A 475229-nucleotide genomic window follows, 5' to 3' on the forward strand; every position below is an offset into this window, starting at 1 on the left:
GAGAAGGGTGTGGGCACATCCAAGGTCTCTTATTTCCTGGCCCCAGTGACCAGTGGTCTGGGCTGTACTGTTGCTTTCATTTAATTCAGGTTTTCAGCCCAGGGGAGGGATTGCATGTGTGTGTCCCAGTCCGCCGTCTCTCGTTTCACATGGGGTACGTCTCCCATGCCTACCAGTCACATGGGGCTTGTTCTACAGAAAAGAAAACCAGCTAAGATTTGGAGGAAAAGATTACTCTACATTTTAGAGAATTTTTGCACTTGTACAAAGAGATTGCTTTTGACATAATTGCAATTTATTTTTTCCTAGAGTAGTTTACTGCTTCAAAGTCCTTTACCTTTGATCCAAGCGTGATTAATTGCTGTAGATGCACTTGCAGGGAGCTGGAGAGGCACTTCAAGGAATGTGTTGCAGACACTTTTTATTACTGTTTAGTTTAAGGGAAGCTAAAGGCCACAAGTGTAACATCACTGCTTTATTTTCTTCTATTAAAATCTCCCAGTGGCAGGAAGTTTCCAGAGCCAAGACCCAGACTCACAACCTATTTCTGCTTTGTGTCCATGCACTCAGATGCCCAGTGTGACCCCTCCAGGGTCCTGGGGAGTGAGCGAATCCCTTTCCCTAGACTGCCCTTGCTGCTCTGAGCTGGTGTTTGCCAATCTCAGTTATGATTTATTGCTTTCAGCTTCCTCCCAGGCTTGGCCAGTGCCCAGCTGGTGCCTGTGGCTCAGCTTTGGTGGCAGTGGCTGGGGGAGGACGTGTGCTGGCAGCTTGGTGAGGAGCTGGATGGCACAGCTGGCCTTGGAGCCAGCAGTCCTAGTGGCACTTGCTGTCTGCCAGGCTGGCAGGGGGACTGGCAGGTGCCCACACAGGGCAGCTCCCACTCTGTCCTGCTGAAACCAGGCTGCTCATCCTCGGTTTCTGTGGTGCAGCTTATGCTGTCCACACTCCCCAGGCTGTTCTGCTCCCTTTTCCTTGCTCTGTTTTGGGTAAAGCCTGCTTATCTCTGAGACAGACGAGGAGAGGTTTCTACCCACAGCCAGCTGGGAGGTTCGTGCTGATACCTGAAGTTCCAGCACCCATCTGCAGGGCTGCCATCTCCCAGCTCTCCCCTCCGTTGTTCAGTGTGGGCAGAGAGGCCAGACACTGCTGTAAGCTCTGGCCTGCTGAGTAATGACACCCTGTGGCAATCCTTACTTTGGAGTGTGGGCTGCACTTGGGCTGAATACAGCTGGGATAGGGAAGTTAGGGCAGGATGGCTGAGTCTGAACAGAGCAGCAGGCCTGCAAGGTGGCTGCTTGAGAGGTTTATGGAGAAGCTTTGGGAGAAAATACAACTTCATAGACTAAAAGAGTAAGAGAGTCCCTGCAAAGTTTCTTTGTTCCACCACTGCCCAACTGCAACGTCTTCATTTATCACGTTGGCCTGAACTTGACTGCATCTCACGGAGAGGGACCCCAGCAAGCCCACATGGATAATGTGGCCACAGTATTTTCCACAGGAAACAATATGCCAGACACTGAGGCTGTGAGGCTGTTTTCAGACGCGGAAATGCTCAGTTTGCAATGCAAACAGGAAAGGGTGGCACTTGGAAAAGGAGTTTTCCTATACCACAGACACCCTGGCTCTGCAGGACATCCCAGTGACCTGCTGGAAGAGTGATGTGTCAGCAGGATGAGCAGCTGGTGAGGTCCATGGTGCATTGCCATCCATGAATATGTCATCCCAGCAGCAGGGAGACTTCACTTCTGATTTCTTTTTTTCTTTTTTTTTTTTTTTATTTCTTCACTTCTGGTTTCTTCAGAAGGGTCTCAGCCCAGCTCCAGTTGAACTGTGAGAATCCATGAACTGCCTCTAGCTGCAGCACCAGTGAGAACTGGGAAAACCCTGAGGGACAGGCTTTAGAAGTTCTTTTGTTTCCCCTGCCTCAAAATGATCTTCCCCTCTGACCCCCCCCCCCCCCACAGTGTTTCCAGCAGACAGCATTTGCTTTTCTCACCCATCTCTGTAGTGTTTGCAGCATTGCTGCTGTGCTTCTGGGTGTCATTTTTCGCCCAGTGTTACCTTCCCCTGCTTTTTAAACAGAAATCTAATTTCAGTGGAAAAGTCTACAGCCTCCAAAGCCCAATCCTTTATCCACAAAAGCAAAGCCGTGGTTATCCCAGGGCCGCCTTAAGCACCACTGGCTTTTGGGCACTTTCTAATTACCTGATGACAGGCGGGGATGATTTTAGCCAAAGGAGCAGTTGTACTCAGTCAAACCACCCAGTAAATGAGAGAATTTCCAAAATAGCACCGCAGCCTGCAGAAAGCAGGCAAGGGACAGGAGATCCCCCCCTCAGTGCCTGCAAATGGTGATTCCTGGTGGCTCGGAGAGGTAAATTGCTGTGAAATTTCAGGGTGGGAAAGATGGCTTCAGTTTGCAACAATCTCAGGAATTTCACAGGCGTGTCGTGTCCGGGTGTCGAGACAGTTACACGGGGGATTCATTACCAAAAGATGGGGATTTTCTGGTCTTACTGTGCTTCTAAATGTTTGCTGTAAGAAACAGCCCGCCCCAGGCTTCCACCTTCACTCGCCTGCCTGTTCGCAGCCCAGGCACAGCAGGGCAGAGCTGGGAAGTGATGAGCACCATGACTGATGTTTGGCTGGTGGGCAGGATCATACCCCCACGCTTTTGGGGTCAACATCAGCCCTGAGCAGCTGCACATTGAGCTAAAGCTGTGCAGCTGGACCTGGAGGTTGCCCTGGGCTTGGTGTTCAAAGTCACGAGTGTCACCTGAAGTGGTCAAACATCTCTGCACATAACATGGTCCTTTAGAGGGACTCCAAACTGGCTGGAAAAAGCTTGGTGGTCTCTCTGAACTAAATGTGCTGATCTTGAATCGATAAGGTCTGCAAAGACCCAGTCTACCTCATTGTGAGGCCACAGTTGGGCTGAGGCCGCTCTGTGCTGGGTCATTTGCAGAACTGTCCCAATACAGCACTGGCATACAGAGCAACATCAAAGGCCCTGGCTGGTTCCCAACTCCCCTGTTGATACATGCAGATTCCCTGGGTGACCATCACAGGCAGCTTTCCACATTGCAGCTTCCAAAACAGCAAAACACACAGGGACCTGACAGACTCCCCCTCCAAAACAGGAAAACACACAGGGTTCTGACAAACTCCCCCTCCAAGACTGTGGCAGCAAAAATAGAAGAAAACCACCCAACAAATCAAACAAACAAAAACCAGGCTTAATTAAGGACTTCAAGAGCAGGAAATGTGCACACGTGTGCTTGCCAGAGCACAAATATTTTCTTTTGGAGCTGCTTTCTCCAAGGGTTCAGTAAGGTGATCGAGGCTGGGTTACAGAGCAAGGGTAGCAAACAGTTCCCAGCCCCTCCGGAAGGCAGCGGCCACAGGGCACTGCTGTTCTGCATCCTTCCCAATGCCCTGGCTTTTGGCTTTAGGCTCCCACAGTATATACTGAAGCTATTCAACAATTTGGCTAAAAGCAGATGGGGAGGGAGAGAAAACAAAGTCAAACGAGAGGGAGAAAGGCAGCTTCTGTGCAGCCTCTGTTTGCAAAAGACAGCCCAAGCCCCTTTTGGACTAAGGTTTAATTTATTGGGCTCTGGAGAGCTGAGGTTCACAGTCCCACAGCTGCTGCAGGCAGTGGCACATTGGGGCAGCGGCTGGGAGCGGGTGGGAGCAGCTCTGATAAGTGAGGAGCTTCCCCAGAGGGGCTCTGGGATACACAGGACAAGATGCAAGGACCTGGCTGCTCTGGGGGGAGCAGATCTGCCCTCTGACTCTTCTGCTACATGGGCCTGTCCCAGGTCACCTGGAAGGGATGAGGGAAACTGGTCTGCATAGACAGGAGCCTTCAGCCTGGCCCTTCCTGCTATTGTCCCCCTGCTCCTCGTGTCTGTTCCTGAGCATCTCCCAAAGCCCTGCTGGGTGCTGCAGAGCTAGGTTCATATTTCCTCTTCACCAGTCCAGACTAGTGGGTTGCTGTCACTGGGGCAAGACACAGCCAGAAGAGAGATCCTGCAGCATTTCAGACTTTTCCACAATTCCCACCTGGTGTGAAATTCCCAGGGCAGGACCCTCTCTCTCAGCCCATCTGAGACCTGCTCACCCATTTTCAACAGATGGGTGAGAAAACACTAAAACAACAAACACAACTCATCCCCTTGAAAAACCTTAAAAAGGAGGTGCCTGAACAGACCAGGAATCCACTGTGTGCAAGTACCATTTCAGATGGAGCAATTCCCCCCCTCCGAAGCTCCTGCTGGGCCGTGGGCAGAGCTTGGCCCACAGAAGCCAATGTCAGCAGAGTGCACAATGCCCAGCAATCACAACCAGGGCCTCGAGCTTAATCTGTTGTGCACAGCTTCAAAAAACCCAGCCCACACAGCTATTGTCAGGGTGATCCCACCGATTGCATCAGTAGTCTGCATGGGACACAGGGCTGTCTCGAGGGCTCCGGGCAGGGGTGCCTGGGGAGCAGCCCTGGGGTCCCTGGGGCTGTCTCGGGCTCTGTGGACAAGCCACAGTGCAGGCTTGTGCTGTGCTGCTCTACAAATAGAGCCTAAGGTCCTTTGGCTTTTCCCTTGCCTTTGTGTCTCTGCTGAGCTGGTGGGAGCTGGTTATTACTATTGTATTATTGTATTATCCCCACAAAGGCGTGGGACAAAGGCAAAGGGTCTCCCTTTGGTGGAGAAAACCCTGGTACCAGCATTTGCGTCTGTATTTCCCTGTGGTTTTTCCTTCCCCTGCATCTGTCCAGCGCTCCATGCTTGTGCCCTCCCAGGAGCAGCCAGCAAAGCAGGCAGCTCGGTGGGAACGATCCAATTTCCAAGGCAACTGGTATGGGACTGAGTCCAGAGTGTCCTTGACTCACAGAGCCGCTCTTATTTCTCCAGTTTCCTCTCCATTTGCTTTCTTAATTCAGCCTGTCCTTTGCCAAAAAAGCAGAGATGTGGCACATCCAGAGTCCTCCCCACTGGCTTTACAGCTGCTGGGGGATTTTTAGCTTTCCAGTTTCAGTAGCAGCCCTCCAAGCTTGCCTTGCCCTGAGGTCAAAATATGTCAAAGTATGGTCGAAGCAAGAGCATAGGAAGGCAGGAGGCTGGCTCTGACTCTAAAGGCTCTGTGCTGAGCTTCTCGCCAAGGGTCCGTGTACTGAAGACACAGATGTCTATCCCCAGGTATGGATCACTATCCTTTGCCACTAGTGCTGGTCAGCTCTGCTATGAACAGCTGAAGATGCAAGTCCTGATGTGTCCAGAGAAAAACCAGAAACATGGAGTCCAGAAATCATCTTGGCAAAATGTCTCCAAGCCCCTCCTGCCATCCCCTTGCTTTCCTTCTCCCTGACAGAGAACTGTTCACAATTCCTCCAAGCAGGGTCTCAGCATGCCAGTGGAATGGCATGGGCTCAGCTGCACCCCAGGCCTTGCAGGAAGCCAGCAAACCTTCCCTGTGGGCCACCCAGAGATCCAATGAACAGCAGGAGATGCACTCGGGATCAATGCTGAAGAGCCACTTTGAGGCAAAGGGAGCGGAGCATGAACTGCTCTTTGCCATGGAAAACAATAGACCCAACCCAATGCCAGAGAGTGTTAAAATTCATCCCTAGACCAGGATAATGCTGAAAACCTCCAGCTGTTATTTCCAGATTTGCAACCCCAACAGAGGAGCGGCCAGTTCCTGCCAGAGCAGCAAACTTGTTTGTGTGTCTGCGTCAAACTGAAAGCCAGGCGTTGCTCCCCACACCGTCATTGTCCCTCTGTCCCCAGCGGTCTCAGCCTCGCAGCTGGGGGGGAGCAGGACGGAAAGTGTCCCTGTCCCAACTGCGATGGGCCCACCCTGGTTTGCAGGGCAGACCTTGCTCCCGGGCTGGGGACCAGCGGCTGGAGCCCCTCCCAGACACATCAGGCTGGGACCACACTCCAGATGTGACCATTGGTAGGGGCAAGAAGAGGGGCCAGGAGATGAGATCTCGCTCCCAGTTAGTCCCTCCCTTCACTTCTTCCACACAGCTCCCAAAAACTCAGGCAGACAGATAAACCTTCTGATTTGGGGAGGGGTCAGAAAAAGAGATCTCACTTCTCATCCAGCCTTTTCACCCACACTTTCCATCCAGAAGCAGAACAGATTCCCTCGGTAGCACTCACTATTTGTAATGCCTTGGAGAAAAACCAGCATGAATGGCCCAGCCTTGAGCGAGATGACATCAGTGTCAGGCCAGGCACACCTCAGGCAGTGAGGATGCTGTTCTTGGGGGTTGCAGGGGATGACTTTTAAAGGTCCCTTCCAATCCAAACTCTTCTATGGTTCTGGGATTCCTCGGAGTTGCCTGGGGAGAGAAGCAGGAAAGGAGCCCTTGGGCACAGGCAGGAGCCAAGCTCCCTCGGCAGCTGCCCGGGTGCCCTCGCTGTGCACAGCTTCATCAGCCTCTGTGTGCATTAGCGAAGGGAATAGGTGAACATCCCCACAGTGGGTTTGGTGCCTGGATCCAGCTGGGTGGCCATCAATTATCCAAAAGCACAGTGTGGTCTCCCTCCTGTTTTGCAGCTGAGTATCTCCAGACGGGCCCAGACAATTCCCTGCACCATCCCCCTCATTGAGAAAGCTGCTGTTTCCTTAATTTCCCAGTTCCCACCTTTTCCCCCTCAGTGAACAACAGAATATTTTGAGTGTTCATGCCATTAAAAATCCACTCCATTAATCTTGGTAGTAAATCCTGGGCAATCTTGCTGCCTGGGGTGACATGGGCAGGCACGGGAGAGGATGCAAGTTGTACCTTTGGGCGCATCTGAAGTTAAGGGACTGCGGGGTGACATAACCAATGCTTGTGTCTCATCTCTGTAATTTTCTGGTTAGTCTTTGCAGATGTCTGATACAATTAATGTTCATTAGCAATCTCACAGCAGCATCACACAGGAAAGAGTCCAATGTACTCTCCCTCAGAGCCCCCATTTCAGGAAGAATTTTTTCTCTCTGCTTTTCCCATAAAATAGAAGCTTAAAAGGGACTTCTCCAAATCTGGTAGGTTTTTTTAAACTGTGATTCTGGTCCCTCCATTTCCTTAAACAGCTGCTGATAACATATGCAGGGCATACGGCGTGGGGAAACACTGCTAATTTTAGCAGCAGGTCCTGAGGGAGGGACCCTGCTCTGGGCTAGGCGCAGGATGGAAAGTCACTGTGTTTGCTCAGGGCCCCACATGACCTCGCTATTTTGGGGCTGCCCACGTCCCACCTTGCCCCAAGCTCACAGACACGGTGCAGTATCAGCCCCAAGCCTTCCCACAGCCCTGCCCACAGCACTGCTCCTGCCAAACCCCGGCCAAACGGGATGGTGGTTTTCTGAAGGGAAGTAAACAAGCTTCAGGGCTAAATTGAGATCCCCAGAACTCATCACACCGAAGCAGTGATGGACGAGGTATTTTCTGCCCACATATGTCCGCTGTATTTTCATCCAGCTAAGGGGGTTGTGTCCTCTTGGGTTTCCTTTACTCCCTCATCAGTGAAATTCCATCAAGCTCCATACAGATGATGCAAATGATTCCCCCACTGACTGGCCCTTGCAAGGAGCAGAATATCTGTGCATGGCCTTAAAGATCTGAATTGCTCAAGGTAGGAATATTTTAAGGAACTTGAACTCCCTGGAGTAAAATCCACACTGGACAGGGGAGCTTAGAGTGGTTCAAAAGTGCACTAGGAGATGATTTGAAAGGAGCCAGCAAGCAGAGATGGTGTGGAGGTCAGTGCTTGCACTTGGTGTTGGCCTGGAGTGGCTATGTTTGTAAATCACAGTCACCAGATGTTAAAATCACGAAGTGGCTCTCAGCACTGCCTTTTACCAGCCCTGCCTACCTGACCCTACACCCTTTCACACGGCTCCTGCATGACAGGGGTGGCTCAGGCTCACAGGATATCCTGCCCCAAAGTCTTGTCAAAAAATATTTCCTACTGTCTCCCCTAATATCCTCTTTGCCAGCTTCTACAGCTGCCTGTGACTGGCTGTGGTGATGTAACCCCAGTGGGCAACCAAGCACCAGCACAGCTGCTTTTCCCTCTGTACCCCATCCTTCCAAAAGAATGTCGCCAAAACCAATCCCATTTTGTCTCTTCTAAGGGGCACCCTGTTCATGGAGCCTCCTGCATCTGGCAGCCTGGCTCAGTCATCTGGTACATCTCAAGCCAGGGCTTGTTCTGAAGTGAGCTCAGCTCAAGCAGAAAGTGTCAGAGCAATAGATAGAAAAATGTGGATTCTCAGGGTGGATATGTGTGGGCTCAGCCGGGGGTGGCCCAGGCACCTCAGGCACCTCCCGCCCTGTGTCCTGCCTGGATGCAGCCACAGCTCCCGCACAGCTCAGCTCCCACCCAGGGATGCTGTAGGAGTTCATCCGCCAGCAGTGCTAGAGGGGATGTGGCCTCTCGGGATCGCTCTGTCCGGTGCCTGTCCTGGCTTGTGTCACAGCAGGACACAGGCTGTGCAGGGGGCAGGGGATGGGGAGCAGCTGGGAGCACGGAGCCGTGCACACACCGAGTTACTGTAAGCGGGGCAGGGCTGCCCGGGAGCGGGGATATTTTGATAGGGTTTTGCCAGCAATGAGGGTTAATAGGAGTACACTAAAGTCCTGTTTTTCAGCCTCCACAGGGAACTGCTAAACTTTCCAGGCTTCAACTCATATTCCAGCTTGCCTGTCACCAGTGTGCCTTGCCCTCCTCAAGACTGGCTTTCCCTCCTCCTCTTTGCCTCTGGCAATGCACAAGCCTGGAGCGAAAGCAGCCCTCACTTAAAGCCCATGTTCTCAGCTTCTGGATCCTGAGGACAGCAAGTTATGCTGAGGACACCAAATCCTGCTGCCTGCTTTGCTTCAGCTGCAATTCCAATCCATGGCAGCTCTGCCCCATCACTGCTTGGCCCCACGGACACTCACCAGCCTGCCCACTGCATCACATTCCCAAAGGGAGCCTTCTAAATGGGCTCCCAGCATAGACATGGCCCAGAAAAACCATTGCTTTCCTCCCTTAGATGTAAGTTGGTATGGCCAATTAAATTAAGAAGGGTTGTGGGGTAAGTAGCCAACTCATCTGAGAATCAAGCTTCTCTTAGAGGACCTCACACTCATGACCCAAAAAACCAAATGCAGCTGGCCCCCGAGAGCCTTGTGAACCCTCCAATTTGCCTTTCTGGTCTTTTCCTCACCCATGGTTATGTCCACTGCTCTCCAGATGGCATTTGATGTTCTGGGGCTGGCACAGCTTCACCTGGGTATTCCCATCAAAGCTGCCTTTTAGACTATTTCTCCATGGAAAAGAGCTGCCACTGCAGCCCAGGAGCTTCCCTCTCCCCACATGCCCCAGGGGCTTGAAAGAGGATTCCTGTTTATTTCCTCAAGCAGTTCTATTAATATCCTTCAAAAGCTGCCAAACCGCATCTGTCAGGCCCAAGAGGACTCAAAAGTGCATTGTAGGTAAACACCAGGAGCAAGGTGGGACTACCTGGAGGTAGCAGCCCTTCCCTCCTGGAAGTTTTATTTCACCTTCTGCAAGTCACAGGCACAAGTGCAGCACAAGGCCTCAAGCAACAGCAGAGGAGGGCTGAGACACCCGACTGTAATTGAGGCACACAACATCCTCGTGCCCAGGACTAATAGGGAACAGCCCCTTGCAGAAAGGGGCCTTTTGGAACAATCAGGTTTTTTGGATACTGTAGGTGTTGGGCTGGGACTAAACTCAGCCAGGCTGGATGTGCCTGGGTGTTTCAAATCAGCTGAGGACGGCTCTTGTGTGCTGGTGCCTGGTGCAATGTGTCCAGGCAGGGCTGTGGGGACTCTGCCACAGGGACGTGGTGAGGGGCTACAGTCAGAGGGGTTTAATCTGCCACCCTCTCTGGGTGTTCAGACGTGATGCCCATGAGCAGCATCCTGGGCAGCGCAGGGGCAGCTGCAGCACACAGAGCTCCTGTCTTGCACCACAGCTGAGGAAGGTGATGGATTTTATTCCCCTGCTTCTTTGGCCTCAGTTTGGTTTCAGGGAGGACAGACAGGCTTCTCCCAAGCTTGCAGCCCCACACATTTCCAAGTGAGTGAGATGATAATGCAGGGGGAGTTTGAAAGAGGCAGAGGAGAGACCTTCCCCATGGGGCATGGAAGAGCCTTCCACCAGAGAACCCTGGGACAGCTGTGAGAGCCCACACACATCATGGAAAGAGCAAGACATTTCACAGTAAGCCTGTCCTGCTTTCTAGCTCTGCAGCCTGCTCCCAGGCTGTGACTCACTGCAGAGCCGTGCACAGCTGGTTTTCCATCTCCTGCCCTGCTGGCCTCTGGATTACAGCTGAGAATCTGCAATGACATCCACTCCTCCTTCTCCGTCTGCTTCTGACCAGCACCCCAGTGCAGGCACAGGAAAAGACCTTGAGCATCCGTCTGCTCCATCTGAACCAGGCATCAGTCCTATGGCTCAGCTCAGGGGCAGAGTCCCATCTCATCTTCCTTGTCCTACATGAGACACTCTCAGGCATGTCCCCAAGATAGTTTGGGTTCATCCTGCCCTGTGCAGATGGTGCTTTCAGTGGCCCTACATCTGCTTAGTGCAAGCCCAGAGAGCACAGCCCTTCTGCCTCTGATCTGCTTCTGAAATGGAAAAAACCAGAAACCCTCCAGCTGACACACTCCCAGAGAGCAGGAGAGATGGGAAATTCCTGGGATAAGCAGATTCCTGTCTGCTCTGCATTTATTCTCAACTTTTCCTGAGCTGGGTGCTGGGCTCCCACCCCTGCAGCCATTGACTTCCCCCACACTGCCCTGCACCTGTGAGGAGCTCAGGCTTCAGCCACACACCCAGGGATGAAGACTTAGCAAATTACATTACCACAGTGGTTCCAGGGCATCCTGTTTATTTATATGCACTTTGGGTTCATTGTTTTGCAGCAGCCTCCACCAGCAATTAATGCAGACACATCCTCTAGAGAAAAACTCATTAGAGAATCCCTCCCAGAGCAGAGGGAAGGAAAGGCTCCTCAGACTGACAAATTAGTGAGCAGAAGATGGCAGGATTATTAATCCACACTTGTATCACTCCCACAGAGCTGCTCACTTGCCTTTTCCCCCATCTCTTACAGCAGAATTGTTCCCCTCTTGGAAAGCAACAGGATTTTCTCAACTGCGCCAGCCCAGATCTGCCCAACCTGGCTCAAAGCATGATGAAGAAATTTGGATTTTGAACAGGGGTTAGCTGGAGTTCAAACCTCACCCCTCCAGACCTCTTGGCTTTGCTGTAAAATGAGCTCAAGCCTCAAAGGGTCTTGCCCTGTTTGCTGTTTCCATCTGAGTTTGTGCAGTCACTTGATCTGGGAGCGAGCCCCGGGAGCCCTGGGGTTCATCCACTGTGCCCAAAGTACCCACTGGCACATGGTCAGGAGCCTGAGCTGGACCTGCTGCAGCCCTACCAGGGCTCCCAGGGCTGTGGAGGCCCCTTGGGCAATCCCCTGCCCATCCGGTGCCCCAGATGGCATAAGACAACTTTCTAAACGTGTGTGAGGTCCAGTTTTCCTCCTGATAGCCTGACACCAAAATCTCCTCTTTGATGACCCCACTAAGCCTTACAAGAGTGGAAAGGACTTTCCAGGAGTTCCTTTGCAAGCTCTCAGTTGCTTCTGGAGCTTTTTAAAGCTGCTGAGTTTAACGAGCCAGCCAGTTGCTGCAGGCTCTTGTTTCCCCCTCCGTGTGGTCCTCCTGCATCCCACCGCTGATGCCTGGCAGTGTGTCCTTCCCAAGGTGCAGGACCCGGCTGCCCCCACCATGTGCGTGGAGCACCATGAGCACCCCTCACTCCCACCCCGCTGGGCTCAGGGGATGAGCTTGGGGGCCATTTCCAGATGTGACTGCATCACTGCTTTTTGCTTTCGCTCAGACCCAGGGTCTAAGCCACCACATCCATAAAGAAATCCCTGCTATAATTATCTCCATGGCACTATCATTTGTCTAAGCCCTTAGCAGAGGTCTTAGCTTCAGGCTACAGTGCAGAGCAATTGCCACGTTGTCAGTTAGAAAAGTTGTGGTTCCTTTTCTCTTCTTTTTTTTTTTCCTCTCTAAAATTTTTTCCAGATGTCTTTTTTTTTTCCTGAGAAGAACCAGCAGCGGTACAATTTCAATGCGAGTCGTGACTAATCTACTGCAGAGCGCATTCAACAGCTGTGTTCAGCTCCTTGGGATATGAATCAAGCAAATGAAACCTTGGCTTAGGGGATGTGTGACCTCTGGAGCCAAACTGGACCTACAAGTGGCACTGGGCTGCACCTGGGAGCTACGGACACTTGTGGTGGGAGGACAAGGTGCTCCAGCTGGATGCATTAGAAGGACCCATGGAGTCTTAGACACCATTATAAATCCAGCCTCCCCAGGGACCTGGGAGGGTCACATGGAATATTTATGGATGTGTCTGTGAGTGGTATCAACACCCACATACCAGCACCCAGGGGTGGCTTTTGGGAAGTGTGCAGCCAAGAAAAGAAATAGGTGAAGATTTTCTTCCCTTGTTCTTTGCCACCAGCCTCCTGAGCTGCCTGATCACAGAGATTGACCTGTTCACTGGGAAGTGATGATGGGTTTTCATGAATCCCTCCCCTATCTTTCCCCGCTGCTTTCCCTTTCTGTTGTGTTTATATTTTGTTCCTTGTTTGCCATGGGATGTTTAGTCTTACATCTGATCTCTCACATGCAGCAGAAGTGCTGTAAGAGATACAGATGATGAGAGATACGGAGATGGATGAGGAGTGAGCTGATACAGAACCACAACGGCATCCTACAGAGCAAGGAGGCATCCTGCAGGGCAAGGAGGCATCCTACAGAGCAAGCAGGCATCCTGCAGGGCAAGGAGGCATCCTACAGAGCAAGCAGGCATCCTGCAGGGCAAGGAGCCAGCACAGCCCAGAGGTCATCACAGGCCAGTCCCTGTGTTGACATCTAAATCCTCAGCAACATCGGTGGGAAGAATTAAGCACCCAGGTCCATGTCTCAGCCCCTCTCAAAGATAGCACATAATCACAAGGAATGAACCCAAACCCCAGGCAGCCAAAACAAAACATGATGTTGAATTTTGTTATGGTCTTGGGTGTCCTTCACCCAGCACAATCACACTGCTGGTGCCCAGATGTCCTCAGTCCTGCTGGCTACATGAGACACCATCTTTCCAGCAGCCCCTGGAGACCAGCCCTGGGGTGAGGTTTGATGCCACAGGAGGATCACAAGCTGCAAAGGGCTGGATTATCCACAGGGCTCAGAACAGCCCTGTATGGCACGGAGACACTCTTTAGGGATGCCCAAACTGTAGCAATTTTTGGCTGCTGGCTCTCCTTTGCAGTGCGATGCCATGGCCATGCTGGTTCTGAGGGAGCAGATGCACCTCAGATCCTCTCAGCCATGGAGAGAAACAAGGAGAGAAGAGCTGGGTTTTCACCCTGAGCATAGAGAGGAACAGATGGGAAAACTCAACTCGAAACAGCTTTGCTGCTTGGCTCCCTCTGGCTGGGCAGCTGCTCCAGCTGAGTTATGATCTGTAAAGTCAGAATACTGAGTGATGTCTGAAGAGACCACTGAATTCAGCTGACTGGCAATTCTGACTGTGAGTTTTGTTCAATCAGTCCAGATCTGCTGGACGATAACCACAGCAGAGAGACCAGCCCAGCATTTCTCTGCCTACTTACAGCATATTTCAGATATGTCTCTATCCTCCACATTCCCTGCGTCATTCTTTCCTCTCCCTCTCCACAAGGCAGTCACAGATATCAGCAGTGTTAGGGGACAGGATGGACGAGCAAAAGCTCTCCCGCTTTCCTCTGCATGCCCTCGAGGATGGGAAACACCAGCTCAGGGAGTGAGCTACTCCGCTGAGAAATGACAGCATTTAACATAATTGCAGCAGGTGAAGTGGTTAAGAGGTGCAAAAACCAAGCAGAGAGCTGGCACTCCCCCATCCCCCCTGCTGTCAGTCCGAGAGGGACAGAGCACTGAAAACTCACGGCAGCAGAGCAGGGAGCTGCTGTGACAGGGACTCTGCTGGGAGGGCTGCGCTGAGGGCTGCTCTGTCCCCGCGAGGGACCCCTTGATCTCCGGCTTGATTTCTCTGGTCTATCCTTTGGAGCCAGGCTGTGCCTCAGGAGGGACTGCCCACTTAGAGGGGGAGAGGAAGAGACGGATTTGGAAAGATAGCGAGGAGGAGGAGGGGGAGAGGCAGCGGGAAACCCAGCCCACCCTTCGGCTTCCTCCTGCCTCCTTCTAAAACCCACAGATTCCTCCAGCCTGTCCAAGAGCCTGAAGTTCCCTCAGCCGTGCTGCCGGGACTGCGAGGTATGGCCCGAGATTCGCGTTTGCCTTTGCTGTGCTTTTCCTCCCGACATGGGGGTCCCCACAGCCCGGCTCGTGGGGGACCCTGGCCAGGGTAGTGTGTCCAGGGGAGTGTGTCCAGGGGAGTGTGTCCAGGGGAGTGTGTCCGGGGAGTGTGTCCAGTGCTCGCAATGCATCACTCGGGATGGGGAGCTGGACGCTCTCCACCCCAAGCGGTGCATTTGGAAACTCCTCCTGACTTCACCCCTTTCTCTTCTCTGCAGCATTTCCACTTCTAAACTGTCTCTTACTCAGTTTCGCTGCCAGAGCTTTAATGCTGGCATCTGACTGCAAAGGTTTAACCCGCCCTCGTTCTTCTTTCTCCTCCCTTTTTCCCCTCTGGGTTTTCAGCTGGTGGGTAGTTCCTTAGAGAGATCCGAGAGACCAAGGTCTGGGCACAACCAGCCTGCAGAGAAAATCAGATCTAGTTACGAACAGTCCCCACTAGTCCCAGCCTGAGGTGCGTTGGCAGGTGATGTTTTACTCACCAGAGTATCCAGAGGAAGAACAAAAGAGCTGTCGACTTCATCTCAGCGGTTTTATTTTTTCAGTGCAGCCGGTCTTATTCTTCCTTTGGGGAAAAAAAAAAAAAAAAAAAAAAAAAAAAAAAGACACTCGGCTTTTTGTTCTGAGCAAACTTTGAAAGCCTTTCAAGTCTGCTGCCCTGGCTTGCCGAACTCTGGCTGATCGACTGTTAGGGAGACGGCGACTGCAGGAGAGGAGGAGTAAAGCTCTTTTGGGGTGGTTTTTTAGGTTTTAGGGACTTGGGTTCGGTCAGGCACTATTTTAGGTCCATACAGAAGAGACAAGGGCTTGCTTCCTTTAAAGGCAGCCGCTGTCTTTCCCGGCCCGGTGACGTGACAGTCTAACTGCTCTTTGTGTCCCTTTTCTAAGAAAGCTCCACTCGGTTGCATCCAGCCAAAAACAAGGAAATTTAACCGTTTGGGGGTTGAATTCCCACCCAAACCGAAGGGCAAAAGTTTCAAGTTGGAGCGAAACCGGGCGTACCGGGAATGTCACCGGTGCTCCCGAGCCCTCAGAGAGGACCAACTTGAAACGGCCCAAAAACTCAGCATCCCTCCAAAAGGACAAAAGTTAATTGCAGCCGTTTGTTAGGGTGGATCAGGCGACTTTCAAGTGAAAATGAAAGGCTGTTGCATCCTGCGCAGCAGCAAAAGCCAAGCCATTGTCTGCCACATAGGCAGGAGCAGAGGTGCGGGCGGTGTTGGGAGGGGGAAGAGCAGAAATAAACTTTTCGAAGTTTTTTTCAAGCCCCTCCTTCTACAACACTCTGCTCTTCTATGACTCAGCCCCAGAGGAATGTCGGCTCCCATGGAAACCTTTTCTGGGTCCTCTGGTCCGAAGGATGTCAGGGCTGTTATCGCTGGAGCGCCTGTGGCAGGGCAAGTCCAGGGAATGCTTTGGAGATGGTTTGCATTTTTGCAGAACATTTATCGGACAGTTTATTCTCTCCCTCCTTTGTGGAGCTGTGCGGGATCAGCTGGTTACATCCCCCGGGAGCCGGAGGGACCTCTGGCACCTGGCACTAAAATATCCGGGCTACTTTTGACACTGCCTTAGGTCCAGCCCACACAAAAGAAAAAGCTCAGGCAGGACAGCAAAATTCTGTCTCACCTGTCTGCACAGAGCTCATCCATGAGCCGCTGCCTGCAGACCCCGGCTCGTCCAGGCACTTTTCTTTGTACTAATTTGATTGTTTTCCAGTATGGATTCAGTCTGCAACCTGGAGAAACTACGGCAGCTTCAGCACACAGCCGTGATGGGCTCTTGCCGTTGTATCAATAAGCCCTGTAAGATCTGGAACATTTCCTAGTTCAATCAGAGCTGCTCAGCCCCCAGCACAGGGAATGGGTTCACACAGTACTGGGGTGTAGCCGTGTCTCTGCTGACTCTGCATGGGCACATGGAGTAGGTAGATTTCTTCCCCGCCGTGTTTTACTTGGAGTGTGTAAATGTGTATGTGAGCTAAAGGGAATTGCACTTCCATCTAAACCTTCCATGGCTGTCTGAGCCTGCACACTGCGTGAGAGGGGTCTGTGCAGGTGGCAGGAGCCAGGCTGGCTTCTCCCCACTCCCCTGCCCTGCTCCCCAGGCACCCAGGGCAGCTGCAGCACATCTGGGTGAGCCAGCACCGAACATGCAGGGACCTGTTCAGCAGGGAGCTTTATGGGGACTCACGCAAACAGCTCCGGCTTCAAATGGAATTTTAGCCTGGGAGTGGCTGCTGAGCAAAGCTCAGAGGGTCTTGCTTGCATAGGGAGGTCAGGGCGAGGCAGTGGGGACCCAGCCCTGGCATTGTGTCTCTATGGGGGTCACACTCGGTCACCCATCTGCACCTTGAAAACTGTGGCCCCAGTGGGCTTTGGCAGAGTCTTTTTCTGGGCCAGTCTTGCCTTTACACTCCGTGTGAGGTGGGGGAATGTCAGCTCCTCCAGAGGCTTGGATGAGCCGTGAGCAGAAGGAGGGTGGGTGCAGGAGACCCTGCTGCCGGGCTGGGCTGCAGGCAGGAGCTGAGGCATGGGAGGGTTTTGCCCAGCCATTGCCCATTCCTGCCTCCAAGGCTGCAGTGGGAGGAGGCAGCAGAGCCCCTCACCCGGGGTTAGCAGGGGTGGCAGCTGGGGTGAGCCCGGTGGCCTCGGGGAGGAGCTGTCAAAGTGGCCAGGCAGAGACTCCTCCCCACGCTAACGTGGCACCCCAAAGGGCTTACGCAACCCTGGACAGGGCCAGCGCCACATGGACCACTTCCCACCATCCATGGAGCCTCTCCTGGAGGCTGCGCCTGCCTCGTCAGTGTCCTCCCCCGACCCACAAAGGCCCCCAGGCTGGGGTCCCCATGAGAGACCCACAGACCCAGTGGCACAGATTCTCCTCTGTGCATCGCTGCAGGGTGTTTTCCCCATCAGGAGAAACCGATGATGGTGCCACAAGCTCGGGGGGAGCGTGGCAAAGAGTTTCCCAGAGCAGCTTGCTTTGAGTTTATGGAGGTGCTGAGGGTCAGCCTCAGACCTCTCTACACCTCGTGGTCTTCTTCTTTGGGGTATGCAATGAACAGCTGGTGCTGAGGGCCATCCTGGAAAGGTGAACCACTGAGAGGGGTTTGTGGGAGCCCCCAGACCCTGTTCATAGAGTGACTGGGAGCTGAAAGCCCCATGTAGGATGCAAGTGGGGTCAGGTATTAAAAAGGCTGCGCAGCCCATGGGTCCTGCAGCCCATGCGTGCCCTGTTGTCTCCTCAATTCACAACCTTCAGGAGGGCAGGCCTGAGGAGAGGGTGGTGACCATGCAGCTTCTCTCATTCTATACTCAGCAGCCCTTTCTGTGCTGGTTTCCAGCATCCTGCGAAGTGCTGGTGTCTGTTGATTCCTTTAGGATGCAGAAGGACATAAGTCCCTGCTTGCTAAAATCTTTTTCCCTGTTTTCTTCTGTCCAAAATGACCCCTTGGCTGCACCCCCCTTGCTGCCCTCTGCCCTCCGTGGGGCTCACAAAGCAGTGCCAGCCATTCCCAGTGCAGAGCCCCTCAGGGATCCTCCCAAGTCCCTCCAGCTGGGGGATGGATGCTGAGCTCGTGGTGCGGCCCAGCTGCCTGCTCCAAAGAGCATCCTCTTGGATAGCAGGACCATGGCTGCTCCACAAGGAGGGAGACTTGCACCACGGACCACATTATCCTGATGGAGCAACTCCGTGTGCAAGGCTCCTGAACTGTTATTTCAGGACTTTTGACCACCAGGCATTCAGGAATGACCATTTGCAAGCCAGCCAGGGGCTCACAGACACTGCAATGTCCTCGCTGCACAGGCTTTGCCTCCAAAAGGTTGTCGTTTTATAATAAATTTGTTTTACCATCTAAGGCACAAGACAGCTCTGCAGAACTTGTTTGCTCAGACTTTTTCGTGTTCTTTCTTCCTCCAAACACAACACTGGCAGCTCCAACTGTCTGCTGGCTCCTAGCAAACATGTAATTCCCTGACCCCAGCTTACTGCATGTCCAGACTTTGAAATTCAAGGCTTTTTTAAAGCTTGGGGAAATGATCTAAGATGGCCTTGGTGTGGGGTTGGGTTCTTGTTAGTGCCACCTTCCACATGTGCATGCACTGCCCTCTTCTTCAGGCTGGGCACTGCCCAATGAGCATCACTGAACCTCAGAGCATCTTCCAAAGTAAACAAGACCCTTGGGAGAAGCCCAGGAGGAGCCTTTACAAGTCAGGGGATACCAGCAAGGGGGGAGATGGCCAGAATCACCAGTACTTTTCCACCTCCCTCCCCAAACAACCCTTCCAGGAGTGAAGAACCAGTGATCTCTGCTCGCAAATGCTGGCAGAGCTCACAGAAGCCTCCAGAACAAATCAAGACCAGGGGAAGGGACAGCTCATACCAAGCAGGAGAGGAGGGAGCTGCTCAGCTGCAGCCTTGATAGAGCAAAAGGGCTCATCACCCCCTCCCCACAGCTCCTCTGCCACAGGTCCTTCATGCCACCACAGCAGCCATCCCCAGCACCCCCTCCCAGCCCTCTGACATCCCAAGGAAGCTGCCATCCATTCCCTATTTTGCACAGACACCCCACTGGGGGCTGGGTGAGGTCCTGAGATTGGAAAGAGGATTTTCTCTGAGTGGCCAAACCATGCTAAGTTCGAAAGCAGAGCCCAGCCTGGCTGGCGTCTCGGCAGCACAGGTTTGGTGTGGTTTTACACCCAGAGAGCTGCTGTGCATGGAAAGGAAAGGATGCAGTGACATCAGATATCCTGGGAGAGAAGAAGAGACCTTGTCCAACACTTTCTGTCCCAGCAAATCCCTCCCTTTGCTGGCACCAGGGCGGGCTGTGCTGGCCCGGGCGCGCAGGTGGAGCGGAGGAGCGCAGGCGGAAGGGAGACTTGGCAGGGGGACAGGTCCCCTCGCTGGCACGAGCGAGAACGGCGGAGTTCCACTGTCCCCGGGGCGGAAGGGAGCGGGCAGCCCTCGCTGCCACCGGCATATTAAGCGGCCAGCTGAGCTCCTCTCCGCCCGCACACAGAGGGGCTCGTCCCTGCCAAACAGGAACCGGGGGGGACAAGGCCAGGGGGATGTCACCAGCTGCGCTCTCCTCCTGACTCACATCACAGCCACTGTTAGCTGGGCTGCCTCGTCCTACAGAGGCTCTGCAACAGCCCAGACTGGGAAGGTGCAAAGGGCTCATCCTTCTGGAGCTCGTCTCCCAGCAGGACACAACCCCCAAGTGGTCTTGGGTCCCTCAAACCCAGTCTGGGGACCCTCAGGTCTGAGCAGAAAAGGGAAAAACAATAGTAGACACCTATACATGTTAGGCTTTGATATCCCTAGGGACGTCTGTGTCCATAGGGGAAGGGGTTTTCTAAAGGATTTAATTGTCAAGTGCTCTGTCTCATTGTCTCTCTGTTATCTCTTTCCTTCCTCCACTTCCATTTTTCCTCTGATTGACAAATAAGATGATAGAGCTTCATTCTTTTTACCTGGCACTCATAACAGGGGATTTCTAACATGAAAAATATGGGGTGATTTGTAAAAAAAAAGCCTCCAGAGAAGGAAAGAGCCAATTTGACTGTGATTTTCCTAAAGGCATCCAGGAGAGCAACAGACATCTAAACCCCACTGTCTCATTTTGCGAAATCAAATGAATTTATCTTGGAAACACGATTTGGCCCAAGATTTTGGCTAGAAGAGCCATCATGTGGGTCTGTAATGCTGAACAGACAAGGCAGGAAATGGAGAGAACGCCCTTCTCGAAGTGTCTGAGTGCTCAGCCTGGAGCCCAGCGGCACACAGTGGCCTCCTTCCTCATCCCTCCTTTTCCTCTGCTTTATTCAAGGTCTGCTGAAAGATGAGGGCCTGGATTTTCTTCCTTCTCTGCCTGGCAGGCAAAGCCCTGGCAGCGCCGGTAAGTGCAGGAGACAGCAGAGCCTCTGCTGTCGGGGTTGTCCATCTGGAGTAGCCGATGGGGATTTTCTTTTATAACAAATAAAGTACTGAGGGATGAGGGGCAACTTGAGGGTGGCCCTACTGCCCATTCCAGTGGGTCACCCCCCTTGGGACTGCCCCACGGACCCCCACTCACGGGTCTTTTCCCCTGCAGCAGGAGGCTCTGCCCGATGAGACAGAGGTCATCGAAGATCCCACCACAGAGGTCAGTGGTTCTGTCCCTCCTCCTCACCCACCCCCTCAGCACCACAGCTCTGGGCAGAGCATCCCCAAAGCGCTGGGGAGCCAAGGGGGAGCTGCTCTGCCCCCCAGGCAGCTGGGGCTGTGCTCTGTGTGCACCCACAGCAGAAACACCAACCTCTTTTGCAGGAGCCTGTGGGGGCTAATCCTGTCCAGGTGGAGGTGGGAGAGTTTGAGGAACCCACGGAGGATGTAGAGGAGATTGTTGCAGAGAGTAAGTCCCTCTTCCCCTGCCCTCCTGCTGGCAGGGACACCATCCCCTCCCTGTGTGGGGGAGTTTAAGCCACCCCAAACACTGAGGGGCTCCTTTGGGAAGGGCTGTAGCACAAGGACAATGCCAGCCTGGGTGCACATTTAAAGCAAAAGAGGCACATGGCCTCTTCCAGCCCTGGGCTCTCTGTAAGCCCATTTTTGCAACAGAAGAATGGCTAAAGAAAGGAGTCCAGGATTAGCTCGAGGGCTAGCATGGACTTCTGGAAACCTTCACATCTTCCTGGTGTGAGAATAGATGCTGGGGGCTGTCCCTGGCGAAGTCTCTGTCTTCCCTCTGTGCTGAGGTGCGCTGAGCATCTCATGGGAGGTGAGGATGTGGCTGGCTCTGACTTTGCTCCCCTCCTGCTGCAGACCCCTGCCAGAACCACCACTGCAAGCACGGAAAGGTGTGCGAGGTGGATGATAACAACTCGCCCATGTGTGTGTGCCAGGACCCCTCCAGCTGCCCCGCCACCGCCGGCGTCTTCGAGAAGGTGAGGGCAGCAGCTGCTGGGTGGCCCAGGGCAGGGAGGGACCCACATGGGCTTTGCCAGATGGAGACAGAGTAAGGGTGGCTGGTGAAGAAGGAGCCATTGCCCACCCCAGGAAACAAGTCAGACATCTCGTTTGGAGGCTCTCCCTGCCTCTCATGCAGCATCTGCCCTTCCCGTGCAGGTCTGTGGCACTGACAACAAAACCTACGACTCCTCCTGCCATTTCTTTGCCACCAAGTGCACCTTGGAGGGAACCAAGAAGGGACACAAGCTGCACCTGGACTACATTGGGCCTTGCAAATGTAAGTGGGGCCAAACCCTCAGACAACAGGATCCCTAACTGGGCACACGCCCCCCATGTTCACAGTTTGAGGGAGAGCAAAGGTCCTGGCAGGCTCGGGGCTGAGGTGGGAGGGCACTGGGGCTGCATGTCCAGGGTGTGGAGCTGCATGTCCAGATGCTGCACTGACCACTGTGTATGACTTGCAGTCATCCCTGCCTGCCTGGACACAGAGCTCACCGAGTTCCCCCTGCGCATGCGGGACTGGCTCAAGAACGTGCTGATCACCCTGTACGAGCGCGACGAGGACAACAACCTGCTGACCGAGAAGCAGAAGCTCAAGGTGAGGGACAGGGGAGGCAGTTCACCCCTGCAACGGAGCCAGCACAGACAGGGAGCCTGTCCACAGTGACCTGTGGGATCCCTGTAAAGTCCCTCCCAAGGTCCCCCCTTGCACCCCATTTCCCTACTGACAAGGTCTCCCCGGCCTCTCCCATGGCAGGTGAAGAAGATCCATGAGAACGAGAAGCGCCTGGAGGCTGGTGACCACACCGTGGAGCTCCTGGCCCGGGACTTTGAGAAGAACTACAACATGTACATCTTCCCCGTGCACTGGCAGTTCGGGCAGCTGGACCAGCACCCCATTGATGGGTGAGTGCCAGCAGAGCAGGACAGAGACCCCACCATTTCTTGCCCAAGGACCAGGGTGATTCGGCAGTAGAAGGTGCCAAGGCAGGCTGGAGATGTGACACAAGTGGGTGGCTGGTGGCAGAGTCACATCTTGCAGAGGTTGTGGCAAACCAGGCTGGGGTAGAGGCACCTTTGCCTCCTGCAACCAGCTCTTCTGCAGGCCTCCCCCAGCCCCAGCTGCTCCCACCTCCCTTGGGTGTGGAGTTTCTCTCTTCTCAGATTTACTGTTCTATGATAGTCCCCTAAAATATCATAGTCCAAAGGCCCCGGGATAACTGCAGCAGCTGAGATAGCAGCTGCTGGCTTAGCTGTGGGCTGGAGATGGGCATGAGAGTGATCACACACGTGGGCCTGTGGGGTGGGGGCAGCTGGCAGGGACCCCCAGCTGGTGGCTATTTCATGACCAGCACAGCCAGCTGCAAAGGCAGACACCAGTCTTGACCCTGGTGACACTTAGGGGCTGATACTGGGAGGGCACTGGGACAGCAGCCAAAACAGAGAGCTGGGGCAAGCATCTACCCTCCTGTGACCACGTGGTCACCTTGGCAGGTACCTGTCCCACACCGAGCTGGCCCCGCTCCGTGCCCCCCTGATCCCCATGGAGCACTGCACCACTCGCTTCTTCGAGGCCTGCGACCTGGACAACGACAAGTACATCGCCCTGGAGGAGTGGGCCAGCTGCTTTGGCATCAAGGAGCGTAAGTGCTGAGGAGGGCAGGAATGGGGGTGGAGGGGAGACTGAAGAGCACCCCCAGAGCCCCCACTCTGGCTGAAGCAATGCATTACAGCCTGCCCTGGGTGAGGGAGAGCAGGGGGGAGTGGGGAGGGTGCAGGAACAGTGGGACCCTGGCACCATCCACCTCCTGACTTTGTCTCTCTCTTTTCCTTCCACAGAGGACATAGACAAGGATCTTGTGATCTAAACGCTCGCCTTCCTGCTCTGCTGCCAACTTTGTCATGTTTTAACCTTCCCACTTCCTTTGGTTTTTAAATTGCTTTTGTTTTGTTTTGTTTTTCCCCTGGGAACAAGGTGCTAATATAGGTCTAAACATATGTAGTAACGGTGCTAAGAGAAATAACAGTCCTCCTTCATAGCCTTATCTATCACCACTAGATTACTCACCCAGCTGTTTCCACATGTTCTTACCAGCCTTTTCTCTCTCTGATGTGTCTTTACCGCGGACTGTTCCTGTGCTAAATATCCGCTCTGCGTTGGCATCCGCTCTCAGATCCGCTTCTCCTAACTTCTCGCTAACAGCACGTTCCTGACATGTCAGACACAAAACCCTCTCAGCTGATTCACCGCCCCAGTCACAGATGCCAGCGAGGGAAGGCAGAGCCAGAGGATGTAGGAGGATTGGGTTCTCAAGCAGAGCAGCTGCAGGTGACATTGTGGCCACCCAGCTCGTGGTAGGAAGGATGGAGAGGGGTGAGAAAGACGGAGTGGTAGGATTTTGTTTTCCCTTTTTTTTTTTATTTTTCCCTCCCATTCCCAGGGCTTGAATTTAGCAGTTATTGGGCACAAAAAAAAAAAAAAAAAGAGAAATCGAACAAGTGAATAGGGAAGTGCACAGAATTTCAAACAAGTAAGATGAAATGATTCCCAACCTGTAAAATCGTCTTCAATAATAAAGGTTTGAAAGTGCTACATGCTTCACCATCACTCAATGACCACGCTGCTGTCGTGTTTTCTGTGCTAGATGGGGTGTGTGTGGCTCACCTTGACCTTGTGATTCAGCTGTAGGTGAGATAAAGCTCTTGGCTCTCCCCAGATCACAGTGCCCATAAGCACTGCTCACCCCTCTGCCTTGGCTGTGCTTAAATTCCAGCCCTGCTCTCCCAGGGAAGCCGTGTCACACTTGGAAGGAATGTTTCTGCCCAGAAAGTGGCATATTTGCCACATGCTCGAGGGAAAGGCTGTAATATTTTTTTCCTCTTGTGGATTTAAGGGATGCAAAGGATGGAAGGGAAAAGGTATTTGGATTTTGCTTTATAAGAGAGGGTCCTGACAGGAGCAAAGTGATGGTTAAATCTCCCAGGCTGAGAACTCTTTTTTTACCTCTGAATGTTCCCCGTGCCTTATATTATTAAATTCCTGCCACAGTGTGAGCAACCTCATGAGTCTCTGTAATAAAAAATATTGATTTGAAACACTGACAATAAACCAGACTGCAATGTTCCTCTGTTTCATCCCATCCTGGTGAGGGGCGTTGCCCCCTCAACACCAACCTCATGGGTTCAAATTGTTACCACAGGTCTCCCAGCCCCAGAAAAGGTTCTGGTCCAAGGTAAGCTGAGGTGCTTCTGCCCATTCCAGCCCATCACTGCAAAGGGCTTGGGGAATATCAGATGAGTAGCATGTGGGTGGAGATGGGGTCACTGCAGCAGCCAGCACAGACACTCATGTGGCTCTCAGGCCCTTGCTTTCATCAGCAATAAGATCCCTGGGAAAGGCAAAAAGGCACAACAGTAGGAAAAGAAACACCCCCATTTGCATGGGCTAAAAATAGCCAAGTTGCAAGAGCTCTGGCTCAGCTGTGAGGTCCCTGTTGACAGCCCCTGTGGGATGTGCTGCGCTCCCAGTGGAGCTGTCGGGTCAGATCCTGCACAGGGTCACTCCCAGCTGCCCAGAGCCCTGGGCAGATCCCACAGGAGACAGTCACTCTGCAGTGTATTGCCAAGGTGTTTCACCCCAGTGGGAAAGCTGTTGCCCAGAGTGGCCAGGGGAGGGTTTTCTACCCCTGCCTTGAAGCACAGCACCCATTCCACCTGGCCACACTGCTTCCCAGGGCTGTTAGCCAAAGGGGGGTTCTCAATGGAGACACAGTGAGTGTCTCCCCACCACGGGAGCAGCCTCTGCGAGCAGACCTGACACAGAGAGGGGCACCACCACCCATGACCCCTGCAAGAGCCAGCTGGATCTGACCCACCTCCAGGCCTGGAGAGTTGTTGAGAGAAGGTTTGGGCAGGAGAGAGGACAGGAAGACAGGCAGGGGCTGGAGAAGATCAGCCATCCTGTGCAAGCCTGCTTTCCAGCCACTCCCTCTCAGTCAGAAACCCTCATTCCACTCCCCCGCCGAGATGCAGCTGCATTCTTTCCAGCTCAGCCCTCTGCCAGCGCTGCTGGACAGGCACCGGAGCTTCCTGTGCAAGGGAAGGCTTTCCAGCCTTCCTGTCCCCTGCCTTCAGTGCAGGAGTCAACTCTAAGTCCCAGCAAGCTCAGGAAAGCCAGCAGGAGAGCTGGTTATCACAGCTCTGGAAGGTGATCCATCTCCAGGGCCATGTCCCATCCCATGGGACAATACCCATGTCCCAGCAGTCTGGCAGAGCCCAAAGGAGCCAGTCCAGTGCTATAACAACGTGCAGCTGCCCTGGCTTTAACTGAGCATCAGAATGAGCTCAGGAGGTTGAAGCTGGGGCTCTCTTAACCCTTCGAAGGTCACAGCCTGAAGTATCAAGTGGCTGGAATTTCACTGCCTTGGGGCAAATGCCATACAAGGGGTTATGTCAGGACTTGAGGAATAAGCTGGCCTCTTTGAGCTTTCAGACCTAGACAGTCCGCAAGGGTGGAACAGAACAGCCCTTTCCCTGTTAGAGCCGAAATGGAGCCTTCCCGTGCCTGTACAGCAGTAATGAAACTCGCCTGTACTTTCCGAGTGGAAATTCTCCCTGTGGTTAGTGCTGACTGAGGACACAGTTTGCAAACCCAAAAAAAAAAGGAAATAGAAAAATAATAGACAGATCTGGATCCAAAGCCAGCATCAGCCTGACCCGAATGCTACAGTGCATCTGCAGAGATGGTTCATTTTGGTGCAGTTACTCGCTGAGCCATGTCCTGCACTCAAGAGAGGAAAGATGGGACAGACAAAGATTTCTGTAGAGATTCGTGCCATCCTCTCTGTTTCCCTGACCCTTACTTTTGTAAGAGAAACAAACTGTGGCATGAATACTGCATTAAGCTTTGTGGATTAAAGGTACAAAATGCAGGTGATGAAAAAGGTGACAAGCCAGGGATCACCATGACTACTCCAGCCACACACCTGGAGGCAGCCTGGACTCAGAGCCTCACTGTCTGCAAGGTGTGGCTGCACCTGGAGCTGCTTCTACTCTAGCTAACAGTGACACTTGAAACCCATGGAATTAAACTCATCCTACAGCAGAGAATCATGGAATCACAGAAAATTCTGAGTTGGAAGGGACTCACAAGGATCATTGAGTCCAACTCCTGGGTCTGCACAGGACAACCCCAAGAATTACACCACGTGCCTGAGAGGCTTGTCCAAATGCTTCTTGAGCTCTGTCAGGCTTGGTGCTGTGACACTCCCCTGGGGAGCCCCTTCCAGTGCCCAACACCCTCTGGATATTCAATAATATCCAACCTAAGCCTCCCCTGATACAGCTTCATGTCATTCCCTCAGGCTCCATGCTGGTATTTCACCCAGGTTCAAGTCTCCTCAGCTAAAATCAGCCCTGCAAAGGAAGATTGAACCATATAACTGAGGGCTTTGACCCGTTTTCAGGTACGCAGGGTGGTGGGGTTGATGGACCTATCATTCCCGGTGGGAATCTCACACACGGGTCTCTCTCCCAGCAGTTCAAGCACACCCAGAATTGCTGCTGAGGGGGGATCTCATCATGGGTCCCCCAGTGCCAGGATCATCTCCACTCCTCTGCCCTGCTCCGGCTTGTGGCGCAGCTTCCAAACTGCCCGTATCCCTGCGGAGCATCCTTTTGTCTTAAAATCTCTTACGTATTTCAAAGATGGACAAATTCAGTAAAATCTTGCCCAACCTCCAGCAAAGAGACAACACCAGGGGAAACACTTCCAGGGACGCATCTCCCTGCGGCCGGCCTGGACGGAGGGCAGAGGGGAAGGAAGCGAGCACCCCTCTGCCCCTCGAAACTGTGAGAGGCGCGTCCTCTTCTTCCTCCTCCTCCTGCTCCTCCTGCTCCATCCCCAGCAGCGGCAGCGGCGCGGAGCGGCCAGCGGGGGGAGCGATGTGGCCGGCGATGGAGCGAGGAGGCTCTGCCGGAGCGGGGTGCGGCGGGCAGGTTGTCCCGGGGCTGTTCGGGCGCCGGGCGGGAGGACGGACCCGCTCCCGCATCCCTCAGCCGAGGGCTCTGCCCTTCGCAGCGGAGCGGCTCAGAGCCCTGGTCCCTTTAGGGGCTACGTCCCCACCACGCTTGGCTATCCCATCTCATCCCATCTCGTCCCATCTCATCCCATCCCGTCCCATTTGCTAAATCCTTTCGACATAAAGCAGTGTATCAAGTCTGAGGCTAAGTTTGGCCAGGGGGTCCGCTCTGAACCTCATGACTCAAGGGGAGGCTCTTCCTTACCCTTTGCACTCTTATCCTTTTGTACCTCTGGTCTCCAGGCAAATCCGTTTAAGACGGTTCTGATCGATTTTCCCTGTGTATGCTTCATCTGTGTAGGAAGTGACAGAGTGGATGTTAAGCTGCACTTTCACAAACTTAGATTAAAACTTTCTTTTGCCGATACCTTTGTCAGTGACTCTTTAGGTGACCTAAGCCACTCATTCATGACACCATCCCACCTCACCGAGAGGGGTCTGAGCCCCCCCAGCCCTTCTGGAGCACAGACCATTTTTCACTCTAAAGGACTCATGGCTTATATGATCCCAAACTTTGTGTTTTGCAGCTCAGTCTGTCTCTCTCAGTACCATTCCCTCTAATTTTTGAACCTACTGTCTGGTTTTAACTTGATTTGATGGAGCATAAAACCACAGCCATGGCATTCCTCAGGGTGGCCTGAGGACACAGAGAGGATGCAGACAGACGGACAAGTACTTCACTGCACAGTGATGCTGAATTCTAACAGGAGCTGGGCTCAGTCTGATGCTCTGGTGCCAAGTTAATTGCACGGTAAGTAATTATTTGTGTCAGGTTTTATCCAGTTTCTGCACTGCCCATGGAGAACTTCCATTACTTTCTATTTTATGTCCTACCACATAAACCAGGGCCATTTCCCAATTAAGCCCATTTTTTGTCAGGCTCAGTATTATGCTCCTAATCAAAGAAACATGGATTCCGTGATTCTTGGGAAACAACTCGCCCCAGGACACATTTTTATGTGCATTCCCTACATTTTTCTTAATTTCATATTCCTTTTGATTGCTGCTCCATTTGGACTCAAGAGACTGTACAAGTCTCTTGTTGTTTCTTGTCCAAACACCTCACTGATCACCTTTACTGCCTGGGTTTTGGAGACTCTGCTGCGGTCAGCTCTGGGGCCGAAATTCTCCATGCACAAAGCCAAGCCTGACCGCAGCCTGATGGTGACTGTCTGCGGCTGCCCAGGGCAGTCATGGCACCACAACCATGCCTGGCAGGGCAATTCCTGGTGGCTGGGGCTGTACCTGAAACTCACAGGGCTTTTCACAGCCAGAAGCAGTGTCAAACCACCACAGGACTCCTACACTGAGCATCCAGTGCCGACCACCCAAGTGATGCTTTCCTTCCCATGAAATGAGGGATCTCCTGGAAACTGGAGGCTCTTTCTCCACCAACACTAATGTCCCCAGAAGAGCTGCTTTGGCTCACAAGTGCCTGAACTGGATGCAGTCTGGAAGCTGGGTTAATATCTGGGCCAAGTATCACCCCTTGTTTGCTGTGCTCCTTCTCCCTGAAGCATCTGCTATTGAGTGCAGAGATGAGTCAGGGCAGACCTTTGGTCTGACCCAGTCCTGCTGCTCTTCTGCACTAACCACACCTGTAATCATGCCCTGTCTGCTTGAGCTTGAGCAGCACGATTCATCCTGCAGGACTCCTGTTGTTTCCTCCTGGTCATGGTGTCCTTAATGAAAACCTTACCTTATCTACCATCAGATATTCCCCCATCACTTGCAAGCCAGCTCCAGGTTTTAGCTCTGGTGTGGATTTTCATGCCCTTCAAAGAGCTGTTCCCTACTCTGAGCACTGCCCACATGCTGTCTGTTTGGTGAGCCTTTATCCTGCTCCACAGGAATAATTTCCTTTTCCTTTACAGCTTGCTCATCCTGGAGTATTTTACTTAACATATCTTGTTTGCATCCTTCTCCTTTGCCTGGCAGCTGGCATCGGATGAACTACCTGTGGCAGGAAGAAACATGCTGTAATAATCAGAGGGGAAATCTGGAGGGCTCCAGAGGTTTGCTCCTCTTCAGAGGCAGATGCCCATATCCCCTGCACGTTAACCATAACACAGGGCCTGTGCATGCAGATGTTCTCAAGCCAGTGCTGGCAAACTACAACCCCTGGCCATGGAAACTCATTTCCCCTGGAGATCCTGGCATGGTGGACAGACTGGAATGAGCACAAATTTCCCTCTCTGAAAGAGCAAAAGAGGATGGGAGGAGAAGACCATCCTTCCCTCCTTGGCTGCCTCTGCCTAAAAACTGGCAGGGATGAAAGTGGTGCACACAGAGCTCACACCTGCAAACCCCTGCCTGTGCTGCCCACATGGGCAGCCCTCCAGGGAGGAGAACACGGGTGGGAGCCAAGCAGCCTCTGCAGCCCTCAGCACTGTCGGGCTCAGCCTGGCGCTCCCACACCGCTGTGTCCATCCCTTCTCCCACCTCCTCCAGTCCCCATCACCACCATGCAGCTGCAGTGCCACAGCAGTGACCCCTTGGCAGACCCCTGGCTTGTCTCCCCGAGGATGCTCAATTCTGGCTTGAAAAGCCAAATGTTGGCTGAGGAGGAACTCCTTTGGAAAGGAGCTGGGCTGGGATGTCAGGGCACACCTTGCTGCTCCAGCAGCCAGCCCCCCTTCCACAGCCCCAACCTCGGGGCTCTGCTGAGGGCTTCCCTTCTCCTCCACGCTGAAGCCGTGGCTGGCTTCCCTGCTTCTCGCCTCCAGCCGTACCTTTAACATGTGTGGGCAAACCCAGGTTCCTGAATGCAACTCGGTTCAAGCAAAGGTGTTGGGGCACGTTCCGTTTGGGAAAGAAGGAATGATTGAATTGCTGGGGAAAGGCCAGCCTTGGACTGCCAAAGCTGGGAGAGGCCTGGCTTCCTGATCCAGCCCTGTCTGGGAAGGCTTGTGAATGGACCCAGGGAGGAGCCACAGGGACAGAGGAAACAAGATGGGGTTGAGACATGCCCCCTGCTGCAAAAGGTTCCTTCAGTGAGGGTGCCAAAGGATCTGCAAAGAGAGTGAATGAACCTGCCTTGGCATCCCTGCTTCTTTCTAAATGTTTCCTCTTTCCATCCAGGTGGGAGAGCAAAAATCTTCCCCTTCCATGCAGACCAAACTGAGACCACATGGCAGAGCTGTGCTTCACACACACGTGTGCACACCCACGCACAAACAGGGGTTCTTGGGTTATCTGACAAGTTCCTACTTCTTCTTCCATGTTCTGTTCCCTCTCTGCTTCTCCCTGTGCTCAGCTCATCCTTGCACAGCTCCTGCCATCTCAATGAGTTATACCACAGTCAAGCTGTGTCCAGGTGTTTCTGACTCTTCCCAGCCCCACAGAGAACAGGAGTGGGGCTTGTTAACCCGAGACAACTCTGTGGGTGCCTCTGTCTGGGAGCCATCCATTCAAACCGTCCTGCCAGCCAAACCCCATGTCCATCTCTGCACACCCTCTCCTTGCCTCTGTCCCATCCTGCCAAGCCAGCTCCTCAGAGACACAGATGCTCCCAAACTGGCCCCCACACACGACTGGAGAGCTTCTCTGAGCTTCTCTGAGCACCCCTTTGTCCTGTCCACTTTTCAGCCTGCCTTCTCCAGAACCCAACCAGACTTCCCAGGAAATGCTGGATTTTCTGCCTCTCTGTGCTGGGGTTTCCAGGAGCCAGAGAAACCTCCTACATATCTTCAGATCTAAATCACCAGAGACGTGCCAGAGCCAGCAGCCACCCCAGCACTACCCCCATCTCTCTGGAGTGAAGTCAACCTTCCCCCAGAGCTAAACAGGAGGCTCTGCTCCCCACCTCCTTGGCAAGCCCATTGCTCACCCACAGGGGAATATCAGCCTTCATTCTCCTGGCCCCGTCAGTTTCTCCTTCCCCTCTCAGCCCCAGGTGCTGGGAAGGAGGAGGCACTGATCTCTCAGCACGTTTTCCTATCAGGACCCTGCCTGTGACCTCTGCCTACAGACCTGCGGAGGAGCAAGGTTGAAAAACATGAGCACAAATTGAAGGGTGTCAACGTTCCAGCTGAGTTGATTCATATGCAGGCACCCCAGGAATGGGATCAGCTGTGGGGTTCAGCTCTTATCTGAGTACTTTTGGCTTGACCCTGCATTGTTGAAGAAGTGATGGCTGGATTTCTTGTAGATTATTTAGGGTATCAGAAATAGCCTGGCAACAACCTTTTTCTTCCTTGCAGAACTCAGAATTAAGCCATGTGCTGCTTTGGGAGTGGTGAAATGATGATCACACAGGTGATCATTGAAAAAAACACACCGAAAACCTCCACTGACTTCTACTCATTTCCAGTTTTGCTCACTTCCAGTGCCTCCCATTTCTCCTGACCCTGATGATGACAAGTGTGATTCCAGCACTGGGAGGCATTGATTGACCAAGCTCTTCATCCTTTTATTTACTTTCTCATCCACCCACACGTGGCCAGGCTTCGATTCTCTGAAGAATCAGCCCCTTGGCATTCTTGGAGATTCACCTACAGCAATAATCAGCACAGATGCCCTCAGCAGGGTTGAACAGTTTGCGGGAGGGAGTGCTGATTTTTTGGTGGGAATCCAATGAATGATCTCATCCTAGAAAAGAAGCCAGAAATCACCATCTCCACCAGGCAAGTCACGGTGTTCACTGTCACGGTCAGCTGCACAGACCACCCCATGCTCTCTGCAGATGGTCTGTCATGCCTCTCCACCCCTCAGTCCCACCAACACCTCCACCTCCACATTCTTCAGCTTTGATTTCTTGGCAGGAATAGTCAGGACTGCTGTCATGGCTGTGACTGCTATCAGAGCCACTCTGCCACCAAATACCAACTGGACATCAGGCAAGCTCGCCAAAAAGTAGAAGAAAACAAGTTCAGTGTCAGAGTAGCAAAACAAACCCCAAAGAAGGTGGCAGAAGCAAGCAGTCTGTTTGATAAGGGCTGGCTCAGCATGTGTGGTGTGGTAGATGCTGCTGGGCCAGAGGCAGATCATGTATCCCTGCAATAGTCCCATCCCTGCACTGTCCCTTCCCCATTTCCCTGCCCTCGTGCTGGCAGGGCAGCCTGGCCATCATCCACAGAGCTGGGGGCTGTTCTGCACTCCAGGTGTTGTCCCAGTGATGCCTTAAGAACCTAGAAATGGAACAACACACTTTCAAGATATTAGTACAGGAGGTACTGGAAAGATTGGGGTTTATTGGAGGCCTCCAGGGGCAGATATGGAAAATACCCACAAAAGCCCACCCCTACAGGGTGAATACAGTGTTATAAGTTTAGCAAATTAGCGTAAGTGACAAAAATCACCAATTAGAGACATGAGAGATGAGGTAATTCCTCCCCAGTCCAAGCCCTTCTAAATCCTCCTCCCTCAGATGGGATTAAACTTTGTTGATGAAAATGTGTCTCGAAGAGCTGGTTTTTAGCCTTGGTTCCCAGAAAGATTGGGGCTTTAGAATGTGTTTTGTCTTTCTGCCTAGGAAAATACTGAAGCTAAGCGACAATAATAGACTACAGAGCTACAAATACATGTGTAAAGAATACAGAGAATATATAAAAGGAAAAGGCAAAAATCAGTAGGGCATCACCAGTCACCCCTTCTTTCCTCCGTTGTGGCACTTCCTTAGCAGGCCCAGGCAGCAGCAAATCAATGGCACCACGCTGGGGCACCATGACTCTGCTGAAGTCCTCAAGATGTCCCTTCTCAGCCCTGTGGGAGGAGGCCAGCAATGCCATGACTGATCAGCACCTGATTTAATTTCTCACCTGAGCCCCCTCCTGCCTCTAAGTCCCTTCCTGTCTGCCTCCCAGCTGTGTTTTCTAAAAAGGGGCTACAGGTTCTGTCTGTGAAACACAGGAGCCATCCAGCTCCTCCGATGGTCACTCAGCCTCCATCCATCACACTGCAGCCACAGCTCTACTTTAGACCGAGCCCTCAGGCTTTGGCTTGCTGAAACAGCCTGCTCACCTCCTGGAAGCAATGAGACAGAGCACCCTGCCAAGGTCATGGAGAAGGCAGGGAAGAGATGAGGTTTGTGCCTGTCCACAGACACCCGTCGCAATGCTCCCACTGCCAGCGGGTCAGAGGCTCAGACTGGATGGGAAGAGATCCCTCCTCAAGGTCCCTCCCTGTCTGCAGCAGGGATGCTCCGTGGTGCAGTGGGGCCCACCTGCCTCTCACACATGTCCATCCTCTTAGAGAGATCTCGTCTTTGTTCTCTGTACCCCTGTGACATCTTTCTTCCCCTCCTCTGTGTGTCTCCATACAGACCTCCAGACCGCTGGCTCTTCCTTCCAGACTCTACCACATTCACCATCTTAATTCTGCATTCCAGTGCCTCTTGCCACAGCCACCCATTTCACACATCTCATCTAATTATTTCTGCTCTATTTCTGTCACTCACCAGCACATCCCTCACTGGCTCCACTTCCCTCCCCAGTTCCCCAAAAACCACCTCCACCCCCCTTCCATCTGCTCCCAAGTGTACTCTCTGCCCACCTCCACCCACAGCTTCCACAGCACTGCCTACCTCACACGTGGCTTTCCATGCCCACCTTCAGCCCTCCCATCTTCAAACTCTTTAGGAGGGCATGGAGCCACCAGAAGAGGTTCTGCCCTCCTGGAGGGAAATCAGCCTGACCCAGATCCCCTTCCACGAGTGTAAGAGCCAGCCAGAGGGAGAGCTACTTTGGAGGGTGCCTCCCTTTGGTGGGAGGAATTGGGGTCCACAGGCAACAGGTTTTGGTTTCCTGGGCTGGAAAGGTCCTGTGGGACCTCCTACCTTCCCTGCCTACCAGCCAACTCTTTCCAGATAGCCCAGGGTACCCTCTGCTGAATGTGGTGCAGCTCCTTCTCTTTGTTTCTTTTCCAAACCTTTGCAGTACCTTTGTTCCCTGCAGATTTCAAATTGCTGAAAGATTTATAAGACCGCAGTAAATCACAAGATGCAACACCCAAACAGGGGCATTAATTATCATCACAAAGGTATTAAACATACATCCAAAAAGAGAGGGGGACTGCTCATCTCTTCGTGGGTATAATTCCCTGTTGATGTGTTTGGGTACATCTCTTCCCCCCACCCTGCATATTTGTATACCAGTGCATGAATTCATCTTTGAAGGCTTTACAAGAATGTGTAATCTCTGCCTTTTATGTGCTTCCTTATCTTTTCTCATCTCGATTAACAGGCCTCCCCTTCAGTCATGTTCATGTTATGCCATGAAAGGCATCTGTGCACATACATGGAGAGGAGCATAAACTGCTGTTTACTACCTCCAGATGTATTTCCACATAAATATATTCTGCATCAACGCCTGCTTTTACACCTTGCAGAGATGTTTTGACACACGTGTGTGCTATGTGTTTATTCCATGTCCCTAAAACCACTCATTTCTGTACATGCACAGCTTTGGCATGGTTTTCTCCACTGCTGGTGTCATATCCTTGGATCAGCACCATTCCCCACCAACCTGCCCCAGCCTCTGCATCCTGGCTGCCCAGCAGAAGAGAAAGCAGAGATGTGAAGAAGACCTGGTGTATTTTCCAGGTCACTTATTTTATTTACAACACCTACCTTAGGTTAGCCTAAGATGCCCAACCAGCTTTGAAGGCAATCCCTTGATCCTAAAAACACCCAAATGTCTGTGTTCTTTCCCTTGGAATTAACTCTGCCTTCAGAGTTGGCTCTCATCAAAGGCCCTGGCAGAGAACAGAATTTCCCTCACCTTCAGTTTACTGTCTCCTGAGCCCCACACAGGTCCACATGTCTCTTTAAGAATAAAAGCACACTCAGGAAGGTTGACTCCTCTGTAACACCACAACCTGTGGTCACTTTGCCTTTGTCCTCTGTTCACACAGTCCATACATGCACAAATCCACCGCAGAAAAAGACTTTGGCCAGGTGAGGAGTTCCCAGGGTATTTGTCCATCTGGCATTCACATGCCTGCTGAAAACCCATGCTCCCAGTGCCTTGCTGGTCCATTCCCATATAAACAAGAGCAAGCTGTGTCCATGCTGTTGTTGTTTCCACGTTCCCTACAGCCATTCTGCCCTCTGGTAATTTTGGACAGAAGCACTTTGGAAATTATAAACCACAGGGTAATATAGAGGGCCCTTTCAGTGCTGCTGGCAGCCAGGCTTTCTGTTCCTCATCCTTAGTGATTTCAGGTATGAAGAGGAAGGAGATAAATCAGAGATACCAGAACTTGTGAGGATCCACATACTCTCCTGTTCTGCCAGAAAACAAAGAGCAGAAGAATGTCAAATCCTGCAGCCAGGAAGCAAATATCCCTGCTGTGCACCGTGGGGCTCGTGTCCATGCACACACTCTCTGCTGGACACACTGGGCCACATTTGGAGCCAGCCTGGCCAGCAGGCACACCAGCTGCCACAGGAAGCCTCCCAGCCTGCCCCACTCTCCAGGAGTGCTGCAAGCTTTGGCTCAAGGCACATTTTGTGAACTAGGACCTGCCCCTCGCTTTACACCAGCCTTGGCACTTATGCTGATGGATGTTCTGCTTCCCAGGACTCACAGCCAGAGACACAGCACAGGCCCAGCACAGTCACTGAGCACCTGCTTCACCCCTGAAACTGCATCCCCCTGAGGAGAGCACAGCTCAGCAGGTAGTTCCTGTTCACCTTAAACCCCTTGAATTTAGTGGTTTGAAGCCACCCTGAATCACGACCCTCAGGAGTTCAGTCAGAACAAGTGGTCAGCTGATGGCTCTTCCCCTCCCCTGAGGATTCAGTCACAACCACGGATACCTGACGGGTCCTTGGTGCAGGAGCTGCAAAGGCTGATCTGATCTGCCCTGGGATGGGCTCCTGAGGGCACAGAGAAAACTGTGCACAGTCAGGGGGCTTGGCTCTCCCCCTTCCAGCTCAGCATGCCCCATGTCTCCCTGTACCCAGCCCAGGGAGCTTCCACAGGTGCCCACAGAGTCCCACTCCACTGCATTTTCCTGTACTGCTCTGTCCTTTCCTGTCTGCTGCAGAGATACATTCCCTCCTAATTCCTTTCTAATTTCTCCCATTAACACGACATGCTGCTTTTGCAGAAGACAATCCTTTCCAAGTGCCTAACAAAGCAATGCCCGGTAATTTTCTATTTATTTGGGAATCCTGCATGTTGCTGAAATACCCCGAGCTCTGCTAAGGACTGGCAGGGAGCGCATGGTAGTGTCTAAAGTAGAATTTCCTCTATAACCAGCTTAGGGAGCATTAAGAGCATATTAATAGCAATCTGGGCCTGGCTGAGGATCAGCCAGTACTGATCCACACCTGAACACCTCACGCTGCCACGCTCCCCAGCAGCAGCCCGAGCAGAAGAGGCGAAGTGCATCGACGTGGAGGGGTGTGTTCCCAGCTGCAGCCAGCCTGGGCTCCTCGTGCCCTGGGGCTGCAAGCATGAAGTTCTCCAGACTTAAAACTGGGTGAAACACTTGGCCCCGAGCTTATCTGAGAGCAGATGTGCGTCTGGAGTGGCTCTGTGCAAGAGCCACAGCCCCTGTGCCTTTGCTCAGCTTTGAAAAATGTTAAATGAAGAGACAAGGGGTGGACAGCAAGAGAAGCACCTCAACCAGCTGTGTGCTTTTAGTGACAACAGAGCAAAAGAGAGGGAGCAGGATCTGTCCTCTGAGCCCAGAGCAAGACATTAAGCAGCACATTGTGCCCTTCATTATGCTCCTACAGCTCTGTTCAAGCTGATCTCGGCCAAGCAGAGCTCCAGCTGAGGCACTGGGACACCTGAAGAATTACCCCTCCCTGGCTGTGCAACACTGATGTGATTTGCATAACAGCAAACTATTGCCCAACAATCACTTCTAAGCTGCTCACAGTCATCCTTCGTACACATACAGCAAGCCATGTCACTATTGGCCAATATTTGTTAGATCCCAAGCATCCATCTGCCTGCCTACATCTCTGCAACACTTGTGCTGAAGCTCACCAGAAGGCTGGGTTTCCCAGGATCAGTCAAGGAACTGGTTATTTCTCAATTCCTGGTCTCCTGGTCCTTCAAATTCCTTATTTCAGGGGCTTTACCCCTCTGATTTGATACCGAGGATGTTCCAGCCGTTCCCCTGCAGATTACTTATTTTGCATTAAATAAAACCCTAACAGCAAGAAAATGTAACTGAAGTGAGATGCACTCCAGATACCAGGGAGAGCCCCTCCGAAGGCAGAACGACCCCGGTGGTCAGCTCAGCCACCTGAAGCACAGACACCCCCTCTGGAGCCTGGTGTGTGAATCCTTAGGTTAATTCCCTAAGAATTCTCTAAGAGAAGCCACCTAATACCTGATGACCTCTCCTAAAACTCCATGTCAAATCTCCGCCCTCAGCCCCAAGGGGCAGTGGTAGCACACAACGTTCACCTTTCAGTGAAGCACTGGGCTCCATGGAGCGAAAATCTCCCTACAGAACCATGCAGAGAAGGGGTGCACCAGAGACTGGAGAGGTGGGGACGCTGAACAGGAAGATGATTTATGCCAACACACCAGCCTAGGCTTTAAACGTCAGCCTGGGGTGCTCTGGTGCCCTGGCAGACGGTCCCTTTGCTGCCCAGTGCCCTCCACAGAGCCCATTTGCTGTTATTTATCCGAGTACAAGTCAGCCAGGCTCAACACTCATTGTGACAGGAGGGACGCAGGTTTTACAGCAGAGCTTCCTTCAGGCAGCTCGATAGATGGCCGGGAAATAAAACCCAGACAGAGCTTCACTCTGAGTGCCACCCACTGTAGATAATTGCTGCTGGATGCTTGCCTGGGGCTAGGGAGAAGTTCCTACATCAGCACAGCAGAGCTGCTCCCCAGGTACCCCTGCTCCTTCACCTCCACATCTTCCCCTTCCAACCTGCACCAGGGCAAATTCAGCCACAAGGCGAGTGAGATTGCTGTGAGAGGGTGCAGCAGCACAGCCGGGTGAGATGGGCTGAACCGCAGTGCCAGCAGCAGGATCCCACCTCCCACTCCCCCTCCCTGTGGCTCCTGCCTTTTCCCGCTCCCCCCAGACGAGTTCTGGTTTGTTCTGAGGTTTGCTTCTTGCTTGCCTTGTTTATACGAACGATAATTTTGGATGTGGTAATGGCAGAACTGTAGCAACATGCCTCCCTCCCACCCCCCTTTCTCCATCAGCGGTGTGGGGCACCAAGTTGCACATTGCTGAAGCCCAGACATTTTGGGGCCTGGGAAGGACCAAGCTCCTCACCACTCACCTCCCAGCCTCCTGCTCACTTCCTCTCCTAACCCCAGGTCCCGTGAACAAACCTCAGACCCATCCTGGCCAGTGCTCTGGTGTGTCCCTGGGAAGCCTCCCTGCAGGCTGCCATGCTCCCACCACCCTCACTGCAGCAGCAGGGGTAGAACCAGCTCTGGGTTTCACCTGATTTATTCCATATGCCTTCTATGGGCCTGTCCCACACAGGTCTAATAAATCATGAACCAGATCCTCTCAGAATAAGATTAATGGCCATGTTTATAGTCAGCACTTTGCAGGAAATTCCCTCCCCACACCTATCACTGTCAGGCTTATCACTGAACTTTCAGGGGCTGCAATTTTATTCTTGATTCCTGTGCCAGGAATACACAAGCTGCAGGTCCCTCACCTTGCCCCAAAGATGTGTACCTGAGATTCATCCCCTGCAGTTATTGATCACGTGAATTACCACAGCACCTCGCAGCCCTTGTCCCAGGATGCTTCAGCACCAGCTGCATGCACATGCATGTGTCTGCCAGCAGCAACAGCACCAAGAATGTGCCTGAAGGATGGTGACACCACCAGGGCAAGGTTCCCTTCTGCCCAAGACCAGGAGGAAACAAGCCCATCGCTTGGTATCAAATAAGGGATACATGGATGGGTGGGATAAGCCAGGACCCATCTTGACAATGAAGGCAACGAGCAGAGTCTGATCTGATGCAGGACAGGGAGATAAAAGTGAGTGCATCCATGCTGTCCTTCAGGGACCTGTTTCCAGATCAGACACAGCTTTGCTGCTGTCCAGATCACTCCTTGAGTAGACTGAAAGGAGCCAGCAGCAAGACCCAACAATCCTGGCCAATATTCTCAACAGCAAACTCAAGCCAGAGTCACAGCCAAGCACAGAGCAGCTCCACATAGGGGAACCCCAGGCAGGATGTCTGTGGTCCCCAGCACCTGGTCCTGCCCTTTCTGAGTGCAGCAGGCTTTTCAGTGACTGGTCATGGGGTTGTTCTGACCTGTTAGGGACATATTTTTGTGAATCCCATCTATACAGATGCTCACCAGACTTACCCATCACATCAGCTTTTTGGGGAGCCCACAGCAGCCTTACCCTCAGCTCCTAACTCCCTCCTCCCAGGACCTGGTAGTGCAAAGAGGATTTTGCTCCAAGTGACTAATGCTCATTATGCTACAGAGTGCACCAAAAGCAGACAGGTCAAAGAGGAAGACTCACCAAGTGGCTTTCTTTTAAAACTGGTGTCATTGCCACAAGTTGTTTTTATTGTAGTAGTTCTTAAATTAGATGCTCTTAACTGCTCTGGGCCAGTGGACAGCAAATGCAGACCACAGCAAATGAAATAGCAGAACAGAAAGAACACAAGGAGAGTTTGTTCCATCCACACAAAATGCCACCCACTGCCTGTGGGAGATAACAGCTGGGCAGGCAGCAGGCCCCGTACCAGCTTCCCCACTTGGAAAACCCCCAGCCTCCAGCTCCAGTGAGAGGCTGTGGGAATGGGCAGAGAGATCAGCCTGGCATCAGCTCAATGCTGATGACACAGCGACGTCCCCTCTGCAGTGGCCGTGTCCCAGCTTGCCTGAAGCACCAGCAGAGGATGCGCCAGGGGCTGGAGACAACCTGCAGCCCATGCAGCCAGCACAGGGCAGGCTGGGCTGCTCCCTGCTGCGGGGTGACAGCCACCAGAGTGCCCCGCAAGGCCGTACAAGAGCAGCCAAGCGCTCCATCCCAGCTTGATTCTTCTTCCTCTGCACCCCAAAACCTGCGTGTTGCATTGCAAAGCAGCCCCAGTCCCAAGTGCAGCAGGCAGGCTGCCCTGCCTGTGAGTCCCCAGCCACATTCCTCCTCTCCTCTCCTCTCCTCTCCTCTCCTCTCCTCTCCTCTCCTCTCCTCTCCTCTCCTCTCCTCTCCTCTCCTCTCCTCTCCTCTCCTCTCCTCTCCTCTCCTCTCCTCTCCTCTCCTCTCCTCTCCTCTCCTCTCCTCTCCTCTCCTCTCCTCTCCTCTCCTCTCCTCTCCTCTCCTCTCCTCTCCTCTCCTCTCCTCTCCTCTCCTCTCCTCTCCTCTCCTCTCCTCTCCTCTCCTCTCCTCTCCTCTCCTCTCCTCTCCTCTCCTCCCATTCCCCTTCCTGCTCGCAGCAGGCAGGGCTGGGTAAGCCACTCCTGGGTGATTCACTCCCCAGTAGGCAGAAATGCTTTCTTGGATACACACAGCTGGGCACAGGGAAGAGGCGCAAGGCCTCTGATCCCAGCTGAATCACTGCACCCCAATGAGCTCCTGCGTGCAGGGACAGGGCTCCTGCTGAGGTCGTGGCCAGGTGAGTATTGCAACAGTACAGCGTGACTCACCGGCAGAGAAAAATGCCATTTGGGGTAGGAGTGGGGAACGGGGGAGGAGAGCAGCCCGCCGGGGCACAAACCAGGGGTGGAAGGCACGGAAACACCCAGCTCTGTCTCAGGGCAAGGAGGAGAACAAACTTGTGCAGACAGTGAGAGGGCTCAGGGAATGGGGTGGGGTGAGCAAGCCCACCCTGAGAGCCACGGGCTCCTCATCCATGGCTTCTGCATCCCAACCCTGTCTGAACTCAAGTGGAAAAGATCCTCAAGCAGCCATGGTGCTGGGAGTTTTCCTCTTTTTGCTTCAGGACAGGATCTAGCCACATAAGTCCCCACATGAAAGGGATGGTCACCTAAGGTTTGGGCTGGATGGTGCCAGGTGCACCTTGCTGAACTCTGCCATGGAGTCAGACTCTCATGCCAGACAGTGGCACTGCCGGGCTCTGGGAAAACCAACACATGGGACATTGTCCCTCTCCTCCCCAGTCCCTGGGGCAGCAAGACCTGCACCTGTGCCCCAGCACTGCGCCAATGTCCCCAGCACCCAGAGGCCTCCACGGGCACTGCTTTGGGTAATTCCAGTGGCATGCCCTGCACCTGCCCTACAGGGTAACAGGCTTTTTCCCACACCCATGTTTTCTTGCCTGTCCCTGAAGGCAAGGCAGCCTTGATCAGCATTTCCATGTTGTGTTGAAACAATACAAACTCCCTCGAGTCAACTGTCCTAACAGCCTTGCCAGGGGCAGCAGGAAAACGGGCAGATATTCCCAGCAAGGTAAAAAGACTTCCCTAATTCCTGCTAGGAAATGTGTGTCCCTAGTCCAGGGCACAGCCTCATCCCTACTTCCAAGGGAAGGGTGTTGGCTGAGAGCAGCAATGCTGAGTTGACAGGTCATGATGGAAAGCTGCATCCTCCTGCATCCCTCTGAGCCAGCTGGATGTCCTCCTGGGGAGTGCAGAGGAAGGGAAACAGGGCACCATGAACCACCCACACCTAGACCAGCAGAGGGGTTCCCCTGTCTCACTCTAGTGATTGCGGTCCTCCAAAGATTCCCGGTTAATTAGGCTGGATCATTAGCTCAAGCTGCAGCCCCTCTGGTTCATGGAGCCCTGGGACCTATTGTTCCAGAGCTGTGTCCCCAGAGAGGTGGCAGTGTTTATGTGTATGACAACAGCATGTCAGAGCAGGGGTACAGAGCCAGAGCCCTGTTGTGCAACATGCTGTTCAAATGGAGAACAACAACAAAAAATAATATCTACCTATATAAATAAACCAGGCACATCTCCATTGGGAATTTCTGAAAAAAAAAAAAATCATCACCCTTTGGGATGCAAAGCAGCTAGGCCTGGAGAGCAGCTAAGAATTGTTATTAAATAAATTAATTAGCTCAGCAGAGCCCGCCAGGTACTGAACACTTTCCACTTCCAAGCAGGTAAATGAGTCCGTGGGAACGGAGGCTGCTCCACGCCTGCCAGGCAGCGCAAGCTGCACTTTAATATTAATGCAATTTCTGCAGCTCTGCCCCTGGAAGTGGCACACCAGGGCCTGTGTGTCCCCCAGGAGGGACCAAAGAGCCCCTCAAATGTCAGGGGCCACAGCCACCTTCCTGTGTGCCCCAATGCAGAAGGGGGTTGTGCAAAGGGATGGATGCCTGTGCTCAGCACAGCCCGGAGCCTTCCCTGCCGCGAAGCAGCAGCTCTGCAGCCAGGGCTGGGGGGGGAGGCACAGAGCAGGGCTGGGGGTGGCGAGGAGTGCTGAGCATCCCCTTGGAGAGCACAGCCCCACACTTTGCATCGCCAAGTGCTGCTGCAGGCGGGCAGGATGCCTTTGATCCCCTCCCCAGCCCAATCTCGCTGCCTTTAAACACTAACTTTCATCACCCTGGGGTCTGGCAGGAGCAGGCTGAGTAAACTCCTCTCCCATCCTAATTGCAGCCGACACTGGCAGGCACGAGCCGGGCTGGCAGCATGCAAGGCAGGTGACAGGGCAGCACTGCCCTCCCTGCCAGGGCCAGAGGCTGGGCTCTGATCCCGGTCAGCAGGAGGTGACCCAGGGCCTGGGGTCAGAGCATGCTGAGAGGAGGCAAAGGAAAACAGGAGCTGGGAAGGAAAGGTGGAGGTGGTAAGCAGGAACTCTCCTCCCTCCATCCTCATACCAGGGCAGGTCCAGCTGCAATGACCCTTCCTGCATCTCCCGCCCCAAATGTTCTGCATCAAAAGGTGAACAAATCTCTGTCCCACACCAGCTTTGCTAAAACTGAGAATTTCAAGGGGACTGTAGAAAACACCAGCAGTGCTCAAGCCGCCCTTCCAGGGAAGTGGGGAGGTAGATCTCTTCTGTAAGAGGAAGTTCACAATTATAGCACAAGTCGTTGCTGGAAAACAAAATTCCCTGGCATGTTGCAAATAAAATCTGAATTCCCCAGTCTGGGGTACAAGACAGCCCAAAGCCTTCATTCCAGGGCCCATTTGAAAGATGAGATGATATTTATGATGGCGGAGACAGATAAAAGTTGGTAGGGGAAAAACTCTGGGAGGGCATTTCAAACAATGACTATTCCACCCAAAACAGCACAAGATTCACTTGCAAAAAGAAGCCCACAGTGCTGAAAACTCCTGAAATTAAATCTCTGTGCACACCCTCCCCTGTAATCTGAGCAGAACTACTACAAACAGCTCCAGAGAGAGCAGGAGCAGGCTGCCTCTTCCTCTCCTTGGGGAAAGAGGGTTATTAAGTCACTGAGAATCTCTGAACCTTCACCATGGGTGACAGCAGCTGTGTCCAGGGCATACCAGGGTGTCCAGCTGCTGCAGCACACCAAGCTTGGGGTCTGTGCTTTAATTCCAGCTCTGAGGTACCAAGAGTGACCCACAAACAAGCAGCCAGTGCTCTCCCCACCCAGCAATGGATGCCCAATCAGGCTGATTCCTTAATGGACCCTGATACCCACCCTGGATCAACCCTCAGCATTCCCCATGGGGGCTGTCCTAAGAACAGAGCACAAATCCAACCTTCCAAGTGCCTGCCCATACAGATGTGCCTGCCTGTACAGATGTGTCTCCTCATATAAGCATATCACCTGCCCTTTCCTCCCAGCCTCCTCCAGAGCCACAACAAGCCTCAGAAGCTCCCCAAGGGGCTGCAGAAGCATCTCATGTCACCCCACAGCTCAGCAATCCACAGATTTGCCACAACTTGGGCAGGATTAGGCAAAGCTGCTGCCAGGCTGAGCTGCCCAGGGAGGACAGATTATTCCTGCCAGGAGCCAAGACTCTGAAAAGGGACATTGTTTCAAGGATGATTTGCCGTTTCCCCCTCGCACACACACAAATCTGTAGCTCCAATCTGGCTTTCTTGCGAGGCACCTGCTACCACCTGCAGTCAGCGACGAGATCAGAGAGGGATAAGCAAAGGAAGGAGGGAGCCAAAGCCAAGCTGGTCAGACGAACCCAGGATGCCCTGCAGAGGGGCTGAGCTCTGTCTGGGTGCTCAGCCTTGCCCAAGCCCAGCTGCTCCAGGCGCTGCACACTGACCTGAGGGCACCCCAGAGCAGAAGATGCTCTGCTCCCCTTCCAGGCCAAACCCTGGCTTCCCTCCCAACAGCTCCTGCTACGCCCAGGAGCCACATGTGCAGTCCTTGGTGCAGGGAACGGGCTGCAATACCTCACTCCCCCCCCCCAGCCCACCTTGGCTTGGGGCGTGCTGGCAGCTGGGAAGAGGCAGCGTTGGAACAGCGACCGCAGGTCCTGCAGGAGCTCGGCTGGGAAGGCGATGCACGCTGTCCCGGCCTCCTCATCCAACCAAACCTGTGCCGAGCCACAAGGACCAGGGCACAGGGCAACCTCCACCTCAACTGCTCAGGGATGTGGGATCTGATTTCAGGGGCTCTACAGCAGCAAACCCACATCCCCGAACACAGTCCCTCTGTCAAGCCCCAGCCTCCCCCAGGAGAAGGCAGCAGCTCAAAGCTGGTCTCACAGACGCGCTCTGGCTGGAGAGCTCCGTTCCTATTTCTCTCTGCCCTGCACCCCCTGCCCATGGCAGCACTTCCCTCCACTCCTCAGCACAGCTAGTCCCCCTGAGGTGGGCTTACCCTTGTCCTTCTCCTGCTCCAAAACCAGTGCTCCAGCCTGGCTTTGGTCACACCAGTCTGAGAAGTGATGGGCAATCTCTTCTCCTGCCCTTAACCTTAACCTTAGTCTGAACTTTAACCTCCAGCCAGCTGCTCCCTCCCCTTTACCAGGCAGCAAACTGCCTGCCTGCACCTTCTCCCTGTATCCTTTCTCTGCCAGCACAGTCCCTGCCCAGATATGATGCAGGCAAACCCAAATCAACCTGACCTCTCAACTTCAGCAACTCAAATTAAAATGGGCCTGAGAGATAAACCAGCCAGGTTTACTTTTAAGCTCAGTGCAAATGAGTACAGAGGACATTTTGCAAAAGTCAACATTGCCTCGTGCTGCAGCACTTCAGCTCTGTTATTAAAACAAAAAAAGAAACCCCCTGGATTTTGGGATGGCTCGGTACCAGGTTTGGTCAGTGGGTCAGAAGCATCTGTCAAACGTGCAGCCAAAGAGGTTGGAGAGTGCCTTGAGGTCTCTGCAAAGCTCCTGCAAAGGACTTGGTGGGAGGATTTGCATCTGCTGAGCAAAGAACAGTGCCTGGGTCTATGCCCCTGTCTTGGGGTGTCTTTATGGTGCTCCATCCCCTATCGTCTGCCCTATGCCGGACATGAATCCTGTGCCTTCCTGTGTCTTTAAGCTGTTTCTCAGGAGAGGGGGGAGAGAAGCCAGGCGAATTTTTCAGAGCGGTTTTGTGCTCAAGGACACATACACTCCCCTGCGTTCTGCTGCTGCAGAGCCAAAAAAAAGCACCTTCTTGCTTTTTCCCAGCTCTCGGCTCCTTTTCTCAGGAGAGACAGAGAGTTAAAATTCTTTGCTTTTTAGCTAGCCTGCTAGCTGAGGCCAGAAAGAACCTTTCCTGGGACTTCAGTTTTTCTTCTTCTTCTCCTGGAACCGTTCAGCTCCGGTCCAGAATAACATCACTGGGAGGCCCCACACCGTGGCCTGGAGGGGCCCACGCAGGTGTCCCCCAGCTCCAGAGAGGGCACAGCCACACCTACAAAGAACTCTGAATCTTCCTAGGTCTTCTCCACAGCGAGAGGTTTTATTATTTAACATTATTCATTCTTTTTTCCATGCCTGTGTGCACTTCGCTTGTTAAATAAATAGGGTTTTTTCACTTTCCTCTGAGGAATTTCTTTCCGAACCTGGTGGGGGAGGGGCTGCTGAAATCTGCCTTCTATTAGAGGGATGTTCATTTCAGGTGTTTTCCTCCAAATTTGTCTCAAACCAAGACAGCCCCCAAGACCCACGGGTCGCAGTGGTCGGGGTTGCTCAAGTTCCAGGGTTCTGCTCTGCCGTGAAGGGGGCAGAAGCACCAGGTGGAGGAGTCACGTTCGCACCCTGGCTCCCTCCAAAACACTCACGGATGTTTGGAGCAGGATGCCAGAACCACCCATCATCATACTTCACTTTTTTCCTTTAGTCTTTGCCTTAATCCTTTAATGAATTAAGTGAAGCAATTAAGCAGGATTTTTATTTCTTTTTAAAGTGAATGCGCATGAAAATGGAGATGGGTATTTTTGCCGTTTGAATGCTTAATATGATAATTAATGCAAAGCCCCTCAGCTTTAGGGATTCTCCACACCTCTCACCCAGCCCTTTTTCTGTATATCTTTCTGGCAGACTGCCTCTCGTACCTATTCCAAGGAAGGTTGCCCCTTCCTCTTGCTCACGCTATGCCTGAACTGCACAGATCAGGGGAGGAGGGAAGGGTGGGTACGCAGAGCTGCTTCAGAGCAAAAGCCCCAACCCAGCATCAATGGTGGAAAGCACTGCAGTAGCAGAAAATGGAGAAACCTCCTTTCTGGGGAAACTCAGAGGGCACCAGCTTTGCTGTCCAGCAACGTATCCAGCTGCCACCTCAAGCAGCTGAGTTGAGCCCTCACGCCCAGCTCACTGGGGAAGGGTTTGCTGGACAAGGCGATAAGGGAAGTGCTTTCTCTGACAAAACTGAGAGGCTGGCTCTGCAAAGGAGGCTCGACAGGCTCACCTTCCGAGGCAGCCTTTCCATAGCCTGTATCTTCTGGCCCCACCAAACCTTCCAGTCCTCAGGTCCCTGCTCCCTTCCTCTGCTCCTCCTCATCCATCTACTCCCTGTTTGGCTTAAAATAATTGCAAGCATGGCTGAACATCTCCGTGCCTCAGTTTCCCCACCAGTGAAAAGGAGGTTAACAGATGCCCTTGCTTCCCTGGAAGGATGCAGGCACTGGGAGATGACAGACGTTTGGGGGATGCTGTGCCACCCCTGTTCTCAGCACAAGTTTTTTACCAAGAAGACTGTCAGCCCTACTGAAATCCTTATCCCCTGTCCCAGGAATGAAGGGAAGGAGCCTGGGACTGATACAGATCAGAGAAGCACAACTCCAAAGGGAAATTTCTCAGCTATTTCTCCAAATGGTTGGACAAAGCGCTTCAAGGACGAGCAAAGCCTTACTGTAGCTCCATGAGGTGTTACCAAACACAGATCACTTGAAAGCAGGCAGTGGGCCACCAGTGAATCCCAAGTAGACCATCCCAACTGGGCTGGATGGTATCCCTCAGCACTGGGATTTGCTGTTTGGGCTGGAGAAATGCCTCTGCAACCTGCGTTTCTTTCGTTTTTCACTCTTTTTTCTTTCAATTTATTTTTAGCTTCTTCCTTTTTTTCATCAAAACACATTTCTTGATACAAAAAGGTCTTGGTAAACGTCCTCTGACTCACTGAACTGCCCAAACACATCTCCTGCCTCCACAGGAACTGGACCATCCTGTTTGTGGGTACAACAGCCACCCCCAGCCATGTGCCAAGGGCTGAGGAAAGCAGTTCCCATTGTGAAACACTCCCTGCCAGATGTGGGCAAGCCATCCCCTACATCTGGAGACCAGTCAGGCATTTTGATTTTCTCTCTCAGTTGTTTGTTTCCTAGTCCTGAGCAGGACAACCCTTGGAGATGAGGCTCTTTGCCTCTTTCTGCAGAGCAGTCCACCAGCTTTTTTTTTCCTATAGGACTGTGTTTTTGCAAACCCAGAAGGAAGACAGTAATACCCCCTGAAAAGTAGCTTCAGTATTGGGAGAGAAGTTTGTCTCCTCTCCTTTGCTACCCTGTGAGGAATCTGGGAGTTGGGCAGTGGATTTGTTCAGTAGTACAAACTCATGGAGGTTTGGGCTGCTGGTACGGTGTCCCTTAGTGACCACTGCCCTTTGCCACATGCCTGAGACCCAACCTTTTCCATCCCAAGGCACAGAGTGCTGCAGAGGTTGCAAAGCCTGTGGTGATCATGGCCAAACATAGCAGTCAATAAATAAAGCTGATGACCTTTGCTTGGTTGTCCAGTCAGCCAAAGGAAACACTTTTCCCCTTGGGCTCCTGTACAAGATGCTTCAGAAATTAGGGAAATTGCTCCCATAACGTCCCTGGGAAATCTCAGGGACACACCATCCATCAATATTTTGCAGTCTGAGACAGCAACAACATCTCCTGCTACATTGGTACAAGCCCAGACACTGTGCTCTGGCTTCCTGTAAACAAAAGCTGTTTAGCTCTAAATTCTTCTTTTGGCTCAGGCTCCCCTGGTTCAGTGAGGATGGTATCGAGATAATCATCACATGGATTGTATTCCCGGTACAAGGCTCGTTGCACAATGGCGCCTCTTTATAATGCCCTTGGAGCAAGGAACTTCCAGGTTGGTTTCTCTGCCAGGCAAGACTGGGTGTCAGGTCTAAGCACCAAGGCAAAGGAGAAGTAGAGAGCAAGGATCCAAGAGGGGAGCATGGAGGTCTGGGATGGAGCGTTAACAGATCAATAGACAAACATTTACGGACTGCAATGCAAAGGAGAGAGTACAACAGATCTGGGCTGGAGTAGAACAGAGCTTTTTTTCCAGAGCAAGGCAAAGCAGGAGAGGAGTGGTCTTTCCTAGGGAAAAGAGTTAGTGGTCCAGGATTTTTCAGGCCAGACCAGAACAAACACAAATTAATTCCCTACTTCAAAATTAACCTCCACTTTGAAAGAGTTTCTGCTTGAGCCGGGCAAACCAGAGACATTTGAGTGAAGCAAGACAGTGGGCAGACCCTGCTCTGCCTGTGCCTGATCTCCCAGTGCCTGTGCAATCCCCAGCACACAATTCAGTGTACTGGACTAAAAGTTAAACATCCAGTCCAAACTGGTTGTGTGGCATCAGTGAGGGGAGAGAGTCATCTTCTGGGTATGGCTCATTCTCCCTGGACAGACACCTGAACTATCGAGCTGTAATTTAACCTCTCGTCCTTGCTCTACCCTTCAGATAAATTAACTCACTGTCCTCTTTCCCCACCTCCTAGTACAGACCCAAGCAACTCCCATGTTGTCCCCTCCTCTATTCTTCACTGCCACCCCCACCAGTCTCTTCCACAAACACCAAGCTGAAGTTTGGTTTCTCAGCCAGGGTGGTGGATGTGTTGGGTTGACCCTGAGTTGATGGACAGTCTTTAAGACCAATTACGCTTCTCACAATTTACATATTTAAACCGCACAGAAAGGCGGGACTTCCCCTTTTGGTCGGAGCTCGCCTGCTGGAAGGTGGGGGGGCTCCGAGCCTCCCGGCCCCGCTGGGCCGGGCCGGGGCCACTGCCCCTTTCCCCCTTTCTCAGCACCACGGCACGGACCCTGGGTCGCTGGGGGGGACTGTCCCAGAGCCGCAGGCAGCTAAAACCAGCCATGGACTGCTCACAGCTAAACCCATCCAGCGCAGCTTCTGGGGACAGGCGGGTCCCTCTCCTCTCCATGCGGAGCCGGCGGAGCCAGCGGGAGCCGGCAGAGCCTCCTGTCTGCAGCCAGCACACTTCGTGCTGAACTGAAGAGGACACCGTGCAGCCAGCAGCACAGAGGGAGCGAGGCTTTCCCCACCGTCAAGCCCGAACAAGAACACCCTTCAACATGGCGGTTTCAGAGTCAGAGAAAGAGAAGTGAGCCACGTGGGACGGAGCTGGAAATGGCGACGGGAGAGAAGAGGGCGGTGCCGCAGTTCTGGCGCGCAGCTTAAAAGAAACCTTCTTGCATGCCGTGGTAAGAAACCGTAATACCACAAACTGTTTGTCTCTTTAATCCATTTGAAGAACATGGGGGGATGGAGTATCCTCGTGTGCCTGTGAAGATTGTGAAGAATGCCTATGCCAGGCTATATAGAAGTAGTGAGAGGCTGTTAGAGACTTGTGGCGAAGAAAAGCCTCTGTGTGCAGGCCAAAATAACTTATCCTTAAAAAGATGAATAACCCCATGTGATGGCCCATGTTTTGTAGTATGAAAGAACTGTGAAATTCTTCATGAGAGAGATGTTCTACACACAGCAGACTGTTTGTTTCCGGGCGGGTGTGCTGTTGGTGGCAGTTTGGGAACCACGTGCAACTGAAGGAAAACCTTTTCTTCCTTAAGCATAAGAGAAAGACTTTTCAAGAACTGCAACACTGACTAACATCCCATGTTCTGTTATCCCTTGTGTGAGCTGGATAAAAGGAGAGAAGTGCTGGAAAGGGAAAGGGGGGGGGGGGGGGGGGAAAGGGGGATTTACTTTAATTTTGTTTTGTTGTTTTCTCTTTACTTTTAATTCTGTTAGTAATAAAGCTCTTTCATTGTACTGCAACTGTTTAAGGTTTGTGCCTGCTTTGCTTTTCTCCTAATTCTTATCTCACAGAAGGAAAATAAGTAAATAATGGATATTTTGAATCAAAACCACTACATTTAATTGGTGTTTCTGCCCGGTTTCGAACTCAACCCGCTACAGTGGAAAAGCACACCTGTGTTAATCCACTCAACACAGCTCCAGCTCCTTCCTGAGGACTTGGGCCAGGAGGAGGCACTTCCTGGGTCCCTGCCTCAGCCAGAAGCCACCACACCTTGCAGTGCATGGTGGGGAGCAGGGGGTCCAGTGCAGTAACTTCAGAAAGACTTACGGTGGCCAGGGACATTCCTGGTGGACAAAAGCATGACCCAGCAAAGTCCTGTGAAGGGGACCAGCTCCTTAACTAGTCACACCAGGAGGGTTAAGGAGTCTGTGGTACACGAGGCATCTGGGAATGGCCAGCTATACTGAGAGAGAAACCTCCTGCCAGACCTGGAAGTGAGATGCTGTTCCCTGGGCATGCCAGCAAGGAATTCACCTCGTCCCCCACCACCCACTCAAGTCTGGTGGGCACTTTTGCTTAAGATCATTTCCCCAAGCCTCGCTGGGACATGGTGGCTCCTCTTCCCACGGTGTCCTGTCAGGGACTGAGGTGACACACTGCTCCGGAGTCAGTGCCGGTGGCACAGCCAGCGATGAGATCAGCCATCCATGAGATCAGCCATCCGGCACGTGGCGCAGGACGAGCGGCTTGGGATGAGCTCATGCCTGCTCTGCACGGACGGATGGAGGGGGAGGAGGAGACACGCTGACTCGCTAGCTCATCCCATGACGAGGGCCTGGACCAGCCCACTGTCCTCCCAGGGAAACGCGCAGCTCCAGCCTCCCAGCGGGGCTCTGCTTGGCGTGGATGATGGCAGTGGGGCCATGGCACACCTTGGGACTCTGCTGGAGCGTCTTCGCTGCCTTCCCCGCGACACCAAACCTTCGCCCGGGCTCTTGCGCAGCATCTCTCCCCATCCCATCAGGGTCCCATCTGTCTGTAGAGCGATGACATCCCATCTGCGGGCTGGCATCCCAGCCTTCTGTTGCTCTGAGCTTCTGACTCTGTCCTGGTGCCAGATGGCTTTGGAGGCAGATGACTTCATCTCTTTTAAAGGGGCAAGAGATCTGTCAGCAGTGCCCTGTAGGAATCAGCGTGCATCATGCTTGGTGGGAAGCCAACACAGGGAGCATTCCACAGCAGTCCTTGTAATCCCACACAGGGCCCAAAAGGTCTTGGACTCCAGTCCAACACTGCCAACAACCTCGTGTCCTTCACTCTTAGCCATGCGTCATGTTTGAGCCGTCCCACACAAAAGACTTGTGGAGTGGGGGACCCAACTGCAGCATGAACTCCATGGTAGTGCCCTCCTGAGTGTCTAAGGGCAGGGACTACCCAGTGTTCAGCCTCACGAGCCAAAGATGTCTTAATAGAGGCTACACTGAATGCAGGGGAGTGGTCTGCAATGCACCAGCCTCTACTCCCAAAACTAAGTATGATGGGTGGCCTGAGTCACTCATCATTGGACTCCTCCTGGACTTTAGGCCAGGATAACCTGGAGCTCAAAGGAAATCCCAGTTCAAATTTGTACTGGGTACAAAGGGTTGAGTGTCAGAGTGAGAATTAAGTGTGCTCACACAGATATGATTCAAGGTTTGTGATTACCACTCCGAGGGTCTGCTGCAAAGGGAGAGATGGATCCAGCCCGTGCCCCTGGGGAGATTCCAAGCAACCCAAATATCCCTCTCAAGACAGCACCCCCTTATTCCCCCACAGATTCGGTCTGTCTGGGAGCTGCAGGGTGGTTTGCAGGCCTATAGGAACGATCCTGAGTCATTGGAGCTGCTTCACCAGCGCTGGTCAAGGAGGTTGCAGTCAGACACAGCTCAGGGAGCTGATCCCTGCACAGGACTGGATCCTCCCCGCCCCCAGCACAGGCTCCCGCTTGCTGGGGAAAGTGCTGCCGCCGTTCCAGGCAGATAATCGCCCCTTCCCTGGCAAGTCCCTGCACGCTGCCGTGCAAACAGACCCACAGAGTGCTGCAGCATGGCAGCAGATGCTGGGGCTGAAAGGCCAGACACACAGACAGGCTCTATTCTCTGCAAAGGGGAAACAAAAGTTGTTTGTCCCTGAGGGAGGTAACTCACAGATCCCAGCACACCTCTGAGCAGACATTTGCTCTAGCTTTGGAGAGGGACTGATATATCAAGTAAGGCACTGTGGGAGAGCAGTGGGAGCTGGGATCTCTGAGGAAATGCCCACCAGGAGTCTGGCTGCCCACCCTCACCAACACAGCAGGAGCATTCCAGTCCCCAGCTCTCCCAGACCCTCAGGAGGGATGATCAAGGGGGTCACACCATCATGGCTCTTTCTGAGGGCAGAAGGGTTTGGAGAAACAATCCAGTGCCACAGGTCAACAGCACTGCCCTGACCTCCTGGTCCATGGAGGCAACACTCCAGTGGGGCCAGTTGCAAGCGTTGCCAGGAATGGCACATGTTTGGGAGGATGAGCTGGAAGATGGGCCTGCAGGCATGTCTTCAGGAGACAGGCAAGGCTGGTCCCCAGGGCAGTGAGTACAGCCATTGGCAGGGAGGCCCCTCTAAGTGTTTCTTGTTGGTCCAGAGAGGCCCGTGGTGATTTCCCTACCCCAGCCTGAACATGCTGCCTCGCTGCAAAACTCTGCATGCAGGTAACCCACAGCAGAACGTCTTGCCTTTATCACATGGAGATCTTGGGTGGAACCAGGAAATGAAATCTCTCCCCACGATTAGGGAGAAAGAAGCACTCTTGCCAGCCAAGTGATGGAGCTCTGACATTCCCCACACCCTGGAAAAGGTCCTATTGCTTCTGACAGGATGAGATCCCGACAGCAGGACGTGGTGGCATGAAATGTTGATGGCAGCTTATGGAGCTTTGTTGGCTTGTTTAACTGACTGTCTGAGTGGTGTGAAGAAGGACAAAGCCAGGGATCATGCACAGCTCCATCCTCTTTCATTCCTCCTGGCACAGTTCCCCCAGCCAGGCCAACCCTCTCTGCCTGCAACCACAGGTAATTCTGCAACCCACCCCTTTCTGCAGGAGCAGGAGTTGCTCCTTGGGATAAGCACAACACTTTTCTTCCCAACCCAGCCTGACTTCAAGTTGAGCAGGAAAGCTGAGGAGGAGGCAGAACCAGAAAGTTTCCACCAGTCCCAGGCTCTCACCCACCACTGATACGGAAGTAACAGCCGGACCTCAGGAAAAGTTCTCCTGTGCCTCTTGTACTTTCTGGATCACTGGGATAGTAACCAATCCAAACGTGCTCTAAGAGACCATGTTTGTCTTTGTGTGGAAGGCAGAAGTCCATCTTAGTATCCTAGCTAACTATAATATGAGGATTTGGGGGGTTCCATAGCTAGATGGCTGCTCACCCCAATGCCATGATTGAATTAGGAAAGGTATTGTTTGTTATTACACCAGCTGGTACATTTGTAGGAGTAGGTGGGCTTTAGGACAATCAAGCTCTCCTACAGTCATGTCCCTCATGTTCTGCTGCTCCATAGCCAAGGAGCAAAGTTTTCTCTGAGAGCTGACTCCCCTGCAGCCAAGAACAGTACCATGCTCTGCCACCTCTGTGGGAAGGAACACCCAGTGCCACCAACCTGCTGGCAACAAGGCGGAGCTGTCAGTGGCTTTTGCACTCACTGGATATTGTACACATTCTGTAAGGGGATCAGGTAATAACCAGCTTATGTCCAACATTTCTGCAGGGCCTGCCTGATACAGGGTTCTGCCATGAGCACCAGCTTCCCCAAAGAGCATTTCATCAGCAGAGCAAAGAAAAGGGACGAAAGAGGGCCCCTGTCACCACCTGGGAGAGCAAGAAGACAGTGCAGACAGGAGAGCTGGCTTGTGGGTGGCATTGCTGAGATCAGCACTGCTGGCCTTGCTAGCTGAGGGTTCACACCTTGCTACGCAAGATGAGACCAAGTCCCCACTGCTCCAGACTCAGGCAAAAGGAACAAGGCACCCATCCAGCCGTGAAAGGCTCCAAACGCAGGGAAATGCTGGTTCTTGCAGCAATCAGCTGATGCCCTGAAGCCAGAGGTTTGCTCACTTGCACCTTGGTATATCTAAATATAATACAAGTATTGTTCTGAGCCCTGCGTCAGCCCTGCTGAAATCCAGCCACCAGTACCTGATTTTCTCGCCTTCCTCAGCTGCAAGACATGAGACATGCCGCTGTGGGAAGGAACTCTTCCTTTCCTTCCTCCCAAATGCGCCTCCCATTGCCATCACTGACTGATCACCTGGCCTCCTCTCATGAGATGTCCTAAAGAGGAGCTAATTTGCAATTTCAAGGTACTATTACTTCTACTGTCACTTTTAGAATCCTTTCAATTTCACTACAAGTTTCCCTAGAAATCATCTGAATAAACCAGCTGGAAAAAGGGACAAGCTGCACATGTAAATCCAACTGGACTTTTGCCTTCTTCCCATTCAGTTCAAACTGTTTCTGAAAGGCCATGATAGGCTTGAAATCAAGGTCACTTTCCAAGTGGCGTTAAGATGCTGTGAGCAGAGTACCCACCATGAACATTTGTAGTACAAAATCCATCAGCGATTTCCCAACCCAGCACTGTCCCACAGTGACCCAAGGGAGATTGTTCAGTCTCACCATGCTGTGCACATTTCCTCTCTCACTCCTGGTACAAACTGTTCCCTAGATTTAATCTAAGTTCCTGACCAATTTTGATTCCATCAAAACTGCATTTTCTGGTGAATTTACCATATTGCTCTCACTCACCTCTACCCACAACTCCAAACAGCCCAATATATCATGGGTCGACTTCTTCACTTGGACTTGCACCATGAAATCACATGGATTTTCCAAGGGATTGGTATCATGTGATTTAAACTAGTCTGAGACAAGTTCCAGTCGAGGCTGTACGTGTGGCCAGAGGATCAATAACCTGCTGTCCTGGGGGCTGGCTGGTGACCAGTGAGGTGCAAGTTTGCACCAACCACTTCTCCTCAAATGGGATGTTAATAGACCCTGTCTCTCTCCTCCACTCATTCCTGTGCTCAGTGCCACCATCGTACGTGCAGCCTCACGAGGAGCAGCCAGGCACCTACTGGGACAGTTTGAAGTTAAAAATTCCCACTTTCCATATTCTTTTTGTTTTCCTGAAACCATACAGAAAGCTTTCTGGTAATTTCATCTGCAAAAGTACACCAGAGGGGGAGGAAACTTCACCTAAAGCTGAATATTCGTTTCCCATGTTGAGAACTACCCCTGTATCTGTTCAAACCTCACTGCAATCTAAAGGGGGAATGTTAGCATTTACTGGGGTTTGGGGTGGAAAGGAGAGGAGGAGGCAGAAGCAGACTGGGACAAAGAGGACTGAAGAAGGGTCCATGTCCCTTCACCTTGGTCCAGCCCTGAACAACTCCCCCACAGTCAGGATGCTCTATTTGTACAACAAAAATCCCCCAAAGCTCCTGCACGGTGTCCGGTCTCCCCACACTGCCATCTCTCCTTGCTGCCTCCCTTCTCTTCCCTCTGCCTCCTGCCTTTTCAGGACAGGACCACCTTTTCATCCTCTCCCTGCTGCCTGTGCAGCATGGAGCACCCTGGGGCTTCTTGGCGGCAGCCGAGGTTTCTGGGGGCTCCCCCAACCCAAACAACAACAACCACCTTCAAAGTGCCTCTCGCATGCAGCTGCTCTGAGGGCAGATTCAGGTTTCCCCCACCCCCTTCTCCCCATTCCTCCTTACAACACCCACCTGGCAGATAGTTAAAAACAATCTTTGAGTTTTTCAGGTGTGTTGGAGGGATTTACCTGACATATTCCACCAGCCCACCACCCCAACCCCCCCCCCCCCCCCGTGCAGTTGAGGTCCTGGATTTCATGGCAATGCTAGTTAATCTAACAGTAAAAAGCGCTGCAATTATTTGGCTCTAAGGCTTGGGTCCTTGCCCAGCTCTGACACACGCACACATACACACACACACAACTTCACTTCTGCAGCGAGGGAGCGGGCGATGCCTCTCCTCCTCCTCCTCCTCCAGCCCATCACGGAAGGGCTGGCGCTCCTGCGAGCCAGTTCCACCCCTCGCAACTTTCTCCTTCGCTGCTCCCGACCGGTGCCGCCGGAGTTTTAGCCGGCAAAACCCCTTCTTGCAGGAATTTCTCGGAGCCCTCTCCTCTGATCTGCAAGCACCATGGACCCCCGGCAGCCAGCGAAGTGCTGCTGCGGGAGAGGATTTTCAGCGGAGGGAGCAGAGAGGCAGTAAACTTCAGGAGAGGTCTCTCTCCTGTTGCAACAGGTAAGGCACGCTGCTAGCCGGTGTGGGGAGCTGAAATGACTCAGGGAGCAGTCTGTGCAGCATGGATGGAGGAAGGCATGGAGGATGCAGAGATTTACTCGTGAAACTGCTTTTGCACGTGAATAAATTTCGCTGGAAGCAGCTTCCTCCTACAGAGAGAGGTTTGGGATGCAGAGCTCTTCGTCCCTTCCTCCCTTCTGGCAGCCTTAGCATGGGGCATATGGAAGGAGGCAGGAAAAGCTTCATTCGTGTTTGCATCTGCTCTTAGCTGGGAAGCTTCAGCAGGCTGCAGCCAGTGCAAGCAGGTGGGCTCCAGGTATCAAAGGCGAAAGCGACGCTGCAGAGCAAGGCAGGTGTGGAGGGACTGAGCAGAGAAGCACTCCAGGTGTCTGAATGGGGCAGGATTTCTGCAGGGAGTGAGCTTGTGCTGGAGTAAGTGGATGAGCTGGGGCAGGAGCAGTGATGGCGTCTGGCTGTAGGCTCAGCTATTGGCCATGTACAACCCCACTAACCGGGCTGAGGTGGAACCACTCCAAACTCTGTCCCCACATGCCCTGTTAAGCCACTTCCACTGTCACCTCGAACTGGGCTGTGCCTTGGGGATCCCCGAGTGCAGTCACAGCGCTGGTGTTTCCCAGCCCAGCTTCCCTGTACACTCAGGTAAGAGCTCCTCACCTGCCCTTGTCCCCCTCCACGATGGGCAGCAGAGCCAGGGAGCTGAAGCCAGAGCCACCGTTTGTATCTCTGCACCTTTGTTCACTGTCAGGTGCCTTGTGACAAGATGAAATCCCACAGCAAGCCCAGTCCCACTTCAGGGCGTGCAGGAACTATTTCCTATGTACATGTGCAGCACTGATAAAAGAGGTGGAAATACAGGGAGGGAGGCCTGGGCACTTGGAGCCAACGGCGCCCTTCCAAACTGCAGTTATCAGCTAATCAGCCTCCCGGGGAACTGAAGGCGGACTCGGTGGAGCACAGCACTCCAGAGGGGCAAAGATCAGCGGTCACGCGACTGGGGTTGCTTCAGAGAAAACCCTTAAAAAAAGCTGTTGCTCCTTTGCGTTTGTGGCTGCGGAGGGCTGAGAGTTTCCAGCATGTGTGGAAATTCAGGCTGTGTGGTGGTATGAGCTGGGCAGGCTCTGCTGGGCAGGTAGGGCTGTGGCCAACTGGCTCCTGCTTCGCCCAGGGTGCCCTGGATCCCGGCAGGAGGACATGGAATGCTCTGTGCCCCCTATTCCGGCACTCAGAGGGCCAAAGAGCAGGCAGGGGATGTGTAGGGAACTGCCGTGGCTCTCTAGGCTGGCGGCTAGAGAGACCTGGGAGGTTATCGGAGCTTCGGGACGGAAAGCAAACAGTCTGTATTGGGCTCCTGAGGAAGGCTGGGCTGTCTCGGTATTCGAGACAGCAAACTCTCCGGGCTTGGTATTGTGTACCTTTATCATCTCCTAAAATGCAGCGCACTTCACCTTACCGGGAATGGTTCGGGGACATCCTCGTGTCTGGTACGGGGTTGGGGTTCCTGCGGGTCTGGGCAGGGGAGAGGTCTCTAACCCAGCCGGGGGGTTCTGTCTCTGCTTCTCCCCATCTGCCTATTGTGCTCCGGCATGCTCTGTAACATTCCCAAAATGAGCCCAACTGCCCTGCCTGTGGAGGAGAGAGCGCAGCAGGACCTGCTCTTCTCCCGAGCCTTTCCCGTAGCTACAGCTCACACCATGGATGCATTTCAAACCCTAATGTTCTCAAGCCAGTGCATCTCCCAATCCTGCAAACAAACAAGCATCATTCATGTACGAAGGGAGAGTTCAAAGGAGGCACAACACCTGGAATCAGACATCTGTTAGGAACTAATGCATTTTGCATCCTGCTCTCCTGCCAATTGCTCCAAGGCAAGTCCTACAGGATTGTTCCAGCTACCTCCATGCTACAGCAATGGCATTCCCTGCTCCGTGCACCTCGCTTTGTTTCTTGCCACGTGTGGAGCATGCAAGTGCAGCTGCACCTCGAGCAGTTAGCAGTGGGCTTCCTCCTGTACCATGGACAAACATAAGAGTATTAAATACCCCTGAGCCCTTTTAAATTTTTCAAACTGGGTTGGCAGCATGGATGCTGCATTGTCTACTAACAAGCTGATTTGCTGAGCAAGCAATTTTTCCTCTAACCACACTTTTTCCTTGGTAATGAGGCAGGTACTGGTTTATGAGCAAAGAAACTTTCTTTCCTAATTCTTGGAAGTAGGAGCTCCAGGGAGGGGCAGGCTGTTAGGAAGGTTTGTAGCTCAGAAATGGACAAGCAACAGGATTGAAACAAACCAAAGGAAATAGTTTCTTTTTCTATACAGAGAGCATAATTAACTTGTGGAATAAATTGCCACAGGATATTGCTGATACCAAAAGTTCTATTTGGCTTCAAGCAAGGTTTTGATCCGTTTGGGATGGATGGCTCCAGTGAAGGTTTTTAAATGCAACAGCCCAAGATCAGCCATGTACATGCACTAATGCTGAAAAGTGGGAGAAAGAGCAGGTTACCTGAGCCTTCTTTCTTATGCTCCTCCACTAAGTAATCAAAACTGCCCATTTTGGGGCAGAGAATAGAGAGGTAGCCAAGCAGGGCTATTTTGATGCTCTTACATTGTGTGACTATTTTTGAGTGGCTGTACATTGGATAGATGCTGTGACTCAGGCAGGCTGGGAGGTGCTGGTTATGCCATGAATAGATACTCCATATGGCTCAGGTTGACAGGGACACTCTGTGCCCAGCCTGGTTGTCACAGGTGCTCCAAGCAGTGTCCCTGTGCCACTGCTGGCTCCACAGAGGTGCTGCAATGGCAGGAGATTTTAGAAGTCTGCTTCCAGCAGAGTCCGGAGCAGGAGGGAGTGAGCAGTGCTGGGAGCATAATGAGAGCTGACAAGGACACACTGTGGCAATGAGACCAGCCTGGGCAAACGCGTCTGTCCCGGGGGTTAATCTTTTCTCCGGGGAAACCCTGAGCTCCCCAGGGCACAGGCTGGCCTTGCAGCAGCTTGTGCAGCGCTGTGGACACAGCACAGCAGGTGGGTGGCTGTGGTTAGGTCTGGGAGCTGAAGGTTTTCTATCAGTTTGCAGGTATCCCTTTGCATTGAATAAATGTCTGCTGCAGGGAATTTTTGTGGCGCAGCTACTGGCGTCCTGGCCAGCCATCCTTTTACGAGGGAGGGTCATGCCCTGATTGTCTCGTTCATTTTCTGTCCTCTGTGTCCTTACGCTGCCTCCAAACACAGGAAAGGGACGGGAAGGAGCAGCACAAGGCAGACAGATGGCAGTGGAGTGAGAGAGGCTGCAGGCAGAGCAGAAAGCTGCTCTCCGTGCTCACCTTCGGGCAGCAGAAGGGAAAGACCAGCAGGGTGCTGGGCAGGGGAAGGAGAAGATCGTCAGATGAGTGCAGGGACAGGTCTGCGGGTGAATGAGAATTGCCGGGCAGGAGGGAAAAGGTGAGGGAGGAGCACGGTGGGCAGGGCTGTGCTGCAGGGCAGACAGAAGCCTGTCCTGCTGAGCGCTGGGGCTCCTCACCTGCATCCAGCCGGGCACAAGGTCCCTCACGCAGCTCTTCGTGCCAAGGTGCTCTTGGGCTCCTTCCCAAAGAATTTTAGCGATTTTAGGATAACATGTATGCTCCTCACAGGGAATCACAGAAAGGGCACTGGAGGACTACCAGCACTCAGGGGATGAGGGCAGTGGCCTCATGACCAACACCAGGTGGAGTTAAGGTGAGCATGAGGACTCACAGGGTCAGAGCCCCTTCAAGACTGGGAAGAGCTGCTGCTCTCACCAGGCCGGGGTGAACTGATCCCTGTTTGGATTTACAGCTCTGGTGGGTCAGATGGAAGTTGTGTTCTGGGACCTCAGCTCTCCCAGCTCTGCAGCACCTAAGTAAACAGCTGTTTTGTGAGCAGCAGAATTCATGAAGCTTGGTTGCCTGCGGCGCTCCCTCTTGTGTGGATTCTCTGATGTCTAATAATTGGGTTGGGCTCACATTAGAGCTTTTTCTTCCAGCTGGGAGTCCTAATTTGGATTTCTCTCCTCTCTCCTGCTACTTTTCACAAGCTTGTGCAAACTCCTTTCAAGTCTTTACCTATCTGGTTAAATTTGGTTGAAGCTGGCCAGTGGATCTGAAAGGTAGCAGGATTGACAGTATGGTCCCACACACCAGCTTCCCTCAGCAGTCTGCAGACAGGGGAATGGTTATCAATGTAAGATAACTTGCATCCCATGCATGAGGAAAAAAGGCTCAGTATGAGTTTTGGCAGGAGAAAGCAATGAGAGAAGATTCCTTGTGGGCTCTCACAGCTAGTTTGCAGTGACTGAGGTATGTGGTCCTTGGTGCTAAAAAGCCTCATGGCAGCTGAATCACAGGGTGAGTGCTGCACAGTCCCAGCAGCAGCAGAGTTGGGGCACACTCATGTGAGATCCTGGCACGCTCCACCTGGCTCTTGTGCCAACATGTTTGGGCTGCTGCAGTGTGGGGCCCAACCCCACGGCCCCTCACACCCTGCCTGGTGAGCAGCTCCCACCAAGACCCTTTCCTACCAACACTGCCCCTTCTCCAGCCCCCAGGGCTGTTTCTTGTGCCAGGTACCCCATTTGCATGAGAGCCACCAGTGGGATGTGCTGTCTCCTTCCTGTCTTCTGGCTGTCATAGCTGCTGTCCTTGTCCACCCCTCAACATTTCCCTGGTTATCTGTGCAGTGGCAGCTTTTGGATCATAAGCAGGATTTATCCCCTGGCTCCCATAACTGGGGAGAGCAGAGAAAAGACATTAGGAATAATGCATAAGAATGCTTCCCTCTTGGCACAAGCAAGTCCACCTCCCTGATGTCACACTTTGCCTGGGATAGGAGCCAGCAGTTGGCACTGCAAGGTTCCCTCACCCCCCAGACCCTACTGAGGGCTCTGGAGCTGTTTGATTAATTCTTGCCCTAGAATGATGTTGCAGTGCCGAGACAGAGAGAGATCATTGACCCTCACAACTCTATGGAGAGTTCAAGCCTGTTCTAGTTCTCCTGTGCCTAACAGGTGAGCTTACAGCAATGACACCTCAGCTAGGTGACAAATCTGAGCCAGGCCTGGGTGTTGGCAGCCGTACAAAATCCAGCTCTCCCTGGATTTCTCACAGAGCAGTGGACAGAAATGCACATTACAGGTGGAAAGACAGCAAGAGAAAACCTTTGCCTTCGTGTACACTGATGCTCTTGGACAGAGGATGGCTTGGAGGCAAAGACACACAGCACCTGCTTGCTCCAGGGCAGTAGGAGCTGCATCAGGGCACAGCCGAAGCCCCGAGGATGGGGGAATGGGTGAGATGTCCAAGGGGGAAGGGGGTGAGTGGCTGGCTGGAGGAAGCCACAGTAAGATGTCATGGAGCAAGGTGCCTTTAGAGCCAGTCTGGGTCTGAGCATGCAGCCTGTGAAATCTGGCAGTGACAGAGGTGGCAAAAGCATCCAGCTGTAATGAAGGGAAGGAGGAGTTGGACATCAGAGTAACTAAATGCTTCCCAGATACCCTTCCCATGTGGAAGGCCATCCTGCCCTCTCCTCTCCTGCTCAACTCATCCTTGTCTTGCACCACTCAAGGGACAGCATCCCACCCTGTTCCCACTGTCAGCCCTGAAGGGTGGTTGTTGGCAGGACCCCTGGCAGGTCCCCTGGCCATGGCAGACCAGGCCTGGGGAAGGCAGGGCTGCCTCAGAATGGAGCATTTTTACCAAACCCTGCAGCAATACACAGAAAAAAGGCTGTCTCTGCCATATCTCCCAGCCTGGTCCCAGACTGCCCCACAGAACTCAATGTCTCACAGGCTTCCCTCAAACTCCTTCAAGGGAGTCTCTCTTCCACCAACCCCGCATAGAGGCTGCCTATCCAAGCTCCCTGGGGTACCCAAACCCCCCAGGGTTAAAGCACCTGCCTGGTTTGGCTGGGGGATGATGGAAGGAACATCTCTGTAGTGCTTTAGGACTGTGCCTGCTCTGCTCAGGGACATTTGTGTGACCCCCTGCCATGCTGGGCAGGCCAGGGAAAGAGTCACTGCTCTGCATGCCAGCATGAGACTCATTAATCCCACGGCTTTCCGTGGCTCTGCAGCTGAGGAGCCCTCGGTACAGCCCACCCCAGCAGTACACAGCTGCTTTACCCCCAGGAGCAGAGCTGAACCGTGACAGGGTCATGGCGCAGGTCTGGCGCTGCCACTCACTGCCATGACAGGATTTCAGGGGACTCTCCAAGCAAGGGCAGCCTTTGGTTGTAAAAGGCACGTGCACCGGGTTCTACCTGAGCAGCCACCTCGCTCCAGGCTGTCCAGCAACCTGGAAACAATTTCCAAAACTCTGTCCAAGCCATTCAGGGATTGGAAAGTCGACATGGGGAAGGAACAGCCCAGCCGTGCCTGGATGGAATCTGCAAGTCCAGCAGAAAGCTGCACCCACACTAACACAGCCCCCAAGCAGGCTGGTGCAAGCAGTTCTGCACACATCAGCCCTAAGAAACCATCCACAGGCGCTGGAAAACCCCGAGATACATTGAAGAAGGAAACACCGTAACTTCAGGGGCTTTTTCATTAGTTTCTGGCTTTGTGTAGTACCTCCAGGATGTGTTTCTTCTGCTTCGCTGCAGAACCAAGCAGAGGCTGCACAACCAAATGCAGGAGCAGGATCTCCAAGGATGGGATGGTTTTGTTTGTTCTTTTTCGAAGCCCAAGAAAAAACAGTTTGAAAAATACCCATCTCCACAGAGAATTCAAACCCCACGGGGCTGTGAGCAACCATCAGAGAACTCCCCAAATGGAAAAGCACCCAATTCCCACTAAAATCACTGTGGCAGAGGAGAGGGCAAACATTAACCCAGCAGCATAATCCCCCTGGCAGGGTGTACAGGGGCTATTTCAGCATTGGGAAGCAAAACATCTCACACGTGGCTCAACACCGCGTCCATTTAACTCTGTGCCTTTGCAACACTGAAAGCCCAGGGACTGCTTTCTAGTTGATGCTATGTGGCAGGCAGCTGTAAGGATATTGCCCCACCTGTAGCTGAGCCCCTTCTGCTCTGCCAAGCCAGCAGAAGACAGTGTCCCATCTCCTATTACCTTTCCCAAAACCTTGCACCCACCATTTTATGGGATTTACTCCCTTTGCTTTCTGTCTCTATTTCACAATGACAGTTGAATTCTTTGTTAAACTGATTACTTGAACAGCCAATCTCATCTCCCGTCTTTCCCTGAACTCACTCTTCTTGCAGCCTCTGACAAAGATGCTGATGTGTTTGGAGGTGATTTGGCTTGTTCCTATCCTGGGGAAGAGGCTGTTTCTTGTAGTGAAGAAAAAACAGAGAAAATGGAGGGAGGTGAGGGAACAGAGCAAGAGAGGAAGAGAACTTGGTGTACATGCTGGCAAAAGAGTAATAGGGGAACAGTTGTCCTTATTTTCCAATGAAAATGATGATTTTTCTTTAATCTTCTGATCTCAAAACCTTGGGCCAAACCTCCACCACAGCTCATGACGGGAATGCTGCTCTGGGTGCACTCAGCTCTTGCTTTGTTTTGTGTTTTGGGTTTTTATTGCTTTTAAATGCTCCTCTTGAAGGGAATCAAAAGGAGGGGCTGGGGCCACACCTGCTTCCTGGCAGGCTGCAGCACTTTTCCATGATACAGCCAACAAACATAGCAGCCCACATGGTGCAGGAGACCCCTGGGAGGGCCCCCAGAGGACCCCCTGGCCATGCCCCAGCCACTCACCCCAGCTGGCCAGAATAGCCCCAATCCCTCTAAATCGCCCATCTCCGTGGCCTCCACACACACACACTTTGAATCTCAGCACTGTGTTTGTTCCCTCCTTTTAAGCCAACAGATTTGGGCATGTCTTTGACAGAGGTTCACAATTTGGATGTTAAATTTAGACGCGCGCTCAGGCTCTGATTAGAGATACACCGACTGTTTACTCGCTTTGCGGGGAGTTTGCATCTACAGGGCTGAGGGCGAAGCCCCCCGAGGCTCTCTGATCCTTGCCTGGTGATTAGGAAAGGAGGCTGAATCACTACATAATGATGCCCTGGTATTTCCCTCAGTCGGGAGCGTGCCCTACCTTCCACACTCCATCCCACCCATGGGCTTCCTCCAGCACTTCTACCTCCCCATGTGCAACCAGCTCCAGAAGGCCATGAAAGGGAGAAGTGGAGCACTCTGAGGAGTAGAAATAAATGATCCCATGGAATGGCATTTCAGAGGTAGGTGAGGGTGTTCAAGTGTTAGATGCTTGCAGCTGATCTGGCAGCCCTGAAGTGGGCATGGCCCTTGCCACAGGTCCCATGGATCACGCACTCATTACTGTCAGCACAAGAACATGGGGTAGCACAGCTCAGAAAAGCAGGAAGAATGGTTCTCTTCATCTGCATGAAAAATCTCTTTGCTTCACCCAATTTCAACTTGGAGATCCTTGAATTCCATGGCAAAGACCCCTGAGCTTGGCAGTGCTGCCCCTCCTTGGTAGCCATCTACATTTGGGACTAAGGGCCCATAAATTGATTTTTTTGCTGGTTTCATGCTATGCACAGCTTTCAACCCACAGAACAAAAGTCATAGAAATGCACCTCATTTCTGCTGGTTCATTGCTGTCACCTTCCAGGGCCAGTCCCAACAGGATTTTCCCTGGAGCTGAGCCAAGGGAGCAGTTACCCAGATTACCCCTCTTGTTCAGAGCACTGTCCCCTGTTTTTCTGTTAAGTTTCACCACAGCCTTTGATAATGTCCCAGTCCCACTTCTGGGTAGTTGTGCATTGTGAGTGGGGCATAAATAATTCCAGAAGCAGGAGGCAGAGCAGGGACAGGACAGTCATCTCCTGGAAGATCTGTTACACTTCAAATTGCACTAAAACCATGCTGGGGAAAGAGAAACAAGACCTTAGAGCATGATTGCTTCCCAGTGCAGCCTACTAAAGGAGAGACTCCAGGCTGCAGGTTGTAGGTGATTGTTTCCAGGCCCAGGGTGGGAAGTTGCTGTCAGGGAACGCAACAGAGACTCTCTGTGATACTGTTCAAGCTTTGAGCATGCTCCTGACACAAAGAGAAACTTTTAGACTTGAAAAGTTGATGGTGATGCCTCCTAGACAATTCTCCCTAAGTTTTGATGGTGTTTTTCAAAGTTTCAGATAATTTCCAGAGGAAATGAGGCTTCTGCCTCATGCCCCAGATGCACAGTCACTCTCCATCCCTCATAATAATAGCTGAAGCCATTGATTGCTTTCAGTCCAGCTTGTAATGGAGAGCACAGCTCTAAGAAATATTGAGGTCACAACAGGTTTTGCAAAATAATTATCTGGACAGAGGAGTAAAACCCTGCTAATACAGAGGAAAAAAACAGCAATGTAAGTGAAGCCCTTCTTAGATGTCAGGAAATACACAGGGAAGAGTGAGGTTAAGTACATTCCAGGAGAGATTCAGACGAAAGCTTGCATCTTGTTAAATGCCAGAAAACCCACTCCTTGCTCAAGGTTATCCTCCCATTTTGAATTGCTGGTGCCCAGGAAGGCATGTGCTCTGGCTCCTGCTTTTCTTGTGGTTGTGGAGTTCATAACGTCTCTGCTTTGTGGGTTCTCTGATGTCTTACGCGAGATGAGTTCACATTGCCGTTTCAGTACAATTCAATTAAAAAGTCAATTAGCCCAGATACAAAGCGATCGGCTTCATTAAGTCTGCTGTTCGTGGAACAGCTCTGGTTTTGTTGCGGGCTTGTTCTGCTGCCTTACTCCGCTCTGGATTGTGTGGATTACCCCGCTCCCAGTGCTCGCAGACACGCGCGCGCAGCCTGCGAACGTCTTCTCTCCAAGTTCAGCAGTTGAAAAAGTTGGAAGGGAGTAGCTCTAGGCAAGTCCCTGCATGCTGCACAGCTCTGAAGCACTGTTAAGCAACAAGCAACAAGCAGAGCTTTTAAGAACATGGTTTTCAACTTCTCAGAATGAGCCACATGCCTTTCTGGGTCACCCATCCCTGCCCTCCAAGATTTTCTTTAATTTTCAGCGCATTTGGGACTATGTTGTGTTTCCTAGAAGTGGAATGATGGCATGAAAAAATGAGTCTGAATTTTGTCACACCTGAATTTTGTTGATTTCTCTTCAACTTCTGGTAGTTTGGCTTCAGCTTCAAACCATTTGTTTCAAAAAGGAAAGACCACAGAGATATTTTTGGATGGTTGGCATCTTATTTAGCAAGGGGAGAAGGATTTGAAGCAAATATGAAACTTACAGCTTTGTATTTATCAGTAATTAGATACCTCAGTGAGAGAATGTGACACATACTGTTAGTTGGGCTCTAACAATTTGTTCCTAACATTCAACTTGAGTTACAAATTGAACTAGTTCTGGCTCTTAAAGAGATGAGTCTTGAAAAAGTGTCTGGAAAAACAAGTCTTCCCTGTTTAAATTAGGAATGTGCCAAATGACTGGCAGGTACTTGATATATAATTTAAATTTAAAACAGGAAGAAACAGTTCTAGATAAAGATCTCTTAGGATATCTAGGGGAAATATATGCACCTATATTTAGCTTATCCCTGGTTTCAACCCCTAACTGCACACACAGCAGCACGCACTTAGCTTTTGAAAAGAATGGGCCTTGATCCTTTAACAAGCTCTGCAAAGCTCCCTAATAAAGTTACATCCCTGTTAATCACATGTGTGCTCCCCAGTTCCTTTTTGATACACCTTGTGCACAAAGATAAACCGTGGAGCCGCAGATGCTCGGGAGTTGTTAGAGAAGGAAGCTGATGGCGGGTGGTCATGGATGGCAGATCCTCCTCAGGAATCCTGACCCTGGGGCTTTGCCATGAGAAGGCAGGAACCAGAGACATTACTCAAGGGCTGAGGGTGACATGGGCAAAGTGTCTTGCTGGAAACCTTCAGTGAACATAGAGGAGGCAACAGGATCAGGCCTATGAATTAGAAGAACTTTGAGGTAACTGAGACACGGCTTGACTAGAAACTGAGTGAAAGCTGTTGGAAAGGCCACACCGTGGAGGTGCACATTCAGAAGGAATTTATACGACATGACATCACTGCTGGGGAAGGACAACACATCCTGTAGCACAGGGAGAGAAAAGGGAAGACAAGCCACGGAGAGGCACATAAAGCAGTTTGTATATTGACTCTCAAAAATACTTAGCAAAAACTTGTGTGGAGAGAGAAGTTAAGATGGAGAAGGGAGGCTGGAGAAACAAAACAAGAGGGAGTTTGGATTGGGGGTGGAGGGTTTAGATATGCTGTTTGACTTGGGAGAAGGCAGAGTGAAGGGAGAGCAAGATTTTTCACAGAATAGCAAGTCAGCCTGATCAGAGCATCTTGCATGACATTGCACATTTTGCCCTCCATAAGGGCAGAAACTGAAGCAGAAAAAGTGAACAAATCTGAGCCGGCATAGGGATGTGGGAGGACGCTGAGACGGAAGGAAGAAGAGCTGAGCTAACAACTGCATCAATAAAGGTCAGGGTAGAAAGAGCAGGGAGGTGAGGCTGAGCCTATGCAGACTTTCCTCTGTAACACACTGACCTTAATGAGAATTACCAGTGTTCTTCCTTTGACACCTGCAGGGCTCAAGGAGACACCACACCATGGAAATCTCCATCAGGAGGCACTTGCTGAGTGTTGCTGTTTTCCTGATGCATTGTGTGGTCCACAAGGCAAGCTGTGAGAAGGGCAACACTTCCCCTCTGCACTTCACCCACTTTTTCTACAATGCCACCATCTATGAGAATTCAGCCCCCAAGACCTACGTGGAGAGCTACGTCAAAATGGGTATCTACAAGAAAGACCCTGAGTGGGACATCAGGTACAGAATAGCGTCTGGGGACAACACTGGTCTGTTTAAAACAGAGGAGCACGTGATTGGGGATTTCTGCTTCTTGAGAATAAGAACCAGGAGCAGCAACACAGCACTTTTAAACCGTGAGGTCAAAGACAGTTACATGTTAATAATCAAGGCCACAGAGAGCACCTTTGCCTATGAAGCCTGGGCCAAAGTCTTGATCCATATTCTGGACAGAAATGACTTGAAACCTCTCTTTTCACCCCCCTCCTACAAAGTGTCCATCAGAGAAGACACTCCTCTAAAAACAGTGGTCAGCATGCTCAGTGCCACTGACGCTGACGCTGGCCAGAATGCGGAGTTCTACTATGCCCTCAACACCAGGTCCAACCTATTCACCGTGCACCCCACCACAGGGGCAGTTATGGTCACAGGCAGGCTGAACAGCACCCATCGAGGCAGGCATAACCTGCAGGTTTTGGCTGTGGACAGAATGAGAAAGATCATGGAGGGGAATGGCTTTGGGAACTTGGCCAGTCTCACAATCCAAGTGGAGCCATCTGCCAGGAAACCCCCCTCTATCTCCTCGGTGAAGGTGACATCACCTGACTCAGACGAAGACTTTATCTATGCAACTCTCTCTGTAGAAAGTGGTGACTCAGAAGCAGGGATTGATTCAGTTGAGTTTGTGGATGGAGATCCGGGAAGACATTTCAAAGCCATCAAATCCTACTGTGGGAGCACTGAGTTCGTGATTGTGTCAAACAAAGAGATAAACTGGTTACTTTACCCATTTGGTTTCAACCTCAGCATGCAAGCCAAGGACAAGAGCAAGCCACCACTCTTCTCTCCTGTCAGAGCTGTCCACATACCTCCCTCCAAGTATGTTTCTGCCAGGTTTGAGAAAGACGTGTACCGGGTCCAGTTCAGTGAATTTTCCCCAGCTGGAAGCCAAGTTGTTATGGTGAAGATCACACCAGTTTTCCCAAATCTTAAATATATTTTGAGACCTACTTCTGACAGCGCAAGCTTTAAGATCAATCCTCGCACTGGACTGATAACTACAGTCAGAGCAATGGACTTCCATGAGCAGTCTAGTTTTGAGCTTGAAGTTACAACCAGTAACAGTCACACATCCACAACTGTTATCGTTGACATCACTGACTGCAACAATCACGCTCCAAGTTTTACTCAGTCTTCGTACCATGGGGCTTTTGATGAAAATGTTCCTCCTGGTACCAGTGTCTTAACAGTAAGGGCTACAGATGAAGATAAAGGAGACAATGGCTTTGTCACCTACAGCATAGCCAACCAGAAATCAGTTCCCTTTGTCATTGACCCCTATTCTGGTGTCATTTCCACCTCCAAGTCGATGGACTATGAGCTGATGCAGAGATGGTACCACCTGCGAGTGTGGGCATCAGATTGGGGCTCACCCTTCCGCCACGAGACAGAGGTGTACGTCTCCCTCACGCTGAGCAATGTCAATGACAACGCTCCTGTGTTTGAGAAGGCAAGCTGCAGTGGCACCATCCCACGGGACTTTCCAGTTGGGAGCCCTGTGGCCACAGTCTCTGCAATCGACAGTGATGAGCTGCAGCATATCAAATATGAAATCAAGTCTGGCAACGAGTTAGAGCATTTTGAACTGAATCCCATCTCTGGAGTAATATCCCTTAGAATATCTCTGCGAGATCTTCCTTCTGAACAGCCGCTTTTCTACTCTTTGAAAATAACTGCGACAGATGGAGAGAACTACGCTTTGCCAACATCTGTAAACATCACTGTGGTCAGCCAAGGTCTCCCCGTCAAAATGCAGTGTGAGGAAACAGGAGTCTTGAAGCAACTGACAGAAACCATCATACACTCCATCGAGTCTCAGTCTCAAGGGCATGGGCAGGATGATGAAATGTCTCCGAACTTGCACCTTATAAACCATAATGCTCCTAAGTTTGATGACAACTTTTCACGGTCTATTGATATCATAGAGACTGTTCCGATCAACTCAACTATTGCTGACCTTTCAGCTATTGATCCTGACACTGGTTTTAATGGAAAATTGGTCTATGTGATCTCAGATGGAAATGATGACAGCTGCTTTACCATTGACCTGGAATTGGGTCTCCTTCAAGTCCTTTCTCCTTTAGATCATGAACAAACCAGCTTCTACATTCTTAACATTACTGTGTACGACCTTGGCACACCACAAAAATCATCTTGGAAACTATTGGCTGTGAATGTGTTGGATACCAATGATAATACTCCTAAATTCCCTCAAGGTGCCTATTGGGTGGCAATACCAGAACATGTAGCAGCAGGGACAACAATAGCTCAACTGAAAGCAGAAGATGCTGATACAGATGACAATGGGAGAGTAAAATACTCTCTCCTAACCCCCACAGACAAGTTTGCCATTAACAGTGTCACTGGAGAAGTGACGGTTACAGGTGCTCTAGACAGAGAACTGTGGCCTTGCTATGTGCTGAAAATAGAAGCTAGGGACCAGCCCAAAACAGGCTTCCAGCTGTTCTCCGTTGCAGACCTCATTGTGACTCTGGAGGATGTAAACGACAACACCCCACAGTGCCTCCCAGCCATCAACAGTGTGAAGGTCCCCGAAGACCTGCCCGTGGGGACCATTCTGCTGTTTCTGGAGGCTTTTGACCCTGACGCTGGCTCTGGTGGGGAGGTGAGGTACAGCCTCATTAACAATGAGGAGATGATGTTCCATGTGGATAAGCTGACTGGGGCGCTCCGTTTGGAGAAGGAGCTGGACTATGAGAAGAGGGACTCTTACAATCTAACGGTGCAGGTCAGTGACGGTGGGAAGCCCTTCTCTCGCTCTTCCCTCTGCCACCTGGAAGTGAACGTCACTGATGTCAACGAGAACTTGCACCCACCACGCTTTGCCTCCTTTGTCTTCAAAGGCTGGGTGCAGGAGAACAGCCCTAAGGGCACGTCGGTGATGATGGTCACGGCAAAGGACATCGACAGGGGCAAAGATGGAGAGGTTCAGTATTTCCTCCGAGAAGGCACTGGCCTGTCCATCTTCCGCATCGAAAAGGACACAGGTAAGGACATCTTAATTTAATAGTGTACCTTGAAGGCTTAAACTACCTGCTGTGTTTGGCCTGGCTGTTCGCGTTGTTGAATGCATTCAAGCCTTTCTTGCTTGTGCGGGGTTATACTAAGTCTATCCCTGTATCTGGGTAGGAACAAGCAGGGGTTTTTCTCCTTAAAATAATGGCAAATCAATGTCTGTCCTCCCCAAAAATACTGAGATGTTCTCTTTCACTTGTGTAACAAAAATGACCCTCAGCACAAGCAAGCCCTCAGCTTCCACACAGTCTCACAGCCAGACACGGTGGGTGCTAGAATTCGTGTCTGCAGCAAAGAGCAGGAGGCAGACTTGAGACACAGACTGCTCTGGCATCATGGACTGGTTTCCTTAAATCCCTCACAAACACTCTCTGTCCTTCTAGGCACCATACGGACCATAGGATCACTCGACCGAGAGGCAACGTCTCACTACTGGCTGACTGTGCTAGCCCTTGACCAGGGAACAGTTCCTCTGTCTTCTGTGACTGAAATTTATATTGAAGTTACTGATACCAATGACAACCCACCTCAGATGTCCAGACCTGTCTTCTATGCCTCTGTGATGGAGAATTCCCCACCAAATACATCTGTCCTTCAGCTTGATGCCTTCGATCCGGACTCTAGCTCAGAGGGAAGACTGACTTTTCACATCCTAACTGGAAATCCTCAAGGACTCTTCACCATTAACCTCATTACAGGTAAGACTGACCCAGCTCAGCATCTGTTTTTTAGGCTTCCAAGTACCCAGAGGATGTTACATATTCAGTGTAAACAGCCCACACAGTTGCCTTTGTCACACCTTCCTCCTGCAGCAAAAGTCCCAGTCTCCAAATACACTCTGTGGGGGGCCTGAGGATTGAAACCCTCAACCTGAGGGCTGCGATTTGCATCCAGATGGCTCTTAGAATGACACGAATGTGCTACTTTCAAAGCCCTGAACAGCACCAAGCAGTTGTTTTTAATCTTCCCCCTTATAAACAACTGGCCTGTTGCACAGCCTGAGCCAGGCAACACCCTTCTGGAGGTGACTGTTCCTGAGACAGACCCAGGCAGGATTAACGAAAATGAATTCCACTGCACTTAAAGGCTCCACCCATTCTCCAGCACTATTAATGTAGTAAGTGTAGTAAGCCTCCTCTGCCATCTTCCTAGACTGTATCTTTCATCTGAGGATTATTTACCAGATCTTCTAGAGCCATCAAAAACCCGCTGATATTTTGTGTAAACAGCTTCCTCAAACTATCCCAGCAGAGCTGACATTGGGCCAGTCTGGCAAGGAAAGCTGTGCCGAGCCCTTCACACCATCAGCTTCTGGGAGAAGAAGGAAGGGAGGGCACAGAGCCTGACTATGGGAGAGGATTATTGCATGACTTTGATCTCCTGCAGATGATAAAAGCAGTTCAGCTACTGCAGCGGGATAGAAGCTTGCTCTCAGATGAGGAGCTGGATGTATTGAAAAAGGCTAGAGCTGCTCTCAGCTACGTGTTACCAGTGGTGTAATGGCTCTCTGGCAGTGTTCTACAGCTGGCTAGGAGGGGAATGGAAGAAAGAAATTAGTAGTAGTAGTAGTAGTAGTAGTAGTAGTAGTAGTAGTAGTACTAGTATGAAACACTAAAATCCTTTTGTCACAAGAACCTCACAGGGTGTATTTACATGACACTGTATAAATGCACCTGGAGATGTCAGCTAACTGTGACCACTGCTGCCCACAGCTGTAGTTGTCTGCGCTGCCAGAAGCTTTTTAGCCTGGTCAGGACATTGCTCTGCATCCAACTTTCCCACATAATCCAACCAGCTATGCACAACCCAGCCCTGGGACAGCTTGCACAATGTGGGGTTCTGCAGAAATGTTCCTTCAGAAGCCTTGTTGCATAAAACCACTGCCTTTTCAATGGGATGTGGAGCAGGATGGCTATCAGGACACCAGGCTGGCTCTCCTCATCAGCTGAGCAGCCATGCACCCTGCAGGAAATTCAGCCTAATTTATGCTGCAGGCAAAGCTTTCACCTCAGTGTGAGTGCAGCCCTGCAAAGTCACTCATGTTCCATAGCAAAATGAGTGACCCTGGCAAAATCCAAATGTTTGCTAATGAGACACCTCACCTCTAAGCCAACCCATTAATCCCCATTTTAGACAAAAAAAGCTCTCTCAGGTATGAGTCATCTCCTCTCCATCTCTCCCTATACTCAGGTGATTTGGGTGAGAAGAGTGATAAGTTTGTCAGTTCTGAAAGAAACCCATGGGCTGATCTTATCTCTTGGACAGTTGCTGGAGGTCTCTTCTTTAAACCCTGAGCTTGGAGGTTGTTTAAGGTCCTGCTTCCAAGCCTGATGAGGATTCAGTTATCCATTGTTTTACTTGCATGTCACCCAAAAGAACCTATAATTACCTGTGAACATTGGCATAAACGGAGCAGTTATTCCCTCATGTTTACAGTATCTAAAGAGAAGTCTGCTGCTGCTGCTGCTGCCAGGAGCAGTATCACAGCTTGTCTAACGTTCAGGGCTTTAGGCAGCTTGTTGGAAACTCAGTGGTATTTCCATTCTGCAGGCTAGTTGCTCCATTAAGTAGAATAAAACAATAATCCTTGGTGTCAGCTTGATAGTGCAGCACTGGAAGATGAACTTCTGGTCTTTCAGAGCCTGGTCATCCCCATTAGTGCAGGATTGTATTCAAAAAAAAGAGGGTTATCCCAGTCCAGGGCAGAAGATTGTGATCAAGACATCTCTTTTTCTCCTATCCCACATGGTCATTGTCATCAAAGGACAAATAAATCACACTGGCACTGAAATAAGCCAGAGCACAAGAGGGCCAGAGGTCAGTCTGGGTCTCTCCTAGGTAGGACATTCCTGGTAGTGGCCTCTTGGCAAAGGGAGAGCAGGAGGAGGGGGAGGAAGCTTGTTCTCATCCTGTGTCCTGATAGGAATGGAGGTCCTGATGTAGTGCTACAACAGGAGTATCTACACCCAGAATAACCCTACAGAATAGCCCTGGATAATCATTTAGGGCACAGTGGCACACTATTGCAAGTAACCTAATTCTGCTCCTGGTTCTGTGTTTGATCCAGTACCTTGACACGGGGGTGGATTGGCCAGTGGAGACATAACCAGCAAGGCCCCTTGACTTCTCCTGAGGCCTTGCAGGGAACCAGGAACGGCCATGGTAACTGTCCTGGGCATCTCCAGCATCCCCAAACTACCACAGAAAGGCTCTAAGATCTTCCAGCTCTCATTTCCTAAAGAGGGTGGAGAGAAAGGGGGAAAATACATGAAAGGGTAATGAGAAGAGGGAGCAAAACTGAGCACTGAGATGAAAGCTCTGTGCCATTGGCGATGGAATCTCTCCAGCCCAGCCTGGCAGCTGGTGTGGAGCAGTGTTTGTGGGAGACAGGGATAGATAGCTGCACGGAGAGATGGACAGATAGTAGGGTTTGGGGTATTCTTCTGCTGGAAACGTTTTCAGCTTGTTTTGTGCAGGGTTTGATGTGAAGGGGGTTCGAGTCCAGACAGGACCAGGAGGAACTGGGAGGCCGTGGCAGGAAGAGTCAGGATGAAGCCATTCATCCTGCTGGAAGGCTGTTTGAAGAATCCTTTTACTTTGGATTATTTGTCTCCAGCTCTTACCTAGTGCTTGTTCTTCTGGTGTTTCTTGTGCTGTGTCAGTGTCCATGGGCTTCCCCAGGATGCCTGTGGTTCCCTGCATTTCTCTTACGAGGAAATCCTGCTCTTTAGGTCTGAGGGATGGCTGCATGGCTGCTCTCCAGATCAACATAACACAGAGCTGAGCATGGAGCAGTGCACAGCAGGGTCAGAACAAGAGGTGGGGTGGTAGGTGGAGAAGGAAAAAAAGGTTAAATGGAAGCAGGAGTGAGAAAAGAGAAAGAGAATTTCAGGAGAACAACCTCTTCCCTTCTCAGGCTCTTGTGAAAGCCTCAGTGCCTGCAAACCTGATTCTGGCTATTTTAACTATCTTAGATTTTCCCCCCTGCAGCAAGGGCAGGGGGCCAGCAACCTCCACCCCAGCCCTGTTCTTGCCAGCAGAAGTTATTATTATTTTTTGTTCCCTGACAACAATGCCCTGGTAATTTTGGTGCTCCTGTTCCAACATGACCAGCCTTCCTCTCTGCCCTTTCCAGGCAGCAAGCAGGAGAAAGGCAGACGATCCTTTCCCATTGCTGTGTGCAGACAGGCTGCTGGAGCACAGTCTGTGCCTGCCTGCATGCAGGCAACAGAAGGGACTGTTTCTGGACCTTCAGGTGGATGCAGAGCTTGGCTAATTGGACGGGTGTAATTAGGACCTTTGACAGTTTTGTTCAGTCTCTTTAGGATTCAGCAGAAACCTTCAGGGCCTCATGCAAGAACACAAATAAAGGACACCCACTCAACTCCGTCACAAGTCCCATGGGACAGGCTGGATGGGGTTTTCCAGGAGGGCAGGGTGCTGATAACTCACACACATGCACATGCACACACAAAACACTCATTAAAACTAAACATGCACTTCCCAGGCCTTGTAGTGGACAGCAGAAAGAACCAAGGAACTGTGTCCCCAGGCCACAAAAGCTGATGGCAGATCCCCTTTAATAACAGCTTCCACTTCCATTTTAGCCCTCTGGCCTCACAAGGTGTACAACCAAGCAGCAACAAATGAAAATGTGCATTCATTCCAGGGGGCTCCTCTCAGGAGTCGTGTGCAGTGTCCATCTCCCCACCTCCGGCTGCTCCGTGGCCATGTGAACGCTGCTGTCCGTTTGTGCATCTCGGCATCGCCCAGCATTGCGGCTCCAAACGGGAATTAGGGTGATTAACCCTAATTAATTAACCACAAGGGCTGTCAGATCCCAGGGCAGAGTGGTAACTGGCTCCAGAGGGGAGAACTGGGAGCCGCGGTTGGGCGCAAAGTAAGGGACAGAGTTTGCCTGAGGTCAGGAGGAGAAGCCAACCCTTTGCCTTGTGGCTCAGCAGATGTGAAGATAAACCAAAAAATTCCATCTGGTGAGACTCCCAGCTGGGATACAGTACAGGTTATGTGACAGAGAGCAGAGTCAGCTCTTACTCCCCAGGAGATCTGAGCATCTTCAGTGGTACAGACATTCAAGAGTGTCATAAAGTCCAGTTCATCTGCCTTCACTGCAGTCCTCCTTCTCCAGCACTAGAAAGCTGAGCTATGATTCTGGTTTTTTTCATTTTTTTCATTAAGTCATGAAAGAATTTCAGGGTGTGGCCAGGCAAATCCAGATAGTCACTTCAGAGTGGTTAAGTTCCCTTCCATCAGCTGGCATGCAGTAATCCAGTGCAAACAAGGTGTAAGTCTGCTGCAAGTGGATTTTGCAATCTGATAAACCAGAAACATCCCCAGTGTCCACATGGGTGTCAGGCAGCTCTCTTGTCAATATCTGTGTGTCCTGTGGGCTTGTTAGGCCAAGATTATGAAGCATTCCCTGAGGTAGCTAAAGTTCTGGGCTCAATAGCCAACCTGTTGGGACAGGAGCATCAGAGATCTCCGTGAACTGCTGCTGCAATTCCTTCTCCAGGCCCCCATTAGGAGAGCATTTCCATGAGTTTTGCTGTTAATGGACCCCTACAGCCTCTCACTAACCTGGGAAAGTTTTAAGAGCTCTAGTGGGCTCTCTGCTGAGTCCTCTTCACTTGCTGAGATGGTAAAAGGATGATTAGGGAGAGAATAAAACCACTATGACAGACAAGCAAACAGAATTTTTCAAGCCATCTTGTCATAACACATAAAGGAGTGTTGATTTATGATTGTAAAGGCATCAAATAAATGTTTAGCGCTGTGGCTGGTGCCAAGTGTGAATAATCCCAGAGAACAAGTGGAAACGGTGAACAATAGTCATGCTCCAAGCAGCTTCTCCTTGCTCCCTCCTTCAGCTGCTTTCCTGCAGCCATTTGAAGTTTTCTCCTGCCTGTCGTGCTCAAAAGCATGGTACAACTGAATACAATAGTATTAATTAAAGCTTTCTGGCCTTGGACCAGAAATGAGAGTTGAGGTGGGTTTGTGCAGCTGGGATTTACAAGTCTCCCAGGACACACAAGTTCACATGCTCACACCACTGCACATGCACAGGGCATCACATGCAAAGCATTTCCCAGGGTAGCATGAGCCTGGGTCACTGCTTGCTGTGCTCAGGGAAACTCACCCTGCCTTTTGTTGGTGTGAAGAAGCAGAACTTCCCTTCACAAGGAAGAGAAAGACCTTGATAACTGGGAGTGGACAAAAACACTCACAGGTGTCAGACTTGATGACTTTCAGGAGGTCAAACATTACATATACAATTTCCATCACTGGTAAAGCAGTTGTGAAAATGATCTAGAGCTGCTTTTCCCCAAAAGTGAAGAGTCAAGGCACTCTGCAATGATTGTTATGAAACCAGACATGGAAACAGAAGCCTCAATTCCATCCTTTCCACACTTGTGTCTACTCAGCTTAGTCATGGACAGGCCAAAAAGAGGCAATTATGATGATTTTGTTTCAACTCCAGTTTATTATAGCCACAGTTCCTCCCTCCTGCATCCATCCTATTCCCTGTGGTTAAACTGCTGTGTATTTTTCAGAAATCCCTCAAATATTGCAATTGTTGGAGGACTCATCCTGTCTCTCAGCATGGCTTAAATAATACACCAACATTATTACCGACCGTGTACCTTATTTTTAGCCCCAATGCATTTGTTCTAGCAGTTGAATAGAGGGTATTTCCCAAGACAGAAGACAAACTTTTGTCAAAACACTGTAAATTACAAAGAGCAAAGTTCAGCACAGGGAAAAGAGGAGTTGGGACTTGTTAAGAGGCCAGGCTTGTGCCAGCACATGCAGAATGTTTTTTACTTAGAGGCATAAGAAAAGTTTTGTTTTCATGGTCCTGCAGCTTTTCTCACCTAATGCCTTGCCAACCCTCAACTGATGCAGGCATCTGGTAGGTGTTCCCCTTCCTCCATGGTCTCTGTGATCAGAGAGCAAGAGCAACACCTCCACAGAGGGATTCACGCTGGGAGGGGATGGGTTACCCTCTGGGGGTATCTGTCTTTCTCCTCTGATCACAAAGGGAACCTGAAACGGGACAGGTGGGCAGGCTGATCTTGGGCATTGAGGGATCTGATCAGCCCTGGCTTTTCTTGCATGCTGAGTCTTGGAGCTCAAACGGTTTCTTTCTTGGCAGGTCTGATTTCCACGACTTCACGGCAGCTGGATCGAGAATACAAGGCTGAACATATCCTAGAGGTGGGTAATGATGATTGTAATTAGCTTTATTTACCTACAAGTGTATTAAGTCCTCAAAGAGCTTTCCTTGCAAGTTGGAGCACAGAGAAGGAATCTCATCCCATCAGCTCCCAACTGCTGGGAAACTTAATTAAATGGTGTGTGTTAACCCAAGAGACAGCTGCAGCAGTACTGTGGGGTTTATTATTTTCTTGCTGAAGACTGGAGCAAAAGTTCTGCTCTGGAAGCTGTGGGAATGCAGAAGAGGACTGGAACTGTTGTCTAGCAGGATGGTTTATACATTATGGGGGAAAGAGCAAGCCAGAAAAATCCACCCTTGTTTATCTCATTGTATCAGACATTGCTGTGTAGCTTTGGTCACCGGCCCCCATCCTCAGCTGCTCCCAGCTATGAGTATTCCCATCAGAGGGATCTGGAGGTTTTTGAGTCCATCGGGGTGATGGGGATAACACGTTTCTCTGTGCAATGCAACATGCTGTGAGCATGCACAGGCAGGGCAGGGTGAGGATGGCTGGTACCTCGCCAAACCATTGCAATATGAACATTTTCAGCAGCGTGATCTCCAATGACCAGCCTGACCCACTGCCCAGAGCAGCTGGGAGCAGGAGCCCTGCAAACTCATCCCCCTGTGCATGGACAGGCCCTGCACAGTGCCTGCTAGAGCCACCAGGCTTTGCCCTGCAGAGAGGAGCAGCACCTTTGAAAATGTTGAGATAAAATGCAGACCCACACAAAAACCCCTGGCTGAGTCATTGCCCACCAGGATGGAGGCTGGCTGGTCACACTCCAGGTCACGTCTAAGGGCCCTGTCACCTACTCCCTTTGCTTGCTGACAGGTGGCTGTCTCTGACAACGGAGAGCCAACCCTGAAGTCCACCAGCAGAGTCGTGATCCAAGTCTTGGATGCCAACGACAGCCCTCCCAGTTTCCCCCACAAGCTCTTCATGGTGCAGCTCCCCGAGAGAGCGGCTTCGGAGACCCCACTGCCTGTCTACAGGCTGATCGCTTCCGACCGTGACCAGGGCCAGAACAGCCAGATCACCTACACCATCGAGGAGGAGGAGGAGGGGATATTCACCATCAACCCCACAACTGGCACAGTCTTCTCCAGGAAAGCTTTTCCTGCCTCTGAATACAACATACTCACGGTGAGAGAAGAGGGAAACACAAAGAGCTGATGGGGAGAAGTGTGTGGAGAGGGAAAGAGAGAAAAGGGTTCAGAAACAGAAAAGATAAAAGGAAAGAGATGGAGAAAATGCAGCAGTGGGAGGAGAGCTCGAGTAAGGGAATTGTTTTACAGGGAGAGAAACTGGGAGGGAATGATGGGAAATGCAGAAGGTAGGAACCTATTAAAAATGGACAATAAATTTAAAATTAACTGTCCAACTAACCTTCGGAAAGGAATACAGTAATCCATGATCCCATATGGTTATGGACCCAACCTGAACAGCCTTGAACATCATGCCTCTATTTGGCATTCTGATCAGGCCATGGAGCTTGGATGCTCAAAGCCCTTTCAGAGTCTGTGGGTCCTTGCAATAAGACTTGTGATCCAGGTCTCTGCTATGGATAGAGCTTGGCAGATTTACTTGATGGTAAAGAGGAATTTGGGTTGCATGGCTCTGCCTTGGAAGCAGCCAGAGCATGGACCACTGGCTCAAGATTTGTTTCATGGGATTTTGGGCACACTGGGAGCTGAAATTCCTGGTGGGTGGGAGAAGAAGCTTTCCGTGGAGTTCCCATGAGCTAACTCAGCCTTCTCCCTGACTGCATGCGCCTTTCTCGGCAGGTCAAGGCCACAGATGGCGGCAGCCCCCCGCTCTCCTCCCACGTCAGACTTCACATCAGCTGGGTGGCCCGGCCCAGCCCTTCCTCAGAACCACTGGCTTTTGATGAACCCCACTTTAACTTCGCCGTGATGGAAACAGATCCCGTGAACCACATGGTGGGAGTGATCAGCATCGAGATGGGCCCCAGCCAAGTGTGGTTTAATATCACAGGTGAGACACAGAAACTAGAGCAGGGCAGCAGTGTCTGGGAGCCTTTGCTCCGGCTCCCTTGGCTTTCAGCGCTCGCATGCCTGAGCTAATGAAGTTGTTTGCTTTAGGTGTAGGTGAGCTACAGGGAAAGCTTTCTCACGGGCACCAGAAGGTTTAAACAGCCATTAGACAAAGCTGCCCATCCAAGGCCTCTGGTGCCAAGTGCAATTACCTAACACGCTTTTTAAATTACATTCTGGAACTTGCCCGTGTTTGAGGTGTTCTCCGATGTCGCATGAGAGGCAGGGCATGCCAGTGCCAGCTCCTCCTGGGAATCAGGTGACACTGTTGGTTTTGTTAAAACTGCCTGCAAGGATCCAGGTGTGTGGCTGGGTGTTACGGACACCCCCTGTATTTCCCTCCATGTTGAGTCTTGAGCAGGGAACTGAGAAGGAAGCATTCCTCAAAGACCTGGTCTGCCCTAACTTGTGGGGCTCTCCCTTCCACCTCACCACATCCCAGGGATGATTTAGACATGGAATGTGGAAGTCTAGGGCCTCCTCTAAGACACACGATTCAGAGGGGACGTGGGCTGTCACCCCAGGGGACTCTCCAGGCAGCGTGTGCAGAACTGGTCCTACCAACGAGGGCCAATTGTACTCACGTAATTTGATGTTTTGAAGTGGTGCCCCAATCTACCTTGCACAGCCTTTCCCTGGTACTGCCTGCAGGGCCTGCCCTTGTCAGACAAAGCCTTAATTGGGCAAGCGAATAGTTTTTCCCCTTACTGTGTTAGGGCAAGGATATTGGTGTATAAATACAATTAAGCAACAAGAGATACAATGCTACAAGGAGCAAGACAATATCAGTGAAAGGTTTATCCAGCATTAGTAGTGTCTGCTTGGGTCTGAAGAATTAATGGTGTATTCCTCTGAATGCTACCCCATCATTTCCCTGCTGAGTGCTGGAGCATAGCTTGGCCTCGTCTTTCCCAGTACCCAGTGTACCAAGTGATGCTCAAGGCTCTCTTAGTTTCTATCCTGGTGGAAAAGGACAGGATTTTATTTTCCCTGCAAGGGAAGGAAAGTTCACGGTAGCTAGCAAGCAAGAGGGTGATGGAGAGATTCAGGAGCCTTCAGCACCTCATTCAAAGTTTCACCTTTCCCAGACCACAAACACTCTGTCACTGGGGTTGATGGAGTCTGCAAAAGCTCTGACAAAGCAACATTGGCCTTCCCTCTTTTGTCAGGGAAAGACATCCAGGCATCTCTCACTCTCTGTCTGCTTCTTTCTGTCTCCTTCCCAGGAGGAGAGCAGTGGTCCAGATGGCTGGTGAGCACTGCATTCCTCCAGCGAGGGAAGATATGTAATTTTACAACCAGCAAATATTTTACCAGCTGGTAATAGAATAAAGCAGAATCCAGAGCATCTAGTAGCCAGGAAGAAAGAAGTTGAGACCTGGGATCAATCACAGAAAACTGTTTCAGCCTCTCCATATCTCAGAGGAGCTTTGCAGGGTTTAATGTGCAAGAGGGGCCCAACTGACCCCAGCAAGCGAGGCATGAGAAAGGAGCTGCCATGCCAGGGCTGAGCAGCAGTAGAGTGAGGGACAGCCTTCTGCTGCTGATCTGCTCAGGCCTGCTGTTCCTGGCACTTCTCAGCCATCTGGGTTGGAGGCAACAGGCTCTGCTCACCCTGGAAGCACCGTCTGCCTCCCCAACTGTTGGTGTGTTGGGAATTCAGGTAGCTCACAGGCTCCCAGCCATGGTGATGAGGACCAATGCTGATATGCCCACAGTGTGACCTTGAATCAGAAGCCAGCAAGAGCCCTGTTCTACCCAGCAGGTCCCTGATCCATGCTAAGCCAGTGATGCTGCATGGCTGGAAACCTTGTGCAAATAAATCAATGCTCAAATGTGCCTGTTGCCAATCTAGCCAGGACATCACATGCATAAGTGCATCCTTCTCCCTTCTCTCCTCCTCTTCATTTTCTCTAATTCTGTTCACCTTCCTTTTCACACTCCTTTGTCACCGTCTGTGAGTACCTCTTTGTCCAGCTTCTCCTTGTTCTCCCTGTCTCCTGTGTCTGTCAGTCTATCTATCTATCTATCTATCAATCACATGTTGTTTTAAGTTTCCAGATTTGGGAGAAACCTTACCTATGGCACTATCCCCAATCTAGCTGACAGTAACTGCCCTCCTGTTTCCCTTTTCCATCTCTCCCTTGTCCCAGGTGGTGATGAGGACATGGATTTTGACATTGAAAAGAGTACAGGCAGCATGGTCATTGCAAGACCCCTGGATGCAAGGAAGAAGTCAAGCTATAACCTGACAGTAGAAGTCACTGATGGGTCCAGTACAATCAAAACCCAGGTAATGTTTTTTCTTTAGTAGAGACCCTATTGAGAGGGAGCATGTGCCAAAGGGAACCTTTATTCTGAGTCTGCTGAGCTGTGGATCAGGTGCCAGGCACAGGAATCTCCTTACCCTGTGATCTTACATTACACAGTGACCCAAGTCTTACTTATGCCAAGCTAAGATTGTTTTTATGTTGTTGGAAACACAACTGGTGTAGGAAAGCCTGGGTCTTTTCTGTTGATCCCAGCCAGCATGCAAGGACACATCTATACCACCAGCCAAGCTGGGCTGGCAGTTCATACACTCACACCTCAGCTTGGTCTCAGCTGCTCAGGCTGAATTCCAGCACAGCTGGGACAACGGCTTAAGGAAAGTGTGTACACAGTTAGGTCAGGCTTGGGTCCGTGTTCCCATGCCAAGGGGTGTTCCTGGGATGTGTTAGCCCAGGTACAGCCAGCACAAATGCATCTGCAAGAGGTGAGGTCAGGCCCAGGGAGTGAGTGGGGCAACTGCAGAGATGCTGTGTGCTCTGAGTTGCCACGTAAAAAGTAAGTGCTGGTGAAAGGAGGCACTTCACTCTCAGGCATGTCCCTGAGCCCCAGCTAAAATGATGAGATTTGCCCATCTTTACCTACCCTGAGTAGGGATGTTCAGGGCTCGATCTTTCACTCATCATTCTCTCCACACTTCAGAAGCAGCCAAAAATCCAGCCCTTGCTGCACAGGAAGACCTAGAACGTGAGTCACCTGTCAGTGACGCTTATCATGGGAAATTCACTGTGGGGGGTGATGAGTGAGGAGCTCCACCATTCCTGTGAAACGTGATGCTAAGATGCTAACGGATGGCCACTTGTCTCAACTATCTTCAAGTATTGTTCCAAATAAACAAACAAAGCCCCACCTTGCCTGGTGTGCATGCCCTGCCACCTTGCATCTCATCCCCACGTTTATTTTGGCACTTGAGGCCGCTAGCAGATGTCAAGAAACCTGCTTCTGCAAAACCCCCGTGGCATGCTCAGGTCTGCTAAAGGAAGCAAATTATTACACTTGGTTGGGACTTCCTAAGATGCAGGAAGCACATCAGTAGGAGGGTCAGGACAGCCAGAGTAGGGGACCACACAGAAGAAAGTAGTGACTTCCCAGGCAGGATTCAGGATTCCCCGGGGGGGGCTGTTAAATGCAGAGAGGAAGACTTGGCTAAAAAGGGTAGAACAGAAATTTTTGAAAATATCAGAAATATTTTGAAAATACCAGAACAGAAATATCTTGAGATAGGCCAGCCCCTCCCTTCTTTTACCAAACATCCCCCTTCTGTCAGCTTTCTGGTGAGTAAATAATGGGCTTGCTGTGTAGGCACCAGCCAGCAAAGCTGGCACCACAGCTGAGCCACTGCTGCTTTCCACAGCAGGCTGTGACTGTTTCCCCATGTGCCAAGTGCAGGCGTGTTCACTCTGAATGCTGTGCCAGACTGGAGAGATTTTAAAAAAGGAGAGGAAGCAAACTGAAAAACACGAAGGGCAAGGCACAGCAGGAGTTCCTTCGGATGAAGGACAAAAGGGCTCCCAGTCATCGTGGATGGGAAAGCTCCAAGAGGTGGAAAACTGTGGTGGTTACGGCACTCAGAGTATGTCAGTGCCCAAGAAGGATTGGTAGCTGAGATTTTACATGGCTGCATGTCCAGTTGCTGCCCTCACTGTGCTGTCTCCCCCACAGGCATTTATCCACGTGATCGACATCAACCAGCACCGTCCCCAGTTTCTTGAGAGCCATTACGAGGTGCGGATTCCTGAAGATACCCCCTCAGGGAGAGAAATCCTTCAAGTCAGTGCAACAGACAAGGACAAAGGAAAGGGGCTCATCTACACCATCCATGGCAGTGTGGACCCCAAAAGCACAAGACTTTTCCAGTTGGATCCAGGCAGTGGAGCCCTCACAACAGCAGAAGGCTTCAGTTCCCAGCCCATGCCTCAGCACACCCTCACAGTGATGGTGAGTCCTAACCAAGCCCTGCTGAGTCCACCAGCTTGGCTGCGATATGTGGGTCACTGGAGAAATTAAAAGTGGTTCTAGTCTTTGAGGGAGGATTTGTCTGGAACAATGGGGAAGAGGAAAGCAGGGTGTTAACCCTCACTATATGGCTAAATGTAGTTAACACCCTGCATTCCTCTAACCACCTTCTTTGGAGGGCCACTGGATTCTTACAAAAGAAAACAGAGTGCATAATAGTTAATGTTTGGTTTCAAACTCCAGGCTGAGCTTTGGTGCTGAAACTTCCAGGCTCATTCCCAGACAAGGGCTTGGTACCACTGCAAAACACCCCCCTCTGTAAGAGTGCTGATGAGTTACTTGGAAGATGGTGCAGGCAAGACTGGCTTGTCCCCGAGTGTGACTGTTCCTGCTCTCTCTCTGCCATTCAGGTACGAGACCAGGAGGTCCCCATCAAGCGGAACTTTGTCCGAGTCATCATCCACGTGGACAGCTGCAACCTTCACCCTCCCCAGTTCAGCAGCATCCATTACGAAGCAGAAGTGCTGGACTCGGCAGTGGTGGGCACAGAGGTTATACAAGTCAGAGCCCTTGATCAGGACCAGGGAGCCAATGCTGAAATTCACTACTCCCTTCAGGCAGGTGAGAGCCATGCAACAAGACAGTTTAGGTTATGATCATACCTGCATTACCATGCTCTAACTGGTGGCCACTTGACCAGCTTTTCTCTAGCTGTTGCAAAGAAAAGCAAATGGCTGCACAGTTCTAAAATGTGATTTTCTTCCTACCCAGGAAAAAATCTAGAGTAGGTAGTTTCTGTATTATGGAATATTAGCATCTTTTCTTAAGAAGACAGCTTAATGTTGAGTCACTGGTCTAAGAAAAAATGTGACTGGACGAGTTAGAACAATCTAAAATCTGAGTTCATGGACAAAATTCCTCTTTGTCCATGGGAACTATTCAGTTGTTAGGCAAAAGTACTCCAATTCCCACAGCAGTCATCATCATTCCACTATTTCTACCAAGAAACACATCCTCAAGGAATGGCGAGAACCCTTTCAGCATTGATTGGTGGTGGTTTTGAGTCATTCGTGCTCAGTGGGCAAATATTTTATCATTCACTATAAAGGTTAAAACTTAAGTATTTATGTCTGTGCCACACGGCCTATTTAGCCTGTAAATTCTTCACAGGAGACAAGCCATCCTTTGCTCCATCTTTCTCACTGCAATTTAGATTATCAAGGACTGAGGAATTTAATTGCTCCTGAAGTATTGGTAATTACAAGCATGACAGGGCTTGAAGGAACTAGTACTGTGTGTGCTACCATGTTCTGCACACGAGGCAAAAGCTTCAAGCACATGCTCTGCCACCACTAAATATGCTTAAATTAGAAGGGTGTTTATCTCCAATTTACATTTTGATTGATTCAAATGTTAGTTCACAGATCTCAATGGGTTCATTGTTCTTATAATTAAAATTGTTTAGAAATGAATTAATTTCTCCCAGTAAAAGAAACAGATGTTAATCAGGTCTGAAATCAGGAGAATCTATGAAAAAAGAGGTTCAGAAAACCAAGACCAGTAAGGTGTCTGCATTCTTCACTCTGTAATTTCTGTTCTTGCAGGTAATGGGGAAGGCTTATTCAGCATCGACCCATATTCTGGAATTATTACAGTTGCCCAGAAACTGGACCCATCCAGGCAGGAGCGATTTACTCTTATTGTAAAGGCAGAAGATCGGGGGTTTCCTCAGCTTAAAGATTCTGCTACGGTACATGTCCACATTAGACCCTCGGATCGAACCCCTCCAAAATTTCCAGAGGCCGAATACATCACAGAGATCAGTGAATCCACTCCTGTTGGCTCTCCCCTGATCCAGGTTTCAGCCACAAGCTTGTCACCAGTTAGCTATGAAATAAGAGATGGAAATGGAGATGGAGTGTTCTCCATGAACTATCAGTCAGGCCTGATTTCCACTCAGAAGAGCTTAGATTTTGAGCAGGTGTCTTTTTACCAGTTGAAAGTCCGTGGCACCAACATGGCTGGAGCATTTATGGATGCAGTGGTGCTTATCTATGTCATAGATGAGAATGACAATGTGCCTGTCTTCGTTAAGCCTTTCTTCCTTGGCTGGATCATGGAGAATGCCCCATCCCAAAGCATGGTTCTGGATGAAAGCAATGCTCCTCTTGTGACCTCTGCAACAGATGCTGATCAAGACTCCAATGCTCTGCTGGTCTATGAGATTTTGGAACCAGAGGCACAGAAATATTTCACAGTGGATCCCAGCACAGGGACGCTGACTAGTCGTGCTGATATAGACTATGAGCTCACCCCAGTTTTCCACTTCAGTGTACATGTGCATGACAGTGGAAGTCCCAGCTTGTTTGCATCCAAGCCTGCCAAGGTCACAATCCACGTTAAAGATGTCAATGATTCACCTCCAGTCTTTCTCAAAGACACTTACGACATTTCTGTCTTGCTGCCTGCCCACCCAGGGATGGAGCTTCTGTCAGTGCAGGCAAAAGATGCAGATTCAGAGGTGACCTACAGCATAGTGGAAGGGAACCTTGATAATGCTTTCCATATCCACCCACTCACAGGTCTCATCTCCATTCTTAACACCACTGGCCTGAGAAGCTACCGAGAGCTCACAGTCAGAGCTGGTGATGGCTTATATAAGAGTACTGCTCTGGTTAAGGTAAATTTAACTCAGGTACAAGGTACTGGCTTGAAATTTGATCAAGACATATATACAGCAACTGTGATGGAGAACTCTACAGACGAGAAGACTCTAACCATTCTTGGGGTCAAAGGGTATCAGCTAAATGAACCCCTTTCCTATTCGCTTTTGAATGAAAAGGAAAGGTTCAAAATGATCCAAGCCTCAGGAGTTCTTCAGACCAAGGGTGTGAAATTTGACCGCGAAATGCGAGACATGCACGAGGTAGCTGTGGAAGTGAAGGACAACAGGAAGCCACCGAGAGTGTCCCAAGCCACAGTCAGGGTTTATGTAGAGGATGTCAACGACAACCCCCCGCAGTTTCAGAATGTGCCATACTACACCTCCGTGCAGGATGGCACAGAGCCAGGGGATGTCCTTTTTCAGGTGTCAGCAACAGACAAAGACATAGGGGATAACGGAGCTGTTACCTACTCATTTGCAGAGGACTACAAATACTTTCGGATTGACCCTTACCTAGGAGACATCTCCCTTAAGAGGCCTCTTGATTATCAAGGTTTAAATAAATACAACCTCCGGGTCATTGCTAAGGACAAAGGAGAGCCTCCCCTGCATGCTGAAGAGGAGGTTGTGATCAGTGTGAGGAACAGGTCCAACCCTCTGTTCCAAAGTTTGTACTACCGAGTGAAGGTGCCAGAAAACATCCCCCCATACACATCTATCCTCCACATCCAGGCCCGCAGCCCTGAAGGCCTGCGCCTCATCTACAACATTGTGGAAGAAGATTCCCTGAAACTCTTCAACACCGACTTCAAAACTGGTGTCCTTACTGTCACAGGGCAGCTGGACTATGAGCTAGAGACAAAACACACATTCACTGTTAGAGCCACAGACACAGCACTTGGATCCTTCTCAGAAGCCAGAGTAGAGGTGGAGGTAGAGGACATTAATGACAACCCCCCCATATTTTCTCAGATCATTTACACAGCATCTGTCTCAGAGAGTTTGCCACCACAGACCCCTGTTGTCCAACTCTTTGCCTCTGATAAGGATTCAGGTAGAAACAAAGTGGTCTCCTATCAGATCATGGATGATGGTTCAGATGCTGCCAAGTTCTTTAATATTGATGCCAGCACAGGGCAAATAACAACAGCTCAAGCACTTGATTATGAAACAAATCAACAGTTCCGCATGAAAGTCAGAGCTGCAGATCATGGGGTGCCTCCACTCAGTAGCGATGCCCTGGTAATCGTAGATGTGACAGACATCAATGACAATCCCCCTGAGTTCAGCCAGCTTCAGTATGAAGCCAAGGTCAGTGAAATGGCTACGTGTGGGCACATTGTGATCAAAGTCCAGGCCCTGGACCCTGACAGTGGAGACACCACCCGGCTGGAGTACGTGATCCTCTCGGGTAATGACAACAGGCATTTTGCCATCAACAGCACTTCTGGGATAATATCCATGTTCAACCGCTGCAGAAAGGACTTGGAGCCATCTTACAATCTCAGAGTTTCTGCTTCAGATGGAGTTTTCAAGAGCACTGTGCCTGTGTATATCAACACCACGAATGCCAACAAATACAGCCCCTCTTTTCAGCAGAATGTGTATGAGGCAGAGCTGGCAGAAAATGCTGAGATAGGAACCAAAGTGATTGAGCTGCTGGCTATTGACCCAGACGGTGGCCCATATGGCACCATAGACTACACCATCATAAATAAACTCGCCCATGAGAAGTTCTCCATAGACAATAAAGGCTGTATTTCCACACTGCAAAAGCTGGACAGGGAAAATTCCACAGAGAGAGTCATTGCCATTAAAGTCATGGCCAAGGATGGGGGTGGGAAGGTGGCCTTCTGCACTGTGAAAATAATTCTTACAGATGAGAATGACAACCCACCTCTGTTCAAAGCCTCTGAATACACACTGTCCATCCAGTCCAATGTCAGCAAAGGCTCCCCTGTCATCCAGGTACTGGCTTACGATGCCGATGAAGGTGCAAATGCAGATGTCATTTACTCTGTTGACTCTGTGGAAGATGTGGCAGAAGACCTTGTGGAAATTAATGCTGCCACTGGGGTTGTTAAGGTCAAGGAGAGCCTTATTGGTTTAGAAAACAGAGCCTTTAACTTCAAGGTGAAAGCTGAAGATGGCAGACCCCCTCACTGGAACTCCCTTGTTCCAGTGAATCTCCAGATTGTCCCCAGGGAGGTGACATTGCCAAGGTTTTCTGAGCCCCTTTATACGTTCTCTGCATCTGAGGATCTTCCAGAGGGGTCAGAAATAGGGTCAGTCAAAGCTTTTGCAGAGGATCCCATTATATACAGCCTGGTGAAGGGAACCACTACAGAAAGTAACAAGGACGAGGTGTTCACACTGGATGAACAAACAGGGGCTTTGAAAATCAAAAAACCCATGGATCATGAGACCACCAAGTGGTACCAGGTTGATGTCATGGCTCACTGCTCACATCAGGAGACTGAGCTGGTGTCTCTGGTCTCTGTGAATATCCAAGTGCAGGATGTCAATGACAACAGACCTGTGTTTGAGGCAGATCCTTACAGAGCTTTTGTCATGGAGAACATGCCTTCAGGAACCACAGTCATTCAAGTGACAGCTATTGACCAGGACATGGGAAGTGATGGGCAGGTGACCTACAGTCTGGAAGCAGAATCTGGCAACCTCCGCGGGCTCTTCACCATCGACGGTGAGAGCGGGTGGATCACCACACTGAAAGAGCTGGACTGTGAAGACCAGGAGATCTATCGCTTTTATGTGGTGGCGACTGATCACGGCAAGAAGGTCCAGCTCTCTTCCCAAACCCTGGTGGAGGTCACTGTCTCTGATGAAAACGACAATGCCCCGCAGTTCACCTCAGATTTCTACAAGGGGTCGGTCATTGAGAACGCAGAGCCGGGCCAGGTCGTTGTCACCCTGAGCACCATCGACGCGGACATCTCTGAGCAGAACCGGCGGGTCACGTGCTACATCACTGGTGAGTTTTTCCTGACTTTGAATCTCCAGTGGGCAGGAAGAGAGTATCATCTTAAAGTGAGGATTTGATACCTTGTCTTACAGCTTATTAGTGCAGAAATAGTGTTATGCTGACAGTCCTATGAGAAGCAGGAGATGAAGGCTGAGCTCCATCATGAGTTGGACTCTTCAGTTAATATATCTGGAGAATACAAAACCCTTTAGTAACTAACTGCAGTGGGAGGAATGATCATTAAAATAACTATCTCACCACTGAATCGTCCTATTTCTTTGGGAATAAATAAGTAAGATACATATAAGTAATTACACTGTACTGTAGAAATATTTATTTACACTTTCTCAAGAGAGGAATAATTAAGACAGTGTAATTGTAATATCTATTGGAAGAACAGAAGAGGTGGCACAGCAGGAAGGACGATTTTTCTCACATACAGATACTGTGATCTGTATTTAAGTTCTTTGACCCAACTTTTTCTCATGCCAGCAGTGCAGTCAGTTTACACATGACACATATACCTGTAGCCTGTCTGTGTTTTTAGTAACTATATATAACTTTTTGGTATTAAATGTGTTTCCTACAAAACCACTTGGAGTCTGGCTTAATAACAAGGCTGCAGTTAGTCACTCTGCACTGGGGGATGTTTAAAACGCTCACGTCAATCTTAGTAAAGGTTGTGGCTAACAAGAAATACTAAAACTTACACTTGCATCCCTGAAACATCACATAAGCCAACTAAAATTAACCACTGCTGTAAAATAGCAAGGTACACTGGAATGTTTGTTGTGCACCTGCACAAGTAGAAGCTTGATTTTATGGTATTTTTTGACCCTAAAGGGTCTTTCTAAGACCTGGAGCAGATACTTCAAATTAAAATGTTTGTTCAGACTCAAATGAGGACCCTTCAGGGTCAAAACATTAGGCCAGATCATGCTGCAGCCTGTTATCTATTATTGTAACCATCCAAAACAGGGGAGGAATGCTGGTACTTTAATTTGGTTTATGGCATGCCTAGGTATTTGAAAGCCTTTGGGAGGAAAGATTTAATCTATTATGTATTCACATTTCTGCCATCTTAAAGGTAGTAGTAACTTCCAAGTACTTTAAACCTGAGAGGATGCACATCGTGTTAGGGGGTGAACACCTTGTGCTCTCTGTGCTCTGCACAGAAGCAGCACAGGTCAAACACTACAAATAAATGTAAATGCAACGAAAGAGAGGATTAGGTGAACACAGAGCCCAGCTTCCCCCTGTCCACATTGATTTCAAACACTCAGAAACTAAATTGGGGCATAGGCTGGTGCTTCCCAGCATCAGAGGAAGAGCTAGTAGAGGTGTCACTGTGCCTCCAGCTCCACCACCTCATCACTGCAGCATAAATGAAAGCAGAAAGGGAGTGAATTTAATTTACCCCACTGTGCAAGACCCTTCAGAGTCCAACACAAACAGGATTCCACAGCCAGCTCTCTTCACTGACTCCCATTTCCTGCCGTGCTTCTTCCTGGGTCAGGAGAGGACACCAGCTCCTTCCCAGGAGAGGGGGATTCTCCAGTGGCAGCATCCAGCCCATTTAAAATCCAACATGTGTAACAACAGTAGGAGCAGGATTAATCTGGTGGACCAGAGAGCCTGCCTAGTCTGGATTTACCTCTCATCATTTGCCTCTTACAGAAACAAAAAGTAGCCCCAGAAAACAAAGCTATACATTAAATACCTATAGTTTAAGAGGAAGTACAACTACATATGGTGCCATAACAACAGGATCCAAACAATGTCTGCAGGGTATTTACAACTCTCAGATCCCTTTAGGAACATGCACCAAGAAAGACTGACAGGCTTTGGGAAGGTGAGACACTGGTTTTGAGGCAATGAATATGCACATCTGCAGAACATTACTGACTTTTCTGCAATCAGTTGTTTCCTTCTCCCACTGTAATGTGCAGACAGGGAATAACTAAAGCATGCAGGGTATTTCCCAGCTGTGCAGTGAGATTGACCAAAAGCTCCTCAGCTGCTGGATGCACCACCAGTGCCCTCTCTGCATCACCAGTGTGAGTCAGAGAGTCATGGAATCATTTCGATTGGAACAGACCTCTAAGAGCATCAAAGTCCTTCAAGTCTCCTAAGGAACCATCAGTTGGACACACCTATATTCCCTTTCCTTGTCACTTCTGATTTTAAGCATTTAGTAAATGCCTTTTTTTACTTGCTTCCTGCCCCCTTCTAGAAGGAGACGTACTGGGACAGTTCACAGTTGACCAAATTGAGGGTGAATGGACAATTTCTTCCAAGAAGCCTCTGGACAGAGAAGATACGGAGAAATATCTCCTCAAGGTTATGGCCTCTGATGGGAAATTTCAGGCTACCACTGAAGTGGAAATTTTTGTACTGGATATCAATGACAACAGCCCTGAGTGTGGCCAGGTGAGATGTCTGTTCTGGGACATCAGGGTCATAAAGGGAGATCCTGGGAGGGAAAGAACACAATAGCAAAGAAGAAAGAACAGGCAGAGCATGTTAAAGGGTTTGGCTTGTCATAATTCTTCTCACACGATCCTGTTGCTTTGATTATGCTTAACTATTTTAATTAAGCTGCATGTCAAGCAAGAATATTAAGTCTAGCCTCCAAGCATGTTTGCCAGCAGCAAGTGAGAGCCTAAGCATTATGAAGAGTAATTTTTGGCGATAAACAATGCCAGGAAGCCTCCTGGGAAGGGGCATGTAAATTACTGAGTTTTATATCCTGCTAAGTTGGGAGATTCCCATCAGGAGGTTTGTTGCTGTCGAGAGCTGATCGCTGGTGTGGACGTCACCCCTGGTGAGAACGAACAGAGGTGGTTACTTCCCAAAGGAGATTTAAAGGCTTGTGTGAAATAAGCTCACTGGTCCCAGTCCACACCCCAGCAGCCAAGAATGGGAGGCACATTGTGTTCCCCTATAAACGACACGGTTTATCCTTCTCTGTGAAGCTTCTGTTGGTCTGTTCCCCCCCATATGGGATGAGGTATTTTGGAGATGGCTCAGATGCCAACGATTTCTTCTGTCCTGTCCAGATATTCTACACTGGGAGAGTTTCTGAAGATGCTGGGCCGGGTCTTTTCATTTTGAAAATATCAGCGACCGACCCCGACGTCGGCAGCAATGCCCAGATAACCTACAGCCTGCATGGCCCCGGCGCGGAGGAGTTCCGGCTGGGCCCACACACAGGTGAGAGCAGGGCAACGGGATGCTTTTGTCCTCTCCCTCAGCAACCCCCGAGAAATGCAAGCTCCCAACATGGCTCAACACTTACCTCCTCTTGAGCAAACACAAGGAGCTCTTCATTCCAGCTGTCCCAAGCTAGGAAGGAATGGCCACAGCATCCAGGAGAGTGAGCTTCGCATCTTCCTGCTTGCTCTCTTTACAAATGTTGTTAAAATGAAGGGCAGACACTATTGCTAACAGCCAGGTCGCAAGGAGGAGAGAGCAGCAAGTATTTGGCTTGAGCCAAAGACACAAGTTCTAAATTCCAAAACACCTCTTGTCCCATCTTGGGTAGTGTATTTACCCAAACAGACTTTGTGATCATTCTAGAGATCACTTGGAATTTGCTACATTGCAGAAAGCTCAATGCAGTGCAGTTTAGAAGTACAATTTATTTATGAACAGTTTTATCCCATGATGGCATCCCTTGGATGAAGTTCAGCTGAACTTGCAGGACTCCCCATGCAAAGCCTTGCCAGGGCCCTGGCTGGCAGTGATCCGAGGATAGCCCTGAGCAATGTGGCGTGGACACATCACCACTATTAGCTCAATTATTGTCTCCCACGGTTCATCCAGGAAGGCAGCTGAACCTCTCTGAGGTCTTGTAGGCTGTGGCTGTGATTGCTGGAGACAGGACCACCTCCTGTTCTTTCCCACAGGGGAGCTGACCACATCTGCACCCCTTGACCGTGAGCAGAAGCCCACGTACCACCTCGTAGCCAAAGCCACCGACGGCGGGGGCCGTTCCTGCCAGGCTGATGTGACGCTGATCATCGAGGACACCAATGACAACGCACCAAGGTTCTTCCCCAGTCATTGTGCCGTGGCCGTTTTTGATAACACCACAACAAAGACACCCATTGCCGTGGTTGCTGCCAGGGACCTTGATGAAGGTGAGTCAGAATGGGATTTATGTGTTGGTAGAGTTCGTCTTTCATTCTGAATAGAAGCTTTTGAAACCTAGGGAAGTGCTACAGCAATGAGTTTAGATGATTGAATCTTGGCGAAGATGTGCCTGGATCTCATCACTGACATGTTCTTGACTACTGGGCTGGCATCAGCATTTTTGTGACCCTGTTGGGAGTGCAGTATCTGTAGAAACATGCAGACCTTCTTTGAGAGCGTGCTCAGTAACTGTAACTGTGATGCCCAGCACAAACTGTGACACAGGGATCCAAACTGGACAGAAACTTTATCAAGGGTGGGGACTGAGAATGTGTGGAATAAGGAATAAAAGGAGTTTTAGATATGGGCGAGGTAGGTAATCTGGATGGAGAGGTCCTCCTGAAGACACAAAGATATAGGTAAGGCTCCTAAGAAAGGAACTTTCAATAAACCTCTCCAGCAGAGACTGAATTTAGGATGACAGAGAAGCAAGATCGTATTTATCTTCTTTGGAAGCAGATATGAAGGGAAATTACATTTGAGAACAAGGTAATTCAAGAGGGGAAACGCCAGTAAAGGCAGGCAGGTGACACTGGTGGATAATGGTGAGGGTGGCCAGATGTCTGAACCTTCAGATGAGCAGGGGCACACTCAATGTTCATATGATGTTCATACAGCCTCCATTGTCCCTGGGACTGAAGGTCATTAAGTTCATATAGTCTTAATAGATTATAAATAAACCCAGCAGCATCCCTACCCATGAATTACTGCAGCCTGTCCCTTACCCTTCCAGGTCTCAACGCTGAGGTGGTCTATTCTCTGTCTGACTCTGCCAATGGACACTTTTCAATTGAGGAAACCACAGGGGTGATCCGCCTGGAAAAGCCTCTGAAGGATTCCCAGCACTCAGCGTTTGAGCTGACAGTCTGTGCCACTGACCGAGGCACCCCGGAGCCCCTTTCTTCTCTGGGCACTGTCACTGTCTCTGTTGTGGATCTCAATGAATACCTGCCTGTTTTCCTGGCCCCTGAATATGTGGCCATGGTAAAAGAAGACGTGGCTGTGGGTACCGAGGTCCTCAACTTGTCAGCCCTGACGAGGGACAATGCAGAAAACACAGAGATCAAGTATGAAATTGTGAACGGCAATGACCACGGGAAATTCCAGCTCAATTCAAACACAGGTAAAATGATCTTGTGCCCGAGCAGGTCCAGGTTGATCCAACATCAAAGGCTGTCTCTGTGTGCATCTTCTCTGGTTCTTCTCCATTTGGCTCCCACTTCTGCTCCCTTCTGTCTGTACCCAGCACAAGGGTAGGGAATACAGTCTTCCTTTCTACTCCAAATTTTGCCATCCAGGTCACTTAAGGAGTGATCCAAATCTTGCTGAAATTAATGGAAAGATTATTTCTATGTGTCTGAGACCTGAGACAGGTCCATGTGAATGAGGGATACATGGAGAACATGATGAGGAAATTTTCCCACTTCAAAATGCAGGAGAAAGTGGTTTCATTTAAAAAGTCTTTCCATCAAGGTCCCACGAGGAACCTCCAGCCCAGGGTAACAGGCAGCTTTATTGAGTAGCGCTCAATGAGCACAGATAATAGCACCCCAACCATGGGCAGGTGTTGAGCCAGGATTACCAGACAAATAAAGCCCTGTTCTGTTTGCACAGTGGTGTGATAAGAGCTGTTATCAGAAGGCCAGTGTTAACTCCCTGAAACGAGCCCTTGGCTGCGTCAGCAATGGCCTTCTGCCCTCGGCTGTAACATCCTCATCAATGGAGCCTCAGCCTCTCTGGTCACACAGCTCTTGCTAATTATTCCACATCAAGGTGGTCAAAGTTAGGTCAACTACACCGTTTCAGCTGGCAGTTTGGCAGTTGCCTTGGCATATCTGAAGTATTCCAGGAAATCTCACGTGCCATTCATTCAAAGTCTTTTCTGTCGTTTCTTCCCCATCTGACAATGCAGGTGCCTTATACATAAACGAGAGCCTGGACTTTGAAGCAAGTCACGAGTATTACCTGTCCATTGAGGGCACGAGGAAGGGCTCAGCCTCTCTCAGCGATGTGACCATGGTGGTGATCAACATCACTGACATTAATGACCATGCACCAGAGTTCATCCAAGACCCTTACTTCACTGACATCCGGGAGGATGCTGCCGTGGGAGAAATCATCCTCACGGTATGATTATGAACCAGGCCAGCTGTCTTTACCTAGTCTTTATTTGTGCTATGCATTATTCACTCCTCTTGTGCACTTTTCCTTGGACACAGCGACCTCAGTGGGCTTGTGACATTCAACATCTAAAAATAAAGCATGACTTTAAAAAAGGATGATTGGCAGAATTCCTGAGACTCCATAGACAAGGAAAACACTTTGCTTTATAAGACACCTTTAAGGGAAAATGAGGAGTGGTCTCAGGAACTTTGAGAACATCCCAAGAAAACTAAAATGCTTGAAAAAAGACAATGCCTTTGTGACCTGGGGAAGGCAGAGGCTTCTCTGGGCAGAATAGCAGAGCCCAAGGGGATGTGGAGTTCCCTGTCCAGCCTGTTACCATCACAGGCGTGGTAAAGTCAGGAAAGGGACTAGGAGAAAGCTGAGAAAACTGTGTTGTCTTGAAAAAAACTATTGGATGATACTTACTCAAATCACCTTCCTTTCCCCCTCCTCATTTGAGGCAAGCTCAAACCAATACCCTTAAATGACAAAGTGGTCCCTTTTCTCCATGGCATGTCCTTTTTGGCCCAAGGGTCCTAGCAGGGGTTTTTTTTTCTCCAAACAGGTGTCAGCTGATGACTTGGATGGGTCAATGAACAATCAGATCACATATTCCATCGTGGAAGGGAACCCTCTGGGACACTTTGCCATTCAACCCAAAAATGGGCAGATCAGCATTGCCAAGCATCTGGACAGGGAGGAGGTGAGTTCAGGAAAATGAGAATGGGAAGGCTGAAACAAATTTGTCCCAAAAGACTGAGGGAGAACAGTATGCTCAACTACCTCCTGTTTTCTGAATTATTTACTCATAATATTGTAGGTAGAAGACAAGGCATTGATTTGTTTTCTAGACTCAAAAATACTGCAGTAGGAAGGCTGGGATTTAGGAAAGGCAGTATAGCATCATAGAATGGTTTGAGTTGGAAGGGACTTAAAGGATTATCTAGTTCCAGCCTCTTCCATAGGCAGGGACACCTTCCACAGCTCTGAGTTTTGGTCTGCTCCACTGGTACTTCAAGCTGGCTGGGTGAGAGTCAGCCCCAAACTGGAAACCAGCATAGCTGGGTTCTGCTTCTCTGCATTACAGCATTAGAGAAAACAGGTGTGGGGAGGAGAAAGGTCACCTGGACAATCTCTCATTCATAAAACACCAGCAGCTTGTCTAAGCCTGCCAGAGTTAGAAGCCTTTGGACAAGGTGGTGGAATTCTTGGGATGTCCTGCACAGGAACAGGAGCTGATCCTGATGGGTCCCTTCCAGCTCAGCTTATTCTGTGATGCTACGATTCTTAAACCACTACTGACAGGTGTTTGCCCAGCTTAGTTTCATCCATCTTTGCCAAGTTGTTTCTCTTCTCTGCAACTGTTGTAAGGCTGATTTAGTTTAGCAGTGAGCTTTGATTGAGATTTATGGATGGAGAGCCCTAGCCAAGGGCAGAGCTGTTGAGGCCATAGTGCATGGCCTTGGGCATTTCAACAAGATGCAGCAGAATAAAACTTCATTGTGAAAAAGCCACCATTCTGCCATTTCTCCAAGTAATCCTGCACTACAAATCCTCCAGATCCCCAGTTACTCCCTGACAGTTCGAGCCACAGACAACGGCCACCCTGCTCAGTTCAGTGATGTCCCTGTGCACATCCATGTGTCTGATGTCAATGACAACCCTCCTCGGTTCTTCCAGCTCAACTACAGTGTGGTGGTGCAGGTAAGCCAGGAGACGCTTTGTTGTCCTGATCCCTCTCATGGCACTAAGGAACTCGTGCCTGGGCTGCTGTTGGAGCAGAGTGGGGAGACAGTGATGAATCATTTTGCTGCTTTGTGCTCTGTATGTTCTGGGGAGGGAGTGGGATTCGTTTCCCTGTTCCTGATCCAGCAGCTGCTGGGGCACTGTAGGTACCCCTGGGCCATTTCTCTTTGCTTACCTTGCTCCAACAGCATCTTTCTCCATTTCAGGAGAAGGCTCCCGTGGGGACAAGTGTCCTGGAGCTGATTATGAGTGACAGAGACTCCCCAGAAAATGGACCACCATACTCATTCCAGATTACCCAGGGCAATGATGGGAAAGCCTTTGAAGTCACTCAAAATGGTCTGCTGGTGACATCATCTGTCCTGAACAGAAGAATGAAAGAACAGTACCTATTGCAAGTCCAGGTAGAGCCTGTGTTACTGTCCTGGTGTCTGAATTCCCCAGCCAGCTTAAGTAGCAATAAAATGTGATTAGCATGGCCCAGCTGAATGAAAACATCTCTGGCTTTGAAGAAATCCAATCCAGGCACAAATTGTGCAGCTTGGAGCCAGCTGCAGAGCTCATTTCTCCACACAGTCTGCCCACAAGAAGCAGGGGGCCAGCTTCTCTGTTGATAAAATCAGATAATATGATCATGAAAAATACTCTGTCAGCAGTTTCCTTAGACAGATGCTTTCCCCATAATCATTCTAGTGAATTCCAATTTAGAGTGAGACCTGGATCTGGTCCTACAAGCTTTCTCTAATTATCCTTGTCATTTAAGAAGTGGTTCAAGTTCCTCTTCAAAAAGGATTTGTATTGTTGCAGAATGAATTCATTATTTTTCAATGTTATCAGTAAGGATAGTCCATTACAAACAAAAGGATAATAACATGTAAAGTACATACTTCTTCAGTAATGGCAGTTGTTGTAAAAGCTGGGTACTATTATATTACAAACCTCAACCTCTAACTGCTTAGCATTAGGGAGAAACTTATCCCATAATCTGATTATTCGCATTTTTCTGTTTGAGGTTCCTTGACTCAGTGCTAGACAGACATTGTCAGAGGTGGCACAGGGGCTTAAACAGCCCGGAAGGTGAGCGAATGTGCTGATGTGCGTAACTGCTTTACACCTCTGTGCACTCAGTTACGCATGGAACTGCAAAGATTGGCAACATCACCAAAAATTATGAACCCCCAGGAATTCAGAGCCACTCAGAGGTGCCCCAGCTGTTGCTGAGTGCACAGGAAAGTGAGCGTGACCCCACTGCTAGCAGAAGGCCTCTATCAGTCTCCATCCTGGAAGGGATGCTGCTCTTTCCCTGGGGCCTTCTCCAGGCAGAGCACCAACACTGCTGCCAATTTTTCCCATTCCTTCTTCATTCCCAATCTGCTGCCTGAGAGCTTCTGTTCACTGCTCCCTGAAAGGCACTTTTCTTTGCAAGACCTCGCCAGTCAGGTGAGGTGGCAGTACATCAGCATGTGGCTATAACAGATCCTTCTGTTGCCAGGTCTCCGACAGCGGCATCCCTCCCCTCTCCTCATCTGCATTTATAAATATCCAAGTGACTGAGCAGAGCCAATATGCCCCCTCGGCCCTTCCCCTGGAAATATTCATCACCACCAATGAGGAAGCCTTCCGAGGTGGCGTTCTGGGCAAGATCCACGCCACGGACCGGGACCCCCATGACACGCTGGTGTACACTTTGGTGGGACAAATGCCCAAGGAGGGTCTCTTCTCTGTTGGGGCTGCAGATGGGAAGATCATTGCTGGGGACAAGCTCCCCCACGGCCACTACCTTCTGAACGTGACAGTCAGTGATGGAACGTTCACAGCCACCACGAGCGTCAGCGTCCACGTGTGGTGCTTCACGCAGGAGGCCTTGGACAAGGCAGTGGTGCTGCATTTCCGACACCTCTCCCCTGAGGAGTTTGTGGGGGACCACTGGCGCAACTTGCAGAGATTTCTGGGGAACATCCTTGTCACCCGGCGCCAGAACATCCACATGGCCAGCCTGCAGCCTGCAGCCACCTCTGATGGAGTGGATCTGCTCCTGGCTGTTGGAGAGCCACACGGCTCCCTGTACGAGCCGCGGGTGTTGGCGAACAAGCTCACTGGGTCAGCTGGGGAGATGGACCAGCTCGTTGGGCTCCGGATGAAGAAAGCGATCCATGTGCCCTGCCACGGCTCAGACTGTGCCCACCGTGTCTGCAAGGAGACCATCCAGCTGGATCCAGGCATGATGTCTACGTACAGCACTGCCCGGCTCAGCGTCCTCACCCCACGGCACAGCTTGGAGCAAATTTGCTCATGCAATGGTGAGCCATCCTTCCTGGCAGTGTCTGACCCTATAAACCTGGGCATGTTGTGTTTTCCTTCAGTACATTGTAGAGCATCTGGATTTTCCATGGGATTAGGTTGCCCAGTGACCAAGAGCTCTACCCACAATTTCAAAGACTCTTAGAGTCTGAAAGTTTCACATAGTCTACTTTTAAAAATTAATCTCCTATAGCATTTAATAACAGCAACATCTGTCTCTGTCATTGGGAAAAGTCACTCATACATAGCTGGTAATGAAGGTCAATGATCAGAATTTTGATCCATGATCTCATGTGTTAATCCTGGGCCTGGAAAAGCACAGAGTAACTGATAAATTTGAGGAAAGCCAAATAAAGCATATTTGTTATACTGGCTCTAGAATACTTCAAGAAATAATTGGAGGGAGCAGGGATCAGTAACACTAAGGCAGGAATGTAAGGGGATACCACAGAATAATATAAAGACTTACTAAGGATGGAGAAATTCAAGGGTGTTGTAGACCACGCTGAGAGCACTTTGAAGGACAGAAATAGCCAGGCTGATATTTCAGGGCTCCTTCACAGCTGAGTACATAGAATACCAGGAGCTCCCAGTGGGACTGTGGTAGATGCAGTGTGGGGATGCATGGGTTGCCATGGGTGAGACTGCTCCTGGACAGCTGTGGCATCAGGCTAGGAAAAGAAGAAAAGTTCGATGCAGTCCACAGGCTCAAAGTGCCACAAAGATGAGACCTGTCTTTCATTCTCCTTTCAGGAACAGCTGTGAGGTTTGGAGGCCACAGTTTCATTTGGTACCAGCACTCCCAGGCTGGCTCCTGGCACATGCACTTTCGCCTCAAGACCCACCAGCATCACGCGGTCGTGTTCTACGCCAACGGGACTGACCACGCCACTCTGGAGGTGTGTATTGCAGTGCAGGGGGATTTCTCTCCAGAGTTACAAAAACTTTACTTTTTCAGGGAAGGGAATCACAGAAAGGATATGCAAAAATATGTACCCTTAGCAATTTATGTAGCTGAAATGTAAGACTTGGGAAGAGCAAGTGAGAGCCAAGCACAGTTTGGCAATTGCTGCAACCACAACTGTGAATTGTTCTTTACATCTGTGAATGCACGTGTTGGTTTCTGGTGTGAAGTCATCAGACATCCACAGCAGGTGTACATCACCTTCTTTCCTACAGCTTGCTTCTTCATTCCTCTCTTGCACCACACCTCCCAGGACAAAGAATTTACCAGGTGGAGTTGTCCACAGACTGGTCTGCTTCTACTTTAGCAAAGGGCAAACTTCCCCTCAGACCTCAAATTAAAGGTCCTTTACAATAATGGGCAGAACAGACAAAACAGGAGTCCTAAATTATATTTTTCACACACACCCCCTCTTTTCAACCACTTTCTTCAGATGGTTTCACTATTTTAGACACCTGCAGAGACAGGAACATTTCATTTTGATCACTCTCCTCCCTTTGACTGAACACTGAACCTACCAAAGCATTCAAAGATCATCTCCCTCTTCTGCCTTGGCAACAGAAGGAAAGCAGCAGATGACTTAATAGGGGTTTTGTATATTCCTCATCAACTGAACTCGGACTAACTGGAGACTAAGATCACAGGACATGCTTACAGCTTACAGAGATTTGTCCTTGAGACTGATCACATTGAGATCTACACACTATATCCTCCCTGGAAGTGTTCATCCTGTCCTTGAATTCCCCCATCCCTTCTCATGGTTTCACAACCCCATCTTCCTATTGTGAAACACTTGTCTTTCCACTGTTACAAAAGGCAGGGAACTGCACAGCAGCCAACCCCCACACACATAACCTGTCACACATATTTCAAGCTCCTGCTGCCACAGCCATCACTCCTGAAGAGCAGGAACAGAGAAATACCATCCATATGTCCTCATCTCTGAGAGTGACCTTATGCTGCACTGTAAAAGGCCAGTGAGAAAAATTTCTCAAGAAGGGTCTCAAGCTTTCTACCTCACCTCTGGGAAGGAGAGTCACCAAATAGTTCATCAGGAAGAATCCAGCACTTTAGATGGTGCTCAGGAAGTACAAGAAGGCAAGGAACTCCATTGATCCAGGCCAAGGGATCAAGGGAGTCAAGGGAGAAAAGGCTCATTGTTGGTGGAGTTCAGTGAGCCCATGATCTCCTGTGCCCAAGCTTGTCTCCACAAGCTTTTCAATAGGAAACATTCATAAAGCCTCCTCCATAAAAGAGCCTGTGAATCATTTCTTTCCTGACCCACTTTATTAGCAATATCTTGGGGATAAAAACATTTCTAAACAACCTGGCCTGATAAAAATGAAGGAATCCCTCAAGATTTTAAACTTCGTAAATTGCAGTACTCCGGATAGGAGCCAAAGCCTTGAAACGACCATAAGTGATGGTTTGTAGATTTGGTGAAGAGGATGAGCTCTCCCAAGAGCATGAATATCATCACTTTTCCAGTCTCTCAGCTCTCCTGATGTTCAGAAATAGGTTGCAGCAAGAGGATGGCAGACCAGGCAAACTGGGAAAGGTTTGGCAGCCTGTCAGTTCTTGCTCCAGGGAATCGAGTTCTCAGCTGTCTCCCAGCCCCAGAAATTGATAAGCCAAATCTACAGACCCATCTGAAGTGAAATCATGTTCCTGCAGATGAAGTGAAGTGACAAAGTTCTCTGGTGTGCTTGCCAATTGTGCAAAGGGATTTACACACGTGTTGCCCTGAGGCCCTTCCATGGCATGTGCCAGCTGCTTCTTTTTCTTCCTTCCTTCAGCAGTTGCTTTCTCCTCCTACTGGGATTTATTTATACCATGGGCTTCTCTAAGTTAACTACTGTGCTGCTCTGCTTTTTTCCCCTCCAGAGTAGCCCTTTCATATTGTATGTGGGTTTTTCTAGAGTCAGTGTAGCCCATGATCATTCCTCCTCTTCTAAACCCCTTCCAAGAATCATCCCTCCTCGTCCCCCATGGACATCACTCTTGCCTGGGTTGAATTGCTTGATGTTACACAGCAGGCTTTGCAGGTTTCCCACAAACACTTCATTCCATCTCTTTTCTCCTTTTCCATAGGCTCTTGGCTTCTGTGAGAGAGAGGTTTTATCAACAAAGCACTGGGGAGATAAAGGTGAAAAAGGGGTTTAACCCTGACTTCACCCTGAAACAACACAGCTAACTTTTCCTTTCTCCATCCTCTATGACTTTTAAAGATGAATCTTGGGCCAGGAATAGGAATTTCTGATGTTGTTGTTTAATGCAGAAGACACTGGTCTGGTTCACTTTCAGCAGCTCAGTACCTTGTCTCTCTCCAGTCTGGTGGAGATCAAGGATTGGATTGCAGCACATATCAGTAGCTTTGGCCTGGCATTCCAGCATGGGTACAAAAGTAATTCCTTTCTCTGCCTCCCAAGTCCTCCTTTTCTCCTCCAGAGAAAGCTGCCAGTGCTTCTCCTCAACAAGATTCTTTCAGCATCCTCACCCCTGCCAGAGGGGCCACTGCTCCAGCACCTTTCCCTGCCACTAATGAGACATTGAGAATAGAACAAAAACCACATGGCCCAGAACAGGAGTCCATCTGTGACTGGTGATGCACTTATGGATAGTCTGAATGCAGGGCTCTGATCAGGCTCAAGAAGATGGGAGGAAGGGCAAGCAGCTGCAGCAGTAGCGGTATGATCCCATGGCTCTGCTCTCTGTTACGTGGAAAGATGAGCTTCCCTCCTTGCATGCTGGTCAAAGGCTGCAGGGAAGGACCACAGCTGAAATTGTGTCAGAGGGATATTTTGCAAAATAAAGGAAGTTGCAGTCACTTAAACAGGCTTTAATTGATCCAAGCATAGGTCAATACTGGTGAAAGGGACTGCATTTGCCTAGCTGGTACTTCTTGGAATCAGAAAGTTGGGAGTCATCTCAATTGTCAGTGTGAAGGCAGGGAGAGAGGGGAACAAGCAGCAGAAATGTTGAAACCCTTCATAAACACCAGCCACCCGTGTCACAGCTACCTGTGACTTGTGTGTTTTACAGATGGTTAATGGAGTGCCTCAGCTTGGGTACAGCTGCCGGGGGATCTCCGCTGGGAACCTCTCCTCCTCACGCTTTGTGAGCGACGGCGAGTGGCACTCGGTGTTCCTGGAGGTGAAGAACACCTCGGTCCGCCTGCTCGTCGATGGCCTGGGAAATGCCTCTCTCCAGCTGCCAGGGACCTGTAGCATCTCCCAGGGCAGACAAGACCTGATTTTTGGGGGCCTCCGGCAGTCGCTGCAGTCGCAGAGAGTCACACGGGGGTTCAGGGGCTGCCTGGACGTGGTTGCCATCAACGGCAGAGAAGTGGTTCTCCTTCCTGGGAAACGGCAATCGAAGGAAGTCTTGGAGGAGGTGGGGATAAGGCAGTGTTGCTCCCCCACTGGTGCCTGCAGCAGCAACCCTTGCCTCAACAACGGGATGTGCTCTGAAACTCATGGAGGAGGTATGTGAACATCCCACGCAGAGCTAGAGGAGGGCAATAAGCAGTGGGGGGGGGAAAGATGCAGCAACTTTATTCATCCCCATGGAGGGGCTATTCCAGAGGGGAAGCAGAGGTCCTCTGTCCCAGGGGACCTCAAGTGACTCAGTGCAGCAGCAGCTGCAGGGTATGAGATCATCATCCTGTCTCTCACCAGTGGACCATGGCCCCAGAGGGCAGGAAGGTGTTTCTAAGGAGTATGCATGACATAGGAGAGCAGAGTGTTGCCAAAAACTCGAATGCAAATAGAAATTCCACCCACCCCTCTGCATCCTTTTTGCTTAAGGAGCTGTTAACAAAGGTGGAATCAGGCAAGATGGGATCATGCGGTGATGGCATCTGGGCAGAAACAAGCCAAGATCTTGGCCTCTTTCCCACTGCATCGAGCAGCTCCCCAGGGCTATGCAAAGGGATATGGGAAAACCGTAAGCTCAGATCCAAGAGTCCCAGGCTAACATGGCATGCACACACCCAAAAGAGGTTTGATACAGGCTCTGCCCTAGGCAGTGTCACTGCTGCCCCGTTCCTGCCATCAGAGGGGCTCCTTGCAGTGAGCTGTATCACAGGGACAGGGGCTGTGAGGAGAGGAGCTGCTCCCAGTGATGTCCACCCGTGTGTCACTACCCTACACCTCGTCGTAGCTGCCAGCACAGCAGGGCTGCACCCCATAACACCCCGTGTATGAGATGGGTACTGCCTGTGCCTCGGCCCCTCCGAGGGGCAGTGGGATGCTTCCCACGCTGCTGCGTGGGGCAGAAGCTGCTCCTGCAGCTCTGTGCTCTTTGGGGTCCTTGCCAAAGCACACCCTGCCCAGCGAGCAAGTGAGGACAGAGGAGGCACCACCTTCTCCTGCCGTGCCCGCTGCCTCTGGGAACAAGATTCCCAGCCCTGTCGACTCAGCAGCTGCCTGGTTCAGGTGAACTTGTTTGACACCAGATGTAAATGTACAGAACAGTTAAGTCTGGCTGGCACTCACAGCTCAGCCTTCAGACCTTCTGCAGAGAAAACCTCTCTGGCTGGGCTGGAAGGGGCTCAAAGCCCATGAGGGGAAAACACATCTCTGCAAGGCATCCCTGCTTTGAGAATACAGTGGGAGGGGAGGTGAAAAATCACTCCCTCAGTGATAACCTAATGATCATCCAATGCCCTTCCCATAGTTTTCCTTCCGAGATGAACAATTTCTCCTGCAAATGGCCCAACTGACCAGGAAAGAGCTTGTGAGACATGGCCTCAGGCAGGACACTCCTGCAGGGAAGGGATTGCTCAAGGGATGTTTATTTGTGAGGTTATCCTGGTTGCTTGGCTTCCCTGAGTGCCATGGGCTCAGTCCTGGGGACCCTGGGCAGGCAGCACGCGTTTATGCAAAGCTGTGCCCAGGGATCTCAGGCGTGGGATTAGAGCACAGGCAGGGACTCGCCTGTGGGAGCGAGCCCAGGGAACCACGTGGCCGTGTGAGAACTCACCTGTGGGGAGAGAGCCCGGGCCAGCCCAGCACCACCCCAACCACAGCGCTCAGGACCACAAACACCAGTGAGCCCCACATCCAGGACATGTGTTTGGGCACACACAGCCCTGTGGGCAATGTCCAGCACCTGCTGCACCGGTGTCAGCACGTCCCTCTGGTACAGCCACTGACACACATGTGGGAACAGGCCCACCGTTGTTTGCCCCATGCTCTACAGCAGGGTTCAGCTTGTGGATGAGTAGCAAAGACTTTCCAAGTGTGCTGCAAGGTGGAAACTCTGGATTTCCTGCATGACAGCACCAGCCAGGTGACGAGCAGGAGCTCAGCACAGCCAGGGACATTCCCATGCTTAGGGCTACACTAAACAGCAGCCAAAAGCACAAACAGCCGGAGCCCCCTCCGAGTCCCTGGCTGTGCTGGGTTTCTCTCTGGCTGTGAGCAGACATCTCCTGTAAGCAGGAGAAACTCGGCATGTTGAGACAGGCACTTCATACCACGAGAACTCGCAGGACCAAAGACTCCTGAGAACAACAAATTACAGGGGATTGCACTTAGCAGAGTCAGAAACGGTGAATCAGCCAGCCAAGTTCCCTTTCTTTTATCCCAGATTTGTCCCTCAGCTTCTCCATGCAATAAAGCTGTGCCCTGACTGCATCTCTGGTCTGTGTCAGGAGAGGACAGGCTTGACTTGTTGCTCAAACAGCTCCCTAGTGCCACTGCATTGCCCCAGAGTGGCCACCCAACCTCCAGCAACTACACCAGGTCCTGTAAAACACCCACCAGGCCTCCAGGGATGGTCTGGGTGCCCCACAGCACCTGCTGCAGCAGCAAATACCTGCGCCTGGGTAGCTGTGTTGAGCCCTCTGTGGGGGCACCAGGCACTGCTCCTACCTGTTCCTGCCCGTTTTTCCACACAGATATGTTCACTCTCACCCTCTCCAGGTTACACCTGCATCTGCCCCGGGCTGTTCTCTGGTGAGCACTGTGAGCTTGGGGACAGTCCCTGCGAGTCCAAGCCCTGCCTGCACGGGGGGACCTGCACCGTCTCAGCCACCGGCTACTCCTGCCACTGCCCTGACTGGTACCTGGGCGAAAGGTAAGGCCTGGGGGGGCTTTGGGACAGGTGGCATCCCATGATGGGCTGCAAACATGAGCATTGCACATTTCTGGAGCTCGCCAGATCCACGCACTCTGGGATTAATTGCAAACAGCGGGTACCTGAGCATTGCAGCTGGGAGGTGTAAGGGCAGAGCTGAGCGGAACAGGACACAAATAACTCTGCCATCGTGTGGCCATTGCCCCTCTGTGCCCATCTCCTCTGAGCAGGAGGGAAAACAGAAAAATCTCCTCTGCTTAACAGCTGCTTTGGTGCCTGCAGGTGCTGTGGGGTAGTTCAGTGCCTCTCCTTGCTGGGGGAGAGTCTCTCCCCGCACGCTGCTGCTCCCCATGACGGGAGCTGAGTTCAGCAGTAATGGGAACACCTTGGCTGTGGTGGGGGCAGCTCAGCTGTGGCGGGGGGCCTGGCAGTAGGGTACAGGCAGACACTGCACTGGGTGGCAGGAGGGTGCTCTGAGGTTGGGGGAAGCTGCCTGTAAGGTGCCCCCTGCTTCAATAGCCTGAACACCCATCCTGCAGGTGCTAAAGGCACCTTTTCTATCCAGGACCAGCTCTACAGAGCTCATGTAAAGGAAATCTCTGTCCCAGCTCACAGCTGTGATTCATCCAATTCAACCAATTCAAATCTCAGCTCAAGGCAATGGGCATTACCACCCCACCCAGCGGCCCCTCCAAGACCCCCACCCTGCCTCCAGCCCGGCCTGGTCAGAGATTTCCAGTGCAGGCTCCAACAGCATCACACCCAGTTCATCTTTCTGCCTTGCCCATTTAGCCAGGATGAGCACTGGTCCTGTGGATCAAGGCAAAGACAGAAATTATCCGTGCAGCTCTTGGAATAAAAGCCTATAGCTGAGCATTAGGTGGCAGTGTAATACCTGAAATCAGCCGGAGCCTGTGGGTGCACGTCGCACGCACCAGCTCACACATCCTAAATCACTGACTACAACAAGAGCAGTGCAAACTTCACGGAGTTTGTTCAGTAATAAGAACAAAAAAAGGAAGGAAAGCCAATAAAGCCTTGTATGTTCCCCCTAGCATGGGGAGGTCATTGCTGTTGGAAGGTCCCCTGTACTGTTGGCAAATATTTAGGTTGTGTGGTCTGGAGCAGGACAGAGAATCAGAAATTCCATCTTGGTTCTGCAGATGGTCCATAAAATACCAAAAGTCCTCTCCAACAAGGATGTCCACTCACCACCTCACAGGGTAGTCTTTCCCCCAAATATTTGCAGCAACCTGCAGACATCCACCGACCATCCAGAGGCTCCACAGAGCTTGAAGGACGTGGGAGACTTCTTAAGAGGTTAACACACCTTAGACTGACCCTGGGCTCCCTGATTTAACAGGATGAGAGCATCTCTCTATGCAGTGTTAGCCCTGGAACTACAAACACCCCTCTGAGGCAGGAAGCCCCCCATTTTAATTTGGGCACATGACTGAAAAATAGGACCACCCTGTAAAACATGGTCTCTTGAAAAGCATCGTTTTATACTCAAAGATCCTCTGCCAGGATAAGCAGGGAGCAAGAATCCAGCGAGGGAGGAAGAGCAGACCAGGATAGAGCATCCTTGGGTGGTGTAAGCCAGAGCCCTGAACAGGATGAGGCAGTTTTGGTGCATCCCAGACTGATGGTGGTTATGTCCATCCCTTTCTCCCCACAGGTGTGAGAAGCTGGCGGAGGAGTGCCAAGACAACCCGTGCCACAACGCCGGGCGCTGCGTGAGCAGCCAGGGCTCCATCCACTGCATCTGCCCGTCAGATTACCAGGGGGACTACTGCACCCAGCCCATCATCACCCCCGCCATCGTGCCCACGCAGTGGGCGCTGGGTCCCGAGGAGATCGCGGAGATCGCGGCCGGCGTGCTGGGGGCGGCCATCCTGGCCGTGGCCTTCGTGCTCATCCGCAAGCGCTGCCGCCACCGCGCCAAGGCGCACAAGCCAGTGGCCCGCGAGGACCCCGACCTGCTGTCCAAGAGTGAGTTCTCCAAGAGCGTGGGTGTGGGCACCCAGGGCGTGCCCCCCATCGAGCTCAACATCCTCAGCGACGCGGCGCACAACAACCTGGACCGGGCCACGCCGGAGCAGCGCAAGGCCACCGGCACCCCGGAATTCGTCACCTTCAACTCGGCCAACGCCCCGAAGCACCGGGGCACCATCGTGTGCAGCGTGGCCCCCAACCTGCCCCCCGCTGCACCCCCGTCCAACTCTGACAACGAGTCCTTCATCAAGTGCACCTGGGCCAGGGAGGAGATGGGTCAGTAGCCACAGCTTTTTCTTGCTCTTACACATCCCTCTTCCCCTTGGGAAGTGGATCTGAGGTTTGGAAATGTGAGGGAGAAATGGTGTTGGCTAAAGCCAAACTAAGCAGGGGCAAATACTGCCTGAGCCCTGCTGTAGGGCCTTCATTGGCTCTTTCTTCCCTGTCCACCAGTACATTCCAGTTTTCTGCTTTAACCTGCTCGGTCTCATACACAGTCAGCAGGGAAACCATTAATGCATAGCAGGCTGTGATCCTGAGTAAAACCCCCTGAAAAAAAGAGAAAAATTGAAGGAAAAACTTAAGATCCTAAAAGTCAGTGGGAGTTTAAGTGAAGACATTTGCATCAGTGCTCCTGGGCAAAGGGATCATCACATTCTCGGGGAAACACCTTGAATGGCTCTGGACAGCAGGGTTACTCCGTGCAGGAGTTCCTCACAAGAGTAACTGCAGGGAAAGGGAGAGATCCAGGGGATCACTGGATCACTGCCCCAATCCCTTCATAGCATGAGTTTCTTGCATCCAAACAGCATGATGAAGTGTGTCTTTTGGGTGCTCAAGTAGTGGATACCTGTAGGCTGGTGGAAACATTGCCTCAGCACAACCAGGGGTGATCTCAGGTCCCTGCAATTCCCAAAGTAGCAACTACACCTCCCCTGTCCCTATGTCTCCTCCCCAGTCTGCCACATCTCCTACAGGCTCAGAGCCTACAGAAGGAATTAGCAGGAGGGCAAGAGAGAGGCAACAACCGCTAGAGCTGCAGCTAACACGACTCTCTTTTGTTCCAGTCTATCCAGCAGAAACGACCTACTGGCCCCCCCGGTACCTGTCATCAGATGTCCAGGAATATTCCCACTACGAGATCATTCAAGGCCCCCCTGCCCCCTCCTCTCACCCTCCTCTCCCCCCGCCGCCCCCTCCCCCGGCAGACACGGAGCCGGTCGCTCTCTACGGGGGCTTCCCCTTCCCGCTGGACCAGAGCAACAAGCGAGCCCCCATCCCACCCCGCTACAGCAACCAGAACCTGGAGGACTTCCTGCCGCTGGGTCCCGTGGACATGGGAGCATCCCAGTGCCAGAACGAGTACACGGCCATCAGCTACTACCCAGCGCAGCTGGTGCAGGGCGAGGGGGTCCCGTACCAGCCCGAGCCGGGCTACAAGAGGGTCAGCATGCGCCTGAGCGTGGCCCAGCCCTCCTACGCCGACTGCGAGCTGGGCCACCAGCCCAGCATCCGAGCCCAGCCCCTGCCACCACCCAACTACGAGGGCTCCGACATGGTGGAGAGTGACTACGGGAGCTGCGAGGAGGTGATGTTCTAACAGGGCTCGCTCATGGGATGAGGAGAGAAGCACATCTCCACGCAGAACAGAGTGCAGGGGGCTGGCACACGCTGCTGAAGGGAGGTCTGTGTGTGCCCCCCACAGCTTGCAGCATCTCCCCCTGCAAGGCTGGGTTGTAATTTTGGCTGGATCTTTCCCCTCGCTGCCCTCCATGGTGCTCCTGGCTGCAAATGGAGGGGAAATGCTCCAGCCACTGCTGGGACACGGAGGATGCTCCTGGGATGACAATGACTAACCTGCCTCCTCACCAAGGGGACTGCCTCCAACACCATGCAGGACCACCTCCTCCCACCCCAGGCTTCCTGGCTGCAGGGAGGATGAGGAGGAGGAGGGCAAGCACTGCAGGTATGGCAGCAGTCGTGGTGGAGAAAGGTGTGAAAGGACTAGCAATGCACAGCCTGGCAGTGCCCCATGTGGAGTAGCAGAGGCTCCCTGCTCCCAGCTCTGGCTCCAAGGGCTTGCATCAAGCCAACAGTTTGCTCGTGGAATGGATCAGCCGGTGCAAACCCTCTTCATGTCTGCTCCCTGGCACTGGGAGAGAGAAGAGGGAATGCAGCTGGTCCCATCAGCACATCCCTCACTGGCTAACAGAAGTCCAAGGGTAAAAAAAAAAAAAAAAAAAAAAAGAGTCCATTTCTGTAGAAAAACCAAGCAACAAGGTCTGTCACAGCAGGAACCACCCACAGACTCAAACCAGGCTTCCCAGTCGGGCTGTGCTCACACGAGAAAGGGGGACCCTGCCCCGAGGACTGTGTGCACAGCCTTGTCCCCGTGGCTGTCATGGTCCCACGCTGAATGCAGCTGTACATGGTCCTGCCAGCAGCAGGGACTCCGTGCTGTGTCCCAGAAAGTCTGGCCAGCACTGCCTGAAATCTCTGCCCAGAGAGGGGCACCGAGGCTACTGAGCGTGGGTTTGCCTGTTTGTGCTTGTGCTTGGGAATGTATCGTTTCTTCGTGAGAGGTTTTCTTTGGTTGGTTGTTTGATGTAACTTTTTTTGTTGTTGTCGAATTTTTGGAAAGTATTAAAAGAGTTTGGATTTTTTTACTATTATGGTTTTATTCAGTTATCTCAGGGATTCTCTTGTAAATAAATAGGACATCCTTGCCTAGCTCCAGCCAGGGGAAAAACAGCTTATTTTGGACACCAGAACCTTTCAGGGAAGTACCAGGACAGCAAGTTAAATACATTTTTGAGGATAGCGTAAGGGCCAGAGGGACAAGGCAGACAGACCCACAGTACCTTGTCCTGCTTTGGGAAACCATGAGCCTCCTCTATCTCTTAGTTCAGGATTAAAGGGCTTGAAAGGACCCAAACTGAAGCCCTGCTTTGATTTGCATCCCCAACAAACAGCACCTGTTTTACCTCCCAAAGCTCTCGTGCATTTCCACGACATTTTTTTTACCAGCTCTGCTCAGCAGAAATCAGTCCCTGCCTGGATTGGAACTATTTTATCTAGTTGGTTTTATTCTGCTTGGTAAATCCCTCTGAACATCATCCTAAAAGAGCACAATTCCTGCACTTTTTTTTGAGAACACTTTATTTTGAGGTGTCTCAGCAACAGTCTGTGACACTGGGAGAGAGAAGAGGAAACTAAGAGTGCCGCTATTGCCCATAAGGAAACACAAATTGTTCCTCCCAGCAGCAGAAGCAGCACAAATAAGAGTGATATTTTCCTCCAGATTTTTTAACTCCCCAGAGTTGCTTTGGCCAGTGGTCACAGCACAGGGTAAAAGCAACTGAGATGATGCTCCACAAGTGGACACCTGGGAAGGAGCAGCCTCAGCAAAGCCCATTTCATGGGATGGGGACAGCCCTGCAGTGCTCAACCCTACAAAAGGATGGCTGTGGATCCCACCATGGTGACTCTCCATACTCAGAAAGACCCTGAAGCACCAGGAGCTGCCTGTGCTCAGCCGTCCCTCCTGCCCTGTCATTCAGGTGACCTCAGATCCAGTCCCCATCAGCCTGCAAAAGCCTCCTAGTTTAACAAAAAAATTATGCCAGAGTTTCTAAAGATGAACTTTTTATAGCACTGATTTCCCCAACAGCCCTGTAATGACACACTGCAATGACATGAATTATTCAGCAGAGAGGATAAGCGAGCTGCAGCAGTGCTGGCAGAGTCTCCTAGTGCGGAATGACTTTTGCTCCTTTGATCTCTTGGGCGGATCAGCAGCAGCTCAGCATCCCCCGTCTTTTTTTCACATGCCAGGCTCTTCTTTCAGCTGCAGCCCCACTTTTGGCATAAATAGGGAGATGAGAAACCAAGGCACAGCTTTGGTGGGGTAGAGAAAAGCCCAGCCCTACAAGCCCATAAGCTCTGCCCACAACCTACTTGCAAAAATGAGGTCGTAAGAAAAATTAACTTTTCCGAGCAGCAAAGCTGGAACACTTTTATTTGAAACCCTCACTAGGAGGAAAAATCGTGTGTGCTGTGTGGGTGGGGGTGGGAACAGCACAGGGTGGGATCCTGGCTGCCTGCTGGGCTCCACATCTCCCACTTCTTTTGGAAGAGAAACCCACACTTCACACCCCAAAGCCTTTACACATAAAAAATAGATCATATTTATTGATTAAAGTAAGATACATGATTCAGGTGCAGTAGCAGCCCTCCCACTGGGCAGCACCCGTGCTGTACACTGACAATATCCATAGGCACGAGACATGGACGTGACCATCGCTATATTTACACAGACAAGTTTCTTGGTTACTGAGCAGCCTACAAGTGTCAAGTTTTCGTGTCCATCGGGTCCTGCACCAGGTCCCCCTGGCTCAGCAGAGGCCCCACACCATGTGTGCCACCAGCACCCCATCTTCAAACACCCCTGCTCACCCCAACAAAAGGGAAGAGCTGCAAAACCCATTTAATGCTTCTGTGATATCCCAGTCCCCTTGGAAACTAGGTCTTCACTGCTGCTTGCGAAGTGAGTTTGGATGCCAAGAGCCTGATCAGCAAACCCACTGATGCCCAGTGCCAGGCTGGGGACATGCCTTGGCACACAGCTGTCCCTAAAATGTGGCCAGCTTTCTTGGAGTGCACTACTAGCAGGGCAACAGGAAACAATCAGACATCCCTTGCTCGTCACAGCACTCCCTCCTCTGCTGAGGGTGAAATTCTGACTCAAACCCAACCCCAAGGGCCACGCTGGGGTCAGTACACAGAGATGGACCTGAATATTGCACTTCTCCCGCCTGTGTCATGCCCTGGAGCCCCTTCCCAGCCCTGGGTGCTTCCTCTCTATCCCCATGGTGCCCTCCAGAGGGAGGATTTGAGTTAAAGCTTTGCTCTGCTCCTGACCAAGCAATGCTGGTCATGCCAAAACCTTCCCCAGCACAGCCTTGGAGTAGATGACGTGAACCCCAAGAGATGCAGGGAGCAGGTGAGGGGCTGGAAAGGGGCAGTGACGTGACACAGACCCACCCCACACCTGGCCATGTACCAGCATGGGGCACCCAGAACTGCCAGCAAAGTGGACACAGTGCAGACACAAGCACCACCGAGGGAGAGCCAGGCTGCAGGGACACTGCTCCACACAGCCCTCTCCTCCCAGAGCCCCAACAAACACCAAAAATAACCACAAACCTCTGCCTCCACCAAAGATGGGAACGCAGCCCACTGGTGCTGTACTCACCCTCCTTTCCCACCACCAGCAGCCTTTGCCCACCCCCAGGGAGACACGGCTGCAGTGGGATGAGGGATGAAGGCTCTCCACAGAGAGATGGCATTTGGGAGATGCTGTGTCAGTAGGCAGGAGTTCGGCCTATCCTGTGGAGGATGCATTTGCTCCCTTGTCTTAAAAAAAGTAGAAATCCAGCAGAAAGGCAAGGAAATTCTCTAGGGAGGAAGCTGGGTTCTCAGAGGAAGGAAAGCAGTAGTGCCGTGGGACTGTCCCCACCAGGCATGCACCAGCCACGACAAAAGAAGCAACAGGAGCACAGGGAGAAGTGCTAGGGAGCTGCATCCTACAGGAGGAGAGGAGCTGGGTGGAGGCAGAGGATGCAAAGGAAGTGGAACCAGGAGAGAAAGGGTTAAATAAAGAAACATCATGGAGTTTTTGTGTGTGATTTGACATTCAGTATCGGCCTGCAGACGCAGGCGGAGCGTGCCGGGGCCAGCTCAGGCACTGTAAACAAGGTGATGTATTCTTGTGGCGCGTGGGCAGCTTGTGGTGACCGCAGGGGACACCCTGTCCCACCCAAAGGGGACCAGCTCAGCCCCTCCTTATGGCAGAGCCTGCTTGCTCCCCAAACGCCTGGGGTTCCATAAAGCTTCTGAAAGCCAAGCACTGAGTTGTGCGCTGGATGGGGATAAATGAGTGTCACTACTGAAAGCGTGGGCCAGGGCTCAGCAAACCCTCCCAGGCCAGGGAGGTGCCGTGCCCAGTGCCCAGCTCCAGGGCCTGGTCAGACTTCCTGCTCAAGGTAGCTGGAAGCAGAGCTGGAGCACTGCAGGAGCCAATGCTCATGGCTGGGGATCCAGAGCTGTGGGCCCTGGGATGCTCCTCACCTCAGGCTCTGCCCACCCTCCCCACAAGGCTGGGGTGAGGAGGCAGCTCCATGCTCTTTAACCTGAGCTGAGGTTTGTCTGTTGCTGTAAAAATAAAGTGCTCAGGGAAAAAAAAAAAAAAATCAAACTGGCACAAAAAAGAGTAGTCCCTGTTCCCTGCCCTGACTGAAGGGACAGGGGAAATATGGAAAGGTGGGGATTTAAAAAAATAAAAATAATAAAATAAAATCTACATCCCTGGGATTCCTCACCTCTCAAAGTGACTATTTACAACCACCTGCCCTAAGAGCCCCCAGGGAAGGCACTGCCCCAGCCTGGATCCCACCTTCCAGACACAGCCCAGGGCAGGATTCTGCTGCGGCCGGGCAGCCGTGATAGCGGGCAGCCCCCATCCTCTCCCAGACCAAACCCCACCACGCCTCCAAGAGGAGAGGGGAGGGCATTCCCAGCAGAGCAGTGCCCCGTGTCCGTGCACCCCCAGCTCGGCATCCGGCAGGGCCAGCGGGGCGGGGGGACTGTCACTGCACCAGGACAGTGGTGGCGTTCACCACGGTGGCCGCGGGTCTGCCCACCAGCTCACCAGCGCCTCGTAGGTGCCCACCACGAAGCCCACGAAGCCGAAGAGGCTGATGGCGATGTCCTTGGCAATGACGAGGGGGTGCATGCCCTCGGAGTAGTAGGTGGCAATCTCCAGCAGTGGGGGGAAGATGAGAGCCAGGGCGCTGCTGCTGACGGAGCCCACCAGGGAGATGACGAGGTCCAGGCGCGGGATGAGGATGGCCAGCACGCCTGGAGAAGGAACGGACACAACATCAGTGCTGCCACGTCCCAGACTGCAGGACGCTCCTCCCTGTGTCCAAGCAAGCAAAACCCCACCCAGGGATGCCGCTGGCTGAGTCACACCTCTGCCCGCCTCCCTGACAGAAGACAAGGCTGCATGTTTTTCCGGCAGTTCCTCCCGAAGAAGCAATTAAGCTGTTTGAATTAACAAGCCTTTTTGTCGCCCTGGGCACCACCAGAGCGAGCTCCAGGGCTGAGCAGGATGGGTGCCGCTGGCTGCCAGCCTTCCCGACCACCCCTGTGCGAGCCAGCACTCCTGCTCCCCACACCTGGGGAGCCATGAAGCCTCAGAAACCCCATAAAAGCAGGAGACGGGAAGAAAAAGGCATCTCCCCCAACCCAAATCAATCGTGTGGTTGCATGTGTTTAGAGCTGCTCCAGCAGCAGCACGCCCACGGCGCAGCCCGAGGGAGAAACATTTGTTAGGTGAAAACTGCAGCCAAGGAAAATCCCCTTGGGAGACTCCTGACAGCTTGAGTTTAGCAGTGCAAGCTCCGGGATATTCCTGCTCCCCCTCCTCCTGCACGGCGCCAGGGGAGGACAGAGGGATGTCACCAGAGCTCTGCACAACACAAGAGAACCCTCTGCAAGCAAAGCAGTGCTAAGCTCAGTGCTTAACCAGTGACCCAAGAGAAATAAATTGGTTTATTGCTTTGAAAGCTCTGCTTGGAAACAGGAGACACCTAGAACCACGGCAGGTCCCTTCTCTGTGGAGAAGGGACATCTCAGGGCTCCTTACTGGAGGGATTTGTTCTCTCCCTGGCTATCAGCTACAGGCAAGAGAGGCTGCTGGAGCCTCCCTGAGCCAAAGATCACCCATGGAACTGCAGGAGAAGGAAGGCTTGGGAGACTGACTGTGCCACCACTGCAGCACTGCTGTCATCTGGATAAGCCTAGAGATAAACCATCCCTTCACCAAGGGAAACAGCAACAAAGGTCCTGTGCCAGTTTATCCTGGTGCTCAGCCCTGCACAGAGCCGAAGGAGTGCTCTGCCAGGTACCAGCTGCAAGCAGCATCCCTGCTCCAGCAGCCTGTGTGGAGAGCAGAGCAGCTCCCCTCCAACAGCATCCTCAGCCCACCCCACACTGCTCTTTGGACTCAAAAGTAAACAAAATTATTAACTTCCCTCTAAAATAAGAGATTTGAAGCACCAGCTGCAGTCCTCAGCCTCCGGGGAAACAGTCTGATTTCTGCAGGTATTAATTCAAAGGGTTTTATGTGTGCTGGTTTTGAAGTCTAAGCTTGAAAGACACCCATACACCAGATTGCATCCTCTCTTTGGAGCTAAAGCTCTGGTGGGGGCTTGTTGTGCGGCCACACAGTCATCCAATGAATATTCATGCAACCCCCCTAATTGCTTTTATCCTCAGCAGCAGCCACAGAGATCCCTTACATGGAAGGGTGAGGGGAGGAGGTACAAAGGAACCAGCATCCTTCCACCAACCACCTCTGCTGCCCTCCCTACTCCCAAATAGGAGGATACAGCCACTGATGATGCCTAAAGCCATCCCATCTCTCCAAACCTTCACTTCCCTAGCTTGGCACAGCCCAATACCCTCCAGGAGAGGCCCCAACCCCACAAGCAGGCTCCCAGTCCACCTACAGCACCAGGGTGGCCAGAGCACATTGCCCAGCATGGCAGGATTTCATCCCTGCACCCTCTGAGGACATGAAGGCTTCAGGAACTCAGCACAGAGGAGATGGGCCTTGCCCACCTCTGTTTAATGCAGCGCTTCTGGCCCATCATTAGTGAGAGCCCAGAAGCAGCAGCACCCTGCTCCCAGCCTGCTCCACCACCCCTGAGTGAGCACCATGTTCCTCTCAAACCCAAACCAAAGCCAGCTAGGACACGTGGCCAGGTCCCTGATGCTCAGCTCTGGTGCATCAGCAGCATCAAGCCATGGAGCAAAGCTCCATTTCAGCAGGGGACGCCGGGGAGCTCAGTCAAGCGTCTCAGCTCTGCTGACAACAGCAAGCATTTAGTCCTCAGGAATCAAAGCCAGCCAAAATCAGATACCACCTAATTTGCTCCCACACCTTTCCCAAAGGTCCACCAGGCTTGAGCCAGGAGCCTGTTCCACCAAGAACCTCACTACAGGCAACCACCACACCATGAAGGGAAGGGACCCTGTGGGGCTGCTCCAGGCACACCTGCCCTGCACACTCTGCACTGCAGCATGCCAGGGCTCTGGTTCTGGGTCACCTACCCCTGTCAGTTGTCTCCTGCCTGTTGCTCCATGCTGCAATGAGTGCATGGGCACAAGAACACCCCATCCCTCACGGTCAGTGACTCCTCTGCAGTCGTGTCCCCATCACACAGGCACGAGGAGCCTGGCTGCACACTGCCTATGGAAAACAGCCTCTGCTCTGGGCTGCCCTGGCACTGAACCCTGTGCTGGCTGTTTCATGCAAACCCTGGTGGGACTCAGTGTCTCACAGAATTGCCATCAGGAGAATCCCAGGCCTGAGGCTCCATGGGGATCTGCCACTTCTAAACGATGCAGTTTACTACTCCTCCACTGAGCAGACTGGTCCCATACAGAGGGGGCAGAGGACCACGGCTGCTGCTCCTTGGAGGCCACCTTGACCTGCTGGTTTGCATTAGCCAGGCCCAGGGACTGCCAGCTGTGAGGGCTTGAGCAGCAGGGCCAGAGGTGCTGGGGCGAGCGGTGAAGGCTCAGTGGGAAGGAGGTGCCACAGCATTATAGGGAAGTCAGACAAGGTGGTTTGTACTCACAGGTCACACAGACCAGGGCCATCCTGAGGAGCAGGTTGACCAGCCAGCCCCAGCGCTCTGACACCCGGGCCACGAGGGGAGGGATGATGATCTCGGCAGGCACGTAGAACTGCACGGCATAGGTGAAGAAAATCCCAAAGGAGAAGAGCAGCTTGACAGCTTGGTACAGCCTGCAAAAGACAAGGACACAGTGAGACAGGCTCTTGCTCCAGCCCTTGCAACATCAACAGCAGAAAGCAGAAGGAGAATGCTCTGCAAAGACTTCTGTGAGTCAGTGGTCTCCACTCCTGAGCACTCTCTTAGAAAATTAGGGGTGATGCATTTAATTCACAAAGACCTTTCTTGAGCAAGAGACAGCAAAGACACGTATCAGCTGCAGCCATGATTACACATTCCAGCTACTGCTTGGCTTCTGAGGAGGGGGAAGAGGATGGCATTGCTGGGATAACTCTGGGCTTCCATGCAAAGTGAATATCACAATGTTCCAAAAGCAAAGCAACATGAACAGGCAACTCAGCCTCCTCCATCAAACAAAAAAGACCAGCTATTTTTGGAATGCTGCATAATACATGTTTGGGGGGAAGACAGTTAAAAGAGCAGTTTGGGCTGAGCAGAAGGAAGGCAGAGTGCAGAAGGCTGCAAACAGCACCTCGGGCTCACCCCAAGTCAGATCTCACCATGTCCCAGATCCTGCAGCAATACAGTGTGGCTGCAGGAGAGAGCCAGTCACAGGTGACCACAAGGCACCTCCAGCCCCACCTCTGCCCCTCAGCTTCCCAGCAGCAGAAAAAGCCTCTCCAAAAGAGAAGTAACATCTGGTTACCTCACCTATGGTCCTAACCCTTCCCCAACTCAAGACATGCTAACCAAGCAGGAAACGTGGGTCCTGGCCATACCACTTGGGTAAATACGGGGTGAATCCAAGCTGAGGAATGTATCTGGCTCCTGCCTTCCCTCTACCTTTTTTGGGCCTGTGCCCTTCTGTACGCTGTGTCTCAGCATCCATCTGCTACGACAGCCTCAAATCAGAGAAATCCAAGCATTCCTATGCAAGACAACTTTGAACACTAGTGGCAGATTATGGCAGAATCAAACATTTCCCACAGACAGAGTTAGGGATCACCTAAGTGAATGGAATGTTACACAAGTCTATGGGACCAGACCAGATGTATTCAAGGTTGTGGCCAACAGCAGCCTGAAGCCACCTTATCATCTTCAAAAGAGCAGGGTGCTCAGAAGAGGTCCTGCTGCCTCAGGAGGAGAATAATATCCACCTTCAAGAAGGATGAGGGAAGCTACAGGCTAATCAGCCTCACCTCAACCCCCAGAAGAGTATGGGTTAAATTCTCCTGGCTTCCATTTCCAGGCACATACTGAACAGTAGGGAGTGCCAGCAGGGATTTGCCAAGGGGCAATCATGGAAATATCCTCATCAGTGACCTGGATGAGTTTTCAGTGACCCAGAACACATTCTCAGAAAATTCCAAGCAAGATCAAATTGGAGGAAATGGCTGACACAGCTTGGAGCAACAACATGATGCCATAGGCAAAGCTCAAGTGCAAAAACAAAATCCCATGCATGGGAAGGGGTGGGGCCAGGAGAACAGGACCTGGGGCTCTTGGTGGGCGGCAGACTGAACACGAGCCAGTGGCAGGACCCTGCAGTGACTAAGGTCAATCACAAATCAGGCTCTTAGCAAAAGCATAGCCAGGAGGTTAAGGATAGGGATTATGGGATTACTTTCTTGTTTAGGGCTTGTGCATCTTGAGTATTGTGTCCAGTACTGATACTCCCACGACAGGACACTGACCTATGTGATGGGTTAGCAAAGCATAGTCTCGGAAGTGATGTCCTTGCAAAGGGGTACTTACAGCTCCTCTGTGACCTGACAGAACCTATCAGCTGGCCAGTTTGAATATGGACAATTCTTTGAGCCTTTTAAAATTGTGACCGCCTCTGTGGTCCACACTTAAGAATAGACAAACCCCGGGCAGAGGCTCCGTCTCGTTTCCAGCGCTGGCACAGGTGGCTGCAGGTCCCCGTGTGGGGGTTGGTGGGCTCAGCCCAGGCCCTGCTCGGGCCAGGCCAGGCCGGGCCACGGCCACCCTGGAGCCAATGGGCCCTGTTCCACCCACGGAACCCCCCCATAGCCCTGCTGTGGGCAGCCAGAGCGGCCCAGCTCCCCCTCTCCAGTGCGGCCAAGATTCAGCCGAAAGCTGCACCGCTGTCCAGCAAAGATCATGTGAGCAACAGCGATAAGCAAAATTCCAGCTGCAAGGCCTGGGTGAGATTAACCCTTTTAGTGCTGTGAAGAGCTGAAAACCTGAGGGAGGAGAAAGAGGAGATGCTTAAAGCTGAAATTCTGTTGTAAAGCTATGATATATCAGAGTACCTGTTGTAATCTCATGAAGGCATGGGGGGGTGGAGCGTTCAACTTGTACTTGTGAGCAAAAGCACCTGCACTGAGATAAGCAGATGCTGAAGCAGCTGTAATTTGATGAGAAGTTTGAACAGGGAGAGATGGAAGCGATGAGGACTTTTGCTCCAAATGGAAAAGGAGAAAAACCTCTGTCCTAGAAATGCTCCCAGAGATAGTCCTAACGATGAAGATGAGGAAGACCCTTTGCTCCCAGGGAAGGAGAAGGGCCTCTGTTCTTAGAGATGAAATGCTCCCAGAGATGGGTGAAGAGAACTTTTGTTTCTGAACAGCTCAACCTTAAAACTGTACCCCAGTAATTCAAGAGTGGACCCTCGAAAGCAGTTGTGGGAAAAGCTGCAAGTTGGGGGAAGGGACTCACATGCGAGCAGAGAACCAACCCAGGCGGCTGTCTCGTTGTGATAATGTTTTCATAGCATGGGCAAGAGAGACTCCTCTTCCTAAATGGACTGAACAAGGTTGTTATGGAAGTGATAAACAGACTGAACATCTCAAGGGTTGTCTTTTTACATTGTCAGTGGGAGAAGGGAGAAAGGTGGGGGGAGAAGAGGAGTTCTGAAGCTGTGGTATGATTTTATTTTTCCTTTTTCCCTCTTTTAGGTCTGTTAATAAACTTCTTTATATTCTTTCAAGTTTGGTGCCTGCTTTGCTTTTCTCCTAATTCTTATCTCACAGAAGGTAAATAGTAATGACTATTTTGGACCAAACCACTACACCTACCAGAGCAAGTTGAGTGCAGGCTACTAAGATGGTTGGGGCTGGAGCATGATTTACAAAATGAGCTCTGGGCTCATTCAGCATGATGAAAAGGTTAGAAGGGGATGTTATTAATGTCTTCAGCTGTCTAACAGGAGGGCATGGAGGAGAGAGTAACAGGCTCTTCTTGGAGCGTCACAGCAGAAGAACCAGGTGCAGTAGGACAGAGCTGCATCTCCAAAGGATGATTAAGGGCCAGAAGAAGAGCCTGGATTGGTTGGGAACCACTGTCCTTACCGATATTCAACATTTAAGCTGGCCCTGCTATGAGCAGGTGAGAGGACCCAGTGATCGCATGGTGTCCTCTCTAACCTAAATCACCCTGAGGTTCCACAGGCAAACTGAACACAAAGTTATCTCCAGAGTCCAGAGTGCACCCATGCAGCCACACGTGTGCACAGGAGCCTTGAGCCACTGACTGGCATATCTTATCACTGTATTCCCAAGCAAGTGATTCTATAAAAACCATGAAGTGCTCCGGGGCAATCCATGATTAATAGCTGTTACTAAAAAAAAAAAAAATACAGAAGGCTGTGTACCTGTCCTGCACAGGTCAGGAACCAGGACAACAAGATCAAAGGGCATTTTAAATTCCAAGAAGAGGAAGAATTCAAGCATTACCCTTGATCCACAGAAAACAGGGGCCCATGCAGGGCCTTGGAGAGGCACTCTGCCAACCGCAGCAACGCCTGCTTCAATCCAGATTGCCATGCCAGGCAATCCCAAAAGGCTGCAAGAACTGAAATACCCTCCTGGGACCGTAAGCTCTGTCATTACCTACCTTCAACCGGCCACATGCAACCCAACAGCTTCCCCCTCACTATAGCATTTCTTCACCCTTCAGATGGTGCAGTGAGGCAACCCTTCCGAGGAGGCAAGGAGGATTTCTGCACAGCAGCACAGTATTTTGGACACTGTGGTTAGACCTGGGCACTGGGAACTGACACACTCCTCATTTGAGGAAGCTGTGGTTTCAGAGAAATGAAATTGGGAAAGTCCTTAGTCACCCTATAACTCAATGATTCCCAAGATGTTCACCAAATCTGCTCCAGAGACCTCCAGGCAATGGCTACAGACAAGGAAGGCTGCAGCACCTCCACCACAATCCTTGCCTTGTCTCCCAGGTTGCAGGCAAACCCCATGACTTCTCACCCACAGCCTTTATGACCAGCTCCTGCAGCCCAGCCTTTTACTGCCAGAAAGAAAACCTGCGGGCGAGGCAGGATGGGCAAGACACTCATTTCAAGAGCAAGTCTTTACCCAACACCTGTGGTTTAATGCACAGGAGCAGTAGTCAAGATTTTATCTCAACTATCACAGCCCTTACTTGAGGTAAGTCCAACATCCACTGAATGCTCTGCCCAGAGGCAACGTGCACAAACATCAAGGTGTCCTGTGTGTCCCTCTCAAGTGACAAGGACCACAGCACACCTTCCCTGCAGCTGCCAGCAGGAGCCCTGCCACATGCCCAGGTTTCCCCAGGTGCTGATTCCAAAGGGCTGTTCTCTTCTCACTACCCAAAAAACCCTATGGCTACCTTCAGAAAAGTAGTTTACTTTAAGAAAAGACAGAAGGTGTGGATACTCCTAGAAACATGCATTTGCACTCTTCTCTCTGTAGCCTAGCAGGTCACAATAATCCCATTCTAAGGACCTGTTCTAAAGGTATGTCATTCTTCAAGGCAAACAGAGCTGAGATTCCCTGCAGAAGCCCCTTTGCAGCATTTCAGGTCAGCAGATGCCATTGCAGGCTGTGGCACGCAGAGCCCAAACCTGGAAATGACCTGCTTTCCACCTTCAGAAGTAGCAGCATCTCATCCCCTCCACACTGTACTTCAGTTTACTGAGCAGAAGAGATCACACCTCCTGTGCTCGGCACAGTGGGATTGAGACCTCCCTACAACACAGGCACATCTTTCCACCAGCCCCATCCCTCCTCATTGAGAGCAGGGACCTGGCAGAGCTCCAAGCCCCTGCAGGGGACAAGACAAGGCTCTCGGCAGCAGCAGGATCTTCTACCACACCAACACCAACATCCAGCAGAGCAGTCACTACACAGACCCAGCATGAATGAACATCCATGCACTCAAACTGAAAAGAAACCCACATAGCAATAATTAAAGCAAAACCAGGCTCTATTTTCATCAAATCTTTGCTGTCTCCAGAGGCCCAGCTGTGCAGCTCTACAAGGGCAGCATGTGGAAGCCCCAGTGATTCAAAACTTGAGTCCTGCCCAAATTTACTCCAACAGTGAGACAGTGAGTCACACTGCATGGTGCTGGGTGCTACTAACAGCAGAGAGGATGGGCAGGGGAGGAGGACAGGCACGCCCAGCTCCAGTTCTCACTCTGGTCTCTTGCAGGATTTCAAGCCAGCAGAGACCATCAAAGAGAACTGCTTGCATTTCTCCTGTGGGATGAATACGGAGCCATGACACCCATCCCCCAGGACAGAGCAGCACACAGCTTAGGCAGCTGCTGCAGCAGCCACCAGCCCTGGCAAGAGGAGCAACAACACCTCCAAGCAGGCAGGCATGGGGTCAGGCCACAGGGCTCTAGACAGCAACTGGAGCATCTCAAGAGGCTTCACCAGATCCCAGAGGACAGACAGGTCTGGGAGGCTGCTGCAGAGCTCAGCCCCCATGGAAGGAAGGGGTATCCTCGTGGCACCAGTGCTCACAGGCAAAGCATTGGCTCGAAATGAGCCACATCCAGGCACAATGTGGATCCAAGAAGTGGGAGTTTGAGCTCCAGAGCTGCAAACATGGAGCACAACCTACACATGGAGACGTCACATCTCACTCCCTCTGGGAGCTCCCAGCTTTGGATTTGTTTTTCATGTGCTACATTTGAGGAAGAGAAGCAGGTTTCGCACAATTCAGTGATGTTCTGGTACGGCTGCACGGGGGTTGTCTTCAACATCTGCCAGCCAGAGCACTGCTGAGAGCCAAAAAGATGCCACAAGGCTCCAAAAAAAAGGCAGGAGTTGCACCAACCCAGGCAGGGACCACCAGGGACCCCAATGAAGCAGCCTGAGCTCCAAGACCAGGCTCAGACACCACAGCAACGAGCCTCTTCCAGCCTATACATCAGACAACCCTAGTCTCACTCCTTGAAGTTTGGCAAATATGGCTATCTTCATGCTCACCCAGATTAGTTCTCTCAAGGAGTCCCCTGCCACCCCCTCTCCCACCTCCCTGTCTGGGACCCCCCAGTCCTTCAACTCCCCACAGGGACTCACCAGCAGTTGGGCAGGTTGAGTGTTATGCTGGCCTGAATGTCTGCCCCGAAGCGCAGGTACCCCAGGACGCTCAGGCTGATGTACAGGATGGTGACAGTGGTCATCCCCACATAGAGGATGACTGGGAACTGCCGGGGGTTCTTCATCTTGTTTTCCAGAGGCAGCACCTGGGAGAAGATGAGGAGGAGGAGGAAGATGACAGAGCAGCAGGTTGCCCATTCCTCTATACTCCTCAGGCCCAAAAAGCTGGAGGGGCAGCCCCATGGCCAAGCACATCCCACCATGCCAGGGGATGGGATAGTCACACATGGAGCCTGGAAAATCCAGCTGAAAAAAAAAACTGTACTGGAGATCAAGTTTCTGTGCTCCCATTGGAGACCTTCAGGCTCAGCACAGGAAGTCTCCAGCAGGTCACCCATGAGCTTGCCTTAAGAATGGGACCTGCTCCCTGCCCTTGGCAGGAGCTGTGCCCAGTGCTGGGTCTTGGGGCAATACCAACCACCCAATACCTTGGGTGCATTACACTCTGCACTCCAAAACAGCACAGCCATGCCCATTATTTTACACTGTCCTATTTTCCCCAGCAAATCCTGGAAAGACCAAGACACTCTCCTCTGCTATCAAGTTTGTCTGGACAGATTTCAACCAGGCAGGACAATAAAAAGAGGAAGGACAGAGGTAAGTCTCTGACCTCTATAATGCTAACACTAAATATAGGCCCTCAGCAAACATTTTTATAACTGTCCTTGGGTGGTGTTGATTTCAAGAAGAGACACAGTGCCAGATCTGGTGAGGAGGTAGGACAGGAATAACTTTTATTTGCTTCTTCACCTCCAAGTCATGCAAGGAGGAGAGCATTTGTGCCTCAGTGCTGGCAAGAACCCTCTGCCCAGGGCATAGCATTCAGTAAACACTCCTCCTGTAATGGATTTGGCCCTCTCCAGCCCCATGTTTACACAGCCAGCTTATATTAAGAGATGAAAACATTTTTTCCTCCTTTGAAGGGAGCTCCCGGAAACAACCCACAACATCTTAGGGAATCATTAAGCTCTCCACCCACCGAGCCAGCTTTTTTCATGGATACAGTTGGTCTATTTACAGCATCTTGCATGAGAGGCCCATTTGCATGGGCAGGCTGGGGCCACACGGCTGCCGAAGGGAGATCTCGGTGCCTCTGCAGCAGGGTGGGAAGGAACGGATCACATCTTTTCATGCCAGACTTTTTGGCCTCTCATTTAGGCAACTTCAGGATCCAGCCTGGTAACAAGACTCAGGACAATTCCTGATCTGCAGGCCAGCCAGCAGAGCCCAAGGCAGAGGCTGGTGTGATTCTTGATCTACTGCCACATAAAGCCACCTTTAAAGCAGCAACCAACCTCCTGAGGTTTGGAGCACGTGTTCCTCCAGCCTCAGATGGAAGCACCAGAGTTTGACCCAGGAGACAGCCTGGAGCTAAAGCTAACAGCATCATCCAGAATTTGGGCTATTGTCTGAGAAGTTCAGCTGCGAATGCAGCTGCAAAGCAGAGCAGGTGCCGCAGCAAGTCCGAGCAGAGCTGAGCCTCCTGTGCAGCAGTCCCACTGCCCCACACCCAGACTTACCACGCCAATGCCTTCAAAAGCAAAGATCGCAGTGCCAAAGAACAGAGGGTAGGTCTTCCAGGCTGCTGCTAGAGGCAGGTTTCTGGGATCAGGAATGTCCTGGAAAAAAGCCCATGCAGAGTTCAGACACAGGGAGGATGGGGAAGACCTGGCCTGTTCCCATCACTCCCTGTCAAAGCCCCACGGTGCAGGGAAAGCCCTGCAGGGCAGAAAGAACCATCATGCCCACAGGAGCAAGCAGCACCCCACAGCATCCAAACACCCCGAGCTCCCTCCACCTGCAAGAACACGGGACAGCACAGAAATGAGAAGGGGGAATCGTGCACACCTACCCTGACAATGTACTGGTAGATCACAACAAGGCTGACAAGCATGGCCACATTGGCCAGCATGGAGCAGATGGACAGGACCTTGAGGTTCTGGATGAACGTGAGCAGCACCACGAAAGGCAGGAGGGAAAGCATGTACAGCCGGGAGTCCATGGTGGGGGTCATCACCACCGTCCTGTTCGAGCTGCAGTCATTGGTGGTCCCGTTTGCAGCAGACACAACCTGGGGAAGCACAGAAAGCCCTGGTGAACCCCATCTGACAGGCCTAAAAGCCACAGATCTTAGCAGCCCATTCCAGGTGGGTCAGAGCACCCCAAGAGCTCACTTCAAACACAGCTAGCTGATTAAAATCATACCAACACATGTTTTCAGATAGTTCTGAAGCAAATCCCTGTTATCTTGCAGGGGGCAGAGGTGGGACTGGCTATGGCACCTGAGCCAAGACAGCAAATCTTGCCCGACCCCATGTTTACCAAGCAGGAGGACTCAGCAGCCAGGCACAGAGGGGGCAGAGAGCACAGGATGCATATTTGCACAGCCCCTAAGGCCAATTGAGCAGAGAGGAAATAGGCACTAAGTACTATTTCCAAAGGGCCTTTTCCTCTTGTTGCACCAAGTTGTTATCTAAGTCACACAGTCCTTCAGTCAGTCAGCGCCCCCGTTCACGTGCAAGGACATCTGGAAACTACTGCTGGCCTCCAAGTTCACTTTCTTCATGACAAATCATTCTTTCCTTGGGTCTTTCATTCCAAAGGCACTCCAGGTCATGTGCTCACTTCTAGAGATAGCTCAGGAACCAGGAACCAGGTGGCTGAGCCATCCCTCCCAAGAGCATGGGCTCACTGAATCACCAATACAACCATGACTAAGCTGGTTCAGGTCGTGTCCAGTCACTGCAGCAAAGAGCGACCTGAAAACTTATTTAACCTGCTCCAGAGCAAGTCCTGCCCCAGAGGAGAGGCTGAAGAACTCTGTGTAAACCAGCATCCTCTGTGGGAGAGGGCAGAGCAGGGCCACGCACCCATGGGGACAGTGCTGCTCAAGCCCCAGCCTGCCCTGCCTCTTCATGGCTTGCTCCAAAGCCGTTTTCCAAACCAAAGCCCTGCCCAACACAGTGGCACCTCGCCCAAGGTACCACCTGCACCATGACTCCCCACCTAACACGCTGTTCCTCACCACAAAAGAAACCAAGCAACACTCCCCTCTCCCCACCCAAAAAAATTCCAAAACTAAAGCCAAGGGGTTTCCCACCTGTGGCCTAAAAAAATGGTGTGGATTTGCAGGTTTTTGCAAATTTCCCTTGAGGCTTGAGGCAGCCTTCAGTCTTTGCTGTGAGGGGCTGAGGAGAAAGAAGCCCACCTTGAAGTGGAGCAGGGGGCTGTTCCCAGGGGTGGGAGCCAGCAGCAGCCTGGTCCCTGCACACACCCTGCTGCCTCCTGCTCTCAGGGCTGGTGGCATCAGATCACCAGTGTCAACCCATTTACTCCTTCTGCCACCCCACAATGGGAATCTCCTCAGCTGCTGCTCCAGGAGCAGAGGAAGAGGCTCACACTGGCAGGACTCCCCCTTGCTCCCCAGAAGCCCCTCTGAAATTGATGGCCATCAGGGAAGGGCACAGCCATGGTGGTAGTGACCAGACCACTGCTGCAAGAGCAGAGCAGGAGCACATGGGGAAAAAAGCTGAGCAGTGCCTGCAAGGCACTGAGCTGGCAGAGGCTGGGAATGGGGACTCATTATTCCCAGTTTCTTACAGAACAGGAGCCAGCCAAGCGGTTCAGGGTTTCTGTTTATTTCCTCCTGAGGCCTGGCAGGAAGAAACTCTTTCTCTAAAGATGTAATTAAGCTCCAGAGCCACAGGATGAGGAAAGAAACTGGAATGCAAACAGATCCAAGGAAGGGAGAAGAGAGGTTCACAGCAGGTCCTGGGACTCACACATTACCATCGACAGCAATAAACCAATTAACTGAGCGGGACAGGACAGAAAAGGCACAGTCCCTCTGATTTCACCCCTTTCCTGTTGTTCCCTCACTAGGAATGGCCCCACTTCTCCTAGGCAACACAGACAGCTCCAGCACCTCTGCAAAATCACAGAGATTCTCAGGAAAACCTGCTCTGTTTGAACAGGAAAATCGATCCTCCAAAGTATCTGGGCAGAGGAGTGGTACTTTTCTGAGCAGCATATCCGACAGAAACCAGACCTTTGGTGAAGAACAGGGCACAGGACACAGGAACTAAGAACAACCCAAGCACCTTCACACCCTCTCACCTCCCCCCTGCTCATGAAGGAGGTGTAAGTCCAACCTGCTTCAGATTGTCCGCCAGAAAGACAAAGTACACGCAGCAGAAACCCAACTGAGTGATGATCAGGAAAAGTCCCACTATACGCCTGGAAAGCAAAAGAAGACCATTTGTCAGCCAGATCATACAGAAGTAAGAGTGCACTTGGGTTGCTTTGGGTTGCACTTGCACAGTGCAGAGATGCTGCTCTCCACAAGGTTGGGGTGTACAGGTCAGAGCACACCCAGCTCACTTCTCTGTGATCAGGAGAGAGGACCTTTTCTCCACCCAACCTCACAGATCTCAAGCTCTCCAGTCTCCCCATCACTTCCACAGGGTCAGGACCACCCTCAAGAGAAAAGTCTCCTTTCTAGGTTTAGCATCTCCAGTCTGCTGCTGAATTGTCAGAGCTGAAAACGACACTCCCTGGACACAGGAACAGGGGAATGTTCCCATCCCCTGATGTGCAATGATCTGTGTGATGTAACGTGGGACACTCACAGGGCAGGGAGCAGCCACTGGATGTGTTCCATGTCTAGCAAGATGGGCCAGCACTGCAAGACCCTATTCATCCCTTTGTTATGCTGTGGAGACCGAGTTATCCCACTCCTTTAGTCTAAGTCACATCTGGCTGGGGACAGTACTGGATCAAAGACCTCAGCATTACCTCTGCGGGACACTGAGCACTCAGGGCAGGTGAGCCAAATAGCATTTTATGTCACTTGTGCTTATCTGCTGACACAGCTCAGTGACCAGAGGCTCTTCTGTCCCAGCTGTAGCACATGCTGGGCTCAAAGACAAGTCCCTGCCTGGGGCAGGGGAGCAGTACCTTCCCCAGATGGCATGTGTCCTCAGGCAGGCACTGGGGCTTGCCTCCAGCCCGTACATCACGGCACCTCCATAGTCTAGAAACTGCTTCTGGAACCTGTCCAGAGAAGAGAGAAGGGTCATCAGATCAGCCCTGTCTGCTAGTTCCCAATGCAAATAGTGACATTAAAAGGAAAACAGTTCCTGTGAGAAAGAAGAGCAGTTCCCAACTGAGGCTTTGACATGGGCAACTTGCTGCTGAGGGGCTTCAGAAAAACCCCAGGGCTTTTTGGGCAAGAGGGAAGAACTGTAGGAGCTGCAGGGCTGAGAAGGGGAGTTGCTCCTTACCTGTTGCAGAAGTGATGGGCACATTTCACCAGGATGCCCATGCAGTGCACAGCCACGACTCCCATCACCAGCAGGCTCAGAGGACCCAGCTGCAGGGAAGAGAGGGGGAAGGCTGCACTCTGACGGCCAAAGGCAGAGCTGCACGGTACCTTCTACTTCCAGACAGAACTCCACGGGCTGGGTGAGTGCAAACACCTCTGGAGGCTGAACCAGAGCTCTGGTGCAGCTCCCAGGAACCAGCCCCCCCAGGACCAAGGAACCTGACAGAGCCACGAGCTTGGCAGGAATGATGGAAAAGAAGCAGGTTGGGGCAGTTTGGGCGTAGCAAAGCACTTCCAGAATTGTTTTCCAAACTATCTTGCACATGCCTATTATGCAGATGATGAAGAGGTCATGGCCTGGACACAGCGTCCTGCCTGACCCCAGCAGAGGAAACCACAGGTGCAGCTCACACACTGAACTCCTTCACACCAGGCAGCAACAATGCAGGAGCAGCAGGAACAGTCTCAGCAGCAAAACAAAGCCACAGAGCTTGTGGTGCAAACATGTGAAAGTCACCAAACGCTGAGAGGCATCTGGGCAGGGACTCACACCCCAACAGCCCCAACACTGGCCATGTGAGCTGCCCAGTGCCCCGGGGTCACTCTGCCCCACAAGCTCCAGCACATCAGGGCTGAGCTGCCTTACCAGGATGCCGGCATTCTTCACAGCCAGGGGCAGCCCCAGCAGCCCCGTCCCAATATTCCCCTTCAGCAGATGGATCAGGGTCTGGTACCAACTGAGGGAAAGCAGATGCAGAGGTGACTGTCAGCAGGAGCCCACACCCAGACCATACACAGCTTATCCTGTTGAGGGTCCACAGCAGCTCTAACTGCAGCAGGAATGCACATGGAGGTCATAATCCTGTACCCTGAAGCCAGCTCAGCCAGCTGGGACTGAGCTAGGTGTGAAGGCAAAGACTGAACAAACAGATTTCGGGTGGGCATTTGCAAAACCAACTTCATGGCAAAACCCAGTATAAGCACAGCCCAACACCAAGGAGCTGCACAAGGAAGTCTCTGAGCTGAAGGGATCCGTCTCTGTCAGGAAAAGACAGCATCCTCTGCACACCTGGGCACAAGGAAACCCCCAAAACATGGCTGCAACATGCCCACCTATCTTCAGAATATGGGCATGCTCTTTGCTTGCCACAGCTCCCCATCAAACCAAGCTGAAGCAGGGGAATACTGGGAAAAGCACCAATCACTGCCCACTGCCAGCAAGCCCAGCTTCACCAGAGAGCAAAGAGCAACACTGGGGCAGCTGCTTGCTTGGTGCCAGCACGCCACAGATGCAGGACCACAGCCCTGCCTTCATCACCCCCAGGAGAACTCCCTATAAAACCACGGCTCCAGCATCCTCCAGCAAAGCCAGCAGGGAGCCACCATGACCTCTTCCACCCTCCCTGGTGCCGGGCCAGCCCAGGAAAGAGGGAAGCATCACTCACGTTGTCCCGTTGGTCTCCCCAAAGCGCTGGTAGGACTCAGGGTGGGCAAAGCCATTCATGCCCTCGGGAGGGCTCCCCTCCGGCGTGACGTCTGTGGAGCTGTAGTCATTGTAGTCCTCGCTGCGGAGGCGCCGGGTGGACATGGTCCCTGTGGGGGCAGCAGCATTAGGGGTGCCCAGCTCAACAGCCCCATTCTCAGGCTCCTTGGGGTCAGTCATTGTGCAGAGAGACCGGCTCGCACTGCCAGAGCAAGGTCTCCTCCAGGGCTTTTATACAGTCACATGCTCCTGCCCAAGCAATCACGAAGTTGGCATGTCCTAAGGTCAAAGGTGCATGGCACATTCCCACTGGCTCTTCCTTCAGGCTCATGCCCATGTTTTGGGCACACCCAGCCAGAACGGGGTCAGGATCCTGCAGGCAGAGCCTGGAAGTGACCCACTTCATGTCAAACAAGGGAGCTGTGTACCCCTGCTCTAAGGGTGGTGAGTGTGACACCACAGGCAGTGGGGCAGGAGGGGACATGCTGGCACTGTGTCCCCAGCTCTGGCACTCAGGACTAGGGCTGTCAACTGGATGGGCCAGGAAAGTGTAACTGCTTTTAACTCGCACACAGTGTGCTGCAAGGGAACAGCTTGCTCTTGCCAGGGAAGGGAAAGTTTCCTAACTTCTCTTTTTTTTTCCTTTTTTTTTCCCTTACTGAAGACTTTTTATTAAAGAGAATTTTTACAAAAATTTATTATACTCCCATCAAAGAGGAGACCATGTGCTGACAGCAAAACACCTGCCCTAAAGGTTTCACAGCCACGGAGGTGCCTATGGGACAAAGGGGCTTCCCAGGATGAGGCACCTGCACAGCCTGGAGCTCTTGCTCCAGCAGAAACTCTAGCAGTGTCCAGCAAGCCAGGAGCACCAGTACAAGCCTCAACAAGGATACACACCTCATGCCTTTATCTGGAAAACAGTCAGCTGGTTCAATTCCCACACATGCCACACCCAGCATCCCAAACACCCACTGGGAAGGAGCACCAGAGGCAGGGAAATTATGTGCAAAGCTCTTGTGCCACAGACTGGCGACCCAATCCCTGCCCCACGGCTCCTCCGGGCTGTCATGCACCATCCCTGCCCCAGCAGTCCTGGTGCTCCTCATCTCACTCCCCAGCACTGGTGGAGAACTGGGAGCAAGAGGAAGCAGCAGAGAAATGTCACTACTGCAAAAAACTATCTCGTTTCCTGCCAGAGCTCCTCGTGCACCCACTGAGTCACACGAGCACCCACCAGATGCAGCCTCAGCACAGACCAACACATCTGGCTGTGCAGGGAATGCTGAGCCCAGGCCACTCGGGTGCTGCTTCACCCCCAGAGCACCCAGGCATTCCCCAGAACACCACTCTGCAAACCTGGCTGCTACATAGAAAACAAGCCAAGAGCTGCAACCACTGGGAGGGTCCAGCCTGGTGATCAGAAGGTTAGCAGGGAGCAAGGGTTTTTCCTCTGCTCTGGATGCTCCAGATCCCAGCTGCTCTGGAGCAGTTATCCAGACCACAACAGCAGTGCTGTATTTCCTGCAGCACCAGGCAACAGCAGCAGCAGGAAGCAGCAGTGTGTCCCATGGAATACCAGGCTCTGGAGCAGCAGTGATGCTGGCAGGCAGACACTCCAGAGCCGAAGGCAGCACATGCATCACTCCTGCCCAGCCTCCTCCCTGGCAGCCAGGACATGAAATCATGTCATGAACCAGCTCCGCCGCAGGCAGGGCGATCCAGCGAGGCAGGGAGCAGGAAGAACGGCAGCAAGAGTTTACACAAGGAAAGCGTTAGAAGCTATTTGTCATCGGTGACCGGCCCAAGGGGCAGGAGAAGGACCTGGGAGGCTCTGCCAAGCACCATGAGCTGGCAGAGGGCAAGGAGAGTGGGCAGAGGGGGTCCAGGGCTGGGTCGGGCATGAGTACCCTTCCCAAAGATGGCCTGCACAGCATCCAAAGTACCCACAGCAATGTCTTGCAGTTAAATACAACATGGCGACATCACTCTGCCTGATCGCTCCCTGCGGATTTTTTTTCCCCTTCAAGCAGGCCCGTCTGCTTTCTGCTTTGAAGAGCCAGGGAAATGCATTCATCTTGACTTGCCTGCCTTGTGTCTGGATTAAAGGTTGCGTGGCAGCAGGGAGTGAGCACTCTGCTCTCCCACAACCAATGAGAAAAGCTGCAAAACATGTCTCATCCACACAACAAACACTTCAAACCAAAGCAAAACCCCACTATGCCACTTCGCCACTTCCTTGTCATTGAAAACAGCAGAGACAGGAACATCCACATTTGGTTTCCACTTCAAACCCAAGTCCTTGGCCACTTTCACGTGCGCGTTTTGCCACCTACACACGAGCAATTTCATCCTGTTAGGAAAGCTGGGAGGTAGTGACAGCACTCTGTCCCTTACAGTGACAGCCCCATGCCAGAAGTCAAAAGCAAGATGTGATTTGCTGCTGACCCTGACAGCTCTCCCCAGCTGAGCTGGAGTTGTGTGCAGATCAGGAAATCTTCTGCAAAAGTGAGCTTCACAGCAAAACTCACTGCTGGTTCCGATCATGCATGTTCAATCCTTAATTTCCAAAGCACTGCCTGTAACCCACCTCAGCATGACACAAAGGAGAGCCAGCACTGCCAGATCCCCCTGCCCTGCCTGCACAGAGGTCACAGACAAGCCCATTCCCCAGGCCACCATGCCAACGCCAGCCCGACACCCCCCAGTCACAGCATCAGTCCTCTTGACCCTGTGCTACCCAGTGCTCCCACAGCTCCAGAGACCCCCCAGATTCACCCTTCCAACGTTTCACAGCACAGCCTGGTCCCCACAACCCAGCTTCTCCCCACAGGGAGGCTGCTGGGCACAAACCCCACCAGTCTCCACAGCTCCCACCCCAGCCAGGCTGAGCTGCCCAGCTCTCCTTGCATCCCCACAGAGCAGCACAGCTGAAGCCCGCAGAGTGTGGGACTCCCTGCACCCCGCCAGTGCCTCACAGCATCCTTACCAGCACCTCACACGGGGGGCTGTGCCCCCTACACTGCACGGCATGCCAGGACACTCCGAGAGGACACTCACGAGGTGCCAGCCCTCATGCACGGCATCGCCAGCACTCCCCGGAACACCCATGTCAGCCTCCAGCACCCCCGGGGACCCCCAGCACCCATGTCAGCGGCCAGGACCCCCAGACCTGGAGCACCCACCCATGCCCAAGGGCTGCCACCGATGCCCTGGAACCCCGAGTCCCGTCAGCGCGCCCAGGCTGCCCCGAGCACCCACGCGGGACGCCGGCACTGCCGGAACCCCGCGCATCCAGGGCGGCCACCGCGCCCCCCGCATCCCTGGGCACGCCGCGGGCTGACAGGCGGCTGACAGGCGGCTGGCAGCCCCCATCCGCAGCCCCCCGGTCGCTGTCGCGCCCCGGTCCCTGTCCCGGTGCCCGTCCCGCACCTCTCCGCCGCCCCGCACCGCCCGGCCCCGCCGGGCCCGCTCGCTCGGCCGCGCCGTCACGTGACCCCCGCTCAGCTGAGCGCGGCGCCTGCGCGCGGGGGGCGCTGAGGGCGAGGGGCGGGGCCGGGAGGCGCCGGGCGGGACCGGGGGAGGCGCGGCCGTGGCGCCGCCTGGCGGGCGGGCGGGCGCGGTGCGCAGCGCGGGTCCCGCGGCTGCGTGAGGGGAAAGGCGGGAGGGCGGAGCCTCGAGCCCCCCCACGGGCAGCGAGGGGCGGCCGGGGAAGGGAACGGGGCTGGGGAGGGGTGCGGAGCACGAGTACTCTGGGGGAGCTGAGGTTGTTCAGCTTGGAGGAGGCTCGGGGGTGGCTTTATCACTCTCTAAAACTCCCTGAGAGTGAAGCCAGGTGGCGTCGGGCTCTGCTGCCAGGCAACCAGCAGCATGACAAGAGGATGTGGTGTTAAGCTGCACCAGGGAATGTTTAGGCTGGACATTAGGAGAACTTTCTTCACAGAGTGATTAGACATTGGAATGGGCGGCCCAGGGAGACGGTGGAGTCACCGCCCCTGGAAGTGTTTAAGGAAAGACTGGATATGGCACTCAGCACCGTGGTATAGTCGACATGGTGGTGTTCAGTCACGAGTTGGACTCAATATTATCGCAGTCTTCTTCAAGTTCATTGATTTTGTGCTTCTGTGATCCCCCGCAGCCGGGCTGTTCCTTGGGCAAGGCCCGCAGAGCCATTCAGGTGTCAGGGCTACAGAAGGTCACCAGGATGAGCAACACCCTCAAAGCCCCTCAGCATGGGCTGTGCCCCCCGGGACCGTGACTCTGTCCCTGCGTCCCCACATCACAACGCCGCGTTTGCAGATCCCTGCCCTGCCCCTCACACAGGAACTGGCCTCAGGGCTGCTCAGTTCCTCTGGCTGCAGCATCCTCTACCGCTGCCCCCACCCCGCCACCTCCACCTCCCCCAGCTCACACCTACATCCACACTATTCCCAGCCAAATAAATGTCACCTCAAGGTCACCCCCAGCAACAAGAGGCACCAGCTCCGCGTCCTGGTAAAAAGATTTATTAAGAACATGCAGAACCTGCCCAAAAGGAGGTTGCTGCCCTGGCACTGACGGGGAGCAGGGGCAGAGGATTAGTGCTTCTCCAGGCAAAGCCACAGGGTGAAATAAAGTGAGTGGAGGGCACAGAAAGGCAGAGGGAGCATATCTATGTGGTGGAGAAACCCCCGCAGCAGTTAAGGCGTATAAAGTGCTTGGAGAAGACCAGCCCTATTGAGGGGCTAAATAACACAAGCAGGCAGGGACAGCAAGAGATGTGGGTGTCTGGTGGCACCGGGCACAGGGGAGTGATGACAGACACACCTGCCCTAAGAATCAGCAGGAATGACGCTGCCTGCCCACATCACAGTCCCCAGCCACAGCCAGGAGGCCCCCAGATAGGATCCAGGCTGCTGGTCTTCATGGTCATCTCCCAGTTATGCCATGTTCGGGATGCTGCTCTGTGTTTGGGTGCATCTGCCAGCCTAGGGGAAGGATAGTCCCAGTGCAGCCTCCTGTCTCGGCTCAGTCCCAGAGAAAAAATGAGATGAGTGGGACTGGTCCTCAACCAGGCTGTGCCCCAGCAGCTCATCACAGCCTTGTGTCGCCCTCTGGAGTGAGCACAGCCATCAACCAACCTTCTGCTGCTGGGAGCATCACCAGCCTCTTGGTCCCCCCTAAACGGGAATGTCCACGTGGGGCTCGGGTGGTTTCTGTCCTCTTATGTTCCTGATGTTTGCCAAAGGAAGGGCACGGGGAAGTGCCTTCACAGGTGCCTCATGCTACCAAGCTGGTCCTCCATGCAGGAGAGGAATGCAGCAACAGCAGACCCAGAGCTGCTGCACAGGGACAGGTCTCCTGCAGCCACTTTGGGGACACTTCTGCAAAACAGCCCTGTGCTCTGGCCAGAGGTGGTGGGAAGCAGGGACACCCTCGGCAACTAGTGCTGCATCCCCTCAGCCTACCCCAGCACTCTCAAACACTCCCTCATCCCCATGGACTGCTCCCAGAAATACTGCTTTTCCCTGGAATGTTTTTGTCTAAAATTGCCCTGATAGGATTAAGAAAAAAAAAAAGAAACTGGATAAAAAATAACAACCCCAGGTCATGCTGGGGTTAGGCTCCAAAGCCACCCTGTCCAGGCAGGAGACATGCTGGTGATGGGTTTGGGGACAGCAGAACAGCCAAAGGGGCCTTACTGGGTGTAGCAGGGGAGGGAGCGCGGAGGGGGGAACAAGGGCTGCCTCCTCCTGACAGCAGGAGGGAGGGACCTCACAGGGATGGGTTGGGACAGGATGGGATGCAACAGGATGGGATGGGACAGGGGACGAAGCTGGTGGGGAAAGGAGGGACGGTGTCCCACCCCTCAGTGGGAGTGCAGGGAGAAGGCCAGTTTGACACAGCTGAGTTCCTCCCCGCCATTGCTGACGACCACTCGGACACGGTAGTTGCCATTGGTCATCCAGGAAGGGAGCTCCACATCGGGCACATCGAAGTCACTTGCTGGCAGGGAGTAGGAGCCCTATGGGGAGAGGGGACAGATAGGCAAGAAGTCAACCAAAAGCCCAGCCCAATGCCAAAGGGCACGGTGGTACCCACTGGCACTGCCAGGGTCACCGCGGGAGCTCGGCCGTACCGCTTTGAAGGGGCAGTGGCAGGGGATGCCGTAGGTCAGCAGGGGCTCCGGGCAGGGCGTGCCGGGTGGGATGAGTTCATCGAGAATGCTGCAGACATCGTTGTAGGTGCAGCTGCCCAGCTGGTCGATGCAGGGCAGCTGGATCCAGAGGTCACCCAGCGCTTTCTCTACCACCAGCGCTGCCTGGAGGGAAGGTGTTCAGCACCAGCACAACGAGCACGGGCACCCACGGCTCCACACCAGCCAACTCCCTCAGCTCCTGATCATGCAATCTTTGAGGTGTTCATGGGGTCACTGAACGCCCTCCTGCTTTCAGTTCCTCTCAACCTGCAGTTTCTCTTCCTCCAACCTCAGCTTGACCCCTTAAGATAACACCCCCTAACACCTTACATGCCCACCTCCTTCCCCTCTCCTCTGCCTGTCCCAAAACAGGGTGCTCCCATCCTGCAGTTCTGGCACCACACTCCCCCAGCACTCACCCCACAGTCCCAGGCCCAAACAGGCACCATAGCATTGCTCAAGACAGCCCATGCACACTGGACGGAGAGACATGTTCTGTCTCATTCCAAAAACTTCCCAAAAAGTGGTGCAGGGCAGCTGGCATGGCCCAAGGCTCCCAGAGCAGTGCCATGGCATGTCCTTGAAAGGAGCAGCCGGCTTGGCTGCTGAAAAACAGGTCCTGCAGTGACCTCCCACTGTGGGGGAGCACCCACAGCACTTGGGTTTCACTTCCCTCCTGGAGCCATTACATCCCCAGGACATGAGACAAGTCAGGTGGTTTCTGTCCTAGGGACAAGGTTGGGAGGCTCCCAGCATGGGTCTCCCCATGCCCACTGTCCTGTTCTGGCTTACAGAGCTCAGTGTGCTCAGCCCTGCACCTCTCTGCACCTCACTCCCCAAGGGCTGCTCATTCCTGTACCCAGTGACAGGCATTTCCCAGCTGTCAGTGGTTGGGGAAGCTCTGCCTTCCCTCACCACACAGAGGCACATCTGGCACTTACCGTCAGAGGGGAACCCATGCTCTTGCCACTCTTGACAGCCGCGCTGACACGCAGGCTCCCTGGGATGCTGATGGGGTCAGGTGCCACAGAAAGGCTCTGCAGCACCACAGGGTCCCTCTTGTCACCACAGTTCTCCCAGGCAAAGCCACCAACCTGCAGCACCGAGAGACAGGAGGAGTTAGAGACAGGGCAAGCCTTGCCTTGTGTTTGTAGGAGGTTTATCCAGAGCTGCACCTCTGACCCCTGCCAAACATCTGCTCACAGAGAGCCAGAAAATGACCTTCAGCCTCTTCAAATGCCAATTCTTGAACTCCCGATCCTGAGGACATTACAGAAACCCTCTGTCCGTGTGCCTCTGTATGTACTTTACACCCAAAGAGGATTACCAGGCTGCAATTTCCAAACTTGTCTCAGCTCTGCCTCCAAACACTTTGCATGTGACCAAGGCAAGATGCATCCTTCATGCCAACGGCACCAAGTAAGGTGTGTGGGGACAGGTCAGAGCAAGCTGGGACCAGGTGGTAGCTACGCTGCCCAAGGGGATGCTGGGCAGGGGTGTGGGGGGATCCCCTTGGAGGGGCTGTGGGGTTGGCACAGCCTCCCACCTCATCCAGGACTAGTCCTGCTGTTGTGAGCCCTTGTCCATCAGCTCCAGCCACCTGGTTCCACACAGGAGTGGGAATCACACTCAAGAACCAGATGAGCCAGGCTCATCCTCTGCCTGATACACCCCAGGGGCCTGATCCTGAGCTATAAATGAATACAAATCCTGATCCAGAGTACAAATGAGCCCTATGGGATAATGAAAATCCACACGCAAGAAGATGTCACCTGAATGGGGGACATCACTTATGTGTCCTGTCTGAGTTAAGAGTCATGCTGGGACATCTCCCCTATTTCCTATAAGTCCCACCAACCTGTCCAGCCACCACCAGTAAAGACACTCCGATTTAAAGGCGGAGGGATAGCAGCACTTGCCTGCAACAGCCACCTCCGAGCCTGCCAGAGGCAAGTGGCAAAGAGACGAGCCCCGGTTCCCTCCCCGAGCAGGTTTGGCCGGAGCAGCCCGTGTCCCCATGCCATGACGCGGGGCTCTGCCTGCCTGCTCGCAGCCGCAGAACCGGTGGAGGCTGTATTGCCTGGTGCCACACGGCAGCCCCAGCGGGCACAGTGCAGCCCACGCAGCTGAGCAGCCCATTCCACCATCCCGCTCGCCCGCCGGGAGCAGCCCAGGGCAGGACACAGCGCTCAGGACAAGCCGGGACAGGGGCAGGCTGCACGCCGACACAGAGCAAGAGCTGGGAGTTCGCAGCCCGAGAGTCTGCAGGCAAAGAGGCTCCAGGGAGCTGAGCATTGGTGTGTGGCTGCAGACTGCTGCCCACTGAGCCCCCTCCAGCCTTTCCAACCGGTTCCTCCTTCCCTCGGGCAAGCGCAGATTTCCTGGAAAATAAATTGTGATATTTCCCCTCCACACCGCGTGAGAGTTACACGTGGTAATTGGCTGTATCTTAATCAGCGCGTGTTACTGAGCCCGACCCAGCACTCCGTGGGAACAGACAAGCAGAACCTGGCCTGTTCTCACAGAGCAACAAAATGAGAGCCGGGAGACGCTCAGCCGAAGGACGAGGCTGCTGGGTTTCTGCGTTGAGAAGTGTTTGTAAACACTGGATCTCTCCTGCTCCGAGCTCACCCTCAGCCTCCAGCACTGCTCCCCAGAGCGGGGGGCTGCGGGGTCCCCTGGGGGTCCATGGACCCCACTCCCCTGCCCAACCACAAACACGCACCCACCAGCGACCTTCCACCCTGCCGGGGCAAGAAATGCTTCTGGCCTCCTGTAATCCCAACGGGATGACGGAGTCTTCCCCCTCTCCTCCCCGCCGAGCCCCCCCGGCAGCCCTCTCCGTGCCCGAGAGATGCGGGGTGCGGGGTCCCTCCTCACCTTGCTGAGCCGCCGGGCCCCGCTGCGCTCCACCAGCAGCTGCGGCTGCGGCCCGGCGAGCGCGGCCGGAACGAGCTGCAGCGCGCACAGCGCCAGCGCCAGCCCCGCGCACAGCATCCTCCGGGAATGCGCCGGGAACGGGCCGGGATGAGTCCGGGGAGCTGCTCCGAGCCGTGGAGAGGCGAGCGGCGGGCAGGGACCGCGGCAGGACCTGGCTGGCAGCGGTGGGTCTAAGAACCCCCGCGCCGAGGGGATGAGCCCTCTCTCCGAGCCCGGCCCACCGCCAGATTCCCCTCCCTCCCCCGAGGACGCTCACATTTTCCCTACCCCTTTTGCTTTCTTCTTTTTCCCCTCCCTTCCCCGGTTTCGCTGCCAAGCGCAGGACTGGACTCGCAGGGATGCTGGGACGGGAAGCGGCGCTTTCCCAAGCTCCCAGAGCCGGCACTTGGAGCGGGGGGGCGGGAGCTGCACCCACCACCCCAGAGCACACACATCACCCCGCTGCGATGGGGGAGACACGACCATCTCCCCACCACCAACCCCTCCACCCAGGGCTGCGGTTTTCCTCACATCCCACTCGGGGGTGCCCCGGCGGTACCCTCTGGTCTGTACCCGGGATCGCCACGCTCCCCCCGCGCTCGGCACAAGGCAGGTGGCAGCTGAAGAGCAGAGATATTTGAGGTATTTCAGATATTTGAGACCCTCGAACCCGATGTATATGAGCAGGGGGGAGGGGACACTGGCATCGGGTAGCTCCTGACTGGGCAGTTTGCCACAGTACCCCTACCACCCATCTATCCAAAATGTTGGATTTAACACCCCCTCTTCCATCCCTAACCCCGGTTTTGCGGAGCATTTTCCAGACAGAGCTGCCCCAGGCACCCCCATCATGCTGGAACGGTCACACGGGTACCCCGCCATCAGGAACGGCACAGTAGCATGGATTTTCCCATATACTTTGGTGGACGGATGCTTTTATCCTGCAGAAGGGGCTGAGCCAACCGAGCACACAGGACACAAGTGTGGCAGGTCTCAGACCTTCCCCCCTGCCACAGCATCGTCAGGACCCACTTGTGAAACCCTTCCCCATGGCCAGCTCCGCTCTCCCTTGCACGTGGACACTGCTTGGCCTCCCCATATTGCTCCCAGCCCTGGGAAGGGTTGCCTGGCTTGTCCAAACCCCTGTCTCAGCTCTATTTTTAGCCTTTCGTCCTTATTTAGCAGCGAGGCCAGGCGGGAGCGTGCAGGCAGGGCGTGGGAGCAGGCAGGGGATGTCGTGGATGGTGCTGCCCACCCCGCGCCGGCAGCGACAACTGCGCCGCTGATCCACTGCCGAGGCTTAAGGATGAGGAATAAATAGCCCATTCCTCCCACCCGGGAACGGAGCAGAAAGTTATTCCCTGGGATTAGTTTTCACTTTGAGGCCCTGGAGCAGCCGGAGGACAGGGATAAGGGTAGGGATGCATGGGGAAAGGCAGCAGCACAGACGGAGCATTGTGTTTGGGGCTGGGAGGAGAGCAGAGCCCCTCACCTCGAGCCCCTGGCATCACATGCTTTTCTGCTTCTCACAGCCAATGTGGGTGAAGGTTTCACTCCCCTATTCTCATCCTTTTCTACTTCATTTTGCCATGGGGGAAAAAAGAGAATAAAAGACTGTGAGAACAGGTTAACCCACATCTTTTTGCTTGGAAAAACACAGGCAGGGACAGGAATGACTTGAAATCGTTGTACTACCTCAAGGCAGAAGTACATGTGACCTAAATCCCCACTAAAGGAGCCTGTGGCTTTTTCTGGGCTCCAACACATGCGAGAACTTCTGCAGTTCAAACAGTTTTTTCAGCTATCTCACCCATGCAAACTCGAGTCACGAGGTCTCAGCAGACCTGGTTAAACGCCTTCAATTTGCATTGAAGAAAAGCAGCCGGGACTTCATTACCTCTCATTTACAACAGCAAACAGATTGCAAGTGATGAACAGGGCCGAAGGGTGTAACCACGACCACCCTCTCTCCACTACCTGGGCTTCAGCTCTACCAGGACCCATCAGGCACCACCACAGGCCAGCTCATCACCCAAAAACCTTCCAGCAAAATATCCTCCAAATATCCTCCACCTCTCTTTTTTTTAATTTTTTTTTTTTTTATTTTTCCAGGCTGGGTTTCTGAAAATAAGATATGCAAACAAAAAAAAAAAAAAAACAAACAAACAAACAAAAAAAAAAACCACCACAAAAAGTGACCCCATGTGCACTCACAGAACCACTCTGCAAACAGACCATGCAGGGCTGGCACTGACACTGCCTTGTACCCATCCTGTTGTGCCCAGTCCTTACCAGCTGGAACCAGAGAGAGAGCCACAAGAGACACTTAAACAGTTTGCACAAATGCTTTTCTTATCCATAAGCTTTGGCAAACACTTTAAATGACCATTGGTACAAATTAACTCGACTTTCCAGCTGTTATCCCATTTACGGCAATTCAGACAAGCATGTGATAAAGCCTCCTTGTCTCACTTTTCTAGACAAAACCCTGGAGATATCTCCAGCTGCTGTCATTCCTGGGGAGAGATCAAGACAACACCAAAAAAAGACATTTGGGCAAATTTCAAAACAAGCTGAAGCTGCTTCAGGTGGGGCCACCACACACCACCTCTGCTTTCCTGTCTTTGCCTGGGCAGAAATTCCCTCACTGCCACAGTCCCCATTGGCTCCAGGCTCCTATGTGCAGCCTCCAGGCCCCTGTGCTCCCGAGATCCCCGCGGTGTTCTGGTTACCCCTACAATGCCATGGAAAGCCCCTGCTTTGCAGTTTCTGGATGTTTAAATGCTGTCCTCAAAAGGGAGCAAGTTTTCAGTGTATGGGGCAGAGGAGGATAAAGCAGGGCTGAGATGAAAGACCTGTCTGGCAAGCACACATCCCATGCAGTCTCCACAGGAAAGATTGGAGAAACTGAGGAATTGCTAAAATCAAGCTAAAATAAGAGACCTTTGGGGTAGCACGGGCAGGGCTTTTGGCAGGCAGCCTCACAGATGCACCCACAGGCTGAAGGAAGGGTGTAACGTGGTCTGGGCAGCCCTGTCTCCAAAAGTCAGCGATTTCTAGGAGCACAGGGTTGTCACACCAGAGCCTGCAGCAGAGGCTGGGGATCAGGGTGCTGGAGCTGGCCTCACTGCACAGGCCCATCCTCAAGCCCCAATTCTGCTCTGCTGGCTCAATGCCTCAGCCTGATGTGACCAAACTCTGTTTTTCTGCACCATTGTCAAGAGAAACCCCACCTGGAGCCCCATTTTGTGGCACGGGGGCATCTCAGAGCACCCCTTCAGCACCCCACAGTTAAAAGCAGACATTTCCACAAGCACATGTGCAAACTCCTGGACCTTGGTGCACCAGCAAGACGTGATGGCAGCTGGACAGGATCCTCGTCAGCTGCCCACACAGTTGCTTCTCTTTGCAGCCACGGCCCCAGCGATGCAAATTCAGCCTGGAAATCGGCATGTGCTTTGTGCTTGCCCCTGTAGGCCTTCAGTCTCTAAAGTCTGGACCGGGATTTTTAATTAACCTTGGAGAGGTGGAGACCTGCACCTTGCACTGTCAGAGCTTTTTATCCCACAAACGATCTACTCAGCCCAAATAAGTACTCTCATGCAGGGAAGGAGACTTGCCCCACTCTGAAGTGCTGGGAGAGATAAGAACTGAGACTCTCAGGTGGTTTCTGAGCAGTGGGAGCTGATGCCAGAAGCTGCTGTGACTCACGAAATTTCACTGAGGTTGAGCAGCACCCACCCAAGAGGACAAAGGCAACTGGTCCCACCAGTCCCTGGGAGACTTGGGGCAGCGTGGGCCTGCCCCTTGCCTTCCCCACCCTCCCATCCAAGTGATGTTTCACAATTTCCCCCGTCCCAGGGTTACCAGGGCAAGAAAAACACCTCCAAGTCGAACGTGACAGGATGACCAGGCACCTCCACTCCTTTGCCGCCCAGGCGAAATGCCAAGGTGTTGGCATCCCCGGAGCCGCAGGCTGCTTGGACTTCTCCCAGGGGATATTTGGAAAATGTCAGAATAGAAACTTGTTGACAAAAACTTGTGATGTTTTCATACAGGCACGGCCTCGTGACCAGGTTCAAACAGTTCTATTTCAGCAGTTCTGGGTAGCAACAATGGGTTTTCAGGTCAAAATATGTGGTCATTCAGAAATGTGTAAAGAGGTAATTTTAAAAAAGCATTTTAAAAAACCATCAGAATCAAAACATTTGGAAGAACCTGCCTTTCTTCACATTCGTTTTTAGATGGGACACTTTCAAGTCTGTGTCTTTCCCTGCATGTTCAGGACCCATTTCCAAACTGTAGGATTTCCTCCTACAAAAAGGGCACCCTGGCTCCAGGCCCAGCATTTGGGGTGTTTAGGATGCTCAAGAGAAGGGTTGCCAGGATGCAGTCCCTCAGGCAGTATGGATCACACCGAAAGCCCTCTCCAGCCAGCACAAGGACCCCCAGAGCAGAGCTTCTGCCAGGAAAAACACCCCAAACCCACCACTTTTCCACAACTACCCCCACACAAGCTGAAACTTGATAGGGGGATGGCAAAAGCCAGATGGATTCTGCTTTCTCACTCTCATCCCTGTTCCTAAGGGGGCTGGGGTGGGTTCAGCAGTGGAAGCCCCTTGAGCAGCTGGTGCTGGGGGTCCTGCTCCCACCCCAGCTCTGGTGCAGGGGTCCTGTTCCCCTTTCTCCTCGCCCAAGAGGGGACACGCCAGAGCAGGGGTCCTGCTCTCCTTACCCCACACCCAGAACGGAGCATCCTCAGTGCAGGGGATCCCTGGGACAGAGCATTCCCCAAGCACCCCGGCCCAGGGCGGGGACACCCCGGGGTGGAGGGGGCCCAGGGCCAGCCCCGGGGGCGGGCAGGCTGCGGCCGGGGGCCCTGCCCGCGGCTCGGGGGTGCAGAGCACCCTCTCCCGGCGCTGCCTGTCAGCAGCTGCCGGACTTTTTTATTACTTCTTTTTTTAATTATTTTTTTCTGCCTGCCAGCTGGGGCGGCTCATCCCGTCCCGTGCCGTCCCGTCCCGCCCGGTGCCGCTCGCCGGGGGATGCCGCGCCCCGCGCCCCGTGGCTGAGCGGGTCCCGCCGGGGCTCCATGGGCTGCACCGGCAGCGCCCTGCGCTGCTGCCCCGTCGGTGCCGAGGTAGCGGCTGCGGGAGCTTTTGGGCTGGGCTGGGCTGGGCTTGGGCTGGGCTTCGCTCGGAGTCGGGGCTCCGTGGGGTCGGGCTCTCGTGGGACCGAGGGTACGCGTTGTCGGGGTTTGATGGAGTTGGGGTTCGCGTGGGGCTGATGTTTGCGGGGAGCCCTGCTTGCACTGCTGGGGACGAGGGGTGTTGGGGGCACCCGGCGTGGGTTCCTCCCTGCGCCGGGGAGCGGTGGGGCCGGGCGGTGTGGCTGTCCCCGGCTGCGTGGGACCCAACCGGCATTGTGGTGGGGGAGGTGGCAGCGGGGACAATGAGAGCTGGCAGCCACCCGCCCTTCTGCATCCTTCTGCACCCTCCTGCACCCCTCCAGGCTCACCCCCGCGTCACGGGAATTCCATAATTAAGGGGGTGCAGCATCTGGGATGACAATGCCTGTTGGGAATGCTGGTCCCATAGAAGACGGGCATGGGTTCCCCCAGCTAGACCTCTGCCAGCCTCCCATACCATCGTCCCTCATCCCAAAGGTTGTGTCCCCTTGTGCTGAAGGCATCACTCCTGTACGGGAACACTCCTGTAGGGGAACACTCCTATAGTGGAACACTCTTGAGTCCCCCTCAGATCTCAGCATGTTGCTCTGTACTGAAGAGCTCTTCTATGAGGTCTGAAATTATTTGCTGATTGTTATTATCATTATTATTGTTACTATTTTCATTATTTGATGTGCTCATGCTGCCCCAGTGCCGCACCCCTAACCTCGGGAGATGTTTTTGCTGTCGGATGTGCTGTGCTTACTGGTGTTGGGTGTTGTGATTGCTGGAGGGTGGCAGGGGAAGGAGGGAAGGCAGAAAGGCCCCATGGTGCTGCCATGCCCCCGGCACAGGTGGCCCTTTGCAGACCCAGCTGTGAGAGCCCGGCTGCCCAGGACCACAGAACCCACTGCTGGATGTGCAGGAGGAGCAGGCACGGAGCTCGCACAGCCCTGCAGGCAACAAGTGCCTTTATTTACAGCACTTGCAGGCTTGGTCACTTCTCCACATCATGGAAAAAATCCCACTCTGCTATGTCATAAGATCAGACACTTTTGGGCCGTTTTGTGACTCTGAGAGCTTTCAAGAACGGGCATAGGACAGGGAGAAACAGCAGCCCCAAGGCCCCAGGTGCTGAGAGCCCCACGTTTACCGAAACACGGAAATTTGTCATTTGCCTGCAGACACTTCCCTTCCTGCACTTGCCTGCTCTCGAGCTCCTCTGCTCAGCCCTGTGCACTCCCCACCAACACTCGTAACCCACAAAACAGCCCTGCTGCTGTGGCTGAAAGTCATTCTGAAAGCAGCACCTAAAATCCCCGTTATGGCTAAAAGGCGTAAGGGCAGGCGTGGGGCCACTCCTGTCCACGTTCTTATGTCCCAAGTGCCAAAAGGCGGGATGGGAGACCTTCACCTCCCACTACTGATGGGTGGACTTGCAGAGTTGCAAGATGGGTGGACTTGGGGTTGCTTGGGGTTGGGGGAGACTTCACACCCCGGGGGCAAGGCCAGCCAGAAGCCATGTGCAGGTCACAGGGTTGGGGACTCTACTAGGGCTGGGGGCTGCAGAGGCTTTTGAGGCCAGTGCCGGGTTTGAGGTGACCTTGAGGAGCTGGTGCTGGGTTGGGTCTGGTGGGTGGATGACATACCAGGAGCTGCTGTGTGCCCTGGGGGAGGCGCCTTGGCGGCCTCATTCTTCTCTGGCACCAGTCTGCGGGCAGCGGGGTGATAACGGAGGCACAGAGAGAACCCAGCCCTGAGCTGCAGGCGCTGTCCCCGGGATTTCCTTCCCCTTCAGCTCCATCCACCCGTGCTTGGCCACTCACGGTCACCGCTCGCACTTTGGTCACGCTCCTGGCGTGAGAGAGGCCAAGTTGCCTTCCCAAAAGATCAGGGCTGAGGCTTGGCCGCCTTCCAGGGCTCGGGTGAATTTATTTTGAAGAGCTAGGAACTGTACGTAGCACCAGGAGTCAGGGAAGGGTCAGAATGCAAAACTCGAGGCTGTCAACAGTGTGAAGTGTTTGCCTATGGTCTGCGGCACAGATCTGACTGTAGGAGAGGTGATAATCACCTTCTAACACACCATCACTGGAGAAAAGACAGCAGCCGGGTTAAAGACAGGTCCCACAGACCTGTGCCAGCATTGCTCTGGCAGCACTGAGCATCTGCTGCAGGTCCTGGGAGGTGTTACAGTCATGGACCAAATCCTGGCCCCCTTCTCCACAACCACAAAGCAAAACCTCCTCCCCAGGAGCAGAGACAGGATTTAAATACTCATTTCCTGCCTCTTTGTGATTTCCTCTGCTAGGTTGCATGGTTGAATTGCTTAATGTACTTGTAAAACAGGAAAAGAGGAAGAAAAATACAGTCCAAAACCCCACCTCACGCTAAGAGCTGAAGCAGAGGCTGCAGCCACCTTGGCTGCCCGCACTGTGCCGGCTGCTCTGCACTGGTGCTCCCTACCCCAGCACCCTTGGAGATGACTCAGGTCCTGTTGGAAATCCCTATTAATCCATCTATAAACAGTTCTGCTCCAGGCTATTAGAAATATTTAGTTTTAAGAATGTAGATACTTTTGGTTTTTTCATAGCTGGAAGGTATTTTTGGCAGAGGTTTCCAAGACTTTACAGGATAAGCTACACTGTGGATGGCCCCCACCTGCAGGATGTATCAGGCTGCTTCTTCCCCTGGCCAAAACTGTTCCAGCTGGAGCAATTCCCAACCTGCTCCTTCCACACACACAGAGTAGATTCCAGGATGATTTTCCAGCTCTCTAAAATGCGCCAGGCAATACCAGAGGCACGGGGTGCCAGAAAGCTGCTCTGGAAGTGGCAATGGAAAGTCCCTCCATATTTCAGAGCTCTCAGCCAAATTTTGCTTTTCACCCCAGAGGTGGAGCTTTTAACCCAAAGGACAATTGAGTGCTTATGACTAAAATTAGCTCTAGACACTTTTAATTGCTCCTAGAGGTAGGAAGGTGCCTCACTCATAGCCTCAGGGCAAGTATTTAGATTTGTCTGTTGATTCTGGTGAACCTGTTGCTCGCTTCAGCTATTTCTGAGTTCAGTGCAGGTGTCTCAAATCATCTTCCTTTAGAGGCTGAGGAGCTCTCAGGCCCCATCACGCTGGATTTGGGGTGTGGGGGAGAGGTGAGGATTCCCTGGGTCTGTGCTGGGGACATTGCCTGTGCTATGGCAGTGACCAGCCTTAGGCTCTCTGTCCTTGGGCATCACTTTGCCAGTGAGCAGGTCACATGCAGCAGAGGTGGTTTGGTTTGGGGGTTTGGGGTCCCTCCTGGAGGTGGTAACAGCATCCTGCTCTCAGATCTGCTGAGATCATCCAAAACCCTTGAGATCTGTGTCACCCCCCTGTGTCAGGAGGGTCCTCCTCCTACACAGCCTTTGCTTTGTTGCAGTGAAAAAAAAGGGGGGAATATGCGGTGTGGGGTGAGGGGAGGAGGCCTTTTGAGACTCCTGTGATGCCCTCAGGATTGCAGAGCCTCCACTGTCTCATTCATCTCTCCCCTTGCCCCCCATCCCTGGACTTCAAAACCCATCGCAGGACATGGGTACATTAAATACCAGGGAGATGTACAATGTCATGAAGTGTGTCAGGGGCCAGGTGGGGATCCCTGGGGACCCTCTGCAGTCAGGTGTGCCAGGGTTCAGCGGCACCCCAGGGCACCCACGCTTTCAGGGTGAGCTGTATAAACGAGCAAAACAAGCCCTGTGAACTCTTGACTGCCGGGTGCCTCCTCGCCCCCTCGCCTGGGCCACGTTCAACGCCGCGGCTGCTCATGCCATAGAAGGGAAGATAAAACCGAGGCGTCCCAGGGGCTTGGAGTTCTCCTGCGCTCTGGAACTGCGCCTCCCTCCAGCTCCAGAAGGGGGGCTGCAGTGGAGGCGGAGACAGGGACGCCTGTTTGCTTTCCCTTGCTTTTTTCCCAAGCCAGGTTCCCTAATCCGGGCTGTATTTGGCCGCGCCACTGTGCGCGGGGCCGAGCCGGGGAGCAGCCGGCGCAGCGGGTTCCCGGCTCCCCGCAGGCAGCTCGGCTGCTTTCCTTAGGGAGCGGTATTTTTAGGAGCAGCTCTGCCGGGGGCTGGAGAGCAGCAACGTGTCTGCAGGTGAATTTTCTCGCCGCTCGTGCATCTATGCCCTGCCCAGAAGCACAACTCAATGATGGGCATCAGGGACCAGATCTGCCCTGCGCCAGCGAGGCCGAGCCGTGAGAGCCTGCGAGCTTCTATCTTTCAGCAACTGATAAAAATATATCCACTCTTTTTTTTTTTTTTTCCCCCCCTCTTCTCCCCTCCAAGTGCCTAAATTAAACCCATGCAGGGCTGGAAGGCATCCCATGGAGCTGTGCTGCTGGAGGCAGCTCCCGGCTCTGGGTTATCTCAGCCCCGTGGCAGCAGTGGGAGCGTGCGGGAGTGCGGGGCTGTGCAGCACATTCCTGCGCTCCTGAGGTCATTGCTTGGCCGCCGCCAGCTCTTGCCTGCTGCCAGCCCTGCACAGGGGCTGTATCGCCTCTGATTTATGGTTATTTTTCATTTCTCACTGCCGCTCCAGCTGTGTCAAAGCTCATCTGTGTAAGGCCCTGGCAGAGGCGTGTGTTTGGGGGCTGCAAGGTGCCAGGGACCAGACTGACCAGAGCATCCCAGGACAGGAGGAGGGTGGCAAGGGAGTGCCAAAGCTGGAGCCCTGCCAAGTGCTGCCTGCTCTCCCCCCCAGATGTTTTGCTGCTGGAGCCTATTTTGCACCAGCACCCTGTCAGGGGGATGTTGTGAGCATCCCCCGGGTTTTCCAGCTGAGTGCTACATGGTGAAATGTCTGGGATGCAGGGAAGTGTGTGAGCTTGAGGCCACCTGATGGGCAGCACATGCACACCCATGGGTGCTCAGGGCTGGAAGAGGGCAGGGGGCTGGGGAGGGACCACTGCTGCCCGAGGGGCTGTGTTCTAGCAGAGCTGATGCAGGCTCAGTGCAGGGTGTTCTCTGCCTGCAGCCACCTGCCCCTCTCTGTTCCCCCTTGCTCCAGCCCCCTCTCTCTCTGCCAGAGACAGCTAAAAGCCCAGCAGCAGAGGGGTCCGGCTTCCCAGGAGCTCTCGGCCTTGAAGACAGAGAATGGTGAGAAAAAAATGGATTTTCCCTCGATGTGCTTTCTCAGAATGATATTAAGGAAGCAGTGGACAGACCCCAGCACGGCACCAGGGAGGATGGGGATGATGTAGGTTCATGCTGGTGCAGGAGGGCAAACAGCATTCCAGAGACAATGGCATCCCAGAGATGATGGATCAATGGCATCCTAGAGCCAATGGCATCCCATCATCTCAGTCAGACAGGTCATCCCCAGAACAGGAGACCTGGCAAGCTCTGTGCCCTCTCTGAGCCTGCCAGCACCATCCCAACTAGTGCTAATTTGGACCAGTGAGATGGAGGGAGGTATTTCTCCAGTGGGAAGAGGGCAGGGCTGAACCTGGCCCATCACATTGGCAGGTTCAGCTGCCCAGGATGTCCAGGCAGCCCAGACAGAGGGAAGCAGCCAGTGCTGTTTCAGCTGTGTTTGTCTTGCAGCCAATGCCTCCCTACTTCCTGAGGATGGGGAGAAGGCAGCAGTGCCAGAGTGGACGGACAGTGCGAGATTCCTCCAAGGCCAGGAGGAGGAGCAGCTGCGGGATGCTGGCCAGGCAGGCAGTGAGAGCATCTCCCAGGACATTGAGATCCAGGTCAGTTGGAAAGGTTGGTGCTGCTGGAGGCAGCAGCTGGGCATGGAGCGTGTCACCAGCCAGGACTTCCCAGGCAGTGATCATGGACCTGGCACATGCTGGGCTCCATTTTTGGGAGGAGGACAGGTCTAGGAAAGGGTGAGGAAGCCCAAAGCAGTGAAGCTCTGCATCCCTTCCACTGGGATTTCTCATATGACTGCTTCCCAGGTGGAAAAGAGAAAAGAGCTGGAGCTGAAGGAACAGTTTGATGCCCTGAGGAGAGAGCACACGGAAACCCTGCAAGGTGCGTGCCGGGGCAGCAGGGCTCCCTGCAGCCCCCTCCCCTCTCCTCGGTACTGCCAGTGCCCCTTTGGCTGCCTGTAGGGTCACGGTGATGCTGTCCCCTATTCTCCAGCACTGTGGGGCTCAGGTGGGGCCTGCTGCCCCAGTGTCCCCACACTGGTGGCACTCAGCTCACATTCCCCCACAGAGCTCCAGAGAGCACACGAGCAGGAGAAGCTGCTGCTGGCAGAGTCCCACCACAGGTCTGAAGCAGCCTTACAGGTACCTGCAGAGAAATCCCTGGGGACGGGGGGCCTGTGAAGGGCTTGAGGACCATCTGCTGGTTCTGCCAAGGTGTCCCACATTCCTCAGTGGCCACCTCAGTTCCTGGTGTGCTCAGGGACCACATCAGTTCCTCCAGCTCTGGGGTTATTTGCATACCACAGCCCAGCAGTCCCCACGCTCACAAAGAAATCCCAGATACCTCTTACTCTGCTTTTTCCCTGGTTCTCCTAGGAGATGATTCAGGCACTGAATTCCCAGCTGAAATCCTTCCAGGACAGGATGAAGCGGGTGGAGGAGTCACTCTTGAGAACAGACTACAAGAAGCACATCCAGGTGCAGGGAGGGGTGTCAGGGAGGGGACCTGCTACGGGGTGCTGACCCAAAGCCAAGGGGCTTCTCTGATGGATCCTGGCAGGGTGGGGCTGGAACCAGAGGGGAGCACAGGACAGCTGAAGGGGAGAGCAAAGCCTGTCCCAGAGAGGCATTGAGGCCCTTTGAACACAAGTGGTGGCCCTGCAGGAGCATGGGAGCCCCAGCCCCTTCTGGGAGCAGGAGCTGGAGAGTCTGCACTTCGTCATTGAGATGAAGAATGAGCACATCCACGGGCTGGACAAGAAGCTGCTGCACCTGGAGACCGTGGTGGGTTGAAAGGGGGGGTCACAGGTGGGCTTTCCTCTTTTCAGCTCTTCTACCCACCTTAATCCTGCCCAGAAACTGCAGCTGGAGCAAAGGTGGATGGAGCCCGTTTCCTCTCTTGGCATGGGGAGGGGATGCAGGCACAATGCCACCAGGCCAGCATTTCACCCAAAATGGGGTGGCAGGGGGTTCAGAGGTGCTTCCCAGCTCCCTCCTCACCCTCATGCTTCCCTTCCAGGAGGAGAGGAACCTTCTGCTGGAGGAGAAGGTGAAAACCCTCCAGCAGGAGAACGAGGACCTGCAAGTTCGCACCCAGAACCACTTGCTCATGGCGAGGTAAATGCTGGTCCCACCCACCCGGTGCACAGGTGGCACCTCCGATGGGGGGGACAGGTGGCAGTGCGGGAGCACATCGCAGCCTGCGGTGCCACCGGGTGCTTTCTGCGAGGAGCAGAGGGGCTGGTGGGCGCTTTGCCCAGCGGCTCCGGCAGCCTGTGCCCTCTGCCCGCAGGCAGCTGTCCGAGGAGCTCCAGGCCGCCCGTGGGGCGCTGGAGAAGGAGGCACAGCTGCGGGATCAGGCTCGCCGGGAGAAGGAGGAGCTGCTGTACCGTGTGCTCAACGCGGGGGACGGCGGCCCCTTCCCCATGGCTGCCGGCGAGGTGCCCCTCATCGCCACGTAGCACCGACGGCACCGCGCTGCCTGGGGACTGCCGGGGCTCCCCTCCGGCCCTGTGAGCCCAGGGCTGCCCTCACAAGTGCCCCCAGTCGGGGCAGGGCTCCGGGCTGGCCGAGCCCTCGGGGCGCCTCATGGACCGGAGTGATGGAGCATTTCACGGGACGCTTACGCCTGCATTTCCCCAGCCCGTGTGGGGCTGCAGCGGGACCCTGGCCACCCACCGTGCACTCCCTGCACCCCTTCCCCTGGTGAGGGGCTGTCTGGGGGTGAAAGGGATCAGCCAGGACACAAAGACTTGCATTGGGCTGGATCTGACCCAGTGCTTGGCTCTGAGTATAAACAACACCAGTGCTGCCCAGGGCATGAGGACGACGAGGAGGCCACTAGGACAGGATGGGGACAATACAAGCACCGGGGGGATGAGGAGGGCACTGGGGACAGGGTGTTAACCTCACTAGGCCGAGCTCACACCCACGCCCTCCTGTTCCAGTCACCTCCTCCTCCTTCAGCAAATGTCTCCCAGGTACTGCTCCTGCAGCCCAGGCATGTCCCAGCTCACTGCCACGAAGACCCCAAGCCTTCCTTGTTCCCACTGTCCATCAGCAGCACCACCAGTCCCATCTTCTCCCCCAAAAGCTGGACAGAGGCTGGAGCTGCAAGTTCAGGGAGCAAGCATCCTCCCAGGGGGTATCAGGCTTTGGCAGGTCACATCCCTCTGCTCGAGCCAGTGCATCCCCATCGGGGAATATGCTGCCAGCATGGCTGTGGGTCAGGGCTGGATGCACAGAAGCACTTTCCCCTGGGTGTGGTGGGAGTCACTGCTCCGGAGCTGTCACAGGCCTGTTCCCTCCCCAGGGCTGTTTAGCCAGGGCTGTACGTGTGTGTGTGTGTGTGTGTGTGCACCAGCCAAGGTGCTGCTGGCTGTAACAATTACAAATCTGTAAGAAGCAACAGCCTCAGGAATCCCATGTCAGTGGTTTGGGGGGAATGGTGCAAGAGCATCCCAGAGTGGGGCTGTGTGCTCCACACCCCACACAGTGGGAAGAAGGGGAAGGGTGGGAGCAGGTGCCACAAAGACTCGACAAGGAAGCTCCAGAGGAGGCCCTTAAGGCCGATCCCCATTTTCCTTCCCTCTTTTCATTCATTTCAATGGGCTCCCAGCACAGGGCAGACCCAGACCCTCCCAGCCTTGCCAAGGCATCAGGGCCACTGCAACAGCCACTTCCGTCCTTTGTGCTGACCCTTATCAGGAACAGAGCAGCTGAACGGGCAGCCAGGAAGGCAGCGTGGATGTGGGGTCCAGCTCTTACCCACACACCTCCATGGGGTGGCCAGAGGGGGAAATGGGGATGCCTGTTGTGTCAGAAACATGTCCCCCCAGGGCACCCTCTGCTCCACACATCATCCCTGCATCCCTCAGGTACTGTAGCAACAAAGCAGGGGATGCCCCAGCAAATCCCACCAGGGATCAGGATTTCTGGACAAAGGGATATGAGGCTGGTGGGGTCTGGCATCCTGCTCCGGACACCTGGTATCATGTCCCACTGCCCCACAGGCAGATCCTGGATGGGACTTGGAGGAATGTGCCTGGCTCTGGGAAAGGGGACTCTGGGAACTGAGGAGGAGGAATAAATGAGTGCAGAAAAGGACTTGCCCATGGTAAGGAGGGAAAAGCCTGGAGCAGGCAGTACCTTGGCAGTCATGGGGGGAATGATAGGTCAGCTCAGGCTGGGTGCCCAGGCAAAATGGAGGGTCAGGGCAGCACGAGAAGCCCCCACTCCACAGTGAGCAGCTGAGGGACCAGGGTGGGTGAGAGCAAAGGGGGCTGTGGGGGGCTGCAAGGAAAGGTTTCAAAGGAAAAAACCAAAACCCCAGCCCAGTAACAGCAGCAAAAACACTCGTGTGCTTTATCCTCTCCAAACAGAACTGCTTCTGCAGGGGCTCGCTGTGAGGCTGCTCAGGGAGGTTCACCCGACTCGGGGAAGCAGCTCCTGCAGCTCTGACAGGGCTGGCCCCCTCTGTGGGATGGGACCCACAGCCCAAGGGGATTCCTTGCCCCCTGGGCACAGGATGGAGGGAGCCAGGCACTCAGGGACGAGCCATCTCCTTTTACTGCCCCGGAGCAGATGGGCACAGGGCAGTCCTGCAGGGCTCCAGGGCCACTTCTCTGGCTCTGATTCCCGGCAGCTCCCGGGGTCCTGTCCTTTCGGGCCAGTGGCTCTCAGTGCTGTGCCAGATCCCATAGCCAAAGTAAATGAGGAAACCTGGGAAAGGGCAGAATAGGGTGTGTATGGAGTGTTTCTCTTCCTTTCCCCCCCAATCACCAAGTACTCACCCCTTCCTTTGGGCCACATATCAGAGGGCAGGGTGTTCCCACCACCTCTGGACATCAAAGGTCAGCATCTCCTCCCTCCCCACCACTGTTCAGAGCAGTATTAGTGCCACGGGCTCTCAAACCACCAGAATTCCACCCAGAGGGGCTGGTGCCAGCTCTGGAACCCCGTGAGTGGCCATGCTTATCCAGAGCCATCCAGAGCAGGTACCGCAGCCAGGCGGCCGCACTGAGCCGGGCCATCAGCACAGTGTTGATGGAGATGCTGAGAACAGGCATGAAGGGCAGGCAGGGAACCTGCAGGGAGCACAAGGGTAAATTCCACAGCTAAATTCAGCTCTTTGCTGCTTTGACTAGTTGCCCACAGGCAAGGGGAAGCCCAGCCTGGCTGTGAGGCTCTGAGATCCAAGCTGGGACTGCAGCCTGTGCTGGAGAGGGATGCTTGTGGAGGGTGTTTTGGTTGACAGGTCCTGCACTGGGGCAGGAGGTACAGCAGGATTTGAGATGGGAGGCAGCAAAGCACTCACAAAACTAAGCCAGGGTGTTAAGGCGGGGTATCTTTTTACTGGAGAACAGCTCTGATTCCCCAGCAGGCACTGGGCTCAGCTGGGAGATGCCCCTTCAGCTCTCAGGCCATGGGGGAGAAGAACCCTTTCGGTCCCTATGGAGAACCCTGTGAGCTACATGCTGCCTCCAGCAGTACCTTATTAATGTGGATGCAGCAAAGATCTGCCTGACCTAACGCTGAGGGAACATCCCCCAGTGCCACCCTTTCCCCACAGGGCTGCAGAACTTGCCTGCACTCAGTGCCCCAGGACCTTCTCCCTGGGCATGTCCCACAGGCTGGGCTGGGTGCTCACCATGAAGGATGCTTTGTCCTGGTTCTGAGGCTGCCTCCAGATGAGAAGAGCTGCCATCAGGATCCCCAGGAGAAGCAGGGCCAGAGCTGTGATGCACCAGGCACCTGCAGCCCGCAGGCAGGGCAGCCCAGCAGCGCTCACCCAGCTCAGGGCACAGGCCAGGGCGGCTGCAGAGGGACCACAGTGTCAGGGCAGCTTCCCTGGGCTGGGCCCATCCCTCTCCCAGGCTGCCATGGTGGGACAAAGAACAACCAGGGGACACAGCTGGGTGGCTTCTCATGGTGGGTTTCGCTTTTCTCTCCTGTCTGGGAAGCAGAGGGAGTGGGAGGTTTCCTGAGGTCCTCTTGGGGCAGCCAGCTGCGTGGCAGTGGGGTGAGGGCAGGAAGGAGCCAGGCAGCCCCTGCATCTGCTGCTGGGGGGTTTCCACTGGGCAGGAACCTGCCAGCCCTTGCTACAGTAGGGATGCCCCCCATGGGTCCCCCCACACCAGCTCCCCATGGAGCCCATCCATCATTCCCAGACACACCTACAGCTGTCAGAGCCCAGACCACCACAGCAGAGGAGCGAGGGGTGGGATGGGGGGGCGGCCGAACCAAGTGGTCCCACCAGAGCTGCACAGCTGGGACCTTCCCCACAGGAGTGTCCCAGGTGCTGGGTTCAGGCCGATACCTGAGGAGCAGACATTGGATATCAATGCACATAAACCTGCACCTGCAGTGCACCCAGGCCAGAGCCTTGCCCCAGGCATGGCCCACATCAGAAGCTGGGTGAGCCCTGTCCCCTGTCCCCAGCAGTCTCACCTGAGCAGCAGCACACAGCCAGCCACCATCGAGTAGGCCAGCAGTGTGCCAATGGACATGGCGTCAACCAGGGCTTTCAGGTCAAAGAGAAGGGCCAGGAGAGCTGCGGGGAGAAAAGCCCTTTCAGCCTCCCAGCAGAGCTGGCAGTGCTGCTTTGCCCACCTCAGTCATACTGTCCTGACCTCCCCATGTCCCCCTGAGACCCACTGCAACAGAACCTCGATGAACTGGTGATGCTTTGGGCACCAGTAGGAAGCATCCTGTCACCTCCTGCCTGGCAGTGCAGAGAGGCTGAACCAGTGTCTGGAACACCATCGAGGCCATGGTCCTGGCCCACCATGAGGAGGTCTGTCTCTGGGCAGAGAGACAGTGCTCAAACAGCTACAGGCAAGTGAGAGGGAGAGAGGACACCCACCAAGCCCTGCTCACAGTTAAGGGTAAGCCACGCACTCACTCACCTGCCACTCCCCCAGACACCAGAGTTGCCACCACCGGGCACTGACGGCGACTAACTTTGGCCAGAGGTTTGAAGAGGAGCCCGTCTCAAGCCATTGCATACAGGATCCGTGGCATGGGGAACATGGAGCCCAGGAGGCTGCATGAGAGAGGAGATGAGGGAGAAAAGGGGAGGAATCCAGGAGGTGCCATCCTGTCTTTTGCTCCCAAGGGAACTCCCATTCACCTGTATGTTCCATGACCTTCTCAAGACCATTCTGACAAGATCATCACCTTCCTCATCATCAGATGAGGGACATTATCAGGGAAGAGATGTCTGCAGTCACCAGGAGCCCTGTGCATGCCAGAACACCCCAGCCCACTCTTGTGGACACAGTGTCACCTGACCACCTCCTCCAGTGTCACACCAAGGGGTTTGGCTGCTCTCCCTTATCAGGAAGGGCGAGGCTGGGAACAACAGGATTTATGTGGAAGGGATTTTGGCCAAGCAGGAAAGGCAAGGAGGAATTCAGGAGGAAGGGGTTGGGGACATCTCCTGGATGTGTTACAGATCCAGTCCCTTGCTCTGAACCATAGAACAGCCATCAGAGGATGCCCCTCACCTGGTGGTCAGGGCACACAGTGACCCCGCAGCCACAGCGTACTTTGCACTGCTCCAGCCAATGTACTCAAAAGCCACTGGAAGTGGGCTCATGGTGTCTAGGAGGTAGTAGGGCATCATCAGGGTGAGGGCAGCAGACACCTCAGAGTATGCCAGGAAGCAGATGAGGAGGGAGAGGATGATGCCCATGGGGATGGATCTCTGCGGGTCCCTCACTTCTTCCCCTGGGGAGGACAAGCTCAGCTGTAGGAACAGATGCTCATTTAATGTGCATGGCATGCTAAGAGCCCAGCTCAGGCTGGAGAGCAGATCCTATATCCCCGCAAGAAAGGACACAGAGACCTTCTAGCAAGGACCACTGGACCTCCTGAGCCCCAGGGATACTGGGATAGAGAACATCTCTCCTTCAGGATTAGCCTAGACATTTCACATGGACTCTTAGGACGGGCAGGAGAGGGTGGCTGCAGCACAGAGCTGGGAATTTGCCCATTTCCCAGCCTTACACCAGTTCCCAGGGCTGTGGGGACAGTCACTGCCACAGCCTCCCAGCCTGCAGGGGGGTCTCACCAGCAGCACCCCCACCTCACTTACCTGTGGTAGCGATGCAGTCAAATCCAACAAAGGCATAGAAACAGGTAGAGGCTCCAGCCAAGGTCCCAGTGAAACCATAGGGCATGAAGCCTCCCACCCCAAAGGCACTGGTCATGTTGTCGGCCATGGACTGGTTCCTGGGAGGAGGAGGAAGAGTCAGGCAGCGCAGGGGGTCAGTGCAATGGGATCCCAGGCTGGGGTCATCCAGGATGAACAGTCCATGCAACCTGCTCAACCCTCAGCATCAACCCAGCAGGGCTTAGGACTTTGGCTCTTTGACACATTGCCAAGAGGGACAAACAGAGAAAGTGAGATTTCCTGGGATAAAGCACTGGGGGTTGATTTCCCATCCCACTCTGAAAGCAGCACAGGGAGAGTGAAGCCTCTCATACCCAGCCTTGTGGGCAGCTGCCCGTGGTAGGTCATCCTCCCTGAGCTTCCAGTTGCTTGTGTCACCTTTGATGAAGCCGCTCACTGTGACAAAGAGCAGGACAGGCACGTTGAGAGCTGTGAAGGCTCTGTTGACCATGGTGGACTCCTTCACTCCAAAGGAAAGAAGACCTGGAGAATAAAACATCAAAACTGGATGAGCTCCCTGGATGATGCCAGGGTAGACATTACTGGGGAGGGTGGAAAAGGGGGGCAGTGGTAAATTCAGGACAACTTGCGGATTTCCCCAGATTCCCTTTCTATTCCCCGTTCTTTGCTCAGGGAAATGGTAAAGTCTCAGATGGGGTCAGCACCATCCTAAAGAGCCCACAGTGGGGTGAGGAGCTCATCGTACCTGATGGAGGGTGGAACAGAAGGAGGCACCTACCTGCCAGCAGGACCACCAGGCCAGCAGCAAAGGCATCTGGGTGCTCTGCCAGCCCCACAGAGCTCATGGCTGCGTGAGCACCCAAAAACCTCCCCATCTTCTTGCCGAGGAGCTGGTCAAAGGTAGCACTCCAGGCCCGGGCAACGCTGGCAGTACCTGGGGAGAGGTGATGGCTGTGTTCTGGTGGTTCTGGGAGGTCTCAAAGGACACCCAGCAAAGCCACCAACACAGTGGTGAGAGGGATCGAGAGGGCCTTATACCGATGACGTAGGACAGCAGCAGGTTCCACCCAGTGAGGAAGGCCCAGAGCTCGCCCACTGTCACGTAGCTGTAGAGATAGGCAGAGCCAGCCAGGGGCACACGGGCCCCAAACTCGGCGTAGCACAGCCCTGCCAGGGCAGACACCACAGCTGCAATCAGGAAAGAAAGGACGATGCTCGGGCCAGAGCTGGTCTTGGCCACCTCCCCTGCCAGGACATAGACACCAGCCCCCAGCGTGCTGCCCACTCCCAAGGCAACCAGATCCACGGTGGAGAGGCAGCGGCGGAGGCTGGAGCCCTCTGAGCTGGCTGGGACTCGTTTTCTGCGGGAAAGCATCTTCGGCACAGAGTGTAGGTGGCCACAGCTCGGCATCTGTGGGAGAGGAAAGCAGCAGGCATGAGGACACTGCTGCCCCACGGGCACTGACCACCCTGGGGATGTGACAAAAACCCAGCCTCAGTGATTTGCTTGCAGCTCCCACCATTCACACAGTGCTTCTGCACTCACTGGGTGCTGCCTGTTGTCTATCTCTGCCAGAAAAAACAGCCCATTTTGGAGCAAGATAGGGCTAAAGCAGCTGTGCTGCTCTCTCATCCCCAGTGACAAGTGGAGCAATGCATGACTGGGGTTTGTTTGGCTCTGTCCAACTTGTGAGAGGGGACAAGGACACCTGCTTGTCCCCCTGCCAGCTCAGAAAGTCCTGTTGCCCCAGAAGCCTCCCCAGCAGGAATACACAGCCAGGATTATCCCAGCTTTGACACTGAAACTATTTGAAATGCAGAAACCATGCCAGAGAAGGAGGGATGGGAGATGCTCTGCTCCTGGAAGTTGCCTTGAAGTGCACCAGGAAGGACCCACTCGCTCAGCTGGAGATGCTCCCACAGCACCTGTAACTGTGGGTCAATGGCACAGCTCAGGTCTGGATCTCCTGGGCCATCAGCCCGTGCAGTGATGCTGTGGCTTGCTGGGGGCACCAGTGGGGATGTCAGGCAGGCAGAAACCCCAAATTGTGTGACATCTGTGCTTGGGGGGAAGGGGGTGCTTGGCATGGCATACCCGGGATTTGTGTGCCTTCCCCCATCCTGCACACCCTTTCGCAGGAGCTCCAGGACTGGAGAACCTGCCTTCACATCCCGCGGTGCTGCCAGGACCTCCAGGTTACCCCACAGCAAAGCAAAATCCGTGCCAACGGTCCAAAGTCCATAACCTGATACTTACACGGCCGGGAGCTGGGTGGAAACCCTGTCCAGTGGCACAGCCCCGTGGCACAGGGGACATGTGATCCCCGCTGTGGCGTGGAACTGGGGGACAAAGGGACAACCCTGCCCGGCACCCAGACCCGCAGGATGAGGTGCTCCTTGTGGCACGGGGAGCTCTGATCTCCAGGACAAATGCTGTCCCCTGGGAGTGAGAAGCCGCCGCCCTCCCGCCCCCCCCAGCAGCACCCACCCTCTGCGCAACCCCAGCCCCGCCCAGGGCACCTCGCCCCGGTGATTTTACTCACCCCGGCCATCCTTGGGGCAAGCTGCTCCAGCGGCGAGCTGGTGGGGACGACGAGCCCCAGGCAAGCCCCCCTTACACTCTGCCCTTAAATCCCTTTTGGGAGTGCCCTGGCCCTCCCCCCGCTGACCACCGCTCCAGGCTGCACAATGGGAAATCTATGCAGAAATATTTTTCCCACAACGCCTTCCAAATCATACACACAGCCTGCAATGCTAATAGGCTCAGAGGCATTATTGAGGGAGTTTAATTCACTTTTCCAAGCTGCCTGGGCAGGTGGAAGGGAGAACCCCCTCCCTCTGTCCCTGCTCCCTCGCACCAGGACCCACATCTCCACCTCGGTGGAGCTGGTTTTGGAGGAAATGCAAGCAGAGAGGAGCAGTGTTTAGGGGCGTGTGCACCTACAGCTATGACTGACCCCAGCTGCCCCTGGGGAACACGGCAGGAGGTGAACAGGTCCCAAAAGGGACTGCAGCAGCAAGGCAGAGGAGCACAGACCCAGCTCCACAGGAGGTTTGCAGCAGCATATCCAGCTGTAACTCACTGAAGCAAAGTCCTGAGGCTGCTTGCACTTTCCTGGTATTTGGGCATTCTTGGGCTGCAGCACACAGGGCTGAGCAGCAGAGTGCAAGCAGGGGCTGGGCTTAGTCCAGGGCACAGGGCTGTGTGGGTGGGGGTCCCAGGTAGGCTGCTTGGGGCCACTAAGGCACATGAGTGTCCTTGGACACCAGCATGGCTGTTCTGCAGGGCTGCTCCTGGCAAGGAGAGGCCATGATGGGGTGACCTGGTTGGTCACCAGCATGCTGGGAGAAGAGGACCAGGTCTGGGCTCTGAGGAGAGGCTGGAAGATGGTGTTTTGGGGTGAAGACCTAATTTTGGTTTTATTGTAGATAGCGCTCAGTCTGAGTCTGCTTACAGTACTTGGTAACAAAAACCTCTCAGGCTGGGGCTCAGCCCATCCTCTGGCTTTCAGCTTGCAAGGAACAGAGGAAGGGAGCAGGAGCCATGCAGGAGCAAAGCAAGGAAGGATCCAGAGCATCTAAAGCATAGATGTACACTCTAACCACAAGGCTGCCTTGTCCTGGCTCTATGGGGCAGCCCCATATCTAGAGCACCCTGTGAGCTGCTGGGCACTGTGAGCACCTCTGGGGCAGGGGGGCTCAGTACACCATGGCACAGCCAGGGGCACCAGGAGGAGAGCAGGGCTGTTGTCCCACACTGCAGCACAGGGTGAACAAAGCCCTGCTTGTCACCCACGCCATCTCACATGAGCGAGGTCTCCAGATACCAACGCCAGCCCAAGGGAACATTGCCCTGAGGGAAAAACAGGGCAGGAAGGAGCAGCCAGTGCTAGCTGGCCGTGAAGGTCTCACCCTCCCAGGCTGCCTCCAGGGGAGCACAGCCCTATGGCTGCATGCCAGCCATCGGGTATGTCACACCCAGCCTGGGGTCCGTGCTGCCCAGGACCGGCAGGGCTGAGCAGCTCAGCTGCCTTGCAGCCCCAGAGAGATGCTCAAGCCAGTGAGTACCACCAGGGCTGGGATGCCTGAAAGGTTACACACCAGCAGCCTTCAGCATCTCCAGGGGTCCCTTGAGTTTATCTGCTCTTGCTGCTGTCAGACTGGGCCTCCAGCCCTGCTGTGGCTTCTGTGCTGGCTGGGCAAAGGGTGGTGGCAAAGAAGGAGCCGGGTTAACGTGGGTGAGGCAGGGAAGGAAACGGCCTCGGGGCACTGCAGGCAATGGCACAGCCTGCCAGGAGCATCCTGGAGAGACTCAGCCTGCACCTCATCCCTGTGTCTGCAGCACGGGAAGAGATGGTTGGGGGGAAAACCAGCTCGTGGTGCCAGCTCGGGTCGTGCCGCAGGGGTGCTCACTGCAGAGCCTTGGTCAGCACCTCCCTCCTTAAGCAGGTCCTGGGGGCCAATGTCCGGCCATTCTTCCATCCTCTGGCTCCTGCAGAGAGCCAGGGACGGACATTTCCCAGCCATGAGCAGGGAAGGGTTGATTCGGTGCAGGAGGACGTGGCAGGCGGCAGGACCAGGAGGCCGTGGGGCACCCTGCGCCTGGTGTTCACCAGGAAACCACAGCTGGGGGTCAGCAGGGGTGAGTGACATTTCCGTAGCTGAAATGCAATCACCGGTATTGCCTGGTGGTGTGCGTGTCACCGCCGCTGGCACAGTGCCCCTGCTCACACCAGTGGGGCTGTTGTGCCAGGCGACCCCCTTCTCCACAGCCGGGCAGGGGCAGGGTGATGCTGCGGGGGACACTGGGCGCCGCAGCACCGCGGGCACCCGGCGGACGCCTGGCACGGCACCGGGGGTGGGATGTGGCCCTGGCCATGGCAGGCGGGGACTCGGGGGCGGTGACGTCTCGCCGTCAGGAAACAGCTGCACGCCAAGGACGAGCGCTCGGCCATAAGAGCACCCCGAGCGCGGCGGCGGCGGCGGCTCCTGCGAGCGCACCCAGAGGCTCCGCGCTGCGGTCAGTGCGCGCTGCGGGGCTGCGGGAGACGGGCGGGGGCCGGGCACTTCTTTCCGCAATGGCCTGGGGGGAGGAAAGTTGTGGAAAGCCCTGGCTGGGGGGTGAGCTGTGCAAGCGGAGGCTCTCTCCAAGGGGTGGCTGCGGGGGGAATCCCTGGGGTTTTTTCTTTTTAGGAAAAATCTTTCCCTTTTGACAAGCCCCCGGTGGGTGCTTTCTGAGGTGGGCGCTGGCGGGGCTGCGGGCCCCGCTGGGTGTGTCCCGGCCGGGATGCGCCTTAGTCCGTGCTTCGGTGCGGCTGCGGAAACACCCATCCCTCCTTCCAGCTGGGATCCAAGCTGAGGATCCCCCCTGGTTTGGTGCCCGCCAGGTTTGCACAGGTAAACGCAACCCACAGCAGCCCAGAGGCTCGGAGCTCTTGAAGGCCCGGGAGGCTTTTTGGCAGTGGGGTGGGGCAGGGCACTTTGGGGACGTCCCTAGCCCCACCAGGAGGATGGGTGCCGCTATTTGTTTAACCCGGGGAAGCTCCCTTTGCTTCAGGACAACGTGTGGCGGGGCAGTGGGTGCTGTGGCCTCCGTGCTGGGGGAGCCCCGCAAGGCAGTCGGGCTCCTGGGGTGCAGCCCCTGAGCTCAGACCTGGGGGGAGGCTTTGGAGAGGCTGGAGGGGTGCACTGCTGGCGAAACAGAGGCTTCCACAAAGGCTGTGCACATCATTTAGGATTTCTCATGGGACCCCCATAAGCCACATTTCTCCAGTGTGGGGTGGGGGGCAGGTGTAGCCCCACGCTGGGGCACTGCTGCCCACGGATGTGGTGTGTTTGTCTGGGGATTTTCCCGGGGCTGCTCCCCCGGCCTCTGCAGAGCTGTCAGCAGCAGGGGGGGACAGGGATGGGGCACTACAAGGACAAGTCGGGGACTGGGTGTGGTTGGCGATTCTCCACCACTGCCGAGATGAGTTGGGTGGTCTCAGCCCTGCTGCCACATGCATGGAGTGAGGGAGAAGGGCTGTGCCCTGCTTGGATTTCCCCACTCCCAGGAGGGTGCACAGCTTCGGGTACGGGCTCCCAAGTGGCATTAACAGGCTGCATGTGCCGGGGGTGGGATCCCTTGGCACCCACCCAATGCCCGGCTGCAGTGCGGCCCCACTGCGTGTGGGGCGTGTGGGGGCTGTCCCACAGCCAGGAGCCATGTGAAGGGGGGGAGGCTCACAGCCTCCCCAGCTGAAGAGGGAAAGGGAGGTGAAGGCAGCTCTGCTTTTCTGCAGAACTTTCTCCCCTCAACCAGAGTGCCTGCGGGTGCTAAAAGCTTCCTGTACCCAAGCAGGGGGACCCAGCTGCACTGATGGCTGCAGGGCTGGGTCTCCCCTTGCCCGGGTGCTCCTGCAGGGATGTGCAGCCAAGCCAGGGAAGTTCATGTGATTTCTCCTGCTCGCTCCATGGCATGAAACCGAACTCCCCTGGGGTCAGAAATCCCCCAGGGTGGCCCTGCTCGGCTTTGAATTTTTCTGCAACGTGTCTCAGAGGGAGGGTGAACAAGCCAGGCGGGGCTGGGCCTCATGGCTGGCCTCAGCTGACGCTCAGCGGTTCATTCATGGCTGGGCTCCATTTTCCAGCTGTTTTTCTCCCTCTACCAGCTCCTCAGAGCAAATGGCGCTGTTGGGGGACTTCCTCTGAGAGGGTGGGGAGAGCCCACACCGCAATGGGTTGCAGTTATAAATGGTGCTGGTGTTAGAAAACAACCTGCGAGTTACCCTGGAAACCCAGCTGTGTTTGCTGGTCTCCAAGGATGTGTGGGGCTGATGGTGGCCTTGATCGCTGTACAGAAACTCAGATAAAAGCTGCTGGGATCCTGTGGGGGCTGCCCAGTGCCATGTGACAAGGGAATGTCCCCAGCAGCTGCTAAAGCTGGGATGGCCCCAGGGCTTGGGGGCTGCAGGGGAGAAGAAGGCACATTGCAGGGTGCAGCGAGAAGGCCCAGCCCTGCGGAGGATGCTCGGCCCGTTTCCACATATTCAGCACATTTTTCCCTGTGGTTTCTCTTGGTACTGGCAGGAAGCTGTTCAGGGCCCATCTGCACTGCCCCTGGCCTGTGGGGTGCCCTCAGTGCCAGATACCAAAGGCTCGGTGACTACAGGGTGACCAGCAAAGCCCCTCTCCCCAGTCCATCCTGCAGCACCTGGATTTCCCTCCTATGGGCACCACACCCACACCCCAGGAGGGAGCAAACCTTCCCTTAACTAACACAACCTGCAGAGAGGGGCTTTGGTTCATGTTGACCTCTCTGTTCCCTTCCACAGCTCCTCCTTGCCCTCGCTCCAGTGATTTCCAGCTTGGGAAGCCATGGCACCCAAAGGAAAGGTAAGGGTGACCTCCACACGGCAGGGATGGGTCCTGGGGTGCCGCAGGGCAGACCCCAGAGCTGGGGCAGTATCTCCAGCAGCAGCAAGGATGGTGGTGATGTGCATGGACACCATGCTGCCCAGAGCCTGTTTACATTCCTGCCTCTCCAGCTAGTGCTGTCTGGATGTGGTGCAGATGGGAGAAGTGCTGGGCTGGGGAGCAGGGACAGCAAGGAGCAAAAATCCTTTTGGGACCACAGTGGGATGGGGAAGAGAAGCAGGGCCGTGGGAAGGGGAGGAGAAGAGATGTTGCACTGGGGATTTGGACTTTTGATGGAGAAAAATCCCGCCTGAGCATGCTGCAAGGCGTGCAGCCCTGTTTGGGCCTCTCCCCTCTCCCAAGCCTGGGTTACTTCCCACTCCAAACTGGGACTGGTGCAATGTGGCAGCTGGGTGAGCAGGTGTTCCCCTGCAGCCAGGAAAACGTCTCAGTGTGGGTGGAAAACCCTGCCTTGGTGGGCAGCTGTGGCTGGCTCAGCACAGCCTGCCTGCTGGCAGGGGTGGAGTCCCAGCCCAGAGCCTCCCTTCTCCACTGCCGGGGCCGGGCTCTGCTTTCCATTCCCTGGAGAAATCAAGCAATTATTTCCTCCAGCCTTTTTACCCAAAGCTTCCTGCCCAGCTGAGGCAGTGGTTGCTCTAGGTGGGGAAACTGAGGCACAGTGCAGGCGAACATTTCCCTGTGGTGGTCCCGGACCCCAAGCAGCCACAGAGTGGGAGAGAGTGAAGCCACGCTGGGAATTTTGCTTCCACCCTCCTGGCCCCAGTGTGGCTTATTTTTAGCCGGGAGGTCCTGGACAGGCCGGGGTGACTCAGAGGCTGGAGGAGGGGCGTCAGGAGGCCCCTGGCAGCTGAAACAGGATGGAGAGTGGGATGGGGTATGAGGAGTATGCAGTGGGCAGGATGCTGTTTCCATCCTAACTGATGTTCCCGCACTTCCCTGGGGCTCATTCCCACAGAGAATGCAGGGAGTGTGGGGTGATACACAGCTCTGAGCTCCTGCCTCAGTTTCCCTTGCCCCAGCAAGGCAGGCAGCTCATGCTTCAATGGCCCAGCAGGCAGAAACACAGCCCTGCTCCTCCTCTCCATTTAACCACGGCCAACATCTTGACTCCCCAATACCCTCCAGCCACCCTTGTTCACTCCTGCTGCCTCCAGGCACCTCCTTTGCCTTGCAATTTATTTCCATCTCTGCAAGGCATGTGTGTGGCAGCAGCTTGTGCCAAGCCAGGAGGGTCTGGGAGCTGCCGGGAAGCGGGGCTAAATCCAGCTCTCCCGATGCATCACCTGCAATACGATCTGTCCGGTGCCCGCCTGGTTCCCTGGAAGGGCAGCATCTCCTCGTGGTCCCTGCCACATGGGACACCAATGCCAGCAGCTCCTCCCAAGAGGGCCTGTGGGATGTGCCCAGTTTCTCTCTGGAAAATAAGAGGAGAGAGGGTGGTTTGTTTCTGAAGGTGCTGGGTGGGATGTGCAGCAGAGCTGTTGTGCTGAGGCACTGGATGGGACCCAGGGGAGCGGTGGGTGTGGAGCTGCCCTGAGTCCATCTCCTTGGGCACATTCCTGGAGGCACTTCCTGGGTCAGGGACATTGATGCCCATCTTCTCCGAGGATATGCTGGCTTTAGATGTCCATGCTGGCAGCAGGCCTGGGCCTCTGCACAGCTCCTGAGGATCTTAAAGAAGCCGTGCAGCAGATCCTGAGTAGATGAGCCCAGGGAGGTGCACACACCCGGCTGGCACGTGGTACAAGCAGAGCCAAGGGAGGATTCTCAGTTTCCCAGGGTGCTGACACAGCTGACAGCCCCAGCTCAGCTCCCAGCCCTCCTGTTTCCCAGCAAGACCACTAAGGAAATGCTGCTGCTCAGTTCTTCCCACTCTGTGCCTCTGGTGGGGACGTATCCCAGTTCCTTATGGGGGACCAGGATGGTTTCACATCTGCTTCCACCCAGGGTGGTGCTGATCTCATTTAGAGTCTGGTTCCAGGCTCCCCTGGGGTGAATTCCCCTGGGCAAAACTGGCCTGGGGAGGGGGATCTTGGTCCCTCCTTTTTCCTGAGGTCTCTGGAGGTGTCATTCCTGGCTCCCTGTTGTGCAGCCTGGAAGTGGCAGAAGAGCAGATAGAAGTGGATCATGCCAACCCCCAGGATTTCTCAGGCTCTCAGGAAAGTCCTTCCCAATATCCAGGGTCTCTGCTCCAACCCTTGGATCAGCCTGGGCCCCATGGGAGTGCATGCTGGGGCAGGACAAACTGTTGGAAGCTGTGGTGCTTCTCAGTGTTTTCCACTTAGCAACCCATGATGATTCTGTGTCTGTAAATTTGTCTTCTTGCTTGGAGGCCATGCTGAGCCTGGGCATCCTCAGCATCCGGAGTGGTTCCTTGCTTGCAACAGGCACTGGAAAATTAATTCCCTCTGTAGGAAGGGAGAGCAAACAGGAAAGGAAACAACTGCAGAGGAGAACAACTGTTTATGTTTGAGGCTGAGCTTTGCCTTGGCCAGCCTTAGCCAAAACGGATCTCACCTCAATCCTGCTCAGCTTCAACTTCTTCCCCCAAGCCACTGGGGCTGCTCCTTCCCCTTGTACCTTCTCCCCTCCTTTCCTGTAGGTCTACAGGGGCTCAGTGAAGGATTTCCAGGGCTTTGATGCCAACCAGGATGCAGAGGCCTTGTACAATGCCATGAAGGGATTTGGTAAGGACGCTCCTCCAGACGGGCCCTTGATGTGCCCTGTTCCTTCGGTTAACCCTTGCATGGCTGGGTGTCCTGCATCCCTTCCCCTCTCAGATGACTCACTGCTTTAGCAGTGTGCTAAAGCTCTCTTGGTTTGCTTTCCTCCCTGGACCCAGCTTGGCTCTGCCTGTCCTCCCAGCCCCAACTGCAAAGCAGCTTTGGGCACAGCAGGGTGGCTGTGGTGAGCCCAGCCACGGGCTATCCATGACTCCTGGCTGTCCCCACAGGCAGTGACAAGGAGGCCATCCTTGACCTCATCACATCCAGAAGCAACAAGCAGCGGGTGGAGATCTGCCAAGCCTACAAGTCCCTCTATGGGAAGGTAAAGCCAGGAACACTCCTTGGTCCGTGCCCCCACTGCAGACACAAGTGGCCGTGGCTGCCACCACCCAGCAGGGACCCACTGCTCCCTGGACCCACTCAGAGGTGCTGTGGAGCAAAGGTTCCCCCAGCCCCTTTCTCCCCCTCCACCAGGACCTCATTGCAGACCTGAAGTACGAGCTGACAGGGAAGTTTGAGCGGCTGATCGTGAGCCTGATGCGGCCCCCAGCCTATAGTGATGCCAAAGAGATCAAAGATGCCATCTCGGTAAGGGGTGGGCACCCCCCAGGGTCCTCTGAGGACACCCCAGCCAGCTCCACTGCTCATGGGGCTGTGTCTCTGCCCACAGGGTGTCGGCACGGATGAGAAGTGCCTCATCGAGATCCTCGCCTCCCGCACCAACCAGGAGATCCGTGACCTGGTGGCTGCCTACAAAGATGGTGAGGGCTGGGGAAGGGCAGGGGCTGCCCTGTGCCCTCTTGAGCCATGAGAAGGGCAGAGGTGAAGGGATCCAGCTCTCCCAAGCCTGACCTCTTCCCTTCCTTTTTCCACCAGCCTATGAGAGAGACCTGGAAGCTGACATTGTTGGAGACACGTCAGGCCACTTCAAGAAGATGCTCGTTGTTTTGCTTCAGGTATGTCCATCTGTCCAGCATCTGTAGGTGATGGGTGCCTGTGCCCTACAGGGCTGAGCCTGTCTCTCTCCCACAGGGTGCCAGAGAAGAGGATGATGTCGTGAGCGAGGACCTGGTGGAGCAGGATGCAAAGGTGAGGCTTGGCAGGTCACTGTGACAGGTGGTATCTGGGCAGGGATGGGGCTGGTGGCACTGGGACAATCTGGATTTAGGACTGCAGAAGGTGGGTGGGTGCCAAGGGCAGCACCTTGAGTCAGGCTGTGCCACTTTCGCCATCCCACAAGGACCTGCTGGAAGCTGGAGAGCTGAAATGGGGCACAGACGAGGCCCAGTTCATCTACATCCTTGGCCGGAGGAGCAGGCAGCATCTCCGCCTGGGTGAGCATCACCTGCGAGTTCAGGGTGGGCTTGAAGGTATCTTGGCAGCTTCTCCAGGCATCTCCTTGCTCTCGTCCCACAGTTTTTGATGAATATCTGAAGATTGCTGGGAAGCCAATTGAGAGGAGCATCCGGGGAGAGCTCTCTGGTGACTTCGAGAAGCTGATGTTGGCCGTGGGTAAGCCAGCCCCGCACGGGGATCCTGCAAAAACACTCCACTGCTCCTTGGGGGCACTGGGGGCACTGGTGAAGCTGGGTGCTGGCATCCCTCACACCTCAATCTCCCTGCAGTGAAATGCATCAGAAGCACAGCAGAGTATTTTGCTGAAAGGCTCTACAAGGCCATGAAGGTGAGTGAATTTCCCCTTCTCCACAGGGCCCCCCCAGCACTGCAGGGAGCTGGCCAGAGGAGGGGTCCCCTTGCCACGGGGTGCTACTGGAGAGCAGGGTGACACAGGTCCATGAAGGCAGGACTTACGTGACCTGGGGTCTCTGACCTTCCCTGCAAAGGAGTTATTCCTTCAGACCCAGGGCTGGGTAGAAATCAGATAGAGGGTCCCACATGTGGTGGGCTGAGCAGGGTTGCTTGGCCATCCCAGGCTTGATGTGGGGGTTGCTGCATTGCAGGGTCTGGGCACGAGAGACAACACGCTGATCCGCATCATGGTGTCCCGCAGCGAGATCGACATGCTGGACATCCGGGAGGTGTTCAGGACCAAGTATGACAAGTCTCTCTACAACATGATAAAGGTGAGTGCTGCGGGTCCCTGCTCACCCTCCAGGAGCTGCTGGTGCTGCCTCCCTCATGATGCCAGCGCCCCTGGGAGGGCTGTGCTGGGTGTCCATCTCTGAGGACAAGGTTCAGGAAGAACCCTCTCCGTGAGCCCATCCCGTGGCACTACCTTGACTCTACCTACTGCATGGTTCTCTGTCTCCATCTGCCTTTCCAGGAGGACACCTCTGGGGAGTACAAGAAGGCTCTGCTGAAGCTGTGTGGAGGGGATGATGAGTAAGACCACCTGCCACCCCCCTGTGTCCCTCTTCATCCCCTTGGTGCTGGGTACAACCTCTGGGTCAGAGCCCGGTGCAGCACCTGGACCAGCAGCACCCACAGTGACAGTGGTTCAGTACAGGGGGCCCTGTGGCCCCTCTGCATGGCCAGCCATGATGTCATGGTCCCTTCTTGGCACATGGGAGCCCTGCAGGGCAGGGCCAAACCCCTGGAGGGAGGATGCTCTGGTAGGGGAGGCTGGGATTCACCACACATTTTCTCCCATTCCCACCCATCCAGCCCCACAGCAAGCACCTGGCTCCTGCCCCTGTGCCCAGTGGATACAAAACACCCCTCATGGAGGGGCAAGATGGGGTGAGGGGGACTGTTGGCAGGTGCAGGGCCCCCATGGCTCACTGTCCCCTGTCCTTGCCCTCCCGTTGCAGTGCTGCAGGTGAGTTCTTCCCCGAGGCGGCGCAGGTGGCCTATCGGATGTGGGAGCTTAGTGCGGTCAAAGTAGAGGTCAGCACCCCTAGCCCCCTGTACCCCCTCTGTGCTGCCTGCCAGCTTGGGACCCCTGGCTGCTCCTCTCTGCCACGGGGCATGGCCAGCCCCACGCCTCTGCTCTGCCTCTCACTGCCCGGCTTCTCTCGATGCCATTCTCTGGTTTTGGGGTACGAGGTTGGCAGGACGAAACCCTGGCGGGGCTGGCCGCCCCCTGTGGGCTCCACTAACCCCTCCTCTCTCTGAGGCCTTCCTCCCTTGGGGCAGTGGGTCCTGCATGTCTGTGCAATGCATCACGTGCAGCCCTGGCTCCAGTGCCCACCAAAGAACTCCTGCTCCTTGGGGTAGCCCAGAGCTGGCCGGGGCATGGCGGCACTATGGAGAGCGGCACCCTGCATGCAGCTGGAGCTCCCAAAAAAGGGTGCTTTGGGATGTGCAGAAAAGATACCCTGAGAAAAGATACCCTGCAGAAAAGAACACTGTGAGGATGGAGATGTAAGGACACTGGAGGGGAGAACTGCAGGGCTGGAGTGGGCACCCTTTCAGCGACTCCTGTCTCTGAGTGACGCGGTCAGCCCAGGCTGAGATGTCCCAGTGCTAGGGCAGGCAGGTGTAACACTGGCCAGGACACCGAGACTCCAGGGACTGTCTGTTGCCATCTTCTTCCTGCTCTCTGCTGATCTGGCTATGGTTTGCCCCTTAAAGGAAGGGGTGACAGTGGCGAGGAGATCCTCACTGATCCCCAGGTGCTTGCACTAACACAGAACCTGCTTTGGCCTCAGCTTGCTGGGTGGCACCTTCCTTCCTTCTCTCCATCCCTCCTTCTCTCCATCTCTCCTTTTCTCTCTCCCTCCCTCTCTCACTCCCTCCCTCCATCCCTCCATCCCTTCATCCCTTCATCCATTCCTCCCTCCCTCCCATCTTGGGGATGAACCTAAACCCGTCTGCATCCACAGCTGCGAGGAACTGTGCAGCCTGCAGGAGACTTCAATGATGATGGGGACGCGCAGGTGCTGAGGAAGGCAATGAAGGGCCTGGGTAAGTGGGGACCATGAGTTTAGGCCCTTCCTGCTTCTCCTCAACAGCTCCTGGGGCAGAAAATTCTCCATGGCCCCCACAGGGCTCCATGGAAACCCCAGGAGGAATAAAGAGCTGAAGCTGTGGGAGCTCTCCCTTCCCCACCAGTTTGTGGGGGTGGCAATGTGCCCATGATCAGGGGTGACATGGTGACACAGTGTGGCTCTGCTGTCATTGCAGGAACGGACGAGGGGGCCATCATTGAGGTGGTGACCAAGAGGAGCAATGCCCAGAGGCAACAGATCCTGAAGGCTTACAAGGCTCATTATGGCAGGGTACTGCAGCCTTCATCCCACCCTGCTTCCTCCTTCTGCTCCCTCCCACATGGAGATCAGCCCCTCACTGAAAGGAATCCTGCCCAGGCAGCAGTGGGCAGCTGGGGCACACCCACATGCCCTGCCCCAAGAGAAAGAGTTGTCACAGCAGCCTCCCACTCTGGTGCCCCACCAGCCCGAGCGAGGGTGTCTCTTCCCCTTGGCTTGCCCCATCCTCAGTTCCACACAGAGGACTCCAGAGCCAGGATCTCCCCAAAGCCACTCGAATATGGGACTTTAAACTGCCCCAAGGGTTTTCACAGATGTCTCCAACCCCCCTGCTCTCTTCCCCTTTTTTCTCTCTCACGTTGCCTCCACTGCAGAAGCAGCTGGGGACTGAACCCTCAAACGCTTTTGCAGGACCTGATGGCTGACCTGAAATCCGAGCTGTCGGGCAGCTTGGCCAAGCTGATCCTTGGGCTGATGCTGACGCCAGCGCAGTACGATGCCAAGCAGCTGAGGAAGGCCGTGGAGGTAATTGCCACACTGCTGGTATCAGTGCCAGCATGGGAGGAAAAAGTGGTTTTCGCTGTGGCTGTACCCACACTGCTGGTGTCCTGGGGCTGTGAGCACCCCCAGCTTCACATGCCCCAGGGTCTCCTACAGAGAAGAAAAGATCAGAAAGCATCAGGACAAAGACCTGGTTTGCACTCAAGACTTGCTGGGAGCCCTATTTGGCCTCTTTGCAGCCCAGCATGCTCAGCCAGCTGGTAGCCACAGGAGAGCCAGGGTAGGGGCAAACCAGTGACATGCACTGCTGTCCACCAGTCACACCAGTTGGGACCCCACTAGCAGCATACTTGGACACTTTCATGTTGGTTCCTACCAGCCCTTGGGGCTGTTTGCTGGATGTAAACTTTTGCCACATGGTTGACCTGGACCCCTCCTTGCCTGGCAGTGTGGGGCAGTGCCACCATGTCCCCATCTGGTGTTGGCACCTGCAGCACCCACCATGCCACTCTCTTCCAGGGGGCCGGCACAGATGAGAGCGTCCTCATCGAAATCATGGCCACGCGGAACAACCAGGAGATCAGGGCTATCAACGAGGCTTATCAGGAAGGTATGGCACAGGACAGACAGGGGGAGGACCCAGGTCCTGGGCACAGATCACACTGCACAAGGCCCTGCCAGAGCCCAGGCAAAGTTTTGTCTCTGGGCTGGGTCCATGGCTTGGTGCTGTGAAGGTCTATTAGTCCCTCCAGCAGAGCGCTGGTCCTGGCCTCTCTCCATCTCTGACCTGCCCCAGCTCTGCCATCAACGTCTCCTTCTCTGAGAGCTCTTTCACAATGATCCTATTTCCTCCAGAGTACCTGGAGCAAGAGGCTGTGCTCATGCTCAGGGCATTAGAGCTGCTGGGCTGATCCCCTCTTCCCTTGGCCTGAACACAGCAGATGGAGGCATCTGCTTCAGCCATGCTTCCCGTGGGGATCAGGGGCACAACAGGCACTGGTAGGTGGGAAGCTGAGCTGCAGGGCTCAGCCATCTCTTCTCCACAGCCTACCACAAGAGCCTGGAAGATGACCTGAGCTCTGACACATCGGGGCATTTCAAGAGGATTCTCGTGTCCCTGGCTCTGGTAAGGGCAGCTCTCACTGGGGATTGTCCTCTCCCTGCCACAGGCAGTGCTGGGGGTCTAGAAGGTCGGTGGCTGGAGAAGACAGAGCATCACTGCCTGGCTGGGCAGTGCTGCTGGACTCTGCCACCCCCTCACTTGGGGCTCTCCCAGGAGATGTCCCCTCTCCAGCTCCATGATTTTTGTTTCCAACCACAGGGCAACCGTGACGAAGGACCAGAGAACCTCACACAGGCACACGAAGATGCTAAGGTAAGACCCGTATTGGCAGTGCTCTTATGGGCTTTGCATTAATAAAAAAAAGAGGATGTTGCATGCCCTGGTCTGGAATTGACATTCTCAGGGAAGCAAATGCTGCTGGGCCAGGTAAACTGCAGGAGGGGATGCCAGGTGAAATGATACCCTTGGAGGTAAAGCTCCCATGCCTGATTGCTGATGCCCTTGGCTCTGCTGCTCCGTGCATGGGGACAGCAGTCCCAGGGAGTTCCCAACCAGTAGGCTGCAGCTTTTCTTGTGCAGAGCTGCCACTCTGGGGTTCAGTAACACACACTGATGCTGAAATTTGGCTCTTGAGCTTCAGACACAGCTTTGGGCTGGTCTGCAGGAGCCATCCACCTTTGTGTGTTGTGCATGGGGCAACCCCTGACACACTGGGGTGCTCCAAACCTCTCCTGAGACACAACTGGAGGGGGATGGCTGAGCAGCCAGAAGCAGTGCAGGGGGTGTGGGGGCCCATTCTTTGGCTCAGCTCCTGGTCCCAGGAGACCTGTGACCCAGGGGTTGTGCTCCCTGACCTCCTGCTCCTCCGGGCCACATCTTTTCTGTAAGGGGCTGGGAAGATCTGTGCAGGGTCAAACCCGAGCTCTCGCTTCCTGTCCTGTGCCGGCACTGGATGTTCCAACGCAAGGGAGAGCACCACAGCATTCCCAGCAGGGCTGCCGCCAGCAGAGGGAGTGGATGCTGCGCTGCCTGTGTCCCTGTCCGTGCACTGCCTGCTCCCTCCCACACTCTCTGCCTGTACCTCTGCCCATGCCCTGCCTGCTCCCTGCCACACTCTCTGCCTGTGCCTCTGCCCGTGCCCTGCCTGCACCCCTGCTGCATGTGCTGCTGCTCACCTCACCCTGCTGCACAGAGAGAGCCAGGGATGACAAGCACAGGGACAAGCCAGCCAAGTGGCACCTGACCTGGCACCATGCTGTGTTTTGTCAGCAAAGCTGCCCTTCCCCTCATCCCACTGCGCCTGGCAGAGGTGGGCAGGCTGGTGGGAGGCAGCCTAGAGCCAGGCAAGGATGCTCCCTGAGGAGCAACAGACTGTCACCCAAGCTCCAGGGCTGGGGGAACTCACTTTGGCCAAAGGCCACCCTCCCAACGCACTGGTGTAGAGGCCAAACTGGAGGAGGACACAGGTCCTGCTCATGGGGAAGCAGGGGAACTAGGGACAGGTAATTTTAAGGGATTTTGCTAGACTTCCCTTGCTTTGTCAGGGAAGGATAAAGGTTGAGCAGCACCTTCTGACCCTGTTGTCTTCCTGTCTCTCTCTCTCTCCACCAGGTTGTTGCTGAGACCCTGGTGAGTGCCTGCCCTTTCGCTCCTCACCCTTCTGCATGTTTGAGGGGATGCTGAGGTCCTGGGGTACAGGGCTGGCGCTGGGAATAAGCCAGGCCCCATAAGCCAGGCTCTTCAGAGCACATGGGCTGTGCTCACTTGCTTGGGACTCTGGTGTCCTTGCTTCAGGATGGGGACAAGGGGACAGATGGGACCTGCAATGAGGGTACTTGCCTGCAGTGTGGGGCAGGAGAGGGAGAAAGCCACCTGCCCTGCCCTTGGGGACCAAGCCTGCCTGCTGCCTGCATGCAGGACCCGTGTTCCAGGCAGTGTGGGACTTGGGGCTGGCTTCCCAAAAGTGGGAATTGGGGAAGGGGTGGGTGACTTTCTCGTGCAATAGCCTAATGGGTGAGAAGAGCACAGCCTCCCACTGACCCCCGCAGAGGAATAGCAGCCATTTCGCCCACGGGCAGCACTGCTGTGGCCCAGGGTGGCTTCTGTGTCTGGCAGCTCTGAATTTCCTCTTCAGGTTGCGTTGGTCACCCCTGAAACATCCTCCACACAGGACAAAAAAAGAGTCTTAACCATGAGCATTGCAGAGCTTTTTCCATAAAAACTGGAAAACATCTTTTCTTAGAGATAGTGTGTGAGTGTGCAGCTTCACATCTGTGCAGAGGAAATGCCTTTCTTAGGGGGAAAAAATCCCCAGCTATATTCCTGCTCATAAAAGGCCACCCTCTTTGCAAAACGGTTTTAAGTCAAGACTGGCTGTCCCAGGAAGGGCTGTTTGACATCTGTGTCCCTCTCTGCCATGTCCATGTCTCTGCCTCTCTCTTCACTCTTTGTTCTCTCCCAGAAACTTGCTGATGTCTCCAGCAACGACTCCAGTGACTCCCTGGAGACCCGATTCCTCAGCATCCTCTGCACCCGCAGCTACCCCCACCTCCGCAGAGGTAGGATCACATTTCTCCATCAGCTATAACACAAGTGCTTGGATTTGGGCTGGATGGGAGATGGGGATCCCCCCAAGGCTGAGGTTGAGCCCTCTCTCCCCAGCTGTGGTGGGGATGAGGCAGTAGGAAGAGATGGTATGGCCTGGCATTTGAGGTGGCTTGTTGAAGTCACCAAAGCCTGGTCCAGAAGTCTTTACAGCTGAGGCTCGAGTCTCCTGGGTGCCCAGGGCAGTGACCCTTTCCTCTCCCCCGTCCCCAGTGTTCCAGGAGTTCATCAAAATGACCAACCACGACGTGGAGCACGCCATCAAGAAGCGGATGTCGGGAGATGTAAGGGACGCCTTCGTGGCCATCGGTCAGTGCTCCCAGCAGGGCAGGCAGCCCCTTTAGCTGTCACTGCCAAGGCAGCGTGGCAGCAGATTGCTGCTGCCATTGGGCCATGGAGACTCCCAGTGGGGCGTGGGGTTGGGGCACTTACAGAGTCCCTAGAGAGGGCCAGGCCTGCACCCTTGTACCAAGGAGGGCTTGTGGCTGATGCAGTGATGCCACAGCTCCTTGCTGGGTGCCATGAGCCCACTTCCCCTCCCCTCTGTGTGTTGCAGTCCGGAGTGTGAAGAACAAGCCGGCTTTCTTTGCTGACAAGCTCTACAAGTCCATGAAGGTGCGGACAGACCGTCCTGGGGCTGGGTTATGGGAGAGGGCTGTGCTGGGATTCTTTGGGACTCTCTGCTTTAACCCCCTGACAGGGATGGGTTTTGTCCTCTGGCTGTCCCTGAGGGAGTAGGGAGGGCTGAGCTCAAACCAATAGCTAGGGTTAGCAGATGTGTCTGGCTGGACAGCAAGTCCGGTATATGTCCAAGGAGAGATAATAGGATATTTTGGGTTGGAAGGGACCTTTAAAGGTCATCTAGTCCAATTCCCTGCAATAAGCAGTGAGGGACATCTTCAAGACTGCTTAAGGCCCCATCCAATCTGGCCATGAATGTTTCCAGAGAGGGGGGATCCACCACCCTTCTGGACAAATTGTGCCAGTTTCACCACCCTCATTGTAAAAACTTTCTTCCTTATAACTAGTCTGAATCTTCTCTCTTTTAATTTAAAACCATCACCCCTTGTCCTATCACTAGAGATCCTGCTAAAAAGTTTGTCCCCATCTTTCTAAAGCCCCTTTTACGTATTAAAAAGATCTCTCCAGAGCCATCTCTTCCTCAGGCTAAATAACCCCAGTTCCCTCAGTCTTTCCTCACAGGAGAAGTGTTCCAGCTCTCTGATCATTTTTGTGGCCTTCCTGTGGGCCTGGTCACCAGCTTGGACTGTGCTGGAGATGCCAGGTGCATGTGAGCCCCAGTCCCTGCAGGGCTTTTTATTCAAGCTCCCCCTTGCAGGGTGCTGGCACAGATGAGAGGACCCTTACCCGGATCATGATTTCTCGGAGCGAGATTGACCTGTTCAACATCCGGGGCGAGTTCATAGACCTGTTCGACAAATCTCTGCACCACATGATTGAGGTGAGGGGACAGGGACATCCCTTCCAGGCTCATCACCTTGTCTGGCTGAGTCCTGGCCCTGAGCCCTGAGGGGACCTGAGCCATGAGCAGCTCAAGAGCTGAGCAGCACCTGGGGAGGGGGAACCTGCCCCCAGCAGCCCCAGTGTTGGCTGGTCTGGCTGTAGAGAGGATGTGCTGGCATCTTCCACTGCTGCAGGATACCTGCAGGGGGTCCAGGACGTGGAGCTGTGCCTTCCCTGTGCCCAGCACCTTGAACTGGACTTCCCCAGGACTGGTTCTCTGACATGGCTCTCCCTCTTGCAGAAGGACACCTCTGGCGACTACCGCAAGGCTCTGCTGGCCCTGTGTGGTGGGGAGGACTAGGTGGCAGCTGGGGCCCTTCATGTCTGAGCCAGCACACAGCCACTGCCTTGATGTCACCGCAGCTTCGGGGGCTTCAGGGGACGCTCAGTCCCCTCCAGAGAACAACTCACTTTGCGCTGAAAAGCAGCACCACATTGCAAGCGGGGGAGTCTCGGGGCGGGGAGCAGAGGGGTCTGGGTAGGGAGATTGTCTGTCTTGAAGCAAAATAATTCATACCCAAACATGCCACTAAACCCAAGGAATTTACCCAGATGGAAAAGACAATTTAAAATCTGATAAATAAAACCTCACTGTTGCTGACCCTGGGGCAAGAGCAGTTGATTTATTGGGGCAGATTTGGGTGGGACGGAGGAGCCTTGGTGTCTCCTTGCTCCCATAGGCAAACTCGGGCAAGAGCCCTGCCCCAGCTCCAGGGAGGGCCCTGAAGACACCACACAACCTCTCTGAGCAACGCTTCTGCTGAGAAAGGGGCTGAAAACGCATGTGGGGCTGGCAGCAGTGCAGGGACTTCACCAAGAGCTTCACTTCATGCCTCTGAAAATCCCCGGCAGGGTTCATGCTGGTGTGTGGATGATGCTTTCATAAACCAGAGATACAAATCAGACCTGATGGCATCCATCCGTCCTTGCACGCGGTTTCCTGTGCTTTCAAGCTGCTGAAGAAGCAGTCGAAAGGCACATGCCATAGAGGCTACACCCCCAAACACTCAGGAGAAAAGAACTGGAATTTCCAAAAGCGGGAAATTCCAGCACTTTCAATTGTTTCCAAGTCAGAACAAAAAGTGGTGAATACCCAAGTCTTCCTCAGAACAGCTGGGTAAGGAAAGCTTCACCTTCAAAATATCAAAGCAGCGTTAGGAATAATAACACAATATTATTACAACACTTCAAAACCAGCTGAGGTCAAGAAGCAGCAACATGTAGAGACAAACCAGGGAAGCTGAAAAAACTCAGCTGGGTGTTATCCCACTAAATATTCCCTTGATGCCTTCCTGTAAAACATCCCCTTGTAAGAAAATAACCTCTCTTGGGGGGAAAACAGTCTGGCTGAAGCTTTTTCACTCTCCCCATAATCCCCACAGAGGTTTGGGTTTCTCTGTCTTGCCCCTCTGTGTAAGTAGGATTGGGCATCCCTGTCCAAATAGCATCTGGCGGGCTGAACACACCCCACGCCTGCAGCAGCCTACGGGTCACCTGCTTGCCCAGGAACCTGCTGCAAAGACTGAGCAGCAGCAGAAGTTGTTTTGAAGGGAGGATGCAACCCTAATCTTCATCTGCCCATCTCTTCCTGTGGCTCCACACCACAGCTCTGAGCTCTGCAGCAGAGGCTTCTGGAGATGAGGGATTCCACAGAGCCTGAGGGGAGCAGAGCTGGCCACCCCCCTGCACCTGGGAACAGGGCTCAGCGACCTGGCTGCAGTGCCCAAGGAAGTTTTGAGGCTTGTGTGGTAGCCCATCACCCCTGGGAGAGCCAGATTTGGGGCAGTGGAGCTCTGTTCCTCCAGAGCAGGGGGAAACCCTGCTTGGCGTTAGCACAGGGCCACAACACGTAAGCCATCATCTGCTTCCTTCTTGTTGCCAAAACAGACACTTGAGGGGTTTGTACAGGGGGGTGTTCCCTGGGGACAGGTGTAAACACTCCAGTGCCTTTTCTGGCTGTACCACAATTGCTATAAGCCAATGGCCAGGGATTTCACCACCCACAGCCTGGATGTCTTGGAGTGGCACAGGACCACAAGTCAGCCCTTCACAGCCAGTCCCCAGCCTGGCTCACGGTGATGCCACCAGCAGGAGGACTGGCTGACCAGAGCATGCTGGTCCCAAGGCCAGGAATTTTCCTGGCGCCTGCTGCAGGCTGCTCCTACAATGCAGACAAGATAGCAGTCACACAATGTCTGGGGACAGGAAGGGAGAGTGAGATGAGGTTTCCTCCTTGCAGCAACTCTCTCTCCTGGAAAAGTCCTCCAGCCAAAAAGCCTGTCTTGCCCCAGTGCCATAGTAATCCATCTCCTGCAGCGGCTGCTGCTACAGCTGGAAAAGAAAACAGCCAGTGGTATTTTAATTGCTGCAAACACTCGAGCACAGTCAGTACCCTATTTGAGCACAGGGTATTTCAGCACCTGCCCCATGCTGGGGTTGCATCTGCCCTACAAAGAACCACAAACTGCCCTGCGCTCAGCAGAGCTACCCATCCTAAGGCAATGCCAGGAGGGTGATAGGATCTTGGGAAGCACTAGCATAGCCTCTGGGACTCACTCAAAAAGCAGCTTCATCCCTGTCCCTGTAGCATCCTGGTCTCCAGAGAAAATACACTTCATAGCACCACTGTCCAGGAACACCTCTGCTCCATCCACTGGCTCCAACCTGCCTAGTCCGAGAGCAGTTGGTGACAAATCTCATTCCTAACCTCTGTGATCAACAAGGAGGTGAGCATTTCAAGGAAGGCTAGGAAAGGAAGGGAGAAGAATTAGCAAGGCTGTGAGCAGGGTAAGGGCTGGAGGCAGGTCCACGCTGGCCATCCACGCTTTAGCTTTCAGGGCTGCTGCAGGGAAGAGTCTGGGATTTACACTTTGCACATTGACCAGCAATGTTGGGGGTAAGGGCTCACTTCCAGGCAAAGCCAAGGCCAGATTTCACAGGTTGCAACATTCAGAAAATCCCACGAGCCCATGTTTGCTGCGCAGAGGGCTGGACCTCTGCTCTGAGTCAGCCACTGCAGATCCTCTTTGCTGCCAGCCCCTGGAGAGGAGGAGCCACAGAGGCAGATGGGATGTTGGCCTTAATCCCTGACACAATGTGAGCCACTTCCATCCCACCTGCTGTCCTCCCCTTCCCCCGAGGGAGAGACCCAGCCTTCAGTCTTGGGAGGTGGCAGAGGTTTCTTCTTCAGCTCTTCCTCTTCCCAAGCCAAAGGAGGAAGCAGGAGCCTTGCCCCTCATATCCATGTGCCCTCACTGCCCAGCCTGTTCCCCACAGCGAACTGGGGCTGAGGAAACAGCTGAGCTCTCCAGGACTGTTCCCACATCTCTGGAGCAGTTCTACAGGACATGATGACTGCTGCTGAGCCCTCTTCTCAGCCTTTGCAACTGGATGAGACACAGCCTGGGGAGAGAGGAAGAGAGGAAAATCCCCTCTGTGCATATTGCTGGTTTTGTACATTGAGACTCCAAATGATTCAAAGCTTAAGGCATGCAAGGAAATCCTCTGAGCAATCCCAGACCCAGTTCCCACAGTTTTTGGCATATCTACTACAGGACTGCAAAAGGTCCCACCACAACCCATCCCCTGCTGACTGTGGAGGAGGGAGAGGATGGCAGGAGGTGGTGATCTCCTGTGAAGTGGGTGACACTGAGTCCAGCCAGCCTCACATGCCAGAGGCAGAGGAAGAAGGGAGCCCTCATTCAGCGAGAGGGTCAACCCAGCAAAGTGAGTGCAGCCCAGCATCCCTCGAAAGCCAGGGTGTGTGAAGGCAGGGTACCGCAGAGGCTTGGTGGAGCAGGATTGCTCCCCAATACCTCTCTTCTCTCCCATCTTGATCCCTTCCATGCTCCCTTCTGCCCTCCCAGCAGCCAACTATCCCAGACTCCCTCCCCTGCCTCTCCCTTGCCCTCCATCCCAGAGCCCTCCCATCCTGCCAGGTTAATTTGAGTTTCTGATTTGCATACGCAGCAAATCACAATGTTCTGGAAATCCCCTCCTGCAGACAGAGCTTCCTCCCCACTCTCACAGCGTCACTGTCGGCCTTCTGCTTCCTTTTGCTGCCGGAGCACTGGGACACATCCAACCAGCACAGCACAAACAGCAGGTCCCAGCTGCTGATGCCAAGAGGGATCCATTGGCAGCCCCCTGCGGGGCTCAGCCCATGAGTGGCCCTGGAATGCTGTGCCAAACCAGCTGCATCCGCTGCCTGCTCTGCTCCCACCTTGCTCCAGGGCCAGCTCCAGGCACAGCCACAGCCAACCATCAGGGTTCAAGTGAGCTCCGTTTGCCCAGCAGCACAGAGGGCAGGGGGATATTTTGGGCAATGTGAGCCGTTGGGCCAGTTCCACTTTGGATTCACACCACTGGGACCACCCTGCTCACTCTGGAGTGGGATCGACTTGAAGGAAGCCAGACCTGATCTGAGACAAGCAGGAGCTGAGGACAGGGGAGTTCCACCAGCCCCATCCACAGCCTGTGTTCCTTCTCAGCTCATTTCCACAACACAGCAGCAATCAGAGCATCTTCACATAAGTGAGCTGCCACCGAAGGTGCTGAACCCAACTCTCTGTGCCAAAACAAACCCCCCTAGCATGTCAACGTGTCAGCTGTGAACACACCCTCACAGCCACACAGGTGTGCTCATAAACCACAGCTGCCATCAGGCGAGTTTTCTCCCCGGGGAGCATGGAGGAACCAAAGGAACAAGGAAGGCCCAGCAGGACCAAAAGCCTTTTGTTTTCATAGTGAAATTCATGCTGGTGTTTGGGCCAGCCTGAGCTGACAAGCTCAGGTAAAAACACAAGGAGCAGCTGGCTAGAGAGGTGGAGAGGGACTGGGTCAGGGCATGCCATCCACGGGTTCCCAGGTGCAGGCAGACCCCAGACCCACAGCTCCTCACCCTCCTGCCCAGCACTCACAGTCCTGCCATCCAAATCAGATGGACTAAAGCCGGGCCCTCTTCAGGCCTTGCAGTTCACACCTGGCAAGTGTAGACCAAATGCCCTGCCAGGTACAACTGTACCTGCTGGCAAGGAGCTGGGGAGCTGGAATCAGCCTCTATAAAATAGAAACATTTAAAGCCTTGGTGGTTATTCCAGCACCAGTTGGCTCCAACCTTGGTTCTGACCGCCAGTTCTCCTGGTGGATGGTTTCCAGGGATTCTCTGCAACCCAGGAAAACCATCACCTGTGTGCCTCCATCAACAGAGCCAGCTCTTCCCTGCTTCCCCGGGAAGATGCATCCTGTTCTGACTCCAGATAGAGACAAGGATGAGGTGGAAATACACATGGAACAACAATGCCTCTTGCCAGATGCAGCAGTTTCTCTGAGAAAAAGCACATGTTTGCAATCCCGGTGAAGTTACCCAGAAACCAGGCAAGGAAAATGATGTAACAAGGTTCTCCAGTTGTCCAAAAGTGAATCACAGCCTCCACGACAGCCCCCCCACCTCAGCTTCTGCTGACTAATACCTGACACGACAGGCCCCTGGGAGGAACGGCACAGGAGAGCCCTTTAAGTGGTGCCTGGCTCCCTATCAAAACCACACAGAGGCTGTCTGGGACCTCCATCATGGGGAATTCCCCTTCTCCATGCCTAAAAGTAAGCTCAGCTGGGCCAGCCTTCCTGCATTTGGGGATTGCAGGCACAGAGCTCCTGCTCTGAAGGGCTCTCACTCCCCCCAGGCCCCTCCAGGACCCAGCCTGGTGAGTAGTGCGGTGATTTTTTCGGTGTGAGAGTGCCTGGGATGGAGTGAGGGGAAGGCAGGCAGCTTTTGGGGTGCTGAAAAACTAAACCACCCTTTTTTCTCCTCACAGAAATAAGCAGGGTTTCATTATTTCATGCAGGCTGAGGCATTAACTTATAAACAAAGCGTTTTCTGGTTCTGTGGGACTGCATTTAGCTTTGAAGACAGGTTTTCTGAAGGGTTGCAGAACAGCACTGGGCTTCTCATTGGGGTAAAACAAGACTTTCAGGGAACAAAAGGGAAGATATTGGGCATGTGTGGGGTCCTGCTGTCTCATCCCCAGCTGAGACTTCAAACACGAGCACAAAGAGCACATCAGGGTCCCACCAGCGCTGAGCTCTCATTACCCAGCCAGGCTGCCAGGGTGACGTCCTGCTGCCAGTGAAGGGCAGTCAGGAAAAGGAGATTGTGGGGTTTTAATTCTTACAACCCAAAACATCAAATCCCCAAGAAGTGGTGCGGCTGTGTGAATACAGCTGAGCAAGAAGCCAGGACTGGGGCTGCTCCAGCGAAGGACCTCGATGAACACAGCACCAGGTCACCTAAGGAGGACATGTCTGGAGTACAGGCAAAGAGTAGCACAGCTGCTTACAACGGGATTTCTTCACTCCTGGTTTGTTGCTTTTATTTATACATATATTTAATAAAAACCCACCACCTTCTCCTTGTGGCAAAACCAACCAAAGAAAGAAAATCAGGTAGTTGCTGAGCAAGTCCCAAAGACCAGAGTGAAACCAGGTGCTCCCTGTGCTTGTTGATCCTCTGGCTGATTTCGGTGCTTCATGACGGCACAATTCCAGCAGCAGCACAGAGGAAAGGGATCCCTGGAATACACGCTCCGGTTAAAGGGTGGAATTTCCTCAAGGCTCGGTGGGGAATTCTCCCTGCCTCAGAGGAACATCAGCCTCAGCCGGCCGGCAGCACCACCCTCCTCCCTCCCGGTGCCGAGGCCAGCAGAGCGGCTCAGCACAGCCTCCCCTCAGCCATTGCTCCTCCACACCGGGGGGACGCGGGGAGCCCCCCTCGGCCCCGCCATTTTGTGTCTCCACGAGCCGGGGGAGCCGCTGCAGGGCTCGGCCTCGCCGCTCCCCTACGAGCGGAACCACCCACAGAAGGAAGGCGCAGGCCGGCTGATGCCGCCCCTCAGAGCCCCACTCAGCCGGGCGGCAGGGCCGTGCAGCCCCAGGGAACCCACAAGGGACACAAACAGCGACAACAGCTCCGCCATGACGAGCACCTTCCCCACCACCTCCCCGCCCTCCCCTTTATACCCCGTGCCGCGCGCCGATTGGCTGCGCCGCCTGTCAGTCAGGCTGGGAATTTCCCGGGGGCGGAACCAGCCCCGGTGCTGGTGGCGGAGCGGAGGGACCCGGACCGAGCCCCCGACCCCGACCCCGACCCCGATCCCGATCCCGGCAGCGGCCCCGCCGCGGTGCGCACGGCAGGTGAGCTCGGAGCGCTGCGGGGCCCTGCGGGGCCCTGCGGGGCCCTGCCGCCCTCGCGGACAGGAGCCCTGCCCGGGGCACCGGGCTCTTACCGGGCACCGGGGTCGCGCCGCCCCAGCGAAGGGGCCCGGGCCGGAGGGAACTGCCGGGATCGGGGCTGCGCGTTGCCTGTATCTGGCCGGTTCCCGGGCTCTCGGGCCGCTCGGGTGGTCGGGGTGAGACCCCGGAGGGGACCGGGGCCGTGCCGTCCCCCGGGGATTTGCCCCGGGGCCGCCCGGTGCCGCAGGCTGTCGCGGCAATCGTGCCGTGCCTCAGTTTACCCTCTCCCGGTCAGGGCGGGGGCTGCTGCCGGCCCCCGCGGGGGACAGGCTGGGTGTCTGTGTTCCCGGCGGTGCCCGGGGGGAGAGGAGGAGGCTCGGCGGGGTGCGGGTGGGGGTCCCCTCGCCCCCCGGGCGGTGCCGATGCCCCGCGGCGGCCCCGCTCCGCTGCCGTGCCCGGCCCCGCTCCTCCCTCGGCCCGCCTTGCACAACCCCGGCGTTTCCCCGGGCCCACGCATCTGCCTCCCGACTATTCCTGGTTTGCGATCCCCCCCGGGCAGCGCCGGAGCGCGTGTCCCCTCCAGGGGGGCTGCGGCGGCCGTGGCCTCAAGGACCCTCCTGTCCATGCTGTTTTCCTTTCTCTTTGACTTTTTCACTCTGGTCCAGCCGTGTGTGTCCGTATCGCATGCGGATCAGAGGCTGGAATAGCTGGAGCAGGGATGGCAGCATCCTTCTCTTTTGGGAGGGAGGCACAGCTTGTCTACCCCTTTCCCCTCCCTCAGTTCCATGCTAAGATCGCCACGGAGGGCAGAGAAAAAAATAAAAAAGATGCTGCCTGTCACGGATGATTTTGGGTGAGAATAGCTCCAGGTGGGACTCACGGGGATCTGCATCCTCTGAGAGATCCAGCTGTCCTGTTCCTGTGTCCCTGATACACAGGTTGTCCCCTATATCAAGAAGTCAAATGCAGCCTTTTCCATTGAGCTGGTTATTCCCATCACTTAGGTGGGTTATTCCCATCACTTGGGTGGGTTATTCCCACCACCTGGGGGAATGGGAGCTGTTCTGCTGCCACAAGCTCTTTTGGAGTGCACATTTCACAAAGAGCGCTGTCAGCTGAAGCGTTCTGGAGACTGGACTTTGGGCACTGGGATGAGTTCTGGAGACAGGAAGGCTCCAACCAGGCACATCCTTGAGAGCTGTCTCTGTAGTGAGGTGAAGTAAACAAGAAGAAAACAGGAGAGGCTTTTTGCTGCCTTTGGCATCGTTCCTGGCTCTGCAAGAAATCCCACAACGCCCTTTCGGCCCGACCTACGCTGAGCAGACCTATTTAGCACAGGGCTATGGGTTGTTGTTTGCCAGCAGCTGGTACAGAACTCTCGTGGGTGGAGGAAACCGAACCATCTACTCTTGTGGCATTGCAGATTTGGTTTTAAAGCAGCAGTCCTTACACTTTGGGTGGAACTTCGCTGGTGTAGCTTTGTGGTGCCACCGTCTGCTGCCACTTGGTTGTTGCTGGCCGAAGCACACCAAGATGGACAGGAGTAGCTTGGAAGCAAGGAAAAGGCTACAAGGAAAGGGGTGGCTATGCCTTGTTCTGCTTTGGAGTGCTGTGACAAGCAGCCATGATGCTGCTGAGCTCTGCAGGGAGAAGTGGAGCAGGCAGGATGAGCCAGATGTCTTTGCAGCAGAAGACGGGGTCTTGCGTAAGTCCACCCCCATGCTGCCAGGAGAGCACCAGCACCATGCCTGGCTGCATGTCCTGCCTACACTGAAGCTTCAGCCTATCCTGAGGAGCTCAGGATGCAGCTGTGTGTGGTTACCCATGTTTGTAAACCTGGCAGACCCAGGGAAATGCTTTATTTCCTTTGTGAGCAGCCCCATCAGAAGCAGGTTGTTTAGTGAAGCCTCTTTGGGAGGTGGGTTTTTGAGGCGAGAGTGGGATTTCTGGCTGGGGGACATCTTTTAATACCTGCTGTGTTTTGGGTATGGCTCTCGCCTTTCCCACCCTCTCTTTGTGGCTAAACTGGCTGGAAAGGAAACCACTGCAAGTGGAGGTTCAGACCTTTGCCTTTGAGACCTGAGCCTTGCAATACCTGCTTTTCTCTTCTTTTATTACTCCCAGCCCAGTGGACTGCGGTGCCCAAAAAGTCTCATTACTGCTGCCTCCTAAAGCCAGCTCCACTTTTGCTTTCCTGCAAATGAGACCAGTCCAGCAGCCCAGGAATGGGTGTCCGTTGTCTGGAGAGCTGCTGGAGCTCTCTAGAAGAAAACCAGTCTGGGGGCTACAGTGTTTCCCAGTAAAATGATCAAACTGATCATTTCCAGGCGTTTTCCAGTAAAATGACAGACAAACAAAAAAAATTTGTTCCATGGTGTCTGTCTGAATGGCTTTTGCTTTCCCTCTGAGGAGGCATGCCAGGGACCCAGCAGCCCCAGTCATGGGAAAATTATGCTGGCAGCCTGCAGGGATTTGCTTTCACCTCCTGTGATCCTGGTGCGGAGGAGGCTTCCTGTGAATATTGTGCACTGGAGTAAGGAAAACCCCCTTCTCCTTAGGGCTGGGCCATCACAGGATGGGAATTGAAGGGCTGCCAAGCCTGCAGCTCTGGGAGGCTGCTCCCCACCCTGGGGTCACTGCCCAAAGCAAACCCCCAGCAGTGCCAGCACCCTCCTGCACAGGATTCACATCCCAAGCCTTGGTATCTTCAGCGTTCAGTAATTGTAAAGTAGGAATCACATCCTTCTGCCACTTCTGCGTGGCTGGTACAGTGATTGCTGTGGCAGTGATGCGTGTTGTTCTGGGTGACAGCGGTGACAGCTCCAGCTCACTCCCAAGCCACAGCACAGCTATTTAAACACCACTCTGATTTCGTCTTTGCCCATGAGTCTCCCCTGCCCACTCACACTCTCATTCTCTACTGTTGCTGAGTTGCCATAAAAACTTGCTACCTAAAGGTCTTGGTGTCCCACATGGAACCAGCAACACCCACGGGTGTCCGGCTGGCAATCTCTGACAGTGGCTGGGCACGGAGCCAGCGAGCTGCAGCTGGGCAGCCACGGTCCATGCCTGGCCCTCAGCCCCCAGGGCTGTGAAATACTGTCAGATCACCTTAGGAACTGTTGACTGGCAAAGAGGAAAGTGTTTTCTGGTGGTTTGGTGGTTTCTGCTGGAGTTTGTGGTAGCTGTGTTTTCTTTGTGTAGTTAACCACCGTTAGGTGCTGGTCTGTGGTCCCTTCTCTCCTCCCCTCGTGTTTTTATTGAAATGAGATTTTTCACTGTAAATCTCACCTGTCAGAACTCTTAAGGAAAAAAGCTACAACAAACCAAGATTGGGATCAGTGGCTTGGTCTCTGGTCCCCAGGGTGACCTCTCTGTTCCAGCGGCTCCTTGCAGAAATTGGACTGTGCCTCCATTCCAGGAAAACCCACCCTGTCCCCAGTGATGGCCTGGAATGCTGTGGAAACCCCTCCCTCTTGCTGGCTATTGTTTGCTGGTGAATTTGTGGCTTCCGTCAGCTGGAGATAGTCCAGTTCCTCTCCCCAGCTGTTGTTTGAAAACAGCTCCTGTGGTCCCTTTGCTGCAATCTCCCTGGTAGGGTACAGGCCTTGAGTAGAAAAGTTCCTGATAGAATCTTGAGAATAGGGAATATCAGAGGTTTTCAGTGGTTCCATCTGGCTGGGAGAATATGTGATCACTGTGAGTGAGCTCTGCTGTTTGGCAGGGTGATCAGTGCAGCTGGACTGTGTTTGAGGGATTCCTAGAGGGGTGCACAGGGGACAGGGACCTCCCATGTGCTGTGGGACAAGGCAGAAAACCTCCAGGTTTGGGGTCTGGCGTTGAGAGAATGAGGACTGGTATTTCAGGCTGCTTCCAAGCCACATGGGGAGATGGTACTGCAGGAGAGAGCAGCTCTTGCCTTTCCTTCCTTCTCTCCCTGCCGCCCCTGACACACACCTGGGCTCGTGCTGGTGCACGATGCGGATGCCCTGCAAAGTGGTCACTGCAGAGTGGGTTTGGTACCCAGGTGTTCCCAGAACCCGAGGTCTGGAGCAGCATGTGGTGACTGGACAGCAGTGAGAGGGAGACTCGTGTCCCCAGCCAGGCTGTGATGCCATCCCTGTCGTCTACCGGGCTGGCCAGGTGGGTAGCGTGGCCACAGGTGATGGCATTTCCCAGCCACAAGGGTCCCACTGGGCTACGTGCTGGGCTCATCCAACCTAGCCTTGAGCACTTCCAGGGATGGGGCAGCCACAGCTGCTCTGGGCAGCCTGTTTGAGTGCCTCACGGCCCTCAAAGTAAAGAATCTCTCCCTAATACCTAATCCAAACCTGTCCTCTATTTAAGACCAGCTGTGACAGTGCTGCCATCACAGGGACCCACAGCTCGGAAATGGCCCTGGTTCTTCCACAGCTTCCTGTCAGCTGCTCTGGGCTCCAGGAATAGCCTCTCCTCAGCTCACCCCACACCACCACAGCTGGGCAGCTTCCAGTGGTCACCACTTCCAGCTGCTTGGGACAGGGTCACTGGCTCCCTGTGGAGGGCCAGAGGCAATGGGGGGCTTGGCAGCACCCACGGAGCAGGAGGATGGTGAGACCCACCAGTGCATCTCCCAGAAGCAGAGTACTGCCGAGGCCAGGCCCAATTCCCTGTCGCTGAGGCAGGCGTTAATTGCTGCTCCAGTTGTGGATGCTGCCAGGTGGCAGTTGTCATCTGGAAAGTCCCTGCCGCTCCCTGGCAGGCAGGTCATCCAAACTGGAGATCAGCCTGGATCACTCATGGCATGAGCATTAGTCTGAGATTGAGACAGTTTCAGGTATAGGCTACCCCCTTCCCCTTTCAAAATGCCTCCTCTCAGTCCCTTCCTGCTCACCAGCTGTCTTGGCTGGGAGAAGAGCACTTTGGGGTACTCCTGTTGTGCCCCCAGGCAGCACCACAGCTCTAGCTGGCACAGGAACCTTCTCAGCTGCTGCTCTGCTCCATGTTATAACCAGCTGGCATCATGGGGGGTAGTTCTGATAAGCTGTGCTGTGATTCACAGCACCTGCTTTATCCCCCCAGGAGATGGGTGAGACCTGGAGCCAGGATCCTGACCAGCTGTCCCCAGGCCAAACTTCAGCACAGGGGAGGCCTTAGGCCACCTGCAAGTGCAAGGAATTAGAAAAGCAAAGAGCACACACTGCTTGCGGGTGTTTTGTCTCCCTGGGCTTCGCTTCCAGCCCAGCACATGCCCGGATGTTCCCTGTGCCCAATTCAGGAAGCCATGCTGCTGACAGCCAGTTTTTCTGGCTGAGCCAGAGGACAGAGTGGGTCCCTGCCTGGCTCCTGGGCCTCATCCCCCAATACTGCCCAAACTTCCCCCTAGCTGTTGGTTAAGGCTTTTGGAGCTGCAGACACTGCCCCTCCCCAAACAGCCCCTCACGAGCCTTTATGCACCCCAGAAATACCGTATGTTGGGCAGGATGCCCTGGTGACAGCGCCCAGGTTTGTGCTGGCATAGGTGGATGTTCCTGAGCTGGGTCTCCATCTCTCCAGAGATGCAGCAACCAGGGGTTGCAGCCTTCTCTGTGACTCCAGTGCTCTGCATGGAGAGCCAGCCCCAAGTGAGGCTGCTGGTGATGCCTCCTCCTGTGACACTTCTCATGGCTATGAGTCACCCTGACACATTTGCCCCAAGCAGGGCTGGAGGGGGAAGTGCCTTCACCTGGGTCACTTGTTGGCTGGCTGGCGAGCAGTGAGGCACCAGCACAGCATCCCAGACCCCCCATAGGGCTGGGCCAGGGGACTGTGGCATCATCTGGAGCCAGAGCAAGGTGACAGCGTGCTCCATTGCCTTGCAGGGATGCCTGGCTGGGAGGTAGGCGACTGAACAGCAGGCATGGAAGGGAGAGGACCTTACCATATATATGACCCCGGCGGGGGCTCCAAGGAAAATGGATCCACGGCCTTGGAGCGGCTGGTGGAGGAGAACACCCGGCTGAAAGAGAAGATGCAAGGGATCAAGTCTATCGGTAACTGCTGTGTGCCAGGGGGATGAGATTTGCCTTTGGGGCAGCCCAGCGTGTGCCCACAAAGCCGGGGGTTTCTTGCTTGGTTGAGGAAGGGTGCTGGTAGAAGCTGTGAGTCTTGGCACTGGGGCAGCAGCAAAGCTCTCCCTGTCCTGGAGGGTTGAGCAGGATATCTGAGCTTTTTCACATGGCAATGCAGAGGGAGCAAGAATTTTGCTGAACTTCTGGGGTGTTTTATGGTGGAATAAACAGCTGGAAAGAAAAGACAAGTGCTGGAGCAAGGACAGCTCCTTAAGAGTTCATAGGTGCTGGGATCTGTTTTGCTTTTGATGAAAATCCCCACCTCCTGCAAGCCCTGCTGGGCCAGGGGCTTTTCCCAGGTGTTTCTTAAGGAACCTGACATTGAGTGCTCCCTGAGGCAGCAGGAACATGCCAGTGTTGAAATGTTCCAGCTGAGTTGTGCCACCCTCTTTCTTCTTGTCAGCCTTCCCCCGCTTCCACCCCCAGTTTTGCTTTCTGTCTCGTGAGCCAGCTTCCTCCTTTGGCTTCTGCAGCCAAATTTCCACCTGCCTCATGATTCCTGTTGTGTCACCATGCCTTTACCTGGTCGCTGGTGTGACAGCAGCCCCCCCCTCATTGGGGGAGGATTGCATTGCCCGTGCCAGACCCCAGAGTGGGAAGGTTGCACCTCTCAGTGCACCACCCAGGCTTAAATTTGTATCTTCTGGGAAGCAGAGGAGACCTCTGAGAGCCACAGTGGTGCCCTTCTGCCCCCTGTAACCAGACCTGTGTGTGTCATCATGAGGATCTCTGAAACCAGTGAGCCGCTGATCCAGCTCTGCCATTGGATTTATCCCAGAATAGTTGTTTCCAGCTGAAGAAGGACTATTCTGGGCACTTCTCCAGCCAAACAGGGTTATTGGTGCTGGTGGATGGAACTACTGCAGGACAGGCACTCAGGGAAGGAGGCTGAGTATCCTTTTGTTGCCCACAACAGGAGAGCTGCTGGAGGAGTCCCAGGTCGAGGCATCCAAGCTGCGGCAGAAGGCAGAGGACCTCGTGAAGGACAACAAAATGCTGATTGGATCACCTTCCTTGGAGGACTTGGTGGAAACTGGAGGTAGGAGATGGAGGAATAACCTGATGGCTCAGAATCCTGAGCTTGGGGGAAGGGAAAGGCTGTGCAAGAGACTTTAATGAAGGTCCTTTGCTGCCATGTCATCTCTGGAGTGTATCAAACCACTGCCATCCTCCTAAAAGGAAGTTTCTGTCCCATCCCCATAGCTGGGGCAGAAATCATCCATCAGTGGCTGACTTTGCAGGGGTCTGCTGTCTGCATCCGTGTGCCAGGTGGGGAGAGGCCCTGCTCTCCAAAAAGCTCATGGCTGCATCCTCTCCCCTCTCCGCAGCCGTCGGCCCTGATCCCAGCTTCGCACGGGCAGTGCCAGGCAGTGCCCAGCCGGACACGGAAGCACGGAAATCACCTCCGAGTGTGAGTCTGCTGCATGTGGAAGCTGGTGCTGGCATGGCTGGAGAGGGAGGGACTCTCCATCTAATTAAAGCAAAAGAAGGCAGCCTTTAGCCTCTAGAAATAGGGATAAACCTGAAAGGAGGGGTCAGCTCCCCTGCTGTACTCCTGGTGGTCCCTCTCTTTGTGTGGTGGGCATCCTGGGCTGCCATTCCCTGGGGAGCCCTGACCTGGCTGCCTCTCCTTGCAGGGATCCTCTTCAGAGTTTGAGATCGTTGCCATCGAAGCGCAGGGGTTTCCCCAGGAGAGCAGGAGAGCGGTGAGTGGCCCTGCAGGATTTGGTGTTGGTGGGTGGGGAGTCAAGCCAGTCAGTGTCAGGGGTTTGGGGGTGTGCAGGGCTGTAGTGCAGTGCCCAGGCAGGCACCAGCAGGGCTGGCAGACCCATGTCAAGGCAGCCCTTGGGCAAACCACAGAGGAGGGATAAACTGGACAAGGGCCTGGCTGGGCTTGGGGAAGGGGCCAGTGAAGCAGCCCCAGCCAGATGGGGACACTGATGTCTGCAGATGCCACACAACAGCGGAAGGAAGAGCTGTGACAACCCAAGTAGCTGTCGGTGATGCTCTGATGTTCAGCTGGTGCCCACTCTGGGTAGGAGGACCAGGTTTCCAAGCCCTGTCATTGTGTGAAGGGTTTGCCCTAGCCAAAGTACCTCTGTGTGCTCCATTTGCTGCCACCTGAATGTCCTCCTGGCTGTTATTGCCCGACCTGTCCTGGTCTGGTTTTTTGTGTGCTGGAAGGGAGGGGAGAAAGGATGGGGAGCCTAAGGGGAATGAACATTAGCTGGCACAACATGGTACCAGTAAGAGGACATGCTCTCCTTGTACATCCTATTCCTATTGGCCAGAGAGGCTCTTGGAGGGGTTGAGTCTTACTGGACCCTCCTGGGGTGCAGCTATTGAGGTGATGGAGAACAGAATGGGATCTGCTTAGCCACCAGCTGCTGCTGCCCAAGCAGAGTCCAAGTCCTGTGCACACACCCAGATTCTCCCAGCTTGGGTCCTCACTGCCTCCCTTGCCAGCAGACATGGGTGGGAGGAGCTGGGTGTGCTGTGCCCCACACACACCTTCCCACGGCAGGTTTGGGGCTGTAAACTCCAGGGTCAGCATGCTGGGGACACACTGGGCTGCCCTGTGATGCAACCTGGGGCATTCCCACAGGCAGCAGGTGAGTCAGCGGGGCTGGGAGCGGAGCAGGCGTAGGTGTGCCAGCACATCCCCAGCTCCTCCCAGCAGTGCCATGCGCGCCAGCTGTTGTGCCAGCAGCACCTCCTAGGATATGGAGGAGTTAACTAACCACACCAAAGGAGCATAAACCTCCTGGGGACACCTGCCATGGGCAGGGTACGCCCTGACACTGGTGGGTGTGCTCTGATCTGGGCTTTCCCAGCTGCTGTTTAAATCCTGTGCGTCACCCTCTTGGCTGTCACCTGCCAGAGGGCTTGGGTTCCTGGTGCCTGGCGTGCCACAGCAGCAGGGGAGCACAGAAGGAGGGCAGGTGGAAGGAGAACGTGGGGATTGGGTTATGACCACAACCCCTTCCAGCAACAGACCAGAGTGTACATAGAGAGGACAGTCTCAGGAGCTGGGATTTTTAGTCTTGGTGCTGATGGGGAGAGCTCGGGTGGAGAAGAGACCAAGGGTGGAGATGCCTCCATTGCTGTCAGCGATTTGAGAGTGTATTCTGCTCAGACTACGCCAGAGCACAGGGAGTCCATGGGCTGCTGCCATGTCCTCCTCCACCCGGGGTCTCGGTGTGCCATATCCAGCAGCTGGAAGTCAGACCGTCACAAAGCTGGCACAGTTTTTCAGCATACTGAGGGGTGCTGCAGAGTGTCTTGGTGCTGATCCAGCTCCCCACCACAGCCTTTGATGGGACATGAGGTTGATCTGCCCCAAGAGGAACTTTGCAATGCTCCTTTAACTGGTCTGACCACACTTGATCCCCTCCCCATTGCCAGGACTTGGAGCAGCCACCGAACGAGGATGCCAACCTGCTGCCCCAGCTGCAGCAGCTGGAGAACACGCTGAGTGGCTGTGCCAAGGAGGCCAGCAAGGACCAGGTCTTCGTGCGCATGGGCTACATGGCCTCCGAGCTCAAGCGCTTGGCCTCCAAGGTGCACAAGAACGAGCAGAGAACATCCTTCCTGCAGGTGAGCGAGGGCTGGCCTGGCGCTTCATGGAGGTTTTCCCCCTTCTGTTTTTTTGCCCCACCAAAACCCTCCTGCTCACCCTGAGGTGGACATCCACCTCCTTAGCGTGGCTTGTTGGGAGGTGGGTGGCCCAGGGCTGGCCACGGCCCTCACACTGCCAGTGTTCACCCTCCAGACGCTGTGTGAGACACTGCACAGTGAGAACAAGGAGCTGCGCACCAAGCTGGAGCATGACCTGGAGCAGAGAAACCAGGCTCTGGAGAAGCTCAGGTGAGGCTGGGCTATGTGGATGGGGACAGGGCTGCCCTGGGAGCTTCTTCCTGCTGACCCATCCCTTCCTGCCCACAGGTGTGAGAACCAGGAGCTCCGGAGGATGGTGACGCTGAGCAGCCAGGACAGTGGGAAGAGGGAAGCCGCCGAGCAGCAGCAGGTGAGGAGGCAGCATCTCCTTGGAGAGGGCTGGGAAGGAGGCAGGGAGCCCGCTGACACATCAGCAAAGACGGCCTCATTTTAATTGAGCCCCCAGTTTGTCCCAGTATGACCAGCAGGACTTCTCAGGGTCTCAAGGGGATGGGGGAGGCAGTGGGAGGGGAACTGGCTTGAGTTTAGCCGGCCTTGGGCACAGCCTCCACAAAAGCCCTGAGGGTCCCCCCCGTGCGCGTCCAGCAGAGCGGTGCCATGGTGGAGAAGGCGCCGGGCAGAGAAGAGCTGGAGGCCAAGGAAAAGAAGGTGAAGATCCTGGAGCACCAGCGCAGGGAGGTGAGGACCAGGCTGGGAGGGAGGCACCACTAAGGAGGCGGGGAGTGGGCAGAGGGGGCACAGGGCTGGGATGGCACCGAGAGACTGGGGCAGGGCTTCAGAGCTGCAAGGAAGCACTGCTGGGGCTGGGATCCCCATCCAGCTGGTCTCCAGAGTGCTTTCACAACAGGAGTCTGCTGGGGACCACCACAGCTGGTTCGTAGCAGGATTTGGGCTCCTGTTCAGCCATCCCTCTCTCCCTGCAGCTGCTGGAGGTGAATAAGCAATGGGATCAGCATTTCCGCTCCATGAAGCAGAAGTACGAGCAGAAGGTAGGCCTGGGTGCTCAGGGCTGGGTGCTTGGGGGGCACATTTCTGCTGGGTGCTGGCTGTGGGCACTCAGAGGAAACAGTGTAGGGAGGTTTGGGGGCTGCCTGCACCTCCTTTCCCCCAGTGTGAGTCCTTCCAGGCCAACATCCCCACTCCCTCCTGGCAGGTCACAGACCTACACCAGGAGCTGGCTGAGGCCCGCAGGGCAGTGACCGAGCTGGAGTCGGAGCGGGAGCAAAAGCAACGGGATTTTGACCGCAAGCTGCTCCTGGCCAAGTCCCGGATCGAAACAGAGGAGGCGAGTCCTTGGGAAGGGTGACAGGGAGCTGCCAGCCCTGTTGCCCTGCCCTGGCTGATCTCCCCCCACTCTGGGTCCTGCAGGCAGAGAAGGAGAGGCTGGCCATGGAGGTGAGGGACCTGCAGCAGAGGATGCGGTTCCTGCAGGAGCAGCTGGCTCCGGTCACCAGGCAGCGGGAATACCAGGAAAAGGAGATCCAGAGGCTGAACAAGGTGGGGGCCAGGGCACAAGCCTTCACTGCAAAATGTCTTTAATGTTCTCCAGTCTCTTCACCTCTCTCAAATCCAGAACTGACCCTGATAACCCATTCTTGCCCAGGCAGAGACTTGTATCAGGCCCACCACTTGTATGAGGCCCACCACATCCCTCTGGGCTCCCAGGAAGGGGGGTTCAAGGAGGGTCTGTTGTCCCTCTTGCCCCTGCCCAGTTATACCCACTTCCCATGCTGGGCACATGCCCGTGGTCCTCCAGAGGCATCTTGGGCACTGAATTTGCTCTGACCCTGCTCCCTCCTCTTCCTCTCTAGGCACTAGAAGAGGCCCTAAACGTCCAAGCCTCTCCACCACCCATCTTTGCCATGGAGCCGGCAGGGAAGCTGCCACAGCAGGAACTGCTGACCCAGAATGAGCTACTCAAGCAGCAGGTAGGGCAGGACACAGAGCCACTGGGGACGGGGAAGGAAATACATGTCCTGAATCTCCACAGCAAAGCCCTGTGTGCCAGGAGCAGCGCAGCAGCTGGGCAGGTGTCAGTGCTGGGGTGGTGGGGGTTGGGAACCCAACTCAGCATCCTCCAAGCATTCATCTGGAAGGACCACAGCCATGGGCCATCATGCCAGCCCACATGCCTGGGGCTTGGCATGGCTGGTAGAGTCAAGGATGGCAGCACAGTGATGGGGTTGCTTAGGGGAGGTGTCTGCCCTCAGCCTGGTGCATCCACATTCTTTCTTCCTAACAGGTGAAAATTTTCGAGGAAGACTTCCAGCGGGAACGGAGTGACAGGGAGAGGATGAATGAGGAGAAGGAGGAGCTGAAGCAGCAGCTGGAAAAGCTGCAGAAGCAGTTGGTCCTCTCCAACAACCAGGTGAGCAGTACTGGGTGCTACTAGCAGTGCTCTGGGAGCCCCATGTCAGCCCCATGTGTCTCGGAAATGCTTGTCCCCAGTGTCACAATCCCCATATCCACCTCGGAGGAGGGGCTGGGTGTCACCAGCAGCACTCTGGGAGCCCTGGGTGTGTTAGAGGTGCTTGTCCCCAGTGTCACAGTCTGTGTACATATCTAAGAGTAGGGGCTGAAGGGGGACAGGAGGGCCAGAGGGGTGTTTTTTCTGCTGCTTGTCACTGCCAGAGCATCTCATTTCACTCATGTCCTCTTTCTGCACCCCTCCTGGCAGTCTGGCTGGGGAGACTGGTGCAGGCATTCCCTCAGCAACCCCAATCCACGAAGATGAGGGGTGGCAGGGTGGGCTCTGCACTAACCCCTCTTCCTCCCAGCTGCGAGCCTCCAAAGACGACTGCCAGAGGGAGAAGGAGGAGAAGGAGAAGCTGAAGAAGCTGCTGAAACAGCACAAACAGGTAGGGATGGGAGGAAACCCTCTTTGGGCAGAAGGGCTGGGGGCTGCAGGTAATGGGTGGTGGTGAGGGTGGTGGTGGGGGTGGTGGTGGGCTGCCCTTGGAATCTCCCCAGCATCTGTCCTGGCTCCTTGCAGGCTTCTGGAGAGAGGCTGCACCCTGAGCCGGGGCCGGGGCCGCTGGGCCCAGCCTGCCCCATGTACCAGTACCAGTACAGTCCCCCCATGGCTCACCCCATGTACCACGGCTACGACGAGTGGCAGCAGATCCGATACCCGCCAGCCACGCCAGGCGAGCACACACAAGGACAGAACTTCCACCACTTTCCCCCGGTGAGACTCTACCTGTGCCAGCAGGAGGGGAAGCAGAGGGTGACATGTGGGTGGGTCTGGGGCTCCCTGCCCTCCAGGGCCACCGCGTCCCAGAGCAGGGAGCTGAGCCGTGTCCTGTTGGCATGTGGCTGCTCAGCCCCTTTCCACCCCATTCTTCTCCTCCTCACACCTTGTCAATCAATCACAGAGTGCAGCCTCATGATTCACATCCCAGGTAATTCCCTGTCTCTGTTCCATCTCCTCCCACAGCCCGAGTACCCTTGGCGCCCGCCCTGTGCCATGGCTCGCAGCCAGAACGCCCAACCAGTGGTCGGGGTGAAACCGGTCCCCAAGGACTTGGGTAAGGCTCAGACCCTTCCTGGCAGGGGTGCCCGTCCTTCACCCTGAGACTTTGGGCACTTGGCTGAACAAGTGGGGAGGGATGGGGGCACATCTCTCCAGGCAGTGGTCATTTCCCCTTAGTCCCCACCTCTCATCAGCTAAGGGGATGATTATGCCATGGGGCTGATCCCTGTATCCCCACAGCACCCAAAGTCAGGCTGAGCCCCAAAAGCTCATGGAGTTACGGCAGGTGGTGCTCAGGGATAACAACCATGCCATGGCTGGCATCCCTCCTGTGGGGCTTGTGTGAGAATGAAGAACTGTGCTTACCCTGTGCCACCCCTCTCTTGTGTCTCAGAACAGGCAGGTCCCGGACTGCCCTAACGCCAAGGACCGGCCACGCTCCGACACCAGTGGAAGAGGAGTAGGGTGTGTGTGTGTGCCCGTGTGTGTGTGTCCAGGAGCTTCCTCCGGCTGCCCATGCCTGTGCAAGGACACGTGCTGCACGTGGGGGCTCAGCAGCGCCTTCCCCCAAGGAAATCATGAAGGAGGGACTAAAGGTGGCATCGCAATGGCAGCCAGCACGGGGTCAGTCCCCTGCAGCCATCCCCTTCCTCATAAGGAGCCAGGCCTGGCATCGCTGTAGACACAAGCCAGGCCTTCAGGGAAGAGGAGCCAGTGTTTCCCAGGAGCTACCCCAGTCCAGAGCCTCTGGAGGAGCGGGTAACAGCAGGGACTCTCCCGGCAGTGGGAGACCCCACACTCCCAGGCAGGTGCTGGCCGCAGCCAGGGCCCGGCCTGAGGGTGGTTGGTGTCTTAGTATTTATTTAAGGACTGAAGTGTGGCTGAGTCTCTCTGGTTTTGTCCTGAAAGCTGCTTCCTGTGGGGCAGCCTCTGCCTGGGGAGGGGGAGTGGGAAGGATACCAGGGCTGTTGGTCCCCATGTGCTCGGGTATAGCCATAGAAACAGACTTCGTGCCAAGGGGACCCCCAACCCTTGCTTGGGCACCCCAGAATCTGTTGCCCCAAGTGTGTGCCCCCCACCTTCCTCTGTGTGCTGAGCTCAGCCCCTCACCCTCCCCTCTCCTGCCCCCCACCTCTGCCAGGGCAGAGAAGCCCCTGCTGCCCCCTCTGCCTTTCCATGCAGCAGTGGCCTTGGGGACAGTCTTTGACATTGCACACAGCAAATCTTGCTTCACAAAACAGGTCTGGAGGGGAAAAAAACAAACACAACCCAGTTTCTGTAAGCATGGCTGTCACATGTGTGACAGCAGGAAGCACAGGATTCCAGTATGCTCCTTGCTGGGACTTGTCCCCAGTCCCACCTCCAGCCCCTTTTGCCCACTTGTGCTTTGCACTCACTCCCTGTCCTGTTCCCAATTGCTGGGCTGTGAGAAGTCCACATTTGCAGTTACTGTGGAAAAAACTGAGTTTCTCCAGTCAGGCGCTGCTACCCCCAGGCTGGCCACTGTGCTCCCCACTCTTCCCCCCCCTACCCCTGGCCAACAAGTGGGGCTGCACATTTGCAGAGCCTTTATTTGGTGTTTCTATGGTGGGTGGCAAGGGGCTGGCCACCCCTGACCAGGAGAGCAGCACATCTGTGTGCCAGGACCACGGGCAGCCTGAATGCACTGAAGAGCTGCTCCGTGCTCGGCACGTTTGGGCCGGGCCCGCCCCAGCCAGGGGCTTTCGGGCCGAGCCTTCATGGAGATGTGGTTTCCTGCTCCAGGGACAGCCAGCCCCTGCATCCTCCCACTGCCTGGGATGGTGGAGCAGAGGGGGCAAGCTGGAGGCCAGGAGGTGTCACCACCAGGGGTCGAGGTGGGACACAGGGATATTGGAAGTATCCCACTGCCATCGCTGAGGTCTCTGCCACGAGGTTGCCCAGCCCAGCATCCTGACTGGGGGGTGCCAGAGACGGGAGCAATGGAGAGGACAGTGCGTGATTCCTGCTGCTGGGGAACATTGGGGGAGGGAATGGAATGGGAAGCAGCTGGGGGGATGTTGGCCCTCATGCAAGGGCCCCAGGCTCTACTGGTCAGCCTGTTCCTGGTGCTGCACCCGCTGCCGCAGGTAGGCTATGATGTCATTCTTCACCACGGAGATGTTGGTGCGGTGGTACCAGCGCATGACCGGCACACCCTCGGGGCTCACCAGGAACTTCTCAAAGTTCCACTTGATGTCATGGTTCCGCAGAGGCTCCCAGAAGAGCTTGTTGGGGTTTCCAAACTCCTCCGCCACCGGGGGACAGGCGTTCTGCAAGGGGGAGCCAGTGCATCACTGCCTTGCCCCTCCAAAAAGCAAGCTGGGTGTGTCCCCCTCATCTCCCCTTGCCATAGCACCCACCTTCAGGAAGGTGAAGATCTTCTGCTCATTGGCCCCATTCACATCCCCTTTCTGGAACAGCTGGAAGTTGGGAACAAAGCCACCTCCTGGCCTGACATGCCTACAAGGGCAGGGAACAGGATGTTGTGCAATTGACAGCTCTGGGTGCTTGCACAGGGGTGGTGACAGGACCCCAAACCCCTTGTTTGGGGGCCACAGCCAGCAGCAGCTGCAGCCTGTGCTCCCACTGCCCGGCTGGGACCCCAGCAGAGCCGAGGGGATCAGGTGTCCCACAGCCCCCACCACAGTACTCACTTAAGCGCAGGGAGGATCTCTGAGTTCTGTCCGGGTTCCTGCTTCCCAAATTGGTTGGAGGGGAAGCCAAGGACCACGACCCCCTGGTTTCTTAGTTCATCTTGTAGTGCATTCAGTTCTGCATGCAAGGAGAGCCAGGGGTGGGTTAGCAGGGGACCAGGCACACCTCCGCACCTGCACTTACCCCCTGGGACCCTCCCAGTCAGGCCGGGCCCTGGGGAGCAGGCATTAACCCTTCCCCAGCTCCCCAAAGCAGAATGGACCTTGCAGACATGCCAGAGGCCGCACTCCTGGGCCCTGCCCTGACCCCGAGGTGCCCGTGCCCCGCAGGACCCTTACCAACATACTGCAGGGTCAGGCCTCAGTATGTGGCTACGTTGACAAAGAGCACTGTCTTCCCCCTGTACCTCTCAAAGGGGATGTACTCGTCCCCATCGAGGGTCAGGGCCCCGTAGCTGTAGATGGTGTCCTTCACCGAGTGGTAGCAGTCCACCTGTGGGGCGAGGAGCATCCCGTGGGAGCGGGCTGGGGGCTGCCAGCCACTCCGCTCCCCATCCCTCCCCACGGCCAGCAGAGCAATGGGGCCAGCCCTGCTGCTGGCTGCGGGGACGGCTGCCAGCGTTGTGTCCCCTGCCCTGAAAGGCGCTGGCAGCAGCCAGGCTCCGGCATGCCAAGGTCGCGGTGGTGGGACAGGCTGACTGGAGCACGCGGATGCACATGGCTCTGGCTGCACCTTGGGGAATGTTTACCGAGCAGGGAGCAGCAGGAAGGCGAGTGGCTGCAAAACAGCCGGAGCACAGGGGGAGGCCAGCACCAGAATCCCGAGGCTGTGGGCAAGTGAGCAGGACCCACCACCCCTCCCGGCACCCTTGGGGACAGGGGCAGCGCAGGGGGTTCCGGGTGGGATGGGGAGGGGGCCGGGAAGGGTCGGGCTGGAGCAGCCCCTGTGTGCGGGGCCGCAGCGGTTAACCCAGAGGAGCCCGTCTCCTGTCCCCACCAGGGTACCCAGGCTCAGCCAAGTGCCACCGAGGGGCTATTTTGGGAGCTGGCAAGAGGTGAAGTCACAGGGGCTGTGCTCGAGGAATGAAGGCTCCGTGGCACTGTGCGGCCCCGGTGGCTGGGGGGCTGACAGTTGCCCCTGCCCGCTGGGCTGTGGGGACACGGTGCCTTCTGCACCTTCCAGACATGGGGGAATCCCCCGGACATTGCACGGAAAAAAATGCCCGTGCTCTGCTCCTGAGGAGGTCACTTGGGGGACACATGGCTCTGTCCCCAACCTCAGGACAGCGATTCTTGGCCCTTGGCAAGAACTAACTCAGCAAATCCCCCCGTGATCCAGGCACCGGGATTGTAGGGGGAAGGAGGGGGAGTCACGGGGCCACCGTGCCCCGCTCCTGCCCCGGGGAGTCCTGCAGAGAGCCTTGGAAACAGGCGCTTCCCCCGGGTGTCACACACCCCCTAAACCCCCCCTGAACGCCCCGTGGGGGTGTCCCCCTCCTCTTACCTTCTCCCTCTCCTCACTTCGCCCCAGCTGGACGAGCCCAGCCAAGAAAAGGGGCAAAATCCAGTTGCTGCGGGAGCAGCCCCCCATGGCTGGGCGCGGGGTGCCGGCACCCCCCTGACAGCCCGGGGCGAGCGGCGGGGACGAGCGCCGCTGTCGCCTGCTGTCACCTCCGAGCCCGGCGGCCGAGAAATAGCTGCGGGGCTGCGAGGGGGGAGCCAATGGCCGGGGGGGGCCGGGCCGGGGCCGCGTTAACCGTGTGGGCTCTGGGACGGACACACGGACACACGGACACACGGACCGACACCGCCCGGGGGTGGCACCACGGCCTGGCGGGGACCCGGGGCACCTACGGGCACACGGGGCAGCGGCATGTGCCGAGGGTTCGTGCAACGTGTTACCCGAGGCGGGATTAAACCCGCGAGGTGGGGGGAGAGGTATCGGGGGGAAGGGGGGAAAGAGGTGACGGGGAATGGAGAGGGGCCAGGGCGGGAGAGGGGACGGGGGGAGAGGTGTCGCGGGAGAGAGGTGCCCCATCCTGCACAGGCCACCCAGCCTGGGTGACATTTCCCCCCAAGTGGGGTGTTGGCACCCGAGAATCAGGGACCAAACTCCCCTTCGGGGAGGCCAGGCTGGGGTTCAGTGGGTGCCCCCGAATGGCTGCTCCGGCAGGGCTGGGGAAGGTTGATCCCGATTCTCTCCTTTGTGCCCGGTAAATGAAGGTGCTTCCAGAAGCAGCTCTGGAGGAGGATCCCTCCTGCCAGGGGCTGTTTTGGGGCTCGAGGGCTGTGGCTCCATGATGACCCTGCTGGGGTCAAGGGCAGGGCACTGCTGTTCCTTAGCCCTTGGTGTCCCCAGGGGCAGGAGTTTCCAGGGTCCTGTTTGCTTAGCCAAGGAATGTGAACATTTACCCTGGGCTGTCTCCAAGGAAAATATCCGTGATGAGGTGTAAATTCACTGAAATCCCCCAACAAAATTATTCGATGGGAGAATTAACTGGCTGGAGGGGAGCTGGGGGAATTGTGGTTTTGGGGGGAAGCTGGCCTGGGGTGGAGGACAGGATAGGGTGGCAGTGGGTGAGCCCTGTGGGGACCATGAGCGCCAGCATGAGGTTTGGCTTTACTAGAAAGCAGGGTCAGCCCTGCCACGATGCTGTCACCGAGCCAGCTGCTAGAGATGCCACCAAGGAAGGGGAGTGTGGCCATGGGTTAAGAGGAAGCTGGGAGCAATCTCCCAATCCATGTTCTTCACCAGAAGGAACACCATGTCCTGGGAAAGGCTGATGTTTGAGGCTCCAGCTGCAGCCTCAGCTGGCGTGGGAGGGCTGGGAGTTGGGTACATCCCCCAGGCACACAGAGAACCCGTGGAGCAGGGGAGCTGGGGGTCTCTCTGTCACCGGCAGCATTTCCCAAAGCTTTAAACCTGCACTGCTACTGGAGAAATGGCTTGGCCCTGCCCTGCCTGGTCCCCAGGCAATGGGGGGTGTTCCCCCAGCTCCAGGCAAACCCCCAGGATGCTCGGCCACTGCCTGGGGACTGCACAGAGCCCATCACAACATGCCAAGAGCCAGCCTAGCTAGCAACAGGGGTGCTGTGGGTGGAGCGAGGTGGCTCCTTGCCAAAACCTGTAGGCGCCAATACCCAGGGTTTGACCCTCCCCACCTACTTCCCAGGCTCTAGGGAGATTTGGGCCCGTGGGGCTGCAGCTCCTGGCCTGCAAACTGCTTCCACGTCTCTGCATGCTGCAGCCAACAGGGACCAGTGTGTGCCCAGCGCTGTGCTCACGCTTCTGACCCTGACCAGGGCTTGAGCCACCTCCTGCAACAGAGCTGGGACAGACCTGGGAAGCTGCTCAGGGCTGTGCTCCCTGTGGCACAGTGTGGTTGTGTCCCTTCCACGTGTCCCTGATCCCTGCCACGAGCAGTGGAAGTCTGACTTACTCCTGAACTCAGTGTTCCTAAAACCAAAATAAAAATAAGGGACCTGTTCATCCAAGTCCCCTCTCCTTGGGTCCCAGTGCCAAATCAGCCTTGGTGGAGGTTGGGAATTGGGGAGGAGTTAATGAGACACAGCCGATGGACTCCCTCTCTGCCACTGAGCTTGCATGGCACCCTGGGTGTGTCACCCAGTGTCCCCACCGTGCTGTGCAATGCCATGCCATGCCATGCCATGCCATGCCATGCCATGCCATGCCATGCCGGAGGCTGCATGGGAGAGCTAAGAGGGCCAGGGGCTCCACCGAGACTGCTCTACCCTGCAGGATCAGGGTCCCCCACCCCAAAAGGCAGCCGTGCTGGGCGGGCTGACCCTTGCACGAACCTTCCTGCTCGGTTGTTTTTCCACCGGAGCCGGGCGGGAGCCAGCTCCGCCTGCTGCAGATGTTTGGCAGGAGTCCGGGGCGGGAGGCCAGGCGCTTCCAGCCCCCCAGCCGCCATGCTACCGCTGCCACCAGCCTCCCTGGCTGTCCCCTGAGCTGTGTGCTGGGGCTGCAGAGACCTTGTGCCAGGCTGCAGGGCCACAGCTGAGCACTGGGAATGTGAAAGCAGCGGTGGGGACCATGTCGTGCTGCCGGCTGGGCTTGTCCCAGTGCTGACCGAGGAGTATTTTCATGCAGAGGGACAGGGATGGTGCCAGCAGCATGGCAGGACAGTGGCAGGGAGCTCAGGCAGCAGCAGGCAGCACTGCCCTGGCTAGCAGCTGTGCAGCTTCCCTCTGGCAGCCTGGCCTGGCATCAATCCCAGGGCAACCTTTGAACCTTTGTTCTAAGTGTGCAACGGGAAGCAAAAGCAACAAGCTCTGCCAGGTGAGAGGCCCCGGCTCTTCGAGCGCCAGGCTTCCCCAGGCTGCCAGCCCTCGCTGCTCTGCCCCAGCCCGGGTGCTCCCACACACTGCCCTGGCTCAGCAGCAGCCTCCCTGCTGGGCATGGGGCTCAGCACCCTTTAGAATGAGGGTCCTCCTTCCTGAGTGCTCCCAGCAGCAGCCCCCAGGCTATGTGCTCTGCCCCCTCCAGCACTGCCATCCCTTCCTTTCCCAGGGGAAGATTTGCTCCCTGTAGAAATGGCCCTGGCCCATTGTCTCCCCTTCCCCCTGCAAAGGGAGGCTGCCCAGAGGCAAGGTGAGAGCCAGCATTCTACATCCTGTTCTCCCATCTGGGGCTGCCCCATCTGCCTCCCCCAGCAGCAGCCCCCAGAGGCCAGCAGCCAGCTCCTGCCACATGCCAGCACCTCCAGGGAAGCATCCCAGTGGATGCTGAATCACTTCAGTGCCCGCATCACCCTGCCTGCTACAGCGTCACCCGACCAGGACCTGCTTCTCAACAGAAAGGCATTTTTCCTTGGCAAAACTCCATGCAAACGCTGCCTCCAAGCTCCAGCACTGCTCAGGCACTGAAGCTAGAGCCACAGGGGGATTTGGTTATCTTCCTCCATCCTGGAGGAGGAATTTCCAACTTGACAGTGTTGAAAATTCAGCTTAAATCCATTCTCTGCCATCTTAATGCTTTAAGAAATGTCCTGGCTTCTCCCTGCTTTACCCCTTTCTGCCATTTAGCTCCACGTTTGTTGTTGTTACAAGCAAACCTGTCTTTCCAAGGCCTTTCCTGGAAATGTTTGCCATGGGTTTGAAACTTCACAGAAAATTCATACCAAGAAATCTCTCACTTCCCTTTGCTGCTCTTGACAAGGAGAATGTGGAGGTGGGAACAGCCATCATGTATGGTTGCATGGATGGGGGGGAGGTGTTCCACGCTTTTCCTCGTGTTTTGCTCCAAACCAGGCTTCCCAAACCACTCCAGTGTTTTGGCTTCTTCCCTATTCCTCTCACATCAAAGCTGCTCAGCTCCTATTCCTGGTGCTGCTGGCCATCCTCAGTGTCCCCAGGGAAGCAGTGCTGGGGTAGAGCATGGGGGAGAACAGAGCCAGGGCTGCTCCCACCCTGCACATCTGTGATGTCCTTCAGCTGCCGCTGCACCGTGCCAGCAAGGGAGGGAGAGAGGAAGAAAAACAGGAAAATAGCTCTGGTTACTTGCCTCAAACTCTGCAACTTGAGAGGGGAAGAGAGAGTTGACAGCACAAAACAGAAATATGTATTTTGGCTGGGCAAGGAAAAGTGTCTGCTCCCTCCCAGCACAACCACAGCCCGTGGCTCCAGTGCAGGCATTTCTGCTCCTCAGAGTCTGCATCCCTGTGCTAGGCTCCCTGCCTAAGGTGGGAGGTGTTTGCCCAAGGTGCTGCTTCCCTGTGAACCCCCTGCCCCTCTGGCCCCACCACCCAATGCAAACCCAAATCTGGCTGTTGTGGATCAAGCCACACAGGGATGGGACACGGTTTCCAACACTGCAGGGCTGGTTGCTCTCTTCAGCACAGAAAATAGGATTTAAACAATTCCCACCAGCATCACCGTAGTGTTTCCCCACATCCTTGCCTGATTCATCCTGTTAACTCTGTGACCTTTCTTGCTGTGAGTCACCAAGACTCCGCCGTTTCAGCCCCAGGGCTCCTGCCACACTGACCCGGCACGAGGCTGGCGTGAGAGAAGCAATGACAGTCACCCCAGTGGCAGAAAAACAGCCACAACCACTTTCAGAAAGTCCTGAGGGATCCTTCCCACCCACCGTGTCCAGACTGAGGTTTGCCCTCCTGGAGCGTGGGGCTGGGCTGGCAGTGAGCTTCCCGCAGGGCTGCGGCCGCAGGGCTGCGGCCGCCGGGCTCCAAGGCCGGACAGAGCCCCAGGGACCTTGAGGCAAGGCAGAGCAGGAGGTCAGAGCAGGGAGGGTTTCTGGAGAGCCCACAAAGTATCCCAGGTCCTGCAGAGCCAGATACCGCCCGTAGTGTGGACAGAGCTGCATGACACACTCACATGAAGGACAAAGTCCATTTATTTCATAACAAAGGGCAATGCAAGAGCTTACATGGTCCCTTGCCACTGGCTGGGCACGAACCCGCTCCTCCCACTTTACCTGCCCAGGTGAGGCATGCACAGACTCCCAGCAGGGCTGGTGTGCTGGGAAAACAGTGGGGGCTCTCACTATCAGGAGTGGGGAGTGCAGCCAGCGTGCAGACAGGAGGGCTGGCAGGAACTGCACACACTCCTCTGCCCCACAAGACCCAGAGGAACCAAGAGCCACGCAGGATTTTCCTACAATTTCTGCAGCTAATGGATAGAGGAGAAGCCGGTACCAGCTGCACATCTGCTGTGCAGCCAGCACGGGCTCTGTCACTGATGCTTTTAGCCAAGTGCTAAAGGCACAACCAGAAGCCACATCCATCTTGCTTTGACTCTTTTTTCCCCAACCACCTTGACAACTGGGACTCCAAAGAAGAAATAACTTTGTCAGGCATTTCCACTCCTTGCTGCTTGCCTGGGAGGAGATGGTGTCACCAGTGAAGGCGAGACCAGCCTGCCTCCCTCGTGGGAGCGAGTTGTTTCCAGCTGGACACGTCTGCAAAGTCACACCTCTCCCCACTGCTGCCCATGCTGTCGTTTCCCCCACAGTCCCCGTAAGCTCAGTGGGCAAAACGAGCAGTGGGTTCACCCAGCAAGAGCCAGGTACAGAAGCAGGTCTGTGTGCTGGCCCACCCCAGCTCCTGCCCAGGCTCCAGCTCTCAGGGTGCCCCGTCGAGGTCCCTGGCACAGGGTCCCATGACCGTAGCCCCCAGCCCAGCAAGCTGGCCGTCCCCCACTGCCCGTGGCTCACACGATGCCGTTGCATGTGGGGTGTGTTCGTACTCGGTAGATGATGACGGCAGTGGCTGGGCACAGCAGCAGCGCTGTCATGATGAGGATGGTGGCCAGGATGATCAAGACGATGACCCAGATATCCAAGATGTGCTTGGGGAGGTCGGTAGGACCAGTGAGGTTAGGGAGGTCCATCCTGCAAAGGAGAGGCAGAGGGTTGGTGGGGCAGCCCCCTCCATCCCTCCCGTAGCCAGACTCTCCCCCCCCACTCTCTCCACAGACACCCCTGTGGCCAGGTCCAGCTTTGACCCTGGGCTCCTTCGAGAGCCTTTGGTAAAGGCTCCTTCAATGAGCCCCAGGATTTATAGCACGCTTTGAAGGCACTGGATAAAAGCCATGGGGAAAACTTCCCTGTTAATTGCTACCGTTCGTTAGAGGAACTATTAAACGAAATCCACAACCGGGCGTCCTGCTGGTCACTCACCGGTGTGTCATCACATGGGGAAACGGTGGGGTCAGGTCAGCTAGGAGACCCCCTCGCTTCTGGGGAGCTTCGTGTGTGTGTCCCCCCGACCCGTACCTCGTGCTGAGTCACGGAGTTATCCATCAGCTGTAGGGGACGGAGGGGCCGGACAGCGGGGACCCCCCTCCACGGGGACCGCGGCCGTGCCCCTGTCCTGCCCCGGCACCGCGGGAGTGGGGGACACGATGCGGGAGAGGCGGCAGCTGCCTGTGCCCTGCCCGTGCCCTGCCTGTCCTACCTGCCTTGCCCGTGCCCTTCCCGTCCTACCTGCCCGCATCCCCTTACCTGCGGCGCTTCCAGGCTCCGGCTCCGGCTCCGGCTCCGGCTCCGGCTCCGGCTCCGGATCCGGCGAGAAGCGACGGCAGCGGCGGATGCCGACAGGAAAGAAAGACTCCCGCCGGGAGAAAAAGACTCCGCCTGGCCCCGCCCGGCCCGGCCCGGCCCGCAGGGGACGGCAGGGGAGGAGAAGAAGGGGAAAGGGATAGAAGGAAGGGGAAGGAAGGAAAGGCAAGGCACGGCTGGACGTTTTTTCCCACACCAGGATAAAGTAAGAACACACTCCGGCTCATCCCGCCCAGAATGGGGCTCCACGGGGGGAGTTCCATCTGGAGCTGAACCCGAAGGTCTCGGGGACCATGGGGACATTTCACTTCATAGCCCTTAACAAAAGGTCCTCCCCTGCCCCGTCCCCCTCCTGCCCCAGCAGGGCTCACAGGCACCCACTTGCCCCCGAGGCCCAGGGTAAGACCCAGAGCCTCCATAACCACCCGCAGCGAGGTGCCCGCGCTGCCCAGGGATCCGGGCACGGTGATTTACAGGGACACGGGCAGAGAGCATCGCCAGGGAGGGAGGGGACAGACCTCAGCCCGCCGGCTGGGAACGGCGCTTCTGCTGCCCAGTGGAATATTCCACTTCATTGGTGATGCTGAGTGGCAAAACCAAGGTGGGATGCTCCGATTTTCCTTCTGGGACACAAGCTCAGTGTCACTCACAGTGGGAGCCACACACTGCACCTTTCAATCCTGCCTTTTCCCTGGGAAACCTGCTGGATTTCTGGTGGTGGAAAGCCCGACCACATGCTCTCAAGACACCCCTGGCCTCCAGGCACCCCCTGCACAGGCAGCCTCCTCCCTGCCTTCCCAGCAGTGCTCCCTTCCAGCTGCTGCAGTCGGATAAAAAGCATGTGGGGTTTTTATCGCAAGCAGCGACAGATCCTCATGGACAGGGGTTTCCTGTGGAGCTGCAAGCAGTGGGCAGAGGGCAGGGACTGACTCCAGGCACTGTGTGGGGATGGATACTGGGGTGAGGATGGGGGATCCACGCCACAGGCCAGGCTGGCACTGGTGCTTTGGTTGGGGTATCCAGCAGCAAACTGGGGGTGCTTTGCTGATGCCAGCTCTGCCCTCTGCGCACACAGCACAGCATCCACAGACCTCATGCTTTCCTGCCGATCCCATGGCATGGGAACGTTTGTTCTTGTCAGGATCCTGTTTAGCAGACATGAGACTGAAAAGAAACCACCTTTGGGGTGTGAGAAGATCAGCCGCTCTGCTCTGCTCTGGTGAGACGCACCTGGAGCACTGTGTCCAGCTCCAGGCCCCCAGTGTAAGGAGGACACAGAGCTGCTGCAGTGACTCCAGAGGAGGCCACGGAGATGCTTCAAGCGCTGAGCCCCTCTGCTCTGGAGCCAGGCTGGGAGTTCACCTGGAGAAGGCAAGGCTCTGGGGAGACCTCAGAGCCCCTTTCACAGCCTAAAGGGGCTCCAAGAGAGCTGGAGAGGGACTTTGGACAAAAGGCTTGGAGTGACAGAACAAAGGGAGTAGCTTCCCACTGCCAGAGGGCAGGAATAGATATGATATTGGGAAGAAAGCCTCGGTGAGGGCGGTGAGGGCGGTGAGGCATGGCGCAGAGCAGCGGCTGCTGCCCCAGCCCCGGCGATGCTCAGACTCTGTCCGTGCCCGGCCCGGGGCGGGACTGACGCTCCCTCGGGGCCCCTCCCTTGCCCCGCGGGGTCACGTGATCAGCTCGGCGCGCTGACGTCAGATGGTGGCGCGGTGACGTCGAGCGGCAGCGGCGCGGCGGAGCCCGCCCGCTCCCAACATGGCGTCTCTGCTGCAATCGGAGCGGGTGCTGTACCTGGTGCGCGGCGAGAAGGAGCTGCGGGCGCCGCTGCCGCAGCTGTACTTCTGCCGCTACTGCAGCGAGCTCCGCTCGCTCGAGTGCGTCTCGCACGAGGTAACGGCGGCCCGGCCGCGCCGCACCCGCGCACCGGCCGGGACTGGGCGGCACCGGGCGGGACGATGCTCTTTCTGCGCGCACCGATTGGGTCGCTCTCCTGCCGCTCACTCTCGTTCTGATTTGCTATTGGCTGTTGGCGCCGCTGGGGGGTGGGCGCAGCGCTGCACGGAGCGCGGCGATAGGCTGCGGGTGACGGGTGGGGCGGTACTTCGCTTTGGATTGGCTGTGCGCGCCTGTCTGTCGGTGGAGCTCGGGCTGTGATTGGCTGAGGCGAGCGCACGGGGCGGCTTCCCCTCATGGGGGAGGTCCCCCCTGAACGGCCCCGGCCGGGGGAGCGGGGACCCCCCCCAAACCTCGGTGGGGCCCGACCGTGGCCGTGGGGACTTCTCACCCCTCGGCGGGTTCCGGCCGGTTGGGTCAAGACACCGCCTCCCACACCCATCCCCATCGGGCCCGGCCGTTGAGGGGCAAGGACACCCCCCTCCCCCCCAGGCACACACCCTCGTTATGCGCTGCGATTTGTGCTGTGGAGGGGTTTCGGCTTGGTAAATTGTCGTAATAAAATCGTTGAAATTGATTTTTTGGAAGCCTGGTTGAGTTAAGAAATTGTGATAGGTTTGGAAAGCCTTGAAAGAATGACTGTGCAGCCCGAATCTCAGAAGAGGCTTCTTAAAGGAAATGTTAAGGCCTCTGAAGAGTGGATTTGTGACCTGCCTGCATCCGTCCTGAATTCACTGTGGTGTGAGCACTGTAGTCATTGTCCGTACCTAGTAGTCAGTTTGCATTCCTCTTCAAGAAGGGGCCCCCAGTCTTGCTGCTGTTGTTTTAACTGAAAAAATTTGTTGTGATAGCAGAGAGATACAAAGCGTTTTCTGAAGTGTGTCTATATGTGACCAGTGTAGCTGCAAAGACAAAATAAACTTAGGTATAAATAGAGAATAAAATGTTAAAACCTCTTGCTCAAGCTGAAAAATGAGATTCTGGTAGCTGCTAAAGGTCAACACCCAGCTGATCTTTTCCCATTTACAAGACAGAGTAGTTTAATCCATTCTGACTTAAGAAACCTTATAATTTATCTTATTAAAGATCAAAATCTGGCTGAGATGGACTAAGGTTCTGCATACCAAAAAATCCATCAAGCCTTCCCTGGCTTTACCCTGCTGTTGCCAGACACGAATCCTTGTTGGATCGTGTGGCTGTTTGGGCTGTCTGGACAAAGGTGTGCCAGATAACGTGTGTGATGTGACTGTGTCTTCTTCAGGTGGACTCTCACTACTGCCCCAGCTGCCTGGAAAACATGCCTTCAGCTGAAGCCAAGCTGAAAAAGAACAGGTGAAGTTGCTTTGTCTTTTTTATTTCATCAAGGCTCCCTATTTAAAACAGTCCCTTCCCACTTCTGTCTGAAACTCTTCAAAAATTGGACAGCTGCTTGTTATGTTTCAGTCTGTTTCGGGGTATAAGTATCTTTCCATGAGGTGTCATGTGCTGTTCACTTTTGGGGTTTTTTGATGATCTGGTCTCATAATACAAAGGTTTTTTAGTATCACATTATGTTTCTCACTGCTGCTGCTCTTATGCTGACTCTGAATCCCTCACATTCCTGTGATGGCTCTGCTGCCCTTTTTCCCCGGTGCTGTTGCCCAAGAGTTAAAGATCTGTTGGTTTAAGGCTGTTGTGTTTGTCGGGCGCATTTCTCTCAGCCTGGGACCCTTCGCAGAGCCCTGCCTTGTTGTTTGCAGGTGTGCCAACTGCTTTGACTGCCCCTGCTGCATGCACACCCTTTCCACACGGGCCACGAGCATCCCTGCGCCGCTGCCCGACGACCCGGCCAAGACCACCATGAAGAAAGCCTATTACCTGGCCTGTGGCTTCTGCCGCTGGACTTCCCGGGACGTTGGCATGGCAGACAAGTCTGTTGGTAAGGGACAGTCCAAGACAGAAAACTGAGTTACAGCACGAGCCCAGTTTGTGTTTTGAAGGTAACAGATAATCCACCTAGTTCCTGACTGTACTGTAGACTTGATGTCTGTCTAGGATTGGAGTTGTAGTTGGAAATTCACAGGAAATCTCTTTGTTGCTGAAAACCCCTCTGAAGAGCTGAGCTGAGTAGGTGGAATATGTGACCCACTTCCATGCCTGTATTGCATGACTAGTGAGAAGACTGTCAAACTGTTTTAGTCAGTGCACTCTCCCCACAGCTGAGATCTTGTTTGTGTGCTTTCACGGTCTTTGAAGCTGCTCAGACTGACAGCATAAACATCTAATTTATCTTCCATAATTTCTGTTCATTTAGACTTACTCCAGAGTTGCTAGTCAGTGTTTGAACTTGGCTTTTCTCTTCACAAGAGCACTAGAACAAAGCTTTCATCTATTTTTTTGGTATTTGAGATGTACAGAAAATATCTGTCAGGCTCCCAAAGTGGGGTTGAGTAGGCCAAACAGATCCTCTGACTTCCAGTGTTGATGTGACTGAAAATGGAGCTGAGATGCAGAGACAGCAGCAGCCAGTAATGAGACACACATAACCTGCTGCTGAAGTGACTCCTGGGTGCTGTCCTGAGTATGTCTCAAACAGCATTTGTTTAAAAACACAACATAAAAGCTGTCAGAGCTCCTTCAGCCCAAACCTGCCTGTGCAAAGCTTTCAGAGGTGTTTATTTGCACAGACAGGAACTTTGAACAATTACAATGGCAGGCGTAGCAAAATTAGGGCATGTCATATTTTATAAATAACACAAGATAGTTGAGTGTTGGGTGTGATTTTTGTGTGGAATCTGGAAGCCTCCTGTGGACTTTGCTTTTTCTCTTCTCTTGTGCAGCGAGTGGTGGCTGGCAGGAGCCGGAGAATCCTCACACACAGAGGGTGAGTGAACGGGAAGGCTGTACTTGGGCTGAACTACATCAGCCAGAAAGAACTGTTAGAGTGTCAGGCCCTCTCAATCACTTTTTCTTCATCTATATAATCCTTCAGATACCAGTTCCAGTTCCTAATCTGCACTTTGACTGAATTCAATGGAGGGAAGGCCTCTTAGAGGCTCCCCTGAGGATATCGCAGTATAAAATCTCCTTTTGAGAAGAAGCTCAGTTGAAACCATCCTATCTAATGGTGCTGTTAAAACACCACTGGTGAATGTGCTGCGTATGTATGTGAAAAAAAGCTGTTTTCCAATCAAGAGTGTGTCTAGGATCTGGAAAACACAACTGCACCTTTAACACCCTTCCCTGTTACCCGTTAGGGCTCCACTCTAAACGTGACCAGCCTTGGGGAGGAGGGGCGAAGATGCTAAAGATGCTGTTTGCTCTGCCAATCCAAATTGCTCAGTTTCGGCCACATGACATTACTCTGTGCAGTCATGGCAAATTCGTGAACAAAGTCGCAGTTGCTGAATTGCTACGTGAGAATTGGGCACTGCCCTCCAACACACATTATTCCCAAGGGAGAATCAGTTATTTATCCACAGTGTGGGTTAAGACATGTGAAGACACACAGGCTTCTTTAAGCACTTCCTGCAGAATACAGCTGGTACTAGGAACAGAGTGACACAAGTAGCAGGAACCCCAGCTAGTTCACAAGCACATGCTGCAGCTGAGGTGACATTGCTCCCTGTTCCTTTTCCTCCCTCCAGATTAACAAACTGGTTGAGTACTACCAGCAGCTAGCTCAGAAGGAGAAGATCGAGCGGGACAGGAAGAAGCTGGTGCGCCGCCGCAACTACGTTCCCTTGGCCTTCTCGGTGAGCTGGTTGTGCCGTCCTCTCAGAGCAGGAAAAGTGATCCACAACAGCCTCAGCCTGGAAAATCAGATAGTTGGTAGCACAGTAGGGCTGCCCAGCTTTGGCTAATTGAGGACAACATGAAGAAAATGAGGCTTTCTTTAGGGGTGAATAGTTTTACACTCGCTACTGTGTATTACATTGCCACTCTCTCTGATAGTCCTCCCCAACAGTGCCAGAAGGGTTTACACTTGCCATGCCAAGGAATATGTTCTGCAGCAGTGAAGTGCAGTGCAACTGCAGACACAGTGCCAGTGGCAGCCCTTTCTCAGGACAGTCATCCCACAGCTCAGTGACAGATAGATCAGCATTGTCTGGCACTTCTCTGCATGAAATCTCTACTGAAATTAACCTTCAGACTTGGTTGTGGCTTGAATGACTTCTTTATTGTACCTGGCAGGTAAATGCTCACTTTGTTTAGCTGGGTGACTGCATATGCTTGCTACTTCAATGAACTGTGCTTGCTCTGTGCCCTTGCTTGTGTCTTATGGCTGCATTTTTTGTCTCCGTTGCTACCTGCTGCTATTTTGGGGGCTCTCCACAGCAACACACTATACATGTAGTGGTAAGTCTTTTCACAGTTTCTGCTGGTGTTAAAGCTCTCATGGTACCAACTGAAGGGGAGTAACAGATCCTACACCCTGCCTCAGGGCCTCTGGCTTAGGTGTGCCTAGAACAAACACAGGTGAAGCCTAACTCTTCAGAGGGTAACACTTGTTACAAAAAATATTTTATGTAGGTTTAGAAACAGGGCAATGTCTTTGAGTAAGTATTACACACTTGCAAAGCAGTCCTTCACCAAGCCTGGCCGAGACACAGCTACCTGCTTGGCCAAGGCAAGTGCCACTAACGTTAATCATCTCATCCTTGAAAAATCACCAGAGTAGGCTGATGCTCAGATTTCTCATTTGCTGAGAAGTCAGGTTTTCAGCCCTGCCCAGAAGGAAGATGTCTGCCTCCAAGCACCCTGGGTACAGCTCAGCTGTAGAAAGCTGAGGAGTAGCTCAGCTATTCCTGGTGAGAGAGACTTGTAGGTAACGAGGCTTGTAGGAGATTGAACCTTCCAGCTGCTTCAAGTAGTGCTGCAGAGCCTTTCAGATGGATGCACAACCACATCAACCCACTTTTTTTGGCAGCTGAGCTCTCATTCTACACTACTTGACATGGAGCTGCTCGGAAGAGAATATCCAGGGAAAAAGTGTCAGTAGTGCAGGCTGGTGATTTGAGGAAGGAGCAAAAAGCTCTATAAGCAGTAGCCACACACATCTGTCATTCCCCATCTGCAGCGCAGTGGGAATTGTTTGTTCCTTGCTAACAGTTGAAGCAGAAAAATGTATCTTAGGAAGCGTTGAATACCTTTTCCTTTTTGCTTTCCTTTGCTTGTACCCCCATGCTTGTCATGCAGCTCAAAAGATGAGTTTGCAGCAGGTCTTTTTGTCCTGTCAGGAAGCAGACCTGAGAGTGACAGTTCCTTTTTTCCTTGTAGGACAAATACGGCCTTGGAACAAGGCTTCAGCGCCAGAGGCCCGGAGCTCCCATCAGTGCCCTCGCTGGACTCTCGTGAGTCTTGGGGTTGGGGTTACCTTTGGGGGCAGGATTGGAGGTGTAGGCAAGAGAGCAGTAAACCAGCTTTAGAAAGATGATAGACAATTAGCAGATAGCAGTGAGAGGAGATTCCTCCTTTCAAGCGCTGGAGCGATGTCAGATCCTTGTGCATCTCTTTGCAGCAGCTCCGGATGTTCTGCTTTCTCCCAAGGGGGACAAGTGACTGCTCACACCATTGTTGCAATTATTGTTGTGCAATCTCAGCTCTCGCTGCCTTCTGTGCTACAATGCAGTTACTGCTGTTGCTGTCAGAGCGCACGTGCCCTATTTCATGATTGAGTTGTCCCTTATTTTGCTTTAGCCTGAAAGAAGGAGAAGACCAGAAGGAGATCAAGATTGAGCCAGCTGATGCAGTGGAAGAAGTGGAGCCTCTTCCTGAGGATTACTACACAAGACCAATCAATCTAACAGAAGGTAAAACCTTAATATTCTGTCACTTTTTGGCCTTACTTTTTGTAACAGGGGCATTGCCTACAAGCTTGTGAAGTTCCTAATGATCCAAGTTTCTGGTCATTTTTATGCTGGGATTGAAACACTGGGAAATACGTGACTTTTTAAATGGTAACTTTGAATGCAGCCTCAGCTTCATGTAGTACACGGAAAGCTCAGAGCCAGAAGGCCTGAAGGGTTATTTAATTTTCTTGCTGGCCTTAATTTCTGTGTGTATGAAGCATCAACTTTTGGATGGAGAAAAAAGCTGATGTCCTTTATCAAATAACAGCAAGAAATAAGGAAATAGCAGCTGCTGGGGAGCTGGAACCAAAACTGGGCTGGTGAGTAACAATTGCGCACTGCTTTGACATCAGCTTGGAACAGCCTGTGTACACTTGCCAGTTCTTTAGCTGACTCATGGTTTAATCCACAAATACTGTAAATTGATCAGTCAGACTTGGAGTGAACAGGATAAACCAGCAGGTACAGGAGCTATGGTGGGCTTCCTGCTGAGGTGGCTCCAAGTAGAACGGATGTTGTTGGTAGTTCTGCAGGCCTACAAAGTCTGCCAGTATCAATGAATTCATGGAAGGTCTATGGAAAGGGGTAGATCCTCTTGGTCTCCTTCTCTCATGAGACTGTTGGCATTGTGAGTTTGATGCTGGTGAAGAAGACAACTTTTCTGGTTCCCCACAGTGAGGGAAAGGCTGCCAGGTGACTCACTGCCTCTTAGGCACTGGAACAGTGAGGAGCCTGCGTTTTGAGAGAAACCCATGGGAGGTTTTGGCCGCTGGGAGTTTCTTGCTTTGGGAACTGTTTTCTCTCATTCTTTGTGTGAGTCTGAGTTATGCAAACCTTGCTAAGAAGCTGTGTATTGTACTCATGCAGCACCCAGCTGTGAGGGTAACAAAGCTGTGAAACTCATTTGCTGTGGTGAGGGAAAGAACTATGTTCTAGATGATTACAAAACTCTTGTTTCCATCCCAGCTCAGCTTTGAAGAGAGATGTGGGTCCCTTGTTTCTCCTGGGCTCTCATGTTACTGTGCCCAGTCAGGGCAGTCCTTTATTCTGCTTTTGCCTTCCTATTCATTGCTAGAAATGTGATAGTTGCCAATGGCTTCTGAATTGCGTGGTGCAGGTAAAATTAGGTGTCTTAGAGATGGTGGCAGATCTCCACACAGTTTGAGGTGCATGTGTAGAATCCAGCTCGAGTTTCAGTTCTTGAGACATTTCTTTGTCTTGCTTTCTGCTGTGCTCCCAGTGACGACTCTGCGCCAGCGCCTGCTGCAGCCTGACTTCCAGCCCATCTGTGCTTCCCAGCTCTACCCACGTCACAAGCACCTCCTGATCAAACGCTCGCTGCGCTGCCGGGTAGGGAATTCAATCCAGAAAAGTGCCTTTTCCAGGCTCACAGAACTTGGGTGCTGGGAAATGGGCTGTGTGTTTCTCTTTTAAAAGAAACAGTTCAATGCTTCTGGTTGTTGAAAGTTCTCAGCCAAGTTAGTGGTAACAGCACTAAGGGGGTGAGGGAGGCTGTCACATCTCTGGTGTGATGACAGTTGTGGAAGGGAGACAACACTGTCAAAGATGCATAAGGATACAAAGCTGGCTTGTGCAAGTGCCCTGCCTAGCCAAGGAATCAGAGAAAGCTGCCAGTACAGTCGAAATAAAAAAAAAAGTTTGCTGTTACTAAAGAAAAAGTCAACAAACAAAATATTAGGGAGTGGCAGTACGGAATACTGAAGATGTCACTAGAGTGGAGGCAGAAAGAGGGTATTTCAGAGAAGCAAAGCAGAGATCTGGGAAGTGAACACAGGCAGGAGTTAAATCCAAGTTCTGCTGTTGGCTTTCTACATGGCCTTTACTACATGATTTGTTTTCTCAGTCATACAATTTATTTATCTAGTTCCTAAAGTAACAGAGCAATATTCTTGTAGGTATTTAAGATGCAGAATGCTTTGCAAAAGCAGAATATTTTCTCAGAAATAAGTAATGTCAGACTGATCCTGTATTTGAAGAGTAGCCTATGAGGAGAGATCAGGACTTCTAGCTGCTTCATTTTTTTAATGCATTCTGGAGCATAGATCAGAGGGCTTACAGGTATTTGTGCTGCAATCAGTATCCAGGTGTTTTCAAGAATGATTCCAAGTCTTGTGTTTCTGAGGTTGCACAGGTAGTGCTGGGTATGACGTTTTTGGAGTATCAATAGCTGAACACGGTGATGGTTGCATGCACCCCAGGTGGTCTTTGTATGTACTGTGCTAGAGGCTGTAGCGTCACGGCTGGTGACACAGCGCTTGTGGCTATGATTCTTCAGTGTGTGACTGCACACTGTGTTTTGGAGCTGACTTAAATACCGTTCTCTCTAGAAATGTGAACATAACCTGAGCAAACCGGAATTCAATCCAACGTCTATCAAATTCAAGATCCAGCTGGTTGCTGTGTAAGTAAGAAACGGGGACTGGGGACATCAACTCCCTGTTCATGCTTAGTTAATGCCTTCTATTTTAATTTACTTCGACTCTTGCTGTGACCTCTTGGTAGGATTGTGTCATCCCTTGCGATGGTGTAATCACCTTTTTAAATATATTTAGCTTATCTGTAATAGGTTTGCTTGCTGATCTACTAAAGATTTCAGCAGTTTGACAAAAACACTGCACGCTGTGCCAGCCCCAGACTGTAGCCGGGGTTTGTAGGATTGGGGTTATCCAGCAAAAGGACACTTCATTTTTCCTTTTCAGAAAGTTCTAATAGCTCTCTTACCTCCCTTTGCTTCAGGAGGTGTGTTACATACAGCAGCACAGTGCCTCACAGTCATTTGCTCTGTTATTTTGTAGTAACTACATCCCTGAAGTGAGAATCATGTCTATTCCCAACCTGCGCTACATGAAGGTCAGTAGCTTTCCCAGAAATGTCTTAGGCTGAGACATAGCCAGGAGCTGTGAATGTGGGATCCTTTTGGAAGATGACATGGTGTGATGATTGTTCCCTGAGGGCTCCACTCACTCCGTTTAGTGGGTGCAGGGTTCAAGGGAGTGGCCAGGGTAACACTGCATGTACTTGTCACTGCAGCAGTAGATTGCTGTGCCATGTGACATCTGGCATCACAAGCACTTGCCAATGTCTGAAGAATAAAAGGTGTGGAATTGAGATCTCAGCTAGACTCCCAAAATACATATTTCTTATATTATGAAAGAGTTTTGCATGGCATTGGTGCCTTTTTTACTGGGGTGGGGGGGGGGTGGTTGCTATCCATCCATTGAGAGGATGTGATGCAATTTTTGAAGGTGTTGATCAGTCAGAGAAGATGGAGGTGCTTACAGTAACAATGAGTTCTAGCACAATTGCTTTGTGAACTGTGATTCCTGAATCTCCCCAGGAGAGCCAAGTCCTTCTGACTCTGACTAATCCTGTGGAGAGCATCACACATGTCACATTGCTGGAGTGTGAGGAGGGAGACCCTGATAACATCAACAGCACTGCCAAGGTATTGATTGTACCCTCCTGCTGTGTAAGCCCAAGCCCCTTCCAGGGTTTACCACTCCCATTTGTCCTTCACAGGCCACACTTTTTATATGTCCTTCAACCCCTGCCAGCTGTGCTGCGTTTCCCTCCTTGGAGCTTAAATGACTGTCACCAATGCAAACAGCTGCTCATTAAGTATTTTGAAATTGTGTCTGTTCATGGGTATCCAAAACTCAAGGGAGAAATTTATTATTTCACTGGCAGGGTGGTAATCAGGTGGTCCTGGAGCAGAGAAAAGCTGAGGATGAATCACTTTTCTGTTAAACTGTAGTAAAGCAGACCTCAGAAGAGGAGAGCCCTCTCTGCTGGCAGTGTAGCTGGTGATCAGTGCTGAAAGGCTTCTTTCACTCCATGCTCTGTTTCAGGTGGCAGTTCCTCCCAAGGAGCTTATTCTGGCTGGCAAAGATGCTGCAGCAGAATATGATGAGCTGGCAGAGCCTCAAGACTTCCAGGATGACCCTGAGTGAGTGTCCTGTGGGGATCCTCTCCCTTAAAAACTTGGTTCTTTGAGTAACTCACTCTCCTCCTGTCTGTCTTCAGTGTGGTTTGGGTTCCTCTGAGAGCATTGTTCCACTTGGAACAATGCTTGGAGAGCTTGGCTGACCCAGTGTTCCTCTGTGTTCTGCCTTGCAGTGTTATTGCCTTCAGAAAAGCCAATAAGGTGGGAGTTTTCATCAAGGTCACCCCACAGAAAGAAGAGGGCGAAGTGACCGTGAGTTTCAAGATGAAGCATGAGTTCAAAAACCTCACTGCTCCCATCCGGCCCAATGAGGAAGGCGACCACACCTCGGAGGTGATCTGGCTCACCCATCACGTGGAGCTCAGCCTCGGCCCCGTGCTCCCATAGCGGCTCCCAGCGCTTGTTCCCGACGGCTGGATGGACTGGCACCCTGAGAAAGCACCTGGTGAAAGGTTCTGCCAGAGCTCCTTTGTGATGTGTGGGTGTGCCACGGCAGCCCAGCCACCAGGAGGGGGCTGAGGCTGCCGTGGTTTGGGCTGGTTTGTTCTCTCCCCTTGTCGTAGTGCCCACTAACCACCACTCCGCTTCCCCTCACTGCCACAGGCTAGAGTAACTTGCAGCACGTGTTAGAGCACAGAGAAAGATCTCCTTTTCTCCAGGTTTGCACTGAATTTGGCTTTGTCAACAGATAATTAGGGCTGAATTTGGATTTATCAGCAGAAAAGAACCCGTACTGGTTTTTTTCTCCATGTCAGCCCACAAACCTGATGTTTCATACCCAATAATGAACAACTTCTCTTTCACACAGAGCTATGCCCTTCCCAGACAAACATTTTAAGGAGTGTCCCTGCCTTCTGCATTCTGGCAAGTTACTGCCAGCAGCACGATCTTTTCTTTTGGTTTTCTGCTTCCTCATAGGATACCTCAACTGTGGGGGCTGGGCCGTAGAGCCGTACCCCTCTGGCATATGTAGCTTGCTTAGCCGAGGTGGCAGATGTGTTTTCACAAAGGAGTTGATCAGTTTGCCTTTAAACATAGTGTACTGTAGTGTTCATGGATCTGACTGGCAGCCAAGCCTGCCATCAGCCCGCTGTGTCTCAGCTGGATGTTGGCAGCAGGATGTGCTGCAAGCTGGGAATTCAGGTTCTGCTGCAGCTCTTGACTGAGGCAGGAATGCTCCAGAGAGGCTCTCTGGCAGTCTTCAGCTCAATAAATGTTGTGTTGCTAGGGATTGTAGTGATGAGGGTATGAAACCTGGAGAGTTAGTATTAGTTGTGGTAATCATAAAGCTACAGCGGTGACTTGGGTTCATAATCTTTGTTTTTCCAGTTGGGGTGGGTGGGAGGGAGGTGTAAAGGTGGAAACTCATTATATGTTAACTACACACACTGTACCAGAAGGTCATTTACCCAGGGTGTAATTTGGCTGCAGTCCAAGCTAAAATGGGTGATTAAGAGCTGTGTATCCAGGAGACTGAATTACCAGTAAGTGCATGGCTAGTGCAGGCAGGTGAGATGGCTCTTCCTGCAGAGCATTCCCACTTCAGACGTTGACCTTTGTTAAACATTTCTGAGGGACTTTGACGTGCTGCTGTGCTGGGAAAGGCTTGAATACCAGCCAGCCACAGCAGTGTCACTCGAGATGCTTGTGCCATGGCTCTGCCAGCCTGGATTTGTGAATTCTCTGCATGGAGGGGCAGGGTGAGGCTGCCTGCTCTCTGGGGGGTGATGCAGCACCCCAGAACATCTCCCTTAGCGCAAGAAACCTGCCGTGGTGTGCTGGAGGGGCTCCCACCTCACAGCCCCGACCCTGCAGCAGGTCTTAAAGCGGCGAGGCATCACGTTTACAACTCTGTGTAGGTGACACACAGATGTACAGCATGAGATTGAGACTTGTAGTTAGTAGTTAATGTGTAGTGCTAGTGCCTGCTGCAGCTTTCCCTGTCCGGATAACAAAGCACTTCACCTCTGGCCACAACTTTTCCTGTTCAGTAGCCAAAACAGCTGCTGCACTTGCAACACAACCACAGAAAGACCTTCCAGGACCCAAGCCTTGAGGTGTGCCTGGGACTGCAGTTTGCTGCAGGCCAACGTGACCTGCACCCTTCTCACTAGAAACAAAAGGTGCATTGGGTTGTGGCGTTCTGAGCGCTCTGATGAGCTCGGCGAGCTGTTTTTCCCCCTCCCTGTAGGTGCTGTAGGCAATAGGAAAGGTAGTGGCGTCTCCCTGCCTCTGTCCCCGCTCCCTGACAGGTGCCTGTTGCCTTATGCTTGACGTCGTGTAGTGACCTTCAATAAAACACACGTGGCTCTCGGATTCTCTGCGCTGGCTCTTACTCGAAAACAATCATTATTCAAACAAAACAAAAAGCGGACCTCCCCCGTCTTTTCGCAATGGTCTCGTCCCCGAGCTCCCCCCCCTTCTCGGTGCCTGTGGTCTCGCCCGTTGAGCTGTGCCGGGAGCGCCCCTTGCGGCCGCGCGCTGTGACGTCACCGCTCCTTCAGCCCGCCTTTTCCGTCACGGCGCTGGTGGAAGTGGCGTCACTTCCGGCCGCCGCCTGCCGGCAGCGGAGCGGAGCCGCCATGTCCACATCGCTGGGCTCCAACACCTACAACCGGCAGAACTGGGAGGATGCGGTGAGCGGGGGCGGCGGCGAAGGGCCGGGACAGCCGGGACGAGCGGGCCTGGGCCGGCGGGGCCCTGCTGCGCTGCGGGAGCATGTGTGGCGGCAAGGCCGCGGAGGCGAGGAGAATGCGGGGAGGGCGGCCCCGGGCCTGGGACCATCCCGCGGGACCCGCCACTTGCCCTGCGGACCCGCCACTTGCCCTGCGGACCCGCCACTTGCCCTGGGGACGTGCAGTTCTGCCGCCCGGGAGGGCTCAGCCGCGGCTCCCCGGCCCCTCCTTACGGCGCGGAGGGAACAAGCTGCTCTGCCGGCCCTTCCCCCGCGCCGCGGCTCGGGGCTGTGGCGGCTCGGAGCCCTTCCGGCGCTGCGCGGGCTGAGCTGGGCCCCTCGTGTGCCCGTGGCCGCGTCCCTTCGAGCTGAAGCATCTCCTGAGCGGGCCCAGTGCAGACAATCGCTGCTGAGGGATAAGGGGGGCGGTGTCAGCTGCTGCGGTCCGTGCACTGACAGGTTCAGATCTCAAGAACACGCTTTTTGTTTGTTTATTCTAAGTTTTACTTAAAGCTACAATAGCCAGCAGATTATCATTCTATAATAGTTTGGGCCTGGGTCGTGTCTTGCAGCTCTCACGGTGTCTTTGAATCCATTTGTAACTTTTAATTTGTTTGATGAGTTAAACTAGAACATTTCTCAGAGTGTGACTTGAATGCTGTTGTGATGGCAGAGCTTGTTAAAAATTCCTGATTTCTTCTTGCTCGATTCAGGACTTCCCTATCCTGTGCCAGACATGTCTTGGAGAAAATCCCTATATTCGGATGGTATGTGCCTGTTGGACCCTGCAGTCCTTCCCTCTGTCTGTGGTGGCCCTAAAACTGTGGGTTGGGGACTAAAATAGGGCTGGGTACAAGAGGAGATGCTGAAGTGGACACACACTCCTGAATAGCTGGTTCTGCACAACAGGATCTGGTTCCAGCCATTGCTGGTGTGTAATACCATGGTTAGGGGTATGATTATAGAACAAATCAATCAAAAAGGAGAGGAAGATGACACAGTCCAGTGTCTGGAGTTCAGGAAATAATAGAAAATGAAGTTTTAGTATTGGCAAACTCCAACATGGAGAGCTGTGAGCTGCTGAAATACTAATCAGCACAATTTCTAAAATGTGACAAACACACACCTCTAAAATTCAGTTAAAGGTGACCTATGAAGATAGTTTAAGTTCCTGTTTGTTTTCCTTGGTTTCCTCTCTGCAGGGTGAGTCAGTCCATGTTATGTTGCTTTTCTCTGCCTGGCCTGGTTGCCTGTGACCTACATTGACATGATCTGCTTCACATTTGTGTTCCACAAAGTTTCCTGAGAGAGATTGTGTTGTTCTTATGAAACATAACCCTAATGCTAGTATAGGTGATATTTCAAAACCTGTTTGTTTTCATGGGCTTCTTTCATGTCACATCATCTTTCCTTAAAAAGAGCTGTTAATGCTCCTTTTCGTTCTCACCTTCCATCAGTGCAGAAGGTGGGACTTAAAATACTCTGTTTTTAATGAATGTTTCTAAACCAAAAGTGTATTGAAAGTATTTAGGATTGGGGTTTTTTTGTCCTGTTCACTTTCCAAGGGATAAGCCAAATACACAGGGGTGAGTGAGTCTAAATGCAGCATAATTATGAAAAACCTACTCTGTTACAGTGTCAATGATATGTTTTATGTTTTATGTTGAATTGATATTTCATGTTTTCTTTTACTGTTTTTTATTATATTTCAGACCAAAGAAAAATATGGGAAAGAATGCAAGGTATGTTTCTGTCTTTTGAGGAAAGAATGTCAAAATAGGTGCAGATCTAGGAATAATACATTTTAATGATTAAAAACCTGTCAGCTTCAGAAGAGTGCTTATCTGGGTTAACTTAAAATGTTTATGTAACTCCATACATTTTTAGGTCAGTCTACTTGGCTTGTTAGACAAAGTCAGTTGGTCCTAAAATAGTAAAATTATGGAGCATATCCTAAGTCTGTCTAAACAATCTTCACGTTTATCAGAATGAGGTTTTGTGAATACTGTTGTACTGTATTTGAAGTTCCTTCAGCATCTTAAATGATCTGTGTTTTCTTGTGCAAGTCTGTCGTTTTTACTCAAAAGTGCAAAATACCTGGAGTTTGGGTTCTGCTGTGCATATGTTATTCATGGCTACGTGGTGATTTGTGTAGGTTGTCTAAAAGCCACGGTTATTTCCAAGAGCAGGAAATACTCAGTATTGCCTGGACTGAGGGAAATTAAAGGAGGGTTTTGCCCTTTTATCACTTTTCGTCTGAGGTAGAGAGAAGGTATATATTGAAATCTGTACAGATTGAGATTGTATTATGTGCTCAAGCTGTACATGCAGAGGAAGCAGATGCATCATTCCATGAGATGAGAGGGAGCATCACTCTTCTGGACCAAAGATCTCATAACCTCTCCCGGGTTGCTGCTGTGCTGGTGCCTGATGTATCCATCATTGTAATTCATCTCTAGAAGCTCCACACTGACATCACCTGGAATCAAAGAGAACTTCTGTGTCTTTGAGTAGATCTGCACTCGGGTTATTGTGATAAATACAAAGAAAAACAACAAGAAAAAGAACTTCCCTAAAATTTTCTCTTGTCAAAGTAAACAACAGAAAACAACCAAACAGAAACAAGTATTTCCTGAGCTCTGTGTCTTAGCTTTAGGACAAAGAAGTTGTATTTATGGTTTGAAGAGGCTGGGTGAGTTTGGAGTTTGTTTCCATGCAAGAAGCAGAAGCTGTGTTGTCTTTCTGTCCCAGATTTGTGCCAGGCCTTTCACAGTGTTCCGCTGGTGCCCCGGGGTGCGGATGCGCTTCAAGAAGACAGAAGTGTGCCAGACCTGCAGCAAGCTGAAGAACGTCTGTCAGACCTGCCTGCTGGACCTGGAATATGGTGTGTACCCAAAAACCTGATCCAAGACAAGGAGCTGCCCTCTGAAATGGGATGTGGTGAAATGACTTTAAATGTGTGCATGTAACTGGCACTGGACAGCCTTTGAGAAGAACAGGTCTTGGGGGTCATGTCTCTTCAGAGGTTCAAGGGCAGAGTGGTTTCCCTGAGCAGCAGATGAGTTATCTGTGGTCACTGCAGGTTGCAGAAATCACTGTTTCTGCTCTTTCAGCTTGTTCTTCATATGGATTTGTTGGGGGGTTTTTGTTTCATTTTAGGTTTGCCTATCCAAGTCCGGGATGCAGGACTCTCCCTTAAAGATGAAATGCCTAAATCTGATGTGAACAAAGAATACTACACCCAGAACATGGAGCGAGAGGTAAGTGTAGCCATGATCATGCTTTTTGTGTGGCTGCGTGTGGGGAGGAAAGGGGAGCAATGACCTAGCTTCTCTTAAAATCACTTTTAATCAGAATGCTCTGATTCTGTGCATTAGTGTTCAGTGCTGATACACACATAATTATTTGTGTTCTACCTGCTTTTAGATAGCCAATTCTGATGGCACTAGACCAGTTGGTGCACTAGGAAAAGCTACTTCTACCAGTGACATGCTGCTGAAGCTGGCCCGAACCACTCCGTACTACAAACGCAACCGTCCTCACATCTGTTCCTTCTGGGTAAAAGGGGAGTGCAAGAGAGGAGAGGAGTGTCCCTACAGGTACAGACACAGCTTGAACAGTCAATCTGTTCACCACAGTCAGATGCTGCTTCCCTTGGAGATGCTGCAGTGGGCAGGAGACACACTACAGTGATTGGGGTCAGGGCAAAACTTGAATCCAGTGCCAGAAAATGAATCTCTGTGGTGGCAGGTTGGTTTGTAAGAAGTTGGCTGTGTGATTTGCCAAAGCAGTGACTGCAGCTCTTCTCTTGTGTAGTTCATTTTTCCCCTTCATGGCATCGGTCCCCTCAAGCAGAGATCTTTGTATTTGAACAAGAGGGTGTTTCAAACCCAGCTCTTGTGTTATGCAGTGCTGGGTGTTGAGCTGTCTGAAGTGCCATTCATTCAGAACTTGATGCAGTCCTGGCTGCAGTTGAAGTTTTCAGGGCTTTGTTCCATTTTGGCATGTTTATGTGGACAGGGTTAAGGATATAATTGACCTGAGGCCTTGAGAAGGGAAACTGGCAGCTGCAGTCATTTTAATCCGTTCAGTCATCCCCAATGCTATAAAATCCTATGTTTATTGAACCTTAGACATGAGAAACCTACAGATCCAGACGATCCTCTGGCTGACCAGAACATCAAAGATCGTTACTATGGAATTAATGATCCTGTGGCTGACAAACTTCTGAAACGAGCATCAACCATGCCTCGTCTAGATCCTCCTGAAGACAAGACTATTACTACACTGTATGTTGGAGGGCTTGGAGATACCATCACTGAATCAGATCTCAGGTGTGTTGGTGAATTTGTATTGCCCTTGCCTTTTTGTTTGACACTTTGATAACAGCTCTTCAAGTGAGGAACAAAAATAAATCTGGCTTTCAGTTTTTCTTAATGGGGAACTGGTTGGTGGGCAGGTGCAGAGGAGTGCCAGCTTGTTGGAGAACAAACAGGCACATTTCAAATGCTTTGATTGAAATCTATTTCTTTAAAGATGAGTCATCCTTCTGAGCTGTTTGGGATACTGTGTAACCCTTTTTACAAGGAAGTTCTGTATCCTCTAGCTACCTACTGAGAGAAGCTGGTGCAGAGCTTTTATTGCTTCGTAATTGCGCAGAGGGCTAATTATGATTAATTGATTGATCCTTGATTTCTAATGATTAGATTGAAGAGGGGGTGGAGAAGAGAAAGTTTCTGAGCATACCTCTATTTCACCTGCCCTGCACTCTGTGACTAGGGGGAGTGGGGAATCATAGTCAATTTTTTTCCCCATGCAGAAATCACTTCTACCAGTTTGGGGAGATCCGGACGATAACGGTGGTGCAGAGGCAGCAATGTGCTTTCATCCAGTTTGCCACCAGACAGGCTGCAGAGGTGGCTGCTGAGAAATCCTTCAACAAACTCATCGTCAACGGCCGCAGGCTCAACGTCAAATGGGGAAGGTGAGTGTAGGGGGAAGAAGCCTGGAGGATGCAAGGTTCTTTTCTCTGTTTACAGTCTTGATGAGCAGGATTGGCTATTATGCAGAAGTAGTTACTTGTTTGGTAAATAATTGGGGTCCTCTTGCATTTTGGTTTTCTTTTTACACTGGGATCTGGGTTGGAGATAACACAAGTAGCATAAGGGATTTCTTGGTTGAGGATTATGGATGAGTTTTGGTAGCTTTGTTCCTAGTCCATCTCCTGTAGGCACTGTTTGCAAACTTGGTGCCATCTGTCTGATGTTCTGTGAGTTTTTCATCTTTGGCCTGAAGAAATGGATCTGGAATAGATAATGTGAAACTACTGTGGTGTAAATATCTCCTTATCCTGCTTTTCTCATCTTTATTCTCAAACTTCTGTCTGTTTTTCAGGTCCCAGGCAGCAAGAGGAAAAGAAAAGGACAAGGAAGGCACTACAGAATCCGGGATAAAGCTGGAGCCAGTTCCAGGGCTTCCTGGAGGTAAGGGAGTTGTATTAATCTCTGAAACACTTAATGCTGACCCACTTCCATGAGCAAGGCTGCTGTTAAACTTCTGGGAGCAGTGACACCTCAGGATGGTAGAGGCAGTGGTGAGCCCAGAGCAGTTAAAGCAGGTTTGCAGCAGATCCAGCTGGATGGGAGATGAGTTTTGTCTAGGAGCAAATCCTTGATGAAAAGAGAGTTCTTTATGTGATGAGTGAAAAGTTAAAGATGAACTCAACTTAGTTAGGTCAGAGATACTGGCAACCCACACTTTTTAGAAGTCTTCTTAGTCCACTGGGCGATGATGGAAAAAGCAAAGCTGGTTTCAGATGAAGGAAATTGGTAACTGGGGTTTCAGGGCAGTTCTGCTTTGCACTCCAGTTCATACATGCAACATTCATTTTTCCCTTTTGAAAGCATGGGTTGTGCTCCCTCTCTGGAGGCAGACCCTCTGCTTGTCTTGCCTGAGAGGTTTTCCATAGCTGTATGTACTTTCTCTGCAGCCCTCCCCCCTCCTCCAGCTGCAGAAGAGGAGGCTTCTGCAAATTACTTCAATCTACCTCCAAGTGGTCCTTCTGCCGTGGTGAACATTGCCCTGCCACCTCCTCCTGGCATCGCTCCACCACCGCCTCCAGGTACTTGTGTTTCCCGCTCAAGTGGGGGTGTGAAATTCAGTGTTAGATGGTCTCTTCCTCCTTGCCAGGCCGTGCTGCAGCACTGATGCATGCCCTGAGCTGATTTTCCTCATCTGTGATCACACAGTGTAAACGGATGATCTAAACTGAGCTGTCAGCACAGTTTAATTAAACTGTGCTGCCTGTTGTGGTTGGTATTTGCTTGCAAATTCCCAGGCATGTTGGAGATCCCTGTTACTGGTACTGAGACCTACTCAGTGCTTTTGCTGGCTGTGTAAATGCCACATTAACCCAGACTTCAAAGGGTAATTTTGCAGCTGTTTGAATGCCAGCGTGTCCTTGGCTCTCTGTATATCTATCCAGAGATGCTTTTATTTTTTAATGGAATTTTGGACTCTTGTGAATGCATTTGCTCTGCTCTGTGGTTGAATAGAAAACATTCAGATGGGTATTACAGACACCTGCCTGGTTCCCCCACCAGCTTTTATCTGTGAGTAAGGATGTGTATTGGGTAGGGATTGCCTCTAGTTGTACTGAAAAGAGGGGCAGGAGTTCAGGGAAGATGGGAGGTGTGCACATTTGTGAGGCACAGCTGTCAGCCAGCTGTGGTGTCAGTACTTTGAAGCAGCAGTACACACACACACTGGGTTTTCTGTTGCTTTGCCTGAAGCTGCCAACTCTGTTTCTGCAGGTTTCGGACCACACATGTTCCACGCCATGGGACCCCCACCTCCCTTCATGAGAGCCCCAGGCCCCATCCACTACCCATCCCAGGATCCCCAGAGGATGGGTGCCCACGCAGGAAAGCACAGCAGCCCCTAGCACATCCTGCCACCGTCATCCTTGAAGTAAATGTTATTTTCTAGTTACCATGGTAGCACGATATGTTGAGCTGTGGGTGAGCTAGAGACGCCTTATTTCCCTGCTTGCAGCCACAGGGCAAGCTGAGCTCCGTGTCTCCGCTTATAATTGAATTCTTGATACGTCCCAGGTCTTTCTATTAGTGTGGGGGGTGGGTGGGGGACAGACAGAAGGGCTGTCGGGGGTCTGTGGGTATGGGGTACCAGAATTACAGTGCTGTCTGTGTATCCCATTGGCACACTTTTGAAATAAACTTCTGGAAAAACAAAACTAAACGCTTTTCAAGCCCGTTGATACCCTCAGTCAGAAGGTTATGGACTGTTAAAATGTAACCAGAGACTCTTCTCTATCAGATAACTAATGACATATTATTCTAATGAGGTATTAAACCAGGACTGAGTAAGAGTTGAAAAACAAGTTCAGCAGACCTGCCAAACCCATGGCTTGGCCTTACCACTACACAAAATCTTCCCCTCTCCTTTATCCTGACTTCTTGATTAAAAAAGACAAGAAAACAAATCCTTTTTTAGTGCATCACTTTTAATCCTGTACATCCTGAGCAGGACGAATGCTGGGTCAAGCGAGCAGCCCCCAGGCAGTGCGGGCATGACATGGAGTGACAGGTCAGCAGTTGTCTGATTTAGCCAGGTGACAGCCCCCTCAGTGGCCCCAGAGCCTGGGCTTGTGCTGCCTGCATCTGCAGGGCAGGGCAGGATGCAGTTGCAAGCTGCTCTTGAGGAGATTTGGGATTCTCAAGGCCTGTGAGACACTGTCCCTGTAAGCTGTGACATGGGTCCTACTTCATCTTGCTTTGATAAGATGTGAAACTCTTCTTTCTGTGCTCCAAGTGTAGTGGTTGCCTGGGAGCAGCTGTATCCTGCCTGCAGCCTGCTGCTGAGTGAGGTCTGTGTACGTGTGGCTGGAGGATTTTAGGTTTATCTCCATATTAGCTGCTTTCATGCAGTGAATCTGTGGATGTCTTTGTAACAGGATGGGGCCCGTTCTGAAGTTTCATTTGCTTGTTTTTTAAAAAGTACATAAAATATTTGAATTTTTCAACACTGTGCTTTGACCCAGCTTCCTGGAGCACAGTGTCTGAGGACTTGGTCTGGTTTTTATGTGACTGCAGCCACAGCCAAGATCCTACATGGGCAAGGACAGGCACGTCAGATTTTAGTTTCATGTGCTGTCCTGTACAGTGCCACTGGGTCCCATCATGGTGCCAGCCCTGCCAGCCTGTCAGAGGAGGTGTAGCACTTGTGGCACCACAGGCTGGCTTTCTGTGGTGAAAGAGCTGGGCTTTGGGTGTGGGTAATTAGTTCAGCTTTTGTCAGGAAGAACTGTCCCAGGGTGGTGTTGGACAGCAGATGCTGCTGGTGGATGGGAGGGGGCTGTGGCATTTACCACTGCTCTGGCCCTGAGTCTCCATAGCTGGGATCTGTGAGTGCTGTGACAGATTTGGAATGCAAGAGGCTTCACATCATCCCAGTTTATTTATTATTTCCAGCCAGTTACCCAGGGTGCCCAGGTTCTGCAGCTGATGGACGAAGAGGAGGGAAATGGAATTGGAACAGGGCAGCATTTAAGCATCATAGATTTATTATTTCTAAGGAACAAACCTCTTTTCTTTCCATTTGCTTGCCCCCTCCTTCTTCTGTGGGAGACATAGAGTAATGAAAACTTCCCACCTGAATGATGTGTTGTGGCAGCAGAATCCCTGCGTGGGGTTTGCTCTGCACAGCGTTACAAACTTTACAAATGAGATAGCTGCTAGCTGCATTTTTACCACAACATTTACTCGCCCCATTTAACCACAGTGGTGGAAAAAGGAACTTTTATCCTGGTGCTTTTGGGAGTAGAAGTAAGGGTAACATTAGGAACCTGACAAAAGCAATTGGAGGAAGCCTGTGTTGTCAGCAATTTTTGTGAGTGGGGTTGCCCAGATGTTCCAATGACTGTAGGCTGTTGTTAGCTGCATGTCCCACTGTGTGTCACTGCTGAAAACGTTGGTGTAGTTGGATCCTCACTGCTGATTTTCACGTTCCCAGGGAGGCCCGTGCTTGCTCTGGAGGCACAGCCATGCTGCTTTTCCTTTCCACTGCTGTTGAAGTTACCAGAACACCCTGGCAGCATCCCCACGTTGGTGTGGTTCTGCAGGGCAGCGGGTCCAGGCAGGGCCTGATCCTTGACAAACTACATGAAGCAAATCTGGCGTAAGTCACTCAAAGGGCCTAGACTGGATGTTCAAGCAAGGCATGCAAATAGTGGTAGGAAGGGGAAAATAGTGCTAGCCAGCAGCTTGTGGAAAACAGGGCACAAGTTCCCAGCTCCCAGCATTCCTCTCCCCTCTATCCTGGCTGTGCTGTGTTGGTAAACAGGTAGATTCCCACTCCTTCATTTGTTTTTGTTGTCCAGCCAAGCTCAAGGTAGCTGCTTTTAACATGCCAATGCGTCAAGTAACTTGTTTTGCTACTGCTCTTCCATTATCACCTCCTCTCTGCGTCCTGACTGGAATGACAGATGCAGAGTTGTCCTGAAGATGGAATTTCTCTGCAAAAGCACCAGCTGTCCGAGCAGGTCTCGCATGTCAGTGAAGGTGCAGTGAGGCAGCTTGGTGTGCTGCAGCTGGGGTGCTGCCGTTTTCCATGAGGCAGGGAGGAGGACAGGCTGTACGGGATGTTTTGTATGGGAACTTGCAGGGGTCTGCTGGATTAACAGCGAGGACTTGGCTGGTTGGCTTGGCACTGACTGCAAGGGGAATTCAGAATGGTCCCACACTCAAGCTCATTTAAACCCCATTCAAAGATGACAACCTGAGCCCACCAGCTGAGCTTTCCTGAAGAATACCTGCCCCCCCTCCCCTCCCCTGCGAGTGTGTCCGAGTCCAGTGAGGGAACCATCCGTGGCTATGGAGAAGGAAACGCACATCCTACAGCTCTTCGCTCTCCGGCAGGATCCGCACCCAGCCTTGGGCCACCCTGTTGAAGTTGGGCCTGTGGGAAATCACCTCCAGCACACTCAGGTTATCCAGCTCTACGGTGGGCAAAGAGAACAGCTCACCAACCAATGCCCTGTCAAACGGGGCCGGAGTCCTGCAGCACAAGGAGAAGCACACTTAGTCACGAGATGTTGTGAAGGTGTTAGAAAAAGTCTGGATTTGCTGAGTCCAGCACAATGTAGCAATGCCTGTTAGAAATGACAACCCTCCTCTTCCTCCCCAGCACGCTGTTAGAGCCCTGCCAGCCCAGCGAGGTGGTTCTCTGGTACAGAGCTCACCTCAACTCAAGCTTTGGCAAGCCTGGAGAGTGGGGTTCGAGGCCTGGGTGTTGGTGGAAGTGTTCTGCACATGGAAGGGCTTAGATTCAGACACCAGTGACAGTGCTTGAAAGTGCCTTGTCTGCAGCTCCTGTGTCCTGCAGAGGGCTGAGGCTGAGGGCGCTGCTCCAGATCACTCCAGCACATGCACCTCTATTGGCCCTGGCTCCCTCCCACCTTTTGGGACGGCTCCTCATGAACAATGACTAACAGGAGGAGCAGTGTGGGGGCAAGAGCTGTCGTCTCTTTCCAGAGAAATGTGGAAAGGGGCTGGGGAAGAGTGTGCCAGCCCCCAAAAAGCCAAGAATGTTGGTTTTGGAGCAGCACATAGAGGCTGAGCTATCAGTGAGGCAAAACTGGGAATGTTTGCTTTGGGAAGCACTGCTAGCACATGAATAATGTGGCACTGTTTTGCAACAGGAGAAATAAGAGGGGGAAAGGCAAAAGAGAGAGGCTTGTTCTAGGAACTTTCTTATGGGAAAAGAGAGTCTTTGTCAAAGCTTGGTTTTCACTCTCTCTTAAGGCAGCACACCTCAGCAAGGTGGCCCAAGGTTTTTGCATCACACTCTGAACATTTAAAATTGGGAATAAATCAGCCTGCTTTAACGCAGTTGCTGTGGAGGTGGTGGACCTGCCCTTGCTCTGTGACCCATGAGAGCTGTGCTTGGATTCAACTAGCCTTAGGCAAGACCACTGGCTTTCGATAGCCAGTTTGTTCCAAAAAGCTTGTTTTTCTGTGGTTTGGTATTTGAGCTGAGAAGTGATTTAAAAGCCAACAGCTTGGAAGATCATGAAAAGCCCAGTTAAAGGCAGATTGGCTTTCTGAATCTTCCTGCCTCACTGAAGAATTAGAGGAGGTGGCAAGAGGCTTGGAGTTAAATTAGCATCCATCTGTATTAAATTACAGTTGAAGACTTTAAATAGAAAGGCAGTGTGTGAGAGGGGAGAAATGGTACAGGGTAGAGTATTATTCAGAAACATGCCCTTGCTTCAGTCCCTGTCCATAAATAAATCCTGAGGCAGGAACATGGCTAAATGTTGAAAGAAAAGAGCCAAGTGTCTGCAGCAGCAGCTCCTTGTTCTCCCCCTGCAGCGCCTCCTTGGCTGTAACTCCTCAAGGAGAGCCACATGGCAAAGCCCCGGGGCTGAGGGGGAGGAGAGCAGCAAAGGGACAGTGGTGGCCAGGCTCATCTTTGCCCTTTAGGATGGCTTTTCCCACACTGAGGGGTTGTGGTCCCCTACAGCCCCTTCTGCCAAGTACTCAAAGCACAGCAGTCATGTCCCCCACGCCTCAAATCCAGCCCTGGGGTGGGCGCAGGGGAGCTGCTGTTGGCACGTGGTCTGCTGGGGAGCAGTGCTGTGTCCCGGGGGGAAACTCCAGTGGGAACTTGCCTACTGGAAGGTGACTTTAGCCAGGCCACCAAAGCCAATATAATTCCATCCTCATGACAGAGGTTTTCGGGAAAAAGGACAGACGGGACTTCTTTTGCTGATTCCCTGGGATGATGTTCAGCTCAAAAGTTCAGTTCTCATTATTTTACCATGGGCTGCTGGTGCTTTGCTACCACTGATGCCATGAAGATTTTTGCCTTTTCTTTTATAACCCTGTTATACCTTTTTACAACTTCTGTATTCCTAGTGCTTGTTGTCTACTTTCTTGGACTTGTTTGTCAAGCTGAGAGACTAAACATTTTAGAAGCTTCGTAGGTAGGGATCAGTGTGCCCCAGAGCCCAAGGTCCTCTCCAAAACACATTCTGTAAACCAAGATAGAACCATCCAGGGGAAGGTTCCCTGGGGAGGGGGGCTCACTTGAGCCTCTCACTGGGGAATCTTTGATAGATATGCTGATTAGTAAAACCTATAATGTTATACCCGATGCTGGGGAGATAGACTCGGCGGGGTGCATCTTGATGCATGTGACCTGGACGTGTGCACCTAAGGATCCTTAAAATAAATACCAAGGTAAAATCCCTTTTCCCCTTCTAACCGTGTCTGACTCTTGATTTTAAGACCAGGAAAAGGCATCACCAGATCTCCATCTCCTGGACCCCCACCAAGCACCTTTCCAGAAAGATCTGTCTTGGCAGTCTTTCCTCCAGGGTCCCAACTTTGATCCTGGTGTAGTTTGGAGGTGTGAGGAGGCACCAGCCGTGCTCCATCAGAAGCAGCCACAGGGCATGGAGCTTGCCAGACTGAGCCACCAGAAACCCCCTGGCCTGGAGGCTTTGGGCTCAAGCAGGTGTTTGGAAGGAGTCTGGTGACCTCTTAGCACTCTGTGGGAAGATTAACCTTATACCCCCACTGCTTCCAGCAGCTGCTTGAATACCTTAAGGAAATTAGGGAAGAGACTTGGCACTGTCTGTGTCATTCCTCCACCCAGCCCAGAGCTGAGCCCAGCTGGGAACAGGAGTGATTCCTTCTGCAGGACCATGTGCATAAGAGTTGGCCCTCCCAAATTTCATCCCTGAGGTTACCCAGTGAGATTAAGCTGCTTAAGGCTATGCAAACCCAGTGGTGGAGCTGAGAGGAGATCTGGGAGAGAACTGCTGGAGGCAGGGACCTTTGCAAGGAGCCACAGAGGAGCTCCTGAGCAGGAAAAGAGCATCCTGAGCCCTTGCTGTGCCCCTGTGGGGTATAAGGAGGGCATAGACGGTTGCATTTCCCTGGCAGGATGGTGGGTGCTCCTCGAGGCTGAAGGGCTTGGCCAAGGGCTGGCCTGGCTGGTGGTGTCTGCCCCTGTTACCTGTTGAAGCTCTTGAAGTCCCACGCAGGGGGTCTCATGGGCAGCTGGTTCTTGCCATACATGGCATCATCCCTGTCACCAAAGAGCTCCTGCCACGGGGACCGGTAGCCCTTGGGGATGGCGGTGACATTGAACTTCTCATGGGGGATTTCTTTGAGGGGGCTCGAGTATCCTGTGCAGGGGGAGAGACAGTGTGGGCTGCTGGGGCCACAGCCAGGCTGAGGCAGGGGGCTGGGAACAGCCTGGCCTCTGCATGGCCATGGAAGACCTGTTACTGGGGCCAGGAATGCATATCTATAACATAAATATGTAGGTATATATATCTGTACATTTAAAATCTCTGGGGAAGGGTTTTGGGCAGACCCCTGAGCAGGCAGCAGCTCACTGCCTCCAGCCCCACGTTGCTGAGATCACAGCAGTGTCGGGTTCAGGTGCAGGCAGCGTTGGCTTACCTGGGGCCAAGGCACTGGGGTTCAGGACTTTGCTCATGTGCAAGACCTTCTCTGACTTCTTGGGTACTTCTGGGGGGCCACCCTGGGGTGATGCTGCCACATGGAGCTCGGAGTGATAATTCTCCTGGCCCCCAGCATTCTCCCCTGCCTGTGGAGGGGAGAGTTAACAGGCACAGGGGGGGACTCCCCCTGCCCCAGCTGGAACGCAGGGGGTGGTTGAAAGCACCTCAGAGCTTCCTCTGTTTACTCACCATCTGTTCATTCACTGTCCCTTCTGAATCACCTTTCCCAGTGTGGTGTGAGCCACCTGCCCCTTGCCCTGGGAGCTGCAGGAGACAGTAAGTGGGTGCAGAGGGGGATCAGTACCATCCCCCTCCTCTTTGGTGGATATTGAACCCCGTGTTTGCCCATCTCCATGCCCAGCCCACTGGGACATCTCTCCATTTCTGCATAGCAGTCAGCCAAGCATGGCTGCCCTGCAGAGAGACCGCTGACTCCACCAGGAATTCCTTCCCTGGAAAGGCTGCAAGAGCCAGGGAAGGGCTGTCCTCAGACCCACCTGCCTGGAGCCACTGGGATGCTCAAAGACAAAGCGCTGCATCCGCTTCTGGCGCTGCTGGAAGAGCCGGGAGCCGCGGTTGTTCCGCAGGGAGAGCTCCTCGATCATCACATCCTGTGTTGTGCTCATCTTCTTCCCCAGATCCAGCTGGGGCTCTGGGGAGGCTGGGAGAGCACAGCTACAACTGAGGATGCTGCAGTGTTGGGGACTCCCAAGCCAGCACAGACAGTGCATCCCCTCCTTGGGGTCCCTGTTTTGTGGCTGGGCCGTTTGCCCGTGCCAGGGACTGGCATTTCCTCAGTGTGAGGAATTGTTAGAGAGCTCCAGAGGTTCAAGAAGCCTCTCCCACCCTGTGCATGGACCGTTCCAGCGAAAGCAGGGCCAATGGCCTCAACCAGAGCTGGGTCTGGCCCATAGTCAAGGAGGGCAGCACTGCCCTGGGGCTGGTGACACCCCTGCACCCCCTTACCATCTTGAGGGCCTGGTCTCATGATGGCCATCACTTGCTGCCGTGCTCCTGGGGCAGGTCTGTGGGAGGGGGATGGATCCTGTCTGGCTGGAAGAGAGAAGCACCCTGGGAGTGACACCAAGCATGGGCATGTGTCAGCTGCAGACACGCCCCAGAGACGTGCTAGGATTCAGCTGAGCATCTCCCCTCGTCAGCACCATCCCTAAGCATCTCCCTGCATCGCTCGCTGTCCCCTTCAACAGACACAGGGAATGTTCAAACCATGCTGTCCCTCAGCCCCTGCCTGTCATTCTTCCTCTCTGCCTTTCTTTAGGGCAGAAACCGTCCTTGCCTCTGTCCTTGCCCACAGCAAGCCACTGTCCTTGTGCCTCGAGCACCCTCGGAGCAGCAGCTGCCAGCCAAGCGGGGGCCCTGGCTGCCACCCCCCAGCACCTCCGCCTTAGCAGAGCTATTTTCAGCTGCTGGCCCCAAGGGTGCAGGAGCTGCAACCCTGAACCTGCAGGGAGCTGGTGAGCCCAGCCAGCAGCAAGAAGGGTCATGGGACCACCCGTCTGTGTTGCTCCATTGTGGAGAGGCAGCTGGAAACCAGCCCCAGTCTGAGCCCCCTGAGCTGCCCATCTGCAGCAGAACCCTCCTGTACTGCTGGGGTGCTCGGCTCCACAAGTGCTGCTCGACTCGGGTGCATCTGGCATCCCTCAGCTCAGGCTGATGCTGGGCAGCTTCCCCTAAGGGCCCTGCAGTGCCGGGGTCTCCATGGGGCTGGGGTGCCTGGCACACAGCTCCCTGCCAGCTCTGAGTTCCGCATTAACCATCCCCACAACGAGCCAGGGACCTGCACCCCATCCTTCCCTCCGCCCCGCTCCAGGGAGACTCTACACTGACCCCCACAGTGGTGGTGTCCCCTTTTCCAAGGACATCCCCAAGCCCTGTGCACCCACCCAGCTGCTGACCCCCGCGTGGGACCTCACCTTCCCTACCTGGACAGGGGATACCCCAGATGCTGGGGACTGAAGATGCTTCTCCTGCTGCACTGAGGATGAGACTGAAGCCAAGCTGCAGTCACCAGCACTCGGTGGCCCCTGCTGGCCCTTCACGGCACCCTCGGGCTCCTGCTGCTTGCCCCAACACGTCCTGGGCTCCAGCCCAGATGCCAAGGTCCAGCCACGGGACACAAGTTATTTCTGGCTGAGAAAGGGGGCGGAGCAGGGCTGTGACCCTTGGGGACTGGGATGCCGTCACCCCAGCACGGAACAGGTCTGACTCACAGGGATGAGGATGCCATAATCCTGGCATGGAGCAGGGCTCTGATCCTTGGGGACCAGGATGCCATCACCCCAGCGTGAAGCACAGCTGGCCCACACGGATGCTGTCACTTGGCATGGAGCAGGGCTGACCCTTGGGGACACGTAGCAGCAGCAGGAGGTAGCCATGTGCCATGTGTGCCCAGGCCACCTCGGGGACAGATCAGAGCCAGCCTGGGTGGGATAACGGCTGTTTATTTCTGAGCTGGGTATACAGCGGTGCGGCGAAGGCAGGTTGTGGTGGCTGCTGCAGCGAGGGTGGGAGATGTGTCCTGGGAACTGGGGCTGTGTTCCAGAAAGGGCAGCCTGCAGTGTGGAGGTACTCCAGGGAACAGGGATGGGCTGGCTTCAACAGCGTGTCCTGGGGAAAGGGAAGGGGTGATGGGCATCCTGAATGGGAATATGCCAGAGGCCTGGCAGCCCAAAGGCAACCTCTTGTCCGGTGCTGGTCTCACCAGCCCCAAGGTGTGGGAACACCAACATGCTCAGAATCACCTTCTGTGCTGACACCTCCTTCAAACCCTCTGCAACTTCTACCATTTCCTTCAGCTCCCATGGTCCCCCACTTCTTCCCACCTGCCCTGGCTGTCACAGCACCCATCAGTTCCTGTGTGTGCCTCCATCCCACTGGAGAGGGGATGGGAATGGCAATGTGATGAACTTGGGTATGGGGACAGTGATAGGTACAAGATGGGGCTGTCCCTCTTGGTCTGGGCAGGGCAGGAGAGCACCTGTAAACAGTCCCCTTAACGTGGCAATAAATAACTTTGGCTCTTTTTGTTCTCCAGGGAAAGAAGGACTTGGGAGAATTTCTTTGAGACAGGGTCAAAAGTTTAAAAAAAAAAAAAAGATCAGTGAATAACTGGAGGGAATTAAAAATTAACTTTTCCTCTCCAAAATCTGGTTTCAATTGACACCAGCCAAATCTAGAGGCTGTGAGAGGCTGGGAGAGGGACCCTGGTCATGGCATCCAATCGATGCTGCCCACCCGCAGCAGCTGTGCCACCCCAGGGAAGCAGAGCTGCGGTGACACCCCGCGATAACATCTGGGAGCTGGGGACCACCCAGCCCATCCCATCCTGGCTATGCGGGATGGGGCTGGCTGGCAGGCAGGGACTGCCGAGGGAGAGGCCGTGGGGGGGCCGGCTCCCCCACTCTGCCTGCTCCTGCCTGCTGACCACACAGTCCTGCCCCGAAAGGTTAGGGTGGTAAAAATAGAGCAGGGCCATGGGATGGCGTGCGGGCATGAGGCACCTGACCCCTCTGGCACACAGAGGGGCCGTGGCAGCTCCGAAGGGACACTGTTTTTTGGAGACTTCAGCCTCGGGGGTTGGTGTGTTCCCGGTGGGGGGTGAGCGGGTGGCATCACCCGGGGTGATGGGTCTAGGGAGAGGGTGGTTTGGCGGGGGCTGGCTTTTCTAGGAGGTGCAGGGTGCCCCTGAGGGCAGGCCCCCCGTCTTCAGCCGCAGGCTGCTGGTCCAGCCCCGGGGACAGAGATTGAAGCTGTGAATTCCCGGGCTCTTGGTCCCCGAGTCTTCGGAGTCGAGGGAGACGTCCGAGTCCGTAGAGGACCGGGAGGTGCAACGCTTGGCTGGGGACCGCCCACCCACCACGGGGGATGGCAGGGGGCTCTTGGGGATGGGAGACAGCCTGGGCACGGGGCAGGAAGACGCGCTGGATGGCAACAGGAGCCGGCGACCCTCTGCCCAGGCGGCTCGGGGCATCCCGGGGGAGGCACAGAACTGGGGGCTGCCTGCCCGGGGCGATCGCAGGGGGCTTTTGTGGATGGGCGAGGAGCTGGCCAGGCTCCCCAGCACGCTGCTGGCAGCCTGCAGTGCCGGCGCTCTGGGCCCCAGCCGGGGCGACTGGGGCAGGCTGGGGGGGCCGGCAGAGATGGGGGTGAAGGGTCGGGAGTTCTCCAGCCCCACGGCTTTGGGAGAGGAGCTCTTCCTGCGGGCAGCGTTGATGATGTTCCTGGCGAGCCGCGCTTGCATCTGCCGGCTGGCCCGGGGGTCCGCGTCCTGCCGCAGCGGGGACAGGGACCTCTCGCTCCACGGAGGGGACGTGGGAGGTCCCTCATCCAGCTCGGGCACCGAGGCCGGGCTGGCCCAGCCGTCCAGGCTGCCCGGGCGCCGCGCCAGCCGGGGCGTCCAGGTGGGCGACGCAGGGAGGGACGAGCGCCTGTCCTGGAGAGGGACAGAGAGCGGGTTAGTGACCCCCGCTCGGGGGGACGAAGGGACAGAGCAGGGGTACAGCGGTAGGAGGGTGCCAGGGTAAGATTCATGCTGGCACAGCCCCACAGGAGCTGGGGATGTCTCCTCGTGCATTGCATCCCTGCAAGGGGTCCCCAAAACGCATTTGACCCTGCACCCCCTCGCCCGCCAGTGAGATCAGGGCAGGCTGAGCCTGCTGTTAATCATCCTTGCCCAGAATATGTCCCAGGACCTCTCTCTACCTGCAGCTTCCCAAAGTCTCCCTCTGGGGGATGCTCGGAGACCCCCTTGCACTGCCCAGGATCCATCGCCCCGCACTGCTCCCCAGACGGCAGGAAAGAGAAGAGCCAGGTGTGACAGCGCAGAGAGTGTATTCAGAAAGAGGGGAAAAAAGAAAAACGCAGGAGAAATAAAGCAGTCAAAAGGCAACTTGGCACCATGGGGAAAGTGGTGAGAGGGCATGGGCAGAGGCACAGCTGGACCACGAGTCTTGGGCTGAGTGTCACCCAGCAGCCCTGCCCTCAGCACCCTCCTCATCCCAGCACAGCCCTTGCTTCCAGCTGTGCCACACAGCACTGCCCACCCCAGCTCCAGCTGGACTGAGCCCAGGCAGGAACAGGGACCCCGCAGTGTCCCTGGGCCCAGCACCACTGGACTCTGCCGTTCCCCGAGGGATGCAGTTCTTCCTCCACAGTGAGGAAGCAAATGAGGGCAGATCCTGAAGGAGCAACAGAAGAGCCAGGAGCAGGCACAGTGAGGCAGAAAGGCAGCGTGTCCCCTCCAGGTTTGCTTTGGTAGGAGGCTGAGAAGAGCCACAGGACAGAGGGGATGTGGAGGAGCAGGCAGAGCTCTGAGAGCTGGAAAAGCTGGAGGTGAGGAAAGGAGGGAGCCAGAGGTGCGATGCTCCATACAGTTTCCAGACGAGAGAAGAGCAAGAGCAGCCCTGTGGGACAGGCAGGGCTGATGACTCTTTGGGATCCTGCAGGCTCTGTGCCCAGTTCCTGCTGCCTCCCTGGGACTCCTCAGCTCCTGTTGCACCAGGGGTTTGACAGCGCCTCTCACCCACCGTCCCAGCACTGCAGCCTCACAACCACTTCTTTTTTCTGTTTTCTTTTCTTTCCCCCCCCCTTTTTTCTGTGGTTGAGTTGGCTTTTGGCACTCCCATGAGCAGTTAGGGAGGACTCAGCCTATCACCCCTGTGTTTTTCTCTCCGCCACCGCTACTTGTAGTAAAAAGAAGGTTTCCACACCTGCGGCTCGATGCCGGCATTCCTGGTGGAGTAGGAGGGCCGGGGTGCCTGGAAGCCTGCCTTGGCCCGGGGCGGCAGCAGGCGGCACGGGGAGGCCAGCAGCACCTCAGCCGGGGCTCCAGGACTGGCACGGCTGTTGTGAGTCAGGGGCAGAGCCCCGGCAACACTGGAGAAGGGGCTGGCAGTGGTCTGGCCGGCACTGGGCACCACAGGGGGATGCCAAACCGGAGAAGGAGGCAACGGAGAGGTCGGGCAGGAGGCTTGCTGGGTGTAGGGGTAGGAGTCGGGAAGAGAGGGTCTGGGTGGAGGCATCTCCTGGGGCATGGACCTTGCTGGCCCCTTGGATGGGGAGAGGATGAAGAGAGAAGACTGGAGCTGGTAAGGCTGGTGCTTGGAGATCTCCAGCTCCTTCTGGGACACCTCGTTCTCCCCTAGGTTGCTGCCATACAGTGATGCAGGAGGGGTTTTGGAGGGCCTGCTGGGACTCTTGGAGGGGCGTCTGGAGACCATGGGTGACAGATAAGCATTGTTATCATACTTCCAGGAGGGAGGTAGGGACATGGTGGGTGATGGGGACCGTAACAACTCGGGCTGAGAGGGGGCCTCAATGATGAACTTCTCCATCCTGGACTGCCGGCGGGCAAAGAGCTCAGCCCCCTTCCCTCTCGCTTCACTGAGGATGTGGCTGGGCTGTGGCTTCTTCTTGGGCTGGATGGTGGGAGACTTGAGGCAGGAGGACCATGCCGGAGCATCCTCAGCTGGCGGGAGGTGCTGCACACCCCTGGCTGTGCTGTTGGGAACAAAGTTCGAAGCTTCAGCCCCGAGGGCGAAGGGCTCATCCTCGGCACTGGGCTCCCCGTGCTCCTTCTGCTTCTTCCTGCTATCTGCACTCTGAACCAGGTCCAGCAGGTCGGGGTTGGGGCCCAGCTTCGGCTTCTCCACGAAGGTGAACATGGACTTTCTGCTGGCTCTCCGGGCAGCCGACTCCTCCAGGATCCCTGTTTTGGGCAAGGGGTTTGGTCCGCTCACCCCGCAGCTCAGGAGGGGATCTGGCAGCATCTTCTGCTCCTGGGTAGGGTACAGGGCCGAGTAGGCGGGGGGGGAGCGGACACGGGTGAGCGGTGGGGGGCTGCTGAGGGTCTCTGCATAGGTTGGTGGTGGGGGCAGCTCGGGGGCAGGAGGTTCCTCGGCCGGCTGGGCACTGGCAGGGGATGCTTGGGTGCCAAAGGGTCTGGCTGTCCGGTTCTTCACAGGCTTGGGCTTGGCCAGGGTGAGATGGACCTCATAGTACTGCCGGCCCTGTGCCCCGTTCTGCTGCTGCCCGGCTGGGGATGCCATCCCTGTGGCTGTCCCCGCTGGCGCGCTGGGCACCTCTCTAGGCACCTCACCGAGCACCTCACTGGGCACTTCGATGTTCTTCCCCTCCTCGAGGCTCTGTGGCAGGACAAGAGCAGCCGTGTTTGGCCCTGCAGGGGCTCCTCCATTTCCGAGCGCCTCCACCCCTCTCTCCATCCTGCCGGCTGCCTGCTCCTGCACGCCGTTGGTGGCAGCCGATGCCATGTTCTCCTTCAGGTAAACACTGAGTGGGACCTGCTGGGCTTCAGCAGGAAGCTCCTGGCACGGGGAGGCGTTTGCCAGCATCCCTTCTCCTGGATTGCCAGGCTGGTCGGGCTCCGGCTTCATCCCCTGCCCCTGGCCCTGCTCCATGGCCGCTTGCCGAGGCTGGGGCTCAGGGCTCAGCGGCAGCCCCCCGCCATGCCCGGCCCCCGTGAGCCCCTCAACGCGCTGCCTGCGCCGGTGGAACAGCAGGACGCCCTTGGAGCTGGGGCCGGGTGCCGTGGTGAGCTGAGCCGCGATCCTCTGGCTCCGCGCCTTCGCCTCCTTCAGCTCCTTCTCCGAGAGGCTGGCGCTGCGGGAGAGACCTGGGCAGAGGAGAGAGGGGGATTAGGGCGCTCAGTGGGAATGTGGGGTGTCAGTCATCCCCGCCCAGGACTGGCAGCCCTTCCTCCACCTATCCCCCGGCACCCCAACTCCTTCCCTGGCAGCTGGGGGAAGGCAGGAGAGATGCACCGGGGCTGCGGTACACGGTCCGGGGGCAATGGGGACCCAGCGCAGCCCCCACCAAGATGCTGGGACAGATGGGAAAGCCCAGGGGACACCTAGTGACGCTCTGGACCTGTCCGCCATCCCACGCCGTGTTTCGGCTGGGTTCTGCGCGCCCACCGCACTGACCATATGGGAAAGGAATTTCTCCGAGCAAGTCTCCTGGAAGCTCACATGGCTTCGGCCCCCGGCTCAAAGAGGCAGTGGCAGGGAAGAGGCCAGCGTGTGTCCCCAGCCCCTCGCCCCGAATCCCGGCATGCTCAGCCCCGAGCGGGCAGGACATAAACCCGGGGACAGCAGGGCCATGCCAACCCACCCCGACCTCACAGCAAGGCCGGCGGGCAGCCCCGGCGGGGGACTCATGAATGGAGCAACACGAGATGGCAGCAGCCGACAGAAGCTGTGCAGATCCTGCCCAGCTGGACACAGACGCGGACACAGCGAGGAGCCACCTTCACGCCTCGGGACTCAGCACAAGTGCTAAAAGCAACGCGCTAAAAGCCTGGCGCCTTCTCCTGAGCCGGACAGAGATCAGGGCACCAGCCCTTCCCTAAGACCAAAAGGATGTGGAGCTGCCGGGAATGCATTTTCTCAGGGTGAGCAATTTCCTATGAGCTTACCCCCCCCGAAAGCACCCGTGGGAAGGGCAGTGTCTCCCACCCTGCCGAGGCCACTGCTGGGCACGGACACCAGCGCCGACCGCCAGCATCACCCCCGCGCCCAGCAAGGGTGCAGCCCTCTCTCCAAAGGCACTGCCGGGATGGCTCTGATGGGTGTCTCTGCTCTGGCCCCAGCAGGGAGGTGGGTGGCCGAGACCGCCTGCTCCTAGCCCTGCTCCTCTTTCCTTCTCATTCCTTCCCGTCTTCCCTTCCTTCATGTGTTCCTCATTTTCTTGCCTTCTGTGCTGCTTGGGAGTCTTCCAGGATATTTTCAGCAGTGGCTCAGCCTACCAGCGAGGGAAGGGATGGATGACTAAGCCAAATCCTTCCAGCAAGCCCACGGTAAGCAGGAGGGCTGCTGGAACCGGGCAACTCCTCTTCCTCACCCTTCATCCCTCCTGCCTCCCTCAGCACCCAGCAAGTCCCTGCACACCGCTGAGGTGTGCAGGATGCCCTGGATGAAGTCTTCAGGCTGCCCGACGGGAGGGTTTTGTTTGGGCAGGGGGCAGAGGAGGCAGAGACGCCAGTGGAAACTCTCCTGGAGACGAGGAGCCCGTCGGCAGCGGCGACGCCGGCGGCCGGTCCCCCCCGGTTCGCGGCCAGCATTGTTTAACGCCCCATTTCTATTTGCTTTGGCGGCGGCACAGAGCGGGGCCGCTGCTTCCTCCGGCCCGGCTGGCTGGAGGGCGGCCAGCACCGCGGCTCCCGCTCCGCGGGGTCACCCTCGCCGCCTTTATCTCCGAAACGGGGGAGAAACACGGCCAAGGAGCCGTTGAGAAACAAGCCACAGGCTCCAGATGTCTGCGGGTTTCGTGCTCCGAGCGGAGCCTCCTCGCTTCCTCGGAGGCTGGGGCTGCCTAAGAAGCCGAGCTCTCGGCGGAGCCATTTCGCAGCCTCTTGCTCTTGCTACTGCCTTTTAACAGCAAACGAGGGGCCCTGGGGGATCTCCTCCGTGCTGGAGGGATGACTCAGCTCTTGGCCAGCCCATCCCTGCTTGGACTAGCCGCCAAATACGCTCCCACGTAGCCGGGACCAATACTGGGATTTGCACACCGGGATTTCTTCCCTGGGTGTCTCCATCCCTGGATGTCGCCACAGGCACGGGCATCACTCCGGGCCAGGGTGCGCTCCAGGGTGGACTCCCTCACCTGAAACCCCTTCCCTCGGATCTATTCCCGCCCATACCCATCCCCTCCGCTCTTCCAGCAGCCCCTCTGCCCCTGCCCACCCAGCACCCACCAGTCCTGGGCTGGTCCACCTGAGTCCAGAGGAAACGAATCCCTCAGGATACTACTTGGGATGCTGAGGGTAAGAATTGCTCTTCACATCCAATTTTTATGACACAGATGAAGAGCACCAAAGTCTCCAGCAGTCCAGAGGAAATTGCTCCAGCCTGAGCTGTGGGATGAGGTTATTCACCCAGTGCAGGAGCCTTTATCCATCTGCCATGGTGTCTGGAGGCGTTCTGCCACCTGGGGCAGTTTCTGCACCACTCACTCCCCTCCCAGCCACAGAGAACATTCCATCATCCTTCCCTGCCATCTCCTGGCAGCTGGTAGCCCTGGGTGGGCTCTGGCTGGTTCTTTTCCCCAGCCCCAGGCAGGCAGGAGGGAGGTGAATGCACTGAGATGTTCAGGTGCTGGGGAGGAGAAGGAGAAGGGGCGTGGGGTCTAAGGCAACCAAAACAGTGCAGGGAGGAGGCGAAAGTAAAATTATGTGTGTCCTGGTGCAGCACTGGCAGCTGGTTTCCACCCAGTACCCTGAGCCCTGTCCAAAATCCTAAGGATGACAGCTTCTCCTTCCTTCCTTCCTTCCTTCCTTCCTTCCTTCCTTCCTGCCTGCCTGCCTTCCTGCCTGCCTTCCTGCCTGCCTTCCTGCCTGCCTTCCTGCCTTCCTGCCTTCCTTCCTGCCTTCCTGCCTTCCTGCCTTCCTTCCCTCCCACACCATACACTGTCTTGCCACGACGCTGTCTCTCTGAAAGAAGACATCTCCCCTCTCCAAATGTCCCATCTTATTCCAAGACAACGAGCCCCACCAGCCCTCTCCACTGCCATGTGCCGTCACTGGGCCAGCCTTGGGTCCCTTGTGGTCCAAGGGCGCTGGAGAAGGAGATGCTCCCTGTGCATCCTGTGCCCCATGGAACTGCCAGAGTCCTGGCACAGAGGAGCAGCTCCAAGTGCTGTTCTGGTTTAACACACTCCAGCTCTGGCCACAGGAGCCTATAGATCTCTATCTATGCATTTATATATGCACTTGGTCTGTAGGTTTTCCGTTACTCCAGGGGTGACTTCCTGAACATCCCCCAAGTGCAGAGCTTAACAGCTTCTTGCCGAGCTGTCAGTCATCCTTCCCACGGCACGTACAGTGCTGTCTCCTCCAGAGCGAGGATGACGAAGGTGATGACAGGCATTTTTCTTGCTCTCACTTCCTGGACAGATGGGAAAAAAAATTCCTTCCATCTCAGCTTTCCATGCAAAGGATGGATCCCCCTGAAGGGTGCTAAAGCAGGATGTCTGAAGTACAGCCAGCGAAGGCTGGAATCATCATCTGACCCCAGATGAAGGCGAAGGATGTATCAGACATGGCTTGTGACCCATCCTGCTCTAAGATGGACTCCAAGAGCTGAAATGGGATGAAGATTTGGCCTTAAATTGCAGTTTCACTGAACTGACAGATTCAGTGAAAGCTGATGGTCTTGACATTGCTGGGATGACACAGGAAGGAAAGCAGGGACTTGGAAGCTGTGCCTAGTGAGAAGTCCTTGTACAGAGAAGCCAAGAGGTACCCAAGTCCTAATGGGACCTGCAGGATGCAACAGTTCACATGAAACCTTGGGGTCAGAGCTGGCAGGTGACTCTGAAGTCTTCAGTTTGGGCTCTGTCCCTGGCCTGCTACAGGTTTGGATGCTCAGCCATCCTGATGCTGCAGCCCACCTTGGCCATGCTCAGGGTGTCCCACCAGACCACCCCCTGGCAGAGCACCCACCATCCATAACCAGCAGGTGCTTTTTCCCCCTTCCAAACATTTCTTGGGCTTCTGTGGGTCAACCCAAATGGTGCCTCTTGCTGGCAAAATCCCACTGGCAATACCAAGAGTGAAACCAAGACAAACCCCATTTCCAGAGGGACGCAGTCTGTGCCACCTGACACAAACCCCACTGCACATCCACAGCCAGGCAATGCTGAGGAGAGGAGATCCAGTGTTTTCACCCAAACATTGAGGACTTTGGACACTGAGGAAATGTAAGCAGGTTTTTTGGCAGAGCGGCCAACTGGCCCCTTGCCCCAGCTACAGCTGTGCAGGATTTTTTGCAATGCGTACCAGCTCACACACATTTAAGCCTGTGCACACATTTCTCTCCAGCTCCCAGTTATCCCAAGTAATCTGCTGCTAGGAAAACACGGAGGGTAGCGCAGACAGGCAGCTGAGCTAGCTAGAAACGGATATGATTCAGACATATGGACAAAAAGATGACAATTTTCTGCCTCATTCCCAGCTTCCAACCCTCCTATGCCCCAGATACGAAACCTTCACGAAGTTCTTATCCATGCTGGCCCTGCAGCCCTAAAAAGATCCTGCTCAAGTGGTGGGTGCTGTGGTGGGATCAACCTCGCCTGCCTGGCAGACGCTCTGTGCTGGGCCTCTCCACACGGGCGCCTTTGCCAGTGACAAAATGTGGCACAGCAAGAAAATTCGTTGCGCTTGCAAGTTTTCCCTGTGCTCTGTTCGCAGGGGCTTTGCTGGATTTGGAGCTGTTTGCCTCCCCATGCTCCTCCCGGCTCGCAGCCGTGCCCGGCGCTCAGCACCCAAATCCTGATGAAATGGCCCCACAGGCTCCAAGCAGCGAGTCCTGGGGCACCCAATTCCCGCCCGGGGCAGGGGGAGAAGGGGGTGGTGGGGATTAAGTTTGAATGGGGGCTGCCTGCCCCTGCCCAGTTCCTGGGAGGATGCAGTGAGCAGCCCCAGCCCCACGTGTGTCCACACTGGGCAAGAAGAGGCTGTTGCCACCGCCCAAGTGCAGGCAGCACCTTCCGCAGCTGGCTAAAATCAAGCTTTTATCTTTGGAAAAGGCGGCTGGAGCCGGGCAGACCTCCCCCAGGAGGACCTGCCATCCGTTCACCCCGAGGGCAGCAGAACCAGCCCATCCCACGGCCGGGTACCACGGGGACTCCATCCCGCCTGGAAAGCGCGTCCCACCCCCGCGGTGCCCACTGCTGCTGGAACTCGCTGCGACCCACCCCGGGCTACCAGGTCCCGGGGACAGCCCCGCCGAGCTGGTGCCCCGAGCCAGCGGCGCTGGCCTGGCGAGAGAAGGTCAAATGGCTCGGAGTGTCCCTGCGGGGTGGGCAGAGCGGGGAGGGCAGCGGAACGAAACGGGGCCTTTGCCTTGCACAATCCGTAAAGGATCCATCCTGCTGCCTGCCAAGCCGAGGGACAGACCTCGTGTCCCCAGCATGGGTGGCACGGCCAGGGGAGGTCATGTCCCTGACGCAGGGGACAGGGGAAATCGCCTGGGAAGAAGTTCTGCGGAGCTGGAAGGTGCGACCCTGCCGAGCCCCGAGGAGGACCCCCACGTCCCTCCGCGTCCCCGCCATGTGTCATCGCTGTGCCTCCCACGCCCCACACCGGACACCCGGGTGCCGGCAGAGGGACCCGACACCTGCCCCGCTCATTGCTGGAGACAAACCCCGCTCAGCCCCGGCTCTGCGCGCCCCATCGCCCACCCTTCGCCCCCCATCGCGCCCACGGGGGTTCTGGGCATGCACGCCCAGGCCCCCCCTGTGCACCCCGGACCCCTGTGCACCCCCTGCGCGCTGCCGCCCCCCGGCACCCCGGACACCCCCAGATCCCAACACCCCCACTGCACTCTGCTCTGTGTGCCCACACAACCTCCTTCCCCCGGCACTTCTGCATTGGCACCCCCTGGCCCCCGCCCGGAGCCCCCCGGTCCCTGCCTCCCCTGCCCCCCCAGCCCGACCGTACCCGCGGTGCCGGTGCCGGTGCCGCCTCCCCGCGCAGCCCGACTGCACCGGGGAGGAGGCGGCGGGCAGGAAAGTTGCGGCAGCTCCGCCCTCGGAGCGGGCCCGGGGGGGCGGCGGGCGGGGGCCGGGGCCGGGGGGTGGCGGGTCCCGCAGGCGCTGCCCCTGCCCGCCCCGACAGACCGACCGACAGACCGGACGGGACGGGTCCCCCCCCGCCCGGCGACTCTGGCAGCCGCCCCGCCGCCCCCGATGTCCCGACTCCGCCGCTTCTCGTCCCGGCTGGGTCTGCCCTCAGCCCGCTGCGGGATGGTGGGGGGGAGGGAAGCCTGGACATCCCCTTCCCCAGCCCGGGGCATCCCCTTCCCCAGCTCTCCGCATCCCCTTCCTGGTCCGGGGCATTCCCGTATCCCATTCTGGGGCATCCCTCTCTCCCAGCCCTGCACATCCCCCTTAACAGTGCTGAGCATCCTCTTACCCATCCCGGGGCACCCCCTTTCCCAGCCCTTCACCCTTTTTCCATCCTCCCACCTGCAGCACCTCACGTTTCAGATGCTGCTGGAGATGTGGGGTCTCCCCTTTCCACAGCTTTCCCCAGTGCCTAAAGTTCTGAGGCACTTGGCGGAAGGCAAAAATCCAGAGACAACAATCCAGCACCGGTGCCGCTGCTCTGGGGACCTCCTGAAACCCCTCTGCCTGGTCTGCTCCCAGTCATAAGGGGACCACGGTCCTGGGCAAGATGATTCCTGGGCAGCCAGCACCACGTCCCACCTCCACCACCCCGCTGGGGCTGCAGAGTTCCCTGGCTGCAGGTTGAGACCGCCCTCACCCCCTTCCCATGCCTGTCCGCACCTCAGGATGAGCTGTTGGCTTGATTTTTTGCCTTTCTAATTTCCTTTCTTCCTGCCCCTCTGTGCTTTTTTGTGCTTTCCTGGTTTTTGAGAGAGCCTGGCTCTGGCTCTGCAGCCCCCAGGGAGTGAAACCTTCTCTTCCTTTTATTTGCACACCAGACAGAGAAACCTGTCCTGCCTCCTGCATCTCCCAGCCGCTGCCTCTACCCGGGGCTCCTGCGCTCCCCAGCCTGCCCCAAGAGGTGCCAACCAGCCCGGGCCGCCGTGCCGGATATTTGAGAGCAGCCAGCCTGGCCTTGGGCTGCTGGATGGGGACCAAAGGGGCACCTGGGACCCGCCTGGGTGGGTCCACACTGCTCAAGGTGGGGCACCCGTTTGGCTCCCGGCTCCCAGGGCCAGCCCTGCACCACTCTGGGTGTGGATGGATGCACCCTCTTCTCCTGCAGAAACTGGAAGGGGTGAAGGTTCCTGCACCTGCAGACAGCTGAAGAGAAGAGGAGCAAACCCCTGACATCTCCCAGGGATGCTCCTGCAAACAGCTTGCTGCAGGAACAGCCCTACTGCCACTTGTGAGGGCACCTTCCCTTTCCTCTCGTCTGCACTGAACCAAACCTCTCTTTCCCAAACCTGCAGGCTTCCTGCAAGGTCCCAGAGCTGCTCCCAGCACTCAGGACCCTCAGTGACATCCTGCCTGGAGGCTCTGGAAAGTCTGACGGGTCCTGCAGGCAGTGGCTGGTGGTGATCTCACTTGGAGGGGGAGGAAACGGGACAGACAAACTGTTTCCAACAAACCTGTTGAGTTACTTTAAAATTCCAGGCTGGCAGCAAAAGTGCTGGATGGCGGCGTGGATTAGGAAAATGCTGAGCCTGGACAGAGTCAGGCCTGACCTTTCCCCACCGCAGATCTGCCATCCCGGAGCAGTGAGAAATGGGAAGACTATTTGGGTTCATCTGGTTTGTGTGCTGAGCCCTGAAACACGATGCTGCTGGAGCAGCTGTGAGCCAAAGGGCTTGGCTGAGCTTCCCAGCCTGTGTCCCATCCAGGAGCCGCTGGTTTTGAGGATGTCTGACACTGCAAAAAGGCAGGGAGGGAGGGGATTCTGGACAGCGGGTTCATGTCGTGCATCCCCAGCTGGTCCCACCCCATCCCACCCAATCCTGGGGGCTGCTTTGGGAAAAGCAGGCTCTGAGCTGAGCAGCAGCATCCGATAACACCATCCCACGGGGACAGGGACACACCTGCCTCGGCGCCGTGTGGCAGCTGAGATAACAGCTGGGCAGGAGCAAAATAGAAAGGAGGGGGGAAGCGGGGTTTAAAAATGGGTCCAGTGCCTGTAAGAGGATGGATTCTGTGGGAGCATCTCCCACAGGGACGTGGGGCAGTCCAGGCATGGAGCAGCCACAGTAACCCTAGATATGAACCTGTATTTGTGTCACTGTGGCTGAAGGGACAGTCATGGGCGGAGAGGAACAGCTGTGGCACGGGGCTGTGAAGTGAGGCGATGGCAGGGAGCATTGTAGGAACCAACCAGCCTGAAATAAAGCGCTTAGTTTTTAAACCAGGGGCTGACAGAAATGGCCCAAAGCCATGTGAGGGATGCTTGGCCATCCCCAATGAATGGAGAAGAGGTGTCCCTGTCCCAGACAGTGCCACAGGAGCCGGTCCCGATCACTCTGCCTTGGGCAGGATCCCACCAAGCCCCATGGCCAGGGTGAGGGCTGGGAAGTCCATCCTGTTCATGCCTGCTTAGGGATGGATTGAGTTGCTGGAGACGGTGGGAACACGCCTGCTGCCTTCCCACCCCCCTCCCGAGAAAAGCCACAGATTCCTCCTTATTTTTAAGGCCAGAGAGATCATCTCAAGCTAAAATAGTCCCAGCAGCTCTGCTGGAAGCCTGGGACCTCTAACCCAGGGGAAGTCCTGCCCTGGGAAGAGCTGGGTGTTCTCACCAGGAGAACAGCAGCGCCTTTCTAGGGGGGACAGTGGCCAAAGGGGGTTTCTCTTACCTGCTTTCCTTGGCTCAAAGTCAGGGTTGATGAGAACGTGTTGGATCTTCACCACTTTCCACTCCTGGCTGGGGTTGGCCGTGGGGCTGTCTGCTGTTGGGGGCAGCTCTGGGGCAGACCCAGCGCACTTGGGGGGGGCTGCAGGCTCATCCAGCAGGGCCAGGCTGCTGCCATTCGATGGGGGTTGTGGTGCATCCCCATTGAGCCCCCCGGGGTCCCTCTGGCAGCTCCCACTTGATTTCCCTCCCAGCAGTCCCATCCGTGCCTCCTGCTCGCCTGGCTCAGAGGCCGGAGCATCCCGGAGCTGATGGCAGCTCTGCCCCTCTCTGCTCCCCCTCTCCTGCCAACAGCTGCTGTCCCCCTCAGAGTCCCCCTTGGCTGTCCCACAGACACAGGGGAGCTGCGCAGACTCGCCAGACATGGCGCAGCTGGGCTGGGGGTGGAGGCAGAACTGCTGGAGCCTTGTCCTCAGCATCTTCACTGCTTTCCCTCGCTGGCGCTCCACGGCCTTTCCAAACAGCTCTGCATGGCCAGAGGGATGGATCCTCCCTCAGAGCATGGGCAGCATGAGAGGGAGGGCAGCCACGTGCCAGGCACGAGCTCTGCTTTACTACTCTTGCTGGCAGGAAGATCAGGCACGATGCCACTGGAGCAGGCAGGATTTGGAGACCCAGACAGAGGGATGTGTCCAGGGGAGACAGGCCAGCAAGGAGGATTTTGCAGGAATTTCTCTTTTCCAGGCAGAGCACCAGCATCCAAGGACCTGTGTGAAGGGAAGGGGGAGCGTTGAGGATGCTTGTGTTTGCACTGATTCCCTATGGCCACAGACATCGGAGCAGCTCCCGGCAGCCCCAGCCTGAACTCCAGCTCCAGCACCACTCCCCATGAGGAAGGACCCCCTGAGATGCAAAGGCCATTTGGAAATGCCCCAACACCGTGCTCCCCACCCCAGCACCCTCGTCCATTCGTCCTCGCCCTGGGGACAGCACCCATGGCTGAAGCCGTGCCCGGCTCCCCTCTCTGTCAGCCCAGATGAGGCTGTGGCCACCCCTGTTAGTGGTCAGCGCTGGGCCACTACCGGTCTGGAGCTGGGAGTGTTCAGGGAAGAGCCCGATCCCTGAGGATGTTGCTCAGGGTTATCAGGAACAAAAAAGGAAAATTTCCAGCATCCAGCCAACAAACCCGTGTTTAACCATTGAGTGACTCATGCGGCATCAGGACAAGCGCAGACAGACCCACTTCCCTCCTGCCAAGCATAAATCCTGCTGGGATGACGAACCCACGCACCAACACAGACGAGTTATCAGCTGGGAGAGGGGGATGTCATCACTCCCAGGACAGGATATGGGTTACAGAGCACGGAAATTCCTGTGAGTCCTTTGCTTGCACAGCATCACCCAGCCCTGCTCGCAGCCAGGCTGGTCCCAGGGAAGCGCCTTTGGGAGATCCACAGCACCCATGGCGCATGGACCATGATGGATTTCCCAGCCTAACAGCCAGCTGAGGAGGAAAAGGGGTTTCTGCTCATCCCAAACCCTTCCCTGAATTATTGGGAGGTTTTTCAGTGAAATAAGAAAAGCCCCCAGGTCAACATCACAGGTTAAGCTCTGCCAGGAATACACCCTGCAGCTTCCTCAGGGCTCACACAGCTTCTCTGCAAAACTTTTCCTGTCCTTAACAAGGTTATTTTGGAAAAGAAGGCAGATTAGAGAGCAGGCACTTGGGCATTTCCCAAACACAAGGCTGCATTTTTTGGAGAATGCTCAAAGGAAATCTTCTGCCCTTTCTGCAATCCTTCCTCCTTCTTCACTCTGCTGCAATTATTCAGCAGAGATTTGCAAAGAGAACCTGGGGAGAAAATGTCAATGTTTCTCTCTGAAAAAGAAATTTCACCCTCCTGTTTACGTAATTTGGGGGCTCAATAGTTCCAGGAAGCCACCCACATCTTTCCTTAGAAACATGGCAAGTTGTTGGAGCTGGAGAGAGCTGGCTTATCTCAAACGAGGACAAAGAGAAAGTTGCCAAAAATAGCCCCAGCCCAGGCTGGATCGGCAGAGATCCTCTCAGGGTGGATCGCACTCCCTCGCCCTATCCCTAGGGAGCAGGTTTCTTGGGCAGCACAACTCATGGCCATCCTACACCGGAGCTGCCTTGGTAGTTTGCTGGGGGAGCTGGTCCCTCCCTGAGAACCGTCTCCCAGAGCCGCCCCCTTCCATCCGGGAGCGCTTCCCGCACACGGGCACCTCCTGGCAGTGACGCCCACGGCCCCGGTGTTCCCCAGGCAAACCCCTCCTCGGTGAGACCCGAGCAGTTCCTCGGTGTTCCCTGAGGACGCGCTGCTGGGACGGGGCCGCCCACGGCTCCGAAACACTGACTCAGGCATCTGCTGCCTCGCTGGGGGCCAGCCTGGGCCCCGCACGGCGGCGGAGCTACGGAGAGCAGCCTCCTTCCCCCTGGGACACAGCTCCTGGGCTCTAGCAGCAGCACAGGACGGGAATATTTATGAGTAACGTGGATCTCCAGCAAAAGCTGTTGGGCTGATCCCTGTTGGAATACCAGCCAGGCGGGATGGGTGAATGTGCCTCGGGTGCATCGCTGCACTGGCAGGAACAAGCAGCAACACCAGCCATAGCCACAAAACCAGGCTGAGATAGCCCTGCCTGCAAACAAAGGCTGTAAAGAGGGATGAAGGTCGTTTCATGGACCATTTCAGGGGTGCAGCTCCAGAGGATGCCCCAACTGAGCATCAAAACCCAGCTCAGAGTCCCAACAAGCAGCTGCTCACCATGCCCATCCGAGAGGCTCCTCATGCTTCCTGATGGCAGCAAGTCCCTACGAGAAGCTGCAAAATGGTGCTGGGAAGGGAATAATAACAACAACAACAACAAAAATTCCTTCAATTCACAAAGTGCTGAAATCTGGCAACAAGGAGACCTTTTGCTCAACTTCTCTTCCTGCCCACTCGCTGGCGAGTGATGCACAGCCCCCCCACCTGCCTTTCTCACACCCTGTCACCCTCCCCCCCCCGCTATTGAAAAAAGGAAAACTAAAGTTAACTTTCCACGTCCCACACAAATATTTTTGGCAGGCGTTGCTGGCATTCAGGCTGCTGAGCCCAGGGGAGACAGGGTCTGCAGAAAGTCTTCGTCTCCATCTGCTCCCGGCACCCGGCTGGGGGTCCGCAGTGCCTGGGTTGGTCTGTCCCAAACACAGCGCAGGGACAGGAGGTGGCATAGCTGTAAAAAAATGGGGGGCACCTCCAGGACAGCCCTGGGGACCGTGAGTGGCCCGGCCACGGGAGCGCCATGAAGTGGGGGGGACAGATTCACACCCAAGCTTTGGCTCCATCCCCGCTTTCCCCTGTTGTTCTCAGTCACATCCCTGCCCCAAGCTGGATTTTCATCACCATGAAACAAGCCGGGAAAGGGTGCGAAAGCTGTCCCCAGCACAGCGGGGGCTCTCGGGTTTCCCCGGGTCAGGCAGCGGGTCGCTGTCACTCAGGCAGGACCCTGCTGCCCAGACTTGCAGTCCCCAGCTCCAGTCACAAGATCGGCCCTGTCCCTTTCCAAAATAGCCCAGCCGCAATGCATACATCTGGGGAGCTTTACACCTCCCCTGTGCCAGCAGCTGAACGTCCCCTCAGGGGAGCTGGACACCTTCCTTCCCCACGTGGTGCCTTCCTCCCGTGGCAGCTCCCCTCAGTGGCACCACAGGCAAGGAGACTGGGTGGCTGCCTCCCCCAAGGGCAACCCCACATCCCTGTGGATTCCGTGTCTCTGTAAGGGAGCGCTGCCCTCACAGCTGATACCGGAGACACCTCGGGTGTCGCTGCGCGCAGACACTCTCCCATCTGTTGCAATCCAATCCCTCCCAGCTCCCTGGATACCTGGCCAGGACGGCTGAGCTGTGTGCTGGGGGAAGGCACAGCCGAGCTGCCTGTGAGGTGATCCCCCTAGCACAAGGACCCCACTGCTAAACTCCAAAGCCCTGCATGGCTAGGGCCAGTGTGGCATCACCTGTGCCACCCCAATATCCTTCTACGGGAGAGCCAGACTGCCTACAGCCAGGAGGGGATGGCAACAGGGGGGACACAGCTGGGCTGTGCAGGATGGATCAAGGGAAGCCTTCTCTGACAAGGCCCAATGTCCAGGGAAGGGACGCAAGGAAAGTGGGATGGGGTGTGATTGCTTCCCTTGGCATGACAGGGGATCCCTGCTCCCTGTGGAGCAAGACCTGGGAGTGTGGACAGGGATGGCTTCATCCTGGCTTCAGCCTGGCAGGCGAGGCCAGGGCTGGCAAGCACAGCAGCCGGCAGCGTGCTGGGGAAAACAAAAGCCTTTTGCAGGGCTGATTTACTACCTTGACGGAAACCAGGATGGAAAAAACAACATTCCTGAACGCCTGTCCCCGTGCAACCCCTGCGGTCCCCAGCACCCCAGCCTGCCTGTGGGGACACGGGCTGCTGGTCCCGGCAGGTGGGTGCCCTGTGCCCTCATTCCCTGCCCACAGCTGGTGGGGAGAGGCAGCAGAAGGAATGCTGAGGAAGGGCACGGGGGCTGCGGGGCGCCAGGAGAGCTGTCATGATTAAGCAGCGAGCGAAGCGAGGGAGGAGGAGGACAGTGGCATCCCGGCCAGCTGGACCATGTCCCCTCCCTCTCCACCCCACGCTGGAAGGAAGGGCTGGATGAGGGCCGACTGTATCCTCTGCACTGCTGCTCCTCACGCCAGCCCTGCACTTGTGCCTCCAGGTTCAGGGAGGAGTGGAGTCCTCCCCAGGCAGCTCCCCTGCGAGCAGACGCTCCCAAGCACTGAGGAGGGCTGGGGAGCAGGATGGGAGCTGAGGAAGAGGATGCTGGCCCCTTGGAGGGCAGCACGGTGCAGGCCGGGCTGCACTCAGGGTGAAATGTATTTTGTACCCCAGCACAGCCGTCCCAGCCCAGTCCCAGAGGGTGTTCGCCCCACTCCACCACCCCCGCTCTCATGAGGGTTTTGGTCAGGTTTTGGTGCTCAGCACACCCATTCCCCTCCTCCCACTGCTCAGCCCACATCCCAGCCCCAGTCTGGGGGGCTCCAAGAAACCCCGGTGCTCCAGGGGGATTTGCATTCATCGAACACCAGTCTGTGCACTCCAGCCAAGCGACACTGATCCTGCTCTGCCCTCCTGGCTGGGCTCAGAACTGAATCTACCCCTTCCTGTCATCCCTGAGGGGCCCATCTGACCTGGGGGTCCCAACCAGACAATCCTGGGAGCTGCCCATGCCCCGACTGCACAACAGCCCCACGCAGGGCAGGTCCCAGCCTGTCCTGCCCTTTGCTCAGCTTGAACCCTGACCCCAGCTCCAGCTGCTGCATTCCAGGGAATGAGGACAACCCCAGCCCGGCTCTCACAGCTGCCTCAAGCCCTTCTCAGTGCAGTTTTGGGGAGCAAAGTACCGGGTTTGCCATGTCCCACCAGCTCAGCCCAAGGTGCCACTGGGGAAGTGGCCAGCCCCAGGAACCTCTGGCCACTGCTGCTGTGGGACAGAGGGAGGTCAGCTGGAGCCTCAGCAGATCACTACAGGAAGCCAGGGATGAAACTGCAGCTCAGCCTTTTCAAAGCTCAAGTGAAATGTAAAAACCAGAGAGGTCCAAGAGAGACGATGAACTGAAAGATCAAGCTCTGGTCAGTGGTGGCACAGCTGTCCCCGTAACTGGCACCAGCATGGTTGCAAATTGAGCTGGATTGGCAAGCCAGGTTCTGGCAGCTTTTGGGTCCACACCTCCCTGTCTACCTGGGGCAGCTCACCTTCACCACCCATCCTGCAGGAACATCCCGGCTGTGCAGCCACCGGCTCTCTGGCACAGCAGGTCCCACATGCAAATTTCCCCTCAGAGCTCCAGCAGCAGCTGCCAGAGGGAGAGAAGGGAGGGCGGGCTGGCACAGTGGCGCCTTCACGCATTTCCCAAGCAATACCAGTGCACATTTCCTGGGGGAGGAGTGGAGGAACTCTCACTGAACAAAATCCTGCTCCTGCAGGCGAGCACTGTGGGGATGGGGTCACCCCTGGATATCAGTTGCCTGTTGATGGTTGTGCCAAAAAACCCGTGTGGGTGGGGAGGATGAGGCAGCCTCTGCAGTGGGGTCGGGGTTCACCCCGCAGTGGGGTTGGGACTCATCCCACAGCCATGAGATGAGTGGGATGAACTTTCTTGCAGTGGAGTTAGGGCTCATCCTGCAGCCCCGTAGGCCCCAGGGAGCTCAGCCTCAGCAGACATAAAGCACAAGACAGTAACTAAGCAGAAAAGCCCACAGGGGCTCGAAAATCCAGTTTAAACAACCTCTGAGCATTCAGGGCTGCCCGAGCTGGGACGGCTGACAGTTGGAGCATCTCAACCCCTCAGGGTCCAAAGCAGGCTGCAAAACTTCCCAGGTAATCCTGGGGGCTGGCACAGCCACTGCTGGATTTCACAGCCACGTTTAACATTGTCACAACCCTGTCCAGGTCCTCCTGGACAGACAAACGAGGGGCCATGACCTGGGGCTGTCAGGATCAGGGCACGCGACCTGCTGGTGCAGAGATCCAAGGTCAGTGGCAGACCTGACAGTTCAGCCAAGGTTTGCTGAGCCCAGCAGCTCTGTCCTCCCCACTGTGACCCCCTCCACCATCACCTCCAGGCATCCCTGAGGCCCTAAAGCTCCCTGAAGAACAGAACTGTGCTGCTAAGAAACAGGGAGCAGCTCCCTGCTGGCTCTCAAACCTGCTGCCCTGGCTGGTGTTTTGGCCCCCATCTCTGATCCTGGGGAGGCAGGATGGGAACTGGGAGTAGAGATGGATGCACACAGCCTGGGAACTGCCAGGATGAAGGACATTCTAACAGCACAGTGACAGATTGCACACAAGTACAGGGTTTGGCCCCTCCGAGCCCCACGGGCAGCGCTCGGGTCTGTCCATGGGAAACAAAGAGCATCCCGGGGAAGGGAGTGTTTTCTTTCCAGACCAGGAAAGCAGCCAAACCCCAGCACATGCCCATTCCCAGGCCTTGGCCCCAGCGGCACAGCAGGCTGGTGGCCTTGGGACATGCGGTCCTTTCCCATCTCAGCCCAAGGCTGAGAGCCCAGCCAGTCCAGGCGAGGCAGGAGAGCAGCCCTGCTGCTTGCCGGGGCTCCGGTGGCCCTGAGGCCAGGGCAGGGCCACCAGCCATCGCTACTCAGAGGGGTCCCCAAGCATTTGGGATGGGGCTGTGTGTGTGTGTGCTCAGCAGCCTGGCTCTCCTTCTGGCAAAACCGCTTGTGCAGTAGGAATAAACATGCCGAGGACACATCCAAGCCAGTGCAAACAGCCCCTGACCGAGCTGCTCTCTCCCAACGCTCTGTTTTTCTTTCTCTGCTTTTCCTCTCCTCTCTTAACCCCTTCAGGAGCCCGGGGGACCTGCGCCGGCAGCCCTGGGACCTGCTGGAGCCAAACCCCATGAATCTCTGGGACTCTGACCACAAGGAAGGGCTGGGACACCCATGAGGTTCCAGGGTCCCCCCAGGGCACAGGGCTGGTTTTGCTGCCCTCAAGTCCTCTGGCTGTCGTTACTCTCCCTCTTCTTCCCCCAGCTCGTTCCTCCCCTCCACAGCTCATCCTTTCCCCAGCGGCTCCAGAGGGTCCTGGGGAAAAGGGCTGCTCCCCCCTCCAGCCCCCAGCTCACCCAGCCAAGCACAGGCTGGATGCTGGCAGGGGGCACCTCATCCTGGGCAGGACAGAGGAGCCAGGAGACACGCACGGTGAGGAGAGAACTCCAGGGAAGCCCACCCCCACCCTCCGCTCTGCCGGGAGCCCCCTCCCTCCTGGAGCTTGCTGTGTTCGTCTCCTGTGACACCGCCCTGTCCCCGTGGTCACCCAGAGCCATGCCCAGCCAGCATCCCTCTGGGATGGCCAGGGAGCTCAGGGCACCTCTGGCGAGCCCAGGGATGCTCGCACTCGCCACGCTCACCTCTTTCCCTTTCCCTTTTCTCCCGTGGGGAAATAAAGCTGGCTGCTTTCCATGTGCTCCAGCTAAGCCCGGGAGGGGTCACGTCCTCGCTGCCCCCGCTGTGCCCGGAGCCCGGGGTCCCGGCCGGGAGCTGGGGCCGGCAGCGCCCGGGTCTCCTCGCCTGCTCTGCTCCAGCCGCGCGCGCAGGGCAGGGTGAACGGGGGGAGAGGGGAGGGAGGAGGGGAGGGGGGAAATGAAACTTTAATAGCACAGAGCCCCTTTTGTTTCCCAGCATATGGGATATTTCATACATGCTGAAGGCATTAACCACCTATATTCTTCAAGCGCTGGCGGCAGCTGGGAGCACAGCCCCGCGCTCAGCTCGGGGCACGGTGTCTGTCCTGGGGGGCTGCAGCAAGCAGGCCCCCTCCTTGGCACCCCTCTCTGGAAGCGGGAACACCCTAAATTACAGCCTGGAAAACTGCTCTGCTTCACCCAGGATCACCCCCTGCAGGGTTCTGTGCCCCCAAACTTGAGGCCAAGAAAGGGATGTCCCTGTTTTTTGGACACGCTGTGAAGTGGGGGAAACTGACCCGACCATCCCTGGGGGTCTGAGACCCCAAACATCCCTCTTGTCCCTGGGACGTGGCAGAGCCCAAAGGTCCCATGGAACTGTGACTAACAGTGGCAGAGAGGGGCTGAGGAGGGCTGGTGCCATGTCCCCTCCCTGCCCGCATCCCGAGGACACAAGAGCATCCCTGGAGCAGCAGGTAGGCAAGGTGCTGACAGGGAAGGGCTGGAAAATATCCACGTGGGATATCCTCATGCTGTTCACCCATTTTCTCCCCTCTGTCTCCCTTCGTGGTGCCTGGGGACAGACCACAGTGCGTGTAAAATGGGTGACACCATCTTTGAGAGTAGGGAATGGACATCTCCAGGTCCTGAGCACAGACAGAGCGCAGACAGTCCTGAGCACTGCCACTGCCCCCTGCAGCCCCGACCAGGCACCTCAGTGTGGGATGGGGACAGCTCAGGTCCTTGGCACTGCATCTCTCCCTTATTGCCATAGAAAAGATGTTGGCTTCAGCCTTCTGGGCAGCAGAGGACATGTGCTGGTGGCAAAACTCCAAACGTGGTCTGAGATGGAGGGGGACACCTGTGTGCTCTGTTTTCACCAGATTGGGTGGATTCCTCAGCACTGGAGCTCTTCATTGGTGCCCACCCCCTTACTGGCACCCATGAAGGCTCCCAAAGTGGGTTCCTCTTCACCAGCCCTCATGATTTTGGCCAAGGAAGGCCTGAGCCCACTCATCCAGGGTGAAGGGACACATTGTCCATCCCACAGAGCCCCAGCTCCACTTGTCCCTGAGCCCCCAACCCTGCACTACACAGGATGCCCAGTAAATCCTTACTTTGTCCAGTGTTTATCCAGTCACACTCTAATTTGAAATAAAAAACGCAGCCAGTAAAAGGCCTTTATAGCTCTTCAGAGCTCATAAACCGGCAGCGCTGGCGGACGGGGGCCAGATGATTGGGGGCTGCTAGGAAAATTTATTGCAGATTTCGGTAACTTAAACATTACAGCTCTGTGAGCCCCGGGACTGGTTTGCTGAGCAGCTCCCAGCGGCAGGGATGGAACAAGGGATGCTTTATTGGGGAAGGGAAGGGGGGGCTGACAGGTCTCACCCAGACCCACAGTTAACATCCACCCAGATTTAGACTGGCTCGTTTTTAAGGCAAGGCTTCGCACAGACTGAATCCGTCTTCACACCAGGAGGGAATGTGTGTCCAGGATCCTATCCTCGTGTCCAGGGCTGCTGGACACAAGGCTGCATCACCCTGGGATGAAGACAGTCCTCAGGAGCATCCCAGGGAGACGATGAATGGGACTGTGCCAGCACCTCCTTGTGCCAAATCCCCTGGCTTGATGGGCAACGTTGCACCAAGCCCTGACATGGGGCAGGAAGAGCCGGGATGGGCTGGCCAAGCTTGTCGTGGGAGTCTGTAGAATTTGGAGAGAATGAGAGGAAGCGGCTGGGGTGGGGAGCGTGCGAGGGAAGGCGGGTAGCAGGAGGGAAGGCATTTTTTCCTTGCCAGTGTCTTGGCTGATTCGGTGTGAACTGCTATAAATTTGCTCCTTATCTCTCAGGCCATTTAATGTTTTCATGAAAAGAAAATAGTCTGCAGGAAAAAAAACCCGCTGATAAAAGATCCCTTTGGCATTGGGAGGAATGTTAAATGTCTTTAATCAGCAGGGTCTGGGGCTCGGAGTGCTCCCGGAGCTGGCAGGGAGCTGAGAAGTTGTGGAGACTGGGCAGTGCTTGGAGCAGACTCTCCCAGCACCCTGCCGGGTCTGGGGGGGAGCTGGCATCTGCCCCCCGGGTGCCCCTTGCACTAAGAGAGGGTTCAAGGAGATGTACACCAGGGACGTGTGTGGGGTAGAAGTGGCTTTGGCTGGGATGGCTCCAGCCACTTCACCCCACAGGCTCCCACATGAATTAAAGCAAATACTGCCAGAAAGAATAAAAAGTGGGAATACGAGGCACAAATTCTATGGGAGAAAAGATAGGGATCCAAATCCTTCTTGGCTGCTGCCCAGGGCCAGGCAGGAGCATGGGCTGTGCCAGGGACTCCCCGTGTCTTTGCACCTCCAGGATCTGCATCCCTCGCCTGCGTCTGCACCTGTGGGGAGGCTGGGGGGAAGCCCCAGAGCCCCATGTGGCTGGAAGCACTCTTCCCAGGAAAGCTGGCCCACAGACCAGCTGCTGTTTGGATTTACAGTTGCAAAAGCAAATCCTGCATGAGTCCTCCTTGGGACAAACCTCCTGGCCCTTACTGACCATGCCCTTGCTCCTGCTGAGGACTGGGATGCAGGGCTGGGGGCACGGGGGTCACGAGCATCCCTCTCTGCAGGATCAGGTACTGTCTGGTTGCACTTCCCATGGTGTGGGCACTGAGATATATCCCTGAGGTTTCTTCCTTCCTCCAATAATGGGTGATGCGACTACTGGCATCCCACAGGCTGGTGCATCCCCGACTGGCAGCATCCCCACCGTGTGGCCCTCTGAAGGCCATCCCACCCAGCAGCCTGAGGCCAGCAGAGCCATGGCACAGGGACACATGAGCCTCTGAGATGCAGCTTCACATCCAGGCTGGAAAACAAACAAGGCAGCAAAAATGTGACTGCAAAGGGGATTTTTCAGGGTGGGAAGGAACACTGATGGGTTGCGAAGTCATCAGTCAGGGTTACTGGTGACTTCCCCCCCCCTTTTTTACCCCTTTTGGTAATGTTTCATTTTATACTCCAAGAGAGCAGAAATGCCATTTCAAATTAAAAAATCAAACCCTTCTGTTTCAACACACTCCCCAGCTCAACATCCTCATGCACCAACACACCCACATACCAGCTTTCCTCCCAAACACAGCCCTGGCCCAGCGGAGCCCGTTTCCAGGCAGCATTCCCCCTTGGCCAGTCCCATATCCCAGCATCCTGCCTCCCCTGCCAGCCCCACTCCCAGCCCCATCCCACCATCCACATCCCCTCTCCACAGGCAAACACATTTTCTTCCACATCCATCACGTGGAAGTAGGATGTGCGTTCTCGTGCCAGAACATGCACGGCCGGCCGCGCCAGCAGCGCCTGCACGGCTGCACAGAGCTGCTGCTGTGCTGGTTGATCGCAGTTGGCTTTTGTGGGACGGTTTTGTCTGCTCCTGGAGTGGTGGGGAGGAGCCAGGAGCTGGCACTTGCCGTCAACACTGACGTGCTGAAATTGGTGTGGTGCCAGGTGTCTCGCTCTTTGCTTGGACATATATCTGTGTGCCCACTCCCACCTTGCTGTGGGCTATTTTTGTGCTTTCAGAGGCAAAACCACACGTATTTTGTAAAGCTGGGGGTTGCCTGGCAGACTGGCAGCACCACTGGCATCACGATGGCAACATGGGATGAGAACAGTGAGCGTGCATTGGCCCTGGGCACCCGGCATCCTCCTGCCAAGGGATGTGGGCATGAGGGTCCCAGGCTCTCATCTCTGTGAAGTGCCCAGTGGCAGCTCCCCTTGGACTCCAGGGCAGCCCCACTGCCGCTGCTTTTCCTGCCCTCTGGCAGATCCCTGTCCTGCTGCCGTCTGACTCTGACGCAGGCGGCTTGGCTTCCAGACGGGTCGTGCTCGCCCCGAGCCCCAGCCAAAAGAAAGCCCCATTGTTCAGCTCAGCAAGCGGGGCCCATGCGCCGGCTGACCCCACTGACCTCCACCACCCGAAAACACAGCCCCTGCTGTCCCATGGGTCAGGGCAGGCATGGGGACAGCGACAGGGACAGCCCCTGACACCACCACTTGGGTCAGGGTCAGTGCCCAGGGACACGGACATGGGTCACAGAGGGTGCAAGGGAATGGAGCTGCTCTGTCCTGCCAGAAGGGATGGATGGATGGATGGAGGGATGCTCTACAGCCAAACCTCTCATCTCATGGCTTTTTAAGATGGACAGAAATCACTGGGAAATAGCGGAGCTGCCAAGCTCACCAGGGTGGGATGGGGAGCGGGGCTTGGCGCTGGACAAGCTGCTGCTAATGAGAAGCAGGTGGAGAGCCCGGCGTCGCTCCCCCAGTCCTCTCTCAGCCCTCAGGGTCAGCCTGTATTTTCTTAAGTCCTGATTGCAGAGAAATTGGAGGCCTGTGTGCCAGTGGGGTCTGGTGTGCTCCAAAGCAAAGGAAGTCTGACAGGACCTGGGTTTAGGTTTGGGAACGATTGGAGAGTATTCTGGCACTTTACATCCTGGCTGAGCAGGGCACAGGACCCATGGGATGATGCCTGCCCTGATCCTGCTCCAGCAGGAGCATCCTAGTTGGGAATGGCAGCAGCCCATCCAACAGCACTCAACTCATCCCCAATTTGCATGCAGGAGAAGAGGAACCCCGAGCTGCTGAGCCAGAGAGGAAACGAGAGCAGAAAAATGCGATAAACAGCTGTAAAGCCCAGCCCTGGCTCTGTGCTGCTCCCGCCGTCGCGGGTCGGCCTCTCAGACTGTTTATGGAAAGCCCAGTTTGCCGAGAAATCCATCTCCCGTTTCCTGTTGATCGCTGGGAGCCAAGGTCCCTCAGCCAAGGGCTGCCGCCGCCCGCGCACGTCTCGCTGTGAGACAGAGGAAGGGGCTGAGCACAGGGCAGTTCACAAGCTCGCGGGGACGGGGAAACGGTCCTGGGGGGCTGGAGAATCCCCTGGGAGCTGATCAAAGCTCTCTGGTGAGACAGGGCAACCCCAGCCCTTCTGGGACCCCTGGGCATGGAGGCATTGGGAATTCTCCCCCGGGCTACTCTGCACCAAAGGAGTGTGGGTGGGATGCTCACACCCACCTGCGGAGATCCAGGGCTGGGAATGTCCACCCGTTTCCAGCAACGACCCCTTCAGCCCTCGGTGTTCACCAAACACATCCAAGCCCCCAGCCTGGGGACAAGTGCTGGGTCCCCACCTTCACTCCCTTCCTGCTCCTGTGACCCCGCTGGCGGGCGTGGAGGGAGCTGCCGCTCCATGTCCGCTCGCTCAAGGCCAACACCATTGTTGGTGAAGCCGTGCCGGGTGGGAGCGGAGCCAGGCAGGGATGGAGCCGGAGCTGCAGATTCCGCCGCTCTTTACTGAGTCATCCACCCGCAGGAGCCGAGCAAGGCAGAGCTGGGTGCTGACCTGAAATCCAGCCGATCCTTTTCTCTGAATCAGGGCAGGGAGGAAGGGAAAAAGGTCGGGGGAAGGGGGGAGCAACGAGTGGGTTTTGGCTTCTCAAATCTCCCCTTTTTCCAGCTGCTCCAGAGAGAGATGGGGCCAAGGCAGTGCCAGAGGGATGGAGAGAGGCTGCAGAGACTCATGATGGGGACAGACACAAGGAGATGACAGGCTGCAAGGAGAGGGAAGGGGCTGGGAGATGCCAGAGGGGTATGTGTGCCCATGTTTTCACTGGCTCATCCCAACTAATCCTTGGAGGAGGAGGAAGGAGGGAAAGAAACACCAAGAGCTTTCCACCCCCTCTGTCACGTCCCCTCCCTGAGCTGCGGTTCCCATTGGGCGGGAATGGGGATGCTCGCCCGGCATATGCCTGGTCCAGCTCCGAGCACGTGGCCGAATCTGAGACATCCCCCCAGGGGACAGTCCCATCCCAGCAGAGCTGGGGGCCAAGGGCAGATCTGGATCCTGCTGGCTCAGGAGGATGGCTGCACACCAAAAGCCATCTCTGAGTGGTCAAATGGGTAAAACAAGCCCATCCCATAGGCAGCTGAGCCTCCCCTCCCCACGCTGTCCCCTCCTCAAGCCCCAGCAGCAATCGCTGTTGCAGGAAATCCTGCCTCCAGCCCTTCCGAGGCCTCTCAGACCCCCCAGCAACGCCAGCACCAGAGCCAGGGAGAACACCCACCCCAGACCCACCCCATCCCTACCCCTGGGTTGCTCCCCATGAGCGGGGGGGGGGGGTCCATCAGCCCAGCTGGGGAGCTGGGGACCGTCACCCATGTGGTCACCAGCTGCTTGGAAATATTTCCCTGGCTCCGGGTTATATGTACAGATTTTTATAATTATTAGCCTTGGTAATTTACCGTAAAATATTTATTCTGGCTCATTCCAAGGCGTTTGATTCGTGTTGGGTCCGTACGGCTCGGGGGGGGGATTGTGTGGGGGGGTGTGCATGGGGAGCCACGCGGCCGTGCGGGGCTGGATGCTCGCTCCCATCCTGTATAAATATCCAAGTGGACGTGTGTGGCCCAGGGAAGAGACCCTGGTGGCAGCCAGGATTGGGGGTCCAGCTCGCCGTGCAGCTCCTCTCGCCCTCCTACTGCAATCCCAGCCACGCCAGCCCTGCGGGACACGGGGCAGGGGAGGGTGGAGGTGATGTCCTGCAGGGAGGGAATGTGGGGGTAAAGCACCCTGGCAAACCCCGATGAGGGCGGGTAGGTGGAGGTGGCAGGGAGGGACGAGGAGGAGGAGGAGGAGGAGGGTCCCGGGGGTGGCAGCGGCGATCCCAGCACGCCTGGGTGGTCGGCAGGGCTGGGCTGCTCGCGCCTGGCTGCGGAGGATGGGCTGGGAAGATGGGAGCTGAGATGGGCTCTGTGCCGTGCTGAGCCCCGCCGTGAGAGGGGAGAGGACACCCCCAGCACCATTCCCTGCCTGCCCCGGCACTGGGATCCACGTCACGGCTCTCCAAGCCCCAGGGGCTCCATGAGCGGCGACCCCCATGACGCGCGGGGAGGCTCCAGCGATGAAACTCAACCCAGATGTGCAACAGCGGGAACCCTTTAACATTTCCCTGCTCTGTGCCTGGAGCTGGAAAGCCCTTCCAACAGCCCTGGCTCCCGAGTTTCTCCTCTCTCACTCCCCAAGTGTGCCCTGAAAAGGAGCTGCAGATATCGTCCCAGGGAGGGACAAGGGCAGGGACCCACTGGGGATGCTCCAGTATCTCTGGGCAGCGCCGAGATCATTGGGGAAGGCAGCAACCTGAAAGCACCAGCAAACAAACAGCACCGAGTCCCACAGGGCTTAAAATGACAAGAAGTATTAAAATGGTTGAAAAGTACAGATTATGTGGGCTGAGTTCCACCCCCACCGCAGTGCCAGCCCCTCGGCAGTGGGAATGTGCTGGTACCAGCATGGGATTTGCCGCTCCATGAGCTCAGACAAGTTTCATCTGCATTGACGTGGCCAGAAGCTGGATTTGCTCAAGGAAAAGTTTCCAGGACAGCCAGAATCACACTCATCTTGTCACCCTTTGCCCCCCTCAGAGTCTGGAGCCTTGTTTAGTGTCTGCCTTCACTTTTCCTTTGGGCTCAGCATCCCCTCACAGCCCTTCCTCATCCTCAGCCTCCTGACGCTGGAGGACACCCTAGCCTGCCTCCCAGCCTGCCTCCCAGCTGGCTCCTGCATTATTAAACCAGATCCTCCTTATCAGCCTTTATCTTTTTCCACTCATGCAAAACCTGCCTGGTTCTAGCTCTGCCAGCCATCGGTACTTCCATCAGGAGCCAGAGGGCATCGGGACACCCCTTCGGTGCTGCCACTCCTCTGGGGGTGGACAACCCACCGCTTCCCCGCCCCCAGAGCCCTGGGAAGCAGCCGCGACTCCCCCCGGGCTCAGAGCTGCTCTGACACCTGGTTTCAATAATGAGCGGCGCGGGAAGGGACAAAGGCGCCTTGCAGGAGGGCAGCGGGATGCAGGATGAGGGGCTGGCAGGTGGGGCAGGAGGGGGGCTGCAGGGCTGGGATGAGGGGCATGCTACCGGGGACACCAGCCCAGAAGCTCTGCGGGGCTGGGGGGGCCCAGCTGCCCATCACCACATCTCTCTGATAAAACAGCACTCACAGAAAGGGGTTAACTGCAGGCACCGGAAAGCTGGGATTAATGGAAATTGGTTATAAGAATTTTCCCAGATGGAAGAAACATCTTTTCGTCATCTGTCCTTTGACATTTCAAGTGTATTTTGCATCCCCAGCATTTTCTGATTTGGGCTGTGACATTTAAATGGCCAATTTGTGTTTACAGTCTTAGGCGTTGTAAATATCTTATATATAAATGTCTTTGCATGTATAGGAGACATTCTATACATTTGTATCTTTGAAAAAAGAGCTATAAATCTTTACAGGAAAATGTAGATCTCCTACAAAAACATTTCTGTCAGCTTTGTAGTCACAGGGTAGATGAACATGTAACAGAAATACATTGACTTTTTCAGACACTGGGATTTAGTATTATTTTATCACAAAGTGTAAATATGTCACTTCAAAATCATGAGAGGCATTAAAAGAAATATTTTGCATGGCTTTTATTCAAGGACTTGCTGACTTGCACTGTCCCCCCCTCCAGTGGTCCCATGACAAGGATGCAGCAGTATCAGGGCTGCAGAGCCAAGGTCACGTCCCAGCAGCTGTGGGGGTGATGCAAAGGGACACGGCTCTCCAGCGGGGCCTGGCATGGCCACAGTCCCCTCCTGGCACACAGCACTGTGTGACACCACAGGGGGCCTCAGGCAGCTTTTGACTGCCCCAAATCTGACCTTCCATGGAGGGTCCCATCATCCCAGCAGGAGCATGACCACAGCCAGAGCCTCACCAGCAGCACCTCTGTCACCTACCTCCCTGTCCATGACAAGATCACTTGGGAGGCCCCCAGCCTGGAGCAAAGGGCTGTGAAAGAAGGCAAAGCCATCGCTGTGTTCGCAGTCCTGCCACAGTATGAAATATTTGCAATATCTGCTTTTACCCCCACCTGGACTGGGGATGCCTTTCTCAAGGGGGCAGGGGGCTCCTCCCATGGTCTGGGATCTCTGTTATTTATAGGGTGCAAACACAGCCTGCTTCTCCCTGTGAGAGAGCAGTTTCCATGGCCTGTCCTGACTCCTCCATGGATTTCAGAGCCAAAGTCCTGGACAGGGCAGTGCTTGCTGGGCTCTGGCCTTTTTGTGTGCCTCTTTGGAGGAGCAGAGATGGGAGGTGGTTACAGAGATGGGGGGATGACAGCGACATTTCTTCAACCTAAATTCATGGCATAGACATTCTTTGATTGAAATAATTCTGATTTCTACTAAGTCTCATTGTAAAGCTTGATTTAAATGTCGAGGCTCGGCAGGCTGTGAAGGCTGGGGACAGCACAGAGTGCTTGGAGGAGGAACCCATCCCACCATAAACTGCTGAGCACCCCCACCTCCATCTGCTTTGAGGAGCCAACACAGGAGATGGCTTCCAAGTCATCCAAGAGGTTTCTGTCTTGTCCCCCTGCCCACTCTGCTCCCCAGATGGTGGAAGGCACAATATCCCTCTACAGGGGTTTGCATCCCAGCTATGCACGGAGCCAGGGCACTGCCGGCAGCAGGGCAGGAGGAGCTGGCTGGGGACAATGTGCACCCCAACTGCTGGCACTGCCACCTCATTCCCTGGCAAAACCCCCCTCCAACTCCTCCTTCCCACGGCTGGGGGTCTTCAGTCAAGTGGGGCACCTGGAGGTAGGATCCAGCCCCAGTCTGTACAGCTGTGCTGGGGACAAGGGAAGCGTTAGGATTAGGGTTAGATTGAGGGGACCACAGATCCCTGCATTCAGTGCCTGCATTCAGTGGCACATCCCCATGAGTTACCCCACTGCCTGTGGCCAGCAGCCTCCAGCACTCTGCCCAGCCAGGCCAGTCCTGCACCCTCTGCCAGCATCTCTCCTTCCCAGCACCCCTCCTGCCCGCACCTCCCTGCCTGCATCCCTCCTGGCAGCTGGGCGGGCTGAGGCACAACCAGCATTGCCTGACCCCATGTGAAGAGCAGCCCAGGCGCTGCTGGGGTCCATATCCCTCCTGTAGATATTTCCAGCAGGGATTCAGTGGCACATCCCCAACAGCCAGAAGGATACAGGACACGTTGGGGCATGGATGTGGGATGTGTCAGGACGAGGATACAGGACGTGTCAGGGCATGCTGCAGGATGAATCAAGGTGCGGAAAGCAGCCATCAGGGATGGACCCAGCCCCACAGCAGCTCGTGGGCTGGAAAGCCGGCCCTCACCATGGCCACTGTGGTCCTGCCTGCAGGCTGGGGCTGCCAAGGGCTTGGAGCATCCTCATCTTCCCCTCTGGGAACCCCAGGAAGCTGCTGACTCCCACCCACTGCCCCATGCAGTTCATGGAAGCTCAGACCTGGGCAGGGGCTGCCTTGGGGTCTCGTGGTAGGAGGCTGCAGGACAAGGCAGCAGCAGGGACAGCCCCGACAGCCCATGGCCACGCCAGGGGAGCAGTCCAGGGGCAGTGAGGGTTTGAGCCCCAAGCAGGGATGCTTTGGGGTCCCGCTGCTCCTGGGGCCCTGCTGGCTGCAGCTGTCCAGCCTCTGGCCCTTGCCCAGCCCAGCAAGGATTTTGCCAACTGTGCACATTTTTGGCAAAAGCTAGAAAATATCACTGGTGCCAAGGCGGGTGACAGGCAGGGGCAACAGATCCTCCCTCACACAGGGCTCTCCCGTGTCTGTGGGAGGGCAGAGACCTTCTCATCCTCCCGGGCACCCCATGGCCAGGGCATGGGGCTGAGCTGTGCTTGTGACCCTGTTAATTAACAAGCAATTAATTCAGGACTAAGCTGAGCACCAGCTGGGTCCACCTGGGGCAGGCCAGAGCCAAGATGGAGGTTTCCTTGCACATCATCTGAGGCTGGAAGCCAGCCCCAGACACTGCTTCCTCCTAGGCATGGGGACACAAGGAAGGGAACCATGGTGGGTGCATGGCCTGGACTTGCTCCAGCATGGCCAGGAATTAGCAGCCTCCTCTTCTGGGCAAGCAGCTCCATGGTTCCCCCCGGTTCTCCCCCTGCAGTCCTCTCTCCTCCATCTGGCGGCTCCTTCGGCACCACACATCGTTTGTCACTCCGACAGGTTCAAACAAACCCGTCTGGGATTAATTAGGCTCTGTCTTCGTTTCCTGCAGCGCTTCGCAGGGGCCGGGCAGCGGAAGGCGGTGGGGAGGCAGCAGACAGGCGGGCAGGCTCGGGCAGGCAGGGACTGGAGAATGGGGCAGGGGGGAGAAGGTAAGCAGGGATCCCCCGGCCCCCCAAATGCCTGCCCCGGTGCTGAGGCAGTCGGTGCTGGATGCTGTCCCGGGAAGAGAAGGCTGTGGGCGCTGTGCAGCGGGGATGGATCCAGGACTAGAGAGCTGCTGCCACCTCGTGCATGGAGAGCTGCTCCCACATACCCCCTTCCTAACCCCCCCAAAGATGGGGCCAAAGGCAGCAAGAACCCCCAGGGGCAGGACTGGATCATGCCGGCGAGGAAAGACACAGGCAACAACCAGAAAGTAAAACCAGAGCCCCCCATTTATTAGCAGTCGGTTCAACAGGACCTTACACCAGTGCTTGGGAGCCTCCCCCAGCACAGCCCCCATGGCCCCATGTGCAGCTACAGGGGCTGGGGCTGAAACATCCAGGTGGGAACCCTGCTGCCAGCGGGGCCCCTCACATGGCGAGTGAAACACATCCACCCCACTGCCCTGGCCCCACTCTGGCAGCATCCTGGGCACTGCATCCCCCTCGGGCAGAACCGCTGCCATCCCACATCCTGCCATCCAAGCGGAAATGTGGGCCCTTTTTGCCGGTAAACCCGTGATGGCTCAGTCTCATTTGCCAACAGTTCCCAGGGCGTGGGAGGGGCTGCAGCTCCGTACGGCACCACCAGTACAAAGATGTGTCTGCCAGTGGGAAACCTTCCTGTTTCCCCACTGACCTTTGTCCACTTCACGTGTAACAACCAAAGAGACCACGTAAAACCCTCGGGGTTTAGGTACAAATTCTGGCACTGAAGAAAAACACCTCCCTGCAAAATGGGAACCAAATGAACACCCACCCCCCCCCCCCCCGCGTAAAACCCAACATTATTAAAATACTTTCATTTTTAATATTCAAGAGGTTTGAAGTTCTCAGCATCCTTCTGATTGCTGTTATCCCAATGTCTGTTCTGTCCCCGCGCTCTCCTCCATGCCAGGGTGTGCCGAGCACCACTCGGCTTTACCACAGGAAACACCACATGTGTACAAGATTGCAGGATGGGCCTGGGGGTCATGAGCATACTGGGACCAGTATGCCCAGACCAGCATGCCAGCCCCTTCTCCTCCTAGGCCACAGTCCCACCATGCTGCCCATGGAGGGGGAGCCATAGGTTGAGGAGCTTGAAAATGACAACAGAGATGACAACAGAAATTGTGCCCCAGTCTTTGAAAGAAAAATCCACCTTGTTCTCAGCTTTTCCAAGTAGGTGTTGGGGGAATCCAGCAAACTCTCCTGTTTCCTGCCATGGGGCTGATGGCAGGAGTAGGTCTGGGTTCCTCTGTGCTTTGGGTCTCCACCAGCTCCATCCCTCTGCTCCAGCTCAGCGAAGTCACCACCAGTGCACCAGAATGGCTGGACCAGGACCATCCTCAGACCAGGAGGTGAGGGACAGCTCTGGCGCTGCCCTCAGGCCCAAGGCAGTTGGAATCCATTTTGAGCAGAGAAAGGGGGAATTTATGCCACTTCCCCATACCAGAGCAGGGTGGGAAGGGACCAGGAATTAAAAAGGAAAAATAAAATGAAAGAGATACAGGTGTGGGGCAGGTGGAGAGGTGGGAGCACAGGGATTGCAGAGTCGGATCACTGCTCAGGCAGCCTCCAGTGGAGCCCTGTGCTCCTGGGGGTCCCCTCCAAGCCTCTGGTGCAGCCATACGCTCCTGGGGGTCCCCTCCAAGCCTCCAGTGACGCTGTGCGCTCCTGGGGTCCCCTCCAAGGCTCGGTATTGCTGAGAAGGTCCTGCTGGCACAGGGTCAGCCCCGCTCAGGTACTGCTAGGGGGTGGCAGCAGTAGCAGCTACCTGGTGCTCTGCAGCTCCTCCCGCAGCCAGGTGGGCAATGTCTGCCCCATTTTGTACAGGAGCTTGGAGAGCTCTATGTTATGGTCCCTGTAATAGTCCCGCAGGAAGGCGCGTGACTGCAACAGGAGAGCAAAGAGGAGCGTCAGGGGGACCAGCCCAGAGCCCGCCAGCCCAGCACAGCCCTGCTCAGGACCAGCCCAGGAGGCTTTCTGCATACTCACATCTGAATCCATCTCAGGGTACTTCCTCCCTTTGCTCTTTCCCAAGCATTTTGTTTTCCCTCCATCCAGAAGCTGACACCAGAATCCTTTCTTTGGATCAAACCTGCAAAGCAAGAGCTCTGCCTCAGCCCTCTTACCCACCTCACACCTTCCATGGACATCCTGCCCAGCAGGTCCCACAGGGCACTTCTCCACCTCTAGAACCCACAGCCCAGCTAACATCTTGTCATCAACCCCCTGGTACAACAGGTTCCCCTACAGCTGTGCAATAAGCAGTCCACCAAGGCTCATTCATTGCCATATTGAGGGAGCACAGAGTCTACCTGGGTTTAAGTACCATTTTCTGCGGCACTTTTGTCCCTGGATGCCCTCAAGTGCCCCACAGCACCTGGGTGGACATACATATAGGCAAGCCCTGGCAGAGGTAAATTACTATTTCTCTAGGAGCTCTGGAGGCTTCTCAGAGTGGGGTTTAATGGAAGGCTCAGATCAAGGTGACACCTGCAGAGGTACCACACAGCCAGCAGCTGCTCTCAAGCATGTACAAGGAGATGGAGTGCCAGGGCTCAATACCATCATCTGTGCCACAAATGCACTCCTGAACTCTGCTCCAGGAGCCCAGGACTGCTCTTGGGCTGCCTGGAGTGACCCCACTGTGGTGTTTGCATAGGTCTCAGGAAAAAGCCTGGCCTCATCAAAATCAACAGCAGCTCTGTAGAGAGGCCCAGGGCTGGGGGCTGCTCTGGGGCAGTGCTGGGTGTCCCCTGGCCAACCCACTGCATGGGAGCCATGGCAGGGTGGAGGAAGGAGAAGTTGGGGGAAGGACTCACGCCAGGGTCTTGTGATAATCGATGAAGTTGGTCACACCGAGGAATTTCTGGACTGTCTCCATCACTTTGGCAGGTTCCGTTCGGAGCAGCTTGCCATCCAGCACCAGGATCTGCAAGGAGCAAGGCAGGGTGGTGAGGTGTCACTGGCTCCCAGCCCTGCTCTCCTGAGGCAAGAGGACACCTTTACCATACCTTTGGACATCTCAGAGCCAAATCTGCCACCAGCCTGCACAAGGGCCTCCACTAAATATCAATGTGCCCTGGTGCTCCCTTACACCGGATGTAGGAAAATGAAATGCAACTAAAAGCCAGGGCCAGGACCCACCAGAACATCAGAGCTTCTGCTCAGGGCTACCCAGCCCACAGGCAGCTGGGATTGCAACACAGCTATTACACTAGCAGCAGGCAACTAGTAAGACTTCATGAGGTTAATCGACAGCGGAAAAATCATTCAGGGATTGATCCCATACTCTCCAGCAGTGCTGCACTGTGCGGGTCACAGCAGGGCTGGCATCCAGCTCCCATCTTCCCTGCAGATGGCTTGAACTATGGGCAGCTTCACCTGCTATTTTTGTCCTGTTCGATGCCGTGGTGACAGCAGACAGGGCAGCCCCAGGGGGGTCTGTGGCCAAGACGGTGACCCCACAGAGCCACCCACAGCCCTCTGCCCCCACTCCCTTTCAACCCTGCTGTGACAACCCACACAAGGACATCTTCGTATGTTATCCATCATCAGGTCCCCTTCTTGCACAGCACCTCCCCTGTGCCCCCTCTCCAAGTAATTTTACTTCTCCCCCCATGGTTTTTTAGGGTGCAAGATAAACAGCTCCCATGGGAGCAACTCCACAGCAAACCTCGGATCCAAGAGCTCTTTCCCCCACACCCTTGCTTGCGTGAGGGCTCTCCCCAGCTGCTGCCACTGTAGGACTGGGGTGCTCCCATCCCTACCTGGTTGGCGTGGTAGCTGTTGAGCCAGCGCTCGATGTGGGTGGCGTACCAGCCCGGCACCAGGCAGCGGTTCTGCAGGGTCCGCAGCTTCGGGGTGGCCTCGGGCCCCGCTGTGATCACCTCGTGGAAGGTGTATTTCAGGGCAACCGGGTCATCGTGAGCTCGCTGGTGCTGTCAGGCAGGAGCAAGGCAGGTTTGCCCCCAGGGTAACCCAAATCCTGGGCTGCCCACAAGGTGCAGTGGCTTCCAGGCCACCAGGATGTGTCCTCATGCATCACATGTTCCACCAACTAGCGTGGCATCCGCAGTCATCCCACATCCCAAACCAAGCTCACCATCCCACAAGACCGCGCCATCCAGGGAAGAGGCAGAGGCTCACCTGATACCAGGAGTAGGCTCGATCTGCAGGGTTGATGAGGATGGTGATGATTTTGGCCTTGGACAGCAGGGCTGCAGCTCGCCGGGGAGCCACTTCAGAGTCAAAGTAGTTGGCACTTTTCTCAAAGTAGAAGTCAGAGGTGGTGTTGGAGGGGACGGGGAAGAATTCCATGTACCTGGGGGAGGCATAGTGTGAGGCTGGCAGACAGGCACCACAAGATGTCCCCAGCACCGCCCTCACAGGTGACATCTCAGACACTCAGAAGGGAAATCCCACAGCACCACTGCTCCCCCTTCCCAAAGTTACTGGCACTCCCAGCACAGTCCCCACAATGCAGAGACCCACCAGTCGATGCCCTTGTGATAGTTGTGTCCATTGAAGAACTGTATCTCCTCGAAGGTCTCTGAGCTGGGGTAGTTGCTGCTCAGGTCCGGGTGCATCCCCAGGAAGAGATAAAGGGCAGTTGTTCCTTTGGACAGACAGACAGAGTTGACATGGGCCAAATCTCCCTCCAAGCTCTGCTTCAGGGCAGGAGGGCTGAGAGAAGCTCTTTGGGAGTGTGGGAGTCCTGTCAAGCCTCCCAGCACTGAAGGTGAAGGGAAGCACCTGTTTTTTGAGGCCCGATGATGAGAAGCTTCGGGAATCGGTCACAGGTCTTTTCTTTGGACCAAATGTCCTTGTGCCGTTTGTCTTCACAGGGATCCTGAAACACAGCGTGGAGGATCAGAGACAGAGCAGCCTGGATGGGACCCCACACCTCTGCTCAGCCCCTCCACCCTGAGCAGACACACGGGGAGGCCACCCTGCTTGGCAGGCAGGACAAAGACCGGGCTTTCTCCAGGTCTACAGGGCAAACCCCTCCCTGGCACTGCCTGCAGAACCAGCGAAGAGGTGAAAAACCACTGCTTACCCAGGGAATCAGAGGGAAATCCAGGGTGGAAGCTACCTGAGGCTCAGAGCAGGGCCAGCTATACCCCACTACCCTCTCCCAGCACAACAAACAGGGTCACTCCCCCTATTAAAGGCACAGGGGTACCTGCCATAGCGGGTCCTTCTCCTCGGAAAAGATCTGGAAGTATTTCTGTGCCAGCTGCACTGGGGGCAATGTCTGCAGCTTCAAGTTGGTCCAGGAGTTGAGGAAGCGGACCAGGTGCTTGAAGGTGTACAAGCCCAGGCGGTCGTTGCCGTAATTGGACAGATGGGTCATGAAGATGCTGATCTGAAGCCGAGAGGACAGAGCAGGGGTTAGAGGAGCTTCACCCAGCAACCATCTCATGCATCTCATCCCACCCTGGCTGAGAACACTGGGGACATCTCCCATAGCAGTGCCAGGACAACGCTGCAGGACACCTGTCTGTCTCTCCCCGGGCAGTACTTACAGGGTTCAGGAGCACAGTCAGGAACAGTTCACCCCCATTGATGATTTTGTCCAGCTCACTGGAGCCACCAGGGTATTCATTGTAGAAAATAGTGTGCGTGAAGAGGCCACAGGTTTGCCGGGGAAGCACCTGGGGCAGGAAAAAAGATATGGATGGAACAGGCAGAGGAGCCAGGGCAATGAAATGGCCCCATGGTCTCCAGGCTTCCAGAGCTGGATCTCCTTCCCTTCCCAACAAAAAGAGGGAACCAGACCTCAACCCTTCAGAGGTCAGGACCAGTTATACTACTCCTCACCATCCTTGACTTGAAAACATACACAGAAGGGAAGGATGTGAACAGATGGAAAAGCCAAAAACTGTCCTCACACAAGCTTCACCCATGCAGGATGAGCAAGAGGGAACAACCCCCTCAAACTGGAGCTGTGCAGAAACCACCTGCTGAGGTTCTGGTTTTGGTGGGGGAGGCAGGAGAAGAGAAGCACCAGAGACAGAGCTGGGCACCCACCATGATGCCATTGTGGATGAAGCCGCGGCGGTAGCGAGCGGGTTTCAGGTGCGGATATTCCTCCGTGCTCGTCACTCTGATGGACCAAACCTGCTTCCAAGCCTCGTACAGCTGCACATGGACGGGGTACACGCCCGAGTGGTGGGGGGCCACAGCGTACCCCATGTCAGTGGGGATGCCATGCTCCTGCAGAGAAGAGAGTGGGGAATGGGTGACTGTGGAGACCCCAAAATCACAAACCAATCCCTCTCCATTCCCAGTTACAAACTGTCTAGTTGTGCCTATGGAGAGCAACCAGGGAAGGGCTCTGCATCCTCTCCTAAGCCTGACTGTCTCCACAAAAGGGAGCCCAGGAACAGCCATGCTGGGTGGACACCCACTCCTCTGCTTCACTCAGACCATCCTCATCCCTGTCCTCTGCTGTCACCCACAGAACAGCCATAGCCAAGCTGTTCTGTGAAGAATGAGGAGACACAGTTATATAGGACTGCAGAGTGGTTTATATCAGTAGATACAAAACAGCCTGGAAATTCTGAGCTGGAACACTGCCCATCCTAAGTAGGAAAGGTCTGGTCTCTCTCTAATTAAGCACTTGTAATTATCAGATAATAAATTCAAGTTAGTTTGAAGATCCCTTTCTTCGGCCAAAGGATCCAATTATTAATAGGTCTGGCAGTTTGGATTCAAGACAGCTGTCAATCAATCACAGCATGAACTGGTGCCAGTGCAACACAAAGGACAGCCCAAAAGGACAGAGAACCCCTGAGCAAGCTGAAGGTCACAGCCTGCCTTTACAACCAAACATGTCCCTGCCAGTTCAGCCTGTAGAGGGAGTTTCCATCAGCCGGAGCCTCCCGGCACAGCCACCGCTCCAGGATCCCACATTATCACCCAGCACAGATTCACACGGTGCCAGGCTGAGCATCCCCCTGGGCTGCACCCTCTGCATCCCCACGGTGCCAGGCCAGGTGGGCACAGCTGCAAGGCACAGACAGGGTCTCCCCTTGAACAGCCACTGGGGCAGCTCACTGCCACAGGAACAAGTTGGCTGCTGCAGATAAATCCTTTAGCTCTAGGTACTAGAGCATAAATGGATTTACCCACAGAGCTGCAACATGAGGGACATGACTTAATGTCACCAGGTCCCTCTGCTCCAGCAAGCAGGGGCTTTTCCCTGGGAATCTTCTTTGCTCCTCTTCTACCATCCTCCCCTCACCACAAGCAACCCCACTGGCAGCATCTTACTCACGACAGCGAATTTCTTGTTTAAGGTCATCTGCTCGGCGAGAACTGACTGGTTGTGGAAGAGGTGAGGCTGCATGTGGCTCCACATGTGGGGGAACCACCAGAACTCCTTCACGTAGGACAGCAGCAGGTCATCACCTTCATCCTCAGCATCAGTACCTGTGGCATGACAATTGCTGTCACCACCGAGCATGGAGAGCTGTGTGAGCAGCTGGGGCAGAGGGAGGGGCAGCCCCTCTTGGTGGCTAGGTGATGGAAGAATAGGGTGGGATGCCTAAGGACCCTCCTGCAGCCCTGAGAATACCCTCTTTGAGCACCAACTGGTGCCCCAGCACCAGCTGTACGGCACCCACAGGAGAAGCGGTGCCCTTGCCCTCCTCACCTGTGTGGAAGAATTTCCCTGAGTATCCCAGGTTGAAGGTGAAGTTCGGGATGTGGGTGCGCAGCTCGTTCTGCGTGTCAAACAGTGCCTGGGAGAAGGGGAGAGAAAGCAAGGTGTCCTCAGCACATGGCCTCAGGGACAGGTGCCACATCAGGGCAAGCACCAATGTCCCTGAGAGCTCTGCAGAGTGGCTCCCAGAGGGACAGGGGAGGCTCTGAGGGCAGAAAGGTTCATCTCTGGAGCACCCCTGAGCAAGCACAAGCGTCCAGCCCTGCCCACCCAGCCAGGAGAGCACAGACTCACCTTGACATCTTCCACCTTCATGCGTGTGCCCTCCTTGCCCACAAAGATGTCATCGATGTCCACCAGGATGTAGCGGTCAAGGGGCAGGGACAACCTCTTGCCCGTCAGGAAGGAGACAGAGTCCACAAAGACCAACTTGTGCAGCCAGAAGTTGAGGTTGTTGCCGAAAAGCACTCTCTGGATGCCATCGTGGAGGCCCAAGTCCTGCATCACAGTGGTGTGCAGTGCAGCATCCACGCTCATGTGCGGGATGGACTCGGCCGACTTGGTCTTGGCCAGGAGGACAGGCTCGTAGGTGGAGTGGTTGGACTGGAAGACAGTCCAGTCCTCCCCGGGGAGCACACCCTTCTCCACCTCACTGGGGCGTGTGATGTAGAGCAGGGGCGACTTGGGGTTGATGCTGCAGTCCTTCAGCGCCAGGTTGGAGTGGAGGAAGAGTGGGAAGCCCTTCAGCTGGGCACTCAGAAGGCTGTTCTCGTTGGCCTGCATGGGGAAAATGGGAGCTAGAGGAGATGGGACACTGAAACAAGGCAGGGGCTCACAAGGAACACTAACAGCCACGGCAACAGAGGCAGCAGCTCACCACACCTGGAGAACTGGGTTCTGGCTTCCCCCCGCTTCCTCTCTGGAGCATGGGGTGCCCTCATCCCCCTCACACTCAATCCTGCTCATGTCCTATGTGCAAAGTGTCCCACGGCTGGGAGCACTTGGCAGGAGAAGGGCTGCAGAGTAAAATACCTGTTCATGCTTTTGGCAAACCCCAGCAAGGGTCACTGCTGGAAAACATGTGCTAAAAACAACTGGACTGATCCCAGAAGTGTGTTTTTTTCCTCAAAATCTCCAAAGGCTACACAGCCCTTCCAAAGGGAGCGAGCTAAGATGGTGCCCTTGCTAGAAGCTTGTGCCCCACACCAATTCATGCTGCTTGCAGAAAGCATGGGGAGGGCAAAGTCCCTGCGGGGCAGTAGGACACCAGGGCTCACACCCAGCCTGGCAGTGGGATCTTGGTTTGTCCCATGTACCCCCTTACCTTGAAGAAGCCGATGATGCCCACGCCGTACTCCACGCAGTACTTGTCCAGCAGCTCCCGGTTCCAGGCATCCAGGTTGACATACTTGAGGATGTTCTCGTAGATGATGAGGGCAAAGCGTCCCCGGTCCTTGTCGGTCAGCGTGGGCATGTCCCCCTTCCCCGGGGCAATCTCTGTCCTGTATTTGAAGCGACTCGACTCCAAAATGGCCACAATCTCCTGGCCCAGCTGGGAGTAGAGGCTCTCCACGAAGACCAGCACCAAGGGGTCTGTGCGGGAGGAGTCGGCCACCTTGAGGGTCTTCAGTGGCAGCAAACGGGAAGGGGCGACCTTGGGCTCGTCGCAGTCCGGCCCCACCACGTCCCCAGAGGGCTCCAAGCCCCTTTTCCACCCATATAAATAATAAGCAGAGACGAAAACACTGAGCAGGCAGAAGGCAAAGAGCAGGAGCAACACCACCTGCGGAGAGAGCTGCCAGATACCCCGCCGGGCCCTGGCCAGCACAGTCATCCTTGCATCCGCTGGGTGAGGTGGGGCCCCTCTCCCCTGCCCGCCCCCTCCCCTCACGAGCCCCGGGGAGGGGAAGAAGCAACCAACCAACCAATAAAAAATTAGGTAAAATCAAATTGAATACTACTAATAAATTAAAATACTAGCAGGCCGCCTGTGCAGGCTCTCTCCCCTCCAGCAGTCGGGCGTCCCTCGCCGTCTGCTTCATGTCACCATGGCAGAGGCACCGAGAGTCCCCTTGCCGAGCCGAAATTCCTGTGGTGATGGCAGCAACGGCAGCAGCAGCTCCATGGCCTCAGCAGGGCGAGGGGGCAGCGGGCAGCCTCGGCGCGGTTCGTGGTGGGAATGTGGGCATGGTGGATCCCTGGTTCCCCGGCTCCACACAGCGCCCTGAGAGAGAGAGGTGGGATGAGAGGGTAGGGACGATGTCAACGCTGCCACTGTTATTTCTGCAGTGTGACAGCCCCAGCAGAGTCCTCAGGAGCTCACTGGCGTGCCAGGGCTTGCCACAATAACGCTGTGAGCTCCCAACAGCGCCGAGGATGGAGCGGGAATGCAGCACACAGCCATGCCATGGGATCCTGGCCGTGGGTGCACCTGGAGTGCAGGTGCATCACCAGGTGCTATGGAGAGGAGCCCCCAGCCCCCCGTGAATCTCTGGTACCTCAAGCAGCTGGAGAAGCAGCCCTATTCCTCCCTGTGCCCAGTGGGAGCCACGCTGTGCCAAGGAGAATGGGGGGAGGTCTGAGCCCCCATGGCCCAGCTCGGCTGGCAGGGAGGGACATGGGAGGGACATGGGCAGCCCGCCAGTCAGGCAGCTCAAGGCTGAGCCAGGAGCCGCCAGCCAAGGTCACTGAGATGGGCATGTGGGAGTGTCCACGTGGAGCCAAAGCAACCTTGGGAATATTCTTCCCTTCCCTGTGAAAAGCTCTTTTGAAAAAAAAAAGGAAAACAATGAGCACTGCTTGACAGGAGGTGAAGCCACCTGGGGGACAGACTGATGCAGCTAATGTGTTTAAGGAAAAAAAGTGGCTTGCAGCACTGTCCCCAAACTCCTACCACTGTTGGGGACAAGGGCAGGAGTCCCTGCTCCTCCCAGGGAGAGCTCCCTGTGTCCTGCCAGCACTGTGGCTGAGCACCCTCCCTGCTGACACCAGCCGGGCTCCTAACAGGATTAAACGTGGCCGACTGAGCGGCACTGTGGATTACAGACTGGGGCTTGGCAGGGTAATCCTGTCATCCCTGCCCTTCCCAGCAGAAACTCCCACTCCAGGCAGTGCTTCCCAACCCTGCCGACATGGCACTGCTTCAGCCAGGCCTCGGTAGGTGCTGCTGGCAGCCAGTCTCCTTCCAGCCTCCATCACTGTCTCCTCCTTCACCATCTCCATGACACACCAGCAACCTCCCCTTGCCGGCTGTGTGGAACACCTGGGTTTACTGACTTGTAATTTATCTTTGTGCACATAGATGATCTCCAGGCATGACCAAGAGAGGATGCACCTTCTCTCCTTAGCCCCTCGAGGTGTGTCCTGCCTGTTCCACCTCACTCCTTCAGCCCCTCCAGCATCCCTGGGACAACAGAACAGCCCTGCTGTGGTTTTGGGACAGGGCACTTCTCCAGGTCTGCTGATTTTAAGGATGTGCTTGCGCAGAGGGAGGCTCCCCTGCCTGCTTACAATCCCTAGGGATGCAGAGAGCTGGAAATGCATTATCCAGCACCCTGGCTGTGCCATCCCACTCCCTCTCCGTTTCTTTCATCTGCCAGGAGCAGTGGGTACTGGCAGCTGCATTCCCACAGTGATACACGGGCAAATGGCAGCAGTGGGTTTGATGCCAAGCACCAGAGCCAGCACCTGATGGGCAGGACTGTGTGTCCATCCGTGCACCACCCTCCATGAAAAAGGGAATAGGGCTCTGCACCTACATCACCTGCCACTTCCAAGGGCACTTCATTAGCCCATTCTCTCCTAAGAGCTTTTAATTACAGTACTTAATGACCAGGCTTTGGAGACAGCATCTCTGGCCAGACACCGGCTGAGTCTCCCCAGGCTGCCACGTCAAAGCCTGCCCAGGGCAGGGGGCCAGCACTGGACCCCCGGAGCAGCCAGGTGTGAGCTGGGACCGGGACAGGCAGCATCCCGCCTCAGGCACCTGTCAGTGTGGCAGGAAGCAGGCAGGAATCCTGCTCTGCTGGTTCACCGCCAGAGCAAACCCTCCATGGGGAGGATGCCAAGGGCTTTGGGGCAATGCTGCAGGTTGGAGATGCTCCTGCCCAGGGCTTTCCCCATGCAAGTGGGTGCTGGCTGCATCCTGCCCAGCAGACCCCTGCACATCCCTGGCACTGGTGGGAGAGCTGACAGCTCAGTGCCGGGGAAGGAAGCAGGCTCATGACCAAAAGCACAAAAGAAGTCCTTGAGACCAACAGCTTTTCTAAAACAAAAAGGGAAACAAGATGGTAAAATTTAAAAAACCACAAGATCTGGCAAGGTGACAGCTGAGGTCAAACTTCCTTTTAACCTGATTTTTAGACGCTGCTCAGGTGCCTTTTAAAACCACAGTGATTATTTAAAAGGCACCAGCTGGAAATGTCAGCCTGAGTCCCACACAAGACCTCAGGCCCCCAGAAACGGAGCTGGCAGGCTCCCATCACCAGGCGGGTGCTCAGCCACAGCCGCACATCAAAGACCCCGGGAGAAAGAGCCCTGGAAAATGCTCTTTCCTCGTGGGTTTCTGAGCAATGCCCTGAAACAGACTCCGCTGGAGAGGAGACTCAGTGAGGAGGCTTAGCCACCATGCTCTTAATCTGGCTGCCCTGACAAACACAATCAGCATCCAAGCAGCTTCCCGGCGTGGCTGGGAGCCCGGAGCACCCTGCGGAGCTGGATCCGACCCCAGGATGGGCAGGGAGCGCAACCAGGGGACAGGGAAGCCCTTTACTATCAGCTTGACTAAAGTACCTTTGCTTCTTCAAATCTAAGAGAGCTGCAGGAGGAAGGGAAAAATGGTTGAACAGCTTTTCAAAACCCACCCCCCAGTGCAGTTTGGGGACAGTGGTTTCTCCCTGCCCAGTTATTTTCCACAAATACTCCCTGGGGAACCACTGCGCCCCAGAAAGTCAGGGAGGCTCTAGATGGGATGAGAGGGAATTTCCTTTAGTGGCTTACAGCACTCTTCCTTTAAATACCAGTGAGATTTTGTCGGGATGCAACGTGAGGATTAAATATAAGCAAGGAAGCGCAAGCAGATCCGGCGAAGAGGGAAAGATCAGTGATCCCAGAAGACAACCACAGCAGGGTTTGATTTATTGGGGGGTGGAACAGGTCTGGCTGCAGGTGCAAGCAGTGAAGATCAGGCAGTTCACAAGTCCCAGCTGTTGGATAAATCAACTGTCCCAAGCCCATGGCCCAGAGATGGGAGGTGAGCTCAAAACCACAGGTGTGACAGAGTAAGAAATTGCTCACACATTTCCCTTGCACCATTTTGGAAAAGGCTGAAAGGAAGAAGCAGCCATCCACCTTCATGCAGAAGACACCGAGATTTTGTTGAAGAACCTCAGCCCTTGATTTGAGTAGCTCCCAAATCTCCAACATTCAACCCATAGAGATGAAGCCACATCCTAAACATCACAGTCAGGTGGGTGACCCTGCTTCCCCTTCCTGCTGGCACCCTTTGGGTGGGCACCCCTGCTCCTCACTCCTCATCATTGCAGGGAGAGACCCACCACTGCTGGGTAATCACCTCGTCACCACCATGCCAGCTCCACTTCTCCTTGTAAGCCAGCCCTGGGGGTTAAGCATGGATGGAGGAGGATTTAGAGGCAGGATGCTAAATTGCATTGCACAGCTCAGCGATTTGCAATCACTCCCGCTTGCTCCAACACTTCCCCTATCCAACCACTGCAGGGAATGTGGACGGATCAGCCCCACCTACACATCTGCTGCATCTCCCACTTGAAGGCAAAACACTACTGGAAGGTCTAAATTTGGCCAGGCCAGGACTCAGGCCCCCAGCAGACAATGCTTATCCAACCCCACCTTTTGTCCTTCCCACATCTCACGGACCCTCACCGTGAGTATCCCCAGCGATCACCAACTGGTGCCCTGCAGCCCTGGGAATCAGCACTACCTGTAAAAGATGCACAAAAGCAGCCAAATTATTATTAATAGGTTTAAGTTCCCTCTAGAGGGAATCCCCTTCACTCACTGGTAATATTTAGAGGGCTACAGATCTAAAACCACTGAGCTAAGCACATCCTTAGAGAGAAGATTAATGCCATCACATTATTCAAGAGACAACTGCAAGCTCAAGACAGGGGAGGTTGCTTTGAAAATGAAAAAGTAATCGGCATGAAAAAATGGCCTTTAAACACCCACCTCTGCACCACCGCCTTTATCAGCTCTAAATGATAGTGACCCCAGCTACAACTGGAAACATCTGCAGACAGCTGGAAGCACTGGCAAGGGAAAAGAGCTATCTCAGGGTGCAAAGGACCACTGTCTGTCCCTGTCCCCATCTCCTCCCTCCCCAGCCAGGGCTGCACCCACTGACCAAGAGAAGGCACAATCAGGAGATGATCTCCTCTACTGTGGTGTGTGGTGGTGTGATGATCCCACCAGCATGCTCCTGGAGCTGGGACACAAGCCCTGTGCCACAGGAGATGAAGCTACAGCAGCCCAGGAAGAGGAACCCAGCATGAAAACTTCAACCACTGCAAAACCAGTTTTTCCTCGTCTTGACAGCCTGGGTGAGCCTTTAGGATGGGCCCAAGAGACTTGGACAGAGGAGTGATCTGTATGGACATTCATTTGCCTCCTGCCAAGCTGCAAAGCCAGGGTGTCTGGGCAGGGGAGAGGGATGTGGAGCAGGCAGAGAGGGGAAAAACACAGAGAAGGACACAGAGGAGCAGAAAGGAGCTTGTTCCCATCACCCACTCGCCAGAGGTTTGGTAATGCCAGATAAGGAGGGTCTTACGTGGTAGATTACACAGGCTGTTTAAGCACTTTGCAAACAGTAGTTACAACCTACGAGGGAGAAAAACACCCTGCTGTGGGAGAGGGAGATTCCCAGTGCTGCTTTCCTGAGGACACCAGCCTTCCACCGGTGCTCAAGAGGTGCCAAGTTAAAAATGGACAGTGGCAGCCCTAGCAGCTGACCCTGGAACAGGCAGTGACAGGCAGTTCCTGATGCTGCTCCCACTGCAAACCCACCTGGCTCGGCTTCTCCCCTTCATGCACAGGCTGGATGCGACCAAACACAAAGGAGTATCAGGAAAACTCATTGGTGATTTATAAGGTCTGGAGAACTTCCACCCCAGGAGGACTTCAGCAGGAAAATCCTCCCTTCTTCTCAGCTCTTTTTTTTTTAAGATCTGATTTATAGAGCCTGGCCAGAAATGAGCAGTTGGAGCATTCACCTGGATTGCTGAACCAAGCTTCACCTTGACACCTCTCTCGCCTCTGGAAATAAACCTCTGGCTCTGCTGCCCACCCCCTTCCTGCTCCTAGGGGAAAGAAACCAATATGAGCAACGAGCCCAGTGAAAGTGGTTAAGAATTTTCACTTTTAAAAAGTTATTTTTAGTCAAAGTGTCCAGCTCTGGAAGAGGCATTTTTGCACCCAGAAAGCCCTGTTAGCACTTCAGTTTTACTGTGAGAGATAAAAGTAATGTTTTTCTCAGGTTTTCTTCAAAAAAACAATCATGAGAACAGCTCACCACTGCCTGCAGAGGGATGGAAAAGCAAAGTTCTGTTTGTGACATGTATATGCTGAATTTTTAGGGGAGAAAAAAACCTGAATAAATTTTTTTAAAAATTCAAATCCCTAAAAACTGGGTGAGGCTTCTGGAAGGCCATGATTAAAACTCTTCATGGCAGAGCAGCTGGCAAGCCCAGCTGGAGGGTGTCTAAGACTAGTTCTAGCAAACCCCACACCTTAAACCCACATCCCAAGGTCCTGTCCCTGCTAATCCCCATCTCCCACCCCTTTCCCCATCCTTGTCAGTGAGGCTGTACAGAGGAAGCCTCTGCAGAGGTCACCCCATTTCTGATCCTGGGGCACCGGTGGCTCCCACCCTCCTTGTCCTCAGCATCCTGATCTGGAAGAGCACCTCTCCATCTCCCAACACCCACATGAAACCAGTCTCCTCCACAAACTAGGCCAGCAATTAGCAGCAGCCATTAGCTTTCCTATGCCCCAGGGACACTGGGTTGGGCAGCTGATCCCTCAGCACCAATGATCCCCATCACCATCCCAACAAAACACCCCAACACCCCACAGCCAGGTTATGGTTCGGGTTGTGCCGCTGCAAGCCCCTCAGAAAAGCTGAAGCCCTTCACAGGTGACTCCTCCTCAGAGGTATTTTTTGTCCTTGAATCCTTGGGAACAGCCTCGGAGCAGAGCTTGGGGAATTCTCCCAAACCTTAATTGAAAGAGGCGCTTAACGAGGAGAGTTTCTTTTGTCTGTTAATTGAAACAGGTTCTTACCGACAAAACTCTCCATGAATTTTAAGTGGGTTCACAGGGGGAAAAAATCCACTCAATGAATTGGGTTTTCCTGCTTCGAAATGTGCCGTGTTGGTTCCTGTGGCTTTCCAAGCACCCGAGAGCCTTTCTGGATAATCGGGGCCTGAATCCTGAGTATTTTAAAAAGAAAAAGGACGAGGGGAAAATAATCTCACATGCATTTTTATATTTCACTGGAGTGGCAGCCTGCCCTCTCACAAGCAGGTTGCATGAGGACTCCTACCCAAAAAAAACACGGACTGAAAGCCCCTCGATGCCACCTTTTGCTGCCTCTGACAATTGGCTCGGCCACACTTTTCCTGCAGAGATGCTGGTCCTGCCACGAGTGTGAGGGTGACACTGGATCTCAGAGACTCTCGAAGCAGCAGTGATTCCCTGTGCTCAGGCACGGCAGCACTGCGAGCCCCATGGCATGGGCCGGCTGCTTCCTTTTCTTGACAGCTTCCCAAGTTGGTAGGAGAGCAGAGGCATCCTGCCACAGAACTGCCAGCTGTTCTGGGGACCACAGGCTGCCCTGCGAGTGCTAACCCAGCCCCAAACCAGCACTTTTGCAAAGCAGAATCCATAAAATCACAGCATGAACCAGCTCACAAAGAGCAACTGACCCCCACCAGTGCCCACGTTCCAGAGAGTCCCTACAAGGATGGAGCTGCCTCCTCCTCCCAGGGGCTCCCTGGGATGCTACTGTCAGACCACATCCATCCTGCCTGATGCCCCAGTGCTTTGCTGAGCTGCCTCTGACCTCCACTTCCCTGCAGTCTGCCAGGACAGGCGCTGCCAGGAGCCCAAAGCACCCACAGGGCCAGGTGCTGGCAGCCAATATTGAATTAGAAGTCAGAGCAGTCCCTGCTGTGACGTGGGTGTGCTCCCGCCATGGCTCCTGGGGTGGCAGATCCTTTGGGAAGGGCTGGGCAGCACATGCTGACGCACAGGCAGGACACTTCCAGGGCCAGCATGCTCCAAGGTCATGACTGGGCCAGGCTGGAGGTCAGATCTTTTATTAGACCAATGGACACAGTTGGAAAAAGCGACACATTTTGGCCACGCAGGCATTCCTCAGGCCCAAGAGCACATCTGTTTTTTCCTAAAGGTATTAGTTAGGCTAATAAAAGACATTACCTCTGCATGCAAACTTTGTCACCCTTAAAATGTACCAGAGGCTGCAAGGCTCAGCAGCCCAGGGAAAACACAGGGAGCACGAACAGGCACAGAGCACAGGGGACACTTGCAAGATTAGTTTTGTTTTCACCCCTAGAACAGCACTGGCAAAGCCCACACTTGCCCCCAACAAGCACAGCTGCTGCCTCTTGCCTCCCCTATTTTCAGATCCAGGTCTGAGGCTGCAAGAACCAAATGGCATGTCCATGAGAAGTCTGTTGCTTTGGTTTACCTGCTCCAGCATCAGTCCTGTCCTCTCCTTCTCCTCTGCAGGGGCTCCAAGGCAAGCAAATGCTCGAGGAACCAACCTGCCATGCTCCACCTGCACTGACTCCTTCCCTCCTGGCCTCAATCCCACTCTCCAACGTAAATCCACGAGAGCAGCAGTGTACCAGCACAGCAAGGGATGGATCAAGGCCAATGGAGGAGACTGAAAATGGCCTGAGCCATGTGTCCAGGCATTGACAGCACTTGCAGCCGCACTTCAGGACTACACAGTTAACACTTTTTAATGCATCCCCTTTCTTTAAGAGCTCCAAGCCCTGGGGCTGCAGGGTTGTACAAGGCTGTGAAGGTGCAGCTGGTGTTGGGAAGGAAGGGGAATACTCAGTGGGGTACTGGGTTCTGCCAAGGCCAAGGCATGGGAAGCAGAGCCAGGAGAGCATCAGGCTACCCCATGGAGCAGGGACATCCTGAGGGCTGTCATCCTTCCTAACCATACCCAGAGCTATGGGATGAGACACACATCTCGGCAGAGAGAGCTGAGCCGGACACCCCTCACTGTACATCCAACCCTCAACATGCCCAAGCTCAGAGACTGGAAATACTTCTTCCCTGCTTTACCAGTGAATGTAAATTCCAAGATATTTTGGGCTCCCTGGCAGAAGTAGGACAACAGGGCAGAAATCCTAGAAGAGAGTCTTGATCTCTCCAAGACAATCCCCATTTCCACAGCTTTGACCAGATCAGCATCAGAGCTGAACTTGGGGCATGCCCACCATAAATACCAGGGCAGTTCCTCTTGGGATACCTCCCATTAACGGATCTCTCGACCTTCATAAACCCCTTTTGGAAGGCTTGTACCACCTGAAGGTAGTGCAGAGGATTCTGTCCCCTTCCCAGGGCAAAAGACTGCAGCAAGGTCCTGCTGGTTTTGGGGAGGACGTGGGAAGCGAGGTGCTCCCAGCCCCAGCCCCCTGGCCGCCAGCCACAGTCACACGCAGGATTTACAGCTCGATATTGATTAGTCTTCTGCAAGCTCTGCCATTACAGTCGGTGGCTTTTGCAGGAAAACAACATGAATCATAAGTTATAGGCCGCCATCTCTCCATGTCCGCAGGGTGTGACTCATCCAGCCCTTCACGGGTCCGGCATGAGGGCTGCCCTGCTCCTCCACACCTGGGGACAGGCACAGAGCGGGCACGGGGGGCACCATCTCCCACTGGCACCGGGAGAGTGGTCTCAGCCCCTGAGGTTTGTAGGATGGTCTCCAAGAAAGTAGCATCACACTTTCCCTCCACTCCCCATGTCAAGTTCCAATATCACCAACACACACTTGACAGTGGCACAAAGCAATGCCACCAGAAACACACAAGGAAGTCAAGGGCTGTCATGACGTCCTGAAGTTGGAATGACTGGAAACATCAATGAGATAGACTGGAAGCCCCGTCCTCTGAGGCCATGAAGCAAACACAAGACTTGGGAACTTAATATCTTGCTTCCCTTGTCTTGAGTCCTAACCTTATTCTGGCAGGCTCTACCTCAACAGCCAAAATAAAAACACAAGTCATTAAGGTACATCTTGCAGGCAGAATTATAAAAAAAACCCCTTTCAAGCAAAACCCTCCAAGACCCTGCCCCACACACAAAAGAGCCAAGAGAGCAGCTCCATCTCCAGTAGGCAGTCAGAAGCTGGCCGAGATCAGATATGTGGTGGGACCACAGCCCTCCATCCTCAGCCCAGCACCCAGAGATGTCCCAAAATCAAACCTGCTCATAAAAGCCTGTGGAAGGAGATGGGTAGGTGCTGATGGTGACACTCTGCAGCAGGGGCACACACGGCTGTGCCATACTTCAGCATGACACTGTACTGAAGAAAATATTAATCATTCCCTCTTCATTCCAGCCTGGGTTTTGACTTACGAGGTGTCTTTTTCCTTCAGTTTAAATAACCACCACCAGCACATTAAGTATGTCCTGTTCTACAGTACTGACAGAGCCACACAGGAAGGGGGGAAAAGCCCAAAACAACCTGTAAGGGAAAGTCTGTTTGCCTGGGATGGATTTTCCATCCCCATCCAAACAAAATCATACCAGACCCACCAGCTTCCCAAAGGCACAGGAAGCGGGAAAGGCTTTGTGCGTGTGAGCTTCCCCATCAGCATCTGTGTCCAGTGCCTGCAGCTCCAGGTTGGAAGGGACAAATCTGGGGGCTGCAGCTGGTGGGGTGTCATGGCATGTACTGGGGCTGGGCAAGGTGACCCTGATGGGTGGCATGGGGAGGTCCTAGCTTCCCCATATCCACACATGGATGCCCCAGCCATGGAGTGGCACTGAGAAACGTGAATTTCGCCTTCACTGTCCTTGCCCAAAATGAGCACTGACACAGGCAAAAGGAAGATGCCCGGCCATTCTGACAGAGACCAACAGCATTGGGGTTTATTTTCCGGCTGTATCAAGTCCCGCACGTTTTTTCTATTGTTTAATTTCCTTCTTCTCCACCCACGGCAAGTTCACTCACAAGAGAGGAACTTATTTCCTATTGAATTTGTCCTGGTTGTTTTATTTGGAAAAGGACAGCTTCCTCAGCCCTGGTCCCCATGTGCAGCCGAGGGGAGCAGACATGAGGCTGCTCACCTCCCCGTCTTCACCAGCCCAGCTCCAGTAAAAACAAATCTCGAGATGTGAGTAACAAAGATGCTGCTTTGCTGCAGGAAGAGCTGCTGTTCCAAGGCTGCCGGTGACAAAGGGGCACTGCAAGGTGCCGGTTTCCCAATCCTGTGAGCACCACCGTTAGTGGGAAGACAACCATCCCCACGGTGTGCTGTGGCAGCAGCTGGCTGGGATCACGAGACGGGAGAATCCCGGTGCTGTGATGTGACTGCAGTGCTGGGAGGGAGCACCAGCCTCGATGGGAAGAAAAGCCTTCCAGGTGATGCCAAAGGTCGCCCAAGATGGTGTGGCTTCTGTGCCGCCGGGAATCAGGGGCTGCCCCCATCTGCGGGGGACAGCCTGCCTGTGTGGTGGTGAAGGCAATACCAAACGACTTGGGAAGATTATACACAGCTATGCACGAGAGGCCCAGGAGCTCACCAGCGGCGGAGAAAATGCCAGGACCTCTTCCAGAGAGGGTGGTGAGGTGCTCCACAGGAGCGCCCGCTAGGCTGGGCAAGCCGTGCCATGCGCAAGGTGTGCACCTCCAGACCGGCTCTGGCCGCGCTACCCTGGTGCTCCGCTCCTGCACGATTTTAGCTACCACCACTCGCACTCCTCGGGAGCGGGGACGCCCCAGGCCTCGCACCCCGCGCCTGGCGCCGTGCTGCAGCTTGGCCTCGACTGCTCCTCGGCGGTGCCCGGCAGCGGCGGGGCGAGGGCACCCCCGGGCACCGCGCGGCCTCGCCGCCTCCTCCGAACCCCCATGCGGCGAGACCCCCTCGGCCTGGCGGAGCCGCGGGACGGCTCGGGGCGGGGGGCTCCCCGCCGGACCCCCGCTCCACCCGGCCGGCTCCTCCCGAGGGCACCGGGCCGTTCTGCCGCGGGGACGGGCGGGGAGAGACGCCGTTCCCGGGGGACGGGAGGAGCCGCCGGGCCCGGTTCCCGGCGCAGCCCGGCCCGGGGCGGTGCGAGGCCCGGCGGCCCCGGCCCGCGCTGCCGCCCGCCCGCTCCCCCGCCCGCCCTTTGTCTGCGCCGCCGCCCCGCTCGGGCCGTACCTGCCGCCGCCGGGCCCGCTCCGCTCCTCTCCGCTCCCCTCTGCCAGGCCGCCGCCGCCCGCTCCGCCGGCCCGGCCCCGCTCGGCGCGTCCCGCCCGCCGCCCGGGCAGGCACCGCCCCCGCCGCCCCCCGCCAGCACCGCCCCGGGGGCCGCGCGGGGCTCCGCGGCTCGGCCGGAGCCGGGGCTGGGCCGGGCTGCGGCCGATCGCAGTGCCGGGGGCAGCGCGGGGTTTGGGGCTGCCCCTGCCGCACGTGCCCTGCCCAGCGCAGCCGGCGGCTCCTCGCCCCCTCCGGCCCCCGGGGTGACCGTGAGCCGGGCGATAATCCCGCGGCGGGAGGGCTCAGATCCCCGCGCCCGGGGTGCCTGTGATGGTCCATGCGCCCGGCGATGCTCCCACCAGGGCCCCACATTCCCACTGTTTCCTGGGATCAGTACGATGGGGTGTCCAAAAGGTACAGCCCAGGCTGTGTGTTTGGTGTAACTGGGGTGTCAGGCTGATGGCTCCTACACAGAGCCTTTTCATCCTTCCCCCAGTGTGCACACACCCTGTGTGTCAGATTTTTAAAGTCAGTCAAGCCTGAGGTTGTCTCCAGCCTCCTCCCCATCCGCAGAACCCAGATGTCGTTTCAGGGTGCTGATACACATCGTTTCAGCTTTTCCTCCCTGACTTCAAGATAAGCTCAAGGGCCACATCCAAGTTACTGGCTGGCTGCCTCCGACCTGCATGCACACAAAATTCCCTTCATTCCTCAGAGAGGGGGAAAATGAGCTGCTCTACTCCTGCCCTGCCCTCGGAGGCTGCTGGGGGCTGGCCGGCATGTGGAGACACACTCCGGTCCAGAGTTAATGACCCACACGAGCCACCCAGGTCTGTCTCACTGCTCGTGTTAGAAGGGATGTGGTACTTTAAGACAAGCCTGTCAGGTTTCGTGTCCAGCCCATGGGGATAAGTTTCATGTCCCGCCCACAGGGATGAAATGTGGCAGAAGGTCTGCTGGGTTCAGTTTAGGCAGCATACTCTGGGAGAGTTTCCGACTGAACAAGAGTCGAGGAAGCAATTTCAATCAAATGGAACAAGCAGATAAACAAACAAAAGGAAAACAAGAAAGGAAATTGTAGGGAAAGAGACGCAAAGAATGGCAGGCTATTATGGCTGCACATTTTCTAAGTGTTCATTGAAGTCAAAGACTTCTTATCCTTAAACATTTCACTTCCCCCACAAGCATTTTCTCTGAAGATCTCTGAATATTTTGCAAATGCCAAAGTTACTTGAAAGCTCAGAAAACAAAAAGGGACAAACAGCAAGTTTTTCAACTGTGAACTGCTGTAAAGGGTATTAAAGGGATTATTTTTTTTTCAGCCTTAAATGATTTGCAAACTCAGCCTGAAAAAAGTATCTCCCCTGGGAACAGCATTCTGAGGCCATGCTAACCTCCGCCAGAGGAGGTTCATGCACAAATCATTGAGCAAAAAGCCAGCAATGAGTAATCAAAGGCATGCACCAAACTCCAAGAACAATCTGCAGAATCCACAGTCTCAAGCGGTAAAGTTTTCCACGGAATAATTTCTTCTGAGAAAAAGGAATTTGTTGAATTCTTGGTCTGGCATTTATGAATACTTTTTTCTTTTTAAAGAAGAAACGACTCATTGGAAACAGAAAGCTGCTCAGAAAGGCACTAGGATTTATTAATACCAGCTCTGCCATTTTACATGAGTATCAGGTAGCTTTTTTTTCTTGCCTGTCTTCTGTTTGCAAACACAAAGGAAACCAATTCCTTTCCTGCGTGCTTTAAGTTACAGGCGCTTCTTCAGCACATCTGTCAGAAAGCAGTTCAGCGGCTTTCCTCAGCATTGTTTCCAATTTATTAATCAACACTTCCAGCTCCCTACTGAGTTACAGCCACATTATGGTCCCCTTGAAGTCCATGGCAGCACTTCCACCAACTTCATTAAGACCAGAAACTGGCTCTTGAAGTCTCTGCCAATTCCTTAAGTGCTTTAACTTCAGCATTGGAGATTTCTGTTTTAATCTTCTTACGCCTGTTTCTGACACATCATTTTACATGTGTGCATACACAAACTGCCTTTCTGAAACCAAAACTGGCCTTAAAAGCAGATGGAAAAGCTTGGGTTTTTTTTTACCTGTGAATGGTGCATTTGGGACCCTGAATGTCTCTTTGCCACGGCTGTTAGAGGAAAGATGCCATCTTGAGGGGTCTGTTAGAGAGCCCCAACTGCAGACCCTGCTCTGTATCAGGCAGACAGCTGGGGTTCAGCCTGCTGCAGGGGGAATTTTGGCCTCTTCCAGTTCCAGTCTCTGTTTCAAGGCCACCAGTAAGGCCACTGGCCCATGGCTCATGGGAACAAGTCACAGCCATGGAAACAGTGATATTTGAGCGCCAAAAATTCCTGCTTGTGGGAAGCCCAGAGCTGGGGCCTTCACAGGTCAAGCCAGTCACTTCCCACTGACCCCTCTCAGCCTGAGCCAGTTTATTCCAAGGCCGAAGCCCAGCAGGAGAAGAGGTTAGGAGCAGCGTTCCCATTTGCCTGGCCTTTTTGTTTAGTCACTGGCTGAGTTATGAAATCCGCCTGCAGCGTCACAGTGTCTGTGGGTTTCCCATGGGCTGGAGAGGCTATTACCAAGGAGCAGCTGGAATGTTAATTACCCATTAAGGAACTAAATCTGGGGGATTTCTCAAAGCAAATACACATCATCTCTGGCACTGACCCCACAGTGGCCTGAGCATCCTTCCCAGCCAGGCTGGAGGACACAATCCTTGCAGCCCCTGCTGGGTGCCTCCCTTCTCATCCCAGCCAGGAAGGCTCTCAGTGCTGTCCTCAGCAGTAGGGCAGCCTGGCTGGAGCTGGCATTCGAGCCCCAGGAACGTTTTGCAGGGCAAGCAGCTCCCTTGCAGACACACCAGAACTAGTGCAAGGCAAAGTGAAAGGGAAGAATGTGTCTCCAGGAGTGGAGAAAGCCCCATGCTGCCCACACTCTGGAGGGACTGGGAGCAGCCTGTCTCCCCAGCAGCTTTGGGGCTGAGGGCAGCACAGGATTTTGAACCAGTGTGTAAATTCTTTTAGCAGCTCATATGGTTATTTCACCTTGTTGCACATAAGTGGAGGCTTGTCCATTTTCTTGCCCTGGCTTGCATCTGTTCCAGGGGAATATCCATAGGCTTGCACAGTCCTCCGGGAGGATTGTCACAGGCAGTGCTGCACGCGTGGCTCTGTGGGGATAAACCCACCCTGCCTGGCTACCTGTACACCCCTCACCATCCCCAGGCTCCCCCTCAGACGGGACACCCACAGCACACATGTCCTTACACAGGCTGACCTCTGCAGCACTCCCTGCTGCTGACTCCTTCCTTCCCCTTTCCTCCAAATCAGGCCACGGCCGCTGTCACTGGAGCTCCCGGCTGGAATTACAGCAGCTCTGCCAATGTGTATTTTAAAAGCCTCTCCTTCAATATTCAAACAGGAAGATCCCTGATGCAGTGGCAAAAGTGTAACAAAGACAGGAGCGAGTGAAGGTGTTCCACGGGGTCAGGAAGGGGATTATGGTGGCATCCCTGAGCACAGAGAGCTTTCCCAGGGAAAAATCCCAGCACGGGTAGGGGAGGTGCAGGGGGACAGGGATCCTTAAGGACCAAACCTCTTTTCCCTGGTGGCAGCCCAGAGGTTTGCATTCTGGAGGGACCTGGAACGCTTGGCCAGAGAAAGGAAAAGGTGTGGGAAATCTGGATGGGCAATATGGACACGTGAATGCTACCCTAAAAACATGTAGCACCCTACAGCTTCAGAGGTGATGGACATGAGAAGCGAGGCAGAAGTTTCTGGTGGGCCAGCACCAAATGCTATCAGTCGAGTAGAGGTGCTGGACCCTCCCTGCAGGCGTTTCCAGGCCTTTGGACTGCGCAGCCTTGCTAATAGGGCTGTTATAAGGAGCCTCCCTTGTTACAGCTGCTTCTCCTCCATCCGCCCAGCTCGGAGCACAGTTCTGGGCGCAGATCTGAAGGCCTGTCAGGCGTTCCCATGTGGGGACCTGCAGGAGCTCCCAGTTTGTCACTCACGTCCCAGCCGCATGTGCCTCAGAGCTCTCTGTTTCCCAGAGGCGGCTCAGCACCAGGGGGAAGCAGTTGGAAGCAGGGCAGGATCCTGTCCAGGAAGCATCTCATCAGTGCTATAAACTCAATTTCATTGTGCTTCTGTTCTGAAGGTTTTTGGTGTTCCCCATCCTTACTCTCCTGAGCACTTTTTAAATCACTTGGAACCAGAAAACATTGCCTTGCTGGACCACCTTTATGTAAAAATTTACAAACTGACATTGTCTTTGTAGAGGTGGAACAAACCTCTCCGATCACAGCTGTGGGAGGTGTCCCTGCACCATCGCTCAGTTCACAGCTGCAGTCTCTGCTTCTCCCATCAGCTGCCAGAGCTCCTGAGAGAATCAAGACTGAAACCTCTCCCATCAGCTCTTTGATGAAAATATCCCACGTACACATATTAAACCACCACATACATTCTTTTGTGGGTGAATTCCTGCACACCTCCTCGCGGTCAGGGCTCCCGCCTGAGCTCGGGGCAGGGACAAGCCGGTGCCTGGAGACCCCCGGGACCCCTGGCCGTGCTCAGCCCCGACTGCAGAGCAAGGAGGAATGGCCTGCGCCCCAACCTGGCTCTTGCTGAGCCGGGGCAGAGCCGGCTGCTCGGGCGTAGCCGGGGGGAAGCAGGATGCTTGCTGGAATTACAGCCATTTCCCTCCAGTTGTTTTTCACACCGGTTCGTTTCCAAAGCTCTCCCGGGACGGCTCCGTCAGAAGCGCAAACACCCACCCGCCATCTTGGGGAGGGACTCAGGGAGACGCCGCCGCCATCTTGGGGGGGGTCGAGCCGGCGGCGCCAGTTGTGTGAGGGGAGAGGCGGCCGCGCCGTCCTGGGGAGATCGGCCCGGCTTGGCCTCGGGAGAGACGGTCACGGTTTGGCGGCGGCGGCGGCGGCCGGCGCGGAGGGATTGGGACTGGGATCGGGGCACAGCTCTGTGCCTGCGGCAGCGGACACGCCGCCTCCCACCATCCCTTCCGGGTGAGGCGGTGACCCGCGCCCCCTGACCCCGCCGCTTCCTTTCCGCGGCAGCCGCCGGAGCAGACGGGCAGGTGAGTCCGCGCCGCGCCGCATCCGCCGCCATCCGCCCGCCCGCGCCTCGCCGCGGCCTCCGCGCCCGCCGCCCGCCCTCGCGGGACCGGGGCTGCGCGGGGCAGCGCGCTGGGTGCGGGGGAGGCGCGCTCGGCGGAGCGGGGCCATGGGCCGCGGGAGAGCCGCGGGCTGGAGTAGCGGAGCTCCCGGCTGGCGGTGCTGGGCCCCGGGCCGGCCCTCCCCCGCACCCTGAGCGGCCGGGGCTGCGTCCCTGATCGCTGAAACGCGGCGGGTTCGTCGCTCGGAGCTCGATGCCGGCGGTACAGCGTGTGCGGTGTGTGCGGTGTGTGCTGTGTGTGCTGTACCGGCCTCGCTGGGCTGGGGACGGCGCTGTGGAGCCTGTGCGCCATAAATGTGTCCGGAAAGGGATGTGGTGCTATCGCAGCGGCCGCGCAGACACTGATGTAAATGGATGTTACAGTGCTCGGGGCTGTTGGTGGAGAGGGGACCACCGAGGGTGAACGTGGGTTGTGTTGGGTTGGTTACCTCGGTGCAGTGGCCGCACATCTCCCTTGTGCAGGGCACTGGCTGTAGCAAGAGTTTGGCAGGAGAGGGCAATAGGGAACCGTCTTTCTGTGTTTGGGAGCGGATGCACGGGATTCCCGGCCGCCAAACCGAGCACAGCCGAGTGCTGCCCCTGCTGTCTCCCATCGCTGGGTATGGGCTTCAGGGGCAGGAGACTTCACTGGGCTAGTCCCAAGGATGTGGCTGAGAGACCAGTAACATGGAAGAACCTAAGCTGGTACCAAAAAGGTCTGCAGACTCGGGGCTTACTGACAATACTGGGTCTGTAGTAATTGTTTGGTTTGGTGGTTTTTTTCCATAAACCCGCGTAAACAAGGGGAAATGCTCAGCATAGCTGGTTATCAAGGAAAGGAGCTCCCTTGTGCGCTGCTGTGATGGAGCTTGGGGACATCAGCTGCCATGAAATGCAGCAGGAGGGACTCCATTAACAGCTGTAGGTGATGACCTGTGTGCCAGGATACAGCGAAGCTGCGAATCCTGGGTTTATAAGAAGTTTACCTGTACCCCCAAATTTACCTGTGTTTTGCCAATGGTAACTCATTTTTCTTGCTTGGTGAAAGGTTGCAATAGCAGGAATTCCATCAAGTTCTTTAACAATGTTGAGGAAACTACCAACACTCATACATCTGTTTTGTTGTTTTTCAGAAATGGCACCTCGTAAGGGCAAGGAGAAGAAGGAAGAGCAGGTCATCAGCTTGGGACCACAGGTTGCTGAAGGAGAGAATGTGTTTGGTGTCTGCCACATCTTTGCCTCCTTCAATGACACTTTTGTCCATGTGACCGATTTGTCTGGCAAGTGAGTATGAGACATGCATCACCTCGCTGCAGTACCCAGCTCCTTCGGGTGTGAAAGTGCAAACTAGGTTTGGCAGGAGGTTCCACCAAAATGCTCGAGTTTCTGCTGAGCTGTGAGTTGGGATGGTGCATGTACATGAACTGGGTGGCTTGGTGAGCTCTTCTGATCAATACGGTGTTCCAGGTACTGTGTGGTAGCTTATTGATCTGGTAACATTAGCAGTAACAGGTTTTGTCTGTAGGCAGAACCTGCCTTGGGGGAAGAACAAGGAATGGCTTTTTTTTCCCGAACGTCACCTTTTCCTTCTGTAGGGAAACCATCTGCCGTGTGACAGGTGGGATGAAGGTGAAGGCGGACAGAGACGAGTCCTCTCCCTACGCGGCCATGCTGGCGGCCCAGGACGTTGCCCAGAGGTGCAAGGAGCTGGGCATCACCGCCCTGCACATCAAGCTGCGTGCCACTGGGGGCAATAGGTACAGTGGGGGGGCTGGGACACTGATGGGGATGTGGCTGTGGGGGCTGATGGTGGATGAGACTGGACCAGGAGGAGGGTGGTTTGGCATGGGGAGAGTGTGACTTTGATATTGCTGGCTATTTGTAAACTGTGTTCAGCTCCTGAGTTCTTGAAGGGGTTGTTGGTTCTGACTCTCCTCCAGGACCAAGACTCCTGGACCTGGTGCCCAGTCAGCCCTGAGAGCTCTGGCCCGCTCTGGAATGAAGATCGGCCGCATTGGTGAGTGAGGAAAAAAGGGATTATTTAGTGAAAGGAGCTTTGTAGGCATCTATGCTGCATGATCTTAACTTTGGGATGTTCTTCATGGCTGCTTAGATGGCTCCAATGAAAGGATTTCATGTAAACAGATCCTTAGATTGACAGTTCACCAGCAGGTGGTGAGAGCAGTACTCAGAACCCCAGTTTCTATGTGCCCGGCAAGCCCCAGCTTGGAGCAGGATGCTGCTGCTCTTCTGATGTCACAGAGCTGTTCAGTCACTTAAGAATACCTTGTTGGTCTTGGTGATTCACTAATAATGGAGTTCTCCGGCTCTTGGAGGGAGAGTCCTGAACTTTGTGGGGGAGTCACAAGATGCAGTTGTGGTTGTTGTGCTGAAAATTCTTCAAGCATCCGGTGTTTCTTTGGAAACGCTGTGGCTGCTTGGTTTAAGTGGGATGGGAGATGGGGGTTTTTGCGTACAAGCACTAAAGCCCTGGGTACCCAGCCTGTGGCAAATTCCCAAATACTTTCACTCCATGGAGAGTTCCTTCTGCACACGTGCGGCTCCTGTGGTGTCCGAGCGCTGAGGTGCTGGGTGATGCCTGGGGCGGGGTGGCTGTGCCCAGGTGGTTTCTGGAAGGTAACTGTGTTCTGGATTTTCTCCCTGCAGAGGATGTCACCCCCATCCCCTCCGACAGCACTCGCAGGAAGGGTGGTCGCCGTGGACGTCGTCTGTAACCAGCGCAGCACCTTCTGTTATTAAAGCTCTCTTAAACCTCTGTTTAGCTCTGTGTTTTCTTACTGGGGTGTGCTTAGAAGCCGAGGGGCTTCGAGATGGCTTGTGCTCTGGAGCTGGGCCTCTGGCTTGGAGGGGAACCAGGCTGGCTGCTCTAAAGCCACACGGGTCTTGGGCTTTGTATAGCAAAAGATACTTTCAAAATGAGTCATGACCTCTTGCATCTCCTGGAAAAAAAAAGCTGGGCTGGGAGCAAGCAACTGCTGCTGCTGGGTTTTCTGCAAAATGTTGCTTAATGCATCACTTCCCCTTTCTGTGGAAAAAATCCTCTGCCTGGACATCTGTTCCTAAGCCAGCATTTCCCTTGGCACAGCCATAGTGCTTTATTTGTTATTTTTTATGTGGCCATGGAAAATGTTAGAATAAATTTCCCTTACTGTCTTAAACGTGCACTATTTGCTGTTCAAATCACTGTTTTCCTGTACTTAAAGTGTTCTTTGAACTCTGTGTGGAGAAGGTGTTGAAAACATGAAACCAGAAGCAGCTCAGCCAACATGGAGCTGAAAGGAGGAGGGGGCAGGACAGTGGAGAGCAGGGAGTGGGACGCTGTGTTGCCAACAGCTCCTCTGCTTTTTGGTACACTTTGGATACAGTGAAAGCTGTCCCTGTTGGTGTGAGTTACTCTGTCCCAGGGCTGCCTCATGGGGCACATCTGGGGAGAGCTCTACAGCAAAAACAAAGGACCTTTGCTGTGGCAAAAATTCAGTAGACTGCTTGTCTCTTGGTGCAAGGGGACGTTTCCCCTCACTCCCTCTGCTGCCCACCCTGCTCCAGGCCGGTTCAGCCCTTCTGGTTTATAGAGCAGATGTAGAAAAGGGAAGGTGTCTGCTGTAGAGGAAGGTGGATTTGGAACCCTTAACCCTTGGAAGCTGGAGCCGTGCTGGTGCACACAGGGCTGGCTGAGCCGAGTCACTACACCCAGCCCGTGCCACGTGCTGCCCTGGCAGTGCTGTGCCATGGGCAGGCTGGTGCCTGGGCTTGCTGCACAATTAAAGCACAAATCACTGATTTCTCTGTCGACCTGACGTCTTTGAAGCAGCTTCCTGTGTTGATGCATAACCCTAAAGAGGAAATGGTGAATGAGGAAGAGAAACCAAAGTCCCAGCACAGAGCAGCTTCCTGGCCTGTGTCCTGGGCCTTTTTGGAGGGAAAGACCCTCCTGACAGAGTAGCATGGATGGGTCTCCTGGCTCTAGACAGTCCCTGGCCTAACCCAACCAGCTTGTCTTGAGTGATTTAGCAAGGAACTGAATCACTTGCACCCCCTGTAGCTGTATCTGGGTGATGGCTCCTGGGCTGCGTGGGTGGGGGACACGTGTGCCTGCCCACGCTGTGTCACCCTGGCGGGGATGCTTGTCCTGTGGAGGGCATGGGGCTGCTTGGGGGCTGTGCTCCATCCCCACACACAGTCAGGGGTCACTGGTGGGCCCTGTGGCTCAGCCTTTCCCCCTCAGCTGTGCCCAGGGCTAATCCTGTGCTGTTGAGGGTGTCACCTCAGGGTCGGTGGGAAATGTGGGTCTGTTCCCCAAACCTTTGTGCAGGGTCTGGGGGCTGAGAGCTGCGAGACGAGGCCCAGCTGGTGATGAATGGCTTCCTGTGAATGTGCCTGGGTTATTCCACCTCATTGTTTGAAACAATTGCTCTGCTGGCCTGCTCCTCAGCAGAGTCCTGAAACCATTCCTTGCTCCAGATGGCTTTTTCTCCCCCCAAAAAAAGACTTGTGAAGTTTTTGATGGGCAGCACCAAATACAAAGCCTTGGGGTAACAGAGTGGTGACAATCCAGTGCCAGCCTCAGGCGGTGGGAGAGTGAGGAGGGTCAGACAGCATGGAAGCTGCGCTCTGAAAGGGTCTGTGTCTTCCCTGGAAAATCAATTCACAGACTGAAAAACCCTGGGTGCCACAGCCCTGAGCAGAAAGTTGTGTGTTCGAAGCACTGAAGAGCTGACTGGGAATGTCTGTGTGCAGAGCAGGGGCTGACTTAGGGCTGATGGTCCCCCTCCAGGCTGGGGCTCAAGGGGCTCAGCCTGCCTGGGAAGGGGGCTGTTCCCCACCCCCAGGTTATCACCCACGTTTGTGGTTTGCAGAGCCAGCCCAGCTCCATGGAATCGCTGGGGTTTCGGTTGCCAAGTTCCTGCTCAGACTTTCTCTGGTTCCCCTTATGGCTGAGGCTGGTCACGGAATGCACCAGGAGCGTGGCCTTGAGGCAGGGGTTGTGGCCCCAAAATGAGGAGCTGAGTGGGGGCTGAGGCTGTGAGGAAAACCCATGTGTCCCCTAAAACTCCCAGTGCCCATGAGGGGAGAGACAAAAAATGCGTGGAATGCTTTTTTGTTCTTTTGTTTTTCCCCCCCTTTTTTCTTCCCCCTTTTTTTAACTTCTCTTTCCTCCCTTTTTTCTCAATTTCCTCTCCCTTTTTATTTTCTTTTCAAACCCCTCTGATGGTTTCTAAATACAGCTTTGTTACAGCTTTGGGGTGAGGTTGATGGACACCCCTGGGCCTTTGGGGTGAGGCTGATGGACACCTCTGGGCCGGTATTTTCTGAACCCCTGGGCGCCCAGGCCTTTCCCAGCTGGGTCGCAGGGTTGGGACCAGGGTCCAGGCACCAAAACCCTTCCCCTCTGTGGGGCTGCAGTTTGCCACCTGGAAAGCAGGAGCACTGTCCCACCATGTTTCCTCAAGGAACACCATCTACTGGGAGACCCTGCCCTACTCCCTGTAAATGCTCCGAAACGATCCCTTTGTCTGCTCTCCTAGGGCCGGCTGTATGTCCCTGCTGGCTGGGAGGCTCAGGACTGAATCAGGAAAAGAAATGGAATGGCTGAAACAACACGTCCCTGCTCGCCCCAGTGGCTTTGCCAGGTGACCAGTGGTGCCTGACTTTTAATTCCACATTCGCAGTTTCACTTTTGACTGAACTCTGGCCAAGGTTGTGCTGAGTCCTGACGCTGGAGCCAGCTTGGTGCTGGGCTCAGTGTGACCCTCGGCCCAGCATGGGCGTCGGGGGTGTGTTATCCCCGCGCTGCTCTGGGACATTGTGTAGAATCACCAAAACCCAGCATTATGGGCTGGATGGCTGCTCCTGCCCATGTAGCACTTGGGGGGTTGTGGGGGGGCTGGAGACCCCCATTGCCCCACTCCCACTGGTGCTTTGGGGTCACTCACCTTGAGGGGCTGCTCCTCCTCTCTTGGCTTTGGAGGTTCAGCTCCTGGAAGATGCTGCAGGCAAAGCAAGGGGGGTAGTGCTAGAAGGAAGGAGGGCTTGAAAGTGCTTGGTCCTTTAGTCATTGCCCCCTCAGCCTGAGAAGTGCTGGCCGAGAACCCCCACACAGGGAGGGTCCAAAGTGACCCTCAAGGAGGGGCTTGAGCCCAAGTGCAGCTTTCCCCCAGCAGCCAAGGTCAGGGAGGAGGGGTGTACCCCGCACTGTGCCCCCACGGAAGGTCCTGCTCAGCCTTTGGTGTAGGGGGTCCTCCCCATGGTGTCCCACCCCCCGTGTCCCACCTCTGCACCCCACTTCCTTCCTCACTCGTTGCCTCTCACCTCCCCCATCTGACCCCTCCCTTCCTTTCTCACCTCCTGCCCCCCATGTACCACCTCCCGCCCCCCTGGGGGTACCTGAGCCTCTGGGCCCATGGCACCGGTGTCACCAGGCTGGGCACCGTGACCTTCCCGTGGCGTGGGGTGGGCAGTGAAGCCCCATTGAGCGGCCGTGGAGCTCATGGCTGTGTCCAGCATCATTTCTGAACTGGAGACCTCCGGAGCAGAGGTCTGCCTGGCAACAAGTGATGCAAGTGCCAGCAGCCAATAGGACTTTTCTTTTGGCTTCCCGCCCTGGGTGTCAGGGCAGGGTGGGGACCCGAGGGTATTTCCAGAAGCCTCGCTCGGGGTGCTCATTGCCTTCGGGGAGCCCAGCGGAGCCATGGCTGACGAGCAGCGGGACCTCATCTCTGACCGCGGCAGCGGCGTGCTCAGTGTTGGGGACGCCCAGAGGTGCCACAGCTGGGGGCACGGGGATGGGGGGCACGGGGAGGGCGAAGCGGGCACAGTGGGGACGTGGGGCAGGGGGGTATTGCGTGGTTGTGGGATGGAAGGGGATACAGTCGGGTCAAGGGGGCAACAGAGTGACTATGGGGCAGAAGATGGGGCGCAGGCTGTGGGAATGGGGCACTGCGGAGCCAAGAGGGCTGTGGAAGGAGCCCGAACATGGCTGTGCGGCAAGGCAGAGGCAGGGCGTGGCAGTGGGATGGGGGAAATTGGGTGGCCGTGGGATGGGAAGCATGGGGCGGCAATGGGAGGGGGACGTGGGGCGGCTGTGGGATGGGGGAATTGGGTGGCTATGGGATTGGGAGGGCACGGGGTGGCAGCGGGATGAAAGGGGTCACTGTATCTCTGGGGCAGCCGGGGACAAGGCATGGCGATGGGGTGGCCAGGCTCACAGGGTGTGGCAGAGAGCCATGGCTTGAAGCTTTGGAGGAAGCAAAACTTCTTTCTTTGTGAGGAAGAGGTGGTGGGACAGGCAGGCTGATGACGTGGCCATGGGGCAGGAGCGGACCTTGGGCCCAAGTGGCTTTGTGGGGCTGCGCCCCCAGGTCCCAACTCGTCCCTATGGCCCAACCCCCGCAGGGGGCACACCCCACCCAAAATTTGCAGCCAATCAGAGGCCGGGAAGCCCTGACGTCACCAGTCACCGGGCAGACGCCCGTGCGGCGCGTCCCGTTCGGGACTTGTCCCCTGGCCGGGCGGTGTCCGCTCCTCCCGGGCAGCGGAGGCGGGGGGTGACCTCTGGGGCCCCGCTGCGCCTCGACAGTGCCGCATTCACCCAGCGGGGCAGGTCCAACATCCCATGAGTCGTGTCCTCTGCCCCACGGACCAGCGAGATTCCAAGTGGTTTTCACCATCCCGCAAAAGGCGATGCCCAGAGTGATGCCGTTCCCCAAAATCCCCTGGCAGCGCCCTGTCCCCCTCCCGTGTCCCCAGTTCCCCCCGCCCCCACAGCGGGTTTCGGTTCCCGGTGTGCTCATGCTGAGGTTTCACTTCTGCTCCCATCGGTGGGGGAATTTGCATTTGTCTGGTTGCAAATCCGCCGGGACGGGGCTGTCTGGGGCGGGGAGGGGGTGACGGCAGGATGTCATGTTCTGCCGCCGGCGGGCGGCTGAGCTCCCTGACCGTGTCCCGCAGGTCTGCGCTGAGGCGCAAAGCCGCCTTCTCCACGCTCTCCATCCTGGTGGCCCTGCTCATCGCCGGCCAGGCTGTCACCATCTACTTCGTGTACCAGCAGAGCGGGCAGATCAGCAAGCTGACCAAGACCTCCCAGCACCTGCAGCTGGAGGCTCTGCAGAGGAAGCTGCCTGCCGGTCAGTAGCCCCATGGGCATCAGAGTGGTGGGAGGCAGAGGCAGAAGGGATGACTCCCTCCTGGACCACCCAGCCCTGTTGGTGCCCCTCACAGTTCTCCTTCCTCGGCAGGTGCCAAGCCAGTGAAGACGATGAACATGGCCATGGCAAACCCACCCCTGGTCATGAGGGTCATGCGTCCTGCGCCCTTTGAAGACCTTCCGGTAAGAGAGATCCAGCACTGCTTGGCACTGCCTGCTGCCCTTAGGGCTTGCTGCCGTGCTCACACTGCCCCTTTGCCTTTTCTCTTGAGGTCAAGGGCCCTGTTAGCAACAAAACCGAGGACCAAGTGAAGCACCTGCTGCTGGTAAGGTCCCCTGCTCCCCCCACCCCACAGCTTCGTCCTGCACTGGTCTGGGGTCTCTTGGGGTACTCAGAGCTGGTGGGAGCTCCTGACCTCCTGCAGCACCCATCTGGCTGATACCAGCAGAGCTCCAACCCCCACCCCCTGCCTCATTTTTCTTGGCCCTCACTGTGGTGGTTGCTCTGCAGCAAGCAGATCCCAGTAAGATGTTCCCGGAGCTGAACAACAACCTGATGGACAACTTGAAGAGACTGAGGAGCACCATGACTTATGCGGACTGGAAGGTCAGTGCTTGTCACTGTCATCCTGTCCCACCTGCTTTCCATCCAGGAGTGCTTTGGGGAGGGACTGGGGTATCCCCACCTGGATAAACAGAGTCTGGCTTTAGCCAGGCTTGGGCTGCTCCCACCTCAAGGAAGAGGACGGTGTTCACAACCTTCCCTGTCCAAGCCAGAGCTTTGTGACATGGCGCCCCTGGGGTGAACTCCCCCCATGCCCATTAATGTGCTGGACCCTCTCATTGCAGTCCTTTGAGTCCTGGATGCACAAATGGCTGCTGTTTGAGATGGCCAAGAACCCCAAGTCAGAGGACCGCAAGGCAATCCCAGCGGAGAAAGGTATTGGGGATGGGCTGCTGAGCTGGGGAGGGTCAGGGAAGTGTTGGCATGGGGCATCTTACAGGGAACCAAGCCCTCCCTCCAGTCACAGACCTATTTGTTCCGTGGGGAGCCGCTCTTTTGTGGCTGTTAGGACATCACAGAGCATCTCTGCCTGCTGCCTGTAGGGCATTTGGGGTGAACAAAAGGCTGAACAGCTGGAGCACCACCCCAAATCCTCCATCTCTGGCTGGCCCAAGAGCTTCAGAAAGGTCACCAGGCAGGGGCTTGCTCACCCTTAACTGTTTCTGGATAGAATCTCCTGCTGAGGGGGAGACAGGCCTGGGGGGCTGATGGAGTGTCCCCTCTGTTTCTATTGCCCTAGTGCAAACTAAGTGCCAGGCAGAGGCCGCTTTTGGGGATGACCAGCTGGGCCGCTTCCGCCCGCAGTGCGATGAGAACGGAGACTACCTGCCCAAGCAGTGCCATTACTCCACCGGCTTCTGCTGGTGCTCCTACAAAAACGGCACCAAGATTGAGGGCACTATGACTCGGGGAAAGCTGAACTGTCCCGGTAGGTTGCCAGGGAGGGGATGGAGAGGAAGGAGCAGTGTGTATGCTTGGAATTAGGGAGGAGAGCTAGGAGAGGAGAGGAAGGAGTCCAGGCTGCAGGGTGCACCCCTCAGCCATGCAGTGCCAGCACGTTAAGGCTGGAGAGGACCCCAAAACCCGCAGGCCGCCGCAGGTAGCTGGAGCTGAGGTGTGCAGTCAGGGTTTTCCATGAGCCCCCCTTGCCCCCAGCTCAGCAGTGGGCACAGGCTCTCCCCCGCTGCCCTCGGAGGGATGGGGGTGGGTGATGGGGCAGCCCCGGGGTCCAGCACCCACGTCCTGCCCTCCCTCTGCAGGCACTGCTGCTCCCAGTGCTGCCGCTGCCACCGCCACCGTGGAGCCAGAGGAGATGATCTTCTCCGGGGTGGACATGCTTAAGCTGAGAGCAAGCAAAGGTGAGTGCCCAAGTGTCCCCAGAGTCCTGGGGACTGCTGGGGAGGGGAAGGTGGCGATGAAGAGCGGTTTTGGGAGGTCCTTGAGCTGTTTTGCTGACTACCTGCTCTTGCTCCCACACAGACGAGTAGAAGAGGATGCCAGCAGTTGCCTCCAGCATCCCAGCTCCTGCCTTTTTGTTTTTCTCTATTTCTCTTCTGCTCTTACATTGCTTTTCCAAGGCAGTTAACAGTGGGCATCCCTGGGCACCCTTCCCCTGCTGCAGAGCACCAGCCAGGGCTGAGCTGCCACCACCATCAGACACTGAGTACCCTCAGAGCGTGGGTAGAGCAGGCTGGAAAATTACATCAACCACGTCAGATCCATAAATCCTGTTCTCTTTGACTCGACCTCCAACAGCATCCAGGCAGCAGTACAGCTCGCCCCTGCTGAAGAACTAATGCTTCCTTCACTGAACAAACATTTAAAGCAGCAAAACAATCCCCACCAGCTTCTTAACTGATCGCTGTAGGCTGCAGCCCTGCTAGATTACTGGAGTAATGGGTTTTTATTGTGGAGTGCTCAGATTTGTAGATAGAGATTCGCCTACAGCCTCAGCAGTGGGTAACTATGGGCAGAGGGGCTTCTAATTTTCCTGAATATATCTGATTGTTCCTTTATAAATGATCTCACAAGCTAATAATCTCAAATAAACTTTTGAATAAGAAAGCCTTGTAAGCAACTCCAGCAGGGCTCTGCGTGCTGTTTGCAGCTGTCCGAGGTTAAAAATAAATGAATCTTAAACTAAAAGGGATAAAGAAAAATCTCTGCAGGCAGAGACAGCTGTATCTCCACCCAGGATTGGCTGTGTTTCTTGTCCCATTCCTCGCCCATCCCTTGTTTGATTTCACTTGTACCCTGGGGTTCCTCCTGCCCCAGACAGGCAGACACTGGGCTCTGCTCTCCCACCCACAACATCCTCCAGAGCCAGCCAGCCTTGGCCTCCCCTGAAAGCAGCTGAAGTAAAATCTCACTGTTTGTTGTTTATTATTTTGTATTTCATAAAAAAACAACACAAAAACTGACTCTGCCTTGGCTGAGAACAGCTGCTGCACACAACTGTTCAGTGCAACTCCAGGGACATGATAATCACTGCTGTCAGTGTTGGAATAAAAAGGAAACCCGAGAGCTCTCTTCTGTAGTAGCAAAAGGACTGACACCACAAGTCACAGGAGGAGGGGAAAAAAGGTAAAAGTTTTTCTCAAAAATATAGCTCTGTGGTAAGAGAAAGGGATGGCTGGGTGTCAACAAGGGGAAAAGCAGTTTATGTTCTGGTCAAACTGCCTCCTCCAGTCCCATTCCATCTGGAGGGACTATAAACACATCTCTGGGCCTCAGCAGGACAGGAGGAGGCAGAAAAGTTACGCTGCTCTGCTCTAAAAGTCAGTTAAAAGAAGTTATAAATTACTATTTTGAAAAAAGCTGGAATTTTCCAGGTGAGCTTCCTTTTTTTTCCTCTCTTCTGTTTGATCTTCACCCATAAATCTTTAATCACAGGAATGCGGTACCTTTGGGGAGAGGAGTTAGAGAGTTAGGGATGGGGAGGAGAACAGCCTTACAGCTGAGCAGAGCATGGGCAGAGGCATCTGGTCCACTTCCAGGTGGCTACAACATCACCATCTAATCCCCACTGCTTTTGCAAGCTCCCTGTGGTCAGCAGGGACAGACAGACACTGCCAGAGGCCACTCATCTCTGCTGGTGACAGAGGTCAGCAACACCCAGGCTGGACATCCAGTTCTCAGCAGCTAAAGAGTTGAGGTCAGACACATCCAGAGAAGCCAGCACAGGGCTGCACGATATTCCTCACACTGCTCCACTCCCTGGCCCTCTGATCTAAGGCCAGGCTGGCTCAGTGAGCACTTAGAGACCACACTGTCTTCCCAAAACTGGCCCAGGAGTTCTGAATGTGGCCAAGGTTACGCCGCTCAGGGTACCAATGGCCAGTCCCCACAGGCCATGTACCTTCTCACAATCCTTCAGGCTCAGCTGCTTTCTTCTTCTAAAATGGAAAGGAGGAAAAATACATCAGTATCATTTGCACCACAGACATGAAGGACCCAGCAAAGCCACAGAGGCTTCCTGGATACATCCCTGTAGAGGTGGCAGCCACCACATGGAACACCCTATAGTCTCCCTCTGTGCCCCCTTCAAGCCCTTGGGATGGGATGCAGAAGCCTGCCAAGCCTCAGGAGCTCCAGCTTCCGCTGAGAATGAGATGAACAGACAGCTGGAGAGCAGCACTTAGACAGGACTAAGTCCTTTGCCACCAAAAGGATCCCTGGGTTTGACCTTTCCAGGGAAAGGAATCTCCTAGGGCAGCAATACAGGAACAAGCCCTTTGAGCCACCCTAATCCCAGCCAAAGATCGGGGTGTCTTAAGACTGGCCACAGTGAACTGCAGGCTCCCCAGGACTGCCAGCAAGGCCAGGACACGGCTCTGTTCGTTCTCTAGCTTGGCACACTGCTGGGACGAGCACCACAGCCCGGGGTCTGACACATACCTCCTTTTTCTTCTTCTTCTTGTGAACCTCAGCAGAGCCATCTGCTACAGGTGCCCCTTCCAAAGATGCCTTTTTGCTCTTCTTCTTTTCTTTCCCAGTCTTCTTTTCTAGGAATGGGAAAGAAAAGCCAACTAAGAGAGGGACTCTGGTATTGTCAGCCTCTGAGAGGGAGCACAGACTGGTAGGAGCACCTCCAGTAAGTTTTTGATCACATCCAAACTTGAGCAAGATTTCCAGAGCAGGAACTGGGTGAAGGCAGAGCTCTGCCACAGGCAGCTGCACCCAGGGATGTTTCCCTAATACCCCTGAGCCAGAGCAGCTTGATCCCACCATCTGTGCACACATGTAAGTGGAATTATGTAGAATTTCCTTCTTTCCACCTTCTGTTGCCCACCTGCTCCAAGGAACTGCTTCAGGGCTGGAGTAGGTGGGCACATGCCAGAAATGAGAGCCAGGGGAGCTGCTAACATAGGATGGACACAAGGTTCAGCTCAGCACAACTGCTCCAAGAGGTTCCACTCATCCCTGTTTAACAGCTCACACAAGGGCCAATGGACAAGTCTGTCTCCTCCAAAAATAAGGGCTGCATTTCAGCAGAACAGAAATGCCCCAGCAGATGTGGCTCAGCCAATCCAGCTTCCCCCTTTTTTTTTAAAGCCTACGAGATCCAGCACAAAACCAGCTCTGATTTGCAAATACAGGCTGCACTGCAAAGAAAAAAATGGCCTTTGGAGTAGGGCAGAGAGCAGGGCACTACAGAACAACAAGCTGTACGAAGGTCCCAAGTGACAGCACAAGAGGAAACGGCCTCAAGCTGAGCCAGAGGAAGTTTAGATTGAATATTAGGAAAAATTTCTTCACTGGACTAGGCAGCCCAGGGCAGTGGTGTGGTCACCAACCTTGGAGGCATTTACAAGACCTGCAGATATGGTACCTGGGGATGTGGTTGGACTCAATGAACTTAGAAGCCTTTTTCAAGACACACGACTCTATGATTCCATGAGGGAAGCAGCCAAGCAGGAAGCCAATGGGAAAGTGGGTGCTACTTGCAAGGCCCTGCACCAGAGGGTGAATGTGCATCAGCTGCAAGAACCTATTGCAAACTAGGCCCCAAGTATAGCATGCTTACTTTTAGGTGTTTTTTTCTTGTCCTTGCTGCCTGCCACCTTGTCCAGGTCACCATCTGCTTTCTTCTTTTTCTTTTTGGGTACTTCTTCATTAGTTTGCCCTTTCCGTTTCTTCTCCTTGGGCTGCCCCACAGCCCCATCCTCTCCCGTCAGCTTCCGCTTCTGAGATGTTTTCTGCTTCTTGTTCTCTTTGTCTTTGCTCTTGGGCGTTTTCACAGCCTTGTCTGCTGTGGAGGATGGTTTCTTTTTCTCCTTCTTTTCTTTTTTCTCCTTTTTCTTCTTCTTCTTCACCTCCAACCCCTCCACTGTCTGCACTGCAGGGACTCTGGCAGCAGTGGTGACCTCAGTTTCACTCCCTGAGCTTGGCTGCTGTGACTCTGGGACAGACAGCAGGGCATGTGATGACGCTGGGGTCACTTGCACCCCTTTTGCCCCAATATTGTTCTCTTTCACTGCCACGGTTTTCTTCAGTGGCGAAGCTTTGAGGCTGGCATGACCTGGCTCTGTTTTTCCTGCCACCTTCTCTTGGTTGGAGGCTTCTGTAGCTTCCTGCCCTGAATGGGGGTTGTTTTCTGCAGAAACAGACAAGAGAGAGAAGACAACTCAGGGAACATTCATTACACAGACTAGTCACAGGAGAATGGAAATATGCATTTGAAGAGGAGCATCCAGTTCTTCTCCCAGAAAAAAAGCTAAACTTGTTGGCATCTACAGCAGTCAGAGAAAGATGCCTCAGCCTGAAGTGGTGGCAACAGCCACAACAGTTGGCTGTTTGACAAGATGGGTGAGCATAGACAGAGCAGTCCTTCCCCAGGACACCATCCCCAGTAAGTTGTGGACTTCCCAGGGTGGTGGGGGTTTCCACACTGTCACGTGTCATCACCACCACTGGCCAATCCCAGAGTCCCTGAGCCCTCTTGAGCCCATAAACAGATGGTTCTGATCTCCTCAGCAGCCCTATGCACAATTTCATGATGTGCCCAAGGGACCAACAGACCCACGTGAGTTTCTAGTGTGGGTCAGAGTTCATCTAAAAGTGTCAGGGTCACAACCAGAGCAGAAGCAGCTTCCAGCTCCAACTCTTACCATTTGCCAACAAACAAGGAAAATGGTGGTACATTTTGTTTCTCCACAGGTCTTCTCATTTGCTTCCCCTCCTCTGCTCTCCAGACATGCAGCAGAGCCCACACAGCCCAAGGGGAGGCTTGAATACCAGCACTGTGCAGCAGATGTTCTTCAGGCAGTGTTTGAACCTTCCACAGAAGCCAGCAATGCACTGTGCACTGACTCCAGGGAGAGCCCTACCTGCTCCTGTTAATTACTGTGGCTAAAGCACATCCTGGAAGAGGCAAAGGCACTGAGCCTTGGAGGCAGCCAGCACAAGCAGGGTGTTCAGGGAGAAGGCTGTGCTGTGGCCAGGGAAGCCAGCAGACGGCAGCAGCACTCCATGCTGTGGCTCTGTGGTAGAGACACACTGGGAACGGGGCTCGTCCCAGTGACATCCTCCTCAGTGTCACCCTTTTGTGCCAGCATGGCTTTGCTCCTGGGCCAAGCAAATTCCCAACCTTGCCAAAGAAGACCCACCTGCTTTGTGGTTTGCAGCCACCTGGTTGTCATCTGTGTCGGAGTCACTGCTGTCACTGCTTGAGCTGTCGGCTGGGGCTGCTTTCAGGGAGCCCTTGGCGAGGGAGTTTGCAGCACTCCCAGCTGCCTTCCCTGGCCCCGCTTCACCTCCAGGCTGGGGGGGAACCGTCTTTGGTGCCTGGGGTGTTACTGGGGTCTTGGAGAGGACTGGGTAGCCTGTGAGGAGGGACTGAAACAGCACAGACACTGAGGAGCCACGGCAGGGCAGCCTCCCACACACCAGACAGGCAGCTCTGTCTCTGCCGCTATTGTCCTCAAAATCCAAGTGAAGGGTCCACCTTTGGCCACCTGTGGAGCCTGCTGTGAGAGCCTAGGGCTACCAGGAGAGGAGCCAGCACCGACAGACACCAGCTGAGCTGACAGCCTCGAGAGCTGGCGGCCAGAGGCGCTCCTTTGTTCTCGCCCAGCAAGGCAGGCTTGGGGGAGGCTCCTGGCCATCAGCGTGCGCCCACGCACAGTTAATGCACTGCAGATGTACTGCACGCCCTGCACGTTACTTACAAAGGGAATCTCATGTCTTGGACGTGGGTTAAGTTACAAACTAAAGTGGGGGAAAAAAAATCCCTGCTGCTCTTGGCACTGTGCGCCAGTTCTCCTGGTTTAACCCTTGCAAGGTACCACGTCCTCCTGTCTCTTCTCCCAGGGAAGGCACCATGAATGCTGGACCCAAGGCCTGGCTGCCCAGGGAAGCATTCCAGGTTCAAAAGCTTCTCTCTCTCTGCCCCCACCAAAAGGTCTTGCTCACACCACTGCACTGGGGAACCCCCATTTCTCTCCTGGCAAATCCACCCAGCACCTTGTCTGCTATGGTTGAGAACTGAGTCTCTCTCAGTCCTACTTAGGAGCCAGCTGCAAGACCTGAGAGGATCCAGACTGCTCAGGTACCATACCTGTGATGCTGCATCCTCCTCCTCCTCACTGGACTCCAAGGAGGAGCTGTGGGCTGTCTGGGCTCCTCCTGGTTTCTGCAGGGAGCCTGCTGGAAGAGCAGAGTTCCTCCTGTTAAACCACTGCTGCCTGGGGCTGAGCTCACCTCCCCAGCACAAGCACTGCCACCAGAAGGCTGCCAGCCTCCAAAGGAAGGGGAGTGCTCTGCCAGGCTGGAGAGGAGGCACCCCTCTCCAACCACTGCACACCTCCCATGGAGTAACAAAAGGCTGACCCCACCCTGGTAGCACTGAGAGCATCTTCTGGGGAGAACTGACCAGGTTTGGGGGGCTGCTTGGGTGCCTCCTCCGTGTCGCTGTCAGAGGAACTGCTGCTGTCTGAGGTGTCCTCTGCCTGGGTGGGTGGCATGGGCTTGCTTGGGTGGGTGTCCTGTGCTGGCTGCAGGACTGGCTTCCTTGCCTTGGCAGTGGAACTTCCTGGGGCGGCAGTGTTGGCTGGAGGAGCTTTTCCCACAGGAACCGTTTGCTTTTGGCTAGAAGCAGCGGGGACCTAGGGAGAGGGAGATGAAATAGATCTGGAAGGAGGAATAACTAACTGCATGAACTATAAGCAGCAGCCCAGAGTAGATGGGCTTGGTCCACCTTGGCCCTTCTTCAGCTGTACTGCTCCAGTTCATGTCACAGTCAGCCCAAGAACCTCTCAGAGGGCCCAGCTGGTCCCAGCCCACAAGGGAAGCAGGCAGCTGTGGTCAAGCAGACAACTGCTATCACAAAAGAATAAACCAGCCAGCCAGCTGGGAGCCAGGAACAGAAAAGGTACCAGGACTAGCCTTTGCTCCTCTGCCTCATCTCATGGGATAATAATCGTGGTTAGGATAGAGCAAGCCCCTCTCTCCCTGCTTCATGAACACATCCCTCAGCTGGGGACATGGCACCAGCCCCAGACCCCAGCAGATGCATCTTCTCCCTCTCACCAGGAAAGCTCCCCACCTTAGTCTCCTCCATCACTACCTTTCCTGCCAGCACGTTGTGCTCTGAGGCATCACTGCTCGAGCTCTCAGACACTCTGCTGGCTGCAGGGACAGCAGGAGTTTTTGTCCTCTTCCCTGAAGGCAGGGTGGCATTTGCCTTTGCAGCCACCATGCTCGAAACCGCAGTTACTTTGACGTTCTGCTGGGACAGACCCTTAAAGAGATGAGAGAGAAAATCAGGACAGAGCAAACTTGGAGGAAAAAGATACAGAGGCATACACCAATCCAGCACAAACTCCTGAGCCCTTCCATCATTTTCAGCGCAGCACCAAGACTTGTGTTTTTTAATTCTCTCCTTTGCAGACCAGCTCTATCTCCCATGAGCCTCTGAGCAAGGCCTCTGGCACAACCAGGAGCAGAAATAAGGGCCAGCACCCTGAGAGTGCCAAAAGCATTAGCTCAGTGCCCCAAAGGCACCTACCCTGAGGGCAGGCAGGGGAAATGTGCTGTGCTTGCAGGCTGTGAATCCCTACCCACTGCAGCACCAGCACTGTAAGACTGCAGTTGTAAACCTTTGCAGAGCAGGCACTTGGACTCCAGGATGTCTTCTACACTCTAATAATCACACACCAAGAGTTAATTGGCAACAGAGATAAACAAAGACACTGACCACAGGGAAAATCTGCCTCTGGATCCACAAGGCAAGAACAGATTAGGGGTCAAATTAACAAGAGCAATTTTGTTACCTCACATTTGAAACCTCCCATCAAACTTGAAATAAAGGGTTAAAAATAGAAAGGCCAGAGGCATGGAAATCTGTCACTGAGGACAGGTCCATGACACAAATGTCAGCAGAGGAGAGAGCAGGAGCCACGAAGAAGCACTCAGCCTCCTGGTTTGTGTTACTGACAAGGCTACGTGAGCAGCTCTCCCCCTCCAGATCTCTGACAAGCTGAGCCTTTGTGGGCTGACATTTCCCTCACACAACATCTGGCCTTTGGAAGGGAAAAGGCCCCGCTCTGCCGTGCAGAGCTGCCAGCCCAACGTGAGCTCTCAGCCCTCTCACACAAAGCTCAAGTTACAGCAACTGCATTATTTTATACAATCTCAGTAATATAAACATGCTTTACTCAAGGACTGCTCAGGATGGCTGCCTGCCCATCAGCTGGTGGGAGACAGCCTTTCTGCGGGCCACAGCCTTAGGCCAACACGGGGAAGGATTTCCTGAGTGCTCATAATGTCCCTCTCCCAGCAAAGGCATGTGTGGGATATGAAATGTGCTTGGGCTCAGAGCACCAGCCAAGCCTCCACTACGAGGAACAGTAGCTGTGTTCCTCAGTCAGTGGGTTTTTTAATGTGGTTTCTTGGGCTCAAACTGCAGCACAAGTGCAGACACCCCCAAGATAGCTTCACACTGAGGCAGCTCTGGCCCCAGGGAGTCAGCCACAGGACTGGCATGGAGACACAAGGAGATTCCAGTGCGAGAGCTGGGATCAGCTCCATGACACTCAGTGATGCTCTCAGCACAGATACAGGGTCACCTCTCTTCTCCAAGGCAGGGGCCTGGCTCCTCCAGCTGAAAGGCAGCAGGACCACTGTGCTACCCTTCAGGGCAGATCCTTCCATCCTCCCAAGGCTTGCAGAAAAGAAAACCAGAGAACCTCAGGGGTCTGGGAGGAACCAGGCGATGGGTTGCCTTGGAGCTACACAGCTCATGGAAAGACTCTTCCTGTAAGGATTTGGCTGCTTTTCCAGTCTAAATTCCTGGAGTAGAGCAGAGGGGACAGAGTCCCAGGGGAGGTCTGGGGTTGTGCGTCTACTCATGTTCCTGTCAAAGCACTCACACTCTCCATTGCTCTCACACACTGCAAGATTGCTGTGGCTGAGATGTGCACCTAGAGCTGGCATCAGCCAGACCCACGGACACTGCCAAGAAAACCTGATCCAGCCAACAGGAGGCTTCTCTGCACTGCTCATCACCTCCACAATTACCACCTTCCAAGTCCTGAGTGTGCAGCACTAAAAGCCCACATAGCCAGTGGGTCAGTGGCTCCTCACCTGGGAAGGGGGGACTATTTCATCCTCTGAATCTGACTCCTCACTGGAATCATCACTGCTGTCCACAGCTGGAGGGGCTGTGGCTGGTGCTGCAGCCGGTGCCTTTTTCACATTTGTTGGTTGGGGCACAGAATTGGTTTTCACTGCAGGAAAAGCATAAGACATTGTCACTGTGAGAAAGAGTTGCTCTTTGTGGCTGTCCAGAGCAGGAGCTGCTCCATGTGCAGGGGAGAGGAAGAAACCCATAAGGATGCAGGTGAGGGATCCTGGCTACTACCAGGAAACTTACCAGCTTGTGGAGGCTGTCTCTGTGCTGCAGGAGACTCCTCTTCGCTGTCAGATGAGTCACTGCTCCCACTTTCAGAGGCCTGGCTTTTCAAGGTGCTTACCACTGCTTTTTCAGGCTGCCCAGCTTTAGCAGCCTGGCTCAGGTTGGGAACAGGCTTGGGCTGTTCTGATAACCTCTTAACAAAAAACAAACACAGGCCCAGAAATGCAGTATTAGTACAGGTGTTGTTTAGGAGTTTAAGTGTAGTTTCAGCCCAGGTTGGGTTTTGTTTTACCCTAACAGAGTTACTAACACTCACACCATCCATGGTGTGTTACATGTGGGAGGGGCTTCAGTCCCTGCCTGGACTGAGCAGCTGTAGATACATCTCTCTGCATTTAGCAATTTCCTTCTGACAGAAACCCCAAGTGTGTTTTACATGAGCACACAGGCTAACAGTGCGTGTAAGCTCCTAACAGCAATTCCTTCTTGAGGCAGAGATGCTGGCTGGGCAGGAGCCTGAGAGCAGGACAAGCACTGCAACCCCAAGACTCCCACTCCAAGGAAGCCTCTCACTTAAGCACGACCTACAGCTCAGGGAATCAGTAGGAGCTGGGAAGCCTTGTGCCATAACACTTGCAAGATTCAGAGACAGTATTAGAGCAGCTACAGCCTGGAGCTGCTAGAGAGCTCAGTGTAGACACAGGGCTGACACAAGGGTTTGGGAGGTGGGGCAAATAGAGAGTGCAACTCAACTTGGAAACTGATTTGTCAACAGGTCTAAGAATTTAGACATCTCCAGACAACAAAACACCTCTGACGCTCACTTGGGCTGTGTCTTTCTGCAGCACCTGTCAACACTCAGATCTTCCAGGATAGACCACAAGCCACTTTCCCTGCTGTGTCAGCACTAGGAAGCCACAGTCACCTGTGCCTCAGATACACAACTGCCAGGTGAGACTCGCTCTCTTCCTGGCCCCTCTCCAAGGACTGCGGATCCCCCTCCTGCACACTGAAGGCTAGCAACAGCAGAGGGAGAGGCAGTGCTTGTGGATGATCTGGGAATTTCCTCCCCTGCAGATATTCCCCAGGCTGGCAGTGTTCTGCACCCGCTCATTTACTCCACTCATGGCTCATCTCCGGGCTGCTCTGCCAAAGAGTACATCGTGTTTGCCAGGGCAGGCAGGCCCTGTGCACCCTGCATGTGACACCAGCCTGCTCTGGCGCTCCATGAGAGATTCCTGCCTGGCTGCCCCACCCCTGCCATGCTGCCAATGCAGTGATACCCCCACAGCCTGCAGCAGAGCACCAGCTTAGCAGCCTTTTGGGAAGACCAATCCTACTGTGCGCTTCCTGGCACAGCCCTGCCACGGGCTGCCACTGGGGCACTGTTTATCATCTCCAAGCCAAACACTAAACAGACAACAGCATCTGCATGTTTATCCCATTACAGAACAGCTCTCCAAACGAGCCAAGCACATTTGACTCTGCTTAGAGAAACAGAAACCTCCACAAGTGCTTGGGGAGGGGGGACTGCAAACCTCACTTCTCTGTTTTGTTTTGATACCAGTGAGTCACAATCTCCAGGAGAGAGGCCAGCTTTGCAATGCTGAAGAGACACAAGTACTTGAAGCAGTCAGAAGAATTCACACACACTGCTCTGAACGTGCTAGCTCCTCTCTGCTAGGAAGAGAGGAGCTGTGCAAGGGAAGAGCTTACCAAGATCAGAGCCCACTAAGTTTTAAGCTCACTCAGTTTTAAGCCCTGCATAGCAACAGGTCTAGCTTCTCCCTCTATGTGGATGCACAGCACAGGGCTGCTCCATTTCCTAACTTAGCTATGGAGTGAGAAAGAGCTGCCATGCAGGGGCATCTTAACACAGAAAGAACACAACAGCATCCACACAGAAACCACCATAAGGTTTACACAGCCTCAGATCTTCCTGGGAGGCCACCAAGGTCCATCCATCCACATCAGACGGATGACAGCCTCAGGTGGGATCTGGCCAACAGCACAGCTGAGTTACATCCAGGGAGCAGGTAACACAGGCAGAGAGCTTCTGACAGCTCGAGAGTCACAGGTACTGAAGTAACTCAGAGAGGAGGAAAATAACTCAAGAGGAAATAATTTTTCCTGCTCCTTCTCCAGCCCCCAAAGCAGGAGCTGCCTGTGGCTCAGTGAGTGTGATGACTCAGCTCCGCACAACCCATCTGCCACTCGCTGGGTCCATTTGCATCCTGCAGCGCTGCATGACAAGAGGGGGAACAACACTGAGCCACGTGCGCCCAGCACGTTGTAAAATCACACTCCAGCACTGCCTGTGTGCCTCGGGAACACCGCCCTGTATGGACTGGGACCAGTGTCTCAGCTGGGTCATGGCCCAGCAAAGGGACAACTGCCACCTGCACAGCAGGGGGAACAGGGTTCAAGGAGGGAAAGAGACCCTCAGTCTCTTGGGAGATTCGGCCTCTCCCCACAGGGCCTGCATTCCAAGATAAAAAGTTGCTGGCACAACTTTTGTCAGCACAACCCACACGGGTTTTCCTGGGATGCTCAAGGAAGACACGGGTTCCCAACACACGGCTGCACGTGCATCTCACACCCACTCCTTGTAAACAGAAGCCAAAGCCTGTCTACAGAGGGCTCAGGTGGCACCTTTGGCTCAAAACACTCAGGAAAGAAGCAGCAGAGCAAAATTAGCAGTTCCAAAAGAAAAGCAGCTCACAGCGTCTTTAAGGTCAGACTGTCCCCCATCACCATCCTTTCCCCCCAAAATATGCGAACACCTTGTCAACTTCTTTAACTAAATATTCCTGAGTCTTCACGGGTAAACATACCAATTAAGCAGTTCAATTTAGGCATGATGTTCATTTTAATTGTGCTAATCCACCCCCACAGGGAAAGATGAAGCAGCTTCCAACGCTCAGTATCTCTTTGGATCTTGCACAGAAGCCAGAGGAAGTTGCAGGATACAGTAAGTCAGTGGTTAGCATATGCCCAAGTAGCAGATGGTGAGGGATGAGCTAAGAAGAGTTTGACTGGGAGGACAGGACTGTGGACACAGCTAAGCCCAATGGTTTATCTTCAGGCTTCACTCGTGGTCTCTGCCTGTAGGCTACTAACATGGGAAGGAACAGCCTGCTTGGCAAAAATAGAGCTCCCTTGATGACAAGCTCTTCCTTGCTGACTCTGGCTGTCGAGGGGTAAATGTCAGTTTGCAAGAGGGAAGATGCTGAAGTGGTTAAATCAGCAGGTAAAACTTGCTGTTGCCAGCTTCACAGAATCAACACTGTAGGACACAAACCTACTCCAGCACAAAAATCCTGCTAAAATGGACAAATCTCGATGGTTTTACAGTGGGACCTCATGGCACAGCTATCAAATAGCTGCTCCTGTCACCTAGAGCTGAATCCTCACATATAATCAATCATGCAGGAAGAGAGCAGCACAGAGCCAACTGTTAGAGAAGCGTCCCCCTCCACCCACCTTAGCAGACCAAGGCTATGAAGACAAAAATGCAGAGCCTCGCTGGCTCCTGCCTGTCAATAGTGAAAGGACGTGTTGACAAAGAGGCTCCCTGCAAGGACACGTGAGGCTCTACCCCCAGCTTCCCTTCCTCCCTTGCAGACAGTAAGGCTGCAGCTCCAAAGGGCTGCTTTCAGGGCACTTTCTGAAGTGTCCTGCAGCTCAGACTTGTGGCAGAAAGTCTCAATACAATGTGCCTAGGGATGCACTCAGGAAGGGATTTGCATCCCTTTCAGTTTGGCCACCGGAGTCCAGTGTGAACTCCCAGTCCTTCTCCTTTGGTTAGAGAACTCTAACCAAACCCTCACAGGAAAGCCAAGACCAAGCTACCTGTGACCCTGCACACAAGGCCACTCCAGAAGGGCAGGGCATGAGTGGACAGCTGGTACCAAACCATTTGCCTCCCACCTCCTCTGGTACAGCTGTGTGAGAAGAGTGAGGCTGTACTTGCTTCCAAATAGAAAGATCTTCCTCTCCAAGGGACTGAGAAACAAGGTAACTCCTGCTGTTTCAAGGAGATCAGTAGCAGCATTTAAGGGATAAACATTAGTCTTGCATATCCCATCCCTTAGCACTGGGCTGAATGCGGCACCTACCTTCTGGCTGATGGGCACAGGGAGATCCTCCTCTTCACTGGCTGACGAGGCAGTGCTCTCCACTGGCTTTACACTTTCAGCAGGCTTCGTGGGAGCACCAGTCCTTCCCAGGGAGGTTTTAGCCTGCTTTGGCACTGCTGGTTTGGGTGCTGTCTTCCCTTGGGACAGTGGGAGTGTTTTTGCTGAAGCTGCTTTGATGGACAGCGATGCTGCTGGTGTACGTTTTGCTGGGGATGGGATGGCCTGGGAGGATTTTGGAGGCGGCTTTGTCTGGACAAGACACGAACAGAGTGAAACAAGGCAAATCCCACAGCAGCATAATTCATTTGCTCAGACTGTAATCAAGGGAAGACATTTCAGAGCCCCCCAGGAAAGGCAAACCCAGAAGGAAGATTAGTGACTGGCAGGACCCAAGGAATTCTTTCATCTAGCTGTGTGGGGATGGTCTCCCAAGATGAGAAAGCAAGACCAGGCATTCTTCATCAGCCTGCTGCTACTACCAGTCCCCTCCAGTGAGGTACAAGGCAGCACTTTGCACTCTCCACAGCAGGGAAGCCCAGCTGCACTACAGTTTGCCAAATTAGACACTGTTTATTGCAATTTATACCTGAGAAGCAAATTCCACCATGATAATTTGCCTCTTCAGGTGGGAAAAGAAACGCTGGGGTTTTTTCTCATTTAAAAGTACTGATGGGTTTTTCAAAGAAAGGCACAATGGGTTGATTAAAGCTCAGAGCAAAGACATGGAGGTGCCTTTTAACACCTCACGCCTCCTTCCTCCCACCCCCAACATGACTTTGCTACACACTACACGCATTTACAAAATTTTCTTTTCACTGCGGTCCCTAGCCCTGACAGGCATGCAAGGAGAGAGGGGATCTCGGAGACACGCACTTGGGTTACTGATGGACGTTCTTCATCTTCACTGTCTGATGAGCTGCTGCTCTCTGATGTGTCATCAGGCTGTGCAGCCCCAGGAACTGCTGTGGATGCAGGTTTGGCCTGGTTTGCTGCCAGTGCTGTTTGTTTCACTGCATTCTTCTTAAGGGACACTGGAGCAGGAGGTGCACTTTTCACAGGTGCTGCATTAGACTGCACTGTTTTCACAGCTGGCTTGGCCTGGGAATGGGGGGAACAAAAGAATCAGGTAACACCTCGGAAGAAAATGGCTGAAAGCTCTAACTGCATGGAATCTGTTTTAAAGTGAGCTACCTTGCTAATTTTGACCAGGACACACTTGTTCAGACCCATGGGCTGTGGAATATCTGAAGCAAGTCACTTTCTCCATGGACTGCCTGGCTATATCCATCAAATTGCATACTAATCACCTCCTACAGATCCAAGGATCTCCCTCAGCTTCAGGCACTAGTAGAAACTGGAATAGAATGGTTGATGTCAGCAGGGGTCTCGGTCACACAGCACGTGCTCTGGTCTTGAGTTTGGGGATCTCACACACCCAGGTAAGGGGTGATGTCAAAATACAGCACTGCAGCATTTCCTCTCTCCTTCAAAAGAAGGGAAATGACTTCCTAGGGACAAAGACTCCATGTTGGAGAGGTTACCTGGATGGCTGGAGTTGCCAGCTCCTCCTCAGAGGATGTGTCCTCACTTGATTCCTCACTGCTGCTCTTGGCAGCCCCAGCCACCGGCTCTGAAACACAAGCGAGGAGAAGTCACGGCTGCTGCCTGCTCTGAGCCCCCAGAGCGTGATGCTAATGTGGCTTTTGATGTCAGGGAAACAAAACAAGCCACAGAGAGGGTTAAGGGGATTTGCAGGGAAGAGGACCTAGCCCTGCTGAAAACATCAATGGCCTGCTGGGAACAGCTTCTCCAGACAAATGCTGGCCCAGAAACACCACTCCTCGAGTGCAGGCAGAGATGGGAAATATTGCCTGGCCACACTCTGACCCTGTACAGTGCTGCCCAGCCACACACAGCTCCTTGCAGGGGCACCCAGCCTGGCTGGGCCTCTGCTGGAAAAGAGCCAAGAGCCAGAACTTCAACGATCTATTTCTCACCCTCCTCCTCCAACACACAGAGACACACTTCAAAACATTTAAAGATTTCCCTGAAGACTTCAAATCCCAAAAGTAATCCCTTTGCAATTGGGAATAAAGAAACAACACTGTCGTGCCTTTCCATAAAGCTGAAAGTATCTGCAGCATTTGTACTGCATCTCCTCTGGACAGGCTACACGGTTACCCCCAACCCCTGGGTATGTGCTGGGTGCTGCCAGACATCTTAGCACAGGATCTGCTGCTTGAAATGGGAGCAAGCACGCTGGATTCATCCCACGGAGCTCCGGAGCTGGCTGCTTTGCAGTGTTCTAGCAGCCTCCCCAAGGAACAAGCATCACTCTGAGCTTTCCAGCAAGGAAGCTGAAAGGAACATGCTGAAGGCACGTCTCAGATCCAATCTGCTGCAGAGCTGGAGCTCACACACACCTACCCCACCCTGCAGGCTCCTTACCCGCTTTGGGGGCTGGGGCCTTCACAGTTGGTGTCTCCTCTTCCTCCTCGCTCTCAGATGAGGAGCTGCTGCTGCTGCTGGAACTTTCCGGTGCTTTGGTTGTTACTGGTGCTCTGCTTTGCCCTACTTTGGCCACAGCTGCTGTGGCATGTCCAGGCTTCCTAGAACTAGGCAGTTTCTCGTCCTTGGCCGGGGCTGGAGCTGCAGCTGAGGCACTGGGCTGCTGCTTGTTAGAGAGCACAGTTCTGTCGGCAGCAGGGAGCACCGCTGCTCTGCCTGCTGGGGCAGTGGGCTTGGGAGGAGAATGCAGGGAGTTGGCAGCTTTGCTACCCACCACAGCTGCTGTCACCTACAGGAAATAAAGGAAATTAGAAGGCTACACACAGATGAGGAGCTAAATTGGAGACAATGTACCCACAACAGCAATGTGGCAGCCAGGTAAGCCAGAGCTCTTTAAGGAAGTGTTTGGGGGACAGGTATCTAAGAAAAGGCTTATGGCAGCATAGGAGGGTCATTTAAATATGATTTCCACCCCAGGACACAATTCTACACATGCTGATGAATCTGGGACAGTCCTGGCCTCGGAGTACCAGCAGCCTTCAAGGCCAGGAGCATTGCCTTACCGTCACTGCACCTTTCCCAGGCGGAGCCTCCTCTTCTGATGAGGACTCATCTTCCTCACTGCTTTCTACATTCACTACTGAGTTCGTGGCCAGAGAAAGGCTGGCTGCTGCACAGGAGAGAGCCACACAACAGCTGTGTGAGTGTGTTTCTCACATCAACACAGTCTCTGGTTTGAAGGAGGGCCCCAGTAGCAGGACAGTGTCCCATCTCCACACCTGACCCAAGACCATCACCACTGCTGTCCCTGTGACAGGCAAGTGCTTTGCTTCTTCACCCCCTCCCTCTCCCAGCCACCAAGACAGAGAACCTATTAAGATCTGCAGTTTTCCAAAGGCTGGTCTACAGCAGATCAGACTGAGCCAAAATATATCAGACAGGGCTTTTTGTTAGACTCCACAAGCCAACACCTCCTACATCAGCTGCACGGGAGACCTATCCCCACCTCAGACACAGGGCACTGGCTTTCCAGACCAACTAACAAGACCTTCCCTGATCCATGAAACAGGCCTGCCTTTGCTGGCCCAACACACACCTGGGACCAACTAGACGGTGCTCCACAGTGGGCAGCAAGAGGTTCCCAAAGCTTCATCCAAGCAACAACACCCATCCCTCCCCAATGAATCATAACAGGTTTTTTCTAGCTTCAGCAGACATCTGTGCTCCTCAGAAACTCCACACGAGAAGGGGGTGCTAAATTAGTTGTCCTATTTTTCTATGAGCACAAACGAATAGCCATCACTTTACAAACATTTTCTCTAGCCAAGCAAGCTGGGCTGCTCCTACACAAGTCTCCGGTCCTACTCTGTCAACTCCAGGAGATGAAAGGCTCCTACCATTTGCCGCTTCCGCCTTCTCTTTCTCATCTTCTTCCTTCTCTGAGCTCTCGGAGCTGCTCACGGGATCGGGAACTCTGATCTTTTCTGGGATGGCTGCCTCCTCATCACTCACCTTTCTTCTCCTGGAATTTGGTGGAGTTCTGAGAGAAGACAATGGATATCAAAACGGGGAAAAAAATATCTTGAACAAATTAGAATATAATTATTCATTCACTCTCAGATCAGGCTCCAGCCTAAGAATAGGCAGTGTCATTTCTCTACAGAGGAATCCCTAAGAGGGTGGGAGAAATAATTCTCTAACCTCCAAGGGACATCTCCAGTCCTCAGTAGACATCCAAGAGCAACATACTCCTGCAACACTCACAGGAGATACTGAACCTAGACCATTTTTCTGTGCCCTAGGCAGGCTCTTTCTCACTTTAGCAGAGAAATAAAAACATACACAGTCAGGCTGGTGCTCGATAGAAGGCATCCTCCAGAACAAATTCCATCTCCAGGAGGCAGCTACAGCCTCAAAGTAAGTGTAGCCTCAGGGTTAGGGCAGATATCCCCACAATACCAGGTCCTGGTATTCCACAGGGCCAGGAGAAGTCAATCTAAAGGGTACAAAAGCTATTTGAACTTGGGCTCTCAAGTCAAAAGGGCAGGAAAGTCAGGTTGCAAAGAGGTTTAAGAAAGGAAGTGGCTGGACCTACGGAAGATGTGTTGGAAAAACAGGAGGAAGAGGCCACATAAGTATTAAACACTTAAGCTGCTCAATTGGGTTAAAACATTAAGCTGGAGAAAGATTTTCCTTCCAGGCTCTAAATCCTACCTGTACCAGAACAGATGATGTGGCTAAAGTTACCCACGTTTTCATGTGAGAATTAAAGACAACACCTTTGCTTTATTACAAGGGTAACACTGGGCACACACCGGTGTGATTCACACATGCAATACTTCTAAGCCCTGGGACACACAACTATCAGAAGCAAATATCCTCTCTTCTGGCCCAGTTTAGCTCATTTTATTAGTTCATCTGTTTTAAAAACAAGATTAGTTTAATAATTTGACGAGTAAAGATTGTGCTTGGTGTCAGAATGTTCTGGCAGCACAGCTGCAACAGCAAGTTTTGTGCAAGCAGGCTGCACCAAAGGCGTGTTGGCTCTTAGAAAGTCCTGTAGCTACTCCAACAATCATTTTAATAAAGCAAAAGGGCAACCCACACAGGTAGGTCTGATCCTGCAACACCTTCCTGATCCAGTGGCTGCTGACAGCACAACACAGCCTGATATGAGAATCTGCTGTGAGTGACCAGGAGCTCAGGAATACTCTCTGAAGGGAAGAAATGGTGTCTGCTAGTGCTGTCCCTGTAGCATTCCAGAACATCCTGAGGGCTGCAGGGCTCAGGCTGCTCCCAGGGCTGAACTGGTCCAGCTTTCCCCTGCTCCAAAGGCACCCTTCCACCCCCTCTCTGCATCCTCCAAGAGTAAATGCAGCTCTGGAGGGAGGCCACTCCTGTAATGGCAAGTCTCAGCTTTAGGCTCACTCTGGAAGAGTTTCTGCAGGACAGCACCAAGGATGGCCTTGGTGAGAAGGGCAAGAGCCACAGGGTAGATTAAGGAAGGATATTTTTGGGCCAAAACACCTATGAAGCAACAGGAAGTGATAAAGGCAGCTCACTCACAGGAGCACTCCAGGATTAAGATAACTACTGGCCAACACACCTCTCTGAACATTTTGACTCCGAACCAGGCAGAACTCAGACAGACCAGGAATAACAGACGTCTTTGTGGGGCAGAACCATAAGAGAAGGGTGACACTGAAGAAAAAGGAATTAAGCCTAATGCAAATGCCTTGTTGCCCCTCAATTTTAAAAGCAACAGTGTCTGGAAAGGCTTGCTGCAGCAGGCAGGATAACCAGCCCGTGGGAAGGTCACCATCAGCACCCATGAGAGCAGTGAACTGTCAGAGGGAGGAACTGCAAATGTATTTCTACGCTGCTACATCCTCTAGATCCAGCCTTTCTCCTGCTCAGGGATGGAGGACAAGAGCAAGGCACAAGGCATCAAGCAGAAAACACCTTTGAAAAAACACTTCCCAAGGCTGCTGGCATGGCCACGCTGAGGAGATCCTCACTCCAGTGCTCCCAGCTCCACGGATTCCCAGATAACCCAGCACTGAGGCTGCCACAGGCTTCTCTGCAGTGCTGCACTCCAACATCCAACCAAAGCGAGCACAGGCTGGGTGCAAATATCACAGATGGGAAGACTCCCTCCTGCAGACCTTCAAATGGGGGATAACGATGCAGGAAGGCGTTTGGAACATGTAAGGACTTGAAAGGACAGGCTGAAACCAAGAGATTTCCTCTGAGTCAGATCATCTGTGATCTGTGCCAAGGTTTAAGTCCCTGTAAGAGTTCTGGCATTTCAGCATCTGCTCAACTTCTCTGTTCTCGGGTCAATAATCCTGCAAAGCACGTGGCTTTAAAAAGAAAGTGAAACAGAACTGGGAAACAGATTTCTTGCAGTAAAGCATGACTCTGAGCTCCACAACACTCCAGCATCATCTGCCCAAAACTGAAGTAACAACTTATCTCCAAGCTCAGGAAATTTTAAACCAGCATATCCTGAACATCTGAAATGAATTGCTGTGAAACCAGAGGTTAGGAGAAAACTCTGCTGAGCACAGTTATCATCGGAAATCCTCCAACAACACGGAATTCCAGCAAATAAAAATCACACATGCCACGCAGCTTAGCCGTCAGCACAGTCTGGAACATATTTGATACTTATTCTCTCCTTTGACTTACTTTTCCCAGTGGGTAAAGATGTCCTCGAGAGAGGTCGAGAGGGAAGGGAGCAATTTCTGTGAAAGCAGAGTGAACACCAGTCAGGCACCGGCCCCGTTTCGGGATGTGACCACCAGACAGAAGCAGCGACCGCAGGGGCCCATCCAAGACTCCCCAGGAGAACGGGACCGTGCCTCCCTGCACACACCTTCCGGCGAATCCCTCCCACTCCCCGCCGCGCTGCACCCAGGGCCACGTGTTCCCCTGGAGACTTCTCCCGGAGCAGCACGTGTTCGGGGAGCAGCAGCCCCCAGTACGGGAGGCTCTTCCGGGCGGGCTGCCAGCCTTCTCCCCTCTCCCCGGCCGGCTCGGGGCCGGGACGCCCCGCGGCCACCAGGAGCACCCGCTGGGTGCAGGGACACCACGTGGGTCCAGCGTGGAGCGGCGGGCCGGCGTGCAGCCTCGGGCCCGCGGCGCGCCCGGCCCTCACACGGCGCTCCCGGTGGTCGGTGAGGGCGCGAAGGAGGACCGGGCCCTGCGGCCCCACCGAGGCCCGCGCTCCAAGACCGCCGCCCCCCCCCCCACCCCCGCTGCCACCCCCGCGGCCGGGGCCCGGCCGCCCGTTACCTGCCCGCTCTGCGCCTGCAGCTCCCGGGCGGCCCGAGCGAAGCCGCCGCGGAGCAGGTGCTGGTGGATGAGGGCGAGCAGCTCCCGCCCGCCGCCGCCGTCGGCGGCCATGGCGCGGCCCGCGTGCCGCGCCGGAGATACGCCACTTCCGCTTCCGCCGCGCGGCCCCATGGGAAATGTAGTGCCGGGAGTCGCCGGGGGCAGCATGTGGGGGGACTCGGTGAGGAGGGGTTTGTCATCTCGTGGGGGTCTCTCACACCGCCACGGGGGGAAGAGAGGGAGAAAGAAGGAGGGGGTCACCCCATGGGGTCTCTCATGCCATCCCAGTGGGAGGCGGGAAGAATGCCGGGGCAGAGCGGGGTTCACCCCATGAGATTCTCTCACACCCCCTCGGCTGGGGATGGGGGACAAAGAAGAGCGGGGGTCACTTCACGGTGGTCCCGCATATCGCTCTGGCAGGGGATGGGGGAGAAGGGAAAGGGGGTAGCCCCGTGGCGGCTCCCTACCCGGCCCTGGCGGGGGATGGAGGAGAAGGGAAAGCGGGGGGGGTCACCCCGTGGCCGGAGCGGGGCCCTTCCCACCCCCTGGGCAGGAGACGGGGGCGAACAGCGAGCGGCGAGGAGGGGGAGGATGAGCCGCCCACCAGCGAGGGTGGCACAGCGGGGGTCGTTTCAGCGACACCATATGTAATTCTATATTATTTCAGAACAGTTTTCCATAAGATTCATCCACAGCGCTCCGGAGCCGAGTCCTCAGAGCTGATTTAGTGCTGAGTGGACTTTGAGCTGTTTGTAGGAGCCGCTCTGGCATTTTTGGGGCTTAAACAAGCAAAGGGCCAGAGGGAAGAAGCTGCTCCTGATGCAGAGCAGCTGTTGGAGAGGGGCCTGTGACAGAGGGGCTGCCCCACTACCACCCCCCACCCCGCGCTGATACTTTCCAGGAAAAATCTGGCTCCCATCACTTTGGCAGGGGTTTATTTTTGGAAGGTTTAATAATGTCCGTGGTGCGCCTGTCGCTCATTCAAAATACAGACCCTTTATTTGTATTCATAGGCAGGATTAAATATAAAACTGGCCTGGCTCCAGCTGGCTCTTGCACCAAACGTCTTTGACACCAGCATCGTCCAAGGCTGTAAAGTCCAGGTGGCAGTTTTACAGCTCCTGTAAATGAATCGCAGACCTGGACAGCCCTTTCTGGGTCTGACCTCCCTCTGCTCACATGGTCACTGCAGCCTCATGTAAATGTGGCCACAGCACACACCACGATGGGGTGGTTGGGCCATGATGGTGTCCCAGCACCACTGTGGCTGCTCTGAGGTGACCTGAGGCACAAGTCTCAGCTGGTGGCCTGGTTGGGGGCCTGGTTCTCCTACCTGGAGAGAAAAAGCCAGATGGAAGCATCCCAGGGCAGAGAGCAGAGAAGGGTGTCCCCTGGGGAGGCTGTGGACAGGGCTGAGTGGACAGAGGCAGCCTGGGGATGCTGTTCATGGCCTCTGAAAGTGAGTTTGGGTGGAGATTGAGCCCCCAGAGTCCAGAAAGGGCTCTCTCTGCTGCAGGGATCTGGATGAACAGCTTTGGACCTACTTTGACATGGTCTGGAATGGCTTTATACCTCCAGGAATTTCTCAGTTTGCTTTGTTTATTTAAACAAAACCCTTCAAATCTGAACACTAATCCAGCTCCTACCAGCAGCCTGGTGATTAGAGGAGCTGCTGCCCCAGGCTCAGGGTCTCTCCTGGGCAGCAAAGCTCTCCAAACATCTTGAAACAAATGTCAAACTATTAGTGGAGGCTTGTGTGGTGCAGGGAATTGCAAAAGCACTGTTTGGAGAGGTCTGGGGGGAGGGTGGATGGGACATTTAGCACTGGGAAGGTGGCAGATGGCCAGATTGGCAAATCATCAAGATGCCAGCAGAGCCACAAAGGAGGGGAGCACGTCCTGCTAACCTGCAGGGGTGGGACAATGCAGAGAGACCCTCAGGTCAGGTACAGACAGGCGAGGGGAGCACAGTCCTGCAGGGTGGGGTTGGAAGTGTTCAGCCAGCCCAGCTTTTCCATAGCCCTCTGATCTCTGTGCCAAGGAGTGATTCTTTACAGGGTGCCTGGGGAAAGCAACTGCATTATTTTCCTCCAGCATTTGGATGCCAGGAATCCAACAAGCCCCTGCTCTGCTGCATTTTCAGGCCTCCCCTCTTCTCCCATGGCTAAGGGCACACATGCACTAGAAAGCATAAAGAGTTTGGCTTTGACCAACTTCAATAAAGCATGGAAGGGGGGAAGATAGATGGGCACAGATGGGAGGAAACGCTTTCGGGAGAGACTGCTTGAGAAAGGCAAACGGAGGATGTTAAAGCTCTGAGCACCCATGCACAAATGGCTTGAAAAATTGACTCCATTTCCCCCCTACCCCCACCAAGTGTCTTTTCACTGGTCTGCCGTAGTTCAGGGTCACCTGAGTCCAAAGCTTCATGCCCTCAAACCATGAGGGTACACTCCACAAACCACAGCGCAGGGCCTGGGAATAACACAACCCACTTGAATGAAGAAATCTGAAAAAAAATAATATGTATGCTGCACCACAATTACAGGTAGAGAAGGTATTTGAGGTGGTTAGTAAACATGTCAAAAAATAAATACAGCTATTCAGTCAGCAAACAGCTGCATGATTATAACCAGGAAAATCTACCCCAGCCAAAAACCAGCTGAGACCCAACAACATGCGCTTATTAAGGAGTGGTATTTTTTTGTGTGTGCGCATTTTTTGGAAGGAGGTTGAAAATATTCTGCCCCCTCTTTATTTTAGGAAGGTGAAATGTCCCTGGTGGATTTCAAAAGCCAACCTCTTGGGTATGTGTTCTCCATGCCAAGACACTGAGTCACGAAGAGATCGGAGGAAGCTGTTGGAAGTCCAGACAGGGGATAAAACAGCTGTAATTGAGGAGCCAGCTCAGCTCCGTCTGCTAATAACCACACAGCCCTTCCCTGCCCTCAGCCTTTGAGCTGAGGTCTTTGCTCTCTGCCACTTTCACAGGCTCCCTGGTTATTGCTTGGGGTCAAACTTGTCCACACCTATTCCATTCTGAATGACTGCTTGTGTCCCAGCCAAGCCTGGGGTCAGGCAGTGTGCCTGCAGGCTGGGGAGCACTGTCCTTCCTGCGTTTTTCCCAACGGGAGCTGACAGCCCCAGGCACGTCTGCAGGACCCTTGGGCTTGCAGGGACACATTGCTGCTCTCCAAGCTTCAGTTAATGTGTTTGTCCACCCTGGCACATCATGTGTTGTAGCAGCGTGGGACACGTCTCCGGTCACTGTCTGGCCTTTTTCTTTGGGGCACATGGGGTTGTTGGTGCCTCTTAAGGGCTCTCAGAATGAAGGGACTCTGTGATCCATAGGGATCATGGGGCAGGGTGGTACATAGCACGTGTGGGGTCTAGATGTGGGAAGGTCCCAGGCTGTTTGCCCAAGGAGGTTTCTGCCTCTGCCTGCTGGTGTGTACACCACGATGGTGGAGCAGGGACAAGAGGAAAGGTGCTCTGGCTGCTCCTGAGCTGCGGCAGCTCCTCGCCTGATATGTTTCATGGCTGCTGATTCCATCCAGAGTGTGAGGCGCAGGCATGATGCTCCTTCTGCCTCAGCTCCAGAGGAGGGTGGGAAGGGTGGCCAGGGACAGGAGCCTTGGGACCCCCAACAAGTAACTCTGATGTGTCTCATGGGTCAGAGCGTTGGCTGAAAGTGCAAGCCATGTTTAGAAGAATGATCTTCATGGCCCAGTTCAGAAACTGAGCTGAATTTCCCTGCTATGAGTGTCCCGTCAAAAGAGCTTCAAGCCCCCTGCCTCCTGGAAAGAGCCCTGGAGGTCCCACCTGGACTGAGCAGAGGAGGGAATATGGAGGAGGTGGAGATGAGGCAGGACAAGGTGCAATAGGTAGATAGAGATGAAAGGTGTTAAAGGACAGTGAGGGGAGAAGGTAGGAGCAGGGGCAGAGAGAGGAACAGGGGGAGCAGTGAAGGGATAGAGAAAGGGGTTCTTATTTCCAAGGGAAGATGAGTCAGGGAAGGGAGGTAGGAAGCAAAGGAAAATCTGAGAAGGAATGGAGAAGCAGAGGAAATGACGAAATTAGCCTGGGGGGATTTGCTCAGTGGGGCCCCTGGTTGGGCAGCTCTCAGTGTGGAGGGGGTTGCCAGGTGCTGCTCGGCAGGGATTTGAGTCACAGCAGATTTCACCACGTCTGGGCAATGTCCTGGGCTGCAGCCGGGAAGCGCCAGGGGCAAAATTGTCCATGGCCAGTGCCGCTGTCCTCTGCCCAGCCGGTGGGCTCATGCTTTGCAAGAACAAGGAGCTGCTTTGGGAACAGTCTGACTCAGGAATCCCGTTTTATTCTCCCCCCCTTTGTTTTGCTGTTCTCTCCCCCCTCCTCCTTTTTCTTTGTCTGCTAATGCACAGCAGATGGGAGGAAATGCCATTTTAAATGCCACAGCATCCTGATGAAATGCGATGGGTTATGGCAATCTCGGATGAATCATGGGATTGTTTTGTGTACACGGCCCTGCTGCTGCTCAGCCTCGCTTGGGCAGCTCTCTGCCTCCAGCCTTGCAAGTACACTGAGGATTGTTCAGGCATCCCCACCAGCCTGGTGGCAGGTGCCCTCCCAGACCTGGGTGTCCAAGTCACATTCATTAATGTCACCAGCTGCATTTCTGGAGGCCAAACCAAGTCCATGACACTTTACCAGTGGTGAAACCAGCATTTAGTTTTGAAATATCTGCTCCATATTGCCTTTGGGGACTTCAGGGGTGATAAATGATACTCAGTTCTCATGTTATGTTCATAGGATTTTTGCACAAGGTGGAAGAATGAGATCGAGGGAGCCTGACCTGGTGAATCACAGCCTTCCCCAGCATCTCCAGCTTAGCCCTTGGCCCCTCTGGAAAGCTGTGTTTCCACACCTGCCTCCTCCTTGGCCCCACAGCCAGGATGGACCCACAGAGCCAAAGCTGAGGTCTGTGATGTGGCCGCTTGCTGTCGAAGCTTTGCTTGGGGTGATCAGATCATTTCCCCTAAGCTATGAGGCAGGCATCGAATAATATTGACTCACTCTCTGGCAGCTTGCTGCCAGATGAGAAGGAGCAGCTCAGAAGTGAAAAGAAAAATATTAAAAATATATTTATACACATATCCCAACAGCTCCATCACTGGAACTCAGAGTGACCTAGCCCTTTTAGTTTCAAACTAATTAATTGGAGGGAAAAAAGTTACTTCTAAGCCTGCGGAATATAAAGCAGCCTTTTAAATTTGGTAGCTGAAAGAACAGATTTGAGAACTCCAACGAGCAGAAGACCTGACATTAACATTTCGTTGCAATATGCTTAACAGCCTCGATTGGAAGTGTCTCTCTGGCTGTGTCTCACTGCCTGTGTGTCTGCTGGCGTGGCAGTTATTCAGCGCTGGCACTGAACATCAAGTAGCATTAAACCATTTAATTTCTCTTTTTTTGGGGGAGTAGATCCAATATACATCAATGCAGAGAGCAGAAGGGCTGTTATTATTAATCAGCCCCCAGCCCAGCCCTGCTTTCCCGCAGGCTCTTGCTCTCCTTTGTAAGCCTATCCCTGTTAAAAGGCCTGGCAGCCTCGCGTGCAGCACGGCCAACACCAACAGCCTCAACAGCTCTGCTGTGTTGATCCAGGACTCAGCAGCTCTACCTGGGAGGAGAGGGAAGGGGCTGTGTTTGCCTTCATGAAGCCAGGGATCTGGGTTATTATTTTTCTCCCATCAGGCATCCTTTGCTGCTCTAACTGGAGTCCAAAGGTGTGCAGCAGGAAAAGGAGGGGAAGGAGGCAGCAGGGGGAGGAAGGGGCTGCTCGTGCTGGGGTCATGCTGTGGACCTGTGCTGTGGTTTGTGTCCTTCCAGCATCCTGAGCTTCCTCAGCTCCATTCTGACCAGAGCAAAACTCTTACTCCTGGTGAAGAGCCACAATATGAGACTGAGAAAGGATAAAAACCCCCTTATTTTTCAGCAGTGAGCTGCCGCACGGCTGTGGCTGTATCCTATTACTTCGCCTCAGGATGGCTGGCTCTTGCTTGTGCTCCCACCAGACCAGCAGCACTTGTCCCCCCAGCCTGGCGGCCTCAGCCCCACAGTCCCTGGCCATAATCACCATCTGTGGTTTGCTCTGAATTCCCTGCTGTGTAGAGTCTGGGAGGCTGGGAAAGAGAAGAAAGCTTGCTGGGAAAGCTCAGCAGGATGGGTCACCCAGGGGAGGATCACTGTGAGGAACATCACTGTGCAGCAGCATGTCCCCCCACCCTCCCTGTGGCATCATCCTGGTGTGGGCACAGCCATGTGCCAGCAGTGGGAATGCAACAATCTGAAAACAGGGTAAAAAAGAGAGAAAAAAAGGTAAGAATTTAGGCTTCTCTTTCTGAGGGTTTCTGCTTTGTTCATTAGCATCCCTTCCTGGTCCCCTTGTGCCTCAGTGTGGCTGCTGGGCACGAGAGAGTGCCATTAATGGGCTCTTGATGTGTGTTTATTTCGTTTAGCACATCCTGAGTGCCGTGGTGAGAGCTTCAGAGACGTTCATTACGCTGATTGCTTTCCCTGCTTATGAAGATGGAAAAAGCCACAGTGGTTAAGGGAGTGGAGTGGACAGATGCCAGATGCATTAGTGCTCTGGGCAGTCACGGAGGGCCCCTTCCTTAGGAGTTTTGCCTCAGGAGAAGGAGAGTTGAGAAGAACCCGGCTTCCCTGGGACCTGCACTCATTGACCAAGTGGCTGTGGGTTGAGGGGAGACCCCACAAGGGATGGGAGACCCCAGAAGGGACATGACACCCTGCAAGGGTCTACCCTGCTCTGGCAGGGCTCAGTCTGAAGGTAGGGGAGACCTGTGTGAGCACATCCAGCATGAGCCGTGCCTCGTGTCACAGCATTGCCAGCCCTTCCTGATGCTTGTGCCATGAGCAGCCAGGGGTGGTCAGGGCAATGGTCCTGCTCACAGCATCCTCATCCTCTAAAAGTGTGAGTGCTGAGCCAGCCTGACTGGTTGCAGCCAAACCTTCTGACTCTGCCCAGGACAGGCAGCCACAGAAGGGTTGGCGGGTCACCCAGCACGACCTCTGCTCTCTGTCAGCACAAGCTCTGCATGTTCCCTGCCAGACAAGGAGGTGGGCAGGATGGAAAGCTTGTGCTCCTGGTACCCAAACCCATCTGCCCCTGGGCTTCCCAGGTGAACTGTGAAGCACTTTGCCTCTGCTCAAGTGGGACACAACCCCATGCTAGCTCCAAGCACATTCTCCAGATTGATATAACTTCGATGTACCAGAAAAAACTCAGCTTTAAGGCAGGAGCAACATGTACACATGTGCTTGTGAAAAAGTAACATGTGGGGGGATCAGATTTGGTCCTGCACTGATGGGGACAGCCAAGATGGGCTTCTGCAGCAACATTAGTCCCTGTTCTCCAAGCCCTGCTGAGGGGGTAGCATGGCCAGAGATGCCCATTTATCTGTGTATGACAGCAATACGCAAGAATCACAAACAGATTTTTGCCTTATCTTGCTTGAGGGTTGTTGCAGTACAAGGATTTATTTTGGCTTTTCTGCCAAAAAAATGTATGCAGAGATTCCACCAAAGCACATATATATATGTTTCTCTTGGAAACAGAAGAAAACCATTATCCGAAAAAGCCCTGCACTGTTATTAATCTCTGGGGTTTTATCCAAGTTTCATTAGGAATCTGGACATACTTGAAATGGCTTTCAGATAAAGCTGAATGAATCTCTCTCTGTCTCAGAGGCTGGTGCAGCTTAATTTCCTAGCTGAGATTTGGGTGGGGTGGGAATTGGGTAGGAGATTTTCAGCCACCTAAACCGGGAAGGAGGGAGTGCCTTAAAGCAACCCGATCTGAATGACTCGCAGGCACTTTCCATGGCTTGCCAGGAGCGTAGGGTGAGCAGGGATGTCTTGGTGGAGGGAAGCTCTTCCTTGAACTTGAAATTGCATTGGAGACTCCTGACTCATGGGGCAGGAGAGCTGGGAGAGCCAGTCCTCCAGGGGTGGACAGCCTCCCCTAATCCCTGGGAGCAAAAGGCCAAAGCACGGATGCTGGAGTAAGGAGGATGCTGAAGGCACTCCCCTGCCTTCCCTGGACCAGGGGTCCTGGATGTGGCCACCTCAAAGCCACGGCAAGCCTTCCAGCCCGTGTAAGCCACAAGAGGGTGACAAAGTGCCATCCTGTGCTGTGGTGGCCCTGGACAAACCCAAAGGTGTCCCGGGCTGGCAGACGACAGCAATCCCCTTTGGAGGGCAACCAGAGGCTGTTGGAAAGTCCTTGATGAAGTCCTGGATGGGAAAGAGGGCTGGCTGGAAATGGGATGCTGGTACTGAGGAGCTGGGGACTTTTTATTCCACCTAGCTTTAGTTAGCATCGGTGCTGGCATCAGCAAACTATTTTTGTTGCCAAAAGAGGAGGGGGAAAAACTCCTCAAAATTGCTGTAGCAGGCAGGGAGAGAAACCTTGCCCTTGCTCCCTGTTGGTGGTCTAATGTGAAACCCATATTTTTGAGTAATTTTGGAAAAACAGAGAGCAGCTCCATGTCTGTCTTTTGTGCTCATGGAGAGCTCGTGGCCAGCCAAACCTGCACCTCCCAGTGCTCCAAATATGCCGGGGCTTAGAGACATGGCTTGGTGGAGGAGCCACCCAAACTCACACAAGGTTGGGATGGAGGCAGCTTGGTGGCACTGGAAAGGATGCTCCAGGAGCATCTGTGCCACCTGAGAGTGGCACTGACAAGGAAAGATGCTCCTGTTCCTGTTCTTTCTGCCTGGGATGTCCCCAAGGTGCCCGTGTGTGGTCACCCTGCATATGTCACGCCTCACAGGCTGCAGCCATCTCTATGTCTTAGGCCATGTACTGATGGTTGTCTTTTGGCCCTATGGGGACTCTGTTGCAGATCCCAATCCTTATAAGCCTCCCTGGGGAGAAACAGTGGTCCCTTCTGCCTCCTCTCTCCCTCTGAGACTGTAGCATCGCCCGTGGTGTGGTGTGGACAGGAACTCGCAGGATGATCTTTGCAATTCTGCTTCTAGAAGGACAACCCGTGCTTCTGAGCAGCTGCCCGAGGCACTGTCCAAGAGAGAAGACTGAAGTGCTCTGGGAGGTTTCCAAGTGGGAGTCTCATCCTCCCTCTCTCCCAGGAGGCCGGGGCAGCGGGTGTGGGCTCGACGGCATCTCCGGCTGGGAGCACCAGCCAGCTCCCTTGTAACTTCATCTGGGCTGGGATGGGAAGAGCCCGCAGTGCAGCAGACAGGAGGGTGGCTCTGCCAGCCTCTGATCTTATCTGCTGCTGAGAGTGGCTGGTGCGGGCTGGCCCTGCCTCCTGGGAAGGTTGGGCTGCCTGGCCGGAGAGCTGAGCAACATTTTCCCACAGAGCGTGGATTTGTTTTACCCCTCTCGCTGTTGCAGGAGTGCACATATGGATATTGGGATGTATATTTGCAAATCCCCTCACTTCTATCTGTTGTTTATGCTGTTATTGGTAAAAGGACGAGGGGACAAAGGAGTGATTGCCCCCTAAGTGCTTCGGGAGGCGCCTGTGTGGAAGGGACATGGGGTGATGTGAACGAGGGTGTGTGCCTGGGTAACACAGGCTTTTTCTGGCAGCTGCAACTTGTTCACTGAGTTTACACTCCAAGGAGATTCTTCTCTGTTCTCTTTAAATACTAGAAGTAATTAGAAGCTGCTTATGAGTAATTGCTTGGACTAAACAGTCTGGTTTCATTTAAGTGGTCGGTATGAAATGCCTGATGGTTTGGTAGGGAAAAAAGTAAGAAAGACTCCTTCTCTTTTAGGCTCCTAGGAGCTGCCATGGGGTTAAATCCTGCCTTTCCTCACCCATCTAGGACTGTGAAGCCCTCCCAGAGGGAGGTGGGAGAGAACATTTTCTCCCTTGAGAAGGGAGGGGAAGGTGGAAGAGGGACTGGTTATGCCAAAACTAATGGGGCCGGGGTTTTTCAGTGAGAAACAGCTGATCCCACTCTTACCTCCAGAGCAACATGCAGGAACGTTTTCTGCCACTCCCCAAGGCAGAACTGTGAAAGCCTAAAGCCAATGTTAATGACCAGCTTGCAACACGCTGGATTTTACAGACCTCAGTGAAAATTGTGACAATAAATCTGCCTCAGGCTCCAGTCGTTAAGTTGTCCTCAATACCACAAAAATCCCTGCAGATTTTGTGTTTACTTTGGCCCTGCAAATGCCGTGCTCTGTTACAGTGTTAATGGCAAGAGAGATTTTCGGGGCCTTGGACGCAGCGGCGCTGGTTTGGATGAGCCGGCGGCGGGGAGCGGATGGAGGGAACGGGCTCCGTTTGGTGCGTTCAGCACATTTTATCAGCTTATCCGATCCGTAGGCAGATGAAACAGTGCAAGTCAGGCAGGGTGAGAAGAGATTTCCCAACAGGGTAAGCAGGCATTTGGAGGCAGGAGGAGTGTGGGAACTGCAAGGGAGAGGAAGGTTTGGGACCTGGGGCTGGGGAAGGCTCTGTTCCCTTCTCCTGGCAGAGAGGTCGCCCTGAGGGGCAGGACCATGTGTATGGCATCCCCTTGCACAAGCTCTGTGCTTACCCCACTCCTTGTGCTGGAGGCACATCCTGATGCATCCCAGAGACCATCCTGGAGATGTGATGCTGAGGAGCTGGACCAGGGCTGACCTGCGCAGCCGTTCCCGTGTTATCCGTGCATCCCTGGGCTCTGGTCACCTAGCAACTGTGCATCACATCGCACGGCAGCCTTAAATAAATGGTGTGCAGCAGGACCGTGAACCCTGCCGGGCCCCACATCCGCATCCCACTGCTGCAGCCTCGACTCTGGCAGCTCTGCAGAGTCTGTCATGTGCTGTCAGGGCAGCTACATAATCCATGCTCATGCTTTCCCCTTCCCAAATCCCCTCCATCATCCTGGATTTAAGCCAGTCCTGTGGCACTGTGGTACACTGGGAGCTGCTTTCAGCATATTTGAGAATCAACTTCTCCCAGGGCGGGATCCCTGCCTTGACTTGGATCATGGGACTGAGCTACATCCCCTATTTTCATTTCGCTTGGTGTTTAGGGGAGCTGAATATGGGTTATACCTTTCCATTTATAGTTTTAGCAAAGCATGATTGGATTTTGTTCCAATCATTTTTTATCTTGACTAAAATGTCGGTTTTGAAGACCTATTATTAGCAATTTTTTGTATAGCTTCTGGATTACTGCAGATAATCATGAATCACCCTCTGCAGTATTGATATAGGTACTTTAAGCCTCCCAACAACCACCCTGTAAGTTATGCCCGCGATTACGAGCCAAAAACCCTCAATGGTAACTGGTGGGCTTGGAATATGGGGATGGTGCTCCAGATCCAGTGTCTGCAGAGCATATTTCTCCACCGTCCTTGTGTGTGCGAGGAGTCCTGGTGCACATGCTGTGGTTCAGCTCCAGCTCCCAGCTCCAGCCTAGGACTTTGCTTCCAGCCCCTTCCAGCCCCTTCCCTACATTTGTCCTGCTTGGTGCCCATGTTGCCTTACATGGTCTCCCAGTGCTGGATTTGGTGCTTTCTGTTTGGGAAACTGCATCTCTTTGCTTGATCTGGTGGTTTTACTGGTGCCTGGTGGGCAGCTGCCTGCACTGGAGTGAACACAGCTCACCCTGACCCACGGCTCCAGGAGGAGGCTGCTCCAGGCCCCTCTGCTTTGGAATGAAGTTATTTGCACCCATCATAGAGTCTTAGAATCATTAAGTTTGGAAAAGCCCTTTGAGATCATCACATCCAACCATTAACCCAGAACTGACAGTTTCACTCCTAAGCCATGTCTCTAAGCACCAAATCTACATGTTGTTTCAACACTTCCAGGGATGGTGATTCCACCACTTCCCTGGGCAGCCTGTTTCAATGCTTGACTACTCTTTCAGTGAAGAAATTTTTCTCAACATCCGATCTAAGCCTCCCCTGGCACAATCTCACCCTGCAGAGTTTGTCTGCAAATGCCATGTGCTGCCTCTGAGGAATCACTCCTGGAGTTTTCTGTTCGAGTGAAATACTCCAGTGTTCTCCTCAGTAAATTCAGCTGAGGGAAACTGGTTTTTATTCTCATTATTCTGCTCTGTTTCCCATTCAGGAGGGAGGAATCCAAGCTCCAAAGTTTAATCCTAGATTTCTCTGCTGACAGAGCTCACTGCACAGCCAGGAAAGGAAGCTCTGCTCAACTTTGGGCACGACTGATACAGCAGCGTGGTTGTGCTGGACCTCTTCTCTGCTACTTTAAGGTCCAGAGGTCAAACAGGTGTCCAGGTTTAAACCAAGACCTTCTGGTTTGACTCCTCTTGGGAAGCCGTAGCAGCAATGAGGCTGGTGTGTTACAAACCCAGGTTGAAGGGGAATGTGGGTGCTCAGCGTTCAAAGCTCCATTCCCTCGTATCTTGCTTTCCACCCTGCTGCAATGTCTGTGGGCACCCTGGGCCTTCGAAGAAACTTCAAAGGAGGCAGCACACCCTCTTCTGTTAGCACTGAAGACTGATGAATAACAGAGTGGACCCACCCACTTGTACTTCAATCTGCAATGTTCTATGGAAATCAAGCCTTTCTCTTACAAGAACACAATTTGTGCTCTTGGCATCCTGGGCGAGAAAGAGCTCTCATCTCCTGCTGGATTATTGATACCTTTTGTATTAAGTAACACAGTGTCTAGCTGGGCTATTTGCCTGTTCTGAACCGCTCCCCAGACAGCGCTCAACAGCACAGAGACCTTTTGAAAGGGTGAGAGCGGGAGCTTCCAGCGCCTGTGCCCAGGGCTTGCTGCTGCCTGCAGGGATGGGGTGGGCAGAGAGGAGCTGCGGGGTCTGGCTGCACGTGCTCCCTGCCCTCTTCCTGCTGCAGCAGCGCGGCTGTGACCAGCCTTGACATAAAACCCTTTGAAGTGCCCCTCCTGAGCTTTCCGCCTTCCTCTCCTGCCAGGGTGGAAAACAACCTTTGGTGCTGGGGAGCAGCAGCATCTCTACCATGGTCCCCCAGGGTGCTGAGAAAACACGTCCTGGATAAACAGGCGTTCATTTGCCCGAAGGGGGCACAGGTGCGAGCCCGGCTGGCACGGGCAGGTGTGTTTTGCTTGTGCTGAAGTGGGGTTATAAACAAGCAGGGCGCTGAGGCCATCCTGTCCTGCCCTGCTGTGAGCTCAGCAATGAGAAAGGGCTCCTTGTCTAGGGCAGGCACCTGAGCCAAGCCAGGGAGTGCTGGGCTTCATCCTCCTCGTCCTCCATGCCTTGGCTCGGGGCAGCGAGCAGAGCTCCGGGTGGGCAGCCTGCCCACCGGCCGTCGCATCTCCTGCCAGCCCAAACCCACCGGCTGCCTTTGAAGAGGTTGCACCTGAAAGGGGAGATGGAATTTGAGGGCAGGCAGGAGCCAGGAGGCTGCCCAGCCCTGGGGGAGGATGGCCAGTCCCTTGCTGTGCTGTGGCTTGGGAGGAGAGCCAGGACCCTGGTGGGGCATTAGGAGAACATGGAGGGGCTGGGGCTGCTCCCATGGACCCAGGAGTTTGCTGGGTCCCTGGATACCTGATGGCCATGGCTGCTCCAGGAGGGAAGCGTGTTCAGGGGCTCCACCAGAGGTGCCAGGTTGCAGCCTGGAGTGGCTTTGGGATGGAGAGACATTTGCCAGGCAGCTGCTGGGACGAATTGCTCTTTCTTTCCCCAGCCTGGGTGAGGCTGAAAGTGATGCCAGCATCTTGCATACTTTGAGGATTGAGGAGTTTCTGTGTCTCCCATGATAAACCGTGTCAGGAATGAAGGTGGGGGAGTCCAAAATCAATAAGCTGGGGAAGCCAGTGTCAGGGTCACATGGCAGTGCTGCCAGAAACCAGCTATGCTAAATGCTTAAATCCTTCCTTCCGCTGCCTTGGGACCTTCTCCTCTGCTTCAAAGAGAGCCCTTGGAGGCCAGGGAACTGCTGACTCTTTTTTTATATGGTTTTTTTTTAGCAAAGCTCGGCCATTCTGGAAGGTGTGTTGGGGCCAAAGTCCACCCTAGGAGCCTGAGCCATGAGAGCCTGACAGGACCAGGCTGTGCCCATGTGCTCTCTATTTTCCCATCAAACTCTGCCACACCTGGGCAGGTTCCTCATCTCCAGCCTGTCCTGCCTGCAAAGCCAGACTTGAGTTGCTTCCCCTTTCACCCTCTCAGAAACCTGTGGGGATCCACATCTCAATGCATCCCTGGTTCACAGCGAAGGGGATTCTCCATCCAGACTGCCAAGCCACTGTGTGAGCCCTGAGGCTCTGCCGCGAAGCTCCAGCGGGGAGCACCTCACTTCAGGCGTGGATTTTGGGCTTGAGAAGAGGGAGCAGGGTGAGGAGGGAGAGCACCCAGGCGACGTGGAAAGCTTGCCATAAGGCATGGGAAGAAGGGAGCAGTGCCAAACCCATGGGCTCCTCTCCAGCTCTTCAAAGCAAATCGTTAGAGACATGAGAGAAGGCGGCGGCGAGCTGCAGTTTCCCAGAAGGTGGAGAAAGGCAAGGGAAAGAATATTATGTGAAGGAAGGGAAGCTGATGGACTGAAGCCTCCTGAATGAAAGGGAAGGAAGAAAACAAACACGAGCAGGAAGGCGTAGAAGTCATTTCACAGGAGAATTTGCAGAATCATTGAGATGTATCATCACAGTGACCAAAACCAGAAGAATAATTCCTTACCCTAAGAGGAACTTTTCTTATTCAGGGCTTTTATTTCCTATTTTGCTGGTACTGCAGGACCAGGAGACGAGGAAGGGAAGAAGCAGCGTTTTGATGGGGAACAAACCCTGGCCAAGCCCAACATGTGTTGTTAGAGGCTATGGTTTACATTAGAAAAGACTCTAATACTGTGCTACAGCTTCCAAGTGCATTTTGATGGTGATGATTATTTTCAACTGCGCAAATGGTGTGAAATACAGGCAGGGTATTGAAAAAAAGACCATTCAGCTTCTAGAAAATCCAGATCCCCTGTCAGAGGGACAGCTGAGGCTCTCCTCTCTGCCCCATAACCTGCTACTGGTGGCTTTGGCATCGTGTGCCACGGCTGCTGCTGCTGCACCGCAGCTCCTCATCCTTTCAGCAATGATCAGGGTTGCATAACCAGGAACTGATGCAGATTTGCTGTTTTCTCCTCCTCTGGCTCCAGCTTCCAGAGAGTGAATTATGGTGTGTTCAAAAACCTCTGTTCCCCCAACCCAAACCCTATCCCTGTAATCTGGTTGAGGTCTCAGCACAGCGGTTGCCACTAGAAAATTGGTTTCTATCCACAGGATCCATGTGGCCAGATGCAGAGAGGTGCTGGGCTCCGTGTGGGAAAAATGAGGTCCTAGAGTGGGAAAGTAGAATATGGGGGGCTGGTGGGAGAGGAGGCAGGTCCTGGCGCTGCCTGGCAGAAATGCTTCTTGCCTGCAATGCACCAGGGAGGGAAGATGGTCCTTGGGGATATCCCTGGAGGGAAAGACACTGGGGAGCAAAGAGTGCTCATGACAGGGAGAAGTCCAGGACAGGACCATTCACCAGGCTGAGGGTATGATGTCCAGGACTACCTGGAGGCTCCCAAAGTCAATGGAGAGGCACTCACCTCCAGCCTCATCCTCTCCTGGGCTTGGGACTGGCGACGCCTCCAGCCTCTTTCCTTCACCACAAATTACCTGGCCAACCCCTTCTCTCAGCCTTTTCCCCCCTTTCTAGACAAAACACCTTTCCCCATTCCTGGGACTGCTCTCTTCTTCTCCAGACTTGCCTAGGCTCTTTCATCATGCCAATAAAAGAGTAAATGCATCACACGTTGGCCAGGGAGAGCGGAAACCCTTAAACATCTAAGAGGCGAGAGCGACAAGAGGTGTTTTTTCGAGGCTCCCCGATGCCCTGTTAGGTCAAATGTCTTGCTCTGAAGCGGGAGAGAGGGGACTTATTAAAAACCTTTCATTTTTCTGATTTTTAAGGTCCTGCTTCAGCAGGCCGGAGGCCGAGGCGTGAGTGGGGCTGTCGAGGGGGAAGGGCAGCGAGCTGACGGCGTGCAAACAGATTGTGCAATATTTGCCTTGCACAGAGCTCCCATTGTAAAGCCTGGGAGTTCTGCTTCCAATAAATCCCTTGCCATAATGCCCCATTGATGGCAAGAGAAAGGCAGTATTGAGGGCTGAAAGAGCTACGGCCCTGAGAAGGGTTAAAAAATAAAGAAAAGGGGGGGGGGAGGTAAAAAAAAAAAAAAAAAAAAAAAAAATAAAGATTTGAGGGTTAGTTTTAAACTTTGCTGTGTGGCCCCTGTGGCAGATCGCAGGTTCAGAGAAATATGTGGAGCCTGTTTGCATAACCCCATTTGCAGCGAGCACTTTCGGAGCCAAAGCGCGAGTGCGGCCGGAGCTGGGGGGCGGTGGGGAGAAAAAAGCAGGAAGGGCTGTGTTTATTTTCATTCTTGTCCCAGGCCACATAAAATTAATAATTAAAAAAAAAAAAGAGTAATAATTAAATATTTGGTCAGAGAACCAGCTGTGTAAATGTGAGGAGCTGTGCCAGCTGCAAGGACATGGAGGGACTTGGTCCAGGCACTGGTCAGGGTTCGATGCCTTGCAGGTCATGTTCCTGAGCTTAAAAGCACCAAAAAAAGAGCATTTTGGGCTTTGGCTGGTAACTTTACCCTGGCTGCTGAGTGATTCCTCAGCATGGGGAGCTTGGTTCCAGCTGGGAAGGGTCTGCAGGCACCTGGAAGGGCTGGGCTGGAGTGCGGCTGGGTGATGCTCTGCCCACAGAGCTGCTGCCAGCCCCACATCCAGCACCCAGCTCACCTGATGGGCCTCCCCATCACCCTGAACTGGTTATGCCACTGCAGATCAGGCTGGGAGTGAGATTCAGTGTCTTTTGTCACAGCAGCTGATGTGACGGGGAGGAGCAGGGCTGTCCTTGGCAGGGCAGATGCAGGACCAAAGCAGGCAGGGTCTGCTGGCTGGCTCAGCATTCACAGCCGGGCCGGCTGCCAGGGGAAATCTCCCCATTGTGCAACATGCTGGAGCTCTCCAGGGAAGGTCCTGGCTCTTGAGACATCTTTGAGTGAGGCTGGACGAGTGACTGCCATGAATTAAGAGCGGTTGAAGGGGTGCCTGCAGGCCCTGAGTACTTTTTCCATCCCTAGACCTTGTGATGCATTAATCACTCTCAGAGCAGCTGTGCAGACAGCTTAAATCGTCCTGACCCCAAAACTCCAGACTTGTCATTTCTTCCTCCTCCTCCCTGCTAGCCGCTCCCTCCTCCTGCCTCCTGTCATGATATCAGTGGGGCTGGTTTGAGGGTCCCATTGCACCCCATTTCCTGGGATCTAGAGTGTTTTCGCTGTACCCCTTGCTGCTTTTCACCCTTTTATCATTTCTTGGAGGAGAACCCAGCCAGCTGTCCCTGAACCTTCTGAGCAGGGTCACTGCCAACAAATTCACTATTTATTCACCCTTTGGCTCTTGGAAAAGCTCCTTCAGCTCAGTTAACCCTGCTGTTTCCCCCCCAGACCCAGGGCCAGCTTGGACCCATCACTGATTTAACTGAGCTGGCTGCCCTGGCTGGCACAGAAGGTCCCCTCCCCGTGCCAGCATGTGCTCACGTCCCTGCTTCCACCTCCTTCCCTCCTTTCACCCCTCTGAGTTTTGGCCATTGACAGCAGCATAAGCTCAGGATGACTCTCCCAGCCTGTGCCTCCTCATCCTAAGGGTATGAGCTGGATGTGACCCACAACATGGCTGTGGAGCAGCAAATCCACACACCCAGGAGGTGCTTGGCTCTGCTCTTGCTGCTCAGAGGTGGGATCCAGCCCTGCTCCTCGTAGGTGGGCTCCAGCCCCACTCCTGTGGCCACACATCCCTTCTGCTACCCCCTCCTGCACCTCCCTCCTGCTCATCCTCTGGCCCCAAGCAAGGCATAGTTTATCAGTGATCTGTGTTGCCTTGAACACACTTTCTCTGCCATGTCTCAGGCCTGACATCTTTAATTTCCTCTCCCATCTGTAATACTCACCCAAGTGGGCCATTACTTATTATTTGGAAAGAGCTCTGATTACAACCCCTGGTGATAACTCTGTCTCTGGTTCGGGGTGTGCATGGAGCCATGTGTACAGGAGAACACAGGACCCAGGAGATGGGGATCGCCCACCTATATTTCCTTTCAGTCAGGTCCAGGTTTTTCCAAGAGGAGGGTATTGTTCAAAACTAAAGATGTTGGGGAAGACAAGGAAGGCAAGTGGTGGGAAGGAGCGAGGGAAAGGGAGAAGAGAAGCAGGCGGAAGAAATGAGAGATGAACCCCTGGGGATTAGTCAAACCTCACTGAAGGGCTCAGCCCAGCCCTTCCGAGCTCTGTTGAGTGAGCAGGGGTTCCTGCCAGCAGGGGAAAGCACAGAACACAGCTATCCATCCCTGCCTCCTGCTCCTGTCCCCTGCACCCCTCCCTGTGCTCCTGCAAGCCCTGGCTGAAACTCCTCTGTCCCTGTCCTTGTCCCCATCCTCTCTGCCTGTGTCTAAAGCCAGGAGGGAGAAGCCCATCCTCCCTTTGCTATTCCTGGGAGTCACCCCTGTCCCTGGGAGTGAGGAGCCTCGTGTTCCTTCCTCCCCACTCCTCCATGGTGTCCGGGGTCCTAGGGAGCAGGCTGGCGTGGGGCAGGGAGGACATTTGGGGCACAGTGGACTGGAGGGTCAGTGGAAGGACAGAGAGTGTGGGGGGAGCCCAGGGAGGGGACCCAGAGGAGGAGATCAGGGAAGGGGACACGCAGGGGTCCTGGAGCCATCTGTCTCATCTGCTCTTCTGAGCCAGTTCTGAAGGCAGAGCCCTCCCAAACCCCAGTGAGCCCCCACCACAGCCCTGCAGTTATAAAGGCAGGTGGGGTGGCTGGGCTAGGGGCTGTCAGGGTGCTTGGTGTGCTGGGACCCCTCGGGTCCCCATCAGGACTGCAAACAGCCACAGGACTCAGCTCCCGGCTCTGACAGGGGTGGGTGAATGTGAGTGGGATTGTGTTACCAAAATTCCCCTTCCTGGACCATGTCCTTCCCTGGAAAGTGGAGGGGACAAGAGGCATACCAGGCATGAGGGCTTCCTGATGCCTGATCAATGCTGGCCCTGCAGAAGGAATTGCACAGGGCCTTTGCTCATCTCTGCCAAAAACCCCCCTGAAGCATCAGGGCACTAGCCCATTGTCCCAGCACCCCAAGCTCAGATCAGTACCCCTGCATTGGCAGAAGTCTCTGGTTCCCACCAAACCTTGCCCCTGGCTGGCTGTGACAATGGCCCTTCACTGCCTCAGTTTCCCCACTTGGAAAATGGGCGCAGCAGCACCCACCCCACTCCGTAGTGTTCTGCAAGCCCCCAGGTGGTTTTATTAACACTGGGGGTGTTCAAACAAGTTTTTGCAGCTTCCCCTTGTTCAGGATTTATTTGGATGGTGATCCTGTCAGTGTGGGCAGCCGGCCCCAGCAATCCCTCCCAGAGACCCAGCCAGTCCTGCTGCCCTCCCGGGCTGGATGCTGCGGGGGCTTCAGCTGAGCATCCCACCAAGGGTCCTGATCCATGTGTCACACGCCTCGGTGCAAGCAGGGAGGGAAGCATCGGTGGCTCAGGGAATGCCACGCTTACGACCCTGCATGCTCTGGGGCTTCCCAGCTTTTTGCTGGAGCTGCTGAGCTGGGAGGGGCCGAGCCGGCAGCTCCCCATAAACCTGGCGGCTTAGACCACGTCCTGGGCAGATGTTGGGAGTCTGCCTTGGAGCGGAGGTTGGGAAAAGGAGAGGGCGGCCCTTGCTCGGAGAGTGAGGAGGAGAGCTCGGCACCCCTGGGCTTGAACTTTAGCACCCTCTTCCGCAGGAGTTTAAAGACAAGGATCCTCGTATCCCGAGCGAGCCGTCTGGATAGCCGGGCAGGCGCAGGGCTGGAGCAGAGGAGAAGCCAGCAACTTTCTCTGACGAGGATTTTATGGAGCTCTTCATAAAGAAATAACACCAGGGAGAAAACCCCAGGAAGCCAGGAAGTGTTTCCAACGCTCGGGACGCTGGTGAGCGGCTGCGGGCCGCCGCCAGTCCCTGCGAGGAGCCCGTCCTGCCGTGCAGATGTGTGCGATTGGAGCAGCGCGAGGGTTATTTTCCTTTGACTGAAGGCAACCCAGCCCCGGCGGATTAAGCTCTTTGTGTGCACGCGAGAGTGCCTTGATGGAAGCTGCTCCCGCAAAACCAGCTGCGGGGGTTGCGGGGAGCATCCCTTAGGTCAGGGGGCTCTCCTGGAGGAGGGGAAGACCTCCTGTTTTCGTGGCTCTGAGACGATGCTGGGACGGTAACTCCCCTGGCAGGCAGCGCAGTGCTTCGGGATGGCCGTCTATGCCCTCACGGGTTTCTCGCTCGTCAGCCTGCTCAGCTTTGGCTATTTATCTTGGGACTGGATGAAGCCCAGTTTGGTGGCCGATGTGGCCACAGACCCCATGGAGAAATCACTGCCTCCCACCTTCACCAGGCCACCCCACATCATCTTCATTCTGACTGATGACCAGGGCTACCACGACATTGGCTATCACGGCTCAGATATCCAGACACCGACGCTGGACAGGCTGGCAGCGGACGGTGTGAAGCTGGAGAACTACTACATCCAGCCCATCTGCACCCCATCCCGGAGCCAGCTGATAACTGGCAGGTAAGCCAGCACCTGCTCACAGCCTACTCATGTCCCCCTTTGGTCCCTTCTGTAGGTCTGAGGGGCTTAACCCCAGCTTGCTGCTAGACCAGTGCCATGGTGTATTGGCAGGGGATGGAGATCCTCCAGCAGCTCTGGATTTCTCTAGAAAGCTTCCTGGGTGAACAGTTGATTTCCACACAGGATAAATAGTGGCACGTGGCAAGAGCAAAAATGTGGATGCTGCTGGGTAGTGGATGTCACTTTGGGAGAGGGTGGTCTCCAGTCAGGAGGTGTTGTGGTGCTGGGCAAGGAGCTGTGTCCCCAGGTAGTCCCTGACACACTGTCCCTCAGGGATTTGCTGTGAGGCCCTTGGCCCGTGCTTTCCCTGCATGCGTGTTCAGTGCTGCACTGGCCAGCACAGGCTGGATGTTGCTCCATCGCCCTCTCCCACGGCAGCACAGTCAGATGTCCCCTTATCCTGGACCGTTCTGCCTTCTAGGATAGGTGGGGCTTTCTCTGGAGCAGTGTGGTGTGTTCAGCACTCGCTGCAGGAGGCAGATCCCACCAGCCCATCTCCTGCTGAGGAGTGGGCCCTAGGGAGGTGCCTATGGGTGTGGTCACCTACTGCCTGGGGTGGTGAAGCCCACCAGGGTCCAGGCAAAGACCTCCCTTCTCTCCTGATGGCTCTTGAGGGGTCCCAGACATGTTTGTGGTGTGCAAGGCAGGGGAGGACAGGGATGGTGGGGACATTCAGGTAGGGCATTGTGAACCCACTTGCTTGTGCTGCCCAGCCCTGACAGAGGCCAGGTTGGCAGCAGTGGGGACAGCTGCTGGTGGCATTTTTGTGAGAAGTCTGCTGGGCCACTCTCTGTGTACTTTGCATCTGCTTTTGGTACTTACAGATGGATGAGGAGATCCTTGTCCCTGGCTGGAGCTTGCTTCATTGGGTTGGGTTGGGTTGGGTGACATGGAGATCTGCATGTGTTTTGGGTCTCTAACACATAAAGTGCCATCACGTCCTCACCCAGTGCTGCTCCTCATCACCACTGCTTCCCTCTTTCTTCCTGGCAGGTACCAGATCCACACAGGACTGCAGCACTCCATCATCCGTCCTCGGCAGCCCAACTGCCTGCCCCTCGACCAGGTCACCCTGCCACAGAAGCTGCAGGAAGCCGGCTATTCCACACACATGGTGGGCAAGTGGCACCTTGGCTTCTACAAGAGGGAGTGCCTGCCAACTCGCCGGGGCTTCGACACCTTCCTGGGCTCCCTGACAGGCAACGTGGATTACTACACCTATGACAACTGCGACGGGCCGGGCGTCTGCGGCTATGACCTGCACGAAGGGGAGGACGTGGCTTGGGACCAGAGCGGGAAGTATTCCACCTTCCTCTACGCTCAGCGTGTCAACAAGATCCTGGCATCCCACAGCCCCAAGGAGCCCATCTTCATCTACGTGGCCTTCCAAGCGGTCCACACGCCCCTGCAGTCCCCCAAGGAGTACATCTACCGCTACCGCTCCATGGGCAACGTCGCCCGCCGCAAGTACGCAGCCATGGTGACCTGCATGGATGAGGCGGTGAAGAACATCACCTGGGCCCTCAAGAAGTATGGTTATTATGACAACAGTGTGATCGTGTTCTCCACAGACAACGGCGGGCAAACCTTCTCTGGTGGAAGCAACTGGCCACTACGGGGCCGCAAAGGGACGTACTGGGAAGGGGGAGTGCGTGGCATTGGTTTTGTCCACAGTCCCCTGATCAAGCGCAAGCGTCGGACAAGCTGGGCACTGGTTCACATCACAGACTGGTACCCAACTCTGGTCAGCCTGGCCGGGGGCAACCTGAGCAATGTCCAAGGCTTGGATGGCTACAACGTCTGGCCTGCTATCAGTGAGGGCAAGGAGTCGCCACGCACCGAAATCCTGCACAACATTGACCCACTGTACAACCATGCCAAGTACGGCTCCTTGGAGGATGGCTTCGGCATCTGGAACACGGCCGTGCAAGCTTCCATCCGGGTTGGGGAGTGGAAGCTCCTCACTGGTGACCCAGGGTACAGTGATTGGATCCCCCCGCAGACCCTGACCAACTTCCCAGGGAGCTGGTGGAACCTGGAGCGTCTCACTAATGGCCTGAGGAAGTCCGTGTGGCTCTTCAACATCACCTCTGACCCCTACGAGCGCTATGACCTCTCCGAGCAGCGCCCGGACGTGGTCAGGAGCCTCCTGATGAGGTTGGTGCACTACAACCGGACGGCCATCCCGGTGCGGTACCCTGCGGAGAACCCCCGGGCTCACCCAGACTTCAACGGTGGTGCCTGGGGACCTTGGGCCAGTGAGGATGATGGGGAGGAGTGGGAAGGCGGCCGGGAGCCCCTGAAAAGCAGGAACAAGAAGAAGAAGAAGTGCAAGATCTGCAAGCTGCGCTCCTTCTTCCGCAAGCTGAACACCAGGCTCATGTCCAACCGCATCTGACAGGACACTCCCCCAGCATCCAGCCATCCTGGCCAGGGTAGAGCTCTGGACTGCAGTGCCGTGGCGTGGGAGCGAGGGAGAAGGACAAGCGGGGAGGTGGCCAATGCTCTCTTGCTCTCCCTTACTCTGGGGTTCACTCCAAAACACTTCTCCCCAGCTGGAGTGGTGGCCACAGGGAGTTGCTCCCAGTGGGTGAGGAAGGGCGATGTGGTCTCTGCTGCAGTGCTCAGTGCTGGTGAATGACTGTGCTGAGCTGGGCTGGCCCTGCACAGCCACTTCCAAAGAGAGAGACCCTTTCCTCCAGGATTCTGCAACCAATCATAAACTTTAAGTGTTGGCCATCGCAAGGGCAGGAGGAAGCATGGGGGGCTCTGCCTTCACGTTAACCCTCACCATTTCCCTCTATTTACTCCTGGCTCTCAGCCTGCTGCCAAGTGGCTGCAACCTTTGCTCTTGCTCTGGGAACTCGAGGGCCTCCCCCAAACTCAAGACCACATTGCTTCTTTGTGGAGGGATGGATTCCTGACCATGGATGTCAGACCTGAGATCAGTGTGGCTGGATTAAGTCATGCTGCTACAGGGACCTCATGTGGAGCTACAGCTTCCCCTCTCCACTGGCTTGTGGGGCCAGGAGCAGCCCTGGTGAGGAGCTGTGGCCCATGGAGGCACGGTTGGATGCTCTCAGAGGACAGGTGGTTCTCTTTGGCCCCACATTTGGGAGGCAGGTTTGCCCCAGGCTCTGGTGGACTCCACATGGGTCAGCCAGCAGACTGAAAGCAGACCCTTTCACCCAAAATTTGCCTGGACAGCCCCCTCATGTGCATGGCTCTAGGCACCCCTGATCCTCCCTATGAATCCTACATACCCAACCAGCCAACCACCCCTGGCTGCCCCTTCCCCGTGCTGGAGCTGTCCCTGTCCCCACATCCCACTGCTGAACCCGGGGCAGAGGGAAGATCTCAAGAAGGTCTCTGCAGAAGCTGATGTGCTGTTCTGTAGCTGCAGGACTTTGAAGCCACAGTGGAGGATGGGGATGATGGGGACGTCTCCCACCTGCCAGCACTGCGCCGCATCCCCTCGCTGCAGATGGGCACTGCTCTTCCAGCAGCGCACGCGTGGGGAGGAAAACACCTCCCCATCATCCGCTGCTGTGGGGAGCCCATCCGATGGCCGGGGGCCAGGGAAGCCAGCAAAGCTCCGGGCCCCTGCGCCTTCAGCAGGGTGCGAGCGCGCGTACGTGTGCTCACAGGAGAGCTGGCGAGGATGAAAGGGGGTAAATAGCTTTAAAATCGTTTTGGATGCATGGTGCATTTCCATTTACACAATGTGTTTTACATTTCTCCCCACAGGTTTCTCTTGGTGCAGCGTGTGTAGGCGAAGGCCCTGCTGTGAATTTTGAAAATAGTTATTTTTGTCTCTGGAAAATGAGGCCCGTTAGGACTTGTCAGCTCTTGGATGAGCAGTGTGGGCTTTCTTTTTTTTTTTCTTTTCCCCCCTCTTTCTCCCTTGCAAAATAACATTCATTTAAAATCTGTCATTGAAAGATGTGACAATTGGCAGCGTGCACGCTGAATACCTTTCAGTGTGCTTTCAAGCCCTGTGTGTGAGAGAGGGATGAGGATGGGAAGAAAATGCAATGACATGTTTGTATTTTTTTTTTTCTTACTCTTAGCTGGATTATTTGGGGGAATTGGGATTTTCTATAGAAACAAAGGAAAAAAAACAGCTGACAGCAAGGCAGAAGAGAGGAGGCCTCTTCTTGTAGAGCTGGAAGGAGTTTGAAAAGCTGGAGCGTGGCGGTGTGTGCGCCAGTCCCTGCTGCTCCGCGCACGCCCATCACTGTGCCATCCCATCCCATCCCATCCCATCGGCTCCCTGCATCCCTGCAGGCACATCCCAAGGCTGTTTCAGAGGGGGACTCAGCTCCTCCATCAGCCCCATCTCCATCCCTGCTCCCTTAGCATGTTGCTCCAAGAGGAGTGGTCCCCATGGCATCACCTGAGCGGAGATGAGCCCCAAGAGGATGCTCCACATCCTCAAACTACCTCAGTCAGCCAGCCTGGTCCCTGGGGATGTGCACCACCAGCGGGGCTGTGGCACCAGCAGCCATTTGGCAAAGCCGACCAGTTGCTGAAAATAAAGTAACATTTTGCTGAAGAAGAGGAGGCTGCTGCAGGCAGAGCCAAAGCCAGGGGAGGGCAGGGGGTAATGCTGCAGGGGCTTGGGAACAAATATTGGCTAAGGGACAGTTGGTGCTGAAGGGAATGGGAGAGCAGGACTGGACGTGGGGTGGTGACAAGGCTCAGGAAACGGCTTTCATTTCCATATTTATATAAATGCATCCAAGTTTAGTCCTTCTTTTATTTTTTTTTTTCCTTCAAAAACGGAAATTTCCATGAAAACATGCTTGATTTTTCTCCCATTCCCTTTTGCTAATATCCCCATGGAAAGGTTCGTCTGGTTTCACTTCCTTTCCAGGTTTGGATCTGCTGGGCTGATGCTGGGTTCACAGTCAGCCTGGCCACAGTGGTGGATCTGTTGTCATCTGTGTTTTAATTAAAAAAAGTTGGATTCTGAACCTTTGCAAGAAGAAACAGCTGAAGGAAAATCTTAGTCCCTGAAAACAAAGAGGAGAAGTCGGCAGGAGCACCTCTGGGTGCTTGGAGAGAGCAAAGCCTCCAGCCCGAGGACACCAGTTGTCCTTCACCACTGATTCCAGCTGTGCTGTGTCTGACTATTGGGCTGGGAAAGGAGATGCAGCTGCTGCCACGTGTTCTCCTAATCACAGCAGTGTTCATTAATGGCCTGTGCTGGGAAAAACGCAGCTATGTGCCAAAATCCCTTGTTTTCAGAGAGCTGAAATCTCCTGGGATTGTGTGCGTGCTCTGGCTGCCAAGGGGTTAATGCAGCTGGAGAGATGCTAAGGCGGTGGAGTTCCCTGCACCCGGGAGATGTGTTTTCACAGACAGGCTGAGGCTCCCCTCCTTCCCAACCTCCCTTCAAAGCGCCTGGCAAGCTCCAGGCAGCTCCAAACCCCACCAGAAGCTGGGTGTAGGATGGGAGCCTGGGAGGGATGGGGCAGGGGGGTGCTTCGGGGCCATCAGGGGTGGAGGGGTGGTGGGGTGGTGGCTGCCTGTCTGTCGGCATGGACTGGCTGTCTCCACCCTGGCTGTTTCCACCCTGCTGGCTGGAGAGAGTGGGGAGGGGATGGGCTGGGAATGAATGGAGTTGGGATGGGATAGAGACGGGGAGGAGGATAAGAGGAGGGTGGGGCTGGGCTGGGCTGGGGAGGGATGGGGAGGGGAGTGGGATAGGATGGGGATGGAATAGGGATGGGATGCGTCAGGCAGGACTGGGGGTACATCAGAGACTCTCCAGCCCCACAGGGAGCTCCCACCCGAGAGAGGGAAGAAGCCCAGTACCAGGACAGGAGATCCCAGCAAACTGCCACAGTGGGAGAGTGCCAGAGCACCCCGAGCACCTCATGCTGAGCAGAAGGTGTTCTGCATCAGGGGTACTTGTGTCCTTTCTCATGCCAGGGATCTGAGGCCGTGTGGTTCTGCAGGTTCCCCCCACCCAGATCCAGTGCACAATGGCTTCAGGGAGCCGCATGGCACTTGCTGGGTGTCCCCAAGTATCATGGACATGTCCACAGGAGAGTCTTCGCCTACGAACCCCACTGTCAGGGAGAGGGTGGCATTGAGGACACCCTGTCTCAGCCAAAAGCAGCTTCCTGTGGTTGCAGGAGCAAGTGCTGGGCCCGTAGGGACAGGGCACGTTTGCAAACACAGCCTTAAATGTAAATCAGCTCTCCTCACCACGGTATTTATAATCTTCTCTAAAAATAACCCCAAATTCAGCTTCCCAGAGGACAGCAACTGAGCATCCCCCAGACCCCAGCTTGCATGTGAAACTGTCCCAGTAATTTTGGGATCTCTGCAATATGTAATTGGCAGGCCGACTCGTTTGGTGTGCGAGGCACTGCTGCAAGCCCCATCCCCTGGGAGCAGGGGCACCTGCTGCAGCCCCCCCAGGACACGTGGATCCTTCCTGAGCTGCCCATCCCGTGTGTTTGGGGTTCGGCATCAGACCTCGGGTGCCCACCCGGGGGCAGCCCCTGCTGGGATGCAGAAGCTAAAGCTCTGCAGGCAGAGCTGGAGCAGGGTATGGAGAGCAGGATGCATTTTTGGAGAGGCAGCCCAGTGATGGAGAGGAGCACTGGGGATGAAGGTCTCCATCAGGTGGCCAGACCCGAGTATGGCAGCAGGAGAGCAGCATGGCTCCCAAAGCCCTGCAGGAGCAAATCTGGGGATGGCTGGGAACAGACACATCCTAAGAGTATCCTGAGGCCTCTGGGAGAGGACTGGGACTACTTCCCTCTGCAGGGGAGCCCCCAGCCCAGAGATTGAAGGTTCCACCCAGAGCTCCTGCTCCCCTTGGATTGTCCCCAGGCACCCAGGAGTGGGACCAGGCAGCAGTTCCTGCTTGGGAAAACATTATCAGCAAAGCAGAGCATGTTCAGCACGCAGAAGTCTGACACCACCTTACCCTCAGAAGGAAAAATGTCAAGAAAAAGGGGAAAAAAAACTGAATAGAGAGAAGAGCAGAGAGGGAGAAACTTTTCCTGGAGAGCTGTGTCTCTGCCAGGCAGGAGAACCCTGGGAAGGGAGGCACGGTCCTCGTGGGGGGTTTTGCCATCACCCCCTGCCTGGGTGGGGGGTTTGGGGTGTCAGGGATGCAGCGGGGATAAGGAAGGGACAGATCCCTCCTCCTGGCTCGGGGAGCACGCAGAGTCACGCGTGTGGGGTTGAGCACGTGTGGCAGTGTGGGGGTGGGCACGGGGAGGGGGGCAGGTCACATTGCGGAGCTCACGGGGACACGAACATTAGCGCAGGTGGGAGGGAGGTGGGAGTGAGGCAGGGGCACAGAGCCGCCCATGGGGTCTCGGGAGCGGGGGGCTCTTCCTCTTGCCTCTAGGGTTCCAAGGGGCTGCTGGGGGCTGGCAGCAAAAAGCTGGAGGAGGAGAGCACTCCCACAAACATTCGGGTGTACCGGCCCCCATGGCAGCCCCCTGCATCCTGGAACAGCCCTGGGGTGGGGAATGAACCCCCTTTTTTGTGGGAGCGACATGGGGAGGAGTTGTGCAGGGGCAAGGAGGCATTTTGGGGACCATCGTGTCCCTGGGGCACAGATGGCACATGTGCATTGCCTGCACCCCAAGTGAGGGTGCCTGGTGTGCTCTGCCCATGCCAGGGCATGGCCAGGGTGGGTCTGGAGGTCATCAACCCCTGGGGACTGTGGCCCCATCCATGTGCCCGTCCAGGGCTGGGAATTGGTCCCTGCTCTGCCACCAGGGTCCCCTGGATGGGACCAGGCAGGAGCTGGAGGCTGGATGCAGGGATGCAAGGTGGGGATGCAGGTGGGTAATAGTGCAATTAATGGAAAAGCCATTAGACCTTTCTCCTCCTCCCCCTCCTCTTCCTCACTCCGCCACTTGCTGTCCTCCTCCACTTCCACCTCCTTTCTTCTCTCCCTCTCTGCTCCTCCTCTCTCCCCTCTCAAAGATTTCTCCCTATTTTTGTCTGGTTAGAACCTTTTCTTTTCCTTTTAACCCTTCCATGGCAGCCTGAAGGGGAACTCAATCCATCTCAGCTGCCAAAGGCAATGCCCTCCCAGCCAGCACAGGGAGTCCCTTCTGTTGTGATGAGGGTCCTGCTGCTGCAAAATCATCCAGAAACGGGACAAAAGCTTAGTAGAAAGCTCTTTTGGGGGAAGCCAGCAGGTGGAAAGTGCAAGGGGTGGTGTAGACAGAGGGGGTGGTGCTGGATCCCCAGTGAGTGCTGGTGGGGACTCAGAGGGAAACCCCTTCCCTGAGGTTTTGGACCTCACAGTTCCACTTTTATTGCACTTTTTGTGCTTTCTTATGTTCAGCACAGCAGAGAGGCGACTCAGCAACAAAAAATCCAAGGACTGGGGAGCCAGACCTTCCTCCTATTCCCACTCTGAAACTTCCCCCTTTCTGCCCCAGCTTGGGCACCACAGGGACACAGCACCCCAGGACACAGCCTTTGTGGTCCCCTCTAGGCGTGCTGCAGGCCAGGCTGCTTGCCCCTCTCTGGGGGGACCCTCTGGAGCTGCTCCACAGGAACCCCAGAGCCCTCAGGGGGACTCAGGGGACAAAGGGGGGAGTGGGGAGCAGCCAGCTCTCCACTGCAGTGCGATTGGGGCCAGCCCCCCCGAGGACCCTGGCTGAAGGCGGGACGGTGTGGGGACCTGGGGACCTGCCATGGTTTCTCCAGCTTCTCCTGACACACTTCTGCTCCATCTGCTCCCTCCCGCCGCAGCGTGTCCCCCATCCCACAGCCCTCAGGGCCCCCAGGAATGCTGCTGTAGGTACCAGCAGGGCCTGTATTTTTTTTGGGGGGGGGGCATAAGCAGTTGCTGGGGTGACAGCATCCTCCTGCAACATGGAAACCATGGTTTCCATGGAAACCTTTTTTGCCCCAATTATTTTACCACTGCCACAGCCTTTAATTTGCCTTTAGTAGTTGTATTTTAGAGATCCCCCCCTCCGCAGCAGGTGGGTGACCCCCGGGCAGCCCCCGGGCTGGGTCCCCAGCAGGGGCCTGGTCCCCACGGAGGGCGGCGGGTTTGGGAAGCAGTTGCCCCGGCAACAGAAACAGGGCGTTTCTGGCAGCGGTGGTCACCATGGGGACGGGGATGCTGACGAAGGCTTGTGAAGCTGAGAAGACAAATTGCCCTCATCATTATCTCTGGGCTTGTCAATCAAACATATTCCCTTATTTACCTCAGCGAGGAGAGAGCCCCGGGAGCACACGGAGAGGGAGGGAGTGAGAGGAGAGCTGCTTGCCCCAAACTCCGCACCGGGAGGGAGCATTTCCAGCCCCTCGGGATGGCCACCATCACCTGCAATCGCTTCACCGAGGAGTACCAGCTCTTTGAGGAACTGGGCAAGTAAGTTGGAGACGGGGCTGAGATGCTCAGAGCGGGGCTGTGCCCTGGCTGGGAGAGAGACTCGGCAGTGCTAGGAACTGCTGGAGATGGGGGAAAGGAGATGGGCATGGAGAGAATGCAGTGGGAATCAGAGAGGGCACATGGGTGAGGGTGGGGGCTGCCAGCCCCAGACCTGCTTCTCTGTCCACACCTGAGTTCAGGGGCTGCTGATGGGTGTTTGGCTGGGGACTTGGGACACCCCAGCGGTCTGGAGTTTCTTGGGAAGGGCTCAGCTGCCCCTCTTATGGAAAAGCTACTCCCAAAAAAGAAGGCTGCTGGCTCCCTTGGGAAGTTCTCCAGCCGGGAGGAGGAACAGGACAGCTGAGGAGGAAAGCCAAAGCAGTGGGCACCCCTCACATTTCTTTAGGGAATTTATCTGTGTGGATTCACCGTGGCTTGACTAGACCTGCAGGAGACCCAGTCTGCCTGGCAGCCCCCAGAGAATCCTGGTGGGTTTTGGAAAGATCCAGGATATTCCCCAGCCCTGTCCCAGTGCAAGTGAGCCATAGCCCTGGCTGACCCAGCTTTCCTGCAGGGGAGGGCTCAGCTGCTCTGGTCCGGGTGTCATCGCATGTGCCTGGATCAGTGCATGTCCGTGTGTGTGTGTGTGTGCAAACAGAGCTGCCTGTGCACAGTGAGGGGATCCTGGGGCGCTCTGAGCACTCCCGGGTGGAGCAGGGGATGCCAGGTTCCCCGTGCGGAGGGATGCTCCGCGTCCCGCCCAGCGTGTGGCTGTAAAACGGGTGCAGGAGTGAGCAGGCGTGTGCCTCTGTTTTGGTTTCTGTGCCTTTTTTTGGAGCTGGTGTGTAAATCTGGGGCGCGTGGCCGCCATCCCTTCAGAGCAGCTGGCAGCACGGTGGTGGGCTCAGGGTGCCTGAGCTCCAGAGGGGAAGCTTTGTCCATCCATAGGCACAGGGAGGCTCCAACCCCGCAGCCCTGCATCGCCCGGGCGCAGAGCAGCCTGTGCCTAAGCGTGTGCCCACATGCACGTGGGCGTGTGAAATGGGGGCGAGGGAGAAGGGAGAGGGCAGAGATGGGGAAATGGAGAGGCTGAGACAGGAGGACTTTGTGCTGGGCTGCATGCTGCTCACATTCGCCAGCCAAACCGTGGCACCAGGGTGCTGCCACAAAGTGCAGCTCTGTGGAGGCAAATGGGCCCCCCCATCCCGGGATACTCACATCCATCCCTGTGGCATCAGGGTGACAGAGAGGGGCTGGTGGACAGCAGGGGATTGGGTTGGGGAGTGGGTCCCTGTGGCACGGACAGCCCCAGCTGGGACTGCAGGCAGGGGGATGGGCACCCACCAGGGAGCTGGTGGCAAGGTGGGATGTGGGACCTGCTTTTTCCAGACTTTTCTCGGCTTTTCAGGGCTCTAGGGCTTTGTGGTGGTGGCAGGGGGTGGGCAGGTGAGGCAGTGGCTGCTGGGTGTCTGTGGTGAGGCTGTGGGGCTCTGGCTGGGCAGAGGTGGCTGTGGGGATGTGGAGGGGAGTTGGCAGGCCAGGAGTGATGGAGGAGGACCAGGAGGGCTCCTGAAGGTATCTGAGCTGCGACGCTTTGCTGGGTGGGTGCTGACCGGAGGGCTGAGCACCCAGGCTCAGGGGCTGCCTGCATTGCCCGGCACTGTGGTGTAAAACCACTCGGACAGATGCATTTTAACAGGAATAAAGGAGCAAAGCTGGCGCAGCAGCTCACCAGCCCCTGAGAGCATCGCACCCAACCACCCCAGTTCTGGGGTGACGCAGGGGCAGCAGCCCCAGCTCGGTGCATCCCACAGCTTTTCCATCCACTCAAGAGGGCAGGTACAGCTGCAGCACTGAGGTGTTCCCGAGTTAGGGGCTTCACCGGGGTAGCCAAAGTGCTGTGGGGCTGGTTGGGGATTTTCCACTGGGATGGTTTCCAGCACATCCTGGCACATTCAAAAATCAGCGGTTTCCCATGGGGAAATTTCCGCTTCACGGGCTTAGAGAGGGAAATCAGGACGAAGTGCCGCACCTCTGCTCTGCTGCGGCAGCTGCTCGCGCTGGGAAGTGTTCCTCCTCTGGAGAGGTGCTCCCGGTGCCAGCCGGGGTGGGGGTGTCCTGGCAGGGGTGGGCAGAACGGCTCTCCCCACACCAGACCTTGGTAGGGAGCAGCGTCCTGCAAGGATTCGGAGCAGAAAGGGTCCATCTTGAGTTTGCTGTCCCCAAGGGACTGGAGCGGGCTCTTGTGGGGGACACGGTGTGTCCCAGCCTGACTGGCAGGACGGCAGCTCTGAGTGCCAGGCTGCTGCACCCACCCTGCTTCTCTGCCGTTTCCTCGGCTGTCACCCCTCCTGACACCCGGGCAGGTGGGGGTTTGAGATGCCACACACCTAATGGTGGCACCACGGTGGGGCTTTGGGGGCAGGCAGAGATGGGGAGGGAGATCTGCAGAGTCTGCCCAGCAAGGCACAAGCCCTTGTCACATCCCCGTACCTCCCAAGCATGGTAGGACATCTGTCCCGAGCGGGGGACACGGAGCTGGGGAAAACCCACTCCTGCGGCAGCCCCCGCAAAGCTGAGCGAGTGAAGGGCTGCTCCGATCCCCCACGCTTGCAGGAGGGAATCAGGCGGAGGGCGGGGGGCAGTAGGGGGGGACAGGGAGAGGATCCTGCCCACGGCCCCCCGGAGTAGGACAAACATGAAGTGCAGCTCCATCGGCGCCTCCAAATCCGCCCCCGCAGCAGGTTCAGGGAGAGGCTGGAGACAATTACCGTGCCGAGCCGTAGGATCAGCCCCTCCGCTCCCGGAGCTGCAGGAGAGGGGGCTTATTAAACAGAAAAAAAAAATGGAGGAACAAAAAATCCCCAGCCCACACTCTTCTCTCTAGAAAGGAGATAAAGTGCCTCGGAGGAGGAGGAGGTGTTGAAGAGAGGGAGGGCGGCAGCAGCACAGCCGGGCGCTGGCAGGGAAGGTGTGAAAAAGGGAGAAGCGGAGCATCCTGGTGGCAGAGCCACTGCTTGAGCTGGTGGGGGAGGCCGTGGGGACAAGGCATGGGGTCATGCCTGGCCTGGGGACCAAGGGACAGAGGCTGCAGGGCTGGGGCTCAGCAGTGCTGGGGCTCGGGGCTGCAGGTCCAACATCCCCCTGCGCTGGCACCCAGCCGGGGGACAAGGACACGGTCTGTACCCACGGCCCTGCAGGTGATGTGCCTGTCCCCTGCTCAGACTGGGACATGCTGTCTCATCCAAGCCAGGCAGAGATGGGGGTCCTCAGCTGTCACCAGGGTTCGGGTGATTCCCATCCAAAGACCCGGCACCCTGGGAGAGAAGGGACAGGCTGCTGCCCATGGGCAGGGAGCAGGAGATGATTCCTTCCTTCCAGAGGGGTTTCTTGCAGCACAGTGGGGCTGAGCTCCCTGCCTGGCACCCACAGCGCTGCCTGCAGTGCCCATGAGCCCCTGGTGTGGAAGGGGATGCTGCCTTTGCTGGGAAGATGCTGTATTAAGATGGAGCAAAGGGGGGCTTTTTTTCCCCTAGGCTGGAAAAATCCTGCACAGGACTGAGTAGCAAGGAAGCAGCCTGGCACAGTGGAACAGAGCCTGGCTGGGGGTCAAACACCCAATGTGGAGGGTTCCTGGCTGGTGCAGACCCACCGAAGGACCTGACTGGAACAAGGAGAGGAGGATAGCAAGCGTGCTGTACCCCTGGGTATCCTGCACCTGCATCCAGTGTTCCATGTGCCACCCACCCTCCGGGCACACAGGGTTTTGCTTATGCTTTACAGACCACAAATAGACATTTGGTTTCTGTTAGGAAGGTCTGAAGGAGCCAAAAGCCAGGAATGTAGCTGGGGAAGTGAAACAGCCGCTTCCCATGGCTCCCTTTTTTGCCATTCAGTTCTAATAAATAGATGAGCAAGTGGCTGTGGACACTGGGATCAGGAGTGACCACCAGTCCCCAACCTCCAGTGGATCTGGGACACCTACAACGCTCCAGCCTCATGCTGGGTTCTGCAGTGAAACCCCGAGCTGGGGCAGGGGGATATCCCTGCTTGCTGCACTCTGCTGCAGACTGTCCTGCCACTGCAGAAACATCACACATATCTTTAGGGAAAAAAATAGAGAAGATGAGTCCCAGGGATCCACAGGAGCCCACAAACCCTACACAGTGTGGGGTTCCCAGCCGGATGAAGAGAGTAACACCACAGGACTGCTGCAGTCTCTGGTCTCCCTACCTATGGCAAGCTGGATATGAAGCATTTCACCCACCCTTCCCAGTTAATTCCTCCCCAGCATTCAGGGATATTAACAGCTCAGCTCTTTCAGCAGCCAGGATTAAATGGCAGGACGGGGAAGCTGGGAACCACCAGGATGTTTTCCCCCAACTCCTGCCTGGCACGTGCCATGAGCGATGCTCTGCGCGGCAGCACCGGGCACGTGGGCTGCCAGCTCTGCTGGGGCTCCATCCCCACCCCTCCACACCCGCTGCTTGCCTGCTTTTCTAAAAATCACATTCAAACCCAAATTGCCCGTCTCCACCCGCCCCCGCCGCTAAAATCAATTATCCGCCGCTCTCACCAGCCTGCGGCCTTTTATTCCTCGGCAGGGAGCTGGAGTGGGGTGAAGGGGAGTGGGGGGAAGGTGGGGCACGAGGTGGGATTGCTTTTGATAGTTGTTATTTTAGCAATTGGAGAGGTTTGGCAGGAAAGGGAACCCGGCACAAAGGTTTTACTCAGCAGGGCTGGAGCGTGCATGTGTGTGTGTGTGTGATTGCAGTGCCGCAGCTCCCAGCACTGCGCCGGCACTGGCAGTGCCACGAGCTGGCAGGACCCGGGGTACGGGGTACAGGGGCAGACAGGAGTCTTTGGAGCGTCCCAAGCACTTGTGCTCGCTTGCCTGCCAGACCCCAGGAAAGCTCTGCATGTTGGCTCATGCGTGTGCAAGGTGCAGCAGCATCCATCCCTGTCCAGCCTGGCTCCATCCTCGCAGTGTCCCCTGGGCTGTCCCTGCCTGGGTGACAGTTTTGCAGTGGGAGGGAATCTGGCACCGGTCACAGCTGCCAAGTCCTGCTGTGATTGGAAGGTCCAGGACAGGCAGAGCCACACAAGAGTGAAGTGGCCGAGAGCTGTGTGGCAGCTGCAGCCATCATGGTTTCCCTCGGGAACCAGCACCCTCGGTAAATCACTGCCCCTTCCCTCCTGGCAACAGGTAGGGCAGAGCCAGGAGGAAGAGGAGGAAAAGTGCACCATGCCTGGGGTGTCCCAGAGGAGCATGGAGGGGAGAAATCCACCTTTATCCCTAGGTCTGCATGGGCCTCCTCCCACCATTCCTCAAGGACAGCAGTGCAGAGAAGCCAGCTGAAATCCCTCCATGTTTTCCCCAAGTCCCTGCCCCAGTCAGCACCTATCCCCATGCCCATCCTCACCCCCATGCCTGTGGCTGCCCCTCACCCCACGGCCATGAGTGCTGAGCTGTGCCTGTGCCCACACCAAGCCCTTCACCTCTGGCTTCTTCTGTTCCCAGGGGCGCTTTCTCCATTGTCCGGAGATGTGTGAAGGTGTTGGCAGGACAAGAGTATGCGGCCAAGATCATCAATACCAAGAAGCTCTCTGCTCGAGGTAAGCACTGAGGGTGTTCTGGGGGAGGCAAGAGGTGAGCAGGGCTCATGGAGTAGGGAATTTTTCCCCTCTGCATGGTGCTGGGATGATGCCTTTGATGTGCAATGAGGTGGGGGGTGTTTGATGTGCGATGGGGACCCCCTCATCCCACCCTGTCTCTGCTGCAGTACACACCAGACTCCTTGATGGATGGGATGAATGTCCCAAGGAGGTGTCTTGGTGGCTGCTCACCACATCCCATCCAATCACAGGGATGCATCTGCAGCCTGGCTGAGGCTGAGGGGCACTCCCAGACCCCAATCTGCCTGAGGAGCCAGAGGACCCCATTTCTGTCCCTGAGACCCCCCACCACCCTGCACACCACATTGCAGCAAAATGATGGTTACAGCCTTGCAACAAGTCAGACCATGCTAGCATCAGGCACGGTGTAGCAGAGTTATTTTGGGAGCATCACCTTCTGAGAGGGCCCCTGCTGACCCCCCATCCCTGCTCTGGGGTCTGTAAGTTTTCCTACTCATATACCTACATCAGTGAAATGGGAACATCCCTTCAGGTGGGGGTTTGACTTCATTTCTATCTGGAGATGGGCCCTCACCCCTCGCTCCCGTCTGGTGAATCGCTCTGGTGGAGCACATTGGCTGTTTGCTGCTGAAAGAGGCGCTGGCGGGTCTGTCCTGGTGGGTCTACCCCGGCTGTTCCTCGGAGTGAGGCTGAGCTGAGCCAGCACAGAAATCACCAGCCAGCCCTTGCCCCAAGCCAGGGACCCCTCTGCCCCCAGGCACCTGACAGAGGAGCTGTGATGAGGAGGATTGAAAGGATGAGGCAGCAGATGCCGTGTCCCCACTCCGGCTCCTCCCTGGCTGTTGGGAGTGCAGGATGGGTGCTGGGAGGAAGCACTCTGCCAGGAGGGTTTAATTAACCTCCCTCGGTGTCTCTCCCAGTTCCACTGCTGACCTCCCAAGGCAAAACTGAAATGCAGAAAAGAGTGACAAGCTCCTTTCTGACCTGGAATTAAACCAGGATGTTGCAGTCGCCCTCCCACAGTGCTGCCAAAGCGGCACAGCACCGGCACTGAGCCCCTCAGGTCCTCCAGCACAGATCCCTGCCCCTCTTCAGGGATGCAGATCATTCTCTTCCTCCAAAGCCGAAGGCCAGGCTCTGGGCAGGGTGTGTGGTGCTGGGCTCAGCCCTTGGCTCCTGCCCGTGTACCCCAGCTGGCAAACGCCTCCCAGTTTGCAGGGCTGCCTGGAGCAGCAGATTGAGCCGCCCTCCCTTTGCTCCCTCCTGCCTCCGCTCGCCTCCTCCGGCAGTTTGCCCCTCTCCATTCTCTCCTGGGATTTGTGCTGTCCCTGCCGTGCCCAGCAGTCCCCTGGAGAGGCTTCACTGGGGTTATTTTCCCTGCTCTGCCAGCTGGAATCACCAGCAGCTTTGGCTAATGGTCTGGAACCGTGCAGTGCTGGCAGGGAGGATGGCACTTCCCCAGACACAAAGGGCAGGAAGGAGAGAAGTGGGGAGAAGGTGAGAGAAGCTGCAACACATCCCCAGCCGTGGTCTGTTTCTTCAGACATCCTCCTGGCTGCCAACACAGGCCAACAGGAAAGAAGGTGGAGGTTTTGGAGGAAAAATGGGGTTTGGGTGTGTGCAGGAGCTGGATTTGTGGGGTAGGAGTTGCTGTAACTCACCTCCCCAGAGAAGTGCTTGCCCCACTGGTCACACTGTCCCTCCATCCCATCCCTGTCATCCACCCCACAATGGACTTTAGTCGTGAGAACAGCCTGAACTCCAACCTCTCCTTGTCACCCTGTCCCACCCTGAGAAGGTTGTCCCCCATCAAGGGAAACACTGTGGGGAGCTGAATGAAGCCACCAAGGTTATCTCAGCCTTCAGCTCACAGACTCCAGCACAGGCTGCAAAACTCAGCCCAAGCCCCGGGGTGCCTCTTGGACAGGATACTGAGCCCTGGGGAAGGCTGCAGCCCTGCAGAGAAGGGGCTGCGTTGCTTTCACGTCTCAGCGGTCGGAGACACCCAGGTTTGGTTTGATGCAGAGTGAGACTCCGAGGTGTGAACCTGCAAGGTAGCAGTGATAGCACCGAGAGACAGCAGCCCTAATTATATCCTGGCTTGTCCTGGCTGCTGAGTTCCTGCACGAAATGCCTCCAGTCAGGGTGGCTGGGTCAGGTGTGAGCAAGAAGAGAAGTGCAGAGGAAGAAACAAAATGATTTGCAGATTCATTTTGAGCTGTCCCAGGGAGGAGGATTTTTTGGCTCAGCTCAGCTTGCTTTGCCCAGAGGTCTGTTGTGTCACATCCCCAAACCTGCTGAAAGCTGGGGAGTGGGACCTGGGCTTCCTGTTTGGACACAGGCGCCAGTTCCAAGACAGGGTTCTGCAGTGTAGGAGAGCAAAGCCCTGGTATGGAATGGCTGACGATGGCGAGGGGGAGTGAAGCCCATAGCCTCGTTTCATCCTGACACCTCTTGCTGGCCAACTCTGCCTTCAATTGCTCAAACTGTACCATGTGGGGCCAGAAATGTCCTGGCTGTCTGTGCCTGGATGAATAGGAGAAAAGGCAACAGTGCTGCCGGCAGGGATAACCCAGACAAATCCAGGGTATTTGGGAGGTGATCAGAGATTGTTCAGCAAAGAGAAGAGAGAGGGAAGGGCAAGGGATCGTTCCAAACCCAAGATTGCCCATGGCATCAGTGCCTGGGGGCTTAGCCAGGGACTGCATCTGTGCTGGGATACTGCCCATCAGGCCCTGATGCTGAATTTATCCCAAAATATGTAACTCTTTAGGAAAAAAAAAGCTGCTCTCTCTCCCCCCAGGTTTCCTGTGCCAACAGCTCCTCTGAGAGCCCAACAGAAGCTGAGAGCAGTTGATTCCCTTTCTCAGATCCTAATTTAGGGCCATTGCCTCTTTCAGATCATCAAAAGCTGGAACGAGAAGCCCGGATCTGCCGTCTCCTGAAGCACCCCAATATTGGTAAGTGCACCCTGCACCCCCCATGCCTGGCTGTGCTGCCCACCTGCCCTCCCATGTCCGAACCAGGACATCCATAATCCAGCCCTGTCTGCAGCAGCACGGACTGTTTGTCCCAGAGGTTGAGAAGGGCTCAGTGTTGTCCTGCCCAGTTGATCTGCAGAGCCATCCCTCCTCTTCCTCGTGGGAAGCACCATCTTCAAACGGGGCCATGGGAAGAAAGGCCCCACTGGGCATAGGGGGACTGAAGTAGGTCCGGACTAACCCACTTGGCCATAGCTCCCTCAGGGAGAAGCGGAGCCCCAGGAGGCTGCAAGAGGCTATTTTTACTGCTCTCCTCCGGCTCGGGTGCTGTATTCCTCTGCATGCTCCAAAAAGCGGCTGCAGCTCGGAGCAGCAGCAGCAGCAGCGCGGGGCGTGTAGGAGGAGCGATGGCGGGGGGAAGCGAAGACTTTCCCACCGACCGTCCATCTGAAAGTAGCCTCCTTCGGAAAAGCTGTTTCAGGAAAACTCCTGAGCCCCTGCAAAAGACAAAAATAGGCCAGAAGGAGAGAGAGAGAGAGAGGAGGGGAGGGGAAAAAACTGCAGTAAAAAAAATACCCAAATTCCATCCTGGAAGTGATGCTGATGCAGGCTCTTGATCCCTGTGGATAGTCTGGATGAACCCCCTCTTCCCTCAGCTGCACCCCAGGATGTACCAACCCCATCGGGATCCTGAAGCTTTTTGGGAAAGGATTTGGTGGTTTCTGCAGCCCTCTCAACCCCCAGTCGGGAGCTGGGAGGGTTCCCCTGCGGCTGAGCTCCTCCCTGGCCCCCTCACTGCTCCGGTGACCTGGATCCATCCTTCCCCAGGAGCTGCTGCAGCAGATCCAGGGAGCTAGATCCAGGGCCACTGGGATGAGCCATGTGGCTCCTGTCCCATAAATATTTCAGTTCCAAAAAAGACTGTCGGCTTCCATCTGTCTCGGGCACACGGCTGCGTGGCAGGTGTCCCCTGCATTGCCGGGGTGCCGGACCCTGCAGGATTCCCCAGCCTCTGCTCCAGCAGGACCAGGAGCTGCCCTGCAGGGGTCCCTCCGGGACGTCCAGCCTCCCCTTTGCACCAAAAGACATGTGGGGACCGCCGAGACCGGAAGGAAGCGCACTGCAAAGTGTCTGAATAGGAAGAAATACTAAACCCAGAGGAACTCACCGAATGAGACCTGCAGGACGGTAGCTGCAGGTTCCCCAGGTTCCCAGGTTCCCAGCTTGGCCACAGCTCTTTCCCAACGCTGTCTTCCACCCTTCCCTCTCCATCACCTGCCCGTGGGGCTGGCGAGGTCTCCGACGGCCAAAACACCTCACCCGTCCCTGTCCTTGTCCCCCCTTCCTACACTACCCCTCGCTGTTCGGCTGTGACCTGGCAGGTTCAAAGCTGCAAAGGCTAGAAGGGGTTAACAGCATGAGATGCTAACAAGTCCAATCTGCTGCTATTTATACCCAGGAGGCTCTTCTCCATCCCCCACCCCACACCCTCTTTCCTTTCACTCCCCTCCACTGCTCCTGCTGCCTGGAAACTTGGGTTTGCAGCTTCCCTTCCGTGCAGCAAAGGCGGCTCCTTACCCACACAGGAGCTGGAGTGAGCGGTGCCACTGCAGAGCAGCCTGGCGTGAGGAAGAGGAGGCACTGCTGCTGGATGAGGCGAAACAGCCCTGTCCAGCCCTTCCCGGGGAGAAGCACCCCAGCTCCCAAGGGGCTTTGCAGCCCTCTTACTTGTTCACTGCAGCAAGGTGGGGTCCTTCCATCTCCCGTGGGAATGCTGTGCTGCCATTCCTGGAAGAACCAGCCTGTGATCTGCACTGCGCCTGCTGGAGACCCTCACGTGGAAAGCTGTGCACGGGCAGTCAAGGGCAGGTCCAGGTCCCCAGGACCCCACAACACATCCACAGCACTGGGTGACATATTAGGGAGCGCTGCTTCCTTTCAGGGAAGTCTTGCTTTATTGGGAAAACTTTGGCTGCACCCAGCCCTGGAGTTTGAACTCCAGGTACTTGTCCTCTGACTCTCATTCCTGAAGCTGTGTCCTGCTCCTGCCTTGGCTCTTGGCTTGGAGCTGGAGTGGTTTGGCCGGTGCGGCTCTCTCTTGTTATGGTCAGTAACAGATACTTGTAGGATCAGGCTATATTTAGAGCAGCTGCTCCCTCTTATACCTTCTTCGCTCCTGGCTGCCACAGGCTTTGGGACTTCCCCAAGCAGGGAACGTATCCAGACCATTTGCTTATGGTTATGCTGGTCCTATCTGCACTGAACTCACCTAATCCCCCCGAGAACACTTTGGCTTCTGTGGGATCCCAGGCGTGATACTCTCAAATCCCTCCCAGGCGACACGAAGCAGGAGGAAATATGTTTCTTCCAGCAGAGGAAGGCAGAAAAGCTGGGATTGTATGTTGGAGAAAAACGGAGCAGATGCAGATGCTGGAGCACAGGGGATGTCTGCAGAGGCCAGCAGTGGGGAAGGATAATTGGGGAATAAGATGAGCAAGTTGTGTCAGTAGTCAAGACCACAAGGGAGACAGACAGGAAGGATGCTGCCCAGCTCATCAGACCTCATTTGCCCGGTGCCTTGGCCAGATGAGATGACGCTGCTGGCAACACGCTCTTGGCAGCCACTGGATTTGCCCACAGAGCTTGGAGACGGGAGAAGGACCAGCAAAGTGGTGTTTTCTGGCCTGGCAGATAAGAGTGACACAGTGCAGCGTCTGCACTCGGTGCTGGGGCTGTTATCTCCCCTGGCTCACGCTGAGTCTGGAGGATGTTTCCATATAGGGCTCAGCTGATTTAGATGCAGTAAAAGGGGCTAGGAGTAAAATTTCCCACAAAATCTCTCACTGAATGTTTCTTTTTTCCTCCCTGATTCCCAGCATTCTTAAATATGTTGAAAGTTGCATCAGGCTGAAACCAGGTGAGAGAGAGGAAGCGTTAAATATTCATAGCCTCAAGGGAATCAAACAAAATATGACGTGGGGGACAGAGGATGCTAGACAACTCTCTGTTTATCCACCCTACCTGTTTCTGTGCCTGTCCCCTTGCTGCACACCTGCCTGTAAGTGTGAGCAGGGATCTGAGCCTGAAAAATCAGCGTGCAGCTGCAGGGTGACAGGTTTGTAGCTGGCTGTACCTGGCGAGGGGTGTGCCCAAGGGGAGAGGGTGCCAGGAGACGGGGAAATTCATCCTCTGGAGATTTCCAAGGAGAAAAGGAAGGTCATGAGCAGAAAATACAAAAAGGCCCTTGAGTGCCAGAGTTGTCAGTTCAGCTCCCTGCTGAGCTCTCCCTCTCCTCGGGCACCTCTCCTGATGGGACTGGGGACACCCATGCCTGCAGCCTGCCCAGTGCCCAAGATAGCCCAGCAGCTGCCTGGAACCTTGGCTAGGCACAGCCCCGGAGCAGTCCCCGATTTGGATGTGACCTTTGAGCCTCGCACAACTGCCCCAGGCTGGGGCCATGGCAGGGGTCCCCTGGTGAGCAGGGACCCCCACCCAGCCAGTGGCAATAACAAGAGGAATAGCCCTGCTGTGCCCTTCCCCAGCTCCTGCTTGTGCCCAAAGGGGAGCAAAGGCGTTCCCAGGGAGTGGGGTGGGAGCCAGGTGTACCCCATAACCCTTCTGTCTCTGCTACAGTGAGGCTCCATGACAGCATCTCCGAAGAGGGCCACCACTACCTGATATTTGACCTGTGAGTAATGGTTCACTGCATGCCCTAGCCCACGGGCAGCTCCCCGCTTCCCCCGGGGTGACACAACCTTCACCTCACCCGAGCCCTTCCTGCAGGCTGGGTTTGAACCAAACTTGGGTCCCCCAAGCCGGGCAGAGGGCACCCCCGATTGCAGTGCTGCACCCCCGATTCTCCCCCCATGCATGGTGCAGTGACATTTTTGGGGGGCTTGCCAGGGCTGAGTGTGCTGTCAATCAATCCAACCCCCTGTCTTCTCGCAGGGTCACCGGTGGGGAGCTGTTTGAGGACATTGTGGCCAGGGAGTACTACAGCGAAGCGGATGCCAGGTGAGCCGGGCTGTGGAGGGGACAGCAGGCGTCCCCTTCTTCCACAAGCTGCTCCCTCCCAGGGTCCTACACGACTGGCTTTCTGCAGCACCAGCTCATTCTGTGCTGGGAGGTGTTTTACAGCCGCTCTGCAACACATACTCATAGACCAGAACTGTGGTGCAAAAAAAAACCCAAACCCACCCAAAATGCTCTTTCTAACTCACTCAACTCCTGTGCCAAGAAGTGCCTGTGCTGCCATAGGACTGGTTTGCACTTAGAATCAGATGGCTCCCAGCCAGTGCCCACAGCACCCTCATTCCCCAGCATGCTGGGATAGCCAACATCTGACCTCACTGTAAATGAGCAGGGTGTTGGGGGCTCCCTTGTCTGGGTGCATCAGGATTCCTTGGTCTGCGGGCACCAGGGCTCCCCAGGCTGGCAGGAAGGAAACCCAACACCAGGCTGGTGCCCAGCCAGGGCCACAATAGAACGGACACCCTGTGGATGTCACTCCTTCCCCTTGGAGCTGCATTCCAGCCATCTGCAAGTGTTTCTCTGGCATTTACCACTTGAAAGCAGTGAGGAGGAGCAGTCAAGACAGGCTGTGCTGGAGCTCTGCTCCCTTCCACACTCCCACCGGCACTTTCCAGATACCCTGCTGCAGAGCCATTTCAGCCACCCCTTTGGCCACTGCAGCTCGACCAGGGGACAGTATTAGTCTCGTTCTTTTGAGGGGACATGATCTGGCCCTCTCCAATCTCCAGATATCACTGTGCCTCTTGGCTGTACCCCCAGGCTAATCATAGCTTGTATGTATGTCCAAGGGGGTGGTAAACTCTACACTACCTCTCTGCATGGAAATATCCTCTCTTTCTAGGCAGAAAACAATCTCATTTAATGGGCTGCCTGCACTGAATCCACTTACAGCCCATCCACTTATTAGTGTCACACAAATAAAATAAAATACATGTAAATAAAGACCTTCTGCCTTGCACACAAGCTGTTTTGGAGCAGAAGCGATCAGCGCCTCTGTCTTTTTCCCTTCCTGTCTCACGCACGCAGCAGAGCTGGAATGTAATGAACTAGATATAAAGCAAGCAGACACAGCAGAGCCACCTGCATTAGAGGAGAGCAGGGAAGTGGGGCTGGAGCAAAGGTTGCACAGAGCACATCTGCTCTGCCTGGGTTTGGAGACCAAGTCTTTGCTGGCATTGTTGTTCCACTGTTGGTCTGCAGCTCCCCGCCTCCAGTGTTGCTCCTGTGGGGTCCCCACAGGCTCAGCTGTGTTCCCTAAGCTCCTGCTCACCATTACTGGGTGCCCAACAGCTCTGTTGGGTTCTTACTGGGTTAGAACTGCTCTCCACAGGTGTGTGGGTTTTGGTGGAGGGGGATGCTGAGCGGTGCTGCAGGGCTGCTGGTGGGAAGTGTGATGGGGAGAAGGGTGAAATGCATTAGAATAGAAGTGTCTGACAAAACTCGCAGGCCACTTGTGTGAGCTTTCTCCTCTTTCCCACAGCCACTGCATCCAGCAGATCCTGGAGGCCGTCCTGCACTGCCACCAGATGGGGGTGGTTCACCGGGATCTGAAGGTAGGAGCTGCAGGGAGAGTGCCTGTGGGAGGACAGGGGACCCCATCTGTGATGCAAAACACTGTGGAACAATGCTCAGAGTCCTTCAGGGCTGCTGAAACAGCAGGGAGGAACACGTGTAGGGCTGCGGGAAACCCACAGAGCAAAGACCAGCTCCGGAGCGAAATGAAAAAAGGGAGATGGGGTAGGGAGGTCTTTGCAGTCCATGGTCCCCTAAGGATCCAGCGACACCAGGACAAAGAGCAGGTCAAAGCAGTTAGGGAGCACATTGAGAGCTTCCTCTGTGCTGTGCTGGGAAGCTCCCCCTGCCAGTAGCAGAGCCCCTGGGGGGTTTTCACTCCTCTCCAACCCCCATCTCCTTCTGCAGCCGGAGAACCTGCTGTTGGCATCCAAGCTGAAGGGTGCTGCCGTCAAGCTGGCTGACTTTGGCCTCGCCATCGAGGTGGAAGGGGACCAGCAAGCGTGGTTTGGTGAGTAGGACTGGCCTGAGGTGGGGTATCCTCCAGCCCTTCTTGGCATGTTAGCTCAGGGGTGCTCCAGGACTCCGAGCCCAGGGTCACGGGAGAGTCCCAGGAGCACCAGCCCAGGAGGTACAGTGGATGAGCAGGTTGATGTGGAGCAAACAGCTCCACAGGGACTCTGTGAGTTACCGAGGTGTCCTGGTGAGATGGACAAGCCGGCAACAGGGGCAGACCGGTGGGAGGAAAGCCTCTTCCAAGCGCTGGAAGTGCACAGCAGAGCACTCCAGCCGTAGGCACCCTCTGGGGTTTGGCAGTGGCAGAAGGACACAGTTTGCTCTGCCCTCGGGAGTCACACACGGTTCTGGAAGGAGGGTGTCTGTCCCACCGGGTCGGGATGTGCCAGCTCTCTCGGCTCTCGCTATGCCCGGCCGGGGACCACTCCCCGCTGCTGAGCTGTGCGGGGACGGGGGCTGCCTGAGGGCGGGCGTGACGGGCTGTCTGTCCCAGGTTTCGCCGGCACTCCGGGATACCTCTCCCCCGAGGTGCTCCGGAAGGACCCCTATGGCAAAGCCGTGGATCTGTGGGCTTGCGGTAAGTCAGACCGGGGCTGGAATGCCGGGAGCGGGCTGGGCTGGGCGGGATGAGGCAGGATGTTCATCCAGCATGCCCCACGTCGCAGTTGCCAGTCATATCTCAGGGAGGTCAGGGTGGAGGATTTACCCAAGAGGTGGCACATTACCTCGGGCAACACACTCTCGCCCAGTCCGGTGGCACCCTTCTCTGAAGGTTCAGCCCCCTTGCTATGTACCCAAAGCTCTCAGTCAGGGGATGTGCTGCCTCTTTTCCCTGCGGTGCTGGTGGAGTCAGGCAATGCCTCCATGTAGTTGCAGCCATAGGGGAGCCTTTTTCCACCCACGATGGGGAGGAATCATCACCCACCCCTGCCAGGGTACCCACTTTGGGCTCTGCATGGTGGGCTGCCAGAGCCTTGAACCTCCCCAGGTGCTGAGCACGTTAGCACAGAGCTGGACCCACCAAGCCTTTTGCTCTTTAAACAGTGAGCAAATCTTCATATTTCCCTAATACCTGTTTCTCTGCTTGAGTTTGACCAGTCCCCAGGCTGTGTATGCTCTGGCCTCCAGCAATGAATTCTCTCCCACTGATCCTGTCTCCTCTCCTGGGCAGGTGTCATCCTCTACATCCTGCTGGTTGGGTACCCACCCTTTTGGGATGAAGACCAACACCGACTCTACCAGCAGATCAAGGCTGGGGCTTATGATGTGAGTGGGTTTGTCTTGCTGCCCCCTTTCACAGTCTCCTCTCTTTCCTGCTGTCCCTGCTTTGCAGCCTGCTGCTCTAGAAGAGCAGCCAGGACAAATTCAGACAGGTGGGAACAAGTGTTTTCCTCTGCCCTGGTCGCAGAGTGTTGGCCATGTTGCCATGCCCAGGCGCACACATTGGCATGTTTCATGTTCCCACTTTGTGGGAGAGACAGGTCTTGTCCCAAATGTTCCAGCTTTCTTCTTCCACTCCTGCTCTTCAGTTTTTTACCTGGCAGCTCTTTCCAGTTGCTACCATTTCTCCAACCTGTCCCAAGTTGCAGGAGAAGCAACCCAAGTGCCAAGGGGCTCTCTGCCATCTCTCACCCTGGTCCCTTTGCTTTGGCAGTTCCCCTCCCCTGAGTGGGACACGGTCACTCCTGAAGCAAAAGATCTCATCAACAAGATGTTGACCATAAACCCATCCAAGCGCATCACAGCAGCAGAGGCTCTGAAGCACCCCTGGATATCGGTGAGTTGGGCCCAAAGATAGAGAGATGTGGGGATTCACAAGGGGAGAACATCTCGTCGGGGATCACATATTATCAAACATGCTGCCAGCTCTTATCTCCATCCTGGGAAGATGGTTTCCTGGCACGGTTCCTCCCAGTGCTCTCTCAGGAGCATTTCCCCCGAGGTTTTACAGCAGACAAAAGCTTGTGAATGCAAACAGCATGTTCCTGGGGGACCTGGTGATGGGAGGGACACACATGCTCCCAGCCCTGGTGGGGACAGGCTGGTTTCTCGGTGTCACGCTGTGCTGGGGGATCTTTCTTCAGAGGCAATGGGAGTAGGCTCGTGTTTATCCATCCATCCACCCCAGCAGCAATCCCTCCACCCTTCACTGCATCCCACTGTTTCAGCTGCTGGTTCTCACTCAGAATCAGATCCTAAAGGCAGGAGGAGACCTTGGGCTTAACCACACGTGCAAACCCTGAGCACATTGCTAAACATGGCTGGTCAGTCAAGGGGTTAACTCAGGGGGCGGCCAGTTCTCCGCACAACCCCACCACCAGAGCAGATCCTGCTGACTCCAAAGCTTCGATCTCCCACTGCCCATTAAATTTTTATCATCTGCTGCTGCTGCCTGTGCCTCGGCCATGGGAGATCACACACTCCACGTGTGTGTGCATGTGAGAGTGGGGCTGGGGAAGCCCCTTCCCCCCAGCACTGCTCTGAGCCAGCTCTCTCTCCCCCCAGCACCGTGCCACTGTGGCATCATGCATGCACAGGCAGGAGACAGTGGACTGTCTGAAGAAGTTCAACGCCCGGAGGAAGCTGAAGGTAACTCTGTCCAAGCTGGCTGCTAAATGCACAGTCAGGTCATTGATGGGCTTGTTCCCTGTGTGGGAAACGACAGGGTGGTGTCTCTGGGCAGTGGTGTGGGTGTGATGGGCATTTGGGGACCCCCATTGTGAAAAAGGGGAAAGAGACTGAGTGGGGTGACAGCTTCATCTGGCTGGGGTTCCCAACTGCTCGAAGAAAGCCATGGTGAAGGAAAGCACTGAGTCACACTGGACACTGGGATGAGGACTTTTCCACTGGAGTCATTGTCAAGATAGCTTCTTTTTGGGGCTGGACACGGGCCTGAGAGGCACAGTGAGACCCTTTGCCTGATGGCCAAGACACTTTGCAGCCAAGAAATAAAGTGATCCACAGACAGACAAAAAGCTCACCCACCCCAGCAGCCACACAGACTTTCCCTTCTTGGATGCTACTGTGTGCCACAGCCTGGACCCCTCTAAAATCATCATCTCCCTGATGCTTGAGCACCTCCCTGAGGCACCTATCTCCTGCGTGCTGCCAAGCCTGAGCCGGCAGCACGGCGCTGGGAATGGGCTCTGGAAATCACAATGCCTCCTGCAGAGCAGGATGAGGCTGGTCTGTGCCACAGCCGGAGCCATCAGCGCTCCAGGCCTGAACACAGTGTGGCACAGAGCAGTACAGCTGCAGGCTACTAACAAGATTATCAAGCAAAGAAACTGGCTATAAACTATTATTACTTTTCAGCTAGACAAGTAATCAAATTAGTTCAGGCATGCGCTTCAAAATAGTAATCCATTACTGTAAGCAATTAGTCCAAAGTAATCTCATTATACGCTGAGCAACTAGTTAGTAGACTCAACTGGAGAAGGGGAAGGATTTTTACGAATGTTGTTTTGTGGTGATGATCTTTGCGTGGCTCCCATGAGCAATCCCTGCCCTGCTGCTCTGAGCTGGCACAGCTTTAATCACAATTAAATCCTGTTCCCCTCCCAGTGGGTCCCCTTGTTGCCAGCTGCCGGCCCAAGTCAGTGGGGTTGTGCTTCATCTAGGACAGGGTAGTATGAGACTGAAAAGTGCCCCGCAGATATTTAATATCCCTTTAATCTTGGAGGGAAGGCAGTTTTGGAGAATGCAACCCAATGCCCTGGTGCTGGGGATAGGGGGTCAGGTATTGAGAGCTGCTTTTGATGGCAGGAGGAGAATATCAGTCCGTGGGCCAGTTTCCTTCCTTCCAGTGGCTGGGGGACAGGTGCTGAGCAGGGCTTTCCTCCCCCAGAGATGGGGGGAGCAGCAGGGTGCAGGGGGCCGAGGCCCAGCACACCCTTTCCTTCTGCCTTCCTTGTCTTTCAGGGAGCCATCCTCACCACCATGCTGGCCACCAGGAACTTCTCTGGTAGGTGCTGTCTCTGGGACTCATCTTCTTTCTTACAGGATACCCAGGGCAAATCTGTAGGGTCCCTGGAGAGCTGGCTTTGCCTCATGTGTCACAGGGAGGCTGAAGCTGCAGCCTTGTGCCTCTGGGGATGTGTGGTTTTGGGTGCTCCTCCAGGAGAGGCCGCCTGGCACCTCCAGGCTAGCTGCTGGCTTGGGATGCAAGAGAGTAGGTGTCTAGTTGAGGCTCAGTGATCCACAATGCTTTAGGGCTTTGGGGTTTGTACGCACCCAACCATCTGGCTTGTGCTGGGATGGGGATGTGGGTGCTGGGGGCAGCCAGAGCTCAAGCAGCTGGTTTTGTGTCCTCCTAGAGACGTTTGTGGCTCAGGGAGAGCATCCTCTGCATCGGGAGTAGGGAAAGGCCCCTGGGTGCCACTGCAGGCAGATGGCAGCAGGATCTCTCAGGTCCCTCCCCAGGCAGGTGGATGCTAATCCTGCAGGAGTCCCCACTCTCTTCCTGTCTCCCTACATCCCCAGGGCTGCTGCGGTGACAGGACCGAGCATGGCAGCCCAGCCTGTGCACTGGAGAGGTCTCAGTGCAGCCAGAAGCCCCTCTGCTCTCCCTGAGAGCTGTTCCACCTGGGGACACCTCGCTGCAGATGGGATTTCACAGGCGATTCCCCAGGCATGGAACCAAATGGAGCCATGTGACTGCACAGCTCATCCACCCGCTGTCACCTCCAGCCCTCCCCAGTGCTGGGGATGGCCCTGCGGCGGTGCTACAGGGCTGGGGCACACCAGCCAAGCCCTGCACGCTGCTGAGCTGGCTGGTGGCAGCTGTTTGGGGTTAGTTGGGTGTTTCAGGGTGCTTTGCTGAGGCTCCCCGAGTGTCAAGTGTAGCAGGTGGGCAGGGGTGCCAGGGCAGAGGGCTGTGGCCAGGGCTGGTATCTGCATTTGTCGTGGGGGGATCGTGCTGACACATTTAGCGCTTGTGGCGGGCCCTGGAGGAGTCCAGCAGCTGGGGGGATCCGATGTCAGGCCGGGAGAGGCGGACAGGAAGCATCAAAAGGCAGGAAGTTCAAAAGCATCTCTCCTAGTGCTGCCCATCCCACGCACGGCCCGAGGGCTCAGCAGTTTCCCCGGGCACGGCAGGGCTGGTGGGCAACAGGCACTGGGCTCCACCGATCCCCCCTGCGCTGGGGGTCCAGGGGAGTGGGCTGGTTTGTGCAGCCGGGGGGCTGGGGCAGTGTCGGCAGCGGTGGGTGGGCACAGGGGAAGGCGCCTGCTTTTCATCCTTGTCAAAATGCGGGCTTGCAGCTGTCGGGCCGGCGGGCCGGCAGCACATGATCCCGGCAGCATGGGGCTAAAATTAGAGGGCGGCAGGCGGGCAGCCCATTTCTCCACACTGCACCACGCCGGGTCAACAGCACCGCCCGGCCAGAGCCCGCCTCTGCCGGGCAGCCCAGCCGGCCCCCTCCAGCCGCCCCAGGGACTTGGCGTGACGATAGGACACGGGTCATGCCCCTGGCCAAGAGCCACTGGGGTAGGACAGGACAGTGCTGGCAAGGTCGCCCCTGAGCTCCCACGGGTTGCACCGGGGGTTGCCGGAGAGAAGAAGAACCCCACCAGCCGCTCCTGGGGGTCCTGCCGCCCTGGCACCCGGCACCATGCTGCTGATCCTCGCCCTCCTGGTCCTGGTGCCCTGCCTGGCTCTGCTAATCTCCTTCCTCCTCTCTCCAGGAGGCAAAAGTGGTGGCAACAAGAAGAATGACGGCGTGAAGGTAAGCCCACCCCCGGTGCCCTCTGCTGCCTGCCGCTCTGCTGCTGGGGCGGTGCTGGGGGTCTCTGTGCCGTGCCGGCGGTGAGCGTTTCCATGCCCTGCTGGCGGTGGGGGTCTCCGGGCTGTGCCCGTGGTCAGTGCAGTCCCCGCGACACCTTGCACTTTAAAGGGCAGCTGTTGGATCGGCTGTCCCGGTGTGTCCCCGTGCCACCGGCTGGGCTCCTGCCAGGACAGGCAGCGCACAGGAGGCTTTGCAGCGCAGCGGGCGCGGGGAGTGGGCTGGTGCTGGAGGGTGCCCGGCGGGAGCTCGCTGCTGTTTCATTGCCGGCAAAATGCGCTTGTCCCTCGCTGCCCCCAGGGAGGGGGAGAGGCAGAAGCTGCACCGGGACAGGGGACAGGAGGAGGCAGCTTTGCAGCCCAGAACCACGGCTTCAACAGCAGCCATCTAGTGGGATGGGTGGCCTCATCTCCTGCTCGCTCAGCATGGGGGTCCTGCTGCAGCTGGTGAGACTGGCCCCAATTCCTGTCCTATCTTGTCCCGAGGGCTGGTGTGCTGCTGGGTGACACATGGGTGCTTTTAACCCCCTTGGCAGTGCTGCTTGTCCCCTGTGCCCAGTGCAGACAGCAAAGAAACATGGTGATGCTTCGACAGAGTAAATAGTTTGGTGATTCTCTAAAAACAAGCTGGTGCTCAGTGGATCTCGTTTCTTGGCCTGCAGAGCATGCAGGTTCATCAGGCCCTCCGAGGTGGGGCCGCAGCTCTGCTCCAGGACAAGGCGGCTCCAGGAGGCAGCAAAATTCTGCTGCTTCTGGTGACATGGAGATGTGATGGATAGCGGTGTTTATTGAGCTCTGTCAAACTCCTCCTGCAGGAAGGAATGGTCCATGCGAGGGTCTTTCTCTCCTTACCTGTTCCCTTCATGAATACAATGGATCACTCGGCAAGGGAGAGCTGGCGTGGTGACATCCTCCATCGTGGTGACCTCCTCCATCATCAGGCAGAGCTTTAGGAGCCCAACTGCAGAGTGGCTGCTCTCCTTCCTCCATAGGGACCCTTTGCTGGGAGAACCTGCAGAACCTTCTCCCGCCCTTTTGCAGGGACCCAGCTTTTGGGCTGTGACGGGTGCAGGGTTTTGGAAGAGCAGAGCCCTCAGCCACCTTCTTCCTTCCTGAGTACGAATGGTTGGTGAAGCCAGAGGTCTAGGGATGGCATATCTTTCTCCCACTCTTCCCAGACCCAGCAGCTGGGACAGGAGAAACCTGCAAGGACTGAGACCATGCACAACCCTCCAAACCTGAGCTCAGCTCCACAAGAGGCCACTCTGGCCATGCAGTGTTATTCTGTAGCATGAAGCTGATGGCCTGGATGGCTCTGGGAGAACATTACTTTGCGCTGTCAGGATTTCATGGGACTCCCAGGACAGAATTAATAGGTCTGCTGCTGGCAGATCCCATGGTAGTCACAACACTCCAAGTGCCAGCCACTGCTGGCCTGTCCTCTGCTGCTCTGAGGTCTCAGCTGCTTCTGAGAGACACCTAAGATGTGACACCACAGGTAGTACTGACTTGGTACAGGTTACTGGAGCACAGGTGAGAGCAAACAGAAGATGCATTATTAAGCTATTAAAGGAGAGATTGCTGGATGAAGAGGCTTCATCAGGCACAGTCCTGAATCTAATTTTCCAGCAGAAAGAGACAGCTTTGAATTTCTGTGTTGAGGTAGACAACCATTTGCCAGCCCAACTTGCTAATGATGCTCCCTGTTGGACTTTGAAGGAGCTTTGACGGCAGACATTATCCTGGGAAAAGAGGCATTTCCGATTGTAGGAAAATAGTTTATTTGGGTGAACAGCCTTCTGGCTCATCACTGAAACTCAGTGAGGAGAGTCTGGTTTCGGAGCGGGATCAGAGAGGCTGGTTTGCATCCCCAGCCCTCAGCCCTTGCTGGTGAGAAGGGAGCAGATCATGAGGCTTCATTCTGAGTACAATCTACTCACCAGCACTCCTCTGAAGAGTGTGGACAAGCTCTGAGAATGGATTTGCTTTTTTATTGCCCCCTTTCCAACAAGTAAAGGGGAGACATCTTGGCTAGATGGCCAGGAAGGTGCAGGAGGAGAAGACAAGGTAGAGACAAGCTCACTCCCAACAGCTTCCTTGCGTTGTCCACCTTCAGCATAACCATCCCCACCTCTCATTCCCATGCTCAGCCTGGGGGGACCCGCAGCATGACTCATTCAGGGGGGCACAGGGAGGCTGGGTGTTGTGGGTGAAGCTCTGATGGCCCACTGGGCAACCAGCAGATGTCAGGACACTGCTGAGCAGTGGTAACTTCTTTAACTGGCTGGAAAACCAAGGTAGGAACCTGGAAGCCTGCCTTGAGTGGTTGGGACGGTGGGAAGGGAATGGTCCTGCCTGCTTAGAGCAGGGCCACGTGGTGTGGGTCACTGTCAGAAGAGTTGTGTCCACACTTGGAGTAACATGCTGGACTAGCCATCTTCATGAGAGCAGGCAGGTCCCAGGCAGCCATCCCTGCCTTTCCTGCCCAAAGCTGTGCTGGTGGGCAGCAGGCAGCTGGAGCTGCCCTCTGGCCTGTCTGCACAGCCCTCCAACACCAGCACGGTGCCAGCCCAGGCTCAGACAGCTTGAAACTCATCCTCCTGAGGAGGTTCCTCACCTACTAAAAGCATTCCTGGGACCAGAAATCCCCCCTGAGCCCTGCTCTGGGATCCATGGGAGGTCCTCTCGTCCCAGCAGCTATGATACTTTCACTGCCCTGTGTAGTGTCACATCTTGTCCCATTGTAAACTAATGGAATCACTGCCCCGTGTCGCATCCTGTCCCGTCCTAAACTGATGAGCTCACTGCCCGTGTCGCATCCTGTTACTGTATGTCCAGACTCGACGCGGTCACTGCTTTGTGTTGCATTCTGTTGCGTCTGAAATTTCTGCAGTTTGCTGCCCCGTCTCATGTCCTTGGGTAGCAGAAGCTGCCAGTCCTTCCTGCAACAGCCCAGCTCCAGTAGCTCCCTTTCTCCATGAGGTTCCTGACAAAATACCGCAGCTCGCTCTGCCCTTTAGGATGTCTTTTTTTTGGTGAAGGAAGGGTGAGAGTTGACAGATGGGCCAGTGCCTAAAGGAGCTACAAGAGTGCTGGAAAGGGACTTTGGACAAGGGCATCGAGTGATAGAACAAGGGGGAACGGCTTCACGCAGATAGAGGACAGGTTTAGACTGGATATAAGAAAGAAATTATTTATTGTGAGAGTGTTGAGGCACTGGAACAGATTGCTCAGAGAAGCTGTGGGTGTCCCATCGCTGCAAGTGTTCAGGGCCAGGTTAGATGGGGCTCTGAGCAACCTGGTCTAGGAACTGGATGATCTTTAAGGTCCCTTCCAATCCAAACCATTCTGTGATTCCATCATTCTATGACCTAGTGAGGACGGGGAGAGCAGCGGTAGCAGAGGGAGAAGCTCACTGAGGATGCTGGTGGGAGCCAATTAGGATGTGAAAGGAACAATGAGGGGGAATGGAAATCATCAGTTTTTATGCTGTAGCCCACCCATGCACCCTAATGGGTTGCTCCATGGACTTTTCCAAGAGATTTGCACAGTGTGTGCTGCTTTTCCCTCTGCAGGGCAGGCACAGCTGGTGCCTCGTTAAATATGCTGGTACAGCACTTTGTTATTTGGCACTGCAGATTCTGATTTCTGCACATTGGTATTCCCTGACGCACACTGGGATTCATTCCCTGGGAGCCAGAGGTGCAGAAAGGGTATGAGGTCAGCATGTATGTCCCCCTTTCTCGTAGCTAAATTAAAGATGGAGATGGGGAGCAGAGCACAGTAAGGAAGGTGAGTCCAGAAATAGTTTGGGATTGCAAGCAGAAGAGTGGCTATGAGGTCATCCAACCCCAAAACCTTAAAGCCTAGTGGTAGTGGTCAAGGATGGAGATAAATGTGCAGGTCTTCTCTTTGGAGTCCTGATATAAAGCACTGGAGCTATGCTCAGGACTGCTTCCCACACTGTGGGCCTGCCTTGAGGCCTTAAGGCCTGGCTGGCCTTAAACCAGTCAGCTCAGGACTGGTCTAGTCCTAGGCTAAACCTGAAGAAGTATCTCCACACCGGTCAGTGCCATCAGCAGATGCACCCAGAGCAGGTCCAGAGAAGTCAGTACAGCATTCACGCTGGGCACAGGGCTGTGGTGAAGCTGCCTTAGCTTTTCAGTATCCCGCTTCTGTTCCTGTGAGCTTGCTGGCCTGGTCACAGGCCTCCAGAGCGGTCATTGACTCCTAGAGGATTCCCTTTTGGACTAGCCAGGTCCTTGGGATGAGCAGCCCCAGAGATTGTGGCAGGTCAGGAGAGAAAGGTGCTGCCAGGAATGTGGAGAGGGAGCTGACAAGTCACCACCAACACTGCGGCCGGCGGCACATCCCCACAGGAGCAACGAGTCCCTCGGCGCCTTTCGTTTGCCCCTCCATGAGGACTGAGAAGGGTGGCTCAGGAGCTGCTGCCTTTCATGTGCAGCTCTCAGCCTTTCTCACTCTATGTCTCTTCCTGTTCCATCTCTTCTCCTTGTTTTTCCAGAAAAGAAAGTCCAGTTCCAGCGTTCAGTTAATGGTGAGTGTCCTTCGTCTTCCTAAATGCCGATATTGCTGGGCCTCTCCACATGTTCCAGCTTCCCCCGTTTTTGGAGGTTACCTCGGGGTAGGGAAGAAGGGACAGAGGGGTTGGAGGGAACATCCTCAAAGCCGTATCACCCACAAACCCCATTAACAGGGTTGGTGCAGGCACTTGCTGGCCACCAGCTGGTGGGAAGCCAGCCCTGGTTCTTGCTGATGGGTTCTCATGCCGTTTCTCCCAGTTCTCCTGACTCAGGTCTGCAGGCTGCATCGGTCCAAGGAGCCTTGGAGAAACACCTTCCATGCCTCTGCGGGGACTGTATGGTCATGGGACACCTTGCCAACCTACATCGGGGTCTTCTGGGTAATACACAAGCAAGGCTCTGCTGGGAAGAGCTAGCAGAGCCATTGCTCTAGCTCCGCTAGCAGAGTTGCCTTGATGAGGCTCCCGGAGAGAGACGGGGGGTCAGTACCCCTCTCCCCCCAAATCTGTGTAGTGCTCAGCTGTTTCTTGAAAGAGCTGTGTCTCAGCCTTCAGTGGTCCATGTGGGTCTTGGAAGCACTGTTTTATTGTACATTTCTCTCCCTACTCTGCGGTCAGTGTGGTCTCTCACTCCTGCACAGTCCCCTCTTTCTCATCCCAGCTCCTCCTCGCTGTTAATTTGTACATCTCTCTCTTTATTGTACAGTCAACATGGTGTCTTCCACCCCTGCACAGCCCCTCTCCCTGCCCCTCCGGCAACGCTCCTAGGAACCCACCACATGGCCCCTGGACCTGCCCCCATCTCTGTCCCCACAGGTGTCGGTAGGAAAGGCAGCGCCGTTCCTACGAGACCCTCCACAGCCCACCTCTTGTGCCCTTGGCGACAAGGGGTGGAGGTCAGGGAGGGCTCTGCCAGTGCTGCCCTAGAGCTGTGGTTGAGGACAGGTTGGACCTGCTGGCGTTTTCCTTGGTTTCTGTCTGTTGGCACAGTTGAGCGCTGTGGGGTCGGACTCGGGGGGCTGTCGAACACACGAGCTCCGTCTGTCACAGGGAGAAGACCCTTCTCACCACCCCATCTCTCCTTTCTGTTCTTTGCTCAGGAATCGTCGGAGAGCACCAACACCACCATTGAGGACGAAGACACCAAAGGTACCAGTGGGGGCACATGGGAAGGTGGGCAGGTTGTTTAGGAGGGCTGCCCATGGGTCTGGCCGCCCCTCACGAGATATTTGCTACAGCAAAACCCACCACCATCGAGCTGCCTCAGGGCCCTTAAGAAGTTGCTTTAACTCCTCAGGTGTTTTCACTGCTGGGTTGCTGACACAAGCAGCTGGGGCACTGCTGGCGAGGAGCAGGGTGCTCCTGTGAACAGGGATGTTCCTTGAAAGCGGGTGTGGAAATGGCAGAAATCTGCAGGGATAGCAGCCCAGCTGCTCTTTTAAAATAAATGTCCCTTCGGGAAAAGCCTCAGGGGAAATCCCCGTCTGCCGCCCGCCTGCTTGCCAGAGGCAGCTTTCTAAGAATAACCCAGAGAATAATTTATCGGTGTTAATTTGTAAAGTCTCTCGATGAAGTGATCTCGGCACAAAGTAAGATGGACTTTGGCCTGACATGAGAGCTAATGGGACAACTCATCCTCCTGGAGAGGGGCTCCCTGAGCCTGGATGTGGAGGCAGGTGGTGCCCAGGAAGTGATGGGATTCCCTCGCCTTTCTGGACAACTCCTAGGAACGCTCCTTCTCCTTTCATTAGTCACAATGCAAAGGGAAAAAAGTCAAGCATGATGCCAATTTGCATTTGAAGCAGAGCATTGTCAGTAAGCCCAGGGTTACCTCTGACAGCTCCTCCTGCATCCCTGGGAGCCAAAGTTGCTCTTGCAGCCCATCCCTTCCCAGATGAACCAGCAGTGCCTGGAATCCCTGGCAGCAGATGCACAGGTCTGTGCCCTTTGCTGGGTCCCTTCTTGTGTCTCCCGGTGTGGCTGCACGTCATTTACTTGTTCTCCTCCCTGCTGAGACCCTGTCCTCCCATTTCAGAGGGAGGTGAGAGCATCCTTGGTCCAGCTTGCCCTAGCTGGCCTCTGCTGTGAGTTAATGGGGTAAAGGGTCTCCGCTTAGCAACACTTCTCAGCCAAGACCAGCCTGTCCCAACTTTTGGGCTGAGGGTAGCTTCCCACTTGGTGATTAACCTTTTGGCTCTTTGGAAAATTATAGAAGTTTTCAGTTTTTCCCTGACTTTGAAAATCTGGAGATGAGGAGCCCTTCCACACATCTCTATCCCAAGTCACTCTCCTGCTTTTTCCCTGTACAGTTTCCAAAGTCACCCCACATCCTGTGGTCTTTTTCTGATGAGACAAAGATCTCTCACCAATATGGTAACACCAGCAACTACTTCTGGTTTGTTTTATGCTTTTATTTCCCTTTTCTCTTTGAACCAACAGTACGGAAGCAAGAAATCATTAAAGTCACAGAGCAGCTGATTGAAGCAATAAGCAATGGAGACTTCGAGTCCTACACGTGAGTGTGCCCAGTGCAGGTTTGGGCTGGGTGAGGGCTCAGCCTCCCAGACCGGGGTCTGGGACTCCTACAATACTGCCCAGGAGGTTTCACTGCTGCCCGGGGCAGGGTGACCAGGTTGATGTAGTGGGGGAGAGTGGAGACCATGCAAGAGAAGGGGACATCAGTTTCCAAGCCTGATGCTGCTCTCCTGCTCAGCTGACCACAGCTCTTTGGTCTCACTGTCACAGATGAGCCCAATTTTTGGTTTGCAGAAAGAGGAATAATTGTAAACGTGATTTATGGTGAAAGAAGTGTTTGCATCCATGGAATCCATTATATCCAGATTGCCACAGGCTGTTCTGAAGCGTAGATGATTTCTTCTTGCTGAGCTGATGCTGTTCAGAGTACACCTCTTCTGTGTCCAAGGCTGATTTAATTAGTGATGTCTGAGTGAGTGCAGGTCTTTGTCCCTGCCTCAGAGGATTGCAGCAGGCATATTTTGATACAGAGCAGATAACACGAGTTTTTTCCCTGATGTCTTCCTTTCTTGTAAAGAAGATGGCAATGTTTGAGGAGTTTTAATTGCAGAGGGTGACTGATGGAGAATGCACCCTGCTTTGGTGGGGTCCTGGCTGCAGCAAGTGGGCAGGAGTTGAGGTGGGTTGGGCAGAATGCAGGGATGAGGTCACATTTTTGCAAGAATTACTCACTGGTGCAGACACTCCTCATCCTGAAGGAACCATCCTGAGCAGGAGGCATTTGGGTTCTTCAGGCTCTCATACCAGAAGTGGTGAGATAACCTCTCCCTTTTCTCTCTCCTTCCCGGCTCCCCAGGAAGATGTGTGACCCTGGAATGACTGCTTTTGAGCCCGAGGCTCTGGGTAACCTTGTGGAAGGCCTGGATTTCCACCGATTCTACTTCGAAAACCGTAAGCAGCTCACCTGCTTTCTGAGGGACCCCTCCCTCCTCCCATGTACTTGTCTTGACCTCCATCAATTTGCTGAAGGGAATAGGGTTAGGGTGGCTGTGGGAGCATCTCTGGTTGATCTGGAGGATCCTAGTAGGAGGTGTTAGGTCAGCTGGGGCCAGGAGTCTGTAGAGGAGTTGTTGGGTTAGCTGTTTTCTAGGTGAGCCCATGCTGAACCCACATGTACAGTATTTACTCAGCCCCATCAAGCAGAGAGCATAACACAAGTGTCTCCCCTTCCCACATTGTTGCCACCCTGGGCAAGAGCCACCCAAACTCCTTCCCCTGCCTAAATCCCCTTGTGCTTGTCCCCTCTCCAGTGTGGTCCCGGAACAGCAAGCCTGTGCACACGACAATCCTGAACCCCCACATCCACCTGATGGGAGACGAGTCCGCCTGCATTGCCTACATCCGCATCACGCAGTACGTGGACTCCGGAGGGATCCCCCGCACTGCCCAGTCCGAGGAGACCCGCATCTGGCACCGCCGGGATGGCAAATGGCAGATTGTTCACTTCCACAGATCTGGCGCGCCCTCGGTCCTACCGCAGTAAGCCCTGTGAGCATCCGGGGACGGGGCACAGGGGATAAGGAGGGCTGGGTGGGGGCTCGCTGCAGCATTGAAGCTCACAGCACGTGGGATCCTGTCCCAAGGATCCGTGATGCGGAGGAGGTGGCTGATTGCTGTGAGATGGCAATGAGGGGAGAGGGATGCTCTGCCAAAGGGATGGTCAAAGCAAATTTCGGCTCTTCCTGGGTTGTGTTTTGCAGCTGAAGCGCGGCCCTGCCCGGGTTGGGTTTGTCACTGACTGACTACCAAGGGGAGACCTCCTCCGACATGTTCACCTACGGGACTTTGGCTGTTGGCTCTGCTGCTTGGTTCCCGCTGGAATAACCCCTCGCTTCTCACCGCACACACACGACAGCCCCGCCAGTGCAGCGCAAGCATCCCATCAAACCCCCCACCCTGCCGGGGTCATGGCGCTGGGCCCCCTTCCTCTGCATGAACCAGAAAAAGAGAAACCATGAACTTAACCCCAAGCATCTGGCAGGTGTACAGGCCTCCCTCATCGGCTGCATAGCGTCGGTGGGCCCCCTCACTACCCAGCACATCTCCTGAACTGGGCTCAGACTCATCATCCGCCTCCATCCCCACCTCTGCTGGAAGCCCTCTGAGGAAGAGGAGGGCAGTTTTGAGCCGCTCTCTGCTGCATCCTCCCTGTGTGCTGGTGGATTTTGCTTTGCTGCTCTCAAGGTCCCCATCTGCCACCATGACTTCCGCCTGCTCCTGACCTGAGCTCCTGCTTCCCAGCAGCCTCGGCCGGGGAACTGCAATTCAATCCATTTGCAAAGTCCATTTTTCACGTGTACCTGTGCAAGGAGGGCCGTGTTTGGATGGGTGAGTAAAGATTGTCTGTATTTTTTCCCTTCCCAGCGCAGGCTGGCTCCTTCCCAGGAGAGCAAGTAGGTTTGCACCCTGGCTCCAGGCAGCTGCTGTGCCAAGAAGGATGCTCTCCCTCCTTCCTCCCTTCTCCCTTTGGAGCAGAGACTGGCAATGCTGGGAGAAGAGAGGATGAGAAAGACAACTGCTTCACAGTACCACATCGTCACAGACGGGAGCTGGGGCTCTCCCATCCATATCCAGGCGGTAGCATTGCCCCTGCGCCCTCCTGCTCACCCACCACTCAGCCTGGATCCTTTACCCCAGCACCCACCCCTGCCCCCCCGCCACAGCACTGGTATTCCCCTGCTCCTGACTCCCAGGATGGGACAGGGGCAGCCTAGCTGGCTGCTGGCTCGGGGCACAAACCTCCATGTGACTCCTTCCAGCGACAACAAGGAATGCAAGCTTTAGTGACAAACTGCAGAATCTGATTGTGCTTCGGCAAAAACAAACAAGCCTTTCGCTGTCTTCTCCTTTGAGCGCATGCCTTTTTATAGGGAAAAGAAACCAACCTACCGTGTATTTCGTAACTTGATTTTGAGTATTTGCTGAAATGGATCTTTATGTAATAACTAGAAACATTCAACTGTTTAAGTGGGGAGGGAGGGGGGATTTTCGGGGATTGCTGTTTTTCATTGCGTTTACATTTGAAGTGGGGTTGTTCTGCCAGGGGTCCCACGGCTGCCAGTCCCCTCCTCACACCGTGGTGGCTTGTCCCATTCTGTCCCACAGCATTGGGTGGCAGAGGCACCCACCTCCAGGGGCACCCATATTGCCATGGCGCCTTCCTACACCCCATGGGTCTTCCTGCAGAGCAAACCACAGCGGTGGCTCTGGGAGTGCCACCAGCACGTGGCTTTCAGGACAGAAGACATGGCCGGGAAGGGGAATGTTGGTCTCACCTCTTTGCCATCAGGCAGAGGTCCAAGGGTGGGTGTTTTTCCGGCAGTTCTTCCATTTCGCATTCTCTTTTTTTCCGACTGGAGCCTCTTCACTCACTGACGTGAGGCTTCTGCAGCACTGCTGCCCCGGGGTACTTTCTAGCTCCACTCTCTTTGTCTGCATGGTGTTTAACTTTCTAGACGGTGCGTGTGTTGAAAAACAAAGAAATGAACAAAAACTGCTTGTTTTGGACCTAAAAAAAAAAAAAAAGAAAAAGGAAAAAAAAGGAAAAAAAAAAAGAGGAAATGTTTCCTCCATGTAAATTCTGAGTGTGTATTTTGCCTTTTCTGTGGTTTTGAATGCTTTGCTCTCTGTTGAGGCAGGGACGGCCACCATGCCAAATGCAGCTGCATCCTTGCAGACTGCAAAAATATTTTCCCACTGGATGGAGGAGAAGAAATCTAAACTGCTGGGGCATGGACAGGCCCTGAGAAGTGTTTTGGTGTGTTCCTCTGTGCCAGCAGTGCGATGGCTGCTGGTGATGTATGTAGGAGATGCTTTTTTGGGGGCAAATCACAGAGCTGATCCGTGGGTGCCTGTGGGGGTCCCCATGCCCTTTGTGGACCTGTGCACCACAGGCTTGCAAGAGTTCCCCAAAGCAGGGAGATCCATACAGGGAAAGGATTAACTTTTAAGGTAGAGTTTGGGTGTTTTTACAGATCTGTTTTTCTTCCTGTAGTCATGTAGTGCTGAAGTTTTTTTAATTTTTAAAGGAAGGACTCAGCTCTTTCACAGTTCTCTCTCTCCCCCTCTCCAGAGCTGGCTCTGAAGCCAGCTGCGGTCAGTGTCATCCACCTTCTGATGTCCAAGCTCTCCAGGTGTCAAGAGGATTTTTGGGAATTGGTATAAGGTGGATGATGATGGAGACATCGCAGCAGGGCTCTGCATGGGGGCTGAAGGGCAGATGCCATCTCAGCCTGGTTTTGAAGCTGCTGATAGCTGTGGACCTTGGGTGGGCTGTGAGAGTGAAGCTGCTCCAGCAGCTGCTACTGGAGAAAGGACTGGGACTAGGGGTGTGGTGGGATTCGCTGGGAATAACAGATGAGATGGGGTAGATACAATCTCCTTTCACTGAGAACCCACAGTCACTTCTAGGGAGAAGCATCTTGGCTCCCAGGAAGGCTTTGAGGCATCTTCTTGGAGAGAGTTTCTTCTCCTTGAGGTTTCCCTAAGGTCATCTCCCCAGGAGGCAGCTGAATGTCCTTGCAACACTCCTTTCCAAGGGAAGCAGAGTCTGAAGTTTAAACTCCTTCTAGTCTTCCAGTCAAGCTGCAGCCTGACCAAGGAAGACTCAACTTCCCAACATGCCCACGCTGGCAGCATTAAGCACCTGCACTTTAGGGGTCTGTCCTGCCTGGTGTCTCTGCCCCACCTTGCCCTGCTTCTCCAGAGCAGGTTCCTGTATCTCCAGAGCGTCTCAGCAAGCACTGATGGACCACCACCATTTCTTTCAGTATCCGTGGAAAACATCTGTCTCTGTCTTCCTTTGCATTTGTTAATTTCTCCTAAACTTGCAGGAGAGCTATATAAATAAGTTTTCACCATCCTTCTTTGGCTGGAAGAGCCAGGGATGCTGCTGTTACATCTCTACTTTTAAGCTGTTGATACTGTCCTTGACACTTGCAAACGGGCACGGCCCCAACAATCCCATCATGGTTCTGGGAATGACAAGGTCCAGGGATGTTCCTAATAAGCAACATGGACAAGGCCACCTTGTTGGGATAGAGTTTACCACCATGGACTTCCAGTCCCATCAGCCTCAAGGCTGGAGATCAGGCTATGGCATGTTTCATTTACTGGCACAGACAGAACTCCTCTCCTTTGGTCTCCTGGTGTCTGGGTCAAACCAAACTCAGAAGTCCTCCAAACTCATCTTCTCTTCCACCTCTTCCAGACCACAGGGAATGTCTAACTGGGAGCACTTGCTGTAGTGGTGTTGAGTTCCCAGCTCCACAAGTGGGCTTGGGAGCTGCCTGTTTTCCCTTCCTGGCTGCCAAGGTCCACGGGCAACATCGTAATTTCTCACATCTTGCTGATGCAACCCCTCTGGAAGACCAAGAGGTCACTCCTGGGCCTCTGCTCTATGCCGGAGGAGCAGGCACCCTCCTCCTCACCCCAGCCAGGCACAGCTGGGAGAGCTCTCTTTCCCCACAAAACCCGCATGAAGTGCCCTTTCTGCCAGGCACCAAACCCTTGTCTGATCCCAAACCTTCCTCTCCTCCCATGGATGGCCCATGGATCCCCAGAAGCTGGAGCAGGCAGCAGTCATCTACTCCCCCTTGGAGCTCCCAGTGGGCTCTGCAGCCCATGGTGGGATTGCAGTGCCGTGTGTGAGAGGGCAGCCACACAGCCCCATGGACCAAGAGGTGTCTGCCAGCAGGAGATCCCATAACCTCCTCTGACCACCCCAGGAGACAGACTGACCCTTCTTCCCCAGCACAGGACACGTCATGGTGTACCCCACGCTCTTGATGCTGCACAGATCCTCCAGCCAGCAGAGTAGAGACCTCACCCTTGCCCATGTCCCAAGGTGCAGGTCCCAGTCCATGTGTATCAGACAGGGAAACACAGACGTGAGCAGGCTGTGGGGACACCAGAGCAGGGGCTGGTGGCCACTCTGCCACCAGATTCATCTGAATCTCTTTCCCTCGTGCAGGTCATCAACAGGGAGTGGGAGAGAGGGAGCAGTGGAGGGGACTGTATCGAGTGGCTCCTTCCTTCTTTGGATTGTTGTCCCTTTTTTCTAACTGTTGCACAATTTTAGGGCTTTTGTAACATTTTTTGGACAAGCAGGGAAAATATGTTAACAGTGGTTTAAGGAAAAAAAAATGAGATCTATCTCTCTCTCTTATATATTATATATATATATAAAATATATATACTTACAGGAAATCTCTATGGAAATATTTATTTAAGATGATTGCAAAAAATATATTATAATTAAGAGTATACCAAGCTTTGTCACGTAACAAAAATTCAGGCCCCGGGGAGGGGTATCTGCCTGTCCCCTCGTGTCTGTCCGTCTGTACGGTTGCAGCTGAAGCCTTTCTCTTCTCTTTTTGTAAGTGCACTCGAACTGTTGAGCAGTGTGACCGTGTTGGATTCAGTGGGAACTTAGGGGGGGGGGGGGTGGGGGAGGATTGATTTTGTTTCCTTTTCCGTTGTCTTTTTTGAACCTGCGGCTGTGAACAGAATGATCACTGCTCAAATCGGATGCTCTGTTTGGGGTGGGCGGTGGAGGGGGACGGGGAGCAGGGTGGGTGTGGGAGGGAGGGCGAGTGTCAGTTTTATTCTTGGTGTTCAAGTGCAATAAATAGCTACCAACTTCTGAGCATGGAAACGGATGATTCTCCGTCACTGCAGTGACTCAGACCGTCTGCCACCCCCTTGTCCCTCCGTCACCACACTCCTGTCCTCGAAAGCATTAAGGCTGGGACCAGGCCTTGGGCAGGGGCTGCAGGTATCCTGCTGCCTGCAGGATGCTGGTACTCTGGACATGGCCCACCCCTGGTGTCCAGCATCTCTGGGGTTTCAGGGAGCTCAGTGTCATGCCCAGACCCAGCTCATTGCAATCCGGCCCTTTTCCCAGGGACAGGGCTCTGGGGGCTGCAGGTGTCTGGGAGCCCCCAGCAGGTGTTCAGGCTAGATGGGGGGTGGTGGTGACCACTGGGCAGTTTGGGGGACTTTGGAGGAAGCTGGTGCTGCAGGGTGAGGGGCACAGGACCCCCAGCCAAGTCCAGGGAGATTTTGGGGGGGCTCGCAGGGGCACCTGCTGGGCTTTGCCCGTGCAGGTGGGCTGGTACCTCAGGGGGATTGGAGCCGGGCTGCCACATTCCCTGTTCCTGCCCCACCCCAGGCCCTGGGGTGCCCCTTTGCCCCCTCTTCCTGCCATCTGCCCCAGCCCCGGCAGGTGTCAGCACTGGAATATTCCCACTGCTGCATCCCCCCCAGCCCCGGGCAGCCACGCATGGCGCAGGACACGTGTCTTCCGGATGTGCCACTGCCCCAGTGCCTTTTGCCCCTGGTGTCCTCCCTCACTGCCAGCTTTGCCTCCCAACCACATCCCCTGGCACAGCCTCGGCTCCATCCCTCCCATCGCTCTGCAGTACAGTGCTGATTGATGGCAGCTGCCAAGGGAGAGCACTGAGGATCCCAGGATTGCAGTGGGGATTTGGGGAATATGGCATGACCCCATGTAGGTAGGAAAAGCTGAGAAACATGCAGAGACTGGACCATCTTGGTCAGCCCAGAGCAGCTTCAACTCCATGCTGTGGGAAGGCATCAAGTTCTCCCGGTTCTCTGGTACTTTGTGGCCGGCAGCGACATCATGAAACACTGGAGTGCACCACCCCACACAGAGCCCTGTGTGCCCCTCCAGGAGCCAGCCCAGCCCAGGCTCCCTGGCCAGCACCCACAGCGATGGCTGGGCAACACCGTGACCTCCTGAGGCCTCCTGCTCAGTAAATAGTGTCAAGGTTAGAGTGAGGGATTCATTGGGCCCATAAATGTTTATGGCAGGCCCTCCCCGCTCCCCAGCCACCATGGTCTGAACTTTTCATCAGCCACGCTTTTATGGCCGGACTCTAATGATTAACCCGGGGCCAGCAGTCGAAGGCACCTCATAGTTGTGCTGCCGGAGCCCCACATGCCTGGAGTAGCTGGGGCTGGGGGACCCCCATTGCCCCCACGGGCCGCAGCCTTGGTGGGTACGGTGAGGAGGATGGGGAAAGCTGTCCGTGGTCCTGCAGGAGAAAGGAAGGCCAGAGCCATTCAGGAATGAACTCAGCATCCCTGGACAAGAGGAAGTGAGCAGGCAGGAGGACACGGTGTAAGAGCTGATCCTATGCTCTAGGAGGGGCAAAGGCAATAATTAAATCTCCTGTAGGGAAAGAGGAAGACTGCAGCCTCCTGCCAGAATTCACCCTGGGAGCTCAGGCCACAGTGCTGGACCCAGTGCACCAGGAGCACATCCATAATCTAGACATAGACCCTAATTTTTCGGTTTGTCCTAGGGTTTTGTTGTTTACCAGGAGAAAGATTTGCAGAAAAAAGACCAGGAGGAGCTGTGGCCTGCTGGATGTGCATGGGAAGCCCTGGAAGCCCCTCTAGATGTGCCTTTCTTCCATGCTGAGGACTCCCCAGTTAACCCAGGCAGAGGCTGTGTCACGCAGCACTTTTACTGGTGAGCTGATGGCACGTGGCAGAAGGCACATATGACACCGGGATGATGGGGACTGGCAGTGTCACGTCCAAACAGCCCCACCCAGGAGGTCACCAAGACCCTCACTGTCGGCAGGAGGTGGGGTGTGGGCTGCTCTACCCCAAAATCACACAGACACTGAAACCCAGCCCTTCTCCTTTCACTGGGAAAAGCTGCACTCAGGGCTGGGGCCACACCTTGGATCTCCCTTGGCACTAGACACATGTCCTCCTTGGACACTGGGTCCAGCTGAAACCTGTCCCGGACCTCCTGCACACATGAGGGACAGGTTACATCTCTTCTCTTCCTTCAAGTAACCCCAACTCTGCCAGGCACCACAGGGAAGAGCTGCCCTGACCCACGCCAAGGTCCTTGGGGGATGTACAGCCTGGTTTGTTTATAAAGCCTTTTCTTTTATTCTTCTACTTGTTTTTAACTGCTCCTTTATTAGGTCAAATTGCTTTGGGAGGACACCGATTTGTGCTGGTTTTGCTGGAATACCTCCACGGGATCAGAGCACTCTGGCACACGCTGTCCCAGGGCATGGAGGCTGTTACAGATTCTCTCACGTGTTTATGGGCTATTGGAGTCAAATACAGACAAACAGAGAGCAGATCAACACACAGGAGCTCCTTCTCCTCCTCCCCACCTCCTGCAGCCTGGACATCCCTGCAGCCTGGACATCCCTGAGTGGGGACGGCAGGGCTGGGGCTGAGGGTGGGAGTGGGACAGCTCTGACACTTCAACCAGACACTGTCACACAAACACATGGACTCATCACACAGTTTGTCACACTGAACAGAAACACAGGGGACACCAGGACAGGCAGCAGCTCTGTCCTGGCAGGGCCCAGGGTGATGATGAGGAACCTGGCAGGGTCAGCAGCTCCTGACTACTCCTTGAAAGACCTCCCCAAGCTGTCCTGAAGTGCTGCAGTGCAACCTGTGCAAAACGGGAGGGTGAGCTCCCACCCAGCCTATGGGACACTGGGTCCCCTCATATCATGGACTCCTCATCGTCCTCCTCCTCCATCTCCCGGTCCACCTCGATGGCCGTGTTCTCGTAGCTGGTGATGCCCCCGTATTTCCGCATGTGGACCATCAGGGGTTTGGGGGACTGGCTGCCGGCCAGGCTCGCCACGTACACGCCCGTGCGGTTCTCCTCCAGGGATGGGCCCCAGTCCATGGCCGGCCGGCTGGCTTGCTGGACTCGCTGTGAGGGGACAGGCAGGGGGAGCACAGGCACTCTGAACCCTCCACTCCCCAGGCAGCACCCCACCTCGCAGCTCACCCACCCCTCTCAGTGCCCTGCCAGCCCCCAGGGACTGAAAGAACCCCCAGTGAGGATGGGATGGGGTCAAAAGCTTGTCCTGAAACCTTTTGGGAAGGTGGCTCTAAGTGCCTTGCTGTGGGCTGGGGGGTGCTGGTGGTGAGGGCTTGCAGGAGTGAGGGGCTACTGCAGGGCTACAGCCCTGTGGTGTGGGGTTAGAGCCACCCAGACAAGGGGTTAGCCTCAGCCAAGGTGGCTTCTGGCCATGTCACAGTGCCCGTGGCTGTGTCAAGCCAGGTTACAGCCAGCAAGTGCTCCAGCAAGGGATTGCTACCCGGGGAGGGCATCAGGCTCTGCTCCTCTGCTTTTAACAGCCTGAGGAGAGCAGTGAAGGGCTGGGAAAGCTGTGAGCAGCCAGCAGCTCTGTAACCTGCTCCTGGGAGAAGCCTTTCAGTGCAGGGATCCCATCTGGGCTGCCTGTGCAGTCTGGCAGCTGCCTGCCTTGCTGTGTCATTGTTCCTGACAAGTGGGTGCAAAGTCCCAGGTGCCCATGGCTGCCCCATGCTGGGGACAAGGTGCTTCCCCACAGGGCACAGCAGGCTTGTTTGGGAGTGGGAATGCACACTGGGTTTCCCCTTGGGCAGCAGTTTTACTCCGTACCCGCCTGGCATCACGGGAAGCAACGCTGCTGGGGATGCTTTGGGATGTGCCATCTCTCACACCCCATGGGCAGCTAGGGGGAATGGAGACACACACCTCCAGGAGAGAGGATAGAGACACTCCAGGGAATACTGGCTTGGCAGGGGGTTGCGCTCACTGCTTCACATTTCTGGGGTGCTCCCCAGAAATGGCAGGCCCCAGTACCTCCTACCTCCCACAGCGTCCCTTCTTCTTGGAGCACAGCCACCACCATGCCCATGGGAATCATCAGGCAGGAGAGGACTCCCATGAGGATGCCCAAGACCTCGGCCCAGGTGGGGAAGCGGTAGTTGCCATACTCAGAGGGCTGGTACTTGACAATGTTATACACCAGCAGAGCCTGTGGGATGGGAAGAAAGTGAGGTCATCCCAGAGGTCTCATGCTCAAAAAATGCCTGGAGATGATGGGCACCTCCCAGCAGAAGGATGGTCTCCAGGGCGGGAGATGCCAGCAGAGCAATTGTCACACTGGGAGGCCACCCAGGGATACTGGCAGCACCATGGTTCTCCAGCACCATCCAGCAGCTCAGGCTGAGCAGTTACCATCATTGTTGCCGGGGATAGGACCATCCAGCAGGCTCTGAAGTAGGGCCCTGGTTTGAATCCCAGCATCATGTGGATATCTCGGCAGAACCTCTTCATGCCTGCAGGAGGGAGAGGGACTCAGAATCTCTGATCCCTGCCCTGCAGCCTTGTGCCTGTACCAGGCTGCCCTGCGCTGACCACAAGCAGTGGTTTGCATCCTCTACAGCAGAGTCTCCCCCCACCCATCTGGGAGATGCAGGAGGGGGGGCCCAGCTGGTGCTGCCTGAAGGACCAGGCTCAGCACCACATGTATCTTTGGAGAGGTGAATCAAGTGATAGCCAGGAAGAAACAGCTGGTGGGAGCAGAGTCTCATGCCCCACTGTGAGGCTGTTGGTTTCCCTACTGCTCCCTCTAAATCCCTCTCTCCAGACAGACAGCCCATCCTTCCCTGTGCCCCTGTGGGGACAGCCACCCTTACCATAGACACGTGTCACCACAAGGCAGGTAGTGATCACCACCACCATGAGACCAAAGCCAGCACTGTAGTCATCCAGCAGGACCAGCCAGTACATCCCACCCTGCGGAGACAAAGCACAGAGGCCAGCATCTCCAGGACCATCATCCCAATAAACCTCCACCCACACCCTCTGACTTTTGGGGACCCTGGGGAGGACAGCAGTCAGCAGCCTCAAGAGGCATCAGTCTCCTTATGGGGTCAGGGTAGGGATGGGAATAACACAGTGCCAGTCCCCTTGGACCTCACACCTTCTGGAAGTCCAGGCTCGTCTCTCATTCACCTGGTTGTCTGATATGAATATATGTCTGAAAACTTGGCCCTGACCTAAGTTCTCCCTAAAAAGAGTCCCTAGTTGCTCCCTACAATGGATCCATCCCCATACCCATACCTCTGTTGTGAGGATGAGCCCCATCAGGAAGAGGGCAATGCAGATGACAGCTGAGAATGAAGCTTTCTTTGGCCGCAGGTAGTAGGGGAATTCATCTGTCACTGCCGTAACGATGGTCTCCATAAATGCAAACTGCAGGCACAGGAGGAGAGGGTCCCCTGAGCCTTCAGGCTGCCTGGAGTCCACGGCTGGCTCCGTGGGCTCTGTCCTTACCTGGCTGTCCAGGCCCAAGGTTAACAGCATGAAGAAGAACAGGAATGACCAGAATGGAGAAAGGGGGAGCATTGTCATGGCCTGGGGGTACACCACAAAAGCCAGACCAGGACCTAGGGGAGGCAAAGGACAGCAGGGTGAAAAGGTGGTGACAGAGCTGGGCAAGGGGGGGTGGAGGAGAGGAGAGGAGAGGAGAGGAGAGCTCAGCAGAGCAGCACCATGGCAGAGACTTGCCAGGACTCTGGCAGGATGGGCAGGCAGGGTTCTGTAGCAGAGGGTGGAGAAACAGCCTGCTCCTTCCTCAGACCTTCATTAGACATCACTTGTTACTCAATATTTACACCACAGGAACTTGTCTCCCCCCTTCCCTCCCCCTCACCAGCTGAACATCCACCTTCATCCCTCATGCTGACACCCTCAGGTGCCTTCCATCCTGGAAGGGATGCTCCTCTGCACACCCCGGCAGAGGGGGAAGGGGAAAACGTCTTTGTTTGGCCTCACCTGCTTTTGCCACCTGGTTAACAGGGACCCCAAGCTCCTGGGACATGTATCCCAAAACAGAGAAGATGGCAAACCCTGCCAGGATGCTGGTGATGGCATTGCCCAGGGTCACTATGAAGGTGTCCCTACAGAGAAGGAAGAAGATGCTCTGAACGTGCTCGCTCCTTCCCACTCCACGTAAGTGCATGGTGACATTGCCAGCCCCAGGTGCCACAGTAAGGTGACCCAGTGACTGTCCTTCAGGGCCTCTCTTGGCAAGGCTTGCCAGGGTCAAAAGGAGCATATATTCCATGGATAATTTTGTGGGGTCCCTCCAAAGCTTTCTGTCCCCTGTGGATGGGATCAGACCAAATATCCAACACGCACCTCTGTTGGTGAACTACATCGGGGACAGGGCAAACTCCAGCTTCAAATATCCTCAGCTTTCAGCACCTACAGCCCAAAACTTCTGAGCTGGTGCTCTGCCTTGGTTCTCAGGAGAATTTTCTCCCATAGATCCCTCTGTTCCTCTCAAGCCTGTACAAGCTTCCAGGTATCCCCTCAGTGCAAGGAGCAGAGCAGGGTGACTGTGCTGCACCACGTGCTTCTGCTGGCTTTGAACCCATCAGCTCAAGTTTTCATGGCTCCCCCCAACCCATATTTTTTTTTAAAGACAGCAGCTGGCTCCCACCTGTAGATATTCTGATGGAAGGTGTTGTAGGATGCAAAGGTGAGGAGGCCCCCAAAGCCCACCCCAAGGGAGTAGAAAATCTGCAGGGCTGCCTCGATCCACACCTGAGGGAAGAAAGCACTTCTGAGGAGAGCAGGGCTTGGGAAACCTCCACATGAGGAAGATGGCATTAGAAATCTGCTTTCCCAGAGCCCTGGGCACATCTTCCCCAGCACTCCAAGCATGCACGGCCTATGGGATATTTGTCTTCCCTTGTTAACACACTCACCACTCATAATGGATCAGCTGGGTAGTGGAAGGGCTAACAAGAATGTTTTAGGGCCAGCCCAGTGAGGCATTAAATGGCCTTGTAAAGTTGGGTGGTCTCTTGGTGACCACGACTGCTGACCCCCACTCCCCATGCTGGGGTTTCTTGAGAACAATAAACAGTCAAATCCACCACGGGCACCTGTTGCCACCCCCAGCCCATCACAGGGGCTGGGATGATCCTGCCCACGGTCCTGGTACTCAGGGGAGCCCTGGTATTGTCCGTCCATGCAGAGCCATAAACGCATGCATGGAGTGGGAGCATATGGGAATAGTGGCCCAGACAAGGTGTGGGACAAAGATTTTTGGTCTAGGAGCAACCAAGAGAGCTTTAGGTTAGGGTGTGGCCAGAAAAGACACCTGAGTAAGGGAACTGCCTCTGTTGCATGCAGGAGGTGGAAGGAGAGGACTCATCTTTGTGTCTTGAACAAATTGCACAACATCCTACTCACCTTGGAAGACAGCAAATGATCGAACTGGGGCGTGAGATAAAACTGGATCCCCTTCCAGGCCCCCTCCAGGGTCACGCCCCGAATGAGCAGCATCACCAGGATGAGGTATGGGAAGGTGGCAGTGAAGTACACGACCTGTGGGAGAGCAGAGCCAACTGGGAGAGCTGGGAATGAGAGCAGGGCTTGAGTGCTGCCCCCATGCCCTGTCCCCAGGGTGGAACACATCATCCTGGGGCTCTCGGGCTGCAGCAGGGCCAGTGTGTCAGCCTCGCTGGTGTCTGGTGTGCAAGGCATCCCCAAAATATCCTGTACCCTGCGGATGCTGTTTGTGGGTCTCACTTTTCCCAGAGGTGCAGAGTCGCACGCACTGGTGAGCATCGCTGTAGGTCCCCCCAAAGGAGACCAGCCAGCCCTTACCTTGCCAGAGGATTTGACTCCCTTAAGGATGCACAGATAAACGATAGTCCAAGAAAGGAGCAGGCACAGACACAAGTTCCAGCGGATCCTCCCAGGATCCCCAATCCCCGAGCTTCCTTGGATGTGCAGGACATACCGGCTAGGGAGGAAGGAGAGCTGCTAGTGAGCAGCCATGGGCAGCCCCTGCCTCCTTCCAGAGGCCTTCTGACCCTAGAAATGCCCCTGCTGCAAAATAACATTGTCAACAATCATAGGCACTGGCAGCTCCTTGCCAAGCAAACAGGAGCTGTTGGAGTGATTTCTCCACCATGTATTAAAGAGCCTAGAAGGGATACCTGGCATCTTGAGAGCAAATTCCCAGCCATTCCAGACCTGGGATGCATTTTAGTCTAGCATATCTCCAGGCCAACAAAACAGCACTAGAACATGGACACCTCCCACATCCCAGTGGCTCAACTGAGATGTCACCCACAGCGGGGCACGAGCCCATCACTGCACCCACACCACCAACCATGGGTGAGACCTGCAGCATCTGTGCTGTGAGACGTGCAGATCCTTCACCCCTCATCCCATCCCCATCCTCTCCCTGACCAGGCACCAGCCACGTCCCCACACGTGGGTCGGGCTGACCTCGTTACCTCCAGTACTCCTCACTGGGGCTGACGGTGTTGCTGATGTTGACGGGGAGGGTGTTGTTCCCCGCCTTGATGACGTGGTGGTCCAGGCACAGGTCGGTGTTCCACCAGTTGCCGCAGTGCTGCCAGGGCAAGTCGCTTGTGAGGGATGCAAAGAGGTAGAAGAGAACGTAAGCAATGATCATATTGTAGTAAATGGCCACCAAGGAGACGATGAGGATCGTGCCCATGCCAACGCCTGAAGGAAGGAGAGGGTAAAGAAGGAGTGAGATGGAGCAGAGCAAAGCACATCCAAAAGCAGGGTCAGACACTGCACCTCAGCAGCCAAATGCTCAACCAGTCCAAGGTTCACCTGCTGGGGGAGCCTCTTATTGGCATTATAACATCTGGACATGCCTTCTCTGTACCGAAGATCTATTGCCTCATACAAAAAGGTTTATACCAGCTTAATGTTGAGAATAAAAGTACTTGCTCTGAACTTTCTTTTTTTTTGAATGCTTTATTCTTACCTTTGTTTTTAACAGGTATTGCTTAGCTTTCATGCTCTATTTTGTACAATAGCTGGCTTAATAATCTTCATACCATTTCTAGAGCTGGTCAAGCCATCCAGAGCCCTCAAAGACTGACAAATCTCATGCATAACTTGCAGCCACTAAAACAGCTAACTCAAAATTCCAGCCTGCCACACTTTCCCCCAGATTCTTTTGATTCTAACAAGAGCTTTGAGGATCACGGGATGCAGCTGCTGGTGCATGTCCTCATCAAAGAGCTCTTGCAAATGTCCCTCAGAGGCCTGGACTTCACTCACGCACCTTTAAAGAGAGGGCTTATCTTCCAGACTGCGAGTGGCCCCAGGCTGGAGAACTGGCCAAGTGAGAGCTCCATGAAGAAGATGGGGATCCCACAGATGGCCAGCATGATGAAATAAGGAACCAAGAAAGCTCCTGCAAGAAGCAAGAAAAAAAATCCTGAAAGTAATACAGAACAAACGCCTAAAGCCCAACTGTGACAGGGAATAAAGCTTGTTCAGTATGTGTGGCTCTGAGGGATCTACATCAAAATCAGGAAGGCAGCGAGGAGCAAGAGCTCGCTGTTAGTGCAGGAGAAAGGGGCTGTGATTCACCTGATACTGTGCTTCCCCTCTGCTCCCAGCTTCCTTTTCTCTTTGAATCTTTCATGAACACCATGAAATTCTCCAGTTATTATTGCTCTGGGAGGAGTTAAACCAACACTTTGCACCATCACCCGGGGCTCTTGCACTGCAAAAGGTTCACTCCCTCCTTCGGTAGCTGGGAAGTGTTTGCTGACCCTGCTGAGACCTGGAGGACACCAGACCAAGAAGCTACTGGATACCAGGAGAGCTGGTGTTCAGTTCAGCATGGAGCCAGGGGTCTCTCCAAGGTCAGGAATACAGAGATGGGCTGGCAAGTCCCTTCCACACATGGGTACAGGTAGTTAAAGCGCTAAACAAGCATGGGGGGCAGGAGGAGGCTTCACCCCGCAACAACTGCTACTTTCCAGCCCCAGGAAGGGGAAGGAACGTTTCTTCAGGGACATCCTGCCAGCCCAGGTCAGTGTGTGGGAGTCTGACTGCCCCAAAGGATGCCCAAATACCTCCTCCGTTGGTGTAAGCCCTGTAGGGAAACCTCCAGACGTTTCCAAGGCCCACGCAGTATCCAATGCAGGAGAGGAGGAAATCCAGCCGCCCTGTCCAGTTCCCTCTGTCTTCCAGGCACTCGGAGCCCAGGTCCCCATCCTGGCTGCTGGGGCTTACCAGGAGATCTGGTGTCACTGGCTGAGCGAGGGACCAGGGCATGGGAGGGGGCAGACAGGGGTTGAGCAAGGAATAAAAACAGAGAATGAAGAATGGGAGAGAAGGAAGAAGTGCCAAGAACTCGCGTGTGAATTTGTGACCCCAAGCCACAGCACTGACTCTGGTCCCTTGGGAACACCCTGCCCCAGCAGCTCTCTGTTCCCCACCTCAGCCAATGCTGTGCTCTGCCACTGAGCAAACAAAAGGGATAAATGTGATCCCACACGGCCAGGGCTCCCCTGGGAAAGGCAGGATTGTCCCATTTCATCCTGGGAAGGTTTACCAGGACCCAGCTTGCAACTCCAGTTCCAAAGACATCTTTTCAGGGGGCCACAATAAACTTTCTGGATCTCCTGAAGAATATGGGCGTGAGGACAGCGGGAGAGCCACTGTGGCGTGCCAGGGAGCGTGACACCCAGCCCCATGTGTGCTGCCATGCCAGGCACTCGGGTGGCTGCTATTAAATGCTCCATGCATTTTTCACACTTTTCCAGCTGCCAAAAGCCTGCACTGTGGGAACTTAGTGATACTCCCAGTTGTCCCTGCTGAGAGAGGAGAGACCTCCTTCCAGCATTCCTAATGTGCTCTGGATCAATGCAGCACAGGCAGGGCATTAACCCGTTCCCTTCCTCCCCATTGCCTCAGCTCTGCAAGTGGAAGTGTGAGTCCTGCAATCCATTTGGGTTGGGGTGATGCACCAGGAGGGCAGCTCTGTGTTTGTGTGTGGGTGTACATCAGGTCTGCAGTGAGGTGTCCAGTCTGAATTTCCCCAATTTCCTGACCTCAGGACAGCAGGGAAGGCATCCCCCCTGACTCCCCTCCCTCCAGAGCTGAAAGCCTGAGCCAGCAGTTGCCAGATGGGATCCCATCACAGATACACCCACAGCAAAACCAGGCAGTGCAAAGGGGTGGAATGAGGATCCTGTCCCATGTGTTGCTGTGCCCTGGCATGGGAGTTTATCATGTTTGCATTGAGGCACAGGAGGATTCTGGTGTCCCTGCTGACAAGGTACCAGGACCAGGGCAGGAGGACCCCATTTGGGAACCTTCTCTTCTTGGGCTCTCCAAAGAAACAAAAGCAGCCATCTCCCTGTTCATCATCGTAGGGAACAAACCCACGGGATGCGATTGAGGGAGAGGGACCAAGGTTTGGAGGGATCAGCCAGAAGGAGTTGTGGGTCTCCTGTACCAGTGTGCACATGTGCTCAGAGCCTGCAGCAGACCCCAGTCCCCAGGAGGCCAGAGCTCAGTGCTGCCCTTTCACGGCCTCAGAGAAGGTGGCAGCCACCTCCTCTCCTCCTCTCCAGCTGGACTGGACTGGAGGATGCTTCTGCGGCTGGTTCCCATGGAGACACCGAGCCATGATGCTGATGGAGAGGGCTGCCAGCTCCCACCCTTCACAGGGTGCACCCCAAACCCCCAGCTGCTGGCACTGCAGACATGCTGCTTGCAGCCCAAAGGCACCAAACACAGAGGCAAACTCGTCCCCATCCCCACCTGCTGCACAAACACCTTGAGGGACAGGACAAACCAGGGAAACTCTCCCCAGAGACAACCTGAAATGTACAGCTCTGGTAAAGCTCTTATACAAGCTCCTCTGTGAAAAGCCCATCCATCCCTGCTGGGTGCCACCATCACAAGGCAAGGGCCAGAAGAAAAAAGTTGCAGAAACACAGGCTGAAAAGTCAAAATATGACCCAAATATAATACTCTTGCTATAAAACCCTCACTACCTGGCAGCCCTCCTGCAGTTGTTCAACACAGCTCTGTGGTTTAGCAACACCTCCAAGCCATGGCCGTGCCTGCTAATTAGCCCAGAACACAGAGTGGGCATGACCCACAGCTGTCTGTGCTTGCAGGGGATGGACAGGCTGCTCTGAACTCCCTCCCAGATATTTCAGCAGTTAAAACCTGTATTCACAAAGATCCCTGCCAGGTAGGGGCCATCACGGTTGGGTCTTCCCCCTGCAAAAAAATGTTTCCCAGTCCATCCCACTGCTTGGGGAGCTCTTGTTTTCCAGGTTTGAATCACAGACAACCAGCAAGCAAGGATGCTGGGAGATTGTTAAATCCTGTTGCCTAATTCCTCCATCTCTGTCTGAATCCTAAACACCTTCAGGAGGGCACAGGTAGAGCTGCAAGATCTCATTACATGCTGGTGCCTGTCCATCAGATGTAGCACAGAAATCAACACAGAAGCAACAACAGGAAATGAAAGGAACCAACGGGACCTTTTCCAAACTGTAAATGGCCTGATCCCCATCTCAGTCCCCATTTCAAGGGCCATGGGATGTGGTTTGTCACCTGTGTCTCAATAGTGACTGCCCCCCTTTTTAATATCCTTATCTAGAGCTCTACAGTTTAGATTTGAGACCCCAGGGCAGAAAGTAGAAACCACTCAAGTGTCAGATAAACCCCAAGGACAACGAGAGTTGTCCACATTGGACGAGCTGAGGAGATACAGGTCAGGGATGCTGCTGGAGAGCACACACAAAGGCTGCTCCATGACTGCAATGCTCAAAATTCCCCCAAATCCCAGCCTTTCCACAGACATCACAGAAAAGCTGGCCTATTTGCCTGACTCGAAATGAATTACAAAGCACAATACTTAAGGCTTCCAGCCCATCTTTGTCCCAAATAGCAGAGAGAAGCACACCTCCCTACTTCAGACTGCTGGAAATCTCACACACCAGCTTGATTCTAGACCTGTTTTTTTAGGATTAACGCTCTCTTTCAGCCTCTGTCATAACAGGAATTCTCTTTTTCAGCAGTAGCTGAAGTGCTCCAGTGCTCCAGTACTGCTCTAGTGCTTTCCACCGTCAGCTGCCATCCTTCAAGCCGGGCTCCCGTCTCGCAGTTATAAACAGACGGGGACTAACAGCTCCCTTGGCAACCACGGCCTCTTTGAACACAGCACCGCTTTCCATTTTTCACCAGGAGATGCTCCTAAAGAAGTCAGCAAAGCAAAGGTCACTGAGAAGAAAAAGCACTTTAGTCTCTGCCAAGGTAACAGCTCAGGTCTATAAGGAAATGGCTCTGTGCTAATTATTTTCTCTAAACCAATTTACTTAAACCAAAACTCAGCTGTATCTGAGTGGAAAACCTCCAGCCAGATCAAAGGTATGTTTTCATCCTATTTTGTCTCCATTCAAGCTGGCATTGTGGGGTTATTTTGTCAGTGTTTTGTGTGTGGATCACAGCCTGTGAGCAAGAGAAATGCCACCCGGCACCAGATTTCTTCCCTGTGGAGCTGAGCACAGTAAGTCTCTAAAGTGTGAGTCACTTCAGATTAGTTTGAATTGCTTGTTAATCTCTGAGAGAAAAAAAAATTAAAAAGCATAAAAATTAATTCAAATGCAGTATCTTCACTTAGAAATTGAAGTAAATAAAGCACTGCTATGGTGTGGAAGAGCCCCTCAAAGAGCTGCACTGACCCTGGGTGACCCCAGCCCAGGATCACAGCAGATGCCATGAGTGGTGGTGGAGCCAGCACAGGGAGATTGGAGATGGCTGAGGCTGAAGCAAACTCATTACAGCAATGTCCAAAGTGTAGGGAGTATGCACGGATACAAATGCTTGTGGTTTTCATCTGAAAACCCTGGGGAAGTTTTGAGGCAGTTTGTGGCAGGCAGAGGAGGGCAGTGGCTCAGGTAGGAAGATGCTGCTCAGCAGCCTGGCCAGGTATGGGAAGGGACAGCACGAACCATGGCTCCCACCACTGGCTCTGGTGGGATTTAGTCCATTTCTACCAAATAAACCCCAAAGAAAATAATCAAATAAATGAAAACAACCACTCAGCTCTTCTGGAATTACTATTATGCAAAAACCAACCTGAAATCCTTAGAGCCTGAGAAAGGTCTTCTCTAATGAAGAGGTATTTCCATATGTCTCAAATATGTCTGGTAAGAAGGTTTAAAACTCCAGCTCACCAAGGGGAAGCAGATCACAATAAGAGGAAGAGGAGGCTGTCAGGATCCTGGGCGGGTGCTGCAGTGGGGCTGGGCACATCTCTCCATCAGCCACCGCCAGCTCCAGGCAAGCCTGGTGCCAGCATTGGACACAGGGGTCCCAAGGTGGCTGTGAGCACAAGGTCCTCCATCTGGAGCTCAGCAATGGTATTTTTGGGTAATGAAGGACAGAGGGCTTTGAGCAGCACTGGGAATGGGGAAAATAACTCCAGAGACATCTGCTTTCCATCCCAACTGATCACCACAGGACTAAATGAATTCCTGAATGAATTCTAAAGAGGGTCACCAGCATCAAGTAACTCAGAAAGGCATTGGAAGGGGCAAAGACCACTTTTAATGGATCTTGCAGTCACAAAGCCATCTGGAAAAGCAATTTGTAGGAAAGAGGAGGAGAGAGAAGAGCCAAACGGTGCCTCCAAACAAGAGTGGAAGAATAGGCTGTCAGGGCCTGCTGGCTGTCACCAGGATACTGCTGGGGTTTTTACGTCATTTCCCAATATCCTAGGAATTTCCTGGCAGGGATGAAACTCTCCTGGGTTTTCATTCATCTGAACAGAGTCAACCTGCCCTGTGTTCAATGGGTATGGCTTGGCAGAGGGGGTAGCTGAAGAGGCTCCCAGCCCTGGGTCACTGCCCGGGATGCTCCAGGAAGGGCTGACCCATTCAGCAGCACATCCCCATGGTGGAGTTGTGGCAGACACCACCTCTGCCACGCTGCTCCACCATGTCCTCAGAGAAAGGACTCAGTCCCCAGTGTGGGGGAAATGGGAACTCAGACCGGGAAGAGCAAAGTGGCAGTGGAGGGGAGCCTAGGATGGGAAAGCCTGACAATTGGGTTTAAAAAGGGTTTCCAGCAGCATGTAAAAAGGGTTTGTAGCTCTGCACTGAGCCCAGAGTTCAGCTTCCGGCTGACCCCCCATCACCCACACCCCTTTAAATCCTACGGAGGAGGATGAGGAGGCAATCCGAGCTGCAGGTGGGAAGGGCACTGCCCGGCTCCCTGCGCTCATCCGCGGGAGGGACCCCGAGCCCGAGCAGTCCCGGGGCTGGTGGGAGCAGCGTCCCCGGGGTGCCAGGCTGCGGGGAGCCAGCTCTGCCCCCGATGCCACCCACGGCACCCAGCCAGACACAACATGAGTCACCCAGCGCCGGCAGCACCTGCTGGCAGGGGAGGGTTGGGGGGGCAGCGGTGCCTCCCGATCAGGAGGAGCGGTGGGCACAAAATGCCCCATCCCTCTGCCCACGATCTCGCTCTGGCCCCCGCGCACGAACACAATTCACTAATATCCGACTAATCCCTGTCGGCTGCCCACGAAGGCTCCCGAGGACGGGATGCGAGGCGATGGGCATGACTCCCCCGCTCCCCGCTCCCAGCCCGGGGTTATCCTTGTTCCCGCTCCCAGCCCTGGGGTACCCTCGCTCTTGGCTCTCACCTGCCGGGGGTACCCCTGGTCCCCCGCTCCTACCCCTGGGGCATCCCTGCTCCCGGCTCTCACCTTCCGGAGATGCTGCCGCCGAACCTGCTTCATCCCAGACCCTGTTGCTATGCGCTCCCCGCTCTGACACTTTTCGTCTCGCTCTCTCCGGCGCTGGGGAGGGCGAAGGGGGAGCGGGGAAACGATGGCCGGCACGGAGGGGTGGGCACGCACCTGCTGCCGGGGACCGCTGGGGACGTGAGGAGCGAGGCTGAAGGAAAGGTTTGCCTTGAGTGGAGGATGGCTGCGTGCGGAGCAGGGAGGGAGGAGGGAGGTCTGTCTGTCAAACGCACTCCTGACGGGGAAAGCGGGGCTCCGAGACCTCAGCCCCCCACCCGGGCAGCGAGGGGGAATGGCTGGTGCCTCACTCGTGCCATAAATGCATCAGGTGTCCCTAGGGAAGGACCGGACTTTGGGGGCACTCTGTCACTGGGCACCCCACGTAGTGATGGCAGCAGTGAGAATGCAGATGCCAGAAGCTCACAGCACCTTCCTGTCCAGCTCTGAGATGATTTTCCTGTGACAGGACACAGCTGGAGCTTGAGCAGGTCAGAAGTGATTGTCCCCCATGCTGCCTGAGCCCAGCCCTCACTCCAATGGAGGGGGATGCTCCACAGCCATCAATCCCTTTGGGTAGGACCAACACATCCCACCATGCTGAGGGCAAGAGCAATCCTTGGGCAGTCCCCAGGGTGAGCATCTGGGCCCAGCATATCATGGGCCCAATGCTGGAGCATAGGTCACATCTCCAGGGTCCAGATGTCCCTGTTTGAGTCAGCAGTGGGGTACTGGAGCCCCAATGTCCAGGGAGATGCCGGCTTTTCACCCTCGTGCTCAGGCAAATTCCCATTAAGGTGGCAGAGCTGGTCTGTGCCTTTCCTCTCACTTTCATGGTGGAACTGTCTCCCGTGTGGCTGGGAGAAAGGACAATCCCACATGCTCCAGGGCCAGTGTGGGACCAGGACAGCTCAGGACCCACAGTGGTGCCTCTTCCCCATGATAATATCCACTTGTCCATCACTTCTTCATCCCTGGACTGTGCCCAGTGCTCTGACACCAGATGTGTCCCTTGTCCTTGCAAGCACCTACTGGCTCCAGCCTGAGCCAAACCTCTGCCCAGATGCTTTACTCAGGTTTAAGGTGAGTGGGCAGCACTGGGGATGAGGAGGATAATGACAGGGCTGGAACAGAGAGAACCCAGCCTGCCTGATGTAAAAGCAAATCTCCAGGACATCTAATGGCAGTTGTGCTCCTACAGCCCTCTAAGCACTTCTGAAAATTTTCCCTGAAAGAAAAGGTATCCTCAGCATAAAGACACATTTCTGCAGGAGTCCAGCACGATGAAGTGGCTCAGCATTTGCACAGTGGGTCTTTCAGGGCTAATATTTACCTGGATTTTCCAGGGAAAGGAGGAAAGAGCAAAACTACATAATCCACCAAACTCACATCTTCCTCAAAAATTTTCACACACTCACAGCTTCCTCAAAAATAAAAATATCTTTGGGAATTCACTCAGGCTGGTTTTACCTGCCTTGAACTTGCCCACCCCTTCTCCCTCTCCCAGGATGCTGGCTGGGAATGCTGAGCCTGGGGCTGGCCAGGCTGATGGCCAGGGGCTGCATCAAGCACTGTCCCAACCTCAGCCTTCATGCAGGGCAGGGGTGCTTTGTTTGCCTTTAGTGCCAGTGCAATCTGAATTAGCCCTTTGACTTCTTCCCCTGGGATCCACCCCATGGGGTCCCATGGCCACCTCTGTGACCTGGGGGGGGAGAGGCTGGTGTCACCTTATTACAGCTGTCCCAGCCCCATGTCACTAGTATGGACTGATCTCAACACAAGCCATTCAGCATTCCTGGACACACTTCACAGCCTCATCTTCTTGTGTCCAGGGCAGTATTTTTCATTTGAGACACCCAGGGCTGATGGTGCCCTGAAATGTCCATGTTGATACCATTTCTTCTGGGATGTCCTGTATCTGGAACCTGCTTTTCTGGTTTTTCTGGTGCTGCTCTGGTAGCACCATCAGCTCTTCATTGCCTGGGACCACCAGGGAGTAAATGTCCCACCCCAGGCACCTGGATGTCCCAGCTTAACATTGCAGGGCTGGACCAAGTCTTGCATTACCCTGGAGCTGGCAAGAAATGCACTTCATGGAACAGCACACACCAGAGGCAGTAAGAGCCAGAAGGAGCAGTGCAATCTAGGGACCCCAAAAACCCCAGGAGACGAGGACAGGAGTGTGCACAACTATCCCCGTGCCTTGATCCCCAGGGGGCTGGCACTAGGTAGCACACACAGGGCTTGCAAGCATTTTATAGCAAGTTTTGTTTTCTCCCACTCCACACCTCTGAGCCACCCCTGGGACACCCAGTAAACCCTTCCCTTCTCATGGGCCAAAGCACAATACACATCCTCCATCCCAGTGCAGCACTGACAGACACTGGCACTGTCAGCTCTTTGTGACACTGGAGGGCAAGGAGAGGGCAGAACACAGGCTGGGGAAACACCCTTGCCCACCCTGCCTGGTCAGCCCACACACATCCGGGTGGCAGCCGCCTGGGAAGAGGCGCAAAGGTGGCTGGCAGCGGGATGGGACCGTGCCCAGATCTGCGCCGCAGACACGAGGAAGGCGACAAGGCAGCGGTGCTCTGGTTAGTCACTGCTGGGAAGTGTGCCATGCTGCAGGCTGCTGGCAGGCCGGGTGTGCTCGGCCACCTGCTGTGCGTGGCCTTATTTTAATGATGGTTTCAAGATTTCTCCAAGGAGGGGTAAAGCTGGGCAGTGGGAGCTGATGGAAAGTGCAGAGGGAGGAGCAGGGAGAAAAGGTGGGAACTTGTAGAGGACAGCCCCCAGGGACCCCTGGCTATGAGGGCAGGCTATCCCCAGAAGGGCCAGGTTCCATGTGGGATGTGTCACTTAGGAGGCAGCTGCTGCAGGTGCTAAAAACAGGTGTTCGTCACCTGCCAGGGGAGAAACCGTCAAGGCAACACGTGTCCAGGAGGTTTGAACCACAAGTTCCAAAGCTGGTGGGGACATGGTGCCCCTTTCCTGGCACAGGGAGGGCCCTGCATGGTTCACCCATCCCTGCCCAAACGGCAGATGCAGGGCGCAGGGGAGGACATGGGAGGGGGAACGCAGCAGATGCATTTCGTCACCCGGTCAAGGGGCGTGTGTGTGTGTAGGGGGAAGGGGTGCCTGGGTGTGTGGGTGCATTTATTGCCTCTTCCCGCCAGCGCTGGCTCCCTGTGCACACACGGGTGGCAGGGACCCAAGGGCACAGCCCACGGCTCCCTGGACTTTTACCCTGCTGTGCAAACAGGCAGGCGCCAGATTAGGGTATCAGTTGGAATTTCATCCTGTCAACGGCACCCGCAGCCTCTCTGGGCGGGCGGTGGAACATCTTCCCTCTGTCCCAGTCCCTCGTCTCCCTGCAGGCCACCCAACACCGCAGGTGAATTTGGGAGATGCACATTTTGTGCCCACCAGGGCTCTGTTCCCCTCCCCACTGTTGTCTGCAGGCTCCCCACATGCAGACAATAGCGATGCACAGTGCTGGGCTGCCATCACCCCATCCCCTGCCAGGGCAGGATCCCACAGCTGGTCTCCCATGTGGCAAAGACAAAATTGGATGTTAAAGGGAGCCAAAACCCACTGAGGGAGGATGATGAGTGTGGGGGAGCCCCCACCATGGGGACCATGCTGGAGTCTGCACACAGAAGCAGCCCCAGTTTCCCCAGTCCATCCCAGCTCTTAAGGCAGGTGGCTAATCCAGTCTCCTCCCTTCCCTATATGGCACCAGCTCCATTGCCTTTGCCTCCCCCTGCCTGTTTTAGTTCCTGATTCCCCACGTTTCCTTACGGGGGTGCAGTGAGGTGGTTCTCCTGTGCCATGGGCAGCCTGGCACCGTGCTGGTGAGTGCAGGGTCACCAGGGTACAGCAGTAGGTGCAGCAGTAGGTGCAGCCTCTGTTGCAATTGCAGGAACAAACCCTTTGCTCTGTCCTTCTCTCAGCAATGCCACCTCATCCTGTTCCCACTCCTCCATCTCCTCCACCCACAAGGACTTTATCCTGCTTCAGGTGTCCCTCCAAAGCCAGCTGCCCTGCCCTGGCACCTCAAGACACCCCAGGCAACGCTTGGCACAGGGAGGAGTTTTGTGGCTGGAGGAGCCATTTGGGGCAGGCATTTGAGGGCAGCCCCTTGCTCAGTGCCCTGCTAGACGAGGGGAACACCGATGGGATGGAGAGGGAAAAGTGTCAGGCACCGATGCCAGCTGTCCCAGGCACTATCTCATATCCTCATTCTCTGTTTATTCATCTTGGACAAGGAGGATATTCAGCCCATCGAAAGCCATAAAATGAGATTAGAGACCAGGAGGCACCAATGGGAGGCAGCCACATCCATGGGCAGCTGGCCTTGTTCTTTGGTCTCTGCCAGCCCAACCACAGCCTCACCCTCTCCCCCTCTGTCTCCAGTGCTGTGAGTTTGCAGCCATCGGATCACCCAGTACTGCCATCCCTCTTGGTGCCGAAGGAATGAGACGTGGCAGTGCCATGCCATGATATGAGCCATGCCAGTGCCAGCAGTGCCCCTGTGGGACAGGCACACCGTGTGCTACAAGGACAAGGCTGCTGCCTCAAGATGCCCTTCCCAACCCTGGCTGCGCCCAGGGGCATCGGCGCCAGCATGACCTCGGAGCCACAGCACCACAGGCCAGGAATGACAGCAACAAACCTATGTCACACAGGATCCCTGCTTGTTTTTATTTTCACTGATGCCTAAAAAATAAAAAGGAAAACCAGTTCTGCCTTATATATACAAAAACTGAGCTGATGTCCTGAGTCGACGCAAACATTTGTCCTCATCACTGAGCGTACCTGGTAACAGAGGCCGTGGGAAGTGTCACCGGCAGGAGGGAGACCCAAAGCCTTTGAGGGCTGGAGCAGAGCAGTGGACACAGTGGGATAACAGGGACCCACTTGTAAAAGCCACAGCACACCTGGGGACTCTGTGTTCTGGGGGCTGGGAGTGGTGGGGGCTGGCAGTGGATGGTGTAGCCAAGGCATGCGAGGCACAAGCGGTGTCAGGTGGGGTGTGAGGGTTTGTCTGGGTGCTCTTCAGGCAGCAGGGACGTGTCTGCTGCTCCATCTTCCCAGAGCTTGGAGAGAAAATGCTGAGAAAGGTCACACAAGCCACCATGCAAAGCTCATGCTCCCTCATCCCTGTCTTGGTTTTCAGAAGCCACAGCCAAGGAGCACTTGGTGCAGCCCTGAGCAGGAGCCACAGACCCTCCTGTGTCCCAGCTGTGCCCCAGCTGTGCCCCACTGGCCTTTGGGGCTGCTGAAACTGGGCTGTATGTTAACCTGGGCCTATACAATGGTCAAGACTCAGCAGGATGAAGGGACTCCTCAGCTGCAGTTCACCAGTAGGAATGGATGGGGTTTAGCTAACTGGCCTAGGGAACACAGTGAGTGAGAGGGAGTGCAGTGCATGGAGGAGCAGGGAGAAAGGGAGGACAAAATCTGTAGTCCTCTAATCTGTAGTTTTAAAGAAAATAGGAAAAGAATTGCTTCTCTGTCTTTCTGAAAACCACCTCTCCATCACCTAACACCAGGGCACATGCCAGTCATTTCTTGCATGCCTGAGGAGGCCCCTGCCCACCTGGCACCAGCTCCTGGTGCCTGCAGTTACTGTGCTCCCATGGAATAGCACCCAAATCTCTCCTGGTGTTGGCCCTTCTGGACAGCCCGGGGCTGGTTCTTGGACCCTGTCTCAATGGCAAACCTTCCGTTCTCCTTCCCTTCCCCATGGAAGGGCTCAGCAGGGTGGTCTGCCCCCACTGTGCCTGCGCTGGGCTCCCTTCTACCCTCTCCCTGTGCTCCAGGGGGAGGATGGCTGCAGTGCCACCTTGCCATGGCACAGCCAGGGGAACCAGGGCTGCAGGGGCACGTGGCTCTGCGTGGCTGCGGGGGCAGAGCTGAGGATGCAGGATTGGGCACTGCCAGGGTCACTGGGGACAAGGGCAGGGATGTTCAGGTACTCTTGTCAAGGACACGCTCCAGCTTGCCACCATCACTGTGGCTTGAAGGGCTCCCATGTCACGTCCCACAGCTGAGGGTCTTGCCTGGTTCCCAGAGCCCAACTTGCTCTGCCCTCCTCACCCCACTTCCCGGAAGACCAGCTCAGCAGAAATCCATTTTGCCTTGAGTCCAGCCAGGTCTTTTTTCTACTTCAGTCTTGTTCGAACTGCCCAAAGCACCAGGCAGCTGGATTGCCAGGAGCACCAAAGGAAGCACCTGGAGCACCACAGGAAAGCCCTCCTCCACTATCACCCCCTTCCTTCTGCTGACATCAGGACTTTGCTGTGGGCTACAAAGACCAGAGACCAAACTGGTGTGTGGTTCCTATGGGAGAGCAGTACCTAACCCATGTTTTTTACGCAGGGGAGAGCCCACCAGTCCCTTGGGAAGGTCCCAGTGCCACCTGGCCCAGCCTTGCTGTCTGCCCCATCGGTTCAGCCAGGGACAGTCATGTCTTTGGGAAGGGGCTGTCACCCTTCAGAGCACATGGGCTGGCGGGGCTCTGCTGCATAGTGCTTTTCTCTTGGGGTCTGTAGCTGGTGAAGAGGGTTAAGGCATGAATTCTTCCTTGATCGTCAGTGGAGATGAGGAGACGAGGTTGGGGGCATTGCTGCTGCAGAGGCCTCCGATGGGTCCCAGTGTGCTGACAGCTGGTGGGGTGGGCGTGGTGGTGCTGGTGGGCTGGCTCTGCTGCTGCAGCTTCTTCTTGTTCACCTTCCTCTCCTTCGCCCTCCGATTCTGAAACCAGATTTTCACCTGCAGAAAGGAAAAGACGGCAATACAAAGATGAGGATGGACTCAGGCAAGGATGACAACCCTCAGTTCCCATGGGGCAGGGAAGGCATCCCAAAGTTTGGAAAGGATGTCTGTGGAGCAAGGTGGGGCTTGGGCTCTTCCCCATCCCCATCTCCACCCGGGATGTGGTTTTCCCAGGACTCTGCAGCACTGACCTGCCGTTCGGTCAGCCCGAGGGCCGCGGCCAGCTCGGCCTTGCGGCGGATGGTGATGTAGCGGCTGTAGTGAAACTCCTTCTCCAGCTCCAGGCGCTGGTGGTCCGTGTACACCACCCGGTACTTGTCTTTTGTCCTGGTCTTGCCTGGCAGAGAGAGCAGATAGGGGTGAGCCAAGGGGGGAAGAAGGGGAGCAGTGGAAGGGAGGGAGCATCCCCAAGGGCACAGAGGAGACACACAACCACCTGAGGAGAAGCATGCAATGCCCTGGGGACCAGTGGGAAAGACAGTCAGGAGGCTCCTACTGGCTTTAACATCCTTCCTATTTAGCATCAGGATGTTTCTCCTTGTCGAGAAGTACCTGGGCTTTGGTGGAATTGCTTGGTAGAAAGAGTAGGATGGATTCAGATGTGCCCCGGGAAAATGGACCATACATCCCCTGTGTCATGACACACAGTCCCTGAGAGGAGCAGAGCTGCAGGTCCTGCAGTGGGCAGAGGAGAGGCTGCCTGGCTGGGCTAAGGAGAGCCCAGCTCTTTGCTAGGAAGCCCAAAACCAAGGTGCCATCACTTGAATGTGCATGGATCAGAACAGGGGAAGGGCAGAAAACCTTGGAATGACCACATTTCTCTGCCTCCAAGAGGGCTATTCTCCTTCTCCCTGTACTGAGCTAAGACAGAGGGCAGTGCTTTTGGTGCAGTCTTTAAAGATGCACTGGAGAAAGCCCTAAGCACTCCTGGGGACTGGCTCAATGGGCCAGGGGTGTTTGGCCAAAGCCAGCCTGAATCTCTCCTTGGTCCCCCCAGATATGGACAGAGCTTGGGGCCATCAGCACCCACAGATGCACATCCCATGGGTCTGCAAACAGCACCTGCTGCTTTCTAGCAGCAAAATACAGTCAAAGGTCCTTTGTTATTCCACAGGGACACAGGGTGAGCTGTGGAACTCTGCCTGGGCCGTGGGGGGCAGGTGGCACTCCGAGGGGGGACGCCCATGCCCGGCAGTTTGCTCACAAGTTCCTGGTGTTTTTCTCTGCAGAAGAGCCCATAGGCAGGGAATAAACACAGCTGTGAATATTTGCTTCTCCACCCAAAATTACAAAATCCTGTTCCAGGGAGTCGAGAGGGATGATACCTGGCCATTTGTTTGCCTGGCAGACGTGTTTGCCCATATTCTCCTGAATTTCTGATGCTGAGAGCAGTGCTGCTGTGGGAAGGAGTGGGAGCAAGCTCAGAACAGCTCCATGGATTTTCCTGGGGCTGCCCTGGGTGTATCAGCATGGACAAGATACTGCACACCACTGCTGCAGATGCGCAGAAAGGGATTTCTGGTGATTCAGCAACTTACATAACCTCGCTTGCAGCCTGGTTCTGCCAGGAAAGGGGATCTTTGTGTGCCTGCCATCCTGTTCATCCATTCTCCCTAATGAGTCCTTTGCACATCCACCCATTTGGGCCAAATCACTTGGACACTGGACAAACTCAGCAATACAATTAAATTCTGACACCGTCCTGGTGGAAGCAGGAGTTTAGGTGGTCCAGACCAAAACTGGGCTCTAGACACCCTAATAAGACGTCAGAGAACATCTACAGAGCAAAACCCCAACCTTCAGGCTGCAAATCTGTTTGTGGACCAGCTCAGTTTTATTTTTGACAGTGTCTCTCTCCTGCTCTCACATTGCAAGGAGATGGAGACCTTCCTAAGCCACTCCTTATGCTGAAACTTAAATGTGAAAGAGTTGAAGACAGGACAACCCACATCCACTGCAGGTGGGAGAGGGGCTTGCAGCACCACATGGGATGGAAGAAAGCAGCTGGTTTTCTACTGAATAAGCAGGAGCCACAAAGATCCAGCTCATGGCATCACTGAGCAAACCAAGTGTGGAAGCACGAGTGGGAGCAAGCAGGACCTGGGATGGGCAAAGAAGGCACCTCACCCTGCAGGGACTGGATGCTGGCACTCCCAGGCACACAAGCAGCAGTCACTCAATTGAAGTTAGCACCCAATTTCCATCACTATGCTACTGTCTGCGTCCTCCTGCCATTGCTGTTGGTGGTGGTGGCACAGGCTCAGCACAGCATGAGCAGGGTGATGGCTGAGGGTCCCAGCACAGTCCCCAAGAAGCACTGAGGCTCCCAAGTGATCCATGGAACAGGGAAGGAGCCCAGCAAGGCTGCAACACAACCAGGAATAGAACCAGAGTTCCAGCACCAGGGCTGGACTTCAGCCACTAACTTGTAATTGAGGGATGGGATGAATCAGTGACTGTTTCAGAGAGTGGGGAGCCCAGCTCATCCCAGGGCTTGTTGGAAGTGAACACCTAATCCTTCCTCACCACCACCAGGTCAAACCTGCCTCTGACCACACAGGGTGACCCTGTGGGTTAAGAAAGGGTAAAAAAAGGTTAATTTGATTGAGCAAGGTGTGTGTGGAATATCTGTTGGGACAGGGCTGAAACGCAGAGATTCCATGTGCAAGGGGTCTGTGGCAGCTTTGCCAGGCACTTGTCTCCTACTTGTCACACGTCAGCTATGACAGCTCCAAACAAAACTGCCCCCAGGAGACTCTGCTGGGCTGCAGTGATGCCAGGGGCACCCAGCCCACGCAGGATCTGCACCCTGCCCTCGCTCTCCTACAGGGCCCCCGTCCATCCCAGGGTCACTGCTGCCTCTCACCACCCTGCAGGGGAAGGGTTCACCAGCATGAAAAGAACTTCTGCACCCCAGCCCAGGAGGGACCTGTGCTGAATCTGCAAACACAGCAATTCCCAAGAAGTTACAGAATAAACCAGATGCTCTGGTGGAGATTTATGTGAGGTTTAACAGCTCTGTGAGAAACTGGGCTCCCTCTGGCTGCTCCAGGCTCAGGGGCTCCTGCAGGTTTTTTTTTTCCTCATAGATTTATCTTTTTTTCTGTTTTGTTTTTTTTTTTTTTAATCTGAAAGCAAAAACCTTTCTAAAGAGATAATAACTTTAAAATGGTTTTACTTGCAATGTTGTTATTTGAATAGTACTGTTTGGAAAAAAGGAACACCTGGAAAGTGAAGGAGTTGACAGATACAGTAAAAAAAATAAAGACTAAAGAAATAAGGCGGTTTGTGAATACCACATATGCCATGAATTTCAGTAGGAATTATTATTTCCTGCTGCAGCTGTAAATAGATCCATCACACCCTGTTCTTTGTTATTCCCTCTTCATCCTTCATCCTGGATGGAGGCTGTGCTTTGCCTCAGGGCTGGCAGAGCCATCACTGGGTGAGCTGGGCACCAGCCTCAATAGCAGTATCAATATCATCACTTGCTGCTCAGTATCAGGTAGAAAAGACTCCAAACAGAGGGCTGACGACCAAGCCAGAGGTGGAAAGTTATTCACCTCCACTAATTGCTGGTTTCAGACGTTTGCTGAATTCAGGGATGTACTGTGGGTGATTCACAAGGAAAAGAAAAGGATTTGCAAGAAATACTATTGACAATGAATAATTCAACTACCTTGAATATGAATGCTGGGTTACACTTAACTCTCTCCTGGAGACTTTTTATGGCTCTGTGAAAAGAAAGAGGAAATTTGGGACGAGCCAATCCGGTTACTTACGGGGAGCCCTCGTGCCTATGGCCAAACAGAGGGATGGAACCAGGCATTTCCAGCCAGGCCTGGCAATGCTGGAACAGGCTGTCCCATGGCTGGGATAACCTGGAGCTGGGGATGCTGCCCCAGGAGGGAGTGTGGATGGGATGCAGAGGGGGTGCCAGTGGTGTCTCTTAGCACAGTCGTTAGCTCCTTCCAACCCTGCTATGCATTTACAGCCCCTCCTGCTTGTCCCTGAAAGACCAGGCACAGGAACTGCTTGGACAGGCAAATGGAGCCATCCGTGGGGCCAGTGGGAATGGTTTCGGCTTTGGGATCAAGGCAGGGCCAATGACTGCGTGGGGAGAGGGTATCGTTACTACTGTTAATGTATAACCCTAATAGCACTCACCTGAGCCACGATTAGATAAGGGAATAGCTTTAATGTGCTGTGCAAACCCCAAGGGACGCGCTCCCGAGTGTGCACGCACACACACAGGGGGGATGGAGTCCTGACCCCAGCCTGGATTCACTCTCCTCAGCAACCCTGCCCCGAGACAGGGATGCCAGAGCTCCTGCCCTGGGCTGGATCAGGAGCCTGGCAGGGTAAGGGAAAATCAAACTAGATCCTGTGCCCACCATCCTAGGCTCTCTCCCTCACAGCCACAGTGGAGGCTGCCAGGAAGGGGGTATTTCACCATCTCCAGTCCTGGCCTGCCCAAAGGATGGCTTTAAGTAAAAAAATGTGCCCCAAAAACCCTAACAGATTGAGAATATGGGCATTGTGAGGCTGGTGCTGAGCAGCTCTAAGAACAGCTGGGAAGGGGCTGGTTCAAACCAGGGAGGAAAGAGACTGTGGGGTGGCAGTTGCACCCTGGGTGGAGGTGGAAAATAGCAAAGGAGCAAAAGCTGGCATGTTACGAGGGGATCCACCGAGCTCCCAATGGAGGATCCCCATCCACGGGACACCTTTCTCCCAGCCACAGCAGGAGCAGCACAGCTGCCAGCAGCCAGGAGCATAAACTGCAGCGCTTTTCTAAAAGTCTCTATTTCACAGGTCAAAGCAGCTCAAAATTACCACAGCCCCAAACTCTGTGGGAAGCTGCTGTGCAGCCATCAGGGCTCTGATCTGGGAAGCTGGGGTACGGCAGCCCTGACCTGCTGGCTGGAGCCACTGAGATGAGAGCCCACGGTGGTGACGGCTGTTGCACCCCACAGCAGATGTTCCCAAGGCCTGGGGACACGTTGGATGTTGCCTTGTAGAGGAGGTGCTGGCAGGGGTGATGGAGGCACTGCTGCCAGGCTGCCTCAGCAGCTCTCATGCCTCACTCTGTGCTGGCTCCTTGTGCTCCCAGAGCCATCCTGCCTGGTCCCACCTGCCTGGTGGTGCTCTGGCCCCACACTGGCTTTGTCGGTACAGCCTTGTCTGCCCATCTCTCTGTACTGGGGAGCTGGTCCCACACTCTCTGATGGCATTAAAATATTACAATGCTGAAAAACATCGGGTGTGAAAGTCCTGTCACCAGGGAGCACCTGGGAAAGAACTGGTCCACACTGGAGGTAAAGTGCAGCAAGACGGTGCAAGGCTGTCCCCTCCGTGTGGGTGCTTCCTCTCCACGATAAAGCTGCTCCATTCTGAATGAGCAGCATCTGCTTGCAAAGAGGGTAAAATCCTCCCATCCCAGAGGAATCAGTGTTCTATCAAGATTTGGCATTTCTCCCCTGGGAAAGGATCAAGGAAAACTTCCCTCACACCTGGCAGAGCTTTAGGCAATGTTATGGCTGGAGAAACAGGCACACAGGCAGTTGCAAACCAGAGTGGAGTCCCAGGGTGAGAGCCATGGGATTCCCTGGACAGTTTAATCCCCAGTCCTTCTCCAGCTCATGGGGGGATTCACACCCCCACAAAATTGAGGACAGCCAGCAGAGCAACACCCCATGACAGACACCCCAGGCCCAGGAAAGGGCTGGGGTCGGCTCCTAAAGCTCACGAGCCTCCAGGCTGGCTGGAGCCACCCTCATCTGGCAGCCAGATGTGCTCCAGCTGTCTGTGTGCAGAGGGGTCAATGCTCCCTCTGCCGAGCAGCGATGATGGGAGCCGCACTGCACAGAGGTGATGCTGAGGCTCGGGACAGACAGCCTGGATCATTTCACCATCCCTAAACCAACTGGAAATAGGAACCCCAAAGTCTGAACTGGTGGTGGCAAGGGCGATCCTCTGATGCTCCCTTCCCCACACTCATTTTTTCCCCTCCTTTCCCCTCCAGGCCCAGCAGCCACTCCAAACACCCACGCTCCTCTGTGGCCTGGGAGGGGAGGATAAACCCGAGCCCCTCACACTCCCCGAGTGCTGGGAACCAGCAGCTCATGGTTTTCACAAGCTTTCCCCTTCCCTTGCATACTTCAATATCCTCAGCTATTTTTCCTCTGCCGCAGGAAGCAGAGGAGTGATGGATGGGACGACTGATGCGGGGCGAAGGACCGGAGCCATGTGGCTCATTTCATCACTGCCAGTGAGAAACGACCCCCTCTGTAGGGCAATCCTTCCCGAGATCCCTGCCTGACATCATTCCTCTGCCAGAATACACTGGATTTAGACAACAGCTGGGTGTCAAAAACTGGGCGAGAGGAACCACACATCCTCTCTGTACATATTTAATGTCTCAGTGCTGTGGAGGGAGGGAGGGAATGCTGGATGAATCCTCACTGAATGGACCCTGCCAAAACTCCCCCATCTCTACTCTGGGTTGTAAAAATGGGCATTTCAGACATCAGGGTTGAGGCAGGACTCATCTGTGCTGCAGGGCACTGCAGGCCCCTCCAGGGAGCCCAGCAATGCTCCTACACCGAGGGTAGCTCTCTCCATGGCAGTTCATCTCACACAACCTGGGGATTTCTTCCTGGTGCCAAAGGCTTCAGAGCAAACTGCAAATCTCCCATGTGCACCCAGTAGCAATAAAACCTGGTCCAGCTTGGTATGGAGAGCACTGGAAACATTTCACTTGCCAAACTGCGCTGCTTGACCCAATGGCTTTCTGGTCCCCTGCTCACTGAGGATCGAGCTCTGTGTTCCCAAAAAAGCTTTGCTCTAAGTGCAAGTGTGTGGCTGGAGAAGGCATGCCCGGGGCTTGTGGGACTGGCAGAGCCGACACAGTCAAGCAGGGCAGCCCTGCTGCCAGGCAGGGGCAGAAACCTGGTCAAAGAGCTGGATTTGGAGAGTGCAGACCGGTGCACAGGAGCACAGGCTCACCCTGGCTGGGTTTTGCACAGCTGGCACAGTGTGACAGGGACAGAGCTGCACCCACACCCACGCCCACGCCCACTGGTGAGGACACCCTTCCCAGGAGGTGCAAACCCCAAGGGCATGAAGAGCAGATGCCTGGTGTTTGTAGTGAGCTGGTGATTCCCCATGACAGTCCCATGTTCTCGGACATGGACAACACAACCAGAGGCCAGTCAGCCCCGGAGGCAACAGCCTGAAGCTGGCTGTTGGAGCAAGTCTTTCCCAGCCCTGCAGTGACTCAATCCTTTATTTTGGCAGCTGGCAGATTCCTTCAGTTGTTCCCATGTTTTATGAGCACTGAGCTGAGTGCCGCCAGCCTGGCTCCTGTGCTGGGTCAAAGGCCACAGCAGCGCGGGAGGACGGGGAGCGCCAGGGTGACACATGGGCTGCTGGCACGTGTGGGGTGGACACAACCCCATTCAGAACATCACCTCACTCCAGCCCTGATCCAGCTCATCCCAACCTGCCACCTGGATGAAGCTCATCTGCAGTGGGGGGAGGAGAACAGTGAGGCAGTGGGGGTCCCATCTGGACATCAGGACTCCTCTCCCCCTTTGCAGCCCCACAGGGTTTGGCCCATCCTTGCCATGGGGCAGTGTGGGGGAAGGATCCAGCCTCTTATCCAAGCAATCACAAAGCTAACAGCACCAGAGTGGGCGTCCTTGAAGGGTCCCCTATAGGAAACATCTGTCATTGGCCAGAGGTTTAAAGTGTCCCTCTGCTAATCCCAGGGTATTAGCCAGCCAAGCCCATCACGTAGGTACTGCCAGTGCTCCAGAGAAGCCTTTTTTGTTCAAGGAAAGTCAATTCTAGGAAAGTTTGAGAGGTCTGTACCTTGGCCAGCAGGCTAAGCAGTCAACAAACCCCAGCTGGGGCCAGGAGCAGGTTGTGGGTTAATAATTCAAGGGGAAAAGACTGATGGGGCCTGACACACACCTCGCGAGTGTCCCGGTGGAGCAAAAGGTCTCACAGGGAATGAGCATGTCCTAAAGAGAGGCTCCCCATGCAGGGACTGACCAGGGAAATGCACTGTCCTCCAGCCAGCACCATCATCCCAAAACATACCAAGCACAGAGTGAACCCCAGCAGTCCAGAGGAAATGTTTCTGTCCCATTATTGGGTGTTTTACTCTTTCCCCCAGTGTTCATGGGCCCCACTAGGAAAATAAACAGAGCTGGAAAACTGACCTAGAAATAGTAAAACTGAGCTGGAAAACTGCACACCCAGCAAATCACCACATGCTCCGAGCATCACTGCTTGCTCTCCATCACCCCAAAACCTGCCTGGGCACCACGGGCAGTGGTACCACACGAAGCCCTGAGCACATTTGCCTCCACAAGGGATGCTCCAATTGCACTTTCACTTGCACTATTTAGCACTATGGCCCCTGCTCAATTAGTGACCTAAAAGCCAGACCCAAGGCAGTATCTGAGGATTTGCATGACTAATGAGCAGAGAGTGAATTTCAAAGTTCAGCCAGCCCCTCTTCCAGCCACCTTCCTGAGCTTTTTATAAACCCTGGGTGCAATTCACAGGGAAGTTTGCAAATAATTGTGAATAAGGAGGAAGCATGAGGCTCTGACATGCTGCTAGTGAAGATTTTATGGGCAGAAAAGGAGGTGACATTGGAGAGAGAAATGAGGCCTGGGGACATCTTCCAGCTCGGTTCCCTTTAACTCCCAATTCCTGGTGACTGGAGTTGCAATCCCTTCTGCTGCTGGGTTATCTCAGCTCAGCCATGTGAAGCACGCATGAATGTAGCAACAGGTACATAAAATCATCCCCCTGTAAAGCCTGACTCTTCAGTGAGTCACTGGGAGATTTCTCATTGATTTTTCTCAAGCTCTGGATCACATTTGCAGAAGTGCCTGACACACTCATATTCCCTGCACAACATTTTATTTTACTACCATGCAGCTCTTCCCCAAAAGCTTTCAAACTATGGCCAGGAGCTGTTTATACTAGACAAGACAGAAAGGGAACATTAATTTACAACCCTCTGAAGTATTATGATTTACAGCATTCACAATGAAACTGTTGATATTTATAGGAAAAATCTCCGTGTATTCATTTCCTATTCCCACAGTGGTGAGATGGGGAGTTTATCAATCCAGACGGATTAAAGCCCAGTTTATTGATTTCAATAAAATGATTCATCTAAGAGCTTCACCCTTATCTATGTCAAACCCATCTCTGCCCTACTCTCTTTCAAGCTTAATGAAGACTTTTATTTAAAGGGCAGCACTGGAAAACCCCAACAGCATCCCACCATCTCCCAGCTCATGGTCCCACCACAGCAAAATCCTGCAGTTGCTTGGCACCAGAAGCATTGGGCTTGGACCCAGCAGAGGTGCAAGGACAGGTCCTTAATCTGTGGGTGACTTAGAAAAGGAGCTTACTGGTCATCCATCCCAAGGAAAAGACCCCAAGGAAGGGCCTTTCACCCCCACATCGCTGTGGTGGGGCTGGGGCAGCTCCTCTGTGTGTGAGAGGAACAAGGCTGATTTATTTGTTCCTTTGTATGTCTTTGATCTAGGAGATACAAACTAAGCAACTAATGATATTTTTCCAGAATTCAATCAACTCAATTGTCGTCTAACTCAATCAGAGGCACTTTCAAGCCCCTGTTTTATCTTGGCCCCACTGCTGGGTGTAAATCCACGGCCTTGATCCAGAGGAGAGGTGTGCTGATGGCTTTCCTTCCCCACTCATTTTCCCTCCCACCTCTCTCCTCAGAAGAAATCAAGATGTTCAGACCTACAAACCCTGCAGAAGTGGCAGGGTCTCAGCTGCAGGGCAGGGCTGCGGGGGCCTTTTCCTCACATTTCCCTTTCCACCCCGGGCAGAGGGAAGCCCTCAGCCCTGGCACGCCTGTGGGTCTCCATCACTGCATCTGGGGGGAAGCATTTTTCCTAAATAGTTACATTCAGCGCTTAAAACGAGACAGGAAATACCAGCCTGCCTCTCCCTCCTCTTTCCAGACTGGGGCTGGTTTTTTTTCCATTTATTGGGATATTCTGCCTGCTCCACTGCAGACACTGGTCCCCATCCCTGCCACACAGATTCTGGGAATATGAGTAGGTATTTTCCATGCTGGAAGACCCCAGGCACATCTGAAGAAGACCCTTACGTGGGCCCTGCCCACTGGGAATGCAGGGCAGAGCTGAAAACAAGCCAAAAACCTGAGACACTACAAACAGGGAGCCCTGGCCCTGATTCCAAGGATATGGGGCAGCAGTAACTCAAAGCAAACTCGCTCCCTAGAGATGCCCACAGCGACTCCTGTAGTGAGTTTGGCCCCAGCAGTGCTCTGAGGAGCTCATGGCACAGGAGAGGGAGAAGGATAGCAGGTTCAGGCAAGCCCCGTGGGTCCCGCTGGGAAGGGTCTAGGCTGGGAAGATGAAAGGGTGGGGGTAGGTCAGGACAAAGGGCCCGCACCTCACCTCGCTGCCAGAGGAGCCGGCCACCATCTCCATGACAAAGAGAAGTCCTTGTCAATTTGGGCTGGCCCCAAGGGGGATCTGCCCACCGCCTTTGAAGCGGGCAGCAGGGAGGGTAGGGGGCTGGGGTCACCCAGACGCTTCCCCCAGGTCAGGAGTTCAGCGGGGACAGAACCCTGGGGACAGCACGACCACTCGGTGCCCAGGCCGGAGATAATCCCAGGAACCAGGCACCCTTTCCTGCAGAGCCGAGCACCCACCAGCCGTGCACCTGCAGCACCCACAGCCACCCTCCACGTGGCACTGTCCCCAAGACACTCTTTGCACACGCACGGTGCCCCTCGCACACACACCGTGCGCGACACCGTCCTCACACAGCGCCCTGCACACACACTCGGAGCACGTCACCTCCCCCAGGCACAGCGGGTGACACTGCCTGCACACACACACTGCCCGCGGTGCCCCGCACGCTCGCACAGAGCCTGCAGCACCTCCCTGAATGCACCTTGTGCACATGCACACGCACACAGCATGGCTGCACGCACACAGCTTTAGGCACCCTGCACGGGCTCTCCCACAGCCAGCTCACGCTCTCATGTACAGCCACAGCCCCACACACTCACCCCGGCACTTTTGACACCCCCCATCCAACACCCCCTCAGGGTCCTGGGGGTCTCTGGTTCTGCCCATCCTACCCGGCACCGGCTGGGGAAAAGGACTGCCCCGCCATGTAAGCCCAGCTGTGAGTGTGGAAGGACAGCACCCTCCCTGCCCGTCCTCAGCTGCTGCCACCTCGCTGGCGGGGTCCCCTGCTCTTTGGGGACTGGGTGTCATGCCAAGGGCAGGCCAAACTTGCTGTCCTCCTGGCAGTCCCTGTGCAGGGAGAGCCACAGAGCAGGATCCGGCCCTGCAGAAATCCAAGCTCAGGGATCCTCTGCTCTGGGGATGGCGCAGGGGTGCAGGACTGGGGGTTTCCTTACCGTTGTTGCTGGTGCTGGGAATGCTGCGCCTCATCCACTCGTATGGGGTGCGTCTCTGGGCATTAGGGGAGAGCTGGGGGACCGAGCTGCTGATGGGTGGAGGCAGGAGTCCAGAGCCCGGAGGCTGAATGGGGTTAAAATCTGGGGCGCTGAATCCAAACTGCCCCGGGCTGGCGGTGGAAGGCGTCGCAGCGGCCCCATAGGAATGCCAGTCCTCCTTGGCAGGGGTGTAGGGAGAGCCCCAGGCAGCTGCCGGCTGCCCGTGGTGCAGGTCGTTGTTAATCCCCGGCACATGGTGGTAGCTGGCGAAGTCCGAGTACTGCGGTGGCCCCGGCACGTAGTTCTGGGGGTTGAGGTTGAGGCTGGGGTGCCGGACCGGGCTGGGATACATGTTGGTGTCCTTATCCACAAGATATCCTACATACATCTTCCCGGGCCGTCCCGCTCATGCTGCGCCGCCAAGCCGCGACTGCGGCCGCTTGGGTTTGGCGGGGAGGCGGCCGCCCCTCCTTCGCCACCACTCACCTGGGCGCCTTGGGGAGCCTGTCCTGGGGCCAGGCACCTCCCTGCCCACAGGCTTTTATTGGGCCCAACCTCTCGCAGCATTTGCATTGAAAGGCAGGTTTGCATTTCAAAGTGCAGAAACCCCAGCGGGTGAGGGGGACGAGCTCAAACTTCCCACTCTGGCTGCAAGGAGGATGAGGTAGTGGGTGACCCCAGGGAGCACCCAGGACCCCCCAGACCCTCTGTCACTACCCCACAACTGTGCCCATGCCACCGGACGTGGTCCCTCTGTAGCAGCTGTCTTTGGGGACATGAGGGTGTCACGGGTGTCCCATGAGGATACCCCAAGGGACCTCACCACCATCCACACCCCAGGAGCAGTGTGCCTTGGGATGAACCTCTGTATTAAAACCCAGCTGCACGCAGGGGACAAGTTAGCCTGTGTGTGTCTGTCACCTGCCCTGTCCCCACGTTGGGGGACACCAAACTCTTGGTCTGAATGGGGTTCTCCTGTGCCCAGCAGCAGCATCTGCCTCTTTGGAAGAGAGAGGCTGGTGGAGGCTTTGGGTCTGCGTTTCCTTCATGCCAGGGCAAACCCACCGCTCCAACCCTGACAGCAAAGCTCAGCCCAGCCTCGAGAGCAGGAGAGATGGGCAGAACCTATGTGCAGGGAGAATGCCCCCACCATGGGCACTGCTGCGAGTACCCGGGCTGACACATCTCCAAGGGGCTCACGATGCTGCAGCAAGAGGAGTTTCTCACCTGCTTTGTCTCTTAAGAAAGCAAAACCATCCCCATATGTTTGGTGGTAAGGAAAACCAAGCAGAAAAGAGACCCTCGTGAAGCCCTGTCTGCCTGCAAGGTGGGAGGTGCCAGCCACAAACACCCCAGCAGAGATCACACCTGTCAGGTCAGACACACCTGCACTCCAGAGGGGGACGAGGGACTGAGGACCTGCGCTGTTCCACACTGCCCAGAAATCCCCACCACTGGCAGCCGGGAGCCTCGGCCCCACCGACGTCCCCCTCCCCGCCGGTGTCACACTCCAGCTGCACTGGCCACCACCCAACCACAGTTGTCATTTGCAGGCTGGCTTTTTCTCCCCAGTCAGAAGCAGAGTCCACAGAGGCTTCAGGAGGGTGTTTTGTCACCTCCTCGAGGCCGCCTCTGTCCTTTTCTCTGCACCAGCCCCTTCCCCTTCTAGAAAAGTGAGCAGGGCAAGGACAGATCCTCACCATCCTGGAACCAAAACCGCCTGGAATTTGACAATAGGAAACAGGAAAAAACCCAAATAGATTAAGGATGAAATTGAGAGGAGGGGATAAAACCTCCATCACGGAGCTCTGGACCCTCAGTGTTCTGTGTCAGTCGCAAGCTCCTCATCCCATTGCTCTGGCCCCAGTTCTACCTGAAACTGGGTGCTCATATTCCCCTGTGCTACATCCACTCCCTGCAAGGAGGTGGGTGCCAGGATGAGATGGAGGGGAGATGGGTAGGAGGTGAGGGGTCTGGTTTAGGAGGACAGAGAAGGGTAAACCCCCAGCAATGGGAAATCACTCCCAGAGCTGACATCACACGCAGTCTGCCTCCTGAAACCTGGCATGGCCAGAGGTACCAGGAGATGTGAGCACTTTGCAGCACCCCCTCTGGGCCCCCAGGGTCCCCAACCCCTTGCTCAGCCTTGTCCCAGGCCCCTCCCTTGTGACAAAGGTGACTGTCATGACCGTCCCACCCAGTGATGATCTCAGCTCACCACTCAGCTCAGATTGCTTGATGTGCCGTATAATCCCATCTATCCTGGATTTTTCCCAAGATCTCAGTACCGCCATGGCTTTGTGCAAACTAGAGAGCCAAAGCCACGTTACTCCTCCTCTTCCTCCCATCAGCAAAGATGCTCAGGAACTGGGAGAAAAAAGATGAAAAGAAAATTCCCCCTGAGCAGATGGTGGGAGGTACAGAGCAACAGAGGTGGCTGCTGGGTCCCATCCCAGGGGTGGCTGCACTTCAGGCTCTGGGGTTATTCCTGCCACTGGCTGTTTCTTTCAGGCAGTGACAGGGAGCCCAGGCCCCCCTTACCTTTTCCCAACCTGTGGAGCCAAAGCCAAGGACTCAGGCAGCTGGGGGTGGGAGGGCTCAGGGGTCTGGGGCAGCACCCCACAGCTGCATCCTCTGCAGGGGAGCAGGTGACAGGCTTGGCAGGGCACAGCATGGCCAGGTGCCCGCTGACAGCTGAGCGTGAACTCCCTCAGTGTGGACGAAGGGGGCGGCGGAGGACAATTGGGCCATAAAGATCCACCAACAATAACTTCCCTCTTCTGCTTTTCTTTGACCTGTTTATTACTGGTGGCAAAGTTTGTGCTGGGGAAGAGCCAGGTGAGGAGCCCTTCATGGGCTCTCCAGGCTGCTCAGCTGGGGCTGAAGGGTGCTGATTGGGACCCTCGGTGCCCCAGGATGCCACCTGCCCCGGGGTCCCATGGGTGAGCAGATGAGGGACTGACAGAGCCCCTGGGGGGTCCCCAGCTGGGTGAGAGGAGGTGGCGGTACCCCCTCCATCCATCCTAGAGACCCCCAGAAACACACCCAACCTGGGGACCTCCTCCTAGTCCTTCAGACCTGGTATTCCTGGTGGAAACCAGGCAGATGCAGCGGAGAGGGAGAGCAGTCAGGGTTCCCTCAACACTCCCTGGGGCTCGCTGCTGCTATCTGTGATCGAGTGATGCCATCTCCTGGAAGGAGGAGGGCTGGGAGGTCCCCAGAGCCAGGCTGCACGCAACTATCCTCAGATGGAGCAGGGACACCATCTCATCACCTGCTGCTCCCATGGAGGAGGCATTCAATATGGAAACTGAGTCCTAACTTGTCCCCCAACTTGCTCTGAACCCCACTGTGGTTTCTGCAGGAGAGGGAGATGCCCACAGAGAGTCAAGTAGGTGTCCCCCCTTGCTCCCCTTTTCCCCCACAGCCTCCTTCCTCACTTCACTCCCTCCAGCTCCTATTGCTCCCAAAGGCAAATCTGTGGCTTCAGACCAGCATATCCCAGAGCTGCATGGCCCCACTCACATCCCAGCCCAGCCAGGGTTTCACCTTTTGGTCATTCCCCAGCTTCTGAATGCCCTGAGAGTAACCCCTCTCTCTGGCAATGGAGACATTAGTGCTACCCTCTTGCAGAGGAAAACCCCCTGCCTCATGTCCACCAGCCCCACTGCAGGCTCCTGTGTGGCCTTTGGCTCTCCCCAGATGCCTGAACCGCCCCTGTGCTGTCACCTGTGTCCCCGTGCTGAGGGGAGTCTGAGGAGCTGGTCCCCAGAGAGATGGGTGCTGGACCGGGATAGCCCCAATGGATGTGCCACCAGTGCACAGTACAGCTCCCCTCTCCCCATCCAGGGCCACGGATCCTCTTTGGGATCTGGATCAGCTTTCTTGGCAAATGCAAATGCCACAAACCCTGTGAATATCCTCAAGAGGGCACTGGGGACAGGGACACATGCTGGCATCCCTCATCACTTCCCAGCACGTGTGGGCCCTGCTCTTGGTGGGGTGGGGATGTGATTCTCCCTGCACTGGTGGGGAGCATCCTGGTTTCACTCCTTTGCTGCGTTTCAGGCACTGTGCAAGCAGAGGGTTAACGATTCCCACATTAAGTGGCTGCAGATGTGTGGGAAAGGCTGGGGCGAGCGGCCGGCATCGTTATTAGTATTCACCCAGGAGCCTGTCGCTGCCTCCCGGGGCTCTGCCGAGCACATTTAATACCAAGGTTCGTGGTGGGGGTTAGGAAGAGTGCGTGGGATGGGGTCGGAAAGGCCCTGAGGTGGGGAAAGGCAGCAGGATAACATCCTCCATGCTGGCTGCTGCCTCCTCCAAGTGTCCCAGCCCTGGGGATGTAGGGAAGGGGCCAGCATCCATAGGGACACAGCACCATACGTGCGTATGGCCCAGTGCTACCTCCTGACACTGCTGTCACCCTGTGGTGTCCATGGCCAGTGTTCCCAGTGCTGGGGAATGCTGCAGGATACTCCCCAGGATGCTCCCCATCATGTTATGCTTGGGCATACGGTCACTTTGGAAGAAACCCAGCACTTTTTGCCTCCCTTTCCTCCCTGGGCCCTGGTGTCACCCATCCTGGCAAAGCAGGATCACACACACACACAGGGTACAGGCTCCTCTGGACACCAGGGCAGAGCTTTAGAGATGCTGGATGAAGCCTTGGTGCAGCTCCCTGCAGGGCCCAAGAGCTGGATCCAGCCAGGGGCAAGTGCTGGCAGCTGCCATGCCAGATGGGCTGCGCAGATGTGGTGCTGTGCTCCCTGGCACCCTCTCTTGTGGTCTGCGGCTTGACACCACTTCAGAGCGATGCTGAAATTCCTCGGCTGATTTGTGAGTTGATAGAGGCTCCAAAAATCTGAAGGTGGAGCAAATCTGGCCCCTATCAAACCTTCAGAGAAGTGGGGAAGGCCGACATGTGCTGCTTCTTCCATACCTGCCTGTCACCTGCTGGCACATGGTACCTGTTGAGGACTCCAGCACGGCTGTTTCCACCATTGTCTTGGGTCACCTGGCTCTGGTCTCTCTTCTCTATGTCAGGCATGGGGAATAGGTTTTTCTCTGTGGTCCCAGCTCTGCCTGGGGTGGGCCAGGAGTTCGGAGAGCTGCTTTGATCCAGTTGATGCCAAAGCAGACCAAATCCCCTGGAATATCCTGTCTCAATGGCTGATTGCCCCACCAGAGATGCTGCACTACATGACCCCAAGGCCCCATTAGCACTTAGTGATGCTTACTGAGGCTAGAAATCTCAGCTGAGAGGGGTCTGGCATCCCACACTGCAGCTGTCCCAGCCCCAGGGGGACCACTGGGTCCTGCAGCACCACGAAGGGGGGTGCAGGCGCCAAAAATAGAGGTGAGCAATGAAGGGCTGATGAGGCCGAGGTAGCAGAGCTGCTGCCCTCCACCCACACGCTTGCACAAGCGAGTTCCTCTGGCTTTGGTGCTTCCTCTGAGCTGGCCTTTCCCAGGAGCTGCCGTAACCCCAGCGTGCTGTTCCTAAACAAAGTGCGTGGCTGTGGATGCTCCCTGGGGATGTACAGAGTGGGCTGACGTGTGCTTGCCGGGATGCTTTGGGTTCCCCAGGGCTCTCTCAGCATCCCCAAACAATGAATCCTGGCCTTTGCAGACTGGGAGGTTTTGTTTGCCCGATTCTTCCTGGTCCCAGCCTGGAGTGGGTATTGGTGCCATCTGTTTGCAAGGGACAGGAGGGGGAATATGTCCCACTTCAGGCTCAGGATGCTCTGCCCTCAAGCATGGTCTGTGTTAGCTTTTCCACCCCCTGCTCACCCCAGGTAGCCCATCCCCAGTGCAAGGGGCCCAGCAGGATTGCGCCAGTGAGTTTCTCCCTCTCCCACTCTGTCTGGAGAAGTCATGTCCTCAGAGCGGGGACACCACCAGGAAATAGCTCTGCTGAGCAATTCCCAGCAGCCCATATGTCCCCACACATGGACCCACCAGACACATCTTCATCCCTTGGGAAAAGTGTCGGGAAGAGCCATGTGCACAGCACGTCCCCTGTGCCGCCTGGCCCCCACACGAGCTGCTCTCACGCTCGCTGGCTCCATTTCTGCACAACAGCCTGTCTCAGCCCAGGGGGGCTGACAGGGCCCCTGACACAGGGCCACCACCAGGTCTGAAGTCAGGGGAATCCATCCGAGCCAGGGCTGCATCCCTCCTGCACCTGTCCAGGTACCAGGTGCTGCCAGGCACGGGGCTGGCACACCAGCCCCGTGCCAGGAGTGGCCCTACTGGTCACGTAGGAATAGCCTGGTGCTGCAGCCTGGCTCTCCTCACCCTCCACAGCTGCACAGAATAAACACCTCCCCTTTGGTTTTCCATAGATACAAAGAAAACATTAAGATAATGAGAGATAAACAGCAAATCTCTTGGGCTGGTCCAGCCAGGAATCATTCCCTGTGGTCATTGTGCAGGCATTTGCTAGCATGGCAGGAGGGGATGAGCCTGCCTTGCAAAAAAAAGGCAAAAACACAGATTTCAGCAGTGTTGTCATTATGGGGACAGCTTTTTTATTCTTAGAAAGGAAAATTAAAGAAAGATGGACACGTGTCTTTTCAGGATAGCCAGTGCAGTTTTGCACTTTCTCTTGTTTCGATCAGAGAGAAACACAGAATGGTTAAGGTTAAAAAAGACCTCTAAGATCATCGAGTCCAACCCCCCACTGCCATCTTCACCACTAAACCATGTCCCCAAGTGCCACTTCTAGACATTTTTGAACATTTCCAGGGATGGTGATTCCACTACTTCCCTTTGCAGCCTGTTCCAATGCCTGACCACCCTTAAGCATCCCCAAGATGAAAACGGTGGCAAGAACTGATGGGTCAAAAGGCACTTTTCATCCAAAGATCACCTGTCCCTTGTTACAGTGCTAAAACAAATTGAAAAAAAAATCCCCTCTGGACACATGGTAATGTTTTGCCTACTGAAAGTTTCTCAGAAATTCGATTTGAACTCATTAAGATGCTGGGAGGATTGAAAGCTGGTTCATTACCTGGATTCCAGCCCCCCAGGGCAGGAGGGGTGCAGCACATCTGAGATGATGGCACAGCTGAGGTGATCACTCCTGCCATCTCTCCCAGCTCTGTGCCCTCGGCAGCCCCAACACCCCAAATCCCCAGCTAAACCCACCCTCTGCTGCAGCATCCCAGCTGCAGAAGACCTTTTACCCCCCTTTCCAAAAGAGAGGAGTTGCAAGGGTGCGTTGGTGGTCCCCAAGGGGCAGCGGCCAGTCGGGGTCAGGGGCCAGGAGCTGCAGTGCCGGCACAGCACAGCGCAGGGAGGCATCTGGGGGGAACACACGGAGTCAGTTCAGTACAGGCCCTCTTTAATAAAAACATGAGTCAGCTGCTGGCGTGGGCAGTGGATTTTCTAAACATCCCCTCATATCCTGAGAAAGGGGGAAAAAAAAAAAGTAAACGGGAGGGGGGGGTTGAGGGGAAAAAAAGAGAAAGAAAATAAAAGAAATAGAAAACAGGGAAAAAGGCCAGAATTGAAAGCAGACACAGGGAGAGAGCAGCTCCTTCCCTCCGGTTTAAGGAGGCGATAGCAGGGCTGGTCCGGGCTCCTTTTGTTCCCCGTGAGCCGGGCCCTCACCGCTCGCCCCATCGCAGCCCGCAGCAGAGCTCCCCTCTCCTTGCAGCCACTAAGGCTTCTCCTCCTTTTAAATTTTTTTTTTTTTTTTTTTTCACGCATCACGCTCGTCCGCCGGGCGTTAATCGCAAATTCTGCTCTGCAAAGGGTCCCCACAGAGGGTGGAGGGAGGAAGTCGGAGGAGCTCCTCTCCTCATTGGCGAAACAGCCTCCCCCTTCTCCTCCTCCCGAGGTCTCTTTTATTTATACACGCACACATACACGCGTGCACATCCCTCGGCCCCGGGATTTGCTCCACACTCGGGTCCGAGGAGGCTGAACCCCCTCCCAGCTGGGCTGGGGGTTGCACAGGGTACTGCTGAGATGCACTAGAGGAGCAGAGCAGGGGCTTGGCTGCAGCCCAGCCCTGGCACAGCCTTGCCTCTCCTTTTGATTTTATTTTATTTTTTTTTCCCCTCCTCCCCTCCACTTCATTTCTTTCTCTCCCTCTTTCGCCTTTAAGTGGAAAAGCCTTGCCAGCTGGGGAAGGCTGGGAGGGCAGGGAGAGCCTCAGCAGGCAGCAGATAGAGAGTGCGGAGGAGGAAGAGAGGAAGGAATTTCGGGGCGGCCTTCGCCGGTGGGACGTGCGGCGCAGGCACTCGGCCGGTGGGACCCTGCCCAAGGTAAGCTCTCGTGTCGCCCACCCGGGGGCTGACTCGCCCTCCTGCTCAGCTCTGGCTGTCCGCATGGCAAACATCGTATTGGAGCTGCTACAGTCCCAAGGGACCCTGTCCCTGAGCCAGCCCGGTTGCTCTGGAGCTGGCTTTGCCCCCCTCCAAGAGGTTGGCAGCCCAAAACGCTCCCCCGAGCTCTGGGGAGACGGTGTTTGGTGGAAAGCAGCTGAATTCTGTGGCATCCCATGGGAAAAATCGTTCCACCAGCTCTCACCAGGTCCTGGACCCAGGTAGCTGAGAGAAGCCAACGGGATGCTGCGGTTGTAGGGAAGGAAGGGGGGTCCCCACTGCAGTGGGAGTAGGGCCCAGGTGATCTCTGCTTCTCCCTGGATCAGGGGCTTGCCCTGGCTCTCCAGGCTGGTGGGTGGGAGGGCTGGAGTGTGCATGGGGGAGAGGCTGCCCACCACCCCTGACAGCGAGATGTCCTGTCATCCTTCCGAGGCGTGAGTGTCCCCCATGGCAGAGCAGTGTCGCCCCAGGGTCAGCCTGTCCAAACATGTCCATGGCCATCCCTAAAAGCAGATTGCTCCAGGACCATGTCCTTGGACCTCAGTCTGTGGCTGCGGTGGGGCTCCTGTGCCTGTGCACCATGGAGAGGGACGTCTGCAAGCCCTGCCCAGGGTCTGTGCCTGGGTGTGCTGGGTATTGGAAAGGGCAGAGCTTGGTAAAACCCTACTAGGCGTGGATGGGGGCAACTACTCTGCTATCCCAAAAGCACAGGAGCTGAGGGCCTTGAACAGGACAGAGCTGGCCTGGAGTGAAGCTCTGACAGCCCAGGGACAGGGGTTAGCATGACCTGTGGGGCTAACTGTGCTCACTGTGGTGCCACTGTGGGCTCAGAGTATCCAGCTCCTGCACTCACCTGCCAGTTGGGAGTCATTCAAAGAAGGATTTGTGGTGGAAAGGGATGTTGTGCTCCTCCATCCTGGTCCCAGAGCAAGTGGGGTTTATGATAAAGCCTTGGGTAAACAGCTTAAAGTAGTTGGTCTGGTGTGCAAAGCCTGTGTTGGCAGAGGCTTGGCATTCCCAAATCTTTTCAGAGGGTCTCCCACTGATGACAAGGACTAGCAACGTTGAGACCCAATGCTTCCCAGGGGCCATTGAGGGATGGGTGGGAGGGTCATTTCCCACTCAGCACCCTGCAGGACAAGGTGCCTGTGCCTCCCATGCTCTCCGGAAAAGAGTGAGTTTCATGTGGTCACCATGAGCCAGTGTCAAGGACATGGCTCTGCCTGGCAGAGGACACAGGCCAGGCTGGCTTGGAGGGGGAGCTGCAAGGCAGCTGCCCGGGTTGGCAGCCCTTGCCAGGGTCTGACATGAGGCTTGGAGTCACTCCTTGAAGGGATGTCACCCAAGCTTGAGTGTGCTCTGGTTGTGGCAGCCACCAACCCTGGGCAATGTCCCTGAGCCCAGGAAGTATCCCTAAATCAGTCGGTGCATCAGGAGGGATCAGTGTTTTGGACAAGCACCAAGTCACAGCAACCCAATTGCAGCATGCAAAGGGCTTTTCTCTCTGCCTAAAGCCAGCTGTCCCTTCCTCCAGCTCAGGAGCATGGAGGGTCCTCATGGAAGGAGCATGCGAGGGGAAAACAGCCACTCAATTCCCTGCCCCTGGATCACCTCCTGCATCCCTGCACAGGACTGGGAGTGTGGGGTGCCTGTGGTCTGAATGGAAAGCACAGTGTGAACACAAGCATGGCCAGCTGCAGTACTGCAGTCAGGGAGAAGTTAGCCGTGGCTTATTGTCCACAGTCCTGGGCGTTTCTTGTGGGCTCCTGCAGGGCTCTGGCCTGGCCTTGGCCCTCTGCAATCCCTACCTTAACCACGTGGGAGGTGGATAAGTACATCCTACACCCTGGGATGGCACCAAGCTGGGTGGGCAGCTGGTGTGCATGGGAGTGTGGGAGGATCCCAAGAGCTCCAGCAGAGTCCAGAACCAGCCAGAGTGGCTGTAGTGGACACACACCAGATTGCAGCATGGTTCCAGGAAACCCAAGCTCTTCCTGAGGGATGTGCTGAAAGGTGCATGGCTGGAGGCAGCTCAGAGAGGCAGGGTGAAGGGAGCGGGTCCTCCCCAGCAAGTGACACTGAGTACTTCAGCAGGGATGGACATGGAGTAGAGGGGCTCAGGGACAGCAGTGAGAATGGTGAGAAGTCCAGAAGAAGCTGCAAAGGACTGGGAGAGGGGTTGATGGGGCCCGTTGGTCACTGGGTGTTGTGGGAAGCTGACACAGTCTTCATGCATAGGTCATCGCAGAGAGAAAAGAGCTTTTAGGAAAATATCTGCAGGCTTAAAGACAGGTGGCTGAGTTCCTTCAGCCTCACAAGTTTCAAAGGACATGTCAGGCAAAGCTCTGGCTGGGAAGACATGGGTGCAGCAACAGGACAATGACACCATGGTCACTTTCAGCCTCATTTTTGACGGGTCTGTGACAGGATTTCCAAGGCATTCAGAGCAACAGTCAGGGAGAGGAGAGCACTGAGACCATCTCCAGGACTGGGGCAAGACAGGATTGTCTCAGTGAACACCAGAGGAAAGCTGAGACTAAGAAATGCTCCCTAGCTGTGGGAGTGATGCGATGCAAGAAGAGACCGTGTTGGCTGGATGTGGCTTTGGCCAAAGGACCAGCTGCTGTCAGAGGCTCCAGGCAGGGACTTCTCTGCCTGGTGCCTAAGGTTCCTTTGGCCTTGGTGTCTGATGGGAAGTGGGATGGGATTGCAATGCTGTCCATAGTGTCAGGCTGCAGCAAAGCATCTTCCTGGGATGGAGTGGCAAAGGGCAGGGAGCAGAGGAGCCGTGTGGTGGCTCAATCCCGTGGGAGCACGGCTGCCAGCGCTGGCAACTGGGGCTGCCTTTGACCCAGAGCTGGAAGGAGCTGGGGACCATGTGGGCTCGGGGTTGGCTGGATGTATCCTATCCCTGCAAGGGAGGATTGGAGCTGAACACTTCGTGGAGTTTGTTTGTTTGTACTTTAACCAAGGGAAAGAAATCCCCTGGAGAGGAGCTGCAGGGGGAGGGTATAGACTGGGTATTGTTTCCTGAGGGGCTGGAGCAGCTCCAGGAGGCTCCTTCCGCTCCACCAGGCAAATTGGACATAACGAGGCTTGTTTTAGGGGTGGTTGTTTCCCCTCCTCCTCTCCCCCATTGCCTAATTAGGGTTCCCAAGCTAAGCGCACCTCTGTCCTGTTCTGCTGCCACCGAGATGCCTCCTCCTGGAAGGGCAGCATGTTCCCAGCACCATGGGGAACACGGAGCAGACCCAGTTGTGACAGGGACACATGATGCAGATGAGGGGGTGCTGGGATGGGTCATGTGCTGAGCAAGGGGGTCCCATGGGTCCATTTTCCCCCAGCCTGATAGCAGGAGCTCTACAGTGATGTACTGCCCCTCATACCCTGCCTTTCCAGCATCCCTGGGTGCACGCCAGGCTCTACCATGCCCTGGTCTGTGTGTGTAACCTTCCCTTGCAACCACCAGCCTGCAGAACCAGAGGACCCTGGTGTGCAGAGCCTGTGCAGGGAGCAGGGAGCTCACAAAGCTCCCACAGAAAGGCTGGTGCCAGGACAGCCAGGGTGGTGCAGTGTGTGGTGTTTGTTCTGCACCCGTGGATGGACTCATCCTCTGCAGGCCACGTCTGCAGGGGCACCTGCTCATCCATCCAGCAATTCACTAACACCCATCTTCCTTGGGCTCAGTAAGAGCCAGGGTGTGATGGAGCTGGCAGGAAGCTGTGGAGTGCAGGAGCTGGAGCAGGGAAGGGTTAGAGAATGCAGGGACATATCAGGGCACTGCACTGATTGTTAAACCCTGGAAATTCACCAGGAAACAGATGGAGCACCTTCTCTCTGCTGTGGAAGGGAACTGGTTGGCAGGTGCCCATGGGCAGCACAGGGGTGCTGCTCCTGAAGTACCAGGAGATGGGCAATCCTGCTCCTCAGCCCCATCCTGCCAGGCCCTCTGCCTTCCCTCTTCCGGCCCAACTACCATGCAAAAGAGTCTGTGACTGAAATCTTAATGCTACCAAGACCCAGCAATTGGCACCAATTAAATTGCTACATTCATGTTTGAATTGCTTTAACTGGCGAGACACACTGTCTTATTTATACAAAAAAATATGTTTGCTTGTGGGTTTGTCTGAACCGGTGCCAGCAGAAAATACACCATTTCAAGCCCTGCACTCTGCAAGTTCATTCTCCTCTCCCAAGCTGGAAGTCACCTTGGTTTCAGCCTTTGCCAAGAAATGGTGGCAGAACAGAAACACTGCTTTCCTCGGGGCCGAGCACTGCAGGGACCACAAGAGGGGTCCCCTCCTCTCTCCCCACAGGCAGCTGCCAAGTTTCCTTCTCCAGCCTGGGAGCTGTTTGGGAGAATATGGTCTGATTCAGGAGCAGGACTCAGTGCCCATTTTAAAGCAGCACTCAGGGGGAGGGCAGGGGGTGCTGGCAGCTGTTGCTACCAAGTCCTGCTTCAGCTTCCCCTCTGGAGGTTCTGTCAGGTTTTGGGGTTAGGGGCTGTTTGCAGAGCATGGGTGCAGAGGGGAGCTGATTTCTGCTTTGTGACTGAGAGAAGTTGTAAAGGACCCTGCATGCAGGTTAGCAAGCATGGCTTATGCTGCCTGGCCAGAGCATGCAGGAGGAGGTTATCCATCTCTGCAGTCCTGGTGCTGAGTGCCACCATCCTGGTCTTCCTGCCCCACACATGAGCCTATGCAGGAGGGGGCAGAGTCAGCCCACGGCACCAAGAGCTGCACCAGAAGTTGCATTCTGCTCCCTCTCAGAAATCCAGAAGCAACAGGGCCAAACAAATAGCCCCCCTCTGAAAGCAGCATCTGCCCTTTGCACCCAGCACTGGCTGGCCCCATCCTTTCCCACCCTGGCCACAGTGCCTGCAGATAGGCAAGAGGTGCCCTGACCACAGGGATGGTGAGTGCCTAATCCCAGCCACGAGAGCCTAAAACCCCAGAACAAAGCAATTAAGCTCGGATCCCTCAGAGGCAGCTGAGAGGAGCTGATGCATCCACAGAGATTATCTCCTCCTCCGCAGATCTCAGGGAAATGCTCACAAGAGGATCAGGTTGCTCAGCCTTTGCTGGGATGTGGGACTGGTAAGACCACAACACTCTGCCAGCTCCTGAGGCTTTGCAAAACCCCGACATCCTACTGGGACTTAGGATGGTTCTTTTTCTCATCCTGCCTCCCTCGTCCTCCCCTCACAGCTTATTAGTGGTTAATTAGAGCCAGCTGGGACCTTTGGCTCCAGCCCTGGCCCCACCAGAGCAGCCACCCTGGATCAGTGGCGGTGAGCAGGTGATGGAGGTGCTGACGTGCTGTGGATTGTTCTCCTCCCTCTGCAGACATCAGCAGAGTGCTTCCCTGGAATCACCATGGGAAGGCAGACATGGCTTTCTGGCAGCCATGGAACAAGAGTGAGGAAAGCCCTGGGAATGCCAGGACAATAGATAAGAAGCCAAGATGGTGCCTGATCTTGGTTCCATATCCCCTGCTTCCCTCACTCTCTGCTCTGGTGGGGAGAAGGAGCAGGTAAGCAGATGGACTCTGCTCAAGGCAGGCAACCCCCATCCAGTCTGACATGCCCAAGAGCTGGGATCCCCAAATACGCCAGTTTGGGGTGGAGGGATAGGAGAACCCTGAGTCACTCAGCCAGCCCCAAGGCTTTGCTACCCGGTTGGAGGGGCCAGTGGGATGCACAGAGAGCTGCGTGGGTCCTGCACTGTAGTTTGGGTGCCCTGCAGCCATGTTCATAATTGACATTGCTCACATGCTTGTGAAACAGTGTGGTGTATTCTCCCAGAAATGTCTTTGCTGTCAGGGGTAATGGAGAAGTTAGGGGACAGTCATGGACAGCCCTGGCTGGGCTGTGTTCGATCATTTAGAGCATCCTGTTGGAAGAGAGCACTGGGAAGGGCTGAAATGCTCCCAAGGGGCACATTTGTACCTCCCTAGGGGGGTCACTGCACTACAAGGGGTGAGTCCTGAGTCTGCACAGGGCTGCTCCCCACACCCGGCGTGAGCATCCCCAGACGTGCACAATGCCAGACTTAGGGCTGTGCTCCAAAATGCTGGCCAGCCTCCAGCACCACCCCAGACCAGTCCCAGTACCACCATGGCCCTGGCACACACTTTCTGCCCTAGGGAGACCAAGGTGGGCAGGATTTGACCAGGGCGAGAAGCCGGGGATGCAGCAAGGGACAGCTGGGCATTGCCCAGCACGTGGCAGCCATCCCTCCCGACACCCCCTCCCTCCTTCCCCAGGCCCAGGTGAACCCTGGTCCTCGCCCAGGGTTTTCCCACAGTCTGGGCCAAGCTTGCAGGCTCCGGGGAGCAGCCCCCAGGGTCTGGCCTTTCCTCCGAAAGCGGAAGCCGGGGAGCATGCGCAGCTGAAAGGGCCATGGATACCATCACTCGGGGCTGGGGAATTATTTATAACACTGGCACCTCTCCAAACAGATGTTTCTTTTTATTCTGAACTTGCACTAAATGGGTCACTCATTTCCTCCGTCTCCCATGGGCTTAAAACAGAGGGGGAAAGAGGAGGGGATATGGGTGAGAGTGCAGGGCTCGCCCTGGTCCCACGTCCCTCTGTGCTGGCTCCTCGCAGGGACGTGTTGTGGAGAGCCCAGGGCTGGAGATTTGCTGGATTCTGTGTGGGGACGTTGTGGTCCCCCCTCACTCAGAGAGGGAGGATGGCTGTGGTCAGACAGGGCTGCGTGGGGCTCACCTGCCCACCCCATTCCTCACATGGCTGACTCCCGGGCAGCTGAATCACACTGCTGGGGCTCAGTGTGGACTTGTCATCCTCCTTGGCAGTCTCCCTCCCCTGCTTCAGGGTCACAGTCCTCATTTTCAGCTTTCTGTCAGGTGCTGTCAAAGCCTGTGGCAGGCTGGCCAGGAGGAGGCTGGGTGTGCCACCTCATGTGCTGACATCTACTGCAGGACCCTCATGACCACACAACCACCTTCTCCAGGTGCCTCTGAGGCTGGGGACCAGAATCTGGGGTCCTGGGCAGGGGCTTTGGTAGTGTCAGATCTGCTCCCTGCCCCAGAGGTCAGTAGGAGAACCATCCCCTCCTGTGGGCACAGTGTCCCTGGGCTCATCCCTCAGCTCATCCCCAGAGGTGGCATCTGCCCATGCTTTTCCCATCTCCTAGAGAGCTCAGTCCATACCAAGGCTGTGGCTTTAGTCACATCTTCACAGCCAAGGAGCTCTCACAAAACCACTCAGAGGGTTCTGGCATAAGTGACACTGCCTGTGCTTGCAAAACTTCACCTCTCCCAGACTGAAACACCCCCAGATCCAGCACATTGCCAACAGGTACCCAGGGCTCTCAGCATTCCCCGGTCTCACAGTGTCTGGGTAAAGCCTCAGGGCCCCCTTAGACCAGGTGAGGAGGGTTTTGCCCCCAGGTGTTCATCCCGGGGCAGGGATGGTCTGTGGGGCACAGGGACTCCCCAGCCCTGCTGCTCCTCAGTCTGGTTTCGGATTTCCTACCTCTGTGTTTTATCAGCAGCCGTTTATGGGCTTTGGGATGACAGGCTCCCCATGTGTGTGCCCTGCCCAATTCTAGCCTTTTGCTGGGAAAAAGAAGAAGGGCTCTGTGATGATAATCTGGCCTGTGAGTAAACACGGTGTCATGGGAGCTGAGGGACCCCAGAGGAGAGATGTTGTAACTCCGGACAATTCTAGCCAAGGGAAAAAAAAAAAAAAACAGCCACTCAGTTTTATTTAGATTAAAGGGTGGGAAAGAAGCAGTTGCAGAGGCCAGAGGGAGGGTGGCAGAGGAAAACAGGACAAGCCAAGAAGTTTCACTGCCGGACAAGCAAGGTTTGGGTTTCAGGGGTCACCAGCCTTTGCTCAGGGAGCCTTTTCCCTTCAACAGCGGGGGGTGGTGTCCCCCTCCCCCTGCCAGGAAAGCCTTTGCTCCCTGGCTGCGAGCAGTATTGATCATGGGATCCATACGGGGAAATTTTTATTGTATATGGGCACCCATGATCTCACTTAATGACTCAGATGCGCTTAGACAAAGAAGAAATAAAGTATATTTGACTTCCCACTAATTTGCACCAGATGTCCCTTGCCTGCTTGGCAGGGCAGCAGGGCCATTGAGCATTGTGGGAGTGCCTGGAAGCACAGCCCTGCTAGAAAAGGGGCTAGAAATAGAAATCCAGAGGAAGGGAAAGGATTGGCGGCTGTGTGAGAGCTCCTTCCCGATCAGGCGAGGTGCCCTCGCAGGCAGGGCCAGCATCCAGCACCTCTGCCCAACAGCACAGGAGCAGCCATGAGGGCAAGGAGAGCATGGCCAGAGAGAAGAGCAATGTGGGGCAATGGATGCAGGAATTGCCCCTGGAAATACAAAGAGAATTTGCTGAGAGGGGGCTGTTCACCCTGATTTCCAGCAAACAGCACATCCTCTTACTGGTGACTAATGGTCTGTAGGGACCAGAGCTCCTGCCAAGGCAGCTGCCCGGGCAGCTGTGGCTGTTCTCCCCCTCCCCAGCATGCTGAGCCATCCCCTTCCCTGTGCACCAACTCTGCAGGCTGGTTCTCAGCTCCCACAGCTCTGGGGGTGCTTGTGGGACCCCCCCCACACACTGGTTCTGCACAGGGCACTGGTTGTGGAGAGGCAAGAAACATGGTCTAGGCATGCTGGGGAGGAGGGCAGTGGACTGGAAGGACATCCTTGGAGTTCCTAACCCATCCTCTCCCATGGTTTACAACATTTACAGGGCTGGAAATGGCCCTGTCCCACATGATGCGTGCTTGGGGACAGGCAGTGCCATGCAGTGTCCGTGCCAGCAGTGGCTGCCATGTGTGTTCTGTCAGGATGCTGGGAGACACTCAGGGAGCAAGCGCAGAGGGAAGGGGGCTCAGAGGTGTGGCAGGGCACACAGAGCAAAGTCAGAGGAAATTCTTGCCTTGTTACCCAAAAATAGTGAAGACTGAACCCACACAGCATATTTTGGGTATTAGCAAAGGCATCTTAGGCTTACTAGCATTCTTAAAGAAGAGGGAGGTCTGGAGTGGGGGAATGTTAATGAATCAGTAGGGTTTGGTGATGCTGGAGCTGCTTAGCAAGGCATTCTGAGGTGCAAGGAGTGGTAGAGGTGGCTCCCTAAATTAAGGTGGTACCATCCCCAGTAGAGGCTGGATACAGCTTTTCCTCGTATCCAAAACCCTGGGCGTTGCCCTGCTCCTGCTGCAGAAACTCCTGTCCAAGTTCATCAGCCACAGAGGCATCAGTCCCCGGCTGCTCGAACGAGGGAGTGGGAGAGGAGGTGGAGGAGAAAGCTCAGCTGTCATCAGATTTGGGATGCAGGAGAAGTGGGAGTGGGCTGCTCTGGAAAAACTGTGTAGTCATGAGATGGGGAATCATGAGACTTGAATCCTGGTCCTGGTGCAGCTGTGGCCCTGGCCGTGCTGTTTGACCTCTGCTCTGGCCCTCTCGCCTGTGTCCTGTCTGTGGGATCACAGGCCGTCAGAGCCCTGTGCTCACTGCTGCGGCTGCTCTGGCATGGTGGGGTGACCCCTTTTATTCCATCCCCCAGAAACCCCCTGCAAGAGCACAAGGCTAGAGATGCTCAAACAGCATTCCAGCGGTGCCTGACCTCAGCCAGCCATGGGACGCTTTCCCTTGCCAGCTGGGAAAGCCAGCAGCCCCAGGGTTGGCTCAGCTCTCCTCATCTCTGCTGCAAACTCCGCTCTCTGCTCGGCCAGGCTGGTGTGATTACAGAGGGGAGATAAGGACAGGCAGTGTCTGTGTCACCAGTCAGGGACAGTTGCCTGTATCTGTGTCTTGTTTGGACTCCAAACCCTCCCAGACCTCTCAGTCCAGCAGTGCCCGGCTCCGGCCTCGCTGGGCGTAGTGCGGGGGCGAGCAGGGACGTGCTGACTGTCGGGGACCAGCCTCCCCCACGGCTCTTGGCCAAGCCCCAGCGTGACCCCCGGGACCTGAGCCCCCCCAGGACCCGAGCCCCTGGGGAGCACAGCCACCCCACAGGCATGTGGGGCTGAATGTGCTGTGGGGCTGTGTCACCCAGCCAGCGCGGCTGCCCTGAGAGCCAGCCGACCTCCTGTCTCCTCTCCCAGCCAAATTCCTCCTTTAGAATAATAAACAGTGCGGCTCAAGAGAAAAGCTCTGCCTGGCCAGGACTGGTTTGCCTTCACATTGCAGAGCTGGAGAGGGGCAGAGAGAAGGTCTGTACCAGTGCTGGAGGGGAGGGAAGGATGGTGAGGGGTATAACATGGGGATGGAGAGCTGGGACAGCACCTTGGTGGCTGTGAGGTGGGAGGCTGCCATGGAGCTGCAGGGCTGAGTGAAGGGTGCTGGACGTGGCATTGCTGCAGGAGCTCCCCAGCCTCCATGACTGTGCCCAGATGGGTGAAGGCGAAGGGTCTCATGGCTTGAAAATACTCAGGTCCTGGCCTCTGGGAAGGATGTAGGAGTCTGAGGGGTCTGTGGCACCCTGCTAACCCATAGGGGTGGGAAGAGACCACCCAAGGCAGCTGAGCATCGTGTAGGTGCTTGTGTTTGGGTCCCTGGTTGGGATAACATCTGTGTGCCTGCTTTTGGATCACTGAGTGGGGTTGCTCCTCCTTGTCTGGCACTCTTAATGGCACTTACAGTTCCTGCTAAGAACAAAAGCTGGGATTGAGGAGAGAAACGAGTGCTCTCAAGGCTGGCAGCGAGCTGGGTGCATTTGCATCCCTTGTGAAACGCCTGTGTGCACCCACATGTGCAAGCACACGCGTCCCCGTGACAGCGAGAGAAAGGCTCGTCCCTCTGCCTCCCGCAGGACGGGCAGAGCTCACCCGGCGTCTCTGAGCATGCCTCTTGCTCCGGCCGGAGCAGAAAAACAAGGGAGAGGTCACCACTCTTTGCGAGACGTTGCCACCCTCCCACTCTGCTTGGGAAGCATCTCCAAGAGAAATGCCTTTCTGCAAAACCAGCAGCTTTATTAAAACCAGCTAGGAACACAGCGGAGGCGGCCAGAGGCAGCAGGCGGAGGCTGTGGGGCTCTTGCTGCTCGCTGGAGCAGCACCCCTGCTCGCCCAGCACCAGCACACACCCGTGCCCGGCTCCCTGATCCGGCAGGGCAGGGGTTTGCCCATCAGTGATCCTGCAGAGATCGCTGCTGGAGTGATCACTCCTGTCTGTGTGGGGACAGGAAGCCAAGATCTCGCCTGCAGCAGGACTGGCAGTGGCAGCCATGGAGCTGGACAGGCAGATAAAAGCTGGGCATGAGCTCGGGAGGATCTTAGCTGCTTACAGGCAGGTATCTGGGGGGTTGGGGTGGTGAATACAACCTGGCTTGGGCATGCAGGCAGGGAGGGGTGAAAGGAGAGGATCCCAGTTGTCCTTACAACTTTGAACATTGAATAATGGATGAATCACACACCTCTGTAAAGGAGAACGGGGAAACGAAAGTAATTGTTCTCATGGCACTGCCTCGGGGGGCAGAGATTAGATTGTCCATCCTCCTCTCTTCTGCAGCTCGGTGCTCTCTGAGGGTGGGTGCAGGGAGGTCACATTCATTTACAGGCTGAATTTCACCTCGGTCCTTTCATCCTACCCACCCCCAGCTCTTGCCCTAAGTGCTCTTATCCCCTCTGGCGAACGCAGAGAGAGAAAGAGTCGTAGAGTTTTTTCAGGAGGAGGGAGAGGGACGCTGCTGAATAAGTTGGAGACCTGGAAGGATTTGTGGTAGATCAAATTTTTGTTGAGCCAAAGCAAGAGAATAATAAAAACATCTGACAAGCGCACGTCATTTAAAAACCATTTCCTCCTTAACATCAAGCAGACCGGGAGGCCGCTCCAGGGCCGAGAGGCAGCCGACAGCTCAGTAAGAGACGGTGCCTGGGGCCGGGTCAGCAATTCCAGATTTCCACTAGCCCTCCTTGAGCCTGGCAAGAGCTCCCCAGAGCACCGCTGGCATCACGGGTGGCTTCTCCTCGGGGTCTGCCCTGGGAGGTGGCCCAGCGGCAGGGCAGGAGCTCAGCCCTGGGTTGCAGCGTGGCTGAGCCGTGAGGTTCAGCTCCATGCAGGAGCATCCCCAAATTCCCCAGTGAATTCATTTCCCCCAGGCTTTGCCCAGGCACAGAGAAAGCCTTTCCCCTTTCTCTTTCCCTTGTCAGTCTGTTCATTTTGCTTTTCAGAAATACTCATTCCCATCCCTGCAGGCGCCATGGGGAGGGGTACCTGTCACCCCAATACACAGGAGTCAGACCCCTGCTCCTAGGGATCTCTGGCCTCATCTCTTTTGGCTCTTGGTTGCACCAGGGAAGGCTGAAAAAGCTCTGTGGAAAAGATTTCTTGAGAAATGTTGATTAGAAGGATTTTAAACAACAGCAAAAAAAATCTTAGATGTTCTCTTAAATTTATGTATTTAAAAGTTAAATACAAGAAACTGATTTTTGGTGGAGTTTCTTCAGGCTTGTTGTGGTTTAACCCCAGGCAGCAACCAAGTGCCATGACAAGGCTGCTTTTATTTCATTGGAAGGAGCAAACAATGTGGGAGGGTTGGAGTGGGATCTGTTTTCTAGCAAGTTTTATCTCACTGTGACTGAGGGAAGAAAATCTAAGGAAAAAAGGCAACTGGTAAAGCAGAGGGAGGGAGGAAGGTAGGGCTGTGCAGAGCAGGGAGAGGCGTTTCCAGCAGAGATGAGCAAAAGTTGACACAACTGCTGGAGCCTCCAGCAAAATCCCTGTTCACCAGTGGGAGATGCCTTAGAAACTGCTCCTTGTGCAGATCCAGCGTGAGGGGGAGCCACCACCCCCCGCCAGGAGGGAAAGGCTGAGAACTGGGGAGAGATGGAAGGTTTCTGAGGTGGAGAAGTGAGGCCAGGACTTGGGTGGGGGCTCAGGGACCCCTGCCCAGGACAGCCGAGGGATCCCTCCTCTGCTGAGTGCCGTGCTCATATCACTTTGCTCTTGACAGGATTCAGACACCAAGCCTAGAGCCCACCATGCTGTGCCCCACTCTCAAGACGTGTCTCGGGCTCCTCATCCTCACCGGTGAGTGCTGTGGCTGGGCAGGGGTGTGTGATCCCTGCACTGGGATGCTGCCCTGGGGGGCTCACCTCAGGGTGAAGGGGAGGAAAGGGACAGTGCCATGGGGAAGCACTGGGGTGCACAGCATGCTCCAGGCACATCTATCCCTCCTAATGCCTCACATCCAGGGGATGATTCAATCCTGTGGCAGGGTGGGTGTAAAGTCCCCACCTGCTTCATGGCGATGCACAGCACAGTGGGAGAACGAGACCTTTCCATAGGCAGCACTGCCAGGTGTGCTCAGACCTTCCTTAGCAGACACCCAAGAACCCACATTAGCAGGACACCCCACAGCAGAAAGGATTTGGTCAGATCCCATATATCCAACAACTCCCCACAGCAAGGCAGTAGAGCTCCTGGCTGCACCTGGGCTGTTCACAGCATTGCTGCTGTCCCCAGCTGTCCTGCCCACCTGTGGGGACACCAGGGAGGAGCACATGTCACAGCCCCACTGGGACATCTGGACAAATGGTGGAGCAAGGAAGCTGGGAGAGGCACGGGGAGCCATTCAGGAAGACCTTGCCTGCTCTATTGCTTCCAAAGGATTTCCTGCAAGGTTTTGCTTCCATTCCTTTGTCACTTTCTTGTAAACTGACATTGTTTCAGCCTAGTCTGTGTCCTGTGTGACACTGTCCGTGTGGACAGGCAGCCAGAAGAGCAGGGAATTGCCTCCTGTCCTCCCTGAGGGTTCTCCACCTAATATTGCCACAGACATCATGGGCTGCATTGAACACTGCTAAATCCTGTGATGTCTGATTTGCTCTCCAGTGAGGGTTGCAGGAGGTACAGGGAATGAAGGTTGACCCACCAAGGTGTGGGCTGGCAGGACATTTCTGAGGAGAGTGTGGGTTTGTCAGTGGTGATTACACTAGGGAAGGCAATTCCAGGTTTTTTTCAGTGTAAAGTTATTTTTCAGTGTAAGGACTAACACTACAAAGCAAACACACTGCCATGAGGTGGTGCTCCAGTGTGCTTCTCTGTGAATTTTGGAGGAATCCAATCTGGTCTCATGTCACTCCTCTCTCAGGTATGCTGCAGGTAACATTTGGGGACAGCAAGCTGCACATCGAACCCAGAGACACTGAGCTTGTCCTCAGCCTCCACAGCAGCTTCTCCCTCCTGTGCTACGGGGACAGAGAGCTGGTCTGGGAACGTGAGGGGCAGCCCCTTGCTGCCTCGCTGGAGCACAGGGACGGTGTCTTCGTCAGCAATCTCACCCTCAGGAACGTGACAGGCCATCACACTGGGGAGTACACGTGCACCTACAGCCCTGAGCAGGCTCCAGAGCCAGCGGACAGGAAAACCCTGTACATCTACGTTCCAGGTAGGGGACAGCATGTCCTTGCCTGTGGGTTTCCACAGGGTTTAGCAACTAGGAGAAAGAGGGCTTTGACTTATTGTTCTGTCTCCAAGCACCTGGCCTTCCCAAATCCCTCTTCCAACAGCAGAAGAGCCCTTATGGTAGGTCTCTCTGGCTGTGGCATTCTCTGGTGTGCCAGCTCATGGAGAGAGAGTGTGGTGTGCTGGGACAAGTGGCAGGGGAGCAGTGGTGCTTGGTAGTGCTGGGTTTCTCTCGCCCTTCCAGGAGAGGTTTGACAAGCACACAACATGCAGCTCTACTTTCCCAAGAGAAGTGTGGGGAGAAGCATCCTGCTAATATGGAGTCAGGGCCCTGTGTTGGAGTATTCCCGGAGGAGCACAGAGCAGCCCTGCTTAAGCTTCAAGCAGCTTTCTCTAACCAATGTTCCCTCTCTCCCACAGATCCCTCCTTGGTTTTCCTCCCCGTAGCCACCTCTGAAGAGCTCTTCATCTTCATGACGGGCTACACAGAGGCTGTCATCCCATGTCGTGTGACCAACCCACAGATGCAGGTCACCCTCTATGAGAAGAAGGTGGAGAACCCCATCCCAGCTACATATGATCCACAACAGGGATTCAAAGGCTTCTTTGAGGATAAGAGCTATTTCTGCCGGACATTCGTGGATGACCAGGAGGTGGATTCAGACACTTTTTACGTCTACAGGATCCAGGGTGAGCTGACATTATCTCAGCACACCTGTGCACCTGCTGTGGCTGTTTCTTCAGGGCAATGGCAGGGGACAGCAAAGCTCTCCCCCATCTCCTCTGTGATGATCACTTTGGAGGCTGGATTTAGTCCTGTCTCTATTAGAGAGTAGGTTCTGCCTACAAGTCAGCTCCATCCCTCAGGGAAGACAGTTTCCACTGGACCAGTCCACCCAAGAAAAATGGACTGGGTGCCCACTTATCCCTTCATAATTCATTCCTTTCGTCCACCTTTCCCACAGTGTCATCTGTGAACGTCTCCATCAGCGCGGTGCAGACCATGGTGCGCCAGGGAGAAAACATCACCGTGATGTGCACCGTGAGCGGCAACGAGCTGGTCAACTTCAACTGGGATTATCCCCGCAAACAGGTGAGTGCTCCACATCCACAGGCTCTGGGCAGCAGCTCCAGCCTTCACCCAGAAGTGCCATGGCAATCACTCAGCAATATCCCATGGCAAAAGTTATGGGATGCTGCTGCTGCCACACAGGGAAGCTTGACCGGGATATCCTTGGATTAAGACTGTCTGTCTCAGGGGCCTCTGATTGGTGCATGTTCCCTGGCCCTGTGGCAGCCAAACTGGGGTCCTCTACCACTTTCTCTCCCCTCCCTGTGAGCCCAATGGCAGAACATGTTCATGGCTCCTCAGACCATGTCTCCCGTGCCCATTTTGCAGGCAGGGGAGGCTGTGGAGCCCGTGACTGACTTCCTGCCTGGATCCACTCATGAGATCCGCTCCATCCTCATCATCCAGAATGCAGAGCTGGAGGACGGTGGCACCTATGTCTGCAATGTCTCCGAGGGCTACCATGAGAAAACAGACCTGAAAGACATCACCGTCCAAGTGATCGGTGCGTTGCTCGCCACACACCCAAAGCCAGCAAACAATGTGGGCACCCAGGCAGGATGTCCCAGAGTGACCCCCTCTCCTCTGTCACAGCCTCCAGCTCTCTCCCCTCCTCACTTCTGCTCTAAGTAACCATTACAATGAGCTAAACCTTACCCCATGTCACCCCTGCCACTTCTTGGCTTCAAAACATCCCAAATCTCCCATCATGGCCTTTGTGACTCTTTAACACTCTTGAGGGTATGGGTAAGAGCTCTTCTGCACTGTGCAGTGCCAAGGGGACGTGAAGACAGATTGTCTTTCATCTGCATCTGACCTTCTTTCATGTAATTTGAGGGAAACTGCCCCATCTCCGTTATCTCCACAAGATAAGAGCCACATGCTGCCCTGTGAGCTCCTCTACTCCAGTGTGGTTTTGCATCCACACTCTCCTCAGACACAAGTCTGAGGTCTCAAGGCATGGATCTGGACCTGCCCCACCACTTCTGGTCATTCAGAGAGTTTTGTTCCAGATCCATATTTATCCAAAGGGCCGGGCACAGGGTTGTTTCCCTCTCTGACTCCCCTCTTCCTCCTGTGCCCTCTCAGAGCGTGGCTTTGTTCACTTCCATACCCACGTGCCCAGCACAGTGTACGCTGAGGTCCACAAGAGCCACACTATCCAGGTGGAGCTGGAGGCTTATCCCCAACCCAGCATTGTGTGGTTGAAGAACAACAAGACATTGACCATGGAGAGCAGCAGTGAGTTCACCATCACCAGCAGGAACCTGTCAGAAACCAGGTATGGGCCCATCATTCCTCACCAGGGTGCAGGGAGGGGGTAATTCACAAAGCAATCTCCAAATTGCTGGCTGGACACGGTGGTTGAATGGTTTTCTATGAGTGGATTTCGAGCCTCAGGTGGATGGGAGCTGCTGTCTCCAAGCATTATCAGTCCCCAGGTACCTTCCCACAGCCTTCACTCTGTGACTGTCTCCCTCAGGTACCAGACAGCTCTGGTGCTGGTACGGGTGAAGCAGGAAGAAGGAGGATCTTACACCATTCGAGCTTCCAATGAAGATGATGAGCAGGAGCTCTCCTTCCATCTGCAGATAAATGGTGAGGATGGGCATGCAGACACAGGGCTGAGGAGAGCAGGAGCAGCCATAAGGGGTGCCACCATCCTTTGCTGCAGAACCCTCAGAATGAAGCCCTTACTTCTCTGGCTGCAGCTCCAGAGTGGTCTTGCTTAAAGAAAGAGCATTCAAGCAAGAAACACAGGTGAAATATCTCACACTTGGCCTCAGAGCAAGTGGGGACAGGGAAGCAGTACAAACACCATCAGCTTGGCCCAAGGTAGTAGATACAGAGATTATTGTACAGCTTTCATGTCCAGGACTTTCCCCTGTGCTCTCCAGTCAAGCTACATGGCAGCAGATCTCCTCCATAACCCCCTCAAACCTTAATCTTTTTGCTGTTCCCTTTCAAAAATAAAACACAATTGATGTGATGAGTCCTACCTCATCCCTAGGCTCTGGTAGGGGTACAGTTGAATCACGTTACCCAGAGGAATCGTGTTCCCCTTCCATCCTGCAGTCAGAAAGGAAGATTAATTCCCATCACTGTCTTTTGTTTTCAGTGCCAGCTAAAGTGGTGGATCTCAAGGAGAACAGCAGTGCTAGCAGTGGGGAGCAGACTGTAACATGCTCTGCTGAAGGCATGCCCCAGCCTGAGATCAGCTGGTCTACTTGCAGCGACATCAAATGGTGAGTGGAGGGATGGAGGCCATGAGAACAGCTGGACTTTTATTTATTAGAATAATAGGCCATTATTTAACTGTATTCTGCTGGCCCAGACACCTGGGCATCCCATGGTGGTGCGTGGTCCCTTCTGCCTCTCAGGTTCCTTTATCCTCTCTGGACCAGGTGCAGCACCAAGGGACAGCCCACCCGGCTTCTGGGGAACGAGTCGGCCGAGATCGGCGTGCAGACCAACGCCTCGTACCACGCGGAGCGGCAGCTGTACCGCGTCAACAGCACCCTGCAGCTGCACAGGGTGCACGAGCCCCTGCTCCTCAGGTGCACCGTGCAGAACTTCCTGGGCACCAACTCCCAGGACATCACTCTGGTCCCACATGGTGAGGGCTGAGTCAAGTTTTGAGCAAGTGGTGGGGAGATAGACCTTTCTGTGTCTCCAGCCTGGAAACCTGGGTGCTTCTGCCCCAAATGAGGCTTCCTTTGGGTTGAACAGAAAAGATTATTCCAGCTGGAGTGTGGAGCCCTTATGTCCAATAGCCATGGATATGCTCTTCCCACTACTGGCAGGGTCATTTCTCCAGGGAGACCAGAGAAGAGTGCCTGGGCAGGTCCCCAGTGTCTTGTTATTAGCCCCCGGGTCACTAGATGGTGCCATGGACTTGAACATCCACGTGCTGAGCACCCCAAATATGAGGAAGGATGGTCTAAGCCCAGGCCCAGAGCTGCCAGTTCTCCCCCAAGCAAAACAGCCCCTCTTTATATACTCCCATGGCCAAACTTCTCCTGAGGCAGCAGACCCTTCAGCAGGCAGTAACAACCCATCACCCCCTCATCCCTGGGGGACTGGCCCTGCAAGTGCTGGGCAAGTCTGCCCGGGAGGAGACTGTCCCTACCCAGAGAACAGCTCAGGGTCAATGTCTGGGGGAGGAGTGGGCAGGGACCCCTTTGCACTGCTCTCACCTCCTTTCCCTGGGTGCTTAGGCCGTGCAGGGGTGGAGGAGTCTGATTGCTGTCTCTGTTATTTTTGTAGCCTTGCCATTCAAGGTGGTCATCATCTCTGTCATCCTGGCCTTGCTGGTCCTCACTGTGATCTCCCTGATCATCCTGATCGTCCTGTGGCAGAAGGTAAAAGAGGAGAGTGTTCCCAGGCCGACACAGTGGTACCCCAGGGTTAGGGTGGCTGGGCCTGATGTGTCCCAGCTGTGTCAGGATCTATGGCCTCCATTAGTTCCTGCATGCCCCTGGCATCTCCGGAGTAGATAGGGAATGAGACAACGGCTGGAGGGACCAAAGGCTCCCTAACAAAGTCCACACACATCCCCCATGCCCTCTCTGACTCCCAGCCTCTCAGATGTCTCTTTTCCCTTTGCTCCTTTTTCCAGAAACCTCGTTATGAAATCCGCTGGAAGGTGATTGAGTCAGTCAGCTCTGATGGGCACGAGTACATCTATGTGGATCCCATGCAGCTCCCGTATGACTCCACCTGGGAGGTGCCCAGGGACAAGCTGGTGTTAGGTAAAGGCTTTGCAGGTCCCACTGATGGATTCCTGAGGTCCTGGCTGTCTGGGGGTGATAAGTTTTGGGTTGAAATCTCCAAAAGAGACCAACCCAGAATAAACACAGAGATCCCTGGAGATACAATGTGGTCCTGGAAAAGGGGGATCGTCTGGGGCCATGGTGGGAGGCCAGCTGCCCCTTTTGGCATTAAGCATTGTGTTATTCCCGGCTATCCCTCCTTGTAGCTGGCAGTTCTGGAAACCAGCCCCAACCCCAAACATCATAGCTCATGACCATGTCCGTGCCCACCAGGATGACTGCAGCAAGGCTGGTGTGGTTTTAGACAGGCAACTTGTCTTTTCCAGGCTCCTCTCCTCATGTCTCCTCTAGAACATTGCCAACTTTGCCTCTTTGCTGTTTCTTTGCAGGACGCACTCTCGGCTCCGGTGCCTTCGGTCGTGTGGTGGAGGCAACAGCCCATGGCCTGAGCCATTCACAGTCCACCATGAAAGTGGCAGTCAAGATGCTCAAGTGTGAGTTGTCCCCCTTTCCCCACCCTAAAGCCACAAGACCAATCAGTGCCATGCTCTCCCCTCCTTGCCCTGCTGCTCACACTGGCTCTCCCCAACAGCCACAGCCCGCAGTAGTGAGAAGCAAGCCCTCATGTCCGAGCTGAAGATCATGAGCCACCTGGGACCTCACCTCAACATTGTCAACTTGCTGGGGGCCTGCACCAAAGGAGGTAGATGAGCCCTGAGAACCCTGTGTCCTCTCCCTGCTTCCCTGGGCTGTGCTTAGGAGGACAACTGTCCTTAGATAGAATAATTCCTGTTGTCTGGTTCCAAATGATTCATCCTTCTCCTAAGAAAGCCTTGTGGGACTCTGAACACCTTTCTTCCAACCTGACTGAAACTGGGAAAGCACGTCTGTAATTCCCCCCTCCACAAACACAAATTTCAAATGCCAAAAAATGCTCAGTACCAGAAAGGTGGCTTTTCCCTTTGGCCCTGCCCAGACGCCCTGCAGTCTCATAATATCCTAGTGGGATGAAATTCACAGGCATGGTGGCCAAGGCAGGACTGATGCAGGTGTTCTGTCCCACCAGGACCCATCTACATCATCACCGAGTACTGCCGCTACGGGGACCTGGTGGATTACCTGCACCGCAACAAGCACACCTTCCTGCAGTCCTACGGAGAGAAGGCACGGCGAGAGGCGGAGCTCTACGGGAACACCCCCAAGGAGGACCATGTGCACAGGTACTGGGAAAGCAGCTCTCTCCTTCTCCCTGGCACCTGCCCCATCCTAGCCCCATCAGGGAGGGAGGCTGGTACTGCCAGGAAGGATCCTGCATTTCTCCAGAGCAGTGAAATAAACGCTGGCCCAGCACTGGGACACAGCTGGCTGCTCTGTTACCTTGTTAGACCAGCCCTTGTGCCAACCAGTGACCTCCAAGCAGCTCCTGACAGCAAGGAGTTAGCAAACTGTGTGTCCTGGAGTCTGAGTTTGCTAGCACACATGCCAGCAGCTCCATGCCAGTTGGGAATATTTCCTGGCATTGTTAACTTTATTGGCATAACCATAGCCATGCTCTGAGTACAGAGACACTGGGTTTTCCAGCATGTCTTAGCCACTGGACACCTCAGCTCTGCATTTCCAGGGCAGGTGGAGTTGCTACCAAGCCTAAGGGAGAAGTGCTAGAAGGAGGGCAGTTGCACAAGAGGTGCCACAAGGAAAGGGAAATGGTCCTTCATCTGGTTGCCAGCTGTAAGGGATGCAGGCACGGCAGCACAAAGAAGTGGTCCCATGGGAAGCTAGAAAGCAGCATTTCCTTCCAACACACCAAAACAATAGAAAAATACAGCAGTGTTACAGCTCCCCCCTGCCCTTTCTGCCTGAAGGCGGCTGAGATCTTCCTAAGCGCTGTGCCATTTGCACATTTCTGCATCCATGATGCAGGGCTTCCTTCCCAGCTGTGTGGGACATTTCAGTGCTGGGGCTGAGGTTTCAGGAATTTCAGACTCACAAATCATTGCCCCCAGCCCTCGTGTCTCCTCCTCCCCTCTGGATCTGAACAGACTCTTCCCTTCCCCCCACAGCCACCTCTCCATGTCTGTCGAGAGCGACGGGGGCTACATGGACATGAGCAAGGACGACTCCCTAGACTATGTGCCCATGTCTGACATGAAGGGTGAAGTCAAGTACGCTGACATCGAGTCCTCTAACTATGGCACCCCCTATGAGCTGGACAGCTACTCCCCCTCAGGTAACAGCTTGGCCAAAGCGGGGGGGAGAGGTGCTTGTACTTTGGGTGTGGGTGCCTTTGCTTGCAGAGGTTGCCTTTGGGACACATCCAGCAGCAGTGGCAGATGTCCTCACAGTGAGAGCTCCCAGCTCTGCTCTTTTGTTGCTGGAGGCAGAGCATTCCCCAGTGTGTCCTTCCCCTAGTGGGAGGCTCACCAGTGTGCTGGGTAACACCAACATCCATCTCTGCTTGCCCTCAGCTCCTGAAAGGACAGACCGGGTGACACTGATAAATGAGTCTCCGCTCCTCAGCTACATGGACTTGGTGGGCTTCAGCTTCCAAGTGGCCAATGGGATGGAGTTCCTGGCTTCCAAAAACGTATGTATGCTGGCTGGTCTGTGGTGGGAGCAGTGGTGGTGGCCAACAGTGAGTTCTCTGCCGTATCCTGTGGTCAGCTTCCTCCCACTGTCCCTCTGTCCGTGCCAAACTCCTCGTGGGTGAAGTGGCTGTGCAATTGAAGAGCTGCTGACCACTTCCCTTTGGAAACACAGTCCTGGAGATCAGCGTGACTATATTTGCATGTGACAGCTACTCCTGGCTTACACTGAGCTTCAGACCTCAAATTCCCTGACTCTGTGCTCCTCCCGAGCTGTGTTCAGCACAGCTGTGGCATTATATCATCCCTATTTACTGGGATGACCAAACAGTGTACAGGGAGCTAAAGCACAAGGCACTCTGCAGCAGAGCAACTACTCTTACTAGGCACCCTTTTTGCACTGCGTGCTCTGAGCACCCCAGGACTCACCAAAAGTGCTTGTTTAGTGGAAATTAAGGAAATTTAGTGGAAATTAATCCTCTGGGATTTCCTAAGGTGTGGCTTAGCCCAGGGCAAGCAGTAATATAGCTGGATTGTGTGAAGCTCACAGGGCATTGGCTAACAGAAGGCATCAATGCCATCAACAAGGAGAGAAATTCCTGGCTCTTTGCCCCCAGCTAGACTGTCTGATCTGCAAAAGTGCATGGTCAGTGCACCTGCAGCAAATTTCAGGGCTGTTCATACGGAAAACATCCAGCATGCTGGCAAACTAGGAGGCACAAGCCAGGCTGGTGTAACTCTGATGCCTTCAGGCTGCTGGGTTGGATTGTCCAGAGATGGAGACCACTCCTTCCCTCCAGCCCACCAAGTCCCCCCGCTTGGTCCGGCCCAGGCAGTGCCCTCTCTGCTGGGCTGTTCAGATTCCCCCTGCCAGATCCATATGGCTGTTGCTGTCACAGGGGAAGCAGTCCAGGCAAACAGCAAAAATGTGGTAGCTCTGCTAGTGGTCGAGCCATGATTGTCCCTAGAGGTGAAGGAGACACCTGAAATGGTGTGAGGTGATTCCTTTCCCTGCAGCCCCAGGAATGGGTCAGTGCTGGAGCTGGGCTGTGTCCTTGGGCTGTCTGAAGATCCCTCACAGTGACAGTGCTCTGTCTCCCCCCTACAGTGTGTGCACCGTGACCTGGCTGCCAGGAACGTCCTCATCTGTGAGGGGAAGCTGGTGAAGATCTGTGACTTTGGCCTGGCGAGGGACATCATGAGGGATTCCAACTATATCTCCAAAGGCAGCGTGAGTACCAGCAGCCTTGCAAGCTCCTTCTTCCCAGGGCTCTGGGGCTGGCACCCCCTACATAGTCCCCCTGAGAGCCACCTGTCCATCAGTGTGCCCAGAGGTGGTGACAGGGCAGGACTCCCAGGAGATGATGTCAACAGCCAACCATCGTTCACTTTGTGTGCTCTGTACACTGTGGAGTAGCAGAATTGCGTACCCACATCTCCTGGCTCTTTACAGAAGAGCCTGAGCAGCCGCAAAACTAAGGATTGCCCCCTGTGCACTGTCCCCATCACTGGCACCAGTGCTGCATCCTGCCAGCACTGAGTGTGGTCTTGAGCTGCAGGCAGGAGGAGGCGAGGTTAGGCAGCCTGGTAGGGCTATAGTGACTCACTGACCACTCTGGGAAGAGATTCACAGGACTCTGCTCTAACCACTAGACCACAAGTTAAGAAGAAGTGTCTTCTTGCAAGCAGCTACTCTCCAGAGAGACATCTTCAATCTTTCGAGGCAGGAGAGGATAAAGCTGTAATTGAGCTTTGCCAGAAAGCATTTCCCTGTGATTTCAACAACAACCTATCCGCTCCAGCCCTGAGGCATTTGGTGATCTCCAACCCCAAGCAAAACAGGCCATTCCCAGAGAAACTGAGGCTGGGGGAGCTGAGAATAGAGACAGGTGCCTTAAATCTCTATCTAATCTATAAAAGACTTAACTTCTTTCATGATTTCTCCCATGTGCTGTCAAACAGGCACTCAGAGCTTGGACAGGGGGACCCTCCTGCAGAGGGGTTGGGGTTTTCAGTCCAGCCTTGGCATAGCAGCTTTCCTGTCCAAAATGGGAAATGAAACTGAGCCCCTTTGCAATCCTTCCTGGAGATTATTTTGGTATTCATTGTGCAAGCAAATCCCAGGAGCAGCACAGCCAGTGCTGCCTACAAGCTGGTCAAGTGAGGCTTTTGGTTTTCTATTACTCTGTGTGAGTAAGAAGAGAAAAGAATCTGGATGTATCCTTTGGCTCTTTTCTGGCCATCCCTTAGCCCTCTCCAGCTTGGTCTCAGGTTTCCAAAGTCAGATGGGCCTGGATTTTCATCAGAAGTCTTTGGTCAGGTTGTGCAAGTCAGTGGCCTCCTCAAGAGCAAGGATCAGAGAACACGCACTGTGACATGTGTGCACTCATCACTGCAGGCTGTGATGGAAATGGATACAGCACAGCCATTCTTTCCTCCTTCCTGCTGGGTCTGTTCTGCACAAACAAAGAGGCAACTGGTCCCTCCCAGAACTGACAGACAGCAGATGTCACAGATGTGTTGGACTCACAGACAGATCTGAAGGGTCTTCTTTGCTTGTAGCTTGGGTGACAGGCTCTTACCTGTTGAAACAGGTGCTGTGGGTACAGCTGACTCTCTTCTTGTTTCATTTTTTATTCTCTCTTAGACCTTCTTGCCCCTTAAGTGGATGGCTCCAGAGAGCATCTTCAACAACCTCTACACCACCCTGAGTGATGTGTGGTCTTTTGGGATTCTTCTTTGGGAGATATTCACTCTAGGTAAGTGCCCTGGAGATCATGGTGATGTCTGTAGTTCTGATAGCATGTTAGCAGGATCCCTTCAAAAACAATAAAAATGCATTTCTAACCCCCAAGTTCCTACCTTACCAGTCAGAGTAGCACTTTATTCCCTGTCTCCTTCTTCCCCATGCTCACGTTGCATTTGGAAGTGAAATGAAACAGGAAAGGTAAAAAATAAGAAAGTCTTGGTGTGAAATGCATGTTGGCTGGAGGGTGGCAGGCAATCCAGCAGCCTAATTCCTGCTCTCCCTGTACGCCAGGAGGGACTCCATACCCTGAACTGCCTATGAATGAACAGTTCTACAACGCCATCAAACGTGGCTATCGGATGTCCAAACCCACCCACGCCTCTGATGAAATGTAAGTGCTGTCCACATGTGTTTGCCCTGGATGTGTTCTACACACTACAGAAGCATTTCTGCCTGTTTTCCTCACCTGCTAACTCTCCGTTCCCTCTTGGCAGCTACAACATCATGCAGAAGTGCTGGGAGGAGAAGTTTGAGATCAGGCCATCCTTCTCGCAGCTGGTGGTGCTTATGGGAAACCTCCTGGTGGATTGCTACAGAAAGGTGTGTCCAAAGGACCCTGTGCTGGAGGGACAGAGGAGGGTCAGTGCCTTGGTGAGGGCCCTCAGTCAGGGTTTGGAGCTGAGTGTTTAGTGCTGCAGTGGCAGAGGATTTTGCTGTGAGCAAGTCTGCATTAGCCAGTGAAGGTGGTTTGGGCATTGCAGGAACATTGCCGAGACAGCTGGCATCGCCAGACAGGCAGCTGGTAACTCAGCAACTGCGGAAATCAGAACTGGCAGGAGATCGAAATCCTGCCTCCAACTGTTTGGTATTTTGGAGCTGTGAAGTTGTGCTACTGATCTCTCCCTTAGGAAAGGTTCATGGCCTATCTTTGTTGGAGTAAGGGCAGATGAACCCAGCTAGAAGATGCCAGACCCTCTAGGAAAACCCTGGCAGGCATGGAAAGGATACACAACACAAGTGCATTCTCCCCACTCACAAGACCTTTCCCTTTTTTTGGTAACCTGCCCTGTGAGAGCAGAGGTACCAGCAGGTGGATGAAGAGTTCATGAAGAGTGACCACCCCGCTGTTGTCCGCACAAGACCCACAATTCCTGTGCTGAACAACGCCCGGCTTGCTGCCAGCTCCCCCACCAGCAGCATCCTCTACACAGCTGTGCACCAGAACGGGGGCGAGAATGATTATATCATCCCTCTTCCCGACCCCAAACCTGAGGCAAGCTGTGACCTCCCTCAGGAGGCCTCCATCAGCCGGGCCAGGTAAAAACATTGCTTCTGAGTGTTGTCCTTCCCCCCAGCTGTCCAAATCTGAAATGGGGACCTCAAGAGAAAAAGGGGATGTTCTGCTGAGGCACAGACTAGGGGTGGATGTACTAGGAGAGAAGGAGGGCAGTGTTGCCCCATCTGAGTAGCTGTGACTTTCATGAGCCTAAAGGAACCAGAGGAGCTGGGACATGAACTAAGATAGGGCACAATGCCACATCCCTGCACATCAGCCAGCACAGCTGACGACAAGCAACCCCACTCATGGAGAGGAGAGCACACAGGGAGCCATGTTCTGTAGAACCCAACCAACAGTGTGTTGTGTTTGAGGGCTGAATAGGCCCACCTGGTATGGTCTGTTCCCCTGTGGGAAGCTACTCAGATAGAGTGGGGCTGCTGGGAGCTCAACACGCTTCTCAGTTGCTGGGAGTCCTCTCTGACCAGGAGACTTGGGACAAGACATTCATTTCTCTCTCCCTCTTGTCTCCCTTCAGCTCTATGCTGAACGAGGCCAACACATCATCTACAATATCCTGTGACACCCCTCTGGGCCTCCGGCAGGATGAGGAGCAGGAATCCGACCCACAGCCAGGCTGCCAGGAGCCAACCACTGGACACCAAGAGGTGGAGGAGAGTTTCCTGTAGTCAGAGCTGGGCTGACTTTGCATCTCCTTATGGAGAGGCCGGCTGAGGGGCTGACCCAGCTGTCACAGAGAGCCATGCTTGTGCTTGTACGTCAGGACATCCCCTCCTGTCCCAGCATTCCTCCTTCCCTCCTGTTTCCCAGTGTTGGGTGGGGAATTGAAGACTTTTCCCCACTGCCATCCCCTTCCCCCTTAACAAGAGGCGGCTCAGTGCCAGAAGCCCTCTATATCACTGCCACATCCTCCTCAGTGATCAAACCACTGCAGGAGGGAGACATCTCACAGACCAACATCTTTTCAATGGAAGACATGGGTTGGATCTCCACGAGACACCACTTTCTGCATTGCTAAGATGATACTCCAGCCTCTTCCTCCTCCGTGGCAAGGAGTTTCGTCCCCTCTGCACCAGCACTTCTCTGATGGTCTCAGCACCAGCCATGCTGTGGTTCTGTGGAATGCCACTGCGACAGATAATCCACCCGGAGCCCATTGCTGGGGTGTAGAGAAACTGCAACACCAACCTTCAGCTGCTGGAGGTCAGGAGTACGTTGGATTCTCCTCCAAGCACAGTCAAGTTCTGAAGAGACCAGCCAGTGTCTGGGAGGTACAGAATTACCCTTTTCCTCTCTCGACAGCTCTTCTGTGGTGGATAGAGCATCACAAGCACTGCAGGTATTCATAGCTCTGGGGCATAGCTCGGCATCCACCTAGAGGCTGTCACACCCTTTTGTGCCCAGCATGGCACCAGGAGCTCCAGGGGCATGCCAGGAACTCCAAATGCCCTCACAATGACTTGGTTATAGAAGCAAAGAGGGCAGCCACTGTTGTTCGTGTTGTCTGTGTGGACACTAAGCTAATTATTCTCCATTGAAGATTTAAAGGGAACAAATATATTAATCCACTAGCCAGGGCCAGTATAAGGAAACAATATGGTTATTCATTAATCTACTGCCACTACACCCAGCTCATCTGCTGGGAAATCATATAACCACGCCAGCTGCAGAACCCTTGTGCCTTATCTTTGGGAAGCAAAGGCTCACCTTTGATAAACTGTTCACCCAAACACTCTTTCTCAGGATGGGAGGGCTCAGCGTTCCCTCCTGAGTCACAGCAAGATTATGGGCAGAAATAAGGATGCCAGAACACCAGCCCAGGGATAGCTCCAAAGAAAGAGAGGGAGCGGGGCTGGGAAGCTCCTTGGTCACAGCTGAACTGGATCTCATGCCCTGCCACCTTCTGAGGTCAGGCAGAGTCCCTTGCAGCCTGCCAGGGCTGTGAAGTGTCACAGGGAACTGAGCAGGGCAAGAGGAATCGGGGAGGATTCCTCTCTCTTGGAGAGTGTTTTGAAAACTAAAAGGGCCCAGACCTTCCCCCTGCCTCTCACCTCCTTCCCCACTTCTTACAGATGGGTCTGAGGCTTCTTGTGCTCTCAGCTGGCACTTGAACGAGCAGACTCAAAGCAGGAGGAACACCAGGCTTTGGAAATCAGTTGTGAACCCCGCCTCTGCAGAGATGAAAGCTGGACCCCCAAAACCACAGGTCTGACACCACAGAAGACAGGTTTTTCTCTGAAATGAGTTTCACTTCACACAGAGCTCTGTTCACTGCATGTGCCCTACTCCCATTAACCCCTTCATTGCCCTACTCACGCACATCGCTCTGTGCATCCTACAAGAATTGCACAGGCAGGTTTACAAAATCAGAAATTTGGTCAGCATCTTGCTGGGCTTCTGCCACCTCAGAGCCACTGAGAATTTATTTTGTTTCAAGATATGAAACTTCTGCCAGAAATCCCCAGCAAAACAGCTTCTGTTTTAAATTTCCTACCACTCCAGTACTTCCATTTATGCGGCTGAAGGAGGAGTAGGTGTTTTGTGGGCTGATGTCCTTGGTAAAATGTGAACATAAGAAATAGCACTTTTATTGGCAGTCGGCAGAGGATATTTTCAGCCTATGTGGTCAGATTCCCCACCATCCATAGGAAACATACCGTGAATGACAGTTGTTTTTCCATCCTCTGTTCCTCCTGCTTGTAATGAAGGAGCCATCTCCTATGGCCACAGTTCATGAAACAATCCTCACTGCAGAGAAGCAGTAATTTATGAGATCCTTTGGGTCAGATTGCTTGATTTTTCTAACATGTAAGGTGCTTGGTAGGATCTCTGTCGCTGCAACTTGAGCCCATAGGATGGCACATCAGATCATCCTAACAGCCCCTGTCTGCACCAGCTCCACTTTTAATTCATCCTTCTCTATCAAAGGTGACCAGAAGTACCCAGTACTCCAGGTGAGGTCAAACCTAGACCTCACACAGGGCATTAATAGTTCTGGTCTGTGCTGGTCTGGACTTGCCTGGTCCAGGCAAGATAGCTTTGGATAATATTAGCCTTTTCCCAGCCACAACATACTGAGAGCTTGGAGTCATCCTCTGACCAATCTAGGCACCTACGTCTTTCTACACTTCTAGCATTTCTCACCAAGATACACCCTGCTGTTCCAGACATTGGGTCATCAGCAAATTTTGTTAACAAACTGTTATTTTTGGGTTGGACTGACTAATAAAAATATTAGATACTTCTAGCAACAAGAACAAACTGTGGGAGCTACTTTTACTACTTCTACCCGGCCCAAAGATTTCCCCATCAATTAACACCTTCTCACTTTCCCTTTGGCCATTTACTTATTTCAAAAATCCTATTCTAAACTTCATCTTGTACAGATTTAATTGCTAATTAAATTACTGATTTTCCACTATCAAATAGTTTCCACAGTCCTGAAAGGGGAAATGTCCCTGCTGGGGGAGGTCAGGTGTCCTGTCCTATTAGCTGGGCATTAGCTACATTTGGATGTCTATTGCATTTTGTCCCATTAGTAGATTTACTGCAATTATTCTTTGCATTGAAACCTGTTCTGGCTGCTGATGGGATGCTAACCCCACCTCCCTATTCCTTCTTAAAGTAGGTACACCAGACTCTTCGCAAAACGGTACCATTCCCCACTCCAGAGGAATATGACCAAATACTTGCCCTTGGCCCTGTGATTTTTAGGGCTAAGTCTTGCACTTTGTGGTATTTTCCTGTCCTTACTCAACCTTTCACAGCACCTTTAGCAAGTTGGCAGTGACCTGACCTTCTCAGCCAGGGACAAGCTGGCAGCTGGGAAAAGCCAACTTATTTTGCTAAGCATCCCTCAAAGAGAGGGCTTGGCAGAGCTGGGAATGACAGATCCAGCCCCACGCTCCCTCTCTCTGCTGCCGACATTCCAGTCCCTGCGTGGCCTGGCAGATGAGGGCCAGGAGAAATGTTTGACTGTTCTAGGCCCTTCAGTTTTGTAGCCATAATTTCTCCAGTGGGACTGAAGGAAACTGGTCCCACTGGGTTTTCTGTTTTGATGATCAGTATTTTTGTTTGGGTGTGTTTTTGTGTTTAGAGGTGGACCCAAACTGAGCCCCTTATGAAGGAACACATGCCACAGCTTGGGCCCATCTCTAGTGCAATATCTTTTTATTTGTAGGTTATATTTTACTCTACAGCTGTTACACTGTTATCAGAACCAGTATATGCACAATCCTACTGCCAGTCACTATTTCATACGTGTATCCCAGAAACTATTGCAGCGCTCTGGTGTCTATTTCCGCATTTAAGGTGTTTCTCAGACTGATGTGTGCACAGGTTTTAATCCTTTTGTCCTTCTCAGTTTGAGTGTGTTATTTTCTTAAGCGCGAGTGTCACGTTTAGTGTTTGTTTGTGTTGCGTTAAGAAATCTAGAGCACAGCGGACTTTACTAGTAGGTAAATTGTCTCTGTTCACCTGCCAAGGGGACTGTGACAGGGTCCCATGGGGATGGGGGGCAGAAGTGCAGTGCAGATGTGCAGCCAGAGGAAGTCAGCCAGAAGTGAAAAGCAGCTCTTGTCTTTCTTCCCAGTCAGGGCTCTGGGCTGAGGGAGAGGCAGCGCCACAAATAAAGGGCACTGGGCTGTTAGGGCTTGCCTGTGGGGAAGCCCCAGGTCTGTGCAAAGCTGGCAGATCTGGGGAAGGGAATTTCACAGAGTGCTAAGGAGGCAAACCCCCTGTTCCAATGTGCAAGTGCAAGGAACAGCCCTGGTTGGGCTCCGTGCTTAGCTCAGGTTCCAGGATGACCAGGGAGCCTGGATACAGCCTGTCTGTGTCCCACTTAGAGAGCACAAAGGTTGCCCTTTGGTAGCCCTCAGCAACGTCTTGGCATCCTTTGCCTCAGGTGGTTGCCCAGGCAGAGAGCAGCCGGGGCAGCTGCAGGTCCTCCCTGAGCACTGGGCAGCTCCAGAGCCACACAGGTCATTCCTGCAGCAGATCCCAGCCCTGCCTGCAGGCTGAGTGGCCAGTGCTGACTGTAACAGTGGAGGCACCATGTCACCTGCAGGACTTGCCCAAAGCAGGCCAGATATTGCTAAGAGTAAGATTTCATGGGCCAGCACATGGGTTGCTGGGCTCCCAGCATAGTTCCCATGTTTCACCCAGAGATCTGAGGTCCCTGGGAAATGCCAAGGTGGATCTAGTTGGCTGTGGCAAAGACAGGGGAACTGCTCCAGCAGCACTTTGGAGTGATGACTCTTGCCTGAGGTGCAAGAAGGCAAGGAAGCCAGCTTGTGCTTGCAGGCCTCTAGTGTCCCATCACTCCTCTTCCTTACTCCTTCATGGATTCATTGTACCAGAACTGTAAATCTTGCCCAAAGTGTGCCCTCTCCCCATCCTGCTGTGCTGGCTTGCTGGCATCACACTGTTCCTCTGCAGCCTTTCTGAACAGCAGCAGCACCTATCTCCATGCTCTCTGTCAAAATCAGCATGAGGGCAAAGGAGAAAGCAGAGTTCAGACTAAGGTACCAAAGAGTTAACATTTTTCTAGGTTTACAGTTGTATTTGTAGAATTTGTACTATGTCACATTTATAGCCATGAGATATTATTTTTATGCTGTAAACTTTTACAAATACATTTTTAAAGAAAGAGTTTAAAAATAAAGGTGTTTTTCATTTTGCAAAGTTCCATCTCTTCCTTTATTTGCCTGCTTTTGGTTGCTCCCGCTCAGATGGGGCTGGGAATACAGCTTAACCCTGTGGTGGGTGAAGGCTAAGCATGTTAATACGCTGTGCATGACCCCAGTGCTTAGTGAAAGCCAAGCTGGGAGCCAGGCAGGGAGAAGCACTGCAAGGAGCAGCTGAGCCCAGAGACAGGGTAAGGAAAAGGGTCAAGATCTGCCCCATCTCTCTGGTAGCTGTGCAGCTTGTGGGTTATATGGCAGGTGGATAGAGGGAAGGACACGAGGAATTGTTCCTATGTATAACCCCACTGCCTGGGGTTTGGGCCAGCAGTCCCAGCTAAGGACTTGACTCCTTGGAGCATTGTTGGGTCTGTGCTCAGATTGGGGTGGGGAAGCAGGAGAAATGACAAACTGAACAGTGGCTGGGCTGAAGGAGATGGCAGATGCCGCAGCACTGATTTTTCCATGTAGTTCAATAGCTCAGGGCAGTGGGAGGGCCTGGAGATAGCAATAGGGCAGGGCACCAGCACGAGCCACGCTGCAGCACACAGGGCTCCTCACATCCAGCTCTCCTCCCTTCCCTCCAGGGTGAGGAATTTGCTGATACCCTCAAAAGATGCAACTCCAAAATCCTGGCTCCCCACCCCACCACTCCCTCAGATCCACATGTCACTCTGCTCCCCTCACCTTTCCCCAGTCACCTTTCTGAGGCACTGAGGTCCCCCAGCCACATGAGAGACAGGCACCTCCTGAGTGTTGCTCAAAGTTTTCTCCTCTCTCTAGCTCAAATTTAACTCTTCCTCCAAAATCCACCCCAAGCTGCAGAGTAGGGATGTTTGCATCTACTCTGAGCCACATGCTTGGAAAGCTCAGGGTTGCTGCAAGGAGGGGTTTTGGACCGAGGTTCAAACATATCAGTGTTGATCCTGTTTTCTAGCTACGTGGTGCAGCCCCCACTGGCAACAGTCGTGCCTTCCTCAGCTCCTGCAAACTCCCTGTGTACCCAGAGGTCCAAGGCATGGAGTGCAGCAGCAGGCAGGTCCAAGTTCCAGCAAGGCTCCCCTTTCCAGCACGGCCTGTCCTGGGTTACTGCCTTCGCTCATTTTTCCAGAGTGGAGGTTTGCAGTCTCCCTGACCAGCTCGGGCTGATTCTCCCCAGATATCTCTGAGTCACCTGGCACAGCTCAGTCAGGGCATTTTTCTCCAGAAGCTGAATCAGCAGGGAGAAAAAAAAAATCCCCTTTTCTCCAGAGAGGCTGGGGGGAAGCAGAGAGGGGGAACTGATAGACCTCAGCCCTGAACCCTGCAGGCTCCCACTGCCTGATCCTTGCCTAGCAGACCTTTTGCATCTCAGGATGTGCAGGAGAAGGGTCATGGGGCTGGAAATGAGCAGGCCAACATGGGGACCCCCAGTAGGGCACCTTCCCCACCCCAAAACAAGTCTTCTCTCCAGTGATGAGACAGACACCCCGTGGAAGAGCTCAGGGAAGCAGAGGCACTCATAACTGCAGTGACAAACCCCAGCCTGCTGCAGCCAGGGTTTGTAGCTGTGGGGGTACCCACAGCTCAGTACCAACAGGACACAGGTGTTCCACGTGTGTCCCCAAGCTGCTGCAGGGCTGCTCAGGCAAGCATGGCACCATGGCCAGCTGTGCTCAGTGGGCCCCATAGGGCTCCCAGCCTGGGGAACAAGCCTGAGCTCCCAATGCTCCCAACCAGGGCTCACGGCAGCCTCCATTCCCCCTTCCACAGCCAGTCTACAGCCTACCAGGCACTGAGCAAGTCTCATCCCATCTTTCACAACCGTCAGGGCCTCCACAAATGTTCCCGGGCTTCAAGTGGTTCAAAGTAAGGCTGCAGCTCCTCCAAGAGCATCCCTGCCCCGTGCTCAGAACTGCATGGGTGCGTGAGTTCCAGCAGCATTCCTGTGGCTGAGCTGCTTGCACACAAGATTTGGGGTGCAGCCTTCAGGAGGAAGAGAAGGACACAAAAGAGGGAGGGACCCCATGTTTGTCCCAGTGAGCATCCCCAGGTGTGCCCAGTCCAGGCTGGGGACCCAAGTGTCCAGGCTGTCACCTGGGGATCACTGCCATCTGAGATGCTCTGCAAGGGGTCCCCTCAGTGAGAAGAAGGAGGGCTGAGAGATTGTTTCCCTTCTCTCTCTTAAACCTGTCTGGTTTAATACTTATTCACATTGGTGAGTCAGTTCTCTCTGAGCTGGCATTTGTTCCTGGAAACAAAACAAATAAAAAAGACTTAAAAAGAAGAAGGAGGGAAACAAACATCCTTTAAAAAGCCCCTTTGGCTCAAAAGGAGGAAAGAATAATCAAGCAGACATCTCCTGTGGCCCAGCTGCTTGACAGCTCCCCAGCTCTGGGCAGGAGCCTGCCAGAGCACCATGCTGCCTCTAATTCCTGTTCTTCTCCCGTGCATCCTGCCAGGAAAAACTGCTGAGGGGAAACGTTCCTTGGCCAAAAGCTGCCTTTCCTTCTCTCTGGACTCCCTCTTGCTCTCCAGCCATCCTTCTGGCCAAAACCAAGAGCTCTCTCCACGTTCCCATGACTCTTAGTCATCTCCAGCAGTCAGCCTGCTCTCATCTCCTGGCCCCAAGGACCTTGTCTTGCTGGTACCTCTCTAACTGCCCCCTTTGGAGAAGCCCATTCCCCTCCAGGCTGTGGAGGCTTTCAGGGCATTGCAGGTGCAAATTCAACAGCTACCTCTGTGCAGGTATTTTAGCACATCCCTTCTCTTTCTGCCCATGGTTTGTCATGGTGTTCCTGTCACCTCCCTGCTGTTGGGGCTGCAGCTGGGGCAGTTGGCAGAGCCCCCAGCTGCACCTTCCTCCCCTGTGCTTCCTTCCCAGTGCTGTCAGGTGGTGGCTGTCACTTCCCACCCCAGAGCTGCTGTGAACAGCCCTGAACTTCTGCTGCAGCGTGAGGTGAGACAGAGCAGAGAGCCAGGGGCCACCCTGTGTCTGACTGGACCCACTAATCCTGCTGGCTTGAGTGTCCCTGGGAGAACTGGTTTGCTTCAAGCCTTCTCTCACCCCTGTTTTGGAAGAGCCACTGTCCAGTGGAGGGTTAACAAAGTGTCTAATTTATTAATTACTAACACTGCTAATTAGCTAACTGCCTAATTGCTGCTTCAAGGTGCCTGCCAGGTTGTCAATTACAGAACAGCTCCAAGCAGCCTCCCCACCAGCAAGGCAGGATGGCTGGGTGGGACAGGCTCCAGGGGAGGAAGGGTCTGTGCTTTAGCCCTGGGGCTGCCTGGTGGTGACAGGGTCACTGTGAGCCCCAGGCTTGGAGGTACAGGGACAGAAGAGAGCCAGGGTCCCCATGTGTCCCCCAGCCCAGCCAGGAGCCAGAAGGGGTCTGCATGCTGGACTCCCAACATGTGTCCCTGGCAGGGAGGGCAGCGAAGCTAGCGTGGGGCTTGGGGGTGATCCTGTGTGGCCACAGGACCCCTCTCTGCACCTGGGATCACACTTTTGGTTAACACAAAATAATATGGC

At 54.5% G+C, this 475229-nt stretch overlaps 23 protein-coding genes and 1 long non-coding RNA gene across 42 annotated transcripts; 12 read left to right on the forward strand and 12 right to left on the reverse strand.

Annotated features, from left to right (window-relative positions):
• The first annotated feature begins 14156 nt into the window (after nt 1-14156).
• On the forward strand, nt 14157-23883 carry SPARC (secreted protein acidic and cysteine rich). Of its 2 annotated transcripts, XM_032124985.1 has the most exons (10): nt 14157-14356; nt 20232-20300; nt 20496-20546; nt 20711-20795; nt 21206-21327; nt 21509-21629; nt 21817-21950; nt 22110-22258; nt 22847-22995; nt 23192-23883. In XM_032124985.1, exons 2-10 carry the CDS (start codon nt 20244-20246, stop codon nt 23218-23220), a joined length of 897 nt encoding a protein of 298 aa, XP_031980876.1. In that variant the 5' UTR covers nt 14157-14356; nt 20232-20243; the 3' UTR covers nt 23221-23883. The 2 variants fall into 2 exon arrangements, with proteins under 2 accessions (XP_031980876.1, XP_031980877.1); XM_032124986.1 differs by lacking the exon at nt 20496-20546.
• Nucleotides 14356-15524, reverse strand: LOC116451477. Its single transcript, XR_004243205.1, has 3 exons — nt 15401-15524; nt 14881-14963; nt 14356-14798 (listed from the first exon to the last, which is right to left on the reverse strand). It is a non-coding gene; the product is annotated as an uncharacterized LOC116451477 (long non-coding RNA).
• A 32821-nt stretch (nt 23884-56704) lies between the features above and the next one.
• FAT2 (FAT atypical cadherin 2) lies at nt 56705-113285 on the forward strand. The gene is made up of 24 exons (XM_032124591.1): nt 56705-57030; nt 68629-71914; nt 72326-72640; nt 79117-79178; nt 80015-80326; nt 80968-81178; nt 83391-83530; nt 85228-85503; nt 85932-86142; nt 87126-91178; nt 93403-93599; nt 94229-94382; nt 95078-95311; nt 96097-96486; nt 97276-97490; nt 98095-98232; nt 99090-99233; nt 99482-99679; nt 100768-101575; nt 102330-102475; nt 105583-106024; nt 108468-108621; nt 110300-110892; nt 111684-113285. The coding sequence occupies exons 2-24, from the start codon at nt 68650-68652 to the stop codon at nt 112214-112216; spliced, it is 13191 nt and encodes a 4396-aa protein (XP_031980482.1). The 5' UTR covers nt 56705-57030; nt 68629-68649; the 3' UTR covers nt 112217-113285.
• A 1491-nt stretch (nt 113286-114776) lies between these two features.
• LOC116451317 (proton-coupled amino acid transporter 1-like) lies at nt 114777-137135 on the reverse strand. 2 transcript variants are annotated; one of them, XM_032124592.1, is made up of 11 exons: nt 137076-137135; nt 133606-133753; nt 132807-132897; nt 132120-132208; nt 131794-131889; nt 130989-131073; nt 128690-128908; nt 128358-128456; nt 126757-126923; nt 120324-120493; nt 114777-117534 (listed from the first exon to the last, which is right to left on the reverse strand). In XM_032124592.1, exons 2-11 carry the CDS (start codon nt 133746-133748, stop codon nt 117290-117292), a joined length of 1404 nt encoding a protein of 467 aa, XP_031980483.1. In that variant the 5' UTR covers nt 133749-133753; nt 137076-137135; the 3' UTR covers nt 114777-117289. The 2 variants fall into 2 exon arrangements, with proteins under 2 accessions (XP_031980483.1, XP_031980484.1); XM_032124593.1 differs by having other exon boundaries at nt 130954-131073; nt 137076-137117.
• Nucleotides 137136-138126: 991 nt separating this feature from the next.
• GM2A (GM2 ganglioside activator) lies at nt 138127-147511 on the reverse strand. 2 transcript variants are annotated; one of them, XM_032124904.1, is made up of 4 exons: nt 147476-147511; nt 140763-140915; nt 139762-139944; nt 138127-139647 (listed from the first exon to the last, which is right to left on the reverse strand). In XM_032124904.1, the coding sequence occupies exons 1-4, from the start codon at nt 147494-147496 to the stop codon at nt 139492-139494; spliced, it is 513 nt and encodes a 170-aa protein (XP_031980795.1). In that variant the 5' UTR covers nt 147497-147511; the 3' UTR covers nt 138127-139491. The 2 variants fall into 2 exon arrangements, with proteins under 2 accessions (XP_031980795.1, XP_031980794.1); XM_032124903.1 differs by lacking the exon at nt 147476-147511 and adding an exon at nt 142702-142991.
• Nucleotides 147512-147612: 101 nt separating this feature from the next.
• CCDC69 (coiled-coil domain containing 69) lies at nt 147613-156443 on the forward strand. 2 transcript variants are annotated; one of them, XM_032124901.1, is made up of 9 exons: nt 147613-147880; nt 152964-153033; nt 153481-153632; nt 153840-153915; nt 154102-154175; nt 154410-154511; nt 154698-154817; nt 155053-155150; nt 155330-156443. In XM_032124901.1, the coding sequence occupies exons 1-9, from the start codon at nt 147833-147835 to the stop codon at nt 155547-155549; spliced, it is 960 nt and encodes a 319-aa protein (XP_031980792.1). In that variant the 5' UTR covers nt 147613-147832; the 3' UTR covers nt 155550-156443. The 2 variants fall into 2 exon arrangements, with proteins under 2 accessions (XP_031980792.1, XP_031980793.1); XM_032124902.1 differs by having other exon boundaries at nt 147618-147880; nt 155326-156443.
• A 905-nt stretch (nt 156444-157348) lies between these two features.
• On the reverse strand, nt 157349-164204 carry LOC116451432 (cationic amino acid transporter 2-like). Its single transcript, XM_032124900.1, is given in 11 exon segments — nt 157349-158119; nt 158683-158849; nt 159209-159351; nt 159483-159585; nt 159941-160077; nt 160541-160763; nt 161131-161267; nt 161523-161691; nt 161948-162103; nt 162208-162580; nt 163713-164204. Coding segments are annotated over 11 exon segments (1857 nt in total). The 5' UTR covers nt 163722-164204; the 3' UTR covers nt 157349-157879.
• A 1880-nt stretch (nt 164205-166084) lies between these two features.
• ANXA6 (annexin A6) lies at nt 166085-181773 on the forward strand. Of its 2 annotated transcripts, XM_032125119.1 has the most exons (26): nt 166086-166189; nt 168483-168543; nt 171188-171272; nt 171539-171633; nt 171786-171899; nt 171982-172072; nt 172188-172267; nt 172344-172400; nt 172552-172645; nt 172728-172823; nt 172937-172995; nt 173273-173395; nt 173596-173654; nt 174083-174158; nt 175097-175178; nt 175398-175492; nt 175892-176005; nt 176501-176591; nt 177028-177107; nt 177303-177356; nt 178656-178673; nt 179506-179602; nt 179862-179957; nt 180205-180263; nt 180988-181110; nt 181414-181773. In XM_032125119.1, the coding sequence occupies exons 2-26, from the start codon at nt 168526-168528 to the stop codon at nt 181471-181473; spliced, it is 2016 nt and encodes a 671-aa protein (XP_031981010.1). In that variant the 5' UTR covers nt 166086-166189; nt 168483-168525; the 3' UTR covers nt 181474-181773. The 2 variants fall into 2 exon arrangements, with proteins under 2 accessions (XP_031981011.1, XP_031981010.1); XM_032125120.1 differs by lacking the exon at nt 178656-178673 and having other exon boundaries at nt 166085-166189.
• Nucleotides 181774-186789: 5016 nt separating this feature from the next.
• On the forward strand, nt 186790-202521 carry TNIP1 (TNFAIP3 interacting protein 1). 4 transcript variants are annotated; one of them, XM_032124688.1, is made up of 18 exons: nt 186790-186877; nt 194243-194413; nt 195408-195530; nt 195820-195902; nt 196129-196197; nt 197897-198088; nt 198264-198358; nt 198437-198518; nt 198755-198847; nt 199093-199158; nt 199323-199454; nt 199538-199666; nt 199981-200097; nt 200412-200537; nt 200947-201027; nt 201162-201356; nt 201606-201696; nt 202036-202521. In XM_032124688.1, exons 2-18 carry the CDS (start codon nt 194281-194283, stop codon nt 202059-202061), a joined length of 1833 nt encoding a protein of 610 aa, XP_031980579.1. In that variant the 5' UTR covers nt 186790-186877; nt 194243-194280; the 3' UTR covers nt 202062-202521. The 4 variants fall into 4 exon arrangements, with proteins under 4 accessions (XP_031980579.1, XP_031980578.1, XP_031980580.1 ...); XM_032124687.1 differs by lacking the exon at nt 186790-186877 and adding an exon at nt 188233-188363; XM_032124689.1 differs by lacking the exon at nt 186790-186877 and adding an exon at nt 188233-188363 and having other exon boundaries at nt 198758-198847.
• Nucleotides 202522-203192: 671 nt separating this feature from the next.
• Nucleotides 203193-206028, reverse strand: GPX3 (glutathione peroxidase 3). The gene is made up of 5 exons (XM_032124691.1): nt 205821-206028; nt 204656-204809; nt 204317-204434; nt 204023-204122; nt 203193-203932 (listed from the first exon to the last, which is right to left on the reverse strand). Exons 1-5 carry the CDS (start codon nt 205905-205907, stop codon nt 203708-203710), a joined length of 684 nt encoding a protein of 227 aa, XP_031980582.1. The 5' UTR covers nt 205908-206028; the 3' UTR covers nt 203193-203707.
• A 4646-nt stretch (nt 206029-210674) lies between these two features.
• Nucleotides 210675-212469, reverse strand: SMIM3 (small integral membrane protein 3). Its single transcript, XM_032124693.1, has 2 exons — nt 212301-212469; nt 210675-211688 (listed from the first exon to the last, which is right to left on the reverse strand). The coding sequence occupies exon 2, from the start codon at nt 211685-211687 to the stop codon at nt 211508-211510; it is 180 nt and encodes a 59-aa protein (XP_031980584.1). The 5' UTR covers nt 211688; nt 212301-212469; the 3' UTR covers nt 210675-211507.
• A 1587-nt stretch (nt 212470-214056) lies between these two features.
• DCTN4 (dynactin subunit 4) lies at nt 214057-226071 on the forward strand. 2 transcript variants are annotated; one of them, XM_032124497.1, is made up of 14 exons: nt 214057-214250; nt 215515-215585; nt 215993-216171; nt 217073-217116; nt 217880-217987; nt 218571-218591; nt 219513-219586; nt 219933-220045; nt 221325-221434; nt 222433-222506; nt 222901-222955; nt 223443-223550; nt 223954-224051; nt 224222-226071. In XM_032124497.1, the coding sequence occupies exons 1-14, from the start codon at nt 214116-214118 to the stop codon at nt 224433-224435; spliced, it is 1404 nt and encodes a 467-aa protein (XP_031980388.1). In that variant the 5' UTR covers nt 214057-214115; the 3' UTR covers nt 224436-226071. The 2 variants fall into 2 exon arrangements, with proteins under 2 accessions (XP_031980388.1, XP_031980389.1); XM_032124498.1 differs by lacking the exon at nt 218571-218591.
• Nucleotides 226072-226576: 505 nt separating this feature from the next.
• On the forward strand, nt 226577-233974 carry RBM22 (RNA binding motif protein 22). Its single transcript, XM_032124496.1, has 11 exons — nt 226577-226684; nt 227436-227489; nt 228435-228464; nt 229474-229606; nt 229882-229982; nt 230149-230321; nt 230856-231056; nt 231542-231706; nt 232117-232205; nt 232712-232843; nt 233535-233974. The coding sequence occupies exons 1-11, from the start codon at nt 226631-226633 to the stop codon at nt 233663-233665; spliced, it is 1263 nt and encodes a 420-aa protein (XP_031980387.1). The 5' UTR covers nt 226577-226630; the 3' UTR covers nt 233666-233974.
• A 1204-nt stretch (nt 233975-235178) lies between these two features.
• On the reverse strand, nt 235179-242633 carry MYOZ3 (myozenin 3). 3 transcript variants are annotated; one of them, XM_032124502.1, is made up of 7 exons: nt 242221-242633; nt 241244-241326; nt 240775-240938; nt 240467-240541; nt 240216-240363; nt 239764-239935; nt 235179-236796 (listed from the first exon to the last, which is right to left on the reverse strand). In XM_032124502.1, exons 2-7 carry the CDS (start codon nt 241272-241274, stop codon nt 236634-236636), a joined length of 753 nt encoding a protein of 250 aa, XP_031980393.1. In that variant the 5' UTR covers nt 241275-241326; nt 242221-242633; the 3' UTR covers nt 235179-236633. The 3 variants fall into 3 exon arrangements, with proteins under 3 accessions (XP_031980393.1, XP_031980390.1, XP_031980391.1); XM_032124499.1 differs by having other exon boundaries at nt 241244-241330; XM_032124500.1 differs by having other exon boundaries at nt 241244-241330; nt 242212-242633.
• A 90-nt stretch (nt 242634-242723) lies between these two features.
• SYNPO (synaptopodin) lies at nt 242724-264725 on the reverse strand. The gene is made up of 4 exons (XM_032124495.1): nt 264565-264725; nt 256606-257368; nt 246007-247928; nt 242724-244730 (listed from the first exon to the last, which is right to left on the reverse strand). The coding sequence occupies exons 2-4, from the start codon at nt 257078-257080 to the stop codon at nt 243963-243965; spliced, it is 3165 nt and encodes a 1054-aa protein (XP_031980386.1). The 5' UTR covers nt 257081-257368; nt 264565-264725; the 3' UTR covers nt 242724-243962.
• An 11607-nt stretch (nt 264726-276332) lies between these two features.
• On the reverse strand, nt 276333-297278 carry NDST1 (N-deacetylase and N-sulfotransferase 1). The gene is made up of 15 exons (XM_032124930.1): nt 297217-297278; nt 285099-285998; nt 284069-284551; nt 283766-283853; nt 283388-283542; nt 282139-282324; nt 281634-281762; nt 281291-281473; nt 280861-280957; nt 280600-280723; nt 280255-280429; nt 279876-280046; nt 278928-279037; nt 278098-278200; nt 276333-277992 (listed from the first exon to the last, which is right to left on the reverse strand). The coding sequence occupies exons 2-15, from the start codon at nt 285606-285608 to the stop codon at nt 277873-277875; spliced, it is 2634 nt and encodes an 877-aa protein (XP_031980821.1). The 5' UTR covers nt 285609-285998; nt 297217-297278; the 3' UTR covers nt 276333-277872.
• Nucleotides 297279-302080: 4802 nt separating this feature from the next.
• Nucleotides 302081-305226, forward strand: RPS14 (ribosomal protein S14). Of its 2 annotated transcripts, none has more exons than XM_032125215.1 (5): nt 302081-302372; nt 303583-303733; nt 304045-304206; nt 304390-304466; nt 305117-305226. In XM_032125215.1, the coding sequence occupies exons 2-5, from the start codon at nt 303585-303587 to the stop codon at nt 305182-305184; spliced, it is 456 nt and encodes a 151-aa protein (XP_031981106.1). In that variant the 5' UTR covers nt 302081-302372; nt 303583-303584; the 3' UTR covers nt 305185-305226. The 2 variants fall into 2 exon arrangements, with proteins under 2 accessions (XP_031981106.1, XP_031981108.1); XM_032125217.1 differs by having other exon boundaries at nt 302367-302816.
• Nucleotides 305227-309103: 3877 nt separating this feature from the next.
• Nucleotides 309104-313260, forward strand: CD74 (CD74 molecule). 2 transcript variants are annotated; one of them, XM_032124830.1, is made up of 9 exons: nt 309104-309229; nt 310418-310593; nt 310705-310796; nt 310886-310939; nt 311125-311220; nt 311463-311553; nt 311918-312106; nt 312438-312536; nt 312658-313260. In XM_032124830.1, exons 1-9 carry the CDS (start codon nt 309159-309161, stop codon nt 312663-312665), a joined length of 876 nt encoding a protein of 291 aa, XP_031980721.1. In that variant the 5' UTR covers nt 309104-309158; the 3' UTR covers nt 312666-313260. The 2 variants fall into 2 exon arrangements, with proteins under 2 accessions (XP_031980721.1, XP_031980722.1); XM_032124831.1 differs by lacking the exon at nt 311918-312106 and having other exon boundaries at nt 312658-313242.
• A 281-nt stretch (nt 313261-313541) lies between these two features.
• Nucleotides 313542-333617, reverse strand: TCOF1 (treacle ribosome biogenesis factor 1). Of its 3 annotated transcripts, XM_032124826.1 has the most exons (18): nt 333478-333616; nt 332872-332927; nt 330078-330220; nt 329244-329350; nt 328621-328969; nt 327714-327802; nt 327046-327270; nt 326152-326421; nt 322052-322226; nt 321763-321905; nt 319745-319918; nt 319052-319283; nt 318737-318825; nt 317787-318015; nt 316205-316774; nt 315076-315182; nt 314537-314573; nt 313542-314081 (listed from the first exon to the last, which is right to left on the reverse strand). In XM_032124826.1, exons 1-17 carry the CDS (start codon nt 333586-333588, stop codon nt 314541-314543), a joined length of 3102 nt encoding a protein of 1033 aa, XP_031980717.1. In that variant the 5' UTR covers nt 333589-333616; the 3' UTR covers nt 313542-314081; nt 314537-314540. The 3 variants fall into 3 exon arrangements, with proteins under 3 accessions (XP_031980717.1, XP_031980720.1, XP_031980716.1); XM_032124829.1 differs by having other exon boundaries at nt 313542-314573; nt 318737-318822; nt 333478-333617; XM_032124825.1 differs by having other exon boundaries at nt 313542-314573.
• Nucleotides 333618-353228: 19611 nt separating this feature from the next.
• Nucleotides 353229-359196, forward strand: ARSI (arylsulfatase family member I). Its single transcript, XM_032125276.1, has 2 exons — nt 353229-354160; nt 355214-359196. The coding sequence occupies exons 1-2, from the start codon at nt 353841-353843 to the stop codon at nt 356616-356618; spliced, it is 1725 nt and encodes a 574-aa protein (XP_031981167.1). The 5' UTR covers nt 353229-353840; the 3' UTR covers nt 356619-359196.
• Nucleotides 359197-363345: 4149 nt separating this feature from the next.
• On the forward strand, nt 363346-397333 carry CAMK2A (calcium/calmodulin dependent protein kinase II alpha). 2 transcript variants are annotated; one of them, XM_032124814.1, is made up of 19 exons: nt 363346-363593; nt 369115-369209; nt 372131-372190; nt 375845-375899; nt 376160-376225; nt 377724-377796; nt 378164-378266; nt 378765-378848; nt 379443-379537; nt 379926-380048; nt 380777-380860; nt 382193-382235; nt 383957-383997; nt 388579-388611; nt 389697-389745; nt 391036-391111; nt 391928-392022; nt 392382-392619; nt 392832-397333. In XM_032124814.1, exons 1-18 carry the CDS (start codon nt 363532-363534, stop codon nt 392612-392614), a joined length of 1470 nt encoding a protein of 489 aa, XP_031980705.1. In that variant the 5' UTR covers nt 363346-363531; the 3' UTR covers nt 392615-392619; nt 392832-397333. The 2 variants fall into 2 exon arrangements, with proteins under 2 accessions (XP_031980705.1, XP_031980706.1); XM_032124815.1 differs by lacking the exon at nt 388579-388611 and having other exon boundaries at nt 363348-363593.
• Nucleotides 397334-400058: 2725 nt separating this feature from the next.
• Nucleotides 400059-413647, reverse strand: SLC6A7 (solute carrier family 6 member 7). Of its 2 annotated transcripts, none has more exons than XM_032124812.1 (14): nt 413517-413647; nt 407854-408034; nt 407052-407183; nt 406243-406477; nt 405605-405743; nt 405188-405322; nt 404430-404533; nt 403760-403884; nt 403259-403371; nt 403046-403177; nt 402619-402718; nt 402158-402258; nt 401787-401954; nt 400059-400858 (listed from the first exon to the last, which is right to left on the reverse strand). In XM_032124812.1, the coding sequence occupies exons 1-14, from the start codon at nt 413547-413549 to the stop codon at nt 400643-400645; spliced, it is 1914 nt and encodes a 637-aa protein (XP_031980703.1). In that variant the 5' UTR covers nt 413550-413647; the 3' UTR covers nt 400059-400642. The 2 variants fall into 2 exon arrangements, with proteins under 2 accessions (XP_031980703.1, XP_031980704.1); XM_032124813.1 differs by having other exon boundaries at nt 400073-400226.
• Nucleotides 413648-420035: 6388 nt separating this feature from the next.
• On the reverse strand, nt 420036-432268 carry CDX1 (caudal type homeobox 1). Its single transcript, XM_032125388.1, has 3 exons — nt 431791-432268; nt 420524-420669; nt 420036-420329 (listed from the first exon to the last, which is right to left on the reverse strand). The coding sequence occupies exons 1-3, from the start codon at nt 432215-432217 to the stop codon at nt 420123-420125; spliced, it is 780 nt and encodes a 259-aa protein (XP_031981279.1). The 5' UTR covers nt 432218-432268; the 3' UTR covers nt 420036-420122.
• A 7590-nt stretch (nt 432269-439858) lies between these two features.
• PDGFRB (platelet derived growth factor receptor beta) lies at nt 439859-471716 on the forward strand. 2 transcript variants are annotated; one of them, XM_032124800.1, is made up of 23 exons: nt 439859-440105; nt 453111-453187; nt 454251-454547; nt 454985-455254; nt 455530-455657; nt 455964-456138; nt 456723-456915; nt 457117-457232; nt 457753-457879; nt 458039-458250; nt 458901-458995; nt 459253-459385; nt 459796-459900; nt 459999-460109; nt 460473-460626; nt 461467-461633; nt 461872-461990; nt 463097-463219; nt 464636-464747; nt 465029-465128; nt 465232-465337; nt 465816-466054; nt 466552-471716. In XM_032124800.1, exons 2-23 carry the CDS (start codon nt 453139-453141, stop codon nt 466700-466702), a joined length of 3282 nt encoding a protein of 1093 aa, XP_031980691.1. In that variant the 5' UTR covers nt 439859-440105; nt 453111-453138; the 3' UTR covers nt 466703-471716. The 2 variants fall into 2 exon arrangements, with proteins under 2 accessions (XP_031980691.1, XP_031980690.1); XM_032124799.1 differs by lacking the exon at nt 439859-440105 and adding an exon at nt 445540-445697.
• The last annotated feature ends 3513 nt before the right edge of the window (nt 471717-475229 follow it).

Source organism: Corvus moneduloides, chromosome 15, assembly GCF_009650955.1.
Source record: "Corvus moneduloides isolate bCorMon1 chromosome 15, bCorMon1.pri, whole genome shotgun sequence".
NCBI lineage: Eukaryota > Metazoa > Chordata > Aves > Passeriformes > Corvidae > Corvus > Corvus moneduloides.

What these genes read in the sequence shown, in the direction of transcription:
- SPARC (XM_032124985.1), top strand. Translation starts at nt 20,244, where the DNA reads ATGAGGGCCTGGATTTTCTTCCTTCTCTGCCTGGCAGGCAAAGCCCTG. An exon ending in CTACATTGGGCCTTGCAAAT is followed by an intron (nt 21,630 to 21,816) that starts GTAAGTGGGGCC and finishes TATGACTTGCAG; the next exon opens with TCATCCCTGCCTGCCTGGAC. An exon ending in CTGCTTTGGCATCAAGGAGC is followed by an intron (nt 22,996 to 23,191) that starts GTAAGTGCTGAG and finishes TTCCTTCCACAG; the next exon opens with AGGACATAGACAAGGATCTT.
- FAT2 (XM_032124591.1), top strand. Translation starts at nt 68,650, where the DNA reads ATGGAAATCTCCATCAGGAGGCACTTGCTGAGTGTTGCTGTTTTCCTG. An exon ending in TGGGAGAAATCATCCTCACG is followed by an intron (nt 97,491 to 98,094) that starts GTATGATTATGA and finishes TTCTCCAAACAG; the next exon opens with GTGTCAGCTGATGACTTGGA. An exon ending in CTCTGAAACTCATGGAGGAG is followed by an intron (nt 106,025 to 108,467) that starts GTATGTGAACAT and finishes CACCCTCTCCAG; the next exon opens with GTTACACCTGCATCTGCCCC.
- LOC116451317 (XM_032124592.1), bottom strand. Translation starts at nt 133,748, where the DNA reads ATGTCCACCCGGCGCCTCCGCAGCGAGGACTACAATGACTACAGCTCC. An exon ending in ACACATGCCATCTGGGGAAG is followed by an intron (nt 131,074 to 131,793) that starts GTACTGCTCCCC and finishes TTTGCTTTCCAG; the next exon opens with GCGTATAGTGGGACTTTTCC. An exon ending in TGGCGGACAATCTGAAGCAG is followed by an intron (nt 128,909 to 130,988) that starts GTTGGACTTACA and finishes GTGCTTCCCCAG; the next exon opens with GTTGTGTCTGCTGCAAACGG.
- GM2A (XM_032124903.1), bottom strand. Translation starts at nt 142,818, where the DNA reads ATGCTGTGCGCGGGGCTGGCGCTGGCGCTGTGCGCGCTGCAGCTCGTT. An exon ending in GGGCCCGGCGGCTCAGCAAG is followed by an intron (nt 140,916 to 142,701) that starts GTGAGGAGGGAC and finishes TCGGTGCTGCAG; the next exon opens with GTTGGTGGCTTTGCCTGGGA. An exon ending in GCCACTGCCCCTTCAAAGCG is followed by an intron (nt 139,648 to 139,761) that starts GTACGGCCGAGC and finishes CTCTCCCCATAG; the next exon opens with GGCTCCTACTCCCTGCCAGC.
- CCDC69 (XM_032124901.1), top strand. Translation starts at nt 147,833, where the DNA reads ATGGGCTGCACCGGCAGCGCCCTGCGCTGCTGCCCCGTCGGTGCCGAG. An exon ending in GCACACGGAAACCCTGCAAG is followed by an intron (nt 153,916 to 154,101) that starts GTGCGTGCCGGG and finishes ATTCCCCCACAG; the next exon opens with AGCTCCAGAGAGCACACGAG. An exon ending in TGCTGCACCTGGAGACCGTG is followed by an intron (nt 154,818 to 155,052) that starts GTGGGTTGAAAG and finishes CTTCCCTTCCAG; the next exon opens with GAGGAGAGGAACCTTCTGCT.
- ANXA6 (XM_032125119.1), top strand. An exon ending in ACAAGTCCCTCTATGGGAAG is followed by an intron (nt 171,634 to 171,785) that starts GTAAAGCCAGGA and finishes CCCCTCCACCAG; the next exon opens with GACCTCATTGCAGACCTGAA. An exon ending in GAAGCTGATGTTGGCCGTGG is followed by an intron (nt 172,824 to 172,936) that starts GTAAGCCAGCCC and finishes ATCTCCCTGCAG; the next exon opens with TGAAATGCATCAGAAGCACA.
- TNIP1 (XM_032124688.1), top strand. Translation starts at nt 194,281, where the DNA reads ATGGAAGGGAGAGGACCTTACCATATATATGACCCCGGCGGGGGCTCC. An exon ending in GGACTTGGTGGAAACTGGAG is followed by an intron (nt 195,531 to 195,819) that starts GTAGGAGATGGA and finishes CCCTCTCCGCAG; the next exon opens with CCGTCGGCCCTGATCCCAGC. An exon ending in AGATCCAGAGGCTGAACAAG is followed by an intron (nt 199,667 to 199,980) that starts GTGGGGGCCAGG and finishes CTTCCTCTCTAG; the next exon opens with GCACTAGAAGAGGCCCTAAA.
- SMIM3 (XM_032124693.1), bottom strand. Translation starts at nt 211,687, where the DNA reads ATGGACCTCCCTAACCTCACTGGTCCTACCGACCTCCCCAAGCACATC.
- DCTN4 (XM_032124497.1), top strand. Translation starts at nt 214,116, where the DNA reads ATGGCGTCTCTGCTGCAATCGGAGCGGGTGCTGTACCTGGTGCGCGGC. An exon ending in GCCAAGCTGAAAAAGAACAG is followed by an intron (nt 215,586 to 215,992) that starts GTGAAGTTGCTT and finishes TGTTGTTTGCAG; the next exon opens with GTGTGCCAACTGCTTTGACT. An exon ending in AAGATCCAGCTGGTTGCTGT is followed by an intron (nt 222,507 to 222,900) that starts GTAAGTAAGAAA and finishes GTTATTTTGTAG; the next exon opens with TAACTACATCCCTGAAGTGA.
- RBM22 (XM_032124496.1), top strand. Translation starts at nt 226,631, where the DNA reads ATGTCCACATCGCTGGGCTCCAACACCTACAACCGGCAGAACTGGGAG. An exon ending in AATATGGGAAAGAATGCAAG is followed by an intron (nt 228,465 to 229,473) that starts GTATGTTTCTGT and finishes TTTCTGTCCCAG; the next exon opens with ATTTGTGCCAGGCCTTTCAC. An exon ending in CTCAACGTCAAATGGGGAAG is followed by an intron (nt 231,707 to 232,116) that starts GTGAGTGTAGGG and finishes TCTGTTTTTCAG; the next exon opens with GTCCCAGGCAGCAAGAGGAA.
- MYOZ3 (XM_032124502.1), bottom strand. Translation starts at nt 241,274, where the DNA reads ATGGCCATCATGAGACCAGGCCCTCAAGATG. An exon ending in GAGACCAGGCCCTCAAGATG is followed by an intron (nt 240,939 to 241,243) that starts GTAAGGGGGTGC and finishes GTGCTCTCCCAG; the next exon opens with CCTCCCCAGAGCCCCAGCTG. An exon ending in GGACAGTGAATGAACAGATG is followed by an intron (nt 240,364 to 240,466) that starts GTGAGTAAACAG and finishes TCCCCTCCACAG; the next exon opens with GCAGGGGAGAATGCTGGGGG.
- SYNPO (XM_032124495.1), bottom strand. Translation starts at nt 257,080, where the DNA reads ATGCTGAGGACAAGGCTCCAGCAGTTCTGCCTCCACCCCCAGCCCAGC. An exon ending in CTTTGAGCCAAGGAAAGCAG is followed by an intron (nt 247,929 to 256,605) that starts GTAAGAGAAACC and finishes TCCTCTGCCCAG; the next exon opens with GTCTCTCCCGCAGCGCCAGC. An exon ending in ATGCCGGCATCGAGCCGCAG is followed by an intron (nt 244,731 to 246,006) that starts GTGTGGAAACCT and finishes GTCCCTCTCCAG; the next exon opens with GACAGGCGCTCGTCCCTCCC.
- NDST1 (XM_032124930.1), bottom strand. Translation starts at nt 285,608, where the DNA reads ATGACTGTGCTGGCCAGGGCCCGGCGGGGTATCTGGCAGCTCTCTCCG. An exon ending in TCATCCACAATGGCATCATG is followed by an intron (nt 281,763 to 282,138) that starts GTGGGTGCCCAG and finishes TTCCTGCCCCAG; the next exon opens with GTGCTTCCCCGGCAAACCTG. An exon ending in TGACTGTGCTCCTGAACCCT is followed by an intron (nt 281,474 to 281,633) that starts GTAAGTACTGCC and finishes TCTCGGCTTCAG; the next exon opens with ATCAGCATCTTCATGACCCA.
- RPS14 (XM_032125215.1), top strand. Translation starts at nt 303,585, where the DNA reads ATGGCACCTCGTAAGGGCAAGGAGAAGAAGGAAGAGCAGGTCATCAGC. An exon ending in GTGACCGATTTGTCTGGCAA is followed by an intron (nt 303,734 to 304,044) that starts GTGAGTATGAGA and finishes TTCCTTCTGTAG; the next exon opens with GGAAACCATCTGCCGTGTGA. An exon ending in AATGAAGATCGGCCGCATTG is followed by an intron (nt 304,467 to 305,116) that starts GTGAGTGAGGAA and finishes TTCTCCCTGCAG; the next exon opens with AGGATGTCACCCCCATCCCC.
- CD74 (XM_032124830.1), top strand. Translation starts at nt 309,159, where the DNA reads ATGGCTGACGAGCAGCGGGACCTCATCTCTGACCGCGGCAGCGGCGTG. An exon ending in AAGTGAAGCACCTGCTGCTG is followed by an intron (nt 310,940 to 311,124) that starts GTAAGGTCCCCT and finishes GTTGCTCTGCAG; the next exon opens with CAAGCAGATCCCAGTAAGAT. An exon ending in TGACTTATGCGGACTGGAAG is followed by an intron (nt 311,221 to 311,462) that starts GTCAGTGCTTGT and finishes CTCTCATTGCAG; the next exon opens with TCCTTTGAGTCCTGGATGCA.
- TCOF1 (XM_032124826.1), bottom strand. Translation starts at nt 333,588, where the DNA reads ATGGCCGCCGACGGCGGCGGCGGGCGGGAGCTGCTCGCCCTCATCCAC. An exon ending in CTGGGAAAGGTGCAGTGACG is followed by an intron (nt 328,970 to 329,243) that starts GTAAGGCAATGC and finishes TATTTCCTGTAG; the next exon opens with GTGACAGCAGCTGTGGTGGG. An exon ending in AGAAGAAGAAGAAAAAGGAG is followed by an intron (nt 314,574 to 315,075) that starts GTATGTGTCAGA and finishes TTTCCATTTTAG; the next exon opens with AAGAAGAAAGCAGCTGAGCC.
- ARSI (XM_032125276.1), top strand. Translation starts at nt 353,841, where the DNA reads ATGGCCGTCTATGCCCTCACGGGTTTCTCGCTCGTCAGCCTGCTCAGC. An exon ending in AGCCAGCTGATAACTGGCAG is followed by an intron (nt 354,161 to 355,213) that starts GTAAGCCAGCAC and finishes TCTTCCTGGCAG; the next exon opens with GTACCAGATCCACACAGGAC.
- CAMK2A (XM_032124814.1), top strand. Translation starts at nt 363,532, where the DNA reads ATGGCCACCATCACCTGCAATCGCTTCACCGAGGAGTACCAGCTCTTT. An exon ending in TCAAGGCTGGGGCTTATGAT is followed by an intron (nt 379,538 to 379,925) that starts GTGAGTGGGTTT and finishes TTGCTTTGGCAG; the next exon opens with TTCCCCTCCCCTGAGTGGGA. An exon ending in GTTCCAGCGTTCAGTTAATG is followed by an intron (nt 388,612 to 389,696) that starts GTGAGTGTCCTT and finishes TTCTTTGCTCAG; the next exon opens with GAATCGTCGGAGAGCACCAA.
- SLC6A7 (XM_032124812.1), bottom strand. Translation starts at nt 413,549, where the DNA reads ATGAAGCAGGTTCGGCGGCAGCATCTCCGGAAG. An exon ending in GGCGGCAGCATCTCCGGAAG is followed by an intron (nt 408,035 to 413,516) that starts GTGAGAGCCGGG and finishes TCCCTCGCTCAG; the next exon opens with CCAGTGACACCAGATCTCCT. An exon ending in CCCAGTGAGGAGTACTGGAG is followed by an intron (nt 405,744 to 406,242) that starts GTAACGAGGTCA and finishes CTTCCTCCCTAG; the next exon opens with CCGGTATGTCCTGCACATCC.
- CDX1 (XM_032125388.1), bottom strand. Translation starts at nt 432,217, where the DNA reads ATGTATGTAGGATATCTTGTGGATAAGGACACCAACATGTATCCCAGC. An exon ending in TCCCAGCACCAGCAACAACG is followed by an intron (nt 420,670 to 431,790) that starts GTAAGGAAACCC and finishes TCTCTCTGCCAG; the next exon opens with GCAAGACCAGGACAAAAGAC. An exon ending in TCGGGCTGACCGAACGGCAG is followed by an intron (nt 420,330 to 420,523) that starts GTCAGTGCTGCA and finishes TCCTTTCTGCAG; the next exon opens with GTGAAAATCTGGTTTCAGAA.
- PDGFRB (XM_032124799.1), top strand. Translation starts at nt 445,555, where the DNA reads ATGGCTTTCTGGCAGCCATGGAACAAGAGTGAGGAAAGCCCTGGGAAT. An exon ending in TTACGTCTACAGGATCCAGG is followed by an intron (nt 455,255 to 455,529) that starts GTGAGCTGACAT and finishes CCTTTCCCACAG; the next exon opens with TGTCATCTGTGAACGTCTCC. An exon ending in AGGAACCTGTCAGAAACCAG is followed by an intron (nt 456,916 to 457,116) that starts GTATGGGCCCAT and finishes TGTCTCCCTCAG; the next exon opens with GTACCAGACAGCTCTGGTGC.